This window comes from Ranitomeya imitator, chromosome 1 (assembly GCF_032444005.1).
Source record: "Ranitomeya imitator isolate aRanImi1 chromosome 1, aRanImi1.pri, whole genome shotgun sequence".
NCBI lineage: Eukaryota > Metazoa > Chordata > Amphibia > Anura > Dendrobatidae > Ranitomeya > Ranitomeya imitator.
The window spans coordinates 861,115,737-861,620,253 of record NC_091282.1 but is presented as its reverse complement, the minus strand read 5'-3'; the positions used below and the strand labels follow the sequence as shown (position 1 = coordinate 861,620,253).

The 504,517-nt window shown below is 44.7% G+C and overlaps 2 protein-coding genes and 1 non-coding gene across 5 annotated transcripts; 1 reads left to right on the top strand and 2 right to left on the bottom strand.

Annotated features, from left to right (window-relative positions):
* Nucleotides 1-104,706: 104,706 nt before the first annotated feature.
* On the bottom strand, nt 104,707-339,088 carry WRN (WRN RecQ like helicase). 3 transcript variants are annotated; one of them, XM_069742190.1, is made up of 36 exons: nt 338,991-339,088; nt 335,635-335,751; nt 324,370-324,485; nt 318,887-319,032; nt 308,173-308,321; nt 303,620-303,769; nt 281,420-281,492; nt 281,195-281,309; nt 278,429-278,720; nt 271,584-271,655; nt 265,963-266,101; nt 265,445-265,520; nt 260,269-260,336; nt 257,969-258,077; nt 253,049-253,117; nt 250,998-251,080; nt 248,865-248,971; nt 235,012-235,199; nt 226,663-226,837; nt 224,674-224,855; nt 222,576-222,677; nt 218,423-218,467; nt 213,865-213,957; nt 197,436-197,577; nt 179,706-179,876; nt 148,184-148,278; nt 137,147-137,222; nt 136,995-137,071; nt 136,449-136,527; nt 133,605-133,717; nt 133,164-133,278; nt 132,047-132,178; nt 118,483-118,645; nt 114,814-115,055; nt 109,563-109,697; nt 104,707-105,820 (listed from the first exon to the last, which is right to left on the bottom strand). In XM_069742190.1, the coding sequence occupies exons 2-36, from the start codon at nt 335,707-335,709 to the stop codon at nt 105,716-105,718; spliced, it is 4,269 nt and encodes a 1,422-aa protein (XP_069598291.1). In that variant the 5' UTR covers nt 335,710-335,751; nt 338,991-339,088; the 3' UTR covers nt 104,707-105,715. The 3 variants fall into 3 exon arrangements, with proteins under 3 accessions (XP_069598291.1, XP_069598300.1, XP_069598309.1); XM_069742199.1 differs by lacking the exon at nt 218,423-218,467; XM_069742208.1 differs by lacking the exons at nt 213,865-213,957; nt 218,423-218,467.
* On the bottom strand, nt 194,717-194,823 carry LOC138660470 (U6 spliceosomal RNA). The gene has a single exon (XR_011317867.1). It is a non-coding gene; the product is annotated as a U6 spliceosomal RNA (small nuclear RNA).
* Nucleotides 339,089-339,207: 119 nt separating the features above from the next.
* Nucleotides 339,208-412,664, top strand: PURG (purine rich element binding protein G). Its single transcript, XM_069742178.1, has 3 exons — nt 339,208-339,329; nt 398,351-398,422; nt 410,475-412,664. Exon 3 carries the CDS (start codon nt 410,493-410,495, stop codon nt 411,465-411,467), a length of 975 nt encoding a protein of 324 aa, XP_069598279.1. The 5' UTR covers nt 339,208-339,329; nt 398,351-398,422; nt 410,475-410,492; the 3' UTR covers nt 411,468-412,664.
* The last annotated feature ends 91,853 nt before the right edge of the window (nt 412,665-504,517 follow it).

The window sequence follows — 504,517 nt, the reverse complement described above, 5'->3', positions numbered from 1 at the left end:
ACTGTGTGACAGATAACGCCGAGGAGATCCCACAGATCCCACCACTGTCACCACTGTGGGACAGATAACGCTGAGGAGATCCCACAGATCCCACCATTCTCACCACTGTGGGACAGATAATGCTGAGGAGATCCCACCGCTGTCACCACTGTGTGATAGATAACTCCGAGGAGATCACACAGATCCCACCACTGTCTCCACTGTGGGACAGATAATGCTGAGGAGATCCCACAGATCCCACCATTCTCACCACTGTGGGACAGATAACGCTGAGGAGATCCCACCACTGTCACCACTGTGTGATAGATAACTCCGAGGAGATCACACAGATCCCACCACTGTCACCACTGTGGGACAGATAATGCTGAGGAGATCCCACAGATCCCACCATTCTCACCACTGTGGGACAGATAACGCTGAGGAGATCCCACCACTGTCACCACTGTAGGACAGATAACTCCGAGGAGATCACACAGATCCCACCACTGTCACCACTGTGGGACAGATAATGCTGAGGAGATCCCACAGATCCCACCATTCTCACCACTGTGGAACAGATAACGCTGAGGAGATCCCACCACTGTCACCACTGTGTGACAGATAACGCCGAGGAGATCACATATTCCACTGCTGTCACCAGTTTGTCAGGACGATTACACAATCACAGTATTCCCTGTATACTGAGATGAAGAAAAAGGTTTGTTCTTGTTACTATAACATTACTAAAAATAATAAAAAGCAATTACGTCATTTTTTCACTTGTGAGTCTCCCCAATATTTGACCCACTATTACGCTACACGGGGGTGAGGTGACGAGACGTAGTGAACCCAATAGTGGACCCTCTGGGTCACGGTTCCAGAGCCCCCCAGGGCGAGCAAACCTGATAGATGCACCCCCTATACAGGGAGTGTTAGGAGCAGGCCCAAGGAGGATGGAACCGCAACTGCCGGAGCCAAAGGGACGACTGGGTGAAGTAGCGGAGCCGGAACGCAAAAGGAGACGAGGCGGAGAGCTGAAAAGGAAAAACACTAATGTTAGAATAAGGCAGAACCAGGAACCAGCAGGAGCAGGGAACAGAGGAAAACCGGAGGAACAGGGAGAAACCGGAGAAACGGAACACAGAGAGGAATCCTAAGGATGGGCCCAAATACAACGCTGGCGCTAGCAGGAACGCTACAGCGAAGATACACAGGCGCTTACCTGAGGAAGCGCCGAACAGAAATACCCGGTGGGCGCCGCCATATTGGAGGCGGAGCCACCGGGTCACAACCTTCCAGCAGGCAGAGCGGCGGAAGAGACCCTATGGCGCATGCGCGGACCGCAGATGCACCCAGAAGCAGAGAAGCCGAGCCGACCAGAAGAAGGAGGGACGTTGGGAGCGCGCCGGCCGGACAGGTAAGTATCGGCGATCGTGACAGTACCCCCTTTATTACTCCCCCTTCTTTTAGAGCTGGAAAGAAACCTCTTCAAAATATGGGGTGCATTGATGTTCTCTCGAGGTTCCCATGATCTCTCTTCAGGACCAAATCCCTTCCAGTCAATTAGAAATAGCATATGGCCCTTAACCGTCTTTTGAGCTAAAATATCCCTCACCTCGAACTGATCGTGGGAAGAGGAAAAGGATGGGACAAAAGATGACGAAGAGTGAAAACGATTAAATACAGCAGGTTTAAGGAGCGAGACATGAAAGGCATTAGGCACACGTAAAGAAGCCGGTAATTTTAACTTATATGCCACCTCATTGATTCGGCTAGAAATTTCAAAAGGACCAATGTAGCGAGGACCTAATTTATGAGAAGGGATCTTTAGCCTAATGTACCGAGAGGAGAGCCAAACCTTATCCCCCGGTAGATATGGAGGAGCATCTAGTCGTCTTTTATCTGCAAACCTTTTCATACGATCAGTAGCCCTTAGAAGTGACTCCTTAGTCTCTAGCCAAATCTTGGAGAACTCCAGGGACAGAGAATCAGCCGCCGGTACGCCTGAAGTGCTGGAAATGGGAAAAGGAATGCCAGGGTGTTGCCCAAAGACCACAAAGAAAGGAGATTTAGAAGAAGATTCATTAGGATGATTGTTATAGGCAAATTCTGCCCATGGAAGCAAGGAAACCCAATCGTTATGATGAGCATTGAAGAAATGTCGTAGATAGGACGTGAGAATTTGATTGACGCGCTCCACTTGGCCATTAGACTGAGGATGATAAGCGGAGGAGAAATCTAGAGTTACTTTCATTAAGCCACACAGAGCTCTCCAGAATCGAGCCGTGAACTGGACTCCTCGATCCGAAACAATATGAAGAGGGAAGCCGTGAAGTCGGAAGATATGACGGATGAAGATCTTCGCCAGTTCGGGGGCAGATGGCAAACCAGATAAGGGTATGAAGTGAGCCATTTTGGAAAATCGATCGACAACCACCAGGATAACGGAGCAATTAAAGGAGCGAGGGAGATCCGTGATAAAGTCCATGGCGATATGACTCCATGGAGTAGAAGGTACTAGTAGCGGATGTAAGAGACTGGAAGGTAATTGCCGGGGAACCTTGTTTTTAGCACAAGAAGGACACGAAGCGATGAAATCTCGGACATCTTGACGAAGGGACGGCCACCAATAGTGGCGAGCAATAAGAGAAAGGGTCTTCCATTCATCTCCTGCACGAATTCGTACCAGATTGTATGCACCACGGAGATCCAGCTTAGTGAACACTCGTGCTCCTCTTACACGGTCAAAGAGCTCAGAGATTAATGGCAATGGATATTTGTTTTTCACCGTTATGTTCAATCCTCTGTAATCTATACATGGACGAAGAGAGCCGTCTTTTTTCTTGACGAAAAAGAAACTGGCTCCTGCTGGCGAAGAGGATTTTCGAATGAAACCTTTGGCAAGGTTCTCCTGAACGTACTCCGACATGGCTTGAGTCTCTGCAGGGGAGAGAGGGTAGATTCTTCCTCGCGGAGGCATGGTACCAGGAACCAGGTCTATAGGACAGTCATAGGACCGATGTGGGGGAAGACTCTCCGCTTCCTTCTTATTGAAAACATCAGAAAAAGAAAAGTAGACAGAAGGCAGACCAGAAAGAACAAGGGAAGAGGAAGAGTCACCCACAGGACGTACTGACGACAGACACCGAGTCCGACAGGAATCCCCCCAACAAAGAATATTGCCATTATGCCAATCAAATGCGGGCTCGTGGGTCCGTAACCAGGGTAAACCTAAAAGAACTGGATGAGAAATATTGGCTATAACGTAAAACGCAATTTTCTCCTTATGTAAAACCCCTACTTGCAGCTCTACTACCTGAGTGACTTGGGTAACAGTCTCCTACAAGGGTTTGCCGTCCACCGAAGCAAGTAAAAGAGGACTTTCTAGGGTCCTAACGGGGACAGAAAATCTAACAACCTCCTCTTGTCTAATAAAATTCCCGGCTGCAACCGAGTCAATGTAGGCAAGCAAAGAATAGCGTTTACCAGAGACATGAAGTAAGACGGAAAGCGTAAGGGGGTGAGAGGTATCACAAGCACCTAGGGAGGCCTCTCTTACCTGACCTAGGCGGAGGAGTTTTCCGGACGATCAGGGCAAGCACGGAGGAGATGGGAAGCACTACCACAGTAGAAACACAAGCCTTGGGTACGCCTCTCCTGGCGCCGTTGCTCAGACATCTTGAGCCGGTCCACTTGCATCGGCTCAGGCGCTGGTACAATAGTAGATGCCCTGGGTCTGGGACTAGATGGTCTTCGTAATGGCAGGGAAGGACGAGGAATCCTTCTCTCACGCGCACGCTCTTGAAATCGGAGGTCTATACGGGTAGCCAGGGATATTAAATCCTCCAAATTGGTAGGAGTATCTCGACCCGCCAACTCATCCTTAATGCGTCCGGACAATCCCCGCCAAAATGCCCCCACCAAGGCCTCATTATTCCACCCAAGATCAGACGATAACGTGCGGAACTGAATAGCGTACTGACCCACAGATAGAGTCCCCTGTTGTAAGCTGAATAGAGACTCGGTAGTAGAGGCCAGACGACCAGGTTCGTCGAAAACTCGACGGAAGGTTTCAAAGAAATCGGCTAAATGAGACATAAGATGGTCGTCACGCTCCCAGAGAGGATTTACCCACGCCAACGCATCCCCCTCAAGATGAGAAATTATGAAAGCTATCTTAGCCCGATCGGTGGGATATTGTAAAGGCAAGAGCTCAAAGTGGAGACGGCACTGATTTAAGAAACCCCGACATAATTTGGGGTCTCCATTATAACGTGGGGGTTTGGCCAGACGAGGTGGTGCGTGAGAAGCGGGGACCGGAGCGGGAGCAGATGCAGAAGTCTGCAGAGAAAGGAGGCGAGAATCTATCGCAGCCATATAAGACAAAATTTGCGTTTGTGTGTCGCGCTGCTGCGCCAGTTCTTGCTGCAAATTAAGCAACAAAGACGCATTCCCGGGATCGGAAGACTGAAGTGAGGACAAACGGGAATCCATAGACTTCATGAAGGCCATCATACGGGACTGATTCTCACTAAGAAAGAGCAATTCTTTCTGAGCAGCCGAGGCTCCGGCGGGATCCATGGCCTGTGTATACTATTACGCTACACGGGGGTGAGGTGACGAGACGTAGTGAACCCAATAGTGGACCCTCTGGGTCACGGTCCCAGAGCCCCCCAGGGCGAGCAAACCTGATAGATGCACCCCCCATACAGGGAGTGTTAGAGCAGGCCCAAGGAGGATGGAACCGCAACTGCCGGAGCCAAAGGGACGACTGGGTGAAGTAGCGGAGCCGGAACGCAAAAGGAGACGAGGCGGAGAGCTGAAAAGGAAAAACACTAATGTTAGAATAAGGCAGAACCAGGAACCAGCAGGAGCAGGGAACAGAGGAAAACCGGAGGAACAGGGAGAAACCGGAGAAACGGAACACAGAGAGGAATCCTAAGGATGGGCCCAAATACAACGCTGGCGCTAGCAGGAACGCTACAGCGAAGATACACAGGCGCTTACCTGAGGAAGCGCCGAACAGAAATACCCGGTGGGCGCCGCCATATTGGAGGCGGAGCCACCGGGTCACAACCTCCCAGCAGGCAGAGCGGCGGAAGAGACCCTACGGCGCATGCGCGGACCGCAGATGCGCCGAGAAGCAGAGAAGCCGAGCCGACCAGAAGAAGGAGGGACGTTGGGAGCGCGCCAGCCGGACAGGTAAGTATCGGCGATCGTGACACCCACAACCTTCAAAATTACAGAAAGGAGCTAAAGTTTCTGAGCTATTTTGTGTACTTGATCTGTATTGCAGGCTCTGACTGCACAGTGTAGCCTAATTTGGACAGTCGGAGCAATTTGAAGTCAGCCTATCAGGTGAGGTATGGGACAGAAAAGGGGGGTCATGCACAGTTTGCAAACATGAATCATACAAGAAAAGAGGTGCAGATAAGACCAAATGTAAGGGTACCGTCACACAGTGCAATTTTGATCGCTACGACGGCACGATTTGTGACGTTCGAGCGATATAGTTACGAGATCGCAGTGTCTGACACGCTCCTGCGATCAGGGACCCCGCTGAGAATCGTACGTCGTAGCAGATCGTTTGAAACTTTCTTTCGTCGTCTAGTGTCCCGCTGTGGCGGCATGATTGCATGGTGTAACATATATCGTATACGATGTGCGCATAGTAACCAACGGCTTCTACATCGCACATACGTCATGAAATTATCGCTCCAGCGTCGTAGATTGCAAAGTGTGACAGCAGTCTACGACGCTGGAGCGATATTGTTACGACGCTGGAGCGTCACGGATCGTACCGTCGTAGCGATGAAAATTGCACTGTGTGACGGTACCCTAAGAAAATATGAAAGTTTATCTACTATATAATTGTCTATGGGTCACTTCCGTCTTTCTGTCTTTCCTTCTTTCTGTCACGGATATTCATTGGTCACGGCCTCTGTCTGTCATGGAAATCCAAGTCGCTGATTGGTCGCGGCAAAACAGCCACGACCAATCAGCAACTGGCACAGTCCGGAAGAAAATGGCCGCTCCTTACTCCCCGCAGTCAGTGCCTGGTGCCCGCATACTCCCCTCCACTCACCGCTCACACAGGGCTAATGCCGGTGGTAACGGACCGCGTTATGCCACGGGTAACGCACTCCGTAACCGCTGCTATTAACCCTGTGTGTCCCCAACTTTTTACTATTGATGCTGCCTATGCGGCATCAATAGTAAAAAGATCTAATGTTAAAAATATTAAAAAAAGAACCAAAACCTGCTATTCTCACCCTCCGTCGTCCGACGATGCGCTCGCGCCTGCCGCCATCTTCCGTTCCCTGCGATGCATTGCGAAATTACCCAGAAGACTTAGCGGTCTCGCGAGACCGCTAAGTCATCTGAGTAATTTCGCAATGCATCCTGGGAACAGAAGATGGCGGCAGCCGTGCGCACATCGCCAGAGGTTCGCTGGATCTACGCTGGATCCCTGCGGGTGAGTATATAACTATTTTTTATTTTAATTATTTTTTTAACAGGGATATGGTGCCCACACTGCTGTATACTACGTGGGCTGTGTTAGATACCGCGTGGCTGCTTTATACTACATGGGCAGTGTTATATACCATGTGGGCTGTGTGATATACTCCGTGGGCTGTGTTAGATACCGCGTGGCTGCTATATACTACATGGGCAGTGTTATATACTATGTGGGCTGTGTGATATACTCCGTGGGCTGTGATAGATACCGCGTGGCTGTTTTATACTACATAGGCAGTGTTATATACTATGTGGGCTGTGTTCTATACTGCGTGGACTGTGCTATATATTACATAGCCACTGTTATATACTGTGCGGGCAGTGTTATATACTACGTGGCTGCTATATACTGCGTGGGCAGTGTTATATACTACGTGGCTGCTATATATTGCGTGGGCTGTTCTATATATTACGTGGCCAGTATTATATACTGCGTGGCCTGTGTTATAAACTACATCGCCTGTGTTATATACTGCGTGGCTGCTATATACTGCGTGGGCTGTGTTATATAGTACGTTGGCTGTGTTATATACTGCGTGGCCACTGTTATATATTGCGTGGCCTGTATTAACGCATCCGGTATTCTACAATATGTATGAATATAGTAGCCACATAGTATATAGCACAGGCTACATAGTATTTATCTGCTATATACTACATGGCTCCTATATACTACGTGGCCTGTGCTATATACTATGTGGCTGCTATATACATACATAAATACATATTCTAGAATACCCGATGCGTTAGAATCGGGCCACCATCTACTTTGACAATAATAACAGAGTGATTAAAAACAAAGTTACCATAATCAGCTGAACCAATGTGGTGATGCACAGCAGAGTCATAATGCTTAAGTTCCAGTAAAGGATATGTATACCTCTATGCTAGTAGGAATGAGAGTGTAAGGATAACTGATGAAAGGATTCCCCCTAGCCGGATGGTTGCCGGAATTTTATAAGGAGTTATTGATGTATCTTACGTCCTAGCTGTATACCGGTTCCATTTTCAAAATCTTGGGAACTGGCCGAACGCCTGCTGGGGTCTTAACCCATTCTATCACCCAGGGGTAAGGACGTGCATAGAACAGCTAGTAAAAGCCAGGTAGTGAAGCCGTGTTTGGTCTTCAAGTGTAACGGGGGCCCGGCCGGATCCAATATCGCCAAAACTGCCGCCCAATTACTTTCCATAAAGAACTTATGATCTATTATAGGTTTTGGAGTTTCAGCTTCCAGAGCAAGTGGGAGTGAGACTAGGGCCATCCTGGCGTGACCAAGGGTTAAGTGCGCGTGCGACGATGTGGGCCTTCGTTCTATGCCAAGGCAGGGCACGCCGTGCAACGTATTGGTAAAAAGACTGAAATAGCTATCCCCCACACCTCCCATGTGGCTGCCAGCACCCAACAGCTGAACATCAACCCTTTAACTGACTTTTCTATTATCTACTTATACTTTTGTACGTCCACCTGTATTTGAATATCTGATAATTGTATATGTATAACCATTGTGTATATCAGGGGCGGACACAAGCAGCAATGAGCCCCTCTGCAGAAAATACATCGGGGGCCCACTCATGCATGTACACTGTGTATAAAATACCTATAGTAACGTGTATACACAGCAGAAAATACACACACACACACTAGCACTATATATACACAGCAGTATACACACACCACACTAGCCTAATATACACAGGAGTATACACACACTAGCCCTATATACACAGCAGTATACACACACACACACACACTAGCCTTATATACACAGGAGTATACACACACTAGCCCTATGTACACAGCAGTCTACACACACACAAACTAGCCTTATATACACAGGAGTATACACACACTAGCACTACAGTATATATACACAGCAGTATACACACACACACACACACACACACACACTAGCCCTACATACACAGCAGTACACACATACACTAGCCCTATATACACAGCAGTATACACACACACTAGCCCTATATACACACAGCAGTATACACACACACTAGCCCTATATACATACAGCAGTACACACACACACACTAGCCCTATATACACAGCAGTATACCCACACACTAGCCCTATATACACAGCTGTATACACACACACTAGCCCTATATACACACAGCAGTATACACACACACTAGCCCTATATACACACAGCAGTACACACACACACTAGCCCTATATACACAGCAGTATACCCACACACTAGCCCTATATACAAAGCAGTATACACACACACTAGCCCTATATACACAGCAGTATACACACACACTAGCCTTATATACACAGGAGTATACACACACTAGCACTATATATACACAGCAGTATATATATATATATATATACACACACACACACACACACACACACACTAGCCTTATATACACAGGAGTATACACACACTAGCCCTATAAACACAGCAGTATACACACACGCACTAGCCTTATATACACAGGAGTATACACACACTAGCACTACAGTATATATACACAGCAGTATACACACACACACTAGCCCTACATACACAGCAGTACACACACACACTAGCCCTATATACACAGCAGTATACACACACACTAGCCCTATATACACACAGCAGTATACACATACACTAGCCCTATATACACACAGCAGTACACACACACACTAGCCCTATATACACAGCAGTATATACACACATACTAGCCCTATATAGCCAGCAGTATACACACACTAGCCCTATATACACACAGCAGAAAATACACACATTAGCACTAAATATACACATCAGTATACACACACACACTAGCCTTATATACACAGGAGTATACACACACACTAGCACTATATATACACAGCAGTATACACACAAGCCCTAAATACACAGCAGTATACACACACACACACTAGCCCTACATACACAGCAGTACACACACACACACTAGCCCTATACACACAGCAGTATACACACACACTAGCCCTATATACACAGCAGTATATACACATACTAGCCCTATACACAGCAGTACACACACACACACACTAGCCCTATATACACACAGCAGTATATACACATACTAGCCCTATACACAGCAGTACACACACACACTAGCACTATATACACAGCAGTATACACACACACTAGCCCTATTTACACAGCAGTATACCCACACACTAGCCCTATATACACAGCAGTATATACACACACACTAGCCCTATATAGACAGCAGTATACACACACTAGCCCTATATACACACAGCAGAAAATACACACATTAGCACTAAATATACACATCAGTGTACACACACACACTAGCCTTATATACACAGGAGTATACACACACACTAGCACTATATATACACAGCAGTATACACACAAGCCCTAAATACACAGCAGTATACACACACACACTAGCCCTACATACACAGCAGTACACACACACACACTAGCCCTATACACACAGCAGTATACACACACACTAGCCCTATATACACAGCAGTATATACACATACTAGCCCTATACACAGCAGTACACACACACACACACACACTAGCCCTATATACACACAGCAGTATATACACATACTAGCCCTATATACAGCAGTACACACACACTAGCACTATATACACAGCAGTATACACACACACTAGCCCTATATACACATCAGTATACACACACACTAGCCCTATATAGACAGCAGTATACACACACTAGCCCTATATGCACACAGCAGAAAATACACACACTAGCACTATATATACACAGCAGTATGCACACACACACACTAGCCTTATATACACAGGAGTATACACACACACTAGCACTATATATACACAGCAGTATACACACAAGCCCTATATACACAGCAGTATACACACACACACACTAGCCCTATATACACAGCAGTACACACACTAGCCCTATATACACACAGCAGTATACAAACACACTAGCCCTATATACACAGCAGTATATACACATACTAGCCCTAAACACAGCAGTACACACACACACACACACACTAGCCCTATATACACACAGCAGTATATACACATAGTAGCCCTATACACAGCAGTACACACACACACTAGCACTATATACACAGCAGTATACACACACACTAGCCCTATATACACATCAGTATACACACACACTAGCCCTATATAGACAGCAGTATACACACACTAGCCCTATATACACACAGCAGAAAATACACACACTAGCACTATATATACACAGCAGTATACACACACACACTAACCTTATATACACAGGAGTATACACACACTAGCACTATATATACACAGCAGTATACACACACACACTAGCCCTACATACACAGCAGTACACACACACTCACTAGCCCTATATATGCACAGCAGTATACACAAACACTAGCCCTATATACACTGCAGTATACACACACACTAGCCCTATATACACACAGCAGTATACACACACACTAGCCCTATATACACTGCAGTATACATACACACACACACACACACAAACACACACTAGCCTTATATACACAGGAGTATACACACACACTAGCCCTATATACACAGCAGTATACACACACTAGCCCTATATACACAGCAGTATACACACACATACTAGCCCTATATACGCAGCAATATACACACACAATAGCCTTATATATACACAGCAGTATATACACATGCTAGCCCTATACACAGCAGTACACACACACACACACACACTAGCCCTATATACACAGCAGTATACACACACACACTAGCCCTATGTACACAGCAGTATACACACACACTAGCCCTATATGCACACAGCAGTATACACACACACTAGCCCTATATACACACAGCAGTATACACACACACTAGCCATATATACACAGCAGTATACACACACACACTAGCCCTATATACACAGCAGTATACACACACACTAGCCTTATATACACAGCAGTATATACACATACTTGCCCTATACACAGCAGTACAGTACACACACACACTAGCCCTATATACACAGCAGTATACACACACACACTAGCCTTATGTACACAGCAGTATACACACACTAGCCCTATATACACACACAGCAGTATACACACACACTAGCCCTATATACACACAGCAGTATACACACACACTAGCCCTATATAGACAGCAGTATAGACACACACTAGCCCTATATACACACAGCAGAAAATACACACACTAGTGGAGCGCCCCCAGACACAGGGCCACGTGTTTCGGTACCGGGCCTCTCTGGTTCGGTTCTGAGGCTGTCACGGTGGCTAGACCCGGTCCGCGACCCTGCTAAGGGGCGTCCAATAAAGGTGGTGGTACAGTCTGTCAGGGGTTCGTGACGCCACCTGTGGTGTTCGGTCAGGATGACTGACGCTGCTTGGGGTCCGCTGGGGTGATGGAATGGCAGCTGGATGGTATACCTTCCCACAGGTGAAGTATGTCCCCAGGGCTTCCCAGTGGTGTAGGTGGTGATGGTGGGAGGTGCAGGCAATAACGAGGACACAAGGTTGCAGTCTCTTTACCTCTTTACTGAAGGCTTCAGGATCCTCTATCCAGAGTACGTTTAACAGGGCTCTCAGAGACCGGCCGGTCCGATGGGCACATCCAGAGTTTCCTTCCCAGATGGAAATCGTTGCCTACCAATAGCGCCTGTGTGTTGTAGTCCTATCCTGCTGAGCATTCGGAATAGTCCTCACAACTGCTGTTCTCGTTCGTTCGTTCTCTACAGCTCTCTCTCGTTCTTTGGTTCCAGATGTTACTAGTTTTTAACGTCCCCCAGATATGTTATGGCTAGGACGCCACCCGTATGACGGGAAGGCTTGGTGTTATGTAGGCAATCCAGTGACACAGTGTGCCAGCAATCAGAGCACATACAGTGATCTGACAATAACCCAAAAAACAATAGAACGAGCTCTGAGACGTGGAATCTCTGTAGACCGCAATACCTGAACCTATCCTAAACACAACTAAAGGCAGCTGTGGATTGCGCCTGACACTACCTATGCAACTCGGCACAGCCTGAGGAGCTGACTAGCCTGAAGATAGAAAAACAAGCCTGACTTGCCTCAGAGAAATACCCCAAAGGAAAAGGCAGCCCCCCACATATAATGACTGTTAGCAAGATGAAAAGACAAACGTAGGGATGAAATAGATTCAGCAAAGTGAGGCCCGATATTCTAGATAGAGCGAGGATAGCAAAGAGAACTTTGCAGTCTACAAAAAACCCTAAAGCAAAAAACCACGCAAAGGGGGCAAAAAGACCCACCGTGCCGAACTAACGGCACGGCGGTACACCATTTGCGTCTCAGAGCTTCCAGCAAAACGAATTAACAAGCTGGACAGAAAAAGTAGCAACAAAAGCAAAGAAGCACTTATCTAAGCAGAGCAGCAGGCCACAGGAAAGATCCAGAAGCTCAGATCCAACACTGGAACATTGACAAGGAGCAAGGAAGACAGAATCAGGTGGAGTTAAATAACAAAGCAGCCAACGAGCTCACCAGAACACCTGAGGGAGGAAGCTCAGAAGCTGCAGTACCACAGGAGTGAATTTAGCCACAGAATTCACAACAGTACCCCCCCCTTGAGGAGGGGTCACCGAACCCTCACCAGAGCCCCCAGGCCGACCAGGATGAGCCACATGAAAGGCACGAACAAGATCTGGAGCATGGACATCAGAGGCAAAAACCCAGGAATTATCTTCCTGAGCATAACCCTTCCATTTAACCAGATACTGGAGTTTCCGTCTAGAAACACGAGAATCCAAAATTTTCTCCACAATATACTCCAATTCCCCCTCCACCAAAACCGGGGCAGGAGGCTCAACAGATGGAACCATAGGTGCCACGTATCTCCGCAACAACGACCTATGGAATACATTATGTATGGAAAAGGAGTCTGGGAGGGTCAGACGAAAAGACACAGGATTGAGAATCTCAGAAATCCTATATGGACCAATAAAATGAGGTTTAAATTTAGGAGAGGAAACCTTCATAGGAATATGACGAGAAGATAACCAAACCAGATCCCCAACACGAAGTCGGGGACCCACACGGCGTCTGCGATTAGCGAAAAGTTGAGCCTTCTCCTGGGACAAGGTCAAATTGTCCACTACCTGAGTCCAGATCTGCTGCAACCTGTCCACCACAGAATCCACACCAGGACAGTCCGAAGACTCAACCTGTCGTGAAGAGAAACGAGGATGGAACCCAGAATTGCAGAAAAATGGAGAGACCAAGGTAGCCGAGCTGGCCCGATTATTAAGGGCGAACTCAGCCAACGGCAAAAAGGACACCCAATCATCCTGGTCTGCAGAAACAAAACATCTCAGATATGTTTCCAAGGTCTGATTGGTTCGTTCGGTCTGGCCATTAGTCTGAGGATGGAAAGCCGAGGAAAAAGATAGGTCAATGCCCATCCTACCACAAAAGGCTCGCCAAAACCTTGAAACAAACTGGGAACCTCTGTCAGAAACAATATTCTCAGGAATGCCATGCAAACGAACCACATGCTAGAAGAACAAAGGCACCAAATCAGAGGAGGAAGGCAATTTAACCAAGGGCACCAGATGGACCATTTTAGAAAAGCGATCACAGACCACCCAAATGACTGACATCTTTTGAGAAACGGGAAGGTCAGAAATGAAATCCATCGAAATATGTGTCCAAGGCCTCTTTGGGACCGGCAAGGGCAAAAGCAACCCACTGGCACGTGAACAGCAGGGCTTAGCCCTAGCACAAATCCCACAGGACTGCACAAAAGTACGTACATCCCGTGACAGAGATGGCCACCAGAAGGATCTAGCCACTAACTCTCTGGTACCAAAGATTCCAGGATGACCAGCCAACACCGAACAATGAAGTTCAGAGATAACTTTACTAGTCCACCTATCAGGGACGAACAGTTTCTCCGCCGGACAACGATCAGGTTTATTCGCCTGAAATTTTTGCAACACTCGCCGCAAATCAGGGGAGATGGCAGACACAATGACTCCTTCCTTGAGGATACTCGCCGGCTCAGATGAACCCGGAGAGTCGGGCACAAAACTCCTAGACAGAGCATCCGCCTTCACATTTTTAGAGCCCGGAAGGTACGAAATCACAAAATCGAAGCGGGCAAAAAATAACGACCAACGGGCCTGTCTAGGATTCAAGCGCTTGGCAGACTCGAGATAAGTAAGGTTCTTATGATCAGTCAATACCACCACGCGATGCTTAGCTCCTTCAAGCCAATGACGCCATTCCTCGAATGCCCACTTCATGGCCAGCAACTCTCGGTTGCCCACATCATAATTACGCTCAGCAGCCGAAAACTTCCTGGAAAAGAAAGCACATGGTTTCAACACTGAGCAACCAGAACCTCTCTGTGACAAAACCGCCCCTGCTCCAATCTCAGAAGCATCAACCTCGACCTGGAACGGAAGAGAAACATCTGGTTGACACAACACAGGGGCAGAACAAAAACGACGCTTCAACTCCTGAAAAGCTTCCACAGCAGCAGAAGACCAATTAACCAAATCAGCACCCTTCTTGGTCAAATCGGTCAATGGTTTGGCAATGCTAGAAAAATTACAGATGAAGCGACGATAAAAATTAGCAAAGCCCAGGAACTTTTGCAGACTTTTCAGAGATGTCGGCTGAGTCCAATCCTGGATGGCTTGGACCTTAACCGGATCCATCTCGATAGTAGAAGGGGAAAAGATGAACCCCAAAAATGAAACTTTCTGCACACCGAAGAGACACTTTGATCCCTTCACAAACAAAGAATTAGCACGCAGGACCTGGAAAACCATTCTGACCTGCTTCACATGAGAGTCCCAATCATCTGAGAAGATCAAAATGTCATCCAAGTAAACAATCAGGAATTTATCCAGATACTCACGGAAGATGTCATGCATAAAAGACTGAAACACAGATGGAGCATTGGCAAGTCCGAACGGCATCACTAGATACTCAAAATGACCCTCGGGCGTATTAAATGCAGTTTTCCATTCATCTCCTTGCCTGATTCTCACCAGATTATACGCACCACGAAGATCTATCTTAGTGAACCAACTAGCCCCCTTAATCCGAGCAAACAAGTCAGATAACAATGGCAAGGGATACTGAAATTTAACAGTGATTTTATTAAGAAGGCGGTAATCAATACACGGTCTCAGCGAACCATCCTTCTTGGCTACAAAAAAAAACCCTGCTCCCAGTGGTGATGACGATGGGCGAATATGTCCCTTCTCCAGGGATTCCTTCACATAACTGCGCATAGCGGCGTGTTCAGGCACGGATAAATTAAATAATCGACCTTTTGGGATTTTACTACCAGGAATCAAATTGATAGCACAATCACAATCCCTATGCGGAGGTAGGGCATCGGACTTGGGCTCTTCAAATACATCCTGATAATCAGACAAGAACTCTGGGACCTCAAAAGGAGTGGATGACGAAATAGACAAAAATGGAACATCACCATGTACCCCCTGACAACCCCAGCTGGATACCGACATAGAGTTCCAATCCAATACTGGATTATGGGTTTGCAGCCATGGCAACCCCAACACGACCACATCATGCAGATTATGTAGCACCAGAAAGCGAATAACTTCCTGATGTGCAGGAGCCATGCACATGGTCAGCTGGGTCCAGTACTGAGGTTTATTCTTGGCCAAAGGTGTAGCATCAATTCCTCTCAACGGAATAGGACACCGCAAAGGCTCCAAAAAAAACCCACAACGTTTAGCATAATCCAAATCCATCAGATTCAGGGCAGCGCCTGAATCCACAAACGCCATGACAGAATACGATGACAAAGAGCATATCAAGGTAATGGACAGAAGGAATTTGGATTGTACAGTACCAATGACGGCACACCTATCGAACCGCTTAGTGCGCTTAGGACAATCAGAAATAGCATGAGTGGAATCACCACAGTAGAAACACAGACCATTCAGACGTCTGTGTTCTTGCCGTTCAACTCTGGTCATAGTCCTATCGCACTGCATAGGCTCAGGTTTAATCTTAGACAATACCGCCAAATGGTGCACAGATTTACGCTCGCGCAAGCGTCGACCGATCTGAATGGCCAAAGACATAGACTCATTCAAACCAGTAGGCATAGGAAAACCCACCATGACATCCTTAAGAGCCTCAGAGAGACCCTTTCTGAACAAAGCTGCCAGCGCAGATTCATTCCACAGAGTGAGTACTGACCACTTCCTAAATTTCTGACAATATACTTCTATATCATCCTGGCCCTGGCACAAAGCCAGCAAATTTTTCTCAGCCTGATCCACTGAATTAGGCTCATCGTAAAGTAATCCGAGCGCCAGGAAAAACGCATTGACATTACTCAATGCAGGGTCTCCTGGCGCAAGAGAAAATGCCCAGTCCTGAGGGTCGCCGCGCAAAAAAGAAATAATAATCAAAACCTGTTGAATAGGATTACCAGAAGAATGAGGTTTCAAGGCCAGAAATAGCTTACAATTATTTTTGAAATTAAGAAACTTAGTTCTATCACCAAAAAACAAATCAGGAATAGGAATTCTTGGTTCTAACATAGATTTCTGATCAATAGTATCTTGAATCCTTTGTACATTTGTAACGAGATTATCCATTGAAGAGCACAGACCCTGAATATCCATGTCCACACCTGTGTCCTGAAACACCCAAATGTCTAGGGGAAAAAAAAGACTGAACACAGAGCTGAGAAAAAAAAATGATGTCAGAACTTCTTTTTTCCCTCTATTGAGAATCATTAGGTTGGCTCCTTGTACTGTTATGTAGGCAATCCAGTGACACAGTGTGCCAGCAATCAGAGCACATACAGTGATCTGACAATAACCCAAAAAACAATAGAACGAGCTCTGAGACGTGGAATCTCTGTAGACCGCAATACCTGAACCTATCCTAAACACAACTAAAGGCAGCTGTGGATTGCGCCTGACACTACCTATGCAACTCGGCACAGCCTGAGGAGCTGACTAGCCTGAAGATAGAAAAACAAGCCTGACTTGCCTCAGAGAAATACCCCAAAGGAAAAGGCAGCCCCCCACATATAATGACTGTTAGCAAGATGAAAAGACAAACGTAGGGATGAAATAGATTCAGCAAAGTGAGGCCCGATATTCTAGATAGAGCGAGGATAGCAAAGAGAACTTTGCAGTCTACAAAAAACCCTAAAGCAAAAAACCACGCAAAGGGGGCAAAAAGACCCACCGTGCCGAACTAACGGCACGGCGGTACACCATTTGCGTCTCAGAGCTTCCAGCAAAACAAATTAACAAGCTGGACAGAAAAAGTAGCAACAAAAGCAAAGAAGCACTTATCTAAGCAGAGCAGCAGGTCACAGGAAAGATCCAGAAGCTCAGATCCAACACTGGAATATTGACAAGGAGCAAGGAAGACAGAATCAGGTGGAGTTAAATAACAAAGCAGCCAACGAGCTCACCAGAACACCTGAGGGAGGAAGCTCAGAAGCTGCAGTACCACTTGTGACCACAGGAGTGAATTCAGCCACAGAATTCACAACAGCTTGGAGGTCTTCCGGGACCCTAGAGACGCCCCTCTCCCAATGTTGCCCCCTATGTCTTCGTAGGTGTAGTAAGGTAGACAGCCAACCTATAGCTAACTGTCCAGCGGAGTTTGAAGTAAGGCCTGAAGTCAGTTACTCCTACGGTGTTCCGGCCACCGACTACGCGCCTCAGTAAGATGTTGCCTTTCTCTCTCTTGGCACGACTCTTACTGGCTCTCCTTTGTGCTTGATCTCGTTTACACGGTTCCACAATATCCTTCCCTTCGTGTCTCTTTCTTAGGATACTGCCGCAGGGTGTGCAGGCGCGGTTCCGTTACGTTCTGTTCTGTTCGCTAGGCACCTGCCAGGTTCCCACGCCCGACAGGGGCCTCCCTGTGCCTTCTCCCTGCAACACCCCCTGCCACGGGATGTTGCCTGAATCCAACCCAGTCAGCTTCTGACTAACTTCCTCCCCAGCCCCTAGTTTTACCAGTGTGAGGAGTGGCCCAATGAATAAAGCCTTTTTCTCCCCCTAGTGGCTAGTGGCCGGAGTGTGAAGTGTTCTGGTGATACCTGGTCAGGAGAACTCCTTAGTGCCATCAGACGTACCGCTACTCCCCTTAGCGGCAGAGTGCCATACTGCAACGACCAGGTCTCTGGGGCGCTGCACTAGCACTATATATACACAGCAGTATACACACACACTCTAGCCTTATATACACAGGAGTATACACACACTAGCACTATATATACACAGCAGTATACACACACGCTAGCCCTATATACACAGCAGTATACACACACACACACACACTAGCCCTACATACACAGCAGTACACACACACTAGCCCTATATACACACAGCAGTATACACACACACTAGCCCTATATATACACAGCAGTATACACACACACACACTAGCCCTATATACACAGGAGTATACACACACTAGCGCTATATATGCACAGCAGTATACACACACACTAGCCCTACATACACAGCAGTACACACACACACACACACACACACACACACTAGCCCTATATACACACAGTAGTATACACACACACTAGCCCTATATGCACAGCAGTATACACAAACACTAGCCCTATATACACAGCAGTATAAACACACACTAGCCCTATATATACACAGCAGAAAATACACACTAGCACTATATATACACAGCAGTATACACACACACACAAACACACACACTAGCCTTATATATACAGGAGTATACACACACTGGCCCTATATATACACTGCAGTATACACACACACTAGCCTTATATACACAGCAGTATATACACATACTTGCCCTATATACACAGCAGTATAAACACACACTAGCCCTATATATACACAGCAGAAAATACACACTAGCACTATATATACACAGCAGTATACACACACACACACACACACAAACACACACACTAGCCTTATATATACAGGAGTATACACACACTGGCCCTATATATACACTGCAGTATACACACACACTAGCCCTATATACACAGCAGTATACACACACACACTAGCAGTACACAGCAGTATACACACACTAGCCCTATATACACACAGCAGTATACACACACACTAGCCCTATATACACACAGCAGTATACACACACACTAGCCCTATATAGACAGCAGTATAGACACACACTAGCCCTATATACACACAGCAGAAAATACACACACTAGCACTATATATACACAGCAGTATACACACACACACACACACACACACTAGCCTTATATACACAGCAGTATACACACACACTAGCCCTATATACACAGCAGTACACACACACTAGCCCTACATACACACAGCAGTATACACACACACACACTAGCCCTATATATACAGGAGTATACACACACTAGCTTTATATATACACAGCAGTATACACACACACTAGCCCTACATACACAGCAGTACACACACTAACCCTGTATACACACAGCAGTATACACACACACTAGCCCTATATACACACAGCAGTATACACACACTAGCCCTATATGCACAGCAGTATACACACACACACTAGCACTATATACACAGCAGTATAAACACACACTAACCCTATATACACACAGCAGAAAATACACACTAGCACTATATATACACAGCAGTATACACACACACACACACTAGCCTTATATATACAGGAGTAAACACAAATACTAGCCATATACACACAGCAGTATACACACACTGGCCCTATATATACACAGCAGTATACACACACAAGCCCTATATACACAGCAGTATACACACACTCGCCCTATATACACAGCAGTATACACACACTAGCCCTATATACACAGCAGTATACACACATACTAGCCCTATACACACAGCAGTACACATACACACACACACTAGCCCTATATACACAGCAGTATACACACACATACTAGCTCTATATACACAGAAGTATACACACACACTAGCCCCATATACACAGCAGTATACACACACTAGCCCTGTATACACAGCAGTATACACACACACTAGCCCTATATACACAGCAGTATACAAACACACTAGCCCTATATACACAGCAGTATACACACACACTAGCCCTATATACACAGCAGTATACACACACACTAGCCCTATATATACAGCAGTATACACACACACTAGCCCTATATACACAGCAGTATGCACACACTAGCCCTATATACACAGCAGTATACACACACTAGCTCTATATACTCCGCAGTATACACACATACTAGCCCTATATACACAGCAGTATACACACACTAGCCTTATATACACACAGCAATATATACACACACTAGCGCTATACACACAGCAGTATACACACTCACTAGCCCTATATACACAGCAGTATACACACACTAGCCCTATATACACAGCAGTATACACACACTAGCCCTATATACACAGCAGTATACACACACTAGCCCTATATACACAGCAGTATACATACACCCTAGCCCTATGTACACAGCAGCATACACACATACAACAACTATATACACAGCAGCATACACACACTAGCCCTGTATACAGGGCCGTATTTGCCACTAGGCACTTGAGGGCACGTGCCTAGGGCGGCAGGATGTGGGGGGGGCACTTGAGCTAGGGTTTTTTTTAAATAAAGTCCGGGGTCAAGCGCCCTGCCCCCCTCCCTCACTCTCTCCCTCCCGCCCCCCCTCCCTCTCTCTCTCCCGCCCCCTCCCTGAAGACTTCATACTCACGCTCCTCCAGCGGTGCCTGCTGCAACTCTGTCTCAGCGCCGGCAGCTCGTCCTGTCCTCAGCAGTCACGTGGTACCGCTCATTAGGGTGATGAATATGGACGCATATTCATGACCTTAATGAGCAGTACCACATGACCACTCACACAGGAAGAAGGTGCTGTGCCGGGAGTTGCGACAGAGCTAGAAGGATGTTCGGTGTTGTGAATTCTGTTATCGAACTCCCTCCTGTGGTCATGAATGGTACTTCGGCGAGTTCTGTCCATGGACTCCCTCTGGTGGCTGTGAGTGGAGCTGCTGCTTCTGAGGTTCCTTTCACAGGTGACGTAGTTTATTCTTTGGCTGGCTGTTCTATTTAACTCCACTCAGATCGTTACTCCATGCCAGCTGTCAATATTCTTGTACTGGTTCAGTTCGCTCTTGGATCTTTCTGGTGACCTGTCTACTCCAGCAGAAGCTAAGTCCCTGCTAGTTATTTATTTGTTCATTGTTTCCTTGTCCAGCTGGCTATCATGATCTTGCCCTGCTAGCTGGAAGCTCTGGGATGCAGAGTGGCACCTCCGCACTGTGAGTCGAAGCGGAGGTCTTTTTGCACACTCTGCGTGGTCTTTTTGTAGGGTTTTGTGCTGGCCGCAAAGATACCTTTCCTATCCTCAGTCTGTTTAGTAAGTCTGGCCTCCCTTTGCTAAAACCTGTTTCATTTCTGTGTTTGTGACTTTCATCTTAACTCACAGTCAATATATGTGGGGGGCTGCCTTTTCCTTTGGGGAATTTCTCTGAGGCAAGGTAGGCTTTATTTTCTATCTTTAGGGCTAGTTAGCTCTTAGGCTGTGAAGAGGCGTCTAGGTCATGTTAGGTACGCTCCACGGCTATTTCTAGTTGTGTGATAGGATTAGGGGTTGCGGTCGGCAGAGCTCCCACTTCCCAGAGCTTGTCCTGTGTGAGTTTAACTATCAGGTCGTTCCGGGTGCTCCTAACCACCAGGTCCATAACAGTACAGCTGGCCCAAAGTATTAATGCATCTCAATAGAGGGATAAGAGAAGTTCTGAGACCATTTTTTTTTTCTCTGCAGTGTTTTTTGTCTTTCTTTTCCCCTAAGCCTCTGGGTGGTTCACGACACAGGTGTAGATATGGACATTCAAGGTATGTCCTCTTGTGTGGATCATCTCACTGCAAGGGTACAAAACATTCAAGATTTTGTGGTTCAGAATCCGATGTTAGAGCCTAGAATTCCAATTCCTGATTTGTTTTCTGGGGATAGATCTAAGTTCCTGAATTTCAAAAATAATTGTAAACTGTTTCTAGCTTTGAAACCCCGCTCCTCTGGTGACCCCGTTCAACAAGTAAAAATCATTATTTCTTTGTTGCGTGGTCACCCTCAAGACTGGGCATTTTCCCTTGCTCCAGGAGATCCTGCATTGCGTGATGTAGATGCGTTTTTTTCTGGCGCTTGGATTGCTTTATGATGAACCAAATTCAGTGGATCAGGCAGAGAAAATCTTGCTGGCTTTGTGTCAGGGTCAGGATGAAGCGGAGGTGTACTTTCAGAAGTTTAGAAAGTGGTCTGTGCTTACTCAGTGGAATGAGTGTGCCCTGGCGGCAATTTTCAGAAAGGGTCTTTCTGAAGCCCTTAAGGATGTCATGGTGGGATTTCCCACGCCTGCTGGTCTGAATGAGTCTATGTCCTTGGCCATTCAGATCGATCGGCGCTTGCGTGAGCGCAAAGCTGTGCACCATTTGGCGGTATTCTCTGAGCATAGGCCTGAGCCTATGCAGTGTGATAGGACTTTGACTAGAGCTGAACGGCAAGAACACAGACGTCGGAATGGGCTGTGTTTTTACTGTGGTGATTCCACTCATGCTATCTCCGATTGTCCTAAGCGCACTAAGCGGTTTGCTAGGTCTGCCACCATTAGTACGGTACAGTCTAAATTTCTTTTGTCCGTTACTCTGATTTGCTCTCTGTCGTCCTATTCTGTTATGGCATTTGTGGATTCAGGCGCTGCCCTGAATTTGATGGACTTGGAGTTTGCCAGGCGCTGTGGTTTTTTCTTGGAGCCCTTGCAGTATCCTATTCCATTGAGAGGAATTGATGCTACGCCTTTGGCCAAGAATAAGCCTCAGTACTAGACTCAATTGACCATGTGCATGGCCCCTGCACATCAGGAGGATATTCGCTTTTTGGTGTTGCATAATCTGCATGATGTGGTCGTTTTGGGGTTGCCGTGGCTACAGGTCCATAATCCAGTATTGGATTGGAAATCTATGTCTGTGTCCAGCTGGGGTTGTCAGGGGGTACATGGTGATGTTCCATTGCTGTCAATTTCGCCTTCCACTCCTTCTGAAGTCCCTGAGTTTTTGTCAGATTGCCGGGATGTATTTGAGGAGCCCAAATCCGGTGCCTTACCTCCTCATAGGGATTGCGATTGTGCTATTAATTTGATTCCTGGTAGTAAGTTTCCTAAGGGCCGACTGTTTAATTTATCTGTGCCAGAGCACGCCGCTATGCGGAGTTATATAAAGGAATCCTTGGAGAAAGGTCATATTCGCCCGTCGTCATCACCGTTGGGAGCAGGGTTCTTTTTTGTGGCCAAGAAGGATGGCTCTTTGAGACCTTGTATTGATTACCGCCTTCTTAATAAGATCACAGTCAAATTTCAGTACCCTTTGCCGCTGCTGTCTGATTTGTTTGCTCGGATTAAGGGGGCTAGTTGGTTCACCAAGATAGATCTTCGAGGGGCGTATAATCTTGTGCGAATTAAACAGGGCGATGAATGGAAAACAGCATTTAATACGCCCAAGGGCCATTTTGAGTACCTGGTTATGCCATTCGGGCTTTCTAATGCTCCATCTGTGTTTCAGTCCTTTATGCATGACATCTTCCGAGAGTACCTGGATAGATTCATGATTGTATATTTGGATGATATTTTGGTGTTTTCGGATGATTGGGAGTCTCATGTGAAGCAGGTCAGAATCGTGTTCCAGGTCCTTCGTGCGAATTCCTTGTTTGTGAAGGGGTCGAAATGTCTCTTTGGGGTTCAGAAGGTTTCATTTTTGGGTTTCATTTTTTCCCCTTCTACTATCGAGATGGACCCTGTTAAAGTTCAGGCCATTTATGATTGGACTCAGCCGACATCTGTGAAGAGCCTGCAGAAGTTCCTGGGCTTTGCTAATTTTTACCGTCGCTTCATCGCTAATTTTTCTAGTGTTGCTAAACCGTTGACTGATTTGACCAAGAAAGGTTCTGATGTGGTCAATTGGTCCTCTGCGGCTGTAGAGGCTTTTCAGGAGTTGAAGCGTCGTTTTTCTTCTGCCCCTGTGTTGTGCCAGCCAGATGTTTCGCTCCCGTTTCAGGTCGAGGTTCATGCTTCTGAGATTGGAGCAGGGGCTGTTTTGTCGCAAAGAAGTTCTGATGGCTCGGTGATGAAACCATGTGCCTTCTTTTCTAGAAAATTCTCGCCTGCTGAGCGCAATTATGATGTTGGCAATCGAGAGTTGTTGGCCATGAAGTGGGCATTCGAGGAGTGGCGACATTGGCTTGAAGGAGCCAAGCATCGCGTGGTGGTCTTGATGGATCACAAGAATTTGACTTATCTCGAGTCTGCCAAACGGTTGAATCCTAGACAGGCTCGATGGTCGCTGTTTTTCTCCCGTTTTGATTTTGTGGTTTCGTACCTTCCGGGCTCTAAGAATGTGAAGGCTGATGCCCTGTCAAGGAGTTTTGTGCCTGACTCTCCGGGTGTTCCTGAGCCGGCGGGTATTCTCAAAGAGGGGGTAATTTTGTCTGCCATCTCCCCTGATTTGCGGCGCGTGCTGCAGAAGTTTCAGGCTGATAGACCTGACCGTTGTCCAGCGGAGAAACTGTTTTTCTCTGATAGATGGACTAGTAGAGTTATCTCTGAGGTTCATTGTTCGGTGTTGGCGGGTCATCCTGGAATCTTTGGTACCAGAGATTTGGTGGCTAGATCCTTTTGGTGGCCTTCTTTGTCAAGGGATGTGCGTTCTTTTGTGCAGTCCTGTGGGACTTGTGCTCGGGCTAAGCCCTGCTGTTCTCGTGCCAGTGGGTTGCTTTTGCCCTTGCCGGTCCCGAAGAGGCCCTGGACGCATATTTCCATGGATTTTATTTCAGATCTCCCTGTCTCTCAAAGGATGTCGGTCATTTGGGTGGTTTGTGATCGCTTCTCTAAGATGGTCCATTTGGTACCCTTGTCTAAATTGCCTTCCTCCTCTGATTTGGTGCCATTGTTTTTCCAGCATGTGGTTCGTTTGCATGGCATTCCGGAGAACATCGTCTCGGACAGAGGTTCCCAGTTTGTTTCGAGGTTTTGGCGGTCCTTTTGTGCTAAGATGGGCATTGATTTGTCTTTTTCTTCGGCTTTCCATCCTCAGATAAATGGCCAAACTGAACGAACTAATCAGACTTTGGAAACATATCTGAGATGCTTTGTTTCTGCTGATCAGGATGATTGGGTGTCCTTCTTGCCTTTGGCTGAGTTCGCCCTTAATAATCGGGCCAGCTCGGCTACTTTGGTTTAGCCTTTTTTCTGTATATCTGGTTTTCATCCTCGTTTCTCTTCAGGGCAGGTTGAGCCTTCGGACTGTCTTGGTGTGGATACGGTGGTGGACAGGTTGCAGCAGATTTGGACTCATGTGGTGGACAATTTGACATTGTCCCAGGAGAAGGCTCAACGTTTCGCTAACCGCCGGCGCTGTGTTGGTCCCCGAATTCGTGTTGAGGATTTGGTTTGGATGTCGTCATCTCGTCATGTTCCTATGAAGGTTTCCTCTCCTAAGTTTAAGCCTCGTTTCATTGGTCCGTATAAGATTTCTGAAGTTCTCAATCCTGTGTCATTTTGTTTGGCCCTTCCAGCTTCTTTTGCCATCCATAATGTGTTCCATAGGTTGTTATTGTGGAGATACGTGGCGCCTATGGTTCCCTCCGTTGATCCTCCTGCCCCGGTGTTGGTCGAGGGGGAGTTGGAGTATGTGGTGGAGAAGATTTTGGATTCTCGTATTTCGAGATGGAAACTCCAGTACCTGGTCAAGTGGAAGGGTTATGGTCAGGAAGATAATTCCTGGGTTTTTGCCTCTGATGTTCATGCTGCCGATCTAGTTCGTGCCTTTCATTTGGCTCGTCCTGATCGGCCTGGGGGCTCTGGTGAGGGATCGGTGACCCCTCCTCAAGGGGGTGGTACTGTTGTGAATTCTGTTATCGAACTCCCTCCTGTGGTCATGAATGGTACTTCGGCGAGTTCTGTCCATGGACTCCCTCTGGTGGCTGTGAGTGGAGCTGCTGCTTCTGAGGTTCCTTCCACAGGTGACGTAGTTTATTCTTTGGCTGGCTGTTCTATTTAACTCCACTCAGATCGTTACTCCATGCCAGCTGTCAATATTCTTGTACTGGTTCAGTTCGCTCTTGGATCTTTCTGGTGACCTGTCTACTCCAGCAGAAGCTAAGTCCCTGCTAGTTATTTATTTGTTCATTGTTTCCTTGTCCAGCTGGCTATCATGATCTTGCCCTGCTAGCTGGAAGCTCTGGGATGCAGAGTGGCACCTCCGCACTGAGTCGAAGCGGAGGTCTTTTTGCACACTCTGCGTGGTCTTTTTGTAGGGTTTTGTGCTGGCCGCAAAGATACCTTTCCTATCCTCAGTCTGTTTAGTAAGTCTGGCCTCCCTTTGCTAAAACCTGTTTCAATTCTGTGTTTGTGACTTTCATCTTAACTCACAGTCAATATATGTGGGGGGCTGCCTTTTCCTTTGGGGAATTTCTCTGAGGCAAGGTAGGCTTTATTTTCTATCTTTAGGGCTAGTTAGCTCTTAGGCTGTGAAGAGGCGTCTAGGTCGTGTTAGGTACGCTCCACGGCTATTTCTAGTTGTGTGATAGGATTAGGGGTTGCGGTCGGCAGAGCTCCCACTTCCCAGAGCTTGTCCTGTGTGAGTTTAACCATCAGGTCGTTCCGGGTGCTCCTAACCACCAGGTCCATAACAGTTCGGCGCAGCCGCGCGGTGTGGGAACGGTGAGTATGAGGGACGGGGGGGATGAAGGAGGATGGTAAGCCGAGCCATGCAAGATGGGAGCGGGAGCAGGGGGTTTGAGAGATGAGCCATGCATACAGGGGGGGGGAATATGAGCCATGCATACAGGAGGGGGAGAATATGAGCCATGCGTACGGGGGGGGGAGAATATGAGCCATGCATACAGGAGGGGGGAAATATGAGCCATGCATACAGGATGGGGGGGAATATGAGCCATGCATAGAGGAGGGGGGGAATATGAGCCATGCATATAGGAGGTGGGGAATATGAGCCATGCATACAGGAGGCGGGGGATATGGGCCATGCATACAGGAGGGGGGAATATGAGCCATGCATACAGGAGGGGGGGAATATGAGCCATGCATACAGGAGGGGGGGAATATGAGCCATGCATACAGGAGAGGGGGTGTCACGATTCACCCAGTGACCGTCACCCCCCACGTCACAGAGCGGGGTGACTTTAGGCCAACAGACGGCTGTCACATGTGCAGGGGGCTTATCTTAGTTATCCCTGTACTGCTACAATATGATGGAAAAACACACAAGGCTATTGACCTCTTATTTTAGGTATCCCACTGCTCTTCAATATACCACGAACTGCAGGGATTTATGTATATCCCGCTTACAGTTCCACTTGAAACTTGCAGCTCTCTGGTGCCCCCTTTACTCTCAGGTCAGATTAGGTACTTCACCTAGGGTAATTAGTCGCCAGAAAGGCTGCCTGCTATGTACTGGCTATTGGGCACGCTGCAGCGAGGCGATTTAACTACTCCCACTCAGGCAGGAACCATAATTATCAACACCACAGTCGCTACAATGACTCCCAACTACCCAGTACAAAGGTATGCTGCCACCAGCTTCGATTAAATGGGTCCGAAGCTATCCCAAAACAGTAGCGTAATTCCCTACAGAAGACTTAGGGTATGTTTTAGAACAGGAAGAACGAATCTAGTATTTTAAATATTTTACTCCATTAAAATTAGGCAGTGTTTATGAAAAGGTATAAAAGATGTTACATTAGGCAATCTCATGGGCAATCCGTAACAACTCACCCCAGAATTGCTGTGGGACAACCAGCTGTCTTTCCCTCAACCACTCCTTTTGCGATTTTCCGGGTACTGTCTCCTGGTACAACCTTCCTCGTTCTCAGAACACCCTCTCCTTCTCAGTCACGGAGGTGGGCGTCTCGGTGAGTTGTCTCAAACTCTCTAGGCTCGCATCTGTGCGCAGAGCGGCCTGAAACTCCTGGCCAGGGGAATATAAATCATAAGCTGATAGACAGCATAGGGTCAGGAAAATCAATATATGAAACAAACAACCCTTAATTTTCTATGATCGGTCAGATAAAATCTTAAATTTTATTAAATATACCGTAACTATAAAACCATGAGACAACTACAAACAATGTACATAAACAACACACAACCGTGCACTCTACGATATACCCTACTAATAGAGCCTGTTTCCAGCACCTGCCTAACTGCGGAGGTTGGCACCCTACACACAAAAACGAGATTGGCGCCCCCGCTCACCGTCGGCTGACCCTGTGACTCCTACAATGAACAAAAAGAGTTTTCATGCATTTAAAAAAAAAAAAAATTTTCATTTTTTTTTTTTTTCATTTTTCAATCTTATTTTTTGCTATTTTTGTATTTTTTGTATTAACTTTAGATATATTGTATGTGTGTATTTTTCTATATGTTTATGTGTATTTAATTTTTAGTTTTGCACAAATTTACGCATTTTATATAGAGGTTCATTGTTAGTATTTAGGACCTTCGGGTCATGTGAGGACTTACTATCATTTTATTGGTTCCTGGTTCTTTTTATACCTGAGGAATCAGTGAGTAGATCAGCTGTGATAAAGACCGCTGTGTCGGTCGAAACGCGTAGCCTACCTCGCATGTGCTATGGTGCTGTCCCAGGAGTTGTTTCTCCATTTTAAAAGTTGGAATAAATTTTCATGATTTTACTGAAGCTGGAACCATTCTCTTTTCGTTTATGGAATCCTACTGCGTCTTGTCAGGACGAAGTTCCGGGCTTCTTGCACTGATCGGTGAGCTGGCTTTTGCCGTATATTCTGTTTACTCCTACAATGAACCCTATATAGGTGTCACTTGTATACTCAGCCAAAACCAGAGTGGATAGACAGGGCCAAGTGGGCAGTATATAGTGTATACACTTTAAATGCTGATAAGTGTAACTATATTGGCTGGAATGTGGCAGGGTGAAGTACACGGACAAGGACAACAAGGTGTGAACAAAACAGTGCTCGTGTTTAAAAACTAAACCTCACTACCTCTGTCACCTATTGAAGAGTAACCTGCCTATCAGTGGAGGTTGGCACCCTACTTTTCAGCGGATATGGCGCCCCCACTCAACGGCGGCTGACCCTAGGATTCCCTGCAGATAAATAGAAATTCTTTAGATATCTTCTGGTCAGCAGCCATGCCACACATGTAGGCAGGACCCACACTAGTGAGAACAACAACCAGCTTTGACAATCAGCTGCAAACACACTTAATACCCATAAATCATGATGACAGGGAGTAAGGAATGATACTTATCAAAGAAAAGATGTTGAGTGGGGGCGCCATATCCGCTGAAAAGAAGGGTGCCAACCTCCACTGATAGGCAGGTTACTCATCAATAGGTGACAGAGGTAGTGAGGTTTAGTTTTTAAACACTGTCAGGAATCCCCTGACCGCTGCCCCCAATTTGTCAGGATTCACACCGTGACCGTCACCCCTACGTCACGGGTTGGGGTGACTTTAGGCCAACAGACGGCTATCACATGTGCAGGGGGGCTTATCTTAGTTATCCCTCCACTGCTAACCATGTGATGAGAAAACACACACAAGGCTATTGACCTCTTAGTTTACAGCAGGGGCTTATTCTAGGTATCCCACTGCTTTCAATATACCACAAACTGCAGGGATTTATGTGTATCCCGCTTACAGTTCCACTTAACACTTGCAGCTCTCTGGCGCCCCCCTTACTCTCAGGTCAGATTAGGTACTGCACCCTGGGTAATTAGTCGCCAGAAAGGCTGCCTGCTATGTACTGGCTATTGGACACGCTGCAGCGACGCGATAACTACTCCCACTCAGGCAGGAACAATAATTATCAACGCCGCAGTCGCTACAGCATCACTCAACAGTCTGCACACTATCGCTGCCACCAGCTTCGATTAAACGGGTCCGAAGCTAACCCAACACAGTAGCGTAATTCTCTTCCAGAGACTTAGGGTACGGTTGTTAGAGCATGGAGAATGAACTAACATATAATAGTATATCCCATAAAAAATTAGGCAGTGCTTTATCAAAAATATTTTATAAAGATGTTACAAATGAGACAATTGCAAATATGTACTAGGGTAATTATGAAATAAACAGGGATTAAATGAGAAAAAGTAACACTCATATGTTCAAAGCATGGCAGGCAACCAGGCTAGTGGAGTTTTTTCCATACGTCCCAGCTCATTGGACGTGCTTGTGGCTTCAGGAGAAGACAAGAAGTCAAGAAGAAGTCTGAGCTGGGGAAGCCTGCCACAAACTTAAAACTTTAAGGCTGTGACATCACAGAAAGGCTGGCTTATCCAGACCCTCCTCTCTCTACATTCTGACTAAACTTTAAACTATTTTCTCTGATTTCTATAACTTCACTACAAAACATGTCAGAGTCATACCAAACCCAGCCTTCATCTCGGATTAACGTGAGCATTCTAATGAGATCAAATATGTCCTATCTGGGATACATATTTACAGAGAAAACCCTACTTCTTTACCAGACGGAGTTAGAAGCCCGTGTTTTGGGGAATGGGTAGGTCCACCGAGTGAGAATACGAATATATATTTTCGTGTTCTTAACGTAAACATGGTGCATAATATCGTACAAAAACCAAACAAAGAATCTTTCATGGATCCTAGAAACTACTAGACACTTCTAAACAGTTCTCTGCTAGAGGAAAATCTGAGCCTAGTCGTAAATACCTCTCGGCCATAAAACTCCCCAGTACATTGGCAAAGCAGCTCTTGGCTGAATGAAAGGGAAGGGGGGCTTGGGAGTTGAAAGTCAGGAATTTGAAGCTACAAACTGTTGCAGCATCACTCCAAGAAGGGGGGCTTAGCCCACGCAGGCTAGCAAGAGAACTACTTATGATATTTCATACCATATCGTGACACCTCCCCCTTTTGGTGTGCGCTAGGGAGGCAGTACCCCACGGTATGCCTCCATGGGCACCTCAGTAGGTTCACCCTGGTGGGAGAGTCCATCTGCATTCCCATGCTCTTTGCCCGTTTTGTGTTTAATGGTGAAGTCAAACTGCTGAAGGGCAAGGCTCCAGCGTAGCAACCTGCCATTGGTTTCACACATGGCGTTTAGGCAGTGCAGAGGGTTGTGGTCGGTCACCACAGTGAAGGGGCGACCGTACAAGTAGGGCTGCAAGCGCTGCAGGGCCCAGACTATGGCCAGGCACTCCTTCTCGATGGTGGAGTAGGCCACTTCCCTCGGCAAAAGTTTCCGGCTCAGGTATAACACGGGGTGCTCTTGGTCCTCCGAGTCAACCTGGCTGAGTACAGCACCAAGGCCAAACTCGCTGGCGTCGGTTTGCACCAAGAACGGTCGACTGCTGTCGACTGCTTTCAACACAGGGGCGTTGCACAGTGCGGTTTTCAACGCCTGGAAGGCCCCCTCACAGCCATCTGTCCAGTTGACGATGTGGGGTAGCTTCTTCCTGGTGAGGTCCGTCAAAGGTTTTGCCAGGCTACTATAGTGCTGTACGAAGCGCCTATAGTACCCTGCAGTGCCCAAGAAGGACATCACCTGTTTCTTGGTCACAGGAGTGGGCCAGTTCACGATCACTCCCACTTTGTCAGGCTCTGGCTTTAGGGTGCCTCCGCCTACCCGGTGTCCCAGGTAGTGAACCTCACTCATGCCCATCTGGCACTTTCCCGGCTTGATAGTCAGTCCTGCTTTGTGAATTCGCCTGAGCACCTCCTCGAGATGCTGCAGGTGTTCCTTCCAGGAGGGACTGAAGATGGCAATGTCATCCAAGTACGCCACGGCGCACTTCTCCAGTCCCTGAAGCAGGAGGTTGACCATCCGCTGGAAAGTGGCAGGGGCATTTTTCATGCCGAAGGGCATGACCGTGGACTCGTACAGTCCGAAGGGCGTGATAAAGGCAGACTTCTCCTGCGCCTCGGGGCTCAGGGGAATCTGCCAGTATCCTCTACTCAAATCCATTATTGTCAGGTATTTTGCGCCAGCTAACCTATCAAGCAGCTCCTCGATGCGCGGCATTGGGTGCGCATCCGAGGCTGTGATGGCGTTGAGCCCCCTGTAGTCCACGCAGAACCGGGTGGTCCGGTCCTTCTTTGGCACGAGAACTACAGGTGATGCCCACGCACTCTTTGACCGTCGAATCACCCCCAGCTGTAACATCTCATCGATCTCTTGGCGCATAATCTGCTGCACCTGGTCAGAGATTCGATAGGGTATTCGCCGTAGTGGGGCGTGATTCCCGGTGTCCACCTCGTGGACTGCTAACTCAGTCCTCCCCGGTCGGTTGGAGAACACGACCCGGAAGGGTTCCAGTGTGGTTTGCAACTGCAACCGCTGGGGTTCAGTTAACGAGGCGCTTACCTCCACGTCCTCAATGGACCCATTGGCCTTGGCTTGGGCCAGCATGTCCAGGAGGGTGTCTTCCTCACCGTCTTCGGGCAAGCTGCAGACCGGTAGGACGAATGGTTCACGTTCGTGATGAGCCTTCATTATGTTGACGTGAAAGGCCTTTCGCCTACCCCGAGCGTGGTCAAGCGTGACCACGTAAGTGACCGGGTTGAGCTGTTGGTGGACGACGTACGGGCCCTCCCAGGCTGCCTGAAGCTTATCCGTTGGTACGGGGACCAGCACCCACACCTTTTGACCCACATGGTAGGTCCGCTCCCGGGCGTTCTGGTCGTACCAGTGCTTCTGATCAGCCTGAGCCTGCGTCATGTTGTCATGCACCAACTGCGTCAAGGTCTGCATCTTGTCACGGAAGCGCATGACATACTCCACTATGGACACTTCAGAAGGGTTCGGCTCCTCTTCCAAGGATTCTCTTACCAACCCAAGGGGTCCCCGGACTCGCCTGCCGTACAGGAGCTCGAAGGGGGAGAACCCCGTCGAGGCCTGCGGAACCTCTCGGTAAGCGAACAGCAGGTGTGGGAGGTACCGCTCCCAGTCGCGCCCTTGAGTCTCAACCAGCATGCGTAGCATCTGTTTGAGGGTACCATTGAAGCGTTCACACAAGCCATTGGTCTGTGGGTGATACGCACTCGATACCAGGTGCTTCACCTGCATTCTCTTACAGAGAGCCTCCATTAGGCGAGACATAAATTGGGTCCCTTGATCAGTAAGCATTTCCCTGTGAAATCCTACACGTGAAAAGATGGCCAAAAGGGCATCCGCCGCCTTATCTGCCCTAGTTGACGACAGAGCTACTGCCTCTGGGTACCGGGTAGCGTAGTCTACCACAGTAAGGATGTATTGCTTTCCAGAGCTGCTGGGGACGGCCAGCGGGCCCACAATGTCCACCGCGATCCTCTGGAAAGGCTCCTCTATCACTGGTAAAGGGATCAGGGGAGCCTTAAGAGCAGGCCCCGCCTTCCCCACTCTTTGACAAGTGATACAGGAGCGGCAGTAGTTTGACACATCTGTCCCCATCTTAGGCCAATAGAAGTGTTGAGACAGCCGGGCCTTAGTTTTGCTGATCCCCAAGTGTCCAGCTAGCGGGATCTCATGGGCAATCCGCAACAACTCACCCCGGAATTGCTGCGGGACGACCAGCTGTCTTTCCCTCAACCACTCCTTTTGTGATTCTCCGGGTACGGTCTCGCGGTATAACCTTCCTCGTTCCCAGAACACCTTCTCCTTATCAGCCTCGGAGAAGTGCGTCCCGGCAAGTTGTCTCACACTCTCTAGGCTCGCATCTGTGTGCAGAGCGGCCTGAAACTCCTGGCTAGGGGAAGCCAAAAGCGACGTCAGGGTCCCTTCCCCACGGGAACCCTCTTGGACCTGCTCTGGGTCCACCTCTGGTTCAGTCACAGTGATGACTGAGGAGGGTCCGGAAGGTAGACAGTTATCTGCGTTCCGGGCACTCTGACTGCGGGTGACAGCAGCTACGTAGGCTGTCTCCCCGGGGTTTTCTACAGTCCCATCAGCCGGCGCTGCTATGGGCTCTACCTCCCCATCCACCCCCAACACTCCAGGGGCAGTGCTACTTATGGGCCAGTTACCTTCCTCGGTGGCACTGGTCACTTTCATGGCATCACCTTCCTCATGGTTCCCATGCATCTCCCCATTTCCTGTAGCACCGACACTTGCCCCTGTTAGGGGTTCCTCAGCCGTCTCACTCCGCAGAGCGACGTGGCTGGGCACGCCTGTACCTATGGACACATTAACCTTCACAGAAAAATCATTATCAGGTTCAGCTGGCACAGGTACAACATTTTCACCATCAATCCTAGGAAAAAAATGGTTATTAGATGCATCATTACAAGATAAAGCATGGTCAGGTAACACATGCGATTTCCCATCATCATCATCATCATCATCAGGGTTAACGTTACCCTTATTAGTAGATTGGGGAGGGGTGTCAGGGACGTAGTATGCAACCATCCTCCCCAAATCAGTCCCCAACAAAACATCAGTGGGCAAATTATCAGACAGCCCCACTTCCTTCACCCCGCTCCCGGCACCCCAATCAATAAAAACCCGGGCCATCGGTAAGGGACAGCTGATGCCCCCAATCCCAGTGACAGTTAGGGTTTTCCCTGGAATGATTTCTTCAGGGGCCGCCAGTTCGGGTCGGATGAGGGTTCGTTCAGCCCCGGTGTCCTTGAGGCCTGTAGCAACATGGCCTCCCACAGTGACGTGCTGTATATTGTCACACACCCTCCCAACCACACCACCCACCAAAAGAACTGCTGCATTAGGCCTTGGGGCCTTGGCTGGGGTGTTCTTCTGCTTGGCTGGGCAGTAGGTACTGATATGACCAGTCTGATTGCAGTGGTAACACTTGAGAGGTTCCGTGGTAGGTCTGGTGCTGTTGGCTACGGGGACAGGACCTCTGTTGTGCTGGCTGGCAGGGGTACTGGCGTTGGTTGCAGGCTTACCCCCTCTCCAGCTGGTGGTGACTGGCTTCCGCGCTTCCGATCTACGGTTGGCCTCATAGGCAAAGGCAATCTGCGCTGCTTTCGTCACGTCTTTGGGTTCTCTGTCCATCACGAACTGTCGCACCTCAGCTGGGCAAAGATGAAAGAACTGGTCTTTGATTATCAGGTCTCGTAGCTGTGCAAAGGTGGTCACTGACAGTCCTTGGGTCCACTGGTCAAAGTGGGTCCCCAGTCCATGCACCACATCACTGTAACTGTCGTGTGGGCCACGTTGGAGGGTCCGGAACTTTCTACGGTACACCTCGGGTGTAAGCTGGTACTTGGCTATCAGAGCCTGCTTGATGGCCTCATAGTCACCATCTTGTTCTTGAGGGAGGGCAGCAAATGCCTCCAGAGCTTTGCCTCTCAGCCCTGGTGTCAGGTATCGTGCCCATTCATCTGTAGGCAGCCTGTACTGTCTGCAGGCTTTCTCAAAGGCCCGCAGAAACGTGTCCAAGTCTCCGTCCTTCTCCATAACAGGGAAGTGATCGGGCCGGGGCTTAGGTATCTGAGCGCTGCTGGGCTCACGGCAGGACAGGGACGACCCCTGCATTTGCAGTTGGGCTAACTGCAGCTGGTACTCCCGCTCCGCTTGCCGCTCGGCTCGCTGGGCCTCTCGCTCGGCTCGCTCGGCCTCTCGCTCGGCTCGCTCATGGTATTGCTGAATCAGCTGCCGACGTCCCTCTAGGTCATCTGCTGCGCATTGTTGCAGAGCCAGCTGCAGGAGGAGGTCTGCACCCCCCTGGTTGCCAGTAGGGCCCGTATTCAGTGGTTGGACCTCTGCTGCAGCACCATGTTCGCTTGTGCTGGCTTCTGCGGCCTTTGGGCTCGGTGGCCTGGCTTGGTCTGCTTCAAATTGCACCAGTTCAGCGACCATTTGAGTTTTAGTCTTACCCTGGGGGTTCAGGCCATGGCACGTGCATATCCCAGCAAGAAAGTCCTTCTTCTGCTGGTTGTACCAGGCTTCCCCTTTCGCAGCCATGGTTGCCAAATAAAAGATAGGATAGAAAAACGAAGAGGAAGGGAGGGGATAATTACCAGTACGCAATTGTCTCAAGGCTAATAAAACACTGAGTTCGTTCTCCAAACTTATTTGCGCAGAGTCCTCGCAAGAACTTTCTGCAAGTTTTTAGTGAGAGGAATGATTACTCAAACCAAATCACTAATGCTCTAAGATATCCCACCGCTGCCACAAATTTGTCAGGAATCCCCTGACCGCTGCCCCCAATTTGTCAGGATTCACACCGTGACCGTCACCCCTACGTCACGGGTTGGGGTGACTTTAGGCCAACAGACGGCTATCACATGTGCAGGGGGGCTTATCTTAGTTATCCCTCCACTGCTAACCATGTGATGAGAAAACACACACAAGGCTATTGACCTCTTAGTTTACAGCAGGGGCTTATTATAGGTATCCCACTGCTTTCAATATACCACAAACTGCAGGGATTTATGTGTATCCCGCTTACAGTTCCACTTAACACTTGCAGCTCTCTGGCGCCCCCCTTACTCTCAGGTCAGATTAGGTACTGCACCCTGGGTAATTAGTCGCCAGAAAGGCTGCCTGCTATGTACTGGCTATTGGACACACTGCAGCGACGCGATAACTACTCCCACTCAGGCAGGAACAATAATTATCAACGCTGCAGTCGCTACAGCATCACTCAACAGTCTGCACACTATCGCTGCCACCAGCTTCGATTAAACGGGTCCGAAGCTAACCCAACACAGTAGCGTAATTCTCTTCCAGAGACTTAGGGTACGGTTGTTAGAGCATGGAGAATGAACTAACATATAATAGTATATCCCATAAAAAATTAGGCAGTGCTTTATCAAAAATATTTTATAAAGATGTTACAAATGAGACAATTGCAATTATGTACTAGGGTAATTATGAAATAAACAGGGATTAAATGAGAAAAAGTAACACTCATATGTTCAAAGCATGGCAGGCAACCAGGCTAGTGGAGTTTTTTCCATACGTCCCAGCTCATTGGACGTGCTTGTGGCTTCAGGAGAAGACAAGAAGTCAAGAAGAAGTCTGAGCTGGGGAAGCCTGCCACAAACTTAAAACTTTAAGGCTGTGACATCACAGAAAGGCTGGCTTATCCAGACCCTCCTCTCTCTACATTCTGACTAAACTTTAAACTATTTTCTCTGATTTCTATAACTTCACTACAAAACATGTCAGAGTCATACCAAACCCAGCCTTCATCTCGGATTAACGTGAGCATTCTAATGAGATCAAATATGTCCTATCTGGGATACATATTTACAGAGAAAACCCTACTTCTTTACCAGACGGAGTTAGAAGCCCGTGTTTCGGGGAATGGGTAGGTCCACCGAGTGAGAATACGAATATATATTTTCGTGTTTTTAACGTAAACATGGTGCATAATATCGTACAAAAACCAAACAAAGAATCTTTCATGGATCCTAGAAACTTCTAGACACTTCTAAACAGTTCTCTGCTAGAGGAAAATTTGAGCCTAGTCGTAAATACCTCTCGGCCATAAAACTCCCCAGTACATTGGCAAAGCAGCTCTTGGCTGAATGAAAGGGAAGGGTGGCTTGGGAGTTGAAAGTCAGAAATTTGAAGCTACAAACTGTTGCAGCATCACTCCAAGAAGGGGGGCTTAGCCCACGCAGGCTAGCAAGAGAACTACTTATGATATTTCATACCATATCATGACAAACACGAGCACTGTTTTGTTCACACCTTGTTGTCCTTGTCCGTGTATTTCACCCTGCCACATTCCAGCCAATATAGTTACACTTATCAGCATTTAAAGTGTATACACTATATAGTGCCCGCTTGGCCCTGTCTATCCACTCTGGTTTTGGCTGAGTATACAAGTGACACCTATATAGGGTTCATTGTAGGAGTCACAGGGTCAGCCGACGGTGAGCGGGGGCGCCAATCTCGTTTTTGTGTGTAGGGTGCCAACCTCCGCAGTTAGGCAGGTGCTGGAAACAGGCTCTATTAGTAGGGTATATCGTAGAGTGCACGGTTGTGTGTTGTTTATGTACATCTGTTTGTAGTTGTCTCATGGTTTTATAGTTATATTTAATAAAATTTAAGATTTTATCTGACCGATCATAGAAAATTAAGGGTTGTTTGTTTCATACTCCTGGCTAGGGGAAGCCAGAAGCGATGTCAGGGTCCCTTCCCCACGGGAACCCTCTTGGACCTGCTCTGGGTCCACCTCGGGTTCAGTCACAATGATGACTGAGGAGGGTCCGTAAGGCAGACAGTTATCTGCATTCCGGGCACTCTGACTGCGGGTGACAGCAGCTACGTAGGCTGTCTCCCCGGGGATTTCTACAGACCCATCAGCCGGCGCTGCTATGGGCTCTACCTCCCAATCCACCCCCAACACTCCAGGGGCAGTGCTACTTATGGGCCACATACCTTCCTCTGTGGCACTGGTCAATTTCATGGCATCACCTTTCTCACGTTCCCCATGCGTCTCCCCATTTCCTGTAGCACTGACACTTGCCCCTGCTAGGGGTTCCATCTCACTCCGCAGAGCAACGTGGCTGAGCACGCCTGTACCTATGGACACATTAACCTTTGCAGAAAAATGGTTATCAGGTTCAGTTGGCACAGGTACAACATTTTCACCATCAATCCTAGGGAAAAAATGGATATCAGATGCATCATTACAAGATAAAGCATGGTCAGGTAACACATGCGATTTCCCATCATCATCATCATCATCATCATCATCATCATCAGTGTTAACGTTACCCTCATTAGTAGATTGGGGAGGGGTGTCAGGGACGTAGTATGCAACCATCCTCTCCAAATCAGTCCCCAACAAAACATCAGTGGGCAAATTATCAGACAGCCCCACTTCCTTCACCCCGCTCCCGGCACCCCAATCAATATAAACCCGGGCCATTGGTAAGGGACAGCTGATGCCCCCAATCCCAGTGACAGTTAGGGTTTTCCCCGGAATGATTTCTTCAGGGGCCGCCAGTTCGGGTCGGATAAGGGTTCGTTCAGCCCAGGTGTCGTTGAGGCCTGTAGCAACATGGCCTTCCACAGTGACGTGCTGTACGTTGTCACACACCCTCCCAACCACACCACCCACCAAAAGAACTGCTGCGTTAGGCCCTGGGGCCTTGGCTGGGGGGTTCTTCGGCTTGTCTGGACAGTGGGGACTGATAGGACCAGTCCGCTTGCAGGAGAAACACTGGCGAGGTTCGGTGGTAGGTCTGGTGCTGTTGGCCATGGGGACAGGACCTCTGGTGTGTTGGTGGTGACTGGCTTCCGCACTTCCGATCTACGGTTGGCCTCATAGGCAAAGGCAATCTGCGCTGCTTTCGTCACGTCTTTGGGTTCTCTGTCCATCACGAACTGTCGCACCTCAGCTGGGCAAAGATGTAAGAACTGGTCTTTGATCATCAGGTCTCCAAGCTGCTCAAAGGTGGTCACTGACAGTCCTTGGATCCACTGGTTAAAGTGGGTTCTGAGTCCATGCACCACATCGCCGTAGCTGTCGTGTGGGCCACGTTGGAGGTTCCGGAACTTTCTACGGTAAACCTCAGGTGTAAGCTGGTACTTGGCTATGAGGGCCTGTTTGATTGCCTCATAGTCACCATCTTATTCTTGAGGGAGGGCAGCAAATGCCTCCAGAGTTTTGCCTCTCAGGCCTGGTGTCAGGTATCGTGCCCATTCATCTGTAGGCAGCTGGTACCAGGGGTGGATTAAGGGTAGCCAGGGCCCCGGGCTGTTCAGACACTGTGGGCCCCCCCCCTGGTCATGTGACGGGGGTCATGTGACGGGGGTCATGTGACGGGGGTCATGATATACCCGAACCAGATTCTTCCAGAAAAATGGCCGGGCCCTACTCTACTGTAACCTATTAAATATTTGGTAGAATCTGCAATACAATTTAGGTATATTTTGACCCATAATATCACATACAAGGAACAAATACCACCGCAACATGACCAGACCACAAATTACAACCACAGTGATCGAATAATATCACATACAAGGAACAAATACCACCGCACCATGTCAAGACCACATATTACCACCACTTGGTGACCAAATATCACATACAAGGGACAAATACCACAACACTATTTCCAGACCAAATATTACCACCACATAGTGACTGAATACTACAATACTGATCAGTAAAAAACAACAACACAATACTATCACCATAAGTGCCAGTATTCACAGGAGATCTGTACTTAGTATGCAGTGTCTGTGTAGAGGTAATACAGAGATCACTGGTGGTATTATACACAGGAACTCTGTATATAATGTATAGATAATACAGTGATCACTGGTGACATTATACACAGGACCTCTATATAGTATACAGTGTATAGTGTCAGTGTATAGGTAACACTGACTCACCAGTGACGTCTCTAGGTGAAGTCCTTCATCTTTCATCCAGCACAGACCGCCATCATTTCTTCCAGCCAGGACTCGTTTCTGCAGGAAATAACACAGTTATCTCGAGCTCCGCTTGTAGAACACATTACTTAATTTTTCACAACTTCTACATTACACCACATGAAGAAAAAAAGGCGATATAGTGTCACTCTGCACAGTAACAGGACCGACCCCCATTTAAAACAGTATACTCAAAAAATAAAATAAATACATCACTGCAGTAATAATATCCCTTAATTAGCCCCTATGGTAATAATATTCCACATCCTGGCCCCGTGTGTCTCATTACTGGCTCCAGCCATATGTTCTCGCATCCTGCCCTCATGAGTATCCATTCTACCCCATATGATCTCCACAACCTGCCCCATATGTCTCCATCGTATCCATCCTGCCCCATGATCCAATCCTGCCCCATGTCTTTCATTCTGCCCCGTGTCTCCAATCATGCCCCGTGTCTACATTCTGCCCATGCCTCCAGTCCTGCCCCCAGTGTGTCTAGCAATCTGCCCCAGTATGTCCAGCATATTGCCCCAGTGTCCAGCAATCTGCCCCAGTGTCTCCAGCATATTGCCCCCAGTGTGTCCAGCATTGCCCCCAGACAGTGTGTCCAGCAATCTGCCCCAGTGTGTCCAGCAATCTGCCCCAGTGTGTCCAGCATATTACCCCCAGTGTGTCCAGCAATCTGCCCCAGTATGTCCAGCATAGTGCCCCAGTGTGTCCAGCATATTGCCTCCAGACAGTGTGTCCAGCAATCTGCCCCAGTGCGTCCAGCATTGCCCCCAGTGTGTCCAGAATATTACCAACCGTGTGTCCAGCAATCTGCCCCAGTATGTCCAGCATTTCCCCCAGTGTCTCCAGCAGTCTGCCCCAGTGTCTCCAGCAATCTGCCCCAGTGTCCTCCAGCATTGCCCCAGTGTCCTCCAGCATTGCCCCAGTGTCCTCCAGCATTGCTTGTGTCCTCCAGCAATCTGCCCCAGTGTCCTCCAGCAATCTGCCCCAGTGTCCTCCAGCAATCTGCCCCAGTGTCCTCCAGCAATCTGCCCCAGTGTCCTCCAGCAATCTGCCCCAGTGTCCTCCAGCAATCTGCCCCAGTGTCCTCCAGCATTGCCCCAGTGTCCTCCAGCATTGCTCCAGTGTCCTCCAGCAATCTGCCCCAGTGTCCTCCAGCAATCTGCCCCAGTGTCCTCCAGCAATCTGCCCCAGTGTCCTCCAGCATTGCCCCAGTGTCCTCCAGCATTTTGCCCCAGTGTCCTCCAGCAATCTGCCCCAGTGTCCTCCAGCAATCTGCCCCAGTGTCCTCCAGCATTGCCCCAGTGTCCTCCAGCATTGCCCCAGTGTCCTCCAGCATTGCTCCAGTGTCCTCCAGCAATCTGCCCCAGTGTCCTCCAGCAATCTGCCCCAGTGTCCTCCAGCATTGCCCCAGTGTCCTCCAGCATTGCCCCAGTGTCCTCCAGCATTGCTCGTGTCCTCCAGCAATCTGCCCCAGTGTCCTCCAGCCATCTGCCCCAGTGTCCTCCAGCCATCTGCCCCAGTGTCCTCCAGCCATCTGCCCCAGTGTCCTCCAGCAATCTGCCCCATTGTCCTCCAGCAATCTGCCCCAGTGTCCTCCAGCATTTCCCCAGTGTCCTCCAGCAATCTGCCCCAGTGTCCTCCAGCCATCTGCCCCAGTGTCCTCCAGCCATCTGCCCCAGTGTCCTCCAGCATTGCCCCAGTGTCCTCCAGCATTGCTCCAGTGTCCTCCAGCAATCTGCCCCAGTGTCCTCGAGCAATCTGCCCCAGTGTCTTCCAGCATTGCCCCAGTGTCCTCCAGCATTGCTCGTGTCCTCCAGCAATCTGCCCCAGTGTCCTCCAGCCATCTGCCCCAGTGTCCTCCAGCCATCTGCCCCAGTGTCCTCCAGCCATCTGCCCCAGTGTCCTCCAGCCATCTGCCCCAGTGTCCTCCAGCAATCTGCCCCAGTGTCCTCCAGCCATCTGCCCCAGTGTCCTCCAGCAATCTGCCCCATTGCCCTCCAGCAATCTGCCCCAGTGTCCTCCAGCATTTCCCCAGTGTCCTCCAGCAATCTGCCCCAGTGTCCTCCAGCCATCTGCCCCAGTGTCCTCCAGCAATCTGCCCCAGTGACCTCCAGCAATCTGCCCCAGTGTCCTCCAGCATTGCCCCAGTGTCCTCCAGCAATCTGCCCCAGTGTCCTCCAGCCATCTGCCCCAGTGTCCTCCAGCCATCTGCCCCAGTGTCCTCCAGCAATCTGCCCCAGTGTCCTCCAGCAATCTGCCCCAGTGTCCTCCAGCCATCTGCCCCAGTGTCCTCCAGCCATCTGCCCCAGTGTCCTCCAGCCATCTGCCCCAGTGTCCTCCAGCATTGCCCCAGTGTCCTCCAGCCATCTGCCCCAGTGTCCTCCAGCCATCTGCCCCAGTGTCCTCCAGCCATCTGCCCCAGTGTCCTCCAGCAATCTGCCCCAGTGTCCTCCAGCAATCTGCCCCAGTGTCCTCCAGCATTGCCCCAGTGTCCTCCAGCCATCTGCCCCAGTGTCCTCCAGCCATCTGCCCCAGTGTCCTCCAGCAATCTGCCCCAGTGTCCTCCAGCATTGCCCTCAGTGTGTCCACCGTTATAAAAAAAAAAACAAAAAAAAAAAACAAGCAGTCTCCTCACTTGTCCGCGCTCCAGGCGGCGAGCTCCCTTCAGCAGCGCACACTCGCCGGCGACTGACAATGACGTCAGACGCCGGCGACGTGTGCGCCTGCGGCCGACATCAGCTGCCAGCCTCCAATTGGCTGGCGGCTGTTGTTAACTATTGATGTGCGGGAGCGCGCCCGCACGTCAATAGGAAACCGCCGCAGCACCGGAAGGGGCCCGGTGAGCAGATGAGAAGGGGCCCGATGCGGGCCCCCTCTCTCTGCCCACCGGGTACGGCGGGGGGGCACATAAATGCCGGCGGCGGCCGCCGGCATTCACAGATGATTATCAGAGGGTCAATCTGTGCGGTAGCCCAGGGCCCCCCCAGACCACTGGGCCCTTGGCTACCGCCCATATTGACCCTCTGATAATCCGCCCCTGGCTGGTACTGTCTGCAGGCTTTCTCAAATGCCCGCAGAAAAGTGTCCAAGTCCCCGTCCTTTTCCATAACAGGAAAGTGATCGGGCCGGGGCTTAGGTATCTGAGCGCAGCTGGGCTCACGGCTGGACTGGGACGACCCCTGCATTTGCAGTCGGGCTAACTGCAGCTGGTACTCTCGCTCCGCTTGCTGCTCGGCTCGGGCCTTCTACCGGTATTGCTGAATCAGCTGCCGACATCCCTCATGGTCGTCAGTGGGGAATTCTTCCAAGGCCACCAGCAGGTGGGGGTCCAATTTGCCCTGATTACTAATAGGGCCGGCATCCAATGGTTGGACCTCTGCTGCAGCACCATTTTCGCTTGTGCTGGCTTCTGCAGCCACTGGGCTCTGAGAGTGGTCTAGAGTGGCTTCCCATTGCACCAGATCTGCGGCCAGTTGGGCTTTGTTTTTGCCTGCAAAGTCAATGTGCTGTGACTTGCATAAGGCAATAAGGGTGTCTCTGGTCTGCTGCTCATAAAAGGTTTCTCCCAGCCCAACCATGGTTGCCAAATAAAAAATAGGACAGAAAAACGAAGAGAAAGGGAAGAGATAATTACCAGTACACACAATTGTCTCAGGACTAATAAACACTGAGTTCGTTCTCCAAACTTATTTGCGCAGAGTTCTCGCAAGAACTTTGCAAGTTTTTAGTGAGAGGAATGATCACTCAAACCAAATAACTAATGCTCTAAGATATCCCACCACCTTGCCACCAATTGGTCACGATTCACCCCGTGACCGTCACCCCCCACGTCACAGAGCGGGGTGACTTTAGGCCAACAGACGGCTATCACATGTGCAGGGGGCTTATCTTAGTTATCCCTCTACTGCTACAATGTGATGGAAAAACACACAAGGCTATTGACCTCTTATTTTACAGCAGGGGCTTATTTTAGGTATCCCACTGCTCTTCAATATACCACGAACTGCAGGGATTTATGTATATCCCGGCACAGTTCCACTTGAAATTTGCAGCTCTCTGGCGCCTCCCTTACTCTCAGGTCAGATTAGGTACTGCACCTAGGGTAATTAGTCGCCAGAAAGGTTGCCTGCTATGTATTGGCTATTGGGGACACTGCAGCGAGGCGATTTAACTACTCCCACTCAGGCAGGAACAATAATTATCAACGCCGCAGTCGCTACAATGACTCCCAACTACCCAGTGAAAAGGTATGCTGCGACCAGCTTCGATTAAACGGGTCACCCAAAACAGTAGCGTAATTCCCTTCAGAAGGGGGAGAATATGAGCCATGCGTACAGGAGGGGGGAAATATGAGCCATGCATACAGGAGGGGGGGAATATGAGCCATGCATACAGGAGAGGGGGGAATATGAGCCATGCATACAGGAGTGGGGGGGGGAATATGAGCCATGCATACAGGGGGGGAATATGAGCCATGCATACAGGTGGGGGAATATGAGCCATGCATATAGGAGGGGGGGGGATATGAGCTATGCAGACAGGAGGGGGGGAATATGAGCCATGCATACAGGAGGGGGGGAATATGAGCCATGCATACAGAAGGGGGGGAATATGAGCCATGCATACAGGAGGGGGGGGGAATATGAGCCATGCATATAGGGGGGGTGTTGTGAATTCTGCTTTTGGGCTCCCTCCGGTGGTTGTAGGTGGTAATGCAGTTGTCTCTGGGCTGCAGTCCTGGACAGGTGTATCTGCTGATTGCAATTCTGACTGGGGTATTTAGGTTTGCAGGACTCATTAGTCCTTGCCAGTTGTCAATGTTTCTTGGGAAGTGTTGGATCTCTGTCTGGCTTTTCCTGCTTAGCTGCCAATTCAGCAAAGATAAGGGTCTGTTTATTTTTCTATGGCACACAAGCTGTGTGCTTGTTTTTTGATTGTATTCCTGCTCTGAGTTTAGTAGTCTCTGGAGTTGCAGATATACGTTCCGCGTCTTTAGTTAGATGGAGGAATTTTTTGTATAATCTGCTGTGGATATTTTTGGAAGGGTTTTAATACTGACCGCACAGAACTCTGTCCTATCCTTTCCTATTTTAGCTAGAGTGGCCTCTTGTGCTAAATCCTGTTTTCTGACTGTGTGTGTCTTTCCTCTCCTACTCACAGCCAATATTTGTGGGGGGCTGCCTATCCTTTGGGGTTCTGCTCTGAGGCAAGGTAGTATTCCTATTTCCATCTTTAGGGGTATTTAGTCCTCCGGCTGTAACGAGGTGTCTAGGGCTTGTTAGGTACACCCCACGGCTACTTCTAGTTGCGGTGTTAAGATCAGGATTTGCGGTCAGTATAGTCACCACCTACTCCAGTGAAAGTTTTCATGCTGCTCCAAGGTCACCGGATCATAACAGTACAACTGGCCCATAATGAGTTAAATGCATCTCAGAAGAAGGGAAGAAAGGTGTTGAGCCATTTTTTTTTTCTTCAGTCTGTTTTATCTTCTCTTCCCTCTTTAACTCTGGGTGGCTGAGGAGCCTTGTGCAAGCATGGATGTTCAGGAATTAGTTTCTCGTGTAGACCAGCTTGCTGCTAGGGTACAGGGTATTTCTGATTATATTGTTCAAACTCCTGTTTTAGAGCCGAAGATTCCTACTCCTGATTTGTTTTTTGGTGACAGGTCCAAATTTTTGAGTTTTAAAAACAACTGTAAACTATTTTTTGCTCTGAGACCTCGATCCTCTGGTGATTCCATTCAGCAGGTTAAAATCGTCATCTCCCTGCTGCGTGGCGACCCGCAGGATTGGGCGTTTTCCCTGGAATCTGGGAATCTGGCTTTGCTTAATGTAGACTCCTTTTTTTCAGGCTTTAGGATTATTATATGATGAACCTAATTCTGTGGATCAAGCTGAGAAGACCTTGTTGGCCCTGTCTCAGGGTCAAGAGGCGGCAGAATTGTATTGTCAGAAATTCAGAAAATGGTCTGTGTTGACTAAATGGAATAATGATGCTTTGGCGGCAATTTTCAGAAAGGGTCTTTCTGAATCCGTTAAAGATGTTATGGTGGGGTTTCCCACGCCTTCCGGTCTGAGTGATTCTATGTCTCTGGCCATTCAGATTGACCGACGCTTACGGGAGCGCAGAACTGTGCGCGCTGTGGCGTTGTTCTCAGAGCAGACTCCTGAGCCAATGCAGTGTGATAGGATTCTGTCTAAAACGGAACGACAAGGATTCAGACGTCAGAATAGGTTGTGTTATTATTGTGGCGACGCTTCTCATGTCATTTCAGTCTGCCCTAAGCGGACAAAGAGGATCGCTAGTTCATTTACCTTCAGTACTGTACAACCTAAATTTCTGTTATCTGTGTCCTTGATCTGCTCATTGTCATCATTTTCTGTCATGGCGTTTGTGGATTCAGGCGCCGCCTTGAACTTAATGGACTTTGAGTTTGCCAGGCGTTGTGGTTTTCCCTTGCAGCCTTTGCAGAACCTTATTCCTTTAAGGGGCATTGATGCTACACCCTTGTCTAAAAATAAGCCCCAGTTTTGGACACAGGTGACCATGCGCATGGCGCCAGCCCATCAGGAAGATTGTCGATTTCTGGTGGTGCATAATTTGCATGATGCTATCGTGCTGAGTTTTCCGTGGTTGCAGGTACATAATCCTGTGTTGGATTGGAAGTCCATGTCTGTGACTAGTTGGGGTTGTCAGGGGGTTCATAATGATGTTCCTTTGATGTCAATCTCCTCTTCTTCCTCTTCTGAAATTCCAGAGTTTTTGTCTGATTTTCAGGATGTATTCGATGAGCCCAAGTCCAGTTTCCTTCCACCGCACAGGGACTGCGATTGTGCTATTGACTTGATTCCAGGCTGTAAGTTTCCTAAGGGTCGACTTTTCAACCTGTCTGTGCCTGAACATACCACCATGCGGAGCTATATTAAGGAGTCTTTGGAGAAAGGGCATATTCGGCCATCTTCTTCACCGTTGGGAGCGGGGTTCTTTTTGTTGCTAAAAAAGATGGTTCCTTGAGACCCTGTATTGATTATCGCCTCTTGAATAAAATCACGGTCAAGTTTCAATACCCTTTACCTTTGCTTACCGATTTGTTTGCTAGGATTAAGGGAGCTAGTTGGTTTTTGAAGATTGACCTTCGGGGGGCATATAGTCTTGTTCGTATTAAGCAGGGTAATGAATGGAAAACTGCATTTAACACGCCCAAAGACCATTTTGAATACCTTGTGATGCCATTTGGGCTCACTAATGCTCCATCTGTTTTTCAGTCCTTCATGCATGATATTTTCCGGACTTATATTGATAAGTTCTTGAGTGTATATTTGGATGATATTTTGATTTTTTCCGATGATTGGGAGTCTCATGTGGAACAGGTCAGGATGGTATTTCAGATCCTTCGTGACAATGCCCTGTTTGTGAAAGGGTCTAAGTGTCTCTTTGGGGTGCAGAAGGTTTCTTTTTTGGGCTTTATTTTTTCTCCCTCGTCTATAGAGATGGATCCGGTTAAGGTTCAGGCCATTCATGATTGGATTCAGCCCACATCCGTGAAGAGCCTTCAGAAATTTTTGGGTTTTGCAAATTTTTATCGCCGTTTCATTGCTAATTTTTCCAGCGTGGTTAAACCCTTGACCGATTTGACGAAGAAAGGCGCTGATGTGGCGAATTGGTCCTCTGTGGCTGTCTCTGCCTTTCAGGAGCTTAAACGTCGATTTACTTCTGCTCCGGTGTTGCGCCAACCGGATGTTTCTCTTCCGTTTCAGGTTGAGGTTGACGCTTCTGAGATTGGGGCAGGGGCCGTTTTGTCCCAAAGGGATCCTGTTGGTTCCTTAATTAAGCCGTGTGCCTTCTTTTCCCGTAAGTGTTCGCCTGCTGAACGCAATTATGATGTTGGCAATCGGGAGTTGTTGGCTATGAAGTTGGCGTTTGAGGAGTGGTGACATTGGCTTGAGGGAGCTAAGCACCATATTGTGGTCTTGACCGATCATAAGAATTTGATTTACCTCGAGTCTGCCAAACGGCTGAATCCTAGACTGGCTCGATGGTCCTTGTTTTTTTCCCGTTTTGATTTCGTGGTCTCGAACCTTCCGGGTTCTAAGAACATTAAGGCTGATGCCCTCTCTAGGAGTTTTTCGCCTGATTCTCCTGAGGTCTTAGATCCGGTCGGTATTCTGAAAGAAGGGGTGGTCCTTTCTGCCATTTTCCCTGATTTACGACGGGTTCTTCAGGAATTTCAGGCTGACAAACCTGACCGCTGTCCTGTGGGGAAACTGTTTGTTCCTGACAGATGGACTAGTAGAGTGATTTCTGAGGTTCACTGTTCCGTGTTGGCTGGTCAGCCTGGCATTTTTGGTACCAGAGACTTGGTTGGTAGGTCCTTTTGGTGGCCTTCTTTGTCGCGTGATGTGCGTTCTTTTGTGCAGTCCTGTGGGACTTGTGCGCGGGCCAAGCCTTGTTGTTCCCGTGCTAGTGGGTTGCTTTTGCCATTGCCGGTCCCTGAGAGGCCCTGGACGCATATTTCTATGGATTTTATTTCTGATCTTCCGGTTTCCCAGAGGATGTCGGTTATCTGTGTTGTTTGTGACCGGTTCTCTAAGATGGTTCATTTGGTGCCTTTGCCTAAATTGCCTTCCTCTTCGGATTTGGTTCCATTGTTTTGTCAGCATGTGGTCCGTTTGCATGGTATTCCGGAGAATATTGTGTCCGACAGAGGTTCCCAGTTTGTTTCTAGATTTTGGCGGGCCTTTTGTGCTAGGCTGGGCATTGATTTGTCTTTTCCTTCTGCGTTTCATCCTCAGACAAATGGTCAGACCGAGCGAACTAATCAGACTTTGGAGACTTATTTGAGATGCTTTGTGTCTGCTGATCAGGATGATTGGGTTTGCTTTCTTGCCATTGGCCGAGTTTGCCCTTAATAATCGGGCTAGTTCGGCTACTTTGGTTTCGCCTTTCTTTTGTAATTTTGGTTTTCATCCTCGTTTTTCTTCTTGGCAGGTTGAGCCTTCTGACTGTCCTGGTGTGGATTCTGTGGTTGACAGGTTGCAGCAGATTTGGGCTCATGTGGTGGACAATTTGGTGTTGTCTCAGGAGGAGGCTCAACGTTTTGCTAACCATCGTCGGTGTGTTGGTTCCCGGCTTCGGGTTGGGGATCTGGTCTGGTTGTCTTCCCGTCATGTTCCTATGAAGGTTTCTTCCCCTAAGTTTAAGCCTCGGTTTATTGGTCCTTATAAGATTTCTGAAATTATTAATCCGGTGTCTTTTCGTTTGGCGCTTCCGGCCTCTTTTGCTATCCATAATGTCTTCCATAGATCTTTATTGCGGAAATATGTGGTGCCCGTTGTTCCCTCTGTTGATCCTCCGGCCCCTGTGTTGGTTGATGGTGAGTTGGAGTATGTGGTTGAGAAGATTTTGGATTCTCGTTTTTCGAGGCGGAGGCTTCAGTACCTTGTCAAATGGAAGGGTTATGGCCAGGAGAATAATTCTTGGGTTTTTGCCTCTGATGTCCATGCTGCTGATTTGGTCCATGCCTTTCTTCTGGCTCATCCTGATCGTCCTGGGGGCCCTGGTGAGGGTTCGGTGACCCCTCCTCAAGGGGGGGGGTACTGTTGTGAATTCTGCTCTTGGGTTCCCTCCAGTGGTTGTAGGTGGGAATGCAGTTGTCTCTGAGTCGCAGTCCTGGCCAGGTGTATCTGCTGATTGCAGTTCTGACTGGGATATTTAGTTGTGCAGGATTCATTAGTCCTTTCCAGTTGTCAATGTTTCTTGTGAAGTGTTGGATCACTTTCTGGCTTCTCCTGCTTAGCTGCCAATTCAGCAAAGATAAGTGTCTGTTTCTTTTTCTGTGGCACACATGCAGTGTGCTTATATTCTGTGCTATTCATTTGTTTTTCTCTTGTCCAGCTTAGACTGTGTCAGTGTTTTCTCAGTCTTGTTGGATTCTCTGGAGTTGCAGATATACGCTCCACATCTTTAGTTAGATGGTGGAGTTTTTATATTTTCTGCTGTGGATATTTTTAGAAGGATTTTTAATACTGACCGCTTAGTATCCTGTCCTATCCTTTCCTATTTAGCTAGTGTGTGCCTCATTTGCTAAATCCTGTTTCCTGCCTGCGTGTGTCTTTTCCTCTCCTACTCAAAGTCAATATTTGTGGGGGGCTGCCTATCCTTTGGGGTTGTGCTCTGAGGCAAGGTAGAAATTCCTATTTCCATCTATAAGGGTATTTAGTCCTCCGGCTGTGTCGAGGTGTCTAGGTTTTGTTAGGCACACCCCATGGCTACTTCTAGTTGCGGTGTTAAGATCAGGGTTTGCGGTCAGTATAGTTACCACCTACTCCAGTGAAAGTTTTCATGCTGCTCCAAGGTCACCTGATCATAACACTTGAGGGGAAACACCAGTTGTTAGTGATAGGTTGAAGAGATGGGTTAGGGTTGGAATGAAGACTGTGGTGAGGTTTGGGATAAAGTGGGATGGGATCAGGTGAAGTGCACAGGTGGTGAGATGTGATCTTGAGAGTAGAGTGGAGAGTCGATCTGTAATGGTTGAGAAGTTGGTTTTGGAGGAGGAGTGCTGAGCAGTTAGGAGGCAGGGATCTGGGGTTGTCGACCAAAACTGTCTCTGATGTTATAATTCTTCTGCTTGAAAAATTAGGCAAAGTCTTTGGCCGAGATGAGTGGAGAGGGAGGGGGTGCTGGGGGATGGAGGAGAGAATTGAAAGTGCTGAATAACTGCTTTGGGTTGTGAGACCAGGAGGATATGAGAGATGAGAAGTAGGTTTGTTTTGTTGAAGCGAGTGTGGCCTTGAAAGTAGTGAGGGACTGTTTGCAATGAAGTGCTCATTGGAGTGGGATCTTTTCCATCTCCACTCAGCAACCCTGGTAGCCCATCTCAGTGCTTTGGTCAGGCTGGTGCGCCAGGACTGTCTGTTGATTTTGTGAGCTTTGGTATGTGTGAGAGGGGCAACAGATTCCAGAGATGCAGCTATTGTGGCATTATATAGAGCAGCAGCGGCATCTGCATTGTGCTGGGAACTTATGTGTGTAAAAGGGAGAAAGGATTCAGACAGTGAGTGTAGATTGAGGTGTTTAAGATTTCTGCAAGGGTGTGCAAGCTTGTGGGGTGGGGATTGTGGACAAGGAGTGGAGAGGGAAGAAAATGTGAGTAGGTTGTGGTCAGAAAGAGGGAGAGGTTAGTTAGAGAGGTTAGATAAGGAGCAGAGGAGGGTGAAGATGAGGTCCAATGTGTGGCCATCTCTGTGAGTGGCTGCAGAAGAAGATTGAGCAAGGCCGAAGGAGGAAGTGAGAGATAGAAGTTTAGTGGCAGCTGAGAGGGAAGTGTCAATGGGGATGTTGAAGTTGCCCATGATGATAGTGGGGATGTCCGCGGAAAAGATATGAAGTAGCCAGGTGGTGAAGTGGTCAAAGAAGGTGGTGGCTGGCCCTGGGGGGTGGTAAACGACAGCCAGTTGGAGGGGGAATAGATGCGCACAGAGTGCACCTCAAAGGAAGGGGAGGGTAACAGAGGGTGGCAGTGGGATGGTGGTGAAGACGCAGTTATCTGACAGGAGAAAACCAACTCCTCTACCATGCTTGCTGCTGGGGCGGGGGGTGTAGGAAAGGTGGAATCCACCATATGAGAGTGCAGCAGGAGAGGCTATGTCAGAGAGGGTGAGCCAGGTTTCGGTGATGGCGAGGAAGGAAAGTTTATGAGTAGTGTTAAGCGATACCGTCCGATACTTGAAAGTATCGGTATCGGATAGTATCGGCCGATACCCGAAAAATATCGGATATCGCCGATACCGATATCCAATACCAATACAAGTCAATGGGACACCAAGTATCGGAAGGTATTCTGATGGTTCCCAGGGTCTGAAGGAGAGGAAACTCTCCTTCAGGCCCTGGGATCCATAGGGATGTGTAAAATAAAGAATTAAAATAAAAAATATTGATATATTCACCTCTCCGGCGGCCCCTGGACATCACGCTGGTAACCGGCAGGCTTCTTTGTTTAAAATGAGCGCCTTTAGGACCTGCGAATGATGGCTTCTGATTGGTCGCGTGCCGCTCATGTGACCGCCACGCGACCAATCAGAAGCCGCGACGTCATTCTCATTCACTAAACTCCTAATTCTAGGAATTAAGGACCTGCGAATGACGTCGCGGCTTCTGATTGGTCGCGTGGCGGTCACATGAGCGGCACGCGACCAATCAGAAGCCGCGACGTCATTCGCAGGTCCTAAAGGCGCTCATAATTCTTTATTTTACACATCCCTATGGAACCGATACCGATACCCGATACCACAAAAGTATCGGATCTCGGTATCGGAATTCCGATACCGCAAGTATCGGCCGATACCCGATACTTGCGGTATCGGAATGCTCAACACTATTTATGAGTAATGAAAAGATCATGGATGTAGGAAAGTTTGTTGCAGACAGAGCGAGCATTCCATAGTGTAAATTAAAGAGTTATGTCACACAAAATAGTTAATAAATAATATTTCCCACATGTCTACTTTAGATCAGCACAATTTTGGAAACATTTTTTTTTGGCAGGTAGATAGAAGGATTCAAAGTTGACCAGCGATTTCTCATTTTTACAACAAATTGTACAAAACCATTTTTTTAGGGACCACATCACATTTGAAGTCACTTTGAGGGACCTATATGACAAAAAGTACCCGAAAGTGACACTATTCTAAAAACTGCACCCCTCAAAGTGTTCAAAACCACATTCAAGAAGTTTATTAATCCTTTAGTTGCTTCACGAGAACTAAAAAAATGTGGAGGGAAAAAAATAACTTTTTTCACAAAAAAAATTACTTTAGACCAAAACTTTTTCATTTTCACAAGTCCAATGAGAAAATGGACCACAAAATATGTTGTGCAATTTCCCCTGAGTACGCCGATACCCGATATGTGGGTAAAAACTATGGTTTGGGTGCACGGCATGGCTCAGAAGGGAAGGAGCGCAGTTTGACTTTTTGAATGCAAAATTGGCTGGAATCGAGAGCGGACCCAATGCTGCCTTCAGAGAGCCTCTGATGTTCCTAAACAGTAGAAATGTCCCACAAGTGATGCCATTTTGGAAACCACACCCCTCAAGAATTTTATCCAAGGGTATAGTGAGCATTTTGAACTCACAGGTACGACACAGAATTTGATAACATTAGGTTGTCATATTGAATATGTCATCATTAGTGTTGAGCGCAAGTGCTTGCTACTCCAGTTTGCATCGAGTGCTCAGGTATGCACCAAATATCGCAGGTGCTCGAGTGACATGCTCGAATCTCTGCCACACATGTTTCATGGCTTTTAGACTCCAAAAAAAAACCTGCAATACTCTATGCATACTGGAGCATTCGATGCAAACTCGAGTAGCAAGCATTTGCATTCAACACTAGCCGTCATCATTTTTTTTTTACTTTAGAAAAAAAAAACAAAAAACAATTCTGACTCCAACCCTAACACAACCCTAACCCCTACCCTAATTCCAACACAAGCCTAACCCCAAACCTAACACAACCCTAACCCAAACCCTAACATAACCCTAACACAGCCCTAATACCCAGCCTTAACACAACTCTAAACATAACCCCAACCCTAACTGCAAAGAATGGAAAAAAAAACTATATATATTTTAGAATTTTTATCTAATTAAGAGGGTGAAAAAGAGGGATTTGATTAACTATTTTTTTTCTTTTGATCACTGTGATCTTGGTAGGGCAGGCAAGGCGATAGTGCAGCCGATTGTGCTGGTCACAGGCGTTTGTCACAAGACTGTGCTCTCCCTTCCGCCCGATGGGTGCTGTTTCGCTGCTCGCTTCTTCCATGGTCATCCCTTACCTGCCCTACCAAGGTAATAAACAGCCTACAAGAGGCTTTAACGGCACTCTCGGTTATTCACAGGCAGATAGATAGTGTATTCCTTGGCTACAGCTGGTGTTATCCTCTGGATTGTACTTATAGAGCAGTATATGGTTATATCATTGCAATTACGCTAACAGATTTTAAATGAGTATATTTTTCCACGAACTTATCACTTCACGATCATTATACTTATGATTATATAACATCATTATAATGTACTGGACTTCATGCTGATAAATACCACATGGATATACAGTAGATACGCTAAAATAATTTTTTATTATGTTGATTCTCCAGTAATTTCTTGGTCACTTTGTGCATTATAATTACTATCACTATATTCTAGTATTATGTTCTTGGACAACTGTTTCAATCAGCACAGCAGTATACTTTTGCTTTAATTATACGTTTGTGATTGTCCTGTATACCCTGTTCTACTACTGCATTATGATATTGATCTGTAATTCCCCCTCTTCATGGAGGTTTTTAGCCCTGTCTATTTTAATTGCTTTCATTATGTTAATTAATTATTAATAAACATTGGATGATTTTTTAAACCCATTTATCTTTTTGTTGGAATCATTCTAGTCTGGTGGCAATAATACCACAACAGACATCTTGTTGATATTTCACAGGGAACTATGTCTTCCAAGATGAACAAAAACAGACATTTTTATTAGCTCAATGCTATGCCGACATACCCCCTCTTGATGAACTCACATGAGGGCTGGTTTTCGCATGTGCTAGGAGCTTCAGAATTCCATGAGATTATTATTATTATTTATTATTATAGCGCCATTTATTCCATAGCGCTTTACATGTGAGAAGGGGTATACATAATAATAAACAAGTACAATAATCTTAATCAATACAAGTCACGACTGGTACATGAGGAAAGAGGACCCTGCCTGCGAGGGCTCACAATCTACAAGGGATGGGTGGTTAATGTAGAGCTGGTTGTGCAGCAGTTGAGATCCCTAGCTTTCAAGATATCTTCACCCCTGGGAGTCCTTGGTGGTATTGCCGTTATGTTCTTATCATGATGTTATCTTTACATAGAGATGAAACATGACATGGATTGCATCATTCATCGGCCTCTTATTAAGTTGGAGGGGTTCTTCCAGCCTTAAAGTGATGGGACGATCCCATGAGGTCGGGATAGTCAAGGACTTGATACAGTCACTCATATTGGAGCCTGATTTTTCCATATTTTGAGAATTATGGCACAAGGGGGCCGTATCAAGTGTCCCGGACAAAGACCATATCCCTCAAGAAGAAACCCCATCAAAATCAAAGCTGGATAAGTTCCACCTGTGTGTTGTTGTCGGAGATGAGAACGAGACGGTCACGGATCAGAACGAGACGGTCACCGATGAGACAAACCTCAATGAATTGAGAGAGGCCAGAGAGAACTTTGGCACTGCTCAAATTGTTTATCGGCCTGGTGTCTCTTCCTGCTCTGTCACAATGCTCAAGAAGTTCATTGAGAAGGATGGTCGAGGCTGGGAATATCTGCTTCCATTTCTGCTCTTCTCTGTCAGGGAAGTTCCTCAAGCCTCCATTGGTTTTTCTCCATTCAAGGCCCTCTATGGTCAACATCCATGAGGGCTACTGAATATCGCCAAGGAAACCTGGGAAGCTGAGGTCATGCCTCACTGAAGCATCATAAAGCATGTCGCCCAGATGCAGGAAAGAATGTAAAAAGCGATGCCTATCGTGAAAGCACATCTCCTCCAGGTACAGGAAAGGGTGTGTAACCAATCTGTGAGGCTGAGGCAGTTCCAGCCAGGGGACTGCATACTGGTGTTTATCCCCACGGCTGAAAGCAAGTTCCTGGCCAAGTGGATACAAGGTGGTGGTAAAACTGGGCAAGAATAATTACAAGGTCCACCAGCCAGGACGAAGGAAGTCTTACCAGATATATCACGTGAATTTGCTCAAGCCATGGCGGGATTTAGAACAGTTGGAAGCTACTTCCCTGGGAGCCTCTTCCAAAGCCAAAGTGAAGGATGTTACGACTGAGGAGACTCTACCTCTGGCCCAGAAGCAACAGTGTCAAGAACTGCTGCAGCGGAACTGTGACTTTTTCTCAGAGTTGCTGAGCCGTTCGCAGCTGGTTGAGCATGATGTTCTGACAGAGCAGCACAAAAGAGTCTTAAGCCTCTTAAGAATCTTAAGCATGCCATGAGGTAATCTCAAACAAGGTGAAGAGAATGCTAGACCTCTCCATGATAGAGAAGTCCAGAAGTAGATGGTCGAGTCCCATCATCCTCGTCCCAAAGCCCAACAGTGAGTGGTGGTTTTGTAATGGCTACCATAGGAGGAATGAAGTGTCCAAATTTAACGCATACCCGATGATCCGTATTGATGAACTCATTGAGAGGCTTGGACCTGTGAGGTACATTACCACCCTCAACCTGATGAAAAGCAACCGACAGATCCCTATGTCCCAGAGTGCCAAGGAGAAGACAGCCTTCTCGACACCTGATGGATATTTTCAATATACCATAATGCCTTTCGGGCTGCAGGGTGCCCCAGTCACCTTCCGGAGGGCCATGGATTGGATCCTAGCTCTACATAAGAAGTATGCCACGGCCTACCTCGATGACATTGTAGTTTTCAACCCAGACTGAGGTAGTAATCTACCAAAGGTACAGGTGACTCTGGAGGCTCTGAGGAAAGCAGAGTTTAACATAAATCCAATAAAATGTGTAATGGGGAAGAAAGAGGCAAAGCACTTAGGCTATTTCATTGGAAGAGGCGAAATCAAGCCACATGTAAACAAGGTTGAGGGAATCCAGAAGTGTCCGCAACCATTTTCCAAGGAGTAGATGAGAGCGTTTCTTGGAATTGTGGGATATTACCGGCGGTTTATCCCAAATTTGCCATAACTACTGCACCACTGACGGATCTCCTTAAAGACACCAAATCAACAATGGCCAAAGGGATGGCTGAAACATAAATGTCATTCCAAGAGCTGAAGTTGTCCTTACGTAAACAGCTGGTCCTGGTCGCGCCGGACTTGAATAAAGACAAGAAACTTCAGAAGTCGTATTAAGAGCTGTGCTATCTCAAGAGATAAGTGGTAAAAAATATCTTATCCTGTATGTGAGTCAGAAGCACTCTTCCTGCAAGAAAAACTATGCCATTATCGAGAAAGAATGCCTAGCCATCAAATGGGTTGTGGTTACGCGCTGAAATACTACCTACCAGGTCGTAGGTTTAAACTAGTGTCGGACCATGCACCTCTGAGATGGTTATGGGAAAAGAAGGGTAAGAATACCTGGTTGACTAGGTGGTTCTTAGGCCTCCAGGACTTGAGTTTCCACGTAGAACATAGAAGCGGGAAGTTATTGTGAGGTCGCCATTATCACCGCCGCGGCCCCTGCTGTTTGCTTTTACATACCCGGTGTTCCAGTTCCTCTGCCTAGTCCTTCCGCCATCGTCTCCTGCGCTTCCGTGGTCTCGTGTCTCCATCCTGTCTTCCGGTTTGTCCTTCCATTCTCTGTCTGTCTTGTCAGTTCCCGTTACCCGTTCCGCTTCTCCTTCTTCGTTCTCTTTTCCGTCGTCCCTGCCCTGACCTTTTCCTTTCCCTGTACTTTGGTACCGGCTGCCGTTCAGTAGTCTCCCCTGGGCCTGCTCCTAACGCTCCCTGTATAGGGGGCGGTCCACCTGGTCCACTCGTCCTGGGGAGGTTCGCTGTTTCGGTCCAGTGGGTCCACTTATCTCGCTTTCCAGGTCCCTGAGCGTAACAGTACAGACAGGCCATGGATCCCGCTGGTACCTCTGTTTCCACCCAAAAGGAACTCTTGTTTTTACGGGAGAACCAAAGCCGGATTATGGGTTTTCTTAAATCTATGGAGTCCCGTTTATCTGCTCTTCAACCCTCCGACCCGGGGAGCGCAACCCAGCTGGCCAGTCTCCAGCAAGAGCTCGCCCAGCAACGTGATACCCAGGGCCACATACTGAGTTACATGGCTTCTGTGGATAATCGTCTGCTCACCCTTCAAACTGCCGCCTCGGCCCCTGCCCAGGCTCCGGCTTCGCACCCTCCTCCTCGTCTGGCTAGGCCACCGCGATACGGTGGAGATCCTAAATTGTGTCGAGGTTTCCTAAACCAATGCCAGATGCACTTTGAACTTCTGCCACAACAATACCCCACTGACCGAGCTAAGGTGGCCTTTATTGTGTCTCACTTGGAGGGTGTGGCCCTGGCCTGGGTTAACCCCCTTTGGGAACGTGATGATCCTCTCGTCTCCCAACTCTCTTCTTTTCTAGAGACCTTTCGTAAGGTCTTCGATGAGCCGGGACGGTTGGCTTCTACTACCGAGTCTCTTTTTAGTCTCCGCCAGGGTACTCTTTCTGTCGGCCAGTACGCCATTCAATCTCGTACCTTGTCGTCCGAGCTGGGCTGGAACAATGAGGCTTTGGTTGGTGCCTTCTAGCCCGGTCTGTCTGGTCGAATAAAGGATGAGTTGGCGGGTAGAGACACTCCTACAATTCTGGAGGATCTGATTTCCCTGGCGACCCGCATTGACTTGCGTTTTCAGGAATGTCTCCGTGAATCGGCCAGGGAGAGGAGACCGCCTCGTCCAGTCCTATCTTCTCGCAGTCCTCCTCGTTCTCCTCAAGTCTCTCCTTCTGTGGTATCTGCTCCTGAACCTATGCAGGTGGACCGTATCAAGCAGGCGGAGCAGCGTCGTAAGGAGAGACTGGCACAGGGTCTCTGCTTTTACTGTGGCAGTGCCTCCCATCTTCTGCGTTCCTATCCGGTGAGGCCGGGAAACGCTTCTGCCTAGGTCAGGTAAGGGAGGCTTACCTGGGTGATAGTGAATCCTCTCTACCTTTTACTCTTTCAGTTCAGTTGCATATCGGTTCCGCTCACTTTTCTGAAGTAGCGTATGTTGATTCTGGAGCGGCTGGAAATTTTATTCAACTCGAGGCGGTCAGTAGGTTTCAAATTCCTGTCAGATCCTTGGAGTCTCCTCGGCAGTTAGCTTCAGTTGACGGTCGGCCCTTGCAGGAGACCGTTACTTTGGTCACAGAAGAAGTGGAACTGCAAATCGGAGCTTTACATCGGTAGAAGATTGCCTTCTACGTGTTGCCATCTTTATCTCATACATTTCTCCTGGGTCTTCCATGGTTAAGAATACACGAGCCAGTTTTAGATTCGCGTTCTGGTGATGTGCTCCGTTGGGGTCATTCCTGTCAAACTAAATGTCTACGTCCTGTTCTTCCTTTAAGGTCATCCATGTCTACTTCTCCTCCGGCAGGTTTGCCTTCAGCCTATCACTCCTTTGCTGATGTCTTCGATAAGAAGGAAGCGGAGAACTTGCCCCCGCATCGCCCATATGACTGCCCGATCGACCTCGTTCCTGGTTCAACTCCACCCAGAGGACGAATCTATCCACTGAATCCTCTTGAGTCTCAAGCCATGTCCGAGTATGTTCAGGAGAATTTGGCCAAGGGTTTCATCCGGAAGTCCTCCTCACCGGCAGGTGCAGGTTTCTTTTTTGTTAAGAAGAAGGACGGAACCCTCCGTCCCTGCATCGACTACCGTGGTCTTAATTGTATTACTATTAAGAACAAGTATCCACTGCCTCTTATTCCTGAACTTTTTGATCGGCTACGGGGAGCTCGAATTTTTACTAAGCTGGATCTTCGCTGGGCCTACAATCTTATCCGAATTCGTTCCGGAGGTGAGTGGAAGACCGCTTTCAACACCAGAGATGGTCACTACGAGTATCTCGTCATGCCCTTCAGCTTATGCAATGCCCCCGCGGTATTCCAAGAATTTGTGAATGACATTTTCCGTGATCTTTTGTATTCTTGCGTGGTGGTATATCTGGACGATATTCTCGTTTATACTCCTGACCTGTCTACTCACAGAAGGGACGTTCGTCTTGTTCTTCTGCGTCTGAGGGAGAATCGTCTATTCGCCAAGATCGAGAAATGCGCCTTTGAGCAGCCATCTCTTCCTTTCCTGGGAAACATTATCTCCGACTCTGGTCTATGCATGGATCCAGAAAAGGTGTCCGCCGTGCTCAACTGGCCACGTCCTCTTGGTACCAAAGCTATCCAGCGATTCGTCGGTTTCGCGAATTACTACAGACAATTCATTCCTCACTTTTCTTCTCTAATCAAATCCATCATCTCCTTGATTCACAAGGGATCCGATCCTCACATCTGGACCCCTGAAGCTGAAGATGCCTTTCTTTCTTTGAAACAAGCCTTCTCCACAACTCCCGTACTTCATCGTCCTGAAGTCAATAAACCTTTTATTCTCAAAGTGGATGCTTCTGCAGTAGGAGCAGGGGCAGTACTGTCTCAAGAATCCTCGTCTGGGTGATTTGTCACCTGCGGTTTCTTTTCCAAGACCTTCTCTCCTTCTGATCGAAACTATTCTATTGGTGACAGGGAGTTACTGGCCATAAAGTTGGCTCTACAAGAGTGGAGATACCTTTTGGAGGGAGCTGTTCACCCGTTCAGGATCTATACGGACCACAAGAATCTAGCTTATATTCGTTCGGCTCAGAGACTTAATCCCCGGCAAGCTAGATGGTCCTTTTTCTTTGCTCGTTTTAATTTCGAGTTACATTTTCGTCCTGGCAATAAAAATCTTAAGGCCGACGCTCTCTCCAGATCCTTTTTGCCTATCAACTCAGAGGAAGAGGCTTCGCATATTCTGGATCCCTCCAAGGTCATCGTAGTAGCTCCCGTCAATCTGTCTTCGCTGCCTCCGGGCAAGACCTTCGTCTCTGAGCGCAACAGAAGGCGAGTTTTACGTTGGGGCCATGCCTCCAAGTTTGCTGGTCATGCCGGTCTTGAGAAGACACTCTTGCTTCTTTCCCGCTACTACTGGTGGCCGACTCTTTCCCAGGATGTTCAAGATTTTGTTGCTTCTTGTCCGTCTTGTGCCAAGAACAAGATTCCTAGACGACGGCCCTCAGGACTTCTTCATCCGCTGCCAGTTCCTTCAGCTCCGTGGCAACACATTGCAATGGATTTCATCACCGATTTGCCTCGCTCTTCCGGCTGCACTGTCATCCTTGTTGTTGTGGATAGGTTCTCCAAAATGGCTCATTTTTTATCCCTTCCTGGTTTACCCTCTGCACCTGAACTGGCAAAAATTTTTGTCCGCCATATTTTTCGTATTCATGGCTTTCCTCAACATATCGTTTCGGATAGAGGAGTTCAGTTTACATCTCGGTTCTGGAGAGCGCTCTGTAAATATATGAACATCTCACTTGACTTCTCTTCTGCCTACCACCCTCAGTCCAACGGTCAAGTGGAACGCACCAATCAGACTCTGGTAACTTATCTTCATCATTTTTCCAATGCACATCACAGTGACTGGTCTGATCTTCTGCCTTGGGCAGAATTTGCATACAACAACCATCCCAGTGAATCTTCTTCCAAGTCGCCCTTCTTTATCGTCTACGGTCAACATCCTGGTGTACCTCTACCGGTTCCTCCTGTCTCGGGGGTGCCGGCGGCTGATCTTTTGTCCGGGGAGTTCTCCAGGATCTGGCAGGAGACCAAGACAGCTCTTGAATTTGCGCGAGACAGAATGAAGAGACATGCTGACAAGAGGCGCCTAGACCCTCCGTTATATCATCCCGGTGATAGGGTATGGTTATCCTCTAAATTTGTTCGCTTAAAGATTCCTTCTCGTAAATTGGGTCCTCGTTATATTGGGCCTTTTGAGATTCTGACCCGTATTAATGATGTCTCCTACAAGTTAAAGCTGCCCTCCTCACTACGCATTCCTAATTCCTTCCATGTTTCCCTTCTGAAGCCACTTGTTCTCAATCAGTTTCATGCCTCTACTGCGCCTTCTTCCCGGCCGGTCTCCGCTAATGATGTTTTTGAGATTAAGGACATCCTTGCCATGAAGAGAGTGAGGGGGAGGACCTTTTTCTGGTAGACTGGAAGGGTTTTTGTCCAGAGGAGAGATCCTGGGAGCCTCGGGAGAACATCCAAGCTCCTCGAGTTTTGGCTAGATTTCTTTCTGGTCTTAGAAAGGGTGGAGGTAAGGAGGGGAGTACTGTCAGGTCGCCATTATCACCGCCGCGGCCCCTGCTGTCCGCTTTTACTTACCGCTCCTCAGCGTCCCGGCGCGCCCCTGTTCCAGCGCCGCCTTCTCTGCTCGCTCTCCCGGCTCCTGCTTCCTGTCGGGCGCGCGCGCACTAGGGTGTCCTGCGCACGTGCACTCTGCCTTCCCTTCTCCGGTCAGCCCTGTGTCTCGCTGGCAGCGCTGACGTTACTAAGCAGCGCTCCTGCGCGTCCACAGCGCCCTCTACTGGGAGCACATGTATGCGCACTCTGCCTTTTTCTTTGGACACTTTTTCCCCTGCTCTCTGTGGTCCTGGAGGACCATGACCCGGAAGGTACGCTGCCACTCTGCATTTAAGGCCGCCTCTTCCTTTTGGCTGTGCCTGTCATTTGTTTTCTGGCAAATGCCTCTGGCTCCCTCGCTTCCTAGCGTACCTTACGTTCTCCCTGCTTCTTGTCTCTGACTTTTCATTTCTGTGTATTTTCATTAACTGTCTCCGTGCTTCCCTTGCAGCTCCAGTTCTCCTGTACCTTCGTTTCTTCCCGGTGTTCCAGTTCCTCTGCCTAGTCCTTCCGCCATCGTCTCCTGCGCTTCCGTGGTCTCGTGTCTCCATCCTGTCTTCCGGTTTGTCCTTCCATTCTCTGTCTGTCTTGTCAGTTCCCGTTACCCGTTCCGCTTCTCCTTCTTCGTTCTCTTTTCCGTCGTCCCTGCCCTGACCTTTTCCTTTCCCTGTACTTTGGTACCGGCTGCTGTTCAGTAGTCTCCCCTGGGCCTGCTCCTAACGCTCCCTGTATAGGGGGCGGTCCACCTGGTCCACTCGTCCTGGGGAGGTTCGCTGTTTCGGTCCAGTGGGTCCACTTATCTCGCTTTCCAGGTCCCTGAGCGTAACAGTTATACGGTAACGCTGATGCCCTCTCCAGAATTCCCTGTATTATATCTGAAGGTGCCTGGATTTGAGCAGGGGTTGGGGGATATGTGACAGGGTAACTGGCAATGTGTGTGAGGGGAGATATTTATCACAAAGATTGCTACCTTCCGTTATGTGAACCACAGAAGTTTCCCTCCGGCCTGTTATATGCTGATGGGTCAATCGGTCATGACAGAGTTGGGTTTTTATGTGAGTAGTTGTACGAAATGCGTAAGGCCTCTTTCACACTTCAGTTGTTTGGTGTCAGTCACTACCGACATAGTGATTGATTGACGGATCCATCACAATTGTTGAGAAAACGGTTCTAACGGATCCGTTTTTTTTACGGATCCGTTACTTGGGGGTTGTCTGGCAAAAGTATCTACTTTTTGGAGCATGCGCAATTGAAAAAACGGATTGGGGCGACGGATCCGCTGAAAAAATGGTTGCGGCGGATCCGTCGCCCATAGGCGGCCATTCTATGGAATGGCAGACGCGACGGATCTGTCGCGATCCGCCATTTCGGCGTTGACAAAAAACGTTTCAATGTCCGTCTATTTTCAGAAAACGTCCGCCAAATTTCGACGGATCAGTCGCATGGCGGATGGAACGGACGACCATCCGTCACAATCCGTCGCTAATGCAAGTCTATGGGAAAATAACGGATCCGTCAAAAAAAATTGACGGATCCGTTATTTGAGGAAAATGGCGGTTTTAGACTGACGCCAAACAACTGAAGTGTGAAAGGGGCCTAAGACGTCTACTCACCATATCTCCACCTCAAGTGTGTGGTTTGGCTGGTTAAATGTTCGGCCACTGAAGTTTTTTTTCTGTCTGTGTCTGGAGGCAAGAGCTCCAGAGAAGTGGTTATGTGAAACTGGGCTGAACTCAGTACTTTGTTGTACTCTGAGTGAGGGTATCTCTGCAGGCATATGGACTGTGCTATACAGTTGGTTTCTTTTCCTCTTTCCTAAAAGCCATATTTTTATATTGGACCCTGCAATGCTTTATGCCGTGTTTTAAATAAACCAGCAGAGGAAACGTTCCAGTGTCTACCTTTGTGAGCAGCCGAGTGAGTAGCATTACCACGATATATATAATTAGTTATACTTTAAGCAAAATATGTTACAGACCATAGAGGAGTAACAATAAAAGAATATCAAAGGCTTTACCAGTAAATTTGATGGTTGTTACAAGTTTTCCCAGTAGGGGGAGCTGATGTTTCATTTTCTACAAGTACATTTGTATATCTTAAATGGTGAGCTAAAAAAAAAAAAAAAAGTTAATTGTGAAAAAAAGTTAATTGTGACCCTGGAGCTTTTCTGTAGCTGTGTGTGGCACTGAATCTATAGGACTTATAGCTGCAAAAAAGGTACAGGTCACTCTATCCTGCACAACGTCTATTGCTTAAATACGTTGTAAAATCTAATATAGTTTTCTAAAGCTCCTACTGCAGAACCAAGTTAAAAAAACATATTATATATTCTGGAAGGTTGGCTTACTCAGCTGTTCCCCAAGGTAGACACAGGAACACTTTAGCTTAAGGTTTCTGGGTGGTTTATTACTTGAAGTCCAAAATAGTAACAAAAACAGCCTTTCTGGTACAAATCAAAGAAAAAGTCCATACAAAGTCCTTCCCAGTGTGGCTCCCGCCTTCTCCGACAAGCAGACAAGGCAGCTCTCTCTGGAGCGCAGCCTGGAGGAGGCTTCCTTGCTCAAAACACAGCCAGAGAAAAAACACTGGCTGGACATTTAACTCCCTTCAACCATACCCTTGAGGTGGAGATATGGTGAGTAGGCATCCTGCCCATCTCTGACCTACTCACAATGAATGCCAGAATCTGGGAATGACTGATTTACTCTCAGCACATATCATGCTGGAGGAAAGCTTATGACTTTCACATCACACAGGATCATAACCTTTGCGACACATATCTCCCCTCACATAAAGCACCAGTGACCCTGTCACATATCCTCCCTCTTCAGACACCAAATAGGGAATTCGGGCTAGGGCACCTGTGTTCCTGTGTAACCTCCCGGGTCTATGTTCTATGTGGAACCTGAAATCGTGGAGGCCTAAGAACCACCGAGTCACCTGGGCATTCTTACCCTTCTTTTCCCTTAACCATTTCAGAGGGGCATGGTCTGACACAAGTTTTAAACTCCGGTCTGGTAGAGAATACTTCAGCATATCCATGGCCCATTTTATGGCCAGACACTCTGTTTCCACAATGGCATAGTTTTTCTCGCATGTCGAGAGCTTCCGGCTCGGTTACAGGATGGGATGTTCTTCCTGAGACAGCACTGCTCCCAACCCAACAACTGATGCATCTATCTGGACCACGAATTCTTTGCTGAAGTCTGAGCCGAATGTTTACACATAGCGCGCTTCAGCTCCTGGAATGCCATCTCTGTGTCATCAGTCCATTGAATTATTGTCCATTTAATGCCTTTAAGAGGATCCGTCAATGGTGTGGTGATTATGGCGAAACTTGGGATGAATTGCCAGTAATAATCCACAATTCCAGGAAATGCCCTGACTTGCTTCTTGGAAAGCAGTTGCGGCCACATCTGAATCGCTTCGATCTTGTTTAGTTGTGACTTGATTTCGCCCTTCCCGACAACATAGCCTAGGTACTTGGACTCTTCCTTCCCTATGGCACTTTTTTTGATTGATGGTGAGCCCCGCATTTCTTAAAGCATCCCGAACTGCCTGTACCTTTGGCAGATGACTAGCCCAGTCAGGGCTGAAGGCCACAATGTCATCAAGGTACGCTGCAGCATACTTCTTATGCGGAGATAGGATCCAATCCATAGCCCTCTGGAAGGTTGCCGGGGCCCCCTGCAGTACAAAGGGTATTCTGGTGTATTGGAAACACTCATCCAGCATCGAGAAGGCTGTTTTCTCCTTGGAACCCTGCGACATTGGGATCAGCCAATAGCCCTTCGTCAGGTCAAGGGTTGTAATGTACCTCACGGTTCCAAGTCTCTCAATGAATTCGTCACACGAGGCATCGAGTATACATCAAAACTTGAGATTTCATTCAGCCTGTGGTAGTCGTTACAAAACCCGCCACTCACTGTTTGGCACGAGGATGATGGGATTCAACTACCCACTTTTCAACTCCTCTATCACCCCGAGGTCTAGCATCCTTTTCACCTCATTTGATATCACCTCTCTACGTGCTTCCAGAATTCTATAGGGCTTGAGGTACACCCTTACATGCGGTTCTGTCAACACATCATGCTCCTCCACCTGCGTATGCCATGGCAATTCTGAGAAAAGGTCACAGTTCCGCTGCAACAGCTCTCGACACTGTTGCCTCTGGACCAGCATTAGAGTCTCTGCAATGGTGACATCATCCACTGTGGCTTGTGAGTGGCTCCCAGGCAAGGGGTTTACAGCGATTCCCGGTCTCGCCAGTGCTTGAGCAAGTTCACGTGACAGACTTGGTGTGGCTTCCTTCGACTTGGCTGGTGTACATTGTAATTCACCTCTCCCAGATTTTCCACCACCTCATATAGGCTAGGCTAGGCACTTGCTCTCCACCGTGGGGATAAGCACTAGCACGTGGTCCCCAGGCTGGAACTGCCTCAGCCTCACTGATCAGTTATACACCCTTGCCTGTGCCTCTTGTGCCTGGAGAAGATGCTCCTTCACGATAGGCATTACTTTTACCATCCTCTCCTGTAGCTGGGCAACATGCTCTATGATGCTTCCCAGGATTCCTTGGCGATGTCCAGGAGCCCTCGTGGGTGTCGACCATACAAGAGCTCAAATGACAAGAAGTCAGTAGAGGCTTGAGGAACCTCTGATGGAGAAGAGCAGAAACGGAAGCAGATATTCCCAGTCCCGATCGTCCCTTTCAATTACCTTTTTGAGCACGGCCTTTAAAGGTTTTATTGAAGAGCTCTACTAAGCCGTCGATATGCGGATGGTAAAATGAGGTTCGCAGATAAGCAATCTGGAGGACCCTACACAGCTCTTTCATTACCTTGCTCATAAAGGGGGTTCCTTGGTCTGTCAAAATCTCCTTTTGCAGGCCTATCCTAGCAAAAATATGGACAAGTTCCCAGGTGATACTCTTGGTTGAAGAGTTCCTTAGTGGTATATCCTCAGGCTACTGAGTCGCATAGTCCATGACTACAAGGATATATTGGTGCCCTCGTGGAGACTTAACTTGAGGACCTATTAGGTCCATGGCAATTCTCTCAAATGGGATCGAAGGTCATAAGAGTTGTGTAAGACACTGCAGATTTCACAACTCAGAACCTCAGTAAACCATCCCCAGACTGACGGACTAGTGGAGAGGTTTAACAAAACCTTGAAGGCTATGTTAAAGCAGTGGAGAAGGACGGCTGAGACTGCAACTGTCTGCTCCCCTACCTGTTGTTCTGCATGAGGTAAGTTCCCCAAGCTTCTGCAGGCTTCTCCCCATTCAAACTAGTTTATGGCCGAAACCCTTGAGGGCTCCTGGATGTGGCAAAAGAGAAACTGGGAAACTGAAACCACACCCTAAAGAAGCGTGGTAGAGCATATCGCCCAGATGCAACAGAGGATGGCCAACGTGATGCCCATTGTGAAGGAGCACCTCCTCAAGGCACAGGAAGCATAGTCCAGAGTGTATAATAAGTCAGCCAGGGTGAGACAGTTCAACCCAGGGGATCGAATACTTGTGTTGTGCCCACGGTGGAAAGCAAGTTCCTGGCGAAGTGGCAGGGCCCATATGAGGTGGTAGAATGTTGGTGAAGTAAACTATAAAATCCACCAACCAGGGAAGAGGAAGCCCTGCCAGGTTTACCATGTTAACCTGATTAAACTGTGGCAGGACAGAGAACCCGTGGAAGCTCTTTGTGTGGTGGCCAAGTCTGATGTTGGCGTGGAAGAAATTAAGGTGGCGGACACCTTCTCCCGCTCACAGAAACAGCAATGTCAGGAGCTGTTACAGTGGAATAAAGACCTTTTTCTGAGTTGCCAGGCCTTCACTCAGGTTATAGAACATGAGGTACTCACAGAGTCTCATGTTCGCGTCAATCTGAAGCTGTATCGGATTCCAGAGACCCTCAGAGAAGTGATTTAGAAAGAGGTGAAGTGGATGCTGAATCTAAGGGGTCATTGAAGAGTCCAAGAATGGCTGGTCCAGTCCCATAGTGCTGGTGCCAAAACCAGATGGGGAGTGGTGGTTCTGTAAAGACTACAGGAAGCTCAATGAGGTCTCGAAGTTCAACTCCTACCGAATGCCTAGGGTAGATGAGCTTATTGAGAGGCTAGGACCAGCTCGATAGATCACAACCCTGGACCTTACTAAAGCAAATTCCCCTGTCCAAAGAGGCTAAAAAGACAGCCTTCTCGACACCAGACAGATGTTACCAGTACGTCAGAATGCCACTTGGGTTACAGGGAGCTCCACCCACTTTCCAAAGAGCCATGGACCGGATCTTAGCACCCCACAAAAGGTATGCTGCCTCCTACCTAGATGACATCATCATCTTCTGACAGGACTGGGGAAGTAATCTTGGCAAAGTTCAGGCCACACTTGACGCCCTAAGGAAGACAGGCTTTACCATCAACCCCAAAAAAAGTGCTCTGGGGATGGAGGAAGTCACATATCTGGGCTACTTGATAGGTAGAGGGGAAATAAAACATCAAATAAATAAGGTGGAAGCGATCCAGTAATGGCCACAGCCCCTCTCAAAAAAGCAGGTCAGGGCATTTCTAGGTATTGTGGGCTACTATCGAAGATTTGTCCCTAACTTTGCCCTGATAGCAGCCCAGCTGATGGATCTTCTAAAAGGGATGAAGTCGGCTATGGCTAACTGGTCCCCAGAAGCTGAGGAACTTAAACTGGTTCTGTGTAAACAGCCAGTTTTGGTGGTGCCCAACTTCTCCAAAAAGTCTGTGATCTAGACTAACGCATCGGATGTCGAGTTGTGAGCAGTTTTGTCCCAGGAGATTAACAGAGAGGAAAAGCGTGTAATGTACCTCAGTCGGAAGCCGTCCACATCTGGTACAAGATATACAATGGCAAATTCAACAAATACAAAAAAGCATGCATCATTATACAAGCAATAATGAAAATGTTTTAGGACAGTGATTATAACAGGGCGGGTGATGTTTCCTCTAGTTCATATATTATGGGCAGCTTCTTACTTTTCAAGTCCTTGTTTGCAATATAAAAATTCACTGAAGTGAATGGCATGGATGGAAACTATATTAGAATAAAATAACAGGGACTAGTTTGAGGGAGAGTGGAGAAATCTACAGCAAGTAGGGCCAATGCAGACGACGTACAACTTAAAGGGGTTGTCCAACAAAGTACACTTTAATCAATAGATCTTTAAATAGTAAGTTCCACAATTGGATACATTAAAAAATAATGTTTCTATGCTGAGATAATCTTGTAAATGTGCCCTTGCTGTGTACTGTGTAATGGCTGTGTCTGACCGTGCTGGGACATGGTGTCAGGATTCGAACTTAGCAGCTCCTGTGCACCAGTCGGCAGCTCTTCCTTCCTTCTGAGCTATTCAGCTGTGCTTATCAAAATACTTGAACCAATGTTGTTGCTGATGTCGCCTCCCTAAGTTACCTGTTGGTTACCACCCTGAGTTCCTGATTGGCTCATTCTGATTGCACCCCCTATTTAAACCTGGCCTTGTTTTCAGTTCCTTGCGTTATTATTGAGCTACCTGCCTTTAGTCAAGCTTCCTTCTACCTGCTATTCCTTCAAACAACACTGCTGCTCCTGATAAACAACCTTTGGCTTCCATGACTACGATTCCTGCTTATCCCTTCATACTACATTACTGTTCCTGTGTATGGACTCCTTGGCTATTCCAGACTACGTTACCTGCCCGATGCTACCTCTAGTGGTTGCAATATCACTGCTCCAATCGGATCAGTCTGTAACACATGGTCTGATCATACCACAACTCCTGGGCAGGGGAGGAGGCAAAAAGAGATTATACAGATGGGACAGCACTAGATCACAGCTGATGCTTTCTGTGAGGTAAAATTTTGAGCTTTTTTTTAAAGCATGTTTTACCTCACAGAATGCAACAGCAGCGATCCCATAGCAGGGCCACATTTATAAGATTATCTCAGCACAGGAACATTTTTCTAGCACATCAAATTGTGGAATTTATTTTTATTCCATGATCTATTAATTAAAATGTACTTTGTTGCCGGGAACACCGCTTTAATAAGGCAACTAGCCATCCCCAAACAGCTTCTTGGGGTCATGCTTACCCCTGGTGTGTGTGCACCGAGATCCCAGCATGGCTAAGCGCGACCAATCGGGGGTCGTACAAAATTATAAACTTGAAAAATACCCTGCTATATTTGGTCAAACAATTAACTAATTGCTAACACGACGGTTGGAGCTACTTTTCTTTGGTGCAACATGTTATGTTAGGTGTTATTAATGATACTACTCACAACTGGTTTATCAGATTTCCGTCAATACATCACAGTAGACGTTGGGACATGTATACATCACAGGAGAGGCTGGGGAATTTATACATCACATAAGAGACGCTGGGGCATGTATATGCAGCACCTAGCTAGGGCTGTGGGGTACTCGGAACCGGGTCGGATTGGTTCTTAAGGAGGTGGTCACGGCAGCAGTGACCAGGTCCGTGGCCCTGGGAGCACAATAAAAATAATGAAGGAAAGTTTGTAAGGGATTTAACGTGACGCCACCTGTGGTGTTCGGCAATGGATGGCCAACGCTGCTTAAGGATACCGCTGGGGCCGATGGTGTCACAGCTGAGATGGTTCTGCTCCCCACAAGTGGAGCGGGGCCCCAGGGCTACCAGTAAAGTTTGTGGGATGTGGGAAATGACTAGAGGACACAAGGGCTGCAGTTTTCTTTACCTTTAATCCCTGGTTGAAGGTGCAGTCCAGGGCACAGATAACAGGTGATAATGGAGATCGGGCAGCCTGGAAGCAATTCAGAATCCACATAGCCAGGTGGGTTTGGAGGCCTTGTTGCTTTATGTTCTGCTCAAGTCCCTCTCACCGGCTGTCCATTAAATGGAACATTGCCCGCATGGCAGACAGCTTGAGCCTGTTACAGGTGTCACTCCCTCGTGGCGACTCTGGTCTCTGGTATGCTACTGTGCCTCTGGGTGTTAGATGGGGCCAAGAGACCTGCAGTCTCCTGCCCTCCGTATTTAGCTGCTGGGACTTTAGTACCCGTACAACCACGGACTCCGGTGTCTGGTTTCTGGCACTCAGTACTGGGGTGAGCTTGGTTGCAGCTCCACTTCCCAAGTTCTCCTCACTTCTTCCTCTCCTATCTCAGACTCCAACTGACTGACTCTGCCTCCAGGCCTGAACTTATAGGGAAGCTCCTATGAAATTAAGTGTTAGAGCTCCCCCTTCTGGTCTGGAGTAGGAAACTGTGTTGCATGCTGATGTTACCTACAAAGGGGACCCCTCCTTGCTTCCAGGCATGACATCACCTCCTGTGAGGAAGGCAATGCCACTGTGGCAACCGGACTCCTGGGGTGCCACATATAGATTACGTAGGAGATGCTGGGTCATTTATACATCCCAGGAAGCACTGGGGCATTTATATATTACATAGGAGATGCTGCAGCATTTACACATCACAGGAGATGCTGAGGTATCTACTGTATATATCACAGCAGACGCTGAGGCATATGTACATCACAATTTTCAGATTTAAAGGGAACCTGTCACCACTTTTCTGTCCTACCAGCTAAAAATATAATTTTATTCAGAGTCAGCTATTAGTGATGAGCGAATATACTTGTTACTCGAGATTTCTCGAGCTTGCTCGGGGGACCTCCGAGTATTTTTTAGTGTTCGGAGATTTAGTTTTTCTTGCTGCAGCTGAATCATTTACATCTGTTAGCCAGCATAAGTACATGTGGGGGTTGCCTGGTTGTTAGGGAATCTCCACATGTACTTATGCTGGCTAACAGATGTAAATCATTCAGCTGCGGCAAGAAAAAACAAAATCTCCGAGCACTAAACAATACTTGGAGGACCCTGAGCATGCTCGAGAAATCTCGATTAACGAGTAAATTCGCTCATTACTATCAGCTATGCATTCCCTAAATACTTATGTAACCCCCTGACTCCACATGTATCACTCATAAAATCCTTTTATATTTCTCCTGCGATGTATGCTAATAGGGTCCATCTGGTCCGATGGGCGTGGCTTCAGTTCACTCACTCCACCCCTCTCCCCGGCTACTGCACGCAGTCCTTGATGTGGATGACGCAGGTCACTGTGAAATATCACGCCCGTGCAGTCAAATGGCTTCTCGCGTGACCGCACTTCTGCTTTACCCACAGTTGGGCAAAGCATATTGCAAACGTGCGAAAAACTGCTGCACAGGATATCTCACAATGAACTACGTCATCCACATCAAGGACTGCGTGCAGCAGCCGAGGAGATGGGTGGAGTGAGTGAACCGAAGTCACGTCCATCGGACCGGACGGCCCTATTAGCATACATCATGGGTGAAATATACAAGAATTTTATGGGTGATGCATGGGGATTCAGGGGGTTACATAAGGATTTAGGGAATGCATAGCTGAATAAAATGATATTTGTAGCTGGTAGGACAGAAAAGTGGTGACAGGTTCCCTTTAAAAATTTTTTAGAAAGCCATGTATCTTCTCCTTTACATTTCACAAATACTTGCTACATTGTGTTGGTATATCACAAAAAATCCCAATAAAGTACATTTAAGTTTGCAAATGTAACTTGAAAAAATATGGAAAAGTTCACTGGGTATTAATACTTTTTCAAGGCACTGAAGATGTACACTTAAAGGGCCGATTCATCAAAATTGGCATTTTATATGCCACTGTTGATGAAGTCTTCTGGAGTAAGATATGCCAAGTTTATTAAAGGGTTTCTCCGTGGCAATAAAAATATATTCTAATGTCCATGCTTTCATAAACTATTAGAAGGGCATGAATAGTGTTGATTTCCATCCTCACAGTACTTGTTGTGCTCCCCTCCATTTTGGGACATCATGTCACACATCAGGGGTGTGTGGCCTGCTCACGGCTGCCAGTCCCCTGATAACGTCTGCATCTATTCAGTCTGCAATCATTTTTATCTCCCCAGAGTCAAAATTTAAAATATTGTATCCAATAGCCAAAGGCTGAAAAATCCAATTTTAAATAATCCAAATTAAAGCAAGTTTTAATTGTTAAAGAAGCACTCCCAACAAAATTTTTATCCTCTTAATATATTGCAGTCATCACATTTTACAGCACTGTGTACTTACAATTGCCCATTTTGCCTTTCTACCCAGTAAATTCTTCTCTTTTCTCTGCTCCATGTAGAAACAGGAAGTGTATTGTCCCTGCTAAAATCATTCCTCTCTTCATCTCCTCACCCAGCTGCTCTCTCCTGCCATAGACTTTTGCAGTGACTCATGAGGGAAAATTGACCTCCTGTTTCTACAGAGTGCTTAGAAGGATTCAGCTATTCAGTGCTCTATAACATCCCCGAGCCGTTTCAAATTCAGCGGGATTGTCTCAGCACGTCACAGCTTCATGGCTCCATAGCTCCTCTTCCTTGGGGGCAGAGCCACATTTCTCTATTTAGTGCATAAATTATATATTCACTGCTTTTCCCTCCTGTTATCATTCTCTCGGGACTCTCATCTCAATGTTGGTAGACAGCAGCTTTAACTATGAGCTACAACTCATACTGATAAACAGAGGAGAATTTGGTAATATAGACCCGTATTGCAGGCAGTGAACCCAGAAGCACATTATATACTGTATGTACATAGAATGCATTGTATATTTTAATTTATTTTTATGTTCCCTGTAAACTGAGGTGAACAGAAAGCCAGATTTTTTTGTTCATATAAAACTACTAAAAATAATAAAGCAATTCCAAAACATTTTTTTTTTGTGATTCTTCCCTGTATTCAAACCCACAACCCTCAATATTACAGGCAGGAGTTAAAAGTAATTGAGCTAAAGGCTTTAATGATGTTATAAGGAAAATTTTGTATACTTGACCTGTATTGCAGGCCCTGACTCCACAGGCAGATTGTACTGACACACTGTGCACAACAGTGTATTTCTATTTGTATTCTAGACGGAGAATAAAAGATTTTTTTTCATCCTATAAATTTACTAAAAAATTATAAACACTTGCTAACGAAAAATGACCATCACAAATCGGCAAATTACAAAGATATATTTGGTGTCACTGTAATCATTAACCCCTTCATGACCAAGCCTATTTTGATCTTAATGACCTGGCCGTTTTTTGCAATTCTGACCAGTGTCCCTTTATGAGGTAATAACTCAGGAACGCTTCAACGAATCCTAGCGGTTCTGAGATTGTTTTTTCGTGACATATTGGGCTTCATGTTAGTGGTAAATTTAGGTCGATAGTTTTTGCGTTTATTTGTGAAAAAAAGGAAATTTGGCGAAAATTTTGAAAATTTCGCAATTTTCAAATTTTGAATTTTTATTCTGTTAAACGAGAGAGTTATGTGACACAAAATAGTTAACAAATAACATTACCCACATGTCTACTTTACATCAGCGCAATATTGGAAACAACATTTTTTTTGCTAGGAAGTTATAAGGGTTAAAAGTTTACCAGCGATTTCTCATTTTTACAGCAAAATTTACAAAACCATTTTTTTGGGACCACCTCACATTTGAAGTCAGTTTGAGGGATCTATATGGCTGAAAATACCCAAAAGTGACACCATTCTAAAAACTGCACCCTTAAAGGTGCTCAAAACCACATTCAAAAAGTTTATTAACCCTTCAGGTGCTTCACAGCAGCAGAAGCAACATGGAAGGAAAAAATGAACATTTAAATTTTTAGTCCCAAAAATGATCTTTTAGCAACAATTTTTTTATTTTCTCAAGGGTAAAAAGAGAAACTGGACCCCAAAAGTTATTGTACAATTTGTCCTGAGTATGCCGATACCCCATATGTGGGGGGGGGGGGGAACTACTGTTTGGGCGCACGACAGGGCTCGGAAGGGAAGGAGCGCCATTTAACTTTTTCAATGAAAAATTGGCTCCAATCTTTAGCGGACACCATGTCGCGTTTGGAGAGCCCCTGTGTGCCTAAACATTGGAGCTCCCCCACAAGCAGGGCTGGACTGGTCATTGGGCAATTCTGGCAAATGCCAGAAGGGCCTGTCTGGTCATGGGCCGCCTTGTCTGCTACGTTGTTAGCAGAATCAGTGTTCTCAAGACTCCCATACTGTTAAGAGTTGTGATGGAGCACATAGTCTCTGACTCCGTCACTTACCCCAGCAGGCCACAGGTATCATTAGAAATATTTGTCTTGTAGTAAATCTTGCTTTCCTCCATCCACGATAATGTTAATAATATATCCCCATCTGTTGCTTGGAAATGGGACAACATGGGCCTGTGTGATTGCAAATGCCAGGGCTGAATTTTAGTCCCAGTCCGTACCTGCCCACAAGTGACCCCGTTTTGGAAACTAGACCCCCCAAGGAACTTATCTAGATGCATAGTGAGCACTTTGAACCCCCAGGTGCTTCACAAATTGATCCGTAAAAATGAAAAAGTACTTTTTTTTCACAAAAAATTTCTTTTAGCCTCAATTTGTTCATTTCCACATGGACAACAGGATAAAATAGATCCTAAAATGTGTTGGGCAATTTCTTCTGAGTACACCGATACCTCATATGTGGTCACAAACCAATGTTTGTGCACACGGCAAGGCTCGGAAGGGAAGGAGCGCCATTTGACTTTTGAATGAAAAATTAGCTCCAATCGTTAGCGGACACCATGTCGCGTTTGGAGAGCCCTTGTATGCTTAAACATTGGAGCTCCCCCACATGTGACCCCATTTTGGAAACTAGACCCCCCAAGGAACTTATCTAGATGTGCGGTGACCACTTTAAACCCCCTAGTGCTTCACAGAAGTTTATAATACAGAGCCGTGAAAATAAAAAATAATTTTTCTTTCCTCAAAAATTATTTTTTAGCCCGCAATTTTTTATTTTCACAAGAGTAACAGGAGAAATTGGACCCCAAAAGTTGTTGTCCAGTTTGCCCTGAGTACGCTGATACCCCATATGTAGGGGGGAACCACTGTTTGGGCACATGTCGAGGCTCAGAAGGGAAGTAGTGATGTTTTGGAATGCAGACTTTGATAGAATGGTCCGCACAAAGAATTGACATGCTGTGGAAAATACAACACAGCGTTTCCGCACGGTATTTTCCGCACCATGGGCACAGCGGATTTGGTTTTCCATAGGTTTACATGGAACTGTAAAGCTGATGGAAAACTGCTACGAATCCGCAGCGGCCAATCCGCTGCGGATCCGCAGCCAAATCCGCACCGTGTGCACATAGCCTAATTCTAAGGGTATGTGCACACGATGCGGAAAACGCTGCGGATCCACAGCGTTTCCGCAGCTGCGGGTCCGCAGCAGTTTCCCATGAGTTTACAAAAAACGTTGCGCACATGCTGCGGAAAAAACTGCACATTTCAATTCTTTCTGCGGATTCCGCAGCGGTTTTACAACTGCTCCAATAGAAAACCGCAGTGAAATCCGCAGAAAAAACGAGGTAAATCCGCAGCAGTTTTGCACTGCAGATTTATCAAAACCGTTGCGGAAAAATCCGCAGAGGACCAAAATACGTGTGCACGTTTCCTAACCCTAACCCTAACCCTAGTTAACCCTAACTCTAGTGGAAAAAAAATATATATATTTTCTTTATTTTATTATTGTCCCTACCTATGGGTGTGATAAAGGGGGGTTCATTTACTTTATTTTTTATTTTGATCACTGTGGTAGGTTTTATCACAGTGATCAAAATGTACATGGAACGAATCTGCCGGCCGGCAGATTCGGCGGGCGCACTGCGCATTCGCCCGCCATTTTGGAAGATGGCGGCGCCCATGGAGAAGACGGATGGAAACCGGGAGGCTCGGTAAGTATGAGGGGGGGGGGGAAGATTGGGGCACGGGGGGCGTCGGAGCACAGGGGGTGGCATCGGAGCACGGGGGAGCGGACAGGAGGACGGGGGAGCAGACAGGGCGACGGAGGGGAGCGGAGCACAGGACGGAGGACTGGGGAGGAGATTGGTGGCGGTGGGGGGGGGGGAAATCAGGGTTTCCAGCCATGGCCGATGATATTGCAGCATCGGCTATGGCTGGATTGTAATATTTCACCAGTTTTCATAGGTGAAATATTACAAATCGCTCTGATTGGCAGTTTCACTTTCAACAGCCAATCAGAGCGATCGTAGCCATGGGGGGGTGAAGCCACCCCCCCCTGGGCTAAAGTACCACTCCCCCTGTCCCTGCAGATTGGGTGAAATTGGAGATAACCCTTTCACCCGATCTGCAGGGACGTGATGCCTCCATGACGCCACATAGGCGTCACAGGTCGGATTGGCACCGACTTTCATGACGCCTACGTGGCATCAAAGGTCGGAAAGGGGTTAACAACCTGCAGAACACAGAGATCAGATTATTTAAGGGAATCGGTAAATGGTGTAAAAAAATGATTTTTTTTCTCTATCAAACCTATAAAAACTTTATTACAAATGTATCACTCAGGCTTTGTTTACATGTAGTGTAAATGCTGCATTTTTTCGACTTCTTTTTTTACTGCAGGTGACCTCACAACACAATGTAATAACAATCTTATCATATATTTTATGAGTGTTCCCCATATTTAATGTGTTTTTTTTGGTGCAGATGTTAATCAGTCTTATTAATGAGGGCAGAGATTTCATGGAATCTCATCCACGTTGCTTAAACATTTAGATCGTGTTCCCATGTAGCATAAATGCTGGGTTTGTTTGCACATAAATTCTGCTGTGCTTAACTGTCCAAGGAAAGTGGATGGGATTTTTTGAAAACTGCGCCCCCTGTGCATCTAAAGATGATGCTGAACTGTGCAGTTTTGGTGCTTTATTTTTTAGAGACTTTTATCTGGAGCCTTAAAAAATGCATGTAAAAAAACTGCAGTTACTTTTTTTTAAGAGCAATATCAAAACTTTTTCTGTACTCTAAAAAGCATTTAAAAATGCGGCTTCACATCTGTATTAAAAATGCATCAATAAAGGGGAAATGGAGTTAAAAAGCAGTAAAAATGCAATAACCACTACCCTATTGTGTAGTTTGAGGTAGACAAGTGCAGAAAATAAAAACCATAGTATTTATGCAACGTGTGAACACGGCTTTACAGACACAAAGAATCCAGATGTCGTTTAGTGAAGCTACATAAAGATGAGAACGTTTTGGCGGCTCCTACTGTGAATGAATGAATAGGTCCAAACTAGAGATGAGCAGGAAGCAGATAATGTCACACCAGCCAGGGCTAATCAAAAGCCGTGCGGGGGGCGCCGGAAGGTAAGAAATTTGCGGCCTCCCATCCAGATAGCACTGTACATGGGACAGTGCTGGATCTGGCTCTATGCCCCAGAGTCTCAGACATCTTCTTAATTTCCCTCACTGACATCTTCTTCTTCCAAGGTAGAAAGTAAATGGGCATGGATTGGAGTGTGGTCGGGGGGTGGACAAAATTTGCAGTGGCATACTACATGCGCCACATAATTTGTCCCTCTTTCTGTTTTTCAAAAGTTGGGAAGTATCTAATATGATTATTACAATATGTTAAATGAATAAAAACTTTGATGTGCTTCTTTAAATTAAAAATATGAGTAACAAGTGCAACTCATATGTTAAGGTGCACATTAAAGGGAACCTGTCACCCCCAAAATCGAACGTGAGCTAAGCCCACCGGCATCAGGGTCTTATCTACAGCATTCTGTAATGCTGTAGATAAGCCCCCGATGTATCCTGAAAGATGAGAAAAAGAGGTTAGATTATACTCACCTGGGCGGGTGGTCCCGGTCCGATGGCCGTCGCGGTTCTGTCCGGAGCCTCCCATCTTCATAGGATGACGTCCTCTTCTGGTATTCACACTGCAGCTCCGGTGTACTTTGTCTGCCCTGTTGAGGGCAGAGCAAAGTACTGCAGTGCACAGGCGCTGGGCCTCTCTGACCTTTCCCAGTGCCTGCGCATTGCAGTACTTTGCTCTGCCCTCAACAGGGCAGAGCAAAGTACGCCTGCGCCGGAGCCGCAGCGTGAATACAAGAAGAGGACGTAATCGTATGAAAATGGGAGGCCCCGGACCGCGTTGCCCATCAGACCGGATCGCAGCGGGACCGCCCCTGGGTGAGTATAATCTAACCTCTTTTTCTCATCTTTCAGGATACAGCGTGGGCTTATCTACAGCATTACAGAATGCTGTAGATAAGACCCTGATGCCGGTGGGCTTAGCTCACGTTCGATTTTGGGGTGACAGATTGCCTTTAAAGTTACACTCTGGGGCGTGGCCTGAGAGTCCATGTGAGCGGACGTGCGGCTGTGAGCTCCCGCCGCTGTACATACCAAAATCCTGCAGAGCCGCTGCTGTTTGGTCCCTGTGGGGGCTTATCGGTGCGGGGAGACTTGCAAAGCCCGGTGGCGCTGAGCGGTAGCACTTAAACCGGCGAGAATGACAAGGAGACGGCAGAAGGACGCGGGAGCCGGGGAGGCAGGCGCAATCCAAGATGGCGCCGACACGAGGGAGAAGGCAGACAAGGAGAACGCCGCATGCAGAAAGCGTATGGAGGTAGCGGCAAAGCTCCAGCAGTTTGCGAGAGCAGAGGCCGCAGAGGAGGGAGCCGGAGCTGAGACCGAAGAGGAGGAGGAGGAGGAGGAGAGCCCAGCAGGAGAACATGAGGTACAACAGGGGAGAAAGGAGAGTAAAATGGCGGTGGCAGAAGGGGGACCCGAGGAAATGGCGCCAGAAGCTGAGCCTACCCTAAGAGACGTTTTTGCGCTGGTTTCTTCATGTAAACAGTCTCTGACCTTACAGATACAGGAGGTTAAGGGGGACACAGCCCAGATAAACGCAGCCATGCAGAAGATTGACAAACGTGTGGGGGAGGTAGAGGAGAGAGTGAGCACTGCAGAAGACCATATAGTACAGCTGCAAAAAGCAGAGAAAAAGTTCACTCAAGCAATAGCTGAATTGGCGGCAAAAAATGAGGACCTTGAGAACAGGTCCAGAAGAAACAATATTCGCATAGTGGGCATCCCTGAAAAAGCTGAAGGGAGGAATCCAACGGAATATATTGAAAAATGGCTGTTAGAGACATTTGGAGATACGGCGCTAACAAAAGTGTTCGCGGTAGAAAGAGCGCATAGGGTCCCGCCGAAACCACCTGTCCCTGGAGCGAATCCCCGTACCATGCTCGCCAAAATTCTAAACTATAGAGACAGAGACATTATCCTGAGGAAGGCCAGAGACATGACGGATCTGACAGTTGAAGGCCAAAAGATTGCTATCTACCCGGACTATTCTACTCTGGTGCAGAGACAACGGATGATGTTCACGGGTATCAAGAGACGGCTGAGGGAGTTGGGAGTGCAGTATTCCATGATGTTTCCAGCAAGACTGAGGGTGGTGGTGTTTGATAAAATTCATTTTTTTCAGAAGCCGGAGGAAGCTACCCAGTGGATTGACATTAATGCTAAAAAGCTTAAAGGAAAAGGAGACTGAAACTGTGGGAAAAGTCTTATTTGGGTTACTTATTTGTCAGGGGGCATAGAGTCATGTGATTGACAAACCAAGGGGTACAGGTGGCGAAGAAGGGAGCTGGATTATATTCAGTTAAAGTTAATGGGATGGTGTAATCGTTGTTGGGAAGGAGGGAGGAAGGGTATGCGGCATACTTTAAGTGTATGTAGGTTTCTTGCGTGTGTAAATAATTTTATGTTTAAAATCTGTTGAGATATGTTATTTTTCAAAATGTCTGAAATCCTGTTATGTACAGTGGTGGGAGGAGGGTTGGGAAGGTAATGCCAAATGGAGTGTTCGCTATGGGCGATGATGCCCCACTCTTGGAGAGAGGTGGAATGGTTAGATGTGAGGGGGGATGGGTGGGAGGGGGAGTTGGGAGGGGGGGGAGGGTAGTTAGACAGCTCGTGCTCAAAAATGATGATACTTTTAGTAAAGATGAGTCAAGTGAGGGGGACCCGTTTTAAGATTTTGAGCTGGAATATGAGAGGCCTAGGGGAGAAATCCAGACGTGCCGCGTGTTTGCAATGTGCAAGAGACCAACGGGCCTCAATGATATGCTTGCTGGAGACACATTTGGTAAGGGAGAAGGTGGATGTCCTGAATAGACGGTGGATTCAGAAGGGTTATCATTCTACCTTCTCCACGTATGCAAGAGGAGTCTCAATCTTGGTTCCGGCGGGAGTTCAGTATGAGGAGGTGAAGGTATATGTGGATGTGGATGGGCAGTACGTACTAATACAGTGTATATTGTATGGAGTGATGTTGTGTGTTGCCGCGATGTATATTCCGCCTCCCTACTCTAGCAGGAAAATTAGAGAAGTAATGGAGCGAGTGGAAAGATGGGGGCCAATACCGTTAATAATTATCGGAGATCTAAACAACATCTGTGATGACTACTGGGACAAAAATAAAAATACTCAGAATAGGTCGGAGGGACACATAACAACATTTGGCACCTATATACAGGAGATAGGTATGATTGATCTTTGGAGGGTTAGACATATTGGAGAGAGAGGGTACTCATGTTATTCACCGGCGCATGCCACGCTCTCTAGAATTGATATGGCTCTGGGTAACAGGATTTTGGACACGTTGGTTGGGGAGGTGAGATATCTGCCAAGGGCCCTGTCGGACCATAGTCCAATTGAAGTAGAGGTTAGATTGGAGGGGGCACGGTCGACAAGTGGGAGAGAATGGAAGATTCATCCCAATTGGTTACAGAGTATTGAGTTGGAAAGTATAGGACGGGAGGTGGCGGAATTCTTTCTCTTAAATGATGGAATTACTGATGCTCTTACAATCTGGGATGCAATGAAGGCGTATCTGAGGGGACTACTGTTTAGGGACATTAGTAGGTGTAAGCGGAGGACAAGGGAGGCAGAAAAAGCGGCAGTTGAGGAGTTGAAGGAAGCAGAAGATGGGATGGCCACACTGGGAACCCCTGAGGCAGAGAAAAGGATGAAAAGCGCACAAGATCATTTGGAAAAGATTCTGTTAGGCAAAGCTGAGAGGAAGCGGGATTTCCAAAGGGTTTTGTTTTATCAGGAGGGAGAAACAGTGGGACATATGCTGTCGGTAGTGGCTGCTGCTCAGAGAGGTTCTTCATATATACATTCTTTGGACTCTGCAAGTGGAGGTAGAATAACGGAAACGCCTGAAATCTTGAGGGCCTTCGCGGACTTCTATGCAGATTTGTATTCCTCCCGGGTTGGTGAATCGGTCGAGGACACTCTGACTTTCTTGGAGGGTCTGGATCTGCCGAGACTGAATGAGGCAGATAGGGAGAGCCTTGAGGCCCCTATCACTGAGGAGGAATTGAGTCGGGCATTGATGTCTATGGCTAATGGGAAGGCGCCTGGGGTCGATGGGCTACCCACTGAGATCTATAAAGGGTTGGCAGAAGTGTTGATTCCTAGATTAAAAATGGTACTGGAGGAAGCTAGGTCCTGTGGGTGTTTGCCAGCCTCTATGAGAGAGGCCATAATAGTGGTTATTCCAAAGAAGGATAAGGACTTGGGGAAACCGGAGTCGTACCGCCCAATTTCTTTACTAACAATTGATGTCAAGCTTTTGGCCAAGGTGTTGGCTCTCCGACTCTCTAGTGTTATTGCGAGTCTGGTGCATTCGGACCAATCTGGCTTTATGCCTGACAGATCCACGGCGATCAATTTGCGCAGGTTGTATGTAAATTTGCAGGTAGAGTCTGATAACGGTGGTCGTAGAGTGATTGTATCGCTGGATGCACATAAGGTGTTTGACAGTGTCGAATGGGGATACCTCTGGCAGGTGCTGGAATGTATGGGGTTTGGTCCGCAGTTTGTGGCCTGGATACAGCTGCTGTATTCATCACCGTCGGCTAGAATTAGAGTGAACGGGGAGCTGTCTCGACCTATAGGGCTGGCTAGGGGTACTAGGCAGGGATGCCCGCTCTCACCCCTCCTGTTCGCGCTGGCTGTAGAACCTCTTGCCGCTAAGATTCGGCAGTCTGATAGGGTCCCTGGGTTTAGGTATGGGAAAATAGAGGAAAAAATAGCGCTATACGCGGATGATGTTTTGCTGTTCCTGGCGGATCTAGACGATTCACTAAGAGGGGCCATTGAAATTGTTGAGAGATTTGGTGCTGTGTCAGGATTGACAATTAATTGGGATAAGTCGGTTCTTTTTAGGGTGGATGACGTAGGTGAGAATCTAAGTGAGGATGTGGGTGATGAAAGGCTACAGGTGGTTTCCAAATTTAAATACCTTGGAATATATGTCTCGGTGCCAATTACGGAGTACCTACAAAGAAATTTGGCTCCTGTTATGGGGATACTCAAGGCGAAGGTAGATGCCTGGAATAAATTACATCTATCGGTCGTCGGTAGAGTAAACCTTATTAAAATGGTCCTGATGCCTAAAATCCTATATGTTTTACATAACGCACCAATTTGGATCCCTAGGGGGAAGTTCAGGCAGATTAATGCCCTCTTTAGAAGTTTGATATGGGGTAGACAATATCCACGTATTAGCCTGGAGACGCTTCAGCGACCTAAGGAGGATGGTGGTTTGGCTTTGCCCAACCCGGAAATATACTTCCTTGCGGCCCAGAGCCAGCATTTGAAGGGCTGGGCGCGAGGGGCGTCATCCAGTGCAGTACAACATCTAATGGAAGAGGTGACGGACCGACGACCGATGGTCAGGTGTTTGGAGGATGGCTCTTTGGGCGCTTTGGGGAAAGTATACCCAACCCTGTTCCTGATTCGAAAATTATGGAATAGACTAAGGCAGATTCGTGGGGTTACAGAGTTGACTAAATTCACACCGATATGGTCTAATAACAATTTAAAGGAATTTGAGGCTTTGGGAGGACTGATGGAATGGCAGAATAAGGGAATTTGCTTTGTTCACCAGATAATCCAGCGGCAGGCATTGAAGTCCTTTTCTCAATTGCAGGAAGAATTTGGGCTGCGATCCACAGGGGTATTTCAGTATGCGCAGATGAGACATGCCTTTAGAGCTCAGAAGAAGAAGGTGGATTTCAGAATTCAGGATGATATTGTGTTGGAGTATGTGTGTGGTGACGGGACTACAAGGGGAGTTATTTCCACCCTGTATAAGGACCTTATGCACACGTTTTTACTAGATTTCCCTATAAAGGCGAGAGCTAAGTGGGAGAGGGACGTAGGACCGATGGAAAATGAAACCTGGGAATCGGTGATGGAGTGGATTCCGCGACTATCCTTGAGTGAACCATATAGACTCTCGCAGTTATATATTCTGCATAGAGTATATAAATCTCCGGAAGTGCTATACAGAGCGGGATTGCGTGCCAATTCTGAGTGTCCGAGGTGTACGAGTGTGAATGCTGGAATATATCACATGATGTGGACGTGTCCTAGGCTGGCTGCTTTTTGGGTGGTGGTTTTGAGCCGGGTTGAAGCAGCGTATAAGTGTAGAGTTCTTAGAGACCCGATGGTATGCGTGCTGGGATATGTGGAAGAAATTGGAGTTGATAATATTTGGAAGGTTGCAATTGCTAGGCTACTCTACATGGCAAGGAAAGTGATAGCACGAAATTGGATTAATGTGGAACCACCTGCGAGAAGGGAATTTCTCCAATATGTTCAAAATGGTTTAAAATTGGAAAAGGGGGTGTACAAAAAAAGGGGGAAAATAGATATGTATAATAAGATGTGGTCTCCTTGGCTTGAATTGGAATGAGGAGTAAAGACGTCGAGTTTCTTAAGATCTGGATTAGGATAAACTACACGAGGCAGATAACGCCTCAGTGGGTATAGATTGGGAATGAGCTGTCTTAGGGGGGTGGGGGGTAGTTGGGGTAATGTTGGGGTGTATTGAAATAAGAAAACGTGCATGTGATATAATGCAATGTAAATGACATCCGGATGTTCTTTATTTTGTTAATAAAAATTTATTTAAATAAAAAAAAAAAAAAAAAAGTTACACTCTGTTCCTTATTGGTCCTAACTATGCTTAGATGTATCCCAAGTGGTCAAATTGCTATGCCAATTGAGTCAGTCAATTGTAATATACCTGTACATATGGATAGATCTACCTATTTGTAGCTACATAGGTGTGCAGCTACAATAGCCTCAAATTGGATAACTACGGTAAAGCAAAAGGACTGCCATCCATTGTCTAACCATCCGATTTGGTACCGTCTAATGACCAGAGTAACAAGGCGCTATTAAAATAGAGAAAGAGCCTTCCAAACATGTTTCACCATTATCCTAATAAAGCCCGTAAGAGTGAAACATGATGAGGATGCTCTCTTTCTATTTTAATAGCACCTTGTTCGTCTAGTCATTAGACATTATCAAGTAGCATACAGTCCCTGATAATGGATGGCAGTCCTTTTTCTATATGCTAGTTATACAATGTGCAGCCTTAGTAGCCTCAAATTGTCACGCGATTCAGGCGACCAATCAGCAGCCACTTCGTTGTCCTCTCCTTGGGACGTAACAGACATCTGGAGGAAGTGAGAGCCTCAGCTGTTCTCACACTTCCTTCACATGTCTGGATTTGTTTGTAGGAGGCGATAGTGAAGTCGCTGCTGATTGGCCACAGAATCACATGAATAATCTGAGACCCAGTGCTGACACCATTGGAATGGCACGGTGGAGAGCATAGTTATTAGTTAACTTGGTGGAAACAGGGATTTAGAAGAGGTTGTCAGACTAGTGGACAACCCCTTTAATACACACATATACACTGATCCTACTCTCAGGATTATGGTGTGAGATGATATAATGTATGTTAGCTAGACTCCTCTAGTCTCCATTCCAGGTAAACTAACAGTTCAGCATAACATTGATTTGATCATGGTACCGATGGTATGGCGATATTTTTCAATGTGGTCCAGGAGTGGTTTTTCAACATGGCAACGCCCAGCTGTGATGGTGTGATATGGTATGTGCAACACCAAAAGTAACCGGTTGTTGCAGTGATGTTGCCTTTATTTCAGGGAGGGTGATGTCAGGCTTGGAGGCAATGGGGATTCTTTCTATCAGGTAAGGCACTCAGATTCAACACATCTGAATCTAGGCCAGGAGTGGGAGCTCCGGATTCAGGGGAGCTTCCTAAAGGCCCCTTCACATTTAGCGACGCTGCAGCGATACCGACAACGATCCGAATCGCTGCAGCGTCGCTGTTTGGTCGCTGGAGAGCTGTCACACAGACCGCTCTCCAGCGACCAACGATGCCGGTAACCAGGGTAAACATCGGGTAACTAAGCGCAGGGCCGCGCTTAGTAACCCGATGTTTACCCTGGTTACCATGCTAAAAGTAAAAAAAAACAAACACTAGATACTTACCTACAGCCGTCTGTCCTCCAACGCTGCGCTCTGCTTCTCTGCACTCCTCCTGTACTGTCTGGGAGCCGGAAAGCAGAGCGGTGACGTCACCGCTCTGCTTTCCGGCTCACAACCAGTACAGGAGGAGTGCAGAGCGCAGCGCTGGAGGACAGACAGCGGTAGGTAAGTATCTAGTGTTTGTTTTTTTTTACTTTTAGCATGGTAACCAGGGTAAACATCGGGTTACTAAGCGCGGCCCTGCGCTTAGTTACCCGATGTTTACCCTGGTTACCAGTGAAGACATCGCTGGATCGGTGTCACACACGCCGATCCAGCGATGTCTCCAGGGAGTCCAGCGACGAAATAAAGTTCTGGACTTTATTCAGCGACCAACGATCTCCCAGCAGGGGCCTGATCGTTGGTCGCTGTCACACATAACGATTTCATTAACGATATCGTTGCTACGTCATAAATAGCAACGATATCGTTAACAATATCGTTATGTGTGAAGGTACCTTTAGACTTTATGTATCCTGGTCTGGAGGAGTCAGCCAGTTGTAGAGAGTAGCAGAAGAGTGAGGAGAGGGACATCTGGAAGAGACGGAGGGGCTGCACAGCCGCATAGGAGCTGTGGCCCCTGGAAAGAGTGAAAACTTGAAGGAATTGAATAGTGGATGAGCTTAGAGGCACAGAGGAGGAAGCGGCTCAGGAGGGAACAGTGGAAGGACACCCTAGGAGCCAGAGCACAGAAATCGGGTACCGTGAGCCCGAGGTCGTGTTATTCTCCAGGACGCGCGACAGAACCGGAGGGCATAGGACTGTATGTCAATTGCCTGCATCAAGTCTGAGGTGAAGCAGTAACCTGAGAGCCCAGGTCATGACAGAGACCCTATAAACAGGCTCGCACTGCCTATCGTACAGACATCTGTCTTAGGGCAGGAGGGGACTTTGTAACTAAGCTTCAAGCGGCAGGGACCTCGCCAACTAAAGTAGCGCAAGTAGGAAAGGCTTACGGACCTCACCTGGGAGAGGGGTCCCCTACTGCCTCCAAGCCGGCTGGACCACAGCTACCCTGCACTTGGTACCCTGGACTGAGGACTGCTATCATCAGTAAACCAGGTAAAGACTGCAAACCTGTGTCCTCGTTCTTTGCCATACCATCCACCACACCATCGGTGCCCTTCACCTGTGGGAAGCGTCACCATCTTGAAGCATACTATCACCCCAGAGGACCCCTTTAAGCAGCGTCGGTCCCCACTGACTGAACACCACAGGTGGCATCAGTAACAATAGACTTTATTCACAATACCCCATAAAAGATCTTTCCCCTTTAATTGGGCTTGGGTGCCCAGGGCCACAGACCGGGTCGCAGCCACTGTGACATCCCCTTTAAGAACGGACCCGGTACCGAGTGCCACAAGGCCCAGGCGGGGCGACCCATATGTGGGGTATCATTCTGTCTATGTTGATATTTGTAATGATTTTAGGACTTTTGTCTTGTTGCTCTGTATCTTTCTGTGTATTCCCCACCTTGTCTAGAGTTTTAATTAGCTTACAAAAAGGTCCAATAATTGAATTAGCTCACTTACCATCTGCAGCCTGAATGTGACCATGCCTCTTGATGAACCCCTGCTAACTTTTCCTGACTGTCCATTAATGACCCCTCTGCTCTCCAAATGATGAAAATCAGCCCCTGTAGTACCTTGATCTCTGAGGCACCATTCCCAGATCTGTGGTGTCGGAAAACTATCCAACCTGTCTACCTACCCCTGCATATAAGGAGGAGGCCTGAGGAGGACATGTAGATCAGTAAGACAGATCCTTTGTGGGATGCTGATGCTAAGGCCAGTACCCCAGAGAGATTGGAGAAGTATCTGGAGCAGCATTGCCATATCTATCTCTAAGCAGAGGATTGTGACTAATCTCTGGGGCATTTATCCCATTTCTGGACTATATCAGTGTTCCTGGACTATTTTATCCTCTGTGCAGTGGATTAATTGGACCTTTCAGTTTGCATTTAATAAAGGTTCTTGGGACTGTTCACTCATCTCTCGCTCTGTTGATTGTGTAGGAGTAGGACCCTGTGACTCAGGCTTTATATTACTCATGCTATTATGAGCAGCCTGCATGCTACCATACCCTACAGATTTTCCATATGTCTCCCATGGAGCCCACCTGGGACATCATTGGTCTGCAATTGCAATAGGAGCTGACAGCAGTGGATCTTGATGATTTGCTGTTCAAGTACATTAAGCGTGGCAGAACATTCCTCAGACAACCATTAATAACCTCATTGATACTTCCCAAAGCATGAAAACCAATACAAAATTCCCACTGAATACCAGGGAAAAAAGAAGGCGTGTAAAGAAAAATAAAATGTACAATATTTTATTAGAACAACAGTAAAAGTGGTATGACCACGACAACTTCAATCATCAGCTGTTATCAGCTGATTGGAATGGGTGGTTTAATTAATACCACACAAAGGGAGCCTAATTTAGACATAGCACACTTGCCCCCATATGGAAGAAGCATGGTAGGCGAAACGGCACTGTCGGGGTGGCGGCACGGGAGTGGTACCCAGTCTTGTGGCATTCATGTAAGTTTCATGTGTTCATTTGTCCTTTGCGCCTTATTAAGGTGGTATACATATGCTTATATGACACGGACACATACATAGCATTATATACCAGGATTGCATTCCAGGAGTGTATATATATATATATATATATATATATATACATATATATATATATATATATATCCTTACGTATTGTGACTATTAGACCTTCATATGGCTGTATGTCTTTAGCACTTTTCTGTTAATTTTATATATGGGTTCCATGGATGGTTGTTGCCCTCTGGTATTTTTTGCATTTTCATAAAAATGGTGGCTTTCTGGCACTTCTTGCACTTTATTTGCTTGGCATAATTGTATACATTCATATCATGGGAGTATAAGGCCATTTTCAAAGAATGTTTCACAAAATTATGTGTACATCTATTACTGCCCTGTAGCTGCTTTGTTTTTGAGATTTACCTTGTTTATTGTAGTTGTCGTGGTCATACCACTTTTACTGTTGTTCTAATAAAATATTGTACATTTTATTTTTCCTTGCATGCCTTCTTTTTTCCCTGGTATTCAATGGGAATTGTGTATTGGTTTTCATGATTTTTGAGGCTTTATTATTTGATTAAGGATATTTGTTATACATACTTCCCAAATTATGTACGAGCAAAAGTGAACTCAAGATGTTATCTCCATTTGTGTCATTTGTATATCATTAACATGTCTATCCATACAGAGATTTCCAGAATTCCACCTCTTCTCCTTCCTGGTGTTGTAATTTAAATGTTGCAGAGTGTATATTGAAAGCAAAATCACTGAAGTAGTTTGACCATATTAAACATTTACACGGTAGGTCATTAGAGAATGTGTAAACTCGACAGATCATTCGTGTCTTCTCTAGGTTACTATGTATAGTTGCCGTGCAAGTAATTGTGTTGCTATGGTAGCTGGAATTCTATTTTTGTTGACAAGTGTGCTTTAGTACTAGACACGTATTCTCAAGTACCAATTATATGTCCGCTATTTCTACCTTTTAATTGACCGCCCGTTATCACATGGCCGCTTCACTCATATGGGATTTTCATACTTACGGTCACGGGACAACTATCTTTTCTTTCTGCTTCTCTCTTTTTCACTGAACATTGACAGAATTAAGGAGAGCAGCGCTTCAGCTCCTGACTAGGTGTGCAAATCGCACCTGAGCAAAATAAGCTATTTGCTCATAATTTAGGAAAAGTAGAAAGAGAGTGTCGGACGCAGCTCTGCATTGTCTATTTCAGAGATCTGTATAGTGTATATCTTTAAGAGACAGGAAAGAAATATATCTTGGTACCGTGTTAGACATCTATCTTTAAGAGTAAACTTTTAGCTCCATTTACAATATACTATGCTCGCTTCATGTTTTGCTGTTCAGAAGCAAAAGCTCACAATGATATGGTTTATGCCGAAAAGACCTCGCTATATCTTGATCTGGGTACCATTAGTGGTAGCAATCAGAGCCCAGGAACATGAACATGTAGCATTCACTTCCAAGCAGTCGGACAGTAAGACATTTCATGGTCAAGACCTCATGTTAACATATTAGAATGATTTATAGTTACATATCAGCTGTAGATAGACATTGGAAGAAAGCATCATTGATATATACTACATATAACTGTTTGATCACCAAGTTAAAATTCTTAAATCTTAGATTCTATTTCCTTCTTTCTTCTATTTCGATATTGCCTCTTAATTTGACCTCAAACATTTAATGGCTGTCAACCAAGCGACAGCTATTCCTGTTCAACTCTCTACACAGAAGCATGCTCGGATTGTCCATGTATGCATGTATTGTGAATAGGGAGATAGTCAATCCCAGACACATCTGGCGGTAGCTTATCTCAACTGTGAACAAACAGATCGATCATATTGTTATTCAACATGCCCAATATTTAGTCCCCAGTATATAGACAACAAAGTCGTTGAACCACATAATGCAAATTACAAGGTAGGCCGTTTTTGCTCAAATCTGCAGAAATGGCTGATTTTAGTCCAATATGTATGGCAACTTTTAAATCCTTTCCAACATGCGTCGTACATATATTGCTCTACGGGCACTGCATTCCCGCAAACCGCAGTATATGTAGGGCAGCACGATCACACATTGAGCGCCACGGCGATCAGGTGCGGGTGTCAGCTCTGTGTGAGCGCTAACACCCTGCAGAAACTCCCACGATCGGTACTAGAACTGATCGCGGGCATTTAACTCCTCTGATGCCGCTGTCAGTAGTGACAGTGACAGACGAGCATCGCGCAGGTTCCCTGCGTGCTTCCATCAGGACATCGCGATGCGATCGCGTTGTCCTGATGGTCTCCATTGAGGCTCCGGGCAGCAAGATGTCCGCGGGGTTCTTCAGGGTCCTGCAGGGAAGGTGGCTTGTGAGGACCTGCTGAGAGCAGGGGCTGACATGCCTCCTTCCATGCCTGTCAGATGCTGCTCCAGTACTCTGCAGTGCAGAAGCAATGCACAGTATCAGAGCAGCGATCAGTAAATGCACTCAATACTTGGTTGAGGATCCTTTTCCATCAATTACTGCATAAATGCGGCATGGCATGGAGGCGATGAGCCTGTAGCACTGTTGAGGTGTTATGGAAGCCCAGGTTGCTTTGATAGCAGCCTTCAGCTTGTCTGCATTGTCGGGTATCGGGTATCTCACCTTCTTATTGACAATGCCCCATAGATTCTCTATGGGGTTAAAGTGAGACAAGTTTGCTGGCCAATCAATCACAGTGATACTGTTGTTTCTAAACCAGGTATTGGTACTTTTGGCAGTGTGGACAAGTGCCAAGTCCTGGTGGAGAATTAAATTTACATCTCCAAAAAAGCTTGTCGGCAGAGAGAAGCATGAAGTGCTCTAAACTTTCTTGGTAGACGGCTGTGCTAACTTTGGTCTTGATAAAACACAGTGGACCTACATTAGCAGATGACATGATTCCCCAAACCATCACGGATTGTGGAAACTTCAAAGCAGCTTGGATCGTCTTTATCTCCACTGTTCCTCCAGACTCTGGGACCTTGATTTCCACCTTGGACCACTGAGCAATAGTCCAGTTCTTTTTCTCCCTGGCCCAGGTAAGATACTTCTGGCATTGTCTTTTGGTCATGAGTGGGGTGACACAAGGAATGTGACACTTGTAGCCCATGTCCTGGATACGTCTGTGTGTGGTGGCTCTTGAAGCAATGACTTCAGCAGCAGTCCACTCCTTGTGAATCTCCCCAAAAAATTTGAATGGCCTTTTCTTACAATCTTTTCAAAGCTGCGGATATCTCAGTTGCTTGTGCACCTTTTTCTACCACACTTTTTCCTTCCACTCAACTTTCCATTAATATGCTTGGATACAGCACTCTGTGAACATCCAGCTTGTTTAGCAATGACCTTTTGTGGCTTACCCTCATTGTGGAGTGTATCAGTGACTGTCTTCTGGACATCTGTCAAGTCAGCAGTCTTCCCCATGATTGTGGAGCTACTGAAACAAACTAAGAGACCTTTTTAAATGCTTAGGAAGCATTTGCAGGTGTTTTTGCTAATTCTAATTTAATTTACTGAGATAATGACTTTTGGGTTTTCATTGGCTGAAAGCCATAATCATCAACATTAACAGAAATAAACACTTTAAATAGATCACTCTGCTTGTAATGACTCTATATGAGTTTCACTGTTTGTATTGAAGAACTGAAATAAATTAACTTTTTGATGATATTCTAATTTTGTGAGAAGCAGCTGTGTACCCTAAAATGGTATAAATGTTGACTCAGGGCAAAAAAAAAAAAAGCCCTCACACAGCTCCATGACCAGACAAATGAAAATATTACAGGCCTTACAAAAAAAAAATTTTTACCACTAAAATATAAAACTATGCGTTCTGGCTTATTCAACTGACCTGCAGAATCATATTGCTGAGTAATTTTTACCATATGTTGAACACTGCAATTGAACAAAAAAAAAAAAAAAAAAATATATATATATTGTCGGAATATAGCTCATCAGGGATCTCTGCTTTGGCCCAAGCAGGTGGCTATGGAGTCACAACGAACAATAGCAGGCTAGCGAGTTCCACACAGGTATGTGTCAGGTGTATTTATTGTACACATTTGCCGTACAATGTTACACGTGCCAAACATGAAATAAAATGTCTAAGGCCGTCTGGCCACTAACTAACAACAAGATACTAACTGCAAAATAAACCTATACAACAAGAAAGAGGTTTGTGCAACCTTACTGTGTCAGCTCCCAGACCAGCAGATGAGAGACTGAGATCCCAGCAGTTCCTTGATTATATCAGCTGAAGCAAAAGCTGGATCGTATGTGTGGAAGGGAAGCACCAGAGCTTTCAGGCTGATCACTAAAGAAACCAGGACCGGATTACAGAGAAATAAACAGCTTCACAATCAATACCGTGATACATATGAAATGAAACGGGGAGAAACATATCTGTTTTCTAGTACTTCTCCCCTTGGCACCTCACATACCCCCTTCCTTTGTTCGAGCCTGTAGGGTCGGACACGATGAGTCACTAAGCAGTGTGTTCTGGATAACGCATCTGCATTCCCGTGCGCTGCGCCTGCCCTGTGCTCAACGGAAAAGTTAAAAGGTTGTAATGCCAAGAACCAGCGTGTCACCCTCGCATTGCCCTCTTTTGCGCGGGACATCCATGTTAGGGGTGAATGGTCCGTTACTAGCCTAAATTGACGACCTAGTAAATAATAGCGTAAGGTGAATAGGGCCCATTTCACAGCCAGGGCTTCGCGCTCAACCACGCTATAATTCTTTTCTGCCCTGGTAAGCTTCCTACTCAGATAGCTTACTGGGTGTTCCTCGCCATTCACTTCCTGTGACAACACTGCACCGAGGCCGACACCAGAGGCGTCCGTTTGGACAATAAACTCCCGTTTAAAGTCAGGGGCAACCAACACTGGTTGGTCACAGAGGACCGTTTTCAAATACTGAAAGGCCTTCTCTGCTTCTGCGTTCCACTTTATTGTGATAGATTTTGAGCCCTTGGTAAGCTCTGTGAGAGGGGCCGCGATGGTGGCAAAATTTTTAATGAAGCGCCTATAATAGCCAACGATCCCTAAAAAGGCTCCGACCTGTTTTTTGTTGACCGGTCGTGGCCAATTCTGAATAGCGTCCACTTTATTGGTCTGTGGCTTTACGACTCCTCGCCCTATGCTATATCCCAGATAGCGAGCCTCTTCCAATCCCAAAGTACATTTCTTAGGATTGGCAGTTAACCCAGCAGTTTTTATCGAGTCTAAGACGGCTTGTACTTTTGACAAATGTGTGTCCCAGTCATCACTAAAGACAATGATATCGTCCAAGTATGCGGACGCATACCGGACGTGGGGTTTAAGGACAATATCTATTAGACGTTGGAAGGTGGCTGCAGCACCATGCAACCCAAATGGCATATCACGGTACTGGAACAGTCCCTGGGGCGTTACAAAGGCCGTTTTCTCTTTGGCTGAATCCGTGAGGGGAATCTGCCAATAACCTTTTGTTAAGTCGATAGTAGATATGTACCTGGCCGAACCCAGTCTCTCTATAAGTTCATCAACTCTCGGCATCGGGTAGGCATCGAATTTTGATACCTCATTTAATTTCCGAAAATCATTACAAAACCTAATAGTCCCATCGGGTTTGGGCACTAGCACGATTGGGCTAGCCCAATCACTCCGGGACTCTTCAATGACTCCAAGTTCTAACATTTTCTCGACTTCCTGGGCAATGGCTTGTCTCCGAGCCTCCGGAATTCGATATGGTTTTAGTCGTACACGGACCTGTGGATCAGTAACAATGTCGTGTTTAATTAAGTGAGTACAACCAGGAAGCTCTGAAAAAACCTCTGCGTTTTTCTGTATAAATTCCTTAGTCTCTCGTTTCTGACTTTCGGATAGTGTCTCTGCAATACCCACCTCTGGCAATGCTACCTGGGGGTCATTTACCACAGATGGGGGTGCCCTACGAGGTCCATCATTAAGGGTGGCTTTTGTCATTAGACTCTCCCTATCCCGCCAGGCCTTAAGCAAGTTTATGTGGTAGATTTGTTCGGTTTTCCTCTTGTCTGGTTGATATATCTTATAATTCACTTCACCTATTCTCTCCAACACCTCGTATGGGCCCTGCCACTTCGCAAGAAATTTATTTTCTACAGTGGGTACTAATACTAACACCCTGTCTCCGGGTTGAAAGACTCGTGTTTTAGCCGCTCGGTTATATACCGTGCTTTGGGCCTGTTGCGCACGTTCTAAACATTCTTTAACTATTGGCATGACCGCCTCAATTCTATCTTGCATAAGCATTACGTGTTCAATTACACTGCGATAAGGAGTCACCCTCTTGTTCCCAAGTCTCTTTAGCAATATCTAACAGGCCTCTAGGACATCGCCCGTAAACTAACTCAAAAGGCGAAAAGCCTGTGGAGGATTGGGGTACTTCCCGTATAGCGAACAGGAGATATGGTAGGAGAGCATCCCAATCCCTCCCGTCCTTATCTACCACCCTTTTCAACATTCCCTTCAGGGTTTTATTAAATCGCTCCACCAACCCGTCAGTCTGAGGGTGATATACTGAAGTACGCAAGTGGGAGATTTTTAGTAGCTTACACAAGTCCTTAAGTATTCGAGACATAAAGGGGGTTCCCTGATCTGTTAGTATTTCTTTCGGAATGCCGGTGCGAGAAAACATATTAACAAGCTCCTTTGAAATTGCTTTCGCATTGGCATTCCGCAGAGGCACTGCTTCAGGGTAACGAGTGGCATAATCTAGTACTACCAAAATGTACTGATGTCCCCTGGCAGATTTAACTAATGGACCCACTATATCCATTGCTATCCTCTCGAAGGGCACCTCTATTATTGGTAAGGGCACAAGGGGGCTTCTAAAATGTGACATAGGTGTGGTCAATTGACACGTAGGACAGGACTGACAATACCGGGTCACGTCCCCCCTAGACCCGGCCAAAAGAAACGCTGCAGAATACGGTGTTTTGTTTTTTCTCCGGACAGGTGTCCCCCCAAGGGATGTTTATGTGCCAGTTCCAAAACTACCTGGCGAAAGGACTTGGGCACCACTAGTTGCTCTACCGCCACCCCCGCACTTTGTCTATATGATACAGCATACCCTGTTGCACAGCTAGGTGTGGGAACTCATTTTGAGCCCCTGGGTACAATGGTCTTCCCTCAGAGACCTTTACATTTTCCCATGCCCTTGCCAGAGTAGGGTCCTGGTGTTGAGCGGTCCCGAACTTACCACGGGCCACCTCAAGACCTGGCATTTCTATAGCCTCCTCTAGTTCACTTGCGTCGCCTGCATATACAGCCAGAGGTGAGTCTACAGATTCTGGAGTTACCTCTGAGATGGACTCCCCCCCTCTTGCTGCAATAGCTCAGGGGTTAGCCCCACGGCACCCTCCTCAACTAGAGTGCTCATGCCATTTTTAAGGTTCCACAAGTCCCAAAATAAGGGAAAGTCTCTCCCCAATATTACATCATGTCCCATAGACTTTAGGACTGCCGCTTGATGTCTTTTGGTTCCTACTGGCGTGGCAAGGGTGACCCAGGCAGTGGGGTAGTTTTTTATATCGCCATGGATGCAACTAATGCCCAGGGTTGAGTTCGTTAGGGCTCTGGGGTCCACCAAACTGGCATGTACCAGAGTTACTTGACTGCCGGAATCCAAGACGGCATTCACACTATGGCCGTCGACCTCGAGGCAACACACGTGTCGTTCATTTCCTGTGAGGACCTCTGCAACACAGACTGACTGTACATATAACGAAAGGCGTCTCATAGCGTTACAATCCATTGGCTCTGTAGTCATTGGGCAGTTAGCTGCTACATTGCCAAGCCCGCGACATCGCCAACATTGTATAGGTCCTTGCTTCCTCGCCGGAGACGCCTGATAGGGTCTGCTGAATTGCTGTGAGACTGTACTGCCTCCATAGTTCCTTGTGGGTCTGCTACCCTTTATTGCAACGTTCTCTTCTTTTGAAGATGAAGTAGGTCTCGCAGTATTTTCTGGCGATTTCTTGGGAGCCCAGCGAGGTGATAACGTCCCTTGGAGTAGGCTTTCGGAAGCATTGTAGCGTTCGACCATATTCACCAACTGGTCGGCTGTATATGGGTCACCTTGTCCAACCCACCTCTGTAACTTAGGGGGCAAGGACCGCAGGTACTTGTCTAGAACAACACGTTCCACCATCTCTGCAGATGTCAAAATCTCTGGTTGCAGCCATTTTTTTACTAGATGGATAAGATCATGCATTTGTGAGCGGGCTGGCTGATCTTCCACAAAAGTCCATAAATGTACCCTCTGTGCTCGTACATATGTGTTTACTCCCAGCCTTGCCAGGATTTCGCTTTTTAATTTGGTATAGTCCATAGCATCCACTCCACTTAAATCGTAATAGGCCTTTTGTGGATCTCCACTCAGAAATGGCGCAACCACTTCAGCCAACGTGTCCACCGGTAAATGCTCACGTTCTGCAATACGTTCAAATACGGTGAGATACGCTTCTACATCATCGTCAGCAGTCATTTTAAGCAGGGTTTTTTGTACGGCTTTCCGTGCACCAGCAACACTTTGTGCATGATCCCTCTCATCTCGGGGCTGCCGAATCAAAGCCTGCTTTATTGCATTCAACTGCTCTTGCTGAATCTGGTTTTGCTGGTCCAGGGCTTGCTGGAAGTAAGTATTGGTCTGCTGTTGTTGCACATTTGCCTGCAATAACTGTTTCACTAGTTCCTCCATATTACTGGACTCTTGGCTCTTCAAAAGCACATGAGCTTTCAGCCAGGACATACACAGAGCACTTTATCTGTAGTCACAGTCCAACAGCCACTATGCCCGCATTCTCCACCATTTGTGGGAATATAGCTCATCAGAGATCTCTGCTTTGGCCCAAGCAGGTGGCTATGGAGTCACAACGAACAATAGCAGGCTAGCGAGTTCCACACAGGTATGTGTCAGGTGTATTTATTGTACACATTTGCCGTACAATGTTACACGTGCCAAACATGAAATAAAATGTCTAAGGCCGTCTGGCCACTAACTAACAACAAGATACTAACTGCAAAATAAACCTATACAACAAGAAAGAAGTTTGTGCAACCTTACTGTGTCAGCTCCCAGACCAGCAGATGAGAGACTGAGATCCCAGCAGTTCCTTGATTATATCAGCTGAAGCAAAAGCTGGATCGTATGTGTGGAAGGGAAGCACTAGAGCTTTCAGGCTGATCACTAAAGAAACCAGGACCGGATTACAGAGAAATAAACAGCTTCACAATCAATACCGTGATACATATGAAATGAAACGGGGAGAAACATATCTGTTTTCTAGTACTTCTCCCCTTGGCACCTCACAATATATATATATATATATATATATATATATATATATATATATATATATATATACACACACACTGTATATAGAAGTGCACTTTTTCGCAATTATTCCACACACTGAATTTTTTTATGCTTTTCTACACATTACATGATAAAATTAATGGGGCCACTGAAAAGTAAAACTTGTCCTGCAAAAAACAAAGCCCTTGTTTGGTTTTGTGAACCGAAAAATAAAGTTATGGCCCTTGAAAGGAGGAGAGGAAAAAACAAAAAATGCAAAATCGCATTTGTCCTGTAGGGGTTAAACATTGCACTTCAAGTCAGCTAAACCAACAATTGCAGTACAATTAGCACACTATAGTTTAGAACACCATTACACAATTGTCAAAGAAAAATTAAAGGGAATCTGTCACCCCAAAAATCGTATGAGACAAGGCCACCGGCATAAGGGGCTTATCTACAGCATTCTGTAATGCTGTAGATAAGCCCCCGATGTAACCTGAAAGGTAAAAAAGCAGGTTATATTATACTCACCCAGGGGCGGTCCCCACTGCGGTCCGGGTCCAATGGACGTCGTGGTCCGGCGCCTCCTATCTTCATACAATGACCTGTTGAGGGCAGAGCAAAGTACTGCAGGGCGCAGGGCCTCTCTGACCTTTCCTGGCCCCTGCGCACTGCAGTACTTTGCTCTGCCCTCAACAGGGCAGACAAAGTACACCTGCGCCAGAGCCACAGCAGGAAGACAAGAAGAGGATGTCATCGTATGAAGATAGGAAGCGCCGGACCGCGATGCCCATCGGACCCGGACTGCCCCTGGGTGAGTATAACATGTTTTTCTTACCTTTCAGGATACATCGGGGGGCTTATCTACAGCATTATAGAATGCTGTAGATAAGCCCCTGATGCCGGTGGCCTTATCTCATATACGATTTTTGGGGCGACAGATTCCCTTTAAAATCCGTTAGACATCTCCGGGGAAGGGACATAACACCCTAACATGAAAAACATAGGATTAATTATAGCTGGGCAAGAGAGAAACTAATTATAACTAGGGACTTGAAGTAGAAGTATCCTGTAGTGACTATGTAATCGCAACAGGATATCTATTCTGGGAGCTATACACCAAAGCTGTTATTCGTTTATTCAGAGGTGGAGAAGTACAGTGGCTTCCTCTATTCAAAGGATGTTTCTGAGACGTTTTGGATACAGTGGTCAGTGATGAACATTATAGTTTGAATCGATCTGATATTTATGGAAAATGTTATTAGCGTTGCAGAGAGGGGACAAACATAATGCATACACACCCATCACAGTAAAGCCGGCAGAACCCCTCCAACTTAATAGCGATCCGATGGATAGTGATATCCATGCCATGTTTTATCTCTATAGTCAGATAAAATCACAATAAACATGACATCTTCTGCCTGGTCCCTTCAGAGGCAAAGATATCGTGAAAGTTAGGGATCTCATAAAATTTCAACAGACCTAGCACAACTAGCATCTATCAATGTAAGGGTTGAAGCACCAAATTTTGAACCGCTTTCACCAGTGTAGAAGGCACTTGCAATTAAATTGCAACCTCTATTATTCCAATAAAAAGTGGTGCAAAAAATAAGGAAAATCGGAGTTTCACCATAATGTATGTGATAAGAAAGTCAGCACTTGCCCTTCTTTCACAAGAGACTTCAGTCTTTTTTAATTTTCATTATTGGACATCTAGCAAAAAAGTGCAAAAGTGCTAGCGGCGTGGTGGCAGATGCAGAAATTTCATAAGGGACATGACGGACAACGAACGTTTCGCACCAGTTTGCGCTTCTACTAGTCCATGTTTCCATGTAAAACCACCTCATTCCCTTTAAACTAGAGTGAGGGAAGTGAAAAACTGGTGAATACAATTACCTTGATTAAGCATTACACGTGTGCACAAAGAAAAACATGTCACAAAATAACAGACAGATGTAACTTGTCATTTAAGCCCAGTGAACCCTGTGCTTTAGTGTCCAAAATCCATTTTGCTTCTCTTTGCAGAAGCAATTTATTATGATTGCCTCCTCTTAGTGGATTTTCTACATGCTCAATACCTGCAAATTTTAACACACTTGGATCAGCATTGTGGCAATCATGTACAGTGGGGCAAAAAAGTATTTAGTCAGTCAGCAATAGTGCAAGTTCCACCACTTAAAAAGATGAGAGTCGTCTGTAATTTACATCATAGGTAGACCTCAACTATGGGAGACAAACTGAGAAAAAAAATCCAGAAAATCACATTGTCTGTTTTTTTTAACATTTTATTTGCATATTATGGTGGAAAATAAGTATTTGGTCAGAAACAAAATTTCATCTCAATACTTTGTAATATATCCTTTGTTGGCAATGACAGAGGTCAAACGTTTTCTGTAAGTCTTCACAAGGTTGCCACACACTGTTGTTGGTATGTTGGCCCATTCCTCCATGCAGATCTCCTCTAGAGCAGTGATGTTTTTGGCTTTTCGCTTGGCAACACAGACTTTCAACTCCCTTTAAAGGTTTTCTATAGGGTTGAGATCTGGAGACTGGCTAGGCCACTCCAGGACCTTGAAATGCTTCTTACGAAGCCACTCCTTCGTTGCCCTGGCGGTGTGCTTTGGATCATTGTCACGTTGAAAGACCCATCCACGTTTCATCTTCAATGCCCTTGCTGATGGAAGGAGGTTTGCACTCAAAATCTCACGATACATGGCCCCATTCATTCTTTCATGTACCCGGATCAGTCGTCCTGGCCCCTTTGCAGAGAAACAGCCCCAAAGCATGATGTTTCCACCACCATGCTTTACAGTAGGTATGGTGTTTGATGGATGCAACTCAGTATTCTTTTTCCTCCAAACACGACAAGTTGTGTTTCTACCAAACAGTTCCAGTTTGGTTTCATCAGACCATAGGACATTCTCCCAAAACTCCTCTGGATCATCCAAATGCTCTCTAGCAAACTTCAGACGGGCCCGGACATGTACTGGCTTAAGCAGTGGGACACGTCTGGCACTGCAGGATCTGAGTCCATGGTGGCGTAGTGTGTTACTTATGGTAGGCCTTGTTACATTGGTCCCAGCTCTCTGCAGTTCATTCACTTGGTCCCCCCGCGTGGTTCTGGGATTTTTGCTCACCGTTCTTGTGATCATTCTGACCCCACGGGGTGGGATTTTGTGTGGAGCCCCAGATCGAGGGAGATTATCAGTGGTCTTGTATGTCTTCCATTTTCTAATTATTGCTCCCACTGTTGATTTCTTCACTCCAAGCTGGTTGGCTAATGCAGATTCAGTCTTCCCAGCCTGGTGCAGGGCTACAATTTTGTTTCTGGTGTCCTTTGACAGCTCTTTGGTCTTCACCATAGTGGAGTTTGGAGTCAGACTGTTTGAGGGTGTGCACAGGTGTCTTTTTATACTGATAACAAGTTTAAACAGGTGCCATTACTACCGGTAATGAGTGGAGGAAAGAGGAGACTCTTAAAGAAGAAGTTACAGGTCTGTGAGAGCCAGAAATCTTGATTGTTTGTTTCTGACCAAATACTTATTTTCCACCATAATATGCAAATAAAATGTTAAAAAAAACAGACAATGTGATTTTCTGGATTTTTTTTCTCAGTTTGTCTCCCATAGTTGAGGTCTACCTATGATGTAAATTACAGACGCCTCTCATCTTTTTAAGTGGTGGAACTTGCACTATTGCTGACTGACTAAATACTTTTTTGCCCCACTGTATGTGTTTAATGAATCTCACTGACCCTTTTATTGTAGTGATAGAATGGAAATGTGCCCTGAAGCGTGTGCATAGTGGCCTAATTGCTTTCCCTATATAGAACGGACAATGGCATAAAATTGCATATACCACGTAATTCGTACGACACGTGATGAGATCTTTTATTACATGCGTAATTTTACCTCATTTTAAAACCTTCCCTGTAATCCGCAGCCGACAGTATGAACAATGTCCACAAGAAAATTACCTATTGGTTTACTATCTGTTAACCATGTAGATGTTTTTATATAGGCTGTAAATCTTTTTCTTACTAATAGGTCATCAATATTTTTGTTTCTTCTACTCGTATAAGTAACTAACGATTTATTCTGAGCTACAGTACTAATGCCAGTTTTTTTCTGATCGCATTTTTTATCAAACTCATATTTGGGTTATTTTTAAAAATACATCTTTGTTTTCTTTTAATCATATCAGTTCTTCTTGGCTTTTTTTATTAACTCGGCGTACGTTTTTTCTTTAGCTCTGTTATGTGCCTCTTTTAGTAATGTTGAAGGGTATCGCCTATCTCTAAAGTTTTTTGTGACGTCTATTGCTTCAGTTTCAAAACCTGTATCACTACTATTTATTCGTCTTAGTCTAAGATACTGAATATAAAAGGCATCCCTTTTTTTAGTATGACTGGGGTGTGCACTATTATAATGCAGGAGCATGTTAGAAGCTGTTGATTTTTTTTTACATTTCAGTAATATTATCATCATTTATCATACTTATTTGCACATCTAAAAACTGTAGATTATTGGACCCAAATTCATGTTTATTTTGTTGTAATTATTTATAAAAATAACAAACTCATTAAACTCTTTCTGTTCCTGCCCATACAACAAATATATCACCCATATATCGATGACACACACGGATATATTTGATGTATGGATTACCAACACTGTAGAGATAATCGTTTTCAAAACTAGCCAAAAACAAGTTTGCAAACGTGCACGCTACGGGCGTACCCATTGCTGTACCCGTTACTTGCGCATACCAATTGTTGTCAAAGGTGAAGGCAATATGAGATAATACAAAATCTAGTCCTTCTGTCATGAATGATATATTTAGCTCTGCATACTGTTTTTTCAAAAATATTCTTAATAGAATCTATACTCAATGTTTGTGTGATCCTCGTAGCACAACTCGCCCCCGCAAGAGGTTACCAAGGGTAGGTATATAGGCGTAACCTTGATCTAATAAAAAGCAGAATTTGGGTTTGGTCATTTGTCAGTCCTGGAAGGTACAGCTTGCGTTCTGTCTGGAATCCTAAGGAGAACTTCCATTCACTAAGCTCTGGGCTATTTCTCTGACATAAGGTTTAGTAATTTTCTTTCGTTATCCCTTTTATTCTATGTAATAATATATTCCCTTTTGTTTTGTTCCCATTTTGTATCATCTTTGTATTTTTTTTGTAAACACTTCCTACCTTTCCAGATTTAATATATAAAATGTAATAGCTCTGTTCCTCTTGCTCTGTAAACCGCACCACTGAAGCCATATGCTACCTCTAATGAGTGTCCAATCGGCCTGTATAAACGATTGGTGATTGCAGTTAGTAGTTCTTATTATTGTGGAGTTGTCAGTGACCATATAGGGCTATATATATTGAAGGTATATATTCCATACGCTCACTGTGGGTTCCCCAATAACTGACCTAGTAGTGGAAGCTAATGTGGCCTCGTCCATCACTCTTCAGTCAATTGTGTAACTGTCCTGAAAATTGGAGCCAGTGGAGTTGCGACCCATGACAAACTGGTGACATCGGTGGGATCTGCGTCATCTCCCCGGTGTTATCAGTGATAACAATACAGACACTGTTTTAGTCATACAAAGATTTCTAGATTTTTTTTTTACATTTCTTTATTCAAACAAGTTTTTTCAAAACTAATTAAAAAATTCAAATATATATCGTTATTATTTTGGTGAAAAAATTATATTCATATTGTGTCCCATTTTCAATCATCACACTCACACTTGAATAGGCAGAGTAATCATTTTTAGGCCATAGGAAGAAAGGCAATAATTGGTTGTCACATGTTGTAATGCTTAGGTCTTTGGAAAATAAAAGATCAAACATGTTAAAATCCAACATGTCCTATTTCTGGTTTCTCCTGACATCAAACATTGGGGACAGTATGGCTCCCCACAATCATACTTGATGGTCGGTGGACGCCACTCTGGAGCTATACATACTGGTCTCTGTACACAATGAGAAGAACAAATATACATTTTACAATATGGATTATATATTACAAAAATAGTGTAAATACATTAGCAGCTGTACAAGGTGAACGTGAGCTAAGTGTTTCTTTACAAAAGAGAAATCAAAGCAAGTTTGACCTTCTGACATACGTTAAATATATATATTGGAAGATCATATTGGTGGCGTCCTCAGACCACTATTGATTTTCAAAAGTGAATTATCAGTGATGGAGAACCACAACATTTTTGGAGCTGGATGGATTTCTCTCAGTAACTGGAACTCTCTGGCACAACATTCTCTTCACCTAGAATTTTTTTCATTTATGGATAGGTCTGACCTGTGCTGAAGAACTTTACCTTCTCTATAATTTTGAAATTTGTGTTCTAATTCAATCATATTTTTATTAAGATTGAAATTGGATTGAGGTCCCCTTTAAACACTATAAACAAAATCAACATGGTATGAGCACAAAATAGAAAGCTGTGGGTTCTCAGTTATAAGACCATAATGCAGTGCTGAGCATCAAGATGATAGACATGTGAACAAATCCACATAACAGGGATTTACATTTCAAGCGAAAATAAACATTGGCCCATAATATAGAAAATGACCCCTGTATTATAGCTAAATATACATCAACATAAAAAAAACACTACATTCATCCAAAAAGTCCTTTCTTTCCAGTTTTGTTTTTTTTAATATTAGATGACTTTGAAGTTTCCTTTGAAGCATCAAACCAATCAGGGAATTTTCTTTTCGGTGTCTGAAATTAGACATAAAAAAATAACAAATTATACTGCTGAAATGACAAATGGAGAAATATCTTAACCCATTAAAGGGGTTTTTACCATGAGGGGCACTTATTGCCTATCCACAAGATAGATGTTAAAAATACAATCACTGGCTTTTGCAGCTTGCACATTGATCATTGCCTTTGTTATTTTTGTGTGTAGTGACACATCATTTACATATTGTCATGGGCAAAATATTTAGGTTTATTATTATTAAACACACACATCTAATAATATATCCATCCCTATGTATGCATAGATGTGTATATGTTATACACATGCACATATACAGTTGTGATCAAAAGTTTACATACCCCGGCAGAATTTTTGCTTTCCTGGCCTTTTTTTTTTTTTTTTTTAGAGAATATCAATGATAATACCAACCAAAACAATTTCTCCACTCATGGTTAGTGGTTGGGTGAAGCCATTTATTGTCAAACTACTGTGGTTTCTCTTTTTAAATCATAATGACAACCCAAAGCATACAAATAACCCTGATCAAAAGTTCACGTACCCCATTTCTTACTACAGAGTATTGCCCCTTCTAACATCAATGACAACTTGAAGTCTTTTGAGGTAGTCGTGGATGAGGTTCTTTATTTTCTCAGATGGTAGAGCTGCCCACTCTTCTTAGCAAAAAGCCTCCAGTTCCTGTAAATTCCTGGGCTGTCTAGCATGAACTGCATGCTTGAAATCTCCCCAGAGTGGCTCAATGATATTGAGGTCAGGAGACTGAGATGGCCACTCCAGAACCTTCACTTTGTTCTGCTGTAGCCAATGACAGGTCGACTTGGCTTTGTGATCATTGTCATGTTGGAACTTCCAAGTACATCCCATGCGCAGCTTTCGGGCTGATGAGTGCAAATTTGCCTCCAGTATTTGCTGATAACGTGCTGAATTCATCTTTTCTTGAACTTAGACTGATTCGGAGGGTTGGTTCCACTGACAGATTCCCTTTAAGTATCGTTGTAGACAGATTTTGAAAGAACTTGACAGAAAGATGTTATTTCAAACATCTTAGGTGCCTAACCACAGATCTTATCCATCATGTAATACCATCAGAGAGGCGAATTACGGACTCTAAATTTCTTGTGCAGCAGGAGAACAACCCCAAGCATACAACCAATATCATTAATGACTTCTTCGGAGTATAAAAAAACAAAGAGCCCTGATCTCAACATCATTAGATTTGTGAGGCATTAGATGAAAAGACATAAAAACTTTTGGGCTAGCCCACATCCACCAAAGATCAATGGTTAGTTCTGTTTGGAACAAAATCCCTGCCAAGATACTGCGTGCAAGTGTACCTAGAAGAATTGATGCCGTTGTGAAGGTAAATAGGTGATCATGCCAAATAATTAGTGATGAGCGAGTATACTCATTACTCGGGTTTCTCCGAGCATGCTCGGGTGGTCTCCAAGTATTTTGGCGTGCTCAGAGATTTAGTTTGTGTCGACGCAGCTGCATGATTTGTGGCTGCTAGACAGCTTGAATACATATGGGGATTCCCTAACAAACAGGCAACCACCAAATGTATTCAGGTTGTCTAGAAGCTGCAAATCATGCAGCTGTGTCCAACAAACACAATCTCAGAGCACGCCAAAATACTCGGAGGACACCCAAGCATGCTCGGGAAAACTCGAGCAACGAGTATACTTGTTCATCGCTACAAATAATGATTTTCATTTCTATCAGATTTATGATGTATTGAGGGTGGCAATTCATTGATTACTTGGAGCAATACTGGCAGTATAGTTTTTTTTTGCATAAGCAACCCATATCAACAAACTAATTTTAGCTTCCATCTCCCCAAAGAATACCTAAAAAAATGTAGTTGTTTGTTACTATTCGGACAAAAGTTTTATACAGGAAAGAAATATATCTTGGTACCGTGTTAGCCAGTAGATAGAAAAATTCAATTCTTCAATTCTAAAAGTTTTATAGGAACTTGGCTTTTCAATATAGTGATTTTAACTATTTCTATTTATTAACAGTATGTAGACCAGGGGTGCAAAACCCTTTTTTTGTCCAATGGCCACAACATATGTCATGCTGAAACAATCTGGGAGTTGTACTAAAAATTAAAGGGGTATAAGCTTCTGTGACATTTATAGCATATCAAAAATATATACAATAAATGTCTGATAATAAGTACAAATCTACTTACATGACTCTTTTCTCCACCAATCAGCATACTAATGATATATTTACAGGTTTCTGATGTGGATATAGGAGCAGAAGCCACTGCTAAATCTTCATCAAAAACTGCATCAAATACTCTTTGAATAAGTTTCCAACTGAAGAGCTCCATTCGTGCACACAGTGCTGTGTTTTCATGTTATTTTCAATACTTCCTAGTAAAACCAACCGTTAGCTTATTTAAAGAGTATTTCAAGCATTTTTTAATGTGGGGTTGCAGTAAAATCTTCTCCTAAATCCTTGGAAAAACTGTGTCCTGAAGAGGAAGAGGTCATGCATTCACTTAGTTCTCTACATTAGGTCAAGGAATTTTAGCTTGCTGTCTAATGTTTCACAATTCACATAAAACTACAGTGGAGCGAGCCACGGACACAGAAGATCAACTGTCCATTTCACATTCTCCTTTCTGGAGTGTCTGTCAGGTTAAGAGACCCCATTCTCCTGATGTATGAAGCATCCAGAGTTGTCTACACAGGGCACCATTAGTAATTGTTAGTCCCTGCTCTTCAGCTGCTGGCCACTGCTTTTTTGTGTGTGGATGACCACATATAGGTAATCTGTCAAGCATTTTTCAATCCATATGGTTGGAAGGGGCACTCAAAATGGCTTCTCAGGCTGCATGAGGTGCCTGGGCCACAAGTTATGCACTCCTGATATAGACAAAGCCTGGAAAACATCAAAAGGTACACAGAACATGTGGTTATCCTGCCTCTAACCTAAACATGTCAAACTCTGGCCCATGGGCAAAATCTGGCCTGTAGGGTGAGTTTATTTGGCTAACAATGGGTGGGTGTTGGGCGTCCCGTCGGCCTCACCCTTTCAACTGGCCCAGAATTGCACTTTCATCTGTATCTACGTGGGGCCCATTATACTGTGTGGGGAGCATAGCTGGGGAATTATATTGTGATGAGGTCACCATACTTTGCAGGGTATGTTGAGGAGGGTACAGTAGGGTCATCATAACGTGCACGTGGAGGGTATTGTGGAGGAATTCAGTGGGGGTATCTTTCTGTTATTGGCAGGCACTTTTGTTGGCATCATACTTATCTGTATTATTCAAGCATTTTATCCTTTGTTATTATATATTTAAATTAGATAATTGAGCCATATGCTTTTACTTTTCTTACCTAACATATTATATTATTCCAGTAGGCCCCATATGTGATCATGTATTTATTTTATTCTTAGATCTATTAATTAAAATGTACTTTGTGGGGCAACTCCATTAAGTTTGTTTCCTTTTTTTTTTAAAAAGTCCTCAATTGTAGACATTTATTTTTTTTTATAAATATCGCGTTTGGCCCACTACTTGGAAAAGTTTTTAATTTTGGCTCTCGGTGTATTTGAGTTTGGCATCCCTGCTCTAACCCCAAAGCACTCCCTCCTTAATAAAATGGCCTGTGCTCGGCTGTGTTCTTGTTCATGGAGCACATTTGTTTTCTAAGATATCAGAAGGTAGCTAGAGTGACATTGACAGTGCATTTTAATACTTGTAATACTTGTAATGTCTCATACCTGAACTTGAGATTCTGAGAATAATTCCTCAGTGTCTTCATCCAACACCTTCTGATTCCATGATGCAAGCTGGATCGGAGCTACAACAGATGTAGAATCTTTCTGAATGTTTAGTTTTATCTCTTGGGTTGGTTGCTGAATGACAAAACAAGACATATACAGTCACATCAATCAGTGATCATGTTTAACCCCTTTCTGCCATTGGACGGAATAGTATGTCCGATGGCAGATCCCCTGCTTTGATGCGGGCTCCGGCGGTGAGTCTGCATCAAAGCCGGGACATGTCAGCTGTTTTGAACATTAATAGCAATAGCGGTGGGTGGAATCGCCATCCACCTGCCGCTATTAACTAGTTAAATACCACTGTCAAACATTGACAGCAACATTTAACAAGTGCTTCCGGCCGGAAATGCGTGCACTGGTGATCCCCGTCACGAGATTGGGGGTCATCGGTGCGTTGGCATAACAACCAGAGGTCTCCTGAAGACCTCTATGGTTGTTGATGCCAGATTGCTATGAGCGCCACCCTGTGGTCGGCACTCATGGCAATGCAGTAATTCTGCTACATGGAGGCGATCTGAACTTCGCTCCTATGTAGCAGTGCCGATCATGCTATGCCAGCTTCTAGGTTCCATGGAGGTTATTGAAGCATGGCAAAAGTAAAATAAAAAAGTTAAAAAAAAATAAAATAAAAAAATAAAAAGAATGAAGTTCAAATCATCTCCCTTTCACCCCATTCAAAAGAATACAATAAGAAAACGAAACATACACATATTTGTTATCGCCGCGTTCAGAATCGCCCGATCTATCAATTAAAAAAAGGTTTTACCTGACCGCTAAACGGCGTAGCGAGAAAAAAAATCCAAACGCCAGAATTACTTTTTTTTGGGTCGCCGCGACACTGCATTAAAATGCAATAACGGGCGATCAAAAGAACGTATCTGCACCAAAATGGTATCATTAATAAATAAATAATAATCTTTTTATTTATATAGCACCAACATTGTCCGCAGCTTTTTACAGTTTGCACACATTATGATCACTATCCCCATCAGGGCTCACAGTCTAAATTCCCTATCAGTATGTCTTGGGTAGTGGGAGGAAACCGGAGAACCCGGAGGAAACCCATTCAAACACGGGGAGAACATACAAACTCTTTGCAGATGACGTCCTTGGTGGGATTTGAACCCAGGACTCCAGCGCTGCAAGGCTGCAATGCCAACCACTGAGCCACCGTGCATTGAAAACGTCAGCTTGGTGCACAAAAAAATAAGCCCTTACCAGACCCGAAATCCCAAAAAATGGAGAATCTAAGGGACGCAATTTTTTTTTTTTTTAGCAAAGTCTGGAATTTTTTTTCGCCACTTACATAAAAAAGAACCTACACATGTTTGGTATCCACGAACTCGTAAGGACTTGGGAAATCATAATGGCAGGTCCGTTTTAGCATTTAGTGAACCTAGCAAAAAAGCCAAACAAAAATCAAGTGTGGAATTGCACTTTTTTTTTGCAATTTCATTGCATTTGGAATTTTTTTCCCATTTTCTAGAACACGACATGGTAAAACCAATGGAATCATTCACAAGTACAATGCTTCCCACAAAAAATAAGACCTCGAATGGCCATATTGACAGAAAAATAAAAAAGTTATGGCTCTGGGAAGGAGCGGAGCGAAAAACCGAAAAAAGCTCTGGGGGTTAAGGGGTTAATATTGGAAATATTTTACATGGACAGCGAACACTGGACATATGCTCCAATAAGTGGGTTCACTTGCTGTGCTGTTGAGGAGCCATCAAAGCCAAAAATATATGGTCCTTAAAGTAAAAAAAAATAAGTGTGTGTCACAAGAGGCCCAAGGCGAAGAGTTAGAGGGATTGTCTTGTCTTTTGATAAAAGTCTGCAGTCGCTCTATGTAACTGCACACTTCTAAATCCTAAAAACGTGCACACCGTACGCTGCCAGGATTGTCCAGTGTCTGGGGCAAGAGTGGGCGGTAAACTTAAAGCAGGTATGCTATATGCATACTTTTAGCCACATTCCGAATAGACGTGTGTGGCCACACTCAATTGCTGCAAGGATTCAATTTAATTGTTGAGACTTTTGGCAACAGACCTGATCACCCTTTTAACCTACATAGTTGATGTCCTTTGTCCTCAATGCATGCATGGGTATCAATTGAGCAAGCTGATGGAGCGCTGCTGGCTTCTCAGCAAATTCACAGCATTCCATGACTATTCAATGCCTGTTATGAGCATTTTGACTTCCAGTGCCAACATTTGCATGAATTAGGTTTTTATGTTAAATTCATTTTTCTTTTCAATATTTGAAATAAAAATGTCTGCAACCTTCCATATGAATATGTATGGTGAAAAGCAAACATCAGAATTCTTTCAAATGTTTACACTGGCAGCAAGCCAACAAATTGAAATTTACTTTTTGGACACCATCATTAAGCTACAGAACAATGAAAGAGACGTCCCTGTACCAGAAGTCATTTGACCTTTCAAAACACCTTAAATGGGACAGTTTCCATTCAAAATACACAAAACAACTCTATTGCTTACAACCAAGCCATCAGACACAATTGGATATGGCCCAAAACAATGTACAGAGACGAACACCTTGGTGGCCTTGGAAATATCTTTCTGAATCAGGGTTACCATCCAAGAACAACTGAAAAGAAGATTACAAGAGCCACCAGAATATCAAGGAATTGTCTTCTACATAACAAAACTAAACAAGAAACCAACCGGGTGCCTCTAGTAGTCACCTACAATCCAAATCTGGAGATACTAAGGGGAGCTGCACAGAAATTACAACCTTTGCTACAAAAAGATGCCCAAATACAACCCATATTTCTAGACCCCCCACTTCTGTGTTTTAGGCAGCCCCCAAATCTAAGAAGCATCATTGCCAGAAGCTCCCTGTCATCTCTAACAGCTGCAGGTACCTTTCCTTGCAACCTGAAAAAATGTAAAACCTGTCCATTTATAATGAACACGGACAAGATAAAGATCCGCAATTCACATCAGGACTACAAGATCCCAGAACTTTCAGCTTCATCACATCTAATGTGGTGTACTTAATTATATGTACCAAATGGGTACCAACTGGGGGTCTGTATGTGGGGGAGACAGGGCAAAAGCTTAGAACAAGGATGAATTCTCATTGCCACATAATAATAATTTAAAAAATTCTACCTGTGACCAAACATTTTTGTATGCCTGATCACAGCATCATGGACATGAAATGACTACTATTAACCCCTTCATGACCTTGGGATTTTTCGTTTTTCCGTGTTCGTTTTTCGCTCCCCTCATTCCCAGAGCCATAACTTTTTTATTTTTCCGTCAATTTGGCCATGTGAGGGCTTATTTTTTGCGGGACGAGTTGTACTTTTGAACAACATCATTGGTTTTAGCATGTTGTGTACTAGAAAACGGGAAAAAAATTCCAAGTGCGGTGAAATTGCAAAAAAAGTGCAATCCCACACTTGTTTTTTGTTTGGCTTTTTTGCTAGGTTCACTAAATGCTAAAACTGACTTGACATTATGATTCTCCAGGTCAGTACGAGTTCATAGACACCTAACATGACTCAGTTATTTTTTACTTAAGTGGTGAAAAAACATTCCAAACTTTGCTAAAAAAAAAAAATAAAAAAAAAATTGCACCATTTTCTGATGCTCGTAGCGTCTCCATTTTTCGTGATCCGGGGTCGGTTGAGGGCTTATTTTTTGCGTGCCGAGATGACGTTTTTAATGATAGCATTTTGGTGCAGATACGTTCTTTTGATCGCCCATTAATGCATTTTAATGCAATGTCGCGGCGACCTAAAAAACGTAATTCTGGCGTTTCAAATTTTTTTCTCGCTACGCCGTTTAGCGATCAGGTTAATGCTTTTTTTTTTTAATTGATAGATCGGGCGATTCTGAGTGCGGCGATACCAAATATGTGTAGATTTGATTTTTTTTTTATTGATTTATTTTGATTGGGGCGAAAGGGGGTGATTTAAACTTTTATATTTTTTTTATTTTTTTCACATTTTTTTTTTTTTACTTTTGCCATGCTTCAATAGCCTCCATGGGAGGCTAGGAGCAGGCACAACGCGATCGGCTCTGCTACATAGCAGCGATCTGCTGATCGCTGCTATGTAGTAGAAATGGAGGTGTGCTGTGAGCGCCGACCACAGGGTGGCGCTCACAGCCACCGGTCATCAGTAACCATAGAGGTCTCTGGGACCTCTATGGTTACCATCCAGACGCATCGCCAACCCCCGATCATGTGACGGGGGTCGGCGATGACGTCATTTCCGGCCGCCCGGCCGGAAGCGGTAGTTAAATGCCGCTGTCTGCGTTTGACAGCGGAATTTAACTAGTTTATAGGTGCGGGCAGATCGCGATTCTGCACGCGCCTATTACGGGCACATGTCAGCTGTTCAAAACAGCTGACATGTCCCGGCTTTGGTGCGGGCTCACCGCGGGCCCTGCATCAAAGCAGGGGATCTGACCTCGGACGTACTATCCCGTCCGAGGTCAGATAGGGGTTAAAAGGTACCTTCAAGTATCAGAGAGACAGAAAAATTTGGGTGTATAAACTTATGACAATGTTTGACACACTCAACTAAGCAATGTCCTCAGACCATTTGGGAGCATCACAATCGTGGACCAGACGTCAATCAAAGGACAATAAAACTTTCACACTCCTTATCTATGAACTGTTGCAATATTTATGGCCACAACTGTTTTCTTCTGTCCCACATCTATAGTTCTGCTTCACGTCACCTGTCATATCTATTGCATTATTCCTGTGTCCTCTTGTGCATAAATATGTGACTCTTCAGATTTTGTGTAATTCTATGTCCAATGAAGGGACCTGAGTAGTCTCGAAAGCTTGCATTTTACCACCTTTTCAGTTAGCCATTAAAATGTATCAACCACTGAGGACTCTAAAATTGTAATACTTTTCTATCTACTGGCTAAAACACGGTACAGAGATATGTTGTTCCTATAGCAAAGTACACCAGATTTATCATTACAAGCCACTGTGATAAAGTTGTCACATTATCAGACTGTTTATGCTGCCTAAATATTAGAGAGCATTAGTAAATCTGACAAAGTGTCCTCTCTGATAGAGCAGGATTCTGTGCATGTGCCCAGTCTGTGATGTCCATATTCTTTAATATGGTGCATGAAAAATGGGTTGGAGGATTACCCCGCTTAGATTTAAGTAGCAGCAGCTAAAAAAAGCTAACCTTTTTTTCAATCCAAAGATCACGGTTTTTCATAGTAGTCTTGGGTTGTGTGTCCCCTTGGTCCTGTAACTTGCTGCTTGTTTGCGATGTCTGCCGTTTTGGTTGTTCATTGATTACGCCGAGTGGTTTGTTCTCCAGCTCACCAGCCCTCTCTTTTTCAAGCAGAGTGATCATCATCCTTATGAGGTAGATATCAACTTGAGGAGCCACTAGAGATCTTATAGCTTGAAAACTTGATAGATCTATAAAGATAAAATTAATATTACAAAATTAAATCTAGAACCACTGGTGGATTCCGATACACCTTTCTTAGTTATCCATATCTACACCTTTTTCTAGTATTGTTCATTTCCAATAATGAAAAGTTTGTACCTTTGTCATTTTGAACGGTTATCTCTTTGTTCCGAAACTTTCAATAAATAAACAAAAATCTCCTGTTTTGACACTGATCTTGGCTCTGAAGTGAGAACTTTTTGACTTTTGGAGTGCAAATTTGGCTGAAATAGACTGCGAACGCCATGTCAACTAGCAGCGCACCAGAGGTACCAAAACAGCAGAGAACACTCAAAAGTGAATAGATTTTGGAAATTAGACCCCTCCCAGAATTCATGCAGGGGTGTAGTTAGCATTCCTACCCCAGAAGTTTTTCATAGAGTTTTAGAACATTGTGCCATGCAATTAAAAAAATTACGTATTTTTCACTAAAATGTTGTTTAGTAGCAAATTTTTCATTTTTACAAATTGAAAAAAAGAAAATAGATCACAACTTGCTAAACAATTTCTATTGAACGTGGAACGAATTTCTACCTTAAAGGGACTCTGTCACCTGAATTTGGCGGGACTGGTTTTGGGTCATATGGGCGGAGTTTTCGGGTGTTTGATTCACCCTTTCCTTACCCGTTGGCTGCATGCTGGCTGCAATATTGGATTGAAGTTCATTCTCTGTCCTCCATAGTACACGCCTGCGCAAAGCAATCTTGCCTTGCGCAGGCGTGTACTATGGAGGACAGAGAATGAACTTCAATCCAATATTGCAGCCAGCATGCAGCCAGCGGGTAAGGAAAGGGTGAATCAAACACCCGAAAACCACACCCATATGACCCAAAACCAGTCCCGCCAAATTCAGGTGACAGGTTCCCTTTAAGTTGTCAAAAATTACTTTTTGGCTTTTTGCGTGCAAATTTGACTGGAATAGATTGGTGTGCCACTTACAAAGCTCTCAAGTGCCAGAACAACAGAAATCACACAAGTAACCCATCTGTGGTCATACAAAACTGTTTGGGCACAGAGCAGAGCTCAGAAGGAAAGGAATTTATTTTCCAAGAATAGCTTGTTGATGCCATCTGAAAAGCACTATAGTGCAAGTAAAGAAGAAAACCCCAAAAGTGACCCCATTTTTCAAATTACACAGCTCAGCACGCAACCACCCCCTGCCCAGCGTTTCACTTTCTTCGGGATGCAGGTACTGGTGAAAATAATGCCGGAAAAGGGCAAAGTCACCTTCCTGCTATATCACTGAGCCTGTGCTTTTCAGAGCCCAGCAGGCGCGATGATGTCACTATATAGTGCCAGCTGTGCCTCAGTACGCAGCAAAGACTGGAGCAGCGGGGGAACAGGGGTTGGACGAATAGCTGTATTTTTTTTTTTTTAATGGATAGTACATTGTGGGAAATTCTGGAGACATAATACGGTGTAAGGGGGCTGTGAAGGGAAATCATATGGCGTGGGGCCTCTGGTGACAATTTGAGGGAACATCATACTGTGTGAGGGGCTTCGTAGTTACATCTTACTGTGTAGTAAGGGCTTTGTTGGGTCATACTGTGCAGGGACAATTTATTAATAATTATTCAATATTTTGTACATCAGTACAGAGAAAAAAAGCATTTTTAGTACTTTTTTTTTTTTTTTTTTTAACTGTGCCCATAGTATTATTTAAAGGGAACTTGTCACCCCCTCTAGCATTTTTAACTAGAAGAGCCACATTGTGCAGCACTAAGGCTGCATTCTGTCAAGGTGGCTCTTTTCTGCTCCCTTCCAACGCAGCAATATTAATTTTTTATAATTTTGGCGCCATACCTTTAGTCTGTCCGGGGGGCACGTCTTTTCTCCCGGACACAACCGCCTCCCAGCCATCAGTCAGCCCCTCCATGCGTCAGGCGCCGCCTCCTCTATCTTCAGTAACGTACCCGGCACCTGCACTGTGCTTTTCTTTTTCAGGCATACGCCGTTGGCTCTGCCCTTCGATTCACATCATCTGATGAAATTCATCATACCAGAGATCCCGCCCCGCAGTGTGAATAAATCAGAACACACTGCTGGGCGGGATCTCGGGCACACGCAGACGCGAGATAAATTCCATCAGATGATGTGAGTCGAAGGGCAGCGCAAATGGTGCATGCCCGAAAAAGAAAAGCACAGCACAGGCGCTGGGAACATTACTGAAGTTAGAGGAGGCGGTGCAAGGCGCACGGAGGGGCTGACTGATGGCTGGGAGGCGTTTGCGTCCGGGGAAAAAGACGTGCCCCCTGGACAGACTAAACGTATGGCGTTAAAATTATAAAAATTAATATTGCTGCGTTGGAAGGGAGCACAAAAAAAGAGCCACCTCGACAGAATGCAGCCTTAGTGCTGCACAAGGTGGCTTTTTTTGTTAAAAACACTGGGGTTGACAGTTCCCTTTAAATATGACAGTTGTATAGCTTGTTTTGGATAAGGTGATAATTATATGCCCTTTTGTTTGTTTACGTTTCTTCTACCATAAAAATAGCTTGTAGTTTTACTGGGATAACAACATTTTTTTATGTACTGTGGTAGATCGGCTCACTCGGCTGTACACGGAGGTAGACATGGGAACACTGCGGCTAAGAGAATGCACTTGATTTATTTAGATGCGGCATAAACCAAGCTGAAGCACAAAGTAAACACGGCCCTCTGGGAAAAACAGCAAACCAAACCGTAGCAATAGGCACAATCCTTGTATTAACGGAGCATCAGCCTGCTCAGGGTTAGCAAGACCCATGGTTCAGGTTTAAGCAAAACACAAACACTTCTCTGGAGTGTTCCTCTCCAGACACTGAACCCTGCTGCCCTTATAGGCCAGCTACTTAAGCCGCAGATCACACCCTGGGGTGGAGATAAGGTGGACATCCTTGCAGCCGTTCTATGGATGTTCGCATAAAAGCCAGCCCATTACAGAAGTTAGCTTAACCCCTCACCACAGTACTTGTGTATATATATATATATTTTTTTTTTACTTAGTCCTCCTATGGAATGTTAACTTTCATTGGTCTGATTGCTAGTCTGACACACTGCAATACTTCTGTATCTAGCAGACTGCGAGACCATTGTCTGCCCTCACAACACCATAGTAACCATCGGAAATTTGCGATCAGACTGCGGGGACACTGAAGAAGTGAAAGAGGGAGCCCCCACTGCCTCTCGCAACAATTAAGATGCTGTGGTCCCTATTGACAACAGTATCTAGAGGACTAAATAGACAGGAATGGTACAAGCATCAATACTAGCTGTTGCAGCAATAATATACAGCCGACGATATAAGCTGCTTGCTTGGCAACAACTCCTTGCCCGGTGCATTGTGCATGTATGGAAGACGTGATCAGTCTGTGGAAAACAAAAAAAAAATTAAAAAGATTTATTTTTGTGTCTGACCTGAGTTGATGGTTGGTCCTTTAATGATCTCTGTAATTGTCTTCTGTATAGCAGGTGTCAAGCCAGCTCGCTGCACATCAAGGGGATAACCAGCTTTCAGTGCTTGCCATAAATGCATGCCAACAGCTGTCAAGCTTATACTTCGGGTATCAGCAATTTTTTGCTGAAAAGAAAAATACAAACAATACACTTGAAATACAAATGTAAAATGTACAAGATGTTCATGGGTTTCATATTCACTGAGATTTTGCCATGTGACATTTTGTACTTGTATTAGTGTTAGTGTATTCGATAAGCCCCAACAGAGAAAATGCTTTTGATTATATGTCATTTACTCCATATGCTCCTGTGTGACTTGTGTATTCTTCTATCCTGCAGAGCCCATGGTGGAGGAAATCAGTGATGACCATTAAATCACAGTAAAGCTGGCCATACACATCAATAGAAGTTGGCCATATGGTAGCTCAACCAACAACTATTCCTTCTGACCTCCACGTGAAGCAGTTTATTACAAACCCTTTAGAAAAGGAGAGTAAAATCATCCACAATTAAAAACCTTGGGATTGAAGAGCCGCCGTCAAGAGGAGAGTTCCTCCAGTATGTGAAACAGGGCCTGACACTAGAAAAAGGGATTTATAAGAAGAAAGGGAAAACTGAAACGTTCAATGAAATGTGGTCTCCATGGATTGCTATGGGATAGTAATGTGAAGTGTGGCTTATACGAATGGTTGAGGGATTAGATACTCTATTGTTTTAATGATGGTAGTAATTAACAAGATGAGCTGCTTTGTGGGGTGGGGGTGGGGGGCTTTGGGATCGAAGGGGGCTGTTTGAAGGGGGAGGGGGGGGGGGAAAATACTCTATATTGAAAATGTAAATGTAACATGTTAATTGCCTTGTTATTCTTAATAAAAATTTATTTGAATTAAAAAAAAAAAAAACCTTGGGATTGGCTCATCTCCAGGAGGAATATCGGACCTAAATGTTAAAATCAAAACGCACCAGATTTCTCTTTCAGCAGGACCTCATCCAAACACAAGATTGACAGGCTTGGCCAATTTATCGTTGGTACACGGCAACCTTTAGATTATTTTTTTTATCTACAGAGGGATTTGAAATACTGCATACTAATTGCATATCACGGCAAATTGGGACGTAAAGAAAATAATATGAATAAGAAAGATTTAAAGCAGTTGAACATTTGTTTTTCTCTACATATACATAATGCTTGCTCAACAACAATTTTCTAGCTGTGTAATTTATTTAATCTCAGCTAAAAGTGGGACTACACAGTACATCCCCCCCCCTTCCTTATCATAGAAAGATGGGTCATGTGATCAGCTGCCATTAGCAAGAATCAACAGAATTATGATGAGACCCTGACATCATGGGAAATGTAGTCTGTCTTATAAGGGTATTCTAAGGTTGTCTCTTTAGCACCTCACAACTCTGCAGTCTCCTTACTTTCATTATGTTAGAAGTTACGTTAGTAGTTAACGCATCTCTTGGAATGTAACTACTGCATACTAGACCAGGCTCTAGTAGTCAAACTCCATAGAAACAAGCTGTACACTTGGCAAGATGTAAGCTTTCATTGCAGGAGAAAGAAAGATAGAAAAAGCAAGACAATTGCAAGCTTGCTTATTTTCACGCTAAGGCTTCTTTCACACTAGCGTCGGAATCTCCCCGTCGCAATGCGTCGGGGAGAGATTCCAACGCTAGCGTTTGCTGCATTGCACAATGGGTGCAGCGGATGCATTTTTCCGGCGCATCCGCTGCCCCATTGTAAGGTGCGGGGAGGTGGGGGCGGATTTCCAGCCGCGCATGCGCGGTCGGAAAAAGCGGTCCGTCAGGAGAAAAAAACGTTACATGTAGCGTTTTTTGCTCCCGACGGTTCGCAAAAGCACGACGCATCTGTCGCTCGACGGATGCAACGTGTGGCAATCCGTCGCAAATGCGTCGTCAATGCAAGTCTATGGGGAAAAAAACGCATCCTGCAAGCACTTTTGCAGGATGCGTTTTTTCTGCAAAACGACGCATTGTGACGGATTGCAGAAAACGCTAGTGTGAAAGTAGCCTAACTAAATAAAGCAATTTAATAACTTTAAATGACCTTTTTATGAGAATCGTAGAGTTAAAATACAAATCAACATAGCAGTCAACTCTGACATGGTACATCAACAAATAAAATTATACATTAGTTACATACAGAACCTTTTCATTATTTTTCTAATAAAATCCTGCTCTATATATGCAAAAAAAATGGTTGTAGTGCTTATTTAAGGTGGCCACAGAAATTCTGACAATTTATCTGGCCCAACTAAAACCATTTTTCAAAGTGATAATTATGATTCTACGATGCTAATAGGTACAGTCCTATTCTTCATTATTGGCACCCATGAAGTTTAAATACATAATCTGGAGTATCTCCTTAAAAAATGAATCAAGCAAAAGTTTTTTTTTTTTTTTTTTAAATAGAGCACTCGTGTTAAATACAAAAGAGCAAATGATAAACAATAATTTAAAACAAAAAACAATGGAGGGAAAAATAGAAAAACCTAAAGCTTGCTGTGACATGGGTATTGCAACTCTTTACATTAAATTATTATGGAAACACATTTTGACCCACCTGTGGTAAATTACAAATGAGAATTACCTGTGATTAATTGTCGGCGCCTGTGTGACATGAATTAGCCAATGAATGATGACTTCAGTGTTTTAAAAAGCCACATGGTTCCTTTTTCACAATGGTGATGACAAGGGAGCTGTCTCAGGACATCAGAACTGCTATTATTAGCAAACCCAATACTTTCAATGGGTAAAAGGCCATTTCCAAAAAAGGCCTTGGTATCCCAGTTTCAACAGTGAAAAATGTTAAGAAGTTTGCCAAGCATGGAACCTTCAAGAATCTCCCTTGATGTGGGGGAAAGAGGAAAATTGACAAGAGAAGTCTTTGAAGGTTGGTGCGAATCGTGGAAAAAACACCTCGTCAAACATTTAAAGACCTGAAGGCCAACCTGGAACAGTCTGGGGCCATGGTTTAAACAAGTACCATACACTACACACTACCTAAACCATGCAAAGCTTTATGGGTGAAGGCCAAGGAAGAAACCACTGCTGAAGAAAAGACATAAAAAACAAGAAGAACTGATCTTAGCCAAAGAGAACCTTGACAAACCACAATCCTGGGAAAATGTTCTGTGGACAGATGAAACAAATATAAAGCTTTTTGGGAATGCAAAACAACAATTTTGATTACAGATGTCATCATGAAGTTTATAAGGAAAAGAACACCCTAACAGTTAAGCATGGTGGAGGATCCATAATGCTGTGGGGTTGCTTTGCTGAGTCTGGTATTGGAGGCCTTGACCGTATCACAGGGATCATGAAATCAGACAATTATTAAGAGATTTTAGAGGCTGACAATAAGTAAACATAGAAAAAAACCCTGACACTGGCCGAAGGCAGACCCAGTTTGGTGCAAAAGCAGAAGGAGAGTAAAATATAAATCAGCATTAATATAGGAACAACATGTCTAGAATAACCCCACCGGCTGATAAATTCAAAAGAAAAAAAGGTAAATAAAAAAGGAAGCCATCTGGCTAACAGGGTAGGAACTGTGTCCCCCAAAGAGCGACTCGGAGAAAAGGATTTTAGCGTGAGTAACACAAAAATCCATATTTCTCCTTCGTCTCATTGGGAGACACAGCACTGTGGGATGTCTCAAAGCAGTCCCTGGGTGGGAAAAGGACTCAGCGGAATAAACCCCTAGGCACTTACCGCCTATAGGTGTACTACCACTGCCTGTAGGATCCTTCTACCCAGACTTGCATCTGCAGAGGCCTGAGTATGGATGTTATAGTGCTTGGCAAAAAAGTGTGCAGACTGGACCAGGTTGCTGCCTTGCAAACCTGTTCTGCCGATGCCTGGTGCTGAAGCACCCAGGAAGCGCCCACTGCCCGAGTGGAGTGTGCCCTGATCTCGGCTGGAAGGGAGCCTCGCTGAGTAGCTGAATTAAGCCTGCGTACCATGGCCGACGGGGCCAATCTGGGGCAACCAGAATTACCGGGATCCCCTTTGACTTGATCTTCCTGACTACCTTCGAAAGCAGTGCCAGAGGGGGAAATAGATACGGGACACGAAAATGGCTCCAGGGTAGAACTAATGCGTCCACTGTGAATGCCTGTGGATCCCGATATCGGGCGACAAATCTGGGTACCTTGGCATTCATCCCCGAGGCCATCAGGTCCACATCCGGAGACCCCCAGCATTGACAAATCTGCCGGAAAACGTCGGGATGGAGGGCCCACTCCCCGGATGCCAGCCCCTGACAGCTGAGAAACTCCGCCACCCATTTGTCCTTGCCTGGAATGTGAACCGCCAAGATCACCGAGTGGTTCTTCTTGGCCCAGAGTAGGAATTGCTTTACCTCGTGCATGGTACCCCCTGATGATTTATGTACAGTGGGGCAAAAAAGTATTTAGTCAGTCAGCAATAGTGCAAGTTCCACCACTTAAAAAGATGAGAGGCGTCTGTAATTTACATCATAGGTAGACCTCAACTATGGGAGACAAACTGAGAAAAAAAAATCCAGAAAATCACATTGTCTGTTTTTTTAACATACTTATTTTCCACCATAATATGCAAAAAAAATGTTAAAAAAAACAGACAATGTGATTTTCTGGATTTTTTTTTCTCAGTTTGTCTCCCATAGTTGAGGTCTACCTATGATGTAAATTACAGACGCCTCTCATCTTTTTAAGTGGTGGAACTCGCACTATTGCTGACTAAATACTTTTTTGCCCCACTGTATGTTACAGCCGTGGCGCTGTCCGATTGAATCCGGACGGGGCAGCCTGCCAGGAGGGGATGAAAATGTTGTAGAGCCATTCCAACCACCCGGATCTCCAGAAGGTTGATTGCAAAGGTTGACTCCTGCGAAGATCATGTCCCCAGGGCTGTGTGGTGGTGAAACACTGCTCCCCACCCGAGGAGGCTGTCGTCGGTCGGGACTACCAGCCAATGGATTGGGGGAAACGGCTTCCCCTGCTGCAGAGAAGATGACATTGTCCACCATGCGAGAGCCTGTCTGACCTGAAGAGACAGGCGGCACATGTGGTTGAGAGAGCGTGGACTCCTGTCCCAAAACGTCAAAAGGGTATGTTGGAGGGGGCGAAGATGGAGCTGCGCAAAAGGAACTGCCTCTATTGCTGCTACCATCCTTCCTAAGACTCTCATGCAAAACTGGATGGTATGAGGGAGTGGCTGACGAAGAGCCCTTACTTCCTGCCGGAGAGCCAGGGTCTTGATCTGGGGAAGAATTGTCAAGCCTCGGGAAGTGTCGAAGATCATACCGAGAAAAGAGACCCTCTGAGATGGCACAAGGGATGACTTTCTTAAATTCACCAGCCACCCTAGACGATAAAGAGTATCCAGCGTAATGCTGAGATTCTCCTCGCAGTCTCGACAAGATGGACCCTCGATTAAAAGATCGTCTAAATATGGCAAGACGACTATGCCTCGGGAATGCAGTATGACCACTACTGCTGCCATGACCTTTGTGAACACCCTGGGGGCAGTGGCCAGCCTGATAGGTAAGGCTGGGAACTGGAAGTGAAGGCTGCCTATGGCAAAGCGTAGAAATCTTTGATGCAGAGGGAATATGGGGATGTGAAGAAAGGCGTCTTGAATATCTATTGAAGCCAAGAACTCTCCCTTTTCCATAGCCGCAATGACCGAGCGGAGAGACTCCATTCGGAAGTGACGAATGTTGACAAACCTGTTCAAATATTTCAGGTCCAGAATGGGCCTTACCGCTCCGTCCCTTTTGGGGACGACAAACAGACTGGAATAAAACCCTTGAAATCTCTCGTTCTCTGGAAAAATCACTTCACTGCGACGAAGAGATTCGACAGCCTTGAGCAAGGCTCGAACCAGAGATTCCAAACTGGGGAGCCGGGAGAGAAAAAAAAAGACTCGGGGGGTGGCTGGTAAACTCTATCTTGTACCCTGAGGACACTAGTTCTCTTACCCATCTGTCGTGAATGACAGCAAGCCAGACCTGGCGAAACCGGAGCAGGCGGCCGCCTATTCTGTTGGAGTCGGCCTGAACCTGCCTCCAGTTATTTGGCTGAAAATCTGTGGGACATAGATCCCCCTGATCTGGGCTGCTGGAAACGCGTTTTTCCCAATAGATTGACTCTTTAAGAGACCCGACGATCTCTGTCTTGATTAGGTCGACGTGGGCCAGCGGGATTTGCCGCTGTGGTCCACCCCGGGTTGCGAAAGGCCCTGAAACTAGCGCCAAAATAGTTGCTTAAACCTTTGCTGTGGGAGAAAATAGTTTTTTCCTCCTGTGGAATCAGAAATGAGTTGATCCAATTTTTCGCCGAATAATCGACCGCTCTGATAGGGTAGAGCAGTAAGGGACTTCTTTGAGGTGGCATCTGCCCGCCATGTCCTCAACCATAAAGCCCTTCTAATTGAAATTGCTTTTGCGGCGGCCACTGCTGCACAATTTGCCGCATCCAAGGATGCATTAATCAGATAGCTACCAGCTAGGGCGATCTGATTTGAAATCTCAGTCACTTCTGAAGTCAGATCCTTATCCTATCAAAGACTCTGACCAGGATATCATGGCTTTGGCTACCCAAGTCGCCGCAAAGGAGGGTGAGAGGGCTGAGTCTGAGACCTCAAATACTCAACCTGCCAGACCTTCTATAAGACGATCAGTTGGATCCTTGATAGAGGAACCATTAGGAAGTGATAATAAAGTCCTAGAAGCCAAGCGAGATATGGGAGGGTCTACCGAAGGGGATTCTGCCCACTTCTTACAGAGCTCGTGGGCGAAAGGATATCTTCTATTTAGAGTATTCTGCCCTGAAAAGCGCCTATCCGGCCGCTCCCAGTGGTGCTGTACCGAATCCTCATACTCAGAATGAGTACAAAACACTCTATGGGGCTGTTTGGTCCGCTTAAAAGATACCTTATGACCGGAAGTCAAGGTAGATTCGTCCTCTACCCCCCAGGGTTTGGTTGACGACCTCAATGAGACTGTGGGCGGACTCCTGGTGATTAGGCGCCTCTAAAATGAGGGACCCCTAAGAATTGTAATCCGAACCCTGTTCGCTAACCTCTGCCGATGAGAGAGAGCGAGAGGGAGAGCGAGAGGCAGACCTCATGGATGCAGAAGCACCAGCCGGACCTGGTGACGCTGTGTGGGTTCGTTTCTGACGCGTCTGCCTAGTGAGAGAGCTGCCCCTGAAGGCCGGAGGCTCCTGTGAGACGGAGGACTCCTCCAAAACAGAAGAGACACTGTCCCTGGGCCTAACTGGGGCTTGAAGGGACTCAATAGCCTTAGTGAGGGATGCCATATACTGTGACAGGGACAAGGACCATTCTGGGGGTCCTGACACACTGGGCTCAGTTACAGGGGAGGGCTCCTGGGTGCGTTCGGAATCGCAGGCCTCACAGAGACGACTGCTTTGGGCATGCGTAAAAGCGGACCGACAAGTAAGTTATGAGGTATATAAAACCGTATGAGCCTTGGTCCTTCTAGACATGCTGAGCCTGCTAGCTGGTATAGTCTGGAACAAATTTGTATAAGGCGCAGGTAAAGGAACATGTAGATGCCCGGCAGGAGGGAGCAGCACCTACCCCAGTCCTGAGTCCGTCCTATGGAACACGTCCCAGAGCGCAGCACCAGTAATATCTCCAAACACAGGTTCAAAAAGAAAAAGCGTGCCCAATTGAAGGGGCGGAGCCACTGATGCCGGGCCTGTCTCTTCAGGACCTGCGCTACCTCTCCTGGCATCCGCCCAATAGTAAGTGGGGCGGACCCGCCGGAAAAAGACGCAACGATGAGGGCAGGACTTCCGCCTGAGGCCTAGCACCCCAGAAGCTAAATTTCCCAGCGTCCGCCCGTGAATAAAGAGGACTGACGCGGCGAAGTCCAAACTTCTGGAGCCCGCCCAAAAATACGGGGGCGGGACTGGAGAGAGCGCCCGAAGGCCAGAGACCCCGCAGATCCGGAAAACTGGCAGTTGAAGAGCACTGCAGCAGGAGACCTCCCAGCCCCGTGGATCTAAGGTTAGAAGGGAGGGCTGTAACTCAGTACGGTGCAGACACCCTAACTCCATCATCCCTTCAGGAGATGAGAGGGACCGTCCGCCTCCTTCCATCACCGCAGCCTCAGCATTGGTGATGCAGTGGGGGCCGCAAGGACTCCCATATGCACCTGTGCAGCCTAGGGTTTCACTACCTTGGGGTGGTCAGGGCCTGAGTCCGGCATATTGTCCCACATTGCGGGAGAGGATACATGGAGGCGACACTCCACGTGCTCGCCCGTTTGTTGGTTTGGGGAGATCGGACCCCTTCAAAAGGGTCCGTTGCCCCTGTCTCGTCTTCATAGTTTACTTAGTGTCACCCTCCTGGCGGCAGTAGCATACACCCACAGTCCTGTGTCCCCCAATGAGACGAAGGAGAAAGAAAAATGGACTGTTTTTAAATGGCGAGCAATCTTTGGGGTGAGCTGAACTGCAAAGGAAGAATGAAAGAAGATACTAGCTGAGAAGTGCAAGAAGTTTATTGATGGCTACAAGAAACCTTTGGAGCCTGTCATCAATGCCAAAGGGTGTGCAACGAAGTATTAATTACGGGTGCCTTTATTGCTGCACAATCTGTTTTTTCTTTGAAATTGCAACATGTAAGTTGAAAAACGTTTTAGGCCATGTTCACACAGTGCGTTTTTTTCTGCGGAACCGCAGCGTTTTTGCCGCTGTGGTTCCGCAGCTGTTTTCCATGCAGGGTACAGTACAATGTACCCTATGGAAAACAGGAACCACTGTGCACATGATGCGGGAATCGGGAAAAAAAGCCGCGCTGAATAGCCGCGGTAAAAAAGAAGTACCATGTCACTTCTCTTTTCGGAGCCGCAGCGGTTCTGCACCCATAGACCTCCATTGTGAGGTCAAACCCGCAGTAAAACCCGCAGATCAAAAATATATCTGCGGGTTTTATTGCGGTTTGTGGTGCCGAACCGCTGCAGCAGGAAGTGCGGGGAAGCAGGCGGAAGTGCGTGGGCGGAGTGTGGCTGCCCCGATCCCACCCCCCGTGCTCCGATGCCCCCCGTGCTCCGATGCCCCCCCCCGTGCTCCGATGCCCCCCCCCCGTGCCCTAATCTCCCCCCCTTATACTTACCCGGCCTCCCGTTGTCCGTCCGGCCGTCTTCTCCCTGGGCGCCGCCATCTTGCAAAATGGCGGGCGCATGCGCAGTGCGCCCGCCGAATCTGCCAGCCGGCAGATTCGTTCCAAAGTGCATTTTGATCACTGAGATATAACCTATCTCAGTGATCAAAATAAAAAAAATAGTAAATGACACCCCCCCCCCTTTGTCACCCCCATAGGTAGGGACAATAAAAAAATTAAGAATTTTTTTTTTTTCCACTAAGGTTAGAATAGGGTTAGGGTTAGGGGTAGGGTTAGGGGTAGGGTTAGGGTATTTTCAGCCATTTTAACCCTAAAAAACTTCCTAGAAAACACACAGACTCTGCATAGAAAACTGCATAAAAAAACGCATCAAAAAACGCATCAAAAACGCATCAAAAAACGCACCAAAAAAGCACCAAAAAAAGGACCTGCGTTTTCTGCAAAGAGCTGCGGTTTCAGTCCTGAAAAAAAAAAGGATGGAAATCAGGAACGTGTGAACATACCCTTATTGTTTTATTTCTTTAGACCACTAATTTAAAAATCCTGAGGATATAACTTTGATACATTTCCATTTATTTCTGAAGATATTGTACAGTCTATAAAAAAAATGAAGTGGTGTCAATAACGATGAGCAGGACTCAGAGGCGTAGCTAAGAGTTCAGCTCGTGGGGGCGAAATATCTGAGTGGGCCTCTAACTGGTAACCCTGATTATAACTCAGGGGACATACTCTAGTCGTGGGTATTCTGGAAGCTCAGCAGATGACCCTGCTGTAAGGCCAGGTTCATATTGCGTCAATGGCAATGCGCTGACGGCATCCGTTACACAGCGGCACTAACGATATGTAGCGGATGCATTAGCGCACCCATTGACTGCCACTATGTAGCGTATCGCTAACACATGTCATAATCGGCCAGCGTTAGCGATGTGCCGTCATTCTGTGACGGACCCTCTAACGCGGGCTGCAGCGTTTCCGGGTCCGTTACTGATAGCGTAGGTGGAGCATCTGTGCTATTGCGATCGCATAATGCGATCTTTAAAAGGCACTAGCGTTGGTGCAGTCAGTTTAACGCATGCGTTGAACGGACTGCACCAACGCAATGTGAACCCTGCCTAACTGAAAAAAAACTCTATACAAAGGCCAATACTGATATTACCGCCATACGGTGACGTCATAATGGTAGATACCAGTCCCGCAGAATATATATAAGATTTTACAATACAATTAGAGATAATCACTTACAGGAGATGTTCTTTCCATCTTACTCAGACATCACCTTTCAACCACAACTTGTCTTCAGAGATTACAGCAAAGACCTGTCCCCATCTATTCTCAACCTGTACAAATGCATCAATGTGCTGTCACCCCAATAATGAGCTGCTGCTGCCGTATGTGTCCCTATTACTGCACCTGCTGTGTGATACAAAAACAGGAATCCTCTTACTGCCACACATAATAATGCTATCACTGTGCCCCTTACATAGTAGAATGTCTCCTCTGTGCACTCACAGTAGCCTCCACACTCATTAAAGGGAACCTGTCACCCCCAAAATCGAAGGTGAGCTAAGCCCACCTGCATCAGGGGCTTATCTACAGCATTCTGGAATGCTGTAGATAAGCCCCCGATGTAACCTGAAAGATGAGAAAGAGAGGTTAGATTATACTCACCTGGGGGGGGCGATCCGGGGCCTCCCATCTTCTTACGATGACGTCCTCTTCTTGTCTTCACGCTGCGGCTCCGGCGTACTTTTTCTGCCCTGTTGAGGGCAGAGGAAAATACTGTAGTGTGCAGGCGCCGGGAAAGGTCAGAGAGGCCCGGCGCCTGCGCACTGCACTGCACTGCAGTACTTTGCTCTGCCCTCAACAGGGCAGACAAAGTACGCCTGTGCCGGGGCCACAGCGTGAAGACAAGAAGAGGACGTCATCAAAGATGGGAGGCCCTGGACCGGATTGCGACGCCCATCGGATCGGACTGCAGTGGGACCGCCCCTGGGTGAGTATAATCTAACCTCTTTTTCTCATCTTTCAGGATACATCGGGGGAGGGGGGTCGCTTATCTACAGCATTCCAGAATGCTGTAGATAAGCCCGATGCCGGTGGGCTTAGCTCACCTTCAATTTTGGGGGTGACAGGTTCCCACAGTAGCACCCACATTGTCTAAAAGCCAACACAGTAGTCCTCACTTTGTATATAAACCCCGTTCATGACAGCCCCCACAGTAACTCCCACACTGTATGATGGCCCCACATTGTCTAAAAGCCCCCACAGTAGTCCTCACACTGTATATAAACCCCATTCATGACAGCCCCCATGGTAGCCTTTAAACTTTACTGTATAATGGCCCCCACAATAGCTATCACACTCTATACTGGCCCCAGCATTAGCTCCCATAAGACCCAAAGAGGGGACCAGACAGAAAGAGGGAAATAGAATAATAATAATAATCTTTATTTTTATATAGCGCTAACATATTCCGCAGCGCTTTACATTTTGCACAAATTATCAGGAAGAGAGGGGAGGTAAAATATTACTCATGTAAAGAAGAAAATTTGCCTGGAAAGGTTTCTCAGTAGAGCCAAAACGTGTATATATATATATATATGTGTATATGAACAGGGAAAGAGAAAGAGACATATTGTAATCCGTGCTGTCCAGCACCCAGGTTGACCTCTGTCGCTGCAGTGCATGATACTGACCACTCATGTCAGTCTCTATCTGAATCACCATGAGATTTATGGCACCTGCTTTGAAGTCTTCTACAAATCCGGTGATGCTGCACCGATTTGAACTGCCATAAATCTACTGTGCTTCATATGCAAGAAATCAAACACAAGAAAATAACCCATTCAGGACTTGTCAGGAGGGGAGCAGTGTCCTGCCCCTCCTCACTGCAAACACCTCCAGCCCAGGGTGCAGGCAGTGTCTTGCCCCCTCCTCACTGCAGACACCTCTAGCCCCGGGTGCAGGTAGTGTCCTGCCCCCTCCTCACTGCAAACACTTCCAACCCCGGGTGCAGGCACTGTCATTCCCACTCCTCACAGCAGACACCTCCAGTCCCGGGTGCAGGCAGTGTCTTGCCCCCTCCTCACTGCAGACACCTTCAGCCCCGGGTGCGGGCAGTGTCCTTCCCCCTCCTCACTGTAAACACCTTCAGCTCCGGGTGCGGGCAGTGTCCTTCCCCCCTCCTCACTGCAGACACCTCTAGCCCCGGGTGCAGGCAGTGTCCTGCCCCCTCCTCACTGCAAACACTTCCAACCCCGCGTGCAGGCACTGTCATTCCCACTCCTCACAGCAGACACCTCCAGTCCCGGGTGCAAGCAGTGTCTTGCCCCCTCCTCACTGCAGACACCTTCAGCCCCGGGTGCAGGCAGTGTCCTTCCCCCTCCTCACTGGAGACACCTCCAGCCCTGGGTGCAGGCAGTGTCCTGCCCCCTCCTCACTGCAAACACCTCCATCCCCGGGTGCAGGCAGTGTCCTTGCCCCCTCCTCACTGTAAACACCTCCAGTCCCGGGTGCAGGCAGTGTCTTGCCCCCTCCTCACTGCAGACACTTGCAGCCCCGGGTGCAGGCAGTTTCCTTCCCCCTCCTCACTGCAGACACCTTCAGCCCTGGGTGCAGGCAGTGTCCTTCCCCCTCCTCACTGCAGACACCTCCAGCCCCGGGTGCAGGCAGTGTCCTTCCCCCCTCCTCACTGTAAACACCTCCAGTCCCGGGTGCAGGTAGTGTCTTGCCCCCTCCTCACTGCAGACACCTTCAGCCCCGGGTGCAGGCAGTATCCTTCCCCCTCCTCACTGCAGACACCTCCAGCCCCGGGTGCAGGCAGTGTTCTGCCCCTCCTCACTGCAGACACATCCGTCCCAGGTGCAGGCAGCAGCCTGAGCTCCTACTTACAGCACCATCCTGTGCACTGTCCTGCTCCTCTCTTGGGGGAAGAAGCTGGTGCCCTGCGCTCTGACGTCTCTTCTGTAGACAGTCCACACAGCGTGCAATGTAGATGTGTCTGCAGTTTGACAGAGGCGGCTCAGGTACAATGCCTGCATTCACTGTCCCGGGGGCATATGTTCCTATGTCTCCCCCCTTTCAACGGTCTATAGACAGCGGTAGTGCAGGGAGATCATGTCTCCCTGCACTACTGTGGAGCTCAACAGTGGCAGAAGCTCCAGAACTGTGGCAGAAGCTCCAAATGGGCCCCTCAGAGCAAGGGGCCCGGGGCGACCGCACCCTCTGCCCCCTGGTAGCTACGCTAAAGGCAAGACTGTATAAATCTATTCCAATTATGCTTGAACGTAAATATGAGATTGGCTTCTTTATCATAGTGCAGAGAATTCTCGTTACCGGAAAAGACTGTTACACTCACCATGGACAACCGCTGTTCTTGAAACAAGGAGTAGGTAGTACGAGGAGACTCTGGGAGTGCCAGGCACGCTGAGCTTTTTGGAACAGCCACAATGGTTGGTAAATTTGGACAAGAAACATTAAGTGAACCAGCCTGAAAGTAAACATGCATAAAGTTTATTCAAGAATTAATTGTCTTGCCAATAACCAGTACCTAAAGTTCGCAAAAAAGTGGTCCAGATGGGATCAGCAATTTCCCACACCCATCACCTGAACACCAGTCAAGTTCATGCTCCATTTGCCAAGTATAAAATAGTCCTACTGTTTTGGTGCTGTTGTCGACTCATAAAGAGTCAAATATTGCGTTGTTTTGTGATATTACTGCTTTTACAAATATCACAAAAAAGTTCTATTGCTTCTGATGCTCTCTTCGACTCATAAAGAGTCAAATTTCACGTCGTTTGTGCAAAAGTTTTGTTTTGTGTTATTACTGCTTTTACACATATCACAAAAAAGTTCTATTGCTTCTGATGCTCTCTTCGACTCATAAAGAGTCAAATTTCACGTCGTTTGTGATACTACTGCTATTTCACAAGTTCATTACTATTATGTTTTTGTACCTGTACATAGTTCCTGCAATTTCTACATTTATGCACTTCAAATGTGAAAATGGTTCTGTTTCCCCCCCCCCCCACCCCTATTTTGTCAGGGGGTTTGACCTTTCCCTCCCCCTTTTCCCCATCCCTACCCCCCTTTCTTTCCCTCTTCCTACCCAATCCCCCCCCCCCCACCTTCCCCTCCTTTCCCTCCCCCCCCTCATCTCCCCTCCCCCCCTCCTCCTTTTCTCCCTATTAAAGTTGAAAATCCAATAAAAGATTTTGAAAGCAAGAATGAATTGTCATTGGACTGACTAGTCAAGTGGGACATCAATTTAGTCAACACTAATTTAATGGGCGCTATAAACCTTCATTGACCTTTTAGAAATTTTTGATTAATTATGCATGAGAATAGAATAGAGGTGAATTAATGGCAGACTGTCTGTCAGTATGAAGTTTGAAAGTAATCCCCCTACTAGTAAATGTTATGTGAAGTGAGAGGAACAATGCACAACAAAAATCAAATATATAAATGTCCAATACCTTCAAAGTGTTGGCGAGGCAGAATTCCTTCACAATCTCCACAAGGGGTGCAAGCATATTAGCCTTCGCCTCTGAGACACCATCAAGTTGTTTCATATTCTCAATTGTAGTAGGTCTAAACATTTATTCAGAGATAACACAGAATGATTTGTATAGGCATAATGTAAAACGAGAATATTTATTCCCTTAACTTGACTCAAAGCATTTTTTCTCATTTATCCAAGCAAGTCCTTACTACTAGTGATGAGCAAACGTGCATACAAACATTTAGGGTAAAAAAAAAAAATTGGGTTTTTGGTCAACAAGTATCTTCAACCTCAATGTATTCCATAAAAAGATTTTTTTTTTACTGTTTCAGTTACTTCATCAATGTGTCCTATCATATATCAGAAACGTCTGGATATAAATTCTGAAAATAATTTAAAAAATAAAAAAACTTACCTAATTTTAGCCATATCCACAAGCACCTTGTTTGTAGCTAATACAGCTGGTGGGATATCCTTCTCACTGGCTATTTTTTGCCTAGCTGCTAAAAGTTTGCCATACAATATAGTCTGCGAGGGTAGAAAAAAAGATTATACTTATTTTTAATTTAACATTTTTCTTTCAATTACTACTTTAACTTTTATTTTTTTAATAGATTTAGCAGTCATTTAGATGTCCGTAATATTTCTTGTACGCAAGAACAGTCTGCTCTACATCAGTGTTTTGGATCAGATTTTTATCGGTCTTTTGTCAGTTTTAACCAAAACCGTGAGAGTTTTTCTCACAGTGCTAGCGGAGATCTAACTGAGGACACCGCAGTTCAGCCCTCCTGGGAACGCAGCCTCAGTGACCGGAGGTAACCTCTATGACATCACTGTTCGCAGCAGTTCAGTCAACAGTGGTTCTCAGTCTGGACGGTTGCATCTTGGCACCGTCCAGGTTGAAAATGGTTTATCCCCCAGGCATGGATTACGGCGTGGGACAAAATGATAGATAGGTGAGGGATATTGTTGTTTTATTACAGGAGACGAGGGCTTCAGTAGAATTTGGCATTAGATGAGTATAATTGTGTTTGTTATTGCTAAATAAAAAAATAAAAGATTGTTTTGTTTTACTTCAAATAAAATACTTTATTCTCACTGTGTGTTTATTTACCATACAACTATAGGATTAGTAATGGATAGGTGTCTTATTGATGCCTCTCCATTATTAATCCATGGGCTTGATGTCACCGGACAATACAAAGTGACATCAACCCCACGAATATTAACCCCTCTTTCCACTGCTACAGGGCAAGTGGGAAGAGCCGGGCAAAGCGCCAGAATTGGCACATCAAATAAATGTGCCTTTTCTGGGTGGCTTTAGGCTGCAATGTTTAGGTTGGGGGGCAATATCCATGGTCCCTTACCAGCCTGAGAATACCAGCCCCCAGCTGTCTGCTTTAGCAAGGCTGGTTGTCAAAAATGGGGGGACCCCACACCATTTTTTAAAATTATTTATTTACAGAGCAGGAGGCGGCTAATAAATACTCCCATCAGCCGCTCCTGCTCTCGCTGTTATTAGCGGCAGCAGGCGTCGGATGATAGGAGCAGTAGTCCCTTCAGCTGACACCAGTGACAGGTGGTAAACTTTGTATCTCTGATCACAGCTGAGCACTCACACTGTTTTTTGACTGCGTTTGAACCGCGGCTCAGAAGCGGTGTTTTCCGCAGCTGAACCCAAACAGTAACATGGACTTCCTGGTGAAGTCATTGTTTGGTGTCCGTGCCCAAACAGTAGGTTTTTGGTAAGGACGCTGATCTTTACTGTTCAGGTTCGCACATCTCTATTTATAATCACTTTTTCTTTTAAAGAAGCCCTCTCTTGGAAGTTTTTGTTTCCACTAACTGTGTGGGTATGTGCATGTAGTACAGTGCTAGTGTATTAACATACTCCCCTTCTCTGGGATCCACCGCCATTATGCTCTTCTTCTTAGTCATGTCACTGATCTTCAGACTCTCCAGGTCACATTGTGCTCTATGGGTAAGCCAGAAATCTCTTTTACAATGTAAGCCTACAGACCCTTGTTCTGAAGCTCCATAGGCTTACATTGTCATTTCTGGATCACACAGAGCACAGCGTGTTCTGGAGAATCTGCAGTGCAGTGACGTCACTGTGAAGAGGAGAAGAACGGTTCTTGATCCCAGAGAAGGTGGCAGTAGGCGAGTATATTAATAAACTTACACTACATATCCACAGATTTAGTGAAAGAGAAAACAAAACTTTATGGGCGTGCCTCTTTAAAGTATTTTATTGAGTACGGAATTTTTACTAAAGCATACAAATTTAAAAGCTTGGACATCAGGTTTATCATACAAAAAGAAAATAAACTGTGTAATGAAAATTTAAATGCACATAAAACAATAAAGTTTAAAAGTAGAAGAAAAATTAAGTAAAAGCGGAAAAACGAGGATGTGTAGGAAAGGGAAAAGGACATGGTGGATGCAGAAACAATATCAAATCATAGGCTAATAATTGACAGGTGTGGATAAGCATGGGTTTGTATTTGGTTAGAACTCCAATAAGTTTTCTCCATGGATTATAAAATTGAAACATTAACGTAAAAAGAGATGATTTTGGGATGTAGTAAGCTTTCTTATAGATATCTATTGAGGAATGAGGAGGGCCTAGCCTTAACAGCATAGGGTAAGGATGCACAGGGCTTAGCTCTTGCAAATATTTCCTGCATTATCCTGTTGATTCAAAACAAGGGCACATTACAGTGTGTTGTGCTCTTTTCTCCACAACCATCTGTTGATTGCCGAATCTATGTACTTACTACTGATTATGAAAAGATCAAATGTTGGCAGAGATCAGACCCGAGACCGAGGCCTATCTAATATGGTAAATTATAGCGGTTCACTTTTTCTACACCTAACTAACTGCCCAAAACACCTGGTGATTATAAAATTAACAATTTACCATCTTCTAATGACTTGGAGGTAAAGATAAATGACACCAATGGAAGAACCAAGGGGTTATAGCCACAGAGCTCGCACGCCATCTGATCCATGACATTGCGCAGGAAGTATGTGCTTTACCCCTCTCAATCCCAAAAGATCCTGCTACTCAAGAAACCACCCAAAAAGATGGCTTATCTGCAATCACTGCCAATAACAAGACGCTTGATACTCTATTGAAGAAAGCATACAATATGGCATGGACCAAACCATATGCAAGGAACGAGAATTTTAATGCAGTTAGGCAGGTCCGCCACGCAATGATAGCAGCTATTGGCTTATATATCATACAGTATCTTACCTGCAGCTCCATTTCTCTTGGAGACACAGCTGGTTCTGGTGGTTTGGATTGTTTGCGCGGTGAAATGAATCTCAAAATGCTTTAATAAAAAAATCAATACAGAAAATTAACACTATTTTGCATTGCATGCAATGCAGCAAAACATTTAAAGCATAAGCTTTTCAACTTAAATCAAACTAAATAAACAGACAGTTTAAAGAGAGTTGAGCATTTTTAATATACATGATAAAATCATAGTGCTGTTGGAGGAGACAGCTGATGGTCTAACATTATAGTTGAGCAAAAAGATTTGCAAGACCTGGTTCAATAGTAACTACTGTAGTGGGGCTGACTGAATTGAATCCTGTGAACCATCCACAACCTGCCAGCATCCTCTGTATGTCTTCTTACTAGTAGGCCATGTTACATAGTTGTGGCATGAGGTCACCCCCAGCAGGGGATACTGATAGGTAGGAGGAGGTTCGCGTCTGGCGGACATAGACCATCGTTATTGTATTTTAATTTAGCCTTCAACTAGGTAAATATTTGATGCTCACTGAGTAATACCTGGTTGAGGGGATTTCCGAAGTTTTTGAAATCTTCCCAGGTTCGTCATATGAAAACTTGTCTCTCAGTGAGATTTTCTGTAAATAAAAATAAACTGATAGAAATATTGCCACCAAGACTAATTAACAAACGTGAAAAGACAAAAAACTAACCTCAACAGAAGCTTCAGGCTTCTTTGATCCTACATCTGGCAGCAGCTGCCTAACCATTGGAGAGCGTGGCTGCAAACTACGGGACAATAGAGAAGTCAAGAATGCAATTACATCCTATCAAGTCTCCAGCTATTCTTCTTTTACAGTCCCTCCTTGCTCTGCTTCTAAAAAGCTTTGTTATTCTTAGGTTGATCTGCAGTAGAGGGTATTGGGGGTGGGGGGGGGGGTGTGAATCTACTGCTAGGACCTCATTAATTCATGCAAAAAAGACTAGACTATGGTTGGAACACAGACTATGCTTAGATAACTTCTTTAAGTGGTATAGCCATCTACAGTGGGGCAAAAAAGTATTTAGTCAGTCAGCAATAGTGCAAGTTCCACCACTTAAAAAGATGAGAGGCGTCTGTAATTTACATCATAGGTAGACCTCAACTATGGGAGACAAACTGAGAAAAAAAAATCCAGAAAATCACATTGTCTGTTTTTTTATCATTTTTTTTGCATATTATGGTGGAAAATAAGTATTTGGTCAGAAACAAACAATCAAGATTTCTGGCTCTCACAGACCTGTAACTTCTTCTTTAAGTGTCTCCTCTTCCCTCCACTCATTACCTGTAGTAATGGCACCTGTTTAAACTTGTTATCAGTATAAAAAGACACCTGTGCACACCCTCAAACAATCTGACTCCAAACTCCACTATGGTGAAGACCAAAGAGCTGTCAAAGGACACCAGAAACAAAATTGTAGCCCTGCACCAGGCTGGGAAGACTGAATCTGCAATAGCCAACCAGCTTGGAGTGAAGAAATCAACAGTGGGAGCAATAATTAGAAAATGGAAGACATACAAGACCACTGATAATCTCCTTCAATCTGGGGCTCCACGCAAAATCCCACCCCGTGGGGTCAGAATGATCACAAGAACGGTGAGCAAAAATCCCAGAACCACGCGGGGGGACCTAGTGAATGAACTGCAGAGAGCTGGGACCAATGTAACAAGGCCTACCATAAGTAACACACTACGCCACCATGGACTCAGATCCTGCAGTGCCAGACGTGTCCCACTGCTTAAGCCAGTACATGTCCGGGCCCGTCTGAAGCTTGCTAGAGAGCATTTGGATGATCCAGAGGAGTTTTGGGAGAATGTCCTATGGTCTGATGAAACCAAACTGGAACTGTTTGGTAGAAACACAACTTGTCGTGTTTGGAGGAAAAAGAATACTGAGTTGCATCCATCAAACACCATACCTACTGTAAAGCATGGTGGTGGAAACATCATGCTTTGGGGCTGTTTCTCTGCAAAGGGGCCAGGACGACTGATTCGGGTACATGAAAGAATGAATGGGGCCATGTATCGTGAGATTTTGAGTGCAAACCTCCTTCCATCAGCAAGGGCATTGAAGATGAAACGTGGCTGGGTCTTTCAACATGACAATGATCCAAAGCACACCGCCATGGCAACGAAGGAGTGGCTTCGTAAGAAGCATTTCAAGGTCCTGGAGTGGCCTAGCCAGTCTCCAGATCTCAACCCTATAGAAAACCTTTGGAGGGAGTTGAAAGTCCGTGTTGCCAAGCGAAAAGCCAAAAACATCACTGCTCTAGAGGAGATCTGCATGGAGGAATGGGCCAACATACCAACAACAGTGTGTGGCAACCTTGTGAAGACTTACAGAAAACGTTTGACCTCTGTCATTGCCAACAAAGGATATATTACAAAGTATTGAGATGAAATTTTGTTTCTGACCAAATACTTATTTTCCACCATAATATGCAAATAAATTGTTAAAAAAACAGACAATGTGATATTCTGGATTTTTTTTTCTCAGTTTGTCTCCCATAGTTGAGGTCTACCTATGATGTAAATTACAGACGCCTCTCATCTTTTTAAGTGGTGGAACTTGCACTATTGCTGACTGACTAAATACTTTTTTGCCCCACTGTATATATATAATTCCCTAAGGGGTACTTCCGTCTGTTTGTCTGTAACTTTCGTAACGGAAATCCTGGGTCGCTGATTGGTCCCGGCCGGCCAGGACCAATCGGCGAGATTGGGGTGGGAGTTAAATACCGCTTCGCGTTTTACTATTGATGCTGTCTATGCAGCATCAATAGTAAAATCATAGAATGTTAAAAATAATTAAAAAAAACAACCCAAAACATTATATTCTCACCTTCCGAAGTCCGCCACAGCCTTTCCCGCTCCTTGCGCTTTGGTCCCAAGAATGCATTGCGGCAATGACTTGAGATCACGTAGCGGTCTTGCGAGATGAGGACGTAGCGGTCTCACGAGACCGCTACATGATCACGTGTTATTGCCGTAAGGCATTACTGGGAACGGAGCGTCGAAAGGAGCATCGGTAAAGTCCTGGGCTGGATCCGGGGGCCGACGGAAGGTGAGTATATAACTATTTTTTATTTTAATTGTTTTTTTAACAGGGATATGGTGCCTACATTGCTATATACTACGTAGGCTGTGTTATGTACTACGTGGCCTGTGTTATATACTATGCGGGCTGTGCTATATACTACGTACCTGTGCAACATAATACGTGCCTGGGCTACATACTACGTGGGCTGTGCAATATACTACGTGCCTGTGCAATATAGTACGTGGCTGTTATATACTGCGTGGGCTGTGCTATATACTACGTGAGCTGTGCAAAATACTACGTGGCTGTGCTATATACTATGTGCCTGTGCTATATACTGCGTGGGCTGTGTTGTATACTGCGTGGGCTGTGCAATATACTACGTGGGCTGTGTTATACACTACGTGCCTGTGCTATATACTACGTGGGCTGTGTTATATACTGCGTGGGCTGTGCAATATACCACGTGGGCTGTGTTCTATACTACATGGGTCTGCAATATACTACGTGGCTGTGCTATATACTACGTGGCTGTGTTATATACTACGTAGCTGTGCTATATACTACGTGGGCTGTGTTTTATACTAAGTGGCTGTGCATTCTAGAATACCCGATAGGTTAGAATCGGGCCACCATCTGGTCAAAGAACAAAGGTCAAAACATACAGTCATACTAATTCTAATGATCATAACAGTTCCCCATTTTCTGGTTAGTTATAAATAAAATATGTATTTCACTGACTTTTTAATCTTTTCTGCAAAAATCAGGATTTTTTTTTAAATTTGTTAACAACCCTTCTCTATTTGTTCATGTTTAATGCAATTCAATGAATTCAGAATTGCAATGCTATATGTCATAGAAAATATTAAAGTCTCTGAAGCCAATAGTGAAGGGGCATTCACCCCCTTCCCTCCTCCCCCTCTCTTTTGCAGTAGGACAGGAGCAGGAAGAAAAAATGAACACAGCTGACAGTTCAAGCCTGTGTGCACACGTTCCGGATTTTTTGCTATAAAAACGCAATAAAACCGCGAAAAAACGCATCCATTAATAGAATGCAATCCGCAATTTTGTGCACATGGTGCGTTTTTTTCCGTGAAAAAAAAACACATTGCGGTAAAAAACGCAGCATGTTCATTAATTTTGAGGATTTTTCGCGGATTTCCCCACTATTTAATGCATTGGGAAGCTCCAGAAAAAAACGTGAAAAATCCAAATGCGGATTCCTGCAGAAAAAGTCTGGTTTTATTCAGGAAATTTCTGCAAATAATCCTAACGTGTGCACATAGCCTTTATCTCCTAGACTAAGATTAGAACAATGGAAATGGAGCAGGAAATCTTAATTAAAATGCAGGAGCTCCGTATAGGACAAAATACCCCAGCAGTACCAAGGAGGATGCTTTAGTGCATAGACAAAGAGTTATAGTTTCATGACACTGTGGTTTACTGTAAGGGAAATGCTACAATAGTAACCCAGACGTATGTCTCCAAAAGATAATTATCAATATGGGAGTTTGTATAAATCAGATAGTGATGAGACATATGTTTTCAACCTCAGGGCAAATAGGGAAAGAATATGCATGTTTCTTCATAACCGTAACACCTGTATGAACAACTGGTGGTGGCAGCGAGTAGTCTGGGGTTATCGTGGACCTTGCAGTATCTGAATCAGGGGTATATAAATATACACACAAATGTGCTTCTCACAAAATTAGAATATCATTAAAAAGTTAATTTATTTCAGCTCTTCAACACAAAAAGTGAAACTCATATCATATAGAGTCATTACAAACAGAGCAATCTATATCAAGTGTTTATTTCTGTTAATGTTGATGATTATGGCTTACAGCCAATGAAAACCCAAAAGTCATTATCTCAGTAAATTAGAATAATTAACAAAATACACCTGCAAAGGATTCCTAAGTGTTTAAAAAGGTCACTTAGTCTGCTTCAGTATGAAGACTGCTGACTTGACATAGGTCTAGAAGTCATTGACTCACCCAACAAGGAGGGGAAGCCACAAAAGGCCATTGCTAAATAAGCTGGCTGTTCACAGAGTGCTGTATCCAAGCATATTAATGGAAAGTTGAGTGGAAGAAAAAAAGTGTGGTAGAAAAAGGTGCACAAGTAACTGGGAAAACCGCAGCCTTGAAAGGATTGTTATGAAAAGGCCATTCAAAAATTTAGGGGAGATTCACAAGGAGTGGACTGCTGCTGAAGTCATTGCTTCAAGAGTCACCACACACAGATCCAGGACATGGGCTACAAGTGTCACATTCCTTGTGTCAAGCCACTCATGACCAATAGACGACGACAGAAGCATCTTACCTGGGCCGAGGAGAAAAAGAACTGGAATGTTGCTCAAGGGTCCAAGGTGTTGTTTTCAGATGAAAGCAAATTTTGCATTTCATTTGGAAATCAAGGTCCCAGAGTCTGGAGGAAGAGTGGATAGGCACACAATCTAAGCTGCTCGAGGTCTTAGTGTGAAGTTTCCACAATCAGTGTTGGTTTATGGAGCCATGTCATCCGCTTGTGTAGGTTTACGGTGTTTTATCAAGACAAAAGTCAGCGCAGCCGTCTACCAGGAAATTTTAGAGCACTTCATGCTTCCCTCTGTCAACAAGCTTTTTGGAGATGGAAATTTAATTCTCCAGCAGGACTTGGCACCTGTCTAAACTACCAATACCTGGTTTAAAAACAACAGCATCACAGTGCTTTATTGGCCAGCAAGCTCATCTGACCTTAACCCTATAAAGAATCTATGGGGTATTGTCAAGAGGAAGATGAGAGACACTAGACGCAACAATGCAGATGAGCTGAAGGCTTATGTAACCTGGGCTTCAATAACACCTCTGCAGTGCCACAGGCTGATCGCCTCCATGCAGTAATTGAGGCAAAAGGAGCCCCGACCAAGTATTGAGTGCATTTACTGAACATACATTTCAGTAGGCCAACATTTCGGATTTTAAAATAATTTTTCAAGCTGGTGCTATCAAATATTCTAATTTACTAAACTCCTGGCTAAGATGTTGGCTAACCGCCTTAATAAGGTAATAATGACAGTAATACACCGAGACCAATCCGGGTTTATGCCCCTGGGTGAGTATAATATAATCTGTTTTTCTTACCTTTCAGGTTACATTGGGGGCTTATCTACAGCATTACAGAATGCTGTAGATAAGCCCCTGATGCCAGTGGCCTTAGCTCATATGCGATTTTTGGGGTGACATATTCCCTTTAATGTACAGGGGTCTGCTGGAAATATTCCTACTACGACACATGTTAACGATGAGAGAGAAATGGGTGGCAGACTTGGGGCTCGATTTTGGGGTCTCAGTGGGAGTCCATATTGCAGAATATTCCCAAGGTGTCTATGAGTGAGGCCATAAGGGTGTCGCAGCAGTACTTAGTTTATAGAGTGTACAAAACTCCAGTGTGGATGAAGAAGGCAAGACTGAGAGGGGACTCAAAATGCCCAACATGTTCTGATGAGGGGCCTTATCGCTTACCTGCGTACTGGGATGTGTGAAAGATACTGCTATTGATGACTGGAGGAGATTGGCTATAGCCTGATTTTTGTATGCTGTTAAACTTATCGTGGTGCATTGGTTAGTTAAAAACTGGCAGTTAAACAAGAATTTGTGAACAGAATAAACTTTATTATCTTAACGGAAAGAACTCTACACTGCTCAAAAAAATAAAGGGAACACTTAAACAACAGAATATAACTCCAAGTAAACCACGCTTCTGTCAAATCAAACTGTCCACTTAGGAAGCAACACTGATTGACAATCAATTTCACATGCTGTTGTGCAAATGGAGCAGACAACAGATGGAAATTATTGGCAATTATTAAGACACAATCAACAAAGGAGTGGTTCTGCAGGTGGGCACCAAAGACCACATCTCAGTACCAATGCTTTCTGGCTGATGTTTTGGTCACTTTTGAATGTTGGTTGCACTTTCACACTCGTGGCAGCATGAGACGGACTCTACAACCCACACAAGTGGCTCAGGTAGTGTAGGTCAGAGGTCCCCAACTCCAGTCCTCAAGGCCCACCAACAGGTCATGTTTTCAGGATTTCCTTAGTCTTGCCCAGGTAATAATTGCATCACCTGTGCAATGCAAAGGAAATCCTGAAAACATGACCTGTTGGTGGGCCTTGAGGACTGGAGTTGGGGACCTCTGGTGTAGGTCATCCAGGATGGCACATCAATGCGAGCTGTGGCAAGGTTTGCTGGGTTTCTCAGCGTAGTGTCCAGAAGCTGGAGGCGCTACCAGGATACAGGCCAGTACACCAGGAGACAAGGAGGGTAGCATAGAAGGGCATCAACCCAGCAGCAGGACCGCTACCTCAGCCTTTGTGCAAGGAGGAACAGGAGGAGCACTGCCAGAGCCCTGCAAAATGACCTCCAGCAGGCCACAAATGTGCATGTGTCTGCACAAACAGTTAGAAACCGAATCCATGAGGATGGTCTGAGTGCCCGACGTCCACAGTTCGGAGTTGTGCTCACAGCCCCGCACCGTACAGGACGCTTGGTATTTGCCACAGATCACCAGGATTGGCAAATTCGCCACTGGCGCCCTGTGCTCTTCACAGATGAAAGCAGGTTCACACTGAGCACATGTGTTCAGACGTGACAGAGTCTAGAGACGCCGTGGAGAGTGATCTGCTGCCTGCAACATCCTTCAGCATGACCGGTTTGGCAGTGGGTCAGTAACGGTGTGGGGTAGCATTTCTTTGGAGCGCAGCACAACCCTCCATGTGCTCGCCAGAGGTGACAGTTAGAATGAGTTAATGCAGCAAGTCAATATTTGCAGTGTTGACCCTTCTTCAAGACCTCTGCAATTCTCCCTGGCATGCTCTCAATCAACTTCTGGACCAAATCCTGACTGATAGCAGTCCATTCTTGCATAATCAATGCTTGCATTTTGCCAGAATTTGTTGGTTTTTGTTTGTCCACCCGTCTCTTGATGATTGACCACAAGTTATCAATGGGATTAAGATCTGGGGAGTTTCCAGGCCATGGACCCAAAATCTCTATGTTTTGTTCCATGAGCCATTTAGTTATCACCTTTGCTTTATGGCAAGGTGCTCCATCATGCTGGAAAAGGCATTGTTGGGTGCCAAACTGCTCTTGGACGGTTGGGAGAAGTTGCTCTTGGAGGACATTCTGGTACCATTCTTTATTCATGGCTGTGTTTTTAGGCAAGACTGTGAATGAAATGATTCCCTTGGCTGAGAAGCAACCCCACACATGAATGGTTTCAGGATGCTTTACAGTTGGCATGAGACAAGACTGGTGGTAGCGCTCAACTCTTCTTCTCCGAATAAGCTGTTTTCCAGATGTCCCAAATAATCAAAAAGGGGATTCATCAGAGAAAATGACTTTGCCCCAGTTCTCAGCAGTCCACTCCCTGTACCTTTTGCAGAATATCAGTCGGTCCCTGATGTTTTTTCTGGAGAGAAGTGGCTTCTTTGCTGCCCTCCTTGAAACCAGGCCTCGCTCAAAGAGTCTCCGCCTCACAGTGCATGCAGAAGCACTCACACCAGCCTGCTGCCATTCCTGAGCAAGCTCGGCACCGCTGGTAGTCCGATCCCGCAGCTGAAAGTTTTAAGATACGGTCCTGGCGCTTGCTGGTCTTTCTTGGGCGCCCTGGAGCCTTTTTGACAACAATGGAAGCTCTCTCCTTGAAGTTCTTGATGATGCGATAGATTGTTGACTGAGGTGCAATCTTTGTAGCTACAATACTCTTCCCTGTTAGGCCATTTTTGTGCAGTGCAATGATGGCTGCACGTGTTTCTTTAGAGATAACCATGGTTAACTGAAGAGAAACAATGATACCAAGCACCAGCCTCCTTTTAAAGTGTCCAGTGATGTCATTCTTATTAACCATGACTGATTGATCGCCAGCCTTGTCCTCATCAACACCCACACCTGTGTTAATGGACCAATCACTAAAACGATGTTAGCTGCTCCTTTTAAGGCAGGACTGCAATGATGTTGAAATGTATTTTGGGGGTTAAAGTTCATTTTCTGGGCAAATATTGACTTTGCAAGTACAGCAATTGCTGTTAAGCTGATCACTCTGACATTCAAGAGTATATGCAAATTGCCATTAGAAAAAATGAAGCAGTAGACTTTGGAAAAATTAATATTTGTCTCATTCTCAAAATTTTTGTCCATGACTGTACTGTGTGTTCCAGGAAGAGTGGACCATAAGGTAGTTAAGGTAGGCTTGTGGAGATCTGTGTATCCGCCCCCACGCTACGTCAAAAAGAGGGAGCGGTCATAGAAAACATTAAAATCTCTGAAGCCAGTAGTGAAGGGGCATTCACCCCCCCCCCTTTCCCTTTTGCAGTAGGACAAAAGCCGGAATAAAAAAAAAAGCTGACAGTTTGTATCTCCTAGACTCAGTACAGTGGGCATAAAGGAGCAAAAAATCTTAATTAACATGCAGGAGCTCCTTTTAGAACAAAATACCCCAGCAAGGAGGATGTATTTTTGAGATCATCAAGGGGGAGTGTGCGAGTGTAACTCATGGGCTGATAAAATGTCAAAATGAATTAAGATCTTGGTTCCTGTAGAGAGATACACAGCAGTGTATGCTTGAATTCCATTCCCTGAATGCCCGAAATCAAAGTGCTCTCCAACAGCTAAGTTGACTTATCTCTGAGCGGTGTAGTAAGTTTCTTCTGTTATTCAATTTTATTTTATGTACTGTATATGCTACATTGGTTTGTCCCCTTTGTAGAATGTTTTGTACATTTTTAATAAATCCTGCCTATTGTTTGTATCAAATATAAAATTTAATAGTTCTGTTCCTTTGGTTCTGAAACCCGCACCACAAAGCCATACGCTACTAGAACCAGACCCCAGTCAGCCTGGTGGTGGCATCGAGTAGTCTGGGGTTATCATGGAGTTCGCAGTGACTGTATCGGGGAATATACATATATTCCATGCGTTGAAATCGGAGTGGTATATACCATACATTCACTGTTAAGTTTCCCGATAACCAGCCTATTAGTGGACATAGTAACATAGTTAGCAAGGCCGAAAAAATACATTTGTCCATCCAGTTCAGCCTATATTCAGTCAGAATAAATCCCCAGATCTACGTCCTTCTAAAGATCCTAATCACTTTAAGATACAATATTGTTACGCTCCAGGAAGACATCCAGGCCTCTCCTGAACCCCTTGACTGAGTTCACCATCACCACCTCCTCAGGAAAGGAATTCCAGATTCTGACCGCCCTAACAGTAAAGAATCCTCCTTTATGTTGGTGGAAAAAACCTTCTCTCCTCCAGACGCAGAGAATGCCCCCTTGTGACTGTCACCTTCCTTGGTATAAACAGATCCTTGGAGAGATATTTGTATTGTCCCCTTATATACTTATACATGGTTATTAGGTCGCCCCTCAGTCGTCTTTTTTCTAGACTAAATAATCCTAATTTTGCTAATCTCTCTGGCTATTGCAATAATTATTAATATTTATTTATATAGCACCATTGATTCCATAGTTGATATTGTTGCCCTCCTTTGTACTCGCTCTAGTTCCATTATATCCTTCCTGAGCACTGGTGCCAAAAACTACACAGTACTCCTTGTGCCGTCTAACCAGGAATTTGTACAGAGGCAGTATAATGCTCTCATTATGTGTATCCAGACCTCTTTTAATGCGCCCCTATGATCCTGTTTGCCTTGGCAGACGCTGCCTGGCACTGGCTGCTCCAGGCAAGTTTATCATTAGCTAGGATCCCCAAGTCCTTCTCCATGTCAGATTTACCAAGTGGTTTCCCATTCAGTGTGTAATGGGGATATTGATTCCTTCTTCCCATGTGTATAACCTTACATTTATCATTGTTAAACAAACTGCATCTGCCACCTTCCGGATCCATCTGTAGCAGAATACTATCTTTTTTTGTATTGACTGCTTTACATAGTTTTGTATCATCTGCAAATATCGATATTTTACTGTGTAAACGTTCTACCAGATCGTTAATAAATATGTTGAAGAGAATAGGTCCCAACACCGACCCCCACTGGTCACAGCAACCCAGTTATAGAATATACCATTTATAACAGCCTGCAGACCCCTCCGTTTATCGTTGGTCAATTGTCTGGAAGATAGAGGGTGGCAGATAGCGGTTTGCTCCAAAGACACAGAAATGGGTGTGAGATACAACCCCCCTGCCCCCCTGGCTATGATCCATGACAAATTGGTGGCAACGGTGGGACTCTGAGTGACCCTTCCGGTGTCGTCTCTTGAAACATACAATTTAAGTCCTAATAGTTTCGTGGTTAAGCAGTATCGCTTTTTCACTTAAAACACTATGTTCTGCCCTGAGGTATGCTTAAGCCAGTTTTTACACACAGGAGTATTTTTGACAATATATGTAAGTTAAAGCGAAGAGGGAAAAGGTATTATAGAATGATTTACACCTATTCCATGTTTCAGACTGCTCTGAGCTTTGGTATACAAACACTCATCAAAATACTGACTAAAATACTCCAGTATCAAAGTGACTTTAGACAAACAGCTGCATTGAAGCATTACAGATACAAAAAGTCTGGACGTATTTTAACTTTTGCCATCCATCTTCTCCGCAGCGTTTGGAAACCATACAGACAGTATCCCAAGTGTGTGCAGGGTTGGATTACAAAATTACCTTGGTGCAAACTTGCGAGGACACAACTCTTCACTTGGTGTCAACATAAGACTTGGGCATGATTGATTCTTGGCTTTACTCATCCAGTTTCTGCCCTAAAGAAACAGTGCATTTCATTATTAAAAAAAATTCAACGCCAAATACTGTCAACATTTTTAAGCACTCATAGGACGAGGTCAATTTAGCACATTAAATTTTTTTATCTTGAAACAAAAAAGTAAATATATCAAATATCGGACATCTTGTTGGTAAATGAAAATATTAGACATCTTGTATGTATCTTTCATTGATTTTTTTTCCCATATTTGCTCCCTAGATGCAAAATTAAGCAGCTATCAATATACTTCATTAGAACATTCCTACAATTTTGCTCTTGTAAATATTATCACTTCTTCATACACCCAGCTGTCCTGTTTCTGACATAGTTCCTGTCTGGCTTGGATTTCTGTTCTCCCTCTTCATTTCTCAGGGTTAGAGATAGCAGAAGGGAGGATGATAAAGTTTAAGTTATTAAGAGAGTTGAGAGGGGAAGAAAAGCATCCAAGTCTTCACAGAGGACAGATAACAAAATCTGAACAGCAGATACGGTGGAAAGCACACAAAACAGTCTTAGGATGGAGGGAGTGAATTGCATAGGCTATATTTTAACGGGAGGAAAGAGGGCAGCACTCAAATTTTGTTGGAGGCGTGTTTTTGTTTCAAGGGGAAAAGTAGAGAGGTAATCGCATACTGTTTATGAAAAAATTGATGAGTACCACCCCACCGCCTACAATAAATGTGTAGTGATTTGGTTGGTTACCTTGATTTCTTCTGTATAGATTATTACCTTTAAACAAGCTGCATTTTAGGCTTTCTTCTAGAAGGAATGTATACTTAATTAAAGGTAATACATAGTGGATGCTTTCCTGAAACGGAAAGTACTTGCAAGCAGCATAATACAAAGAATAGCAGGTTTACCCAGAATCCTTTGCAGTAGGCGGAGCTATGCAAATCATCTCTTTCCACCCCTGTCTAATCCACAGCGCTTGGAACCGCCAAGCGTGCAATGCTGCGGATTAGTTTCTAAATTTACACAGCCAACCAATTCCTACCTGTGGACACGTGTTTCGGGCTTTAGGCCCTCATCAGCACAGGGCTGGAATTGGTTGGCTGTATGGAGTGGGGCTCGGTGAGCAAGCGATACATACATGCTAGCCACCTTAGGGAGAGACCCAAGTTGGGCTAAATGTAGCGGGACGAAACCTGCTATTCTTTGTATTATGCTGCTTGCAAGTACTTTCCGTTTCAGGAAAGCATCCACTATGTATTTCCTTTAAGTAGAGGGCTTTTCGGTCTCTTTCGTCCCGCTACATTTAGCCCAACTTGGGTCTCTCCCTAAGGTGGCTAGCATGTATGTATCGCTTGCTCACCGAGCCCCACTCCATACAGCCAACCAATTCCAGCCCTGTGCTGATGAGGGCCTAAAGCCCGAAACACGTGTCCACAGGTAGGAATTGGTTGGCTGTGTAAATTTAGAAACTAATCCGCAGCATTGCACGCTTGGCGGTTCCAAGCGCTGTGGATTAGAAAGGGGTGGAAAGAGATTATTTGCATAGCTCCGCCTACTGCAAAGGATTCTGGGTAAACCTGCTATTCTTTGTATTATGCTGCTTGCAAGTACTTTCCGTTTCAGGAAAGCATCCACTATGTATTTCCTTTAAGTAGAGGGCTTTTCGGTCTCTTTCGTCCCGCTACATTTAGCCCAACTTGGGTCTCTCCCTAAGGTGGCTAGCATGTATGTATCGCTTGCTCACCGAGCCCCACTCCATACAGCCAACCAATTCCAGCCCTGTGCTGATGAGGGCCTAAAGCCCGAAACACGTGTCCACAGGTAGGAATTGGTTGGCTGTGTAAATTTAGAAACTAATCCGCAGCATTGCACTCTTGGCGGTTCCAAGCGCTGTGGATTAGACGGGGGTGGAAAGAGATGATTTGCATAGCTCCGCCTACTGCAAAGGATTCTGGGTAAACCTGCTATTCTTTGTATTATGCTGCTTGCAAGTACTTTCCGTTTCAGGAAAGCATCCACTATGTATTTCCTTTAAGTAGAGGGCTTTTCAGTCTCTTTCGTCCCGCTACATTTAGCCCAACTTAGGTCTCTCCCTAAGGTGGCTAGCATGTATGTATTAATTAAAGGTGACATTTATGCCATATCCACAGGATTGGACACCCACATATCCAGAGTTGGGGTCCTGAGCAGTTGCTCCACCTGGTGAGATGGCCTTGTGCATCTATCAGAGAACTATGAATAAATCTAGATGTGGGTATCAGAGTGCACAAAAGGGTGATGCCCTTTGGAGTGAGAGTGGTAAAGTTTTGGTTATACTCACCTGGTTGAGTTGTGACAGGCCCAATTCCTATGAAGGCATGCAAACAAAAAACCTTTTAAAGTTCTCTTGTGCTGTATGTTAAATCCTGTCTGTTCGGTCAGAGAGGTGTCCATTTTGGGCTCTCTCCTCCCGGCTGCTGCTTGCCATCCTCCTGCTCCGACTGACGTGAATGACGCCTCCTGCATCATCCACATAGCCCGGCGAAATCCCATGCCTGCACAGAGAAATTATCGGCTTGCGCCTGTACACTATGCTCTGCCCTACTGCGGGCAGAGCCGAAAACATCAGTGCACAGCAATGGCGGCAAAATAGTTCCAGCACATGAGCCAGAAAGATGCATGCCAGCGCACTGATGTTTTCAGCTCTGGCCACAGTAGGGCAGAGCATAGTGCAGAAGGCACAAGCCGGCGATTTCTCTGCATAGGCATGACATTTCACCCTGCTATGTCCGGGGCTGTGATGTAGTGGAATGACACCCGATGCCTGGGCCTAATCAGTGCTGGTGTCACTGTCTCCCTCTTCACGTTCAGTTTCTCCGAAGGAAAAGTCCAGGATGAGATGCGGCCCTGGCTTCCTCTTCATGTTTAGTTCATACGAAGGCGGAGACAGTGATGCCAGCACTGATTGGGCATAGGCGTTACGTGTCACAACACCGCATTACAGCCCAGGGGAAAGCGAATGCGGTCTCCGCAGGAACGGTACAAGCATGGGAGGCGAGTATAGGTTTTATTATTTTAATCGGGGCCAAACATTTAGTTTATGAATGGGTTGTCCTAGTAGTGGACAACCAATTAAACATATAGTGTGGGAGAACTTTAAAGAGTTTTGGGAGGGGTTACAGTGGAAAAATAAGTATTTGATACACTGCCGATTTTCCAAGTTTTCCCGCCTACAAAGACTGGACAGGTCTGTAATTTGTATCGTAGGTACACCTCAACTGTGAGAGACATCATCTAAAAATAAAAAAAAACAAATCACATTGTATGATTTTTTAAATAATTAAGTTGAGTTTCATTACATGGAATAAGTATTTGAACACCTACCAACCAACAAGAATTCAGGCTCTCACAAACCTGTTAGTTTTTCTTTAAGAAGGCCTCCTACTCTGCACTCATAACCTGTATTAATTTAATCTGTTTAAACATGGTACCTGTATGTGTCCATACATTCAATCCCTCTCCAACCTTTCCACCATGGTCAAGACCAAAGAGATGACTAAGTACACCAGGGAACAAAATTGTAGACCGGCACAAGGCAGTGATAGGCTACAGGACAATAGGCAAGTAGCTTGGTGAGAAGGCAACGACTTTTGGAGCAATTATTAGAAAATGGAAGAAACACAAGATAACCATCAATCTTCCTCGGTCTGGGTTCCCAAGCAAGATCTGGTCACATGGAGTAAGGATAATTCTGAGAAAGGTCAGGAATCAGCCCAGAACTACATGGGAGGACCTGGTCAATGACCTGAAGAGAGCTGGAACCACAGTCAAACATTACCATTCGTAAAACACCACGCCGTTATGAATTAAAATCCTGCAGAGCATACGGGGTCAGTACTTGTCCAAGCCCGTTTGAAGTTCATCAATGACCATCAAGATGATTCAGAGGAGGCATGGGACAAGGTCATGTGGTCAAATTAGACTAAAATAGAACTTTATGATATCAACTACACTCGCCGTGTTTGGAGAAAGGAGAAGGATGAGTACAACCCTAAGGGTATGTTTCCACGTTCAGGAAACGCTGCTTTTTTGACGCTGCGTTTAGCCGCAGCGTCAAAAACGCAGCATCCAGATGTTACAGCATAGTGGAGGGGATTTCATTAAATCCCGTCTCCACTATGCATCACAAGACACATGCGGCATGCCCGCAAAAACGCACATGCGGCGCATCTTGAACGCAGCATGTCCTTACATTGCAGAAAAAAACGCAAGGACAGCGCAGGTGACCTGCCAGTGACCTCAGGTGCAGATTTGGTCAGGATTTTACCTGCATAAAATCCCGACCAAATCCTGATGCAATCCTGAACGTGGACACATGCCCTAAGCACACTGTCCCAACCGTGAAGCATGATGGGTTGATCATCATACTTTGGGGGTGCTTTTCGGCAAATGGGACAGGACGACTAAAACGTATTGAAGGGAGGATGGATGGGGTCATGTATCGTGAGATTTTGGTAAACAACCTCCTTCCCTCAGTAAGAGCATTTAAGATGGGTCGTGAGTGGGTCTTCCAGTATGACAATGACCTGAAACAGACAGCCAGGGCACAATGACCTGAAACAGACAGCCAGGGCAACTAAGGAGTGGCTAAGTAAGAAGCATTTCAAGGTCATGGAGTGGCCAAACCAGACTCCAGATCTGAACCCAACAGAAAATCTTTGGAGGGAGCTGAAACTCAATGTTGCCCAGCGACAGTCCTGAAACCTTAAAGATCTGGAGAAGATCTGTATGGAGGAGTGGGCCAAAAACAGGATTTTTGGTTGCTTACCGTAAAATCTGTTTCTCGGAGCCTTCATTGGGGGACACAGGAACCATGGGTGTATGCTGCTGCCACTAGGAGGCTGACACTATGCAAATAAAAAAAGTTAGCTCCTCCTCTGCAGTGTACACCCTACCGACAGGAAGTAGGATATTCAGTTAGTGAGAAAGCAGTATGAGAAGCAACATGTAAAATAAATAATAATAATATAATTAAAATAATCTTTATTTATAGCTCGCCAACAAATTCCGCAGCGCTTAACAGTTTAACAGTTTCAAACACTCAAAGAGTGTTCAAAGAACTCAAACGTTAACAGTATAACACAATAAACAGAGCTGTTCAACTTGGGAGGGTGCTGTGTCCCCCAATGAAGGCTCCGAGAAACAGATTTTACGGTAAGCAACCAAAAATCCTGTTTTCTCTATCGCCTTTCATTGGGGGACACATGAACCATGGGACGTCCCAAAGCAGTCCCTGGGGTGGGAAAAAACAGCCTTCCATCAGGTCAAAAGACTCAACACTGCCGCCTGCAGGATCCTTCTGCCTTGGCTGGCATCCGCCAAAGTGTAGGTATGGACCTTGTAAAATTTGGCGAACGTGTGGATGGAAGACCAGGTTGCCGCTTTGCAGAGCCGTAGGGCGGAAGCCCTGTGGTGCACCACCAAGGAGGCACAGACTGCCCAGGTCGGATGTGACTTTATCTCCGGAGGGGGCGCTCTGTACTTGACCCGGTAGGCCTCCAAAATTGCCGTTCTGAACCAGCGAGCAATAGTCGCCTTGGAAACCTGCAGGCCTCTGCGCGTGCCATCAGGAATGACGAAAAGAGAATCCGTCTTCTGGAAAGCGGACATTCTATCCAGGTAGATCCTCACTGCCCTGACGAGGTCCAGCTTGGTCAACGATCACTCCAGAGGATGAGTCGGAGCTGGGCAAAGGGAAAGTAGAACAATGCCCTCGTTGAGGTGGAAGGTGGAAACCACCCTAGTAAGGAAGGAAGGCGGAGACCTGAGGACCACCTTGTCCTGGCGGATGACCAAGGAAGGAGGTCGGCGAGAGAGGGCCGCCAACTCGGAAACGCGGCGGATGATGGCCACAAGAAACGCCACCTTCCAAAATAGAAGAGACGGGAACCTCCGTGAGAGGCTCAAAGGGGAAACCCCCAGAACGTCCAGTACCAGATTTATATCCCATGAATCCACAGGGCCCTGAACGGAGGGACAGCATGGGCCACTCCTTTAAGGGAGGTCTTAACCTGTGGCCGAGAAGATACAGTCTTCTGAAAAAGGATGGAGAGCGCAGAAACCTGGCCCTTCAGAGAACTAAACGCAAGGCCCGAGTCCAGACCTGCCCGAAGGAAAACCAAAATGGAAGGCAAGGAAAGGGACCTATGTAAAATGCAGTTGGACTCGCACCAACGGAAATAAGCCTTCCAGGTACGAAAATAAATCCTGGAAGGCAAAGGCTTCCTAGCCTGGATCATGGTGTGAATCACCCGGTTCGAAAGGCCGGACGTTCTTAGAACTGCGGTATGAACAGCCACGCCGATAAACTGAGCGACCGAGAATTCGGGTGGCAAATCGTACCCTGAGACAGCAGGTCGGGCCTGTCTGGAAGGCGCCAAGAAGCGTCCGCGAGAAGATTGACGGTCTCCGCAAGCCAAGCTCTCCTGGGCCAGTCCGGGGCAATCAGAAAACCGGCACCCCTTCCGCTTTGAACTTTACCAACAGCTTGGGAGGTAAGGGCAGGAGTGGGAATAGATAGGGCAGCACGGAGAGCAACCAAGGAATGGCCAGAGCGCCGACGCCACCTGCGAGGGGGAGGTCGCGAGACCTGGAGACGAACCGAGGAACATTCCTGTACCTGTCCCCCATCGAAGACAAATCTGATGGAAAATCTACGGATGCCAGGGCCATTCCCCTGCCGCGAGATCCTCGTGGCTAAGGAAGCTGGCGGCACAATTGTCCACGCAGGGAATATGCACCGCGGATATCACCGGAACCATTGCCTCTGCCCAGAGGAGGATCTTGGATACCTCGGCCAAGGAGCTCCGAGTCCCCCCTAGAAGGTTGACATATGCCACCGCCGTGGCATTGTCCGCTGGATTCGGATAGGAAGACCACTGAGAATCCTTTCCCAGTGACGAAGGGAGGGAGGATGGCCCGAAACTAGAGGACGTTGAACGGTAGAGAAGACTCCTACGCCAACCAATGACCCTGAACAGTCAGGTGGCAAAACACCGCGCCCCAGCCGAGCAGACTGGCGTCCATCATCACCACCCGCCAGAGAATTGGAAGGAAAGACCTGCCCTGGGGGATGAGAGGTAATGTCAGCCACCAGATGAGGGACCGCTTAACCTGGTAAGAGAGTAGGATCGGACGATCCAGAGAGAGGACAGACCTGTCCCAGTGTGACGGAATGGCCTGCTGAAGAGGTAGAGAGTGAAATTGGGCGAAGGGAATCGCTACCAATGTTGCCACCATGCTCCCCAGAACCTTCATGGCCGATCGAAAGGAGAGAAGTCGAGGACCTGGAGCAAGCGTACATCCCGACGAAGGATGGATCTCTTATCTTCGGGGAGGAAGACTTTGGTCTGACAAGTGTCGAAGAGCATGCCCAGAGAGACGAGGTGCTGGAAGGGAACAAGACAGGATTTCTTCCTGTTGACAAGCCACCTGAAATGGGCTAGAGTGTGGAGGACAATGGACGGGCTCTCATGAGCCTGAGAAAAGGACGGAGCCTTGATGAGGATGTCGTCGAGTTACGGAAAGTACCATTCCCCTGACTCTCAAGATGGCTATCAGCGCCGCCGCGATCTTAGTGAAAACCCTGGGAGCGGTTGCGAGACCGTAAAACAGGGCGATCAATTGGGAATGCTCCTAATGTACTGCAAAGTGCAGGAATCTGTGATGTCCTGGGGATATAGGGACATGAAATTAGGCGTCCAGAACGTCTATGGAGTACAGAAGCTCCTATGCCGAAATGGAAGTGATTACTGAACGAAGGGATTCCATTCCGAAGTTCGCAGATGGACCCTTTTATTTATTAACTTAAGAACCGGGATTGGTTCGAGTAGAAGCCTGTGAATCCTTCTCTTTCTGGAACGGGAACGATTACCTCCGCGCTGAGGAGAGAGGCGATGGCTGCAAAGAAACCCGAAAACAAGGTCGGGTCTTTGGAGGGCGAGATTCAAAGAAACGATCCCAGGGCTGAGAAGCGAAATCAATTTTGTATCCTGAGAATATCGCTTCCCTGACCCATGCATCCTCCATCGCCATAAGCCAAACGTCTTTGAAGAGAGGAAGGCAACCTCCTAGCTTGGGAGATGCGCCGGGATTCCAGGAAGAATCATGCCGAGGTACATCTTCCAGGTGTAGACCTGGTGGATCTTCCTTGGGAATAGCCAGAGAACCAGGAAGAAGTGGACCTAAAGGAAAACTTCTTCCTATCCTGGCGCGCTTGCAACCTCTGCTGTAGAGGAAGAGGTCTGGGACCAAAAGACGTGATCCCTGAAAGGGCAAGGTGGTAAGTGCCTTCATAGAAGACAGGTCCGCTTGCCAGGCCTTAAGCCAAACTGTCAGGCGGATGGCCACGACATTGCTGGATGTCTGAGCTGCACGAGACGCGGCATCCAGGGAAGCAGAGACCAAATACTCGATCACATGAGAAATCCGGTTGGCAAGCCCCGCTAGCTGATCTGGTTAGACCCAGTCAGAGTGCCTTGACGGAGTTGCTTTGCTCATTTGGCCACAGACCTTGAAACCCATGAGGAGGCAAAGGCCGGGCAAAGAATGGACGCAGCCGCTTTGAAGGCTGACCTCGCCAAGGATTCCAAATGTCTACCATTAGATTCCTTCGAACGTGCTGCACCAGGAAAGGGGGGCCGGACTGTGTAGTCTGGAGACTGGCAGGCCCACGGAGGAGAAGCTGTCCAGTTAGCGGTGCTCTGGGGAAAAGGATATAACACGCCGAGGCGCTGTCCTCTTTGAAAGCGTCTGGCCGTATTCTCTTTCTCTGGCCACCAGCTCCTCAAACTCAGAAACTTTGGAAGGTGGTTTGGACCGTCTAAACGAAACCGCCTGATCTGCGGGTTCCGTAGCGGAGTCTTTGATGCTACAGGCTTGGTTACCGCAGCAATGAGGTTCTGAACCATATCCCTGCTAGCGATTTGGTTAGAATCCAGCTTCAACACATCTTCCGAAGGTGCATCCGAGAACGCTTCTCGTTCCTGTCTAGATCCTTTGCGACCAATCTTAGTAGACTCGGACAGAGCCTCCTGTGATCCGCTAGCCACAGCAGAAGATGTGATGGGCAACCTATCCGGCACAGACACTAGGGTCTGAGACACTTGGGTGAGATCGCAGGGATTGGGACAGAGAGGAGACGCACGCTGGGATAGGGGACTCACTCTCTCGGACAGCAGGGGTGTCCAGGGCGGTAGGCACCGCGGAGCCGTCGCAGTCCTGACAGAGGGAGGGAAATCTGCAAATCATACAATGTGATGGACCAAAATAGCAGAAAAGGCAGGAGGACGGGAGAGTTCTGCCTTAGAATTAGACATAGTGCCCGAGGGTTAGGGGAAGGAGGCAGAGGGAAGTGTCAGTCTGCTGTGTAGGGATACTCACAGCAGATGTCCTGTAGCTTCCAGGCTGTAGAGGAGCAGGTCCTGCAGACAGATGCACCGCTGGATGCGACGATCCCTGGCGACGCCTGAGGGACCATAAGAGGGGCTGGAAGCTGCACCAGGAAAGAGAGGGCAAAAGGCCCGCTAGTAAACACGGAAGAGGAGATGGGGCCGACAGCGCAAGCCTGGGGCAGTAAGATGGCGACGGCTGTAGAGCGGTGGCTGGGAAGAAGTGGGCGGAGACAAGCGCACACACCAGGGAAACCAATATGGCGCCAGTTGCAGGGCACGGCTATGGGGGGCGGAGCTAGACGCCCTGCAGGAAGAAGATACAGGCGGGAGAAAGCCCGCCCGAAGGAGAGCAAATGGGGGGCGGAGTTACTGCGCCAGAGTAGGCCCGAGAAGCCGGGGCCTAAATTAGAAACCGGCGACCGCCGCCCCGAAGTAGGCCTAAGAAGCCGGGGCCTAAATTGGAACCCGGCGGCCGTCGCACCGGAGTAGGCCCGAAGCCGGGGCCTAGATTAGAAAACCGGCGGCAGTCGCGCCGGCGTAGGCCTCCTAGGTTAGACGCCGGCGACCGCCAGATTGAGGGGAGAAGGAGGCGAATAAGCCATGGCGGTAGCGAACAACTCGCACTGAAAAAGGTAGTCCCTCAAATAGTGACGGAGCCTGCGTTGAGACTGGAGGGGTGGGGGGGGGTGGGTTGGGGGGAGTTAAGGAGGCCTGAGCAGGGCAAAAGAGCTGCTGAAAACCTGGCATTTCCCCTAGGAAAAGGCCCCCCACCTTCCTAAAGGGAATCCCTAACTTAAAGGTCCTGAAGGGGATAGATGGGACACCTTCTAAATACTCACCTTCTTCATCTGTATATCTTCTTCCGGAAAAAAACCTGAGGAAAAGGAAATATACCTCATTATTCCGGATGCAGAAAAAGACGTCCTGAACTTGCTGGTGGACGTCCTCGTCTCCTCCAACCGACAGGCTCTGGTGGGCGAGTGGGTGGGGGACGGATGCAGGATCGGACTTCTGAGCACGCTTGTGTGCCAGGATCATGGCTCTGCTGAGGGCTTTATGAGGATACGGGGTGGCAGTACACGCCGTACTCATAGTCCCTAATGTGGGATTACAGGTGTGACTGTTCACCCTGTATCCCTCCAGAAAACCTGAAAGAAAACGACGCACATTGAGGTAGATAAGGGTCTAATGAAAGACCCGTGTCCACCTCCTACTGACACTAAGCTAAACTGAATATCCTACTTCCTGTCGGTAGGGTGTACACTGCAGAGGAGGAGCTAACTTTCTTTATTTGCATAGTGTCAGCCTCCTAGTGGCAGCAGCATACACCCATGGTTCCTGTGTCCCCCAATGAAAGGCGATAGAGAAATCCCTGTTGCAGTGTGTGCAAATTTGGTCAAGAACTACAGGAAAAGTCTGACCTTTGTAATTACAAACCAAGGTTTCTGTACCAAATATTAAGTTCTGATTTTCTACTGTATCAAATACTTATTTCATGCAATAAAATGCTAATTAATTATGCAAAAATCATACAATGTGATTTTCTGGATTTTATTTTTAGATTCGGTCTCTCACAGTTGAAATGTACCTACCAGGGCTGTGGAATCAGAGTCAGTGTACATTTGGGTGGAGTCTGAGTTGGTATAAAATGGACTAACTTCGACAATATATAATAAATTAGGTACAGTATTTAAATGCAGTATGTGCAAAATATTTTTTCATTTGCGAAAGTTATGAAATGTCCTATAAATGGCTGTTCTATTCCTGATCTAAGGATCTCTTTTTTAAGTAGAGATGAATTTATACTGCACTTTACATACATGCTGAGAAATAAGAGATAGTCTGCAAAAGGGACATGCTGGAACTCTGATTGAAAAAAAGTGATGAAATTGGTTACTGCTGTGTTATGAACTGGTGGTTCAGAAACACAATGGACCTGGTGATTAAGAGCACACAAAGTGACCTGATAGTTACTAATAACATAGGACGAGCTCTGAGACGTGGGAACTCTGCTGACCGCAATCCCTAATCCTATCACACCACACTAGAGGTAGCCGTGGAGCGCTCCTGACCAGACCTAGGCGCCTCGGGCACAGCCTGAGAAACTAGCTAGCCCTGAAGATAGAAAAATAAGCCTACCTTGCCTCAGAGAAATTCCCCAAAGGAAAAGGCAGCCCCCCACATATAATGACTGTGAGTAAAGATGAAAATACAAACACAGAGATGAAATAGGTTTTAGCAAAGTGAGGCCCGACTTACTGAATAGACCGAAGATAGTAAAGATAGCTTTGCGGTCAGCACAAAAACCTACTAACAACCACGCAGAGGGCGCAAAAAGACCCTCCGTACCGACTAACGGCACGGAGGTGCTCCCTCTGCGTCCCAGAGCTTCCAGCAAGCAAGAAAAACCAATATAGCAAGCTGGACAGAAAAAATAGCAAACAGAAGTAACACAAGCAGAACTTAGCTTATGCAGGGCAGACAGGCCACAAGACGATCCAGGAGAGAGCAAGACCAATACTGGAACATTGACTGGAGGCAAGGAACAAAGAACTAGGTGGAGTTAAATAGAGCAGCATCTAACGACTTAACCTCGTCACCTGAGGAAGGAAACTCAGAAGCCGCAGCCCTACTCACATCCACCAGAGGAATCTCATAGACAGAACCAGCCGAAGTACCACTCATGACCACAGGAGGGAGCTCGACCACAGAATTCACAACAGTACCCCCCCCCTTGAGGAGGGGTCACCGAACCCTCACCAGAGCTCCCAGGCCGACGAGGATGAGCCAAATGAAAGGCACGAACCAGATCGGCAGCATGAACATCAGAGGCAAAGACCCAGGAATTATCTTCCTGACCATAACCCTTCCACTTAACCAGGTACTGGAGTTTCCGTCTCGAAATACGAGAATCCAAAATCTTCTCCACTATATACTCCAACTCCCCCTCAACCAAAACCGGGGCAGGAGGATCAACGGATGGAACCACAGGTGCCACGTATCTCCGCAACAATGACCTATGGAATACATTATGGATGGAAAAAGAAGCTGGAAGGGTCAAACGAAAAGACACAGGATAAGAACCTCAGAAATCCTATACGGACCAATGAAACGAGGCTTAAACTTAGGAGAGGAAACTTTCATAGGAATATAACGAGACGACAACCAAACCAAATCCCCAACACGAAGTCGGGGACCCACACAGCGCCTACGGTTAGCGAAACGTCGAGCCTTCTCCTGGGACAATGTCAAATTGTCCACTACATGAGTCCAAATCTGCTGCAACCTATCCACCACAGTATCCACACCAGGACAGTCCGAAGACTCAACCTGCCCTGAAGAGAAACGAGGATGGAAACCAGAATTGCAGAAAAACAGCGAAACCAAAGTAGCCGAGCTGGCCCGATTATTAAGGGCGAACTCAGCCAAAGGCAAAAAGGACACCCAATCATCCTGATCAGCAGAAACAAAACATCTCAGATATGTTTCCAAGGTCTGATTGGTTTGTTCAGTTTGGCCATTTGTCTGAGGATGGAAAGCTGAGGAAAAAGACAAATCAATGCCCATCCTAGCACAAAAGGCTCGCCAAAACCTCGAAACAAACTGGGAACCTCTGTCAGAAACGATGTTCTCCGGAATGCCATGTAAACGAACCACATGCTGGAAAAACAATGGCACCAAATCAGAGGAGGAAGGCAATTTAGACAAGGGTACCAAATGGACCATCTTAGAGAAGCGATCACAAACCACCCAAATGACCGACATCTTTTGAGAGACGGGGAGATCCGAAATAAAATCCATAGAGATATGTGTCCAGGGCCTCTTCGGGACTGGCAAGGGCAAAAGCAACCCACTGGCACGAGAACAGCAGGGCTTAGCCCGAGCACAAATCCCACAAGACTGCACAAACGAACGCACATCCCGCGACAGAGACGGCCACCAAAAGGATCTAGCCACCAAATCTCTGGTACCAAAGATTCCAGGATGACCAGCCAACACCGAACAATGAACCTCAGAGATAACTCTACTCGTCCATTTATCAGGGACAAACAGTTTCTCCGCTGGGCAACGGTCAGGTCTATTAGCCTGAAATTTTTGCAGCACCCGCCGCAAATCAGGGGAGATGGCAGACAAAATTATCCCCTCTTTGAGAATACCCGCCGGCTCAGGCAAACCCGGAGAGTCGGGCACAAAACTCCTTGACAGGGCATCAGCCTTCACATTCTTAGAGCCCGGAAGGTACGAAACCACAAAGTCAAAACGGCAGAAAAACAGCGACCAACGAGCCTGTATAGGATTCAACCGTTTGGCAGACTCGAGATAAGTCAAGTTCTTGTGATCAGTCAAGACCACCACGCGATGCTTAGCTCCTTCAAGCCAATGACGCCACTCCTCGAATGCCCACTTCATGGCCAACAACTCTCGATTGCCAACATCATAATTACGCTCAGCAGGCGAAAACTTCCTGGAAAAGAAGGCACATGGTTTCATCACCGAGCCATTAGAACTTCTTTGCGACAAAACAACCCCTGCTCCAATCTCAGAAGCATCAACCTCGACCTGGAATGGGAGCGAAACATCTGGCTGGCACAACACAGGGGCAGAAGAAAAACGACGCTTCAACTCCTGAAAAGCTTCTACAGCAGCAGAAGACCAATTGACCACATCAGCACCCTTCTTGGTCAAATCAGTCAACGGTTTAGCAATACTCGAAAAATTATTGATGAAGCGACGATAAAAATTAGCAAAGCCCAGGAACTTTTGCAGACTCTTCAGAGATGTCGGCTGAGTCCAATCATAAATGGCCTGAACTTTAACAGGGTCCATCTCGACAGTAGAAGGGGAAAAAATGAAACCCAAAAATGAAACCTTCTGAACACCAAAGAGACACTTTGACCCCTTCACAAACAAAGAATTCGCACGCAGGACCTGGAACACCATTCTAACCTGCTTCACGTGAGACTCCCAATCATCCGAGAAGACCAAAATATCATCCAAGTATACAATCAGGAATTTATCCAGGTACTCTCGGAAGATGTCATGCATAAAGGACTGAAATACTGATGGAGCATTGGAAAGCCCGAATGGCATAACCAGGTACTCAAAATGGCCCTCGGACGTATTAAATGCTGTTTTCCATTCATCGCCCTGTTTAATACGCACAAGATTATACGCACCACGAAGATCTATCTTGGTGAACCAACTAGCCCCCTTAATCCGAGCAAACAAATCAGACAGCAGCGGCAAGGGGTACTGAAACTTGACTGTGATTTTATTTAGAAGGCGGTAATCAATACAAGGTCTCAACGAACCATCCTTCTTGGCCACAAAAAAGAACCCTGCTCCCAATGGCGACGACGACAAGCGAATATGACCCTTCTCCAAGGATTCCTTTACGTAACTCCGCATAGCGGCGTGCTCAGGCACAGACAAATTAAACAGTCGACCCTTAGGAAACTTACTACCAGGAATCAAATTGATAACACAATCGCAATCCCTATGCGGAGGTAGGGCACTGGACTTGAGCTCATCAAATACATCCCGGTAATCCGACAAGAACTCCGGGACCTCAGAAGGGGTGGATGATGAAATAGACAGAACTGGAACATCACCATGTACCCCCTGACTACCCCAGCTGGACACAGACATAGATTTCCAATCCAATACTGGGTTATGGACCTGTAGCCATGGCAACCCCAACACGACCACATCATGCAGATTATGCAACACCAAAAAGCGAATATCCTCCTGATGCGCAGGAGCCATGCACATGGTCAGTTGGGTCCAGTACTGAGGCTTATTGTTGGCCAAAGGCGTAGCATCAATTCCTCTCAATGGAATAGGATACTGCAGGGGCTCCAAGAAAAACCCACAGCGCCTAGCAAAGTCCAAGTCCATCAAATTCAGGGCAGCGCCTGAATCCACAAATGCCATGACAGAATAGGATGACAAAGAGCAGATCAAAATAACGGACAAAAGAAATTTCGACTGTACCGTACCAATGGTGGCAGACCTAGCAAACCGCTTAGTGCGCTTAGGACAATCGGAGATAGCATGAGTGGAATCACCACAATAAAAACACAGCCCATTCCAACGTCTGTGTTTGTTGCCGTTCAGCTCTGGTCAAAATCCTATCACATTGCATAGGCTCAGGTTTATGCTCAGATAATACCGCCAAATGGCGCACATTTTTACGCTCACGTAAGCGTTGATCGATCTGAATGGCCAAAGACATAGACTCATTCAGACCAGCAGGCATAGGAAATCCCACCATGACATCCTTAAGGGCTTCAGAGAGACCCTTTCTGAAAATAGCTGCCAGCGCACATTCATTCCATTGAGTGAGCACAGACCACTTCCTAAACTTCTGACAATATATCTCTACCTCTTCCTGACCCTGACACAGAGCCAGCAAATTTTTCTCTGCCTGATCCACTGAATTAAGTTCATCATACAGCAATCCGAGCGCCAGAAAAAACGCATCAATATCGCATAATGCAGGATCTCCTGGCGCAAGGGAAAATGCCCAGTCTTGAGGGTCGCCACGTAATAAAGAAATAATGATCTTAACTTGTTGAACTGGGTCACCAGAGGAGCGGGGTTTCAAAGCCAGAAACAGTTTACAATTATTTTTTAAATTCAGAAACTTAGCTCTATCTCCAGAAAATAAGTCAGGAATAGGAATTCTAGGTTCTAACATAGATTTCTGAACCACAATGTCTTGAATATTTTGTACTCTTGCAGCGAGATGATCCACACAAGAAAACAGACCTTTAATGTCCATCACTACACCTGTGTCCTGAACCACCCAAATGTCTAGGGGAAAAGAAAGACAAAACACAGTGCAGAGAAAAAAAAATGGTCCCAGAACTTCTCTTTTCCCTCTATTGAGAAGCATTAGTACTTTGGGCCTCCAGTACGGTTATGAAATGGTGGTTCAGAAACACAATGGACCTGGTGATTAAGAGCACACAAAGTGACCTGATAGTTACTAATAACATAGGACGAGCTCTGAGACGTGGGAACTCTGCTGACCGCAATCCCTAATCCTATCACACCACACTAGAGGTAGCCGTGGAGCGCTCCTGACCAGACCTAGGCGCCTCGGGCACAGCCTGAGAAACTAGCTAGCCCTGAAGATAGAAAAATAAGCCTACCTTGCCTCAGAGAAATTCCCCAAAGGAAAAGGCAGCCCCCCACATATAATGACTGTGAGTAAAGATGAAAATACAAACACAGAGATGAAATAGGTTTTAGCAAAGTGAGGCCCGACTTACTGAATAGACCGAAGATAGTAAAGATAGCTTTGCGGTCAGCACAAAAACCTACTAACAACCACGCAGAGGGCGCAAAAAGACCCTCCGTACCGACTAACGGCACGGAGGTGCTCCCTCTGCGTCCCAGAGCTTCCAGCAAGCAAGAAAAACCAATATAGCAAGCTGGACAGAAAAAATAGCAAACAGAAGTAACACAAGCAGAACTTAGCTTATGCAGGGCAGACAGGCCACAAGACGATCCAGGAGAGAGCAAGACCAATACTGGAACATTGACTGGAGGCAAGGAACAAAGAACTAGGTGGAGTTAAATAGAGCAGCATCTAACGACTTAACCTCGTCACCTGAGGAAGGAAACTCAGAAGCCGCAGCCCTACTCACATCCACCAGAGGAATCTCATAGACAGAACCAGCCGAAGTACCACTCATGACCACAGGAGGGAGCTCGACCACAGAATTCACAACAGTACCCCCCCCCCCCTTGAGGAGGGGTCACCGAACCCTCACCAGAGCTCCCAGGCCGACGAGGATGAGCCAAATGAAAGGCACGAACCAGATCGGCAGCATGAACATCAGAGGCAAAGACCCAGGAATTATCTTCCTGACCATAACCCTTCCACTTAACCAGGTACTGGAGTTTCCGTCTCGAAATACGAGAATCCAAAATCTTCTCCACTATATACTCCAACTCCCCCTCAACCAAAACCGGGGCAGGAGGATCAACGGATGGAACCACAGGTGCCACGTATCTCCGCAACAATGACCTATGGAATACATTATGGATGGAAAAAGAAGCTGGAAGGGTCAAACGAAAAGACACAGGATTAAGAACCTCAGAAATCCTATACGGACCAATGAAACGAGGCTTAAACTTAGGAGAGGAAACTTTCATAGGAATATAACGAGACGACAACCAAACCAAATCCCCAACACGAAGTCGGGGACCCACACAGCGCCTACGGTTAGCGAAACGTCGAGCCTTCTCCTGGGACAATGTCAAATTGTCCACTACATGAGTCCAAATCTGCTGCAACCTATCCACCACAGTATCCACACCAGGACAGTCCGAAGACTCAACCTGCCCTGAAGAGAAACGAGGATGGAAACCAGAATTGCAGAAAAACAGCGAAACCAAAGTAGCCGAGCTGGCCCGATTATTAAGGGCGAACTCAGCCAAAGGCAAAAAGGACACCCAATCATCCTGATCAGCAGAAACAAAACATCTCAGATATGTTTCCAAGGTCTGATTGGTTTGTTCAGTTTGGCCATTTGTCTGAGGATGGAAAGCTGAGGAAAAAGACAAATCAATGCCCATCCTAGCACAAAAGGCTCGCCAAAACCTCGAAACAAACTGGGAACCTCTGTCAGAAACGATGTTCTCCGGAATGCCATGTAAACGAACCACATGCTGGAAAAACAATGGCACCAAATCAGAGGAGGAAGGCAATTTAGACAAGGGTACCAAATGGACCATCTTAGAGAAGCGATCACAAACCACCCAAATGACCGACATCTTTTGAGAGACGGGGAGATCCGAAATAAAATCCATAGAGATATGTGTCCAGGGCCTCTTCGGGACTGGCAAGGGCAAAAGCAACCCACTGGCACGAGAACAGCAGGGCTTAGCCCGAGCACAAATCCCACAAGACTGCACAAACGAACGCACATCCCGCGACAGAGACGGCCACCAAAAGGATCTAGCCACCAAATCTCTGGTACCAAAGATTCCAGGATGACCAGCCAACACCGAACAATGAACCTCAGAGATAACTCTACTCGTCCATTTATCAGGGACAAACAGTTTCTCCGCTGGGCAACGGTCAGGTCTATTAGCCTGAAATTTTTGCAGCACCCGCCGCAAATCAGGGGAGATGGCAGACAAAATTATCCCCTCTTTGAGAATACCCGCCGGCTCAGGCAAACCCGGAGAGTCGGGCACAAAACTCCTTGACAGGGCATCAGCCTTCACATTCTTAGAGCCCGGAAGGTACGAAACCACAAAGTCAAAACGGCAGAAAAACAGCGACCAACGAGCCTGTATAGGATTCAACCGTTTGGCAGACTCGAGATAAGTCAAGTTCTTGTGATCAGTCAAGACCACCACGCGATGCTTAGCTCCTTCAAGCCAATGACGCCACTCCTCGAATGCCCACTTCATGGCCAACAACTCTCGATTGCCAACATCATAATTACGCTCAGCAGGCGAAAACTTCCTGGAAAAGAAGGCACATGGTTTCATCACCGAGCCATTAGAACTTCTTTGCGACAAAACAACCCCTGCTCCAATCTCAGAAGCATCAACCTCGACCTGGAATGGGAGCGAAACATCTGGCTGGCACAACACAGGGGCAGAAGAAAAACGACGCTTCAACTCCTGAAAAGCTTCTACAGCAGCAGAAGACCAATTGACCACATCAGCACCCTTCTTGGTCAAATCAGTCAACGGTTTAGCAATACTCGAAAAATTATTGATGAAGCGACGATAAAAATTAGCAAAGCCCAGGAACTTTTGCAGACTCTTCAGAGATGTCGACTGAGTCCAATCATAAATGGCCTGAACTTTAACAGGGTCCATCTCGACAGTAGAAGGGGAAAAAATGAAACCCAAAAATGAAACCTTCTGAACACCAAAGAGACACTTTGACCCCTTCACAAACAAAGAATTCGCACGCAGGACCTGGAACACCATTCTAACCTGCTTCACGTGAGACTCCCAATCATCCGAGAAGACCAAAATATCATCCAAGTATACAATCAGGAATTTATCCAGGTACTCTCGGAAGATGTCATGCATAAAGGACTGAAATACTGATGGAGCATTGGAAAGCCCGAATGGCATAACCAGGTACTCAAAAATGGCCCTCGGACGTATTAAATGCTGTTTTCCATTCATCGCCCTGTTAAATACGCACAAGATTATACGCACCACGAAGATCTATCTTGGTGAACCAACTAGCCCCCTTAATCCGAGCAAACAAATCAGACAGCAGCGGCAAGGGGTACTGAAACTTGACTGTGATTTTATTTAGAAGGCGGTAATCAATACAAGGTCTCAACGAACCATCCTTCTTGGCCACAAAAAAGAACCCTGCTCCCAATGGCGACGACGACAAGCGAATATGACCCTTCTCCAAGGATTCCTTTACGTAACTCCGCATAGCGGCGTGCTCAGGCACAGACAAATTAAACAGTCGACCCTTAGGAAACTTACTACCAGGAATCAAATTGATAACACAATCGCAATCCCTATGCGGAGGTAGGGCACTGGACTTGAGCTCATCAAATACATCCCGGTAATCCGACAAGAACTCCGGGACCTCAGAAGGGGTGGATGATGAAATAGACAGAACTGGAACATCACCATGTACCCCCTGACTACCCCAGCTGGACACAGACATAGATTTCCAATCCAATACTGGGTTATGGACCTGTAGCCATGGCAACCCCAACACGACCACATCATGCAGATTATGCAACACCAAAAAGCGAATATCCTCCTGATGCGCAGGAGCCATGCACATGGTCAGTTGGGTCCAGTACTGAGGCTTATTGTTGGCCAAAGGCGTAGCATCAATTCCTCTCAATGGAATAGGATACTGCAGGGGCTCCAAGAAAAACCCACAGCGCCTAGCAAAGTCCAAGTCCATCAAATTCAGGGCAGCGCCTGAATCCACAAATGCCATGACAGAATAGGATGACAAAGAGCAGATCAAAATAACGGACAAAAGAAATTTCGACTGTACCGTACCAATGGTGGCAGACCTAGCAAACCGCTTAGTGCGCTTAGGACAATCGGAGATAGCATGAGTGGAATCACCACAATAAAAACACAGCCCATTCCAACGTCTGTGTTTGTTGCCGTTCAGCTCTGGTCAAAATCCTATCACATTGCATAGGCTCAGGTTTATGCTCAGATAATACCGCCAAATGGCGCACATTTTTACGCTCACGTAAGCGTCGATCGATCTGAATGGCCAAAGACATAGACTCATTCAGACCAGCAGGCATAGGAAATCCCACCATGACATCCTTAAGGGCTTCAGAGAGACCCTTTCTGAAAATAGCTGCCAGCGCACATTCATTCCATTGAGTGAGCACAGACCACTTCCTAAACTTCTGACAATATATCTCTACCTCTTCCTGACCCTGACACAGAGCCAGCAAATTTTTCTCTGCCTGATCCACTGAATTAGGTTCATCATACAGCAATCCGAGCGCCAGAAAAAACGCATCAATATCGCATAATGCAGGATCTCCTGGCGCAAGGGAAAATGCCCAGTCTTGAGGGTCGCCACGTAATAAAGAAATAATGATCTTAACTTGTTGAACTGGGTCACCAGAGGAGCGGGGTTTCAAAGCCAGAAACAGTTTACAATTATTTTTTAAATTCAGAAACTTAGCTCTATCTCCAGAAAATAAGTCAGGAATAGGAATTCTAGGTTCTAACATAGATTTCTGAACCACAATGTCTTGAATATTTTGTACTCTTGCAGCGAGATGATCCACACAAGAAAACAGACCTTTAATGTCCATCACTACACCTGTGTCCTGAACCACCCAAATGTCTAGGGGAAAAGAAAGACAAAACACAGTGCAGAGAAAAAAAAATGGTCCCAGAACTTCTCTTTTCCCTCTATTGAGAAGCATTAGTACTTTGGGCCTCCAGTACTGTTATGAAATGGTGGTTCAGAAACACAATGGACCTGGTGATTAAGAGCACACAAAGTGACCTGATAGTTACTAATAACATAGGACGAGCTCTGAGACGTGGGAACTCTGCTGACCGCAATCCCTAATCCTATCACACCACACTAGAGGTAGCCGTGGAGCGCTCCTGACCAGACCTAGGCGCCTCGGGCACAGCCTGAGAAACTAGCTAGCCCTGAAGATAGAAAAATAAGCCTACCTTGCCTCAGAGAAATTCCCCAAAGGAAAAGGCAGCCCCCCCACATATAATGACTGTGAGTAAAGATGAAAATACAAACACAGAGATGAAATAGGTTTTAGCAAAGTGAGGCCCGACTTACTGAATAGACCGAGGATAGTAAAGATAGCTTTGCGGTCAGCACAAAAACCTACTAACAACCACGCAGAGGGCGCAAAAAGACCTTCCGTACCGACTAACGGCACGGAGGTGCTCCCTCTGCGTCCCAGAGCTTCCAGCAAGCAAGAAAAACCAATATAGCAAGCTGGACAGAAAAAATAGCAAACAGAAGTAACACAAGCAGAACTTAGCTTATGCAGGGCAGACAGGCCACAAGACGATCCAGGAGAGAGCAAGACCAATACTGGAACATTGACTGGAGGCAAGGAACAAAGAACTAGGTGGAGTTAAATAGAGCAGCACCTAACGACTTAACCTCGTCACCTGAGGAAGGAAACTCAGAAGCCGCAGCCCCACTCACATCCACCAGAGGAATCTCATAGACAGAACCAGCCGAAGTACCACTCATGACCACAGGAGGGAGCTCGACCACAGAATTCACAACACTGCTGCCAGAACCCCTAAAATTGATAACATCTTGAAGAGATGTGCTGGAAAAGGGGCAATTGTGGATGAAGCCACTAGGGGGAGCAGCACGTATTTAATGATTGAGCTATTGCTTGAGCTGAAACCCTTCCTTGTAGATATGGCCAACCCTCAGGTCAATGGACACAGATGTCTGAATTGAACGAATTGCTTCATCACCCATTTACAGTGACTAAAAAATTACAAGCTGAGGATTTAACTCCTGGCATTTTCATGAAGGAGTGGAAGAACTAGCTGTTTTGCTTGTTCCAAAGAGGAGGTTTAATTGCTGATGGCATTGCTGCTTCAATGAAACGGAGAGAGACACTGCTATTCGAAAACAAAATTCTTTTGGAAGCTGTTTATGTGGACCCGAGTCATCGTATATTGCTGGATGATCAACAGCTTACTAAAGGAAAAGAAGCTCTGACTGAAGTAGCAGTTAGGATGAGTGGGATACAGGACTGCCAAGAGAAATAGGGATTTTTGTGTTACTCACCGTAAAATCCTGTTCTCCGAGACGCTCATTGGGGGACACAGGACTGTGGGTGTATGCTTCTGCCGCCAGGAGGCTGACACTAAGTAAACTTGAAAAAAAAAGTTAGCTCCTCCTCCATCGTATACACCCTGACACTGGCTACCAGAGACTCCAGTTTGGTGCAAAAAGCAGTAGGAGAACAAAACACAAAAAATAATATAACAGCATAAATACAGAAAACTTATGTCTAGAAAAGATCCTACTGACTAATGTAATCAGATATAACCAAAGCAGCCATAAGGCTACCAGGGAGGGAGCTGTGTCCCCCAATGAGCGTCTCGGAGAAAAGGATTTTACGGTGAGTAACACAAAAATCCCTATTTCTCCTTCGCCTCATTGGGGGACACAGGACTGTGGGATGTCCTAAAGCAGTCCCTGGGTGGGAAAAATAACTCACCAGTAAAAGACATCCAGATGATGGTTGTCTATAAATGCGCCACTGCAGCTTGAAGAATCCTTCTACCCAGACTTGCATCTGCAGAGGTCTGGGAGTGGACATTATAATGTTTGACAAACGTATGCAGACTAGACCAGGTCGCAGCCTTGCAAACCTGTTCTGCTGAGGCCTGGTGCCGAATGGCCCAGGAAGCCCCCACTGCTCTAGTCGAATGAGCCTTGATTCCGGCCGGAACCGTCATGCCCATGGAGCGATAAGCCTCCTGAATGGTCGCCCTTATCCACCTGGCCAGGGTAGATTTTGAAGCCGCGCATCCCTTCCTGCGACCCTGCGGAAGGACAAACAGAGCATCTGTCTGGCAAAAAGGAGCCGTTCGGGAAACGTACCTCCTCAGAGCCCTCACCAGATCCAACGTATGGAGAGCTTTTTCTACACGGTGCGTAGGTGCCGGACAAAAAGAGGGCAGAACAATATCTTCATTGATGTGGAATGATGAAACAACCTTCGGCAAAAAGGACGGTGCTGGTCTGAGCACTACCTTGTCCTGATGAAAACGCAAAAAAGGGGGACGACAAGAAAGGGCTGCCAGCTCCGATACCCGTCTTATGGACGTTATGGCCACTAAAAATACGACTTTCCAAGAAAGAAACATCAAAGAAACATCTTGAAGAGGCTCAAAAGGAGCGTTCTGTAAAGCCTTTAAGACCAGATTAAGGTCCCAAGCTTCCAAAGGAGTCTTATAAGGAGGGACCTTATGAGCGACTCCCTTGAAAAAAGTCCTGACCTGACGATTAGTAGCAATCTTGCGCTGAAAAAGGACTGATAAAGCCGAAATCTGCCTTTTAAGGGTACTTGGAGCAAGCCCAGAATCAAGGCCTGCTTGAAGGAAGGCTAGAATGTTTGGAACGGAAAAACGCAGAGGAGGCAGCCCGCGGTCTCTACACCAGGAAAGAAACACCTTCCAAGTGTGATAATAAATCCTGGCCGAGATGGACTTACGTGCACTGATCATGGTATCAGCCACTTCTTGAGAAAACCCTGCCTGAGTTAAAACCCAAGATTCAACAGCCAGGTTGTCAAACGTAGGACCTCTGAGTTCTGGTGGTAGATCGGCCCTTGAGATAGAAGATCCGGCCGATCGGGGAGCCGCCAAGGAACCCCGGCGAGAAGTTGTACCAGGTCTGCATACCAGGTCCGTCGTGGCCAATCCGGAGCGATCAGGATGGCCGGCACTCTCTCTGATTTGATCTTCTTGATTACCCTCGGGAGCAGTGCCAGAGGAGGGAACAGATAAGAGAGATGAAACTGGTTCCAAGACAGTACCAGCGCATCCACGACGATTGCCTGGCGGTCTCGGTACCAAGAGACAAAACTGGACACCTTGGCATTCATCTTGGGACGCCATTAGATCCACGTCCGGAGTCCCCCAAAGATGGCATATCTGCAAAAATACCTCGGGATGGAGAGACCATTCCCCGGAGGCTAGACCCTGACGGCTTAGAAAATCTGCCGCCCAGTTTTCTTCGCCCGGAATGTGGACCACTGAGATCACAGAGTGATTTCTCTCCGCCCAGAGTAGAATTTGTTTTACCTCCTGCATGGCTGCCTTGCTGCGGGTGCCCCCCTGGTGATTATGTAGGCTACCGCTGTGGCGTTGTCCGATTGAATTCGGACAGGGCGACCTGCCAGAAGATGGTGGAAATGTAACAAGGCTAGTCGAACTGCTCGAATCTCTAAGATATTGATGGGGAGATCTGATTCCCGAGGAGACCAGCGTCCCTGAGCTGTGTGATGAAAAAACACCACTCCCCAACCCAGGAGACTGGCATCTGTGGAAACCACTAGCCAATTGGTTGGGGGAAAGGGCTTCCCCCTGAGTAGAGATGAACTGTTTAGCCACCAAGAGAGGGCCTGCCTGGCCTGGAGAGACAACCGAAATCTGCGGTTGAGAGAGAGGATTTCTGTTCCACACTGATAGGATTGCTTGTTGGAGGGGTCGAAGATGAAGCTGCGCAAATGGAACCGCCTCTATAGTTGCAACCATCTTTCCTAACACCCTCATGCCAGACCGAATCGTATGAGGGTATGGTTGTTGAAGATTCCTCAGTTCCCGCCGAAGGGCTAGGACCTTGCCCTGGGGAAGGATTGATAGGGCTTGAGAGGTGTCGAAGATCATGCCTAAAAATGAGATCTTCCGAGACGGCTGTAGGGATGACTTCCTTAAATTTACCAGCCAACCTAGACGAGAAAGGGTGTCCAGAGTGATGCCGACATTTTCCCTGCAAGATTGAAAAGTCGGTCCCTTGATCAGCAGATCGTCTAGGTATGGCAAGACAACTATACCTAGGGACTGCAGAATGGACACCACAGTAGACATGACCTGTGTGAACACCCTGGGAGCGAAGGCCAGCCCAAAGGGTAATACCGTGAATTGAAAGTGTAGATTGTTTACGGCAAACCGGAGAAATCTTTGATGAGGCGGAAAGATGGGAATATGTAGATAAGCATCCTGAATGTCTACTGAGGCCAAAAACTCTCCCTTTTCCAGAGAGGCGATGACTGACCGGAGAGACTCCATCCGAAAGTGACGAACGCGGACAAACCTACAAAAAGATTGGAATAAAAGCCCTGAAACCTTTCCTCCCTTGGAAAAGGAGAAATGACACCGCTGATACGAAGGGACTCTACGGAATTGAACAGGCTTAGACGAAGAGACTCGGACCTGGGAAGACGGGATGGGAAGAACCGGGGAGGAGGCAGCTGAACCAGCTCTATTTTGTACCCTGATGATACGAGCTCTCCAACCCACCGGTCATGGATTACCTGAAGCCAGACCTGGCGAAATAAAAGTAGACGTCCGCCTACTTTGTTGGAGACACCCAGAGGAGGCCTCCAGTCAGTTAGCTGAAAATCTTTGAGTCCTAGATCCTCTGGATCTAGTAGACTGGGGACGCATTCTTCCCCCCTGGCTGGCCGTATAAGAGATCCGACCGTCTCGGTCCTGATTGGGTCGACTCTGCGCAGGAGAGCCTGATGCTGGGGCCCATCTAACATTGCGAAAGGTTCTAAAACGGGCCTGAAATTGGCGATGAAAAGGCTGTCTAGCCCTCTGCTGAGGAAGAAACTTACTTTTCCCTCCTGTGGAGTCAGAAATGAGCTGATCCAGCTTCTCTCCGAACAAACGACCACCCTGATACGGTAGGGTGTATATACTCGAGTATAAGCCGAGATTTTCAGCCCATTTCTTTGGGCTGAAAGTCCCCCTCTCGGCTTATACTCGAGTCATATACCCGGGTGTCAGCAGGGGAGGGGGAGCGGGGGCTGTGTAATCATACTTACCTGCTCCCAGCGCGGTCCCTGCAGTCCCTGGCTTCTCCGGCGCTGCAGATTCTTCCTGCACTGAGCGGTCACATGGCACCGCTCATTACAGAAATGAATAGGCAGCTCCACCCCCATAGGGGAGGAGCCGCATATTCATTTCTGTAAATAATCGGTGCCATGTGACCGCTCAATTACAGGAAGAAGCTGCAGCGCCGGAGAAGCCAGGGACTGCAGGGACCGCGCCGCAGCAGGTAAGGGGAGCGCAGCGCTATAATTACCTGCTCCTTGCTCCGGCTCCGTCTGCAGCGTCCTCTAGCAATGACGCTCAGGTTAGAGGGCGCTGTGACGTAGTCAGTGCGCGCCCTCTGCTGAGCGTCAGTGCTGGAGACGGAGCCGCAGAGGAGCAGGTAATTATTGAAAGCGCCGGCGTCCTGAGAAGAGAGGGGAGTATGTGATTTTTTTTTTTTTTTATGGCAGCACCAGCAGCATTCTAAGGAGCACCTATGGGGCCATAAAGGTGCAGAGCATATAAGGGGCACAGCATTATAAGGAGCACCTATGGGGCCATAAAGGTGCAGAGCATATAAGGGGCACAGCATTATAAGGAGCACCTATGGGACCATAAAGGTGCAGAGCATATATGGGGCACAGCATTATAAGGAGCACCTATGGGGCCATAAAGGTGCAGAGCATATAAGGGGCACAGCATTATAAGGAGCACCTATGGGGCCATAAAGGTGCAGAGCATATATGGGGCACAGCATTATAAGGAGCACCTATGGGGCCATAAAGGTGCAGAGCATATATGGGGCACAGCATTATAAGGAGCACCTATGGGGCCATAAAGGTGCAGAGCATATATGGGGCACAGCATTATAAGGAGCACCTATGGGGCCATAAAGGTGCAGAGCATATATGGGGCACAGCATTATAAGGAGCACCTATGGGGCCATAAAGGTGCAGAGCATATATGGGGCACAGCATTATAAGGAGCACCTATGGGGCCATAAAGGTGCAGAGCATATATGGGGCACAGCATTATAAGGAGCACCTATGGGGCCATAAAGGTGCAGAGCATATAAGGGGCACAGCATTATAAGGAGCACCTATGGGGCCATAAAGGTGCAGAGCATATATGGGGCACAGCATTATAAGGAGCACCTATGGGGCCATAAAGGTGCAGAGCATATATGGGGCACAGCATTATAAGGAGCACCTATGGGGCTATAAAGGTGCAGAGCATATAAGGGGCACAGCATTATAAGGAGCACCTATGGGGCCATAAAGGTGCAGAGCATATATGGGGCACAGCATTATAAGGAGCACCTATGGGGCCATAAAGGTGCAGAGCATATATGGGGCACAGCATTATAAGGAGCACCTATGGGGCCATAAAGGTGCAGAGCATATATGGGGCACAGCATTATAAGGAGCACCTATGGGGCCATAATCAAAGGTGCAGAGCATATATGGCACAGCATTATAAGGAGCATCTATGGGGCCATAATCAACGGTGCAGAGCATTCTATATAGCACAGTTGTATATGGAGCATCTATGGGGCAATAATGAACGGTATGGAGCATCTATTTTTATTTTTGAAATTCACCGGTAAATGCTGCATTTTGTACCCTAGGCTTATACTCGAGTCAATAAGTTTTCCCAGTTTTTTGTGGCAAAATTAGGGGGGTCGGCTTATACTCGGGTCGGCTTATACTCGAGTATATACGGTAAGTGATTTTTTTAGAGGTAGAATCAGCCCGCCAGGACCTTAACCAAAGGGCCCTTCTGATGGCAATAGCATTAGACGCAGCCGAAGAAGCACAATCTGCTGCATCTAGGGACGCGTTATTCAGATAGCTACCAGCCAGTGCTACCTGAGATGACATTTCCGCCAATTCTGCTGACAAATTACCTTCTTGAAGAGCCTTTGATAACGACTCTGACCAAGATATCATAGCCCTGGCAACCCAAGTTGCCGCAAAGGAAGGAAAAAGAGCCGAACTTGAGGACTCAAAGACGGAACGAGCCAAGCTCTCTATAAGACGATCCGTAGGATCCTTAATCGATGAGACATTAGGTAGAGATAGCAACGTGCTAGAGGCTAAACGGGACACTGGAGGATCTACAGAAGGATTTTCTGCCCATTTACTACAAAGTTCCGAAGCAAAGGGATACCTAGCCTTCAGAGCTCTTTGCCCTGAAAAGCGCTTGTCCGGGTGCTCCCGGTTGCGTCGAATCAGGTCCTCAAACTCAGGGTGAGAGGAAAAAACCCTATGGGCCCGTTTAGCCCGCTTAAAAGAGACCTTATGATCAGAGGATGAGGCGAGCTCGTCCTCTATCCCCAAAGACTGATTGACAGCCTCAATTAGGCTATCTACAGACTCCTGAAACCCAGGATTCTCAAAATTAAGGGACCCTTCTGACTCGTAGTCAGTCTCAACTTCCCCGCTTTCCGCAGGGGAAGGAGAACGAGATACGGAACTCCAGGATGCGGAAGCACCTGAGTGCCTGGGCGACGCTGTGCGAATCTGCTTTCCATGCGTCTGTCTAGAGTGAGCGCGGCCCCTGCAGGCCGAAGGCTCCTGAGACCCCGAGGCCCTCTCCGAGACAGGTGGACTACCGGCCCTGACTGCCGGGGTCTGCAGAGATTTGATCGCTTCAGTAAGGGACGCCATGGATTGCGACAAGGACGCGACCCATTCCGGCGGAGCTGCCCCAGCATCTGCTTGAGGGACCGGAGCCGGAGAGACTGCTGGAGAACTGGCAGGGGGGGGGCTCCTGGGCGCGTTCAGAGTCACAGGCCTCGCAGAGGCGATTACTTTGGGCGTGCGGAAAAGGGGCACGACAGGTTACACAACCGGTAAAAAGAACCGTGTGAGTCTTAACCCTTCTAGACATAGTGTTCCGTAAAGCTATACCCAGGGCCAGAGACTGGGACAAAAAGAATGCTTCAGCCCGATGGAGGGAGAAGCACTTACCCCAGTCCTGTGTCCCCACGAGTACAGTGATGGATCCTGATGCACGAAGCGGAGCCCAAATGCGCTGCCTTATATGCACAGCAGGCCTTAGGGGGGAGGGACCGCAAATCAACGCTGCGGCCTGGAGCAGGCCCGAAGCCGGGGCCTCAATTTTTCCCCTTCAGAGAGAGGAGAAGCCGGAACCGGAAGTGACACGCCGGAGGGGGCGGGGCCTCACAGCGCGCTGAACGGAAGTCTCAGGCTCCAGGCAGGACGCTACCCCATGCCGAAGGAGGCTAGGCAAGGCCCGAAGCCTCTGGGGGATAGCGGCACCGCCTCATTATACCGCTGCAGAGCCGCTGTCCTAACGCCGCAGCGCCGGATCACGCTGCAGCGCCGACTCACACCACCCGAGAAGGAGCCTCACTGCAGCGCCGGAGCAAAGACAAAAAAAGGCACCGCGCTCCCGGAGGACGCAGCAGCAGGTAATGCCAGGAGCCCCCCCTTTGTCACACCGCACTCCAGAGAGGGGGAAGACAAATGACGGTGCAGGAACCCTATCTCCATTATCCCCAGGATAAGGAGAGGGACCGTCCACCACCCCAGCTAACACCGCCGAGCAGGGGTGTAGGAGTTAGGGGGGAACACACGGACACCTACGGGCACCTGTACAGCCTGGAGTCTAGCTACCTCAGGGTGGTCAGGGCCAAGTCCGGTGAAGGATCCCACGTAGCGGAAAAGGATACGTGGAAAAAATTCGCACGTACTTGCCCGTTGCTGGTTTGGGGAGATCGGACCCTCAAAAAGGTCCATCGCCCCCTCAATCCAAAGATGTTGAAAATCGGGTCCAAAGAATCCAGGACCCAGAGATGTGCCTCCTTGAGACATTAAGCATAAACTGGAGTCTCTGGTAGCCAGTGTCAGGGTGTATACGATGGAGGAGGAGCTAACTTTTTTTTAAGTTTACTTAGGTGTCAGCCTCCTGGCGGCAGAAGCATACACCCACAGTCCTGTGTCCCCCAATGAGGTGAAGGAGAAAGAGGACTTGGGTCTTGCCAGTGCTACTGCTACCATGTCTTCAAGCCTCATCAGATGAGGAATTATATATTGAAAAGTATTTGGATGACATGGAGCAGGCAAAGCGTTGCCGCAGGAAAAATTATTCCACTCCCATAGCAAACAGATGGACCATATGTCAGCAAAATTTTTCACTTGCTCTCAAAGAATTAGAAAAGTTCAAAACTGACTGTGCATGAGGCAAATACTTTATACCATGAAATTGTTAAGAGATGTTGCCCATGTGGATACCGCCTTGCCACCAATCCAAGTTACTGTAGAGAGGTTGTTCTCTAGACTTAAAATAATTAGGTCAGATTTGAGGTCATCTATGAAGCGGGTTCTGATGGAGGCGATACTATTTCTCAGAACAAATTCATAGACTGCACAAATGTAATTCAGTATGTTTTTGTTGAAAACGATTTTCCCCCACTTACTGACTAGTGTATTACGTATTTACAATTTATTAACGTTTTTTGTGTTCTAAAGTTGTATTCTAATAAATATATTTTATGTTTTATTTAAATAGCTCGATTAATGTATCATAATGAACAGCCTGATGTTACCATTTTACTACAATAAATGTATCACTTAAAACATGAGCCATGTATGAGGGAGTCGGGAGTCTGAGAAACTGAGGAGTCGGAGTTTTGGCACCGACTCCACAGCCCTGGTACCTACGATAAAAATTACAGAACTCTCCATTCTTTGCAGGTGGTAAAATTTGCAAAATTGGCAGTGTATCAAATACCGTACTTATTTTCCCTACTGTATATAACCATTTATGGAATGCAGCACAGGCGCTGAATAAGGTGATAGTTTTAGTTTACACATGACAAAACTGGTGACAGGTTCCCTTTAAATACAGGCAAGACAATTTTTCCTGTACTCATTTATATAGGGTTCTTAATCTAAGTAAGCAACTATTACAATCAAAAGTTGCCATGCAATTAGTCATGGGTGCAGAGAAAAAATTATAACCACATTACCTTGGTTGTAATGCCACATGTAATTGCAAATTTGGTTCGACCGGATAACTCTTGGAGGAATCCTTCAGTGATCAGCTGTCTCGCCAGAGCCTTCCAAAAAGCTTCAGAAACATCCTTTCCTTTACCAAAGAGATGATGGCACCGATATCTGTCTGGCAATCTTTGTGATGTCTAAAATTTAATTGAAAGCAACAAATAAAACTTCACTTTTCCATTTGATTTTTTTAGCTAAGTGGCAACTTTGAAAACAAAAAAACAAACATGCAGTCTATTTTCATACCAAGTAATCTTTTTTAACGTATACCTTAAACAGTGAGAGCTATCTGCCATTGATTTCCACTGTAATAAAATGTAACAAGGTAGAAAAGCATAGCACAGACTATACAAATTATAACTGAGGGTATTTTCACACTCAGTTATTAGCTTCTGGAGTTGCCCTCTGATGATACTATAAATGGACATGCCAGGAGCTTTCCTGTCAAATACTGTAAATGTACAATGCAAAAAGGAGTGTGAAAGAAGCCAAAGCCAAAAGAGTGAACATTTGTCTTGATAATGCACATTGACTTTGTTTTATGCAGGCCAAAAAAATGTGGTGTGTAGAATACTGGGCCTTTTTTATCTCATGGATGTCTCATATCAATTGGAGAAGGTTTCCCTACTCTTAAGATCTTGGCTCTCTCCTAGTGAATAGGAACACTCCTAATTGAATCCAAAGACAACCTGTAAACATCCAGTCCTACCCAAGTAGGGGAAACAATGTAATTTAGTCTATTTATAAGTGAGCATCAACAGCACAGACATGATCAAAATAAAGTGGCGTCATGAATACCCAAATGTGTCATCCACGTGACCCACTGCTGACTGGCTACAGTGCATCCAGATTGGAGGAACAAATTAACCCAGTAACACGATGGACAAAGAATCCTACCGAAACCAAACAAAAAAAATTAAAAAACAACAACTTTTAAATAACAAATTAAAAAAAAATTGTATAGCTCTGCAGCCAGAGGAGGATTTCTGAACATCTGACCTCTATAAATACCGATGCGGATATCCCCCCATCTCCAGACACAAGATTTTTCATGTTGAGGCCCCCACTGCCCTCAATTTTTGGGATATCCAGAAGGTAAAACTTTGTCTTAGGACTGGCAATCTTGATAGACTGCTCCTTCAAGAGGAAGGAAGATGGATCCACAGGCTCAAGTCTAAGCATCCACAGGGCTTAACTGAGGGCTTCACATTCTCAGCCGTTCTATAAACATAGCTTTCTTATCCCTTCTTAAGTATGTTTTTCTCAATTTAAACATTATGTATAATAATTATATTTAATGTGTCATTATTTATATAGCTTGATGTAGTATAGCATTTATTATTGCCTATCCATTTCTGGATAAATAAAAGGTGTACATACGTGTTCTCTTTCTTGAATTAACCTATTGCGCAGGCTCCGCGCCATTTTTTTTTTTTTAATTAGAAGGTCCATATTGCAAGCCCAGCGCCATTTTTTTTTTTAAGTGATTACCTAACATGGAGCTCCCTTTGACGTATTGACATCATTTAGTGGCAACCCGCTTGTATTGGTCATTTACAAAGGCTAATTAGATTGGTTGGTGAGCTTGCTTTTTTCACACTATCACACGTTGGCTGGTGTGCATTGCCTTAGCCTCTTTGGTTAGGTCGCGTTTATGAGATAGACATGATGTTACACAGAGGTTTGGCCATCTTGCTTTGCACTATTAAAGGGACACTGTCACCTGAATTTGGAGGGAACAATCTTCAGCCATGGAGGCGGGGTTTTCAGGTGTTTGATTTACCCTTTCCTTACCCGCTGGCTGCATGCTGGCTGCAATATTGGATTGAAGTTCATTCTCTGTCCTCCATAGTACACGCCTGCACAAGCCCCGGTACGCAAATGTGAACTTAGCCTAAGTAGATGGTGGAGCTACAGCCACATTCTGTTATAAGATACTGATTTATATGGTGACTACACTGGTGGTCTATATTAGTAGTGCTTGGCCTTCAATTTTATTGTTAATGCAGTTATTTGTTTATCTCCAATAATGACTACCGTATTTTTCAGACTATAAGATGCACTTTTTCCCCAAAAAATTTGAGAGGAAAATGGGGGAGGGGGGTGTTTGTGGGTGTGTCTTACAGCGTGAAAGCAGGCTTACCGGGGGGTTGTGGCAGAGGTGTGGAAATGCGTGGTGCAGAGTGCACCTGAGCAGGGTACCTTCTTCAGGATACCGGCGGCAGAAATGTGGTGGCCATGCAGCCTGGTGTCCATGGTGAGCAGAGTGCATCACCGCTTTCCCTGCGACCATCTTCCTGAAGCCGTGGGTCGCCGTAGCCTTCAGGAAAATGGCCGCTGGAGGCCGTGTGTGTGCAGATTGAAATCTCAGAGGCACTCGGCTTCAGGAAAATAGCCGCTGAATTTCAACCTGTGCACGCGCGGCCTCCAGCAACCATTTTCCTGAAGCCTCCGGTGGCCCACAGCTTCAGGAAGATGGCCGCAGGGAAACCGGTGATGCACTCAGCTCTGCTCACCGTGGACGCTGCGGCGTTGCCACATTTCTGCCGCCGGCATCCTGAATAAGGGACTCCATGCTCCGGAGCATCGCACCCCAGGACTGCAGCATTGCCCCACTTCTGCCGCCGACGACATCCTGAGGATGAGACCCTGCTCCAGCTCTGCCTCACCGCCGACACCGGACCCACAGCATCGCACCCCGGGACTGCAGCACTGCCCCACTTCTGCCGCCGTCAGCTTCCTGAGAAAGAGCCCCTGCCTTCTGTGACCCCGCTGTACACCCACAGACTCTCAAATAAGGTACCTTAAATTTAGAAAATAAGATGTACCCCATCTTATAAAAAAAATGTTTCTGCTATTTTCCACCCCAAAATTTGGGGTGCGGCTTATGGTCCGGTGCATTGTATAGTCTGAAAAATACGGTATTTACTTTTAGGTATAACAATTGATAGGCTTTCATTAGAATCTTCAGCGTATTATATGATATATAATTTAGTTAGATGATATGAATTTAGTTAGATATTTACCGTGATTGCCATAGACATACCTTTATCATATATTACCTATGAGGGATGCAGTGTGTTTTTAAATCTGCATTTAAATGATATGCATAGTAGATCTATACAAATTCTTTTTTAATTAGTTAATTAAAAATTATGTTTTATTTTCTCACTTGCTTACAATGGGATTTAATATCCTAAGGCTTATTGGATTAAATTGTTAATAAATCACTACCAATAATACAGGGCTTTTATGTTAGAAAATGGAGTGGCGCCAGTCCAGGAGGTAAATATAGTTTATATTTTTTTATTCTGCACCCAGGGGCTATTAATAAGGCGTTGTCCAATAGTGGACACATGTTTTAGCCTGGAGATATTTTTACTAATTAGCATAGGAAACCTGAATGGAACTAAAGGAGTTCTCGAAAATGTGATGAAAATAGCTGGCATCACATATGTCAAGCTGCAACCTATCCTACGCATTATCAAGAAGAGTTACATCTGGAAGACATACCACTTGAGATGGGTTTCAACTATTAGGTTGAGACCAGCATCATGAACAAGAATAACTGATCTCCTCACTCAGCTACAGTGGAGGGCTAAGGCAGAAGGAAATAAAACTTCTCCTTGCCTGACTAAAAAGGAAGCAAGACAAACAGGAGGAAACTTCTGCTCAGTCAGTCTCTGTGCCCTGCTGTAAAGCTCTCAGACAAACTGGGTTCACAAATGAGAACAGGGCAAAAACGAAGCAAGAGAATAAATAGCCTGCTATGCTCACTCAGCCACAGAGCAGAGGAATAAAGAAAAAAACATTTAAACTTGGCTAACTGTGCAAAAGGGGCTTTTTTTCTCGCTGCTCCACTCCTGCTCAGCCTCTGTTGTGAAGGTTTCAGACTGACTGCGCACAATGAGTTCACAAATGAGAACATATCAAGACTGAAGAAAGAGGAAAAAAAGCCAGCTCCGCTCAGTCAGCTGATGAGAAGTTGTTTTTTTTTCTCCTGCTTCAGTCCTGCACTGTGGCAGACTGGGCAAATAGGTTGTGCTTGTTCATGATGCTCTTCCTCAGCCGTAAGGGTATGTGCACACGTTGCGGATTTTGCTGCGGATCCGCAGCTAACATGAGTTTACAGTAAAATGTAAACCTATGGGAAACCAAGAACGCCGTGCCCATGCTGCGGAAAAAGCTGCGCGGAAACGCAGCATTTTATTTTACTCAGCATTTCAATTCTTTGTGCGGAATCCGCAGCGTTTTTACACCTGCTCCAATAGAAAACTGCAGATTTAAAACGCCAGCAGAATTTGCAATAGAAAACGCGATAAATCCACAGGAAAAACCGCAGCGGTTTCGCACTGCGAATTTATCAAATCCGCTGCGGAAAAATCCGCAGAGGAGCTTTCTACGTGTGCACATACCCTATGAGTCGAGACACTTGTCTTGAGCAGTGTTTCTCTATGGTGCAAGATGCCCTGAAACTTTCCCACAACATGTTGCAGATTGAAATATATGATAACAGACATTTTTTCACATTCTGGGAGAAACCCATTAACTCCAAGGAAAGGTATAATAACTCCATTTTTCAGAAGCACAATTTGCCTGCCCATTGGTTTGAATTGTTATCAGAATAGGATTCATAGTGCAACTGGATAATGAAACAAGTCTGTGTGAAAACTACTTGAAGAAGCTGTTGCAAATCAATGAAGTCTGATTTCAGTGTTATAAGCTTCCCTCCACAGTCACCTAAGTGTACAATGGTATGGAACACTCAAAGAATACAGGCTGCACTAATCTGTGCTATGTCTTTAGGTCAGCTATAAAAAAGCATAGTTACTTACCGACAACGGTATTTCTCAGAGCCCATGACAGCACCACGGAGAGAGAGGGGATCCGCCCTTCAGGGACAGGAAACCTATAGGATAAAAGAGCGGTACCTCTCCCCTGCATCAGTTGGTTTATAGAGCATCGGAGATCCTCCAGGTTAGTGACAACAAAAATATACTTTTATCATATACATTTATCATATTGCTTAATAGGAACACACCGTGTCTATACAAAAGACACACTTTAAACAATAGAAAGTGTTCACCGCAGACATGATGGGGGGGTCCAGAATTTTTGTGATGGGAGGACTCGCAGACAGGGCTTCGAGATCACTTATTCTCCGGGCTGACGTTAGGGCTCTCAGAAGAGTTTTAAGTGATATTGTTTTAAGAGGTATTGACTCTATAGGCTCGAATGGGGGATCTGTTAGAGCTGATAAGACTAGGTTTAAGTACCAAGGTGGTAGCCTTTGAATAGGTAATGGTTTAGACCTGGTAGCGGCTCTAATAAATTGTGTTACCCAAGGGTTGCCAGCTATATTTTTATTGTACAATGCTCCAAGAGCTGCTACCTGTACCTTTAAGGTACTTACAGACAGGCCCAGTTCTAGTCTAGAAACTCCAAGATCTCAGTAATTGGGACCCCATCCTGTGCTCTCACCCCGGAGGTAGAAAGGAATTTTTTCCAGGTCTTGCCATAGATTTTAGTGGTGATTGTCTTCCTACTTTACATCAGTGTAGAGACTAATTTATCCGAAAACCCTCTTCCTTTCAGTAGTGTACTTTCAAATTCCACGCTGTTAGGTGGAGATTCTCTGACTGAGGGTGGAGCACCGGTCCCTGAGACAGAAGGTCCGGAAGAACCCAAGGATCGGTGACCGATAGCTTCCTCAGCCAGGAGAACCAAGTTCTTTTGGGGCCAGAAGGGAGCTATTAAAATTAGCCTTGATCTGTCCACCCTGACCTTCCGAAGAACTGCTGGGATGAGGATGGTTGGGGGAAAGGCATATGCAAGACACTGTGTCCAAGGGATCATTAAAGTGTCTAAGGCCTGAGGGTACCCCTGGGATCTAGACAACAAAAGGCTTCCACTTTCCTGTTATCGATATTGGCAAACAGGTCTATTACTGGAGTCCCCCATAACTCTAAAATCTGAATAGAAAATGGACTGATTTAATGTCCATTCACCCTGTCTCAATTGAGTACGGCTCAGGAAGTCTGCTTTCTGATTCTCTACTCCCCAAATATGCAGCGTGGAAAGGGGTAGAATATTGTGTTCTACCAAACTGAAGATTTTGGAAGTGTTGTCCATTAGGGTTCGGGATCTGGTTCCCCCTGGTGGTTTAGGTAGGCTACCACCACCCGATTGTCTGAGAATACTCGAACATGATGCCCTTGTAGGGTGTGTAGGAAGGCTGATAAGGCGTGGCCCACTGCCCAAAGTTCTTTTTGATTTGAGGATGCTCCGTGTTCCTGACTTGTCCATACCCCTTGAGAGACCTTGTTGCCCAGGTGAGCCCCCCACCCCATGGGGCTTGCGTCTGTGGTAACTATCTGAGATATCTCTATTACCCAGGGGATCCCTTTTGATAGGTTGCTGATATTCATCCACCAAACTAGGTAATGAGTAGTGGCTGAAATTAGAGTCATGTGACCCTCTAAGCGACCCCTTAATGTAAACTGGTTTTTTAAAATGTCCCACTGGAGATCTCTTGTGTGAAGTTGTGCTCACTGAACTGCTGGTAGCCAGGAAGAAAGGGAACCCAGCAATGACATTGCCCTTCTTAATGTCTTGGAGCGGTTTAAGAATGCCTTTGATACTAGATTTATAATCTTTTGTTTTTTCTGATTCGGGAGGTGGCATTCCTGAACCCCGGTTGGCTCTAGCCTCGATTTCCGCAGGATTTCTGCAGGTTTAGAAGCCAGCCTAGATTTACTAGGGTATTCATTACTCTGTCGCGCTGTTGTTTCCAGTGCTGGGCAGAGTTGCTCACAATCAAAAAATTGTCCAAGTATGGAACTATCAATATGTCCTGCTCTCTCAAATGAGCCATTATTCCCGCTATTAATTTGGTAAATATGCGACTCATATGCCGAAAGGAAGGGCTCTGTACTGGAATTCCCTTATTTCTCCTTTCATGGACACCGCTAGTCTGAGGAATTTTTGTGAGTTTTTGTGAATGGGGATGTGATCATATGCGTCGCTGAGATCCAATACGGCCATGAAACAGTTTGGAAACAGAATTTTGATGGTTGATTTTACTGACTCCATCTTGAATTTCTGATTCTTAACATAACTATTTTATTGAAGAAACTATATAAAATATACATGAGTACTACAAATAAGAACCAGAGTCTTTTTACTCTGGTTCTTATTTGTAGTACTCATGTATATTTTATATAGTTTCTTCAATAAAATTGTTTACTTTTAGCTCAAGTGTCCATTTCCTTTGGTTTCCTATTATATTTATTATGGCGGAGCATTTATCTCCGGTGCCCTCTTTATAGGTTTATTATTCTTAACATAACTGTTTAACTTCCGTAAGTTAATTATTGTTCGGAAGGACCCTATCTGGCTTTGGAACTAGAAATAACGGGGAGTAAAATCCCATCCCTCTTTCCTTTCCTGAGGGGGGACTACTGGATGACGGCTTTGTCTATAAGTTTCATTATTTCGTGTTCTAGGGCCTCTTGTTGGGGGGAGGACCTCAGGGGAGTTACCACATACAGTACAAACCAAAAGTTTGGACACACCTTCTCATTTAAAGATTTTTCTGTATTTTCATGACTATGAAAATTGTACATTCACACTGAAGGCATCAAGACTATGAATTAACACATGAGGAATTATATACTTAACAAAAAAGTGTGAAACAACTGAACATATATCTTATATTTTAGTTCTTCAAAGTAGCCACCTTTTGCTTTGATGACTGCTTTGCACAATCTTGGCATTCTATTGATGAGCTTTCAAGAGGTAGTCACCAGGAATGGTTTTCACTTCACAGATGTGCCCTGTCAGGTTTAATAAGTGGGATTTCTTGCCTTATAAATGGGGTTGGGACCATCAGTTGTGCTGTGCAGAAGTCTGGTGGATACACAGCTGATAGTCCTACTGAATAGACTGTTAGAATTTGTATTATGGCAAGAAATAAGCAGCTAAGTAAAGTAAACGTGGCCATCATTACTTTAAGAAATGAACGTCAGTCAGTCTGAAAAATTGGGAAAACTTTGAAAGTGTCCCCAAGTGCAGTGGCAAAAACCATCAAACGCTACAAAGAAACTGGCTCATATGAGGAGCGCCCCAGGAAAGGAAGACCAAGAGTCACCTCTGCTTCTGAGGATAAGTTTATCCGAGTCACCAGCCTCAGAAATCACAGGTTAAAAGAAGCTCAGATTAGAGACCAGGTCAATGCCACACAGAGTTCTAGCAGCAGACACATCTCTACAACAACTGTTAAGAGGAGACTTTGTGCAGCAGGCCTTCATGGTAAAATAGCTGCTAGGAAACCATTGCTAAGGACAGGCAATAAGCAGAAAAGACTTGGGCTAAAGAACACAAGGAATGGACATTAGACCAGTGGGAATCTGTGCTTTGGTCTGATGAGTCCAAATTTGAAATCTTTGCTTCCAACCACCGGGTCTTTGTGCGACGCAGAAAAGGTGAACGGATGGACTCTACATGCCTGGTTCCCACCGTGAAGCATGGAGGAGGAGGTGTGATGTGATGATGTGGGGGTGCTTTGCTGGTGACACTGTTGGGGATTTATTCAAAATTGAAGGCATAATGAACCAGCATGGCTACCACAGCATCTTGCAGCGGCATGCTATTCCATCCGGTTTGTGTTTAGTTGGACCATCATTTATTTTTCAACAGGACAATGACCCCAAACACACTTCCAGGCTGTGTAAGGGTTATTTGACCAAGAAGGAGAGTGATGGGGTGCTACGCCAGATGACCTGGCCTCCACAGTCACCAGACCTGAACCCAATCGAGATGGTTTGGGGTGAGCTGGACTGCAGAGTGAAGGCAAAAGGGCCAAAGAGTGCTAAGCATCTCTGGGAACTCCTTCAAGATTGTTGGAAAACCATTTTGTTAAGTATATAATTCCACATGTGTTAATTCATAGTTTTGATGCCTTCAGTGTGAATGTACAATTTTCCTAGTCATGAAAATACAGAAAAATCTTTAAATGAGAAGGTGTGTCCAAACTTTTGGTCTGTACTGTAGTATTGGGGAGGCAGGGAAATAAAGTCTATTCGAAGCCCCGACTTGATTAGGTTTAGTATCCAGGGGCTGACTGATATTTTTTCCCAGGCCGGGAGGAACTGAGATAGCCTTTAGTGATGAGCGAATATACTCGTTACTCGAGATTTCTCGAGCATGCTCGGGGGTCCTCCGAGTATTTTTTAGTGCTCGGAGATTCAGTTTTTCTTGTTGCAGCTGAATGATTTACATCTGTTAGCTAGCATAAGTACATATGGGGATTCCCTAGCAACCAGGCAACCCCCACATGTACTTATGCTGGCTAGCAGATGTAAATCATTCAGCTGCGGCAATAAAAACTAAATCTCCACGCCTCTTATCATAGGGATGGATTCCAACACCTTATTCCTAGGTACCCCATCCCGCAGTTGCTTTTCTAAGTTAGCCAGTCATACCATTAGTGACCTAGAAGTACATGTGGCTGCTATGGCTGGTCTTAAACTTCCCTCTGCAGCTTCCCAAGCCCCTTTTGTCAAGGGGATCCTTCAGAGTTCCCTTGTCCTCAAAGGGGAGCGCAAATTTTTTTGAGGCCTTAGCCACCGCAACGTCAAGTTTAGGGGCATTATCCCAAGAAGTGGAAGCTTCCTCCTCAAAGGGATATTTTCTCTTAAGGGAGGGTACCACAGAGTTCTTCTTGTCTGGTTTCTCCCACTCCTTTTTGATTAGGGCTTGGATATTCTCATTAAGAGGGGAAACTTTCCACAGTTTTTGGCCTAACCCCTTAAACATTATATCCTGGACCGTCTTGTCAGGGTGAGGATCCAGCACTCCCATAGTAGATCTTACTGCTTTCACAAGTGCATCTACTTCATCTAGGGGAAAACAGTGACGGCCCCTGCTTTCATCATCTGAGGAAAAGAGGGAAGAGTCCAGTATCTCTGAATCCCTACCCTCGGAACTAGAGGACTTGGAGTGGGAATAAACTATAGATACCTTCCTCTTGACTTTCTCCCCTTCTTTAAGGGACTTTAACACAGTCTCGACCTCCGACTTGACTACAGATCTCAGTTCAGAGGCAATGTTTGGGGTTTCCTCGCAGAGAACTCGTCCTATACAGGAGTCGCAAAGCTTCTTATCCCAGGACTGCAGTAAGGTTTTTTTTGCACAAGAGGCAGGACCTGTGCTTTGTCTTTCCCGCTCTTTTCCTTCCCTAAAATATACGGAAGAGAGGGGAATTATAATAGTGAACTTTCACGAAGATCACTCACCAATCTGACGCAGCCGCAGGTACCGATTCCGGAGGAGGAGGTAGGATCCTGCAATGTGAGTTCTGGAGATGGTAACTGGTTTACCGCGCTGGAGTTCTTGCTATGTTGTGTGGAATGACTGCTGGACTGAGAACTCCGGTTGTCAGCATAAAATCGTTTCCTCTGCACATCCAATTTCTGTCGCTGGTGGTGGCGCTGCTGCTGCTGTCCTCCATGGTTATCACCTGGGACGGCATGCAGCAGGGAGCTCCACAACTCACCGCTTTTTTAAGCTTTCCGCCTATTACCAGCCCCTTCCCCTATGGCTGCGTCGCTGGGGAAGCGTTTTTCCTTTTTTTTTTTTTTTTTTACTTCTACTGCGCATGTGCCCGCTGCCAAGGACTCGGAAGTGCTGCTTTTAGATCTGGGGAGGTGGCCATCTTGGTGCACCCCGGGCGCATGCGCAGTGTGCGCCCGCTCCAAAACCGGAAGTCCTTCACTATTTCCGGCGCGGCACCATCTTGGAACACCCAGGGTACCTCTGCGCCTCGGGCGTGCTGGCCGGGACCCCGTCTCCTATCCGGAGTGGCGGCTGCGCTTCCCCCCGCTCACGCTGCAGACCCATCGGACCCAGCAGTGGTGGCTTTGGATACCGCACCAACCGTGGCAGGGGCCTCCCCGCTGCCAGAACCCGGGCTGGCTGGCACCGGAATCCTTGCTGATCTTCGGACATTTTCCAGGTACCGACACACAATAGGTTCTCAGTCAGGGACAGGAAACCACTAATGCGGGGGAGAGGTACCACCCTTTTATCCTGTAGGTTTCCTGTCCCTGAAGGGCGGATCCCCTCTCTCTCCGTGTTGCTGTCATGGGGGACTGAGAAAATAACAGTATACCTGTAAAAGGATCGATTCTAACACTGGAGTTATCAATACCCAACTTTCATTCTAAAGTTTCTGGAAATTAGCAAACTTATTAACCCCTAAAATTCTGGGTTGTACTTGTATTTGTAAACAAACAAAGCAAGTGAAGCAGAATAATAATAATCTTATATATAATTGTCTAAGGGTCACTTCCGTCTTTCTGTCCGTCACGGATATTCATTGGTCGCAGCCTCTGTCTGTCATGAAATCCAAGTTGCTGATTGGTCTCGCCAGCTACCTGTCATGGCTGCCGCGACCAATCAGTGACGGCCACAGTCCGATTAGTCCCTCCCTACTCCCCTGCAGTCGGCGCCCGCTCCATACTCCCCGCAGTCACTGCTCACACAGGGTTAATGTCAGCGGTAACGGACCGCGTTATGCTGCGGGTAACTCACTCCGTTACCACCGCTATTAACCCTGTGTGACCAAGTTTTAACTATTGATGCTGCCTATGCAGCGTCAATAGTAAAAACATCTAATGTTAAAAATAATTTAAAAAAATAACAAATCATTATATACTCACCTTTCGCGACGCTCCGGTGACCTCCGGCAGGTTCCGATGCCAAGAATGGTATAGGAGAAGGACCTGCCATGACGTCACGGTCATGTGACCACGACGTCATCACAGTCTCTGCGCGCCTGAGCGAGAAGGATCTGCCATGACGTCACGGTCATGTGACCGTGACGTCATCACAGGGCCTGCGTGAGAACGACCTGCTGTGACATCACGGTCATGTGACCGCAACGTCATCACAGGTCCTGTGCGAGGACCTGCCATACCGTCACGGTCATGTGACCGCAACGTCATCACAGGTCCTGTGCGCCTGCGCAAGAAGGACCAGCCATGACGTCACGGTCATGTGACCGCGACGTCATCACAGTGCCTGTGCGAGAACGACCTGCCGTGACGTCACGGTCATGTGACCGCGACGTCATCACAGGTCCTGCGCGAGAATGACCTGCCATGACGTCACGGTCATGTGACCGAACTACAAGGGGCCCTCGGAAGGTGAGTATATGTTTATTTTTTAACCTGTGACAAACGTGGCTGGGCAATATACTACGTGACTGGGCAATAGGGCAATATACTATGTGGCTGGGCAATATACTACATGGCTCTGTGCGGAATACTACGTCGCTGAGCAATATACTATGTCGCTGGGCAATATACTACGTGGCTGGGCAATATACTACGTGGGCTGTGCAATATTCTACATGGACATGCATATTCTAGAATACCCGATGCGTTAGAATCGGGCCACCATCTAGTAATAATAATAAAAAAATAACAATAACAAAAATACTGGAAATGATTAACCATGAGTGTTACCCATAGCCACTAAGGCTACTTTCACACTAGCGTTAACTGCAATCCGTCACAATGCGTCGTTTTGCAGAAAAAACGCATCCTGCAAAAGTGTTTGCAGGATGCGTTTTTTCTCCATTGACTAACATTACGCGACGCATTGCGACGGATTGCCACACGTCGCAACCGTCGCGCGACGGTTGCGCCGTTTTTCGGCCGACCGTCGGCCGCAAAAAACGTTCCATGTAACATTTTTTGCAGCCGACGGACCGTCTTTTCCGACCGCGCATGCGCGGCCGGAACTCCTCCCCCACCTCCCCGCACCTCACAATGGGGCAGCGGATGCGCTGAAAAGCAGCATCCGCTGCACCCGTTGTGCGGCGGAGGCAACGCTAGCGTCGGTAACCTCGGCCCGACGCACTGCGACGGGCCGGGCCCGACGCTAGTGTGAAAGAAGCCTAACACACGTGTAATTTGCAGTAGCCTAAACTGTACCTTAAAGTAGGCTGAATATTAATTTAGTTTATTAAAAGAAACACTGAATAATAATTAAGTGAAACTGATAACGTAACATTATGAGCCTCACACATGACCGCAGCCTTTGTCGCCAGTTCGAATACTGACTCAATTCTGTAACATCTCATTAAATGTCGGCAAACCTCTAATTTCTTTGTTGCTTTCATTTATATATTTTTTTACATTTGAGGTTTCCTTTCAGGAGAGTTGTTAATCTTTCATCGTAACAAAGGAGGTATAAAATTTCATCAAATCCAACTTCCTAATTCGAAAGTTCCCAGGAGAACTTTCCCTACACCAGACTGACTAGTTTTCGTATAATAAGATGAAACCTGATCCCCTCCTGTGGTCTGTTTCAGGAATATGTGAAAGCCCATCTGTACTTAGTTATCCGAGGGACAAAACATGCAGGTGCAGGAACACACGTATCATTTTAATAACTATACAAAAGAAAAGATTCAGTACAACTTGTATTTTATTCATTTAATTTCCTGCTTAGGCTTATACAGGAAAGATGTATATTTTTTACGGTGAAAGTAGATAGAAAAATTTTGAGATTTGAGAGTCCTCAGTGGCTGATACCTTTTAAACCCTTTCCAACATCGGGTGTAATAATACGACGATGTCGGACACCCTCCCTGTGATGTGGGTTCCGACGGTGAGCCCATATCTTTTCTGGCACGTCAGCTGCTTTGAACAGCTGACATGTGCCGCTAAGGCTACTTTCACACTAGCGTTTTTTTAAATCCGTCACAATGCGTCGTTTTGCAGAAAAAACGCATCCTGCAAAAGTGCTTGCAGGATGCGTTTTTTCCCCATACACTTCTATTGACGACGCATTTGCGACGGATTTGCACACTTCGCATCCGTCTTGCGACGAATGCGTCGTGCTTTGGTGGACCGTCGGGAGAAAAAAACCCTACATGTAACGTTTTTTTCTCCCGACGGACCGCTTTTTCCGACCGCGCATGCGCGGCCGGAACTCCGCCCCCTCCTCCCCGCACCTTATAATGGGGCAGTGGATGCGCCGGAAAAATGCATCCACTGCCTCCATTGTGCAATGCAGCAAACGCTAGCGTCGGAATCTCTCCCCGACGCATTGCGACGGGGAGATTCCGACGCTAGTGTGAAAGAAGCCTAACAGCCACGAAAGGAATCACGATCCTCCCATGGCTGTTAACCCGTTAAATTCCGGTGTCAAACTGACAGCCATTTAATACACACTTCTGGCAAGCGCGCTGGAAATCCCGCCCAAAGGCGCCCGTGTCACATGAGTGCGGTTCAACAATGGGTTGATATGGCAACCAGAGGTCTAAGCAGACTTCTATCGTTGTCACTGCCGGATTGCTAAGAGCGCTGCCCGGTGGTCGGTGTTCATAGCAAGTCAGCAATTCTGCTACATACAGTCGATCTGATCATCGCCGATATGTAGCAGAGCCGATCGGGTTATGGCAGCTTCTAGTCTCCCATGGAGAGTATTGAAGCATGCCAAAAGTACAAAAAAAGAAATAATAAAAAAATATAAAAAAAAATATAAAAAAAATAAAAAAAACCATAAAAGTTCAAATCACTCTCCTTTTGCCCCATTCAAAATAAAACAATAAAAAAACAAACATACACATTTGGTATCGCCACGTTCAGAATCGCCTGCTCTATCAATATAAAAAAAGAATTAACCCGATCGCTAAACGGCGTAATGAGAAAATAAGTAAAAACGCCAGAATTACATTTTTTGGTTGCCGCCACATTGCATTAAAATGCAATAACGGGTGATCAAAAGAACGTACCTGCAGCAAAATGGTATCTTTAAAAACATCAGCTCGGTGCGCAAAAGAATAAGCCCTCACCCAACCCCAGATCACGAAAAATGAAGACGATCCAGATATCGGGAACAGGGATTTTTGTGTACTCACCGTAAAATCCTTGAATCCGAGCAACTCATTGGGGAACAGAGGACCATTTTTACGGAACGCTTCACAAATTTGCGTGTCATCCTTGCGCAGCGGCCATGCTAATCTTCTCTGTATCGTTCCAATTTTAGTATATGTGCTGCCGCAGCGAGCACCTGGAAGTCTAGAGAATCCAAGTCCAAGGGGCCATCCGATTCGAACTCAGAATCGCGGTCGTTACTGACCCCCTGGAGAGGGAGAGCGAGAAGCGGAACTCGCGGACGAGAATGTGCGAGAAGCATCAGAAAGGTGGGAGGAGTCAGTGGGACGCGTCATAGTGGGGCGGAGTTACAGAATATGGCCTAGCAGAGAACAGAAGTCGGGCATTAAATTTATTGGCGGTACCGGAAGGGCCAGGTATCTCTGCCAGGAGAAGCCCCCCTCTATCCAGCGCTGCCACAGACCGCCTGCCCAGTGCCCTCCAGCCCCAGCACTTATCCGGAGAAGCTGCCGGGTGGTATTTAAGCCAGCAATATGCGGCGGATACATGCCCTTCTGCTGCCGCTGCAGGTCTTGGATGGTGCAAGGATAAAGGGATCATCCTCAATTCACCATTTAATGGGGAGGTGGAGAGGGACCGTTCGCCTCCTTGTACCATCTGCTTTAACAGTGGTGGTGCAGTGGGGGCTGCTCGGACCCCACAAGGTGGGTCTCTGTACATCCAAAAGTTAATCCCCTAGGATGGGACAGGGCTAATGTCCGGCATTAATCCTGGCTGCAGAAGAGGATACGTGGAAGCGACACTCCATGTGCTTGTCCGTAAGGTGTGGGGAGATCGGTGCCCTTGAAGGGATCTGCCTCCCCTAAAATAATTCAGCTCAGGCGTGGCATCGCACGTTGCAGGAGAGGTGACACTCTCTGTGCTCCCCTGCTGACGGTTCGAGGAACCTTGAAAGGATCAGTCGCCCCATTCGTCTGTAGCAAAAATAAAAAGCAAAAAAGAAAAAGCTGAAGAATAAAATAAAAAACTTTAGGTCTGAAGACCAGACCAGTGTACCTCCTACGGACACTAAGCATGAACTGGTTCTGTCTGGAGCCAGTGGGCGGTGTATACTGCAGAAGAGGAGCTAACTTTTTTGTATTCACTTAGTGTCCGCCTCCTAGTGGCAGCAGCATACACCCACGGTCCTGTGTCCCCCAATGTGGCGAAGGAGAAAATGGCGCAATTTATTTAACAAACTTTGGAATTTTTTATCACCATTTAAATTAAAAAAAAGAACCTAGACATTTGGCGTCTATGAACTCGTAATGACCTTGAGAATCATAATAGCAGGTCAGTTTTAGCATTTAGTGAACATAGTAAAAAAGCAAAACAAAAAACATTTGTGGAACTGCACTTTTTTGCAATTTCACCGCACTTTGCACATAACTCGTCCCGCAAAAAACAAGCCCTCACATGGCCATATTGAACGAAAAATTTAAAAAAGTTATGGCTCTGGGAAGAAGGGGAGCAAAAAACAAAAAAGCTAAAACAAAAATACCTCTGGTCATGAAGGAGTTAATGGCTAACTGACAAGATAGTAACAAACTGCAAGCTTTCGAGACTACTCAGGTCTTTTCATCAGGCATGGAATAATACAAAATCTGAAGAATCACATATTTATACTCAACCACAGGGTTGTGCTCACAGCAATCCGGCATCAACAACCATAGACGTCTTCAATAGACCTCTGGTTGTCATGCCGACGCATCGCTGACCCCCCTATAATGTGACGGGGTCAGCGATGTGCGAATCCGGCCTGATGGCCGGAAGTGCTAGTTAAAAGCCGCTGTCAGCGTTTGACAGCGGCATTTATCTAGTTAATAGCAGCGGGTGAATCGGGATTCCACCTGTCGCTATTGCGGCCACCTGTCAATTGTACAAAACAGCTGACATGTCCCGGTTTTGATGCGGGCTCACTGCCGGAGCCCGCATCACAGCATGGGATCTGCCATTGGACGTACTATCCGTCTGAGGTCAGAAAGGGGTTAAGTCATGTCGGCTTCTTTTCGTCCCAGCAGGCTCAGAAGCTGAGCATGGATTATTGACAGCAAATGATGACTATTATACAGCCGTCATCTTCCTCTAACATCAAGGGGTGGAGATGGGCTCTTCCCACTGCTGTTTGCTTTTTAAATGCCGCTGTCAATCTCAGACAGAGGCACTAACAGTGAAAGGCCGGGTAGCACTCCGTTCCAAGCGCCAATCAGCCCCTCCCTGCGACATGAATGAAGGGCACCGATGGGATGCCATGACAGCCTCGTCTGCCTGTCGCTGACGTTCATAGGAGAACATGATTTTTACTATACACTGCAATATTATGTGATAAAAAGAAATAAAATAAACATATGTGGTACCTTCATATCTGTAATTTCTGTTCTATCAAAATATAAAAAAAATTAACCCAATCTGTAAATGGCGTAATGAGGTAAAAAAATCTAAAAGGCCAGGATAGTGGAATTTAAGTCGCTACTACACCGCAAAAGCGGTTCACAGACATCATCATCTCGAGCGCACAATCTAATTTCCCTATCAGTAGGTCTTTGGAGTGTGGGAGACAACCAGAGAGCCCAGAGGAAACCACAAGACATACAAACTCATTCCAGATGTTGTCCGTGGTAAGAGCTGAGTCCCAGGACAGAGGCGCTGATCAAAGAGCTCCACATGCCTTGGTGGACCCAAGAAATATTGTTTATTATATCAGTCCTGACGATGGCATCGTGTAACATTGTAAAATCTTATACTTACTGAACCCCGGAGAAATAAGACAGGGACACCGGTTCCAAATTTTTCCCCTAAAGCTTCGACTGCAGATAATAACTGGAAAGCTTGCGGACCAAAATCTTGGAGACTGTCTTCTTGATCAGTAATTGAAATGTTGTGCCTTAATCTAAAGGTAATAAAAAATGGACAGTCTGAATAGAGGAAAAAAACAATATTTCTTTTCAGGCGGCGTAAGAAAACATAGTAAAAAGGCTAGCATCCAATAAACCAAAGGTTTTTCAGATCAGAACTATTAGATAACTTTGAATATCACGAAATTAAACATATGAGCACAGAACAGATTACGGCAATAAAATAATAAAAAGTTTTAACAGGGAATTTGTCAGCAGGATTTTGCTATGTAATCTGAGAGCATTATGATGTAGGGGCAGAGACCCTGATTCCAGCAATGGGTCACTTACTTTACTGGGTGCTGCAGTAAATACATATAATATAATTACAGTGTTATCTGCTGCAGATCTAACAAGCAGAGGTCAGTTGTTCAGTTGCGTATAAACCGCCCAACAGCTTTCTGGGTACAGTGTATAGTGACAGAGCTGCTAATCAGTAGTGTGGGGCTGGACTAAGAAGAACGAGGCCAGTTGTCCTGGAATGATAATCTTCTGCTGAGAAAACTCTGATGGTATTAAAACAGCAAAACACAGCCCAGTAAATGACACATTGCTGTAATCAGGCTCTCAGATATGTATTTTCTAAGAAAATTTCATGTAAGTAAAGGAGGTACTGTACACTGTTAGTGTGTGTGTTTTTCTGGTGGATTATGCCTGGAATTCCCCTGAAAAGGCAGTAAAAAAAAATAATAAAAATAATGGAAACACGCACAGAGATGGCGGAAAGACCAGCTGTGCGTATATTCTGTCTTTTTCAACCTCTTATAACAGACTCAAAAGCTGTGAAGCAGCTGAAAGAAGTGACCGGTCTATTCTTCAGGTGACTTCTGCTTGGAATCTGTCACTATCTTATACATAGAATTAAAAAAAAAAAAGGGATTGGCAACAGAATTGCTGCAAAAACAAATAAAAAGACGCCAAAGAGGACTTTTCGGGAAAAACACCACAGGTATCTTGCAGGTACACCGGCATCTAAAAGACACTATAGGCACATACCATTACAAGGGGTTTAAAATGTTTTGTGGTTGCATTTGCTAAAATTGCAATAAAACTGTTACAATATATAAACATGCTAAGGACTCCATTTATGATTGCATTTTACACTTTCAGCACCCCATACGTAATCAAATCTCACATTATTAGTCTAGTCTTCTGGATGCAGCAGAAATAATCTGGCTGTCTGCCCGAGACAATCACTAATGTGGCATCAACAAAAAGAGCAGATTATTTATATGTATGGAAAGAATCCAAAAAATGGAAGCACATTTAACTTTAATTTAATATTCATATTAACAAAAAAAAAAGGCCAATGTAATAACTGAAAATTATATTTAATTACACATAACGTAAATCACAGTTTACTCTGTTGGATCTCTTAAAGATTACAGGATCATGGTATCTCTTGCTAGGTCCAATTCCAATTCCTTTACAACTCTAACAGAGTTTAAATATTGAAACATGTTACTCTGTTTCCAATAAAATCAATGGGCCATCCGAATAAATGGACTGAAATACACTGCTCAAAAAAATAAAGGGAACACTTAAACAACACAATGTAATTTCAAGTCAATCACAATTCCGTGAAGTCAACTTGTCCAGTTAGGAAGCAACACTGATTGCTGTTGTGCAAATGGAACAGAACAGGTAGAAAAGATAGGCAATTAGAAAGACAACCCCTATAATGGAGTGGTTTGGAAGGGGTGACCACAGACCATTTCTCTTTCTCTATTCTCATCCTTTTTGGCTGCTGTTTTGGCCACTTTTGTATTTTGTCATTGCTCTCTCCCCTAAAGGTACTGTACAGAAGCATGAGGCGGTGTCTACAACCCACAGAGGTTGCTCAGGTAGTGCCGCTCATACAGGATGGCACATACGTATGAGCTGTGGCAAGATGTGTAGCTGTGTCTGTCAGCACAGTGTCTAGAGCATGGAGCAGATACCAGCAGACATGCCAGTACACCAGGAGATGTGGAAGAGGCCATCGGAGAGCAACAACCCAGCAGCAGGACAGCTACCTCCTCCTTTGTGCAAGGAGGAACAGGAGGAGCCAGAGCCAGAGCCCTGCAAAATTATCCCCAGCATGCCACTAACATGTGTCTGCTTAAGGCTATATTCACACTTTGCGGATTTTGCTGCGGATCCGCAGCGGATTTGACCGCTGCGGATCCGCAGCAGTTTCCCATGAGTTTACATTTCAATGTAAACCTATGGGAAACAAAAAACGCTGTGCACATGCTGCAGAAAAATCCACGCGGAAACGCTGCGGATTACATTCCGCAGCATGTCACTTCTTTTCTGCGGATTTTCAGCTGCTCCAATAGAAAACTGCAGTTGAAAATCCGCAGTAGAAAACGCAGTAAAAACCGCGATAAATCCGCAGTAAAAACCGCGATGGGTTTTCACTGCGGATTTTGCAATTCCGCTGCGGAAAAATCCGCAGTGGAATCTGCAAAGTGTGCACATAGCCTAAACTGTCAGAAACAGACTCATTGAAGGTGATATGAGGGCCCGCCGTCCACAGGTGGGAGTTGTGCTTACAGCTCAACACCATGCACGGTGATTGGAACTTGCCAGAGAACACAAGAATTGGCAGATTCAACATGGACACCCTGTGCTCTTCACGGATGAGAGCAGGTTCACACTGAGCACATGAGACAGACGTGACATAGTCTAGAGACGCCGTGGAGAACGTTCTGCTGCTTGCAACATCCTCCAGCATCACCTGTTTGGCTTTGGGTCAGTAATGGAGTGGGAGGCAATTCTTTGGAGGACGCACAGCCCTCCATGTGAAAGCCAGAGGTACCCTGACTGCCATTAGATACCGGGATGAGCTCCTCAGACCCATTATGAGACCTTAAGCAGGCGCAGTGGGCCTTGGGTTCCTTTTGATGCATAACACAGCTATAAGATGATGATCTAGCTTCCAAGCTTGCAAAAATTTGATGGATTAAAAAATATTAATAGATTCCATCAAGAGTGTAGACGCCTAGCTGGGGTAAGCTAGTTAATATTTTTCTATTTGTACATGACAATGCCAGGCCTCATGTGGCTGAAGTGTGTCAGCAGTTCCTGCATGATGAAGGCATTGATGCTATGGACTGACCTGCTGTTCCCCAGACCTCAATCCAATCGAACACATCTGGGACATCCTGCTTCATTCCATCTACCAATGCCACCTTGCACCACAGACTGACAGGAGTTGACTGATGCTTTACTCCAGGTCTGGAAGGAGATTCCTCAGGAGAACATCCGCCGCCTCATTAGGAGCATGCCCAGGCATTGTAGGGAGGTCATACAGACACGTGGAGGCCACACACACTACTGAGCATAATATTCTTGTCTTGAGGCATTTCCACTGAAGTTGGATCAGCCTGTAATTTGATTTTCCACTTTGATTTTGCATATCATTCCAAATCCAGACCTCCATGGGATATTAATTTTGATTTACATTGATTATTTTTATGTTTCATTGTTCTCAGTGAATTCCACTATGTAATGAATAAAGATTTGCAACTGGAATATTTCATTCAGTGATATCTAGGATGTGGGATTTTAGTGTTCCCTTCATTTTTTTTTTGAGCAGTGTAGAAAGGTTATGGCTGGCTCCTATTCACCCGAACTCCCTTTTGTGGACAACTCAGTCTATTAAGATACCATTTATCCTATAGGGACCTATGCAGCTTACAAAAGAAGTTTGGCTCTCATGTATGAAGCGCTTCGGTCTGGCCTCTCTTAGTTCTCCAATGATTTATTTTATCTATCAGCCTTTGATTCCAAATAGCTTACAACCAACAATGGTCTTTCCATGGATTTCAGTGGGACTTTTCAGATATGCGGACTTTGTTGACAGGGACACATAGGAAATTCTCTAGTTTGACCTTATTAAATCTAAATTGTTCCAATTTATGCAGATTAAACACCTAGAGTTCTATTTTCCTCAACGAATGCTCCCGACCAACTGAGTTTGAGAAGTTAAGGCCAGTCAACAAAGGGGTTGACATCTGATATTTATAGGATTATAAACTCTCCTCAGGTGGATCATCCGAAGAAACACTCCTATATGATTAAATAGGTAGGAAGGAGCAGTCCCCACAATGTTGACCGTGTATTTGGGACAAAGTATCTAAATCCTCTATTTTCACGTTAAATAAAGAAAATCAATATAAGATTTTGATGTTTTGGTACCACACCCAGAGCTCCGCCATAAACGGAACCCCCAGTATCAGAATATTTGCTGGCAATGTGGCTCAGCAACTGGTTCTGAATATCACATCTTTTGGTCTTGCCCTGGGGTGGTCGGATTTTGGGAATTATTTATAGTTTTATTTCAAAAGGTACTTTTCATGGAGTTGAGCTGGACCCTGCAATCTATTTGCTAAATGTTTCTCCTAGATGGATGGGGAAGAACTCATTTAAATTATTATCGGATATGTTAACCGCAGCTAGATGTTTGATCGCTTTCAAATGGAAACACACCACTCCTCCCTCTTATCAAAATTTATTAAATAGAATGGCTGATATTCATAAAATGGAATACATGACAGTTTTAATGAATGTGAAGGTGGACACATTTGATGTTATCTGAGCTTCGTAAGATTATTTCTGGGCTCAAAACAATAGCTAGGACCTCTTTGGACTACTGTACCCTTTTTTCCCAAGCCTTAATGTGTGTGTGTAATGTCTTTTGTTTGTTGATTGTTAAATAAGAAATTTGAATTGAATAAGTACCATACATAGGGTTTGGTTTAATATAGCATCAGGTGTAACTAATATTGTTTTTTTTTTGGAACTTGTGTCTTTTATTGTTGTAACTTTCAATATGTTTTGGTGCCACTAGAGGGAAATTTTTCCCATCAGATAAACTTTAATGTATCCTATCCACATTGATTATCTACTTTGTCTATTTTGTTTGTTAAAATCTAAATATGTTGTGTTTATTTTGATTGCTAAAAATGTATAAAACTTAACAAAAGTTACGGTTATGGAAAAAAAAAATCAATGCGTTATCTATAACATGACAATATGCTGTGTCCTCTATTAAGCTTTCCATACACAAATGATAGATTTCAGCCAAATGATGGCTCAACCTATCGTTTGGCTCTCAGCCATCTCCCTCACATGAGATAATTTCAGCTAAACGCTCCTATGTTCTTTACGAGAGAGACGCTGCCAGATTCCTCTGTGGCTTATCTCAGCTAAGCGCTCCTATGTTATTTATGAGAAAGCCACTGCCAGACTCCTCCGTGGCTTAACTCAGCTAAGCGCTCCTATGTTATTTATGAGAGCCACTGCCAGACTCCTCTGTGGCTTATCTCAGCTAAGCGCTCCTATGTTCTTATTGAAAGAGCCGCTGCCAGACTCCTCTGTGGCTTATCTCAGCTAAGCATTCCTATGTTATTTATGAAAGAGCCACTGCCAGACTCCTCTGTGGCTTATGTCAGCTAAGCGCTCCTATGTTATTTATGAGAGAGCCAATGTCAGACTACTCTGTGGCTTATCTCAGCTAAACGCTCCTATGTTCTTTACGAGAGAGACGCTGCCAGATTCCTCTGTGGCTTATCTCAGCTAAGCGCTCCTATGTTCTTTACGAGAGAGCCACTGCCAGACTCCTCTGTGGCTTATCTCAGCTAAGAGCTCCTATGTTATTTATGAGAGAGCCACTGTCAGACTACTCTGTGGCTTATCTCAGCTAAACGCTCCTATGTTCTTTACGAGAGAGCCACTGCCAGACTCCTCTGTGGCTTATCTCAGCTAAGAGCTCCTATGTTATTTATGAGAGAGCCACTGCCAGACTCCTCTGTGGCTTATCTCAGCTAAGCGCTCCTTTGTTCTTTACGAGAGAGCCACTGCCAGACTCATCTATGGCTTATCTCAGCTAAGCGCTCCTATGTTCTTTACGAGAGAGCCGCTGCCAGACTCCTCTGTGGCTTATCTCAGCTAAGCGCTCCTGTTCTTTACGAGAGAGCCGCTGCCAGACTCCTCTGTGGGTTATCTCAGCTAAGCGCTCCTATGTTATTTATGAGAGAACCATTGCTAGACTCAACTGTGGCTTGTTTAAAGAGAACAAAAGGATTGGCAGTGTGAAATCAGACCTGCCGGGTCTTTCATCCCAGACTGCTGGCCGATTCCGAATATAGTCTAATGTGTATGGAGGCCTTTAAAAAAGTTTGGCCACTGTCTGCTCTGGCTGAAGGGTCCTAGAATGGCAGCCATCTATTTTAAAGCACTAATACATAATTTGAAAATAGCTTTTCTGAATTTGACAATCCATACAAATCAGAGATGTACAGGTCCTTCTCAAAAAATTAGCATATAGTGTTAAATTTCATTATTTACCATAATGTAATGATTACAATTAACCTTTCATATATTATAGATTCATTATCCACCAACTGAAATTTGTCACGTCTTTTATTGTTTTAATACTGATGATTTTGGCATACAACTCCTGATAACCCAAAAAACCTGTCTCAATAAATTAGCATATCAAGAAAAGGTTCTCTAAACGACCTATTACCCTAATCTTCTGAATCAACTAATTAACTCTAAACACATGCAAAAGATACCTAAGGCTTTTATAAACTCCCTGCCTGGTTCATTACTCAAAACCCCCATCATGGGTAAGACTAGCGACCTGACAGATGTCAAGAAGGCCATCATTGACACCCTCAAGCAAGAGGGTAAGACCCAGAAAGAAATTTCTCAACAAATAGGCTGTTCCCAGAGTGCTGTATCAAGGCACCTCAATGGTAAGTCTGTTGGAAGGAAACAATGTGGCAGAAAACGCTGTACAACGAGAAGAGGAGACCGGACCCTGAGGAAGATTGTGGAGAAGGACCGATTCCAGACCTTGGGGAACCTGAGGAAGCAGTGGACTGAGTCTGGTGTGGAAACATCCAGAGCCACCGTGCACAGGCGTGTGCAGGAAATGGGCTACAGGTGCCGAAATGGGCTACAGAGAAGCAGCACTGGACTGTTGCTAAGTGGTCCCAAGTACTTTTTTCTGATGAAAGCAAATTTTGCATGTCATTCAGAAATCAAGGTGCCAGAGTCTGGAGGAAGACTGGGGAGAAGGAAATGCCAAACTGCCTGAAGTCCAGTGTCAAGTACCCACAGTCAGTGATGGTGTGGGGTGCCATGTCAGCTGCTGGTGTTGGTCCACTGTGTTTCATCAAGGGCAGGGTCAATGCAGCTAGCTATCAGGAGATTTTGGAGCACTTCATGCTTCCATCGGCTGAAATGCTTTATGGAGATGAAGATTTCATTTTTCAGCACGACCTGGCACCTGCTCACAGCGCCAAAACCACTGGTAAATGGTTTACTGACCATGGTATTACTGTGCTCAATTGGCCTGCCAACTCTCCTGACCTGAACCCCATAGAGAATCTGTGGGATATTGTGAAGAGAAAGTTGAGAGACGCAAGACCCAACACTCTGGATGAGCTTAAGGCCGCTATTGAAGCATCCTGGGCCTCCATAACATCTCAACAGTGTCACAGGCTGATTGCCTCCATGCCACGCCGCATTGAAGCAGTCATTTCTGCCAAAGGATTCCCGACCAAGTATTGAGTGCATAACTGAACATTATTATTTGATGGTTTTTTTGTTTGTTATCAAAAAACACTTTTATTTGATTGGATGGGTGAAATATGCTAATTTATTGAGACAGGTTTTTTGGGTTATCAGGAGTTGTATGCCAAAATCATCAGTATTAAAACGATAAAAGACGTGACAAATTTCAGTTGGTGGATAATGAATCTATAATATATGAAAGTTTAATTGTAATCATTACATTATGGTAAATAATGAAATTTAACACTATATGCTAATTTTTTGAGAAGGACCTGTATATGATGACTAATATAGACTATTTGGTGTTTTCTTGAATCCCCTGTGCCAAAAGACACAATTCATGAGTTGTATCCAGAACTCTGTTAGTAGGGTATTCCCATCGGAAACATTTATGGCACAACCACCAGATATACCATACATTTATGACAGCTTTACCACTCTAAGAGGATCAGATAGTGGATAAATAGCCATAGGTCGAATCCCCAAAAATATCTCAGATGAAATTACTCATTATTGTAACTCTTAAAGGGCATTTACACTGCAAAACACAAAAGGAACCTGTAGGAACTTCCCCAGGAGTAAAAGATTGCTAGTAAGATTGTTCCTTTTTTCAAGGTGTGGTTTTGTTCACACCACTTGGTTGTGCCTTTGTGACTGGTTCAAGCTTTGACACAAACCCTTCAGGTAATTGTGGAAGTTTCATGTCAACCATTGCACATTAATTTATGTGTGACTGTCTTTTTAATATAGCCAGAAGACTTATTATTATTATTACTATTCTTAATAATAATTAAAAGTTATTTTTTATATTTTCTACCTTTGCTATAACTATTGACTCTTAAAATCCCTTCGCAACATGCGCCGTACTAGTAGTGCTCTGCGGGAGGTGCATCAGTGATCTGACACTATATAGTGATATCCCATACTGGGACAATGTAATAAAGTAAAAATATATATACTGTATATATATTATAATGGGTAAAAAAAAAATTTAAATCCCCAAATAAAGAAATAAAATACACATTTTACCAATAAATACATTTATGTAAATAAAAAAAAAATAAAAGTACACATATTTGGTATCGCCGCATCCATAACGACCCGCTCTGTTAACCCCTTCAGTGAACACCATAAAAAAGTAAAATGAAAAATTAGGCAAAAAACAATGCTTTATCATTATACCGCCAAACGAAAAGTGCAATAAAACGCGATCAAAAACACAGACGTAAATAAAAATGGTTCTAATGAAAACGTCATCTTGTCCCGCAAAAAACATGCAGCCATAGAGCTCCATCGGAAGAAAAATAAAAAAATGATAGCTCTCAGAATAAAGTGATGCAAAAATAACTATTTTTTCAATAAAATAGTTTTTATGGTGTAAAAGCGTGAAAATATATATAAAAAAAGATATAAATGAGGTATCGCAGTAATCGCACTGACCCGAAGAATAAAGCTGACTTACCAATTTTACCACATGCAATTAAAACGACAACTCGTCCTGCAAAAAACAAGCCCTCACATGACTCTGTTGGACGAAACCGGTTTTTACGTACCGGTAATAGGATTTTACGGAGCCACGACAGCACCCCTACGAGAGAGGGGATCCGCCCACTTTCCGGACAGGAACCTACAGGATTTAAAGGGGCGGTCCCCCTCACCACTCCAGTTTGTGTTTCAGAGTATAAGGCACACCGCCATTGAGTTAGTACATAAACATATACACTTAAACATTACTAAATACCATCACCTTCTAAAGAGTGATTTTTTAACAAGCACACTTTCCCCAAAGGGTGCAGAAACCAGTGAATAACTACGGGGGGGGAATGTGCGGGTGCTGTCATGGCTCCGTAAAATCCTATTACCGGTACGTAAAAACCGGTTTTCCTATCGCCACGACAGCACCCCTACAAGAGATTTTCAAAGATCAATCACCTGGGAGGGACTACAGCACTAAGTACTGTACGGCCAAAAACTAAATTGGCCTCTGAAGATAAGTCAAGACGATAATGTCTATAAAAGGTGGAAGGAGATGACCACATTGCCGCCTTACATATTACGTCTATGGAGACGTCCGCTCTTTCCGCCCAGGATGAGGCCATGGCTCGAGTTGAGTGGGCCCTGATGCCATCTGGTGGTGTCTGGCCTTTAGTAGTATAAGCAAGATATATGGCATCTCTTATCCATCTGGCGATAGACGCTTTAGTTACACTCGCCCCTTTCCTTGGATTCTGAAAGGAAACAAACAGAGCCCTACTCTGCCTCCATAGCTCTGTTTTGTGTAGGTACTCTAATAGAGTTCTTCTGACATCTAACATGTGATATTTGTGCTCGTCAGCTGAATTCGGACTGTCACAGAAAGATGGTAAAATTATTTCCTGACTTCTATGAAATTTGGAAGCTACTTTTGGTAGGTATGCTGGATCAGGTTTTAACACTACCCGGTCCTGAAAGACCATTAAATAAGGAGGATCTATCGACAAAGCTTGCAAGTCACTCACTCTCCTAGCAGAGGTCAGGGCTACTAGGAAGGCTGTTTTTAAAGTTAAATTTTTTATGGAGACAGAATCTAATGGCTCAAAGGGGGGTTCTGTTAAGGCGTCTAAAACCAAATTTAAATCCCATGGTGGTAATCTAGGAATATACACTGGGTTACTACATTCAGTGGCCCTGATAAATCGGGAAACTCATCTATTTCCCGCCACATCGCTGTTATACAACGCTCCCAAAGCTGATACTTGGACTTTAAGGGTATTTACCGCCAAGCCCAATTCTCGGCCTTTCTGTAAAAACTCCAGAATAGCTGGAAATGGGACCTTGCCAGAAAAGGGATTTTGGTAGAAGGCAAGGAACTTTTTCCAAGTTTTAGCATAGATTTTAGTGGTGACTTCTTTCCGGCTATTTAAAAGGGTAGATATGAGAGCCTCTGAAAACCCTCTCCTCCTCAATAACTCCCTCTCAAATTCCACACCGTCAGATGCAGGGATTCCACATTGGGGTAACTGAATGGACCCTGAGAAAGAAGCTCCGGGCTGGTCGGCAGTACCCAGGGGTCGGACACAGACATTGCCCTGAGTAACGAGAACCATGCCCTCCTGGGCCAAAAGGGGGCAATCAGGATCACTCTCGCCCTCTCCTCCCTGATCTTCCTGAGGACCATCGGGATCAGACACATTGGGGGAAATGCGTAAGCCAGAGGAAAATCCCAGTGTATTTGAAGGGAGTCTATTATACAGGGCTTGTCCGCCACCCGAAGAGAAGCGAACTTCCTGGTCTGCCTGTTCTCTCTCGTTGCGAATAGATCGATAACGGGCAATCCCCACAGGTCCACTATCTGTCTGAACACCCGTCGATCTATAACCCATTCTCCCTGACATAGAGAATGACGGCTGAGGTAATCTGCCTGTGTTGAGCTCTCCCCGAATGTGAACAGCTGATAGAGAGCGAAAGTGGGCTTCGGCTATTTCGAGTATGTCTGTGGCGGTGTTCATTAGGGATCTTGACCTTGTACCCCCTTGATGGTTGAGATACGCCACTACTGTTGTGTTGTCTGTCTTGACTCTTACATGTGAATCCTGCAGAGATGGAAGCAACCTGAGTAAGGCCTTTTTTACTGCCGTGAGCTCTTTCCAATTTGAGGACTCTTGAGCCTCTAAGAGAGACCATTGCCCTTGAGTCCAGACATCTCCTATGTGAGCTCCCCAACCTATTGGACTGGCATCGGTTGTGACCGTGTTGTCTGGTACTACACTCCAGCGTACTCCTTTCCCTAAATGTCTTCTGTTTAACCACTATCTCAGACTGTGTAGAGTGGTGGTGGACAGCCTGAGTCTTCCGCCTAATTGCCCTTGAAGACTCCTGTCTGTATCCAAGACTTGGGCCTGCAACACTCGAGTGTGGAATTGAGCCCACTGGACGGCTGGTATGCAGGACGTTAGGGATCCCAGAAGGGACATAGCGTCTCTTAAAGTCAGATCTGGCTTCTTTGTTACCGAACTGACTTTGTGCACAATCCTCTGCTTTTTCTCCTCCGGAAGGAAACATTGTTGCACTTCCGAATCCAGCAGAATACCTAGGAAAGTCTGAGTTGTTGATGGATCGAGTCTTGACTTCTCCATATTGACTATCCAACCCAAGTCCTGTAAGGAAGATATTACATGATTTAGGCGAGTACTACACTGGCAAAAGGAATTCCCCACTACCAGGAAGTCATCCAAGTAGGGTATAATTAACGTATCTTGTTCTCTGACATAGGCCATTACTTCTGCCATGACTTTAGTAAACACCCTCAGTGCCATAGATAGACCAAAGGGCATTGCAGCAAACTGAAAGTGCCTGACCTGGTCGTTTAAGCGCACTGCCATTCTGAGGAATTGTTGATGATCCTGGTGAATGGGCAGATGGTAATACGCATCTTTTAAATCCAGGACTGTCATATAACATCTGGGAAAGAGAAGTTTAGTTGCCGTTTTAATAGATTCCATCTTAAAGGCATGATACTCTAGATGTTTGTTTAATCTCCGTAAGTTTATGATGGTTCTAAAGGATCCATCTGGCTTGGAGATTAAAAATAAAGGGGAATAGAACCCTTTCCCCTGCTGATGTTTTGGAACCTCCACTATGACTTTCTTCCGTCTTAACATTTGGACCTCTTTTTCAAGGGCCTTTTGTTGGTCTAAGGAATCAGGGGCAGTCAAGATATAAAATTCAGAAGGTCTTTCCCGGAACTCTAATTTTAACCCTGAATTAATTATACCCAGAACCCAATTGCTCGAAGTTATTTTGGCCCACTGAGCATAGAAGAATTTTAACCTGCCCCCTACTGGAAGATCTCTATTAACGATAGTTTCTTCTTCTTCTTGAGGAAGATGACAAAGCATTAAAGTCCGAACCTTTCTTTTTTGGGTCTGATGGTTCCCAGTCTCGGTTGTGGTAGGGTCTTCGGTATTGGAAGCGTCTCCTGAAGGTATTCCTAAAGGTAGGATTGAAAGCTTTAGGAAAACCTTTCTTCCTATCCTCAGCCTTAGCTAGGATATCATCCAATACCGGGCCAAACAGGTACTCACCCCTACACGGTATTGTACACAGTTTAGCTTTCGCCTGGGCATCCCCTTTCCAGGTCTTAAGCCATAGGGCTCGGCGAGCAGCGTTTGAGAGACCTGCTGATCTTGCCGCCAATTTTAAAGAATCCACTGACGCGTCCGCTAAATACGCCACTCCTTCACATATTTGCGAAAGTGAGTTCAGCATCTTGTCTCTGGGCACCTTGGACTTCAGCTGTTCTTCCAGTTGGGATATCCACACCATGACGGATCTAGCCGTACACGTGCTAGAGATAGCAGGTTTGAACGCCCCTGCAGTTGATTCCCATACTTTCCTCAAAAACATGTCCGCCTTCCTATCTGATGGATCTTTCAGAAGGCCCACGTCCTCCAGCGGCAAAGTACCGGCTTTAGATGTAGAAGCCACCGCTGCATCCACTTTTGGGACTTTCATCCACTCTGCCCGCTCATTATCTTCAAAGGGATACCTTCTTTTAGCTGATGACGGAAGGAACCCCTTATCCTGCTTATCCCATTCTCTCTTTATAAGAGTCTTAACCGTATCCACCACCGGGAACGCCTTACGACTCCTCTGGCACAAGCCCGCAAACATTATGTCCTGTGCGGACCTTGGTTCCTTGCTTTCTGCAACACCCATGGTAGCTCGGACTCCTTTAACTAACATGTCCATGTTGTCCACTGAGAAGCAAGGCCTTCCCTCTTCATCTGAGGAGGATGGAGATGAGGAGCGGGAACATTCCCCTTCTTGCAGGGACAGACTAGATCCTGGCGATATGTCCCTGCCCGACCTTTCCTGGCGGCTGCCTCTAAGGGAATAGCTAATTTCCTCCCTGATGACCGCTCTAAGGTCTGATGACCGAAGGGGAGCTTCCTCTTCTAAGGTCTGACATATGCAAGCCTGACACAGCCTTTTGGTATAACTGTCAGGCATTGGAGTCATGCATAGAGCACATTGCTTGTGCTTAGATTTAGTGGTCTTTTTTCCCTAAAACAAAGCACAAATAACAGACCATATCAGCACCAGGTGTCTGATTTAACACTCACCGTAAGGCTGATTCTGTGAATACCGGTTCTGGAGGAGTAGGATCCAAATGTGACGCTGGGGCGCACGCACGCTGCTGCCCCCGTACCACGCTGCTGCTGCTTCTCCTTGAGCGGCCGCTACCGCTCTTACTGCGCTGTTCCGTTCCCTCTCCATGAGGGTGCTCGGCGTCCCCTACTGAGGACATGGCTGCGCGCCTTCTACCTTAGGCGTCGCTCTTTTACAGCACTGCAGCGCTCCTCCCCCGGCTTACCCCGGAAGCGTATCAACTACTTCCGGGTTCACCAGCGCCGGTGTGGACGCTGCACACCGCGCTCAACCGCGGACCAGGACGGCACTGCCCGACTCCTGGGACGCGCTCCTCATGGTCAGACGAGGGGGGGGGTCTGAACGCAGGACACCCCCGACGCTGCTTCCGAGCCCCCGATTCCGCCGTTCCTAAGAGATACCGCGCGGAGGCATGGAGGCCCGGGTAAGACTGCTGCTGCAGGCTCCCGCCGTCCGGACAGGAACCCAAACTGGAGTGGTGAGGGAGACCGCCCCTTTAAATCCTGTAGGTTCCTGTCCGGAAGGTGGGCGGATCCCCTCTCTCGTAGGGGTGCTGTCGTGGCGATAGGAAAATATGAAAATATTATAGCTCTCAAAATATGGTGATGCAAAAATTAGTTTTCGCAATAAAAAATGTATTTTAGTGTGTGACAGCAGCCAAACATAAAAACCTCATATAAATCTGGTATCGCAGTAATCGCACCAACCCGAAGAATAAAGTCACCTCATCACTAGTGATAAGCAAGTATACTCGTTACTGCGGCGAGGAAAACGAAATCTCCAAGCACGCCAAAATACTCGGAGACCACCTGAGCATGCTCGGGGAAACCAGAGTAACGAGTATACGCTCTCATCACTACTAATCACTTATACCGTACGAGGAACGGCATAAGAAATAAATAAAACCAATTCTTCACATACTGGTGATTTTTTCATTCTGCCTCCCAAAGGTCGCAGTAAGGCTAAGTGCACATTTATCCTGCGCAGATGAAGGCACTGTGGGCGCCATAGGACCTGAGATCCAGCGGTGTCCATCTTTGTAGGATTGCATAAAAGTGCCGTCGGCCAGTTTTGTGCACTTCTGAAAAGATGAAACCAAGGAACAGAGGCCAGGTGGAGTTCAGAGTAACTCTGCTGCCTCACTATAGTGAATGGATCCATCGAGGGTTTCATCTGAATCATGTCACTCGGAGATTTAGATGGAAACCACAAAGTAAGTGCTCAGCATAGAGTGCTGGATAACTGTGATCCCAAACATTATGTAAAATGTTCTCAATAAAAGCTTCCACTCAATCCACAAAAAAAGCAAGTCCCCACTCAGGTCTGTCATCTATTAATGGAAATATAGGGGCTTTCATGCTACTGGTAGCACAAAGGCTCTGGAAAAGCGGAATGGCTCCTCACCCGCCAAAAGAAATTCTGCAAATTCTCCGCTCCCAAATCCAAATGCCCCCCTCCCTTTTGAGCCCCAGTGTACCTAAACAACATTTAGCACCCACATGTTTTGCATTCTTGTAGAATGAGCTGGGCATAATGTACTGGTCACTACAGCGTACTGGTCACTACAACGGCAGTTTGCAATTTTCACTCAACAAAATTCACTGCTGCCTGTTTCTGGAGAACACCCATGGAGTCAAAATCGTCACTACATCTGTAGATAAATTCCCAAAGGGTTATAATTTCCAAAATGGGGTCCCTTGTGGGGGGTACATCTGCACTGTAATATAGCGCTACTTCCCTTCTGAGCTTTGTACTGTGCCTCAAAAGTAGTTTTCGACCACATATGGGGTATCGGTGAACTCATGAGAAATTGCACAACAAACTTTGGGGTCCATTTTCTCATTTTGCCCTTGTGAAAATACAAAATATGTAGCTAAAGTTTTTTTTGTGGATTGGACCTGCAGTGCTCACAAGCACATGCTTACCTAGGACAGGAAGAGCTGCATTTTTACCCTACATTTAAGTGGAACTCTGCACCACCGTGTGCCTTTATTGAGCAAACTGACAAAATCAGCTAGCTAATTATATTGAGAAATCACTGAGGACCACAACTACAACTACGTCCCCTAGTACTAAAACCACGGATTCTGGTACATGTTATTATCCCGCATGTCCAATTGTGGAAGTGGACCCTAGGGCAAAGAAGCACATTTACACTTTAGGTTTTAAACAGTCAATCATGGATCCTTCCTTGGTTCCCCATGTATTTGAGACTTTAGTAGGCAGGTAAAGAGGAGAGCCACTAGAGATAGTGCCATCCTGATTGGGTACACAAGTTGTGGTTGGATGGCTTTTACACTTTTTTGATCAGACTACCGATCCTTTCGTTCTCCTAAAGATAAGCTGCTGCCAGAGATATCTGGCAGAGGCTCTCACATAGAGAACACAGGAGCGCTTTGGAGGGAAAGCCGAGAAAATAGCTGCCAGACAAACCATGTGTATGAGGGGCTTTAGCCTTATTCGATTTTTATTTGTGTGTGTGTGATTTGTAGGATCCAATAGTTTTCAGAAATAGTAGAAATGTGAAGTTGTCCAGGAATTAGCCTCAGGAGATCATTTACCTGGTCTTGCAGTTATCACAACATTTTTCAGTTCCCATGATGCCAGAAGAGACCTTGCGGAGTTGTTTGTCTTCAAAATGAGACAAGATGATCCTACACGAGGGAACAATGTGAGGTGAATATAAAAGAACAAGAATTTACATGTTAAATTGAATGTAGACAACAATGGGCTAAAATTATCCTCATTAATTTAATCTGGGGGGACACAATTATTTGGCTCTGTGTAATTCACAGACAGTGATGTCATTCCCAATGAAAAAAAAAAACATGAGTCCATGCAGTATAGAAACCGGACAAAGTTAGATTCGGAAAAAACAAATATAATCTGTATAGTGACACTCAGCAAGGGTCTGCCTTCTGGATGTCAATAAGGAAATCCCTAGACATCTTACTATAGAACTACATTAAGGTTGTTCTCATCTTTGTTCTTCAGGCGCACACCTGTCCTATTTAATTTTCAGAGCACCATTGATTCCATGGTGCTGTACATGAGGAGTTACAAACAAATATAAATTACACTGAACAAACTAAAATGGCAGACTAGTACACAGGGGAGAGGGCCCTGCCCATGCGGGCTTACATTCTATAGGAGACATTGAGCTCCTGATGGGTGACAGTTCGGACAAGCAGCATTCTCAAGCCACTAGTTCAGATTGCATACTCTCTAAGGGCACTTTCACATCTCCTAATATTTCTGGTACTGGAAATCCAGTGCTAGGGAGTGCAGTGTTTGTGTGTTTCATACATGTAGAATATGTGTGGTAACCGGGCGCAGCATCAGTATCACACGTATTGGCGCCAAAGAAAATCCAGGACAAATCACGCCGTTCTCAGACGCCGCTTGCTGAGGACAGCTCACATCATTGTCCTCTGGCTCTGTCTGTGATCAGCGTAAGGCGAGGGCAATGTTGCGAGTTGTATTCAACTATAAAATTAAAAATAAAATAATAAAGAAAACAATATCCCTCACCTGTATGAAGCTGAAAGAATCCATAGTGCCCCACACCTTAATCCTTCTGTGCAACATTTGCTCATCAGCATGGAGAGCTGGAGAGAATGACTCGCTGCAACAAGACCGGGCCTCACAGTGAATTTTAGTGATCTCAATGAGATCACCGCTAGCACCATGAGAAAAAGTCTCACAGTACAGTGCTGAGCTCATTGAGGTCACCGCAGTTCAGAGGCCCGGTTGGGAACGCAGCCTCAGTAACCTGCTCAATGAGGTCACCAGTGGTGACTGATGCTGACCTCACAGCAGCACATTCTCCAGTGGTTTTCCCCCTGGATGGTTGCATCTTGGCACAGTTCAGGCACAGTCCAGGTTGAAAACTATTTATTGCAGCCATGGATTACGAGGTGGAACCATATGGACAGGTGGGGGATATGATTGTTTTTTATTTCTGCTTTGTAACAGGATACCAGGGCTTCAATGGAATGGGCGTTAAGAGAGTTAACTGTTTTAAAATAAAAAAGGAAAATTATGTGTCTTTTTATAAAAAAGGAAAATTATGTGTCTTTTTATTTGAAATAAAGGACTTTATTCTTGTTGTTTTTATTTACAATACAACTATAGGATGACTAATGGAAAGGCATCCTATACACGCCCCACCATTACTAACCCATGGGCTTGATATCACCGAACAATACAAAGGTGACATAAACCCCACTTGCCACCGCCACAGAGCAAGAGGGAAGAGCCGAGCAAAGTGCCTGAACTGGCACATATAGTAGATGCGCCTTTTCTGGGGTGGCTGCAGGCTGATATTGTTAGGCGGGGAAAGGGGAGAGTGGCAATATCCATAGCCACTAACCGGCTTGAAAATACCAGCCCCCAGCCATCTGCCTTAGCTTGGCTGGTTGTCAAAAAAGTAAGGGCACCCCACACCGTTTTTTTAAATAATTTAAAGAAATATTTTAAATAAATGGCCTTGGGGACCCCTCTATTCTTGATAACCAGCCTTGCTAAAGCTGACAGCTGAGGGTTGCAGCCCACAGCTGTTTGTTTTGCCCAGTTGGTTATGAATAATACAGGGGAACCCAGGCCAATTTTATTTATGGCGCAAGCTAGTGAATACTCCCATCAGCCTTTGCCTGCTCTCGCTGTTGTCAGCAACAGCTGGAGTCAGCTGATGGAAGTAGCAGTCCCTTCAGCTGACGCTTGTGACCAGATGGAATCTTTCAACTTCAGACAGGTGAGGGATATTGCTGTTCTTTATTTTATTTTACACTGATATGTTAGCAGATCCATTCACTTGAATGAGTCTAAGTGTGCAAGTGTCTAACGTACGTGTGGAAATTGTCACCACGCATACCGGAAACACTGACGTGTGAAAAAGCCCTAATGCTTAGGGGCATTGAAGCAGGCTGAAACTAAAGATCTGGCCAAATTCAGAGCAGCGCTTGCAAACTCTCTAGTAAAGAACTTGGAAGCATGGATTTAATGCCTAGGAAACTGTTCACCTCTAATAGAATACAGAGGTGGCCAGTAACCTAGGGAACGAGCAGTACACATAAGAGAATTAAGAATCGCTTTGTGCTTCAAAAACCACTTTGCAATTTTTATCTGTTTCATATTATGATGCACTGCTTTAAAAATAATATCCATCTGGGAACAATGGGAAAAGCCTCACGTAGATTTGAAGTGTAACTTACACACATTTCTGTGTTGTAAAGTTGGTAATAAATCTCTTGCAAAGTCTTTTAAGACATATCATTCCTTTCCCTAGTCGATGGTCACAACTTGACAGCAAGTAGTCCTGTTGGCCTTTCTCCTACACAGCAAATCTCAAAGCCTTGGCTAAGAGCATCAATCTGCACTTAGAAACTCTGATGGGAGTGCAACACTTTTTTTTTTTTTTTAATTCAAATAAATTTTTATTAAGAATAACAAGGCAATTAACATGTTACATTTACATTTTCAATATAGAGTATTTCCCCCCCCTCCCCCTTCAAACAGCCCCCTTCGATCCCAAAGCCCCCCACCCCCACCCCACAAAGCAGCTCATCTTGTTAATTACTACCATCATTAAAACAATAGAGTATCTAATCCCTCAACCATTCGTATAAGCCACACTTCACATTACTATCCCATAGTAATCCATGGAGACCACATTTTATTGAACGTTTCAGTTTTCCCTTTCTTCTTATAAATCCCTTTTTCTAGTGTCAGGCCCTGTTTCACATACTGGAGGAACTCTCCTCTTGACGGCGGCTCTTCCCTAATCCAGTTTCTAGCTATCACCTTCCTAGCCATATACAACAATCTGGCTATAGCTATCTTTAGGTGTTTATCCACTCCAATCTCATCCACGCATCCCAACAAACAGACAACTGGATCCCTTGGCACCGTGCATCCATACGCACCTTCCATACGACTCAAAACTACCACCCAGAAGGCAGCCAACCTCGGACATGTCCACATCATATGGAAAATGTCTGCATCCGTAGACTTACACCTCGGACATTCAGAGTCATTACGCAATCCTGCCTTATATAGCACCATCGGAGACCTATAAACTCTGTGTATCACATAGAGCTGTGACAGTCTATACGGTTCACTCAGCGACAGTCTTGGGATCCATTCCAACACCGACTCCCAAGTCTCGTTATCTATTGGGCCCAAATCCCTTTCCCATTTAGCTCTTGCCATTATTGGAAACCCCAATAGAAAAGTGTGCAACAGATCCCTGTACAGAGTGGATATGACTCCTCCAGTCGTCCCATCATTACACACATACTCCAGTACTATATCCCTTTGAATCCTAATACCTCCGTTCCTACCCTGAGCTCCAAAGGCATGCCTCATCCGCAAATATTGATACTCCCCTGCAGACCCAAGACCAAATTCCGCCTGCAATTGGGAAAATGATTTCAGTTCACCTTGTTCAATTATTTGATACACATACTGAATCCCTTTGCCCAACCACTCTATCAGTACCCCCAATGCCTCAAATTCTTTCAGATTGTTATTATGCCATAGCGGCGAGTATCTAGTCAAGTCCGTGATCCCACGTATGTGCCTCAATCTACTCCACAGCTTGCGTATCAACAGCAAAGTCGGATATAGCTTCCCCAAACTCTCCAAGGATCCATCCTCCAAACATTGCACCACTGGCCTTTTTGTCACCACCTCCATCAACCGCTGTACTGCCCCAGATGACCCCTCATGCGCCCAGCCCCTTAAATGCTGACTCTGGGCTGCAAGAAAGTACAACTCAGGGTTAGGCAATGCCAGACCCCCATCATCCTTGGGTCGCTGAAGTGTCTCCAGTTTGATACGCGGATGCTGCCTCCCCCAAATCAGATTCCTAAACAGAGAGTTGATCTGTCTAAATTTCCCACGTGGTATCCAAACCGGCGAATTGTGAAGAATATACAGTATTTTCGGCATCAGAATCATTTTGATAAGATTCACCCTGCCTACCACAGACAAATGTAGCTTAAGCCATGCATCCGCTTTTGCCTTGAGGGCACCCAAGATTGGAGTCAGATTCTCATGTATATAGTCAGTGACCGGCATAGATACCCATATTCCCAGGTACTTAAATTTACTCGTCACCTCCAGTCGCCCGTCCTCCAATGGCTCACCATCCACATCGTCCACCTTAAACAAGATAGGATAAATTGGAGTAAGTCTAAGTCCCGACACTGATCCGAATCGTTCAATAATCCCAATGGCTCCCTCCAAGGATGCAACCGGGTCAGCCAGAAACAACAAAATATCATCCGCATACAACGCCACCCTTTCTTCAATCACCCCATATTTAAACCCCGTCATCTCATCAGACTGTTGAAGCGTAGCGGCCAGTGGTTCCACCGCCAGAGCAAACAAAAGGGGGGAAAGCGGACACCCCTGTCTCGTCCCTCTAGCCAATTGTATGGTCCGTGACAACTCCCCGTTTACCCTAACCCTGGCCATCGGCATCGAGTACATTAATTGAATCCATGATATGAACTGCGGTCCAAACCCCATTCTTCGCAACACCTGCCAGAGATACCCCCACTCCACACTATCGAACGCCTTGTGAGCGTCTAAAGATGCAATAACTCTCTGGCCACAGTTATCGGCTTTGAGTTGCAAGTTCATATACAGCCTTCGTAGATTAATCGCAGTTGACCTATCAGGCATAAAGCCAGACTGGTCTGAGTGTATCAGGCCAGAAATAACACTTGTCAACCTCATCGCCAACACCTTAGCCAGGAGTTTAACGTCGATAGTAAGCAAAGAAATTGGCCGATATGAATCCGGCTGTGTCGGGTCTTTCCCCTCCTTTAGAATCACCACTATTGTGGCCTCCCGCATAGATGCCGGTAGCCTTCCACCATTCGTAGCCTCTTCCAAGACCGCCTTCAATTTAGGGATCAACACTTCCCCCAAGCTTTTATAAATTTCGGCAGGAAATCCGTCTACGCCAGGCGCCTTCCCATTAGCCATCGACTGCAATGCCCGTCCCAGTTCCTCCTCCGTAATGGGAGCCTCCAAATCCTCCCTAGCTGTGTCACTCAGCCTCGGGAGCTCCAACTTCTCAAGGAACGCCACCGTGTCCTCCATTGACCCATCTACCCGAGAGGAGTATAAGTCTGCGTAAAAATCTGCAAAAGTCTCCAAAATCTCTGAAGTCTCAGAAACAGCAACACCACTCCCAGTCACCAAAGAGTGAACAAAGGAAGTATTTCTCTGGGCAGATGCCACCAGCGACAGCAAATGACCCACTGATTCACCCTCCTGGTAATAGGCCAAATTCATGAATTCCCTCTTCCTTTCAGCCTTACTCAGCAAGACCGCCTCTAGCTGGCTTTGAGCTGCCTTTAACCTCCTCCCAGCCTCCAAAGTACCCATTATTACCATCTCATCTTCAGCCACCCTCAGCCCATCTATCGCCAACCTCTCTGCCTCTCTCGATTTCCGCTTACACCTGCTAATATCCCTAAACAACAGCCCTCTCAAGTACGCTTTCATGGCTTCCCACACAGTAAGCACATCTACGCTACCCTCATTTATCTCAAAAAATTCCACCAATTCCTTCTTAATCTTCTCCAAGTCTATACTGTGTAGCCAATTAGGGTGAATTTTCCACTCCCTTCTGCTCCCGTTCCGTGTCCCCACTGATCGAAATTCCACTTCAACTGGACTATGGTCTGAGAGAGCCCTAGGTAAATATCTCACGTCCCTTACCATCGTATCTAGTAATCGGTTACCCAGTGCCAGATCAATCCTAGACAGCGTACCATGAGCTGGTGAGTAGCATGAATACGCCCTTTCCCCGATATGCCTAACTCTCCATAAATCAACCATGCCCACTTCCCCGACATAAGTCCCAAACGTAGTGGTATGTCCCGCCGTCCTATTCTGGGGGTTTTTGTTCTTATCCCAAAAGTCATCACATATATTCTTAAGGTCGCCGATAATTAGTAATGGTAACGGTCCCCAGCGCTCTACCCTCTCCAGCACCTCTCTTATCTTCTTGCTTGAGTATGGGGGCGGAATATACATTGCCACTATACACATCAATACTCCATTCATTTTACATTTCACCACCACATACTGACCATCGACATCCTCTTTTACCATTACCTCCTCATACTGCACCCCCGCAGGTATTAACACAGACACACCCCTAGAATACGTCGAGAAAGTAGAATGATATGCCCTCTGTATCCAGCGCCTATTCAATATGTTCACCCTCTCCCGCACTAAATGTGTCTCTAACAAACATATCATTGAGACCTTCTGTTCTCGGACATACTGCAGACTTGCCGCCCGCCGTGTTTTATCTGCCAGACCTCTCACATTCCAACTCAATATTTTAATACAATCTCCCATCATGTGGCTCATCATTTCTTAAAGTATCCAATTTCCCAAGTATGAGCTGCCCCAACCCTCCCACCCCCCCTGCCCCCTCCCAACTTGCCCTCCTAACCCCCCCAATATAACGCATTCTTCCTCTCATCAAGAGTGGGGCTCCACTGCCCACTGCGAACACTCTCCCTTACTTAACCCTCTCCATTCGCGTCCCGCTGCCATAGCAATCACAATTTCCCCCCCAACTTTCACTTTATTGTATCTTAACATTTCAACTTATATTAACATATAGAAAAAGTACCAAACCAGTTCACAGTACCCAGCATAACCCTCCTCCCCCGTACTTAGTAGTTGGTACTGTCCCCTCCGGCCATTCCTTCAATATGGCCCAGCAAAACCCCCAACAGTTGCTCAACTCTTTAACCATTGCTAACGAGCGCAGAACTCTCCTCCATCGACAGAGAAAACAAATCCCAACTGGATCTCGCCGAAATGTCAGTCGCCCATTCCCTTAAGTTTTTTCTCATGAGTATCAAGCCACTGGGTAGCGTCCTCCGGTGTCAGGAAGAAATGTGTCTTATTAAAAGCCACGAGTCTCAGCTTGGCGGGAAACATCACTGAGTACTGCACTCCCAGCTCCCTCAGTCGCCGCTTGACTCCAGTAAACTTCATCCGCTGCTTCTGAACTGCAGCGGAATAATCCGGATAAATGGCAATTCTCTGACCTCCAGCCGTCAGATCCTCCATCTCTCTAGCCTTTCTAAGGATAATGTCTCTGTCTCTGTAATTGAGTATTTTAGCAAGCATGGTACGGGGATTTGCTCCTGGGGCAGGGGGCTGCGGCGGGACCCTATGAGCCCGTTCAACAGCAAAGACTTTTGTCAACACTGTGCTCCCAATCTTCTCCAGCAGCCAGTTCTCCACAAACTCAGTGGGATTTCTCCCCTCAGTCTTTTCAGGCAGCCCCACTATACGTGTATTATTTCTTCTGGATCTATTTTCCAGATCCTCATTTTTGGCAGCGAGCTCGGCTATTGCTTGGGCGAACTTCTTTTCAGCTTTTTGTAGCTTAACTATGTGATCTTCTGCCGTGCTCACCCTCTCCTCCACCACTCCTATACGTTTGTCCATTTTCTGCAGAGCCGCATTAATCTGTGCCGTGTCCCCTTTAACTTCCTGCATCTGCTGGGCCAAGGAGTTCAGGGATTGCTGACATGAAGAGATCAGTGTGATAACATCTCTAAGAGTCGGCTCCTCTCCCTGTGATATGGCTTCAGGTCCCCCACTAGCCCCAGCCATGCTGCCTCTCTCCTTCCTCCTCTGTACCTCATGCTGCTCGGCTGTGCTTGCTTCCTCCTCCTCCTGGTCAGCTCCAGATCCTGGTTCTGCCTCCTCAGCAGCCTCCACTCTGGCATACTGCTGCAGCTTTGCGGCCACCTCCATGCGCCGCTGACATGCGGCGTTCTCCTTCTCGGCGTCCTCCCTAGCATCGGAGCCATCTTGGCTGGCTCCTGCATCGCTGGTGCCAGCGTCTTTCTGCCGCCTCCTGGTCATCGCTGCCGACTCCGGACCTGCTGCTCTGCACTGCTGCACTCTCCGGACCTTCAGCCAGCCGGATTTAGGTGAGTTTACCCGAAAATCGGGGTTAAAGCAGGATTTTTGTCCTTATGGCAGCAGGAGCACTCTTCCCTGCTTCCACTCACATGGCCAGCTAGGACACGCCCGGGAGTGCAACACTTAACATATTAAATTTATTAACACTAGTTATTTCCCTATTTAGCATTCACAAAGACAGTGAATAGAAAGAGCACATCAATGCAATAATTCAATGCAAAACATGCTTGTTCTTCACATGAAACAATTACAAAGCAGTATATAAGTCAAATAACATTTTTTTTAAGTTTCATACTTCCGCCTGCAGCTACTTGAATTAAGGTATTTTTCCATCTTTGCTAACATTTTCAGTTTGTACTCGCGAAAACCTTCATTGTGTATTTCACTGAGCATGTGCCTAAAAAAAGGAAAAACAATATATTTGTACATTTCTAACACATTATTTATGCATACACTAATTCGTTATATACAGCTGAAACTAGAAGTTTACTTACACTATATAAAAAGACCCATATACATGTTTTCAATATCCGACATGAAATCAGAACAAACCTTTCCCGTTTTAGGTCAATTAGGATTACCATAATTATTAATATTTGCCAAATGCCAGAATAATGAGAGGGAGAGAATATTTTAAGGCATTTTTATTACTTACCGCAAAGTCAAAAGTTTACATACACTAAGATTACTAGGTCTTTAAACAACTCTGTACTGCCCATATGATGATGTCATGTGTTTGGAAGCGTCCGATAGTTTTTTTTTGCAACATCTGAGTTAGAGACACACCTGTGGATATATTTTAATGCACACCTGAAACACATTGCTTCATTCTTCAGCATCATGGGAAAGTCTAAAGAAATCAGCCAAGATATCAGGAAGACAGTTGTGGACTTGCAAAGTCTGGCTCATCCTTGGGTACAATACAAAGATGCCTGAAGGTGCCTCGTTCATCTGTACAATTATACGCAATCACAAACAAGATGGGAATGTCCAGCCCTCATACCACTCAGGAAGGAGACAGGTTCTGTGTCCCATAGATGAACATGCTTTTTTCTGACATGTGCATATCAACCCAAGTACAAAAGAAAAAGACCTTATGAAGATGCTGGTAAGATTGTGTCAATATTCACAGTTTAATGAATATTGTGTCAACATGGGCTGAAAGGCCACTCTTCCAGGAAGAATCCATTACTTCAAAAGAAACATAAAAAAGCCAGGTTGATGTTTGAAAATGCACACAGAAACAAAGACCTTCATTTTTGGAGACATGTTCTGTGGTCTGATGAAACTAAAATTGAACTTTTTGGGCAGAATGACCATCGTTACATTTGGAGGAAAAAGGGAGAAGCCCAAGAACAACATCCCAACTGTGAAACACGGGGGTGGCAGCATCATGTTGTGGGGTTGTTTTGCTGCAGGAGGGACTTCTGCACTTCACAAAATAGATGGCATCATGAGAAAACAAGATCATGTGGTGATACTGAAGCAGCATCTCAAGACATCAGCCAGGAAGTTAAAGTTTGGGTGTAAATGGGTCTTCCAAATAGACAATGACCCAAAGCATACTGCCAAAATTGTAACAAACTGGCTTAAGGATAACAAAGTCAATGTTTTGGAGCAGCCATCACAAAGCCCTGATCTCAGTCCTACTGAAAATTTATGGGCAAAGCTGGAAAGGCAAGTGCGAACAAGGCGACCTACAAACATGGATCAGTTAAACTAGTTTTATGAGGAGGAATGGGCCCAAATTCCGACCAATTATTGTGAGAAGCTTGTGGAAGGATATCTCAAACGTTTGACCCAAGTCATTCAGTGTAAGAGCAATGGTACCAAATACTAATGAAATGTATGAAAACGTTTTGAATTTTCAGTAATAAAAACGCCTTAAAACATTCTCTCTCTCTCATTATTCTGGCATTTGGCAAATATTAAGAATTATGGTCATCCTAATTGACTTAAAACGGGAAAGCTTTATTCAGATTTCATGTCAGATGTAGAGAAAAACATGCATATGTGTCTTTGTATATAGTGTATGTAAACTTCTAGTTTCAACTATTTAAGTAGCCTAAAAAACTGGATTATTACAGTAGTTCATATGTTAGCTCATGGAGATAGCAAATTCTGAACAGCAACATACAAAGACCCCAGAGTTCCATATTAAAGAGCCATAGGCATGCCAAAATGCAGCCGCATCAGATCTCCATGGGGAATTTTATTATAATTGCTTACAATTGAGATATTCTATGTAATGTAGCATGCAATAGAACACAGCACACTCTTTTCTGTCACGAAATGAGACATTTTTTATGCTCAGAAATTTGTTATGATCACTAGTCAGGCTATTACGGTAATTCTAGTACACCACTACCTGCGGTATCATGAATTCTACTTACCTGTTAAACTTCATATCCGTGGGAGCCCATAAAACATGACAACTACTAGGGAGACCATCTCTACCGGCTCTACCAATTTCTTGATAGTAGGATTCCATTTCTTTAGGAGCTCCATAGTGGATTACTTTACGGATGTCTGGTTTATTGATACCCATGCCAAATGCAACAGTCGCCACAACACACTAGAAAGTGCAGAGCACACTGGTCAATTATTACTCAACAAGATGTACCTTGGTTTCGGAAAACAAATTGCCATACTCTCAATGCATTTAATAGGTCATTTTACAGTGGTCCCCTAAGGTTTTATAGTGCCACGTTATAATATATTCAACATAAAAATGGTCTTTCCTGGGCCACATTCTGGTAGGTAGTCTGTATCACCTCTCTAACAAGTACTGTACGGCCGGCTCTGGGCTACGATGAGTGGATACATAGTATTCTCTCAATACACCGCACTGTACACGATTCATCACATTTACCCTCAGCTCAGACTGTTATGTGGATAGACTTATTATATCTGTATTAGTTGTTTCTGTTTCTTTCACATTCATTCTTATTTTGGGTGACATTGAAGTTTTGGAAATAATTACTAGTTCTCCATAGAGTCTTGGTCTCATGTTAGAATATCTTCAATATACAATAGTTGTCCCAGCAGAACTGGAGTAGAAAAAAAAATTAACTCCACCCCAATCTAATCTCCATCCTACTCATTATTCCTCCAGATAAAACTAACTTTTAAAAGGGAACCTGTCGCCAGGTTTGGCTGATATGAGATACGGCCACCATCTTTAAGGCCTGATATAGAGTATTCTATAATGCTGTATATAAGCCCCCAATCTGACCTGGAAGAGAAGAAAAAGAGCTTTTATTATACTCACCTGTAGGGTGGTCCGGTCTGATGGGTGTCTATGTTCTTGGTTCGGCGCCTCTCATCTTCTTATGATTGTTGTCCTTCTTGTTTCGTGTGGATGACGCATCCATGGAATCAAGCTCCTGTGCAGGAATACTTCTCTGCTCTGAGGGCAGAACACAGTACTGCAGTGCGCAGGCACCAGGAAAGGTCAAAGAGCCTTGGCGCATGCCCACTGCAGTACTTTGCTTGTAAGAAGATGGGAGGGGGTTGACCAATAACAGACACCCCTTGGACTGGACGGCTCCACATACGAGTATAATAAAAGTTATTTTTTTTCTCTTACAGGTCGAGTTGGGGGCAGATATACAGCACTATAGAATGCTGAATATTGGCCTAAAATGTGGTGGCCATACCTCATATTGGCCAAACCTGGTGACAGGTTCGCATTAAATGTTCCTCACCAGTTTCTGGACACAAACTTGACTTCAAAAACTGCACAACTCATTGACAACTCAATGAATGAAAAAAGTGTTTTATTGCAAGGTCCAGAGAAAATCTGGGGCACAATTTTACATTTAATGAGGTACTTGCTGCAGTTTTAATAAAATAACTTTTACCTGATGCACATCTGTCAGTTCTCTAAATGCTGAGCTCCGTATAACCCCGCCCACAGCACTGATTGGCAGAGTTCTGTTTACACTGTGCATAGGCAGAAAGCTTCCAATCAGAGGTGGGGGAGTGGTTATACAGAACTCACGAACATGGATTGTTGTGGGTAATGGCAGTTCCTATAATAGTCCTAGGCTCCAGATGGCTACTATTAGGAGTTCAAGATGCCCAAACAATGTCATTAGTTTGTAGTCCTGTTACTCATCACACCACACCACTTGCGTTCCTATCCGGCAAGGATATGTAGGGTGTGATGACTCATTATGATGATTATTGTGACTTTCATAAGTCGAACACACCATTCTAACATTTGTCATCTATACTGTGAATTCAATATAAATCAGTGGAAGAATTACGGTAATTAAGGTTTTCTATGTACATGAATGAACCAAAGCTCAACTAGAATACAGCAGCATGTCTGACTCTTGTATAACATTGCAATTCAAAGAAGAATGCCACAACTGTACCTGTATTTCATCTCGCATAAAGCGATGATGTACGTCTCTTCTAGCCTTGATCCCCATACCAGCGTGATAAGTATCACACAAAATGCCCAGCTTCAATAATTCTGCAGTGACCTGTTCTGACGTTTTTCTCGAGGGGCAATAGACAATAGCAGCACCTTCAAATTCCCAGCCAGACCTATGAGCAGAAATAAAAGGTTTAAAATGGTATCCCTGATTTCTACAACCAAGATAAATATCGACAAGTTTTCATGCTTTTCTGTTTAACCCAAAAAAAGACGCTGCTGAGTGAACACACTCTATCAGAAAACGCTCAAAAGAATGAACATTAACAGATAAAAATGAATTGCTGTTCATGTGCTCAGGCTTTTGAATGTCTGTTGACCGTTTCTGGAAATGAAAGCTGCCGAAAAAAAAGGTTAAAAGAAGATACATGTTCATTTTTCTAACATTTTCTGCTTGGAAGTTGCCCAGTACTTTACAAAGCAAGTGAATGGGAAAGCTCAACATAACGTCAGGAAAACACCCAGACACCTTTGGAGTATTTGTCATGATTAAATGCTTCAATCTTAATATCATCTCTTCTAATTGGACCTTAGCAGATAAAACCCCGATTATAAAACTGTGGAAGATCACATAAAATGTACCGCTGATTACAGAAGGACACTTCCATACCTTCTTGCATGCTTAGAATTCAAATTATGTATTAGGAAAACATGGTTCCTTTCTTCTAGAAACAGAGCCATCTGTGTGTGCATTGTGTCTGGTACTAAAAACTTAGCCCCACTGAAGTGAATGTGGTAAGGCTTAAATGTCAAAAATTAAAAAAGCAGCTTAGTTTTACCAATTATGTACAACCCGTTTCATTACACTGTGTGCACAGTTATTAGTCAAGTGAGTATTTTGACCATATCGTCATACTTTTGCAGATTTTCCAACTCTGGTGCTGTAGAAACTTGAACACTTATTGAATTAAGCATATCAGGTGATATTCAATACAATTCGTACACAGGGCAAGACAGTGAAGCTGGCGCTGATTGGGCACCACATGTCATACAACCACACAAAAGCCCCGAGACGGCGAGTGTCGACACAAGTGGAACAGCTGCAGCACGGGAGGGGAGTATAAGCTTTTTTATTTTATCAGGGCCAAACATTTACATCAAGAAGGGGTTGTCCTAGTAGTAGACAACCCCTTTAAGGCTCATGCATATCATATGCAGGTTCTAAGTCACATTGACTGTATAAACTGCATGTATACTTTGGGGCCCACTGTATATACATAGAGCTACTAATATAAAATATCAATAGATAAAAATAATATACGGTAAGTGAAGTTTCAACTTTAAAAGGTTAAATATCAAAAAAAAAATAACACAGAAAGGTAACAGTTAATGGGAAAAAGTTTGTAAAACTAGATTGGATGTGGGACTTTAAGACTGCATGAAACCATCCGTGTATAGAAATTATGCCAATTACCACCCTATGACTCATTTTGCTCCTAATGATATGTTTGGTAAAATGATCCGGTTACATGAAGGAGGCCCTCAGAGAAATTATTGACATTAAATTTGTGTTTGGACCTCAAGCTCTACCCATCTGTGACAACATCTGTGTGTTTTTCTACCTTGGGTGAAATTTGATAGATGTCTGAGGAAAATAGGCTAAGTCGCCTTTGGGCAATTCTGTCTCTGTGCATCAGCTGCAATTCAGATAGCAAGCTCCTCAGAAGAAAGCGTAGAAAAGGGATGTTATTGTGATGACAGCAATGACTCTTCAGCCATGGATATTTTGAGAAAATTTTATTAAGGAAACCGTGATCACCAACACAATACATCATAACTCACAAGCGATCGGTTGTCTGCTTAGAATCAAGTTGAAAATAAACAAGTTAAAAATGAACAGAATGGGTTCTATTTAGGAAAAACAAACACCAAAAGGCAAGCAGAAATATATATATATTTTTTAACTTTGGTAAATTATTTTATTTTTTGTGCTCTACTCACATCCAGAAGTGATCACGCTTGGTGACGTCTACTGATACCTGCTGGAATGCATGAGCGATTGATAGAAGTAGACTAAGTGACCCACAGGCTCAGGCTGAGCGGAGCAGGACCCTTTACAGATAACCTCTGATGCATCTTTTTTACACTTTACTTTATGTAAGTTATTTTCCAGTGCTGAGCATCACTGTAGTGTATGGGAAAGTGTTTTCTGATGAGTAGTGGTCCTATTTCTCAGGATTTGCTAATCTTCCCAAACATTTACTGGGAGAGTCAAAAAGGCTTTCAAACACATTATATGGTCAGTCAGTACTGTCAACATCAACGAGTTAACAGAACTGCGCTGCTCAATGGCTGGTGCTACACGGCGACATTTGTCATACGACAGAAATTCTCAGAAAAGTTGTGCAACAAAAACCTCTGTGCAACTTGCTTTCATGTGACTATTTTAGAGCTCGGATTTTGCTGTAAAATAAAACAGCCAAGCTGAGACAAGTGCCATGTCGCTTACAACTTGCACTGAAGTCTATAGCAAGTGAGAAGCTCATGACCAGCAACAGAAAATCCAACTTATTTGGAAACATTTGCAATTCTGTGTCGCAGTTGTCACTGGTCGTAATGTGACACCATGGGAAATCATTAGATGCGTGACAATCATTGCACTAACCTAAATGTAACAAAGTGGACAAAGACACGCAGGGATGTTAAACTCAAGGACACAGAGGGCCAAAATTAAAAACTTAGTAGGCGCTATGTGCACGGAGATGTATGGGAGTACAAGGCGAGTGTGTGATGATGTAGTGCGAAGAGGAGGGAACTTCCATCTCAGGTGAATGCCTGTTAGGAAGTGCTTTATTGTTGCAACGTGCATTACAACGGGGCGTGCTGTAAGAGCCTTGCTGTAACCAGGAAGCATGCCGGACTGGAAACTTGGGATTTGTAGAATTAGTGGTGCATGCGCGGTCTACTGGCGGGCAAGCTCTAGCAGACAGCATCACCATCAAACTCCTTTCTCAGTTCTCCCAGCCACCCACAGCATCTTAAGGGCCATCCCCTTCCGTGCCATACCGGATCTCTTCGCCTATCTACTATAGTCCATTCTGGGAAACTCTCCTTATTCCTTCTAATCCAGCTCCGTGTGTTTACCTTTATCTTCTTTTAAGTGAGGTTTGACAAAGACCCATCACGGGGTCGAAACGATACCTACTTTATACCCACTATGGAGACCTTCTCCACTTTTTGCCTAAACATTGTGGTGACCTGAATAAACTTTTGTTCTTGCTATGCATCTAAAAATTCAAAACTTGAGTGCGGCTGTTTTCTTCAATTTATGACTTTCGATTGGATTATCCACGCTCAGCCAGCACCTATCTAACTATATATGGAGTGCACGCCATTTTTTTGTTTAGGACAAGCTCTAGTAGACATTCGGTAACTATATCTTCTTTAATAATATGAGCTCAAAGAAGTACTCCATCTCCACCTTGCTGGTAACTTAGTCAAAGTGGATGTCTTTGTCCATAACTGATTCAGCCATTTGGTTCAAGTCAAGAGCCACTCATCTCATAAGTCAGAAAACCTTTAAAAATATGTCTCCAAATAGGTCTTTTCCCAGTCTTCCTGTTTCTGTGTCTTGTTCAGTGGTGGCCGGATTTCAGCCTCCTTGGCCATGTCTCTGAGATTTTCAGCAACAAGTTTGCTGAGGTGTGCTTACCCCAAAGGGACAACTGCATGGATGAGTCCTTAATAAATTTCAAGGGGAGGCTCAAATTACGACAATACCTGCCCAGTAAGGGTGAAATTTAAGTCTACAAACTGTGTGAGAGTACCTCAGGGCACACCCACAATTTAGGGTTTATGAAGAGGACACCCAGATTTAACTCCCTGAATGCCCTCCTGTCCTGATAGGGAGTGGGAACATTGTGTGGGATTTGGTAGACGAAATCGCCTCTATGTAGATAACTTACACATTCCACCTTTAAAGTCCCTCTCTAAAAGAGGTACTGCAGCATGCAGTATGGTCCTCAAAAATCAGAGGCCTCCCTAGGATGCTAATTGGGCAGCTGCTCTGAAAGGGTAGAGCAGAGCCCAATGTAGCCACAACATGCTGGTGGTCAAGTACAAGGACAAGAGGGATGTCCTTTTCTTGTCCACCATACATGGTGATGGCAGCACCCCTACCGCTGTACGAGGTACTTCCAACACAGGTCTACAAACCAAAATGGGGACTGGGGTGCAACAACATCATGGGGGGGAGTAGATCTCTCTGATGAGCTCCTCCAGCCATACAGTGCCATGAGAAAAGCCAACTTGTGGTACGAAAAGCTGACCATGCCCATCATACAGATGGCAATGTTTAACGATGTGTAGGCCAAAGCAGGACCTTCCATCAGTTCCAAGGAAGTACTAATCAAGGCCCTAATATTTCACAATTAGGAAGGAGCAGGCCATGGTTAACAGAAGGTGCACGTGTTGTAACAGGGCAACATTTCTCCAGTGAGGTCCCTCAAACTGAAAAGAGAGGAAGGTCACCAAAAAGCTGCAAACTGTGTTACAAAAGGGGGATATGAAAGGACACCACTTATCAGTGTGACACCTGCACTGACAAACCTGGTCTGTGTATGAAATACTGTTTCAGAGTCGAGCACTCATCAACAGACTAATAAATTTATTTCTGACTTACACGACTCACATATGCCAACCTGATGCACACTAAACAACTCATATGCCACATAAAAAAACTAACATACCAGGAAAATACTAGATCAATTCCAATATAGGGCCCACTAATGGGGGGTTTCCACTATTTAGGAACATCAGGGGCTCACCAAAAGCGACATGACGCACGCAGACCTTTCCATCAAAGTCTGCATTCCAAATGTCGCTCCTTCCTTTCCAAGCCTTGCCGTGTGCCCAAATAGTAATTTTCAAACACAATTGGGGTATCCCCGTTAGCAGGAGAAATTGAAAAAAAAATTTGGGGGTCCATTAAATTCTATTACACTTGTGAAAATAAAAAAATGGGGGCTAAAAGAATATTTTTCTAGAAAAAAAATGTGATTTTTTTTAATTTTCACGTCTCCATGTTATAAAGTTCTGTTATAATAGATGAATGTGGATAAAATCTGCGCTGCTGCGACAAATGATTGATCCACATATAGTTATAGGATGTTCGGGTGGTTTTCACAGAAAGATTTCTGTGGAAACTTCCTGAAGAAGAAGCCATGAGCTTCGAAACGCGTTGAATAAACCACCCGAACATCCTATAACTATATCTGGATCCATCATTTGTCGCAGCAGCGTGGATTTTATCTACATTCATCTATTATAACGGTTCTGAGTGGTCGCAGCGCCGACCTGTGGATCTGCTGCAGCTGACAACTACACGCTTTTACTGTGTACCACCAGGTGAGCAGTTCTCTCATAATTGATTGGAAACAATCCTGGGGATAAGACCCTATTTGCGCTTTTTTTGCCTCCTACCTTTCTATACTAGCGTTATAAAGTTCTGTGACGCTACTGGGGGTTTCAAGAGGCTTAACACACATCTAGTTAAGCTCCTTGAGGGATCTAGTTTCCAAAAAAGGGTCAATTTTAGGCTAGGGTCACATTGCGTTAGTGCAATCCGTTTAGCGCTAGCGGATTGCGCTAACGCAATGTTTTTAATGGGGCCGCGGTTAGGGGTCGCGTTAACGTCCCCGCTCTCGCAGATCCCCGCAAGCAGCGTCCGCGGCGCGCCAGAAAACACCGGCGCGTCGCTAGCGCGTGCCGAACATGGCACGCGCTACTGAAGCGCGTTCCCATTGCCGTGAATGGGCGCGCTAACGGACGCGCTGCACGACGTTAATTTCGCCGTGCAACGCTGTCCGTTAGCGCGTTCCCATTAACGCAATGGGAACCTAGCCTTAGGGGATTATATGACAGAAAATACCCAAAAGTGACACCATTCTAAAAAATGCGCCCCTCAAGGTGCTCCAAACCACATTCAAGAGGTTTATTAACCTTCCAGGTTTTTCACAGGAACTGAAGCAATGTGGAAGGAAAAAATGAACATTTCACTTTTTTTCACAAAGTTTTTACTTTAGACCCTTTTTTTTATTTTCTCACTAATAACAGCTAGTGATGAGCGAACTTGCTCGGATAAAGTGTGATCTGAGTATGCTCGGGTGCTAATTGATTCGACTTCTGCGTGCTTGAAAAATGTGATGTGCTCCCTAAAAAAAATAGTTTTGTAAATTTTGTTGTGAAAATTACGAATCGCTAGTCAACTTTTAACCCTTCTAACTTCCTAACAAAAAAAGTTTCAAAATTTGTGCTGCTGTAAAGTAGACATGTAGGAAATAGTTTTTGTTAACTATTTTGTGTGACATAACTCTCTGATTAACTTCTATTTGAGCATCACTAGTAACAGGAGAAAGTGAACCCCCTCAAAGTCACTTCAAATGCGATGTGGTCCCTAAAAAAAGGTTTTGTAAATTTTGTTGGAAAAATGAGAAAATCGCTGATCAACTTTTAGCCCTTTTATCTTCCTAACAAAAAACAAAGTTTCAAAAATTGTGCTGATGTTAAGTAGACATGTGGGAAATCTTATTTATTAGCTATTTTGTGTGACATAACTCTCTGATTTAAAGGGACTCTGTCACCACATTTGACCTATCTAAACCATTAATATGGTCTATCTCTCCCCCCCCATCCCCCCTCCCCCCAAGGGGCTCTCTCTCCAACAGCCTCCACTGCCTTCTTATCTGTGATTCTTATCTGTGATTGCTAGCCCTTGACAGATCAGTGACTCTTAAAGGCCCCTTCACATTTAGCGACGCTGCAGCGATACCGACAACGATCCGGATCGCTGCAGCGTCGCTGTTTGGTCGCTGGAGAGCTGTCACACAGACCGCTCTCCAGCGACCAACGATGCCGGTAACGAGGGTAAACATCGGGTAACTAAGCGCAGGGCCGCGCTTAGTAACCCGATGTTTACCCTGGTTACCATGCTAAAAGTAAAAAAAAACAAACACTAGATACTTACCTACCGCTGTCTGTCCTCCAGCGCTGCGCTCTGCTTCTCTGCTCTCCTCCTGTACTGTCTGGGAGCCGGAAAGCAAAGCGGTGACGTCACCGCTCTGCTTTCCGGCTCACAGCCAGTACAGGAGGAGTGCAGAGCGCAGCGCTGGAGGACAGACAGCGGTAGGTAAGTATGTAGTGTTTGGTTTTTTTTACTTTTAGCATGGTAACCAGGGTAAACATCGGGTTACTAAGCGCGGCCCTGCGCTTAGTTACCCGATGTTTACCCTGGTTACCAGTGAAGACATCGCTGGATCGGTGTCACACACGCCGATCCAGCGATGTCTCCAGGGAGTCCAGCGACGAAATAAAGTTCTGGACTTTATTCAGCGACCAACGATCTCCCAGCAGGGGCCTGATCGTTGGTCGCTGTCACACATAACGATTTCATTAACGATATCGTTGCTACGTCACAAATAGCAACGATATCGTTAACAATATCGTTATGTGTGAAGGTACCTTTAGGCCCCTTCACATTAAGCGACGCTGCAGCGATACCGACAACGATCCGGATCGCTGCAGCGTCGCTGTTTGGTCGCTGGAGAGCGGTCACACAGACCGCTCTCCAGCGACCAACGATGCCGGTAACCAGGGTAAACATCGGGTAACTAAGCGCAGGGCCGCGCTTAGTAACCTGATGTTTACCCTGGTTACCATGCTAAAAGTAAAAAAAAACAAACACTAGATACTTACCTACCGCTGTCTGTCCTCCAGCGCTGCGCTCTGCTTCTCTGCTCTCCTCCTGTACTGTCTGTGAGCCGGAAAGCAGAGCGGTGACGTCACCGCTCTGCTTTCCGGCTCACAGCCAGTACAGGAGGAGTGCAGAGCGCAGCGCTGGAGGACAGACGGCTGTAGGTAAGTATGTAGTGTTTGTTTTTTTTTTACTTTTAGCATGGTAACCAGGGTAAACATCGGGTTACTAAGCGCGGCCCTGCGCTTAGTTACCCGATGTTTACCCTGGTTACCAGTGAAGACATCGCTGGATCGGTGTCACACACGCCGATCCAGCGATGTCAGCAGGAGTCCAGCGACGAAATAAAGTTCTGGACTTTCTTCAGCGACCAACGATCTCCCAGCAGGGGCCTGATCGTTGGTCGCTGTCACACATAACGATTTCATTAACGATATCGTTGCTACGTCACAAATAGCAACGATATCGTTAACAATATCGTTATGTGTGAAGGTACCTTTAATGAAGAAACAAGGATGCATGACTCAATGATTTACTGATTCTTTTCCACAGATAATTGCTTTAAGCACTTTAGTTATGAGATAAAATTGGTCTTACCCTTGCTTTTTATTGAGAAATTGCTGAAGATCTCGAGAGATATTTGATGTCTTCCGAGCTACTTCAAGGTACAAGTTTGGACGATCAAAGCTAGTACAGGTGATCTGTGGGTTACGCAACTTTAAGGATGCCAAAATGTCATCACGTACTGAGGGACTTGCTGTTGCTGTCAAAGCCACCACAGGAACCTAAGAGTATCAGACCAAACAATTATTATTAACAAGTTATTACTGAAGAATTGTGGTATTAAAAACACATATTAAAGGTTTGTAATATTGCATTAAGTAACTGTATAAAGCTTATCAATAGAGGCAACTGAAAGAGAAAAAAACTTTCTATACCTTGTGCACTATTATTAGGCATGTGAGTATTTGACCATATCATCTTGAATACTTAATGGATAAAGCAGATCAGGTGATGTGCATTTGCGTAATGAGGAACGGTTGAGTCTAAGGATATCAACACCTTTTATCAAAGTGTGCAGAATTATTAGGCCAAATGAGCCAAAAGAGATTTAACTTCATCGAGACAGTTTTTACCTTCCTGACCAGGTCAAATTTTACAATTCTCACCAGTGTCACTTAATGCGGTAATAACTCTAAAACGTTTCAACGTATCCAAGGGATTCTGAGAATGTTTTTTAGCGAAACATTGTAATTTAAATTAAAGGGAACCTGTCACCCCCAAAATCGAAGGTGAGCTAAGCCCACCAACATCAGGGGCTTACCTACAGCATTCTGTAATGCTGTGAATAGGCCCCCGATGTATCCTGAAAGATGAGAAAAAGAGGTTAGATTATACTCACCCAGGGGCGGTCCCGGTACGATGGCCGTCGCGGTCCGCTCCGGCGTCTCCCATCTTCTTACGATGACGTCCTCTTCTTGTAGTCACGCTGCGGCTCCGACGCAGGTGTACTTTGTCTGCCCTGTTGAGGGCAGAGCAAAATACTGCATGGTACATGCACCGGGAAAGGTCAGAGAGGCCCGGCACCTGCGCACTGCAGTACTTTGCTCTGCCCTTCAACAGGGCAGACAAAGTACGCCTGCGCCGAAGCGTGAATACAACCTAACCTCTTTTTCTCATCTTTCAGGTTACATTGGGGGCTTATCTACAGCATTACAGAATGCTGTAGATAAGCCCCTGATGTTGGTGGGCTTAACTCACCTTCGATTTTGGGGGTGACAGGTTCCCTTTAATGGTAAATTTAGGCTGATATTTTTGGCGTTTAATTGTGAAAATATCTGAATATTGGTGAAAATGTAGAAAATCTTGCATTTTTCAAACTTTTAATTTTTATGCCCTTAAACAAGATAGTTACATCACACAGTATGGTTAATAAATAACATTTACCACATGTCTACTTTACATGAGCATCATTTTTTTTAAACATTGTTTTTGTAAGGAAGAATTCCTAACAAAATACACAAAACTAATTTTTTAGGGACCACATGACATTTTAAGTGATTGAGGGGCCTATACGAGAGAAAATACCCAAAAGTGACATTTTTAAAACTGCACCCCTCCAAGTGCTCAAAATCACATTCAATAAGTTTATTAACCCTTCAGGTGCTTCATAGGAATTAAAGCAATGTGGAAGGAAAAAATGAAAATGTTACTTTTTCCCCACAAAAATGTTGATTTAGCCCCAAATGTTGCATTTTCACGATGGAAACGGGAGAAAATGGACAGTATAATTTGTACTGAGTACATATATACCCCTTATGTGGGGGAAAATTCCTGTTTGGGTGCCCGGCAATACTCAGAAGGCAAGGAGCACATTTGACTTTTGGAGTGCAAAGTTGTCTGGAATAAATAGGAGATGCTGTGTCGTGTTTGCAAAGCCCCTATATGTGCCTAAACAGTGGGAAAAACACATGTGACCCAATTTTGAAAACTACACCCAGGAACTTATTTAGAGGTATGGTGAGAACTTTCAACTCCCAATGTGCTTCATAAAATTTTATAACGTTAAACAGTGAAAATGGAAAAATACATTTTTACTGCAAAAACTATTTATTTTCACAAGGGTAACAGGACAAAATGGACAGTAAAATTTTCTCTGCAATTTCTCTTGAGTACACAGATAGCCCCATATGTAGCGAAAAACCACTGTTTGGGCACTCGGAAGGGCTCGGAAGAAAAGGAGTGCCAACTGAATTATGGAGCTTAATTTTGTCTGGAATAGATTTGTAAAAGGTTTTAATCGACTGTTGAGATGAGAGTAACTCTTGATGGACCACATGGATGGGCCCGAGACTGGATTAGTAAGGGGCACAGACATCCACTTCAACTCAGGCAACAACAAGGTGGCTGTGCGAGAGTGATCGCCAACAGGTGTCAGTTGATTCTGACAGCTGACACCCGGCTCTCACTGCCAGGAGCGGTGCCCGCAGCGCTCACGGCACTTTAAGCCCCTAAATGCTGCGATTGCAGCAACAAGAGAGCAGGCAGAGGGATGAAAGCCCCTCTGCCAAAGGAATCGGAGACCCTGCAATGACGTCCCGATTTTTGTCACAACGACATCATGGCGACTAGGAATAGCAAGTTAGTTCGATCATGTGCAGTGCACTTGCGCAGTACACTTGTGTCTGCAGGGATGACAAGTTATAAGGTATAGCAATGCTCCTGCTTTGCTAAACCTTACAACTGCGATCAGCCTGCAGAAAATGAATGTCCCATAGTGGAAATAAGAATAAAAGTGTAGAAAAAAAAGTTGTAAAAATATATTTTTTAAAAAAAAATCACAAAATAAAAAAACCTGAAAAATATATTGTACCCATAAATATTATTTATAAAAAAAATTAGATAAAAGTACATTTGGTATTGCCGCGCCTGTAACGGCCCGACCTATAAAACTGTCCCACTAGATAACCCATTTACTGAACACAGTAAAAAAAAAAAAAAAAAACAAGGTAGAAAAATTATGCTTTATCATACTGCAGAACAAAAAGTGGAATAAAACGGGAACAAAAAGACGAATGTAAATAAAAATGGCATCTTGTACCGCAAAAATAAAAAAGTTATACCTCTCAGAATAAAGCGATGCAGTTATTTTTCAATAAAATAGTTTTAATTGTGTAAAAGCACCAATAGTCTCGCCGTATGGCTAAGCAGTACAGTACAGCCACATGTGCGGTATTTCTACATTCAGCAGAAATTGTGGGACAAATTTTGGTGCCATTTTTACCCATTTTCCCGTGTGAAAATATAAAATCTGGGGCCAAAACAAAATTTTGGTGCTAAAAATGTAATCTTTTTTTCTTCATTGCCCAATGGTATAAAATTCTGTGACCCACCTGTGGTGTCAATATGATCTCTGCACCTCTATATGAATTTATTGAGAGGTGTAGTTTGTAAAATGGAGTCTCTAATGAAGGGGGTTCTGCTGTTCTGACACCTTAGGGGCTCTGAAAATGTGACATGGCACCCTCAAACAAGCACAGCAAAATGTGAACTCCAATATGGCACTTCTTCCCTTCTGAGCTTTGCACTGTGCCTCAAAAGTAGTTTTCAACCAAATACGGGGGTATCTGTATACTCAGGATAAATTGCACAACACATTTTGGGGTCGATTTTCTCCTTTTATCCTTGTAAAAATAAAAAATTAAGGCTCAATGTTATAAACTTCTGTTAAGCACCTGGGGGTTTAAGGTGCTCACCACACATCTAGATAAGTTCCCTGAGGGGTCTAGTTTCCAAAATTGTGTCACTTGTAGGGGGTTTCCACCGTTTAGGCACATCAAGTGATTTAGAGATGATCTGCAAAGAGGAGTGGACCAAAATTCCTCCTGACATGTGCGCAAACCTCATCATCAACTACAAAAAACATCTGACTGCTGTGCTTGCCAACAGGGGTTTTGCCACCAAGTATTAAGTCTTGTTTGCCAGAGGGATCAAATACTTATTTCTCACTGCATAACGCAAATCAATTTATATAATTTAGACAGTGTGATTTTATTTTTGATGTTATATCTCTCAATATTAACCCCTTAAGCCCCGAGGGTGGTTTGCATGTTAATGACCGGGCCAATTTTTACAATTCTGACAACTGTCTTTCTAGGAGGTTATAACTCTGGAACGCTTCAACGGATCCTGGTGATTCTGACATTGTTTTCTCGAGACATATTGTACTTCATGACAGTGGTAAAATTACTTTCATATTACCTGCGTTTATTTGTGGAAAAAAAAAACAGAAATTTGGCGAAAATTTTGAAAATTTCGCAATTTTCAAACTTTGAATTTTTATACTCTTAAATCACAGAGATATGTCACACAAAATACTTAATAAGTAACATTTCCCACATGTCTACTTTACATCAGCACAATTTTGGAAACAAAGTTTTTTTTTTTGTTAGGGAGTTATAAGGGTTAAAAGTTAACCAGCAATTTTTTTTTAGGGACCACGTCACATTTGAAGTCATTTTGAGGAGTCTATATGATAGAAAATAACCAAATGTGACATCATTCTAAAAACTTCACCCCTCAAGGTGCTCAAAACCACATTCAAGAAGTTTATTAAGCATTCTGGTGCTTCACAGGAATTTTTGGAATGTTTAAAAAAAAAATGAACATTTAATTTTTTTTCACAAAAAATTTACTTCAGCTCCAATTTGTTTTATTTTACCAAGGGTAAGAGGAGAAAATGGACGCCAAAAGATGTTGTACAATTTGTCCTGAGTACCCTGATACCCCATATGTGGGGGTAAACCACTGTTTGGGCGCATGGCAGAGCTCGGAAGGGAAGGAGCGCCATTTGACTTTTCAATGCAAAATTGGCTGGAATTGAGATGGGATGCCATGTTGCGTTTGTGGAGAGCTACTAATGTGCCTAATCATTGAAATCCCCCACAAATGACACAATTTTGGAAAGTAGACCCCCTAAGGAACTTATCTAGATGTGTGGTGGGCACTTTGACCCACCAGGTGCTCCACAGAAGTTTATAATGTAGAGCCTTAAAAATAAAAAAATAATATTTTTTCACAAAATGAACTTTTCGCCCCAATTTTTTATTTTCCCAAGGTTACCAGAAGAAATTGTACCCCAAATGTTGTTGTGCAATTTGTCCTGAGTACGCGGATACCCCATATGTGGGGGTAAACCACAGTTTGGGCACATGGCAGGGCTCAGAAGGGAAGGAGCGCCGTTTGACTTTTCAATGCAAAATTGGCTGGAATTGAGATGGGACGCCTTGTTGCGTTGGGGAGCCCCTGATGTGCCTAAACATTGAAATCCCTCACAAGTGACACCATTTTGGAAAGTAGACCCCCTAAGGAACTTATCTAGATGTGTTGTGAGAGCTTTGAACCCCCAAGTGTTTCACTACAGTTTATGATGCAGAGCCGTGAAAATAATAATTTTTTTTTTCCACAAAAATTATTTTTTAGCCCCCAGTTTTGTATTTTCCCAAGGGTAACAGGAGAAATTGGACCCCAAAAGTTGTTGTGCAATATGTCCTGAGTACGCTGATACCCCATATGTGGGGGGTAACCACCGTTTGGGCGCATGGCAGAGCTCGGAAGGGAAGGAGCGCCATTTGGAATGCAGACTTAGATGGATTGGACTGCAGGCGTCACGTTGCATTTGCAGAGCCCCTGATGTACCTAAACAGTAGAAACCCCCCACAAGTGACCCCATATTGGAAACTAGACCCCCCAAGGAACTTATCTAGATGTGTTGTGCGAACTTTGAACACACAATTATTTCACTACAGTTTATAACGCAGAGCCGTGAAAATAAAAAATCATTTTTTTCCTACAAAATGGATTTTTAGCCCCCCCCTCCAAATTTTTATTTTCCCAAGGGTAACAAGAGAAATTCGACCCCAGAAGTTGTTGTCCAATTTGTCCTGAGTACGCTGATACCCCATATGTTGGGGTAAACTCCTGTTTGGGCGCACGGGAGAGCTCGGAAGGGAAGGAGCACTGTTTTACTTTTTCAACGCGGAATTGGCTGGAATTGGGATCGGGCGCCATGTCGCGTTTGGAGAGCCCTGATGTGCCTAAACAGTGGAAACCCCCAATTCTAACTGAAACCCTAACCCAAACACACCCCCAACCCTAATCCCAACCAAACCCCTAACCCCAACTCCAACACACCCTTAACCCTAATCCCATCCATAACCCTAACCACACCCCTAACCCTGACACACCCCTAACCTTAATCCCAACCGTTAATGTAATCTAAACCCTAACCCTAACCCCAACCCTAGCCCTAACGGGAAATGGAAATAAATACATTTTTTAAATTTTTTTATTTTTCCCTAACTAACGGGGTGATGAAGGGGGGTTTGATTTACTTTTATAGTGTTTTTTTAGCGGATTTTTATGACTGGCAGCTGTCACACACTAAAAGACGCTTTTTATTGCAAAAAATATTTTTTGCGTCACCACATTTTGAGAGCTGCAATTTTTCCATATTTTGGTCCACAGAGTCATGTGAGGTCTTGTTTTTTGCGGGACGAGTTGACGTTTTTATTGGTAACATTTTCGGGTACGTGACATTTTTTGATCGCATTTTATTCTGATTTTTGTGAGGCAGTATGACCAAAAACCAGCTATTCATGAATTTCTTTTGGGATGGGGCGGATATACCGTTCCGCGTTTGGTAAAATGAATAAAGCAGTTTTATTCTTCGGGTCAGTACGATTACAGCGATACCTCATTTATATCATTTTTTTATGTTTTGGCGCTTTTATACGATAAAAACTATTTTATAGAAAAAAATATTTATTTTTGCATCGCTTTATTCTGAGGACTATAACTTTTTCATTTTTTCGCTGTAGACGCTGTGTGGCGGCTCGTTTTTTGCGGGACAAGATGACGTTTTCAGCGGTACCATGGTTATTTATATCCGTCTTTTTGATCGCGTGCTATTCCACTTTTTGTTCGGCGATATGATAAAACGTTTTTTGCCTCGTTTTTTATTACGGTGTTCACTGAAGGGGTTAACTAGTGGGACAGTTTTATAGGTCAGGTCGTTATGGACGCGGCGATACTAAATATGTGTACTTTTTTTTATTTAGATAAAGAAATGTATTTATGGGAATAATATTTTTTTTTCTTTTTTTTTTACACAACTAAATATATATTTTTTTACTTTATAACATTGCCCCGAGGGGCATCATGTTATAAGGTCTGATCGCTGATCTGGCACACTTTGCAGAGCACTGATCTGACGTGCTCTGATCCTGGCTTACCAGCGCTTGCTCTGAGCAGGCGCTTGGTAAGCCACCTCCCTGCAGGACCCGAATGCAGCCCCGCGGCCATTTTGGATCCGGGGCCTGCATGAGAAGAAGGTCGGAGACCCTCGGAGCAACGCGATCACATTGCGTTGCTCCGAGGGTCTCAGGGAAGCACGCAGGGAGCCCCCTCCCTGCACGATGCTTCCTTATACCGCCGGAACACTGCGATCATGTTTGATCGCAGTGTGCCGGGGGTTAATGTGCCGGGGGCGGTCCGTGACCGCTCCTGGCACATAGTGCCGGATGTCAGCTGCGATAGTCAGCTGATACCCGGCCGTGCTCCCCCCGTGAGCGTGGCCGATCGCTATGACGGACTATCCCATCCCTGGGAATTAAGTCCCAGGTCACCTTGACGGGATAGTACGTCAAATGGGATTAAGGGGTTAAAAATGAATCTACCCTTAAAATTATAGACTGTTCATATCTTTCTCAGTGGGCAAAATCAGCAAGGGATCAAATAATTATTTCATTCACTGTACACGATGTCACTGGGTTACTTTTACCCACCATGCGCACATTGTGAAGATGAGTGGAGCAGAAGCACACTATTTGACGCGGTCTGTGCAGACAAATTGACATTTAGCCATGCTATATAAACTTGAGCAAGGCATGGTACTGGTGCACTACCACTTGAGAAAGCAACATGTGATAAGCGAGTCAGGGCAGAATGGAGGGCATAATATTAGTGATAAGCAAACGTTCTCAGATAAGGCATTAGGTTTTCGGTGTGCTCAAAAAATATGTTCGAGTCCCCACGGATGCAACACATACAGGGATTGCCTAACAAACAGGTTAGCACATGAGCATGCTCGAATAACACTTTATCTCAGCACATTAGCTCATCACTACTTATTATCCCTGAGGCACCATGGGTAAGCCATGTATTGGATAGTAACTTGTGTTTTGCAATTGTGATATATAGGTGTATCCACTAATTGGTATAATTGATTTCCTATTCTGCGTCCATAATTCTACTATTATGTACTGGATGTGATTTGCTTTTACCCTGATGTACTATGGGCTATTGAATTTCCTCCTGCATTTTTTCCTCCTTACTAAACCTTTATTATACATCTCTGGCAAAAATTAAGAGACCACTGCGCAGTTTTATGAAAATCAGCTTCTCTACACGTCTGACAGCCATTCCATTCCAGTGTCAGTTGAATTCCAAACAGAGGACACCTGATTCTACTTAATGTACTTCTGATTAGGTGATCACCTGAACCAAATCTTATTTAACGAAGAAAAGTATTAAAAAACACTGCTGTGGTGTTCACAATCTTCTTGCAATAGAACAAGCTGGATGGCAAAACAAGTTCTAGTAATATCCCAAAGGTAATAGGAATGAAAAATTACTTTTAACCATGCCAAAGGAGTTAAAAAGAAAAGTTTTGAGTGAGGAAAACAAGGGCTCAATTGTGACTTTACTAGCAGAGGGACACAGTGAGCGTCATGTTGCCTCCATCCTTAAAATTTCTAACACGGTAATCCATTACAACAAGGTCAAGCAGCAGACATTGGGGACAACAAAGCTACAGACCGGCAGAGGAAGAAAACAACTCTGCACTGACCGGGATTGACCGTCATCTTATTCGAATGTCACTTAGCAACCGCAGGATGACATCAAGTGACCGACAAAAGAAATGGCAAATGGCAGCTGGGGTGCACGGCAAGAACAGTTTGTAACAGGCTCCAAGAGGCAGGGCTCAAGTCATGTAAAGCTAAAAAAAGCCTTTCATCAATGAGAAGCAAAGGAGAGCCAGGCTGAAGTTTGCCAAAGGCCATAAGGATTGGACCATGGAAGACTGGAGTAAGGTAATCTTCTCTGATGAGTCTAATTTTCAGTTTTGCCCAACACCTGGTCGTCTAATGGTTAGACAGTGACCTGGAGAGGCGTACAAGCCACAGTGTCTAGCACCCACTATGAACTTTGGTGGCGGATCGGTGATGATCTGGGGATGCTCCAGCAAGGCTGGAATTGGGCAGGATAATCTTTGCGAAGGACGTATGATTTAAGCCGCATACAAGGTTATCATGAGGCTGGTTTTTCCAGCAGGACAATGCGCCATGCCACACAGCTAGGTCAATCAAGGTGTGGATGAATGACCACCACATCAAATCCCTGTCATGGCCAGCCCAATCTCCAGACCTGAACCCCATTGAAAACCTCTGGAATGTAATCAAGAGGAAGATGGATAGTCACAAGTCATCAAACAAAGAACTGCTTAAATTTTTGTACCAAGAATGGCATAAGCTCACCCAAAAGCAGTGTGAAAGACTGTTGGAAAGCATGTCAAGACGCACAAAATCTGTGATTAAAAATTATGGTTATTCCACACAATATTGATTTCTGAACTCTTCCTGAGTTAAAACATTAGTATTGTTGTTTCTAATTGATTATGAACTTGTTTTGTCTTGCATTATTTGAGGTCTGCTAGCAATACATTTTTTTGTTATTTTGGTAACATAGTTAGTAAGGCCGAAAAAAGACATTTGTCCATCCAGTTCAGCCTATATTCCATCATAATAAATACCCAGATCTACGTCCTTCTACAGAACCTAATAATTGTATGATACAATATTGTTCTGCTCCAGGAAGACATCCAGGCCTCTCTTGAACCCCTCGACTGAGTTCGCCATCACCACCTCCTCAGGCAAGCAATTCCAGATTCTCACTGCCCTAACAGTAAAGAATCCTCTTCTATGTTGGTGGAAAAACCTTCTCTCCTCCAGACGCAAAGAATGCCCCCTTGTGCCCGTCACCTTCCTTGGTATAAACAGATCCTCAGCGAGATATTTGTATTGTTCCCTTATATACTTATACATGGTTATTAGATCGCCCCTCAGTCGTCTTTTTTCTAGACTAAATAATCCTAATTTCGCTAATCTATCTGGGTATTGTAGTTCTCCCATCCCCTTTATTAATTTTGTTGCCCTCCTTTGTACTCTCTCTAGTTCCATTATATCCTTCCTGAGCACCGGTGCCCAAAACTGGACACAGTACTCCATGTGCGGTCTAACTAGGGATTTGTACAGAGGCAGTATAATGCTCTCATCATGTGTATCCAGACCTCTTTTAATGCACCCCATGATCCTGTTTGCCTTGGCAGCTGCTGCCTGGCACTGGCTGCTCCAGGTAAGTTTATCATTAACTAGGATCCCCAAGTCCTTCTCCCTGTCAGATTTACCCAGTGGTTTCCCGTTCAGTGTGTAATGGTGATATTGATTCCCTCTTCCCATGTGTATAACCTTACATTTATCATTGTTAAACCTCATCTGCCACCTTTCAGCCCAAGTTTCCAACTTATCCAGATCCATCTGTAGCAGAATACTATCTTCTCTTGTATTAACTGCTTTACATAGTTTTGTATCATCTGCAAATATCGATATTTTACTGTGTAAACCTTCTACCAGATCATTAATGAATATGTTGAAGAGAACAGGTCCCAATACTGACCCCTGCGGTACCCCACTGGTCACAGCGACCCAGTTAGAGACAATACCATTTATAACCACCCTCTGCTTTCTATCACTAAGCCAGTTACTAACCCATTTACACACATTTTCCCCCAGACCAAGCATTCTCATTTTGTGTACCAACCTCTTGTGCGGCACGGTATCAAACGCTTTGGAAAAATCGAGATATACCACGTCCAATGACTCACCGTGGTCCAGTCTATAGCTTACCTCTTCATAAAAACTGATTAGATTGGTTTGACAGGAGCGATTTCTCATAAACCCATGCTGATATGGAGTTAAACAGTTATTCTCATTGAGATAATCCAGAATAACATCCCTCAGAAACCCTTCAAATATTTTACCAACAATAGAGGTTAGACTTACTGGCCTATAATTTCCAGGTTCACTTTTAGAGCCCTTTTTGAATATTGGCACCACATTTGCTATGCGCCAGTCCTGCGGAACAGACCCTGTCGCTATAGAGTCACTAAAAATAAGAAATAATGGTTTATCTATTACATTACTTAGTTCTCTTAGTACTCGTGGGTGTATGCCATCCGGACCCGGAGATTTATCTATTTTAATCTTATTTAGCCGGTTTCGCACCTCTTCTTGGGTTAGATTGGTGACCCTTAATATAGGGTTTTCATTGTTTCTTGGGATTTCACCTAGCATTTCATTTTCCACCGTGAATACCGTGGAGAAGAAGGTGTTTAATATGTTAGCTTTTTCCTCGTCATCTACAACCATTCTTTCCTCACTATTTTTATTCCTCACTATTTTCAGAAAATAAATACAAAACGTATTGCTTGGAACTTCAGAGACATGTTGTCAGTAGTTTATAGAGTTTATAGAATAAAAGAACAATTTACATTTTACTCAAAAATATACCTATAAAGATAAAAATCAGACAAACTGAATATTTTACAGTGGTCTCTTAATTTTTGCCTGAACTGTATGTATACATGCATATTCTTTAAAATATTTTTTCAATTTATTTATTTTACTTTTTTTTTTACAATTTATTTTATTTGAACTCATCTTGGTGGCTTCTGGCTACTCCAATAGTAGTTCTCTTGGTTATATAATGGTGTAGGAGTACTCCACCTCTCAGTAATTTATTCTCATTGGTAAGGGGAACATAATACATTGGTTTGTTCCTAACCTGGAAAAATAAGCTATATAAATTTTTTGTCAGTAATATTTACAGAGCTATCCCTTGTGATTAAGTAAATTAATGCAGACCTTGGTGGAGTGCCACCACTTCTTGTGTTCATGGTTTGCAAAAGTAACTGAGATTTGGACCACCATGAGCTGATTGCCCATTTTGAAGGAGCTCTGAATAGCTGCGTGCTAAAAGGGGTTGTCCGGTCTCAGTAGCCACGTCTGCAGTCACTACAGAGTGCTGAATCATGGCAGTGTGTGATGTACGCACGATTCCCCTGTATGCCCATGCGAATGGGCAATTTGCTTATTTGCAAATCCTGCGCTGACTGGTCTCACCTGACTTCTCTCAATAGAAGAGAATTGAGAGAAACGCAGGAGTGTCGTCAAGAGGGCAGCACGGTGGCTCAGTGGTTAGCACTGCAGCCTTGCAGCGCTGGAGTCCTGGGTTCGAATCCCACCAAGGACAACATCTGCAAAGAGTTTGTATGTTCTCCCCGTGTTTGTGTGGGTTTCCTCCAGTTTCCTCCCACACTCCAAAGACATACTGATAGGAAATTTAGATTGTGAGCCCCATCAGGGACAGCGGTGAGAATGTGTGCAAAACTGTAAAGCGCTGCAAAATATGTTAGCGCTATATAAAAATAAATAAATAAATAAAGTTAAAAAAAATGAAGTGGTAAAAGGAAATGTAGGCCGAAACTAAATATATTTGCCATATATTTTGTATACTTTCATTAATTTTTAAAAAAAAGCAAAAACAGATAACTATATAATAATAAAATAAATAAAATATGAAATTAAATATGGACCGAATGTCCAAAAATAAAATTATAATGCTTAAATCAATGTATTTGGAGAAAGAATTAAGCCCCGTAATATGTAGCACTTTTGAGAGGTTACGTAAATGAATGCTGGATTGGAAATACTAAATCAAGGTGTCTAGGACTTTTGCTGCACCGCAACTGAACAAGGCGAATGATCAAGCAATTGCTTTTTAATCAGACAAACTCTCGGTTAAAGACATACTGACTAGTGATGAGCGAATATACTCGTTACTTGAGATTTCTCGAGCTTGCTCGGGGGTCCTCCGAGCATTTTTTAGTGCTCGGAGATTTAGTTTTTATTGTAGTAGATGAATGATTTACATCTCTTAGCCAGCTTGATTACATGTGGGGATTCCCTAGCAGTCAGGCAATCCCCACCTCTACTTATGCTGGCTAACAGATGTAAATCATTCAGCTGCTGCAATAAAAACAATCTCCGATCACTAAAAACTACTCGGAGGACCCCCGAGCGTGCTGAGGAAATCTCGAGTAACAAGTATATTCACTCATCACTAATACTAACCTAAGAGGCGCTGTAGTCCTGATACGCAGTAATGTGTACACAAAAAAATATGTGTCATAGCTAAGCCCAGCAAAAAATCCTTTGTTTTGTTTTTTTTAATCGTAAAGGAACATTTTCTTGGCTGCTGCAAAGTTCTGTACATACCGCGTGACGGCTGCAGTCAATCAATTCCATCAGTGGTCCTGTGTACCACTAAAGCCAGTGATATGCTGCAGCAGTCACATGCCTTATACAAGATGACACGGTTACAGCCTAGTGAAACAGAAGGTCAGAGGGAAAAATAGAAGAACAACAGCCATGAAATGGGCAAGTACACACAAATTATTTTAGCTTTATTACAGTCTATGTGCAGCTTTTTCAATCTTTCAGACAACCCCATTATGCCACATTTAGGAAGCTGAATGAATAAAAATGCTATAATTTATGGCACAAACTTCCTTTTGCTCACTGTAGGATTAAAAAAGTTGAAACGCTCAAAATCCACCAAATTTATAAATCCGCTTTATGAAAAGTTTGGAAACATTTTGGCCAAATAGCATCTTCATTTTGATGTAGAGTTCACGTACTAAATGCATTTGAAAGAAAGACTTTATATCTATTAGAAGACTTAAAGCATTGTGGACAATGTATAGTTCCTACCGAAGGAAGTAATTTCTTGAGCTTTCCAAGGCACCGATAAGAACTTCTGAAATCATGTCCCCATTCAGAAATGCAATGTGCCTCGTCAATGGCAATAAGGCTTACACCTACAAAAGAGATAAAAGAAAGGGTGTTTGTTCTGTATTCATGGAAAATAAAATCTATTAGAGAGGATTATGGATTTCTTACAAATTCATAAGTATTCCATCATTGAAACTGACAGTATTAAAGTGGTGGTCCAGAGAAAGTAAGTTTTTACCTGTCCACAGGATAACATGCTGATCAGTGGGTGTCCCACCACTGGGCTAAGCACAACTTGTCAGATGGAGGCATTTCTATCCCCAACGAGGACCTTTTAGCCCAGTTACAATATGACGCGGCAGGTCAGATGCTAAACCGCTACTCTATCATTCATTCTCTATCGGGTTGCCAGAAAAAGCAGAGTTCAGAGCTTGGCGACCTCATAGGGAATGAATGGAGCAGTGTCAAGTGTGCACTGACCATTCATTCTAACAGGGACAACAGTTCCAGCAATTGGTCTCAGGAAAGAAATATATCTTGGTACCGTGTTAGTCAGTAGATAGAAAAATAGTGAGAGTCCTCAGTGGTTGATACCTTTTAATGGCTAACTGAGAAGATGGTAACGAATTGCAAGCTTTCGAGACTACACAGGTCTCTTCATCAGGCATAGACTAATACAAAATCTGAAGAATCACATATTTATGCACAACGCAACACAGAAATAATGCAATGCAATAGATAAGACCAGTGACGTGAAGCAGAATTACCATTATGGGAGAGTTGAAAAACTCTTAATTAAGGAATTTGCTCCTCAGACCTTGTGGGGGCATCAACACAGAACCAGACCCCAATCAGAGGACAATCAAACATTCACACTCCTTATCTATGAACTGCTCCAATAATTATGGCTACAACTCTCCCAACAATAGTTCAGCTTCACATCACTTGTCTTATCTATTGCATTATTTCTGTGCTGTGCTGTGTATAAATATGTGACTCTTCAGATTTTGTGTTATTCTATGCCTGATGAAGAGACCTGTGTAGTCATTGAAAGGTATCAACCACTGAGGACTCTCAGGGTATGTGCACACGTCAGGATTTCTTGCAGAAATTTTCCTGACAAAAAAACGGAGATTTCTGCCAGAAATCCGCATGCGTTTTTACCGCGATTTTGATGCGTTTTTTGTGCGTTTTTTCCAAAATGCATAGAATTGCGGGAAAAACGCAGAAAATCCCCAAAAATAATGAACATGCTCATTTTTTTATCGCGATGCGTTTTTTTCGCGGAAAAAAACGCATCCATGTGCACAAAACATGCAGAATGCATTCTAAATGATAGAATGCATAATGTATGCGTTTTTAATGAGTTTTTATAGCGTTTTTAGCGCGAAAAAACACGAAAAAACCTGTACGTGTGCACATAGCCTCAATTCTAAGCAATTGGTCTCATTACTTTTGAAAAATTAACAGACTGTTGATGCTCCACAACATTAGACATGGCCCTTTCATAATTATTTTTTTAAATGTGTTGCTGCCAACAATTTCTAAATTAGTTAATTTTCTAAAACTGGCTATACACTTTACATGGCTCTCGGCCAAACAATGCTTCATGTGACAGCCATCTCCCATACACAGGAGTCCTCGCACAAAGGACCCCAGATTGCAAGGTATCAATTTATTCACCTCCCTATGACCTACGTGTCCATATAGACAGGTTAGGCTAGATTCACATTGCGTTAAAGCAGCCCGTTCAACACATGTGTTAAACGGGCTGCCTTTATGCAAGTGCAGACATGTCATATCGCTAGCGCAGATAGAGCTAGCAGATGCTCTATCTGCGCTAGCGGTGACGGACCCAGAAACGCTGCAGCCCGCGTCCCAGGGTCCGTCACTCAATGACGGCACATCGCTAGCGCACGGCCATTTTCGGCGTGTGCTAGCGATGCGCCCGAAATCGAGATTAATGGCAGCATTAACGGACTGCGTTAACTACAGAAAAATCCTATTAAATGACTAAGTGTATAAATAAATGGAGAAGTATAAAACTGGTTACTAATTCTCTTTAAAAGTTAAAGATGAGAAATCTATAAATTAAAGAAGAAAATAGCTTACCATAATTGTTATCTAGCTCTTGAAGCAAAGAAATTCCACCAGAACAAAATTCAGGTGTCATATAAATTACTTTAAACTTTCCTCTGTAAAATAAAAAAGCAAAAATAAGACAAATTCAGGCAAACAAAAATCTCTCTGTCACCACACATTATATTATAAAACCAACAACACACTTTGAAAAAAGTGGTCTATTCTTTTTAAACATTTTATTGGGAGAGGGTACGGTAGTTAAGTGGGTAGCTAAAATCAATGAGCTGTAGAGAGCTGAAAGGGATGTTAGGAGTTAACTCCTCTCCTGGAGTGTACAGTAGCTTGCAAAAGTATTCACCGCCTTGGCGTTTTACCAATTTTGTTACATTACAACCTGTGTTTAAATATTGTTGTAATCCAATTTGTGTGTGATGCATCAGCACTAAATAGCCTTAAGTTGGTGAAGTGAAGTGAGAAAAATCTAGATATAAATTAAATTTATGGGATCAAATAATAAAAAATTGGCATGTGCATATGTATTCACCCAACTTATGATAAAGCTCATAAAAATTTCTGGTGAAAGCAATTACCTCCATAAGTCACATGCTTAGTGAAAGGAAGTCTGCATATACACACCTTTTCTGAAAAATCAGAGGCTGCAACATCATTACGTAAGAGGCACCACTAACCAAACCACACAATGAAAACCAGGGAGATCTCCAAACAGGTCAGGGACAAAGTTGTTGAAAAGTACAATCAGGGATGGGCTATAAAAAAAAATCTCTGATGATCCCCTGGAGCATCATCAAATCCATTATCATCTTATGGAAAGAACATGGTACCACAAAAAAACTTGCCAAGACTGGGCCGGCAACCAAAACTCTGAGCCTGGATTAGAAGGGCATTGACCAGAGAGGTAGCACAGAGACTAAAGGTAACCCTGAGGGTGCTGCAGCGTTCCCAAGCAGGACCAGTCCATACGACCACAACACACACTCCATAGAGGTGGCCTTTATGGAAGAAATGGCAGAAAAAAGCCTTTACATACGCACAAAAACTATAAGGCTCGTTTTGAGTTTGCCAAAAAAAAAAAACGTGGGTCATTCAAATGTGTGGAGGCAGGTGCTGTGGTCACACAAGACCAAAATTGAACTTTTTGGCCACAAAGGTAAACGCTATGGCTAGTGCCAAATGGACACCCCAACACTTAAACAGCTCATCACCCCAACACCACCACCCCCACCATGAATATGGCGGTGGCAGGATCATGCTGTCGTGATGTTTTTTGGTAGCAGGGACAGAGAAAATGGGCCGAGTCAAGGGGAAGATGGATGGTGCAAAATACAGGGACACTCGAGCAAAACCTATTTCAGTCTGTCAGTGATTTGAGACTGGGACGGAGGTTCACCTTCCAACATGACAATGACCCAAAGCATACTGCTAAAGCAACACTCAAGTGGTTTAAGGGGAAATGTGTAAATATTTTGGAGTGGCCTAGTCAAAGCCCAGCCCTTAATCCAATGGAGAAACTGTGGTCAGACTTGCAGATAGGTGAACAGTAAACTTGAAGAAGCTGGAGCAGCTTTGCCTTGAGAAATTCTCAGTGGCTCACAGACTTATCCAAAGCGACTTACAACTGTAATTGCAAAAGGAGACTCTACAACGTACTGACTTTTGGGGTGTGAATAATTCTGCATACTGAAGTTTTCAGTTATTTTGTCCTATTGTGTTGTTTGCTTCACAATAAAAAGAAAACAAAATGTTCATGTTCACAGTAATAGGCATGTTCTTTACATGATCTGATGCAAACCCTCAAAATAAACAATGAAATTACAGGTTTTGAGGCAGCAAAACATAAAAAAGCCAAGGCGGGGTGAATACTTTAGCAAGCCACTGTAACACTGTGCACACATGGTCGGGCTCCATGGAAACAAGCTGTACACTATGCAAAATCAAAGCTCTAATTTCAGGAGAATGACAGTAGATGGAAAAAGTAAGTCAATTCCTAACTTGCTTATTTTCATACGGTCTGGCAAACTAAAACAATTTAAGAACATGAGAATACCCCTCTAACTACTTACCCTTTCACTTCAGGAAGGATGTTTTTAGACTGTGCAGATCCGAGGAAACAGGCAGGAATATTTGACATCCTAATGTTAAAAGAAAAAACATATGCCATGCTAAGCAATACTATATGTTTAGTTTTCAGATTGTTTTTTTTTTTATTCACAGAAAATGTATTTTAAAACTTTTCATTACATATTTTTACTCCATTGACCCTGCAAACATTTGTACACTATACCGCAATACCTCCTTTGTCTGACCACGTTATGCTCATGGTCTCCAAAGGCTGTGACATCTAAAAATGTAAACTGCAACAATTAGCTCTAACTGATTGCCGCAGTCACAAATGGGTGTAGAGTGGAATATAGCCGGCACCAGCCATATGTGAAGCAGGCTTAGATTCTGAGCCTTCTCCATATACACCCGCACCCAACATACAGTATACAGCAGATGTCAGCAAGGGGTCCAGCATGTAAATAGTGCCTAACAGAGAATGTCCCTTGCCCATACACATATAATCATAGAGAAGCTTCAATTCGTCAAAAGCATGACCAGAAACTACACGCTATGCCGGACCAGCTGTCAGACAATATTAAGTGTGTAACTCATTGGTCGGACTCTATAGATTGGGAGACAAGTGATCAATTACGTCCATTGGCCAAACTGACTATCTCATATGTTTAGGCGAGACCCTCCTTCCCAAAATCAGATGTTGGAGCAAAGTAGAACTGGCATGTTGGACTTGACTGATCCTTTATTCACACAACTAGGCATGTGTAGTAGAGAGTTATTTAAGGAGGGTGGCCACATTTAGTATTTATTTTACCCCCAAGAATACAAATTATTTAAGAAAGCCATTAAGAAATGCAGAGAGATCCAAGCTTTGAAGCCTTACAATAATGTATATTGGACAATAGGGATGATTGTATAAGTAATGCACCTCAACGTTACTATATTGATCAGTTGGGAAAGTCCTGCTGTCACTGTGAATGGGCTGGAGGAATGCAAAAACACACAAGGAAAAAAAAAGCCAAAGCTAAACAGCACATCTAAACTAAATAAAATACAATGCAAACACACAGAAACACAAAATATGCGCAAAGACATTTTGGATTGCAGTATTTCTACATTTAACAACAATATACTGTAATTGTGAGGTTCTTAGCGCTCATTTTGATCAAATTGTTTAAGCCCACCTGCCTGGGTGAGGAGAAGTCATACAGGACAATACACGAAGAAAGGTGGAGTCTATGCTTGTTGAAGGATGGGAGACAACACTTAACTGTTTTGGGGGGCACTGCTGTGACTGCTGTGCAGTCTTAGTAGAGTAGTAAATAAGTGGATTATTAAGAGTGATTCATACAAAAGTTATAGTAACATATAGTAACATAGTAACATAGTAACATAGTTAGTAAGGCCGAAAAAAGACATTTGTCCATCCAGTTCAGCCTATATTCCATCATAATAAATCCCCAGATTTACATCCTTCTACAGAACCCAATAATTGCACGATACAACACTGTTCTGCTCCAGGAAGACATCCAGGCCTCTCTTGAACCCCTCGACTGAGTTCGCCATCACCACCTCCTCAGGCAAGCAATTCCAGATTCTCACTGCCCTAACAGTAAAGAATCCTCTTCTATGTTGGTGGAAAAACCTTCTCTCCTCCAGACGCAAAGAATGCCCCCTTGTGCCCGTCACCTTCCTTGGTATAAACAGATCCTCAGCGAGATATTTGTATTGTCCCCTTATATACTTATACATGGTTATTAGATCGCCCCTCAGTCGTCTTTTTTCTAGACTAAATAATCCTAATTTCGCTAATCTATCTGGGTATTGTAGTTCTCCCATCCCCTTTATTAATTTTGTTGCCCTCCTTTGTACTCTCTCTAGTTCCATTATATCCTTCCTGAGCACCGGTGCCCAAAACTGGACACAGTACTCCATGTGCGGTCTAACTAGGGATTTGTACAGAGGCAGTATAATGCTCTCATCATGTGTATCCAGACCTCTTTTAATGCACCCCATGATCCTGTTTGCCTTGGCAGCTGCTGCCTGGCACTGGCTGCTCCAGGTAAGTTTATCATTAACTAGGATCCCCAAGTCCTTCTCCCTGTCAGATTTACCCAGTGGTTTCCCGTTCAGTGTGTAATGGTGATATTGATTCCCTCTTCCCATGTGTATAACCTTACATTTATCATTGTTAAACCTCATCTGCCACCTTTCAGCCCAAGTTTCCAACTTATCCAGATCCATCTGTAGCAGAATACTATCTTCTCTTGTATTAACTGCTTTACATAGTTTTGTATCATCTGCAAATATCGATATTTTACTGTGTAAACCTTCTACCAGATCATTAATGAATATGTTGAAGATAATAAGTATGCAGACACTGTAAAAATCAATTATTTAACCCCTTCCGACCTGTGACGCAGCATATGCGTCATGGCGGGATCACGTTCCTGCGGATCGGGTGAATGGGCTAACTGAAATTTCACCCGACCTGCAGGAACAGGGGGACTTGTACTTGAGCACAGTGGCTTTTTCCCCCCGTGGCTACGATCGCTCTGGTGACCTCTTTGCCACCCCCACCCCCCCCCCTGATCTCGTTGGAGCTAGCGTCCAAGTGACGATATCCCCTCCAATTAGATGGGGAGGGGCAGAGTGAAATATGGCTGCCCTCGCTCTGCAGCCTGATCCCTTTCGTGGGAGCTGCAGAGCGATGTCCCTTCTGCTGCTGCATCGCCGCCACCTGCCATCCAGTACTCCACTCCGCTCTCCCCGTCATCCAATTCCACCCCCAACCTCCGCTCCCTCCCCCGGTGATCACCCCCTCCTGCTGCTGGCTCCATCTCCATGCTGCATCTCCTCAGACCCCCTTCTTCCCTCATGTGCCTGAGAGCCCCCCTGCCCCCTCTGATTGCCCCCTTGAGCTCACCCCTGCCCCACTGATCACCCCCCTGCCCCGCTTATCTCCCCCTCCAGCCCCAGGTTTCCCATTAGGGTTAGAGTTGGGCTAAAGTTAGGGTTAGGGCTAAAATTAGGGTTAGGGTTGGGGCTAAAGTTAGGGTTGGGATTAGGTTTAGGGTTGGGGTAGAGTTAAGGTTGGAGTAGAGTTAAGGTTGGGATTAGGGGTGTGTTAGGGTTATGTTTGTGGTTAGGGTTGGGATTAGGGTTAGGTTTGTGGTTAGGGTTAGGATTAGGGGTGTGTTGGGGTTAGGGTTGGAGTTAGAATTGGGGGGTTTCCACTGTTTAGGCACATCAGGGGCTCTGCAAACGTAACATGACGCCCACAGACCATTTCTTCAAAGTCTGCAATTCAAAACGTCACTACTTCCCTTCCAAGCCCCAACATGTGCCCAAACAGTGGTTCCCCCCACATATGGGGTACCAGCGTACTCAGGACAAACTGGACAACAACTATTGGGGTTCAATTTCTCCTGTTACCCTTGTGAAAATAAAAAATTGCGGGCTCAAAAATCATTTTTGAGGAAAAAAATGATTTTTTTATTTTCACGGCTCTGCGTAATAAGCTTCTGTGAAGCACTTGGGAATTCAAAGTGCTCACCACACATCTAGATTAGTTCCTTGGGAGGTCTAGTTTCCAAAATGGGGTCACTTGTGGGGGAGCAACAATGTTTAGGCACACAGGGGCTCTCGAAACGCAACATTGTGTCCGCTAAAGATGGGAGCTAATTTTCCTTTTCAAAAAGTGAAAAGGCGCTCCTTCCCTTCCGAGCCTTGCCATGCGTCCAAACAGTGGTTTACCCCCACATATGAGGCATCTGTGTACTCAGGAGAAGTTGCCCAACACATTTTAGGATCCATTTCATTCTGTTGCCCATGTGAAAAAGAAAAAAATTGAGGCTAAAAGAAATTTTTTGTGAAAAAACAGTACTAATATTTTAACGGATCAATGTGTGAAGCGCCTGGGGGTTCAAAGTGCTCACCACACATCTAGATTAGTTCCTTGGGGGGGGGGGGGGGGGGTCTAGTTTCCAAAATGGGGTCACTTGTGGTGGAGCTTTAATGTTTAGGCACACAGGGGCTCTCCAAACACGACATGGTGTCCGCTAACGATTGGAGCTAATTTTCCATTCAAAAGGTCAAATGGCGCTCCTTCCCTTCCAAGCCCTGTTGTGCATCCAAATAGTGGTTTACCCCCACATATGACGTTTCAGCGTACTCAGGACAAATTGGACAACAACTTTTGGGGTCCACTTTCTCCTTTTACCCTTGGGAAAATAAAAAAAATTGTTAATTTTTTTCCTTCCATGTGGCTTCGGCAGTTTTTAGAATGGTGTCACTTTTGGGTATTTTCAGCCATATAGACCCCTCAAACTGACTTCAAATGTGAGGTGGTCCCTTAAAAAAAATGGTTTTGTAAATTTGGTTGTAAAAATGAGAAATCGCTGGTCAACTTTTAACCCTTATAACTTCCTAACTCCAAAAAAAGTTGTTTCCAAATTTGTGCTGATGTAAAGTAGACATGTGAGAAATGTTATTTGTTAACTATTTTGTGTTACATAACTCTATGGTTTAACAGAATAAAAATTCTAAATTTGAAAATTGCGAAATTTTCTCCAAATTTCCGATTTTTTCACAAATAAACACAAAAATTATTGACCTAAATTTACCACTAACATGAAGCCCAATATGTCATGAAAAAAAACAGTCTCAGAATCCCTAGGATTCGTTGAAGCGTTCCTGAGTTATTACCTCATAAAGGGACACTGGTCAGAATTGTAAAAAATGTCCAGGTCATTAAGGTCAAAATAGGCTGGGTCATGAAGGGGTTAAGCTCATCTGATGATCCTGAACCATTTTGATTCCATTGTAACAGGATGAAAACATTCTTGCCTTATCTAAGAAATTCCCACAGCTGCAAATAAAATTCATGGAGGCAAAACAAAACAACACTATTCAGTGACACTTACGAAAGCTGTAAAACTTGGTCTTCCATGAGTGAAATAAGGGGAGAGATCACAATGCCAATGCAGGAAGTATACACTGGAGCAAACTGATAGCACAGACTCTTTCCATAACCTAAAAAAATAAACATTCACCCACAAAAGACATGTTATTCAAATACGATTAGCATTGCTTCATTTTGTAGCAGTCTGCACAATAAAAAAATATGGACACCTTTACACACATGTACTTTTGGAGTTCGTAGATACCAAACATGTATAGATTGTTTTTATTTAAGTGATGAAAAAACAATCCACAGTTTGTTTAAAAAAAAAAATTGATTCATTTTATAATACCCGTAGCGTCTCCATTTTTTGTGATCTCGGGTTGGGTGAGGGCTTATTTTAAGCGTGCCGAGCTGACGTTTTTAATTACACCATTTTGCTACACATATGATCTTTTGATCACCCGTTATTGCATTTTAATGCATTGCTGTAGCGATAAAAAAAAAAAAACAACGTATTTCTGGTGTTTTGATTTTTTTTCCGCTATGTCGTTTACCGATTGGATTAATTCTTTTTATATCTTGATAGATTGGGCAATTGTGAACGCAGCGATACCAGATATGTGCATGTTTGGGTTTTTTTTGTTTTATTTTATTTATGATCAGATCACCTGCGCGCTGCAGAAATGGTCACTTGCTTTGAGCGCTGATCACTGGGCGGCAGTCATAGCAATCCGGCACTGACAACTACAGGGGTCTCCTGCAGACACCGGGTTGTCATGCCAACCCATCTGCGACCCGTAGTCATGTGACATGGGTGCCATTAGTGATGCACTTGCGGCGCAATCACATTAAATGCCGCTGTCAGAGATTGACAGCAGCATTTAAAGGGTTAACAGCTGAGGGTGGATTGTGGATTCCACTCGCGGCTGTTAGAGGCACATGTCAGCTGTTCAAAACATGCGACATGTGCCGGGAAGGATGTGGGCTCAGCGCCGCAACTCACACCAAAGGGAGAGTTTGCTTACTCTTGACTGCAGAGTAAATTATTTAACACAAAGGCTATTAAAGTGAGATGGTGCACAATATTTAAGAAACCCAAAAGCAAAAATGATTTTTAGCCAAAAACACATGCATTTAATTTAATTTAAAAAATGACCGTAATTCCAACAAATGGTGTCACGTCCATATATTTTAAGGATTATATCCAGGCCTGCTATTTTCTCCTAAATGCCTGTCTATATGTTAAATTGCTCCTATTATAAACGGTATGTATGTTAAAGGGAATCTGTTAGCAGGCTGTTGCTATGTAATCTGAGGACATCATGAGATGGAGCTTAAAGCACAGATTTTAACGATGTGTCACATAGGCTGTGTGCTGCTGTTTACTTATAATAAAGGTTTTATCACTTGGTGATTATCATTGCCCAGACCACAGCACCTCAGGCTTGCTAGTCTGACTTTGCCCTCCTGTGATAAGCAGCTCACTGTCAATAGACAATGTACATACAGAGCTGGGTGTGGGCAGGGGTAGCTTTCTCACCTCAGCTTTATGCTAAATCTAAGAACTCAGATTGTGTCAGAACGGCTGCACCAAGTAAACTAAATGATACATTGTTAAATTCAGGGTCTCCTTACCTACATCATGCTGCTCTAAGATGAGGTAGAAAAAACCCAGAAACAAATTCCCTTTAATAATTTGGAGATTTCAGCCGGACCTGCTATTTTAAACTAAAGGAGTTTCCACTACTGGGACAACACCTTCTTAAACTAAATGTTCAACCCTGATAAAATAATAAATCCTGTACTCCCCTCCCGTGCTGGCTCCGTTCCAGAGGTGACAGCACTCACAGTCCCGGGGCTGTAATGCAGTGGAATAACACGTGATGCAGAGACAGTGACGCCAGCGCTGATTGGGTGCCAGCGTCACGTGTAAGAACACCACATCACAGCGCCGGAGAGAGCGAGTGCCAACTCCGCGGGAACAGAGCCGGCATGGGAGGAGAGTATAGGCTTTATTATTTAATCAGGGTGGAACATTTGGTTTAACAAGGTGTTGTCCTAGTAGTGGACAAACCCTTTAAATAGCTGCTTACATGCAAAATCACACTTATTGCAAGTGAATGTCACTGCTACTAATAGATTTTAGTAAATTCAAGGAGACATCATGCAACTACTTAAAATCCGTTTTAATTTTCTTCCCCAGTTCGTTCATGGATTGAAGTCAGGTATTGCAATCCAGCCCCATTCACCCCCCCATATAAAATCTTGGGAAGACACAAACAAACAATGGATAAAATATGTTTTAGACAGATTGGTTACCTGTTGCCATGACAACAAGGTTGTCACGCCTTTCTTTTAAAATGGAACTGATAACTTTCCACTGGACCCTGGGAAATAAGGAGAGGCGAAGATAGTAAAATAGAAACATTCTTCCCCCGCTCATGACAGATGCCTATTAATTTAATAATTGCCTTTGATGTCGCTGCATGTTCCTACCATAGTTAGGCTTTCACACTGACCGTCAAACCTTGTATGAAGACTGGGACCTAAAACAACCATATTGAAGGGTTCTCCAAAAATGTGATAAAATGGCCCAGTCATGTATTTCAAACTGCAGCCCATAAAAGTCACTTGTTAGAATAGGTTGCTGAAGGAACAGCTCAAGAGACTAGTGTCTCAACTCACAGAGGAGATGTAACGTAAGCACAAATACCAGTAAGCGGCCAGAGAAGGGCTGGCACAGGAAAATAAATAAATCTTCTCCTTGGTGGACTGAGCACAAAAGATTTTTTTCTCCAGCCTCAGTCCTCCTTGCACTGTCAGCTGAGGAAAAATATATTTCTTCTCCTGTCAAAGCCCTTCTCCTGCAGCTCACCAGTATGTGTGTTTACAATATATCTCCTCTGTCAGTTGAGACACAGGACTTGGAAATTGTGTTTATTTAGACTTTAGCCAATCCTGACAAGTGACGTGGATGAGCTGTCGCTTAAATTATATAACGATGGACATTTTATTACATTCTTGGAAAAATCCTTTAAGCACTGTGTCCCGAAATTGAGAAGCCATTTCCCTATTTTGAAGATTACTCAGGAATCCTTTGACATTAAGTAATTCTTTATGAAAAAAAGGTTTAAGCAGCATGGAGAGACTCTTTTAAATCTTAACTTTTAATTAATATTTTTTCTAAAAAATAGACACATGCACAGGGAGAAAACACATAAAAAAACAAAAAATAACTAAATTTTGTCATTAGGCAAATAAGCTATATTGGTGGGTGCCATATATTTCTGTGACAAATGATATGGAAAGTGCCATTGTGCATAAAAAAAGTTTAGATCTCACCCATTTCACATGGCAAGATATAGGAGGTCATAGGGTTCCACAGAAAGCAACGATAATATATCACATTAGTCTATCCTGCTATGCGCCATGCAAATACTTCCGCCCTGTCAAAGGCAGTACACAAGTGTAGTTCTGGTTAAATTAACACAAAACAGATAATTCCCTCCCGACCCATTTTTATCTAAGTAATGAGAGGTCATCAAGGATGTGTACATGTAAAGGGAAGACGGGGTCTATATAGCTCCAGATCAATAGTGCAAAAACACCTCGACATATATACAGAATATATACATCTACAAAATACATATCTTGGAGAGTGTAACCTACAGTGATACATATACCCTACAGGGGAGCAGAGTGCTACACCCTCTTTAGCAAAGACTGGGGGAAAAAAGCCACATAACGAATTCTGACAGGGGACAGATAGTCTATGTCATTTACCCCATGTACAGGGCATTGAAGTAGCTCAGGTATCCATGGTTACGATCACTCATATAGTGAGAGTAAGTTAGCGGTTAGTGGTCGTAACCATGGAGACCTAAGCTACAGCAATGCCCTGATCATGGGGTTAGCGACAAAGCGAATCAGAAGAACTATACTACATTTATAACTGGAGGTATTTGCTAATATTATTACACTCATTATATATTGGGATAGGATCGTGAAGATGGGAATACCCTTTTAAAACATTCAATTATTTTGCATTTGAAGGGAATCTGGAATCAGGTTTCTGCTATATAACTTAAAAGCAGGATAATGTAGGTGCGGAGACTGATTACAGCTATTTTTGTCACTTACTGGTCTGCATACTTTCATTTTGATCAGCAGTGCTCAGAAGGCGGAGCTCTGGATAAACCCGCCCACACCACTGATTGGTAACTTTCTGTGTGTGGTTACACTGAGCAGTTGACAAAGAGGCATGAGACAGCTAGTCTTGATTTTATTGAAATGGCAAACACAGCCTAATAAGTGATACATCGCCGGAATAAGGCTCTCAGCTCCTACATCAGGCTGCTCTCAGGTTACATAGCGAAAACCCGTTGACGGATTCCCTTTTATAACTGTGATAGCTGATCACCTTTGATAATAAAAAGTTTTATTCCTTTGAAAAAGAACATTACAATCAACTTTTCCGAAACCAAAAAGTGTACGTACTTCTCATATTTAGGCAACAGAATTATGATAAACTAGATGGTGGCCCGATTCTAACGCATCGGGTATTCTAGAATATGGATGTCCACGTAGTATATTGCACAGCCCACGTAGTATATTGCCAAGTGACGTAGTATATTGCCCAGTCACGTAGTATATTGCCCAGTTACATAGTATATTGCCCAGCCACGTAGTAATTGCCCAGCCACGTAGTAATTGCCCAGCCACGTAGTATATTGCCCAGTCACGTAGTATATTGCCCAGCCACATACTATATTGCCCAGCCACGTAGTATATTGCCCAGTCACGTAGCATATTGCCCAGCCACTTAGTATATTGCCCAGCCATGTAGTACATTGCCTAGCCACGTAGTATATTGCCCGGCCACGTAGTATATTGCCCAGCCACGTAGTATATTGCCCAGCCACGTAGTATATTGCCCAGCCACGTAGTATATTGCCCAGCCACGTAGTATATTGCCCAGCCACGTAGTATATTGCCCAGCCACGTAGTATATTGACCAGTGACATAGTATATTGCTCGGCCACGTAGTATATTGCCCAGCTACGTAGTATATTGCCCAGTGATGCAGTATATTGCCCAGCCATGTAGTATATTGCCCAGTGATGTAGTATATTGCTCGGCCACGTAGTATATTGCCCAGTTACATAGCATATTGCCCAGTGACGTAGTATATTGCCCACTCACGTAGTATATTGCCCAGTTACGTAGTATATTGCCCAGTGACGTAGTATACAGCACAGAGCTACGTACTATATTGCACAGCGACGTAGTATACAGCACAGAGCCACGTAGTATATTGCCCAGCCACGTAGTATATTGGCCAGTCACGTAGTATATTGCCCAGCCACGTATGTCACAAATTAAAAAATTAAAAATAAACATATACTCACCTTCCGAGGACCCCTTGTATTTCCGTCACATGACCGTGACGTCATGGCAGGTCCTTCTCACGCTGGGCCTGTGATGACGTCATGGTCACATGACCGTGATGTCATGGCAAGTCCTTATCCCATACCATCCTTGCCACCGGAACCTGCCACTTGCATGGAGCGGTCACCAGAGCGTAGCGAGGAGCGGGAAAGGTGAGTATATAATGGTTTTTTATTTTTTTAATTATTTTTAACATTAGATGTTTTTACTATTGACGCTGCATAGACAGCATCAATAGTAAAAACTTGGTCACACAGGGTTAATAGCGGCGGTAACGGAGTGAGTTACCCGCGGCATAACGCGGTCCGTTACCGCCGGCATTAACCCTGTGCGAGCGGTGACTGCTGGGAGAATGGAGCAGGCGCCGGGCACTGACTGCAGGGGAGTAGGGAGGGACTAATCGGACTGTGGCCATCGCTGATTGGTCGCGGCAGCCATAACAGGCAGCTGGCGAGACCAATCAGCGACTTGGATTCCATGACAGACAAAGGCCGCGACCAATGAATATTCGTGACAGAAAGGACAGAAGGACAGACAGAATGACGGAAGTGACCCTTAGACAATTATATAGTAGATTCTTGAATTTTTGACTATCCATTGCTATACAAATTTCAGTGCATTTGATCCATAGGGAACAAATTCCCCATTGACTGCCAGGACAAAATTACTAACAATACAGGAACGTTTACAGTTCCAGCATTTCGTCATCAGGCTAAATTGTGCCCTAAGAAAAACTGCCCTATTGTTCCCGTTAACCAAATTCAACAAACAAAAGGAATAAAAATAGGAGTCAATGGATAAATAATCTTTATTTAATAATCTTTATTTTTATATAGCGCTAACATATTCCGCAGCGCTTTACAGTTTTGCACACATTATCATCACTGTCCCCATTGGGGCTCACAATCTAGAATCCCTATGAGTATGTCTTTGGAATGTGGGAGGAAACCGGAGAACCCGGAGGAAACCCACGCAAACACGGAGAGAACATACAAACTCTTTGCAGATGTTGTCCTGGGTGGGATTAGAACCCAGGACCCCAGCGCTGCAAGGCTGCTGTGCTAAACACTGCGCCACCGTGCTGCCCAATCCAGTCAGTGGCATAAATAGAGCCACTGCCTTTCTGAATATAAAAAATGCATGCCATTTCTTTTTTACCCCACTGCCCAATGCATTAAACTGTCATGGCCCATGGGAGTTGGCTAAAAGAACATTTCCGGTATGTTCACATATTGTATGACAGTACCAGTATTGTGGGTGAGACATCACAAAAACATGTTTTTAAAATGTTTCCAATTTTGCTTTCGTATAAGTATCTCTATATTAAAAATAAAATTAGTAATCCTGTAATCTTCACAGTGGAGACTGGGGCTTTTTTAGACTCATACGTTTTACAAGGCAGGATTACAATGATAGGTAACACCTTTATCCTCAGATAATAACACAGAATCCACCATTTACAATAGGTGACGTCACAGCTGATCTTGCTCCCCCTCCAATCACGTTGCATTGGCTCAATAGACACTTCAGTACAAAAGATAGTGTTGGGCTAGGTCCATTGTGGCTATGTACATGTGTTGTTTCCTGAAACAAAAGCAATTTAAAGTCTAAAAAAAACTGTGGCAAATGTGAATTTTGCAAGATTTCTATTTTTAATACAGATTGTGAAAAAAATGGAGAAAAAAATATAACTTTTTTTTACTGATTGATTTTTCAAAAGCTTATTATGGTGAAAAATTAGCTTTTTTTTGCCTGTTGGATGTTTTTAATAATACATTTTGGGAGAAATTCTGGTGCCTTTCATTTCCTTTTTTGTGCATACACGTCGGCAATTTTTAGAGTCGCCACAAAAAGGCAGTGACTTGTGAGTGGTGCAGGAGAAAAACCTTTACCCCAACGGGGAGGGGGGACATTAAAATTAATATTTGCATTGAAAAGTCTGCGTGCGGAGTCGCAGAAGCCATCAGAGATTCCCCGACAGCCCTCTTTCCTGTAGTTTTGCATTTTGATTTCCTTTTTATATGTATCCCTCCCAAATAATACTTACGGCTTAAAACTTGAATGGCCAAAATAGGTTTTCAAGCAAGATATTTCATGCACGTTTGGTTCAGGAATTGCTGGATCTTTTCAGAAGGAAAAAGAAAAAAATATTATTTCTATTTACAAATTTTTCATATGATTTAAACATAATAAACACTTTTTAGAAATTAAGAGTCTAGATTTCTCCCATTCCAAAAATGAAAAATCTCTGAAAAAAAAAAGTTTAAAGTATTAGACATAATTGTGAATTGAGTTATTCATTAGTTTCCCCACATAGTGGACTATCCACATCGAAAACTTAAAAAAGCCATCATTGTTGTGTAAGTTACTTCGCCTCCCAAGAAAAGTAGACAAAACAGCAATCAAAACGTCATTGGTGCCCCATAGAGGTGTCAGTATAATCTACAGTTAACCCCCAAAAATAAAAACCCCCATTTTGACAGAAAATAAAAAGTGTTAAGGCTCCTTGAGGTAGAAGAGGTCTAAGTATGGGCAACTGATCCAATGCAAAATTATACGTCATACCCCAATCTTCTTCTTCCTCCTCTTCTATGCCTTCATCTTCTTCCTCATCCACGGCGTTGTCTACTTCACCTTTTGGTGCAAGCATTTGTGGAGAGCTTCTGGAGAATGAGTCCGGGCTTTTATCTAGGACTTCTACAGACTAGCAAAACAATAGCAACAATTTATTATACCATATTAAATATGTTACACGTCTGATAGAAGATTGATCTAACCAAAGTCAACTGTGCCGATAATTCCTAAAATCAGAAAAAATTACTGTTTTAATTAGGTTTGTGTGATAAATGTGTTCTTTTTTTCTTCATATCACAATTAGTATTAAGAATTTAAGATTAATAAATAGAACTCTTAATTTTCACACTGGCCACTGGGACTTATTAAGATTCTAACTTCCTGGTATATCGCAAACACATGCACATTAGCCACAATACATAACAGATTGGGATCCAATCATTTATATTGAAGCATCTAATGAGAATGTGCAATGAAATTGGGAAAGGAGGGGGTAGCAAAATCAGGTGTGACATTTCATATTGTGTTGGGTGTATCCTGTGTACAGAGGTGTCAGCTGTCATTTGAATCCTGCCTTTGGTAACATGGAGCTTGCTTAAAGGGGGTATTCTCAAGTTGTTTTTTGAAGCAACTCAGAGCTATGCAGTCTCCTTACAGTCTCGGGCAGGACAGGCACTTCTCCTTGACTTACAGTTCTGGTGAGCAGAAGAACTATAGCATCGGAACTGTAAAGCTTAGGACAAGTTCTGCTCCCGCCATCTACTAACCTCCCTAAATCTGACATTTCCCTCTCCACGGGTGGCACCATAATAACACCCCGGCAGCAGGCGTGCTGTCTGGGTGTTATATTTGACTCCGATCTCTCCTTCACATCCCATATACAATCTCTTGCCCGCTCGTGCCGCTTACACCTAAAGAACATCTCTAGAATCCGCCCTTTTCTCACCATGGAAACAACAAAAACCCTCACTGTCGCCCTGATCCACTCCCGCCTGGACTACTGCAACGCTCTATTAATTGGCCTCCCCCTCACTCGACTTTCCCCTCTCCAGTCCACCCTTAATGCAGCAGCCAGGGTCCTCCACCTGGCTAGTCGTTACTTGGACGCATCCGCTCTTTGCCAGTCGTTGCACTGGCTGCCTATTCATTACAGGATACAATTCAAAGTACTTGTTCTCACCCACAAAGCTCTGCACAGTGCGGCACCCCCATACATCTCCTCCCTCATTTCTGTCTATCGGCCTAACCGACCTCTGTGCTCTGCAAATGACTTTCGACTAACCTCTGCACTAATCCGCACCTCCCACTCCCGACTCCAAGACTTCTCCCGCGCTGCGCCAATCCTCTGGAATGCTCTACCCCAAGATATTAGGACCATCCACAATTTGCATAGTTTTAGGCGCTTGCTCAAAACACATTTGTTCAGAGCGACCTACCACGTTCCCTAATTGTCATTTTATGTTTGTGTGTGTGTGTCTATCTCCATCTATCCCCAACCCCCTGAAGATGGCTGGACCATCATTGTAAATACATCATTGTAAATACACACCTGTACTTTGTATCTCCCCCACCTCATTGTAGATTGTAAGCTCTCACGAGCAGGGTCGTCGTCTTGTGTTGCTTTAATTATTGTATTGTTAACGTTGTTACTTATGACTGTTGTGTTTGAAACTGTAAAGCACTGCGGAATATATTGCCGCTATATAAAGATTATTATTATTATTACAAATTCATCCATCAGTGGTTTGTTTTGAAGTCTACACTCATCACTGTATTTTACAGACAAGCACATGGCTCAGGACAGCAAGAGCTAAGAGCTGTGATTAGGAGAAATGTGAGATGCCTTCAGTTGGTGATTTTGTAACTGTGGCTTGTCAGGGGTGGAAAGGGAAGGGAGGTAAGCAGCTTACTGCTGTGCAGAGAGCAATAGACTGCAGAGAAGTTGCTGGTATGTTAGGAGTTAACTTCCCTCCTGGAACCCCGTGGCGACACGCGTAGGGTCTCTGCTCCTCCTGTTGATACCCCCCTTGGCTATGTACAGAGCTTGAACAGCTCCTGGGTTTGCATACTGGTTTCTTGTTATTGGTGATCTGAATCCTCACTCCTCAGCAGATCTTTTTATTTCCCTTACTATGGGAGCTTTTGCAATTTAATGGCACAGGTTATATACCACGTTAGACTAGACCAGTGGAAGCGCTACACAACTAACTCTGCATTATATACAACTCTATACCTTAATGGAGTAGACCTACATGCTATATGTGTGGTTTGGGATCAATCTGATTCACTGTGTATGCTTTATTAAGCTTTTGTCTATGTCTTATGTTATTGCAAAAAGGTTTTTTTTTTTTTTGCATATCTGCTTATTTGTGTTACATAGGTAATCCTGCTGGTGTGAGGTATTCATAGACTGGTGCATTATATATCATGGTCACAACTATACTTCTTAGGTTGTGTTGCTTTACCCTATATTCCAATAGTGCAGTTCATGCAGACATCTTACACTGTACTATATATTATTATTAGCCATTACAGTGTGTTTGGGGAGGGATCGCATCTAGGAGGAGGGTTCTATTATTGGCCATTTGTTCATGTTTCTAGGTCCTATGTGTGACCAATTTTAAATGCTTTTAATTGTGTGCTTCATGTGGTTGTTTCCTATGTCCATGAGTGTTATTCTAATAAAATTTGTAATTTTCATATTTAATCCATTGCCTTGGGTGATCCCCTTTTATGGTCTATTTCTTGTGTTGTTTTTTCATGACTTCCCTCCTGGAACATAACTATTAGGGTCAAGGCACTTACTAGTGACTGAGCTACATGGAAACCAGCTATACACTGTGAAAGATCTCATCACAGGAGAATGACAGTACATAGAAAAGGCAAGTTAATCGCAAATTTCATGCTAATTAAAGGGAATTTGTCAGTAGGGTCAAACCCTCCTATGACATCTGTATGGGCATGCGGGAAATAGGTAGCTGAAGAAAATGATAACTTGATATCTGTAATCCAATGTCTTATTCCAGAGAAATTCATGTTTTATTCATATTTAATTGAGCAGTTCAGCTCTATGGGGGACACTGATATGCATGAGAATCTGCCTCCAGACCTTATTTTTAATAAAAAAAGAGTTACAAGTGTGAGAAATGTAACTGACACAGTACGGTAGAATATACATGACCATATAGACCGCTTAGGAGGGTTGCTCCTATCAACAGATTCCCTTTACAACAATTTCATAATTTGAAAATATTTTTTTTAAAGGGAAGGTGCCATTAAAAAACTTTTTTCCAACAATTGAAAAACTTGAAAGCATTAATGTTTGTGGTTTTTGTTTTTAAATATCAATTGTTTTTAATGACGTAAAATATGAAAAATAATTTAAAAGGGTTTGATATTTCCACTTTTAACCCCTTAACGACCAGAGGTATTTTTATTTTTGCATTTTCATTTTTTGCTCCCCTTCTTCCCAGCGCCATAACTTTTTTTTTATTTTTTGGTCAAAATGGCCATGTGAGGGCTTGTTTTTTGCGGGACGAGTTATACTTTTGAACGACACCATTGTTTTTACCATACCATGTACTGGAAAACGGGAAAAACATTGTGCTGTGAAATTGCAAAAAAAAAAGGTGCAAACCCACAGTTGTTTATTGCTTTTCACCATGTTCACTAAATGATAAACCTGACCTGCCATTATGATTCTCCACGTCATTACGAGTTCATAGACACCAAAAATGTATAAGTTCTTTTTTTTTTTTAGCGCTGAAAAAAATCCAAATTATTTTTTCGTGATCTCGTGTTGGTTGAGGGCTTATTTTTTGCATGCCGAACTGACGTTTTTAATGATACCATTTTGGTGCTGATACGATATTTTGATCACCCGTTATTGCATTTTAAAGCAATGTTGACTAGACCAAAGAAACGTAATTCTGTCGTTTTTACATTTTTTCTCGTCATACCATTTAATGATCGGGTTCATTCTTTTGTTATATTGATAGATCTGGCGATTCTGAATGCGGCGATACCAAATATGTGTATGTTTTGATTTTTTAATTGTTTTACTTTGAATGCTGCGAAAGGGGGGGGGGGTGATTTGAACGTTTACATTTTTCTATTTTTTTTTAAATATTTTTAAAAACATTTATTTTTACATGTTTTAATAGTCTCCATGGGAGACTAGAAGCTGCAGTTGTCTGATCGGCTCTGCTACATGCAGGCGATGATCATAGCACCTGTATGTAGCAGAAATGCTCACTTGCTATGAGCGCCGACCACCTGGTGGCGCTCATAGCAATTCAGCTATGACAACCACAGAGGTCTGCTGGAGACCTCTGATTGTCATGCTAACCCATCGGTGACCCGCGATCACGTGGCCGCTGTGGGGTCCCTTAAATGCCGATACAGATGAAAGCAATGATGAGTGAGGCTCCCTCTCCCTTGAATCCCGCTCTGCCTCTGACATTACCGACAGCGGGCTTGATGACGTCGCTACATGTAGGCCCTACATGCTAAGATGTGATGGGTGCTCCCAGCACAGACCGGAGCAGCAGGGCAACAAGGCGGAGAGGTGAGTGTGTAATAAGTGACCAGGTTCCATCCCATTCTTCTGGAGCAGTGGTGTAATGTGTGACCCCGCTTATAGTGACCCCTCATATAGTGCCCCACAGTATAATGGCCACATATAGTGCCCCACCATATAATCAGCCTCATATAGTGCTCCACAGTATAATGTGCCCAACAGTATAATGGCCCCATATAGTGCCCCACCGTTTAATGGGCCCCATATAGTGCATCCTGTTATATGGTGACCATTTTGGGATATGGCGAATTCATCCTGGTATTTGGCCCCCCATCTTGAGCCTCATCCTGGTATATGTCCCCTTCCTGGGCCCCGTACATGTACTGTGCATGTCGCGTCTCTCACTTTGATGTGGGCTCCGGTGCTGAGCCCATATCTTTCCCGGCACGTCAGCTGTTTTGAACAGCTGACATGTGCCCCTAACAGCCACGGGTGGAATGGCGATCCACCCACGGCTGTTAACCCGTTAAATGCCGCTGTCAATATCTACAAAACAAAAAAAAACAACTAAAAACAGTTGTGGAATTGCATTTTTTTACAACTTCACCCCCCACTTGGAATTTTTTTCCCCGTTTTCCAGTACACAAGATGGTAAAACAAATGGTGTCGTTCAAAAGTACAACTTGTCCCCAAAAAACAAGCCCTCACATCGCCATATTGATGGAAAAATAAAAAAGTTCTGGCTCTGGGAAGCAGGGGAGCAAAAAAGAAAAAGGGTTGCGGCGTGTAGGGGTTAAAGTGGATTTGCAAAGTAGAATCAGCAACCTCTTTAGTAAGGCTTTTGTGGCAGGCACATGGTGTTCTGCTAGAATCTGTAGCATTCGGTGCATTTATTGTGTTTTAACCCAATAGCAGAATCAAAATATTAAAAAAGATAGATTTTCCTCTACTTGTTTTAAAAAGGTTTCTGAAAAAATAATGGCAGCAATAGGATATTCCACAAATTTGAGAGTCCTGTTTTAGTGTATGTCTATAAACAGTACATATTACAATTAAACCAATTCACTGACAGAGTGCACAGGAAATCTCTTACCTTGAGCATCTCGGTCTCAAATTCTTCATCACTATCAAACACAAAAGACGGTTCAGGTTCCTCCTCCTCCACCTGCCATTAAGAAAAGAAAAAAGAATTAGGCCTCACTCATCATCCACGGATGATAAAAATGGATAGACCACACTCAGACCTCACTGAGTTTGATCACAGTGTCATAAGTTTTTTCTTCTGCATGGAGAAAAAAAGTTTCTCCACTGCCTTCTTTCTAACAGTCCGACTTTTTTCACGGATCCATAGACTTGCATTGCTGATTTTGAACTGACCCTTTTTTCAAAATTTGACATGTCTCAGCGATTTTTTGCGAATGGCCCCAGAAACTCACATTTCAAGTGCTATCCATGAAAACCATCTGCAAAAATAAGATGTCTGAACGAGGCCTAATACAGGATGTATTAATAACAATCATTTAAAAAAAAACAAAAAAACGATACCGTATATACTAGTGTAGAAGCCAGGTTTTTCAGCACACAGTCATTGTCCCAGATTACAGTGGGGGAGTGGGAGAGGCAGGTCACAGGAGGCAGGAGTTGGTGGCTGCAGCTAAAGCATGTGCCCCCAGCTAAGGATAAATTACTGTACTGACAATGAATATTAATTTCTCTTATAGCGCACACAGTTACAGCCGAAGCCGCCAGCTTATTCCAATCCTTGTCTGCATGGCTCCTTATTCCCATCCTTGTCTGCATGGCTCCGTATTCCCATCCTTGTCTGCATGGCTCCGTATTCCAATCCTTGTCTGCACGGCTCCTTATTCCCATCCTTGTCTGCACGGCTCCTTATTCCCATCCTTGTCTGCACGGCTCCTTATTCCCATCCTTGTCTGCACGGCTCCTTATTCCCATCCTTGTCTGCACGGCTCCTTATTCCCATCCTTGTCTGCACGGCTCCTTATTCCCATCCTTGTCTGCACGGCTCCTTATTCCCATCCTTGTCTGCACGGCTCCTTATTCCCATCCTTGTCTGCACGGCTCCTTATTCCCATCCTTGTCTGCACGGCTCCTTATTCCCATCCTTGTCTGCACGGCTCCTTAGCCCCATCCTTGTCTGCACGGCTCCTTAGCCCCATCCTTGTCTGCACGGCTCCTTAGCCCCATCCTTGTCTGCACGGCTCCTTATTCCCATCCTTGTCTGCACGGCTCCTTAGCCCCATCCTTGTCTGCACGGCTCCTTATTCCCATACTTGTCTGCACGGCTCCTTAGCCCCATCCTTGTATGCATGGCTCCTTAGCCCCATCCTTGTATGCATGGCTCCTTAGCCCCATCCTTGTATGCATGGCTCCTTAGCCCCATCCTTGTCTGCATGGCTCCTTATTCCCATCCTTGTCTGCATGGCTCCTTATTCCCATCCTTGTATGCTTGGCTCCTTATTCCCATCCTTGTCTGCATGGCTCCTTATTCCCATCCTTGTCTGCATGGCTCCTTATCCCCATCCTTGTATGCTGCTCCCATCTTGCTCCCCCATCCTTTCATGCGCTGCTCCATCCTGCGCCCCCATCCTGTCATGTGCTGCTCCATCCTGCGCCCCCATCATGTCATGTGCTGCTCCATCCTGCGTCCCCATCCTGTCATGTGATGCTCCATCCTGCGCCCCCATCCTGTCATGTGCTGCTCCATCCTGCGTCCCCATCCTGTCATGTGATGCTCCACCCTGCGTCCCCATTCTGTCATGTGCTGTTCCAACCTGCGTCCCCATCCTGTCATGTGCTGCTCCATCCTGCGTCCCCATCCTGTCATGTGATGCTCCACCCTGCGTCCCCATTCTGTCATGTGCTGTTCCAACCTGCATCCCCATCCTGTCATGTGCTGCTCCATCCTGCGTCCCCATCCTGTCATGTGCTCCCATCCTGCTACCCGTCTTGTCATGTGCTGCTCCCATCCTGCCCCCATTCTGTTGTAATGTGCTGCACCCATTCTGCCTGTTCCTGTTTCCATTCTGCCATATGTTGCTCCCATCTTTCTCTCTCCGGCTGTGCTGCCTGAGTGCGGCTGTGCTGCCTGAGTGCGGCTGTGCTGCCTGAGTGCGGCTGTGCTGCCTGAGTGCGGCTGTGCTGCCTGAGTGCGGCTGTGCTGCCTGAGTGCGGCTGTGCTGCCTGAGTGCGGCTGTACTGTGTGAGTGTGGCTGTACTGTGTGAGTGTGGCTGAGTGTGGCTGTACTGTGTGAGTGCGGACGAGCGCGGCTGTACTGTGAGTGCAGCTATACTGAGCGCGGCTGTACTGCGTGAGTGCGGCTGTACTGCGTGAGTGCGGCTGTACTGCGTGAGTGCGGCTGTACTGCGTGAGTGCGGCTGTACTGCGTGAGTGCGGCTGTACTGCGTGAGTGCGGCTGTACTGCGTGAGTGCGGCTGTACTGCGTGAGTGTGGCTGTACTGTGTGAGTGTGGCTGAGTGTGGCTGTACTGTGTGAGGGCGGGCGAGTGTGGCTGTACTGCGTGAGTGTGGCTGTACTTACTGCCGCGCTGGCTATAATGGATACAGCACCCCTGCAGTCAGCACAGCGAGGGCTGACTCCGCCCACTCGCGTCACTGGTCACATGCTGGTGACATCATCTAAGGTCCTGGAGCTCCACTGGGCTCTACATCTACCCTGACCGGAGCTGCAGAGCACGGAGCCCCCATGGCCGCTATATTATGGGGGATACACAAGTGTGTGGAGCCCCCATGGCCGGTATATTGGGGGGGGGGGATAAGTAAGTTCGGCTGCGTCACTCCTGTCCAGACTGCGCAGGTGCGGTGCGTCGTGCTTGCGCAGTCTATAAAGGCTTCGGACAGAGTAACGCTCCCAGCGTTATATTATAGATGGCTTCAAATCTACAAAATAAACAGCATGTGCAGGCGATTCCTGAAATCTCATTCACTTTGTCGGGGCAGTAAAACGCTGCGTTGTTCACGACATGCACTTACCCTAACTGAGTACAAACAAGACTGGATAAATATTAATTTATCCTAAACTAAATAGAAAAAATAAAATGATCTACCCGCTGAGTACATGGACTATGTGTTCGGTTTCTGACAACAATCTTCCATGTTTTTTCATGGGAATCAAAACTGCGGAGATTAGAGTAAGTGCACAATTAAGAATACATTTCTGTTTTGCTGTTTAATTTTGGGGGTAAAAAAGCTTGTTCTAGAGCTAGTCATAGGCGCAGGTAATTTATCAGCAGACCTAGCTACATTTGGATGCATTGGATGCTTCCTGAAACTACGTTTCTCCTCAGCCTGCACCGCCTAGATTTAGGGCTGCTAACATAAACCATGTGCAGTATTAGAAATTAATTCTCTAGGTAATGATAAAACACTAGTATGTTGATGCTTAGTAGTATAACACTTTTGTGGGGGCTCTAAAGGTACCTTCACACATAACGATATTGTTAACGATATCGTTGCTATTTGTGACGTAGCAACGATATCGTTAATGAAATCGTTATGTGTGACAGCGACCAACGATCAGGCCCCTGCTGGGAGATCGTTGGTCGCTGAATAAAGTCCAGAACTTTATTTCGTCGCTGGACTCCTGCTGACATTGCTGGATCGGCGTGTGTGACACCGATCCAGCGATGTCTTCACTGGTAACCAGGGTAAACATCGGGTAACTAAGCGCAGGGCCGCGCTTAGTAACCCGATGTTTACCCTGGTTACCATCCTAAAAGTAAAAAAAAAACAAACACTACATACTTACCTACTGCTGTCTGTCCCCCAGCGCTGTGCTCTGCTCTCCTCCTGTACTGGCTGTGAGCGTCGGTCAGCCGGAAAGCAGAGCGGTGACGTCACCGCTCTGCTTTCCGGCCGCTGTGCTCACAGTCAGTACAGGAGGAGAGCAGAGCACAGCGCTGGAGGACAGACAGCTGTAGGTAAGTATGTAGCGTTTGTTTGTTTTTACTTTTAGGATGGTAACCAGGGTAAACAACGGGTTACTAAGCGCGGCCCTGCGCTTAGTTACCCGATGTTTACCCTGGTTACCGGCATCGTTGGTCGCTGGAGAGCGGTCTGTGTGACAGCTCTCCAGCGACCAAACAGCGACGCTGCAGCGATCCGGATCGTTGTCGGTATCGCTGCAGCGTCGCTTAATGTGAAGGGGCCTTAAGGGAGAAAAATCAAGTGTCAGGTTGCCACTGACAGAGATACACATCTGAGGAGCGGTCGGCCTGTGTAAACAGACTATTCGTCAACGTTACAGTCATGTGATAGGAAAGGACCTTTAAAGGTACCGTCACACATAGCGACGCTGCAGCGATACCGACAACGATCCGGAACGCTGCAGCGTCGCTGTTTGGTCGCTGGAGAGCTGTCACTCAGACCGCTCTCCAGCGACCAACGATGCCGGTAACCAGGGTAAACATCGGGTAACTAAGTGCAGGGCCGCGCTTAGTAACCCGATGTTTACCCTGGTTACCATCCTAAAAGTAAAAAAAACAAACAGTACATACTTACCTACAGCCGTCTGTCCTCCAGCGCTGTGCTCTGCACTCCTCCTGTACTGTCTGTGTGAGCACAGCGGCCGGAAAGCAGAGCGGTGACGTCACCGCTCTGCTTTCCGGCTGACCGACGCTCACAGCCAGTACAGGAGGAGAGCAGAGCACAGCGCTGGAGGACAGACGGCTGTAGGTAAGTATGTAGTGTTTGTTTTTTTTTACTTTTAGGATGGTAACCAGGGTAAACATCGGGTTACTAAGCGCGGCCCTGCGCTTAGTTACGCGATGTTTACCATGGTTACCAGTGAAGACATCGCTGGATCGGTGTCACACACGCCGATCCAGCGATGTCAGGAGGAGTCCAGCGACGAAATAAAGTTCTGGACTTTCTTCAGCGACCAACGATCTCCCAGCAGGGGCCTGATCGTTGGTCGCTGTCACACAGAACGATTTTATTAACGATATCGTTGCTACGTCACAAAAAGCAACGATATCGTTAACAATATCGTTATGTGTGAAGGTACCTTAAGAACACTTTCACATTGCGTTTTTGCACCTGTTCCCATCTGAATTTACATCCAAATCCCCCCTGCAAAACGTGGTTTGTATGTGCGCACCAACGGGGCAATAGACTGTAACGGTGATAGCAGGGCGAGCGTTCACTCTGCATTATTTTCGGGAGTGTACGCCTTCTGGAAGCGGATGCTCAGGCACAGCCTACTACTAATCCATTAGGCTGTAGTGCCCTGTCTACTTTACTTATTTTACTCCCTATAGCGCCATTAATGCCACGGCGCTTTACAGACATTGTCGTCACCGTCCCCATTGGGGCTCACAATCTAGAGTCCGCAACAGTGTGGGAGAAAACCGAACCTCTGGAAGGAGAATAGACTGATAATGAAAGAAAACTGGGGATTAGGCTATTGGCCGCCTTCCTTGATCCACGCTTAGCAAAATGGGGTTTAAAATCAGGCAGATTCAGGGGGAAAAAAAAAAACAGAAAGACAGCAATATGCATCCTATTAAAGAGGTTATTCCATGAACAAAAGTTAATTTTATTCAAAAGATTTTGGAATAATAATAATTTCCACAATTGGATGTTTTTATTAGAATGTCCCTGTGCTGAGATAATCTTATAAATGTTCTCCTGCTTCGTACTGTGTAATGGCTGTGTCTGACCATACAGGAAGATGGTCTGATCATACCACATCTCCTGGGCAAGGGGGCAGGAAAAGAGTATAGACATTACAGCAGGGGATCACAAAGAAAGAAAGGATCCCATGCTGTCCTGTCTGTATACTCTTAGGGTATGCTTCCACGGTCAGTATTTGCTGCGGATTGGACGCTGCATTCATCCGCAGGGGCCAGATGTTACGGCATAGTGGATGGGATTTTATGAAATCCCATCTCCACTATGCATGCACCGACGCCTCCGGCGTCCCTGCGTAGCCGGACATGCGGCGCGTCTTTCTAGACAGCAGCATGTCTATTTAAGATAAATATCACAGCCCAATGTATAGGTCACAATGATTCCACATGGTTCAATGAACACATGCGGAATCACCGTGCGTACAAAAGCCGGCAGCGCTTTGGACCGAGCTGCGTCCAAAGCGCTGCCAATCAGGACCGTGGAAACATAACCTTATGTGTACTCCTCTACCCAGGAGATGTGGTATGATCAGACCATGTCCCTAAAGGGTCAGACACAGTCATTACACAGCAGGGGAACATTTAGAAGATTAGCTCAGCACAGGAACATTTCATTTAATCCCCCAAGTGACCAGGCCAAATTTTTTATATCTGACCAGTGTCACTTTATGTGATAACTCTGTAGCGCTTCAACAAATCCCAGTGATTTTTAGATCGTTTTTGAGTGACACATTATAATTTATGAAAATGGTAAATTTAGGTAGATAGGTTTCGTGTTTATTTAAAAAAAAAAATCAGAAATTTGACAAAAATGTAGAAAAATTGCTATTTTCAAAACTTGAATGATTATTCCTTCAATCCAGACAGTCATATCATAGAAAAACATTAATGAATAACATTTCCCTCATGTCTGTTTATTAGAATGCTCTTGAGTCTAGATAGAAAATTAGTTTGTGGATTATTTAGATTTCAGGTTAAACAGTTTGCCTATGAAAATTGAACCGTATAGATTGTGGCAGGCCAGGTTTATAGCCCCGGAATGTAGAAATAACAGTTTCTATTATGACAGTAAGCAGATCTTTAAAGATGAGAATATTTTTAACAAAACATCAAAGAGTTGCAGAACATTTAGTTATACCCTAAAACACTTATTTACAAATCAGAACACCCCTTTACAATTACTAAAAGATGCGGTTTGTAGATGCTCCGTTCAAAGGAAAAATGAGCAGGAAGTTAAGATTAGGTTTAAGAAAATTAGACTTCTCACCTCCAACTTTAGGTCTTCCATCACCTCTTGCTCAATCATGAGAAGCTCATCTATAGTCAGACCCTGCTTCAAGTGCAATGGTTGATCTAAGGTATCTTTTTGTTCAGTTGCCATGTTTTCAGTATGTCGGCTGTTTTTCCCCTTTGTATGCTCATCCTCTTTATTTGCTGAGTTGTCATCACTTAGAGGTAAATGCTCCGGTTCTGCAAAAGTTTGTTGTTCTTTGGAGGATTCTAAAATACTTCTTAAATCCTCCAGACTTGAAGAAACTTTGGCAAGAATATCTACAGCTCTGTGAAAAGAAACACACAAATAAGTCCGTCTGCTCCAAAAAGTGTTTAAATCATAGAAACGGGTGCTGCCTTTACAGCAACTCTGCTTAGTCCTAAACCTCTGTAACCAAATATAAGAAACTTACTTTACAGCAGCTAATCTCAAGTATGAGTCAGATCTCAAACAGTCAAAAATTAATTCTTTAAAAATAAAGTAATCTGTCACCAGACCCTTTGCTCAGTATTGAGTAGAAGCACCCTTGTGAGCTAGTACAGCCATGAGTCTTCTTGGGAATGGTGCAACAAGATTTACACATCTGGATTTGGGGATCCTCTGCCATTCTTCCTTGCAGATCCTCTCCAGTTCCATCAGGTTGGATGGTGAACTTTGGTGGACAGCCATTTTCAGGTCTCTCCAGAGATGCTCAATTGGGTTTAGGTCAGGGCTGTGGCTGGGCCAATCAAGAATGGTCACAGAGTTGTTCTGAAGCCACTCCTTTGTTATTTTAGCTGTGTGCTTAGGGTCACTGTCTTGTTGGAAGGTGAACCTTCGGCCAAGTCTGAGGTCCAGAGCACTCTGGAAGAGGTTTTCATCCAGGATATGTCTGTACTTGGCCGCATTCATGTTTCCTTCAATGACAACCAGTCGTCCTGTCCCTGCAGCTGAAAAACACCCCTTTAGCATGATGCTGCCACCACCATGTATCACTGTTGGGATTGTATTGGGTAGGTGATGAGCAGTGCCTGGTTTTCTCCATACATACCCCTTACAATTATCACCAAAAAGTCCATCTTCATCTCATTAGACAAGAGAATCTTATTTCTCAGTCTGGGAGTCCTTCATGTGTTTTTTAGCAAACTCTATGCGGGCTTTCATATGTGTTGCACTGAAGAGAGGCTTTCATCGGGCCACTCTGCCATAAAGGCCTGACTGGTGGAGGGCTGCAGCGATAGTTGACTTTGTGGAACTTTCTCCCATCTCTGTATCTCTGGAGCTCAGCCACAGTGATATTGGGGTTCGTCTTTACCTCTCTCACCAAGGCTCTTCTCCCACGATTGCTCAGTTTGTCTGGATGGCCAAGTATAGGAAGACTTCTGGACTAGTGATGAGCGAATATGCTCGTTACTCGAGATTTCCCGAGCACGCTCGGGTGTCCTCTGAGTATTTTTTAGTGCTCGGAGATTTAGTATTTTTCGCCGCAGCTGGATAACTTACAGCTACTAGCCTGCTTGATTACATGTGGGGATTCCCTAGCAACCAGGCAACCCCCACATGTACGTAGCCTGGCTAATAGCTGTAAATCATTCAGCTGAGGCCATGAAAACTAAATCGCCGAGCACTAAAAAAATACTCGGAGGACACCCGAGCGGGCTCGGGAAATCTCGAGTAACAAGTTTATTCGCTCATCACTATTCTGGACTTCTGATGGTCCCAAACTTCTTCCATTTAAGGATTATGGAGGCCACTGTGCTCTTAGGAACCTTGAGTACTGCAAAAATTTTGTTGTAACCTTTGCCAGATCTGTGCCTTGCCACAATTCTGTCTCTGAGCTCCTTGGCCAGTTCCTTTGACCTCATGATTCTCATTTGGTCTGACATGCACTGTGAGGTCTTATATAGACAGGTGTGTGCCTTTCCAAATCAAGTCCTATCAGTTTAATTAAACACAGCTGGACTCCAATGAAGGAGTAGAACCATCTCAAGGAGGATCACAAGGAAATGGACAGCATGTGACAAATATGAGTGTCTGAGCAAAGGGTCTGAATACTTATGACCATGTGATATTTCAGTTTTTTGTTTTTATTAAATTTGCAAAAATGTTTACATTTCTGTTTTTTTTTTTCAGACAAGATGGGGTGCAGAGTGTACATTAATGTGAAAAAATGAACTTTTTTGAATTTACCAAATGGCTGCAATGAAACAAAGAGTGACAAATTTAAAGTAGTCTCAATACTTTCCGTACCCACTGTATGTCAGTAGGATCAACCCCCTGAAGCCATCTATATGAGCATGGCAGAAAATTGAATAAAATGAAATAATACCTTAATATCTGTGATCTGAAGTCTTTTTCCAGAGTAATCCACATTTTTATTAATATTTAATAAGCTGTTAAGACATGTGGGTAGGATATAGAATATGCTCTGGAAGCAGATTCTCAGGGACATCTATTTTAAAAAGAAAGGGGGCATTACCAGTGAGACATATAGAGCAGGATAGCAGACTGTCAGTCATTACATGTCTCACACTGGTAATGCCCCCTTTCACTTTAAATAAGCTCTGGATTATGATTCTTCAGATCTATGTCCGGCACATAGATCTTCTGTATAAAGAAACATGTGAATTATTCTGCAAAAAACATCAGATCGCAGATATCAAAGTATCATTTTGTTCAACTTTCAATGACATGCATGCCGATATAGACGGCTTAGGAGGGTTCATCCTAAGGACAGATGGCCTTTACCATTACAAGATAAAAAGATACCAAAAGCATTACCTTTCTGCATCTCCGGTGTCTTTAAAATTACCCGGGACGTGATCCACCAAGACAAGAAGCTCTTGTGAAAGACTGTTCAGCTTGCTTTTCACTTCACATGATCCAGCACTCACTCCTATGAAACATATACGTTTCAACATTGACACACTAGTGAAATACACAATGCAAGCTCCATGGAGAAGCACAATACATATAATAAGTAGTTCAATATAGTCAAAAATCTACCTGTGTGGATGGATAATGAAAGCTTCTCTTTTTCATTCAAGCTCTCCAACTTCTGGTAGATCAGAAGTCCAGCCTACAAGGTATAAAGACAAAATCACCATGTGTGCTTTCTGATGGAGCACAGGAATATACGGTAATCAGGCTTCGTCTGCAGAGCTTCCTCTCTCATCAGGATAACCCTTTGTGCATCATAAGGAACCTTGTACCCTTACTATTACAGCTAGCAGATTTTGCCCAAAATTTAAATCTCATTTTTTTAAAGTTGTGGACAATTTTTGATTTGACTCTTGAACTTTTTTTTTTTTTAAAGGGAATTGCTTGCACTAAATTTTTTAGTACATACTTAAAAATTGTCCCATAGGTGCGTGGATGCATCTTTACGAGGGAGCCTTGGCAAAAACCAGCACATTTGCAGTGGTATGGGGTATAATGGCTTTATCTTCATTTGGGCTGGTTGATGTCAAAGTGATGAGGTATACCAGTCAGTATGACTATTTGAGAGAGACCCCTTTTAAAGGTAATGCAGAGACACAGATGCTTAGAAACCTAATCCCCTGCACACCTACCAAGTAATGGCGCTTTAGACTTGTAAAAGAATCTCATAAGATCCCATAAACTTTTAATAAAATAGGTATATATGAGGAGGTACACAAAAGAAACAGGAATGGTCTCCAGAAGTGTTTCATGTAAAACAGGCTTCCGTAGATGGGTGAATGTAAGCTGGACCCTTCGGAATAAGGCTACTTTCACATTTCCGTCTTTCTGCTACCGTCGCAATATGTTGATTTTTGAAAATGCAGGATCCTGCATTTTCCCATAGACTTGTATTAGCAACGTATGGACTCGCGTTTTGTCCGCCGTGCACTGGACTTCTGCAAAACGTAACGGCCCGTCTTGTGCAAAGGGAACGTTTTTCTGTACGTTGTATCCTGTGTTTCCGACTGAGCATGTCCGGCAGGAAAATATCGCTCTCTCTCTCTTCCTCCCCGGGACTTTAGACTGGACAGCGGACCCGTTGAAAAACTGCATCCGCTGCTCACAATATAGACTACTTCACAAACGTCCGTCGGTACGTCGCGCCGATGCTTTGTGATGGCCGACTACCGACGGAAATGTGAAAGTAGCCTATGTCTGATAGCACACATTGCTGGGAAAGGTTTCTTTTGGTTTCAGTGGGTTTTTTTCACCAACAAGTTTTTCAATTTTTTCCTTTTTTATTGTTATAATAATCGACTGCCGAATGAATGAAAATGTGTTGAAAGTTCACCAAGCCGTTCTGGAAGATCATCATTGGACCATTGATGAACTCATGGAGATGACTGGAGTTTCATGGAGTTCCAGTAATCGAATTATGACACAGGAATGGGGCATGAAACAAACTGAATCAAAATGTATGCCTCGCCTGCTCACCCCTGACGCCTGGCTGTAAATGGAGAGTATGCTGATGGAGACTGAAGTTTAAAATGTACAAATTATGTATGAATTAATTCTGGCTTCTTTTTGGTACCCCTTCGCAACAAGTTTTGAAAGCTTGTTTTTCCTCAAAAAGCAAACAAAATTGCAAACTAGCATTTTCCATGTGAATCAGTCCTCAAAAAATAGGTAAAAGATTGAACAAGCCGAAAAAAAAAAAAAAAAAATCAGTGAGTTCCAAAGGCAGCATTCTCCAGCAACATCAGCTGGCATACGGACTCAGAAGGGTTTTACTATGAACATTCAACTACCAGTGGAAACCCGTACGACAAGCATTAAGCCCTCCAATCCTGTTTCTTTTGCCTGTCCCCTGTCGGAAAGCCAGGTAGAACTGGGTTACATCCTAGCACTCCAGGTCTTAAGGGTATGTGCCCACGATAAGTAATTAATGCGGGATTGACGCTGCATATTCATGCAGCGTCAAACACACAGAAGCCCAGCTGTGAGATTGCCAGCTGTAACATAGCAAGAAATCCCATGTCCACTATGTGTCCACAGAAGCCTGCAGATCACCCGCAGAGACTGACATGCGGCGCATCTTTCCAGACTGCAGCATGTCATTTTCTCTTGTGGATAATGTATTGGATGCAGTGAATCCACATGGTTCAGTGATGCAGCTCACATACGCTGTGTTCAAAGCGCTGCTACTTCCGGATCCTGAGCACCCGTCCTTAAGAATAAGTTTACTGGGACCTCTAATTCTGCTTGGGATATTGAGCAGAGTGGAGTATGTTGAAGCTGGTGAGTGGTCAGCCAAAATGGGAGCTTAAGCTAGGAGAGAGATAAGAAGAGACTTTTTTTTTTTTTTTTTTTAAGTCAGGTTCATTTTTATTAAACAAATTTTTTGTCATTTACAACAGTACAAGGATTACAAGTGAGGTGAATAAAAGAAAACAAAAATCACAATACAAATTTTATGTCTGCTTTTACAAGTAAGCATATCTTGTTAATAAGCAGTTACATCATTACGACATGACAACAATGTACCAGTGCATTTTAAGTCCCAGGGTAGTGCCACTAATTAACAATTTTGTAAGAAAGAATCAATCTGACTGGTGACATTTGAGGAACAAGAATAGAGAGACGCTCTCTGCGGGAACCCAGAATAAGTTAAAGCTATACTGTGAGGAGTAAGAACCGGTTCAACGCACTTGGAGTATCACTGGTGAGGGGAGACCCGGGACATCTATCCATGTTTCCAGATTTTATACAATTATTAGCATTAGGGTAGAAAAAATACTTAACTATTTGTTTATAATTTAGGAAAAGTAAAAGAATTTACGTAATGCATATATTTTAAGGTACACTCCCCTCTCTAGGCGTATTATGTTGGCTAAACTTGCCTGATTCCAAAGGCATGTCTCATGTCGGAGCGCGCCACGCCAGCAGTGTATTGCGTCAGTGTTGTGCGCCCATTGGTTGCGTTCCACTACGGGAGCGCTCCTTACTATCGGCGTACCGGAAGTGACGTCTCTTGTGACTTCCGGTCTCGCCGGGACGAGCGGATCATTATGCGCCCAGGGCTTGCGTTCCACCGCTGGAGCGCATTCCTTAGCGGCGCACCGGAAGTCACATAGGGAAGATGGCGCTGGTACTTCCGGCTTCGCCGGCATGAGTGGCCAGCGGCCGGGCGATATGTGGGGGAAACATGGCGTGCGTTCCAGCCCTTGGAGCGCAGCGCGGACTCAGCCCACTCAGGTATTATAGGGGGATGGGGGCATACACAGGTGATCTGATTGATGTGAGGGGGAGTGGTCCCTTGTTTATAAGGAGCTAGCGGGCGCCATACTTAGCTGACTCACCTTCTGTGACCACACACAGACATCACACAGAACTGCCTATGCCGGGGATGATATACAGCCACTGCGTATATCCCCTACCTTTTCTAACTTATGGACTTTTGAGCATTTATGGACTTTGAAGCTACCTCTGGGCCTTTTGGCCATTAAAACTCCCCTGATGAATCTCCGTGATTGGAGAGGAAACGCGTAGGGAGGTATCTACCATACTACATACGGCGGGGGGTGTCCATTGTAGGGCTCACTTGGGCCTGTCCTTGTAAGGACAGGAGCTATTGCTGGGGCACGACAGGGGTTTAGGAAACAGGTCCCCCGTCCCCTTTACATTACCCTACAACTTCTGGACCCTCCCTGGGACCCTTCATCACTGGTATGGGTACCCTTCGTCCATAATTGGTGAGATCAAACCAGTTTTTTATTAGAGCACGGTTTTCGGCGTGAGCACTTTTATTTGTATTTTGTATTGTTTTGTCCACTTTTTAACATTATTAGTAAAAGTTATGTTTTATTTCTATTGGGTTATACTCTTCTAGCTGTGTTCTACTTATCTACCCTGAGAGTTGTGCAATAGCTTGGTCTTTCTAAGCTACAGCTGTCTAAATATTTATTATCTTCCTGTATGGAGGCTGCACGGGTCAGCTAGGAAATCTGAGCAGTCTGTGTGTTGGAGATGCAGACTACCATGTGGAAGCTGAAGCCTGTTCAGTGTGAGCTTTGCATGGAGTTGAACACTTCTGTTTCATGCTGGAACCTGCTGGAGTTCAGGCTGAAGGGGTCACCTTATTGTGTATGGGGGGAAAATAATAAATAATAATAATAATCCTTATTTTTATATAGCGCTAACATATTCCGCAGCGCTTTACAGTTTTTGCACACATTATCATCACTGTCCCTGATGGGGCTCACAATCTAGAATCCCTATCAGTATGTCTTTGGAATGTGGGAGGAAACCGGAGTGCCCGGAGGAAACCCACGCAAACACGGAGAGAACATACAAACTCTTTGCAGATGTTGTCCTGGGTGGGATTAGAACCCAGGACCCCAGCGCTGCAAGGCTGCAGTGCTAACCACTGCGCCACCGTGGTGGCCAGACCTCTGGTGCTGGCTGTCTCAGCTTGAAGCTGAGAGGGAGAGGACTAATCTGTTCAGGTGAGCACGTACTGACATACTGTATATGCTGAATGAACTATTTATCTGCCATTACACCTTTGTGCCCAGAAGAGTCTGTTTTGTTTTGAATCCCTTGCAGTTTTATGAAAACAGTAAAACTGCACATTTGAACCAAACTGCATTATCTGTGCAGTATCCAATGTACACCTGAGAGCGTGAATTCCTATACCCTTCATAAATTAGCCATAACAGCTGTAGGAATTAAGTTATTGAAGGGGTTTATGTTTCTTCCAAATTCTTGCTGTATGCTGAGGAAAGTCATGTAGGACAGGGTTAAATCCCAGCACTACAGGTCCCGATTAGCTGCACCTTGCTAGATGTGCTCGTATAATCAGGCTTTGCGTTCACCTTACGGTATGTTTCCACGTTCCGTAAAGGCAGTGCTTTGGACGCAGCAAATACCCGCTCCGTCCAAAGCACTGCTGGCTTTTGTACGAGCGGTGATTCCGCATGTGTTCATTGAACACATGCGGAATCACCGCATCCTATACATAGGACGGTGATATTTATCTTGCGGAGACTGAGCGTCTCCACAAGATAAACAGACATGCTGCGGTCTATAAAGACGCGCCGCATATGCATATAAGTAGGAATGCCTTCTGCATCTTTGTACGCATAGTAGAGATGCGATTTCATAAAATCTCCTCCACTATGCTGTAACATCTGGCCGCTGCGGCTGTACGAAGCATCCAATCCGCAGCAAATACTGAACGTGGAAACATACCCTTACTCTCTCAGCCTGGAGAGGGAGAAAAGCACCAAACTACAAGTATCACTGGTTGTTATAGGCAATAGCTGATTTTTGTTATTAGACTGGGACTAGTGGTATCTAAGTATCCCGGGTTTATATTGTTTAGTTAGTGCCTGGACAAGGCTAAGAATTCTGTGTTTATGGTTTTATTTTTCGAAACTGTGTAACCAGTGAAAATAAACTGACACCTACATCAGTTCAAACGTGAAGCCTAGAAAAGGTGACCCCACAAGACAATTACGTCACATTGTATAAAAAACAACTATGGGGGTGGCATGCTGCTGCACATGGGAGTGACATACTGCTGCATATGGGGATGACTTGCTGCACAAGGGGAGGCTATGGGGGCCTCATGCGGTATATGGGGAGGCTATGGGGGCCTCATGCAGTGTATATAGAGAGGCTGTGTGGGGCTCATGCAGTGTATATAGGGAGGCTGTATGGAGCTCATGCCACATATGGGGGAGGTGTGTGGGACTCATGCCGCATATGAGGGGCTCATATGATATACAGAAGGAGCTGTACTCGGGTTCAAACGATATATAGGGGAATGTCAGCATACTTAATTCTGCTCAATAGTAAGTGATATAATTAAAATTTATATAATCAACATTAATATAATAAACTATATCAATATTAATATCGAGTAGAATTAATTTCTCATGTGGCCCCCTAGGGAAAATTAATTGCCCACACCTGCTCCAGTATATGCTGGGCTCCATACAATGCTCCAGTATATGATGGGCCCAATACAATGTTCCAGTAGATAATGGGCCCCATACAATGCTCCAGTATATAATGGGCCCCATACAATGCTCCAGTATATAATGGGCCCCCATACAATGCTCCAGTAAATGCTGGTCCACATACAATGCTCCAGTACATGCTGGCCCCCATACAATGCTCCAGTACATGCTGGCCCCCATACAATACTCCAGTGCATGCTGGCCCCCATATAGTGCTCCAGCACTAGTTCGAATCTCGGCTTCAGGAAAATGGCCGCCGCGATGTCCATCTGCGCACGCGCGGCATCCCGCAGCCATTTTCCTGAAGCCCCGGGAAGCAGGAGACTCCATCTGCGCACGCGCGGCCTCAGGAAGAGGGCCGCGCCCACCGAGAAACCGCTGAATAGCGGCGAGCGCGCTCTTTTTCTACAGCTGCGCAGTGCATTCGGCACTTGCGCATGCGAGAAGCACTACGCCACCAACGGGAACATAAGCAAGATGTGGGGGAGAAACAGCGCTGTGACCACGCCCATCTGACCTGACCAGCCTGATTGACAGGCGAAAAAGGCCACTTTTGTAAGGTATTTCGGCAGCATAGGTAGGGAATCAGGGGACAAAAAATACCCTATTGTAAAGCATAGCTCAGGCCCTATTTAACGGTATTTTTATCTCCTACTGAAAAAACGGGGTGACAGGTTCCCTTTAAGAGGCGACAATAACAAGATAATTGTAAAAAGGCTGAAGGCTAGCACTCGATTCTCATGGATATGACGGTGCTAGTGAACCGAGCCGACTGTCCCATAAACAAATCACTGCACTCGAACTAATTGAGGAATTTTGCTTCAAGTGAAAAATTTAATACAGGTTGCAGGTGAACTGACAGGCAAATTAACGTTTCGGCCAGTTAATGGCCTTGATCACAATGCCGCACTTGGAAAAAATGCTCTAGGTTAGAACACGAAATGTCAATATGGATGGTTGGAGTAAGAGTCAATGGACAAAATCTTCCATAAGTGGTAAAGTTGTGCATGCAGACATGAATGTGTCTTGGGAACAGCTGGATAGCGTTGCAGCTGAAGCCAACACCAGTGGCTATTTAGCGAATGCTGGCATGTATTGTGTCTGAAAACAAATTCAGACAAAACAGGTCGGTGCCCTAATGTAGTTTAGGGAGCCGAATCCAATGGCGATAGTGCAGTTGTGGAAACAGGTGCAGCGATACCCCAGGAGCGTATGAAAGACGCAGCTGCAGGAGTCGGCGTTGGTGGACGAGTGGGAGACGCTGGTACACGTGTGTCAGAGCGCGGGGTAGATTCTGCTGCAATGCTATCCAGCTGTTCTGCATGCACAATAACAAGATAATCACAGAGGATATAGAAAAGGCTGAGATATTAAACAGGCACTTTTCATCCGTGTACACCAATGAACTGTCTGTTACAGGGATCATTCAACAAGGCAAAAATCAAAATTCACAACCTGATACAACTAGTTTAACACACCAAGAAGTGCATTTACGTCTGAGCAATTTAAACATTGACAAATCCCCCAGCCCAGATGGCATTCATCCATGGTTACTGAGGGAATTGAGCTCAATAATTGACAGACCACTGTATCTCATATTCTTAGGCTCTCTTGTAACAGGGGTGGTGCCACAGGATTGGAGGATGGCTCACGTGGGACCAATATTTAAGAAAGGTAAGAAGGTGGATCCGGGCAACTGCCGTCCGATAAGCCTGACATCAGTAGTGTACAAAATTTTTGAGGGCATTGTAAGAGATGACCTGCAGGAATATATGGCAGAGAATTATATAATAACGGACAACCAGCATGGATTCATGAAGAATAAGTGGTGTCTAACTAACATGTTGGGTTTCTATGAGGAGGTAAGTGCATATCTGGATGTAGGTAATGCGGTGATTTATATGGACTTTGCAAAGGAATTGATACAGTACCATATAGCAGTGTTATACTTAAGCTACAGAAGCAATGACTGGGGGAAACTATATGCAGATGGAATTGGCTAAATGACATGAAACAAAGTTGTCACAAATGGTATGTTTTCTAAATGGGATAAAGTCAGCAGTGTGCCACGACCGATTCTTTTTAACCTCTTTATTATTGATCTTGCAGATGGGATTGAGAGTAAAGTGTCAGTCTTTCCTGACAACACCAAACTATGTACAGTAGGATATTAACCCCTTCAAGACCTTGCCCTTTTTCGTATTTACATTTTCGTTTTTCACTCCCCTCCTTCCCAGAGCCATAACTTTTTTATTTTTCCATCAATATGGCCATGTGAGGGCTTGTTTTTTGCGGGAAAAGTTGTGCTTTTGAACGACATCATTGCTTTTACCATGTCATGTACTAGAAACCGGGAAAAAAATTCCAAGTGCAATGAAATTGCAAAAAAAAGTGCAATCCCACACTTGTTTTTTGTTTGGCTTTTTTGCTAGGTCCATTAAATGTTAAAACTAACCTGCGATTTAGATTCTCCAGCTCATTACGAGTTCATAGACACCCACACAGGTCTAGGTTATGTTTTATCTAAGTGGTAAAAAAAAATTCCAAACTTTGCTTTAAAAAAAAAAAGTGCTATTTTCAGATACCCGTAGCGTCTCCATTTTTCGTGATCTGGGGACAGGTGAGGGCTTATTTTTTGCGTGACAAGCTGACATTTTTAATAATACCATTTTGGTGCACATACGTTCTTTTGATCGTTATTACATTTTAATGCAATGTTATGGCGACCCAAAAAAAACGGAATTCTGGAGTCTCAAATTTTTTTCTCGCTACGCCGTTTAGCGATCAGGTTAATCCTTTTTTTTTCATTGATAGATCGGGCGATTCTGAACGCGGCGATACCAAATATGTGTAGGTTTGATTTTTTTTTTTGTTTTATTTTGAATGGGGCGAAAGGGGGGTGATTTAAACTTTTATATTATTTTCATATTTTTTAAACATTTTTTTTTTAACTTTTGCCATGCTTCAATAGTCTCCATGGTAGGCTAGAAGCTGGCACAACTCGAACGGCTTTGCTACATAGGAGCAATCGTCAGATCGCCTCTATGTAGTAGATTTACTGCATTGCTATGAGAGCTGACCACAGGGTGGCACTCATAGCAATCCGGCATCAACAACCATAGAGGTCTCAAGGAGACCTCAGGTTGTCATGCCGACGCATCGCTGACCCCCGCTCATGTGACGGGGGTCGGTGATGCGCTCATTTCCAGCCTGATGGCCGGAAGCTGTAATTAAATGCCGCTGTCAGTGTTTGACAGCGGCATTTAACTAGTTAATAGCAGCGGGTAAATCGCAATTCCACACGCCGCTATTGCGGGCACATGTCAGCTGACATGTCCTGGCTTTAATGCGGGCTCACCGCGGGAGCCCGCATCAAAGCAGGGGATCCGACCTCTCTGCAGTACTAGTACAAAGGAGCTCAGTAAGGGGTTAATTCAGAACCTTTTTTTTTTTTTACTTTCACAAGTGTAAAAAGAGAAAATGAACCACAAAATTAGTTGTGCAATTTCTCCTGAATACGCCGATACCCCATATGTGGGGGTAAACCACTGTTTGGGTGCATGGCAGAGCTTGGAAGAGAAGGAGTGCATTTGACTTTTTTAATGCAGAATAGGATGGAATTGAGATCGGAAGCCATGTCGCATTTGGGGAGCTCCTGATGTGCCTAAACAGTGGAAACCCCCCACAAGTGACCTTATTTTGGAAACTAGACCCCTTAAGGAACTTATCTAGATGTGTGGTGAGCACTTTGAACCCCCAAGTGCGTCACAGAAGTTTATAACTAGAGCTGTGAAGATAAAAAAATCGTTTTTCCACAAAAAATGATATTTTTGCCCCCAAATTTTTATTTTCACAAGGGTAACACGAGAAATTAGACATCCAAAGATGATGTGCAATTTGTTCTGAGTACGCTGATACCCCATATATGGGGGTAAACCACCGACTGGGCGCATGGCAGAGCTTGGAAGAGAAGGAGCGCCATGTGACATTTTCAGTGCAGAATTGGCTGGAATTGAGATCGGACCAATGTCGCATTTGGAGAGCCACTGATGTGCCTACACAGTGGAAACCCCCAACAAGTGACATTATTTTGGAAACTAAACCCCTTAAGGAACCTATCTAGATGTGTGGTGAGCACTTTGAACCCCAAATGCTTCACAGAAGTTTATAACGCAGAGCCATGAAAATAAAAAAATCTTTTTTTTCCCTCGAAAATGATTTTTAGCCCACAATTTTTTATTTTGCCAAGGGTAAAAGGAGAAATAGGACCCCAAAAGTTGTCGTCTAGTTTGTCCTGAGTACGCCTATACCCCATGTGTGGGGGGGGCGGGCACTGTTTGGGAACACATCAGGGCTCGGAATGGAAGTAGTGACGTTTTAAAATGCAGTCTTGGATGGAATGGTCTGCGGGCATTATGTTGCATTTGCAGAGCCCCTGATATGCCTAAACAGTAGAAACCCCCGACTAGTGACCCCATATTGGAAACTCGACCCCCAAAGGAGCTTATCTAGATGTGTGGGGAGCACTATAAACCCCCAAGTGCTTCGCAGAAGTTTATAATGCAGAGCCGTGAAAATAAAAAAATCATTTTTTTCCACAAAAATTATCTTTTCACCCCAAAATTTTTACTTTCACAAGGGTAACAGGAGAAACTGGACCATGAAAGTTGTTGTGCAATTTGTCCCGAGTACTCTGATATCCCATATGTGGGGCGCATTGCAGAGCTCGGAAGGGAAGGAGTGCCCTTTTGGAATGCAGACTTTGATGGAATGGTCTGCGGGCGTCATGTTGTGTTTGCAGAGCCCCTTATGTGACTAAACAGTAGAAACCCCCCCACAAGTGACCCCATTTTGGAAACTACATTTCCACAAAAATGATTTTTTAACCTCCAATTTTTTATTTTCCCAAGGTAAACAGGAAAAATTGGAACCCAAAAGTTGTTGTCCAATTTGTCCCGAGTACACGGATACCCCCATATGTGGGAGAAAACTACTGTTTGGGCGCACGTCGGGGCTCGGAAGGGAAGTAGTAATGTTTTGGAATGCAGACTTTGATGGAATGGTCTGCAGGCATCATGTTGCGTTTGCAGAGCCCTTGATGTGCCTAAACAGTAGAAACCCCCCCCCCCACAAGTGACCCCATTTTGGAAACTAGACCCCCAAAGGAACTTATCTAGATGTGTGGTGAGCACTTTGAATGCCCAAGTGCTTCACAGAAGTTTATAATGCAGAGCCTTGAAAATAAAAAAATATTTTTTTTCCACAAAAATGATTTTTTTAAGCCAATTTTTTTTCATTTTCCCAAGGGTAACAGGGGAAACTGGACCCCAAAAGTTGTTGTCCAGTTTGTCCCGAGTACCCTGATGCCCCATTTGTGGGGGTAAACCACTGTTTGGGCGCACGGCAGAGCTCAGAAGGGAGGGAGCACCATTTGACTTTTTGATCGCAAAATTGGGGCTGGAGTCAATGGTGGCACCATGTCTCGTTTGGAGACCCCATGATGTACCTAAACAGTAGAAACTCCCCAATTCTAACCCCAACACACCTCTAACCCTAATCACAACCCTAACCGTAACCCTAATCCCAACCCTAACTATAACCCTAAATCCAAACCTAACCCTAATCCCAAACCTAACCACAATCCCAACCCTAATCCCAATCCTAACCCTAATCCCAACCCCAACTCTAACTTTAGCCCCAACCCTCTCTTTAGCCCCGACCCCAACTTTAGCACCAACCCTAACCCTAGCTTTAGCCGCAACCCTATCCCTAACTTTAGCCCCAACCCTAACTTTAGCCCAACTCTAACCCTAATTGGAAAACGGAAATACATTATTTTATTATTATTGTTTTATCCTAACCAACAGGGTGATAAAGGGGGGTTTATTTACTTTTTTTTTTTTTTGATCACTCTGATAGGGTCTATCACAATGACCAAAATGAACCAATAGGAAAAATCTTCCCATCGTTGCTGGGTGCCGGCTGGCAGATCTCGGTGGGCGAACTGCACAAGTGCCCGCCATTTTTTTCCCGGAAGAAGTTGGCGGCGCCCAATGGGGGGGAAGCACAAGGAGCATCGGGAGGTACTGGGGGGATCGGGGACCCCATTTCTCTGTCCTCTGATGTGCGATCACATCGGATGACGGAGAAATTAAATCGCACAGCAGACTTTTTTTTCGGTCCCCGGTAAATGGTTAATATTGACGATCGCAACCCGAGGGTCGGTAAAATCCAACCCGAATCATGTTCTCTGTGGTCTCGGTTACCCCCGGGAGCCAAGACCCCGGAGAAAATCTGATTCTGGGGGGCACTATACACTTTAACCACAGCGCCGTGGTTTACGTACCCTTAACTACCGCAGTTAAAAGGCGTATCGGCGGTCGTTAAGGGGTTGAAGGGAACCTATCTATTATCCTACTATAGCAGGATCCCAAGAAAATGTTTGTTTTTCTTATTCCAGGTTGTTTACAGTGCACATGCTGCGGAAAAAAAACGCGAGGAAACGCAGCGGTTAATTTTCCGCAGCATGTCAATTCTTTCTGCGGATTCCGCTGCGGGTTTGCCCCTGCTCCAATAGAAATCTGCAGGTGAAAACCCGCAGAGGAAACCGCAAAAGAAACCGCGGTAAATCCGCAGTAAAAACCGCAGCAGTTTCTCACTGCCGATTTAGCAAATCCGCTGCGAAAAATTCCGCAATGGAATCCGCAGCGTGTGCACTTAGCCTTAGAGTGATCAGTAACCCCACTATTGAAGGTTATCCTTTATTCATAGGATAAAATATAACGCACTGGTGGGACCTCAGCTATCTTTAGGGTATGCGCACAAGTTGCGGATTCGCAGCAGTTTTCCATCCAGTTTACAGTACCATGTAAACCTATGGAAAACAAAATCCGCAGTGCACATGCTGCGGAAAATACCGGCGGAAATGCTGCATTGTATTTTCTGCAGCATGTCAATTCTTTGTGCGGATTCCGCAGTGTTTTACACATGCTCCTTTATAGGAATCTGCACGTGGTAAAAAGCAGGTGAAATCCGCACAAAAAACACAGGAAAACCACGGAAATCGCACTGCGTTTTACCTGTGGATTTTTAAAAAACGGTGTGGAAAAATTTACACACGAAACCGCAACGTGGGCACATAGCCTTAGGTATGCAGAGCCCAGTGTGAATGGAGCAAAAGTTTGAATGTTTGACCTCTGCTCCATTCATTCTCTGTACGACTGCTGGAGATAGCCAAGTACTCTAGTCTCAGAATTGGACCTTTCATGGAGTACAGAAGAAATCACATCCTTTGAATGTGCAAATACTATAGGACTTTCAACTTTTACAGAATTAAAATGACCAACATGTTTACCTAATTTCGGAAAGTGATGCAGTAAACCCTCATTACACTATACATACAGCTCCGGCAAAAATAAAGAGACCACTGCAAAATGTTCAGTTCATATGATTTTTCTCTTTATAGGTATATTTTTGAGTAAATTGTAAATTTTTCTTTTAAACTTCTGACAATATGTCTCCGAATTTCCAAGCAATATTTTTTGTATTTTTTTTCTGACAAAGAATAATGGTCAAAATAAAAAACAAAACAAAACAAACAGTGCTTTCAGACCTCAAATAATGCAAAGAAAACAAGATCACAATCATTAAGAAACAACAATACTAATGTTTTAACTCAGGAAGAGTTCAGAAATCAATATTTTGCGGAATAACCATGATTTTCAATTACAGCTTTCATGCGTCTTGGTATGCTTTCCACCAGTCTTTTACACTGCTTCTGGTGCAAAAATGTAAGCAGTTCTTTGTTTGTTTGATGGCTTGTGACTATCCATCATCCTCTTGATTACATTCCAGTGATTTTCAATGGGGTTCAGGTCTGGAGATTGGGCGGCCCATGACAGGGTTTTGATGTGGTGGTCTCTTAAATTTTGCCAGAGCTGTATTTTTAGTCACTTAAAAGGAAACTGTCAGCAGTTTTGTCCGCTATAAGATGTGGCCACCGCCTTTCAGGGCTTATCTAAAGCATTCTATAATGCTGTAGATAAGCCCCGATCCGACCTGAAAGATAAGAAAAATAAGTTATATTATACTCACCCGGGGCTGGTGGTCCAGTCCGATGGGTGTCGCAGGTCCAGGTCCGGCACCTCCCATCTTCTTGCGATGCCGCCCTCCTGCTGCTTCATCACTCCCCGGCATTGGCGCTCCTGTGCAAGCGTACTTTATGCCCTGTTGAGGGCAGAGTAAAGTACTGCAGTGCACAGGTGCCGGGAAAGGTCAGAGAGACCCAGCGCCTGCGCACTGCAGTACTTTACTCTGCCCTCAACAGGGCATAAAGTACGCTTGCACAGGAGCGCCAATGCTGGGGAGCAATGAAGTAGCAGGAGGGCGGCGATCATAAGATGGGAAGCGCTGGACTCGGACCTGCGACACCTATCAGACCGGATCGCACGCATTATAGAATGCTGTATATCAGCCCTGAAAGGCAGTGGATGTATCTTATATCGGCCAAAACTGCTGACAAGTTCACTTTAAAGCATGTGATTATGTTTTGTCATTACTTTCTGTGAAATAAATCTATTGTTGTGATGACTAAACTGATGACAGTTTTTAGGACCATCATACATATAAGATGGCTAGTTGGTATTAGAAACAGTTTTACCAAGCACTAGCATGATAACAAGGTAATACATTGTCACTGTTCTAAGCTGAATCTTCTAGGACAGGGGGTGCACAACTCCAGTCCTCAAGAGCCACCAACAGGTCATGATTTCAGGATTTCTTTAGTATTGCACAGGTGATAATTTAATCACCTGCACAAGTTATGATTCCAAAACCTTGTGCATGCTTGGGCACTTACCTTTCCTAGAGCTTCCCAAACTAAATTGGGTGTTATTCCATCACCAGAAAGATCATCTGTGTTTTAACGGTAACCTCTTAGGACGATTTTTCCAATTATTAATTTATGAGCAAAAGGATAACAATGTTTTGAACTTTTGACTTCCAGTCTTCATATCTCACCGTCCACTATTGTTTCGAACATGAGACTACAATCATTTGATGGACAATCATCTTGGCTACCTCATACATACATTTGACTTGCAACTATTCAGAATCTGATTACCGTATATACTCGAGTATAAGCCGACCCGAGTATAAGCCGACCCCCCTAATTTTGCCACAAAAAACTGGGAAAACCTATTGACTCGAGTATAAGCCTAGGGTGGAAATGCAGCATTTACCGGTGAATTTCAAAAATAAAAATAGATCATTATTTCCCCATAGCTGTGCCATATAGTGCTCTGCACCGTTCATATTTCCCCATACAGTGGGGCAAAAAAGTATTTAGTCAGTCAGCAATAGTGCAAGTTCCACCACTTAAAAAGATGAGAGGCGTCTGTAATTTACATAATAGGTAGACCTCAACTATGGGAAACAAACTGAGAAAAAAAAATCCAGAAAATCACATTGTCTTGTTTTTTTATCATTTTTTTTGCATATTATGGTGGAAAATAAGTATTTGGTCAGAAACAAACAATCAAGATTTCTGGCTCTCACAGACCTGTAACTTCTTCTTTAAGAGTCTCCTCTTTCCTCCACTCATTACCTGTAGTAATGGCACCTGTTTAAACTTGTTATCAGTATAAAAAGACACCTGTGCACACCCTCAAACAGTCTGACTCCAAACTCCACTATGGTGAAGACCAAAGAGCTGTCAAAGGACACCAGAAACAAAATTGTAGCCCTGCACCAGGCTGGGAAGACTGAATCTGCAATAGCCAACCAGCTTGGAGTGAAGAAATCAACAGTGGGAGCAATAATTAGAAAATGGAAGACATACAAGACCACTGATAATCTCCCTCGATCTGGGGCTCCACGCAAAATCCCACCCCGTGGGGTCAGAATGATCACAAGAACGGTGAGCAAAAATCCCAGAACCACGCGGGGGGACCTAGTGAATGAACTGCAGAGAGCTGGGACCAATGTAACAAGGCCTACCATAAGTAACACACTACCCCACCATGGACTCAGATCCTGCAGTGCCAGACGTGTCCCACTGCTTAAGCCAGTACATGTCCGGGCCCGTCTGAAGTTTGCTAGAGAGCATTTGGATGATCCAGAGGAGTTTTGGGAGAATGTCCTATGGTCTGATGAAACCAAACTGGAACTGTTTGGTAGAAACACAACTTGTCGTGTTTGGAGGAAAAAGAATACTGAGTTGCATCCATCAAACACCATACCTACTGTAAAGCATGGTGGTGGAAACATCATGCCTTGGGGCTGTTTCTCTGCAAAGGGGCCAGGACGACTGATCCGGGTACATGAAAGAATGAATGGGGCCATGTATCGTGAGATTTTGAGTGCAAACCTCCTTCCATCAGCAAGGGCATTGAAGATGAAACGTGGCTGGGTCTTTCAACATGACAATGATCCAGAGCACACCGCAAGGGCAACGAAGGAGTGGCTTCGTAAGAAGCATTTCAAGGTCCTGGAGTGGCCTAGCCAGTCTCCAGATCTCAACCCTATAGAAAACCTTTGGAGGGAGTTGAAAGTCCGTGTTGCCAAGCGAAAAGCCAAAAACATCATTGCTCTAAAGGAGATCTGCATGGAGGAATGGGCCAACATACCAACAACAGTGTGTGGCAACCTTGTGAAGACTTACAGAAAACGTTTGACCTCTGTCATTGCCAACAAAGGATATATTACAAAGTATTGAGATGAAATTTTGTTTCTGACCAAATACTTATTTTCAACCATAATATGCAAATAAAATGTTAAAAAAACAGACAATGTGATTTTCTGGATTTTTTTTTCTCAGTTTGTCTCCCATAGTTGAGGTCTACCTATGATGTAAATTACAGACGCCTCTCATCTTTTTAAGTGGTGGAACTTGCACTATTGCTGACTGACTAAATACTTTTTTGCCCCACTGTAGCTCTGCCATATAGTGCTCTGCACCGTTCATATTGCCCCATACCTGTGCCCTGTATGCTCTGCACCGTTCATACTGCCCCATATAGTGCTCTGCACCGTTCATACTGCCCCCATATCTGTGCCCCATATATGCTCTGCACTGTTCATACTGCCCCATATAGTGCTCTGCACCGTTCATACTGCCCCAGTTAGTGCTCTGTACCGTTCATACTGCCCCCATATCTGTGCCCCATATATGCTCTGCACTGTTCATACTGCCCCATATAGTGCTCTGTATCGTTCATACTGCCCCCATATCTGTGCCCCATATAAGCTCTGCACCGTTCATACTGCCCCATATAGTGCTCTCTACCATTCATACTGCCCCCATATCTGTGCCCCATATATGCTCTGCACTGTTCATACTGCCCCATAGATGCTCCACATAAATCTGTGCCGCTGCTGCAATAAAAAAAAAAAGCCATACTCACCTCTCTTGATTGCAGCTCCCGGCGTCTCGTTCCGGCGTCTCTCTGCTCTGACTGATCAGGCAGAGGGCGCTGCGCACACTATATGCGTCATCGCGCCCTCTGACCTGAACAGTCAGAGCGGAGCGGAGCGACGCCGGGAAGATGGAGCGGCGCCCGGCGGCAGGAACGTGGACAGGTAAATATGACATACTTACCTGGTCCCGACGTCCGGCTCCCTCTGCCTGTCCCACGGTCCCAGCTTCTTTCTCTATCAGCGGTCACCGTTACCGCTGATTAGAGAAATGAATAGGCGGCTCCACCCCTATGGGAGGTGGAGCCGCCTATTCATTTTTCTAATGAGCAGTCCCACGTGACCGCTGAAGAGGGGAAGAAGCTGCAGCACAGAAGACCGTGGGACGGCAGGGTGAGCGTCAGGATCGCCAGGACTAGGTAAGTATACCTCAGCGCCCTCTCCCCCTCACCCGCCGACCCTGCCACCCACCTTGACTCGAGTATAAGCCGAGAGGGGCACTTTCAGCCCAAAAATTTGGGCTGAAAATCTCGGCTTATACTCGAGTATATACGGTAGTTATGCAGATTATTGTCATGTCACTGTATTATTACGGTTTTGCTCCTGGTGGAAGAAAAATATTTTCTTCCTGAATACTCCAAAATAAAACCTGTTCTCATATTCACTAATCACTCAATGCAGTGTGTTATTAGGATGATTTCCAACCAAAAGGTCACTGGTTCGAATCGAAGAGCAGCCATGAAGAAGATTTCCCGAGAATAGAGAACCAGCATCATCCAGCTCATCGATAGTCTCTAGGCCAAGAAAATCACCAAATTGCGCAATATGAGTGCCATGACAGCTGGAAGAATACAAATGAAGTCCATCCATTCATTCAAAAGCCAAGAGAGGGCTGTCCAAGTAATGTCAGAGTCAACAAGTTGGCTCATCACAAGGTCTATTAATTCTGCCACGACAACCAAGGCAGTCAAGGTGGCTCATATGCTTTATAATAGTGAAATCACAGACATCAATGCAAGCACCGTGTGACGCACGTTTCACAAGTTTTGAATAGTGGCCTGAACATAAGGTGAAGAAGCCTCGACTTCAATATAGTCATAAGAGTTGGCTCAAGTTTGCAAAAAAGTACAGAAAGTGGACAGTAGAAGATTCGAAATAGGCGATTAGAAGATATGAGAAGAAAGTCAATAGATAAGCTCTGATGCGTGCAAATGGGTCTGGAAGTAACAAGGGAAAAATGGGCTGAGGGATCGAAAATTTGAAGGAACTGTCAAGTTCGGTGGAGGAAGCCTGATGATATGGGTTGTTTCACAGCCAAAGGTGTTGAACACTTGATCAGGATCATTGATGGGCTCAACGCTGAGAAATTTGTGAGTATCCTAAAAGATGAGTTAGGCTGGTTTCACATTTGTGTGCAGCGTTAGATCCATATGCGTCATGCATACAAATATTTAACATGGTGTATGCATTGCATGCTTTTGCATACGCATGCATCATTTCGCGGTGTGCGGTGGGGCACGGCAAACGCAACATGCTGCATTTTTGGAGGCGTCAAAAATCCATCAAATATGCACAGGCATGCGCATGCGGCTGAGTGCCTCAAAAAAACGCATTACTGTCTATGGAAACGCATGCCTACGAAAGGACATGCGTATGCATGCGTTCGATGCGCTTGCGTACATCGGACTGCACATGTCCAGGAACTGTTTTGAGACACGCCCATTGAGACACACCCTCTTGGAAATATCGAACGCATGCGCATAAACAATGCAAACGCAGGAAAAAAACATATACACAAGCAGTATTGTTTTTTTGCCGTCATGTGTAAGCTGATGTGGATAAAAAACGCTGCTTAAACATACGTCTGCATGTGTTTTAGCATGGGTTTGTGAACTTAGCCTTACTGCACACACAAGTACTATGATATGAAAGGTACCGACCAGAAGCATAAGTCGAGATTGATGAAGAAATGGTTCAATGACAATGAAATAGAGATGCTGGAATAGATCCCACAGTCCCCAGACCTCAACCCAATCAAGAAAAAGCTGCATACATACCCAAGTGAGTTGACCAGCAAGCACCAACTTTGGGAACGTGTAGAAGAGACCTGGGATCTGATTTTGGTCAAGACATGTATGAATCTGATTGAGAGCATGCCCAGAAGTATTCAGGCAGTGTTGAAAGCTAAAGGTGGATTTACAAAATACTAACAAAACAGTAAAACTTAACATTTAGATATTTAAGAGCAAAATGGTAACAACGCAGTGGCATGAGAAGAATCTGCATAACTAATCATATGCTAAACAGTTGCAAGTCGAATTTATGTCTTAGATAGCCAAGGTTATTGTCTATCAAATGATGGTCTTTTCCTATTCGAAGCAGTAGTGGATGGTGAGATATGGAGCCTGTAAGTCAAAAATTCTAATCATTGTGACCCTTTTGCTCGTCAGTGTAGGTCACATAACACCAATTCCTATAGTAATCCAATCTCGGAGAAACACTGCCACATGTAAATTAGTCGAAAAAAGCATAGGAGTGTATCAGAGTGAAACTTTCAGTCACAGTACATCCCAAGCTACAGCCCAACACCTCAAAGCAAATATGTTTTTCCATACAAGCTTTAATCTCCATAGGTTGCCTATATTTGTCACGCTAGAAACACTATATATATATATTTCCCCAGTGCACTTTCAACCTGACTTTGCTTATCATTTCTACGGTAGATTTTTTTTTATGGCTAGCATATCTAATCTCTAACAAAAAGTATTAATTTATTAGGGGGACTAAATCAAATCTGCTAGTCATGAAAAATCTAGCACAGGAGTGATGAGCAAATCAGGTTAGAATTGCACTGGGACATGTTCAAGGGCACAGGCACAAACCCAGTGTAATTCCAACCTGATTTGGGGCCTAGACAGCTGCACCACAACTGACATATGTAAAAACTTGCTGACATATTCCCTGTAAGAAGCCCTGCCAACTGACGCCTAGCAAACTTAAAGGGAACCTGTCACCCCGTTTTTTCAGATTGAGATAAAAATACTGTTAAATAGGGCCTGCGCTGTGCGTTACAATAGTGTATGTAGTGTACCCTGATTTCCCACCTATGCTGCGAAATACTTTACCAAAGTCACCGTTTTTGCCTGTCAATCAGGCTGGTCAGGTCGGGTGGGCGTGGTCACAGCGCTGTTTCTTCCTCAGCTTTACGTTGGTGGCGTAGTGGTGTACGCATGTTGAAGTGACGAATCCACTGCGCGCACGTGAAGAAGCAGCGCGCGATCTGCGCTATTACCCCCTGTCATCGGTGGGGGCGGCCATCTTCCTGGGGCCGGCCATCTTCCTGGGGCCGCGCGTGCGCAGATGGATTGCTCTGCTGCACGGGGCTTCAGGAAAATGGCCGCGGGATGCTGCGCGTGCGCAGAAGAGATCGCGGCGGCCATTTACCTAAAGCCGAGATGCAAACTCTCTTCTGCGCACGCGCGGCATCCCACGGCCATTTTCCTGAAGCCCCGTGCAGCAGAGCACTCCATCTGCGCACGCGCGGCCCCAGGAAGATGGCCGCCCCCACCGATGACAGGGGGTAATAGCGCAGATCGCGCGCTGCTTATTCATGTGTGCGCAGTGGATTCGTTACTTCAACATGCGCTCACCACTACGCCACCAATGTAAAGCTGAGGAAGAAACAGCGCTGTGACCACGCCCACCCGACCAGCCTGATTGACAGGCGAAAACGGCGACTTTGGTAATGTATTTCGCAGCATAGGTGGGGAATCAGGGTACACTACATACACTATTGTAACGCACAGCGCAGGCCCTATTTAACAGTATTTTTATCTCAATCTGAATAAACGGGGTGACAGGTTCCCTTTAAGTAGAGAGCTCAACTTGAGATTGTCTGAGGCCCACAAGCCATGTAGTAACCCAATTATTACATCCAACCAATTGTGGAAGAAGGTCTACTTGTCAGCTGCACTGACGCCATGGCTGCCTAAAATGTCACTTTCTGTGGCACAACTTTGCCAGCTAAGTAGTGAGACTGGTATAATATATATTAAACACATAAGATAATAGTTTAATCCATAAATTTATTTATCAACTGAAGAAAAAAAAAATGATGTCGTCACGGATTTACCATGCCAGAGAGGAGCCAGAAGACTGCAGCATCTGATTTCTCCCACTTCTGCACTGGTTAGAAGCATTTCAGCTTCTTATTAAATAGTTACATTTCTTTGGGCAGTGTAGGGGTTAATCTGCTCAGCTGAGACATCCTGGAGAGATTAGGCTTTCAGCTGTTCACTGTTAGCCACTCCCATCTCCTCTATAATCTGGGCCCTGGCTAGCACTCATTGTCAGTGCAAGCTTATGCTGCAAGGCTGAAGGGTGTTGTTTGTGTTTAATGGAGAAAGGCATTTGGTGGATTTATCGGTGACTCCTACTAGGTTTTGAGTGTGTGATAATTTCCTTTCTTCTCCTACTTTGGTTTTACCCAATTCTTCACACCCCGATGCATTTCTCTGTTTGTGTGTGTATATTTGCTATTTTTTGTTTCCCCTGTTTGTATTACCTTGCTAGTCTGGTTGGTGTATTACGGTACAACACTATTCCCCTCTTCCCTGGGTGGGGAAAGGGAACAGACTGAGGGTGGAATCAGGAGCTAAGGCAAGGTACGTGGCCCCGGCATCTTCTCCACCAGAAGTAACCCAGGAAACAGGGCGAGCTAGGGCACCCCTAGCGTTAGGGACAGGGAAGGAGCACCTGGTCCTGGGAGGACAGGGAAGGAGCACCTGGTCCCTGGACATTCGACAGCAGAGTCATCACAGATAAGATATTTAATGTCATTGTAACTTACATAAGCATCTGAGGCAGCATAGAGCTTCTGGTCCTCACTAAGGGGAAATCGATCCCAGTCACTGCAACGCACAGAGTCATCTTTCAGAAGTTGCTTATTGAATAGATGTTTGACCAAGCCATTCAGACTCCACTTTTCCTTACACTGAAGCTACAAATAGTAAAAAAAATTATATATATTATATGAAAAACTATATACAAAAAAATATTAAATGTATAAACAAGTAAGACAAAAGTATATTTTAACCCCTTTGTGACCGAACCAATTTTGACCTTCATGATCAAGCCAAATTTTACAATTCTGACCAGTGTCACTTTATGTGGTTATAACTCTGGAACACTTTAACAGATTATTTTTTCGTGACATATTGTACTTTGCAATAGTTGTAAAATTTCTTCGTTATGACTTGCATTGATTTATGAAAAAAACAGAAATTTGGCAAAACTTTTGAAAATGTTGCAATTTTCAAGCTTAATTTTTATGCCCTTAAATCAGAGAGTCATATCACACAAAATAGCGAATACATAACATTTCCCACGTGTATACCCTACATCAGCACAATTTTGGATACAATTTTTTTTTGTGTTAGGAAGTTAGAACGGTTAAAAGTTCATCAGCGATTTCTCATTTTTCTAACAAAATTTACAAAACCATGTTTTTTTAGGGACCACCTCACATTTGAAGTAACTTTGGGGGGCCTATATGACAGCGAATACCCAAAAGTGACATCATGGTAAAAACTGCAGCCTTCAAGTTGCTCCAAACCACATTCAAGAAGTTTATTAACACTTCTGATGCTTCACATGTAATAAAGCAATCTGGAAGGAAAAAAATGAACATTTAAATTTTTTTTTCACAAAATTTTTTACTTTAGATCCAAATGTCTTATTTTCACTAGGGTATCAGGAGAAAATGGAAACTAAAATTTGTTGTGCATTTTTTTCTGAGCATTCCAATAACACATATGCGAGGAGAAACCACTGTTTGGGCGCACGGCAGGACTCGGAAGGGAAGGAGCGTCATTTGACCATTTGAATGCAAAATTGGCAGGAATAATTAGGGGATGAAAATGTTGCGTTAGGAGAGCCCCTGATGTGCCTAAACAATGAAAAATCCACATAAGTTACCCCATTTTGGAAACTACGCCCCTCAAGGATTTTATCCAGGGGTATAGTGAGCATTTTGAACCCACAGGTACTACATAGAATTTGATAATATTAGGTCGCCATATTGAACATTTTCATTCTTTTCACAAAAAAATGTTTTTTGCGCCCCAATTTTGTAATTTTTATAATGGATAATAGGAGAAAACAGACTCCATAATTTGCTGTGCAATTTGTCCAGAACGCAACAGTACCGCATATGGGGTCAAAAACTTGGGGCACAGCTTGGAAAGGTAAGATCGCTATTTGCCTGGAATAGATTGTGAATGCAATGTCACATTTAAAGAGCCGCTGACATGTGAAAACAGCAGAAATCCTCCACATGTAACGCCATTTTGTAAACTAGACCCCTCAAGGAAGTCACCTACGGGGTGTAGTGAGTATTTTGAACCTATAGGTGCCTCACAGAACTTTATAACATTGAGACGTGGAAATATTAAATTTTACTAGTAAACGTGAGCCGAACCTTATTTTTAGCCAGCAGTACAAGCATAGTTATTTTTATTTTTGTGGGGTTCAACATGGGGGATAAGTGATGAGGCAGATTTATTCTTCGGGTCAGTGATACAAGATTTATATACGGTAGTTTTTTTTTTAGGTTTTGCTGCTATCACACACTAGAAATGCTTTTTTATATACGGTAAGTATTTTTTTTGTCGCCATATTCTGAGAACTGTAACTTTGTGTTTTGGCGAACAGAGCTGTGTGAGGGCTTATTTTTTACAGGACGAGTTGCAGATTTTGTTTGGGACCATTTTGGGCACATAATATTTTCTGATCGCTTTTTATTCACATTTTTCAGACACAGAATGAACAAAACCCAGCAATTCATTTATTGTTTTTATTTTTAAGCCATTCACTGTGCGGTTAAAATGATAAGACCGATTTGTTCATCAGGTCTGTACTATTACAGCGATACCAGATTTATATATTTTTTTTTTTACTGCTTTGCTCCATTTACAGACTAAAAGCAATATTTTACAAAAATGAATTTGTTTTTGCATCATCAGATTCTGAGAGCTCACTTTTCTTTTTTTGCCGAATGAGCCATATTAGGGCTTGTTTTTTGCAGGATGGCTTGGTGCTTTTTTTATCCCATTTTTTTTTGTAAATATGACTTATTGATTGCTTTGTATTTACTCTTTTGTGAGTCAGCATAACAAAAAAGCAACATTTTTGGAGTTTTTCATTATTATTTATTTTTATTTTTTTACGACGATCACCCAACAGAATAAATAATGTGCCACTTTTATAGAGCAGGCAGTCTCGGACGTGGCAATACCAATTATGAGTAAGGGTTTTTTTTTTGTTTTTTTTTTTATCAGAAACACTGCATTTTGAGTGGCAAAACGGATTTTAGGGATTTGTGTGAATTTTTTAAAAAAAATTTTAATTTTACTTTTTTTCACTGTGGCACATGTATAACTTTTATTGTGATCACTTGTCTCATACATTGTTGTACTCATGTATAGCAGTATATGAGACACCTTAGGGTGTGTACACATGTTTTCCTGACAAAAACAGGACATTTCTGCCAGAAATCCGCATGCATTTTTTTCGCGTTTTTTATGCGTTTGCCTTTTTTTGCGCGTTTTTTCCCCAATGCATTAAATAGCAGGAAAAATGTGAAAAATCCGCAAAATTAATGAACATGCTGCTTTTTTTACCGCGATGCGCTTTTTTTGCGGAAAAAAACGCATCATGTGCACAAAAATTGCAGAATGCATTCAAAATGATAGGATGCATATGTATGTGTTTTTTATGCATTTTTATCACGTTTTTATCGCGAAAAAGCACGAAAAAACCTGAACGTGTGCACATAGCCTTAATGTCTCACTGATTATGCCTGTGAGACCCAGCTTATTGCTGGATATCACAGGCCACCATACCCGGGGGTCATCACATGGTCTTGACAGCTGTATTTAAGGGGTTAATTGGCCCCGGTCGGTCGCAAAAATGGTTGGGTCCGATACTGCATGGTGTCAGCTGTATTGTACAGCTGACACCCACGGGAATCGCCGCCGCTCAGTGGTGCTATTTCCTTATTCCCGATTGCCATTATAAAACGGCAATAAGGGAATACGTACCCTTAATGACCGCAGTTTTAATGCATATCGGCGGTTAAGGGGTTAAAACACTAAAGCTAGCTATCAACTCAATTTGATTTGATTTGATCTGATTTCTCCAGTATGGGGTTGGCATAAAACCTCACATTGGCTGTTGTCAGACAGTGATGCATTTTGCTTTCTCATCGAGTTAACCTAACACGCTCAGTTAAGTTACAGTATTAAATAGTGTGATCAAAGAAACAGTTTGGAAGAGAGCAGTCTTAATAATAATAATAATTTTTATTTATATAGCGCCAACATATTCCGCAGCACTTTACAATCAAGCGGGGACATGTACAAACAATAAATTCAGTAAAAGTTAAGACAATTTAAACAGTGACATTAGGGGTGAGGTCCCTGCTCGCAAGCTTACAATCTACAAGGAGTCTTACAACTAAGTCAGTCTTAAGGTACCGTCACACTGAACGATATCGCTAGCGAGATCCGTGACGTTGCAGCGTCCTGGCTAGCGATATCGTTCAGTTTGACAGGCAGCAGCGATCAGGATCCTGCTGTGATGTTGTTGGTCGCTGCAGAAAATCCAGAACTTTATTTCGTCGCTGGACTCCCTGCAGACATCGCTGAATCGGCGTGTGTGACGCCGATTCAGCGATGTCTTCACTGGTAACCAGGGTAAACATCGGGTTACTAAACGCAGGGCCGCGCTTAGTAACCCGATGTTTACCCTGGTTACCAGCGTAAAAGTTAAAAAAAACAAACACTACATACTTACCTTCCGCTGTCTGTCCCCGACGCTATGCTTCCTGCACTGGCTGTGAGCGCCGGCCAGCCGGAAAGCACAGCGGTGACGTCACCGCTCTGCTTTCCGGCCGCTGTGATCACAGTCAGTGCAGGAAAGCACAGCGCCGGGGACAGACAGCGGAATGCAAGTATGTAGTGTTTGTTTTTTTTAACTTTTACGCTGGTAACCAGGGTAAACATCGGGTTACTAAGCGCGGCCCTGCGCTTAGTAACCCGATGTTTACCCTGGTTACCGGCATCGTTGGTCGCTGGAGAGCTGTCTGTGTGACAGCTCTCCAGCGACCAAACAGCGACGCTGCAGCGATCGACATCGTTGTCGGTATCGCTGCGTCGTCGCTGAGTGTGAAGGTACCTTTAACAAATAGAGATCGGTGAACCCGAAAATTAAGAGTTCAGCATTCGTACCAGACAGATACAAAGAAAAAAAAAAAAAAAAAGAGAGAAAAAGAGAGAAATGATACCTGCATTTAATAGGAATGTGTACACAAATATATTATAAAAAGCTCCAAATGTTACATACTTTTTCGTTGGCCAAATCAGTAAGTTCGATAAATCCTTTCAATTTCAGGTCACAGTCGCTCAATAATCTCCATTGGTCACCTTCAATACCAACGCCAACCTTTTTTACAGACTTGTCTTCAAGCAGTCTTTTAAGACCCTTAGGAAAACCTGTGTGATATAGACAATCCAACACATTCTTTAAACCTGAGAAAGATAAATTGCATTTACATACTACACTGCATAGTCCTCTTACTAGTTCACTAGCTACATTTTAGAAATGCGGTGTCATTTTCCAGTGCAATGCTGTAACAAGGGGGTGCGCAATTCATTTTCCTGACTGCTATAATGACTACTATGGAGGACCGAACCAATAGGCTAAAATTGATTACGATCAATATTAATATATTAATTACACTTATGTTATGCTAATATTAATTGTATCTATATATATAAGAGGCATCGTGATTACTCGCTTATCCCGCCCCATGCACAGTAGCTCCACCCCACCACACATAATCCCGCCCCCCACCCCATTACCACCCGAGGCTCCGTCCCCACACATTACCACACGAGGCTCCGTCCCCACACATTACCACACGAGGCTCCGTCCCCACACATTACCACACGAGGCTCCGTCCCCACAAATTACCACACGAGGCTCCGTCCTCACACATTACCACACGAGGCTCCGTCCTCACACATTACCACACGAGGCTCCGTCCTCACACATTACCACACGAGGCTCCGTCCTCACACATTACCACACGAGGCTCCGTCCCCACACATTACCACACGAGGCTCCGTCCACACACATTGCCACACGAGGCTCCGTCCAAACACATTACAACACAAGGCTCCGTCCCCACACATTACCACACGATGCTCCGTCCTCACACATTACCACACGATGCTCCGTCCCCACACATTACCACACGAGGCTCCGTCCACACACATTACCACACGAGGCTCCGTCCAAACACATTACCACACGAGGCTCTGTCCTCACACATTACAACACAAGGCTCCGTCCCCACACATTACCACACGATGCTCCGTCCTCACACATTACCACACGATGCTCTGTCGCCACACGATGCTCCGTCCCCACACATTGCCACACGAGGCTCCATCCCCACACATTACCACACAAGGCTCCATCCCCACACATTACCACACGAGGCTCCGTCCCCACACATTACCACACGAGGCTCCGTCCCCACACATTACCACATGCAGCACTTCCTTTCTATGTAATTAAACCACTTCAGCCAAGGTAAACGTACATTTAATTGCATAACCACCAGCAGCGTTAATTAGATATCAATGAACGTGCCGAATGAACGTGGAAACAGCTAGTCATTTAATATTGAGCATCATCAAGTGTGCCGACATCCCGCTATATACCGTATAAGCCAGCATACAGCCTCCTTATATGCCGTAAGAGCCCAAACACAGCCCCTTACATACAGCATGAGCTCCACATAGCTTCCTATATATGGTATAAGCCCCCGCATAGCCTCCTATATACAGTATGAGCCCCAAAATTGCCTGTTATACACAGCAGGAGCCTCACAAAGCCCCATAAATGCAGTATGTGCCCCACACAGCCTCTCATAAACAGCATGAGCCCCACATGGCCTCTTATATACAGCATGTGTCCCAAATGGCCTGATGTACAGCATGTGCCACACATCGCCTATTCTATAAAACCACGTTTCCCCAGAGCTCTGAGTCTCAGCAGTGCGAAGCAATGATGTCATGGTGTCTGCTGTCTCACACGCTGATTGGTGAAATATGGAGCCAGTGGCGACATCTTCCACTAATGTATTCACCGCTGTCTGCATCCCAAGGATGTGGAGAACGGTGACACAACAAAGACAACAACAATGTACTAAGACATGATCAAAACATTAGATCTACCACAAAGTGATATTAATAAAAACATCTACTTTGGGTACGAAAAATAAGCCTTCCATAGGTTCACATCCCAAAATGGTGACATGCATTTTTTTTAATTCTTTTTTTTTTTTTAAATTTCTGAATTTTTTTTACACTACTTAAATAAAAACTATGCATGCTTGGTATCTGCTTAATTCTAGTGAACTAGACAATCATATTGACAGGTCATTTTTACTGTAACATGAACACATGTTATGTAAATAAAAAAACTAAATATATTGTGCCTTTTCCACTATTTTGCCACACTTGGAATTTGTTTCCCGGCTTTCCAGTACACCACATGATAAAATGGATGGTGTCATTCAAAAGTACAAGCCCTCACAAAAGCTGTATGGAAGGAAACATTAATTTATGGTTCTTGGAAGAAGGGGCCAAAAATATGAAAGCGCAAAAACGGAAAATAGCCTGGTCGGGAAGGGGTTAAGAGAGAATGTGACAGTCAGAAGTGACTTCCGGCCAGTCAGTGCTGCTGTCCCAATATAACAGACAGGGATTGGAGTGTTGTCAGAAACAGTAGAAGAGAGCCACCAGTAAGTATTTTACTACACACTGAAAATCCATTTTTGACACATATTTTGAAATACAAAAAAAATGTGAGTGGAACTTCAAATTACATAACATATGAGAGTATAGCATGTCTAATTATATATGACAGTATAGCATTTCAAATTATAAAAACAAGCACAAGCTAATAACAGGGTGGGAGCTGTCCCCCCCAATGAATGGCTCGGAGAAAAGGATTTTACGGTGAGTACACAAAAATCTCTATTTCTCCTTCGCCTCATTGGGGGACACAGACCGTGGGACGTCCCAAAGCAGTCCCTGGGTGGGAACAACATTAAGTCAGGCCCTGTGTAATACTACTTACAAGTGCGCCACCGGGGCCTGCAGAGTTCATCTGCCCAGACTAACGTCAGGGGAAAGTCTGGGAAATATAGTGCTTCAAGGGTGCATGCGGACTGGACGAACCCGCAAAGTTGACAGACATGCTTTGCTGACGCCTGGTGTCTGGAACCCAAGAAAAACCTCGATTGACAGAGTGGCGTGAACACAGACTGACGTCTAACACGGAAGGACTTCTGGATGGTGTAAAGAATCCACAAGGCTATCATAGCTGAAGAAAAGGCTAAGCCATCCCTGTAACCATCAGGAAGCCCAAATGGAGTGTCCCTTCTCCGGAAGGATGCCATCCTCGACACGTAGCTACTCAGGGCACTCACATTGTCCAGGGTATGGGGAACCCTTTTGTTTTGTGGACTGGTGCCGAAGAGCTGAGGAAAGAATGATGCCCTCGTAACCGTACGATACCGCCTTGGAAACAAGGGATGGGGACAGCCTGAGGACAACCTTGCCTTGATGGTAATAAGGAAAAAAGTCTGAAGGAACAGAGCGGCCAGCTCCGAAGACTCTTCTGGATGGCGTGATCGCAGAGAAAAGAGGGGGGACCTTGCAGGTAGTAAAGTCTATCCCGATCACAAGGAGACTACTGTAAGGCCCCCCGGACTATTAAAGTCCCAAAGTGTAACGATAAGCGATAGAGAGGAACCACATGTGAAAAACTCTCTGCGAGAAAGTCCCTACTTGCAGTTTTGTTGCAATAAGAAGGAAAAATAGTAGTTCCGCAAACAAAAAAAACCTAACACCTAACTTGGTCAGTGCGAATATCCCAGGATTACTGGGGCCTTCCTGCTTCCTAAAAACTCTCAGAATTAGCGGAAGAGGCGTGATAGAGCTGGTATGACGGAAGAACCAGAATATGCCCTGTGATGGCTTTTGAATCTCGAGGCAGAACAGTGAACTGGAGTACACTGGTGTTCACTCTGGTCGCCATCCGATCTACATCTGGAGTGCTCCAGTGAAGGCAGATCTGATGGAAGATTTCCGGATGAAGTTCTCACTCACTTGAGGTGAGACCTTGGTGGCTGAGGAAAAAACTGCCGCCCAGAGTTCCATCCCTGGGGTGAGTGGTACAGAGATCACCGAATGGTAGATCTCGGTCCATCAGAGTGCGAGGCACGTAGGTCAAGGTGCCTGACCGCGGGTACCTGTTAGATGATAGACGTATGGCACAGCCGTGACAAAATCCGATTGAATACGGTTGGGGAGACCACCTGCCAGAAGGCATTGGATCTGCTGTAGGAGCAGTGGTACCGTTGGGGTCCCCAGAAAACTGATTGGGAGACTGGATTCCCGAAATAACCAGAGGCCTTGAGCAGTGCAGTAACGCTGCGTAGTCACTAGTAACCATTAAACCGGGAGAAAGGATCTCTCCCGGACGAGAAAGACGCTCAGAGACTACTCTCTGGGAACCTATTTGACCTGCAGAAAACAAGCGGAGCGAAGAGAACTGCCTCCGTTCCCACCATTTTTTTTTTTTCATAGGACCCTCGAAGCAAATCAGATAGAATGAGGGAAGGTACGGACTGGGGCTAAAATTCAGCCCTGTCTTGAGAACCTGATTCTGTTAACGATGTAGCAGACAAGGCAGCCCATGACCAGAAAGGCCCTTCTGGCCTTTGCCAGAGTTGCCAAGTGGCCAGTCTTGTCTGAAATGAGGGGCTCCCTGTTGAAGAGACACAGCCTTGTTTCAAGGGAGGGATAGCAACTCTCTGGAGGTGTCCAGGATCATCCTTAAAAAGGATATCTGCTGGGCTGGAAATGAGGAAGAACTATCTAAGTCTATCTGCCAGCCCAGGTGAGGAAAGGTATCGCAAGGTATATATAAAAACGGACTCAGCGCAGTCCAGGAAGAATGGCTGGAAAGTCGACCAGGTAGGGCAGGACGGCCACGCACCCAGACTGCAAGAGAGACATGACAGCCGCCATGATAATGGCGAACACTCTGGGAGTGGATGCAAGGCTGAAGGGCAAGGTCGTAACTTGAAAGTGCTGTTTGCGAATGGAAAGGCAAAGGAATTTTTGGAAAGAGGAAATTAGTAATGTGAGGGAGAGGATCCCGAATGTCGATGGATAGCAGAAAACTCCACCCTTTTCCCATTGAAGTGATGGCCGAGTGGAGGAACTCCATCTGAAGAAGGAGGACCTTGTGAAGCTTGTTAGAAGTTTGAGGTCTAGGATAGGTCTTACTTTTCGGTCCCCTTTTTTAGGGACCAAGATCCCCAAAGACCTAGACTGTCCTAGACAACCCTTACACTGCTGGTTGGGTCTATAGGATACCTGCGATCCTTTGTTCCTGCTTGGGGAACGCCCCCAGCTTCTCACGGAATAAGCGACCACTCTGTAAGGGAGTGATGTCAGATTTTTTTTTTTTTTTTTTTTAAACGCGGAGTATGCTTCCGTTCTCTGAGCCATGAAACGCTTCTGAATAAAATAGCATTCGCTGCAGACAGCGCCACGTAACTAGCCGCATTCAGAGAGGCGAACCACAAAGTTTCCCGCCCTGTAGATTTAGTTGGCCAGCTTACTGTCTCCGGAAAAAAGGTTACTGTTCTGAGTCAAACAAATATAGACCAACACTGTAAACATCTGTAACAAACGCTACATAGACCAAACACCTTGTGGTGAGGTCTACAGCACATTTACATACATTTTTTTTGTTAATGTTCTGAATCAAAGAAGCTAGCAACCCATTCAGTGGCTAAGGAAAAATAGAGCGCTGAAATTGAGGCCGCAAGATGGAACAAGTCAGATTGTCTGACAGTCCGTGGTATTTTTTAAAAGGTGATCCATCGGGCAGGGATACTGGCAGGTATACCACAGAAGTTAAGCTGTCAGGTGGCTTAGTGCGCGGCTGCAACCAGCAGGTGAGGAAAAAACCATATCTTGAGTTGCTGCCATCTTTGAACGGTGCAGAGATAAAAGGATGAACCCTCGATCAACCATCCTCATAGTGAGGATGCAGAAGGGGACTGCTCGGACACCAAAAGGAGGGCATCTGTACATCCACGGAGGTCAAGTCCCCGGGTGGACCTGGTTGGCATTAGGCCCGGCAGTAGTAGAGTATACATGGAGGTGACACTCCATGTGCTCGTATGAAGATGGTGTGAGGAGATCGGTGTCCTTTGAAGGACCCATTGCCTTTAAAAAAAAAAAAAAAATCAGACCAGGCAAGACATCTCATGTCACAGTGTTTGTATCTTACTGATACCGCGCTTGAAGAGGATTCTGCTACTAGAGCAAGCCCATTTGCAAATGCTCATGGTGGGACTGGAACCATGGACTCCCATGCTGCAAAAAAAAACACCAGCGTTTTCCTCTGTGCTGCCATGGTACTCACCAGTGAACTGCTTATCCGAATGATTGCTGTTCAGGAAAATGGCAAATGCACTGCTAGGGGTTTAGCTTCCATTTTGAGGGACCCTGTGTGATCTAGAGCAGAACCGTAGTCCTTGTCAATCTACAGAGATTGGTAGATGGCCTAAATAGACGAATCCATCTGTTCTGAGGCTCTGGCGAGTCTAGATCCAAGGCAACGTCCGATTCATATGCAGAATTTTGTTCTGTTTCTAGAATACATGTGGCCCCTGCTAGCCTAAGGCTCCCATGTACGGGAGGATCCATGTATATTGGTCTTGCAAGCACTTCAAACCACAGAGGGCTCAATCTCGTGGTCAGAGAAGCCATGGATTGCGCCAGTGGCGAAGCCCCTTGAGGGGGAACTAGGTATTCTGGGAAGAGCTGGGATCGGCGGCGGCGGGCTCCTGAGCTCATTTTAACTAGGTACTCTGAGAAAGGTGACCGGCTTCAGGCTTGTCAGGTCTTTAATACCAGTGAATGCTGGTCATGTGTCTTTAAAAACCAGGGAATGCTGGACATGTACCTATAAGCCCAGCGACTACTGGACATGAGCCTTTAAGACCAGGAAATGCGGTTATGTACGTTTAAGACCAGAGCTTGCTGGTCATGTGCCTTTAGGACCAGAGATTGCTGGTCGTATGCGTTTATGCTGCCGGGGTGCGTGCGGGGGGAGGGATGGAGCGGTGTCTCCTTAGGCTGCTTTCACACATCAGGTTTTTTTGTTTCAGGCACAATCCGGCATTTTTTGAAAAAAACTGATCCTTTTTTTTTTTTTTTTACGCCGGATCCGTTTTTTCCCATAGAGTTGTATTAGCGCTGGATTGTGCTTGATGGCCAGACGTTTCATCTGTTTTTTCCGGACCACCAAATAGTCGTTTCCAGTGGGCGGAGAAAACGTCCACTGCAACGTTTTTTTGTCCGGTGGAAAAAAACGCATATAGGCGAAATTCTCTCTCTCTCTTTACAGCTCGTGTCTGGAAACGGCAGGAGGATAGCCGCCGAGAATATGCTGCGAGAGTTCTCGTCCTGAATGAGAAGCGCCTGAATAGGGAAGCGGAGCCATGAAGCGTGGCCTAGCATGGGCGGAGATTCCGGCCTGCGGCCTAACCAAACCCGAAGCCGGAGGCTAAATTTTTGGGGCCAGCCGACGCAGAACAGGAAAAAGGGAAAAACGACCAGCCGCTGAAAAACAAGGGGAAAAAAATGCCGGTTGCGCAGAGCCCTCCAGCCGCTCGAGTCCCGGCACTTACCACAGTGGCTGCCGAAGGCAGAGTATGCAGCTTTGTTCAGCAGGTCAGAAAAGTAGAATAGATCCTCTGCTGTTTGGACGGTGCAGGGATAAAGAAAAGCCCTCAATCCATCGTCCCTTTAGCAGGGAGGTGGAGAGGAACCATCCGCCTCCTTGTACCATCCGCTTTCAATAGTGGTGGTGCAGAGGGGGCTGCTCGGACGCCACGAGGTAGGCCTCTGTACATCCAAAGGGTAATCACCTAGGATGGGTCAGGGCTGAATGTCCGGCAATAGGCCTGGCTGGGGAAGAGGGTACGTGGAGGTGACACTCCATGTGCTCGTCCGTACAGGTTGTGGGGACATCGGTGCCCTTGAAGGGACCCGTCGCCCCTAAGAATCAGCTCAGGCATGGCATCCCACGTCGCAGGAGAGGATACAGAGAGGTGACACTCCGCGTTCTTGCCTGTTGATGGTTCGGGGAGATAGGAGCCTTGAAAGGATCCGTCGTCCCTTCGTCTGTTGTAAAAAGGTAAAATCAAAAATGTAAAAGGTAAAAATAAAAAAGAGTTTTGGGTCGTAACAGCAGACCCGTCCGTGTGCCTCCTACGGACACTAAGCAAGAACTGGTTAGCTGAGAGCCAGCAGGAGGGTGTATACTGCAGAGGAGGGGCTAACTTTCTTTGTATCACTTAGTGTCAGCCTCCTAGTGGCAGCAGCATACACCCATGGTCTGTGTCCCCCAACGAGGCGAAGGAGAAAATAAATTTAGATATTTGTAAGAAAACAAAATTTTCTTTTGTCACCATTTTCCAAGACCCATAACATTTTAATTTTTGGGGGATATGGGCGTAAGAGAGTTCTTATTTTTTGCACCCCGAGCGGACTTTTTTTTTACGGATACCATTTTAGGGTAGGTACAATATTTTTGATCGCCTCTTATTGGATGTTGTGGAAGACAAAAAACAACTTAATTCTGGAGTTTTGATTTTTTCTTTGTTACCAATTGAATTAATATACTTTATATTTTGATAGATCAGACTTTTACAAACGCAGCGATACCAAAGGTGTGTAAAATAATGTTTTATTTTTAATGGTGCAAAAGGGAGCGATTTATAAATTGTGGGAGGTTTTTTTCATATTTTTAAAAACTTTTTTCACCTTTTATGGATTTAAAAGTCCCTTTAGGAGACTTGGAGCTGCGATCATTCGATCATTTGCGCTATACAAAGAATTGTGTCAGCACTGCTATGTATAGCAAAAATCACACTCTCCTATGAATGCCGGCCACGTCAGGGGAGCACCAATGGTAGCATGTAAGAAAGTGCACCCTTATCTGCGCATGTTAAATTCGGCTGTCAGAGATTGACAGCGGGATTCCGATTCCTACAGTGCCTAAAAGATCAATATCAAACGAATCTATATCCTCCACCACCATGAATTAATGCTTACAATGCCTACAAGTAGTATTCAACCCCCTGCAGATTTAGTAGGTTTAATAAGATGCAAATAAGTTAGAGCCTTCAAACTTCAAATAAGAGCAGGATTTATTAACAGATGCATAAATCTTACAAACCAAAAAGTTTTGTTGCTCAGTTAAATTTTTATAAATTTTAAACATAAAAGTGTGGGTCAATTATTATTCAACCCCTAGGTTTAATATTTTGTGGAATAACCTTTGTTTGCAATTACAGCTAATAATCGTCTTTTATAACAGAGGTCCCCAACTCCAGTCCTCAAGGCCCACCAACAGGTCATGTTTTCAGGATTTCCTTTGCATTGCAGAGGTGATGAAATTATTACCTGGGCAAGACTAAGGAAATCCTGAAAACATGACATGTTGGTGGGCCTTGAGGACTGGAGTTGGGGACCCCTGTTTTATAAGACCTGATCAGGCCGGCACAGGTCTCTGGAGTTATCTTGGCCCACTCCTCCATGCAGATCTTCTCCAAGTTATCTAGGTTCTTTGGGTGTCTCATGTGGACTTTAATCTTGAGCTCCTTCCACAAGTTTTCAATTGGGTTAAGGTCAGGAGACTGACTAGGCCACTGCAACACCTTGATTTTTTGCCTCTTGAACCAGGCCTTGGTTTTCTTGGCTGTGTGCTTTGGGTCGTTGTCTTGTTGGAAGATGAAATGACGACCCATCTTAAGATCCTTGATGGAGGAGCGGAGGTTCTTGGCCAAAATCTCCAGGTAGGCCGTGCTATCCATCTTCCCATGGATGCGGACCAGATGGCCAGGCCCCTTGGCTGAGAAACAGCCCCACAGCATGATGCTGCCACCACCATGCTTGACTGTAGGGATGGTATTCTTGGGGTCGTATGCAGTGCCATCCAGTCTCCAAACGTCACGTGTGTGGTTGGCACCAAAGATCTCGATCTTGGTCTCATCAGACCAGAGAACCTTGAACCAGTCAGTCTCAGAGTCCTCCAAGTGATCATGAGCAAACTGTAGACGAGCCTTGACATGATGCTTTGAAAGTAAAAGGTACCTTACGGGCTCGTCTGGAACGGAGACCATTGCGGTGGAGTACGTTACTTATGGTATTGACTGAAACCAATGTCCCCAATGCCATGAGATCTTCCCGGAGCTCCTTCCTTGTTGTCCTTGGGTTAGCCTTGACTCTTCGGACAAGCCTGGCCTCGGCACGGGAGGAAACTTTCAAAGGCTGTCCAGGCCGTGGAAGGCTAACAGTAGTTCCATAAGCCTTCCACTTCCGGATGATGCTCCCAACAGTGGAGACAGGTAGGCCCAACTCCTTGGAAAGGGTTTTGTACCCCTTGCCAGCCTTGTGACCCTCCACGATCTTGTCTCTGATAGCCTTGGAATGCTCCTTTGTCTTTCCCATGTTGACCATGTATGAGTGCTGTTCACAAGTTTGGGGAGGGTCTTAAATAGTCAGAAAAGGCTGGAAAAAGAGATAATTAATCCAAACATGTGAAGCTCATTGTTCTTTGTGCCTAAACTACTTCTTAATACTTTAGGGGAACCAAACAGAATTCTGGTGGGTTGAGGGGTTGAATAATAAATGACCCTCTGAAAAGACTTTTCACAATTTAAAAAAAAAATAAACAAAGAAATAACATTCTTTTTTGCTGCAGTGCATTTCACACTTCCAGGCTGATCTACAGTCCAAATGTCACAATGCCAAGTTAATTCCAAATGTGTAAACCTGCTAAATCTGCAGGGGGTTGAATACTACTTGTAGGCACTGTATGTGAATGCAATTGTGTTCATAATACATATACAGTATGCCAATGTAAGAAGAAATATGTAAGTATTGCAGACCTGTCATGGATGAAACCTGAAATAAATAGCATTCTTCTTCTGACGTGCACACCTGGATGAGGGAGACCTTTCCATTTTTACCCTTTTTATAAACAGGAGGCCATTCAATGTCAAAACCAAGCACAGCTTCTTTAGAAAGTCTCTCTCTAATAAAAAAAAAAACAGAAAAAAATACAAATGATATGTACTACCACAATGAGGATGAATTATAAAGCCTTGTGTGCATTCTAATACTAGCACAGTTGATACCTCTTGGGCAATTTACACTACAGAACGAGGGTAGAAATTGACATCGGGACCAATTCATCTTTCACACTGGTCTTGATGAGGAGTCAGACGTTCCTGGTTTATGGAGACGAGTCTGACTTTTCATGAGTCAGGAGCATCAGAAAACTAGGGTGCACCTAGGTGTGCGCCTCACCACCAATCCTACTCCAGTCCCTGCTGGAATAAGATTTCTGGCATAGCAAATATTGCCATTAGTCATTCATTTCAAGAGGTTGTCAAAAAAAATAAATACCACATAAAAAAATTTAAAAAAATGCCACTGTCAATCCAAATCGTTCTTACTGGCCCCGCCCTGGTAAACAAAAAAAAAATAATCCAATTTATAAAAATAAAATGTTACAGGATGGGAAACAAATTTTTAAAGGGAAGTAGTCAGCAGCTTTTGGCCACCTAATCTGTAAACGGCATATTGTAGACCTGAGACCCTCATACCAGCAATGTGTCACTTATTGGGCTGCTTGCTGCAGTTTTAATAAAATTAACGATTTAGAAGCAAAAGGTTATCACTACATAACTGGTAAAACCTGCTGCCATATATTTCTCTATATTCATGAGCTCTGTATAACCACATGTCCTCCACTAATTGGCAGCTTTCTGCCTATGCGCAGTAGAAATCTGCCAATCACGGAGTGAGCGGGGTTACACAGGGCTCAGCATTCAGAGAACGGCTAGATCTACAGAAGAGAAAACAGTGATTTTATCACACCTGCGGCTGAATAAGTGATACATCACTAGAATCAGCGGCTCTGCCAGTACATCATGATGCTTTTAGATGGGGCAGAAAAACCGTGGTGACAGATTTGTATTAATTGTATTTTAGTGGTCTTGTGTGGTTGTAAAAAATAAATAGAAAAAACACTTATTTCCCTTAGTTTTCCAACAATGTCGCTTAAAGCAAAAAAAAAAAACAACAAAAACACGACATTATGACAGTGATATGAAAAACGAAACCCAGTGTATCATAAAAAGAAGCAGAAATTACTTGAATATTCAAAAGAAATGTTTTACAGCGTTTTAAACTGTATGAAAAAAAAAATGTACCCGGTCTAGAGCGGGGATAAATGGCCTGGTCTTGAACTGGTCACATAATCGGTAATTTGCAGATAATACATTCCCTTTAAATCATGTGGCAACATAGAAAAAAAAATTATATATCGTTAAAGTGCCCAAAATATTGTTAACGTGCATTTGCAAAGGTGGTGTGACCACAGTGAGAGGGTGTCCCCAAAGGGGGATATCGTTCAAACTAAAGGCCCCACATTTTGGGAACAATTTGTGCCAAAAAAAAGTCTTTCATGATTTGTACCATATACATTATGTATTTTAGACACTTTTTAGGCATTCTTAAAAGAACCCAATTTGATTGATCATGCATGAGAAAAGATACACGTGAAAACAACAAATTTAAAATTAGGCTTTAGTCGCATCTGTGTAATGGGTACAGTTAAAACAGGAACCATGGTGCAGATCTAAAGCATGGCCGACACCAACAGCGCCTGATAGACGCCTTATCCCAGCATAGTGCAAAGAAGAGCTTGTCAGCATCCAAAAAAGGGATTATTTATCGGTTTAAACACAGAAGACTATCACGAGTACAAAAATGTATGTGTTATACGAGTACGCATCCATCATGCAAGGGAGATATAGCGGATTGTCCTTCGGTAGAATAAACTTGGAGGCAATGACCCCAAACACACAACCGATGTCATGAAGAACCATCTTCAGCATAAGGAGGAACAATGAGTCCTGGAAGTGATTATCTGGTCCCACAAAGCCCTGATCTCAACATCAAGTCTGCCTGTAAGTGCCTCTGACCCAGATGTGAGCGTAGCCTTGGGCATGCAGCGGACTTCCAGCCCGACTGGTCAAGTATGTGGAGGAGAGGGCACTACTATCAGCTGGCTATAACCCATCTAATTACAAGCTGACACAAGAATACTGAAATTGTCATTATTGTATGCCTGCTTAAAGGGGATGTCCAGTCCAAATCGATGTCTACAGTCACTCTGGGTGACTGCAGACTTATGAATCCCCCAGCGCACGCACAGTGATCTGTGGGGATTCACCGGGTTCTGATCGGAGAATATGTACATGTTCATACACACTCCAGGCCAGTGGGCGTGGCTACTTGTATGGAGCTAGTCAGCCACACCCACTGGTCAGCCGTGGGACTAGACAAAGCGTGGTCTCGCTCAATACAAGTGTATGGAGCTAGTCAGCCACAACCACTGGTCAGCCGTGGGACTAGACAAAGTGCAGTCTCGCTCAATACAAGTGCATGGAGAGAGGCCACGCACACTGGCCAGCCGTGTGACTAAACAAAGCGCGGTCTCACTCCATGCAAGTGTATGGAGAGAGGCCATGCATACTGGTCAGCCGTGTGACTAGACAGAGCGCGGTCTCACTCAATGCAAGTGTATGGAGAGAGGCCACGCATACTGGCCAGCCGTGTGACTAGACAAAGCGCGGTCTCGATCAATGCAAGTGTATGGAGAGAGGCCACGCACACTGGCCAGTCGTGTGACTAGACAAAGCGCGGTCTCACTCAATGCAAGTGTATGGAGAGAGGCCACGCATACTGGTCAGCCATGTGACTAGACAAAGCGCGGTCTCAATCCATGCAAGTGTATGGAGAGAGGCCACGCATACTGGTCAGCCGTGTGACTAGACAAAGCGCGGTCTCACTCCATGCAAGTGTATGGAGAGAGGCCACGCATACTGGTCAGCCGTGTGACTAGACAGAGCGCGGTCTCACTCAATGCAAGTGTATGGAGAGAGGCCACGCATACTGGCCAGCCGTGTGACTAGACAAAGCGCGGTCTCGCTCAATGCAAGTGTATGGAGAGAGGCCACGCATACTGGTCAGCCGTGTGACTAGACAAAGCGCGGTCTCGCTCAATACAAGTGTATGGAGAGAGGCCACGCACACTGGTCAGCCGTGGGACTAGACAAAGCGCGGTCTCGCTCAATGCAAGTGTATGGAGCTAGTCAGCCACACCCACTGGTCAGCCGTGGGACTAGACAAAGCGCGGTCTCGCTCAATACAAGTGTATGGAGAGAGGCCACGCACACTGGTCAGCCGTGGGACTAGACAAAGCGCGGTCTCGCTCAATGCAAGTGTATGGAGCTAGTCAGCCACACCCACTGGTCAGCCGTGTGACTAGACAAAGCGCGGTCTCACTCCATGCAAGTGTATGGAGAGAGGCCACGCATACTGGTCAGCCGTGTGACTAGACAGAGCGCGGTCTCACTCAATGCAAGTGTATGGAGAGAGGCCACGCATACTGGCCAGCCGTGTGACTAGACAAAGCGCGGTCTCGCTCAATGCAAGTGTATGGAGAGAGGCCACGCATACTGGTCAGCCGTGTGACTAGACAAAGCGCGGTCTCGCTCAATACAAGTGTATGGAGAGAGGCCACGCACACTGGTCAGCCGTGGGACTAGACAAAGCGCGGTCTCGCTCAATGCAAGTGTATGGAGCTAGTCAGCCACACCCACTGGCCAGCCGTGTGACTAGACAAAGCGCGGTCTCGCTCAATACAAGTGTATGGAGAGAGGCCACGCACACTGGTCAGCCGTGGGACTAGACAAAGCGCGGTCTCGCTCAATGCAAGTGTATGGAGCTAGTCAGCCACACCCACTGGTCAGCCGTGGGACTAGACAAAGCGCGGTCTCGCTCAATACAAGTGTATGGAGAGAGGCCACACCCACTGGTCAGCCGTGGGACTAGACAAAGCGCGGTCTCGCTCAATGCAAGTGTATGGAGAGAGGCCACGCATATTGGTCAGCCGTGTGACTAGACAAAGCGCGGTCTCGCTCAATGCAAGTGTATGGAGAGAGGTCACGCATACTGGTCAGCCGTGTGACTAGATAAAGCGCGGTCTCGCTCAATACAAGTGTATGGAGAGGCCACACACATTGGCCAGCCGTGTGACTAGACAAAGCGCGGTCTCACTCAATACAAGTGTATGGAGAGAGGCCACGCATATTGGTCAGCCGTGTGACTAGACAAAGAGCGGTCTCGATCAATACAAGTGTATGGAGAGAGGTCACGCATACTGGTCAGCCGTGTGACTAGACAAAGCGCGGTCTCGCTCAATACAAGTGTATGGAGAGAGGCCACGCACACTGGTCAGCCGTGTGACTAGACAAGGCACAGTCTCGCTCAATACAAGTGTTTGGAGAGAGGTCACGCACACTGGATGGGCATATGTATAACATATACGTACCATGTGATCCTGGATCAGAAACTGGCGAATTCTTGCAGCACACAGTGCATGCACTGGAGAAAGGGGTCCATAAGTCTGCAGACACACAGTGACTGCAGACTTATCGATTTGGACTGGACAACCTCTTTAATGCAGGCAGCAGAAAGAAATTCTGGGTACCAGCCTCTCTATAGAAGAAATACATGCTAAAAAAATGTAAATCAACATTGGTGCCAAATTTTATGTAACAAATATAGCACAAAAAGAGGATTTAGAGATCCTCCAAAAATTCAAAAAATACTAGCAAAAAGGCAGAGATGCTTACCTGCCTAGGCCTCCAAACAAATGCACTTGGATGCAGTGGACCCATGTAGTTAAGATGGCGGCAACACAGATGCAAGAATACCGATGAGGCAACTGCTCACAACCTACCAATCGAGGGGGTGGCTGCTTGGTATACTACTGCACATAAAGACTTGTATGTAGCGCTGTTCACACTATGGCAATGCACAGCATCCAGGTTAACAACCTATTAGTGACGCCTGTACTATTAGAGCAGGTGGGCTGCCCAGCACTATCCTAATACATCCCATGTGAACAGACACCACAATTTACAAGACCAAATGGGCCCAACTGAACCCCGAAAAATAAAGTACAAAAAACACAAATAAAAAATATGTGAGGTATTAGTTAATATTTTGGCCATATCTTAACTATATGGGTCTACTGCATCCCGAAAGTGCATTTTTTTGGAGGTCAGGTTTTAAGGATATATGCCAGTCACCATGGCCCATTTCACAGGAGATTAAAATAGCAGATAACGTTCAATTTCATGTATTTCTTAAGGCATTGCTGGCTTTTTTTGTGACTCAATTCCAGCAATCCCCCCACCCCCCCACCAAAAAAAAGAAAAATGGAATATGACCACAACATGGGAACGCAGCCTGAAAAAGTGGAGTATAAACTGTGCTACATCATTGGGCTCACCTGATGTACTCCGAAAAGAATGAACACTCCTGTGTTTCACAACTATAAACTATTGAGCCAGTAAATTTCAGGAATGGAAGATTATCTTCTAGTATGTTTTTCTTCCATGCACAGTTCTAATGAAGAAGCAAATTAAGGCTTTTAGTAAGAAAAAAAAAAAACAATTATCTATCACACGGGACTACTTACAGCAGAGAACTTCAGGAATGAGCAAGTGGAAGTGATAAGAGCACCTAAGATTCTACCAGTTATGACATTCAACAATGTCATATCACGATAATAAAGCACAAACCTGCATAAAAATTATATATATTTTTTTGTTTTACAGAAACTATCATTAAATGCTATTAATGATTAATACAGGGATCCTTTTCTCCGAGCCAATCATTGGGGGATACAGGACCATGGGTGTTATGCTGCTGTCACTAGGAGGACACTAAGTAATACAGAAAGAATAGCTCCTCCCCTGCAGTATACACCCTCCTGCTGGCTCCAAGTGAACCAGTTCGGTAACAAAGCAATAGGAGCTTAACATTAACCAGGATGAACTATGTCAAAACCAAGCCAACACAGAAAACCAAAACCGTTAGGCTAACAGGGTGGGTGCGGTGTCCCCCAGTGATTGGCTCGGAGAAAAGTATTTTACGGTGAGTACACAAAAATCCCTGTTTCTCCTACGCCTCATTGGGGGACACAGGACCATGGGACGTCCTAAAGCAGTCCCTGGGTGGGGAACAATCAACTGTAATTGCTCCTTGTACCCACAGGTTACAGATGCGGCACAGCCGCCTGCAAAATTCGTCTGCCGACGGTCGCATCTGCCGAGGCCTGAGAATGAATATGGTAATGTTTTGTAAACACATGCAGACTGGACCAGGTCGCAAACTTGTGCTGCCGAAGCTTGGTGCCGTATGCCCAAAACGCACACACTGACTGAGTGGAATGAGACTTCATCCCTGCTGAGACAGGATGACCACTAACTCGGTAGGACTCCTGAATAGCCGAACGAATCCATTTGGCTATTGTCGCCTTGGAAGCGGGAAACCCCTTCCTTGGCCCTTCCGGGAGCACAAAAAGGGCATCTGACCTGCGGAAGGACGCCGTCCGCGAGACGTACCTCTTGAAAGCTCTCACTAAATTCAGTGTGTGGAGGGCCTTCTCGAAGCGATGTACTGGTGCCGGACAGAGTGACGGTAAGACAATCTCCTGCTTGAGATGGAAGGATGAGACAACTTTTGGAAAAAAGGACGGGGATGTTCTCAAAACCACCTTATCCTGATGAAAATTCAGGAACGGAACTTGACAAGACAAAGCCACCAGCTCTGAGACTCGTCTATTGGACGTGACCGCAACCAGGAAGGCAACCTTCCATTTAAGAAAGGACAGGGAAACCTCCTGTAGAGCTTCTTGCAAGACTCCGAGGACCAGATTATGTTCCCATGGTTCCAACGGCATCTTATAGGGCTGCACCTTATGGGAGACTCCCTGAATGAACGTCTTCACTTGTAATCTGTTGGCAATCCTGCGTTGGACAAGAACGGACAGGGCTGAAATCTGCCCCTTGAGAGAACTAAGGGCGAGACCTAAGTCCAAACCGGTTTGTAAAAATTTGAGGATGGAAGGAATGGAAAATTCAAGAGAACGTCCCCAGTCATTGCACCAGGAAGAGAACGATGATAAATACGCATAGAAGTAGGCTTTCTAGCTCTGATCATGGTAGAGATGACTTCCGGAGAGAAACCTGCCTGGGTTAGAACTCGGGACTCAATGGCCATGCCGTCAAACACAGAGCCACAGAGTTCTGGTGTTAAATGGGGCCCTGTGATAGCAGTTCTGCGCGATTCGGTAATCGCCAGGGAACATCGGCGACTAGTTGAACTAATTGCACGTACCACGCCCAGCGTGGCCAATCTGGCGCAATCAGGATTACTGGAACTCCCTCTGCTCTCATCTTCTTGATGACTCTCGGCAGTAAGGGGAGCGGGGGAAATATGTACGGAAGCCGAAAATGATGCCATGGGAGTACGAGTGCATCTGCTCCGATGGCTGTTGGATCGTGAGACCGAGCTATGAAGTTGGGAACTTTGGAATTTAGCCGTGAGGCCATCACATCCACGTCCGGAGTTCCCCAATGACAGATCTGGTGGAAGATCTCTGGATGGAGAGACCACTCCCCGGAGTCGAGGCTTTGACGACTGAGGAAATCTGCCTCCCAATTGTCCACTCCCGGGATGTGAACCGCAGAAATCATTGAGCGGTTTTCCTCGGCCCAATGGAGAATGTAGCCTACCTCGCTCATGGCTGCCATGCTGCGGGTTCCCCCGTCGGTTGATGTATGCAACTGCAGTGGCATTGTCGGACTGAATCCTGATGGGATGACCCGTCAGCAAAGGATGGAACTGGAGAAGAGCTAACCTGATTGCCCAAATTTCTAAGATGTTGATCGGAAGGCGTGATTCCTGAAGTGACCAGCGGCCCTGAGAAGTGTGATGTAGAAACACCGCTCCCCAGCGTAGAAGACTGGCATCTGTTGTCACAACTAGCCAATGTACTGGAAGAAAAGACTTCCCTTGATTCAGGGAGGACTTCAATGTCCACCACCTGAGAGACTGTCTGACTCGCTGGGGAAGAAAGAACCGAAGGTCGAGGAAGGACGGGTTCCTGTCCCAAACAGCCAGGAGGGCATGCTGTAAGGGACGGAGGTGTAATTGGGCAAATGGAACTGCCTCCATAGCTGCTACCAACCTGCCGAGGACTCTCATACTGAAGCGCAGAGAGTGAGTTTGAGGTTGAAAGAGCTTCTGAGCTTCCCGCTGTAAGGCTGAGATCTTTTTCGGGGGAAGAAGCACCAACCCCTGGGACGAATCCAGTATCATTCCTAGAAAGGAAATTCGCTGAGCCGGTACTGGGGAAGATTTTTTGAAGTTTATCTTCTAACCCAGGCGAGAAAGAGAATCCATTGTGGTATTCGTGGCCTCCTTGCAGGTGCGGAAACAGGGGCCTTTGATGAGAATATCATCAAAATACGGTAGCACCACCACGCCTCGGGTGTGAATGATGGCCACGGCGGCCGCCATGACCTTGGTGAATACCCTGGGAGTGGTGGCAAGGCTGAAGGGCAAAGCAAAGAATTGGAAGTGTTGTTCCTGAACTGTGAAGCGAAGGAACCTCTGGTGAGAGGGGAAAATTGGAATGTGGAGGTACGCGTCCTGGATGTCTATAGACGCCAGGAACTCGCCTTTTTCCATGGATGAGATGACAGAACGAAGCGATTCCATTCAGAACCGTCGTACCCTGACGAACTTGTTCAGGAGTTTTAGGTCCAGTATGGGCCGTACTGTACCGTCCTTCTTTGGAACAATGAACAGGTTTGAATAAAAACCTTGAAACCTTTCGCTCTGAGGGACCGGGATAATAACCCCGTCTTCTTTTAGAGAGCTTATGGCTTGGAAGAACTCTGATGCCTTTGCCCTGGGAGGAGAAGACAGGAAAAAACGATTTGTTGGAAGAGAGGAGAATTCTATCTTGTATCCGAAGGACACTAGGTCGCGGACCCATTCGTCGTGAACGACCGAGAGCCACGCGTCGCTGAAGGAAACCAGGCGGCCGCCTACTTTGATGGTGTCCCCCGGATACCACAGGGAGTCATTGTGTGGGAGATCTGCACGGTCTGGACCCCCTGGATCCTGACTGCCTAGGACTGCCTCTCCATGAAGGGGAAGGTTTGTTAGAGGTATGGGGACCTCTATCCCTACATTGTGCCAGGCCGGGTCTGGAAGATGTAAAAGTAGAGAACCAATTTGAGTTGGAACGAAAAAAAAAAAAATCGGGACCGAGCCTGCTGTTGCTGGTTCCGAAAGGGCCGGAAGGGTCTCTGTTGTGGGAGAAATTTACTCTTCCCTCCAGTGGCATCGGAAATTAATTGATCGAGTTTTTCGCCAAAAAGGCGACCAATCTGATATGGTAAAGAAGTCAATGACTTTTTGGAAGCAGAATCCGCCTGCCAGTCCCTGAGCCATAAGGACCTCCGAATGGTGATGGTGTTTGCTGCTGCTTGAGAAGCGCAGTCAGCGGCATCCAGAGACGCGGTCACAAGAAAATCCCCAGCTCTGGCTATCTGAGTAGCAAGGTCTGCTACCTCGGAGGGAAGATTGGTATCCAGAACAGCTGAAGACAAGACCTCAGCCCAATGGGTCATAGCCTTAGCCACCCACGTAGTGGCAAAAGATGGAAAGAGTGCAGCTGCTGAGGCTTCAAAGGCTGAACTAGCCATATTGATCTGACGATTGGTGGGGTTTTTAATCGAGGCGCCCTCTGAAAAGGATAAAATAAATTTAGTAGCTAGGCGCGATACTGGAGGATCTACCAGAGGAGACTGTGACCAATCTTTTCTTAGATCAGGAGCAAAGGGATATTTTGACTCCATGGGATTTTGCCCTGTGAAGCGTTTATCTGGACGGATCCAATGAGATTCAACGATTTCCTTAAATTCGGGATGATAAGCAAACACTCTGTGAGCCCACTTGGTCCTCTTAAAGGACACAGCATGATCCGTTTTAGATAAAGGTTCCTCATATAGCTTCAGCGCCTTGTTTACTGACTCAATAAGAGAGTCGAGAGTCTCCTGATCGTGTTGAAATTCCTGATCTAGGGACGTGTCAGAATCGTCCTCTGAGACAGGTTCTCTACTAGCCCCAAGGGAGGGGGAGCGAGAAATGGAACTCTCAGAACCCAATACCTGGTGATGGTCTGGGGACAAGCCATGAGTCCTTTTCCTGGAAGAGCGAGAGCTCCTTGGTAAGGTACGACCCCTAGTGTACAAGGGGTTCTGATCATCGGGAGCGTTGTCCGTAAGACTGCTCTGGTTAGAGGAAAAGTCTCGGAACGAGTCTAACGCTTTGGCCAGGGATGCCATAGACCGGGTAAGAGAGGTAGCCCACTCAGGGGGACTAGGCTCACTGGGTTCGGTATCAGTAACAGGTGGTCCCTGAGCAATCACCGTTCACAAGCTGAGCCTAACGCAGTATTGTGATCCCAGGGTAGAGATACCTTACAAGAGGTACAAGCAGCAAAAAACACTGGGTTTTCCCAGACTTTTTGCTAGGCTTTGATTGAGACATAGTGTAGCCTTGAGGAGAGCGCTTAATAGCAGGGGAAGGGTTAAGCTATGTTTCTGCAGCTTACCCAGGTCCTGTGTCTTGAGTCCCCGGAGGAGGTCCGCAATATCCACAGAAATCGCTCCCTGAAGCTGTGATTCAAAACGCTGGAGCAGCGCTGCAGCATCAGCCTGTGTGGTGTCAAAAGATGGCCGCCAAGATCAGAAAGAGAAGGCGCTCCTCGCAGAACGAGAAGCGCTAGAGAGTGGGCGGCGGGTAACTGCCGGTGGGCGGAGTCAATGTTTCGACCTGGAAGAGGGAAAAACCGGGGGCTATGTAATCATGGATTACCCTAAAAGAACGGATTTTATTAAATATACATCTAAAAAGCCAACAACCAATGGCTCACCAAAAACGAAAAACAACACACCGTGAACAAACTAAAGTGGGGTTAACAGTCAACCCTAATGAATGTCTATGCTGAACAGCTGCCTATCTGCGGGGGTAGGCACCCTAGGGGAAGCGTTATGGCGCCCCCGCTCCGCGATGGCTGACCCTGGGGTCCCTAGATGAGCCCTGATAAACCCACAGGGTCCCGCTACCCAGACAATATTGTACTGAAGGTACCCCTATACACTATACATAGACCATTCCTATCTCTAGGGAGCCCTAGACCCCACACTGTGCATGTTTAAAAACAACTGGAGAACATGTGACTTAGGCGTCTCAGTAGCAGAATTTTTAGAGTATCCCTGATTTTGGATATACTTGGCAAAAAATGTCTAACATGAATTTTAGCGATATACTTGGCCCTAGCTCTAGTGCAAAACTCACTGTTTTACCCAGTTGATAGAATTGTATATACCTAAGATAGTGAACCATGTATTCCAGATACAATTGGTCGATTGTTTCTCAGCTCTTTAGCAAGATTGCCTAGCGTAACTGTCCACACTAGCATTGACTACAGCTCCAGTGCCCTTCACACAGTTCATACAGTTGTGCATACATACAATGGTAAACAGCACATTTCAGAGCTTATTAATACGTTTTAAATATATGGTGTTCTGCAGGAGCTAGAGCCCATTAAGCCTTCAATATTTGATACTCATCGTTCAGATGAACTGCCGCCCGCCTGTTGTCTGCTTTAGCCTCTACGCGTTTCACCTCACTGGCTCATCAGGAGGCTCGATTGCTAATCATGTTTCTCGATAGAATGTGATAGAGTTGAATCTCAATGATGTTACCTCGGTTTTTAAAGACGGGACCCCGGAAACTGCAGTATTAGTTTGTGCTTCCTGTTTTTCGGCAGGGAGTGCGCCAAGGGTAAATTCCCCAGTGTCAGGGGAGAAAGGTTCCGCCTCAAGTGTACTACCTACTAACTGGCGTTTCCTAGTATTGCCTTCCTCTCTCTCTGTACGGCATCTCTGCTACTTCCGGGGGTGTGCGTTCCACCCTCCTTCATGGCGCATGCGTCAACTGGAACGCTATCTATTTCTCTGCGTTCCATAAGCTCCCAAAAGGATGATGTCTATTGCGCGTGCGCCGGGTACTCCCAGGATGCCTGCGTGTATTTGACTATCCCATATATGTTGTCTATTACGTGCCGGCATTTCCGCGCTTGCGCAGAATGGGATGTTATCTGCTGTTATTTGGGAAGTCCCATAAGGGAAGTCCATTACGCCTGCACAAAGTGCTGTATACACCAGATGCCTGCGTATACTTCGTTACCCCATACATGTTGTCTATTACCTATCGGTACCGTTGCGCAGGCACTGGATGAAGCGCTATGTCCCATCTTGCGTATCACAGCTCATTTCTGCCGTAGATGGGGATAACAGTGTGTCACATCCAGATAGCCTCTCGTTTTGACACCCACTTTTGTACAGTGACATGTACATTAAAAATTTCCCGCACATGTTCTTGATGTTTTCTACACCCAAATATATTTTGTGGTTTTTCTCTCTCTATGAGGTGCGCCCTTGTGGTTTTTCTCTCTCTAAGACCCCTAAACCGAGGATTTCTATTAGAACTATGTTACACACGGATCTGTGTCACATCCCCCTTTCTTTGAGAAAAGAGGGGAATAACATGGCAGAGTATGTATAGGTTCCCTAAAAAATTATTCCCAGATACCATCAGTCCAGGCTTTTTCCCAATCCCTAGCATTACACATTGGCGCAGACAATCTCTACAAAAAACATTTGTTCGTTTAGTCCTTTCGGGGTCATCGTGTCCAGTATAAAGGTCCATTCGCATTCTCTTTGCAAAATCGTCCTATCTAAATCACCACCCCTTGGGCTCGGTTTTACCACTTCTATGACCATGATTTTTATGTTCAAAATGTCAGTGGGATGTTGGAGTCTCATGTGTCTGGCAAGTGTGGTGTCTCTGTCATTTTTAATGTCTCCCAGATGTTCTCCTACCCTCCTGCGACACATGTTTTCCCAATATAGTTTTTGGGGCAGGGGCATGTAGCCATATATACTACTGCTGTTGATTTGCAATTCGAGTAGTCCCTTTGATAGAATATCTTCCTTGTGGATGCACTCATAAAAGATTTTCCAGGTGTCATCCAACTACAGAATTTGCACCCCTCACATCGGTAGAAACCACAGGGTCTCCTTTCTAGCCACGTGCCCTCTATTTTTGGCTTCATATAGTGGCTGTGCACCAGCTGGTCCTTAAGGGATCTCCCTCTCCTGAATGTAATGTCGGGATATTCGCCTATTGCATCTCTAAGGTCAGGGTCCATCCTTAGGATGTCCCAATGTTTTTTAACACCTCTCTTATTTTCTGATGTTGGTAGTCAAAAGTCCCTATCACTCTTACTACCTCGTTATCTGGTGGGGTTTCTTTTTTCTGTAGTAGTTGTTGTCTCTGAGTTGGCCGCATGTTGGTATGCTGTATTCAAAACGGAGGGGGGTAATTCTTCTCTTTAAATCTATTTATCATATCAGCTGCCTGACTATGAAACATCCCACTGTCTGAGCAGTTTCGCCTAAGCCTTAGGAATTGCCCCTTGGGGATTCCCCTTTTAAGCGGGGTGGGATGGTGACTGTTCCAGTCGAGAAGATTGTTCGCACTGGTCGATTTTCGATAGATACTTGTCGTCAGATGGCCCCTTTCTATCTTTTTTATTATTATTATTTATTGTTATAGCGCCATTTATTCCATGGCGCTTTACATGTGAGGAGGGGTATACATAATAAAAACAAGTACAATAATCTTAAACAATACAAGTCATAACTGGTACAGGAGGAGTGAGAACCCTGCCTGCGAGGGCTCACAATCTACAAGGGATGGGTGAGGATACAGTCTTTTTAATGACTACGTCCAAAAATGCCAGTTGCACTCTCTATCTCCCAAGTGAATTTTAGATTAATATTTACATTAAGTTCTGCAATAAATGTTGTAAATTGTTCCTTTGTGCCCGTCTATATAACTAGGACGTCATCTATGAACCTTAGCCACAACGCCACCAACTCATGCCACCATTGTGTGGCCTCGCCAAACACCACTGTTTCTTCCCACCAGCCCAGGAACAAATTTGCATACGATGGGGCACAGGGACACCCCATCGCAGTGCCCCTGAGCTGGTGGTAGTGCTTGCAGTTGAATTGGAAGGCGTTGTGGGTCAGGATAAAGTTCAAGAGAGAGATGACGAAATCGTTATGATCTCTGCAGGCGACCGACCTCTGTTTTAAATAGTGTTGAATTCCCTTTATCCCTGCCGTATGTGGGATGCTGCTGTAGAGTGCCTCGACGTCGATTGACGCCAACCATGAGCCACTCTCCAGCTGTAAGCCCTCAATTTTCTGCAGCAGGTCAGTCATATCTCTCAGCTACGAAGGGATAGAGGTAACAAATGGTCTGAGAATTTCCTCAATGAAGAGGCCACAATTTTGTGTAAGTGAATCAATCCCGGATATGATAGGGCGTCCCTTTAGAGGGCTCAATCCCTTATGTATCTTGGGCATTGTGTAGAAGGTTGCCTGCAGAGGAAATTTAGGAAACAAAAATTCAAATTCTGAGTTAGATACCCCCGCAGATAGGCAGCTGTTCAGCATAGACATTCATTAGGGTTGACTCTTCCCCCCACTTTAGTTTGTTCACGGTGTGTTGTTTTTCGGTTTTGGTGAGCCATTGGTTGTTGGCTTTTTAGAGGTATATTTAATAAAATCCGTTCTTTTAGGGTAATCTATGATTACATATATATTATTATTACCCCGTTGTACTTACTTTAAAAAAACCGGCGGCTAAATTTTAAGCTTGCGGTTGCGGCCTGTAGCGCCGCTACAGCTATTTGTGCGACGTGACCCACAGACCCGGGCTTTAAGGTATCTGCGGACCTCCCTTATCCCAGGGACCAGGACCCCCAGCGCCTCGGCCCCGCAGGTGTACTCACAGTAGATGCAGTGGGCCGATGCTCAATCCACAGTCGCCATAGTCAGGGAGGGGGTGGAGAGCTTCTGCCGCCTTTTATCTTCCGCTATAACAGTGGTGATGCAGTGGGGGGGCTGGACGCCATAACCATCATGTCCGGCTATGCACCTGGCTCCAGGAGAGGTAAATGGAGGGCTACTCCATGTGGTCGCCTGCTATGGAGGGGGGGAGATCGGAACGCGAAGGAACCGTCGCCCGTAAAGTGAGCTCAGGGCTGGCATACAATGGTGCAGGAAAGGGTACAGGGAGGGACGCTCCGCGTTCTTGCCTGTTGATGGTTCAGGGGAGATCGGAACCTAGAAAGGGTTTGTCGCCCCCATTCGCTCCGTTAAGGGAAAAATATGATAAAAATAAAATCGGTGGGGTCTGACCCAGACCCAAGTGCCTCCTACAGACACTAAGCAAGAACTGGTTCACTTGGAGCCAGCAGGAGGGTGTATACTGCAGGGGAGGAGCAATTCTTTCTGTATTACTTAGTGTCCTCCTAGTGGCAGCAGCATAACACCCATGGTCCTGTGTCCCCCAATGAGGCGTAGGAGAAAAACACTTTGTACAGGTTTCTGGACGCATATAAGAACAGGTTAAAGGGCCACTGTCACCCCCCTGCAGCCGTTATAAACTAAAAGAGCCACCTTGTGCAGCAGTAATGCTGCATTCTAACAAGGTGGCTCTTTTAGTTTTGTGTTCAGGTATTACTAAAATAAAGCAGTTTGCAACTTTGCAAAAATACCTGTCTTTGTCCACGGAGGCGGGTCTGAAGCCTCCTCTGTGAAGCGCCCAACTGCCGTCACTCATCTCTTCTGGGGCGATGGTCGCCGCCCCCTCCGCGCTGTTTTCTTTTCAAATCCGGCGCCGGCGATGTGTAAATAGACTGCGCCTGTGCAGGCAGTGTGGCCACCCACCTCGGTAATCCCTGCCCCGCACTGTGCTATGCATTATGCACAGTGCGGGGCTGGGATTCCTGGGCATGCGCACTGCGTGTGTCAGCGGGGGGGACCTGGGTGAGTGGCTGACACACGCAGTGCGCATGCCCAGGAATCCCAGCCCCGCACTGTGCATAATGCATAGCACAGTGCGGGGCAGGGATTACCGAGGTGGGTGGCCGCACTGCCTGCACAGGCGCAGTCTGCAAGCCTGGCTGGGACGTCAGACCGCCAGAGCTTACTGCGCCTGCCCCACAAATATTTACACAGCTTTCCATTAGGTCTATGATATCACGTGATTAAAAACCGACTATCCGAATCTTTCTAAGCTCTATGTAGAAACAGGAGGTTTATACTCCCTGTATGACTCATAAGTCACTGCAACAGTCTATAGCAGGAGGGAGCAGCTTGGTCAGATGAAGAGGGGAATGATTTTTGAGGGGTAAAGAGGCTTCCTGTTTCTACATAGAGCAGAGAGAGAAGAATTAGCTGGGTAGAATGACAAAAAGGAGCAATTGTAAGTACACAATGCTATATAATATACGATTGCAATATATTAAGAGGGTACAAATTTTGATGGGCGAGCTTCTTTAAGGCGCATTGCTGTGAAACAAGACTACATTAATTGGGTGAGCTTGCTTTTACAATGTAGATAAGCAGGACAATAATGCTGCAGCAGATAATAGTAATAGTAAATTAGATGGAGCCCACTTCTACCATAGTAATCGATTATATTGATAGAGTAGTTAACTCCTGCACTATATCATAACTCAGACCATAATGATTTACAGACGGAGACTTGCCTTTTTAGTCTTGCTTGTACAGGGACTATCCTGCTCAGACATCCAATTGGGAAGCTTTCGCTGCTCCCCTGACATTTTTGGTGCAATTTTAAGTCACACACTAGGAATCATTAAGCCCTTTAAGACAAAAAAAGGGGAATGGGTGTTAATAGATGTAATCAGCAGTAAGTTCAGATACAGTTTAGCGGTAAATACCTGACAATTCTATTTTCTCTTCCTTAGGACTTGTTTACACAACCACATTTTCGGTCCAATTGCTATCGATGCAAAAAAAGGACCACACTGGGACCAATGTTATTTAATGGGGCAGTGTAGATGAATGATTTTTTCCACTGACCGAATGTGTGTGGGGGAAAAAAAAAAAAAATTACTTTATGCACTTTTTGTCCTTAAGTTGGATGAGACTCACCCATTCAAGTCTATGGGTCTGTAAAAATATCAGACACCATACGGACCATCAGTATAGCATCTGACTTTTACGGATATATTGCAATTGTGCAATATAGGAAACTGTAAACAGTCCTATAAATGATTAATCGCTGCTCTAAAAAGCAGATTGTATACAGATGACAAGCGAGAAAAAAATCCTCCCACTTTACTGGATGAAACTGACAGATTTTTTTATACAAAACCACTGGAAGTAAAGGTCTAGATTTGCCCGAGGTTACTATATGAACATTATTTAGATTTTTTATACACTCATGTGAACAAGCCCTTACACTGACAGGTAACGCCAACATATGAATCACTAACAGCACTTTTTCCCTAAAAGGTTGATGGAGGCTCCGATCAATAGACCCTTACCAGTGGCAGTTCTGAGGAATCGTAATGAACTTTTAATGGAAAACCTTCATATTATCAGGGTTTTCCAGCTAATAAGAAATCAACAAGTCTCTCTCCCCAACCAGGAAGAAGGAGATTCGCAGGTCTCTCGTCCAGTGATCTCAGATTATTGACCCATCTGATAGGCCGGAGACCCAATAGATTCTCCAATGTCTACTGCTGATTAGAAAGCAGTCAGTTCTCCTGCTCCCCTCCACACAGACTCCCCTAAAAAATGGTATTCAGTATAAAAAATAAAAAGCAGAATCGTGAAAATGGCAAAAAACAAAGAATGAAAAATGTAAACATGAGAAAGTTGCAGAGCTCATCATGACACAATGATGACAGCTGCGGCGACATGTCTTACGGTCAAAGATCACAGCATGGAGAGGCTCGTTCACAACATAGGAGAAGTGAGAGTGGCCACCACATGACTAGCAAGAAATCCACACCTGACGGACTTCTTGATCAGCTGCAATCACGAGAAAACCTGCTGATGGATTACATGTAAACTACTGCCGGATAGTGTGGGTGCAAAATCGATTGGCAGGACCCGGTTCATGGGCCAGTTATCTGTAGCCACTGGATAGGAGCCCTGAGAACAGCCATTTGCAGTTCTTCTGATTAGCCACCCTGGCGTTCATCCTTGCATCATGAAACGTGACTTTGCATAGGCTGGCGTTCATCCTTGCGTCATGAAACATGTGACTTTGCGCTAGGCTGGCGTTCAACCTTGCGTCATGAAACATGTGACTTTGCGCTAGGCTGGCGTTCATCCTTGCATCATGAAACATGTGACTTTGCGCTAGGCTGGCGTTCATCCTTGCATCATGAAACACGTGACTTTGCGCTAAGCTGGCGTTCAACCTTGCGTCATGAAACATGTGACTTTGCGCTAGGCTGGCGTTCATCCTTGCGTCATGAAACATGTGACTTTGCGCTAGGCTGGCGTTCATCCTTGCGTCATGAAACATGTGACTTTGCGCTAGGCTGGCGTTCATCCTTGCGTCATGAAACGTGACTTTGCGCTAGGCTGGCGTTCATCCTTGCGTCATGAAACATGTGACTTTGCGCTAGGCTGGCGTTCATCCTTGCGTCATGAAACGTGACTTTTCGCTAAGCTGGCGTTCAAACTTGCGTCATGAAACATGTGACTTTGCGCTAGGCTGGCGTTCATCCTTGCGTCATGAAACATGTGACTTTGCGCTAGGCTGGCGTTCATCCTTGCGTCATGAAACATGTGACTTTGCGCTAGGCTGGCGTTCATCCTTGCGTCATGAAACGTGACTTTTCGCTAAGCTGGCGTTCAAACTTGCGTCATGAAACATGTGACTTTGCGCTAAGCTTTCGTTCAACCTTGCGTCATGAAACATGTCACGTTGCGCTAGGCTGGCGTTCATCCTTGTGTCATGAAACATGTGACTTCGCTAAGCTGGCGTTCAACCTTGCGTCATGAAACACGTGACTTTGCACTAAGCTGGCGTTCATCCTTGCATCATGAAACATGTGACTTTGCGCTAGGCTGGCGTTGATCCTTGCATCATGAAACATGTGACTTTGCGTTAGGCTGGCGTTCAACCTTGCATCATGAAACATGTGACTTTGCGCTAAGCTGGCGTTCATCCTTGTATCATGAAACATGTGACTTTGCGCTAGGCTGGCGTTCATCCTTGCGTCATGAAACATGTGACTTTGCGCTAGGCTGGCGTTCATCCTTGTATCATGAAACATGTGACTTTGCGCTAAGCTGGCGTTCATCCTTGTATCATGAAACATGTGACTTTGCGCTAGGCTGGCGTTCATCCTTGCATCATGAAACATGTGACTTTGCGCTAGGCTGGCGTTCATCCTTGCGTCATGAAACATGTGACTTTGCGCTAGGCTGGCGTTCATCCTTGTATCATGAAACATGTGACTTTGCGCTAGGCTGGCGTTCATCCTTGCGTCATGAAACATGTGACTTTGCGCTAGGCTGGCGTTCATCCTTGTATCATGAAACATGTGACTTTGCGCTAGGCTGGCGTTTATCCTTGTATCATGAAACATGTGACTTTGCGCTAGGCTGGCGTTCATCCTTGCATCATGAAACATGTGACTTTGCGCTAGGCTGGCGTTCATCCTTGCGTCATGAAACATGTGACTTTGCGCTAGGCTGGCGTTCATCCTTGCATCATGAAACACGTGACTTTGCGCCAGGATGGAGGGATGCAGGAGGCAGTGCCCAGGGCCCCACAGACCTATGACATGACTGATTGGTAGTAGCTCTATTGGCAGATCACGTAACCCAGCCTGGCTCCACCAATTAGAGGCCATATTGGTGAAGTGCGGGTGCGTGGGTCATACTGTCTTTTACATGGCAGCCGCCTTATTACCATACAATGTGGTGATGGCGTTACTTAGCTACAGCCTGTACATTACAGCACTTATTAATGTAGAGACTGAGGAGAAGCTGCAAAGCTCATAGTAATAATGGATGCACTGCCTTTTGCTGTCACGACATACATGTATCACGATATAATACGTCTGCCACTTACTGGAGCCTATTCTGCACCTCTGACATCTCCCACTGCGACTGCTGCGTCCAGCCGGGGCGCGAAATCACCCACGTGAAGCTGCTCCAGAGACACACTTCCGCCCTCACAGCCCACACTATGCTGATTGGTCCTCCCTAGTCCCGGCATGCAGCGTTCTGCCCGGCCACTTCCGCCTGCCGAGGCTTGTCTCCAGGACCCTGCCACTTTGTGGCGGTGACGTCATTCTGCGCCAACGCGCGGATGGAGGAGTCATTCCCGGACGGCCATGAAAGCGGGAGGAGCGCTGTTCTCAAGGCTGCACCGGGGAGCAGGTCGGCCCGCCATGCACTGCGTGTAAGAGTGAGTAGAGGCCTGTCCTCCGGCGTGCATGACCGCGGAGAGGTGCGGTGCAGGATGTGCCAGCCTCTGCCCATGGGGGAGCTGCAAGGTCAGGGGCGCACAGTCCTGGCTGGTTTATATTGGGATCTGTCACCTATGTGCATGCAGAGGTGTGCTCTGTGCTGGGCATCCGCTACAGTGTGCCTACTGGCAAGTATCCAGGTTCTTACTGCCTTCCCTCTCTAATAAAAGCCATTGGTCACTATAGAAATTTCCTCCAAAAATACAAGTATCCAACATGTATCTATTCCGCCAAGATCCACCAAGAGTTCATTATAACCTTGGCTGGTGTCATCGCACTGGACGAGCGGTATGGAGCCATATCTTGGGGAAATAATCCTACAATGTATGTTCAGCACCGCGGACAGCGCTCATCACATTTACAGCTACAGACAATTAAAGGGAACCTGTCACCCCCAAAATCAAAGGTGAGCTAAGCCCACCAGCATCAGGGGCTTATCTACAGCATTCTGGAATGCTGTAGATAAGCCCCCGATGTATCCTGAAAGATGAGAAAAAGAGGTTAGATTATACTTACCCAGGGGCGGTCCCAGCTGCGCTGCGGTCCGTATCCTCCCATCTTCTTATGATGACGTCCTCTTCTTGTCTTCACGCTGTGGCTCCGGGGCAGGAGTACATTTTAGTGCGCAGGTGCCAGGCCTCTCTGACCTTTCCCGGCGCCTGCGCACTACAGTACTTTGCTCTCTCATCAACAGGGCAGACAAAGTACGCCTGCGCCGGAGACGCAGCGTGAAGAGGACATCATCGTAAGAAGATGAGAGTCATCGAACCGGACCGCCCCTGGGTGAGTATAATCTAACCTCTTTTTCTCCTCTTTCAGGTAACATCGGCGGCTTATCTACAGCATTACAGAATGCTGTAGATAAGCCCCTGATGCTGGTGGACTTAGCTCAGCGCCTTACAGACCTCATCACTGTCCCCATTGGGGCTCACAATCTAGATTCCAAATCATTATGTCTTTGGAGCGTGGGAGTAAACCGGGGAGAACATACAGACCCCTCGCATGGGTAGGATTTGAAACAAGAACCCCTAATTGTATATGATGAGTAATATAAAAGTAATGTCCTTGGGATTTTTAAAGGGGCTGTGCAGAACTTTAGGATAGGCCATCAATGTCTGATTGGTGGGCCCTTGTCAATCAGATGTTTCTGGTGTCGGCTGGAAATAGCCAGTTACAGAGCTGTATGTGCTGGAAATATTTTCATAAGAATTTGGGAAAGTTATGAAATGTCCTATAAGGCTACGTCTCCATGGTCAATAATTGGCAGTGCTTTGGACGCAGCACATGTCCGCTCTGTCCAACGCGCTGCTGGCTTTTGAACGCAGGTGATTCCGAATGTGTTCATTGAACCGTGGAGAATCACCATGCTCAATACATTGGACTGGTGATATTTATCTTGCGGAGATGCTCAATAGACATGCTGCGGTCTGGAAAGACGCTCCACATGAGCGTCTCCACAGGCAAGCCGCAGGCGTCAGTGCATGCATAGTGGAGATGGGATTTCTTGAAATCCCCTCCACTATGCTGTAACATCTGGTCACTGCATGTTGGACGCTGTGGATGTACTCCGCGTCCAACCCACAGCGTTTACTGACCGTGGGAACATACTGTAAATGCTTGTTCTGTTTTTGATCTCGGCTTTTAGTTAAGATGAATCTGTGCTGCACTTTATATACATGCTCAGTAGTGACCAGTGCTGTGGGGTCGAGGGTGAGATGAATCTGTGCTGCACTGTATGTACAGGCTCAGTAGTGACCAGTGCTGTGGGGTCAGAGGTGAGATGAATCTGAATCTGTACAATTTACAATCACTCTCTGAGTCCCTTCTCCCTCTTACAGACATTGTTTCCCTTCATGACACAGATGCTACTGCCACTTTTTATAACACCATAATAACAGCAACACTCAATTTGGCCGCCCCCCCTCATGCATAGCAAAACTTATACAATCAACAGACAGCCCTGGCTGACAAGCCTGACCAAAGAACTGAGACGGGCTTCCAGGGTCGTTGAGCGGAGATAGAAGAGATCCCACTCTGCCGAGTACTTCATCGCATACAAGCAGTCCCTTGCCAGCTTCAAGTCTACGTTCACTGCCGCAAAACAAACTTATTTCTCATTTCTCATATCCTCCCTGTCTCACAACCCTAAACAGCTTTTCAACTCTTTCAATTCTCTACTCCGTTCCCCAGCACCTCCTCCCTCTCCTCTCATTTCTGCTAAAGACTTTGCCTCTTTCTTTAAACATAAGATCGATACGATCAGAGAAAGCTTTGGCCTGCAGCGCCCAATGCCCCTCTTAGCTGCTCAACCCTGTTCCTCCAAAATCAGCTTCTCCACGTGACAGATCAGCTCTCCACCCTCCTGTCAAGATCACATCTCACCACTTGAGCGCTTGATCCACTCCTGTGCCACCTCATCCCTAACCTCACCACAGTCTTCATCCCAACCCTAACACACCTCTTCAACCTCTCACTCACAACTGGTGTCTTCCCCTCATCCTTCAAACATGCCAAGATCACACCCGTCCTCAAAAATCCCTCCCTCGACCCATCCTCTGTGTCTAGCTATCGCCTGATATCTCTTCTCCCTTATGCCTCAAAACTACTAGAACAGCTTTTCCATCTTGAACTGTCCTTACATCTCTCTTCTTGCTCCCTCTTTGACCGGTTACAATCTCGCTTCCGACCCCATCACTCAACTGAAACTGCCCTAACAAAAGTCACCAATGGCCTACTAACTGCCAAGAGCAAGCGACACTACTCTGTCCTCCTTCTCCTGGACCTGTCTTCTGCCTTTGACACTGTGACCATTCTATCCTGCTACAGATTCTATCATCTCTTGGCATCACAGACTTGGCCCTATCCTGGATCTCGTCATATCTGACAGACCGAACATTCAGTGTCTCCCTCCCCCACACCACCTCCTCATCTCGCCCCTTATCTGTCCGTATCCCCCAAGGCTCAGTTCTAGGACCCCTACTCTTCTCCATCTACACCTTTGGCCTGGGACAGCTCATAGAATCCCACAGTTTGCAGTATAATCTCTACGCCGATGACACGCAGATCTACCTATCCGGACCCGACCTCACTTCCTTACTGACCAAAATCCCACAATGTCTGTCTGCTATCTCTGCCTTCTTTTCTGCTCGCTTTCTAAAACTGAACATGGAAAAAAGTAAAACGGAATTATTTTTCCCCCATCTCGCTCTACCCCTCCACTAGACATAAAACACTGGTGCATGCCCTTATAATCTCCCGCCTTGACTACTGCAACCTCCTACTCTCTGGCCTCCCTTCTAGCACTCTGGCACCACTCCAATCCATCCTACACTCTGCTGCCTGACTAATCTACCTGTCTCCCCACTACTCCCCAGCCTCTCCCCTATGCCAAGCTCTTCACTGGCTTCCTATCGTCCAGAGACTCCAGTTCAAAACCCTTATTATGACATATAAAGCCATCCAAGACTTCACCCGTGCTTCCCCCATACTCTGGAACTCTCTACCCCAACACATCAGACCAGGGCCGGACTGGGACTAAAATTCAGCCCTGGCATTTGAAGTTACATAGGCCCACTTGTCACATGGTGACTGTATAATATCTTTGTACACTTGTAGGTTACAAGAAGTGAGGGGAGTGTAACACGACTATCTACTATATGATTGTCTAAGGGTCACGTCCGTCTGTCTGTCTTTCTGTCTGTCTGTCGCGGATATTCATTGGTTGCGGCCTCTGTCTGTCATGGAAATCCAAGTCGCTGATTGGTCGTGGCAAAAAGCCCACGACCTTTGCCACGACCAATCAGCGACGGGCATAGTCTGGCAGCTAAGTGGCCGCTGCTTTACTGCCCTGCAGTCAACGGTGAGCGCTCACACAGGGTTAATGCCAGTGTTAACGGACCGTGCTGTAATGCACTCCGTTAACGCAGCTATTAACCCTGTGTGACCAACTGTTTACTATTGATGCTGCGTATGCAGCATCAATAGTAAAACGATCTAATGTTACAAATAATAATAATAAAAAAAAAGGTTATTCTCAACATCCGAAGTCTTCTGCTGTCCTCGGCAGTGCAAGTGGCAGGTTCCGTTCCAAGGATGCTATGCGAGTAGGACCTGCCATGACATCACGGTCATGTGACCGCGACGTCATCACAGGTCCTGCGCTCATACCAACCCTGGGACCGGAAGCTGCCGCGTGCACCGCACACAAGCTCCAGGACTACAAGGGGCCTTCGGAAGGTGAGTATATGTTTTTTTTTTTTTTTTTTTAAAGTCTTTTTTTAACCACGCATATGGTGCCCACATTGCTATATACTACGTGGGCTCTGTTATATACTACATCTCTGTGCTGTATACTATGTAGCTGGGCAATATACTACGTGTCTGTCCAATATACTACGTGTCTGTGCAATATACTACGTGCTCTGTGCTATATACTACGTAGCTGTGCAATATACTATGTGGCTGTGTCGGTTCTGTTCTATACTACATCGACTGTGCAATATACTATGTGGCTCTGTTATATACTACGTGGCAGTGCAATATACTACGATATACAACGTGGCTGTTATACTACGTGGCTCTGCTATATACTACGTACCTGTGCACTACACTACGTAGCTGTGCAATACACTACATGGCTATGTTATATACTACGTACGCTGTGTTACATACTGCGTAACTCTGTTATATACTACATCGGTTGTGTTATATACTACGTCACTGTGCAATATAGTACGTAGCCTGTGCTATATACTACCTACATATTCTAGAATACCCGATACATTAGAATCGGGCCAACATCTAGTATAACATATAACTACAGCTGTATCCAGCATTACAGCTCAGTCCTATTTATTGCTTTTAGTTGCAGTACCAAGAAAAGCCGCTACTTTAGCTACATAACTGGATCTCGTAGATAATGAAGGGATGAGACGACCAAAGGCTATGGAACCTCATTCTGATGCTCCATAAACGTTGCCTACACCCACTTTTGGTTCCGCTGCGCAGCATGGGACCCTGTGACTCTGAAGAGCGGTGACATCCGTAATGTCACCGCTCTTCAGATATTCCGGGTCTTGCGCTCAGCTCGGCGACTGTGAAGAGCTGTATTGTTACTACCGTCACCGCTCTTCAGAGTCACTGGGTCTCGCCAGGTCTGGGCTATTACTGGGGGTGTCTGATAGACACCTCTCCATTACTTACACCAGGGATTGATAGCAGCTGACATTACGCAGCTGACATTAACCCTAAAAATCATTACACATGCCACAATTAAATGCTCTAGCGGCTGGGAAAAGCAGTAGAGTTAGCGCTATTCCCAGGCTACCACTGTCATCATCCTTGCCTAGTCTCCCTGCGAAGCATTTCTGCTATATTTACATGCGCTGATCGCAGGCCGCTAAACGAGTGTGATCGACAATAGTGAAGTCGTTCACTTGTTTCCCGGCCTCTTTACACCAACTGACAAAGAATGATGGGGACAGAACAACCACAATTAGATCAATCTGTCCCCGTACAGTATCATGTTATCAGCAGCACATCTACAGTTTACACCGACGATGTGCTGCTGAGAACAAGGATTTCTGTTCCCACATAAACAATCCAATCACTCGATGAATAGGCAGCATTTTGCTTGTTTATACACCCCATAGTCCTCCATATATTATAATACACACCTCAGTCCTCTATATAGTATAATACTCTCCTCAGTCTTCCATTTAGTATAATACACTCCTCAGTCCTCCATATAGTAAAATACACTCCTCAGTCCTCCATATAGTATAATACGCTCCTCAGTCCTCCATATAGTATAATACGCTCCTCAGTCCTCCATATAGTATAATACACTCCTCAGTCCTCCATATAGTATAATACACTCCTCAGTCCTCCATATAGTATAATACACTCCTCAGTCCTCCATATAGTATAGTACACTCCTCAGTCCTCCATATAGTATAATACACTCCTCAGTCCTCCATATAGTGTAATGTACTGCCACCCCAGAGGTATAATGCAGCCACCCCACAGAATATATTGTAGCCCCCTGAGTATAATGTAACCCCCCAGAGAATATAATGCAGCCCCCTCATATAGTATAATGCAGCCCTTGCATCTATAATATATGGTAGCCCCCTCATAGAGCATAATGCAGCCCCCCATAGAATATAATGTAGCCCCCCCATAGAATGTAATGCAGCACAGCCCCCATAGAATGTAATGCAGCACAGCCCTCATAGAATGTAATGCAGCACAGCCCCAATAGAATGTAATGCAGCACAGCCCCAATAGAATGTAATGCAGCACAGCCCCTATAGAATGTAATGCAGCACAGCCCCCATAGAATGTAATGCAGCACAGCCCCCATAGAATGTAATGCAGCACAGCGACCCATAGAATGTAATGTAGCACAGCCCCCATAGAATGTAATGTAGCACAGCCCCCATAGAATGTAATGTAGCACAGCCCCCATAGAATGTAATGTAGCACAGCCCCCATAGAATGTAATGTAGCACAGCCCCCATAGAATGTAATGTAGCACAGCCCCCATAGAATGTAATGTAGCACAGCCCCCATAGAAAGTAATGCAGCACAGCGACCCATAGAATGTAATACAGCTCCCCTATCCCCCAATAGCCCCACAATCCAGTTATCACTCATTGATATATTTAAAAAAAAAAAAAAAACACCTCTCCTCGTGCCCGCGCTGCTCCCAGCTCCGGTCTCAGCAGCGGCAGTCTGCCCGCCCGACACACAGCAGGTGCGCGATGATATGACGTCATCGCGCACCCGCAGTGTCAGAGGCAGAGCGGGGAATGATGGGAGAGGGAGCGACAGCAGACGCTCTCTCCTCCATCATTGCATTCAACTGTACCTGCGTCTATGACATGCCTTTATGTACATGCTCAGTAGTGACCAGTGCTGTGGGGTCGGAGGTCAGATGAATCTGTGCTGCCTTTTATGTACAGGCTTAGTAGTGACTGTTGCTGTGGGGTTGGAGGTGAAATGAATCTGTGCTGCACTCTATGTACAGGCTCAGTAGTGACCAGTCCTCCAACCCCCACCACACTGGTCACTACTGAGCCTGTACATACAGTGCAGCACAGATTAAGGCTACGTTCACATTTGCGTTGTGCGCCGCTGCGTCCACAACGCAAATCAAAATGCACGCAAAAACGTTGCGTTTTGCGACGCATGCGTCCTTTTTTGCCGAAATTTGGACGCAAGAAAAATGCAACTTGTTGCGTTTTCTGCGCCCGACGCTTGCGGCAAAAAAAACGCATGCGTCGCACAACGCATGTCCATGCATCCCCCATGTTAAATATAGGGACGCATGCGTCGCCGCTGCGTCGCCCGACGCAAACACGCAAAACGCTAATGTGAACGTAGCCTAATCTCACCTCCAACCCCCACAGCAGTGGTCACTACTGAGCCTGTACCTAAAGTGCAGCACAGATTCATCTCACCTCCGACCCCACTACTTTATTTACAGGCTCAGTAGTGGCTAGTGCTGTGGAGTCGGGATTAGGGACATTAAGGAGTCTGAGGTTTGGTTTACGGACTCCACAGCCCTACTCAGGGGAGCAGTGGGAAAAAAAAGGTGATTTTAGCTGATAGGTCTTCTTTAACCATATTGGAAAATGGATAAAAAAGGTCCCCTTGCTCTGGGGGATGTGGCATACCCATTCACTACACTGTAACCCAATTTCAGTAATTCTGTGTAATACTACAGTGCTGTGCAAATTAATTGGGGCAAAGCAAAAAAATATAATGTTATAATGCACTGTTACATACTAATTCTCAAAATTACCTTTTTCCACTGGCTAGTTGACCAAGATTTATTTATTATATATTAAAGCTGGTTTGAATCACTGACTGGTAACCAACTCACGATTTTGCTTTGTCCCAATTAATTTGCACAACACTGTATTTGCTGATTATAGGTAACAACTAGGTTGTCAGCCACATACACTTGATTAGCTTATTGTGTGCAAACTCTAATATAATGAAACAAATTTGTTAAAAGTGGACTACCCCTCTAATTATAAGCGAGTTAGTGAATTTCACTTTAGTTATTTATATTGCTAATGATTCCCTTTTAGGATTTGTAGAATCCAGAATAGTTCTGTACTACTGTTTCTTGATTGTAAGTACTCGTATGAATAGTTAGATTTGATTTTCTGGAACGTGATCTTGACCCGTGCTTGAAGGTAAGGCGTAATGGTGGACAAACTGATTGTCACGAAGCTTTCCATGAAATAGATATAATTGAAAAAGGATTACCGTATTTGGAATTCTTAGCTAGTTCGGAAAGGAAGAGAGGACTCAAACAGTGTGTTTATAGACTTTTTGTAATTTTGGAAAAGTCTATTTAACCCCTTAATGACCGCCAATACGTCTTTTTACTGACCTGAGAAATAAGAGACTAGCATCCACATACAGGTGACAATCCTGTAGTTGTCGGCTGTACACTATAGCTGACAACTTGCTGCATTAGCCAAGATCAATGTTTGCACCATCCGTATCTGTTTTTACCCCTTTGATGCTGCTGTCAATAGTGACTACATCATATAAATGGTTAACAGAATGTGGGGGCTTCCGATTTAACCTCATCGGCACCCAGAGATCATGACTGTGATGTCCTGATGTTTGCCATGGCAATTCCCAACCAAATTGCGCCTTAGTCTGCCGCTGTAGTAAACTGTTCAGAAGTTACCAACATTTAGGTGGTAAAAATACACTTTTTTATTCCTTTCATGTCATTTTGAATTAATTCCTGAAAATCACCTGAAGGGTTAATAAACTACCTGACAGCAGTTTTCAATATGTCAGGGGTGCCGTTATTAATATGGTATCACTTTTGGGGTTTTTCCAATATATAGGACCCCAAAGTCACTTCAACCCTGGATAGGTTCCCCCCCCCCCCCCCCCAAAAAAAAAATTAATTTTGTAAATTTCCTTTGGAAAAAGGAAAAATTACAGCTTACAAAATAAAATAACATTTTACAAATGGTGCTGATGTAAAGCAGACATGAGGGAAATACTATTTACTCGGACTCCCATGACAGCACGACGAGAGAGGGGATCCGCCCATTAGGAACAGGAAACCTACAGATACAAAAGGGCGGTACCTCTCCCTTGCCTCAGTTGGTTTCCTGTTCCTGAAGGGGACGGATGCCTACAGAAGGAGCCCAGGCCGGCCGGCCGAATACGGTAGCGGGGGGGTCTCCTACCTCGGCCGGTGCGGAGATCCCTGGAGACGCCACGGTGGTCCTTGCTGGATTTCACGGCAGTGGCGTTCGCAGCAGGGAGCGGAGTCCGGAGGATTTCGTGCCTCCATCAGCGTCGGCGCAGGTAAGTATTCCCATTGGTGGTGCAGCGGTATGGTGTGGCTGCGGGTGTCGGGCTCAGGCGTGTGGGTGAGCTCCCGGAGCGCTGCGCTCCATCCCCGGCGTCCTGCACCGCTCTCAGCGCGTGCTGGAGCATTTCCGGGTGCAGTGACGTAAGGGGGCGGGGTTAGTAGCCGCTTCCGGGTCGCCGGACGTCTGCGCATGCGCAGTCGTTCCAAGATGGCGGCGCCCATCGCGTCTGAGCGGCGGTTTTGACCGCAAGATCTCCTGCCCTCTGCTGTATCCTGGACCAATAGGGACAGCGCTGGCCCATCTGCTGACCGGATCCAAGGGGTATTTAAGCAGGTGGAAATGTTAGATCCCTGCTTTTGGTTGCATTTCGTCATGGAGAGTGGTGGTGAGCAGCAGCAGCTGCCAGACGAGGTACGTCAGAAGCCCAAACAGAAAGATAGAGGCGACCAGCCCAGTCGTAAGAGCTCTTCCGAACAAGGATCCAGAGCTTCGACTAGCAAAGAACCCCCTCGGATTCCGGTACTTTACTTTGGCGCACGGGTAAGTGATCTACGTGAAAGTTCACTCTGTGACGCGGGCACCTTATACTTTATCATTCCAGGGGAAGAAGAGTACGGGAAAGTCAAAACATAAGGAGTGTGCCCTCTGTGGAGTCCCTCTACCTGACTCTTGTTCAAAAAAATGTGCCCCCTGTATACAGCAGACAGTGAGGTCTACAGGAGTGGGTTGGTGGTAGTGACATTAGGTCAGATATTAGTTATCTCCTATATTGTCCTCCCCTAGGTAGCAGAAGAGTCCGTAACTCCGGCAAACCTGAGGGAAATGATCCGGCTGGAAGTAAGGGAATCACTACGGTCCCTATCCCAAGCGGAAGGCTCAAAGCATAGGACTCTCTTGGACTCTAATTCTTCAGAGGAAGAAAGAGAGGAAAATACCTTTCTCTCCAGTCCTCTCTCCTCTTCATCAGATGAGGAGTCAGGACGATTCTGTCTACCCTTGGATAAAATTGACAAGGTTGTCAAATCAGTTAGAGGCACGATGGGTATAGAGGAACCTAAATCACAACCCTCGAAACAGGAGTTGATGTTTAGCGGACTTGATCGTAAAAAACATAGATCTTTCCCGGTAAACGAGAAGATTCAAGACTTGATCCTTAGAGAATGGAAGAAACCGGAAAAAAAGCGGGCCTTACCACCGGCATTAAAACGCAGGTATCCCTTTGACGATCCGGTTGTGGATACATGGGATAAAGCTCCTAAATTGGACGCGGCTGTAGCAAAAGCGTCAAAGAAAGCCTCATTACCCTTTGAGGATATGGGGACCCTCAAGGATCCTCTGGACAGGAAGGCAGATATTTTCCTTAAAGGTACCTGGGAGATGGCGGCTGGATCTCTCAGACCAGCCGTGGCGGCAACATGTACGGCCAGATCATTAATGGTCTGGCTAGATCAGTTAGAGTCTCAGCTTAAGGACGGTGCATCCAGAGACACTATTCTGAAGGCTCTACCAACAATCCAGAATGCTGCAGCCTTCCTATCGGACGCATCCGTGGGCTCTGTTAGAATGGCGGCTAGAGCGGCAGGACTATCTAACGCGGCTCGCAGGGCCTTGTGGTTGAAATGCTGGTCAGGTGACATTCAGTCTACAACCAAGCTCTGCGCCATTCCGTGTGAAGGACAATACCTCTTCGGTCCAACTCTGGACGAGTTGTTGGAAAAAGCAGGGGATGACAAAAAGAAATTCCCCAATCTATATTCATCTTACCGCCAGCCCTTCAATCGAAGGAGATTTGGTCGCGGGAAGAAACGCGGGTCCTCTCCCACTAGAGAAAGTTTCAGATGGGAAGACAGACGCGGTAGAGGTACGGGCTATATGTTTCGCCGTTCCTCAAAGGATCAGAAAAAACTGGACCAATGACTAGCGATCCCTGTGGGGGGTAGACTGTCAGCATTCTCCTCAGCATGGCTTGACATTACAAACAGTAAATGGGTCAGAGGCATCATTACTGAAGGTCTAAAACTGGACTTCAATCACTGGCCTCGTGAAAAATTTAAATTAACCCCTTTACGTTCCTCCCCCCTTGAGCAAGCAGCTCTGGAAGCAGAGGTTATGAACTTATGTTCCAAGAACGTGCTGATTGAAATTCCAGAATCAGAAAGAGGAAGGGGATTTTATTCTCCTCTTTTTCTGATTAAGAAACCAGACGGATCTTTTAGAACGATCATTAATCTCAAATGTCTTAATGAGTTCCTGGTCAATGAATCATTTAAAATGGAAACAATCAATTCAGCAATAAAAATGTTGTTTAATCACTGTTTCATGGTAGTTGTAGATCTAAAAGATGCATACTATCATGTTCCGATACATGAACACTTCCAGAGATTCCTGAGAGTAGCTGTGTCAATGGGGGGCCAGATTCGCCATTTCCAGTTCAGAGCTCTTCCCTTTGGCTTATCAGCAGCTCCTAGGGTGTTTACAAAGTTAGTGGCCGAAGTCACGGCGCACTTACGAGAGTCTGACATCCTAATTATTCCCTACTTGGATGACTTTCTTATAGTAGGGCGCTCTGCAGACCATTGCCTTTCTCAGCTAGAGACAGCCACATCCAAACTTGAGCATCTGGGGTGGATCGTAAATTATGAAAAATCTCGTTTACAGCCCCAGAAAATACAAAGATTTTTGGGACTATTGTTAAACTCAGAATCCCAACAGTGTTGTCTTCCACCCGACAAGTTGTTACATATCCAACAACAGGTGTCTAGGGCAATTGATAAACCATCCATGACCCTTAGACAGGCTATGTCACTTTTAGGATCCCTAACCTCTTGCATTCCCGCTGTCCGTTGGGCCCAGTTCCACACCAGACCGTTACAATCCGAGGTGCTGGTTAATGATAGAATCTTACGGGGGTCCCTGCAGAGTCAGATTACCTTGAGTCCAAAAGCACTCACATCTCTTAAGTGGTGGCTAGTCAGTGAAAATTTATCGGCGGGAGTTCCCTGGATGTCTCAGGTAACACGTATGGTAACAACAGATGCTAGCCCTTCAGGTTGGGGAGCACACATGGATGACATGATGGTTCAGGGTCTATGGTTCAGGGTCTATGGCCCCCTCCCCTAACATCAGCCTCCTCCAACCAGAAAGAGTTAATGGCAGTAGAGCTTTCAGTGAAAAAATTCCTCATATATCTGCAGGGTCATCATGTCAAGATCCTATCGGACAACCAGGTGGCGGTCGCATACATAAATCATCAGGGTGGAACTCATTCCGAGTCACTGATGAGAGTGGCGGATCGTCTGTTCCAGACAGCAGAAAATCACTTCTTATCCCTAACCGCTCTACACATAAGAGGAAAAGAAAACATCAAAGCGGACTTTCTAAGCCGCAACACCTTGAGGCAAGGGGCGTGGTCCCTAAACAATTGCGTGTTCGATCAGATTGTCCACAAATGGGGACATCCAGAAGTAGATTTATTTGCTACCAGGGACAACCGGAAGACAACAAAATTCTGTTCCCTAAATCCCAGGGAAAATCCTCTGACGGTAGACGCCTTTCTGATCAAATGGGATTTTCAGCTGGCGTATGCATTTCCTCCACTAGGCCTGTTACCCTTAGTAGTCAGGAAGATAAGAGAAGATCGAGCCAGAGTTATATTGATTGCCCCATTCTGGCCCAGAAGGGCCTGGTTCACTTGGCTCAGGATCATGTCAGTGGAGGACCCCTGGGTACTTCCGGACATTCCAGATCTGCTCTACCAGGGTCCGATCAGCCATCCTCAAGTAAAGAATCTCCATTTAACGGCATGGATTTTGAAAGGGCGTTACTAAAAAGCAAAGGGTTCTCCCCGAGTCTAATTGAGACCCTTATGAAAAGTAGAAAGCAAATAACCACAACAATTTACGCTAGAACCTGGCGGAAATTTCTGGCCTCTTCTGATTTTAATTTAGAAGAGGGATTACCTATAAAACAAATCTTAGAATTTCTGCAAAGAGGCTTAGAGCTAGATCTATCCACTAGTACTCTAAGGGTACAGGTCTCGGCCCTAGGGGCTCTATTTTCATGTAACATCGCCAATAATTATTGGATCTCAAGGTTCATTAAAGCATCTATTAGATCTAGACCTATACATAAAGATAGATCTATGCCTTGGGATCTCAACCTAGTACTGTCAGCATTGACTAGAGAGCCGTTTGAACCTTTACAATCAGCTTCAATTAAGGCCCTATCCCTTAAGACAGCTTTTCTTGTGGCAATTACATCTGCCCGTAGAGTGGGAGACATACAAGCGCTCTCCAGGCTTTCCCCTTATACAGAGTTTCTGCCGGATAGAGTAGTCCTCAGACCGGACCCAGCCTATTTACCAAAAGTGTCATCACGGTTTCACAGGACACAGGAGATAGTTTTACCATCCTTCCTTCCCAATCCCTCCAACCCTAAAGAAGAACTACTCCATACATTAGATGTTAGGAGATGCCTGTTAGAATACATCTCTATTACTGACACATGGAAGAAAGATGATGCGTTATTTTTATCTTTCCAAAACCCTAGAAAGGGACTCAGGGTATCAAAGTACACTCTAGCAAAGTGGATTAGGGAGGCTATCTCTTTGGCTTACACTGTAGGTGGAGGTCCGGCTCCGCAGAATCTGAGGGCGCATTCCACCAGGGCCATGGCTACATCCTGGGCGGAAAAGTCTGGAGTATCAATCGACCAGATATGTAAGGCGGCCACATGGTCATCCCCGTCCACCTTCTTTAAACACTATAGGTTGGATTTGGGGGCTTCCTCTGATCTCACATTCGGGTTAAGGGTGCTACAGGCCATAGTCCCTCCCTGTAATTCTCTCGTCGTGCTGTCATGGGAGTCCGAGTAAAGCATTAAGCTACTTACTGGTAGCGGCATTTCTCGGAGGCCCATGACAGCACCCTTAGTTCCCTCCCTATTCACGTGGGGGTTGCACTCCCTATAAATGTATATATTTCACAATATGATACCAGTTCCAATAGATGTCTGATATTTTGTATATAATCTGTATATAGTGTATATTTTTGTGTACCACTAACCGCGGTAGTCCTCTCAAGACTCTGAAATACAACTGAGGCAAGGGAGAGGTACCGCCCTTTTGTATCTGTAGGTTTCCTGTTCCTAATGGGCGGATCCCCTCTCTCGTCGTGCTGTCATGGGCCTCCGAGAAATGCCGCTACCAGTAAGTAGCTTAATGCTTTATTAATAATTTTCTGTGGTATGACTATCCGGATTAAAGGGATAATCACATTTTGAAAATTGCAATTTATTTTACATTTTTGTCAAATTTCAGATTTTTTTTTTTATAACTAAAACACAAAACATATGGACCTAAATTTACCATTATCATAAATTAGAATATGTCACGAAAAAAACCAATCTCCCAATAAGTGGGATTTGTTGAAGTGTTCCAGTCACTACCACATAAAGTGACACTAGTCAGATTTTTTTTAAAAATTGTCCCAGTCACTAAGGGGTTAAAGCCGAACTTCAACAGTAAAGTTGGCCATTTAGTTTACAGGAGTTCTTTGAGAATCGAATAATAAATACCGAAAATCATTGTAAGTACAGTTCCATACACATTTAAATAGGAAATCACAATTGTTTTCTCTAGAGGTACCGTAATTACTTTAGAATTAAAATGCCGTCTTGTTACACTAATAGAAACCTATCCTTTATAGTAAGTACAAGTTCCTGTGAGTATGTACAGTGTGAGCAGCCTCTTCTTACCTGAGTACTTCTGGTATCTCCAGTATTACATCAGAAAGAGAGGTAGGACAGCAGTGTTAGCAGCCTCTTCTTTCCTCAGCACTTCTGATATCTCCAGTATTACATCAGAAAGAGAGGGTGGACAGCAGTGTGAGCAGCCTCTTCTTACCTTAGTACTTCTGGTATCTCCAGTATTACATCAAAGAGAGGGAGGACAGCAGTGTGAGAGGCCTATTCTTACCTCAGCACTCCTGGTATCTTCAGTATTACATGAGAAAGAGAGGGAGGACAGCAGTGTGAGCAGCCTCTTCTTTCCTCAGCACTTCTAATATCTCCAGTATTACATCAGAAAGGGAGGGAGGACAGCTGTGTGAGCAGCCTCTACTTTCCTCAGTACTTCTGGTATCTCCAGTATTAGATTAGAAAAACACAGGTGAATAGTTGTGTAATTAGCTTCTTCTTACCTCAGCACCCTTTGTGTCTCCATTATTAGATCAAATAGGTTAATATGCTCCTCTGCATTGAAGTTGTAACATCTCGAAGGCAAAAGTTGTGAAATTGTGAAAGTCACAAGATGAATAGGCTTGTTAATGATATGCAAATGACGTAAAGATGTAAACTAAATTTTTAAAGTGCCTCTATTTTATTCCGTAATGAATATGAGCAACACATGCAGAAATACACGTGCTTAGATGCCCTGGCAAGCTTTTATCTATTTATATAATTGCCTGTCATCCACGTCCGTCTGGACGTCCTCGAATCCCACAATCCACCACGCCGCAACGGAAGTACGCCGACTTCCATATTGGAATACCCAAGTGATGGGTATTCCAATATGGCACCTGCAGGTGGTACCAGGCACTTGCGCAGTACCACCAGCGGGTCATTGCCGGACCTTCTGGGTCGGTGGGGGAGGGGGAACGGCAGCTGTCCATCATACTCACCCGCTCTCTGCATGCTCCTGCTTCTCCGGCAGCTTCTTCCTGTGTTCAGCGGTACGATGTGACCGCTGAACATAGGAAGAAGCTGCCGGCTCCCGGAAACCATCTGTCAGTGAGAAGCTGCTAGGGATCGTGCCGGGAGCAGGTGAGTATAACGGGGGAGGGTGAGCTTTCCAATATTCACTTGTCCCCGTTCCACCGCAGCGTGCCACTCCGTCTTCCGCGTCCTCTGGCTGTGACGTTCAGGTCAGAGGGTGGGATGACGTGTTTAGTGTGCGCGCCGCCCTCTGCTTGAACAGTCACTGCAGAGGACACGGAAGACGGAGCGGCGCCCGGCGGTGGAAAGAAGACAGGTGAATATCGCAAGTGTCGGGGGCCTGCTCAGGACAAGAAGTGAGTATGTCATTTTTCCAGGACCGTCCCTCCTGACAGCACCACCAGGAGGTTGTCCTTCATATCCTTGATAGGGACAGGAAATACAGAAGAGTTTAAATAGCCCCTCCCACCATCACCCTTCAGTGTTTTTCCTGTCCCTATAAGGGACAGATGCAGGAGAGGAGCGCGAGAGTGCAAAGATTAAATACCTTAGCTGGCTGAGGAGGAGCTCCCGGCGAAGCTCCATTCCTCCATCGGGGCTCTGGAGCAGTGGAAGCTTGGGGAAGTGAGCTCCACAGCACCGCTGTTACCGCGAGAGGTCCCTCAGCGGTCGGTTTAGCTGTGCACTCCCGATGTCGGCCACATCCCTAATTGAAGGGCCCTGGGCTGCAGCTGCTGTGCGGCGGCCGTGACACCTGATCTCCGGCTGTACAGCGGGGGTGCTTCGGAGCATCTTGGCTGGGTCGGCGTCTCCCTCCATTTCCGGCGCGCCATGATACCGGAAGTCGCGCTTGTGACGATTTCTGGGGGCGGGGCCAGTGTCACCACAGGTCCTTCAAGCGCGTCTGTCATCATTTCTAGGCGAAGCTTCAAAGACGCCGGGCAGGAGCCAGCGTGCGTTCCATGGGGCGCATGCATAGTTCGAAGGAGCACCTGCAAAACTCAGATGGGCAGCAGCTGTTATCAGAAGGAGGACGAATCGGATGTCTTGAAGCCGGGTAAGACGGACTACTTGAGACAGACAGCTGACAGCACACACTGACTTAGTAAAGATGGAAAGTGCTAGCTGTCCTGACATCCAATCCTTAGAACCATCCCTGGATCACGTAAATGGGATATAATAAGGGCTCCCTAGCTAGGGTGCATACACATAGCTACAGGAGCTTTTTTTTCCGTATTGCCCCTAGGACAAGGAGTAGACTAAGTGATCCATAACAGCAGTCAAGAGAAAATCTGATAAGTGTCCATTATGCACTATCAGACTTCCTGAGGCATACGACAAAAAGCTGTGCGAGACCTTTATCGCCAAACTGCTCAAACAGGAACAAGCGTCCCTATTGGCTAACATACGGACCATGATCAGAGAGGAGGTTCAGGCTACTGTCGCTACTGTAGAACCACCCCAATCACTCTCCCCTAAAAGACCCAGATGGAACATGAATCCAAGCTCCGAGGAAGGGGAAGTGTCAGGCTTCTCTGATCCAGACTCAGGGGAAGGCGAAACCTCCTCAATATTTCTTTCGGAAGATCGTAAAAGATACTTATTTTCTTCCGAAGATACGGACACCCTATTACCGGCGGTCCGGAACACCATGAAAGTTGAGGAATCTTCGGAGCCATTGACAGTCCAGGAAGAGATGTTTGGTGGCCCGAGGGCTCGCAGAAATAGAGTATTCCCTATAAATAACCACATAACGGCGATGATACTAGAAGAATGGGAAGACGTAGGGAAAAAAACTTGTGGTCCCAAGGGACTTCAAATTCCGTCTTCCCTTTAATCCAGAAGATACTGAAACCTGGGAATTCGTCCTGAAAATTGATATACCGATACCTAAAGTATCAAGAAAAACTGCCATTCCATTCGAAGATTCTTCAGGCCTTAGGGATCTGATGGACTAAAGAGCTGAGGATCTCCTTAAAAAATTGTGGGAAGCATCAGCAGCAATTAGGAAAGCTAACGTAGCTGCAACTTCAGTAGCCAGATCAGTGAGTATCTGGGTAGAGGAGCTGGAGGCTCGGATCAAAAACGGAACCCCCAGAGAAGAGATCCTGAAATCTTTACCATTGTTAAAAATGGCAACTGACTTCATGGCAGATGCCTCGGCAGAGTCAGTCTGTTTTGCAGCCAGAAGCAATGCACTATCTAATGCAGCAAGGTGTGCAGTGTGGCTAAGATCATGGTTAAGGGGATACTCAATCTAAAAATAAACTTTGTTCAATTCCGTTTTCTGGCCTCCACGTATTCGGTCCAGTGTTAGACGATTTACTGGATAAAGCGTCAGACAAGAAAAAAGGCTTACCAGAACAAAAAAAAGAAAAGTAAGATGCCATCCTTTCGGAGGACTCGATTTCATCCAAGACAGGATTATAGTGGCAAAGGTAAAACCGGAAGGTGGAGCTACCCCAAAGGTGACAGGGCTAGAGGCTCCTTTCGTGACCAAGGGACTGGGTAGAGCAGACAATGACGCCAAGCACATTGGGGGAAGACTTCAACACCTCTTGGAAGGATGGCGAAACATTACCCAGAACTGTTGGATACTCCAAACAATTGCTTACAGATACAGAGTAGAGCTTACTCAGATACCACAACCCCCCCCCGAAGATTTTGCCTGACCCGCAGCCAATCTCCAGTGGTTCATCAGAGACTCATAGAAGAGCTCATAGAATTAGAAGCCATATTCCCAGTACCTCTTTCGGAGCACTTCTATGGCCACTACTCCAGTCTATTTTCTATAAAAAAAAAAAAACAGGATGAGAGTATCGGACCATAATAAATTTAAAACCACTGAACCAGTGGGTATCTTACAGACGTTTCAAAATGGAGTCCCTCAAATCTGTCATACCTCTAATAAGGAAAGACTCCGTAATGTGTACACTAGATCTCAAAAGCGCATATTACCATGTGCCCTTCCATCCCTCACATCAGAAGTACCTCAGGGAATAGAAGACCGAGGGAAGACACTTCACTTCCAATTTCAATGCCTGCCATTCGGGCTTTCTTCCGCACCGAGGATCTTCACAAAGCTCATGGTAGAAGCGATGGCCTTCCTACGGACAAAAGACAATCTTATAGTTCCATATTTGGACGACCTGCTGTTGGTAGTGAACTCTCGACAGCAGATGCAACATTGTCTAAAAGAGACACTGTCGCTTTTAGAGAACCTGGGATGAGTGATAATAAGCCTAAAAAAGTCAAGTCTCGAGCCAGAGAGGAGGAAAACCTTCTTAGGGGTCCTTCTAGACTCAGTAAAAGAGCATTCATTCCTTCCATCCCACAAACAACTAGCAGTCAAACAAGAAGCTCAGATGTTGAAAAAATGAGAGTACACCACTATCAGAAAGGCCATGAGTGCTAGGCCTGATGACTTCTTGCATTCCAAGCGTTCAGTGGAGCCAATTTCATTCAAGGATATTACGAGAGATCCTTTGCAAATGGGACGGAAGAGAAGCTTCATTGGACAACAGAATGTCTATAACCAGAGAAGTAAAACGTTCCCTGTCATGGTGGATCAACATTTCAAATCTACAGCAGGGCAAACCCTGGAGAATGTCTCCATGTACAAACATAACTACAGACGCAAGCCTCAGTGGTTGGGGGGCTTACGTAGATGAACGCTACCTTCAGGGAACATAGCCCACATGGGTGCGCAGCAAGTCATCAAATTTCAGAGAACTAAGAGCAGTTTGGGATGCGCTGAGCAGATGTCAGGGGCAGCTCAACAACCTTCATGTCAGAGTATTCTCTGACAATTCAATTACAGTATCCTTCCTGCTACATCAGGGGGGTCCGAGGCACCGTCATCTACAAGACCTAGCAAACACAATATTCTGCTGGGCAGAGCTCAATGTAAGATCATTAACGGTGATACATCTGAAAGGCGTAAAGAATCAAGTGGCAGATTTTCTCAGCAGGAGGAAAATACAACCCGCAGAGTGGACCTTAAATCAAGAGGTCTTTACGCAACTTACCGATGTCAGGAATACACTCAAAGACCAAACACTTTTTGTTTAAATCCAAGCGACAACCCAACGGCAGTAGATGCCTTAGCATAGGACTGGGATATGGAGCTGGCATACACCTTCCCTCCACTGCCCTTAATGCCAAAAGTTCTGCGAAAGATCCAAGAGAGTCAGACAACAATTATTCTAATAGTGCCGTACTGGCCCAAGAGAAGCTGGTTCCCGGTATTGAGACGGATGACGTTAGAAGATCCAATTCTCCTGCCATTACAACGCGACCTCCTGACACAGGGCCCTCTTGTTCATCAGAATCTAGAATTCCTACAGCTTTCAGCCTGGATCCTGAGAAGGAGATCCTGAAATTGAGAGGCCTGTCAGTCAGTCATATCTACCTCACAAAAGAGTAGAAAGCCAGTCACCTCAGCCATATATCTTTAAAGTCTGGAGAATTTGCTCACATTGTGCATGTCCAATACCTCTTAACCTTCGTCAGGCTGCATAATTTTACATTACCAGGCTGCAGAGGTACAATTGTACCTTCATATATACAGTGGGGCAAGAAAGTATTTAGTCAGTCAGCAATAGTGCAAGTTCCACCACTTAAAAAGATGAGAGGCGTCTGTAATTTACATCATAGGTAGACCTCAACTATGGGAGACAAACTGAGAAAAAAAAATCCAGAAAATCACATTGTCTGTTTTTTTTAACATTTTATTTGCATATTATGGTTGAAAATAAGTATTTGGTCAGAAACAAAATTTCATCTCAATACTTTGTAATATATCCTTTGTTGGCAATGACAGAGGTCAAACGTTTTCTGTAAGTCTTCACAAGGTTGCCACACACTGTTGTTGGTATGTTGGCCCATTCCTCCATGCAGATCTCCTCTAGAGCAGTGATGTTTTTGGCTTTTCGCTTGGCAACACGGACTTTCAACTCCCTCCAAAGGTTTTCTATAGGGTTGTGATCTGGAGACTGGCTAGGCCACTCCAGGACCTTGAAATGCTTCTTACGAAGCCACTCCTTCGTTGCCCTGGCGGTGTGCTTTGGATCATTGTCATGTTGAAAGACCCAGCCACGTTTCATCTTCAATGCCCTTGCTGATGGAAGGAGGTTTGCACTCAAAATCTCATGATACATGGCCCGATTCATTCTTTCATGTACCCGGATCAGTCGTCGTGGCCCCTTTGCAGAGAAACAGCCCCAAAGCATGATGTTTCCACCACCATGCTTTACAGTAGGTATGGTGTTTGATGGATGCAACTCAGTATTCTTTTTCCTCCAAACACGACACGTTGTGTTTCTACCAAACAGTTCCAGTTTGGTTTCATCAGACCACAGGACATTCTCCCAAAACTCCTCTGGATCATCCAAATGCTCTCTAGCAAACTTCAGACGGGCCCGGACATGTACTGGCTTAAGCAGTGGGACACGTCTGGCACTGCAGGATCTGAGTCCATGGTGGCGTAGTGTGTTACTTATGGTAGGCCTTGTTACATTGGTCCCAGCTCTCTGCAGTTCATTCACTAGGTCCCCCCGCGTGGTTCTGGGATTTTTGCTCACTGTTCTTGTGATCATTCTGACCCCACGGGGTGGGATTTTGCGTGGAGCCCCAGATCGAGGGAGATTATCAGTGGTCTTGTATGTCTTCCATTTTCTAATTATTGCTCCCACTGTTGATTTCTTCACTCCAAGCTGGTTGGCTATTGCAGATTCAGTCTTCCCAGCCTGGTGCAGGGCTACAATTTTGTTTCTGGTGTCCTTTGACAGCTCTTTGGTCTTCACCATAGTGGAGTTTGGAGTCAGACTGTTTGAGGGTGTGCACAGGTGTCTTTTTATACTGATAACAAGTTTAAACAGGTGCCATTACTACAGGTAATGAGTGGAGGAAAGAGGAGACTCTTAAAGAAGAAGTTACAGGTCTGTGAGAGCCAGAAATCTTGATTGTTTGTTTCTGACCAAATACTTATTTTCCACCATAATATGCAAATAAAATGTTAAAAAAAACAGACAATGTGATTTTCTGGATTTTTTTTTTTCTCAGTTTGTCTCCCATAGTTGAGGTCTACCTATGATGTAAATTACAGACGCCTCTCATCTTTTTAAGTGGTGGAACTTGCATTATTGCTGACTGACTAAATACTTTTTTGCCACACTGTACCTCCACTGTGATATTTGGCCAATATATTCTGGCCCAAACTGCAGAGATGTTATGAAATTTCAGCCCTCTACGGCTTTTCGAAAAAAAAGTTATTGCAATTTTAAAAAACTGAATAGTTACAATTGTACCTAGTCAGCCGGACGAAGGTTAAACGGGAACCTAATATTCCTCAGGTTCTAGACCTTCAGGCTGGCTTCGACAGGTCAAAAACCAAATACACTAAAAGTGCAAATCTCAGCTCTGGGGTCCTTTTTTGATTACCCTTTGGCAGAACCCCCTTGGGTGGTTAGATTCATTAGAGCCACTCAACATATTAGACCTACAATACGCAGTTCCGTCCCTCCTTGGGACCTAAATTTAGTCTTGAATGATTTACGGAAAAATCCTTATGAACCTCTAGATCAAGCAGATCTCAGATCAGTAACACTTAAAGCGTTTTTTCTGGTGGCAATAACCTTAGCTCGACGTATAGGGGAAAGCCAAGCTCTTTCCATAAGAGACGCATATCTGAGGATCCAGGAGGACTGTATCATCTTTAAGCTGGATCCGGCCTTCCTTCCCAAGGTGGTAACTGACTTTCATAGAAACCAGGAAATAATATTGCCTACCTTCTGTCAGGACCATAAAAACGAGAAGGAACGTGCTCTCCACACTTTGGACGTTAAAAGAACAGTCCTTACCGGGTTCTTCCAATAAATTTCACAATTTGGTTGCCCAGCTCTGCATGGCAGCAAAACTACACATTGCATCGAAATGGAAGACTCCCTCGCTTTCGCTGACGGCGGTAATGGACAAGATGAACACCATACTTCTCTATGAGCGTATCCAGGCCACGAGAAACGACACATGGGACATTTTTTACCAGACTTGGCGACCTTGGATAGACCTGGATGTTAATAGTAACCTGGAACAGACCTTATTATTATCCTTGTGATGGTTTTGATTCTGTTTGCACTCATTCCTGTTGCAAAATGCTCAATGGCTATTAAACCCTCCCCCCCCCCCCATCCTTACGTGTTATCCTTCTTTGTCTATGTCTTATTGTTTTAATGATTACTTTGAATAAGTTAAGTTTAGTCGTTCTTATACGGCTCATGTCCTTATGTTACATGATTTACAATTGAATGATAATCCCTTGCAAGGGACAATTACTGTTAAATTTTATTGAGAAAATAAAAATCTATTGAAACTAAAAGAACAGTCCTACAATACCTAAAGCTCACAGAGAGTAGATTCAAATCTTTGTCCAGATGGCAGGGAAGAATGGAGGAAAGAAAGCATCAAAAGCCACCCTAGCTAGGTGGATAAAATTAGCCATTCCTGCCGAGGTATATGCTGTGGAAAAGATTCCACCGGAAGGCCTCAAGACTCACTTGCTGAGAGCAGTCTCTGCTTCATGGGCAGAGAGTGCAGGGGCTTCCATGGATCAAATTTGCAGAGCCGCAACTTGGTCCAGAATAAATACTTTCTGTAGACATTAGAAACTGGACGTTCTGTCAAACCAACAGACGTCCTTTGGGAGGAAAGTCCTCCAAGCAGAAATCCCGCCCTAATAGTAGTTATTTGGTACTTCTGGTGGTGCTGTCATGCGGGATGTCCTGGAAAAGTAGGAATTAGTCCTACCGGTAATGTAGTTTCCAGGAGTCTATCCTGACAGCACCTCTTATTCCCTCCCGTATACCATATATTTCCTATCTGATGTGGTTTAAACATTTGTAATGGAAATTCAATAAAATAGCGTTGCATCCATCCTGGTGTAGTACTTGGAAAAGACACTGAAGGGTGATGGTGGGAGGGGTTTTTAACCTCTTCTGTGTTTCCTGTCCCTATCAAGGATATGAAGGACAACCTCCTGGTGGTGCTGTCAGGATGGACTCCAGGAAACTACATTACCGGTAGGATTAATTCCTACTTTTTTTTTTTTTTTCATTGCAGCTTATGGGGCACATGTTTCTATGGAGCATCATATGGGGCCATAATCAACCATTATGCAGCATTATATGGGTCACATTTTCTATGCTCTATGCAGCATCTTATGGGGCCATAATCAACCTTTATGCGGCATTATATGGGGCACATTTTCTATGCTCTATGCAGCATCTTATGGGGCCATAATCAACCTTTATGCAGCGCAGCATTATATGGGGCTTGGGGACGAGAGCATCTCAGTGCTGCAAAGCTTGCCCCCAACGGGACATCACCACCTTCCCGATGCAATAGCTTCGGGCCTCCATCTAGTTAAGGTTATAAATGGTTGTCTGTGGAGCGTTCTTTCACGCTGAATGCACTTGGGCATGCAAATCATTAAGATCCACTGCTGCCAGCTCCTTTTGCAATTGCCAGCCAATGACACCTCAGATGTGCACAATGGAAGACAAATCCTGAGACGCTGGAAACCATGATAGTACATTTAAGCCACGCAAGCTGCTCATAGTATCATGGGCAATATGCAGCCTGGAGTTGTGGCTTCTGAGACACTTTTGAAAAATGGCCGCACCACTGGTTCCAGGATTGATCCACCTTGTACTGCAAGTCATATTAGACATCACATATCAAGCCTAAGAGTGCGTGTCCATCGTTCAACCTTCAGCGTCCAGATGTTACAGCATAGTGGAGGGGATTTTATAAAATCCTGTCTCCACTATGCGTGCGAACATGCATCCAGCGGCCCTGCATTTACGGACATGCGGCACGTCTTTTTAGAATGTGGCTTGTCTGTTTACCTTGCGGCAACTCTCCGTCGCCGCAAGGTAAATAACACAGTCCTATGTATATGGTGCAGTGATTCTGGATGTGTGCAATGAACACATCCGGAATCACCGAATGTACAGAAGGGTGGGGGGGTTTTCTGCTCCGTCCAAAGCGCCGACAATCCGGACCGTGGACACGCACCCTTAGGAGTCAGTCTACACAAAACATCAAAAGGCTTTTGCGCAACATTGGACTACAAGCCAGACATCTAACTACTGGTGTTCCATTAGACCTCATGCCATGGCTCTCAAAGCCTATCATGGTGTGGTGCAAGACTGGAATAGAGGTCTATCCTCTTCAGCAATAAGTCCTTTCCGTGTTAAATTGGTTTGGTGATGGAACTAGTGAAACGGCCATTTCTCCAAAGTGTCTTGAGCCATTTTTCAACACCACTCAGGCCACATTTTTTGTTCCACTGTATGCAGCCTGAGTGGTTTAAACGTGCTGTCAAAGCATGCAGGATCTCCGGATTTTTCTACCATTGAGTGCTTTCAGGGCATGTTTAGTTGGCAATTGCACTGGGAGCTGCCCAAGTGCAATCAGTGTGGCAGAGCATTCCTCAGACAACCATTAATAACTTCAAGGAGAGTAGCCAACGCATGCAAGAGCATGTATTTCTGCATGTGGCGCTCACACCCAATGAATAAATGAAGATGTTTTGGAAATGTTTCCATTTTTTCATCATGTATTTTTAACATGTCTGTTGAGCCTATGATTTCCATAATGCCTTGACTTTTCCTTCTTGGTGCTGGAATTTCATTGCTAAGGAATGTATTTTCCTATTGACTTGCATCCAACATCTGACTACAATATTTGTCACGTTATGCCCGAAATAAATGCTGAGTTTTTCGTAAAAAGTCAAATCTGATGTCATTGACTACCCACTTGCAGGGCAGTCAAAGAGATGAATAGCAACTAGCCTTTACCAACCCAAACAGCTGCTCTGACATCTAAGGGACAGTCACTGACTACTGCTTCCCATGACATCTGTTGCTGTGCCAACCACTACAAATGTGCTAGCGGCTTCTATCCGCCAGCGCAATCCTATTAATGAAAGGGTGTCAGGGCTGAGTATAACTGTTTGACCCTGAAATGCAATGTTAACTATTTGGTCTGAAAGTTATTTTGCTTGAACAGAGCTTCTGTCGTAACATGCGTTGCATGGGGATCTTTCCGATACCCGCCGTCTACCGTCTACTTTATCTTGTTGCCTGCCTTCAATACATATATACATCCGAAAATTACGTACGATGTCAAACTGTCACTCCATCTTTATCATTATAGTCAATTGCCTTGTCATCACATATGCCTGAATTTCTTTTTGTGGGGGTTCTGACGGAGCATAACAATGAAATATAGGACATGGCACAAAGTAAATTGAGCTGGAAGCATAGCCTACTGTTAGACTTCCCCCACAAGGTGTTTGTAGTGTTATCCGGGATGTACGATAGACATGCAGAAAGAAAGAATGGAGTAAACAACTCCCACCCTAAAAGAGAAAATTGTATATAAAACCACAATGCTTTAATATTGCATAAAAGATTAAAAAACAGCAAGAGTAGTATACCGTACTATGAGTTCAGTCAAAAAATCAATACAAGAAAAACAATGGAGCAGGATGATCCCCCAGATAAATTTTGGAAAATTGCAAGTACAAAAAGCGAGAGTTCAAAGCCATTACAAATGGTATGACAAAGTCAATTAAACAGAAGCTTATATCTCAAATCTGTACATAGAGAAAGTGCAAAAGACATCATAAGGCATACAATTTGGTCCGTTTAATATGTAGACATGTACACTTCTGTCCAAAATTCTAAATATATAAAGGATAATAGGATAGCAATAGGATTATACAGTTAATAAATATCGGCAGGAAAGTGGCCTTGTCATACACGATTTTGCAGGGGTTCTGACAGAGCATAGCCTTCTGGGCACTGTTCTTTAAGACTGATGTGCAAAACACCAGTCTTGATGAATTGGGGGCTTATATCCACAGCTACCCTTCTGACTAGGCTTCTACTCTCCTCTTAAAAAAAAAAAAAATGTATCCAACTTCTATGCTTAGTCAACATGGTTTTAACTATCACTGGTAATGTTACTTTCTACCATAGTCTGTGTGATAGTGCTCCCTGAGTACGTTGGGGGACACTCGCTTGGCAACGGGATTACAGCACACAGGAACATTTTCTCACATAAACTATATATTTGGTTTATTAACTCAACATAAACCACATAACATAAAGTCCATTTCATTACATCCACCAACATATCATGACCACCAGTCTGTTAATGTAGCAGATAAACCTCTCTGCTTTATATTGCAACCCCCTTGTCTGGGATTACCTTCCAGGAGCTCCGCTCCTCAAGCTGACTCCTTGTCAGTCTTGGCTTCGCCAACACAGAAGCCGTCCCAGGCTCTGCAGGTATACAGTCTCACCTCGTACTCTTCAGGGATCAGTCCTACTCCCAGGACCTTCCAACACAGAGGCCATTCAGGATCACGGCCTCACCAGGTGCTCTTAAGGGATCCGGTCCCCACTCTGGACCTCCCAACACCCAGGCCTTTCCCCTCGCAGGACCTTACAGCCAAGAACCATTCAGGTCCATACACTCAGAACCATGTGACCAAAACCCTGGTCACATTATGTAGCTGTAACCACCCCCATAGGTGGGAGGTGTGAGTGGTTAGCCAGTCCCGCCCAGCTCTCCAACTAACCCTGCAAGCCTCCCTTTTAACTATACAAATACTTGTGGGACTACAGGTCCCAGAACAATACTACAGGCTTACAGTGCAGACTCCCTCTGCGACACATACCGGCCATTTACAATCACGCCGGACACTGTTTCATTATCACCATTACAGATACGCTTCCATGCGTATTCTCAGGCGCACATACAGTGCCCCCTGGCTGTAACATGGGTCACTGCATCACATACCCTCTCCCTCTGTTCAAACTTGCGGGGTTGAACACTTGACATAAACCAGGGGTCCCAAGACCGGGTACCCATGTCACCTTGCCCTACAAGTCGAGAGGATCGTCTGTCGGTTTTGGGCGTCATTCAGCATCACACCTTTTTTAGGCCTCCCCAGCCCCCAACGGTCAGTTTGTAGGCCTTGGGCTTCAACCCTTGAGTCACCCTCTGTCTGTGTCACCAGACCCTTTTTAGTCAATCCACTTTCCAAGTGTGCCCCTTCTCATGACCTTTTTTCCCATGGCCGCCACCCACGGTTGTTGCGGTCATGAGTCCACCGTCCAGTCGAGTGATTGATCTGAGTTTGACTTTGTTACTACATCTGCTACCGGGTCTCCCGCCTGGGTCACTCAGCCTTGAGCTAACAGAGGAGTTACTACTTTGAACTCTTCTATTCTTTAGGGTATCTTTTCGTATATCCAGACCCGGGATTGAAAGTTCTGCAGTTGTTTATTAATCTGCAGACGGTCCTGTCTTAGCTACTCTATCTCCTTCAGCTATGTCACCCTGTATTCAAGAAGCATCCGAATGTTCCTAAGGCCACGTTCACACGTTGCGTCGGGTCCCTGCGGGTTTTCCCACAGCGGATTTGATAAATCTGCAGGGCAAACCCGCTGCGGTTATCCCTGCAGATTTATCGCGGTTTGTCCTGCGGGTTCCGCTGTGGGATTTTACTCCTACTATTGATGCTGCATATGCAGCAATATGCAGCATCAATAGTAATGTTCAAAATAATAAAATCATGATATACTCACCCTCTGATGTCCCGATCTCCTCGGCGCTGCAGGCGGCGGTCCAATTCCAAACATGCTGTGCGACCAGGACCTTCGTGACGTCACGGTCATGTGACCGCGACGTCACCGCAGGTCCTGGTCGCATAGCAAACCTGAGACCGGACAGCCGCGTGCAGCGCTGAGACTTCAGAGGTGAGTATATCATTATTTTTTATTTTAATTCTTTTTTTTTTTTTTACTCAAATATGGTTCCCGGGGCCTGGAGGAGAGTCTCCTCTCCTCCACCCCGGGTATAACCCGCACATTATCCGCTTACTTCCCGCATGGTGTGCACAGCCCCATGCGGGAAGTAAGCGGATCAATGCATTTCTATGGGTGCAGAATCGCTGCGATTCTGCACAAAGAAGTGACATGCTGCGGGTTTTAACCTCTGCGTTTCTGCGCGGTTTTTCCCGCAGCATGTGCACAGCGGTTTGCGGTTTCCATTGGTTTACATGTAAATGTAAACGCAATGGAAACTGCAGCGGACCCGCAGCGGCAAAATCGCTGCGGTTCCGCGGTAAAAACCGCAACGTGTGAACATGGCCTAAGGCTTTCTACTGAGCCAATTACGACAAATGGAACCATCCCATCTTCACCAGCTACCTGGTCTTCACCATCATTTGGAATTCTTACTTTTGCCACACCGGATCCATTCACCAGGTCTTGCATCACTTTTCCAAATCTTCCAACGACTTTCCCCACCCGATTTCTGGGTAATTGAAAGGTGTCTTCTACAAAACCCAGCCGACTTTGAGCTTTCCTGGCATGCTCCAAATGTCAAACGGCTTCCTTATTCCACAACAGGATCATCTGTTTCGTGTGGAGACATTGTAGGTGCATATCCTTCAGGATAGCCACCCGCTTCACTATGACTTCCCTAGTCGACAGTATCACCAACTATTTCGTCTCTGGTGCCCAGTTCACACTACATGCTTCTATTGCCTTTTTAAAAGCCTCATGCACTCCCTCATCGGTACATGCATCTCGCACATCTTCGTGTACCTCTAGCTCTCCGACTAACCCTGCAAGCCTCCCTTTTAACTATACAAATACTTGTGGGACTACAGGTCCCAGAACAACACTACTACATGCTTACAGCGCAGACTCCCGGCCATTTACAATCACGCCGCACACTTTCATTTTCACCATTTCAGATACACCTCCATGCGTATCCTGAGGAGCACATACAGCCCCCCCTGATTGTAACATGGGTCACTGCATCACATCTCCTATATAGAATACCTTACAAACCCTTCAAACATTTTTCCCCAAAATAGATGTTCAGCTTACCTGTTTACAATTACCTGGGAAAGACCAAGATCCCTCTTTGAAAATGAGCACCATATTAGTCTTGCCTGGCAATGTCGCAGTCACTAGAGAGCAGGGCTTTGGCGTCGGTAAGCCAAACCTTCGATTCCTCAAATTTCCCTGACTCCTCGACTCCACAGCACTGGTCACTACTGAGCCTGTACATAATGTGCATCACAGATTCATCTCAACTAAAAGCAGAGATCTTAGATCAGGAACAGAACAGACACTTATAGGACATTTCATAACTTTCCCAAATTCTTAGGAAAACATTTACAGCACATCCTGCATTGTACTACTGTACCCAATGTAATATATATATATATATATATATATATATATATATATATATATATATATATATATATATATATATATATTTTTGTTAATTCTTTGTTTAAAGCAAGCATTGAAAAACATCACAGGCATTGTATCGTAACAAAGTTAAACCATGGTTATTTCAGTGAGAGCCATGAGCAACAATAGCTAATAACTTTAGGGGAGGAGAAAGGAATGAAGGGGAGGGAAATGGAGGGTCAGGAAGGAGAGTCAGAGGGGTCAAAGGCCGGGGAGAGGGGAAATTGGGGGAGGCACAAAAATATGTAGAACAATATAAGTACAGGTCCTTCTCAAAAAATTAGCATATAGTGTTAAATTTCATTATTTACCATAATGTAATGATTACAATTAAACTTTCATATATTATAGATTCATTATCCACCAACTGAAATTTGTCAGGTCTTTTATTGTTTTAATACTGATGATTTTGGCATACAACTCCTGATAACCCAAAAAACCTGTCTCAATAAATTAGCATATTTCACCCATCCAATCAAATAAAAGTGTTTTTTTAATAACAAACAAAAAAAACAACAAATAATAATGTTCAGTTATGCACTCAATACTTGGTCGGGAATCTTTTGGCAGAAATGACTGCTTCAATGCGGCGTGGCATGGAGGCAATCAGCCTGTGACACTGCTGAGATGTTATGGAGGCCCAGGATGCTTCAATAGCGGCCTTAAGCTCATCCAGAGTGTTGGGTCTTGCGTCTCTCAACTTTCTCTTCACAATATCCCACAGATTCTCTATGGGGTTCAGGTCAGGAGAGTTGGCAGGCCAATTGAGCACAGTAATACCATGGTCAGTAAACCATTTACCAGTGGTTTTGGCACTGTGAGCAGGTGCCAGGTCGTGCTGAAAAATGAAATCTTCATCTCCATAAAGCATTTCAGCCGATGGAAGCATGAAGTGCTCCAAAATCTCCTGATAGCTAGCTGCATTGACCCTGCCCTTGATGAAACACAGTGGACCAACACCAGCAGCTGACATGGCACCCCACACCATCACTGACTGTGGGTACTTGACACTGGACTTCAGGCATTTTGGCATTTCCTTCTCCCCAGTCTTCCTCCAGACTCTGGCACCTTGATTTCCGAATGACATGCAAAATTTGCTTTCATCAGAAAAAAGTACTTGGGACCACTTAGCAACAGTCCAGTGCTGCTTCTCTGTAGCCCAGGTCAGGCGCCTCTGCCGCTGTTTATGGTTCAAAAGTGGCTTTACCTGGGGAATGCGGCACCTGTAGCCCATTTCCTGCACACGCCTGTGCACGGTGGCTCTGGATGTTTCCACACCAGACTCAGTCCACTGCTTCCTCAAGTTCCCCAAGGTCTGGAATCGGTCCTTCTCCACAATCTTCCTCAGGGTCCGGTCTCCTCTTCTCGTTGTACAGCGTTTTCTGCCACATTGTTTCCTTCCAACAGACTTACCATTGAGGTGCCTTGATACAGCACTCTGGGAACAGCCTATTTGTTGAGAAATTTCTTTCTGGGTCTTACCCTCTTGCTTGAGGGTGTCAATGATGGCCTTCTTGACATCTGTCAGGTCGCTAGTCTTACCCATGATGGGGGTTTTGAGTAATGAACCAGGCAGGGAGTTTATAAAAGCCTCAGGTATCTTTTGCATGTGTTTAGAGTTAATTAGTTGATTCAGAAGATTAGGGTAATAGGTCGTTTAGAGAACCTTTTCTTGATATGCTAATTTATTGAGACAGGTTTTTTGGGTTATCAGGAGTTGTATGCCAAAATCATCAGTATTAAAACAATAAAAGACCTGACAAATTTCAGTTGGTGGATAATGAATCTATAATATATGAAAGTTTTATTGTAATCATTACATTATGGTAAATAATGAAATTTAACACTATATGCTAATTTTTTGAGAAGGACCTGTACACATGTAAACACATCACTGGAATTGGCAAGATTGTAGAGGGTAAAACGTTAGAGGGCAAGAACATATCAAGAAGTGTCATTAAGACGAATCAGGTCTTAGTGCCTTCCAGGGGAGCCAGGTAGCCAGAAAACAATGCATTATATATTTTAGGAGTTGATCCATTATATACCGACTCCACCAAAATGGACACCGACTCCACAGCACTGCTAGAGTCTCCTAAAACTTTGAATAAGGGGGATCTTGCTTGCAGTCCATCTGGGCCATGTGATTTGTTTGGACTGGACCAAAAGCATTTACATACGCAGCGCAGAAGAAAATACATTTTTGGTGGTATACAGGGGGACCTAGCGGATGATGTGTGTAATGCAGTACAGGCCCTCAGAAAGGTGGTGCAATTTGTTCCCCCTTAACCCCTCTCTGACGTTGGACAGGATAGTACGTCCGACGTCAGAAGCCCTGCTTTGAGGTGGGCTCCGGCAGTGAGCCCACGTCAAAGCCGCAACATGTCAGCTGTTTTCAACAGCTGACATGCGCCCGCAATAGGCGCGGGCAAAATCGCAATCCGCCTGTGCCTATTAACTAGTTTAAATGCTGCTGTCAAATTCTGACAACAGCATTTAACAAGCGATTCCCGCCATGGGGCCGGAAATATGTGCACCGCTGACCCCCGTGATCGGGGTCAGTGGTGCTTTGGCATGACAACCAGAGGTCTCCTTGAGACCTCTATGGTTGTTGATGCCAGATTGCCATGAGCGCCACCCTGTGGTCGGCACTCATAGCAATGCTGTAATTCTACTACATATGGGCGATTTGAGCATCGCCTCTATGTAGCAGAGGTGATCGATTTGTGGCAGCTTCAAGCCTCCCATGGAGGCTAATGAAGCATGCCAAAAGTAAAAAAAAAAAAAAAAAAAAAAAAAAAAGTGTTTAAAAATATGAAAATTGTCTCTTCAGAGAGGAAGAGGACTAGAACTCTACTGCCACCTATTGGAAGTAGCAATCCTAACAGTCAATGTCAACATTGACTGTTAGGATTGCTACTTCCAATAGGTGCCACTAGAGTTCTAAGTCCAATAATAAAAGAAACACACATCCGCACTGCTAATATGTCGAACCCATCGACCGTATGAAACTGCCGGTCTGGCACCTTATGGAATGGTCACGGCTGTACATATCCTCCACACTTAAAACACAGGGGTGCCGCTTCCAGAAAATGTATACAGAATACGATGAAAAAAATGAATAAAAGATTGGAGCGCACTTACCCTGGTGTGGTTAACATCACTTTATTTGGACATATGCAAAAACGAACAGCAGGGAGGGATAGGATCAGCTACGGACAACGGCCGTTTCGTGCTAAATGGCACTTCAACGGGTCCTAGCACTGAATGGATCCGGGGAGTGTTTTATAGACCCACCTGAGTCCTAAACTCCTCCCCCAATGCTCAAAACATGAACAATCTTACATTTATAACAGTGTTACCTTTAAAAACAACCAGAAATTTAAAATAGCACACACTATGAACCTCAAACACAACCGAATTCGACATTTAAAGGTTGGCATAGAAACATTTTACAAGAAAACCGACATGTCGACTTTTTCATTCAGACCAGATGGTCCTGCTGCGTCTGCGCGCAGGATCCATCTGGCTTCTCTACGTAGTAGAAGGCGGCACAAGTCACCTCCTCCCTCCTTTAGTTAGACCTGCTCCAAACCAGCAAACCTCAGCACCTGGGTATCGCCTGCATGGTGAGTACGGACGTGATCTATTAACCGCGGAGCACCCTTCCCTGTACCTACGGAATAAAAATGCTCCCTAATGCAGACAAATAAAGGGCGGATCGTTTTCCCAATATAGAAATGCCTACATGGGCAGAAAAGAACATAAACGACATGGGTGGTCCTGCAGGATGTAAAATCTCGCACTATATACTGTATATGGCCCACTCTGACTTTATTTCCTGTGTGATGGTACTTACAAAAGTTGCAACCCCCACATTTGAAGTTCCCCTTAGGAATACTATCTGTGAGCCAATTATTTCTGTTGGTTACAAAACGATTGCGGACTATATTGTCCCTGATGTTTCTACTGCGCCGATTGGCAAAGAGGGGTCCTCTATCTACTATTTCCTTAACCCCTTTACCCCCAAGGGTGGTTTGCACGTTAATGACCGGGCCAATTTTTACAATTCTGACCACTGTCCCTTTGTGAGGTTATAACTCTGGAACGCTTCAACGGATCCCAGTGATTCTGACTTTTTCTCGTGACATATTGTACTTCATGACAATGGTAAAAATTCTTTGATAGTACCTGCGTTTATTTGTGAAAAAAATGGAAATTTGGCAAAAAATTTTAAAATTTCGCAATTTTCCAACTTGGAATTTTTATGCAATTAAATCACAGAGATATGTCACACAAAATACTTAATAAGTAACATTTCCCACATGTCTACTTTACATCAGCACAATTTTGGAACCAAATTTTTTTTTTTGTTAGGGAGTTATAAGGGTTAAAAGTTGACCAGCAATTTCTCATTTCTACAACACCATTTTTTTTTTAGGGACCACATCTCATTTGAAGTCATTTTGAGGGGTCTATATGATAGAAAATACCCAAGTGTGACACCATTCTAAAAACTACACCCCTCAAGGTGCTCAAAACCATATTCAAGAAGTTTATTAACCCTTCTGGTGCTTCATAGGAATTTTTTGAATGTTTAAATAAAAATGAACATTTAACTTTTTTTCACAAAAAATTTAATTCAGCTCCAATTTGTTTTATTTTACCAAGGGTAACAGGAGAAAATGGACCCCAAACATTGTTGTACAATTTATCCTGAGTACGCCAATACCCCACATGTGGGGGTAATCCACTGTTTGGGCGCATGGCAGAGCTCGGAAGCGAAGGAGCGCCATTTGACTTTTCAATGCAAAATTGACTGGAATTGAGATGGGACGCCATGTTTCGTTTGGAGAGCCCCTGATGTGCCTAAACATTGAAACCCCCCACAAGTGACACCATTTTGGAAAGTAGACCCCCTAAGGAACTTATCTAGAGGTGTGGTGAGCACTTTGACCCACCAAGTGCTTCACAGAAGTTTATAATGCAGAGCCGTAAAAATAAAACAAAAAATTTTTCCCACAAAAATTATTTTTTTAGCCCCCAGTTTTGTATTTTCCCAAGGGTAACGGGAGAAAGTGGACCCCATAATTTGTTGCCCAATTTGTCCTGAGTGCAATGATACACCATATGTGGGGGGAACCACTGTTTGGGCGCATGGGAGGGTTCGGAAGGGAAGGAGTGCCATTTGAATGCAGACTTAGATGGAATGGTCTGCAGGTGTCACATTGCGTTTGCAGAGCCCACGATGTACCTAAACAGTAGAAACCCCCCACAAGTGACACCATTTTGGAAAGTAGACCCCCTAAGGAACTTATCTACATGTGTCGTGAGCGCTTTGACCCACCAAGGGCTTCACAGAAGTTTATAATGGAGAGCCGTAAAAATAAAACAAAAATTTTTTCCCACAAAAATTATTTTTTAGCCCCCAGTTTTGTATTTTTCCAAGGGTAACAGGAGAAATTGGACCCCAAAAGTTGTTGTCCTATTTGTCCTGAGTACACTGATACCCTATATGTTGGGGTAAACCCCTGTTTGGGCACACGGGAGAGCTCGGAAGGGAAGAAGCACTGTTTACTTTTTCAACGCAGAATTGGCTGGAATTGAGATCGGGCGCCATGTCGCGTTTGGAGAGCCCCTGATGTGCCTAAACAGTGGAAACCCCCAATTATAACTGAAACCCTAATCCAAACACACCCCTAACCTAATCCCAACAGTAACCCTAACCACACCTCTAACCCTGACACACCCCTAACCCTAATCCCAACCCTATTCCCAACTGTAAATGTAATCTAAACCCTAACTGTAACTTTAGCCCCAACCCTAACCCTAACTTTAGCCCTAACCCTAGCCCTATCCTTAGCCCTAACCCTAGCCCTAACCCTAATGGAAAAATGGAAATAAATACATTTTTTTAATTTTTCCCTAACTAAGGGGGTGATGAAGGGGGGTTTAATTTACTCTTATAGCGGGTTTTTTAGCGGATTTTTATGATTGGCAGCCGTCACACACTGAAAGACGCTTTTTATTGCAAAAAATATTTTTTGCGTTACCACATTTTGAGAGCTATAATTTTTCCATATTTTGGTTCAGAGTCATGTGAGATCTTGTTTTTTGCGGGACGAGTTGTCGTTTTTATTGGTAACATTTTCGGGCACGTTACATTTTTTGATCGCTTTTTATTCTGATTTTTGTGAGGCAGAATGACCAAAAACCAGCTATTCATGAATTTCTTTTGGGGGAGGCGTTTATACCGTTCCGCGTTTGGTAAAATTGATAAATCAGTTTTATTCTTCGGGTCAGTACGATTACAGCGATACCTCATTTATATCATTTTTTTATGTTTTGCCGCTTTTATACGATAATAACTATTTTATAGAAAAAATAATTATTTTTGCATCGCTTTATTCTCAGGACTATAACTTTTTTTATTTTTTGCTGATGATGCTTTATGGCGGCTCGTTTTTTGCGGGACAAGATGACGCTTTCAGCGGTACCATGGTTATTTATATCTGTCTTTTTGATCGCGTGTTATTCCACTTTTTGTTCGGCGGTATGATAATAAAGCGTTGTTTTTTGCCTCCTTTTTTTTTTTTTTTCTTACGGTGTTTACTGAAGGGGTTAACTAGTGGGCCAGTTTTATAGGTCGGGCCGTTACGGACGCGGCGATACTAAATATGTGTACTTTTATTGGTTCTTTTTTTATTTAGATAAAGAAATGTATTTATGGGAATAATTTTTTTTTTTCCATTATTTAGGAATATTTTTTTTTACACATTTTGAAATTATTTTTTTTTACTTTTTTACATTGTCCCAGGGGGGGACATCACAGATCGGTGATCTGACAGTTTGCACAGCACTCTGTCAGATCACGGATCTGAGAGCAGTGCAGGCTGCTTCACAGTGCCTGCTCTGAGCAGGCACTGTGAAGCCACCTCCCTCCCTGCAGGACCCGGATCCGCGACCATCTTGGATCCGGGTCTGGAGCAGGCAGGGAGGGAGGTAAGACCCTCGCAGCAACACGATCACATCGCGTTGCTGCGGGGGGCTCAGGGAAGCACGCAGGGAGCCCCCTCCCTGCGCGATGCTTCCCTGCACCACCGGCACATCGTGATCATGTTTGATCGCGGTGTGCCGGGGGTTAATGTGCCGGGAGCGGTCCGTGACCGCTCCTGGCACATAGTGCCGGATGTCAGCTGCGATAAACAGCTGACACTCGGCCGCACTCCCCCCGTGAGCGCCGCCGATCGCGCTGGACGTACTATCCCGTCCGTGGTCATAGGGACCCACCCCACCTCAACGGGATAGTACGTCCGATGTCAGAAAGGGGTTAAGATCATTATAAAGTTTAAGAATCTTTTGCGTTCTTTGTTAAGACATTTTGTGGAAAAAAAGGGTGTTCTCTCCTAAACAGGCTGAGAAGCTACTACCGGAATTTCCGAGACGCCCACATTGGTATCACATACCTAAATTGCACAAGTCAGTAGAAGCCCCTCCTGGCCGTCCAATAGTGTCAGGGGTGGGCTCTCTGACCGAGCCGCCTATTTCCTATATTGACTGGCTGCTGCGCCCCCTTTTGTTGGATGTTCCCTCATACATCAAAGATACGGGGGATTTTTTGAAAATATTAAAAGATTTTGAATGGCATGAGTCATATGCTTTGACTTCGATTGATATCGAAAGTCTCTATACACGTATTCCACAAAAATTGGGGGTTGATACGATTAGATGCGTCTTGGAGAACACACCCACTGGACAAGACACTGTGGAGTTCATCTGTGAGGGACTCTCTTTTATCCTAAAGCACAATGCTTTTCAATTTGATGGCCAATGGTACCTGCAGACGGTGGGTACCGCTATGGGTACCCCCGTCGCATGTACCCTGGCTAACCTCTTTCTTGCGAGGTTTGAGGAGGAATATATTCCTCAAATAACCCCTTTCTTCGACATGTCAGGCTTTATGCTAGATATGTCGATGATATGTTCATGGTGTGGGATGGGCACCAGGATACCTTCACAGAATTTGTGAAGTACCTGGGGACATCCAACACCATGAACATGGGGTTTACCTCGCAATTTGGAGGGACCAATTTGGTCTTTTTGGATGTTAAATTGCAAATTGGGGATAGGGGTATCTCCACAGAGGTATATCGAAAACCTTCTGCATCTAACTCATTGTTACACTATAATAGTGCCACATTATGAAATGTTCTTTGCCGTATAGTCAACTTCTCAGGGTAAAGAGAATCAATAGTGACCCTATGGGGTTTGCGCAGCAGTCAGCAGATTTAATTGACAGGTTCAAAAAACGGCGTTATCCTCCTTCTGTTTTGAATACTGCCTATGATAGGGCGGCTGTTACAGAGATTTCCATTGCCCCCAAGAAAAGACAAGAAGAAAAAAAGTTTGTGTTCAGTTTTAAATTCGGCCCGCTGGACAACCACATCAGAACAGTCATACGAAAAAATTGGCAGATCTTACGACAAGATAATGATCTTAAGGAAATAGTAGATAGAGGACCCCTCTTTGCCAATCGGCGCAGTAGAAACATCAGGGACAATATAGTCCGCAATCGTTTTGTAACCAACAGAAATAATTGGCTCACAGATAGTATTCCTAAGGGGAACTTCAAATGTGGGGGTTGCAACTTTTGTAAGTACCATCACACAGGAAATAAAGTCAGAGTGGGCCATATACAGCATATAGTGCGAGATTTTATATCCTGCTGGACTACCCATGTCGTTTATGTTCTTTTCTGCCCATGTAGGCATTTCTATATTGGGAAAACGATCCGCCCTTTATTTGTCCGCATTAGGGAGCATTTTTATTCCGTAGGTACAGGGAAGGGTGCTCCGAGGTTAATAGATCACGTCCGTACTCACCATGCAGGCGATACCCAGGTGCTGAGGTTTGCTGGTTTGGAGCAGGTCTAACTAAAGGAGGGAGGAGGTGACTTGTGCCGCCTTCTACTACGTAGAGAAGCCAGATGGATCCTGCGCGCAGACGCAGCAGGACCATCTGGTCTGAATGAAAAAGTCGACATGTCGGTTTTCTTGTAAAATGTTTCTATGCCAACCTTTAAATGTCGAATTCGGTTGTGCTTGAGGTTCATAGTGTGTGCTATTTTAAATTTCTGGTTGTTTTTAAATGTAACACTGTTATAAATGTAAGATTGTTCATGTTTTGAGCATTGGGGGAGGAGTTTAGGACTCAGGTGGGTCTATAAAACACTCCCCGGATCCATTCAGTGCTAGGACCCGTTGAAGTGCCATTTAGCACGAAACGGCCGTTGTCCGTAGCTGATCCTATCCCTCCCTTACCCTGGTTAACCACACCAGGGTAAGTGCGCTCCAATCTTTTATTCATTTTTTGCCACTAGAGTTCTAGTCCTCTTCCTCTCTGAAGAGACAATTGCATATTTCCCAGAGGAGCATTGCGGCTCCAAACGATACTTATAAATATGAAAATATGAAAAAAAAAATTAAAGTTCAAATCGCCCTCTTTCGCCCCATTCAAATTAAAACTTTAAAAATAAAATCAAACCCACACATATTTGGTATCGCGCATTCAGAATCGCCCGATCTATCAATTAAAAAAAAAAAGTAAAAAGGAATAACCTGATCGCTAAACAACGTAGCGATAAAAACAAAACGCCAGAATTACTCTTTTTTTTTTTTGGTCGCCGCGACATTGCATTAAAATGCAATAATGGGCAAAAAAGAACGTATCTGCACAAAAGTGGTATAATTAAAGAAAAAGAAAAAATAAGCCCTTGTTCTGCCCAAGATCTCGAAAAATGAGAGACGCTACGGATATGGGAAAATTGCGCAATTTTTTTTTTTTTTTAAGCAAATTTTGGAATTTTTTTTTTCCACCACTTGCATAAAAAAGAACCTGGACACGTTTGGTGTCTATGAGCTCGTAATGACCTGGAGAATCATAATGGCAGGTCAGTTTTAGCATTTAGTGAATCTAGCAAAAATGCCAAACAAAAAATAAGTATGGGATTGCACTTTTGCAATTTCGCTGCACTTGGAATTTTTTTCCCTTTTTTGAATACACGACATGCTAAGACCAATAATGGTGTTCAAAAGTACTACTCGTCCCGCAAAAAATAAGCCCTCACATGGCCATATTGACAGAAAAATAAAAAAAGTTATGGCTCTGGAAAGAAGGGGAGCGAAAAATGAAAACGCAAAGCCGGAAAAAGCTTTGGTCATGAAGGGGTTAAGAAATTCATCTATCGGAGTATTCAGCATTGTGAACTAGGAGGTGATTCTCTGAATTTTATAACACTTGGTGGAGAACGAAAAATGAAATTATTTTTTTTTTCCACTAAAATGTTGCTCTTGCCCAAAGTTTTTTACTAGAGGTAATAGAAAATGAACACTCCAGTACGCCATGGCATAACCTATTTGTGGGCGGAAGTTGCTGATTAGGCACACCGTAAATCTCCGAATGAAAGGGGCAACCTAAATTTTTCATTTTGACCAGGAACAATGTGCAACAAATTGTGATGTCCATTTTCAAACAATTTCTTCTGAGCCCGGTATTACTCCACATGAGGTCATATAGTATTGTTTGGGCACACTGTAGGGGTCGGTAGGAAGGAGCGCTGTTTGTTTTTTGGAGCGAAGATTTTCCTGGCATAGCATATACATAAAAGCCATCCGCTCACCCGTGTATGTCCGTGCACAGAATCACCCATCAAGTAGCAGCAGTAAAACAGGTTCCCATAAAAACTCCAAAGGTCCAGATCCAGCACATTAAAACTTGTCTTTATTGTAATACATGTAAAAACATGTAAGTCAATCCATTCGGTGCATATATTTTACAGGTACAATAAGTCCCAGGAAGGTATCACATGAGGTTGATACATTTCGAACGTATACAGTTCTTACTCACAAGCTAGGTTTGACTCAAATGGCAAGAATTTATAGACCCTTTCAAAACCCTGCCCCCATCAAATGATATAGCCATCAATGTAACCACAATCAAAATTCGATAATATGCGAGATACTACATACCGTATATACTCGAGTATAAGCCGCCCCCCCCCCCCTCCCCCTTCCTAATTTTGCCACAAAAAACTGGGAGTATAAGCCTAGGGTAGGAAATGCAGCAGCTACCGGTGAATTTCAAAAATAAAAATAGATGCTCCATACCGTTCATTATTGCTCCATATAAAGCTGTGCCATATATAATGCTCTGCACCGTTCATTATGGCCCCATAGATGCTCCATATAAAGCTGTGCCATATAGAATGCTCTGCACCGTTCATTATGGCCCCATAGATATTCCATAGAAAGCTGTGCCATATAGAATGCTCTGCACCGTTCATTATGGCCCCATAGATGCTCCACATAAAGCTGTGCCATATATAATGCTGTGCACCGTTCATTATGGCCCCATAGATGCTCCATATAAAACTGTGCCATATATAATGCTCTGCACCGTTCATTATTGCCCCACAGATGCTCCTTATAAAGCTGTGTCCCATATATAATGCTCTGCACCGTTCATTATGGCCCCATAGATGCTCCATATAAAGCTGTGCCACATATAATGCTCTGCACCGTTCATTATGGCCCCATAGATGCTCCATGTAAAACTGTGCCATATAGAATGCTCTGCACCGTTTATATGGAGCATCTATGGGGCCATAATGAAGCTGTGCCATATAGAATGCTCTGCACCGTTCATTATTGCCCCATAGATGCTCCTTATAAAGCTGTGCCCCATATATATTGCTCTGCACCGTTCATTATGGCCCCATAGATGCTCCATATAAAGCTGTGCCCCATATATAATGCTCTGCACCGTTGATTATTGCCCCATAGATGCTCCATATAAAGCTGGCCAATATATAATGCTGCTGCTGCAATAAAAAAAAAAATCACATACTCTCCTCTCTTGCTCAGGACGCCGGCGCATTCAATAATTACCTGCTCCTCATGCGGCTCCGTCTCCAGCACTGACGCTCAGCAGAGGGCGCGCACTCACTACGTCACCGCGCCCTCTAACCTGAGCGTCACAGCCAGAGGACGCTGGAGATGGGAGCCGCACCGGAGCGAGGAGCAGGTAAATATCGCGCAGTGCTTCCCTCCCCGTATACTTACCTGCTCCTGGCGTGGTCCCTGCTTCTCCCGGCGCTGCATCTTCCTGTATTGAGCGGTCACATTTACCGCTCATTTTCAATCATGAATATGCGGCTCCACCTCTATGGGACAAATGCCCACTCCCTTCTGAGCCCCAGTGTTTAACTACTACTATTCCGTCCATGTGGGGTGGGCCTAAATTCCCAAGGACGGAATAGTACGTCCAGGGCGATTGGCCGCTCTCACGGGGGGAGCGCGGCCCGGTGTCAGCTGTTTATCGCAGCTGACATCCGGCACTATGTGCCAGGAGTGGTCACGGACCGTCCCCGGCACATTAACCCCCGACACACTGCGATCAAACATGATCGCGGTGTGCTGGCGGTGCAGGGAAGCATTGCGCAGGGAGGGGGCTCCCTGCGGGCTTCCCTGAGACCCCCGTAGCAACGCGATGTGACCTTCCTCCCTGTAGCAGGTCCGGATCCAAGATGGCCGCGGCATCCAGGTCCTGCAGGGAGGGAGGTGGCTTACCAAGTGCCTTCTCAGAGCAGGAGCTTGGTAAGCCTGCAGTGCTCTGTCAGATCGGGACAAAGTAAAAAAGTTAAAAAAAAAAAAAAATTTCCACATGTGTAAAAAAAAAAAAAAAAAAAATTCCTAAATAATGAAAAAAAAAAATATTATTCCCATAAATACATTTCTTTATCTAAATAGAAAAACAAACAATAAAAGTACACATATTTAGTATCGCCGTGTCCGTAACGACACAACCTATAAAACTGTCCCACTAGTTAACCCCTTCAGTAAACACAGTAAGAAAAAAAGGCAAAAAACAACGCTTTATTATCATGCCGCAGAACAAAAAGTGGAATAACACGCGATCAAAAAGACAGATATAAATAACCATGGTACCGCTAAAAACGTCATCTTGTCCCGCAAAAAACGAGCCGCCATACAGCATCATCAGCAAAAAAATAAAAAAGTTATAGTCCTCAGAATAAAGCGATGTAAAAATAATTATTATTTCTATAAAATAGTTTTTATCGTATAAAAGCGCCAAAACATAAAAAAAAAATATAAATGAGGTATCGCTGTAATCGTACTGACCCGAAGAATAAAACTGCTTTATCAATTTTACCAAACGCGGAACGGTACAAACGCCTCCCCCAAAAGAAATTCATGAATAGCTGGTTTTTGGTCATTCTTCCTCACAAAAATCAGAATAAAAAGTGATCAAAAAAATGTCATGTGCCTGAAAATGTTACCAATAAAAACGTCAACTCGTCCCGCAAAAAACAAGACCTCACATGACTCTGTGGACTCAAATATGGAAAAATTATAGCTCTTAAAATGTGGTAACGCAAAAAAATATTTTTTGCAATAAAAAGCGTCTTTCATTGTGTGACGGCTGCCAATCCCGCTATAAAAGTAAATCAAACCCCCCTTCATCACCCCCTTAGTTAGGGAAAAATTTAAAAAATGTATTTATTTCCATTTTCCCATTAGGGTTAGGGCTACAGTTAGGGTTGGGGCTAAAGTTAGGGTTAGGGTTTGGATTACATTTACGGTTGGGATTAGGGTTAGGGGTGTGTCTGTGGTTAGGGTTACCATTGGGATTAGTGTTAGGGGTGTGTTTGGATTAGGGTTTCAGTTATAATTGGGGGGTTTCCACTGTTTAGGCACATCAGGGGCTCTCCAAACGTGACATGGCGTCCGATCTCAATTCCAGACAATTCTGCGTTGAAAAAGTAAAACAGTGCTCCTTCCCTTCCGAGGTCTCCCGTGTGCCCAAACGGTGGTTCCCCCCCATATATGGGGTATCAGCGCACTCAGGACAAATTGGACAACAACTGTTGGGATCCAATTTCTCCTGTTACCCTCGGAAAAAATACAAAACTGGGGGCTAAAAAATAATTTTTGTGGGAAGAAATTTTTGTTTTTATTTTTACAGCTCTGCATTATAAACTTCTGTGAAGCCCTTGGTGGGTCAAAGTGCTCACCACACATCTAGATAAGTTCCTTAGGGGGTCTACTTTCCAAAATGGTGTCACTTGTGGGGGGTTTCAATGTTTAGGCACATCAGTGGCTCTCCAAACGCAACATGGCGTCCCATCTCAATTCCTGTCAATTTTGCATTGAAAAGTCAAATGGCGCTCCTTCGCTTCCGAGCTGTCATGCGCCCAAACAGTGGTTTACCCCCACATATGGGGTATATGCGTACTCAGGACAAATTGTACAACAACGTTTGGGGTCCATTTTCTCCTGTTACCCTTGGTAAAATAAAACAAATTGGAGCTGAAATAAATTTTTGGTGGAAAAAAAAGTTAAATGTTAATTTTTATTTAAACATTCCAAAAATTCCTGTGAAACACCTGAAGGGTTAATAAACTTCTTGAATGTGGTTTTGAGCACCTTGAGGGGTGCAGTTTTTAGAATGGTGTCACACTTGGGAATTTTCTATCATATAGACCCCTCAAAATGACTTCAAATGAGATGTGGTCCCTAAAATAAAATGGTGTTGGAAAAATGAGAAATTGCTGGTCAACTTTTAACCCTTATAACTCCCTAACAAAAAAAAAATTTGGTTCCAAAATTGTGCTGATGTAAAGTAGACATGTGGGAAATGTTATTTATTAAGTACTTTGTGTGACATATCTCTGTGATTTAATTGCATAAAAATTCCAAGTTGGAAAATTGCGAAATTTTAAAATTTTTTGCCAAATTTCCATTTTTTTCACAAACGCAGGTAATATCAAAGAAATTTTACCACTATCATGAAGTACAATATGTCACGAGAAAACAATGTCAGAATCACCGGGATCCGGATCCGTTGAAGCGTTCCAGAGTTATAACCTCATAAAGGGACAGTGGTCAGAATTGTAAAAATTGGCCCGGTCCATAACGTGCAAGCCACCCTTGGGGGTAAAGGGGTTAAAGAACATTTATTTGGAATTGAGTCCTTAGTGGTTGATATCTTTTTAATTGCTAACTGAAAAGCTGGTAACAAATTGCAAGCTTTCAAAACTACTCCGGTCTCTTCAACAGCCATAGAATAACGCAAAATCTGAAGAATCACATATTTATACACAACACATAACAGAACTGTCATTATGGGAGAGTGATAAACAGTTGTCCATAAATATTAGAACAGTTCATAGATAAGGAGTGAAAGTTTTATTGTCCTCTGATTGGGGTCTGGTTCTGTGCTTTTATGCCCCCAGAAGGTCTGAAGAGCAAATTCCTTAATTGATGTAAAAAGACATAAATCCATGCGACACATTCATTCCTGTACTGAGTGTCAAAGGTTGTCATAAATTTATACTCCCAGACTCTTCTGTCTCTCTGAGATTTGAAGTTGCCTTTCAATACAAGTAATTTCATGTCCATGGTGCTGTGCTCAGGGATACAAAAATTTTGGCCACAGGTAGATCTATTCTTTTTTTTCTCTTAGGGTATGTTTCTACGGTCAGGAAACGCTGAGGGTTTATTCTGCGTACAGCCGCAACGTCCAATCCGCAGCGTCCAGATGTTAGTGTAGTGGAGGGGATTTTATGAAATCACATCTCCACTATGCGTACAAAGACGCAGGTGGCAGACCTGCGTAACCGGACATGAGGTGCGTCTTTATACACAGTCTGTGTATAGGATGCGGTGATTCTGCACGATTCAATGAACACATGTGGAATCATCGCACGTACAAAGGCCGGCAGCGCTTTGGACAGAGCTGCGTCCAAAGCGCTGCTAATACTGACCGTGGAAACATAACCTTATTGTGTGGCGGTGAGAATTCATCCTTGTTCTAAGCTTTTGCCCTGTCTCCCCTACATACTGACCCCCAGATGGACATTTAGTACAAATAATGAAGTACACCACATTAGATGTGATGCAGCTGAAAGTACTTGGGATCTTGTAGTCCCGATGTGAATTGGGGATCTTTATCTTGTCCATGGTCATTATAAATGGATAGGCTTTCCTTTTTTCTGAATGCAGTAAAAGGGTCCTACAGCTGTTGGAGAGGACAGGGAGCTTCTGACAATGATGCTTCTTAGATTTGGGGGCTGCCTAAAACACAGTAGTGGGGGTCTGGAAAAATGGATTGTAAGCGGGCATCTTTTTGCAGTAAAGGTTGTAATTTCCGTGCAGCTCCCCTTAGCACCTCCAGATTTTGATTGTAGGTGACTACTAGAGGTTCCCGGTTATTTTCTTCTTTAGCTTTGTAATGTAGCAGGTGATTCCTTGATATTCTGGTGGCTCTTGTAATGTGGTTTTCAATTATTTTTGGATGGTATACCGTGGTTGACCGTCCAACATACCTTAAATTGGATAGTTTCCATACAAAACGCATAAAAAACTCTTATTGTCTACAGCCAAGCCATCAGATACAATCGTATATGTTCCAACCCAATGGATAGGGGTAAACACCTTCGTAGCCTCAAAAACACCTTTTTGAATCGGGTCTGTCATCCAAGAACAATTGAAAACCAAATTACAAGAGCCACCAGAATATCAAGGATTCACCTGCTACATTACAAAGCTAATTCATCAGGAGGTTTTTTGTAAGATCAATAGCAATGTCTTTTGAGGCTTTTTACAGGGGTAAGTATCGCCCCATAGACTGACAAGTCATGTCAGCACCCCTGTCAGGGGGGGAAAATGTATCCTAGATTGTACTCTTTTCTGAAGAGGTGGGTTCTGGGTTTTCTATAATGATTTTGAAGGTGAGAGTAGAATCTGATGGCTTTTGTGTACTGTAGTAAATTTCAGAGTAAAAGTGATGCACAGGAGACCTCTTGGCAATGATTGTGTGAGAAGACAAGGACTTGTGAGTACCAGAAGTGAGGCGGTGGGAGAGTAGATCAGAGATGTAGGAAAGAGACCGTTGTAGGTAGCCTATGGTGCACTATAAACCCAAGATTTACCAGGAGTATGTTCACACAGGGTCGGTATGTGGTGGAATTTTTGAGGTTGGCTCTTAGCAAAAGTTCATACCACATTGTTTAGCCTGGTAAAGCAAATATGTGTCAGTGTGGATTGCAAATGATGAAGCTCGGTGCTTACAGCGTTGGAGACTCAGAACAATGTTTGGGTTTGGGCCTCTTTGGAAGAAAAATATAAAATTGCTTGTGATGTTGGGATAAAACCTAATTATATACTGTAGTTGTCCTCCCTAAAGCTTGCTCAAATTAACATTTGAACTTCAATATACGGTATGTTTTCGCAGTATGTTGCAGTGGAAATTAAAAATATCTCGTTCTGATCGGCTTTATCAGGCTTTGCTTCAGACGGCCTCCATGCCAAAAATGTGTGCTTGGTACATGTTCTCCTTCTTGTACACAGCCTTTGACCCAGTGCTGCTCTTTTTGACAATGGCAATAAATCAGTAAGCCTGCTTCTGGGCAGAATTGGAATTTCACATTAACAGAGCAATAACGTTCGAACTAGAATGGGTTTGAAAGCGTTGTGATGTGGCTGCGATGGCTTTCTCTCTGTACAATGTCTCAACGCTGTTCATTGTTTTTGGGGCCACTTCTGCCTGTGGGAGTAGGGAAACAGAAGCCTATTGTAAGCGGTTAATCGTTGGCATTTACACTAGTAATCTCGTTCATGAAGCTAAAAACTAGAAACTGTACTGATTTAATTGTAACTTGCATTTTGTCAGACTTTTAGAAATATGGTGGTAAGTGCCTTGAAGGTTGTGTAGACTTTTCGTCTGGATAGAACTTGCACGAATCCATGCTGACGCTGAATAAACTACTGCCTTCGCATCAACTCTTAGTTTTTAGGAAGGAGAGGTTGGGTTTTTGGAGCTCACCACGCTGTGCGGTAAATCTGATAAGGTTCGAGATCCTCTGGTGAGTGCAGCTAATGTAGAAGAATGGAGGAATCTCTCTGGCACCTCCATCCACGTAATATAAAATTTATATTTTTTAGGTAAACATTTTAAAAAATTGATACAATTGAAACCTGATGAGTTTCTACCACACTAAAGGCACCTTGGTGCGCCAAAAACGTGATTCCTCCTTTCTTCTACCTTAGTTTTCTACTTTCCTATCCTTCTAAATTATTTCAAAACACTCTTTTTTTGGTAATTACGTTGTGTCTTCGTTCATACTGCAGCCACACACACACAAATGATACACCATTTGAAAGGTAAACATGCCCCCTTCAGCAAGAAAATAGCCAAACAAGCCACACATCCATGATGTTATCACAAAATACATTTTAAACATTAATTTTCATAAAAGTGCAGTAAGGAAAAATGACCTGCAGGTGGCACCACACTACCCCAAAGCACAATACCACAAAGCTGAAACAAATCCTAACATTTGCCTTGGGGGGCCTTTCCAGCTTGCCGAACTCCTTGCCCAGCCGATTTCATGCAGGTGCATATAAAATATTTGCTACATACAGTATGTGGAAGTAGAATAAAAGTAAAACTTTACCTGTTTAAGACTTCAGCTTTAAAACTGAAGATATAAATGAATTCAGCCTAAAAGGGACTGCACAGGTTCTGAACCATCAGATTTTCTGTATTATTGGACAGCCAGTCTATCTTACTTCTAAGGTTGCAGCTTATTGGTGACCTGGAGTCACCTCTGGTTCCAAGTAAAAAACTGCAGTGTTGACATAACTCAGACTGTACATTGTTTCTCGATGTGAGAGATTGGTGGAAACAACCTTGCAAAAATTGAAAAGAAGAAAAAATCCAGCGTAGGGGAAAAAAAAAGAAAATAATCTGCAGATAGTACTTTTTTTTTTAAAAAGGGATATTCCCAATTATTATACAATGGTGTAAATATGCTCAATTATGGGTTAATTCTCCTTCTTCATTTTTACTGTCAAAGTGGGACTGGTGCCACAATAGTGATAATACCAAAGCCAGATAAACCTGCTGAGGAGTGTGGCTCTTACCGCCTCATATCTCTGCTCAATACAGACTATAAAATACTCACTAAACTAATAGCCAAAAGATTTAATGCAGTAATACTAAGCATAGTACATGAAGATCAATCTGGCTTTATGCCAGGAAGATCCTCCTCCTCTAATATTAGAAGGGTGCAGGTTCTAACTCACAGGACACAAGTATGAGAAGCCTTGGGCGATAGCCTCTCTAGATACTGCAAAGGCTTTTGATTAAGTGGAGTGGAAGTTTTTGCAACATGTTCTTCTGAAATTTGTTTTTTCAGACAAATTTTGCAAGTGGATTGAAGTACTTTATTATATGCCCAGAGCTAATATTCTTGTTAATGGCTTGCTGTTGGATTATTTTGACCTGGGTAGGGGAGCTAGACAGGGCTGCCCACTATCCCCCCCAATGCTCTTTGCTCTTGCAATCAAGCCAATTGCACTTGCAATTAGACAGGATCCTATGGTGGAGGGAGTCAATATCAACTGGAGTGGATAAGGTGGGATTATATGTTGATGATCTAGTGCTCTTTGTGGATAAAGTAGAGCAATCTCTTCCAAGAGCAATTGATCTTATTTATTATTTTGGGGAATTATCTGGTCTTAAAATTAACTGGAATAAGTCTGTGATTATGCCATTAAGAGATAACATAACTGAACCTGTGCTCTGTGGTTTAAAGGTAGTACAAAAATGTTAATATTTAGGCATCGTAATTAATCAAAATCCGATTGAAGACCTTAAAGATAATACAGGTCCTTCTCAAAAAATTAGCATATAGTGTTAAATTTCATTATTTACCATAATGTCATGATTACAATTAAACTTTCATATATTATAGATTCATTATCCACCAACTGAAATGTGTCAGGTCTTTTATTGTTTTAATACTGATGATTTTGGCATACAACTCCTGATAACCCAAAAAACCTGTCTCAATAAATTAGCATATCAAGAAAAGGTTCTCTAAACGACCTATTACCCTAATCTTCTGAATCAACTAATTAACTCTAAACACATGCAAAAGATACCTGAGGCTTTTATAAACTCCCTGCCTGGTTCATTACTCAAAACCCCCATCATGGGTAAGACTAGCGACCTGACAGATGTCAAGAAGGCCATCATTGACACCCTCAAGCAAGAGGGTAAGACCCAGAAAGAAATTTCTCAACAAATAGGCTGTTCCCAGAGTGCTGTATCAAGGCACCTCAATGGTAAGTCTGTTAGAAGGAAACAATGTGGCAGAAAACGCTGTACAACAAGGAGACCGGACCCTGAGGAAGATTGTGGAGAAGGACCGATTCCAGACCTTGGGGAACCTGAGGAAGCAGTGGACTGAGTCTGGTGTGGAAACATCCAGAGCCACCGTGCACAGGCGTGTGCAGGAAATGGGCTACAGGTGCCGCATTCCCCAGGTAAAGCCACTTTTGAACCATAAACAGCGGCAGAGGCGCCTGACCTGGGCTACAGAGAAGCAGCACTGGACTGTTGCTAAGTGGTCCCAAGTACTTTTTTCTGATGAAAGCAAATTTTGCATGTCATTCGGAAATCAAGGTGCCAGAGTCTGGAGGAAGACTGGGGAGAAGGAAATGCCAAAATGCCTGAGGTCCAGTGTCAAGTACCCACAGTCAGTGATGGTGTGGGGTGCCATGTCAGCTGCTGGTGTTGGTCCACTGTGTTTCATCAAGGGCAGGGTCAATGCAGCTAGCTATCAGGAGATTTTGGAGCACTTCATGCTTCCATCGGCTGAAATGCTTTATGGAGATGAAGATTTCATTTTTCAGCACGACCTGGCACCTGCTCACAGTGCCAAAACCACTGGTAAATGGTTTACTGACCATGGTATTACTGTGCTCAATTGGCCTGCCAACTCTCCTGACCTGAACCCCATAGAGAATCTGTGGGATATTGTGAAGAGAAAGTTGAGAGACGCAAGACCCAACACTCTGGATGAGCTTAAGGCCGCTATTGAAGCATCCTGGGCCTCCATAACATCTCAGCAGTGTCACAGGCTGATTGCCTCCATGCCACGCCGCATTGAAGCAGTCATTTCTGCCAAAGGATTCCCGACCAAGTATTGAGTGCATAACTGAACATTATAATTTGATGGTTTTTTTGTTTGTTATTAAAAAACACTTTTATTTGATTGGATGGGTGAAATATGCTAATTTATTGAGACAGGTTTTTTGGGTTATCAGGAGTTGTATGCCAAAATCATCAGTATTAAAACAATAAAAGACCTGACAAATTTCAGTTGGTGGATAATGAATCTATAATATATGAAAGTTTAATTGTAATCATTACATTATGGTAAATAATGAAATTTAACACTATATGCTAATTTTTTGAGAAGGACCTGTATACCCTTTGGAAGATATGATGAGGAATAAGTTTTTGATGTGGTCCTGACTTCCCTTATCTGTAGCTGGAAGAATTGGATTAATTAAAATGATAATTCTTCCTAAATGCTTATATATGCTGGAACACACATCATTAAGGGTCCCTAAAAGTTTTTTTTTTTTCGAAAAATGCATAGTATGATGGCCAGCATTTATATGGGGTCCATCAAGACCTAAATTAAGTATTGGATCCCTGCAGAGGCCCAAAAACCAAGGTGGATATGCGGTCCCTGACTTATATTTGTATTAACTGGCTGGTCAACTATGCTACTTAAAACATTGGGTAAACCAGGATGGACTTAATAATGCAGAAGCCCACCTTGTGCATTTTTTGGGTGGAAATACTCCGTGGGCAATATTGGAGGGTTCCTACAGACCACCCCAGGGTTTATTTGCGCATAGCTTGGCAATACAGGTTTGGCAAGAAAGTAAACGCATTTTCAAATTTAGGCTGTGTGCACACGATACGGATTTAGTTTTTTCCGTGCAGAAACGCTGCAGTTCCACAATGTGATTTATTTACAGTACAATGTAAATCAATGGGAAAAAAAGGCTGTGCTAATGGTGTGGAAAAATCCGCATGAAATCCGCTGCGGATCAAAAGAAGTAGCATGCTACTTCTTTTGTGCGGAACTGCAGCGTTTCTGACCCCTTCCATTATAGAAATCCGCAAAGGTAAAAAACGCAGAAAATCCGCATAAATTCAGCAACAAAAACGCAGAAAATCCGCTGCAAATCCGCACCTGCGTTTTCTGCCAGGAGATGCCGATTTTGTGCTGAAAATTCTGCACCCCAATCTGCAACGTGTTCACATAGCCTTACTGATCAAATTGGGGAAATTCAGGTATGGGATAATCCCGAGTTCCTGCACCTTCAAAATTTACAGGATCCGGTTTTCTGGAAACAAAATGGAATAATAACACTTAGTCAGTTTTTTTTTAAATGAAGCTTTTATTATTGTTCGAACAAATCCATGTCGGGTATGGAATTCCCCACAGAGACTTTTATAGATATTTGCGATTAAGACATGCCATGGTATACCAGTTCCCATTTCCTAGAATAAGGCTATGTGCTCACGTTGCAGAATGTTTGCAGAATTCTCCTGATCAAAACCGGACTCCTTTCGCAGGAAATCAGTTTGCGTTTTTCTCGGGGGGGGAGAAAACCCCTTCCCGACCCATGACGCCACGTAGGCGTCATGAAAGTCGGTGCCAATCCGACCCATGACGCCTATGCGGCGTCATAGAAAGATCGCGTCCCTGCAGATCGGGTGAAAGGGTTAACTCCCATTTCACCCGATCTGCAGGGACAGGGGGAGTGGTAGTTTAGCCCAGGGGGGGTGGCTTCACCCCCCCGTGGCTACGATCGCTCTGATTGGCAGTTTCACTTTCAACAGCCAATCAGAGCGATTTGTAATATTTCACCTATTATAACGGGTGAAATATTACAATCCAGCCATGGCCGATACTGAAATATCATCGGCCATGGCTGGAAATACTAATGTGCCCCCACCCCACACCACCGATCGCCCACCCAGCCCCCCGATCTGCCCGGTACACTGCCCCGCTCCCCTCCGTCCTGTGCTCCGCTCCCCCCCCCCCCCCATGCTCTTGTCCGCTCGCCCCCGTGCTCCGTTCCACCCCCCGTGCTCCTTTCCAAGCCCCCCCGCCCCCGTGCTCCGTTACACCGTCCCCGTGCTCTTTTCCACCCCTCCCGCGCTCCGATTCACTCCCCCATGCTCCGATCCACCCCCCCGTGCTCCCCCCACCCCATCATACTTACCGATCCTGCCGGGGTCCGTCCGTCTTCTCCCCGGGCGCCGCCATCTTCCAAAATGGGGCGCATGCGCAGTGCACCCGCCGAATCGGCCGGCAGATTCGTTCCAAAGTGCATTTTGATCACTGAGATAGATTATATCTCAGTGATCAAAATAAAAAAATAATAAATGACCCCCCCCCCCCCCCTTTGTCACCCCCATAGGTAGGGACAATAAAAAAATAAAGATTTTTTTTTTTTCCACTAATGTTAGAATAGGGGTAGGGTTGGGGGTAGGGGTAGGGCTAGGGTTAGGGCTAGGGTTGGGGTTTCGTTATGTGCACACGTATTCTGGTCCTCTGCGGATTTTTCCGCTGCGGATTTGATAAATCCGCAGTGCTAAACCGCTGCGGATTTATGGCGGATTTACCGCGTTTTTTCTGCGCATTTCACTGCGGTTTTACAACTGCGATTTTCTATTGGAGCAGTTGTAAAACCGCTGTGGAATCCGCACAAAGAAGTGACATGCTGCGGAATGTAAACCGCTGCGTTTCCGTGCAGTTTTTCCGCAGCATGTGTACAGCGATTTTTGTTTCCCATGGGTTTACATTGAACTGTAAACTCATGGGAAACTGCTGCGGATCCATCAGGTTTACAGTACCATGTAAACCTATGGAAAACCAAATCCGCTGTGCCCATGGTGCGGAAAATACCGCGCTGAAACGCTGCGTTGTATTTTCCGCAGCATGTCAATTCTTTGTGCGGATTCCGCAGCGTTTTACACCTGTTCCTCAATAGGAATCCGCAGGTGAAATCCGCACAAAAAACACTGGAAATCCGCCGGTAAAACGCAGTGCCTTTTACCCGCGGATTTTTCAAAAATGGTGCTGAAAAATCTCACACGAATCCGCAACGTGGGCACATAGCCTTAGGGTTAGGGTTGGAATTAGGGTTCTGATTAGGGTTATGGCTACAGTTGGGATTAGGGTTAGGGGTGTGTTGGGGTTAGTGTTGGAGGTAGAATTGAGGGGTTTCCACTGTTTAGGCACATCAGGGGTCTCCAAACGCAACATGGCGCCACCATTGATTCCAGCCAATCTCGTATTCAAAAAGTCAAATGGTGCTCCCTCAATTCCGAGCCCCGACGTGTGCCCAAACAGTGGTTTACCCCCACATATGGGGTATCAGCGTACTCAGGATAAACTGCGCAACAATTACTGGGGTCCAATTTCTCCTGTTACCCTTGTGAAAATAAAAAAATGCTTGCTAAAACATCATTTTTGAGGAAAGAAAAATGATTTTTTATTTTCACGGCTCTGCGTTGTAAACGTCTGTGAAGCACTTGGGGGTTCAAAGTGCTCACCACCTATCTAGATAAGTTCCTTGGGGGTCTAGTTTCTAAAATGGGGTCACTAGTGGGGGGTTTCTACTGTTTAGGAACACCAGGGGCTCTGCAAACGCAACGTGACGCCCGCAGACCATTCCATCAAAGTCTGCATTTCAAAAGTCACTACTTCCCTTCTGAGCCCCGACGTGTGCCCAAACAGTGGTTTACCCCCACACATGGGGTATCAGCGTACTCAGGAGAAACTGGACAACAACTTTTCGGGTCCAATTTCTCCTGTAACCCTTGGGAAAATAAAAAATTCTGGGCTAAATAATTATTTTTGAGGAAAGAAAACGTATTTATTATTTTCACGGTTCTGCATTATAAACTTCTATGAAGCACTTGGGGGTTCAAAGTGCTCACCACACATCTAGATAAGTTCCTTTTGGGGTCTAGTTTCTAAAATGGGGTCACTTGTGGGGGGTTTCTACTGTTTAGCCACATCAGGGGCTCTGCAAATGCAACGTGACGCCCACAGAGCATTCCATCAAAGTCTGCATTTCAAAACGTCACTACTTCAATTCCGAGCCCCGGCATGTGCCCAAACAGTAGTTTACCCCCACATATGGGGTATCACCGTACTCGGGAGAAACTGGACAACAACTTTTGGGGTCAAATTTTTCCTGTTACCCTTGGGAAAATAAAAAATTGCAGGCTAAAAGATCATTTTTGAGAAAATATTTTTTTTTTTTTTATTTTCATGGCTCTGCGTTATAAACTTCTGTGAAGCACTTGGGGGTTCAAAGTCCTCACCACACATCTAGATTAGTTCCTTTGGGGGTCTAGTTTCCAAAATGGGGTCATTTCTGGGGGATCTCCAATGTTTAGGCACACAGGGGCTCTCCAAACGTGACATGGTGTTCGCTAATGATTGGAGCTAATTTTCCATTTAAAAAGCCAAATGGCGTGCCTTCCCTTCCGAGCCCTGCCGTGCGCCTAAACAGTGGTTTACCCCCACATATGGGGTATCAGCGTACTCAGGACAAACTGGACAACAACATTTGGGGTCCAATTTCTCCTATTACCCTTGGCAAAATAGGAAATTCCAGGCTAAAAAATCATTTTTGAGGAAAGAAAAATTATTTTTTATTTTCATGGCTCTGCGTTATAAACTTCTGTGAAGCACCTGGGGGTTTAAAGTGCTCAATATGCATCTAGATAAGTTCCTTGGGGCGTCTAGTTTCCAAAATGGGGTCACTTGTGGGGGAGCTCCAATTTTTAGGCACACGGGGGCTCTCCAAACGTGACATGGTGTCCGCTAAAGAGTGGAGCCAATTTTTTATTCAAAAAGTCAAATGGTGCTCCTTCCCTTCCAAGCCCTGCCGTGCGCCCAAACAGTGGTTTACCCCCACATATGAGGTATCAGCGTACTCAGGACAAATTGGACAACAACTTTCGTGGTTCAGTTTCTCCTTTTACCATTGGGAAAATAAAAAAATTGTTGCTAAAAGATAATTTTTGTGACTAAAAAGTTAAATGTTCATTTTTTCCTTCCATGTTGCTTCTGCTGCTGTGAAGCACCTGAAGGGTTAATAAACTTCTTGAATGTGGTTTTGAGTACCTTGAGGGGTGCGGTTTTTAGAATGGTGTCACTTTTGGGTATTTTCAGCCATATAGACCCCTCAAACTGACTTCAAATGTGAGGTGGTCCCTAAAAAAATGGTTTTGTAAATTTCGTTGTAAAAATGAGAAATCGCTGGTCAAATTTTAACCCTTATAACTTCCTAGCAAAAAAAAATTTTGTTTCCAAAATTGTGCTGATGTAAAGTATACATGTGGGAAATGTTATTTATTAACTATTTTGTGTCACATAACTCTCTAGTTTAACAGAATAAAAATTCAAAATGTGAAAATTGCAAAATTTTCGCCAAATTTCCGTTTTTATCACAAATAAACGCAGAATTTATTGACCTAAATTTACCACTAACATGAAGCCCAATATGTCACGAAAAAACAATCTCAGAACCGCTAGGATCCGTTGAAGTGTTCCTGAGTTATTACCTCATAAAGGGACACTGGTCAGAATTGCAAAAAACGGCAAGGTCTTTAAGGTCAAAATAGGCTGGGTCATGAAGGGGTTAAATAATCATCGTTTTTAATCCAACCAAGCAAATTAATACTGTATGAAATGAAACCGGTAGAATTGCAGTTTATATTTTTTTTCCATGCCATACCTCAAAAACATAATGAAAAGTGATCAAAGATTTGTATATTGCACAAAATGACACCAATAAGTCAACTCATCCAGCGTGATCATAGCTCACTTGCTTTGCAGGCCACCAGTAGCATATAGCTGCTCGTACTGTGCTGTGTGACTGTGAGTCCTATACTGAAGTGAGCTAAAATAGTTGCTTGATTAGCAGCTCCATCTGCTTGTCTATCACTGTGCTCCATAGAGTATGATAGAGGTGGAATCTGATACCTCACTGTGCTCCATAGAGGATGATAGAGGTGCAATCTGATACCTCACTGTGCTCCATAGAGGATGATACCTCACTGTGCTCCATAGAGTATGATAGAGGTGGAATCTGATACCTCACTGTGCTCCATAGAGGATGATAGAGGTGCAATCTGATACCTCACTGTGCTCCATAGAGGATGATAGAGGTGCAATCTGATACCTCACTGTGCTCCATAGAGTATGATAGAGGTGCAATCTGATACCTCACTGTGCTCCATAGAGTATGATAGAGGTGCAATCTGATACCTCACTGTGCTCCATAGAGGATGATACCTCACTGTGCTCCATAGAGTATGATAGAGGTGCAATCTGATACCTCACTGTGCTCCATAGAGTATGATAGAGGTGCAATCTGATACCTCACTGTGCTCCATAGAGGATGATACCTCACTGTGCTCCATAGAGTATGATAGAGGTGCAATCTGATACCTCACTGTGCTCCATAGAGGATGATAGAGGTGCAATCTGATACCTCACTGTGCTCCATAGAGTATGATAGAGGTGCAATCTGATACCTCACTGTGCTGGCAGACTTTCTTTGAACAAGATGGATTTGAGCTGCTTCGCTGAGTGTAGGAGAGGGCTAGTGAAAAAGTAACTTCTAAGAGGAGAAAATAAATATTACAAAGATTCTCATTGATCCATATTATTAGTTTATGCAAAGTTTGTGGAAACAAAAGATACCATTTAACCAGTTCAGGGCCGGACCATTTTTCCTCCATTCCGGACTAGGCACATTTTTTCAGGATTTTTCATACTGGTGACTTAAAGAGCAGTATTTTTTTTCTCTTTCAAATATTTAAAATTATTTTTTGCATCTTTCTCTGAAACATGGGGCTTAGATTTTATTTTCCCACTTTCACTCTCCACCTCCCCCAGTATTGATGGAAAATAAAGGAAATGCATCTATCTCAATATATATTTTTTTACCTATTTTTTTTTCAGGGAATGGGTAATAAACAGCAATTTGAATTGCCAATATTTGTGTTATCACCTACTTTTTATTTATTTTTTTATTTTTCATTTACTACAAATATTGTGTCCATCATAAAAGACATTTTGGGTGGGACATTTCAACATTTAAATGTTTGTTTTTTTTTTTTGTTTTTTTCCCTGTAACTGGGGCTGGTGTATTTTGCCCCATTTACAGTGGAAATTGAGCCTCCTGGCTGCATAGTAGAGCTTGTTCAGCACTTTGTATATAGCAACAAGGAAGACAGAGATGGTAAGAAACAGCCTCTACCTTCTCTATGGAGGGCTTGGCTGTTTCTATCAGCATTTGCATTTTTGCCTCTCCTCACAATAAAAATAGAAAAGCTAATCAATAGATTATTTGTACCCTAAAATGACTCTGTTAATTATAATTTATAACTGCGAAAAAAAAGCCCTCAGATGACTTCTTTGAAAGGAAAATAAAAATGTTAGCGTTATTGAAATATTGTAATGGAAAAAAAATGGCAGATCCTTTAGATTCAGAATAGGTGCATAGCTAAAGGGTTATCATTTCTTGTACATTTAATTGATCTACTATTAATTTTTATCCACAGGTGCAGGTTAAATTTGAGCTGTGAAGTGGTGTTTTCAACCCTGTACTTGATGATCTCTCTTCTTGAGCGCAGGTAGGTTACCAGGTTACTTGTGCGATTTGGTTCTGCTCTGACATCGTAGTTGCTGCTGTAAAAAAAAAAAAAACACAAACTGATTTACTTACCGTCCCTTGGTCAAGTGCAGCATCTCTGCTACTACCTGGTCTTTTGGTAGCATCATCTAACTTAAGAGGTTAAGTAATGCACAGTGTGTTTGGAGGGTTCTTTTTACAATGAATTGTGCATATAGGAAAAAGTTTTTTTTTAAACTGGACAAATCCCTGAAATGTGTTATCTTGGACTGTTAGTTCTTAGGCCCTTAGTTAAAAATAACGGGCAAGAGGTTTCTAACTAACCGCTCCTGCCGGCGTTTCTGCTGCTTCATGTCAACAGACCAACTCTTCCGGGCTGCTCGGTCGACGAAGCGTGATTGCCAACTTCCTTCTGATTGACAGCTGGCATACCGAAGTTAGGCAGCGTGCAGCCAGCTGTCAATCGTCTTCACATCAGCAGTCAAGCCCATCAACAGAGCAGATCGGAAGAGAAGCAGATACTCTGTCGACGTGATGTCACCGAAAGCTGCAGAATATCTGGCAAGAGCGATCTGTGACCATTCAGAGCTAGCAGAGATCGTCAGCAGGCAGTAAATTAACATCTACCCGCCTGTTAGTTCTTTGGCCCATAGTAAAAAAAAATTTAAATAAAATGGGATAACCTCTTTAAGTATATGCTGTAGTGAAGGTCTAAGTTTGCTGGGTGTTGCAGCGAAAGTCACTCCAGTTTGGTTGCAATGTGACCCTTACCTCACACATCGATGCAACTGCAGTAAACAAGTCACAAAAAATCCGATGCTGTTGGACGTTTTGCCGCTTGTTTTTCACAGTCGCAGTACAGTTGGAGTTTCCCCAACTCTAACAATCATTGCCCCTTGCAACTTCTGTCAGCCCAATCACTGTTAAACCATGAACTAAAAGGGAAAAATGTGTTTTCATGATTCATTCATTTAGGTTTTTGTGACATGAAAATAAAACTTATACAAAAAAAGGTTGCACTCTATCGTGCCAAAACACGTCAAATATGAAATACACCTATTTCAGTGGGCATGCGCACTGCGTGTGTCAGACTGTCACCCAGGTCCCCCGCCTTACAGCCTCTGGCTATTCAGCTGATCGTCCCGGCGATTGCTATTAGGAAGAGGAGGCACGATCAGCTGAATATAGACGCTGTAAGACGGGGGACCTGGGTGACAGTCTGACACACGCAGTGCGCATGCCCAGGACTCCTAGCCCCGCACTGTGCATAATGCATAACACAGTGCAGGGCAGGGATTCCCGAGGTGGGTGGCCACACTGCCAGCACAGGCGCAGTCTGCAAGCCTGGCTGGGACGTCAGACCGCCAGAGCTTACTGCGCCTGCCCCACAAAGTTTTACACAGCGCAGGCGTCGGTTTTGAAGAGAAAACAGCGCGGAGGGAGCGGTGCCGAAAGTCCCTGAAGATGTGAGTGACGGCAGAGTACCGTTCAAGCTGGGGATTGAGGACCCGCCTCCGTGGACAAAGATAGGTATTTTTGAAAAGTTTCAAAGCGCTTTATTTTAGTAATACATGAACACAAAACTAAAAGAGCCACCTTGTTAGAATGCAGCATTACTGCTGCACAAGGTGGCTCTTTTAGTTTATAACGGCTGGAGGGGGGTGACAGTGGCCCTTTAAAGGAGTGGCCCCATAAACAAAGTTTTAATCAATAGATCTTGGAATGATAGCTTCCATAATTGGATGTGTGTAAAAAATAATAATATTCCAGTGCTCAGATAATCTTATAAATGTGCCCCTTTTGTGTACTGTGTAAGGCCTGTTTCACACGTCAGTGTCTCCGGTACGTGAGGTGACAGTTTCCTCACGTACCGGAGACACTGACACATGTAGACACATAAAAATCACTGCATCTGTTCAGATGTCAGTGATTTTTTTTGCGGACCGTGTCTCCGTGTGCCAAACACGGAGACATGTCAGTGTTCATCATGGGAGCGCACGTATTACACGGACCCATTAAAGTCAATGGGTCCGTGTAAAACACGTACCGCACACGGACGTTGTCCGTGTGCAGTCCGTGTGCCGTGCAGGGGACAGCGCTTCATTAAGCGCTGTCCCCCCCACTGGTGCTGAATCCGCGATTCATATCTTCCCTGCAGCAGCGTTTGCTGCAGAGAAAATATGAATAATAGTGTTTAAAATAAAGATCTATTTGTCCATCGCCCTCCCACCCCCTGTGCGTCCCCCACCCCCTGTGCGCCGCCCCCCCCCCCCCCCCCTGCTGTTCTGAAAATACTCACCCGCCTCCCTCGTTGGCTGTCGCTGCTTCCTGGTCTGGCCGCATCTTCTCCTGTATGCGGTCACGTGGGGCCGCTCATTTACAGTAATGAATATGCGGCTCCACCTCCCATAGGGGTGGAGCCGCATATTCATTACTGTAATCGGCGGCCCCACGTGACCGCATACAGGAGAAGATGCGGCCAGACCAGGAAGCAGCGACAGCCAACGAGGGAGGCGGGTGAGTATTTTCAGAACAGCGGGGGGTGGGAGGGCGACGGGCACATAGATCTTTATTTTAAACACTATTATTCATATTTTCTCTGCAGCAAACGCTGCTGCAGGGAAGATATGAATCGCGGATTCAGCACGATGCAGGGGACAGAGCTAAACTTTAGCGCTGTCTCCTGCACGGTGCGTGTGGTACCCAGTGGGCACACGGGCGGCACACGTGTGCCGCACGTGTGTCACACTTATGTGCCACGTGAGCACACGGACACGGATAACTCCAGTACTGATTTTATACGGTACTGGAATTATCTGGACGTGTGAAACCGGCCTAATGGCTGTGTCTGACCGTACAGGGACATGGTATGAATATACCACATCTCCTTGCCAGGGGAGTAAGCAATATAGTATACAGTCATTACAGCACAGGATCACAAATTATTCTTTCTTCGAGGTAAAACATTTTTTAAAAACCGGCAGGGAAATGTTTTACCTCACAAAAAGTATAATCTTTGATCCCATGTTGCCTGTCTGTATACTCTATTTTGCGTTCTCCCCTACCCAGGAGCTATGGCATGATCAGACCATGTCCCAGCACGGTCAGACACTGCCATTACACAGTGCACAGCAGGGGCACATTTATAAGATTATCTCAGCACAGGGACTTATTTTTTTTTTTTGTTAAACATATCCAATTGTGGAAATGATGATTATGATGATGATTATGATTATTATTATTTATTATTATAGCACCATTTATTCCATGGCGCTTTACATGTGAGGAGGAATATACTTAATAAAAACAGGTACAATAATCTTGAACAATAAAAGTCACAACTGGTACAGGAGGAGAGAAGACTCTGCCCGTGAGGGCTTATTCCAAGATGTCTTTGTGGGAAAAGAAATCATCAACTTTTTTTGCGAAAAAAAATATCCTTTCATACAGCTCTGTTTGCCAAAAATAAGTTTCAGCTCTCAAAATATTTTTCACTAAAAAGCTATTTTTTTTTGTTTATGAAAAAAAAAAAGGATTTCTACTGTGCAATAGCAAAATATAAAAGAAATGCAAATTTGATATCGCTGCACTGACAGAAAAATAAAGCACCTGATCACTTATACCATACAAATAAACGTCAGAAAAATAAAAACTATTCTTGCACTGCTGTTTGTTCATTCTGCCTCCCAAAAATCATAAAAAGGTATAAAAAGGCTTGGTTCATATCTATCCAGTGCACACTGCTGAGTGCTGACATTGGGATTTCCTTGTAAATCCCAAAAACCGCGATTCACTCAAATAAGGGAACTGCTCACTATAATGAGGCAGATGGAGTCGCTTTGGACTCCATCTGGCCCCTGTTCCGGTGGTCTATCATCATTTTAGGTGTCTTTTTAGAGCACAAGTATGGACATTTACAGATGTATGCAATACTAAAAAAGATGGATACTTCTGGAACAGATACCAAACTGAGTCCAAAGTGACTCCATCAGCCTCATAGTGAGCGGTTCCGCTGGGGGTCTCGTCTTAATTTTTTGTGGGATTTTGTTATTTATTATGCATTGCTTATATAGTGCCATCACATTCCACAGCGCTTTACAGACATTATCATCACTGTCTCCATGGGGCTCACAATCTAAACTCACTGTCTGTATGTTTTTGTAGTGTGGGAGGGAAATGGAGTACCCATAGGAAGCCCACGCAAATACGGGGAGAACATACAAACTTCTTGTAGATGTTGTCCTTGGTTGGATTTAAACCCTGGACACCAGCGCTGCAAGGCAGCAGTGCTAACCACTGAGCCACAATGCTGCCCACTTACTCGGAAACCCGACATAATTGCTCAGCATAGAACACAAGAATGTAATCTTAGCCATATACTGAAAGCGATGAAAAAAGGTATTAATTCCACGCACAACCATTTCCCACTCAGGTCGGTCCATTATCTGTCACTGTAAATATAGGGGTTCCCACGTTACTGGGAGAATAAAGATTCTGGAAAATCTACATGCTCCCGTCCCCCAAATAACAATTTACGGGGTGTTTGTCGTCACAAGCACAAGCTAGGCACAATGTTTGGGCACTAAACCAGCATATTTGCAAATCTCCAGAATAAATCATAGCATGAATGTTAGAAAGTAAAAACACCTGTAAGTCCAAAGTAGTCGCCGAACTGTAAATTAATTCATTGAGAGATGCAGTCTTTAAAATGGGGCAACTGTGGTTTTTTTTTTTTTTTTTTTTTTTTTTGTTTGTTTGTTCTTTTGCTGTTTTGCCACCTTCAGAGCTTTGCAAATATCGCCCACTAACTATTCAGCAAAATCTTTTCTCCAAAATCCTTCTTTATTCGGTCTCCCATGACAGCACCAACGAGAGAGGGGATCCGCCTTTCAGGAACAGGAAACCTACAGATACAAAAGGGCAGCACCTATCCCACGCATCAGTTGATTTACAGTTGGTTTCCTGTTCCTGAAGAGGACGGGGTTACTACAGATACCTGGAGGTTTCTTCAGGAACCCAGGCCCGACCAGTCGGTTTTAGGTAGCGGGGGTCCCCTACCTCGGCTGGTACGGGGTCCCTGGAAGCACCACGATGGGTCTAGGGAGGATTCCACATCTGTGAGCGGAGCAGGTGGAACGGTGTCCAGAGGATTCCGTCTCCTGAGGGCCAGCAGTGGAAGGTAAGTATCCTCCCCAATGGATCCATCAGTTTCTGTCCTGCGCTCAGCTGATAACGTCCCTGAGTGGTCCCATCGCGCTCTGCTGCGGCCTCATTGGTGGTCGTGCTGGTAACGTGTCGGGGGGCGGGGCCTGGAAGGCCGAACCGGAACTCGGGTGCTGGCCGGCTTTTTTTCTCCCGGTATATCGCCGGGTCACGTGCACGCGGCTCGCCGGGGATGGTGGCCCGGAGGGGGGGGGGCGAGGAGTCGGGAGGCATGTTGGGTCCGGAGGGGGTGGTACCCCCCTGGCCAGAGACCTGCTGACCCTGATATTCAGGAGGGGGAGGGACATAAAGGTCCTGGATGCCTGCAGACAGTGCTACTGAGCAGTTACCAGGATGGATGTGGCAGAAGCTTCCTTGGAGCAGCAGAAGGACCTGCAGCAACCGAATGCAGAGCAGCATGCTTCTGTGAGGCCCCATATAAAGCCCCGACAGAAGGCCTGGGAAACGAGTAGTAGCCGGGCAAGTGATCTGTCCATCTTCAAGAGTTCCTCCAGGGTGGAGGAATAAGCAGAATCGGCAGAGAAATGTCCCCCTCGTGATCCGGGAAGAAGTATTCTGGGAAACCGAGGCACAGGGAGTGTGCCCTTTGAAGATGTCCCCTGCCAGACGCTTAACCAAAAGAGTTATGTCCGCCTTGTGTACGGTAGACGGTAGGATGCTAAAAGGGGGATGGTTAGCCTTTAGCTAGAATGCAGTGCCTTATATTTCCCCCTTCTACAGGTAGCAAAGGAAACCCCCGACTTCACCACGAGCCTAAGGGAAATTATTAGGTCGGAGGTGAAGGAGTCCTTAAAGTCTCTATCTCAGGAGAGTTCTAAGAAGAAAGGGAGTGATGGTAGAATGAGGTTGACAGACTCAGATTTCATCGGCTGACCTTAGAAAGGATGAAGATTCCTCGGGGCCTTCTTCATCTTGAGAGGAGGACTCTAGCCATTTCTGTTTTCCGTTAGACCGCATTGATAAATTGGTTAAAGCGGTCAGGTCCACCATGGGGGTGGCAGATTCCAGGCCGGAGCCTTCAGTACAAGACTTAATGTTTGGCAGATTGGATCCAAGTAAACGCAGATCCTTTCCGCTGAATAGTAAAATTCAGAGCTTGGTAGGCAGAGAATGGAAGAGGCCGGAAAAAAGGGGTTCCTTGCCTCCGGCATTCAAACGTAGATATCCCTTTGAGGATCCCGTGGTGGATAGGTTAGACAAGGCCCTGAAGTTTGATGCAGCTGTGACTAAAGCCTCTAAAAAACCTTCCTTTCCCTTTTGAGGACCTGGGCTTCTTGAAGGACCGTTTAGACAAAAAGGCGGACTCCTTCCTTAAAGAGACTTGGGAGATGTCAGCTGCCTCCCTGAGACCGGAGGTAGCCTCCACCTGTACAGCCAGATCCATGATGGTCTGGCTGGATCAACTAGAATCCCAGTTAAAGGACAGAGCCCCGTGAGAATCCATCTTAAAGGCCTTACCTATAATTCAGGGAGCTGCAGCCTTCCTAGCCGACGCCTCGGCGGACTCTGTAGGGATGGCAGCTAGGGCAGCAGGATTGTCCAATGCGGCTCGAAGGGCACTGTGGCTGAAATGTTGGCCTGGTGATATCTAAGCCAGAGCTCATCTCTACTCCATCCCATCCCTACAGAATGCTGTAGATAAGCCCATGATGCCGGTGGGCTTAGCTCACCCTCGATTTTGGGGGTGACAGGTTCCCTTTTAAGATGGAGTCAATCAGTTCAGCAGTAAAGCTATTGTTTGAAAACTGTTTCATGGTGGTGTTAGATCTAAAGGTTGCATATTATCATGAACCAATTCATGTAGCCAATCAACGTTTCCTTAGAGTAGCAGTTTCCATGGGAGGTTCGGTCCGTCACTTCCAGTTTAGGGCCCTTCCCTTTGGCCTTGCGGTTGCCCCTCGCGTATTCACTAGAGTTGTGGCTGAGGTCATGGCCCACCTGCGTGAATCAGACATCCTTATTATTCCCTACCTCGACAACTTCCTTATTGTAGGCAGAAAAGCGGACCATTGTTTAGTACAGCTGGAAAGGGCAATGTCCATCCTGGAACGCTTAGGGTGGCTACTAAATATTAAAAAAATCTCGGTTACAGCCTCTGAGAGTGCAGCAGTTATTGGGCCTAATTTTAGACTCTGAGACTCAGGAGTGTCATCTACCGTCTGACAAGTTGATCCATCTCCGCTATCAGGTTCTCAACGCTTCTAACAACCCCACCATGTCCCTCAGGAAAGCCATGTCCCTGTTGGGTTACCTGTCATCTTGCATCCCCGCGGTCCAGTGGGCACAATTTCATTTAAGGGCTCTACAAAGGGACGTCTTGTTGAATGATAGGAGCCTTGGGAGTTATTTAGAGGGTCTGCTGACTTTATCTCAAACCTCTGTGAAATCCCTTGATTGGTGGCTAGACCAGAGTAACCTATCCAGAGGGGTTCCCTGGGAGTATAACATAACCCGGGTGGTCACCACGGATGCAAGCCCTACTAGCTGGGGGGCTCGTGGTTGAGGTCATGATCCAGGGCCTATGGGAACAACATGAAGTAGACAGTTCTTCTATCTGAAGGAATTAATGGCAGTAGAACTAGCAGTTAAAAAGCTCCTTGTATATCTGCAGGGTCATCACTTGCGGGTCCTTTCCTACAATCAGGTCACAGTGGCCTATATCATCCACCAGGGGTTTTCCTCCAAACTTAATACCCTTCTTAAAAGTAGGAAGGAGATTACGACCAGGATCTATGCTAGAACCTGGAAAAAATTCTTACGGAATTCAGAGTTTGTAGCTGGGAAGGAGGTTCCAATAGCTCAAATCATGGAGTTCCTTCAGAAAGGTCTAGACATGGGTCTTTCCACCAGTACCCTTAAGGTGCAGGTATCAGCCTTAGGGGCCCTTTTTAGCTGTGATGTTGCCAATAACTATTGGATTAGTAGGTTTATTAAAGCAGCGGGCAAGTCCAGATCCATAGTTAGGAAAAGGTTTATGCCGTAGGATTTAAACCTAGTGCTCACGGCCATTTCATCAGCCTCTGTTAAGATACTCTACCTCAAGGTAGCCTTCTTGGTGGCATTAACATCAGCTCGAAGGGTGAGTGATATCCAGGCACTTTCTAGACTCCCTCTGTATACACAGTTCCATGACGATAGGGTTATACTTAGACATGATCCAGCTTACTTAAAGTAGCTTCCAGTTTTCATAGAACACAGGAAATAGTCCTTCCATCTCCAACCCGACCAACCAGAAGGAAAGCTCCGCATTCTAGATGTTAGATGTCTTCTAGAGTACCTATCGGTCACTGATTCCTGGAAAAAGGACAATGCCTTGTTTGTCTCCTTTCAAGGCATAGGGAAGGGTCTTGGTTGTCAAAGAGCACAATAGCTAGGTGGATCAGGGAGGCTTTACCTAGCGTACACTTTAAGTGGCAGGCTGGCACCTCAGAAGCTGAGGGTGCACTCCACTCGGTCCATGGCAGCCTCGTGGGCAGAAAGGTCGGAAGTCTCCATTGACCAAATATGTAAGGCAGCCACTTGGTCTTCTCCGAGCACATTTTACAATCATTATAGATTAGATTTGGGTGCTTCCTCAGACCTCTCCTTCAGTATAAGGGTACTGCAGGCTGTAGTCCCTCCCTAGATAACTCTCTGTAATTCTCTATTTGGTGCGGTCATGGGCGACCGAATAAAGTCTTAGTTACTTACCGTTAATGGTATTTTAGATTCCCTAATGTATGCTAAGCTGCTCCACCAATCGTCAAGGTATACCCATATCAGAGCAGTCCTATCTGATGTATTTAAAAACCTGATCATCTGTACATTACCTGTGTGAACAGGATTCAGAGAGGAAAAGTCCATGTGGACATGCTGAGTGGAACAGCTTTTGTGCAGATAGCCCAAGAGGAGTGGTGGGTAACTCCCTAGTCTTGTAGACACAAGAGAACAATTATGGAAACAGGAACACATGGGCTACTTGCACAGTGAACAAGTCTGTAGGAACATGTTCACACACCACCAAGAAACTTGAAGACACAAAAGAGCATAGTAGAACCAAAAACACTCAGTTTCAAAAAAATCACAGTAATCCCCAAGTGCTAGTAAAAGATGTTAAAAACAGGGTATTTGGTTGATACGTTTTTTGCAAAAAATGTATGCTAATTGGTGGAGCAGCTTAGCATACATTTTTTTCAAAAAACGTGTCAACCAAATACCCTGTTTATACATCTTTTACTAGCACTTGCGGATTACTGTGATTTTTTGAAACTGAGTGTTTTTGGTTCTACTATGGAACCAAAACATAGAGCGCGCCGGCTGATCAGTGCTGCAGCTGCATGTGTCGGCTCTCCATGCATGTGCTGTGACAGTGACACAGCCACGACACATGCAGCTGCAGCCCTGATCAGCCGGCGCGCTCCATATATCCGGGTTCCCTCTGTAGCTTATTCGGCAAGCATTATAGCTTGCCATGTAAGCGGGGACCTGAAGAAATTCGCTCAGCTCTACTCGTAATGTGTCAGGCAGAGGCAGAGCGCTGAACCACACGTCCCTACGTAATGCACTTCTGTAGCTTATTCTGACATGTCAACCTGACTGAAAGAAGCTGTGAAATTAACAGGCATGGATCCCGATGGGAGGGAGAGTGCAGGCAGAGCTTGCACAGAATGAATGTAGTAGCTTGACCGGGGCTGACCATGCCTCTCACTGATCTCCAACTGTATGAAAGGAGATGTTATTAGGGGGCTGGCTGTTACTAGCAGCCAGGAATAGGGAGGAGGAGCAGTGAGGAACAGATCCACCCTCGCTTTAAATAGCAGGTACAGTCAGGATTACAAACAACGCTATGGACGCTATCCTTATAGTTTATGTAGGCATGTCCATTAAAATACTTTATATCGCCAGAGTACCCCTTTAAGCAAATAAATTAATACCAAGGACATATCTCATACATGTTTCCTTATGGTGTTGCTAACCTGCAAAGATATATGAGATGCATTCTTGGAGGGAAAGGTTTATATGGGTTGCGTCTTTTAAATTTTTATAGCCTAAAGTTTTGATCTCCTCTAAAATGGCAAAATCTTCATTATCTCCTGCCATGCTAACATACACCCTCGTCTCCACCCCTGTAGATAGGGCTTCAGCAGTGCTGTCGCTACTACAGCAGGTGATCACTGTAGCTAATCACTGGGCTCATGGTGCATTTCAAGGCAGATGTCCTAAAACAGTTGAGTTCAGTGATTGGCTGTTGCGGTCATGAGTAGAGTTGAGTGAATTTGTTCGGGTTCCCTCTTATTTGGCAAGCTATAGCGCATACCGAATAAGCTGCAGAGAGAACCCGGCTTCCTGGATCTCTCCGGCTGATCAGTCCCGCAGCTGCATGTGTCGCAACTGTGTCAACCAGCGCGATCCAGGAAGCCGGGTTCTCTCTGCAGCTTATTCGGTAAGCGCTATAGCTTGCCGAATAGAGGGAACCCGAACAAATTCGCTCTACTCTAGTCATGAGCTATCGTGATGTGTCATTTCTGCTGCAGCCATGTCAACCAAGTCAGGTTATTTTTATGGAGATAGACTTTTGGCCTATTAAAGTAACACTCTAGCGTTTTGAGTTATGTTTTTTCCTCGCTGGAGTGGTGCCTATTTTTACTTTTTTCTATTATTGGATTTTATTAAATTTTCTGTATAGTGATACAGAAAAGGACGGGACAATAGAGTAAAAATAGATTTCTTAAAATAGCAATAGTAGGAAAAATTTCTGACAAACAGTAATCATCAATACAAGTAAACTCCACATAGCAAGTCTGCATCTTAATATGTTCTAACAAAAACAGTTGCACAACAAGACACGGAGACCGAAGGGGGTGGAGAGAACTAAAGAAACTTACTATATGACCCATGTCAACCAATTGCCGCTACGCTTATTAGTAGTCTCTCTGAACCCAATACGTGTCACAGAGTTGAAACTGCATTAAAATGCTCAATAGTGGTGTTTAGCATAACTGTAAGATATTCCATACCTTTGATATCTTGTGTTTGTGACCAAAGTTCAATATTCAATTTGGGTTGAACCGACTTCCACTTACAGGCTATACTTGTACCAATCGGGTACCGTGATGACATCTTGTGACTCCAACTTCTGACTGGCCGGAAGTCAGAAAAATGGCTACACGCTCTCATTGCAAGTCAATGAGGGCCAGAACGAGGCTTTTGTAGACTTGCATTGAAAAATGACCTCTTTCTCGCACCAGCAACACAAGAACAATCCTTCAGGTCACAATCTGTTCTAGACCAACTGTAGCTGCAGCGATAAAAGGTGAAGATGGCAGCTGGTAAGCGTAAGAAAAGCACCTCTCCAGTGGTAAAAAAAAATCTGAATTGGTGTTTTTAAAGTTCAGAAGCAAAAAAGTCTTCTCATTTAAAGAACTTGTTTCAAATGGGGTAGCTGATTGCTTTGAATCATGGAGAGAGACCTGACTCTGACATATTCAAGAACAACTTGGTCACTTGGTCAAGTGACTGTTGTCTAGTGTGCTTAGTAACGTGTAATCAAACTGTAAGATTATTTTCTCTGATAATTTCGAGTCCTGTGCTTTAGTAGCCAGTAAAATTGTTACAGTATTACTGCAATACATGTTTTAGAATTTTTAATGTGGTATAACTGTAGCTCAATTGTCAACGGAAATGTAAGTATACTTTGCATGCTGACATTTTTCTTAATTCATAATTTACATTGCCAGTAGAAAATACTTTGGGGTCTCCATAGAGAAAACATTGAGGCACTTTGGGGGCAGTGTTATTGTTTCAACTGTATTTAATATTTTAATTAATAATTCTTTTATTTTTTTTTCTAGCTGACTGAGACATTAAATATGGATCGAGGAAGAGGCCAAAGGGAAAGTGCAGGTATAAGCAGGAACATTTATCCACAGCAGTACAGCTACCCCTCCACGCAAAATTTAGAGATACAAGAGCTAGCATCTAAGCGAGTTGACATTCAAAAAAAAAGGTTTTACTTGGACGTCAAGCAGAGCGCTCGAGGTCGTTTTTTAAAGATTGCAGAAGTTTGGATTGGTAGAGGTCGACAGGATAATATTAGAAAAAGCAAGTTAACATTATCCTTGTCTGTGGCTGCTGAATTAAAAGATTGTTTAGGAGATTTTATTGAGCACTATGCTCATTTGGGTCTACGAAGTAGTCATTCTCAAAGAAGTGATCATGGTAATGAGAAAGAGCATGATTCTAGAAGGAGGCCTCATCCATCCTCACCTTCAGGTTCTGTTGGATCAGAAGAACCTGCAACACACAGTGTTCTGAAAACTGAGTATATTGAACGCGACAATAGAAAATATTATTTAGACCTTAAAGAGAACCAACGGGGACGCTTTCTTAGAATAAGACAAACTATGACCAGAGGACCTGGAATGATTGGTTATTTTGGGCAGAGTTTGGGTCAAGAGCAGACTATAGTTCTACCAGCGCAAGGTATGATTGAATTCAGAGATGCATTAGTTCAGCTAATTGAAGATTATGGCGAAGGAGATATAGAAGAGCGACGAGGTGGTGGGGATGAACCTCCTGAGCTTCCAGAAGGAACATCTTTCCGTGTGGACAATAAGAGGTTCTACTTTGATGTTGGCTCAAACCGTTATGGCATATTCTTGAGGGTAAGCGAGGTTAGACCGCCCTATCGCAACACTATCACAGTCCCTTACAAAGTATGGACCAGGTTTGGGGACAATTTTATCAAATATGAAGAGGAAATGAGAAAAATTTACAATAGCCATAAAGAAAAGAGGATGGATGCACGCGTGGACAGTAGTGAAGAGCAAGAGTGTCCTGAATAAAACAAATTCCAGTGGACACCTTACAAAATTTGAAGTCTTTTTATTGGAGACAAATTCTGTAGTCTTTTAGAAGATTTACCTATTTTTTTTCCATTTTTGTTCATTCCTTTTTTTATTTTTTTTTAGCAGAGTATCAATGGACAAGAAGTCCTTCAAAGAGTCTGGTGTCCGCATCTTAGCCTACAACACAAACGATACTATGAGTTTACCAGCCTCTGATAGAGTTGCTTCAATATTTTCCAGACTGTATAAGTTTTTTTTTTTTTTTGATCAGCACAAAGTTCAACCTTTTAAAATACCTTTAGGTAAGGCTTGAATTGCACTATAAAAGCAAACTACATTATATCTATATTTCTACTTCCATAGATGTATAGATATTATATAAATATATATAACCTTATCAACATTTTTTTTTTTAGTTATTTGTTTGATTTTCAGATTTGCTTTCAGCTCTGCCAAGCTTATATACAGGGCATTTATTATTGTGAATGTATATGAAATGCATTTACACATTTGTAAAACTCTGTTCAGAGTTGAGAATGTCTGTTGGGTGCAGAATCCATCAGCAACAAAGACGAATGGTAGCTGACAGTGTGTGATAACTGTTTACACTGTTTACAGCCAAGGAATTTCTACATTTCAAAGAAACTGTTCAAGTGTCAACAATATGGCTGCACTGAAACTAGGGTAGAAAATATATCCTGACAGTAGCAGCTTGCATATGTAAAAGAGTAGAATTATGCCTTTTAACAATATTCCTCCCTTCATGGCTATTTTATATAGAAATATATAGATTATGGTGCACCTATGTATAGGCCTGTTGTACTATGAGAAATTGTTTATATTGTAAGTCAAGGTAACTGATTACTTAATTTTCCCTCCCCCCGGGTGTGTGCGTGTGTGAGTGTCAGGTCACAAAAAAAAAATATTAGTGAATGTTAAAATATTCTTTTAGTTGAGTATCGTTTGATTGTGTTTTATGCAGCATCTCCTAGCAAAGAACGATTGGGTGCTTTAACAAAGAAAAAAATGGAAAGACCTATATTTCCACCTAAAGTGTGGTGTAGGGTTCTTATTTATGACAATGGACAGTTGAACCATACCAAATCTGCCCTTATTTTATGTATTGTTTTGCACAAGGGGTTGCTGACTTTGTATGTTGGGTGTAGAAGCACTAAAAACTTTTATTTTTTATTTAAAGAAAAAAAAATTATATATATATATATATAAATATATATGAAACATTAGTGTTTAATTATAAATTGTATGTATACCATAGTTATGCATGTTAAGCATATCTATAGAGTTATCTTTAGTAATGATTATAAGTGGGGTATACAGTAAGTATCACTACACTGTTGCTGCTAATCCCAGTGCCTGTAGTAATGGAGAATATGTTCACACTGCTAATTCGGGGAAGAATGTAACAATTCAACTTTTTTGGTCCATAAATATCATTACAATGTCTTGATTTGTCAGTGACTAGCATTTCCCCACTTTTTTTTTCTAACATGTTTGTTTTAATAAATTGTATTTCCAATGAAATGCCAATTCTGGAGCATTTTTCTTAGAACTTTGCATTCCGCTATTTTTCAGTTCTCACTCCTAGAAGTTTCTGAATAAATTGACAACCGAGTGTTACTACTTTAGGGGTGGGGGGTGTCCTTATGTAGTCTGATATTGTTCAAGTGGTGCGGACAGGGTCAGGATGCGTAGGGACACACCGTTGAAAAGGGCAGTAGTAGCAACAGTCAGTTTGTTCCGAAAATTTCTAGAAGGGCTAAAGGAGGAATGGCATAACCAGTTATGAAAAACGATAACCCAGAAATGCTATTCCAGGGGAAATACAAGAGCTAACAGGTCCTCCTTAAATTCTAAATCAGCTAGTTAACAGTAACCGGCATTTTTAGGGCTTTAGATGATTACTTTAATCTTGCATTTAAATTCAAAATTAGTCAACACTTAATTTTGGTAAACATGCAGCATACTAGTTTTTCTGTATGGTTTCCAATTGTGTACATAATATACAACATTTCCAAATTTCCAATTGTGTACGCAATATACAAAATTTTTCTTTGTTACATTATCAGCATCATTTCTGTAATATTAAAATGTGACTGAAAAAAATAATTACATATTGGAATTCTGAAAGATTATATTTACTCCATCTTGTATCTTTTATTAATTAGCTTTGACTCTAATGTGAATAGAGCTTAACAGTGAGTGGTAGAGCAGCATAGCTGTATATAAATGTTGTGAATGTTCTCAGAAATTGAGCTATTGAAAGTTAAGTAGTGATCTCGGGGCCAAGTCATAAGTTATCTCATTGAAGAACACTGCAGCAAGGCTCTCCCCAGCCTTTAATAAGCTGTAAGATTTGCAGATTGATAAAAGGAGATTGGTATATTAACAAAGTTTCTAATAATCTAGATTTACTGATGTTGGTCACAATCTGATTTGCTCCTTGGAGTAATTAATAATAATAATCTTTATTTTTATATAGCGCTAACATATTCCTCAGCGCTTTACAGTTTGCACACATTTTCATCGCTGTCCCTGATGGGGCTCACAATCTAAATTCCCTATCAGTATGTCTTGGTAGTGTGGGAGGAAACGGAAGTGCCGGAGGAAACCCACGCAAACATGGGGAGAACATACAAACTCCTTGCAGATGTTGTCCAAGCGTTTTTTCGCTATAAAAATGCAATACAAACGCTTAAAATATGCATTTATATGCATCCCATCATTTATAATGTATTCCGCAATTTTTGTGCATATGTTGCATTTTTTCCCGCAAAAACAACGCATCGCGGGAAAAAAAAAAGCAGCATGTTCATTAATTTTGTGGATTTTTTGTGGGTTTCTCACTACATTATTGCATCCCAGAACCTCCAGAAAAAAAGCTGAAAAATCCACAAAAAATCCGCATGCGGATTTCTTGTAGAAAATGTCCGGTCTTGTTTAGGAAATTTCTGCAAGAAGTCCTGACGTGTGCACATAGCCTAATGATGATTCTTCTGATTGCTTTTGATTGAGTTAATCTAACTCTTTGGTTTCACACAACTGTAATTCATCCTCATAATTTTATAACTTTTTTTTTTTAAAGCCCCAAGCAGCTAGACCCTTGTAGAACTACCAAAATCAACTTGGCTCGCACAAGTAATTCAGCAAAATTGCAGGGTATACCAGTCATATTACCGGCCATATGCTTCAAAGTCTGTTCCACTACTTTTATATTGATGAAACATCATAAAGGTCTATGTACACTGAAAAATTATATTGAACCAAAACACTCATTCAAAATAACCTTGCAGTTTAACCAGTCATCCAATTAAGTTAACTACACAAAATATCATTCTCGGCAGCGCATCATGCTGTGTAAACAGGACTCGTGTAGCTGAGAACAGTAGCAGTTTATATGCACCGAACAACCTAATTCAGATTGATCAGTGCGCAACTGAAGCGAGGGTCTGCCTGTGTAAACAGGCTATGAAATGTCCACTAATCGGCAAACAAGTAATGATCAGCAATTGTATAGTGCTGCCGAGATCAGTTCATGTAAATAGACCTATAGGATAGATCAGTTTAGTATGGGTACAGTTCCCAACCCCCCCTCCACCCATTACCTGTTCAGTGCCAGCGGCGGCCAGATGTTAGCAGTTGTAAAACAGAGCCCTGCAAATCCATTCCTATTCAGATGAGGATGTGCAGTTCAGCAGAAGCACACTACGCACTTGATGGAGCTGTGCTGTTCAGCTCTGTAACTGCTAACATCTGGTCGCCAGCTTTGAGAGCAGCAGATCGGTGAAGCTCTGATATTGAAGACTCAAGGACTTAAAGGGTACCTGTCATCAGAAAAAAAATGCCATAAATATGCAGATATGGGCTTAATCTGTAGGTTACTAGCATTTTTAACCTGCCCGCACTTAGAAAATGTACTTTTATTCTCCCCGGCAGCTTTTCTGTCACGGGGGCAGAACCCCCACTGGTTCACTCTGAATAGAGCGGCGGCTGTATCGCCAGCATTGACCAACCTTTTTCTCTGCATTATGGCTGGCAGTCAGTGTTGCATACTATACTCGCTATACGGGTAAAGTAAAGCGGTTGACTTTACCTGCGTTGGCGCTGCCCACGTGACTGAAACTGGAACGCTGCCGCGAAGAACAAAGTTAATTTTCTTCTGCTTAGTGTGGCGCCAGGCACTTTAATAACCCTATTAACCCCGTATCTACAGGTTAATTTGCTATGTCACATAGTGTTATGGCCGAAAGTGTTGGCACCCTTGCAATTGTTCCAGAAAATGAAGTATTTTTCCCAGAAAATTAGTGCACTTACACATGTTTTGTTATACACAGGTTTATTTCCTTTGTTTGTATTGGAACAACATAAAAATAAACAGAAACAAAAGCAAATTGGACATAATTTCACACACAACCCCAAAAATGGGCTGGACAAAATTATTGGCACCCTCAACTTAATATTTGGTTACACACCCTTTGGCATAGTTAACTGCAATCACTCGCTTCCTATAACTATCAACAAGCTTCTTACACATTTCGAGTGGAAATTTGGACTACTCTTCTTTTGCAAACTTCTCCAGGTGTCTCATTATAGAAGGCGCCAGCTCTTAACAGCAGATTGTAAGATCCCTCCACTGGTGTTCAATAGGATTTAGATCCGGACTCATTGTTGGCCACTTCCGAACTCTCCAGAACTTTGTTTCCATCTATGTCTGGGTGCGTCTTGAAGTATGTTTGGGGTCATTGTCCAGCTGCAAGACTCATGACCTAGGATGCAAACCCAACTTTCCGACACTGGGCACTAAATTCCATCCCGAAAAATATTCGTAATTTTCAGATTTAACCCCTCTGTGACCTTAGACGTACTATCCCGTCGAGGTGCCCTGGGCTTATCTGACCCTGGACGGGATAGTACGTCATAGCGATCTGCAGCGCTCACGGGGGGAGCGCCGCCGATCGCGGCCGGGTGTCAGCTGCTTATCGCAGCTGACATCCGGCACTATGTGCCAGGAGCGGTCACGGACCGCCCCCGGCACATTAACCCCTGGCACACCGCGATCAAAGATGATCGCGATGTGCCGGCGGTGCAGGGAAGCACCGCGCAGGGAGGGGGCTCCCTGCGGGCTTCCCTGAGCCCCCCGCAGCAACGCGATGTGATCGCGTTGCTGCGAGGGTCTCCTCACCTCCCTCCCTGCTCGAGCCCCGGATCCAAGATGGCCGCGGATCCGGGTCCTGCAGGGAGGGAGGTGGCTTCACAGAGCCTGCTTAGAGCAGGCACTGTGAAGGCTGCAGCGCTGCAAGTCAGATCAGTGATCTGACAGAGTGCTGTGCAAACTGTCAGATCACTGATCTGTGATGTCCCCCCCTGGGACAAAGTAAAAAAGTAAAAAAAAAATTTTCCAAATGTGTAAAAAAAATAAAAAAAAATATTCCAAAATGATGAAAAAAAAAAAAAAAATATTATTCCCATAAATACATTTCTTCATCTAAATAAAAAAAAAAAACCAATAAAAGTACACATATTTAGTATCGCCGCGTCCGTAACGACCCGACCTATAAAACTGTCCCACTAGTTAACCCCTTCAGTAAACACCGTAAGAAAAAAAAAAAAACGAGGCAAAAAACAACGCTTTATTATCATACCGCCGAACAAAAAGTGGAATAACACGCGATCAAAAGGACAGATATAAATAACCATGGTACCGCTGAAAGCGTCATATTGTCCCGCAAAAAAAGAGCCGCCATACAGCATCATCAGCAAAAAAATAAAAAAGTTATAGTCCTGAGAATAAAGCGATGCAAAAATAATTATTTTTTCTGTAAAATAGTTTTTATCGTATAAAAGCACCAAACCATAAAAAAATGATATAAATGAGGTATCGCTGTAATCGTACTGACCCGAAGAATAAAACTGATTTATCAATTTTACCAAACGCGGAACGGTATAAACGCCTCCCCCAATAGAAATTCATGAATAGCTGGCTTTTGGTCATTCTTCCTCACAAAAATCGGAATAAAAAGCGATAAAAAAAGTCACGTGCCCAAAAATGTTTTCAATAAAAACGTCAACTCGTCCCGCAAAAAACAAGACCTCACATGACTCTGTGGACCAAAATATGGAAAAATTATAGCTCTCAAAATGTGGTATTGCAAAAAATATTTTTTGCAATAAAAAGGGTCTTTCAGTGTGTGACGGCTGCCAATCATAAAAATCCGCTAAAAAACCCGCTATAAAAGTAAATCAAACCCCCCTTCATCACCCCCTTAGTTAGGGAAAAATAAAAAAAAAATGTATTTATTTCCATTTTCCCATTAGGGCTAGGGTTAGGGCTAGGATTAGGGCTAGGGTTAGGGCTAGGGCTAGGGTTAGGGCTAGGGTTAGGGCTAGGGTTAGGGCTAGGGTTAGGGTTGGGGCTACATTTAGGGTTGGGGCTAAAGTTAGGGTTAGGGTTTAGATTACATTTACAGTTGGGAATAGGGTTGGGATTAGGGTTAGTGGTGTGTCAGGGTTAGAGGTGTGGTTAGGGTTACCGTTGGAATTAGGGTTAGGGGTGTGTTTAGATTAGGGTTTCAGTTATAATTGGGGGGTTTCCACTGTTTCGGCACATCAGGGGCTCTCCAAACACGACATGGCGTCCGATCTCAATTCCAGCCAATTCTGCGTTGAAAAAGTAAAACAGTGCTCCTTCCCTTCCGAGCTCTCCTGTGTGCCCAAACAGGGGTTTACCCCAACATATGGGGTATCAGCGTACTCAGGACAAATTGGACAACAACTTTTGTGGACCAATTTCTCCTGTTACCCTTGGGAAAATACAAAACTGGGGGCTAAAAAATAATTTTTGTGGGAAAACAAAAAGATTTTTTATTTTCACGGCTCTGCGTTATAAACTGTAGTGAAACACTTGGGGGTTCAAAGTTCTCACAACACATCTAGATAAGTTCATTGAGGGGTCTAGTTTCCAATATGGGGTCACTTGTGGGGGGTTTCTACTGTTTAGGTACATTAGGGGCTCTGCAAACGCAATGTGACGCCTGCAGACCAATCCATCTAAGTCTGCATTCCAAATGATGCTCCTTCCCTTCCGAGCCCTCCCATGCGCCCAAACGGTGGTTCCCCCCCACATATCGGGTATCAGCGTACTCAGGACAAATTGGACAACAACATTTAGGGTCCAATTTCTCCTGCTAACCTTGGAAAAATACAAAACTGGGGGCTAAAATATAATTTTTGTGGAAAAAAAAATATTTTTTATTTGCATGGCTCTGCGTTATAAACTGTAGTGAAATACTTGGGGGTTCAAAGCTCTCACAACACATCAAGATGAGTTCCTTAGGGGGTCTACTTTCCAAAATGGTGTCACTTGTGGGGGGTTTCAATGTTTAGGTACATTAGGGGCTCTGCAAACGCAATGTGACGCCTGCAGACCATTCCATCTAAGTCTGCATTCCAAATGGCGCTCCTTCCCTTCCGAACCCTCCCATGCGCCCAAACGGTGGTTCCCCCCCACATATGGGGTATCAGCGTACTCAGGACAAATTGGACAACAACTTTTGGGGTCCAATTTCTCCTGTTACCCTAGGGAAAATACAAAACTGGGGGCTAAAAAATAATTTTTGTGGGAAAAAAATTTTGTTTTATTTTTATGGCTCTGCATTATAAACTTCTGTGAAGCCCTTGGTGGGTCAAAGTGCTCACCACACATCCAGATAAGTTCCTTAGGGGGTCTACTTTCCAAAATGGTGTCACTTGTGGGGGGTTTCAATGTTTAGGCACATCAGTGGCTCTCCAAACGCAACATGGCGTCCCATCTCAATTCCTGTCAATTTTGCATTGAAAAGTCAAACGGCGCTCCTTCCCTTCCGAGCTCTCCCATGCGCCCAAACAGTGGTTTACTGCCACATATGGGGTATCAGCGTACTCGGGACAAATTGGACAACAACTTTTTGGGTCCAATTTCTCCTGTTACCCTTGGTAAAATAAAACAAATTGGAGCTGAAGTAAATTTTTTGTGTAAAAAAGTTAAATGTTCATTTTTATTTAAACATTCCAAAAATTCCTATTAAACACCTGAAGGGTTAATAAACTTCTTGAATGTGGTTTTGAGCACCTTGAGGGGTGCAGTTTTTAGAATGGTGTCACACTTGGGCATTTTCTATCATATAGACCCCTCAAAATGACTTCAAATGAGACGTGGTCCCTAAAAAAAAAATGGTGTTGTAAAAATGAGAAATTGCTGGTCAACTTTTAACCCTTATAACTCCCTAACAAACAAAAAAAATTGGTTCCAAAATTATGCTGATGTAAAGGAGACATGTGGGAAATGTTACTTATTAAGTATTTTGTGTGACATATCTCTGTGATTTAATTGCATAAAAATTCAAAGTTTGAAAATTGCGAAATTTTCAAAATTTTCGCCAAATTTCCGTTTTTTTCACAAATAAACGCAGGTACTATCAAAGAAATTTTACCACTATCATGAAGTACAATATGTCACGAGAAAACATTGTCAGAATCACCAGGATCCGTTGAAGCGTTTCGGAGTTATAACCTCATAAAGGGACAGTGGTCAGAATTGTAAAAATTGGCCTGGTCATTAACGTGCAAACCACCCTTGGGGGTAAAGGGGTTAATGATGCCTTGCACACAGTCAAGGCACCTAGTGCCCGAGACAGCAAAACAGCCCCAAAACCTCTTTAGTAACTACAGTCAGATATGTGCACAAGACACTTTCTCAGAAGGATTTTGGCTTACTGGCGTACATTTTGGCAAACTGCAGTCTAGCTTTTTTTTTTTATCTTTGTGTCTGCAGTGGGGTCCTCCTTGGTGTCCTACCATAGTGTTTCATTTCAATCAAATATCAACAGATAGTTTGCACTGACTCTGCTGGACCCTGAGCCTGCAGAACAGCTTGAATTTCTTTGGAACTTAGTTGATGCTGCTTAACCATTATCCGGACTATCCTGCATTGCAACCTTTCATCAATTTTTTTTCTCTGCTATCCATGGCCAGGGACATTATCTATAGTACCATGGGTTTTAAACTTCTTGATTGTTTTGCACCGTGGGCACAGGAATATCAAGATCTGTGGAGATGGACTTGTAACCTTGAGAGCAGGTACGGACTGGGGCTGAACTTCAGCCCTGGCATTTGATATCACACAGGCCCATGTTGTCTCCGTCCCCAAGCACTAGATGGGATATATAACTAATATTACCCTGGATGGAGGAAAGGAAGATTTTCTACAAGTCCAATATTTCTAATGATACCCATGACCTGCTGGGGTAAGTGACTGAGTCAACGACTTTGTGCTCTGTCACAACTCTTAACAGTATCGGTGTCTTGAGAACACCGATTCTGTTAACAACGATTCTTTTAACAATGTTGCAGACAAAGCAGCCCACAACAAGGCAGGCCCTTCTGGCATTTGCCAAGTGGCCAGTCCGGTCCTGCTTGAATGTTGATAATGTTAACAACTTTAGTTCTCAAGTCCTCAGAAAGTTCTCTTCTCCTTCTTCTGTTCTCCATGCTTAATGTGGCGCATACACACAATCCAAAGATTGAGTCAACTTCTCTTTTTATCTGAATTCAGGTGTGCTTTTCATATTACCATATTTGTGGTGTTCCAATACACACAAAGGAATTAAACATGTGTATAACAAAACATGTGTAATTGTAGTAGTTTTCGTGGAGAAATATTTGATTTTCTGGATCAATTTCACTAACACTTTCAACCATTACACTCTATAGTGTTGGCCAGGTTCGCAAGTCCAAAGTAGTAAATATTTCTTTTTTTTTTTTCTTTTCACTTTTTTTTTTTACGCTCTGTTGGCAATACTATAACTAGTATTTCTTTGTAAAGTACTAAATAGAATGACACCAAAAGCATATACCAAATGCCATTTATAGAGGCAATGTTGTGTATTTAAGGAAACCAGTAACTTATATTAAACCATGAGGGAATTTGCAGTGGTTATTGAAAGTTTGTGAACCTTTCAGCATTTTCCATATTTCTGCATAAATTTGAGCTAAAACTCTATTAGATTATTATTGAAAGTATTCTGGAATGTTCTGTTTTCATATGAATGTTGTTAACTCAATAAATATATTTAAAGTAAACAAACTAATTTAGGTTTTCACGCATGAGGAAAATTTTTCATGATCACATCTGTAAGTAAACTTTAGGATCAGCACTTAATGTGAAGGTGAAATTAGACTTTGGTGTTATCAATTCATGGAATGACTGTCAGGTATGAGTGGGCAACCTATGATCTACACAAGTGCATAATTTACAAACTAAGGAAATTACTGATCAACTTGGAAAAAGATTTGTTCATACGCAGGCTGAAAATGGTGGTTAAAAAAAACAACAATCCATTTCTAAAGAGTTAGGACGTCGCTAGTCTGCAGATTCTCTACAATGGAAGAAATTCAAAACCATTATTATCTTCCAGGAATTGTTGATCAACAAATATCACGGCGTATAATAGTCTGCAAGGTCACAATGGAACCCAAGGTAGCCTCTGGGCAACTAAAGTCTGTCTCACATTAGCTGATTAATGTTCACAAGTCCACCATCAGGGGGACACTGAACAATGGTGTTCTGCTTTCCAAAAAAAAATATTGCTGCCAGTCTGTAGTTTGCTAAAGATCATCAGGACAAGCCATTACATCTATAGAATGGGAAAATAGAACTAAGCAACAGCACATGTGAAAAAGACTTGGGTAAACTAATAATCACAGGCTGCAACAGTATGATGCAGCAGCAAAATAGGCAAACATAGTTTTAGGATGTATTAAGAGAAGCACAGAGTCTAGATCACGTGAAGTAATTGTCCCCCTCTACTCCTCTTTGGTCAGGCCTCATCTGAAATACTGTGTCCATTCTGGGGAACACATTTTAAAAAAGGCATTGAAAAACTGGAGTAAGTTCAGAGAAGAGCTACCAGGATGGTAAGCAGACTGCAAAGTATGTCCTACAAGGAACGATTAAAGAATCTGGGAATTTTTATCTTGCAAAAAAAAGAAGGCTAAGAGTGGTCTTAATAGATGTCTTCAAATATCTGAATGGATGTCAGTGTAGATGGATCATCCTTATTCTCATTTGCACATGGAAACACGAGAAGCAATGGAATGAAACTGAAAAGGAGAAGATACAGATTAGGCTGTATTGCAGACCATATCGCCGCAATTTTCACAGTGTGCCGCATTAACGGAAATAGTATTGGGGGAAAAAAAGGCGTTCTGCAAAACCGGAAGTCACAGTGCACCGCAAAAACAAGCTCCCGTTGTTTTTGCGGCCCCATTGATTTTCATTCTGATTCTAAGGCTATTATAACAATGTTTTGCAATGGATGAGGCCAAAATGGAGCTTTTTGGTTTGAGGAACGTTTTGTTTGGAGAAACTAACTTCATAAAACCATTATACCATCTTTGAAATATAGTAGTTGTAGTTTCACGGTTTGGGCCCGTTTTTGCTGCATCTGGGCCAGGATGATTTGCCGTCATTAATGGAATAATTTGTGAATTATACCAGTAGATTCTAAAATGAATTGTCAAGACATCTGCCCAAGAGCTGACACTCAAAAGAAAGTGGGTCATGTAGCAATGGTGGAAAATGAATAAAGTTTTGGAATTGCCATGTCAAAGTTCTGACCTGAAAGGTAACCTGAAAAAAACGCTATCAACTTGCAGGGGTTAATAGAGTTTTAAATCTACCTGGTGCCTGCACTTAAAGCTAATTTCCTCCTGGCAAAATTGGTCAATCACCCCCAACCCAGCAGGATCATTCTGGTGTCGGCTCGTTCAGCATTTTTTTTTTTCAGGTGACACGTTCCCTTTAGAGGGACTCTGTAAGCATTGAATGACTGTTCAAACCAAGTGCAAGCGCTCTGTGCTTCATGGTAGGGACAGTCATTAATATACACCTTGCCACCTGCTTGGTTTCCATCTATTCACTTTGAGGTGGGTTAAAGTTCCTGACAGATTCCATTTAAAAAAAAAAACAAAGTGGAATATTTAATTTATTTGATTTTGTTCTATTTATCTATGTTTAGGTGTCATGTAAAAATGTAATGTATGCAGAAAATCTTGAACATTTTGAAAGGTTCATAAACTTTCAAGCACTAACTAGTCGAAATGACTGACATTACCTCTCTACTACTATTTAAGCATTGCTATGTGGGTAGACCATTAGTGACTTTCAGTCACTGTGTAAGCTTCCACTTCTTTTTCACATGTGTGTGAAACGACTAGATTATTCTATTCTCATATCTTCAGCTGTATAACGTTTGTCCATTTTATACTATTAGAGCGTTTTTAAGATGTAGAAGAAGGATTTCTAGTCTTTCTAAATAGTCATGATTTAGTTTAAATTATGTGTCAAACACTGAAGTTGTTAAAATTGTATTTGGTGCTGATATTATAGCACTGATATAGAGGATCTGTGCAATATATATGATCTATACAATGTTTACCGTGGTGGATATGCATTTAACATTAGACCACTCATTATAAGAGTTTATAGGTAATTGTTCCCAACTGCTTCCATAAATACATTCAGTTACTGCATATTGTTGCTTTATGAGAAGATATCTTCAAAGGGAACCAGTCAGCAAGATTGTGCACAGTAACCTACAGACACTGTCAGGTCGGTGCCGTTCTTCTGATTAAAATGATACCTCGTGCTTCAGAGCATCCTGTGGGGAATGGGGGGGGGGGGGTTCTTTATGTGGTGGTCCGCTTACATATGCATCCTTATGGGCTTATGACATGTCATTGATCCTTCAGTGACCCTCCCCCTATTTAAACATACTGCTTATACTATTCTGAAGTTGTAAAAAAAATGTACATTAAGCAAAATGGTGCCTGCGCAGTAGCATGCATAGCATTATGCCTATAATAATATTGCTGGGTAAAAAAAAATGAATTATTGCATTCCGATAGAAGCTGTAGCACAAGCGCCACCAGCGCCATTTTGCTGAAGAAAAAAAAATTGGCTGTAGTAAAATGGCGGCACTTGTGCAGTAGTATCTATCGGAACATGATAGATGCTACTGCGCATGCACCCCCTGCTGGCACCATTTTTTTTTTTTTTCAATGTAAAAAAAAAAAGTTAAACCCACCATAGTATATGCAGTATGTAAAATAGGGGCAGGTGACTGAGGTAGCAGTGACCTGTCATAAGCCCATAAGGATGCATATGTAGGCAGAGCACAACATAAAGACCACCCACCCCGCCCTGGAGCACCAGAACCTCCTTAACTGAAAACTACAAATAAAGATTAAACCACAACCACAAGACGGATTGTATCAACCAAGGTATCATATTAATCAGTATAACAGCACCAACCTGACAGTGTCTGTTTTTTTACTGAGCAAAATCCTCCTGACCGGATCACTTTAAATAAAAAGTGGCGTTTGATGGTGAAGGCTGTGTAATCTGATAGGTCTATGAAGACGGCAAAAGAATTATTTTGTGATATAGTTAAGGTACAGTCACCCTCAGCAACTTTGCAAAGAGAACGACAACGATCCGTGACGTTGCAGCGTTCTGGATAGAGATCTCGTTGTGTTTGACACGCAGCAGCGATCTGGATCCCACTGTGCCATCGCTGGTCGGAGCTAGAAGGCCAGAACTTTATTTCGTCGCCAGGTCGGCGTGTATCGTCATGTTTGACATCAAAAGCAACGACGCCAGCAACGAGCATAGGGCCCCTAGATGTGTGTCGGATTGGTACACTCCGGCTGTTTGACATGGAGCTAACAACCAGCGAGAACGAGAAGTGAGTCGCCGTTACGTCACTGGATCGCTCCTGCATCGTTCTGGAGTTGCTGTGTTTGACTTCTCTACAGCGACCTAAACAGCGACGCTCCAGCGATCTAGTTTAGGTCGGCTCGTTGTCTATATTGCTGCAGTGTCGCTGAGTGTGACGGTACCTTTAGACTAGAAATGGCATATTATGTGGTGGTGGCTGTACTAAAAAAATGTTTTTTGTTTTTCATTAAAGGGAATCTGTCACCCCCTAGACTAGAGGCGGGGAACCTTTTATCAGGCCCCTGGGCAGATTCTCAGGGACCGCATTCTTGGGCAGGGAGCTATATTTTGATTGCCACAAGCTCATTAATTTCTTCTTGCTCTGTTAGCGCGCACACACACACACACACACACACGCACGCAGTGTTCACTACTGAACACTGAAGGGCATGCAATGAAAGATTACGTCCTGACACCAGTGCCAGAGTCAAGATGTACTTTGTGGGCGGAGTTTGTACTGCCCCGAAGGATGTAACGTGCAGTTGTGGCGCCGTAGCCTGCATATGCGCCGTCCACTTGCACGATTATGTGAAACTTATCCGCCATTCTATGGGCAGAGTCTTCATCAATCTTCTGCGCAGGCGGGTCATTGCGCAGAGGGAGAGACTCGCCAGCACCCTCACATATCTATGAAGACTCTGCCCATAGAAAGGCGGATAAGTTTCACATGACTACGGCGCCACAATTGCACGTTACAGGGCAGTGTGACGTGGATGGGAGAGGGGTGCTATTGTAATGAAAAGAGGAGGCAGGGATTTCATCCAGGAACCACATGCCCTGGAGTCTGGAAGAAATCATTAACCTAAAAGATTAAAAGAACATTTCTCAACATCTAGACCACAGCTAGGAGGCATACAGGTAAGACTAGGTTAACCATTCTATTACATGTATGCCCATAGTAATAGCTAAAAAGCGTCCTGGGGATGACAGATGTCCTTTAAGGAAGGATCGAATGCTATATAATTCTGCTACCAATTAAAATAAGAAAAGAGAATAAAATATATTATAAAAATTCTTATTTTTAGAAATATGCTGCTTCCACCATGAATAAAATCTGTGTATAGATCGCCAGATCACTAAATCATGACAGTTGCGGTTTATAAAACTCTACGAAGAGTGGAGGGGAAGGAGCAGCTAGAGACAGATTAGCTGCTCCTAGTTCTGCACCAGGGTAATGGCATTATTAGCCTGAAACTTTCCAACTGTTTTAGTCATTAAAGGTAAGGACCATAAAAGTATAGTATCAAATTATTCTAAAGTAAAGGGATGTTGCAAAAGATGTATTTTAAACAAAGTTAAAGGGGTATTCAGGTCTCGACATCAATTTCTACAGCTTGCCGAATCCTGACAGTGTGCAGCAGGCACACTGTTAGGCATTCCCTCAATTTCCAGCTCAATCAGACATGTTTGTCAACTAGCTTCTCGGCCATTTTTCTCAATGATTTATTGAGAAAAGTGGATGAGATTGTAGTTACGTGACGTCAAGTACACAAATGGCGATCACGTGTCTGTCCACTCGAGGTGGAAATGGAGAATCCTGTTACACACTGTCAAGATTTAGCAGTCACATGTGACCACAGAATTTTGTAAACCTCCAAAGACCCTTTTTTTGTGCCGGCAACCATAATGCACAATCTGCACATTTAAGGCATCTGCCAACTACATCATGGGGGAAGTAAATGAAACACCAAAAATGTAAAAATCTGAATTCTAGATTGGCACGAATAAAATGAAAGTTGTGAAATCAAATTAGACAACTAGATTTCAAAAGTAAAAATGTCTGCCCCACGTGAAAAATTCTGTACTAAAGGATACTTCCACAAATAAATCCTCTGCACTTTGATCTTAAATTGTAAAAGAAAATGTGATAATGTATTCCTGTCAGTTTAGCTATTAAACTTGCTGGCTATAACTCTACTTCTGTGGTTCAAAGTTTTTATGGGGATTTTTTTGTAGATCCAAATCTCCAATCACATGCTGTTCTAGTCCAAATGGATCCTTTGAGTCCAATACATATGAAAATTATCCATTCATAGATCCACCAGAACTTCAAAAATTATTACCAAACGCACACTGTTCCATGACAGTGCTGAATTAATGGAGCACAGGGGAAGAAGTCATGTGTTGAGGGGAAATTGTGCTCACGAAGATTATGCAGTTACAGAAAACAAAAGCAATAATCGCCTAAATGATACGATTTGAGGCACATGTAAAATATTGGCTGTACTCATATGCTGCAAAACTAAAGGAACATGGGACATTTAAATTAAACTTTGCAGTCTAAGGTCTAGTAATGACAGCTATCATGTATATTTCACAATGTAATGTAATCCGTCAGGTACTGCAGTCTTACAACTACAATCACCGAATACCAGAATTTATTACGTTTCATTATCCAATCTGCATCTATCCTGAAATCTAAGCACTAGTCTCAAGTACATGTGTGGCTTCCTTCTGTCAGAATTTTTTATTATACAAGAAATTAATAAAAATGCTAGTGTCATGACTTTCCATGGCTTTTTGCATCTCTTTCTTCATGTGTTCAATACTTTTTCGATGTCATTTCTCATTATTACACTTAACGTAATTTATGGGGATCTGTGGTTTGATCTCTGTTCCTGTGTGGATTGGAGGTGCTGTTTCCGGCATCTGGTGACAATTTCATCTCAATAGCACCTTTAGGAATGCATTTACTTCAAACATTGGTGACATGTTCAATATTTATTTCACCCACTGTGTGTGTATGTATGTATATTATTACACACACACGTGTGTAGTGTATACCTGAGTATACACGCTATGTGGAAAAGCGTATTGGGACAACAACACATTACATTTACAGTAGCCTTTCGCATCCCATTCTAAATGAAAAAGTCTTAATATGGAGTTGCCCCCCCCCCCCTCAAGCTAAAATAGTGGGTGTGTGTGAATATATATAATATGTGTATATGATGGATGGATGTGAGAGGATCTTTTGAATCCCCATCGGCTCACACTAATTTTAAAAAAATGAAACCAGCGTTAGTCTCCCTCTGCTGCACCAGCAACACCTTTCTTCCACTGCCCCCTATTTTTTGTCAGACTGCAGAAGTGATGTCACATCTACAGAACACAAGACTGCTGCAGCCAATTACTGGCCTCAGCAGTGATGTGAGTGTTGTCGGTACGAGACTGCTGAGCCCAGTGATGAGCTGCAGCGCTCTCATGTCCTGCAGTCTTGACTTTAACGCTGCATCCTCTCAAAAACGGCTGGAGAAAGCCCTGCAACAGCAAAGGGTTGAGTAATGCTGATTTTATTTTAACTAGGACGAGTCTATAGGGATAAAAGAAAATTCCTTCAACCACTGAACATAGCAGACACTATATGGATGCTAAATTGCAACTGTATTAATGACCTATGTATACCATCTAATAAGTAAGAGCACATTGTATTCTGTAAGACTTGTAAACACGATAGATCTACGTTCCTTTTTTTTGGGTACATTCTACATGTTTAATTAATCTTTAATCCATAATTTTAGGGTTTAAGTGTCAGAATTACATTAAGAAGGTATCTTATGCTTAGTTATCTCCACTAGACGCCTTTCAGTCTGTCTGATGCTTTTACCCCTCTAGCTAAAGTAGTTTAGTGCATAGCAGATATAATATACGGTAGTTCCAATGTATGAGTATGACATTCTAGCCAAATACTCAAATTAATGTTGATCCCATCATATTAAAGGGGTTGTCCGATCGAAAGTCTAAAGTCACTCTGTTTGACGGCAGACTTATGAATCCCACCAGTGCACGCACTGTGCTCTGCAGGGATTCACCGGTTTATGACCTGGGACCAAAGGGTTTGTATGAGTTAAACATATTCCCAGCCTGTGAGTGCGGCCTTGCCCTTCACTAGAGGGAGCACGGCCTTTGTCAATACAAGTGTGTGGATCAAGGCCACTCCCACTGGATGGGCTCTGGCCGGGAGTATGTATAACTAGTAATAACTAGTGATGAGCGAGTATACTTGTTGCTCGGGTTTTCCCGAGCACGCTCGGGTGGTCTCCGACTATTTGTGACTGCTCGGAGAGTTAGTTTTCTTTGCCTCAGCTGCATGATTTACAGCTATTAGCCAGCCTGCGTACATGTGGGGGTTCCCTAGCAACCAGGCAACCCCCACATGTACTCAGGCTGGCTATCGGCTGTAAATCATGCAGTGGAGTCAACATAAACTAAATCTCCGAGTAGTCACAAATACTCGGAGACCACTCGAGCAATGAGTATACTTGCTCATCACTAGGTATAACGCATACATACCCTCCGGTCCTGGGGGGAAGGGGGTTCATAAGTCTGCAGTCACACAGAGTGACTGCAAACTTATCGATTTGAGCGGCCACACTCTTTAACCTATAAATGTTTCATTGCTGCAATTTGTAAGTCAAGTTAGCTATACATTTTTATATGAAGGGCTTGTCCAGAAAATAAAACATCTAGTGCTGCGAGACATGTAAATTCTAAAGTTTCTGTAGTATAGTCCTTTTTGTGATATAATAGAAATTTATTTTTAATATATTTTCACAAAGAGAAAAAAAATTATATTATAGAATATATATATATATATATATATATATATATATATATATATATATATATATATATATATATATATATATATATATATATATATATAATCTCTAACTGGTGCAATAAACATATTTCCATATCAAGAAAATATTGTGAAATGGATGGGAAGTGAGTCTTGCTACAATTATTTCACCATGTAGCCTGATGCCACAGTATAATAAGAGTCTAATTAAGGAATACAATAGGCGACCCATCCAGCAACTGTGGGGCCTGGGAAGAGAAATGGACAACAGGTTGTGTTCTCCATTTCTTACAGAAATATACAGGTACTATGCCAAAGGAAATGCAGAAATTGTGAAAATAACCATAGACCACTGCTGGGATAAAGGTGATTGCTTAAAACCAGCACAAGAGTGACTCCTTTATGATTAAGGCCTGCATAAGTGATCCAGTACTCCAAAGTACAAATGTTTTCCTCACCTATCGGCTGGTTGGTGGTATGTTTTCATTAGGATGAATAAGCAGATCATTGCCCATGTAAATGGATTTTTATACTGAATGTTATACCACGAACCAACGGTATATATTAATCTGTCAATCTCCTCTTGCATGATATCATTCGGCCCATGGACAGCACAACATTTCCAAGCTGACAGATTCCCATTAAAGAACACTTGACCAAAATTATCCCATTAGATGTCAAATACTTTGCTAATATCTCTGCAATTAATAGGTGAAATTAAAAAAAAAATAGCTGCAGAGCTGAACATTCGTTACATGGCGTCCAGTTCAGCTTGAAAAATTTGGTGAAAGGGCTTCTTTAAAGAGAAGCCATCAGAAAATAACTTGCTGTTTAAATGGTTTTTGGAGGGTTTTTTTAGCATTTTTTTTCCCATACAGAAACATTAACATTTATAAGACTTCCAGGTTTCATTTTTAAGTGGCCACTGAAGCTTTTGTCACTTTTACTTCCAGTTGATTCAGGAAATAACCTGCGTTCGCCATACAGGCTATGGCGGCGTTAACGGACTACGTTACACCGCGTTATGCCACGGTGTAAAGTAGTCCGTTAAACACGGTCACATAACGCAATGTGACCCTAGCCTAAGGGTGTGCGAAGGCCATTGTGAAAGGAGAGGGAGCTGTGGAAAGCGCCTATTGTGAATGTTGGATGGCCAGAGTGAAAATTCCAAGATTACTATATTTATTTTCTAAATCAACTTCATGACATGAGATATATTAAAAAAAAGTATTTTTAAATGCATATATCACAGAAATTAGATTAAATCAGTAGTTAATTTTCTGATGATGGCTTTTCTTTATCTTTAATTAGTAAAACTATTGGTCTTTTCTGTGGTCAGCTTTTTTCCTTTGGTAAATTAAACCATCACTGCTGTGTATTGTTCCCTTGCACGGTACATGTTGTGATATATTCTTAAGCTATAGGTACTCTTTTTGCTTTTTGTGGGAAAATACGTTTATAATATAGTGTTCTGGAGGGAGGGTTTTAATCCCTCATATCTTCAGTATACATCTGTGAGAAAACAATATGCTTTTTATATAAACCTGGTTAGTTAGTATAAATCAGTGAGCATTGTACTGGGTGCACATCCTTGTCTGGGGCCTAAAGCTATGTGCCCACGTTGCAGAATAGAAGCCGATTTTTCCTCATCAAAAGCGCACACCCTTGCCAAGGAAAACGCATGCGGATTTTGAAGCGTTTTTGACTTGTTTAAGCGTTTTTGAGAAAAAATAAAGTTCGGACAAAAAAAGGCTCCTATGAGGTCCCATCGAGATGATCCTGCTGCCAATGAAGGGAAACAGACATAGACCGATGGGAGTAGTAGTCTCATCGGCCTATGTCTGGATTATGGGATGGCATGATGGGATGCCAATGATGTCACTTCCTATTTGCTGTGGTTTTGATTTACAAAACTGCAGCAAATGTGCTTGAAATCCGCAAAGCTTTATAATATTTGCGGATTTCAAGCGTTCCAATACAAGTCTATGGCGGCGGAATTCCCGCGATTCTGCAAAATAAATGAACATACTGCATATTTTTCCACAATGCAATTCCGCTGAGTAAAAATACGCAGCATGGGCACAGCAATTGCAGAATGCAATTATAGTTAATGGGATGTGTTTTGCTAGAGTTTTTTAAGCGTTTCCACAGCAGAAAAACACGGCGGAAACTCTTAAAAGCAACGTGGGCACACAGCATCTATGTAGATAGTGATGCTGAAAATGAAACCATAGCGAAAGCTACAATAGACTGCAAGTGCCAAATTTGCACTAATTACCCCTGGTCAGTAACAATTGCTGCAGTGTGACTTGAGGACAAGAGAAAGCTTAGTCTGATGCTTCTGCTATTAGATGTAAATGCTCCATAAAGATTTTGTAATGGAGTACAATTGAATTTATATCAATCACAGCTCATGTTCCTGTCTACATTCTGGTTGTCTGGCACCTGATGATAATACATTAAGAATATTTCCAGAAACAGTTGCTCTTAAAGGTTACCTTAAAACATTGGACTGTCGTTGGCTAACAATGTAAAACTCATATTTTTCATTGTTTTTGTTTTTTTGTTTATTGCATCTGTACTAGAACAGAGGCAACTTTTGAGTTTGTACAAAGCAAGGTAGCAGTAGTCTACAGCATCCTAATGGCAATTGCTTAGACTTTGAGGGTGTTTCTGGAAAATTCCTATATCCAAATCCGAAGTATACTTTAACCATGTCACTCTAGTAGATGAGACCAAATGTAACCATTCCAAATGGTGGACCTTTTGGCAGAATGATTATGTATGTTGCTTCCAGACATTTGTCTGCGAACTCTCCACACCCTCCTATACTTGTAGTCTTTAAATCAGTTTGTCTACGAATTGCTGGAAACTAGTTACGCCAACCATTTGCTAGTAAGTTTGGTGCTAACATGTTATCCTTCTAAATTAATGTATTTTTGGAAATGTTCTCTTAGCAGTTTAAATAGACACATTGTACATTTTCCCCGTGGTGCTATATTGAAATTACCAAATTTGACTTAATGTTAAATCAGTTCTTGGCCAAGTTATTCAAACATATGTATTATTCATATAGAAACATTTCATGTCTGTGTGTTTTTCTTTACCTAGATGACTTTTAAGGTATATTACTCCACCATACGTTTTAAGCTATTAACATTAAACATAATATGTTAACTTGCTTGCATAGACTAGGTTATGGCATTGTGTCCAACATGGCTTTTTTTTTAGCAATAGTCCTTCCTAACCTCTGAAAATAAACAGGGGGTGTCCATCTGAGCCTTTCGCAGATTGTTCAAAACATTTGCTGTTGCTTTTCTCTAGAATACCTGAAATATACTGTATAAAAATGTGTGTACACTACTTCATTCGTATTAAGCTTTTCAGAAAATAACGCAGTGGGGAAAAAACATGTACTTTTTATAGCAATTATTAAGCCCTTATAAAAGGCATCCTTTTGACTCTTAAAGGGAATCTGTCGGCAAGTTTTTTCTATGTAATCTGGATGCTGCATGATTTAGGATAGGGAGAGCCTGATTTCAGTGATGTAATCTTGCTGGAATTCTCTGTGTAGTTATTAATAGTATCCCAGTTTTCCCTGCTGTAGATGTAGCAGTGGTCAGAATGCTGAGCTGTGTATATTATCAGCAAGTAGTCAATCTGTATTGGGGGATGGGTTACACAGCTTCTAAGGGTATGTGCACACATTGCGGATTCTCTGCGGATCCGCAGCGTTTTTTGAGGTGCAGAAACGCTGCAGATCCGCAATTGATTTACAGTACAATGTAAATCAATGAGAAAAAAAAAATGTTGTGCACACTTTGCGGAAAATCCGCTGCGGAAACGCTGCGGTTTAAAAGAAGTAGCATGTCACTTCTTCTTTGTGAATCTGCAGCGTTTTTGTACCCATTCCATTATAGAAAACCGCAGGGGTAAAAACCGCAGCAAATCCGCAAGAAAACCGCAGCAAAAACGCACAAAACGCTGCGGAACCGCACAAAAAACGCTGCGGAACCGCAGGTGCGTTTTCTGCCAGGAGAGGCCGAATCCGCATCAGAAATTCCTAAGACTAATCCGCAACATGTGCACATAGCCTTAAGGTACTGTCACACTAGACGATATCGCTAGCGATCCGTGACGTTGCAGCGTCCTCGCTAGCGATATCGTCCAGTGTGACAGGCAGCAGCGATCAGGCCCCTGCTGGGAGTTCGCTGGTCTGGGAAGAAAGTCCAGAACTTTATTTCGTCGCTGGACTCCCCGCAGACATCGCTGAATCGGCGTGTGTGACACCGATTCAGCGATGTCTTCACTGGTAACCAGGGTAAACATCGGGTAACTAAGCGCAGGGCCGCGCTTAGTAACCCGCTGTTTACCCTGGTTACCAGCGTAAAAAAACAAACAGTACATACTTACATTCAGCTGTCTGTCCCTTGCCGTCTGGTTACTGCACTGAATGCTGGCCATAAAGTGAAAGCAGAGCACAGCCACAGCGGTGAGTCACCGCTGTGTGACTCACCGCTGTGCTGTGCTTTCACTTTCACTTTACGGCCAGCAGTCAGTGCAGGAACCAGACGGCAAGGGACAGACAGCTGAATGTAAGTATGTACTGTTTGTTTTTTTACGCTGGTAACCAGGGTAAACATCGGGTTACTAAGCGCGGCCCTGCGCTTAGTTACCCGATGTTTACCCTGGTTACCGGGGACCTCGGGATCGTTGGTCGCTGGAGAGTGGTCTGTGTGACAGCTCTCCAGCGACCAAACAGCGACGCTGCAGCGATCCGGATCGTTGTCGGTATCGCTGCAGCGTCGCTAAGTGTGACGGTACCTTTAGCCTGACTGGCCTGCAAGTGATGCCAAGTCAGGCAGTGATAAACTCCCGCTGATAAAACACTAATTTTACTTAAACTTCTGCAAGATGCTGAGAAAGTGACACATCTTTGGAATCTTAGACCTTACTCCTACATTCTACGGCTCTCAGATTCAGTAGCAAAAACCTGGCGACAGATTCCCTTTAAATCTTTCAAGAAAATAAGTGACAAGCTATAAATGAAATCTTACATAAGAAGAATGTTAAGAGATCAGGAATATATTTAAATGGATTTTACAAAATTAGGGGACATTTTTTTTTAACTTCAGCCCTTGTATTCGGTGGCTTAAAATCATTTTTGCAATAGAGTTTCATTAAAAATTGTGACCAATTGCTATCCATAGCCTCTGTTACATTACCTATTGCTGGCTGCAAAATGAGTCCTCTCAGGATCTGTCAGTCAGCCTCTGATTGTCTGATGGGGTGGTTGTATCTCTTTAATCTGTCTTTTTCTGAGATCCTCTAAGCTGATTTAACACCACAGGCCACCTCAAAGTTGAATGTATAAGGAAACCAAGAGCCTGTAAAAGCCAACAGGTGCAAAACTTTTAATGAAACCCAGTCACAAAAAATGTTTTTAACCCTAAATATATGCTCTGAAGTAAAAAATGTTTTTATCTGTTTCTGTGCATTTTTTGTTTTTAGCAAAACAGAGGACACAATACACCTTGCAATTCAGACTGTACTTTATAAAACTATGTAAAACTGCCTTGCCAGTCAACCGTATGTCAATCAATTTTTCTTACCACAACCACATGAGAAAATCATGCACTGTATTGTATTTTCATCCCATGTACCCTACTTATGTATATGAAATGACTTTTTTTTTATTTCTCTTCCAGTCCAGGTATCAGAAAGTTTTTCAAAAACCACATTATGTTGTTCACATCACATTATTGATAGATGGTAATGTTGGCACACTGCAATAACGATTAAGGTAAAAGATCATTAAGATTGATGCCCAAATACATCCAAAGGCCAATGTTTATTTTCCAAGTCCATTTTGGTCGAGATTGTACTTGAAAGGTGCAGTTATATAATAGAGTGAATTTGGGACTTCCTAGGAACCTCTGGTGTTAACAATGCCCAAGGTGGTGTTATTAATTTTCCTTACTCTGCAGAGTGCATGGTGATATTCCCTTTGTACTGTACTTTAAATGTGTTCTCTTTTAAATGTATTGTACTGTATTAAAATATAAATGGCCTTGTATTTGGACCTTTGCGTGTTTCCACACCAGTTCCAAGTTTTTCGATGCACGTTGACAGTTAGCCTCTAAAACAAAAAAAACAAAAACCTACACTTGTGGTGCTATTTCTTCTTATGGTGCTTCTATGGATGCTAACTGCACACATGCTAAGCAAAGCTTGAAGATAGAAGTCCTATTTTGCAACATTGTCTGTTTGTAATGACAACAGAACAATTTTTGATAAACTTGAATTTCCTCTCCAAAAGACTCATTGACAATCTCCGTAGAGTTTTATATGTGGGTTTTTCTTTTGTCCTCCAGTTTTCATTACTCCAAGAAAGCAGCTCTGATCCTGTGCAGCCCACACACAATTTTCTGATCCCGTAAATGTCTAAGGATTTTTAATAACTTAAGCATCTTTCAAAAACATTACAGGTTTCACTGTTTGATCCTGATATGGCCAAGAACCTTTGTTGAGCTTTTTTTGCAAAGGTTCCTGTTTTTCCCCTCCTGGACATTGTAAAAACCTATATCTATAAATATGTAATGAGTATTGAACATGGTACCTTTTTAAAGTAAACTAAACTGAGTTGGGTAACCGTTTTTCTTCTAATATAGCTCTGTAAATTGTGATGTGACAGTGTAATGGTTTTGCATGGTAAAATTTGGCATGTGATTTGCATGAACCCATTTCTGATACAGAATTTCTGTGAGTTTTAGAATTTCTGGACTTTCGAGGAAAATGGCATATGAAAACTGCTAATTCTGATAACCAATGTTGACTAAAAGTAACTATCTCAACTTCTAATTCATTGTGATTTTCGAGAAAATGGTAAATTCAGTTACCATATTTTTAAGAAAAATAATCCCAAGATGAAATATGGGAACCAATACGCATAGCTGTATTCAGTATACTGGGACTGTAATTATGATACCAGTCAATTCCATGTTATCCTGAGCTCAGGAGGGCAAACTCCAAGCTTTATGCCACTCTTTTATTATAACCTAGTGAACATATTCGAGGACTTGTCAGCTTTCCAAATAGTAGTACTCCCATTAAATTTCAATATGCATCTGTTATTTCTTCTGGAAATGTGTAAGTATAATAACAAATGGACATTATCATTCGCCCTGCCAATAGTGCATGTTCACACACATGGGGGAAACTTTATCAATGTAAATGCTCTTGAGTTCTGGCACAGTGTGAGAAAAGAGTCTTTCCTGAAGTGCCATATATTTATTATGTGACTGTTTCTGCCCCCTTGCCGACAAGTAGCCGTGGCTCCGTAATCCAGAAGATGTGCCGTACTGTCCACCAACAGATGTGCCAACGGAGCTGCACGTTTTTCAAGACTTAGATAGTTCCATGGGTGAAAAAAGACATAGGTCCATAAAGTTCAACTGTTCTCTACCAGTTATACATTTTTTTTATCACTAGATTATACCTACAATTACATTTGTTGTGAGAAAAGCATCTAGCCCTGATGTAGTGTCTGCCATCACTACCTCTTATGGTAGGGCATTCCACAGTCTGACTGCTCTAACTCTAAAGAACCATTTCCCATTTAGTTGCCAAAATCGCATTTCTTCCACACACATAACAAAAGTCCCCTGGTTCTTTGTAAGGTCCTTGGAAGACATAAATCACATGCCGGTCATTTTTATTGACCACACATATAGATTTCTAAATAAAAATGTGATCATCTCTAAGATGTCTTTTTTTTCAAAGCTAAACAAGCCCAACTTTTTCTAACCTCATTATAAGAGAGGCCTTTCATCTCATTTATTTATCTAATTGCCACATTTGAATTAACTCTAACTTTAGAATATGCTTTAAAAAAGTGGAGTCCAAAATTGAATCCCATGGTAAAGATGAGTGGTTTATATTGGGCTAATACATTTGGATCACTATCTGTTCTAAAGTTACATTTATGCTGAAAGATTATCGCGAACTATCATGCTGAGCGGATCTTACAGATTTCTCTGCACATTGAGGTAGCCATGGTAGTTTAGGATCACCGATCGGTCTGTGTAAGAATTGGACAGTATAGATATATATATTCCCCACTGTGTGTAATCAGTGCAGACTGTGTAATTGTGTAGAGAAATATTCCATTAATCTGGGCTGGGCTGTTGTAACCCCTAGTCTTACATTTATTTGTATATTTTAAGCAGGAATAACAAAAGAATGGCACGGCATGGAAGCGTAAAAAACAATGCTCCAACACTGACTTGTCCACTAAAATAGTGTGTGTATGTATATATATACAGGTCCTTCTCAAAAAATTAGCATATAGTGTTAAATTTCATTATTTACCATAATGTAATGATTACAATTAAACTTTCATATATTATAGATTCATTATCCACCAACTGAAATTTGTCAGGTCTTTTATTGTTTTAATACTGATGATTTTGGCATACAACTCCTGATAACCCAAAAAACCTGTCTCAATAAATTAGCATATCAAGAAAAGGTTCTCTAAACGACCTATTACCCTAATCTTCTGAATCAACTAATTAACTCTAAACACATGCAAAAGATACCTGAGGCTTTTATAAACTCCCTGCCTGGTTCATTACTCAAAACCCCCATCATGGGTAAGACTAGCGACCTGACAGATGTCAAGAAGGCCATCATTGACACCCTCAAGCAACAGGGTAAGACCCAGAAAGAAATTTCTCAACAAATAGGCTGTTCCCAGAGTGCTGTATCAAGGCACCTCAATGGTAAGTCTGTTGGAAGGAAACAATGTGGCAGAAAACGCTGTACAACGAGAAGAGGAGACCGGACCCTGAGGAAGATTGTGGAGAAGGACCGATTCCAGACCTTGGGGAACCTGAGGAAGCAGTGGACTGAGTCTGGTGTGGAAACATCCAGAGCCACCGTGCACAGGCGTGTGCAGGAAATGGGCTACAGGTGCCGCATTCCCCAGGTAAAGCCACTTTTGAGCTACAGAGAAGCAGCACTGGACTGTTGCTAAGTGGTCCCAAGTACTTTTTTCTGATGAAAGCAAATTTTGCATGTCATTCGGAAATCAAGGTGCCAGAGTCTGGAGGAAGACTGGGGAGAAGGAAATGCCAAAATGCCTGAAGTCCAGTGTCAAGTACCCACAGTCAGTGATGGTGTGGGGTGCCATGTCAGCTGCTGGTGTTGGTCCACTGTGTTTCATCAAGGGCAGGGTCAATGCAGCTAGCTATCAGGAGATTTTGGAGCACTTCATGCTTCCATCGGCTGAAATGCTTTATGGAGATGAAGATTTCATTTTTCAGCACGACCTGGCACCTGCTCACAGTGCCAAAACCACTGGTAAATGGTTTACTGACCATGGTATTACTGTGCTCAATTGGCCTGCCAACTCTCCTGACCTGAACCCCATAGAGAATCTGTGGGATATTGTGAAGAGAAAGTTGAGAGACGCAAGACCCAACACTCTGGATGAGCTTAAGGCCGCTATTGAAGCATCCTGGGCCTCCATAACATCTCAGCAGTGTCACAGGCTGATTGCCTCCATGCCACGCCGCATTGAAGCAGTCATTTCTGCCAAAGGATTCCCGACCAAGTATTGAGTGCATAACTGAACATTATTATTTGTTGGTTTTTTTGTTTGTTATTAAAAAACACTTTTATTTGATTGGATGGGTGAAATATGCTAATTTATTGAGACAGGTTTTTTGGGTTATCAGGAGTTGTATGCCAAAATCATCAGTATTAAAACAATAAAAGACCTGACAAATTTCAGTTGGTGGATAATGAATCTATAATATATGAAAGTTTAATTGTAATCATTACATTATGGTAAATAATGAAATTTAACACTATATGCTAATTTTTTGAGAAGGACCTGTATATATAAATTTTTTTTTCACTAGTTGAAATACATACACGTTTGTACGTGTTTCGCAAACATCCACTGAATCCAGTCGATTTAGAAAAAGTGAGACCAGGTAATTAAACATGAATGATTTATCATCCCTGAGCGTCTCTAATGCAGCCTATTTCTGAAAATTCCAAAAATAGTTCACCGCCTAATAGTAGAGATGGCAGACAGCGGCTCTGTATAACCTCTAACATTCGGATTTGGCACACAGTACAAAGTAGACACAGTAGCCAATGTTTTCAATGCAATTTTCCTCATTCCAAAGAAGCGTTCATAACTTCATTGTCCCTTTCTTAAAGTTTCTTGGCCTGATGGGTTCAATCTGAAATTAATCTTCTGGAAAGAATAGAAACAAACAAATACATGGAGGGAGACATGAGCTGCTCTTACCAATATGAAATACCGTCTCATCGATATATTTTGTATTTGAAGTCTCTGTTTCCCCAGTTATACAGTGAATTTGCTTATTGATGTTTGACACTCTGTTCTGTCTTACCAATAAATTTGCTTCTGTCTGTAATGGAGTCTGTGTTTTTTCTGAGAGTATTAGGAAATGATCGTACAATGATCATATACTGTTTTCATAAACTGTTTCTTTGCAACACATGTTGCATCTAATCTGCTGTGACCTAACTTTATTAGCACGTTTGCTGAAGCTGGTACAAAGTAAATTATGTTAAATATGTGCCATTCAGATACTCTTGTGTTTATAGGGAGTCTGAACCCTGGGAACCACGAGTCCAGGTCTGACTGTACAACTTGCTATGTTTTACTTAGAAACACAACTTTTCAGAAGAAGCATATTTTGAAAAGCGGACCAGGGACTATGTATAGAGTTGACTAGGCCTGTGCGGCCCCGGCCAGCATATTCCCACGCCACTCTGGGTGTTTTGTTAGGTGTCTCCTTATGTGCACACAATGGAGAGTCCTGTCAAGCACCTGGAGCAGGGTGGGGAGAAGACTGCCAAGGGCTGCGCCTGACTAGTCACGTCTATCTCTAACGTTCTCCGTAAGCTTTTTAAAATGTTTTCTATTAAACACAGCAGGATTTTGAAATAAAACACCTTACTGCAATCGTGCTGCCAGGCTTTGATAAATGCTGCCCATGGTTTGGACAGAATGAATCTAGTGACATGTTTTCTTTAAGGCATCGGGTCCCATCTAGCCTTTGTGAATTCCGTAAAAGCGCGTGTCCATTTTTCAATAAATTTCTAATATAGTATATATGCAAATTGTTTCTTCGGAGAGAAAGAGGACTAGAACTTTAACACCACTTGTCCTCTTCATCTCTGAAGAGACAATTTGCATATCTAAATTCCTAGAGGATCATGCTTGGCTTATAAGTCTCCTCACTCTGACATACCAGGCCTGGCTTGTCACTATCCACAAAGAGAAACGTTACCACGTAGACCCTAATAATATAGCAGAAATCACTGCGATCTTTGGGAATCCACTTCTTTGTAAGTGCATGTTGGACAATACACGCTCTTGTCAAATGCTCTGTGAGATTTCAACCATAAGGCCGGAGTCACACTAGAGCGTAATACAGACGAGTGCTATGATACAAAAAATTGCATAGCACTGGGACCAATGTTAATCTATGGGGCAGCTCACATCACCCTTTGTTTTCTCGTCCGTATTATACATATGAGTGAAATCTCAGCATGCTGCGATTGTCAGCGTATCTCGTCCGAGACTCGCCAATGAAAATCTATGGGTGCGAGAAAAACTCGCACACCACACAGACCATCAGTGTGACTTGCGAGAAACACGCATCAGTGTCCCTTAGAAAAGTCGGCAATTCAGTGCGGTGTAATGTAAAATCACACTGACAGGTTAAAATAGAATAGATAAAATAAATGTCTACACATAGTATAGGGGTATATGTATGTGTGTATGTGTATATATATATATATATATATATATCAAAAAATAAAGGGAACACTTAAACGCGATCTAACACGAAGTAAATCAAACTTCTGTGAAATGAAACTGTCCACTTAGGAAGCAACACTTTGACAATCAATTTCACATGCTGTTCTGCAAATGGAATAGACAACAGATGGACATTATTGGCAATTATCAAAACACACAATAAAGGAGTAGTTCTGCAGGTGGGGTCCACAGACCACATCTCAGTACTAATGCTTTCTGGCTGATGTTTTGGTCACTTTTGAATGTTTTGTGTTTTCACACTCTTGGTAGTATGAGAGCTCATCCAGGATGGCACATCAATGTGAGCTGTGGCAAGAAGGTTTGCTGTGTCTATCAGCATAGTATCCAGAGGCTGGAAGCGCTACCAGGAGTCGTGGAGACGGGCCCGTAGGAGTGTGATTTCGTTATTGCCAACACCTGTTAAGTGCCACAGGTAAGTTACAGGTGCTGTTAATTACACAAATTAGAAAAGCATCACATGATTTTTCGAACAGTGCCAATACTTTTGTCCACCCCCTTTTTATGTTAGGTGTGGAATTATATCCAATTTGGCTTTAGGACAATTCTTTTTGTGTTTTTTTTTTCATTTAAGACAAATTAAATGAAGATAATAATACTAAAGAATTTGTGATTGCAATCATTTTTAGGAAGAAACTGAGTATTATCTGACAGAATTGCAGAAGTGTCAATACTTTTGGCCACAAATGTATGTCCCTCACTAATACTGTTAGTAGTGTGGGTGTAAAATTTTGGACCTGTAGGTGTTAAATTAAAGGATTAATTCTCAGAAAAAACTGGCATGGACTCCCGCTCAATATTCTCCGCCAGAGAGGGAAAGCTGTGACTCATGGCAGATAGTAACAGCCTAGAGAGGAACCATGTTTCTGCCCCCCCCCCCCCCCCGGCTAAAAACATCTGCCCTCAGCCACCCTAGAAAAGATGCCCCTGTTCCAGCACTTAGGCTCTCTCTTCCCATTGCTGCTGTAGCGGTGGCATATGGGGTAATAAGGGGTTAATGTCACCTTGCTATTGTAAGGTGACATTAAGCCTGGTTAACTAAAACACACACACACAGGTTTAACATCATTATTACACTCTCAATCAAAGCGAAGCCCTCATTCTTCTGTAAAAAATTCAAAATATAAAAGCAACAATATCCCATACCTGTCCGTCGTACAGTCAAGTCCCACGCTGCAATCCATCTCAAGGGGTTAGTTTACAACCGGGAGCGGTGCTAGTGCTACCAGCCGGGCTGTAAACCACGGAGGAATGAATGAAAAGCTTTATGCGCAGCCTCCCCACCAGACCGGACATGAAATCATTAGTGTGGGCAAGTTAATGAACATTTTCCCACGCTATCAAGTTGGATTGAGAGTGCAATAAAGATGGTAAACCTGTGTGTTTGAGAATAAAGTATTTTAATGAAATAATTGTATTTTTTTAACCCATTCATACTAATGGATTAGTAATGGATAGGTGTCTCATTGACACCTCTCCATTATTAACCAGGCTTAATATCACCTTACAATAGCAAGGTGACATTAACCACTTATTACCCCATATGCCACCACTACAGGGCTATGGGAAGAGAGAGGCTAAGTGCTGGAATAGGCGCCTCTTACAGAGGCGCCTTTTCTGGGGTGGCTGGGGGCATATGTTTTTAGCCATTGGTGGGCCAATAACCATGGTCCCTCTCTAGGCTATTAATATCTGCCCTCAGTCACTGGCTTTCCTTCTCTGGCGGAGCAAATTGCGCGGGAGCCCACACCAGTTATTCCGTGAATTAATCCTTTACTACCGCTCCAAAATTGTACAAACACACACTACTAACATTATTAGTGAAGGACATTTATAAATCTAACGGACATGCAATGGTTTACTGTATGTAAACCATGTCTCATATCCTGTCAGGTTCTGTAATGATTTTACAGAACCCGATAATTGAATTATCGGTAGTGATGAGCGAATATACTCGTGACTCGAGATTTCCCGAGCACACTCGGGTGTCCTCCGAGTATTTTTTAGTGCCGGAGATTTAGTTTTCATCGCCGCAGCTGAATGATTTACAGCTATTAGCCAGGCTAAGTACATGTGGGGGTTGCCTGGTTGCTAGGGAATCCCCACATGTAATCAAGCAGGCTAGTAGCTGTAAATCATCTAGCTGCGGCGAGGAAAACTAAATCTCCGAGCACTAAAAAATAATTTTTTTGACAAAAAAAACTGGGAAAACATAACGACTCGAGTATAAGCCTAGGGTGGGAAATGCAGCAGCTACCGATAAATGTCAAAAGTAAAAATAAATACCAATAAAAGTAAAATTAATTGGAGACATCAGTAGGTTAAAGAAGTTATCCACTACTATAAAGTTTTTGTTTTTTTTTCATAAATCTTGCTATTATGTGCCACTGAAAACATCTACTGTGTTTATTTTAGCAATATTAGCTGTTATCATGCTGTAGCAGCACATCTTCAGTGCTGGATTCAGCTCTCATGGGGTTAATCGACTACTTCCTTATTGTGACCTAATACTACAAGTTCCATGATGCTTTGCAATGCCACTAAGCCCGAATCTAGCACACCCCCTCCAAAAACACACCCAAACCCCTCCCTCCTCTCCCTCCTCTCTCTTCAAAAAGATTTGTGGTGTCATTTCTGTCCAACTCCTCTTTTACATTTGTCCAACCCACACTCCATTACACAGAGAGATAGATAGATAAATAGATAGAGAGATAGATAGATATGGGATAGATAGATAGATAGATATTAGATAGAGAGAGAGAGATAGATATGAGATAGATAGATGTGGGATAGATAGATAGATAGATAGATAGATAGATAGATAGATAGATAGATGTGGGATAGATAGATATGGGATAGATAGATAATAGACAGACAGATGATAGATAGATAGATAGATAGACACAGACAGATAATAGATAGATAGATATGGGATAGAGAGATAATAGATAGATAGATAGATATGGGATAGAGAGATAATAGATAGATAGACACAGACAGATAATAGATAGATAGATATGGGATAGAGAGATGATAGATAGATAGACACAGACAGATAATAGATAGATAGATATGGGATAGAGAGATGATAGATAGATAGACACAGACAGATGGATAGAATTAGATAGATATGGGATAGATGGATACATACAGATATATCTATATATCTATTTCCATAGATATGTCCATATCCATGTTTCTAAACCCCTTCACCCCTGGAGCTTTTTTCGTTTATCGCTCCCCTTCTTTCCAGAGCCATAATGTTTCCGTCAATATGGCCATGTGGGGGCTTATCTTTTGCGGGACAAGTTCTACTTTTGAACGACACCATTGGTTTCACCATGTCGTGTAACAGGAAATGTGAAAAAAATTCAAAGTGCGATGAAATTGCAAAAAAAGTGCAATCCCACACTTGTTTTTTGCTTGCCTTTTTGCTAGGCTCACTAAATGCTAAGGCTGTGTGCACACGTTGCGGATTTGATTGCAGATCCGCAGCGTTTTTTGCCGCACAGAATTGCAGCAAATCCGCATTGTAGTGCACAACCAATGTAAGTCTATGGGAGCCGCAGACTTGTTGTGCACATGCTGCGGAAAAGGCCGCACCGAAACGCAGCTTTTTTTTTTTCTCCGCAGCATGTCACTTCTTTTGTGCCGAACTGCAGCGTTTCTGCACCCTTAGGCCGGGATCACACACAGCGAGATACGGCCGTGTCTCACAGGTTAAAACCAAGCTCTGGCACCGGCACTCCGGAGCGGAGCGTGCAGCCGCACAGCAATACATGGAGCCGCACGCTCCGCTCCGGAGTGCCGGTGCCAGAGCTTGTATTTAACCTGCGAGACTCGGCCGTATCTCGCTGTAGTGTGACTCCGGCCTCAAACTTTCATTGAGATGTAGAAAATATCTGCAGTTTTGCTGCGGATGTGGGTCCAAGAAACGCTGCAGTTCAGGAGGAGGGAAGTGTGTGGGTGGTGACCAGGGCCGAACTGGCCATCGGGCACTTCTGGCAAATGCCAGAAGGGCCGGTGCCAGTAGTGGGCCGCTGCACTCTTTCCCCCCTACTCCCGCCAGTGCCGCCGCCGCATTCAACTATACCGGCGTCCATGACGCCGGTATAGTTCAATGCAATGATGGAGGAGAGAGCGTCCGCTGACGCTCCCTCTCCCATCATTCCCCGCTCTGCCTCTGACACTGCGGGTGCGCGATGACGTCATATCATCACAGACCTGCAGTGTCCCGGGCAGACTGCAGACGCCGAGACAGGAGCAGCGCGGGCAAGAGGAAAGGTGAGGAGAGTGTGGAGCCATTATCGGGGGGATGAGATGTGGGTTGTGCTGTATATACCACTGTGTGGGCTGGGCTGTGTATGTACCACTGTGTGGGCTGTGTATATACCACTGTGTGGGCTGTGCTGTGTATATACCACTGTGTATATACCACTGTGTGGGCTGTGCTGTGTATATACCACTGTGTGGGCTGTGTGTTGTGTATACTACTACGCGGGCTGTGCTGTATATACTACTACGCGGGCTGTGCTGTATTTACTACTACGCGGGCTGTGCTGTATATACTACGACCCGGACTGTGCTGTATACTACTACACGGGCTGTGCTGTATACTACTACACGGGCTGTGCTGTAAACTACTATTCGGGCTGTGCTGTATATACTACCACCCGCGCTGTGCTGTATACTACTACATGGGCTGTGCTATATACTATGCAAGTTGTGCTATATTATATGCGGGCTTTGATATATACTATGGGAGGTATATTATATTCTATGGGGGAGGCCGTGTTATATACTACTAGCTATTGAACCCGTTCTACGCCCAGGTGGCGAGCATTTATATTGGTATATGGTCTCCATCCTGTCATGTGCTGCTCCATCCTGCGCCCCCATCCTGTCATGTGCTGCTCAAATCCTGCACCCCTGTTCTGTCATGTGCTGCTGCCATCCTGCAGCCCCATTCTGACATGTGCTGCTCCCATCCTGCGCCACCGTTCTGTAATTTGCTGCTCCCATGCATATGGCCGGTACACTGCTCCATTATGGTTCATGGCCCCCATAACATGCTCCATAGTATATGCCCCATACACTGCTCCATAAATGTTGATGGCCCCCATAAGATGCTTCATAGTATTATATGCCCCGTATGCTGCTGCGATATATATATATAAAAAAAAAAAAAAATAACATACTCACCTATCGTCGCTGGGCACCGAGTGCTGGGGGGCCTGAGCAGGCGGGGACACCGGCGCGCTGTGGGGGTCAGGTGCCAGTATTGCCGCTAGCTCAGGCCCCCGACACTTGCTATATTCACCTGTCCCCTGTTCCAGCGCTGCACGCCACTTCTTCCGGTCCTCTGGCTGTGACTGTTCAGTCAGAGGGCAGCGCGCATTAAGCGCGTCATTGCGCCCTCTGAACTGTGAAAATCACAGGCAGAGGACCCGGGAGACAGAGCCGCACGCAGCGCTGGAACGGGGGACAGGTGAATATAGCTTATACTTACCCTCCTGGCGCGTCCCTGCCTCTCCGTTGGAGATCGTGGTGTGCGTTCAGTGTTTACGCATACCTCGATCTCCTGGGAGCGTCACTCTGTGGGGTCCAGACTGCGCCGGCGCTTGCGCAGTCTATAAAGGCTTCGGACAGAGTGACGCTCCCAGTGTTATATTATAGATGTGGCTGTGTTATATACTACTGCGGGGGTATATTCTATTCTATGGGGGAGGCTGTCTTATATACTATGTGGGGTATATTATATTCTATGGGGGAGGCTGTCTTATATACTATATGCGAGCACATTTGCAGGATCCTTTTTTTTTTTTTGCCGGATCCGTTTTTTCTCAGAGTTGTATTAGCGCCTGATGGCCACACGTTTCATCCGTTTTTTGCTAGATCCGTCGCTGTGCATTTTTTCGACGTACCGAAAAACCGTTTCTCTGTATGTGTTTTCCGTCCGGCGGAAACAGCTTTTTTGACGTATCCTGCCAAAAACGGATGAAACGTGTGGCCATCAGGTGTAATCCGGCGCTAATACAACTCTATGAGAAAAAACGGATCTGGCGTAAAAAAAAGGATTCGGCGAAAATAAACGGATCCGGTGGAAAAAACAGATCTGGTGGAAAAAAAAAAACATCCGGCGGAAAAAAAACATCCCGGTGGAAAAAAATGGATCCTGCAAATGTGCTCGCAGGATGCGTTTCACCCATAGACTTGTATTAGCGACAGATGGCCACAAGTCGCGTCCGTCGTGCTACGGATCAGTCGTGTTTTGGAATACCGTCGGCACGAAAAAACGTTCAAGTGAACGTTTTTTTTGGCCGTTGCGGCAGAAACTCCGCCCCCTCCTCCCCGCACTTCAGAATGGGCAGCAGATGCGTTGAAAAACTGCATCCGCTGCCCACTTCGTACACAAATTTCACAACGTGCGTCGGTACGTCGGCCCGACGCATAGCGACGGACCTGTACCGACGCAAGAGTGAAAGAGGCCTTAATGAGCGTTGAATTTTTTAAAAATAAAGAAAAAAACGGCATGGGCTCCCGTGCAATTCTCTGCGCCAGAGGGGGAAAGCCGACGGCCGGGGGCCAATATTTGTAGCCTGCTATGAATATCAGCCCGCAGCTGTCTGCGTAGCCTTTACTGGCTATTAAAATAGGAGGACCCCCCCAAAAAAATGATGTGGGGTCCCCCTATATTTTATAGCCAGAAAGGCTACGCAGACAGCTGCGGGCTTATATTCATAGCCTAGAGAGGGGCCATGGATATTGGCCCCCCCCCCCCCCCCCCGGCTACAAATACCAGTCCGCAGCCATCCCAGAAATGGCGCATCTGTAAGATGCGCCAATTCCGGCACTTAGCCCCTCTCTTCCCACTCCCGAGTAGCGGTGGGATATGGGGTAATAAGGGGTTAATGTCACCTTGCTATTGTAAGGTGACATGAAGCCGGGTTAATAACGGAGAGGCGTCAATAAGACGCCTATCCATTACTAATCCAATAGTAAGAAAGGGTTAATAAAACACACACATTTGGAAAAAAATATTTTAATATTCTTCATTTAACCATACTTACCATACTTCTGCGCCTGCAAAAAAAAGTAAAATAATAAACCGTATACTACCTGTCCGACGCAGTCCAATTAATAACGAGTGTCCCACGACGATCTCCCCTATAGAACAGTGACATCGGGTGATGTCACTGCTCTATAGGACCCTCAGTGACACACTGACAGGAGACAATGGCTCCTGCAGTGCATCACTGAGGTTACTCTAGTTCACTGGTCTCACTTTATGGCAATTGCTGCGTGGGAAAATGTCTCACCCAGCAATGCCAATAGTGAGACTAGGGACTATTTTCTCACAGGGGCGTAGGAATACCTTGTGAGGAATACATGATGGAAGGATACCTTCCATCATTGTGTTCCTGGAGCCCCTGGAGAGTGGTCGCATCAACTGATGCTCCTGCTCTCCACGGGAGATCGTCGTGGGACACTCGTTTTAATTGGATTTCTGCGGACAGGGAGTATATTGTTTGTTTATTATTTTAATATTTTTTACAGGTGACAATGGCTTCGGGGAACAAAGTGACAAGTGATGGTGAGTATGTACTCTATGTTATATGTACTGTATGTCTGTAGTATGTATGTACTGTATGTCGCATGTCGTCGCATGGTGCATGTCGTTGCATGGTGCATGTCGCATGCCGGCGCATGGTGCATGTAGCATGTCGCATGGTGCATGTCGTCGCATGGTGCATGTCATCGCATGGTGCATGTAGCATGTCGTCGCATGGTACATGTCACATGCCGTCGCATGGCGCATGTTGTTGCATGGTGCATGTCGTCGCATGGTGCATGTCGCATGCCGCTGCATGGTGCATGTTGCACGCCTCTGCATGGTGCATGTCACATGCCGCTGCATGTCGTCGCATGGTGCATGCCAGCGCATGGTGCATGTAGCATGTCGCCGCATGGTGCATGTCACCGCATGGTGCATGTCGCATGCCGTCGCATGGTGCATGACGCATGTCGTCGTATGGTACATGTCGCATGCCGTCGCATGGTGCATGTAGCTGCATGGTGCATGTCGTCGCATGGTGCATGCCGCTGCATGGTGCATGTCGTCGCATGCCGCTGCATGGTGCATGTCGCTGCATGGTGCATGTCGCATGCCGTCGCATGGTGCATGGCGCATGTCGTCGCATGGTACATGTCGCATGCCGTCGCATGGTGCATGTCGCTGCATGGTGCATGTCGTCGCATGGTGCATGTCGTCGCATGGTGCATGTCGTCGCATGGTGCATGTCACATGCCGCTGCATGTTGCATGCCGTCGCATGGTGCATGTCGCTGCATGGTGCATGTCGCTGCATGGTGCATGTCGTCGCATGGTGCATGTCGTCGCATGGTACATGTCGCATGCCGTCACATGGTGCATGCAGCATGTCGTCGCATGGTGCATGTAGCATGGTGCATGTAGCATGGTGCATGTCATCGCATGGTGCATGTCGTCGCATGTTACATGGTGTGTGTTGTAGGTATGTACTGAGTGTTTTTTTTTTTTCATTCAACACATTAGCCGGATAATGGGACTACAACTGTCCCATCATTGGCTAATGTGCCAGTCACTGTCAGTGTAGCAGGCAGAGCCCGATGGGACTTGTAGTCCCATCGGACGATGCCTGCACACACATACATACACATATATATATACATACACACACACACACACACACACACACACACACACACACACACACACACACACACACACACACACACCAACAACCCCCCACAGGAGACCCCCGGCGCCGAGCGGCACAGGAGACCCCCGGCGCCGAGCGGCACAGGAGACCCCCGGCGCCGAGCGGCACAGGAGACCCCCGGCGCCGAGCGGCACAGGAGACCCCCGGCGCCGAGCGGCACAGGAGACCCCCGGCGCCGAGCGGCACAGGAGACCCCCGGCGCCGAGCGGCACAGGAGACCCCCGGCGCCGAGCGGCACATGCCGGCACCCAGACCCCAGCGTCAGGCATCCACGCACTCCCCCCAGCAGAGCCAGAACAGCCCTGCCCGCCCCCAGCACAGCCCTGTCCTCAGATCCCAGCGTGAGCAGTGAGCACACATAGCCCCGCCCGCCCCCAGCACAGCCCTGCAGGCAGCCCCGCCCCCAGCCCAGTCACTTTTGCTGAGTGACTGCAGACTGTGGGGGCTGGTCACGCCTGCTGCTGACGTCACGTCAATTTTCAGAGCCTGGAAATTGACGTGACGGCGGAAATGAGCGGCGGCTGCAGTCTGGGGGTCATGTGACCCGTACCCAGCTGCAGCCATAGCGCCGCTCACAGGCAAAAACGACAACGCAAGGTATTTACACAATGCAATAGGGGCCCTGGGGGGATACATTGGGGGGTTACATGAAAGTAGTGGACAACCCCTTTAAGTGTTTTTGAATATTCATATTGAATCAGGAGCCCCATATAATGCTCCATATAGTTTATGATGGCCTCATCCCTAACCTTTCCACGGTCTTCATCCCAACCCTAATGCACCTCTTCAACCTCTCACTCACAACAGGTGTCTTCCCCTCATCCTTCAAGCATGCCAAGATCACACCCATCCTGAAAATGCCCATCCTCTGTGTCTAGCTATCGCCCTATATCTCTTCTCCCTTATGCCTCCAAATTGCTGGAGCAACATGTCCATCTTGAACTGTCCTCCCACCTCTCCTCCTGCTCCCTCTTTGATCGGTTACAATCAGGCTTCCGTTCCCATCACTCAACTGAAACTGCCCTAACTAAAGTCACCAATGACCTACTAACTGCCAGGTGCAAGCGACACTACTCTGTCCTCCTTCTCCTGGACCTGTCTTCTGCCTTTGACACTGTGGACCACTCCCTTTTGCTACAAATCCTCTCATCTCTTGGCATCACAGACTTGGCCCTTTCCTGGATCTCGTCATATCTGACAGACCGAACATTCAGTGTCTCCCTCCCCCACACCACCTCCTCACTTCGCCCCTTGTCAGTCGGTGTTCCTCAAGGCTCTGTTCTAGGACCCCTACTCTTCTCCATCTACACTTTCGGCCTGGGATAGCTCATAGAATCCCACGGTATGCAGTACCATCTCTACGCTGACATGCAGATCTACCTATCTGGACCTGACCTCACCTCCTTACTTACCAAAATCCTGTACTGTCTGCTATCTCAGCCTTCTTTTCTGCTCGCTTTCTACAACTGAACATGGACAAAACAGAATTCATCATCTTTCCTCCATCTCACTCTACCCCTCCACCAGACCTATCCATCAATGTCAATGGCTGCTCACTTTCCCCAGTCCCACACGCCCGGTGCCTCGGTGTGATCCTCGACTCTGCCCTCTCTTTCAAGCCACATATCCAAGCCCTTGCCTCCTCCTGCCGTCTCAAACTCAAAAATATTTCCCGGATCCGTGCTTTCCTTGACCGCAACACCGCAAAAATGCTAGTGCATGCCCTTGTCATCTCCCGCCTCGACTACTGCAACCTCCTACTCTCTGGCCTCTCCTCTAGCACTCTGGCACCACTCCAATCCATCCTACTCTCTGCTGCCCGACTAATCTACCTGTCTCACCGCTATTCCCCAGCCTCTCCCCTATGTCAAGCTCTTCACTGGCTTCCTATCGCTCAGAGACTCCAGTTCAAAACCCTCACAATGACATACAAAGCCATCCACAACCTGTCTCCTCCATACATCTGCGACATGGTCTCCCAGTGCCTACCTACACGCAACCTCCGATCCTCTCAAGACCTCCTCTACTCCCCTCTCATCTTCCCACAACCGCATCCAAGACTTCTCCCGTGCTTCCCCCATACTCTGGAACTCTACCCCAACACATCAGACTCTCGCCTACCATAGAAACCTTCAAAAAGAACCTGAAGACTCACCTCTTCCGACAAGCCTACAGCCTGCAGTGATCCTGAAGTTACTGAACCGCCGCACAACCTGCCCTACCCTCTCCTAGTGTTTCATCACCCATCCCCTGCAGACTCTGAGCCCTCGCGGGCAAGGTCCTCCCTCCTAATGTACCTGTGTTCCTTGTTATCTGCTCATGTTTAATGTATTTGTCTATATTTGCCCCGTATTCACATGTAAAGCGCCATGGAATAAATGGCGCTATAAAAATGTATAATAATAATAAGATGCTCCATATTAAAATATGTCCCATATAATTCTGCATAAAGGTTAATAATGGCCATAAGATGCTCCATAGATACATTTGCCCAATATAATGCTGCACAAATGTTGATTATGGCCCCATAAGATGCTCCATAAAGATATTTGCCCCATATATTGCTGCACAAACCTTGATTATGGCCCCATAAGATGCTCCATACAGACACTTGCCCCATATAATGCTCCACAAACGTTAGTTATGGCCCCATAAGATGCTCCATAAAGATATTTACGCCATTGAGTGATGCACAAATGCTGATTATGGCCCCATAAGATGTTCCATATAGATACTTGCCCCATACAGTGCTGCACAAAAATTAATTATGGCCCCATAAAATGCTCCATACAGACACTATGGCGGCATTATGTGTGATCTATATGGTGGTAGTATGTGAGATCTATTTGACTGTATATTGTGTGATCTATATGGCGGTATTGTGTGATCTATATGTCGGTATTATGTGAGAACACTTTGGCGTCTTTATTTGCGATCTATATGATGGTATGTGAAAACTAGGACAGCATTATGTGTGATCTGTATTGCGGTATGTGTGATCTACATGTCGGTATTATTTGAGAACTATAGGATAGTATTATGTGTGATCTGTATGGCAGTATTATGTGAGAACACTATGGCAGTATTATCTTCATAAAGAGGACCCATTCTGGGGTGGTTCTGGTTGAACACCTGCACACGGGTCTGGGATAATAGAGGGGGCAGCATGACCTCCAGTTAGGTGCAGCCAGGGGAGGGCTGGTGAGGCAGCTGAAGAGAGGGGTCTCATTTTTATCATTACTATATGGCTAAATCCGCAGAAATGTTTCCTGGATTTCTGTGGAGCAGACGGTCCATCCATGTGTATAAAAGTCAGCGCTCTTTGTACAATCCCTGGCTGCTCCGCGCACCGAACAGGGTGCCCCCCATAGACCAGCACACTGCTATCCTGAAATACTCTGTGCTGCTGTCACCCTGCTCCCTCCACCATGTATCTCCCAGAATCCTTGCTGCCTGCCATCCTTGGTGACTGTCTACTTGTCAGTATAACTTTGCTATCACCAACAAAATGGCTGCTCACTGGGTTCCTGAATATCATCCCCTCTTATCCCTTAGCAAACACCCAGAAGGGGAGGAGAGGAGTGACATCACACATCAGCAGACTCCACCCATAATTACTGCAGTGCTGTAATGTGAGCTAGTTGTACACTATGTTTTTGTCCAATTTCAGTAGCTGCTCCCCCTAGTGTTTAAAAGTGGAAAAGCCAAACTTTTTCAAATTATTTTTCATATTTTACTAAATTATAAACAAATTATATTTTTTAAGAAAATGTAAACATTAATTATTTACATTTTTTCAATTGCTGGAAAAAAATATTTTTTGATGGCACCTTCCCTTTAATACTTAACATTTCTCACATGTCTACTTTATATCAGCATTATTTTGGAACCAAATTTTTTTGTTACTAAGTTATAACGGATAAAATTTGACCAGCAATTTTTCATTTTTCCTGAAAAATTTACAAAACAATTTTTTTTAGGGACCACATCACATTTGAAGTCACTTTGAGGGGTCTATATGATAGAAGATACCCAAATATGACACCATTCTAAAAACTGCCCCCCTCAAGGTGCTCAAAACCACATTCAAGAAGTTTATAAACCCTTTAACAATTTTTTGGAGAAAAAAAATTAACTTTTTTCACAAAAATTTACTTCAGATCCAATTTTTTTTATTTTTAACCCCTTCCCGACCTTTGACGCATACGCTGCGTCATGAAAGTCGGTGCCATTCCGACCCATGACGCAGCATATGCGTCATGGAAAGATCGCGTCCCTGCAGGCCGGGTGAAAGGGTTAACTCCCATTTCACCCGATCTGCAGGGACAGGGGGAGTGGTAGTTTAGCCCAGGGGGGGTGGCTTCACCCCCTCGTGGCTACGATCGCTCTGATTGGCTGTTGAAAGTGAAACTGCCAATCAGAGCGATTTGTAATATTTCACCTAAAAAACTGGTGAAATATTACAATCCAGCCATGGCCGATGCTGCAATATCATCGGCCATGGCTGGAAACACTTATGTGCACCCACCCCACCCCTCCGATCGCCCCCCCAGCCCCCCGATCTGTGGTCCGCTCCCCTCCGTCCTGTGCTCCGCTCCCCCGTCCTCCTGTCCGCTTCCCCGTGCACCAATCACACCCCCTGTGCTGCAATCAAACCCCCCCGCACTCCGATCCCCCCCCCGCACACAGCGACCCCCCCCCCCGTGCTCCGATCCACCCCCCCCGCACAGCGATCCCTCACCCCGTGCTCCAATCCTTCCCCGTGCTCCAATCCTCCCTCCCGTGTTCCGATCCACCCCCCCCATGATCCGATCCACCCCCCCGTGCTCCGACGCCCCCCCCGTGCCCTGATCTCCCCCCCCTTATACTTACCTGGCCGCCCGAGGTCCGTCCGTCTTCTTTCCTGGGCGCCGCCATCTTCCAAAATGGCGGGCGCATGTGCAGTGCGCCCGCCGAATCTGCCGGCCGGCAGATTCGTTCCAGAGTGAATTTTGATCACTGAGATATATCCTATCTCAGTGATCAAAATAAAAAAAATAGTAAATGACCCCCCCCTTTGTCACCCCCATAGATAGGGACAATAAAAAAAATAAAGAATTTTTTTTTTTTCACTAAGGTTGGGGTAAGAACTAGGGTTAGGGGTAGGGTTAGGGTTAGGGGTAGGGTTAGGGTTAGGGGTAGGGTTAGGGGTAGGGTTAGGGCTAGGGTTAGGGGTAGGGGTAGGGTTAGGGCTAGGGTTAGGGGTAGGGTTAGGGCTAGGGTTAGGGTTTCGGTATGTGCACACGTATTCTGGTCCTATGCGGATTTTTCCGCAGCGGATTTGAAAAATCCACAGTGCTAAACCGCTGCCGATTTATCGTGGATTTACCGCGGTTTTTCTGCGCATTTCACTGCGGTTTTACAACTGCGATTTTCTATTGGAGCAGTTCTAAAACCGCTGCGGAATCCGCAGAAAGAAGTGACATGCTGCGGAATGTAAACCGCTGCGTTTCCGTGCAGTTTTTCCGCAGCATGTGTACAGCGATTTTTGGTTCCCATAGGTTCACATTGAACTGTACACTCATGGGAAACTGCTGCGGATCCGCAGCGTTTTCCGCAGCGTGTGCACATACCTTTAGAATTAGGCTATGTGCACACGGTGCGGATTGGCCGCTGCGGATTCGCAGCAGTGTTCCATCGGGTTTACAGTACCATGTAAACATATGGAAAACCAAATCCGCTGTGCCCATGGTGCAGAAAATACCGCGCGGGAACGCTGCGTTGTATTTTCCGCAGCATGCCAATTCTTTGTGCGGATTCCGCAGCGTTTTACACCTGTTCCTCAATAGGAATCCACAGGTGAAATCCGCACAAAAAACACTGGAAATCCACGGTAAATCCACAGGTAAAACGCAGTGCCTTTTACCCGCGGATTTTTCAAAAATGATGCTGAAAAATCTCATACGAATCCGCAACGTTGGCACATAGCCTTAGAGTTGGGTTGGAATTAGGGTTGTGGTTAGGGTTAGGGGTGTGTTGGGGTTAGGGTTGTGGTTAGGGGTGTGTTGGGGTTAGGGTTGTGATTAGGGTTACGGCTACAGTTGGGATAAGGGTTAGGGGTGTGTTGGAGGTAGAATTGAGGGGTTTCCACTGTTTAGGCACTTCAGGGGGTCTCCAAACGCAACATGGCGCCACCATTGATTCCAGCCAATCTTGTATTCAAAAATTCAAATGGTGCTCCCTCACTTCCGAACCCCGACGTGTGCCCAAACAGTGGTTTACCCCCACATATGGGGTACCAGCATACTCAGGACAAACTGCGCAACAATTACTGGGGTCCAATTTCTCCTGTTACCCTTGAGAAAATAAAAAATTGCTTGCTAAAACATCATTTTTGAGGAAAGAAAAATGATTTTTTATTTTCACGGCTCTGCGTTGTAAACGTCTGTGAAGCACTTGGGGGTTCAAAGTGCTCACCACATATCTAGATAAGTTCCTTGGGGGGTCTAGTTTCCAAAATGGGCTCACTTGTGGGGGGTTTCTACTGTTTAGGCACACCAGGGGCTCTGCAAACGCAACGTGACGCCCGCAGACCATTCCATCAAAGTCTGCATTTCAAAAGTCACTACTTCCCTTCTGAGCCCCCACGTGTGCCCAAACAGTGGTTTACCCCCACACATGGGGCATCAGCGTACTCAGGAGAAACTGGACAACAACTTTTGCGGTCCAATTTCTCCTGTAACCCTTGGGAAAATAAAAAATTCTGGGCTAAAAAATTATTTTTGAGGAAAGAAAACGTATTTATTATTTTCACGGCTCTGCGTTATAAACTTCTGTAAAGCACTTGGGGGTTGAAAGTGCTCACCACACATCTAGATAAGTTCCTTTGGGGGTCTAGTTTCCAAAATGGGGTCACTTGTGGGGGGTTTCTACTGTTTAGGCACACCAGGGGCTCTGCAAACGCAATGTGACGCCCGCAGACCATTCCATCAAAGTCTGCATTTCAAAAGTCACTACTTCCCTTCTGAGCCCCCACGTGTGCCCAAACAGTGGTTTACCCCCACACATGGGGTATCAGCGTACTCAGGAGAAACTGGACAACAACTTTTGTGGTCCAATTTCTCCTGTAACCCTTGGTAAAATAAAAAATTCTGGGCTAAAAAATTATTTTTGAGGAAAGAAAACGTATTTATTATTTTCACTGCTCTGTGTTATGAACTTCTGTGAAGCACTTGGGGGTTCAAAGTGCTCACCTCACATCTAGATAAGTTCCTTTCGGGGTCTAGTTTCCAAAATGGGGTCACTTGTGGGGGGTTTCTACTGTTTAGCCACATCAGGGGCTCTGCAAACGCAACGTGACGCCCGCAGAGCATTCCATCAAAGTCTGCATTTCAAAACGTCACTACTTCACTTCCGAGCCCCAGCATGTGCCTAAACAGTGGTTTACCCCCACATATGGGGTATCAGCGTACTCAGGAGAAACTGGACAACAACTTTTGGGGTCAAATTTCTCCTGTTACCCTTGGGAAAATAAAAAATTGCGGGCTAAAATTCATTTTTGAGAAAATAATTTTTTTTTTTTATTTTCATGGCTCTGCGTTATAAACTTCTGTGAAGCACTTGAGGGTTCAAAGTGCTCACCACACATCTAGATTAGTTCCTTTGGGGGTCTAGTTTCCAAAATGGGGTAATTTGTGGGGGATCTCCAATGTTTAGGCACACAGTGGCTCTCCAAACGCGACATGGTGTCCGCTAATGATTGGAGATAATTTTCCATTTAAAAAGCCAAATGGCGTGCCTTCCCTTCTGAGCCCTGCCGTGCGCCCAAACAGTGGTTTACCCCCACATATGGGGTATCTGCATACTCAGGACAAACTGGACAACAACATTTGTGGTCCAATTTCTCCTATTACCATTGGCAAAATAGGAAATTCCAGGCTAAAAAATCATTTTTGAGAAAAGAAAAATTATTTTTTATTTTCATGGCTCTGCATTATAAACTTCTGTGAAGCACCTGGGGGTTTAAAGTGCTCAGTATGCATCTAGATAAGTTCCTTGGGGGGTCTAGTTTCCAAAATGGGGTCACTTGTGGGGGAGCTCCATTGCATAGGCACACAGGGGCTCTCCAAATGCGACATGGTGTCCGCTAACAATTGGAGCTAATTTTCCATTCAAAAAGTTAAAAGGCGCGCCTTCCCTTCCGAGCCCTGCCGTGTGCCCAAACAGTGGTTTACCCCCACATATGAGGTATCGGCGTACTCGGGAGAAATTGCTCAACAAATTTTAGGATCCATTTTATCCTATTGCCCATGTGAAAATGAAAAAATTGAGGCGAAAATAAATTTTTTGTGAAAAAAAAGTACTTTTTCATTTTTACGGATCAATTTGTGAAGCACCTGAGGGTTTAAAGTGCTCACTAGGCATCTAGATAAGTTCCTTGGGGGGTCCAGTTTCCAAAATGGGGTCACTTGTGGGGGAGCTCCAATGTTTAAGCACACAGGGTCTCTCCAAACGCGACATGGTGTCCGCTATCGATGGAGATAATTTTTCATTCAAAAAGTCAAATGGCGCTCCTTCCCTTCCGAGCCTTACCATGTGCCCAAACAGTGGTTTACCCCCACATGTGAAGTATCGGTGTACTCAGGATAAATTGCCAAACAAATTTTAGGATCCATTTTATCCTGTTGTCCATGTGAAAATGAAAAAATTGAGGCTAAAAGAATTTTTTTGTGAAAAAAAAGTACTTTTTCATTTTTACGGATCAATTTGTGAAGCACCTGGGGGTTTAAAGGGCTCACTATGCATCTAGATAAGTTCCTTGGGGCGTCTAGTTTCCAAAATGGGGTCACTTGTGGGGGAGCTCCAATTTTTAGGCACACGGGGGCTCTCCAAATGTGACATGGTGTCCGCTAAAGAGTGCAGCCAATTTTTCATTCAAAAAGTCAAATGGCGCTCCTTCCCTTCCAAGCCCTGCCGTGCGCCCAAACAGTGGTTTACCCCCACATATGAGGTATCAGCGTACTCAGGACAAATTGGACAACAACGTACGTGGTTCAGTTTCTCCTTTTACCATTGGGAAAATAAAAAAATTGTTGCTGAAAAATCATTTTTGTGACTAAAAAGTTAAATGTTCATTTTTTCCTTCCATGTTGCTTCTGCTGCTGTGAAGCACCTGAAGGGTTAATAAACTTCTTGAATGTGGTTTTGTGCACCTTGAGGGGTGCAGTTTTTAGAATGGTGTCACTTTTGGGTATTTTCAGCCATATAGACCCCTCAAACTGACTTCAAATGTGAGGTGGTCCCTAAAAAAAATGGTTTTGTAAATTTCGTTGTAAAAATGAGAAATCGCTGGTCAAATTTTAACCCTTATAACTTCCTAGCAAAAAAAAATTTTGTTTCCAAAATTGTGCTGATGTAAAGTAGACGTGTGGGAAATGTTATTTATTAACTATTTTGTGTCACATAACTCTCTGGTTTAACAGAATAAAAATTCAAAATGTGAAAATTGCGAAATTTTCAAAATTTTCGCCAAATTTCCGTTTTTATCACAAATAAACACAGAATTTATTGACCTAAATTTACCACTAACATGAAGCCCAATATGTCACGAAAAAACAATCTCAGAACCGCTAGGATCCATTGAAGCGTTCCTGAGTTATTACCTCATGAAGGGACACTGGTCAGAATTGCAAAAAACGGCAAGGTCTTTAAGGTCAAAATAGGCTGGGTCATGAAGGGGTTAAAAGGGTAACAGGAAAATATGGACCCCAAATTTTGTTATGTGATTTCTCTCCTGAGCATGCCGATACCCCATATGAGGGAGAAAAACACTGTTTGGGTGTACGGAAGAGCTCAGAAGGGAAGGAGTGCTATTTAACTATTTGAATACAAAATGTAATGGAACAATTGGCAGATGGCATGTTGTGCTTAGAGAGCCCCTGATGTGCCTAAACCATGAAAATCCCCCACAAGTGACACCATTTTGGAAACTAGACCCCTCAGGCAACTGATCTAGATGTGTGATGAGCACATTGAACCCTCAAATGCTTCACAAAAGTTTAAAACGTTGAACCGTAAAAAAAATTAAAAAAAATCAAATTTTCCCCACAAATATGTTTTTAGCACAAAATAATGCATTTTCATAAGGGTAACAGGAGAAATTGCACCATACAATTTATAGTGAAATATCTCCTGAGTACGCCGATATCCCATAGGGAGAAAACTACTGTTTGGGCGCACGGCAGGGCTCAGAAGAGAAGAAGCATCATTTGACTTTTTGAATGTAAAATTTCCTGGAATCATTAGCGGACATCATGTCCCAATTGGAGAGCCCCTGATGTGCCTAAACAGTGGAAACCCCCCCAGAAGTGACCTCATTTTGGAAACTATACCCCCCAAGGAATGTATTTTGATGCGTGGTGAGCACCTTGAACCCCCAGATGCTTCACAGAAGTTTATAGCATTGAGCCGTGAAAATAAAAAAAACACATTTTCCCCACAAAAATTTTACTTTGGCCCCAAATTTAGCATTTTTCAAAACTCACCCAGGGTGATGCAAACACCACTTCTGCTAATGTCTGGGCATCCATTGGTTATTTATTCAGAATTTGGATATTCTGTTATATAGATGGTATTGATTATATGGGCTCCTAAGGGTTTAATTTTTTGACTGGCTAATGCTATTGTTTAGTGAACCCTTTTCAGGGTGCCCCCCACCCCCCTTTAGGTTCATCCTATTGCTTTACTACCCACACCCTTCCTTCCCTCTTTCCTGACACCGTGGCATAACTTTGAGCACTGTTTGATATTGCATATTTTGTTTAATCCTCTTAGGCTACTTTCACACATCAGTTTTTTGCATCAGGCACAGTCCCGTGAATTAAAAAAAAAAGGATCTGTTTTTTTTTCCACCGTATCCATTTTTTTCTCATAGAGTTGTATTAGCGCCGGATTGTGCCTGATGTCCCAATGTTTCATCCGTTTTTTGCCGGATCCGGAGAAAACGTCCAGTGGAACTTTTTTTGTTGAGGCGGAAAAACGCTACGTCATCACAGGTCATTGCCACCATGCATTACTGGGACTGGAAGCATCGTGACCATCTCGAGGAGCGGGAAGGCTGCGGGGGCCACCGGAAGTCATCAGAATTTTTTATTTTTATTTTTTTTACATTATATCTTTATCCCGGATCTGGAAGAAAAGCTGATCGGGCGCAATCAGTTTTTACACTAATTGCGCCAGATCCAGGAATCCGTCCCGCCGCCGGATTATGCATGATGGCACAGGGCGGATGTGTGAAAGTAGCCTTATTGTTGTTAGCTAGGGTCTTTTAGTGAGGATCTAGGGTCTGCCGACGGTGAGCGGGGGCTGCCACATTGCGCCCAAGTTAGGGTGCCAACCTCTGCAGCAAGGAAGGGGTGTAATAGGGAATATCAGGGTCATTTAGGGTAGTTTGTTAATCTTTACCACTATCCTTTGTGTTGAACTGAACAATCTGTAGGCGTAAAAATAGTATTTGTTTGATGTTTTGGTTTTAAATTTAATAAAAATTATTTTTAGGTATTAGATTTAATGTAAGCCCTTTGAGCTACTATACCTTATTATCTTCAGTATTTTCTTTTCATCAGGCCCACTCCCATGCTTTAAACTGTTTGAAATACTTTCCTCTCCCGTTTCCTTCGCAGTTCCTGTCTCTTCTGCATATTCTGACTCTGCCGTCTCAGGGCAGATGGTACAGTGACATCACTATCGCGTGCCCTCTGTACCGAGTACTGCAGAGAGACAGAAGTCGCTGAGGAAACCTGTCCTGTGGTGGGAAAAAGGAGAGGTAAGTATTTGATTTTTTTTTTAATGTATCAAGAATTATATGCAGTCCATTCTGTATGGAGCATTATATGGGGTCCATTGTGTATGAATCATTATATGGGGCTCATTCTGTGTGGAGTATTATATGGGGTCCCTTATACTGTATAGAGCATTATATGGGGCCCATTCTGTATGGAGCATTATATGGGGCTCATTCTGTATTGAGTATTGTATAGGGCCATTCGGCGGTCCAGGCTGGTGCGGTGGCCTCTGGAAAATCCCAGGCTGGTGCGGTGGTGGTGCTCTGAGTTGCAGCAGTGCTCTGTGCGGTGCTCTGAGGGGTGGCTGGGCTGTGTGGGGCGGCAGCGCTCTGTGGTGTGGTGATGGTGGCGGGGCTCCACTGCCATTTTGTCAAAGACCCGGAATCCCCCGCAGCTCCGTTGCTGCGATGCAGTGGCTCAGACAAAATGGCCGCCAGGGAGGCACATGCTCATATTCAGATCTCGGCAACGAGATCTCAGGATGAGATCTCGTTGACGAGATCTGAATCTGAGCATGCGCCGCCCCGACAGCCATTTTGCCAGAGGCCACCTCATCGCAGCAACGGATGTGCAGGGGCCTCCGGGCTTTGATGAAATGCTGGTGGAGCCCCGCCACCACCACAGAGGCCCGCTATCACCACACGACAGAAAACCTGCCACCGCCGTACCAGCCTGGGAAGGGAGGCTGCATCTGGACTGCCGCCACAGGATTTGTAAGTATTGTCATGATCCGGGTCGGAGTTTGCTTTGTTTCTCCTACTCTGGCCTGGTCATGGTGAGGTTAATTATTTCTGCCTCTCTTTGATTTGGGAGTGGCTATTTCTTGGTGCTCTTGCTGGCAGCTTGTGTCAGTGATAGTTTTGGGCTTGCTGGGACTGCTAACCTTTGAAAGCCCAGTGTTCCTTTTGCCTCTGACCTCCCGTGCCTGTACCTGACCTTTCTCCTGTACCTGACCTAGTGTGATTCTGGTCTGTATCCCCTCTGTTTGTGACTCGTCTAAAACTCTGACTTCGTCTCCTGTTTTCTGTCTTTGTTACCACACGTCTGTCTGGCTTTTTGACCTTTTGGCTTACTCTGACTTGGTTCTCTGTCTCACGTCTTTGGTTCCTTTGCTCCTGGCTGGTTCTGACCCACGGGTTGTATTTTTTTCCACAAGTTCTGTTTTCCTCTTTAAACTATACGCTTACCGACCGTTACTGACTTGGCTCGTTTTGACCATTCTCTGTCGCCATCTGGTGGAGCGTGCACTGGGCTGTGGTGCGGCAAGTGTGACCTCTTTTTCTCTCACTCACTCTCCCTCGTGGAGTCTGTACATACCTGCATTGCTATTGTAAAAGGAGGAACACGAGTTATAATCGGTATATATCAAGTAAAAAAATCCAAAATTTATTGAAAGTTCACACAATACATATTACACATACATAGTATTCAAAGAAACATACATAAAGTGATACATGTACAGAGACAGGACCTCAGGGTAACCAGAACCCGCCAACCAACCCTAGTCATAAATGCCTATTAGTTAGCTCTCTAAGGTGCATGTGCAAAGTGCTATGGCATTGGTAAGTATGCCTACCAAAAAGACCTATATGCAGGCATAATACCGCAGTCAGGCAATAAATATAACATAGGAGGTAGGCAACAACTCACCACTGGCAGGGGTTGGAGGATTCAAGGTTGGGTGTGTTAGAAAGCCCCCCGACGCGCGTTTCACGTCCCTATTTGGCCGCTTTGTCAAGGGAGTACCTAATCCCCCATCAGTAGGACCTTTTATGGGTCAAAGGATGAATCACATGTCCGATATGGGCCAATCCAAGTGGTTTTAGAGCGGCGCATGCGCACCGCGAACCACAGGTCCTGGAAGTGCACCGGAGCGCCGCACTGTGCACGCGCGGGGAACGAGGAAAATCCCCGGGCGTGCGAGCGAAGCAGAGAGACGCGCCGATGCATAACAGGAGACCCGGACCGCGGCGCGCATGCGCACCACCACTGTGTCGCCAATGAATGACGCTGAAGCTGCTGTTGTTGAGCCCAGGATGCTGACAGCGAAAATAAAGGTACAGAGCACAAAGATACCATATGGGACATAAACAGAGGCATACAGACATATGTCAGCAGAGCGGAAAAAGTCAAACTGTACATCATATGACTATGTAAATTTAAATCAAAAGGCAACATCTCTCTCTGCCGATCAATAAGATGTCCTCTGCCACATTCTCCCAAACGACTACTTCGATGATACAGATGGTATACTCTTTAAACAGAATCCAGCATCAGACATAGATGGAGAAAGTGAAGGCCCACAGATTCATAGGTCCCACTGTAGGGTCATAAGTAAAATAATGAACATACAAAAAAGTAAACAGAAAAAATAAGTAATAGGTTATAAACAATAAAACTAAAAACACCCAAAAGCAAAAATAAAAAGCTGTGGGTAACCATTAGGAGAAATCAAGTACAGCAAAATGCACAAAAATGTATAACAATCAGGGCCCTAAGAAGGACGAAAAGGACAGGGACTCATTTAAACCCCTAGGGGTCAGGGTATCAAGTATGATAATCCATTTTGCTTCGACCTGTGCCAATATTTTCTTATAATCCCCCCCTCTAATTCCAAGATGAATTACGTCTATCCCCCTCACCTGGAATGATTATGGATCACTGTTATGATGTTGTCTAACATGACGGGGGACAGTTTTGAGGAGGTTCACGTCGGTCGCCGTCTTGGCCACGCAAATGTCCCACACATGCTCTCGCACCCTTACTCTAAGTTCTCTTGACGAAAATCCTACATAAATCTTAGAACACCCACAAGTGGCGTAGTAGATCACATTTGTGCTACCACAAGAGATCCTATGTCTTATGTCAAAAGTTTTTTTGCCATCGGAACTGCAGAAATTAGAGCAGCGCAGGACATTTGAGCAGGCAAGGCAGCGACCACATGGTATAGAACCCGGTATTGGACCTTTAGAGCCAAATGGGTGCCTCACCGTCGGCACATAATGACTTCTAACAAGAAGGTCCTTCAAATTTCTGGACCTCCTTGCAGTCATAAGAGGGTGATCGCCCAAAAATGTTCCCAGGGAGGGCTCAGTACTCAGGATAGACCAGTGCTTAGAAAGGATCTGCCGCATATCCTCCCATTCATGGTTGAATGTCGATTTGAACCGAATAGGTCCATAGTTGGTAGTATGCTGCAGCGTGACAAGTATATTCTTACTATAAGACGCACCCCCATTTCCCCCCCAAATTTTTTGGGGAAAAAGTGTGTCTTATGGTCCGGGAAATACGGTACGCAGCAACACTCTATATAAACATCTGTTGTACATTTTATATACTCACAACCCTACATTATGCAATATATTAAGACAACAATATACTATATTATGTTGTATACATCATATAGGTGACTGCTGTATATACATTATATATGTGATACTGTGACTGGTGTGTATAGTCACAGTATCACCTATGAAATATATATACAGCAGTATCACCCATATATTGTATTTATAAGTCACAGTATCCCCTATATAATGTACATAGACTGCTGTATATACATTATATTGGTGATACTGTGATTATACACAGATTTAGCAGCCAGTATCACCTATATATTGTATACACAACGGTCTATATACAGTATACAGGTGATAGCGCAAGTGCTGTACATACATAAACCAAAGTTTCCATATTGGCACTCACCCAGGTCACTGAGATGGGGGAGGATAAAGAGCTCTGAGCTGAGGTGGTCCATCGTCGGCCATGCACAGGAGAGGATCCCTGGCTGGGGCTGGTGGTGAGTAGCGCAGGAAACAAAAAAACGCTGCTCTGGTGCTGGTACCGGCCAGTGTCAGACTAAAGATCCCTGCGCGCTGCGGCGGCCCTTTCAAAATTGTTACTGAAGGCCCTGTGTGCGCGTACTCTCTTGCTTGCACACACTGGCGGGGCCGCAGCCGCGCACACACACGCGCTGACAAGTGCCGCGGCCCATGTGAGCGCGTGCAAGTGAGAGTGCACACACACACAGGGTCTTTAGTAAGATGTTTTAAAGGGCCGGCAGCCCACTTTATATTGCAGAGCCGGCTGGGCAGATTAGCAATCTGGACCTGCTACCGCTGGTTTATACCCAATTTGGCTGGGAGTTTGGCACCCCTTACTGTTTTTTTAAAGTGTAAGAAGTCGGTTATGGTCCAGTGGAACCCTCAAGCGTTCCAGTCCCTGAAGTCGGCGTTGTGTGGACAGTCGGTCCTCATCAGCCCCAATTTCAGAAAAATCTTTATCGTTCAAACAGATGCCTCAGAGGTAGGCCTAGGAGCGGTACTGTCGCAAGAGGTGAACGGGAATTAACATCCAGTCACCTAATTGAGCAGGAAACCGACCCCGGCAGAGAAAAATTATAGCACAGTGGAAAAGGAGTGCTTGGCAATCAAGTGAGCCTTGGAGTTTCTATGCTACTATTTTCTTGACAGTTTTGTTTGATAGCGGACCATTCACCCCTCGTCTGGATGAGTTATGTGAAAGAGAGGAATGCTCGGTTCACCAGATGGTTCCTGTCCCTACAAAATTTTAGTTTTTCGGTGAGATGATGGACGCGATAGGGGATGTCTAGATACCTAAGTGCAGAATTATACTTCACTCCATCCCAGATTGTCACAAGTTATAATTGGGGTTGAGCAGGCAAATAAATTCCAGCACAACACTTCAGGGGATGGGGATTTAAGGGTCTGTTGTCACTCTCGTGGGATACCCCCTCAGTATGGGCTCGGTCCTGATTGGCCCCAGTAGAGGGTCATGGGCTTTTCCCCGACTCCTGGGCTGGTGGTGCCCGACATGACAGCCGAAGTGGAGCATTGTCCCATATGAAGTTCTGAGTGACTGTATACCTCTCAAACCACCTGGTACAGAGTCACGGGTCCCCTTGCCTCACCCAACGCTCTATAGCTGCTGGCAGAGCCCTCACCAGCCGGTCGACCACCACCCTCTCTACTATCTGGAGTGGGGTTAAAGGGACACTGTCACCTGAATTTGGAGGGAACAATCTTCAGCCATGGAGGTGGGGTTTTGGGGTTTTTGATTCACCCTTTCCTTACCCGCTGGCTGCATGCTGGCTGCAATATTGGATTGAAGTTCATTCTCTGTCCTCCATAGTACACGCCTGCGCAAGGCAAGATTGCCTTGTGCAGGCATGTACTACGGAGGACAGAGAATGAACTTCAATCCAATATTGCAGCCAGCATGCAGCCAGCGGGTAAGGAAAGGGTGAATCAAAAACCCCAAAACCCCGCCTCCATGGCTGAAGATTGTTTCCTCCAAATTCAGGTGACAGTGTCCCTTTAAGGTCTCAGGTTGGAGCTATTTTTTTTATCAGCAGCAGTAAGTCATATGCCTGAGACCTGGAGGGACGAGACTCTGCAAAGGACCACTGGTACACCCACTGAGCTTGCGCAGGCGTGTAATACGGAGGACAGAGAATGAACTTCAATCCAATATTGCGGCCAGCATGCAGCCAGCGGGTAAGGAAAGGGTGAATCAAACACCTGAAAACTCCGCCCATATGACCGAAAACCGGTCCCGCCAAATTCAGGTGAAAGGTTCCCTTTATCTCTGACAAGCCTACAACCTGCAGTAACCACTGATTGACCAAACCGCTGCATGACCAGCTCTATCCTCACCTACTGTATTCTCACCTATCCCTTGTAGATTGTGAGCCTTCACGGGCAGGGTCCTCTCTCCTCCTGTACCAGTTATGACTTGTATTGTTTAAGATTATTGTACTTGTTTTTATTATGTATACCCCTCCTCACATGTAAAGCGCCATGGAATAAATGGCGCTATAACAATAAATAATAATAACTCTGTTAGAAAGGAGCGGAAATATGCTTGATCCACGGTTGCTCCATTAGTTCCCTATGTAACTGACGAGCACTGCGCTTGGCTTTTTCCAGAAGCCCTATAGACAATGAAATGCAGTGAGAGTTGAGTGTCTGACCTGCCACTCCATTTTGTAATGGGGATAAAAATTACCTGCTCTGCCAATCCATGTGGGTACCAGCTACATGCAACAATCAGCAAGTTATCAACTACCCTGTGGTTCAGTGAGATCTTGTTTTCATTGGATAATCCCATTAAGGGGATAATGGAGTTTTGTGATTAGGATAGTATTGGGTAATTTACTAACAAAGGCTCAGTTTATGTCATCTCATTTCTACTGGTCCTAAATTAGCAGCATGAAATTGTTACTTATTTTAATACTGTAGCTCAATATACAGCAGGGGATGATTTTATCTTAATGAAAAAACTATTGAGGCAGAACTGAACTCCAGCCTTATGTTCCGTCAATAAGAAGAAAATCACTTTTTAAATTATTTTTAATTAGTCAACATAAATAAGTATAGCAGCCAACCTGAGGCATTTTACACTTTTATAATTTCCTGACTTTCCCAGTGTATTCTTAATTGCAATGGCATGTTTAATTAAAAAAAATAATTACTTGTATTATTTACAATAATAACAATCTGAATAATACTTCATTTGCATTATAATTGGGTGAAATAACTTCAGATAGTAAGTGTATTAACAAAAAAGCAGAGCAAATGGAGTCACCATAAACCACTAATAAAATAAAAAAAAAGTTTATTTAGAAATTAACAAAAAAGTAGTATACATTCAATACATAGGAGTCCGAATAAGGAGGGAAAAATGGGGAGCATCAAAACAGTCCAGTATTAGGCCGGCGTCACACTTGCGAGTTTTACGGACGTAAGAGCGCAGAAACTACGTCCGTAAAACTCGCAAAAAATACGGCACAATTATTCTCTATGCCCCTGCTCCTATCTGCCGTATTTTACTGATCAGTATTATACGGCTTTCTACGGCCGTACAAAATCGCAGCATGCTGCGTTTGTCACCGTACTGCGCAAGAAATACGCCAATGAAAGTCTATGGAAGCGTGAAAAATACGGATTACACACGGACAAGCAGTGTGACTTGCGAGAAATACGCAGCGCTGTTAGAGAGAAAAGCCGGTAATTCAGTGCGGTGTACAGTAAAATCACACTGACAGCTTACAGTCCAATAGGTAGAATAAATGTGTACACATAGAATAGGTATATATATATATATATATATATATATATGTCAGTGAGACACATATATGTATATATATTAATATTTATTCCAGCGCTATACAGCTTGAAAGCCGGTAATTCAATTACCGGCTTTTTCTTTCTCCTTCCTAAACCCGACATGATTTGAGACATGGTTTACATACAGTAAACCATGTCTTCTCTCCATTTTTTTTTGCAGATTCCACACTACTAATGTCAGTAGTGTGTATCTGCAAAATTTGGCCGTTCTAGCTCTTAAAATAAAGGGTTAAATGGCGGAAAAAATTGGCGTGGGCTCCCGCGCAATTTTCTCCGCCAGAGTAGTAAAGCCAGTGACTGAGGGCAGATATTAATAGCCTGGAGAGGGTCCACGGTTATTGGCCCCCCCCTGGCTAAAAACACCTGCCCCCAGCCACCCCAGAAAAGGCACATCTGGAAGATGCGCCTATTCTGGCACTTGGCCACTCTCTTCCCATTCCCGTGTAGCGGTGGGATATGGGGTAATGAAGGGTTAATGCCACCTTGCTATTGTAAGGTGACATTAAGCCTAATTAATAATGGAGAGGCGTCAATTATGACACCTATCCATTATTAATCCAATTGTAGTAAAGGGTTAAATAAAACACACACACATTATTAAAAATTATTTTAATGAAATAAAAACAATGGTTGTTGGAGTATTTTATTCAACGCCCAATCCACTCACTGAAGACCCTCGTTCTGTGAGTAAAAAAACATAATAAACCAACAATATACTTACCCTCCGCAGATCTGTAACGTCCAACGATGTAAATCCTTCTGAAGGGGTTAAAACATTTTGCAGAAAGGAGTTCCGCTAATGCAGGCTGCTCCTTGCTGCAAAACCCCGGGGAATGAGGCTAAATATAGATCAATGATCTATATTTAGCTTCATTTGCGGTGAGGCGCCCTCTGCTGGATGTTCATAGATCGTGGGAACTTTCCTAGAAGGCTCCCAGGCTTTCTAGGAAAGTTCCCACGATCTATGAACATCCAGCAGAGGGCGCCTCACCGCAAATGAAGCTAAATATAGATCATTGATCTATATTTAGCCTCATTCCCCGGGGTTTTGCAGCAAGGAGCAGCCTGCATTAGCGGAACTCCTTTCTGCAAAATGTTTTAACCCCTTCAGAAGGATTTACATCGTTGGACGTCACAGATCTGCGGAGGGTAAGTATATTGTTGGTTTATTATGTTTTTTTTACTCACAGAACGAGGGTCTTCAGTGAGTGGATTGGGCGTTGAATAAAATACTCCAACAACCATTGTTTTTATTTCATTAAAATAATTTTTAATAATGTGTGTGTATTTTATTTAACCCTTTACTACAATTGGATTAATAATGGATAGGTGTCATAATTGACGCCTCTCCATTATTAATTAGGCTTAATGTCACCTTACAATAGCAAGGTGGCATTAACCCTTCATTACCCCATATCCCACCGCTACACGGGAGTGGGAAGAGAGTGGCCAAGTGCCAGAATAGGCGCATCTTCCAGATGTGCCTTTTCTGGGGTGGCTGGGGGCAGGTGTTTTTAGCCAGGGGGGGGCCAATAACCGTGGACCCTCTCCAGGCTATTAATATCTGCCCTCAGTCACTGGCTTTACTACTCTGGCGGAGAAAATTGTGCGGGAGCCCACGCCAATTTTTTCCGCCATTTAACCCTTTATTTTAAGAGCTAGAACGGCCAAATTTTGCAGATACACACTACTGACATTAGTAGTGTGGAATCTGCAAAAAAAATGGAGAGAAGACATGGTTTACTGTATGTAAACCATGTCTCAAATCATGTCGGGTTTTAGGAAGGAGAAAGAAAAAGCCGGTAATTGAATTACCGGCTTTCAAGCTGTATAGCGCTGGAAAAAATATTAATATATATACATATATGTGTCTACTGACATATATATAAATATATATATATATATATATATATATATATACAGTGTATATATATATATTTTTTTTTCTTTTTGGGACACATGGATCACTTCTATAGCGGTATGTTGGTTTTGCAAGCCTGCGAGAAAACCACGCAGTACGGATGCCATACGGATTACATACGGAGGATGCCATGCGCAAAAAATGCTGACACACCCTGCCTACGGAGGAGCTACGGACCACTATTTTCGGGACTTTTCAGCGTATTACGGCCGTAATATACGGACCGTATTGTTTTACGCTGTGTGTGACGCCGGCCTTAAAAGCAGCATTCATAAAATAAAGTGTACTAAATAAAGAAGTCACATATAGTAAAAAAGGGCCAAGTGGCCATAGGCAAAAAATTAGGATAGAAAGAGTAGGTTACACATAGTGCTGCTTACCTATAATAGGGCAGGACAGAATGAGCCCGTCAACACTGCCCCAACGCGTGTTTCGCATGTAACTTTTTCAAGGGGACGTGCCATATGATGATGTCCTATCCGATATTTATGTGATGACCACAGGTGCCAATTGTAATGGCGCATGAGCCCTGCTGCTCACACCCCTCTATAGCTTCCGCCCGCCGTCATCACATGGCCCACGTGTGTTGACTCAAACAGACCTTGTGACATCATATACATGCGCACGTCACCAGATAGATGACCAGATGGAGCACAGTTGTGGAGGCCATATTTCCAAAGTCCACAGTGGACAGCCATTTGTAAGACTGTCTCCATATAAGACATGCAGAGATCATATTGAAGGAAACAAGCAATGGGAAAGGTGGGGGGAAGAAAGGCTATCAGAGCTGAAGTAATCCAAACATTTAAGGATGTAAGTAATAAGAGTGCAAAGGTGAAATATAAAGAAAGATACTGAAAAAAGTGCATATTGTTATCGGTGAATATGACTATACAGTCAAAAAACAAGATAAAGTGCAAAAATGCATATATCGGCAAGAAATATGACAAGTGCAGGTTATCAGGATATATGACAATACCACATGAAGGATAGAAAAATAGAAAATAAAGGAAAAGATCCATAAGAAGACATATGCATTCCCAATATAAGGTGAAAAATACAAGCAGAGTGTCATGGTTAGGACAAGGTTATGTCTTGTACTCTCAAGGGTTAATGTTCTTAGTTTCTCTTTCAAGATGGGAGGGCTATTTATACTGGATCCTAACCTGGTATCCTTGTCAGCTATAGGTTTTCTGCAGTCTGTATGCTTGACCTCTGTAGTGTGTGCTGGCTTGCTTTGTGTCTTGCTGTTACCTGCTTTATTTGCTTTCCTGGAATAATGACCCCTGGCTAGGCTTCTGACTATTCTCTGACTCTCCCTGTTGGTATCTTGTAATCTCCTGGCTACGACTTCAGCTTGTTTCACTATTCTTTTATGCTTGTTCCTTTTCTGTTTCCCCGGCGTCTGGCTCTGCCCTCTGACCGCCTCCCACTCTGTCACATGATCGTAGGTCCTTCTGCTTTACCTGGTCACTCTGTCTCATGTGAAAGGTCCTGTTGGTGTTCATGTTAGTTACCCGGTTTCTGGTTCAGCTCCATTGTTGCTGGGTGCAGTTTCCCCTGCAGCATTTATACCCGGGTATCGTGACACAGAGAATATTCATCCTATGAAATGTAAGCAGATAAAGATAAAATACATGATCCGGTTATATCCGGTAAACAACAAGCCCAAACCGCCCCTTCTTAATCTAAAAATGACCCTCACAAGAAGAGAGAAGACAACAAGCCCTCCCACCCCCAAGACAAAATAAATAAAATCCCCAACATGTCTTTGAAAAATATTTAGAATTAAGAGTCCTCAGTGGTTGATAACTTTTAATGGCTAACTGAAAAGATGGTAACAAATTGCAAGCTTTCAAGACTACTCAGGTCTCTTCATCAGGCATAGACTAATGCAAAATCTGAAGAATCACATATTTATGCACAACACAGCACAGAAATAGCACCATAGATAAGACAGGTGTGGTGAAGCAGAACTACCAATATGGGAGAGTGATAAACAGTTGTAGCCATAAATATTGGAACAGTTCATAGATAAGGAGTTTGAATGTTTTATTGTCCTCTGATTGGGGTCTGGTTCTGTGTTGTGATGCCCCCACAAGTTCTGAGGTGCAAATTCCTTAATTGATGTAAAAGACATAAATCCATGTGACACATCCATTCTTGCACTGAGAGTGTCAAAGGTCATCATGAGTTTGTACTCCCAGACTCTTCTGTCTCTCTGAGATTTGAGATCCACTTGCTAACACGGTACAAAGATTTATATATCTTTCCTGTATCAACATGTCTTCCTAGTTGATATACAATGGTAGAGAATGTCATTCTTCAAGCCCTTTAAGATGAATAGGCCACATAGATATTGCGATGTATTTTGAATAACGAGAAGGTAAGTATGTCATTTATTGTGGATGGAAGGGCAGATGTAAGCTGTAAGGACATAATGGTAATACTGTAAAAACAAGACATACCCAACAAATTAAAAAATTGCATCGGGAAAAGTGGGTTGCTAACCATGGAAAGACGGGACAAAATCATCCTATCAAAAGGGAACAAAACAGATTTTCTGCATTGAGGCCTTGTGGTAACAGCGTGTTTAGTATAGAAATCCAGTTAAATTCTTGTTGGGCAAGGATCTGCTTAGCATTTCCACCGCTAATGCCACAACTGACCTTAACGATGCCCTGTGCCTTAAACCCTTGGAGATCACATCCGTGAAACTTCTTGAAATGTTTCAATAGGACAGGGTTTTCAATAGTGACAGGCCTAATACTCCTCTCGCAGTCACAATGTCTCTGACATATTCCCTAGTACAGATTTTTACTTTGATGTTACCTTGACGCATATTTTGTTGCAGGGACAAATGGTGTATTGCACCACATATGCAGTACTGCATGATATGTGGTACTTAATTTGGTATTCCTGGGCCCCATCCGAAGATAGGACATAGATCTTATCATAGCATTCCACACATAGCCCCCTACATACAGAATGAACCCCCACATAGTATGAGCCCCATGTAGCTACCTAGATACAGTATGAGCACTGACATAACTCCTTATGCCCCACATAGCTCCCTAAATACACTATGAGCCCTCACATAGCCTCCTACATACAATATGATCCCCAACATAGCGACTTATATGCAGTATGAGCTCGCACATAGCTTCCTATAAGCAGTATGAGCCCTCACATAGCCTCCTATATGCAGAATGAGCTCGCACTTAGCCTCCTATATACAGTATGAACCTGCACATAGCCTTCTATATACAATATGAGCCTGCACATAATCTCCTGTATACATTATGAACCCACATAGCCTCCTGTATACAGTATGAGCCCATATAGACTCCTGTATACAGTATGAACCTGCACATAGCCTCTTGCATACAATATACGCCCCACATAGCCTCCGATAGAGTATGAGCCCACATATAGCCTCCTGTATACAGTATGAGCCCGCACATAGCCTCCTGCATACAGTATGAGCCCCCATATAGCCTCCTATATACAGTGTGAGCCCCTATATACAGTGTGAGCCTTCATATAGCTTCCTATATACAGTATGAGCCCACATATAGCCTCCTGTATACGCAGTGAGGCCTCACATAGCATCCTATATATAATGTGAGCGCCTATATAGCCTCCTGTATACAGTAGGAGCACTATATAGCCTCTTATATAAAGTGTGAGCCCCTATATAGCCTCCTATATACAGTGTGTGAGCTCCCATATAGCCTCCTATATACAGTGTGAGCCCACAATGGGCAGCGACTAATAGAATGGTATTTAACATGGAGAAATGCACGATTCTACATCTGGGCAAGAAAAACAAAAATGACATCTATAGCATGGGAGGAATATAACTAAGTAACAGAACATGTGAAAATGACTTGGTTATACTAGTAGATCACAGACTGCACATGTGTCAACAGTGTGAAGCAGCAGCAAAAAAGGCAAACACGGTTCTAGGATGTATTAAGAGAAGCATAGAGTCTAGATCACGTGAAGTAATTATCTCCCTCTACCCTTCTTTGGTCAGGCTTCATCTGAAATACTGTGTCCATTCTGGAAACCACATTTTAAAAAAGACATTGAAAAACTGGAGCAAGTTCAGAGAAGAGCTACCAGGATGGTAAGCAGACTGCAAAGTATGCTGTACGAGGAACGGATAAAGGATCTGGGAATGTTAAGCGTCCAAAAAAGAAGGCTAATAGGAGGCTTAATAGCGGTCTACAAATGTCTGACGGGATATCACAGTGTAGCGGGATCATTCTAAGGGCTCATACCCATATGTGAGAAAAAAAACGGTCCGATTTCCAGACCGAAAAAAACAGATGAGTGCTATGAAAGTGTCATGTGAGTACAATGCGATTTTCACACCTAGCATCCGATTTACATCCCAGCACATTGCGATTGCTCTCCGATTGCAATGCGAATTTAACATGAGCTTTTAAATACTGCAGTTCTCTGTACAGGTCCTTCTCAAAAAATTAGCATATAGTGTTAAATTTCATTATTTACCATAATGTAATGATTACAATTAAACTTTCATATATTATAGATTCATTATCCACCAACTGAAATTTGTCACGTCTTTTATTGTTTTAATACTGATGATTTTGGCATACAACTCCTGATAACCCAAAAAACCTGTCTCAATAAATTAGCATATTTCACCCATCCAATCAAATAAAAGTGTTTTTTAATAACAAACAAAAAAACCATCAAATAATAATGTTCAGTTATGCACTCAATACTTGGTCGGGAATCCTTTGGCAGAAATGACTGCTTCAATGCGGCGTGGCATGGAGGCAATCAGCCTGTGACACTGCTGAGATGTTATGGAGGCCCAGGATGCTTCAATAGCGGCCTTAAGCTCATCCAGAGTGTTGGGTCTTGCGTCTCTCAACTTTCTCTTCACAATATCCCACAGATTCTCTATGGGGTTCAGGTCAGGAGAGTTGGCAGGCCAATTGAGCACAGTAATACCATGGTCAGTAAACCATTTACCAGTGGTTTTGGCACTGTGAGCAGGTGCCAGGTCGTGCTGAAAAATGAAATCTTCATCTCCATAAAGCATTTTAGCCGATGGAAGCATGAAGTGCTCCAAAATCTCCTGATAGCTAGCTGCATTGACCCTGCCCTTGATGAAACACAGTGGACCAACACCAGCAGCTGACATGGCACCCCACACCATCACTGACTGTGGGTACTTGACACTGGACTTCAGGCATTTTGGCATTTCCTTCTCCCCAGTCTTCCTCCAGACTCTGGCACCTTGATTTCCGAATGACATGCAAAATTTGCTTTCATCAGAAAAAAGTACTTGGGACCACTTAGCAACAGTCCAGTGCTGCTTCTCTGTAGCCCATTTCGGCACCTGTAGCCCATTTCCTGCACACGCCTGTGCACGGTGGCTCTGGATGTTTCCACACCAGACTCAGTCCACTGCTTCCTCAGGTTCCCCAAGGTCTGGAATCGGTCCTTCTCCACAATCTTCCTCAGGGTCCGGTCTCCTCTTCTCGTTGTACAGCGTTTTCTGCCACATTGTTTCCTTCCAACAGACTTACCATTGAGGTGCCTTGATACAGCACTCTGGGAACAGCCTATTTGTTGAGAAATTTCTTTCTGGGTCTTACCCTCTTGCTTGAGGGTGTCAATGATGGCCTTCTTGACATCTGTCAGGTCGCTAGTCTTACCCATGATGGGGGTTTTGAGTAATGAACCAGGCAGGGAGTTTATAAAAGCCTCAGGTATCTTTTGCATGTGTTTAGAGTTAATTAGTTGATTCAGAAGATTAGGGTAATAGGTCGTTTAGAGAACCTTTTCTTGATATGCTAATTTATTGAGACAGGTTTTTTGGGTTATCAGGAGTTGTATGCCAAAATCATCAGTATTAAAACAATAAAAGACGTGACAAATTTCAGTTGGTGGATAATGAATCTATAATATATGAAAGTTTAATTGTAATCATTACATTATGGTAAATAATGAAATTTAACACTATATGCTAATTTTTTGAGAAGGACCTGTATGTAAAAGCTCATGCTAAAATCGCATTGTAATACACAACCTTTCAAAACTATATATATATATATATATATATATATATATATATATATATATATATATATATATATATATATATATATATATATATATATATATATACTAGATGGTGGCCCGATTCTAACGCATCGGGTATTCTAGAATATGCATGTCCACGTATTGGCCAGCCACGTAGTATATTGGCCAGCCACGTAGTATATTGCCCAGTCACGTAGTATATTGCCCAGCGACGTAGTATATTGCCCAGCGACGTAGTATATTGCCCAGCCACGTAGTATACAGCAGAGCCACATAATATATTGCCCAGCCATGTAGTATATTGCCCAGCCACGTAGTATATTGCCCAGCCACGTAGTATATTGCCCAGCCACGTAGTATATTGCCCAGCCACGTAGTATATTGCCCAGCGACGTAGTATATTGCCCAGCCATGTAGTATATAGCAGAGCCACGTAGTATATTGCCCAGCCACGTAGTATATAGCAGAGCCACGTAGTATATTGCCCAGCCGCGTAGTATATAGCAGAGCCACGTAGTATATTGCCCAGCCACGTAATATATTGCCCAGCCACGTAGTATATTGCCCAGCCACGTAGTATATTGCCCAGCCACGTAGTATATTGCCCAGCCACGTAGTATATTGCCCAGCCACGTAGTATATAGCAGAGCCACGTAGTATATTGCCCAGCCACGTAGTATATAGCAGAGCCACGTAGTATATTGCCCAGCCACGTAGTATATAGCAGAGCCACGTAGTATATTGCCCAGTTACGTAGTATATTGCCCAGTCACGTAGTATATAGCAGAGCCACATAGTATATTGCCCAGTCACGTAGTATATTGGCCAGCACAGAGTCACGTAGTATAGAGACGTAAAAAAATAAACATATACTCACCTTCCGAAGGCCCGTTGGAAGTCCTGCTATACTCCCCCTCCGACGCCTTTCCCGCTCCTCGCCACGCTCTCCGGACCGCTCCATTGCAAGCGGCAGCTTCCACTCCCTTCCCAGCGCTGGTGTGAGCAGGACTTATGATGATGTCGCAGTCACATGACCGTGAAATCACGGCAGGTACTTGTCGCACACCAGCGCTGGGACGGGAGCGGAAGCTGCCGCTTGCAATGGAGCGGTCCGGGGAGCATGGTGAGGAGCGGGAAAGGCGTGAGAAAGGGAAAGGGTGAGTATAGCAGGTTTTTTATTATTATTATTATTTTTAACATGACCTATTTTTACTATTGATGCCGCATAGGCAGCATCAATAGTAAATAGTTGGGGACACACAGGGTTGATAGCAGCGGTAACGGAGTGCATTACACCGTGGGCCGTTACCGCTGCCATTAACCCTTTGTGAGCGGTGAAAAAATTATACGTTGACCTAAAGCCGCTAGGCAAAAATTTATATAACTGAACATGAGATTTTCAGTTTAACATTCTGATCAGACTGTATGAAGCCCACTGCCACGTCAAGGCAAACCTTGTAGTGGGTTCTACTTCTCTAACGGAGCGGAGCCGTGCGGCGACCAGCGGCAATGCACCAGCAGGGCAGACGGCCTGTTGCCCCACAGCACCCATGCTGCAAGACTAAGCTCCAGACCGCGCCGCCCCACCAGCACCAAGCCACAGCAAAAATGGCCGCCACACAGGACCAAAATGAAAAGAGCACTGAAACTCACCTTCCTCCAGCTCTTCAGTGAGAGCCAAAATGGGCTAGACCCCTTACTTTGCAGTCTCCTGTTAGGGCGGTAGGACCCACTATGAGGTTTGCCGTGACGTGTGTTATGACCTGGTGGTCAGGACAATAATGGACCTAGTGGTTAAGAGCACACGGAATGACCTGATAGTTACTGATAATAAGGACGAGCTCTGGGACGTGGGAACTCTGCTGACCGCAATCCCTAAACCTATCAAACACACTAGAAATAGCCGTGGATTGCGCCTAACGCTCCCTATGCAACTCGGCACAGCCTAAGAAACTAGCTAGCCCTGAAGAAAGAAAAATGAAGCCTACCTTGCCTCGGAGAAATTCCCCAAAGGAAAAGGCAGCCCCCACATATAATGACTGTGAGTAAAGATGAAAATACAAACACAGAGATGAAATAGATTTAGCAAAGTGAGGCCCGACTACTGAACAGACCTAGGATAGGAAAGGTTACTTTGCGGTCAGCACAAAAACCTACAAAAAGACCACGCAGAGGGCGCAAAAAGACACTCGGCACCGACTCACGGTGCGGAGGCGCTCCCTCTGCGTCCCAGAGCTTCCAGCAAGCAAGAACAAATAAAATAGCAAGCTGGACAGAAAAATAGCAAACCAAAGAAATACAAGCTGGAACTTAGCTTCTGATGGGAAGACAGGTCACAAGAACGATCCAGGAGTGAACAGACCAATACTGGAACATTGACAGGTGGCATGGAGCAAAGATCTAAGTGGAGTTAAATAGAGCAGCAGCTAACGAATTAACCTCGTCACCTGTGAAACTCAGAAACACCCACCAGAGGAAGTCCATGGACAGAACCAGCCGAAGTACCATTCATGACCACAGGAGGGAGCCCGACAACAGAATTCACAACAGTACCCCCCCTTGAGGAGGGGTCACCGAACCCTCACCAGAGCCCCCAGGCTGACCAGGATGAGCCAAATGAAAGGCACGAACCAGATCGGCAGCATGAACATCAGAGGCAAAAACCCAGGAATTATCTTCCTGACCATAACCCTTCCACTTGACCAGGTACTGGAGTTTCCGTCTCGAAACACGAGAATCCAAAATCTTCTCCACCACATACTCCAACTCCCCCTCAACTAACACCGGGGCAGGAGGATCAACGGATGGAACCACAGGCGCCACGTATCTCCGCAATAACGACCTATGGAACACATTATGGATGGCAAAAGAAGCAGGAAGGGCCAAACGAAATGACACAGGATTGATAACCTCAGAAATCTTATACGGACCAATGAAACGAGGCTTAAACTTAGGAGAGGAAACCTTCATAGGAACATAACGAGACGACAACCAAACCAAATCCCCAACACAAAGTTCGGGGACCCACACAGCGCCGGTGGTTAGCGAAACGTTGAGCCTTCTCCTGGGACAATGTCAAATTGTCCACCACATGAGTCCAAATCTGATGCAACCTATCCACCACAGTATCTACACCAGGACAGTCTGAAGACTCAACCTGCCCTGAAGAGAAACGAGGATGGAAACCAGAATTGCAGAAAAATGGCAAAACCAAAGTAGCCGAGCTGGCCCGATTATTAAGGGCGAACTCAGCCAACGGCAAAAAGGACACCCAATCAGCCTGATCAGCAGAAACAAAGCATCTCAGATATGTTTCCAAAGTTTGATTAGTTCGTTCGGTTTGGCCATTTGTCTGAGGATGGAAAGCTGAGGAAAAAGACAAATCAATGCCCATCCTAGCACAAAAGGATCGCCAAAACCTTGAAACAAACTGGGAACCTCTGTCAGAAACGATGTTCTCCGGGATACCATGTAAACGAACCACATGCTGGAAAAATAATGGCACCAAATCAGAGGAGGAAGGCAATTTAGACAAAGGTACCAAATGGACCATCTTAGAAAAGCGATCACAAACCACCCAAATGACCGACATCTTTTGAGAGACGGGGAGATCTGAAATAAAATCCATAGAAATATGCGTCCAGGGCCTCTTCGGGACCGGCAAGGGCAAAAGCAACCCACTGGCACGAGAACAGCAGGGCTTAGCCCGAGCACAAGTCCCACAGGACTGCACAAAAGAACGCACATCCCGCGACAAAGATGGCCACCAGAAGGATCTAGCCACCAAATCTCTGGTACCAAAGATTCCAGGATGCCCAGCCAACACTGAACAATGAATCTCAGAGATAACTCTACTAGTCCATCTATCAGGGACAAACAGTTTCTTCGCTGGGCAACGGTCAGGTCTATCAGCCTGAAATTTTTGCAGCACCCGCCGCAAATCAGGGGAGATGGCAGACAAAATTACCCCCTCTTTGAGAATACCCGCCGGCTCAGGAACACCCGGAGAGTCAGGCACAAAACTCCTTGACAGGGCATCAGCCTTCACATTCTTAGAGCCCGGAAGGTACAAAACCACAAAATCAAAATGGGAGAAAAATAACGACCATCGAGCCTGTCTCGGATTCAACCGTTTGGCAGACTCAAGATAAGTCAAATTCTTGTGATCTGTCAAGACCACCACGCGATGCTTGGCTCCTCCCAGCCAATGACGCCACTCCTCGAATGCCCACTTCATGGCCAACAATTCACGATTACCAACATCATAGTTACGCTCAGCAGGCGAAAACTTTCTAGAAAAGAAAGCACATGGCTTCATCACCGAGCCCTCAGAACTTCTTTGCGACAAAACAGCCCCTGCTCCAATCTCAGAAGCATCAACCTCAACCTGAAACGGAAGCGAAACATCTGGCTGGCACAACACAGGAGCAGAAGAAAAACGACGCTTCAACTCCTGAAAAGCCTCTACAGCCGCAGAAGACCAATTGACCACATCAGCACCCTTCTTGGTCAAATCAGTCAACGGTTTAGCAACAGTAGAAAAATTAGTGATGAAGCGCCGATAAAAATTAGCAAAGCCCAAGAACTTTTGCAGGCTCTTCACAGATGTCGGCTGAGTCCAATCGTAAGGCTATGTGCACACGTTTAGGAATTCATGCAGAAAATTCCTGAGAATTCCGGACATTTTCTGCATGAAATCCGCAAGAAAACCGCATGCGTTTTTGCCGCGGTTTTGATGCGTTTTTGCCGCGGTTTTGCCGCGTTTTTGCCGCGTTTTTTTCCGGACACTTCCCAATGCATTTTGGAGAGGGAAATCCGCAAAAAAACCGCAAAAAGATAGAACAAGTCCAGATTTTGTGCGGTATACGTTTTTTTTTGCGGAAAAAAACACATCATGTGCACAAAACATGCGGAATTCATTCTAAATCATGGGATGCTTAATGTATGCGTTTTTTTTGTGGTTTTATAGCGTTTTTATCGGAAAAAAACGCGAAAAAACCGCAACGTGTGAACACAGCCTAAATGGCCTGGACTTTAACAGGGTCCATCTCGATAGTAGAAGGGGAAAAAATGAACCCCAAAAATGAAAACTTCTGAACTCCAAAGAGACACTTTGACCCCTTCACAAACAAGGAATTCGCACGAAGGACCTGGAACACCATTCTGACCTGCTTCACATGAGACTCCCAATCATCCGAAAAGACCAAAATATCATCCAAATACACAATCAGGAATTTATCCAGGTACTCTCGGAAGATGTCATGCATAAAGGACTGAAATACTGATGGAGCATTGGAAAGCCCGAATGGCATAACCAGGTACTCAAAATGGCCCTCGGGCGTATTAAATGCTGTTTTCCATTCATCGCCATGTTTAATACGCACAAGATTATACGCCCCTCGAAGATCTATCTTGGTGAACCAACTAGCCCCTTTAATACGAGCAAACAAATCAGACAGCAACGGCAAAGGATACTGAAATTTGACAGTAATTTTATTAAGAAGGCGGTAATCAATACAAGGTCTCAAAGAACCATCCTTCTTGGCCACAAAAAAGAACCCTGCTCCTAACGGTAATGACGACGGGCGAATATGGCCTTTCTCCAAGGATTCCTTTATATAACTCCGCATAGCGACGTGTTCTGGCACAGATAAATTGAACAATCGGCCCTTAGGAAACTTACTACCAGGAATCAAATTAATTGCACAATCGCAATCCCTATGAGGAGGTAGGGCACTGGCTTTGGGCTCATCAAATACATCCCGATAATCCGATAAAAACTCTGGAACTTCAGAAGGAGTGGAAGACGAAATAGACAAAAATGGAACATCACCATGTACCCCCTGGCAACCCCAGCTGGACACAGACATAGATTTCCAGTCCAATACTGTATTATGAACCTGTAGCCATGGCAACCCCAAAACGACCACATCATGCAGATTATGCAACACCAGAAAGCGGATATCCTCCTGATGTGCAGGAGCCATGCACATGGTCAATTGGGTCCAATACTGAGGCTTATTCTTGGCCAAAGGCGTAGCATCAAGTCCTCTCAATGGAATAGGATACTGCAAGGGCTCCAAGAAAAAACCACAGCGCCTAGCATACTCCAAGTCCATCAAATTCAGGGCAGCGCCTGAATCCACAAATGCCATAACAGAATAGGATGACAAAGAGCCAATCAGAGTAACAGACTATAAAAATTTAGACTGTACCGTACCAATGGTGGCAGACCTAGCGAACCGCTTAGTGCGCTTAGGACAATCGGAGATAGCATGAGTGGAATCACCACAGTAAAAACATAGCCCATTCCGACGTCTGTGTTCTTGCCGTTCAGCTCTGGTCAAAGTCCTATCACATTGCATAGGCTCAGGCCCATGCTCAGATAGTACCGCCAAATGGTGCACAGCTTTACGCTCACGCAAGCGTCAATCGATCTGAATGGCCAAGGACATAGACTCATTCAGACCAGCAGGCATGGGAAACCCCACCATGACATCCTTAAGGGCTTCAGAGAGACCCTTTCTGAAGATTGCTGCCAGGGCACATTCATTCCACTGAGTGAGCACAGACCACTTTCTTAACTTCTGACAATATATCTCCGCTTCATCCTGACCCTGACACAGAGCCAGCAAGATTTTCCACCTGTACTGTTATGACCTGGTGGTCAGGACAATAATGGACCTGGTGGTTAAGAGCACACGGAATGACCTGATAGTTACTGATAATAAGGACGAGCTCTGGGACGTGGGAACTCTGCTGACCGCAATCCCTAAACCTATCAAACACACTAGAAATAGCCGTGGATTGCGCCTAACGCTCCCTATGCAACTCGGCACAGCCTAAGAAACTAGCTAGCCCTGAAGAAAGAAAAATAAAGCCTACCTTGCCTCAGAGAAATTCTCCAAAGGAAAAGGCAGCCCCCAAATATAATGACTGTGAGTAAAGATGAAAATACAAACACAGAGATGAAATAGATTTAGCAAAGTGAGGCCCGACTACTGAACAGACCGAGGATAGGAAAGGTTACTTTGCGGTCAGCACAAAAACCTACAAAAAGACCATGCAGAGGGCGCAAAAAGACACTTCGCACCGACTCACGGTGCGGAGGCGCTCCCTCTGCGTCCCAGAGCTTCCAGCAAGCAAGAACAAATAAAATAGCAAGCTGGACAGAAAAATAGCAAACCAAAGAAATACAAGCTGGAACTTAGCTTCTGATGGGAAGACAGGTCACAAGAACGATCCAGGAGTGAACAGACCAATACTGGAACATTGACAGGTGGCATGGAGCAAAGATCTAAGTGGAGTTAAATAGAGCAGCAGCTAACGAATTAACCTCGTCACCTGTGAAACTCAGAAACACCCACCAGAGGAAGTCCATGGACAGAACCAGCCGACGTACCATTCATGACCACAGGAGGGAGCCCAACAACAGAATTCACAACAGACGTGGCAGTGGGCTTCATACAGTCTGATCAGAATGTTAAACTAAGAACCTCATGTTCAGTTACATATATCTTTGCCGAGAGGCATTAGATCATTGTATGATTTTTGGAGGTGCTGTCCTTTCTCTCCTTTGAGTGTATATATATATATATATGTATATATATATACAGTACAGACCAAAAGTTTGGACACACTTTCTCTTTTAAAGATTTTTCTGTATTTTCATGACTATGAAAATTGTAAATTCACACTGAAGGCATCAAAGCTATCAATTAACACATGTGGAATTATATACTTAACAAAAAAGTGTGAAACAACTGAAAATATGTCTTATATTCTAAGTTCTTCAAAGTAGCCATCTTTTACTTTTATGACTGCTTTGCACACTCTTGGAATTCTCTTGATGAGCTTCAATAGGTAGTCACCAGAAATGGTCTTCCAACAATCTTGAAGGAGTTCCCAGAAATGCTTTCACTTAAATTGGACAACAATGTTTGCGGTCCAATTTCTCCTGTTACCATTGTGAAAATAAAAATTTGGGGGCAAAAATCATTTTTGTAGAAAAAATGTTATTTTTTTATTTTTATGGCTCTACATTATAAACTTCTGTGAAGCACCTGGGGGTTTAAAGGTTTAAAGTGCTCACCACACATCTAGATAAGTTCCTTAAGGGGTCTAGTTTCCGATATGGTGTCACTTGTGGGGGGTTTCCACTGTTTAGGCACATCAGGGGCTCTCCAAACGCGACATGGCGTCCGATCTCAATTCCAGGAAATTCTACATTGAAAAAGTAAAACGGTACTCCTTCTATTCCAAGCTCTGCGGTGCGCCCAAACAGTAGTTTACCCCCACATATGGGGTACTGACGTACTCAGGAGAAATTGCACAACAACGTTTGTGTTGTAATGTCTCCTGTTACCATTGTGAAAATAAGAATTTGTGGGCGAAAAGATCATTTTTGTGTAAACAAATACGATTTTTTATTTTCACGGATCTACGTTATAAACTTCTGTGAAGCACTTGGGGGTTCAAAGTGCTCACCACACATCTAGAAAAGTTCCTTAAGGGGTCTAGTTTCCAAAATGGTGTCACTTGTGGGGGGTTTCCACTGTTTAGGCACATCAGGGGCTCTCTAAACGTGACATGGCATCCAATCTCAATTTCAGCCAATTCTGCATTGAAAAAGTCAAACGGCGCTCCTTCACTTCCAAGCTCTGCGAGGCGCCCAAACAGTGGTTTACCCCCACATATGTGGTATCGGCGTATTCAGGAGAAATTGCACAACAAAATGTATGGTTTAATTTCTGTTTTTACACTTGTGAAATTAAAAAAAAAAATGGTTCTGAAGTAAAATGTTTGCAAAAAAAGTTAAATGTTCGTTTTTTCCTTCCACATTGTTTCAGTTCCTGTGAAGCATGTACAGGGTTAATAAACTTCTTGAATGTGGTTTTGAGAACCTTGTGGGGTGCAGTTTTTAGAATGGTGTCACACTTGGGTATTTTCTATCATATAGACCCCTCAAAATGACTTAAAATGTGATGTGGTCCCTAAAAAAAAATGGTGTTGTAAAAATGAGAAATTGCTGGTCAACTTTTAACCCTTATAACTCCCTAACAAAAAAAAATTTTGTTCCCAAAATTGTGCTGATGTAAAGTAGACATGTGGGAAATGTTATTTATTAACTATTTTTGTGACATATCTCTCTGATTTAAGGGCATCAAAATACAAAGTTTGAAAATTGCAAAATTGTAAAAATTTTCGACATTTTCTGTTTTTTTTTTTTTCATAAATATTCGCAAGTAATATCGAAGAAATGCTACCACTTTCATGAAGTGCAATATGTCACGAAAAAACATTCTCAGAATCAGTGGGATCCGTTAAAGCGTTCCAGAGTTATAAACTCATAAAGTGGTCAGAATTGTAAAAAATTGGCTCGGTCATTAAGTACCAAATTGGCTCTGTCACTAAGGGGTTAAATAATAAAGGAATATTGGAAAAAAATGACGTGGGCTCCCGCGCAATTTTCAAAACCAGCAGAGGGAAAGCTAGTGACTGGGGGCAGATGTTTATAGCTTGGGAAGGGGGTAATACCCATGGAGCTTCCAAGGCTATTAATATCAGCTCACAGCTGTATACTTAGCCTTTACTGGCAATTAAAATAGGAGACCTCCCAAAAATGATGTGTGGTCCCCCTATAATTAATAACCAGCAAAGGCTATGCAGACAGCTGCGGGCTGATATTATTAGCCTAGGAAGGGACCATGGATATTGCCTCCCCCCCCTGAATAAACTCATCAGCACTCAGCAGGGGACTGAATGCCGGACAGGTATGGTATATTGTTGGTTTATTTTTTCATTTATCACAGGTTACAGATTGAGGGCATCACATGGATTAGCAGTAACAACAAAATGGTCAAACTGTGTTCAGTGTTTTATTTCATTAAAATACTTTATTCTGACTGCGTCTTTATTTAACCCTTTACCAACTATAGAATTAGTAATGGGTAGGTGTCTTATTGACACCTCAATTACTAAACCAGCTTGATGTCACCTTACAATATAAGGTTGACATCAACCCCATAGCTATTACCCCACTTTCCACCGCTACAGGGCAAGTGGGAAGAGCTAGGCTAAGTGCCGGAATTGGCACATCTTACAGACCTAGAGCCTGAACTGTTTGTTAGGACTGGCGGAACGCACCAAGTATAAGATGAAATATTAATAGGTGCGTTCACAGTCCGGGGTCCACCGTGCAGGTGAAAACCTGCTGCTAGTAAATGGCAGCGCTATATGGCGGTGGAAGCGAACCACGTTAAGCCACAGGTCCGCAATACCGCACTAAAGAGTGCAAGCAAGGAGTCAGCGAACTCAATCCCAAGACTCAGGGTTGAAGTCCATTCAGACTACTTGCGCACAACACCGCAACTGGGTGTGTTAGGTAACTGATAGTTAGAGCACCGAAGTGCGAACTGTGCCGTTCTGGCAGACACCACTAAGCACCCAGACGTGGGTCAGGAAGCGCACTACTGGCGCGTGGCGCCGCACTGGCGGTCACAGCAATAGACGCTGATTCGTGTGTGACACGTTGAGTCGTTAGTAGGGCGCTAGATAGCAGCCATACACCTTACGCAAACAGTCATACAAAAGGGTAGGGGTATTTAATGAATGACTTGCACTCACAACAAACACACGTATACAATTGTACACTAGCGCATGGCCGTGCGGTCATGCGAAGCTTATATAGCTGCAGTACGTTCAGGACCTTCCAATAAAGGACCAATGGGCAGCTGCCACAGAAGTTAGCCCTTTCAGGACCCTCCAGGAGGACCAATGGGAACCGCTGCAGCATCTGAGCATCTCCAACGGGAGATCTCACCCTGGGCATGCTCAGAAGGGAAAAAGCAGGACTTAGTCTCAAAAGCGTCCACTCGCTGCTGCCCAGCACTGGCTTTAATGGCAAAAGCTGGAGAAGCAACAGCAAGCCTAAGTACAGAGTGAGACTGAGCCAGACGCAAGGACCGACGTCTCCGCTGAGCAGGTTTCACTGCGGCAGGAGAAGAATGGGAGACCGCAGCAGAAACGGCCCGAGATTCCCCCTGTGCAGAAGCGGGAACTCGACCCCTAACATTACCACCCCCCCTCCTTGGGTCTCGCTACGTTCGAAGGCAGCAATGAGCTGCGGAGCTTGAATGTGCTCAGCAGGCTCCCAGGATCTATCCTCAGGACCGTAACCCCAACAGTCCACCAAATAAATTTTTTTGCCACGAACCACCTTGCACCCCAAAATAGCGTTCACCTCATAATTGTCCGTAGACGAACCTGACGTCCCGGTAGATGACTCAGAAAACCGGGACATGTACACGGGCTTAAGGAGGGACACATGAAAGGTGTCGGTGATACCTAGGCGTGGAGGAAGGGCTAGACAGTAAACCACAGGATTAACCTGTTAGAAGACCTTGAAGGGACCCAAGTAGCGAGGAGCAAACTTAGTGGACTCAACCCGCAGCCTGATGTTACGAGCGGAGAGCCACACTAAGTCGCCAGGAGAAAAGGTCGGAGCAGGGCGCCGATGTGCATCGGCGGAGGACCTCATTCTCTCCTTGGAGGCCCGGATGGCATCTTGAGTGCGGTCCCAAATGTCTCGTGCCTCCACTGCCCAGTCTGCCACCCTGGAGTCAGCAGACACGGGCATAGGCACTGGAACCCGCAGATGCTGGCCGTAATTAAGGAGGAAAGGAGTCTGACCAGTGGAATCAGCTACAGCGTTGTTAAGGGCGAACTCTGCCCATGGTAACAAAGATGCCCAGTCATCCTGCCTGGCAGAGACAAAATGTCGCAGATATGTGACCAAGGTCTGGTTGGCTCTTTCTACCAACCCATTCATCTCGGGATGATAGGCAGAAGAGAGATTTAACTCAATACTGAGAAGATGACAAAGCTCTCTCCAGAACCGAGACGCAAACTGAGGACGCCGATCACTGACAATGTTGTGCGGCATACCGTGAAGGCGGAAAATATGTTTAATAAACAACGCTGCTAAGACCCGTGCAGAAGGTAGCCGAGGAAGCGGCACCAAATGCACCATTTTAGAAAAATGGTCGGTGATTACCCAAATGACAGTACAGCCACGTGACTTGGGCAAACCCACCACAAAGTCCATCCCGACCATCTCCCAGGGCATGTCTGCCACCGGCAGAGGATATAACAATCCAGCTGGCCGTTGACGAGGAGACTTATTTTTGGCACAGGAGACATATGCCAGAACATAGTCTCCGACATCACGAACCATATGTGGCCACCAGTACATTCTCGCCAGCAACTCAGATGTCCTCTTTGCCCCAAAGTGTCCACCCACTCTGGACGAATGAGCCCAAGAGAGAACCTCCGGTCGCAAATTGATGGGAACAAAAGTCTTGCCCGGAGGCACAGACTCTAGCGAAACCGGAGCTATGGTTCTCAGACTCTCTGAAGGGACAATAAGCCGAGGTTCCTCTTCCTCCTCCTCAGTTGACACAAGGGAGCGAGAGAGAGCGTCAGCACAAATGTTCTTCTCCCCGGCGAGATAATGGAGAGTGAAGTGGAACCGGGAGAAGAACAAGGACCATCTGGCCTGACGAGAATTCAGCCGCTGGGCTGTATGCAAATAGACCAAATTTTTGTGGTCCGTGAAGACTTGGAAGGGAAACCGAGCACCTTCCAAAAGATGTCTCCACTCCGAAAAGGCCAACTTCATTGCTAGCAACTCCCTATCCCCGATGGAGTAATTTCTCTCCGCTGGTGTGAAGGTCTTTGAGAAGAAGAAGCATGGATGCTTCCGACCTTGAGCATCCTTTTGATAGAGGACTGCTCCAGCACCAACGGATGAGGCATCCACCTCCATAAGGAATGGCTTATCCACATCGCGACAATGTAAGATGGGAGCACTAGCAAAATGGGACTTTATAGATGTGAAGGCCTTGGAGACCTCTTCCGACCACAATTTGGGATTTGCTCCCTTCTTGGTGAGGAATACCAAGGGAGCTACCAAAGTTGAGAAGTGGGGGATGAACTGGCGATAGTAATTTATGAACCCCATAAAGCGCTGCACCGCTTTAAGAGAATGGGGTTCTTGCCAGTCCATCACAGCCTGTAGTTTGGCAGGATCCATAGCCAATCCCTGGGCCGAGATGATATAGCCCAGGAAAGGTAAAGACTCCTGCTCAAACACACACTTCTCCAACTTTGCATAAAGGGAATTCGCCCGTACGAGTTCGAAGACTCTGCCAACATCTCTCCGGTGGGAGTCAATATCTGGAGAGAAGATGAGAATATCATCCAGATAGACTACGACCGAGGTGGAAAGCATATCCCAGAAAAACGGCTGGGGCATTACAGAGCCCGAAGGGTATCACCAGATACTCATAGTGCCCATCCCTGGTATTAAAAGCCGTTTTCCATTCGTCCCCCTCACGGATGCGAATCAGGTTGTAGGCACCCCGCAGATCTAGTTTGGTGAATACCTTTGCTCCCCTTAGCCTGTCAAAGAGCTCAGAAATCAGGGGCAACGGGTACTTATTTTAAATGGTGATAGCATTAAGACCCCTGTAATCGATGCAAGGACGTAATTCCCCGTTCTTCTTCTGTACGAAGAAGAATCTCCCGCCCCTGCAGGAGACATTGACTTCCTAATGAACCCTCTTGCCAAATTCTCCTGGATGTATTGAGACATAGCCTCCATCTCAGGGAGAGAGAGGGGATATACCCTTCCCCGAGGAGGTTCAGCTCCAGGCAAGAGATGAATAGGACAGTCGTAGGGGCGATGAGGGCGGTAGAGTCTCTGCAGCCTTTTTAGAGAATATGTCAGCATAGCACCAATAGCACTTGGGAAGAGAAGAAAGGTCTGCGGGTACCTCGGTAGTAGAAACCTGTACACACTCACTCACACACCTGCCCATACAAGACTTACTCCAACCCAATATTCTCCCTGAGGACCACTCAATATGTGGGGAGTGGAAACAGAGCCAGGGTATTCCCAGCAAAATCTCATCCATTCCCTCGGGAAGGACAAGAAGGGAAATAATCTCCTGGTGGGAAGGGGACATGGACAACGAAAATGGAACAGTCTGGTGTGTGATTTGTAGTGGAAGTGTCGCCCCATTCACAACTCTAACTGTTACAGGTTTGGCGAGCATTACTAGTGGTATAGCGTGGCGCAGAGCAAAAGCAGAGGACATGAAGTTTCCCTCTGCTCCTGAATCCACACAAAGCTCGACTGTTAGAGTGGAGGAGCCTAACAGGATTGTCCCTTTAAAGGACAGTTTGGAGGAAAATGCAGCTGTGTCTAGTGAACCTCCCCCAATGGTTACTAGACGCGATCGTTTCCCGACCGCCGTGGACATTTATTGGCGTAATGCCCTAGTTGGTGACAATTTTTGCAAACCACGGATAGTCGAGCGGCCTGAGACTTAGGTCCTGCTCGAGAAACCTCCATGGCCTCTTGGGAGTCGGATGCCAAGACAGGAGACTCAAGAGATCTGGCGAAGGTAGGAGCCAGCCGAAATCTCTGCCTACACTGGGTCCGCTCTAACCTACGCTGGAGAAAACGGAGGTCGATGCGGGTAGATACTGAAATAAGCTCCTCCAGTGTGGCGGATATCTCCCTGGTGGCCAAGGCGTCCTTCACGTGATCTGCCAGTCCCTTCCAGAACACCGGAATTAGAACTTTGTCTGGCCACTCTAACTCTGAAGCTAGAGTCCGGAACTGGACGGCAAACTGGCTGACCACGGATGAACCCTGAGTAATAGTCAACAACTGGAGCGCGGTATCGTGGGTAACACGAGGTTCTAAAAAGACCTGCTTCAGAGCGTCCAGGAAGAGAGGAGCACTCTGTACCACATGATCATCTCGCTCCCAAAGTGGCATTGCCCACTCCAACGCCCTGCCCGAAAAGAGAGATAGAATAAATCCCACTTTCGCCCGTTCCGTAGGGAAACGTGACGCCAGGAGCTCAAGGTGTATGGAGCACTGGCTCACGAATCCGCAACATTGTTTACTGTCACCAGCAAACTTGTCAAGAAGCGGGAGACGGGATAAAGTCGGAGCAGGGGTGGCAGCGGACAAACTGGCTGCGGCTACATATGCAGCCTGAACAGCGACAGCAGTGACATCCACAGCTGAGGTTGAACGCTCTAGAGCCGCCAACCTTCCCTCCAGCTGCTGGATGTACCACTGTAAGCGCTGATCGTCCGCCATTTACTAGCCAGACCCTGGCGCTAGTGTTCTGTTAGGACTGGCGGAACGCACCAAGTATAAGATGAAATATTAATAGGTGCGTTCGCAGTCCGGGGTCCACCGTGCAGGTAAAAACCTGCTGCTAGTAAATGGCAGCGCTATATGGTGGTGGAAGCGAACCCTGTTAAGCCACAGGTCCGCAATACCGCACTAAAGAGTGCAAGCAAGGAGTCAGCGAACTCAATCCCAAGACTCAGGGTTGAAGTCCGTTCAGACTACTTGCGCACAACACCGCAACTGGGTGTGTTAGGTAACTGATAGTTAGAGCATCGAAGTGCGAACTGTGCCGTTCTGGCAGACACCACTAAGCACCCAGACGTGGGTCAGGAAGCGCACTACTGGCGTGTGGCGCCGCACTGGCGGTCACAGCAATAGACGCTGATTCCTGTGTGACACGTTGAGTGGTTAGTAGGGCGCTAGATAGCAGCCATACACCTTACGCGAACAGTCATACAACAGGGTAGGGGTATTTAATGAATGACTTGCACTCACAACATGTAAAGAAGCTGCGGAGACACCATCACGTGTTTCTCGACGCAAGCAATAAATAGCCAGGCCTTTCCCCGGGAAGGAACAACCACGGGAAGGGCAGCATCCTATGAAGGAAAGCCACCTGTGCCAAGCATGGTATCCATCCACAGACAGCTGTTTCGGGGTTTTTGCCCCTCATCAGTGTGGAGTAGGAATCTGGCTATTAGGAGCAGTGCCTAGTAAAAAGGCTATAAAGGCACAGATGAATGGCCTCGGGGAGACCAAAACATCCAACACCGCGGAGACACCATCACGTGTTTCTCAACGCAGTGATTCCAGAACACTGCCCCCATCCCTTATGGGAAATATGCAGATGCATGTAAAGAAGCTGCGGAGACACCATCACGTGTTTCTCGATGCAAGCAGTAAATAGCTAGGCCTTTCCCCGGGAAGGAACAACCACGGGAAGGGCAGCATGCTATGAAGGAAAGCCACCTATGCCAAGCATGGTATCCATCCACAGACAGCTGTTTCGGGGTTTTGCCCCTCATCAGTGTGGAGTAGGAATCTGGCTATTAGGAGCAGTGCCTAGTAAAAAGGCTATAAAGGCCTGGCTATTTAGTGCTTGCGTCGAGAAACACGTGATGGTGTCTCCACCACTTCTTTACATGCATCTGCATATTTCCCATAAGGGATGGGGGCAGTGTTCTGGAATCACTGCGTTGAGAAACACGTGATGGTGTCTCCGCGGTGTTGGATGTTTTGGTCTCCCCGAGGCATAGGGGTTTCCTCACGTACCCTGGGCAGCCTCTGTTTTGCAGGAGATGTTTCTCTTTTGGACATGTCCAGGCAGACTGCCAGAAGGGGCAGTGTTGCCGAAACTGCAAGAAGGAGGGGCATATGGCTGGTGATTGCCCGATGGCTAAGACCTGTGACGTGTGTGGTAGTAGTGACCACATGTATAAGGATTGTCCGTGGAGGGCGCCTAGACGCTCAGAGAGTGAATGGAGAGAGGAGGAGGAGAGAAGGAGGAGGTTGGCGACTATCAGGAAGGAAACTGAAAGAATGGAGAGAGAGGAAAGGAGGGAGAGGGAAAGACGCTCTGTGACTCCAGATGACATTGTGCTAGCACCCCGTGGTGCTATGAGTGATGCACAGAAGGAAGATAAGGAGTTTTGGTTGGCGGAAAAAAAAGTAGAGAAGGGGTTTAATAAGGAAGATCAGGAAGAAGATGAGGAAGAAGATGATGACTCTACTGTGCCTGAAATGTTTTCTCTTGAGGAAGCAATGGATGCAACGGAGGAAGACGTGCGTATTTCTGAAGCTGAGAGCCCTGTGCACCCCTCAGATCCTCAGAATATTAGAGGGCTTTCTTCAGATCAGGACAGGGGTGCAAATAAGTGTCAGAGGGAGGAGGATGGGGAAAGTGATGAGGCATGCAGTAGTATGCCTAAGAGGAAAATTGGGCCAGCTAAAAAAAAATGGAGTGAGCACGAAGGGGTTAGTGGTTCAGAGACTTGCTGTTCAGTCCAAATGGCAGAGGAGGACAATGGTGATACTGGGTAAAATGAAAGCTCAGTGGATCTGTTGTTTTTTTTTTTTCTCTCCTTTCTGTGAGTCTTGACCTTTGTCAAGGGCTTTTTGTGTAATGTGTGTAGTTTTGTGGTAATTTTTGCATTGTTTTTTGTTTTTATAGTATGGGTTTTTCTATAGTTTCTCAAAATGTGAGAGTTTTTAAGAAAGCGAGGAGGAGAGCAGCAATTTTGGATTTTTTAGCTATGCAGAGTGCATCTATTTTTTGTTTGCAAGAATGTGGGATTGTGGATGGTGTGAAAGGGGATGAGTGGTCTTATGGTGCGTCTGTGTGGTCTGGTAGTGCAAATAATAGAAATGATGGTGTGGGTATTTTAGTTAAGGGGCAGGAGGTTGTTTTGAATAATTATTTGGTGGTGGAGGTGGGGAGCTGTATCTTAGCAAATTTTGAATATAAAAATGCTAAGTTTTGTGTTATCAATATTTATGCGCCAGTAGAAAAAAATGAGCGTAAGTTATTATTTGAAAAAGTGAAGCTTTTTGTTCCAGGAAGAGTGCCTGTGGTGATTGTGGGTGATATGAATTGTGATGTGGGGGGAGTGAATGTGGATGTGTCTGGAAAAGTTTTGCTGGAGTTAGTTACTGACTTTGATTTGAATGATATGCAGCGTGTGTGTAAGGTTAACCCTTTGTTAGATACCTTTTTTTCTGATAGTGGAAGAGCACAGTCCAGGTTGGATTATTGTTTTATTTCTAAAAATATTATTCCTGTTGGATATAAGCAGGATAGGGTCGTTTTTTCGGACCATGTTTGTGTGTTGTGCGAGTTAGATATTAATGTTAGTGGTGTGTTTGGAAAGGGTTTGTGGAAATTAAATGTGAAATTGTTGGAAAATGAAGCTGTGAGGAAGGAGTATGTGAGAAAGTATGAACAGTGGTGTAAAAGTAAGGAAAGTTTTGGGAATGTTTGTGAGTGGTGGGATTGGGTTAAGAGGCAGACAAAAAAGTTTTTTAAAAGTGTGGGGTATGAATTTGCGGCAATTAAGAGGGAAAAGTTTGTTAAGTTGAATGCCCGTTTATGTTTATTGTATAAATTGAGGGAAGGAGGAATGGAGGTGGAGGAGGGGATAAAAAAGGTTAAAAAAGAAATTAAAGAGTTTTTGGAAGAGAAAGGGAAGAGTATTATTTTTAGGGCAAAAATTGATAGAATGGAGCAAGATGAAAGGTGTTCAAGGTTTTTCTTTAAAAAGGTTTTTGGGAAAAAGCAGAGTATGGGTGTTTTGAATGCAGAGGATGGAAGAGAGGTAAGTGGGGAGGATATGTGTGAACATGTGGCTAAGTTTTATGAGGAGCTGTATGCAGTGAAGTGGAGGGATGAGGCTTTGGAGGAGGATGTACTAAGTGTATTAGAAAATAAATTGAGTGAGATGGAGAGAGAGAGAGTGGGTGAGGTGACAGGTGATGAGGTATGGAAGGTAATGAATAGCATGGCGTTAAATAAGACTCCAGGAGAGGATGGACTTCCTATAGAGTTTTATAGGGTGATGTGGCATGTGATTGGTAAGGATTTTGTGGATATGTGTAAGTATATGTGGTCTAGTATGGAGGTGGCTGAGAGTATGCGTGCAGGGATGGTTGTGTTAATACCTAAAAAAGGAGATTTGAAGAGTTTAAAAAATTGGAGACCGATAACGTTGTTGAATTGCGATTATAAGATCTATGCGAAAGTAATGGCGAATAGGATGCGTGATGTGATAGAGAGTGTGATTGGGGATGAACAGTGTTGTGCAGTGCCTGGGAGACGTATACATGAGTGTGTGTGTATGTTGAGAGATTGTTTGTGGGACTGTATGAGTCGGAAGAAGAGTGTATTTGTTTTGAGTTTGGACTTTGAAAAGGCGTATGATCGGTTATCACATAGTTTTTTGTTCCGGGTATTATTGAGAATGGGGTTTCCGCCTGATTTTGTTTGGAGGGTGAGGAGCTTATATAAAGACATTTATAGTTGTGTTTTGATGAATGGTTCTGTGGGTAGAAGAGTGAATGTTTTTTCAGGTGTGCGACAAGGTTGTCCTTTGTCTCCTGTGGTTTTTATTTGTGCGATTGAACCGTTGCTTTGTATGTTGAGGAAAGATAAAGTGATTAGAGGAGTACAAGTGCCAGGAGGTGGAGGGAGGGAATGGAAGGTTAGTGCTTATATGGATGACGTGTGTGTGTTGTGTGATTCAGAGTATTCTGTGAGGCGGGTGAAGTTATTAGCGTCTATTTTTTGTGGTGCGTCAGCATTTAAGGTGAATTGGGAGAAGAGTGAGTGTAAGGTTTTTGGGGGAGGGGTTTTAAGTAAGGATGTAGGAGTGAATGAGGTGACTGGGTCTATTAAGGTTTTGGGTGTGAAATTTTCAGAGAGTTTGGATGGGAAAGAAAGTTGGGATGATGCAAAAGGAAAGGTTGAGCGGAAGTTATGTTTTTGGAAGATGAGAAGTCTTTCGTTTTTTGGAAAAATCTTAGTTATTAAAAGTGTGATTTTGCCTATTTTCTAATATATTGCAGTGGTCTTTCCGCCGGGGTATATGTGTATGAGAGGGTTAAATAGGATTCTGTTTGTGTTTTTGTGGAATTCTAGAATGGAGAGGGCTAGGAGGGAGGTTTTGGTGAAACGTTTAGAAAAAGGTGGGTTGGGTTTTCCAAACCTTGAGGTGTTTTTTGGTGTAAATATTGTGTTTTTTGTGTTGAGGGTGATTAGGATGGATGGCAAGTTTTCTTGTCTGTGTAGGTTTTTGTTTGGGGCATATTTATTTCGTTTTAAGTGGCGAGAGAGGGATCTGAGGTATCCGGTTGCTTTTGACGTGCCTAGATGGTATGTGTGGGTTTATAAATTTTTGGTGAAGTATGAGTTATGTGATGTGGATGTTAGGCTGTTGAGTAATAAGAAGGCTGTATATAGGATGATTGAATGTAGAGAGACAGAGTGTGGAATAAACATGGTAAGAGGGAATGATATAGAAAAAGTATGGAAGAAAGTGCGGTTAGACGGTATGACGAATAGGCAGAGTGAGATTGTGTGGCAGTCTTTGCATGGAGTGTTACCAGTTAGAGAATTTCAGAAGAATCGTGGGTTGGGGAGAAATGATATGTGTCCGAGAGGTGGGTGTGGTGGAAGGGAAAGTGTAATACATGTGTTTTGGAATTGTCATTATGCTAGGGAGGAAGAATGGGACCGTTGTGTAAAGAATTGTGTGGTGTGAGCTTGTTATCATTCGAGTTGTTCATGTTTGGCTTGGGAATGTGTGATGGAGTGAAGGAGAGAGTGTTGTGGTTAATAGTTGCATGTATAAAAGAAGTATTATGGGATGTGAGGAATGTGTATGTTTTTAAGAGAAAGGAAATTGTAGTAAAGAATAGTCTAAAAGTGATTTTGGGGAAGATGTATGTGTGTTTTCTATGGGATAAAAGAAGAAGGGGGGAGGTGGATGCCGAAGGGATTTGGAAGGTGAAGAAGTGGAGATACCTTGTAAATATGTCTTGACTTGCTTTTTCTGATGTTGTATTAAACTGAAATTTTCCGATGATGATGGGAACAGCTTTTGTGTTTTGGATTTGACGCAGCTGTTTGGGATTTTTCTTTGGTCTTGGATTTCTGGACCGTGGATTTTCCCATCTGAGGGGAAAAAAAAAAAAAAAAAAAAGAAACAGCTGTCTGTGGATGGATACCATGCTTGGCATAGGTGGCTTTCCTTCATAGGATGCTGCCCTTCCCGTGGTTGTTCCTTCCCGGGGAAAGGCCTGGCTATTTACTGCTTGCGTCGAGAAACACGTGATGGTGTCTCCGCAGCTTCTTTACATGCATCTGCATATTTCCCATAATGGGGGCAGTGTTCTGGAATCACTGCGTTGAGAAACACGTGATGGTGTCTCCGCGGTGTTGGATGTTTTGGTCTCCCCGAGGCCAATCATCTGTGCCTTTATTGCCTTTTTACTTGGCACTGCTCCTAATAGCCAGATTCCTACTCCACACTGATGAGGGGCAAAAACCCCGAAACAGCTGTCTGTGGATGGATACCATGCTTGGCATAGGTGGCTTTCCTTCATAGGATGCTGCCCTTCCCGTGGTTGTTCCTTCCCGGGGAAAGGCCTGGCTATTTACTGCTTGCGTCGAGAAACACGTGATGGTGTCTCCGCAGCTTCTTTACATGCATCTGCATATTTCCCATAAGGGATGGGGGCAGTGTTCTGGAATCACTGCGTTGAGAAACACGTGATGGTGTCTCCGCGGTGTTGGATGTTTTGGTCTCCCCGAGGCCAATCATCTGTGCCTTTATTGTACTCACAACAAACACACGTATACAATTGTACACTAGCGCATGGCCGTGCGGTCATGCGAAGCTTATATAGCTGCAGTACGTTCAGGACCTTCCAATAAAGGACCAATGGGCAGCTGCCACAGAAGTTAGCCCTTTCAGGACCCTCCAGGAGGACCAATGGGAACCGCTGCAGCATCTGAGCATGTGACCCTTGATCTCCAACGAGAGATCTCACCCTGGGCATGCTCAGAAGGGAAAAAGCAGGACTTAGTCTCAAAAGCGTCCACTCGCTGCTGCCCAGCACTGGCTTTAATGGCAAAAGCTGGAGAAGCAACAGCAAGCCTAAGCACAGAGTGAGACTGAGCCAGACGCAAGGACCGACATCTCCGCTGAGCAGGTTTCACTGCGGCAGGAGAAGCGGGAACTCGACCCCTAACACTGTATTTTTTTTTCTCTTCTCATTTTATTTTATTTACATTTTTATTACAGTTTTTTATGGGTTAATTGGAGAAAAAAAAATTGCACAATTTTTTTACCCCATTTATCGATCACCATAATTAATCTGATAACTGTTGTGTGGGTTGTTACGATTACAGGGACACCAAATATATCAATGTAATTTGCTAATTTGTGATGTTTATTTATTTATATTTTTAACCCCTTAAGCCCCGAGGGTGGTTTGCACGTTAATGACCGGGCCAATTTTTACAATTCTGACCACTGTCCCTTTATGAGGTTATAACTCTGGAACGCTTCAACGGATCTTGGCAATTCTGACATTGTTTTCTCGTGACATATTGTACTTCATGTTAGTGGTAACATTTATTCTATATAACTTGCGTTTATTTGTGAAAAAAGCGGAAATTTGGCGAAAATTTAGAAAATTTCGCAATTTTCCAACTTTAAATTTTTATGCCCTTAAATCACAGAGATATGTCACGCAAAATACTTAATAAGTAACATTTCCCACATGTCTACTTTACATCAGCACAATTTTGGAACCAAAATATTTTTTTGTTAGGGAGTTATAAGGGTTAAAATTGACCAGCAATTTCTTATTTTTACAACACCATTTTTTTTTAGGGACCACATCTCATTTGAAGTCATTTTGAGGGGTCTATATGATAGAAAATACCCAAGTGTGACACCATTCTAAAAACTGCACCCCTCAAGGTGCTCAAAACCACATTCGAGAAGTTTATTAACCCTTCAGGGGTTTCACAGGAATTTTTGGAATGTTTAAATAAAAATGAATATTTAACTTTTTTTTCACACAAAATTTATTTCAGCTCCAATTTGTTTTATTTTACCAAGGGTAACAGGATAAAATGGATGCCAAACGTTGTTGTACAATCTGTCCTGAGTACGCTGATACCCCATATGTGGGGGTAAACCACTGTTTGGGCGCATGGCAGAGCTCGGAAGGAAAGGAGCGCCATTTGACTTTTCAATGCAAAATTGACAGGAATTGAGATGGGACGCCATGTTGCGTTTGGAGAGCCCCTCATGTGCCTAAACATTGAAACCCCCCACAAGTGACACCATTTTGGAAAGTAGACACCCTAAGGAACTTATCTAGTTGTGTGGTGAGCACTTTGACCCACCAATTGCTTCACAGAAGTTTATAATGCAGAGCCGTAAAAATAAAAAATTATATTTTTTCACAAAAATGATCTTTTCGCCCCCAATTTTTTATTTTCCCAAGAGTAAGAGAAGAAATTGGACCTCAAAAATTGTTGTCCAATTTGTCCTGAGTACGCTGATACCCCATATATGGGTGTAAACCATTGTTTGGGCGTATGGCAGAGCTCGGAAGGGAAGGAGCACCATTTTACTTTTCAATGCAAAATTGACTGGAATTGAGATGGGATGCCATGTTGCGTTTGGAGAGCCCCTGATGTGCCTAAACATTGAAATCCCCACAAGTGACACCATTTTGGAAAATAGACCCCTTAAGGAACTTATCTAGATGTGTGGTGAGCACTTTGACCCAACAAGTGCTTCACAGAAGTTTATAATGCAGAGCCGTAAAAATAAAAAATCATATTTTTTCACAAAAATGATCTTTTCGCCACCAATTTTTTATTTTCCCAAGGGTAAGAGAAGAAATTAGACCACAAAAGTTGTTGTGCAATTTGTCCTGAGTGCGACGATACCCCATATGTGGGGGTAAACCACTTTTTGGGCGCATAGCAGAGCTCGGAAGGGAAGGAGCGCCATTTGACTTTTCAATGCAAAATTGACTGGAATTAAGATGGGACGCCATGTTGGTTTGGAGAGCCCCTGATGTGCCTAAACATTAAAACCCCCCACAAGTGACACCATTTTGGAAACTAGACCCCCTAAGGAACTTATCTAGATGTGTTTTGAGAGCTTTGAACCCCCAAGTGTTTCACTACAGTTTATAACGCAGAGCCGTTAAAATAATTTTTTTTTTTTCGCAAAAATAATTTTTTAGCCCCCAGTTTTGTATTTTCACAAGGGTAACAGAATAAATTGGACCCCAAAAGTTGTTGTCCAATTTGTCCTGAGTACGCTGATACCCAATATGTGGGGGGGAACCACTGTTTGGGCGCATGGCAGAGCTCGGAAGGGAAGGAGCGCCATTTGGAATGCAGACTTAGATGGATTGGTCTGCAGGAGTCACGTTGCATTTGCAGAGCCCCTGATGTACCCAAACAGTACAAACCCCCCACAAGTGACCCCATATTAGAAACTAGACCTCCCAACGAACTTATCTAGATGTGTTGTGAGAACTTTGAACCCCTAAGGCCATGTTCACACCATCCTTTTTTTCATGCGGAATCGCCACGATTTTCCCGCTGCGGGTCCGCAGCTGTTTTCCATGCAGGGTACATTACAATGTACCCTATGGAAAACAGGAACTGCTGTGCCCACATTGCGGAAAATCGTGAAAAAAGCCGCGCTGAATAGCCGCGGTAAAAAAGAAGTACCATGTCACTTCTTTTTGCGGAACTGCAGCGGTTCTGCACCCATAGACCTCCATTGTGAGGTCAAACCCGCAGTAAAACCCGCAGATGAAAAAAATATCTGCGGGTTTTCTGCGTTTTTTTGGTGCAGAACCGCTGCAGTGTGGCTGCCCCCCCGTGCCCCAATCCCACCCCCCCATGCTCCGATGCCACCCCCGTGCTCCGATGCCACCCCCGTGCTCCGACGCCCCCCCCCCCGTGCCCTCATCTCCCCCCTTATACTTACCCGGCCTCCAGGTGTCCGTCCGGCCGTCTTCTCCCTGGGCGCCGCCATCTTGCAAAATGGCGGGCGCATGCGCAGTGCGCCCGCCGAATCTGCCGACCGGCAGATTCATTCCAAAGTGCATTTTGATCAGAGATATAACCTATCTCAGTGATCAAAATAAAAAAAATAGTAAATGACCCCCCCCCCTTTGTCACCCCCATAGGTAGGGACAATAAAAAAATTAAGAAATTTTTTTTTTCCCCACTAAGGTTAGAATAGGGTTAGGGGTAGGGTTAGGGGTAGGGTTAGGGGGTATTTTCAGCCATTTTAACCCTAAAAAACTTCCTAGAAAACACACAGACTCTGCATAGAAAACTGCATCAAAAACGCATCAAAAAACGCACCAAAAAAGCACCAAAAAAAGGACCTGCGTTTTCTGCCAAGAGCTGCGGTTTTTAGTCCTGAAAAAAAGGAGGGAAATCAGGAACGTGTGAACATAGCCTAAGTGTTTCACTACAGTTTATAACGCAGAGCCGTGAAAATAAAAATTCTAGGAGGGAGGTTTTGGTGAAACGTTTAGAAAAAGGTGGGTTGGGTTTTCCAAACCTTGAGGTGTTTTTTGGTGTAAATATTGTGTTTTTTTGTGTTGAGGGTGATTAGGATGGATGGCAAGTTTTCTTGTCTGTGTAGGTTTTTGTTTGGGGCATATTTATTTCGTTTGAAGTGGCGAGAGAGGGATCTGAGGTATCCGGTTGCTTTTGACGTGCCTAGATGGTATGTGTGGGTTTATAAATTTTTGGTGAAGTATGAGTTATGTGATGTGGATGTTAGGCTGTTGAGTAATAAGAAGGCTGTATATAGGATGATTGAATGTAGAGAGACAGAGTGTGGAATAAACATGGTAAGAGGGAATGATATAGAAAAAGTATGGAAGAAAGTGCGGTTAGACGGTATGACGAATAGGCAGAGTGAGATTGTGTGGCAGTCTTTGCATGGAGTGTTACCAGTTAGAGAATTTCAGAAGAATCGTGGGTTGGGGAGAAATGATATGTGTCCGAGAGGTGGGTGTGGTGGAAGGGAAAGTGTAATACATGTGTTTTGGAATTGTCATTATGCTAGGGAGGAAGAATGGGACCGTTGTGTAAAGAATTGTGTGGTGTGAGCTTGTTATCATTCGAGTTGTTCATGTTTGGCTTGGGAATGTGTGATGGAGTGAAGGAGAGAGTGTTGTGGTTAATAGTTGCATGTATAAAAGAAGTATTATGGGATGTGAGGAATGTGTATGTTTTTAAGAGAAAGGAAATTGTAGTAAAGAATAGTCTAAAAGTGATTTTGGGGAAGATGTATGTGTGTTTTCTATGGGATAAAAGAAGAAGGGGGGAGGTGGATGCCGAAGGGATTTGGAAGGTGAAGAAGTGGAGATACCTTGTAAATATGTCTTGACTTGCTTTTTCTGATGTTGTATTAAACTGAAATTTTCCGATGATGATGGGAACAGCTTTTGTGTTTTGGATTTGACGCAGCTGTTTGGGATTTTTCTTTGGTCTTGGATTTCTGGACCGTGGATTTTCCCATCTGAGGGGAAAAAAAAAAAAAAAAAGAAACAGCTGTCTGTGGATGGATACCATGCTTGGCATAGGTGGCTTTCCTTCATAGGATGCTGCCCTTCCCGTGGTTGTTCCTTCCCGGGGAAAGGCCTGGCTATTTACTGCTTGCGTCGAGAAACACGTGATGGTGTCTCCGCAGCTTCTTTACATGCATCTGCATATTTCCCATAATGGGGGCAGTGTTCTGGAATCACTGCGTTGAGAAACACGTGATGGTGTCTCCGCGGTGTTGGATGTTTTGGTCTCCCCGAGGCCAATCATCTGTGCCTTTATTGTACTCACAACAAACACACGTATACAATTGTACACTAGCGCATGGCCGTGCGGTCATGCGAAGCTTATATAGCTGCAGTACGTTCAGGACCTTCCAATAAAGGACCAATGGGCAGCTGCCACAGAAGTTAGCCCTTTCAGGACCCTCCAGGAGGACCAATGGGAACCGCTGCAGCATCTGAGCATGTGACCCTTGATCTCCAACGAGAGATCTCACCCTGGGCATGCTCAGAAGGGAAAAAGCAGGACTTAGTCTCAAAAGCGTCCACTCGCTGCTGCCCAGCACTGGCTTTAATGGCAAAAGCTGGAGAAGCAACAGCAAGCCTAAGCACAGAGTGAGACTGAGCCAGACGCAAGGACCGACATCTCCGCTGAGCAGGTTTCACTGCGGCAGGAGAAGCGGGAACTCGA

What these genes read in the sequence shown, in the direction of transcription:
- WRN (XM_069742190.1), bottom strand. Translation starts at nt 335,709, where the DNA reads ATGTCAGGGGAGCAGCGAAAGCTTCCCAATTGGATGTCTGAGCAGGAT. An exon ending in TCTTATTTCTCCGGGGTTCA is followed by an intron (nt 179,877 to 197,435) that starts GTAAGTATAAGA and finishes ATTAAATTTTAG; the next exon opens with ACATCACAAAGATTGCCAGA. An exon ending in TCTCAGAATCTCAAGTTCAG is followed by an intron (nt 105,821 to 109,562) that starts GTATGAGACATT and finishes GTCTAATTTCAG; the next exon opens with ACACCGAAAAGAAAATTCCC.
- PURG (XM_069742178.1), top strand. Translation starts at nt 410,493, where the DNA reads ATGGATCGAGGAAGAGGCCAAAGGGAAAGTGCAGGTATAAGCAGGAAC.